This window comes from Rousettus aegyptiacus, unplaced genomic scaffold, assembly GCF_014176215.1.
Source record: "Rousettus aegyptiacus isolate mRouAeg1 unplaced genomic scaffold, mRouAeg1.p scaffold_m13_p_1, whole genome shotgun sequence".
In the NCBI taxonomy this organism is placed as follows: Eukaryota; Metazoa; Chordata; class Mammalia; order Chiroptera; family Pteropodidae; genus Rousettus; species Rousettus aegyptiacus.
This window is the reverse complement of record NW_023416284.1, coordinates 1,339,519-1,884,113: the sequence shown is the minus strand read 5'-3', so window position 1 is coordinate 1,884,113 and position 544,595 is coordinate 1,339,519. Positions and strand designations below refer to the sequence as shown.

The 544,595-nt window shown below is 67.4% G+C and overlaps 12 protein-coding genes and 1 pseudogene across 21 annotated transcripts in view; 5 read left to right on the top strand and 8 right to left on the bottom strand.

The window, feature by feature from the left end:
* DFFB (DNA fragmentation factor subunit beta) overlaps positions 1-5,885 on the bottom strand; it is a 10,403-nt gene extending 4,518 nt beyond the window's left edge. For both annotated transcript variants that reach the window (XR_001596899.2, XM_016144374.2), the window contains exons 1-4: positions 5,610-5,885; positions 3,763-3,889; positions 1,770-1,958; positions 842-921 (exon numbers count right to left, since the gene is read on the bottom strand). Coding sequence is in view for 1 of the 2 variants with exons in the window: in XM_016144374.2 (XP_015999860.2) it covers positions 842-921; positions 1,770-1,958; positions 3,763-3,889; positions 5,610-5,870 (657 nt within the window). In the remaining variant the exon portion in view is untranslated. The remainder of the gene's footprint in view (positions 1-841; positions 922-1,769; positions 1,959-3,762; positions 3,890-5,609) is intronic.
* Positions 5,886-6,365: 480 nt separating this feature from the next.
* Positions 6,366-40,643, top strand: CEP104 (centrosomal protein 104). Its single transcript, XM_036227951.1, has 22 exons — positions 6,366-6,617; positions 10,431-10,570; positions 13,928-14,101; positions 14,424-14,562; positions 15,279-15,341; positions 15,590-15,666; positions 18,275-18,443; positions 19,348-19,503; positions 20,396-20,608; positions 22,229-22,426; positions 23,390-23,557; positions 24,161-24,334; positions 26,029-26,205; positions 28,808-29,014; positions 29,388-29,504; positions 32,914-32,950; positions 33,170-33,236; positions 33,796-33,904; positions 35,114-35,252; positions 35,558-35,625; positions 38,121-38,211; positions 38,822-40,643. The coding sequence occupies exons 2-22, from the start codon at positions 10,458-10,460 to the stop codon at positions 38,932-38,934; spliced, it is 2,769 nt and encodes a 922-aa protein (XP_036083844.1). The 5' UTR covers positions 6,366-6,617; positions 10,431-10,457; the 3' UTR covers positions 38,935-40,643.
* A 2,513-nt stretch (positions 40,644-43,156) lies between these two features.
* LRRC47 (leucine rich repeat containing 47) lies at positions 43,157-52,113 on the top strand. The gene is made up of 7 exons (XM_016144379.2): positions 43,157-44,084; positions 47,217-47,672; positions 48,378-48,494; positions 49,195-49,310; positions 49,882-49,984; positions 50,201-50,290; positions 50,403-52,113. Exons 1-7 carry the CDS (start codon positions 43,470-43,472, stop codon positions 50,637-50,639), a joined length of 1,734 nt encoding a protein of 577 aa, XP_015999865.2. The 5' UTR covers positions 43,157-43,469; the 3' UTR covers positions 50,640-52,113.
* A 744-nt stretch (positions 52,114-52,857) lies between these two features.
* SMIM1 (small integral membrane protein 1 (Vel blood group)) lies at positions 52,858-54,714 on the bottom strand. Its single transcript, XM_016144365.2, has 2 exons — positions 54,605-54,714; positions 52,858-54,360 (listed from the first exon to the last, which is right to left on the bottom strand). Exons 1-2 carry the CDS (start codon positions 54,712-54,714, stop codon positions 54,234-54,236), a joined length of 237 nt encoding a protein of 78 aa, XP_015999851.2. The 3' UTR covers positions 52,858-54,233.
* Positions 54,715-57,593: 2,879 nt separating this feature from the next.
* CCDC27 (coiled-coil domain containing 27) lies at positions 57,594-74,423 on the bottom strand. Its single transcript, XM_016144358.2, has 12 exons — positions 74,359-74,423; positions 68,304-68,475; positions 67,758-67,893; positions 66,670-66,780; positions 65,943-66,100; positions 63,637-63,798; positions 62,119-62,455; positions 61,828-61,958; positions 59,683-59,760; positions 59,185-59,397; positions 58,564-58,668; positions 57,594-58,108 (listed from the first exon to the last, which is right to left on the bottom strand). The coding sequence occupies exons 1-12, from the start codon at positions 74,421-74,423 to the stop codon at positions 57,980-57,982; spliced, it is 1,797 nt and encodes a 598-aa protein (XP_015999844.2). The 3' UTR covers positions 57,594-57,979.
* A 665-nt stretch (positions 74,424-75,088) lies between these two features.
* LOC118604040 (basic salivary proline-rich protein 2-like) lies at positions 75,089-76,950 on the top strand. The gene is made up of 3 exons (XM_036223836.1): positions 75,089-75,261; positions 75,876-76,174; positions 76,295-76,950. Exons 1-3 carry the CDS (start codon positions 75,089-75,091, stop codon positions 76,948-76,950), a joined length of 1,128 nt encoding a protein of 375 aa, XP_036079729.1.
* A 1,120-nt stretch (positions 76,951-78,070) lies between these two features.
* On the bottom strand, positions 78,071-121,896 carry TP73 (tumor protein p73). Its single transcript, XM_036227942.1, has 14 exons — positions 121,830-121,896; positions 115,019-115,122; positions 114,547-114,670; positions 95,120-95,362; positions 85,535-85,721; positions 85,083-85,198; positions 83,527-83,636; positions 83,173-83,315; positions 82,789-82,877; positions 82,007-82,128; positions 81,393-81,529; positions 81,072-81,210; positions 80,478-80,571; positions 78,071-79,112 (listed from the first exon to the last, which is right to left on the bottom strand). The coding sequence occupies exons 2-14, from the start codon at positions 115,087-115,089 to the stop codon at positions 78,771-78,773; spliced, it is 1,917 nt and encodes a 638-aa protein (XP_036083835.1). The 5' UTR covers positions 115,090-115,122; positions 121,830-121,896; the 3' UTR covers positions 78,071-78,770.
* Positions 121,897-133,138: 11,242 nt separating this feature from the next.
* WRAP73 (WD repeat containing, antisense to TP73) lies at positions 133,139-145,832 on the top strand. 2 transcript variants are annotated; one of them, XM_016144393.2, is made up of 12 exons: positions 133,139-133,301; positions 136,229-136,381; positions 136,905-137,021; positions 140,194-140,266; positions 141,322-141,425; positions 142,047-142,133; positions 142,361-142,495; positions 142,570-142,647; positions 143,391-143,475; positions 144,524-144,649; positions 145,075-145,266; positions 145,511-145,832. In XM_016144393.2, exons 1-12 carry the CDS (start codon positions 133,233-133,235, stop codon positions 145,651-145,653), a joined length of 1,362 nt encoding a protein of 453 aa, XP_015999879.2. In that variant the 5' UTR covers positions 133,139-133,232; the 3' UTR covers positions 145,654-145,832. The 2 variants fall into 2 exon arrangements, with proteins under 2 accessions (XP_015999879.2, XP_015999878.2); XM_016144392.2 differs by having other exon boundaries at positions 145,075-145,623.
* A 573-nt stretch (positions 145,833-146,405) lies between these two features.
* TPRG1L (tumor protein p63 regulated 1 like) lies at positions 146,406-150,079 on the bottom strand. Of its 3 annotated transcripts, XM_016144396.2 has the most exons (6): positions 149,793-150,077; positions 149,606-149,697; positions 149,312-149,488; positions 148,250-148,403; positions 147,432-147,659; positions 146,406-147,015 (listed from the first exon to the last, which is right to left on the bottom strand). In XM_016144396.2, the coding sequence occupies exons 1-5, from the start codon at positions 149,991-149,993 to the stop codon at positions 147,465-147,467; spliced, it is 819 nt and encodes a 272-aa protein (XP_015999882.1). In that variant the 5' UTR covers positions 149,994-150,077; the 3' UTR covers positions 146,406-147,015; positions 147,432-147,464. The 3 variants fall into 3 exon arrangements, with proteins under 3 accessions (XP_015999882.1, XP_036083828.1, XP_015999881.1); XM_036227935.1 differs by lacking the exon at positions 146,406-147,015 and having other exon boundaries at positions 147,081-147,659; positions 148,250-148,340; positions 149,793-150,079; XM_016144395.2 differs by lacking the exon at positions 146,406-147,015 and having other exon boundaries at positions 147,081-147,659.
* A 7,354-nt stretch (positions 150,080-157,433) lies between these two features.
* MEGF6 (multiple EGF like domains 6) lies at positions 157,434-235,621 on the top strand. Its single transcript, XM_016144383.2, has 38 exons — positions 157,434-157,689; positions 162,550-162,684; positions 167,242-167,351; positions 172,006-172,110; positions 206,727-206,849; positions 214,525-214,650; positions 215,494-215,616; positions 216,809-216,931; positions 217,292-217,429; positions 218,015-218,134; positions 218,504-218,626; positions 219,149-219,307; positions 219,593-219,724; positions 220,390-220,518; positions 222,144-222,272; positions 222,997-223,131; positions 223,261-223,395; positions 225,394-225,519; positions 226,068-226,199; positions 226,263-226,391; positions 226,542-226,673; positions 227,522-227,650; positions 227,743-227,871; positions 228,176-228,304; positions 228,606-228,734; positions 229,044-229,172; positions 229,432-229,560; positions 229,688-229,816; positions 229,997-230,128; positions 230,241-230,369; positions 230,823-230,951; positions 232,044-232,172; positions 232,323-232,451; positions 232,634-232,762; positions 232,862-232,990; positions 233,569-233,697; positions 234,702-234,749; positions 234,994-235,621. The coding sequence occupies exons 1-38, from the start codon at positions 157,580-157,582 to the stop codon at positions 235,032-235,034; spliced, it is 4,701 nt and encodes a 1,566-aa protein (XP_015999869.2). The 5' UTR covers positions 157,434-157,579; the 3' UTR covers positions 235,035-235,621.
* A 1,821-nt stretch (positions 235,622-237,442) lies between these two features.
* ARHGEF16 (Rho guanine nucleotide exchange factor 16) lies at positions 237,443-259,537 on the bottom strand. 2 transcript variants are annotated; one of them, XM_016144391.2, is made up of 15 exons: positions 259,217-259,537; positions 252,783-253,386; positions 250,997-251,042; positions 249,862-250,031; positions 248,247-248,303; positions 247,717-247,877; positions 244,855-245,007; positions 244,618-244,747; positions 243,752-243,826; positions 243,495-243,587; positions 243,109-243,260; positions 242,518-242,706; positions 241,614-241,687; positions 241,045-241,146; positions 237,443-240,575 (listed from the first exon to the last, which is right to left on the bottom strand). In XM_016144391.2, the coding sequence occupies exons 2-15, from the start codon at positions 253,365-253,367 to the stop codon at positions 240,436-240,438; spliced, it is 2,127 nt and encodes a 708-aa protein (XP_015999877.1). In that variant the 5' UTR covers positions 253,368-253,386; positions 259,217-259,537; the 3' UTR covers positions 237,443-240,435. The 2 variants fall into 2 exon arrangements, with proteins under 2 accessions (XP_015999877.1, XP_036083791.1); XM_036227898.1 differs by lacking the exon at positions 259,217-259,537 and adding an exon at positions 254,175-254,389.
* A 9,049-nt stretch (positions 259,538-268,586) lies between these two features.
* PRDM16 (PR/SET domain 16) lies at positions 268,587-540,588 on the bottom strand. Of its 5 annotated transcripts, none has more exons than XM_036227880.1 (17): positions 540,282-540,586; positions 454,694-455,043; positions 412,560-412,610; positions 313,538-313,672; positions 304,057-304,159; positions 298,009-298,192; positions 296,307-296,454; positions 295,780-295,933; positions 290,122-291,535; positions 287,987-288,074; positions 285,005-285,174; positions 284,459-284,536; positions 279,316-279,485; positions 278,969-279,143; positions 275,637-275,873; positions 274,549-274,723; positions 268,587-273,348 (listed from the first exon to the last, which is right to left on the bottom strand). In XM_036227880.1, the coding sequence occupies exons 1-17, from the start codon at positions 540,316-540,318 to the stop codon at positions 273,226-273,228; spliced, it is 3,792 nt and encodes a 1,263-aa protein (XP_036083773.1). In that variant the 5' UTR covers positions 540,319-540,586; the 3' UTR covers positions 268,587-273,225. The 5 variants fall into 5 exon arrangements, with proteins under 5 accessions (XP_036083773.1, XP_036083777.1, XP_036083785.1 ...); XM_036227884.1 differs by having other exon boundaries at positions 287,987-288,071; XM_036227892.1 differs by lacking the exon at positions 412,560-412,610 and having other exon boundaries at positions 287,987-288,071; positions 540,282-540,587.
* On the bottom strand, positions 285,648-285,766 carry LOC118606714 (annotated as a pseudogene).
* Positions 540,589-544,595: the final 4,007 nt, after the last annotated feature.

Below are 544,595 nucleotides of genomic sequence, written 5' to 3'. Positions count from 1 at the left end.
GCCGGTGCACGAACCCTAAGCCGCAGTCGGGCCCTCAGGGGTCCTGGGTCCCGGCAAAGCCCTGTACCCGGGGACTCTGGGTTTGCAGACCGTGGCCGTCCAACCCTGGGGAGTGTCTCTGGGCCCATGAGATGCAGTATCGGTCACAGTCCGGCAGGTAAAAGACTTGAGCTCTGGGCACCTGCCCCACACCGCGCCCCGCCTCCCCCGCCCCCATCCCCCCCTGGCGCTGGCCACTGCTGCCCAGGAGAGGACGGGAAGTGGGCAGGCGAGGGAGCCCCACCGCATCGCGCCACCCACCCCACCCGCCCTGCTGCCCACTTGAGCGTGGGGGGGACTCGCACCCACGGGTGCGCCCGGGCCGTGCTGGGTGACCGGGCGGAGGCGGGAGATGCCATCCCTCCCTGCGCGGCCCGGGTCCAGTGGGAGGGACAGGGCCCCAGGCAGAGCGCACGGCGCTGAGGGCTGGCGCCCAGCAGCTGCGCATGGGGGCAGGGCTTACTCGGGAGGGGCCGCATCCCCGCCCAGCCGCCCGACAGGTGACATGCGGACAAGTGACATGCGGGCTGGCCGTTCCGCTCAAACGTGGCGATTTTGGGGAGAATTGAACACACAGAAGAACCGGACAAAAGCTGCTCAGTGTGGGCACCTGCTGCCCCAGTCAAACGGTGGCAGCGAGTCGGACCCCAGCAGCCCGTCCTGTGGGGCTGCAGGGCACAGGCTGCCGCGCCCGAGGAGCGCCGGACGCTCGGCCTGCAGCCGCCTCCGGGGTGGCGCTCCGGCCCCCACGGCCGGGCCGCCCGCCTGGACCTGCCCGCGCGCCTGCCGCAGCTCGGCCTACCTCCCGCAGGTAGCTCCGGATCCGGCTCTCGCAGCTGTATCGCAGGTAGCCGGACTTGCTCCTGAACCGGGACTCCAGACCTGGGAGGGAAAGACAAGATGCCTGCAGCCCGGCCCGGCTGGAGGAGCCGGGGCGAGGGGGCCGAGGGAGGCTCTGGCGGTGCGGTGCCGTGCCCGCCGCGGGCTCTGGCCTGGCCGCTGGGACTCTGCGGTCCACAGTGTGGAGGGGCTCGCACGCCACCCGGGGGCTTCTGCCCGGCAGCAGCTCAAGCCGCGTCTTCTAAGAGGGCTGCAGTCTCTTAGTGCCGCCTCCAACTGGCTAAACAGGCCAGTCTGAGGGCAGAAGCCACCCCGGTGTCCCTCGACGGATGAGCACATAAAACGTGGTCCATCCACACAGCGGAATATCGTTCAACCTTAGGAAAGGAAGCCCATTCTGACACCTGCTGCGACGTGGACGGACCTCGAACATGTGATGCTCAGTGGCTGGTCACAAAAAGATCCTACTTACAGGAGGTCCCTGGAGGAGTCAGATTCACAGAGACGGTGGTGGGAGAGCGGGGGCCGCGGGCTGGCGGCGGGGGCGGGGAGTGAGTGCTTCACGGGGACAGAGCTTCGGTTTGGCAAGATGGAGGTGGTGGTGGTGACGGCTGCACAACAGTGGGGCGCACTTAATGCCACCGAGCTGCATGCCAGCGGCAGGCAGGATGGGAACCGCATGTGCCATGCGCCTTACCACCCAGCTAGGTGGCCCAGAAAGCTAGGCAAGCGCCTCGTCTGGGAGCCATCGTCTGGGGAGCCCTCGTCTGGGAGCCCTCATCTGGGGAGCCCTCATCCGGGAACTGAAGTAGAATCCGGTCTCCCCTGGGTGTCCGGCTCTGAGGAGCCCCCCACCCCTGGCTCCCTTGAGCCCCAAAGCCACGAGGCACCTTCGAACCAGGGCGGGTCCTCGGCCCGGGTCTCGGCGCCGCTGTTCTCGCTGACGGTGTGCAGGAGGTCGGCCAGCAGCTTCTGCCTCAGTGGGGCCCGCTCGCCGGACAGCAGCTGCCGGGCCGCCTGGATGAGTCCCGCGTGCGGCTCATGGAACATGCTGAGGAAGCAACTGATGTCACTCACATCTGCCACCAGAAGCGGGGACACACAGAAAGGCCGTCAGTCCTTGGCGCACCGCCCGGGGAAGGCCCGGCGATGCGGGGACTGCCGGCGGGTGACGAGGGCTCCGCGTCGACCCCCCTCCCTCGGGGCCCTGCCAAACCTCAGCGCCGTCCCCACCGATGAGCCCGGTCCCTGGGCCTTGAGCCTGGCGCCCACCCCTCAGACTGGAAAGGCAGGGGACGTGCTTCGGAAAACAGAGGCCCCCACGCGACGGCCGCCTTCCTCTTGGGTCTCTTCTCGAAACAGCATCCCCGGTCTCTGCACCCCCGGGAGCCCTCACTCTCAGGAGCTTCGGTCACTGTCCCGCGACCTCCCGGAGCCTTTCCACACACGCGCGGGAGCGCCAAGCCCCCGAGCAAGCACTCAGGACCGAGTGCGGCCGTCCCTCGCAGCGCTGCACACGCGGAAGCAACGCGCCCCGAGCACTGTGGCCTGCGGGGCCGGCCCGGGGACTCTGGGCCGCTGTGTGCGCACATCGACATGACCCGCCCTTAACAGGGTCAAGAGCGAAGGTCACAGGACCACAGCAACTGACGCCCATAGGTGGACACCCTCGGGCCCCTGGTGAAAAGTCCCCAGACTTACGGCCGAAAGCATAGCATGAAAGGGAAAAAAGGACAAACTGGCCTTCCTCAAAATTAAAAACTGGTCTCCACGAAGGACCTTTTCTCTTGATGAGAATGAAAGCTACAGAGTAGGAGAAAACATTTACAAACGACAAGTCTGGCCAAAGACTCACATGCGGAAGGTGCTAACAAAAAAACTCTCCAACCTCAACAGTAAAAAAAAATTAGAAAACGGACAAAAATCAAGAGGAGCCATTTCACCACAGAGGACACAATCCTGGCTGAGTGACGACACCGTGGCCAGGGACAGACAGGCACAGCGCTAGCATCCCGCAGGGCCTGGGGCACGCAGCGACCTCTGCATGGTGGCACCGCCTAACGATGCGTTTCTCAGGCCGCGTCCGCGTCCTTAAGTGACCTGTGACTGTACACAGACGGCAAATGATGCCTCGAAAAGATGCCCGCCCCTCACGCCAGCAGGAGCCGTAGAGACGCCCCGCCCCTCCTGCGGTGCCCTGGCCATTTCTTTGCTGCTGCTTTGTTGTAACAACTGTATCGGGATTTAATTTCCACCTGGATACAACGTATGACTTAGTGGGTCTTAGTTTCTCAGAATTGTGCAACTGTCTCCACATTCAATGTCAGAACATTTTCATCACCTCCAAAAGCGATCCTGTACCACGCACCGCCAACGCAGCCCAGCCCTCAAACTAGCACTGTGCTACGCGCCGTCTCTACACACTGGACTTTTCCTACGTGGCCTTTTGTGACTGGCTCCCTTCGCTGAACGTGACATTTTACGGGTCACCCATGATGTACTGGGATGTACTGGGTGTCAGGACTTCACTCCTGGTCATGGTCAAGGTCCAATAACATCGCTGGGTTTGAATATGCTTTGCTTTGTTTACCCATTTGTTCATTGACGGGCATCTGGGCGGCTTCCACTTTCTGGCCGTTAGGACCCAGGCTGCTGTGAGCATTCACCTAGGAGCTACTGTGTGCATGTGTCCCCTGCTCTTGAGTACATATACGCATGCCTAAGGGCTGCTGGGTCGCCTAGCGGTTGCTTCATAGTCACAGGAATCACAGACTGTGCCCGTAGCGGCTGCACCATCTTACACCCCACTGGTGACGCACGAGGGCCCTGCTCCCCACAGCCCCGCCAGCTTCCCCGCCACCCTCCCAGGTCCCTGCCACTTACAGCCCTGCCAGCTCTGGCCCTTGGTGAGCAGCACGAGCTCCGCGTTGTCGGGGACGCTCCAGAAGTAATCTCCAGTGAGCTCCGTGCCATCTTCGTAGAGACACAGGCGGGAGCCAGGAACAGGCAGCTGGGACAAGGGGGAGGGGCAAGCAGGGCAGGACGCTTACTCACTGCGTGCCAAGCGGGCCCACCCTGCAGCAACAAACATCAGGTCTTTGCACCTGCAGCCCGCACGGGGAACAAGAACAGACTGTAGTTTAAAGCAGGGGTCCCCGACTTTCGGGCCGCAGACCAGTACTGGTCTGGTCCGTGGCCTGACAGGAACTGGCCCGCACGGCAGGAGGTGAGTGAGCAAAGCTTCGTCTGTCTGTGCAGCCGCTCCCTGGCGCCGGCATCCCCGCCTCAGCTCCGCCTCAGATCCGCGGGCGTGCGATGCTCATAAGGGCACTGGTCTCTGGTGCCACAAAGCTGGGGGACCGCTAGTTTAAAGAACCACGCGCGAGATGCTGTCGCGCACTAGACGGGGCGACCACCTGGCGCGGCACGGGGGTCCACAGAAGGGGTGCGCAGGCACAGGACGCCCGCTGCGGGTCGTTCTAAAACGCGAAAGGCACGCAGAAGTGGACACGCCGCGGTCACTGCTCTGGGGGTGCCCCACACGGACCCCTCCTCCTCGGGGGCACCGCACATCCCGGCCTGTTTCCAGACACGACACCACTGCCACCGCTAAGCCTGTGAATGCGCCGCCCGACAGGAGTCAGGACACAGCGCCACCCGCTCCCCTGGGCCCTGGCACTGATCAGCAGGAGCACCTCACCGCGCGCGACTCACTGCCGTCCGCGCAGTGCGGCCGGCACACGGGCCGTCCTGGCTTGGCTCTCTGGCTCGACACTGGTGCGTTATACATTTTTATGGCAGCTCCACCTCCTCCCCATGCAACACAGTCCACGCCCCGCGGGCCCAAGCCCCTCCTAGGGAACAAACAAATACAGTAGTGGCCAAATTCCCACCACGGTGGCGCTGCCAGGCCTTTAGAGGCCCCTGAGCCCGGCCCCTTCATGTTACACAGGGGAACGGGGTCCCGGCACACCACCGGCTGTGTCCTAACACGCAGTGAGCCCGGGTCCCTGCATCGCAGACCAGAGCGCTCTGACCCTCGGGGTCAGAAGAGAGACGGCGTTGTCCCTAAATCCCCCACAAATGCTGCGCTCTTAACTGGGCAAGAAGTCCGGCACACAAGGGGTTTCGAGGAACTAATGCTGATGAAATGGCGATTCCCAGCAGCCCCTCCGCCACCTCCCACAGCTCCCTGCTTTTGAAGCTGAAAAGCAGCATCTCTTATCTTCCTAAGTTTCCCGCAGGCGGGGAGCACCGAGCACCGGGCAGAAGCTTCCGCCACGCCATGTGCTGAGACGTGGCGCCTCCGCTGAGCACCGGGAGGCCCGGAAGTCCGAGGGTTCACATTCCACCCGCTCTGCAGCACCCCGTGCGCCCTCCGAGGCTGCCAACCGGGCCGTGTCTGTGGAACGAGGGCGTTCGCACCTGATGCACAGGGTTTGGTCGCGGACCCCATGACAGCCCACGAGAGGCGACTACATGGTGCCGGCTCGGGGCATCCACTGTGGTCCCGCTCGGGGCCCCGCCGCACGCGGCATCCGTCAGAACTCGGGGACACACTGGGCTCCGCCAGCGCTGACGGGGAAAGACGCGGCTCAGCACTGTCCCAGGCCACCCGGAGCCTCCGTGCAAGCTCGCTCAGCCGCCCTCGTCGGCGGCCCGGGGCCGCAAGTGGAGGCACAGCGTCCCCGGCCCGGCCCCCCGACCCGGTCCCTCGACCCTGGCGGCACCTGCAAGAGGAGGCACCCCTTCCGCAGCACCTCCTGGCAGCTCCTCCCCGCCACCCCAAACTTCTTCTGGCTGTGCAGGGCGCGCAGCTTGAACGTCTTGGGCTTCCGGGACAACGCAGACATCCTCAGGGTCTTCGGCGCCTCCGGCCGCACCTGCTTGGCGGGCCGCTCAGGCGCCTCCTCACCTCGGCTGCAGGGGCCCGGCTCCAGCGGGACTCCGCGGGGGGGACGAAGGCCGCGCGCCGCCCCGGGAAACTCCATTACCCAGAAGGCCCGGAAGAGCGGAGGCGCGGCCTCGCCTTGTGCGCAGGCCCACCGCCCCCGCCCCCCCGCCCCCCCCGCCCCCCCCGCCCCCCCCGCCCCCAAGACCACGAAACTTCATTACCCTGAAGGCCCGGAACAGTGGAGGCGCGGCCCCGCCTTGTGCGCAGGCGCCAACCCCACCCACCCACACTCACACTCACACCCACACCCACGCCCCACCCCCCACACACAAAATTCCATTACCCAGAAGGCCTGGGACAGCGGAGGCGCGGCCTCGCCTTGTGCGCAGGCGCCAACCCTCCCCCCCCACACACACACACAAAACTCCATTACCCAGAAGGCCTGGGGAAGCGGAGGCGCGGCCTCGCCTTGTGCGCAGGCGCCGCTTTCCCACCCCGCCCCGAAACTTCATTACCCAGAAGGCCTGGGACAGCGGAGGCGTGGCCCTGCCTTTTGCGCAGGCGCGGGGGGGGGGCCCCCAGAAAGGATTCGCGCAGGCGCGGAGGCTGGCCCGGCCCGGGCTGGTTGTCATGAGAGCCGTGGCCGCGGCCCCGGCGCTGGGCGTAGGCGGCCGCGGCTGCTCTTCTGCAGCCACAGCCGCTGAGACTCGGGAGTGCGGGCCCGCCAGGGACGGCGGAGGCGGCGCCACCTGAGCTCCGCCACAGGCGCGTCGCTGCCGAGAGTCGGTGGAGGGCCCTGGGGGTCGTGAGGGCGCCGAGGTCCGGGCGGCCTCTGTCCTGACAGGTACCTTGCTGACCGGGAACGCGGGGCTGGGGGCGCCAGCGTGCCGGCAGCGGGGCCAGAGTGCCGCGGGGTCGGGACCGCGGTGGGCGCCGGCTGCTCGAGGGCGGGCGGTCCGGCGCGCTGGGCCCCGGGCGGGCGCTGCCTGCGCGCTGCGTCACAGCCCCCACCGGCCCCTGCCGTCGCCTCCCCTCCGCTCCTTGGGTTTAGCGTCAGGTACCATTCTCCTGTCCTCACTTCTCTGCTCTGGACGCACAGCTGATGGTGACCCAGAACTCCATGACTGGCTAAAATGAGAGAAGACTGTGTCTCTGCTCCGCACAGGTTCAATTCGCATCCTCGTTTTTGGTTATTTTGTATCTCTTTGATTCCAATTATTCTGAGAGGCACTTTAATTCTCCAGATTAATTGGCCAAAAACCATTTAATCTTGTAACATTTATCTTTCTTTAGAAGAAACGTGGAAACAAGTTTTGTTTGCTAGTCTTGTAGCAGATGTTCTTAAGTTGCTAAATTGTTTCAACTTAACATAGATGTTGATACATATTGCAGAGCAGACTTCCGGGGGAGAAACCCGGAGTTACCTTTTTCTGTACAGGCCTGGGCTGTGCAGTGAGGGAGCAGGGGGAGCCGGGACTGCTCTGACCCGCGCCGGTGTTGAGAGTGGCTGTGCCAGGGGCAGTGGGGGTCCCACAGGCTGATAACTGAACACTCCACAGAGCTCCGGTTCTCCCCGACGGTTAATGGAGGTTTTTATAGAGCCTGACAGTAGCAGCTTTTAGGGACACCCCAATATCTCATGTGACACTGGTTTACATGAAAAGTTTATGTGAAAGGGATTTTAGGGTACAAGGTGGAAAGGCTTTGGAAGGGGGTGGCCAGAATAGAATACTTTTTAGACCCCCCAAACAGGTGGCAGCATTGCCTCTTAAGCGCCCAGGCACCTCTCTTCCCATGCTCCCAGATGCCAGTGCTTTGGTTCAAGTTTATTGAGGCAACGTGGCCTATCGAGGATACATCCTCTGTGTGAGTTAAAAGGACCTGTTTCTAAGTCTTAGCGCTACAGCAGAGGGTATTGGTCAAGATCACAAACTCTGGAACCTGACTGCCTGACCAGCTGAGAACACACCCTGTCTGCATGGCTGGCTAGCTAGATGCCCCTGGCATGGGCCTCTCTGTGCCTCAGTTTCTTTGTTTCTAAAGTTGGAGTGACAGCAAAGCCTGTGTCCGACTTGTTGCAAAGGTGTGACTGTGTGCTGAGGACAGTTTCTGGCACTCGGGAAGTGCTCTCAAGGCTGCATTCACCTGCAGTCGCAAGGTTCAGGACGCGTGTTGGGCAGTGTGCATGGTATTTCAAATCTTTAGAAGTTCAAGATCAATGATCACATTCAGCTGAGACTATTTGATAGGTACCTATTATTTTCAAGGTAGAGTAGGAAGTAACAAGCTCTGCTCTCAAAGATGGTCGCAGGACTGGGGAGTTCAGGGCAGGGGGATGTTAGTTTGAGCTTTAGTATGCTTTGGCTGTAGCATTCACAACAGGTTGGAACAGCAAGTTGAGTCAGGACACAGAGTTGCCCTTCAACCTTGGACAGAAAGCCCATCAAGGGTTCTTGAGTTAGGACATGGATGGCGGTGGCCCGAGCTGGCCTTGCGAGTGGTTCATTGGGTAGGAGCGTAGGACGAGTGGGCAGTTGTCTAGAGAAGACGGTGGAATAGAGAAGAGGGCGTGTTTTCAAACACGGATCCAGTGGGTGGGGAAGGGCAGATGCAGACATGGATGGAGAGTGGGAGGAAGATGTGCCAAGGTCGAGGGCACAGGAAGTCAGCGGAGAGCCTGAGCACGAGGAAGGAGCCGCAGGCCGTGCGAGGCCCGGTCCCGTTGCTGTGTGGGGTGCTGGGAACGCGGGTGGGGCCGAGCAGCATGCCGCATGCCGCGGGCTGCAGCGCACGGCGCGCTGCTGGGTCGGCCGAGCCTTCCTCTGCTGCACGGTGACATCCCGCAGTGAGCTTCGCATAAAAAACTAGCTAGCACCTTTAATAATGGCTTATCTTTCTATTTTTAAAGCTTTGTTCATATGCTCCAAAAAATACTAACAGCTGCCAGGAGGTAATTAACTTATGGACACGGCATTCAGGTTCTCCCAGAAAGCAAAAGAAAGATCTGGATCATGCGTTGAGAATGTTAAAGTGAGCAGAGTTCCATGGGGATGTGTTTACATGCTACCTAGTACTGAGAATTTCAAGTCATAGTATGTCCAACCGCAGAGAACTTTCTGGAGAGTTCTTGGTCCTCTGTTTTACGATGGACTGTCTTGACTGCAGACGCTAATGGCTCGCCCAGGCTGGCTCTCTGGAGATGAGCCTGGGTGACTTCCCAGCTGGGAGGTGACCAGCCGGAAGCCCGTGCATAGCCTGAGCTTTACGTGCGGCTGAACCTGAGCTCACAAGGCCCCTGTGCCCCTCTCAGCACGGCTTCCCCGCGTCGCCCGCTCTCCGGCTGCACCTCCAGTGGAGGCCTCGGGCAGCCCCCATGGATATTGTCCTGTGTCCTGGTCCGAGCGGGAAGGAAGCTTGTCTTTCCCAGCAGCCCCAGCAAAGTCCTGGGGTTGAGTGGCATTGATCCAGTTGGGGTCCTGTTCTCATGTCCCCATCGCCAAATGAGCTACCGAGGAGGGATGTGGAACTCACAGAATGGCCAGGCCTGGGACACGTAGCCACCACTGGCAGGGAGCTGAGGACTGCAGCGTGGGGCGGTCAGCCCACGGATCGGGGGCGGGGAGGGCAGAGCATCGAGGAAGCTGGGATCGAGGCGCTGTCTTCAGACCAGGCGAGGATGGATGGCAGCAGGCAAAAGCGTGCGCCGCACGTCCGCCTCGGCACGGCGACATGTAGCTGCGAACACAGTCCCGTCCACGGAAAAACCACGGCGTGAAAAACGTCGCTCGTCCCGCATGTAGATACCTCCTGGGAGTCGGTCGCGCAGCCGGGCCCAGCCTCGCCTCCGCGCCTGGTCTCCCTGTGTGCGCTGCTGCCGGCCTGTCTCCGGGCGTGCGCTTCACTCCGCAGGGGCCACTGTGCTGGTGGTTACGAAGCCTCTATTTCTCCTTTAGTTCTATGTAACTTATTAACTTCTGGTTGAATTAGTTTCTTAACTAAGATTTAAAAAAAAAAAAACTTTATATTTGCATCTTTGTTCAAAGTACCACACAACTAGGTGATTTAAGACAACAAAAATTTGTTCTAGAAGCTAGAAGTTCGAAATCCAGGTGTGGGCAGGGCCGTGCTCCCTCCAAAGGCTCTAGGGAAGGGTCTGCCTGCCTCTGCTAGCTTCTGGTTCCTCCCAGCAGTCCTTGGCACTCCCTGGCTTGTAGGCACCGCGCCCCACGCTGTCCCCTGGCCCGCCCCCTGTCTGCGTGTTTACCTGTGTCTCTTTTCTTGTAAGGGCTCCAGTCATTGGTGTAGGGCCCACACGGCTCCACCACAACCTCACCTTAACTGCATTGTGTTTACAGGGACCCTGCTTCTGAATTAGGTCATGTTCACAGGAGGACTTCAGCATCTTTTGGGGGGACACAGTTTAACCCACAACATTGGTCAAACTTCGTGGACATATATTTGGGAAAAGTCAAGATAACTGAAATGATACCTTAAGTGGAATCAGGCCGTTCTGTAAAAAGCACTCACAAAAAACTGGACTCTTTCAAAGGGAAAACTCTTGAACACACTGCAAATCACTTTGTGTGTTAATAGGATGTGAACTAACTTTCAATGTGATGATATCGTTATAACGTGCTCTAATTCCTTTATTTTAAAGACTCACCTCCTGGACCTGGTGAACAGCATGCCCCACAAAATCGGATTCGTGGTCGTCAGCTCGTCTGGACACGAGGACGGCTTCAGCGCCCGGGAACTGATGATCCACGCCCCGACCGTCAGCGGGTGGCGGTCGCCAAGGTGGGCGGAGCGAGGGGCTGGGGCGGGCGCCTGCCCCCCAAGTGTCCCGAGCGTCTCCGTGTAACCCGGTGGTCAGAGCTGGGCTGGCAGTGGCTGTGGTGTCACCCGTCTAGTCACGTCGCAGACCGGCGTTCTCCTGCAGCTTATGCTCCCGCAGGAAGTTTGTTGGGTCTTTGTCCTTCATGGCATTGATTTAAGAAACATGCAGATGCAAAAGAGGGGACAGTGCCCCCGGAGTTGAGCCGTGCCCCTGAGCGTCCGCAGGCTCTCACGCTGTCGTCCGTGCCGGGCACGGGGCGGGGACGTGTCCGCGGGCTCGTCGTGCCGGGCGCAGGGCGGGGACGCGTCCGCGGGCTTCTGTGTCACCTGTGCCCCTGCGGTTCAGCGTGGCGTCTTGCTGTTCTCATGGAACACGAAGTTTGGACCAAGAAAGGCTTTTCCGAATTTGTCTCGAGCACGTGCACGCCTTTCGCCTGAGTCGCGTCATGCCGGCGCGTGTCTTCCGGGACCTTGCAGTCCCTTCCTGAGGCCGCGGTGCCCCCCACACGGGCCACCGCAGAGCCGGTGAGCCGCCCGGTGCCCAGCAGGCCTCGTGCGCTGCCGGCGGCGAGCAGCCCTTGGAGGCTGGCCCTCCCACGGGCCCTGTCACCTCCTCGGCGTCCCTCCTCATAGCTTGTTGTCCACGTCTGGGTGGAAGGTGCCGTCTGTCCCTAACTCGCACACACAGATACGTACGACGTTCTAAATTCTGCGCTATGCTCGTGACTCATTTTAATTCACTCGCGTTGCTGAAAGGTTAAATGTAAATCCCATTTAAAATGAAAAGTACTTTCCTTTTGGGGTTCTCGAGGAGACCCAACGAACCAGACCCCGTTCTGGACACTCTAAGAAATGAAACGAGCAGAGCGGGTGGGGGCAGGGAGCCCCTTTATTGCTGACGAAGCCGATACTGGGACAAGGGCTTCACCTGCGGGTGAGTAAGCGTCCCCGCGCCGAGCCAGCTCCGGTCACTCGCCTGCCCAGCAGGTCAGCCCGGCTGGGGGACGGGGGACACCCCCAGGTGGGCCGCGCCAGCCTGCAGTCAGCACAGCGCCACCTCCCCTCGGGCCAGGGGCCTCCCCGCCATTTCCCTTCAGCAGAGACGCTCGTCCCATGTGGTGGCGGCAGGGGCTGGAGGGGGAGAGGGTTGGAGGCACTTGAAACGGGCACCTCGTCAGCGACGTGTCTGGAAGCGACGGGCGCGATGTCTTCGTGCGTTGACGGGGCGCGGCGCGTCTCGCTCAGAGCGAACGCCCTCGGGTCAGCAGTGCGCCTTCGGCCACCCCACGGGAAAGGAGACGTGCCGTCCATCCCCACACAGACGCACACGAGTTTCGGCCGCGAGTCTCCTGACTGTAACAGCATTTGCTGGGGTCAGGCACGTGACAGAAAGGTGAAGGACCGCACCCTCGAACCCGGTCCCTGAGAGGCCGGGGCTCTAGGCAGGTTAGAGGCTGCGGTGGACGCAGCGGTGGGGGCGGGCACGGCTCCTTGCCTGCACACCCGGGAGGTCCCTGTGGAGCCCTGTGCCACCGAGGGATTGGGACAGCCTGAGCCCAAGGGCCAGAGCCTCGGGGCGCCAACGTCATATTGCCAAGCTGCCATTCAAGAAGAAACCCAGGGCCATTCAGGAAAAAACAAGTGCGAGTACAGAGTTCAGTGCCGCCCATGGTCTCCACCACCACAGGGGTCTTGGGACGTGTCCCTGCAGGTGAGGGGGACGGTCTGCATCCCTTCAGCCTGTCCCTTTCTGTCCTCGTCCCTGTCCCCCGAGGGTTGGGGTGGCTCTGCATGCACGGGGTGCTTACTACCCAGCAGCGAGCCAAGCGGGAGCCGTAATGGGGACGAGGCCTGCTCGTCCCGTCAGAGCTTAGGGACAGGCACGGGCCACTGGGCGGTGACGAGGCCACCGCCAAGGCGAGCGAGCCAGGGGAGGAGGAGGCTGGCTGGGGGACCAGGAGCTTTTCTCTGTGTCGTGTCTTAGTGCCTTTCGGGTGTCTGCGTGGAGGTGGCAAGTCGCCAGCTGGGTGATGGGAGGGGGCACAGGCGGCGTTTGGTGGGTTCCGTGAGGTGCAGGTGGCGTGTCAAGCCATGTTGCTGGTGGGACCCCGTGGCGTGTATGGGGAGACAAGGGACCTTGAGGCCCAGCACGGGCACGTTTGAGGCTGGACGGGGGAGGGGCCCTGCGGGAGGAGGAGGCCAGGACGGGCGGTCACAGGGCCGAGCAGGGTCACACTTGGCGTCATGGGGGCCTGGGGGGCCTTCAGGGAGTAACCGGTGGCAGTGCGGGGCAGCAGCCGCCCTGGGGAGTGTCACGAGCAAGCTGCCGTGGTGACAGCAGCCGACTCCTGCGTGACATGCGGTTGCTGAGGAGGGTGGCCGAGGGGCGGGGTGGGGGCCGGGGAAGGACGGCATTGCGGAGGGTCCCCTCACCCTGGGGTCCTGGCGCGTGCGCCGACAGCAGTGAGCTGCAGAGGGGGGCCGCGGGCCGTCTCGCGGCTCTGCCGGCGGTGGGGGCCGGGGCGCCAGCAGGATCTGCTGCACCGGGTGGGGGGCGGGGGGCGTGGGGAAGCCCCCTCTGAGTGCCCCCGCTTGCCCAGGGCTGTGTGGACCGCTGGGAGGGAGGTCGCAGGGAGGGATGTGGGCAGGAACACAGAGGGACAGAAGGGTCACCGAGCTCGCTGGCGGCAGTGACACCGGCGGTGGCAGGGCCTGCCCCGCCTGCCCCGCCCTTCGGCGCGTCTGCTGCTCCAGACGCCCCCTATGCCGCTGTCGCCTGAACCCCGTGCTGGCCAGCTCAGCGCGTGTGGCCGCCGCCGCCGCCTCCGAGGACAGGCACACGCCGTGGCCCCGCCCGCCTCGCAGTGAGGGCTTAACGTGCTGGGCCCCTGCTGAGGCCCGACGCGCCGGTCCGCACAGTCACGGGCCTGAGACCGCGGGGCGCGCCTGGCGGCCCCCATTGCGCACCAATGTCTGCTGCTGCTTCGCAGCTCGGGGGCCCAGAAGCCACTGCTCCCCGCGGCGTGGAGGTCCCTGGGGGCCGTCCTTCGCCCTGTCTCGTCCACTCTCACAGCCTCTCACGGCGAACGTGTTTCTCTCCGGTAAACGTCAGTTTCGTGTCAAACCGCTTCCCAGCTGCCGCTGGGCGTCAAACAGATCAGATCACGTCCTAACTCCGAGGTCCAGGCCCAGCCGGGAATCTGGGAGACCGGGGTCGCGTCACCCACGGGCCGTAGCTTCTCGGGTGCTGGCAGGGGGGGTGCGCGTCTGGACACCTCCGCAGTAACCGTGTCAAAAAGCAAACGTGTTTGGTTTCAGGTTTTGCCAGTTCCCGCAGGAAATCGTCCTTCAGATGGTGGAGCGGTGTCGCATCAGGAAGCTGCAGCTGCTGGCTCACCAGTACCTGATTTCCAGCAAGGTCGAGTTCTACATCAGCGACAGCCTGCCCGAGTATTTCGCGCCGTACCAAGCCGAGCGGTTCCGACGACTCGGGTGAGGCGGAGGGTTTCGGCGCACAACGGCGACGTGGGCCTCGGAGCCACCGCACACCCAGCACCGCCCTGGCCGGTCCGGTCCGTGGGCCCGAGGTTTCGCGGTTTCCTACCCGCCCCGTGCTGAGGGCCGCGGCGCCGTTTTTTATTCAGTTTCCCACCCCGCTCCTCAGGGGCCGAATTCAACTGCCGGCTTTTTCCCCGGATTTTCTTTCCAGCCCCGACCTCCATCCTAACCTCGGGCAGGGGGTCGAGGGCCCGAGGCGGCTCCCTGGAGCGGCATGTCCCTGCCCCTGTGGCTTCAGCCGCGCTCTCCCTTGCAGCTACGTCTCTCTCTGTGACAACGAGAAGACGGGCTGCAAAGCCCGGGAGCTGAAGTCGGTGTACGTGGACGCCGTGGGGCAGTTCCTCAAACTGATCCTTCACCAGAACCACGTCAACAAATACAACGTGTATAATCAGGTAGGGCCGCACCTTCCCGCGGGCAGCGCCGCGGGGCCACGCGCCGTCCCCACACTTTGAAGAGGCGTTTTCAAAACCTCTTAAGATGGCACCTTCCGGAGGGACGCTGAGCTCCCCTGGAGCAGCTGCAGGGCCGGCACGGACGGTGCGCCCCCGGGTGTGGCCCGTGAGGTGAAGGGGACCGAGCCGTGCGTGGGGTGCACCCAGCAGGGCTCGCAGGGGCTCAGAGGGCGACTCGTCACCCTTCCCTCCGCCACCGCTGCGTGTGCTCACCAGGGACACTGGTTCCGGCTCCGTCGTGGTTCAGCCACCGTGATTCTGGGGGTGGGGGGATGTCTCGGGGAAGAACATTGGCTTAGACCAGGCGTGTTAATTCAGGGTTTCACTTCGCTGTCTGATGTGCCAAGGTCGTCTGGGCGCGGCCTCTAGCTAACTCAAGCAGATGGGTCATTGCGAGGCTGTTAAATGGCTGGTTTTTAGCTGTTACTGGTTTACAGTTCTTGAAATGTGAAGACAGCCACCCGGTTCAGCATTAGAACGCTGACATATAATTTGTAACAACCGCGCTTCATAACCTGTGCGTTAGCACGACGTTCTCCAGTTAACGCGTTTCGACGTACCGCGTCCCATTCGATGACGAGCCAGCAGTTCGTTGTAAGGGCGTTACGTGTTGCCGGGATCTTAGCCTTAATTTCTGTCGATTTACTTTTTCCTAGGTTGCTTTGGTTGCAATAAACATCATTGGAGACCCTGCAGACTTCAGTGATGAAAACAATATTGTAAGTTTGGGAAGTTTCATTCCTGAAGAAGAGAATTTATTTCTGATGGGAGGGGCCTTTATTTTTGTCACAAAAAAAGTATCATCTTAAAAATCGTAAAATTGACTTTCTTTTACTGGTGAATCGAGGCTGCCCCTCCAAAAGACTAGGGTCACCAACGCCGCCAACATCTTTATACCAAGATGTCTCCCCCTAAGGCTGCTTGCTATTGCCTCTCAGAGACCAAGCAGACCTTTTTGTTCCCAAAGGCCTCTAGAGAGAAGTTGATCGACCATTACATGGGGCACAACTCGGAGGACCCCGCGCTGGAAGGGACCTGCACCGGGTAGGAGCCCCCGCCCTGCGGCAGTCGGCTTCCGTGACCCTCCTCAGAATCACAGACGCGTGCATCCCCGCCGAAGGGCGCCTGATCCCAGGGCCTCCGCAGGCCGCTTAGCTCGGTCAGCCGGGGCTGGGGCTGTCTTAGACACACTCCAAGGTGAAGGTCGCTGTTTCGTTGAGCATGTTTTCATTTACTGCCCTTCAGAGGCGACTGCATTTCTTGAGCATTCAGGTATTACTAGAAAGTTCCTGAAATGCATTCAGAAAAGAGATCCCCCAGCCATCCCTTGGTGTTTATCGGCATAGGCAAATACACAGGTGATAAGGAAAGGTATTAATTGACCCAAATTGTCAGCTGCTAGAGATGTTATTTCACGTCTGCTTTGAAACTGTGAGGCAGTGAGAACTCCGTGCCCTGTCCGTCTGTGTGCACAGCGCTGACCGGTCCCCCTCCATGTGCCTCCGTCCCCTGCCTCCTGCCACGGCCACGTTCGGGGCTCGGTGGGCAGGGCGGGACAAGCTAGGGAGTTGGGTTCGCGTGGCTCTTGGCCGCCTGTGTCCCTGGGGCACCTCTGTGGAATGGAGAGCACCCTCAGCACCTGCTGGAGCACCCCGCTGCAGAGGTGCAGTCTGGGGGGGGAGGGTTAGGATGACTCCCCGCCCCCTTCTCAGACAGCGGCTTCCCAGGAGGGGAAGGGCAGGGTGCCGCGGTGTGAGCAGAGGCCGGGTGGGCCCGCAGCCTCCACCACGCTCCACTCCCGCTGCGTGGACTCGCAGCCCTGACGCTGCGGCCTCCGCCTCCCCCGGCCTGCGCAGTGCAGACCGAGACTCTGCACTCGCCCGGGGGCCGGCCACACCGGTGCACCCGTGGACAGTGTGCCTGGCCCCCAGCCGTCCCCCCGCCCCCTGCAGGCCTGCCCTTCGGGAGTGCCCCTCGGCCTGAGGGGACAGACAGGGTCCATCATCAGAACTCATGAGAAAAAGCCACCTGCCTCCCCTGCACCAGCGCCCCGCCCCTGCCCAGGCCCTGCCTGTGCCCTCTGGGGGATCAGCAGCCTGCTCACCTCCAGGCGTGGGGGGGGGGTGGACGCCTTGGGGACGAGTGCTGAGCAGAGGTGCTCGCCCGCGTCCGACAGTGTGTCGCTGTGACGGCACCGCCGCCCAGCCGTGGGGCAGGGACAGCCAGCCAGGCGCACCGACGGCTCCGGCTCCGTGTCTCCGGCGAAGGGCGCTCGGGTTGTGTTGGTTGCCGTCAAAGTCGGTTCTCTGCACGGTGGGCCAGGGGGTGGCCGACTGCAGGCTGCCTGCCCCGTCCCATCCCACGGGGCTCCTGGGAGCAGGGACGTCCCCGAGAGGCTGTGAGTGCCAAGGCCACGCAGTGCTGGATGCGGCATCCTGCAGTTCCCGCGAGGGCGGCCTGCGGAAAGTGGGGAGACCCGCTGTGTCGGGGGATCACCTGGGTCCTGACACGGATGTCCCGTGACGTCACCTTTGTGGGACTTTCACAGTGAAACGAAGTCTTCGTTTTCATCTCTGGGACTTCAGGGCAAAGTGACTTGGACTTGAGTGTGATCTGCATTTTGGTAAAAGGTGATCTCGTAGGTCCCGTAGATGCAGTTGGACACGTCACTGTGTAGTCATCGTGGAGACGGAGCGATACCGTTCAAGACTGCCCAGGCTGCCCTGGCCACCGCGCCCGGTGTCGCTGCTCGGGGCAGACCACCTGCATGCGGAGGGGCAGTGTGTGCATGCACGTGCGTGTGGGTGCGTGCGTGTGCATGCGTGCGTGGGGGGGCGGGGGCTTGGTGGTTGGACAGGTGACGTGGCCCCATGTCCTGTTCGAGTTTGTTCGTGTACGAGTTTACCAACTGACTTCCTATGGCAAATAACAGTGTAATTAAAACCTAACTCTGAATAAAGATGTCGCGTCGCAGGGACCCCGACCCCATGGCTCCCTCCCAGGAGCTGGTGGAGCAGGTGGGGCGAGGCTGAGTCCCGCCCCGTTAACTCCTTGCGCGTAGCTAGGCCGCGTCTCGTCCTGATGCTGGGCCCAGAGGAGCCGGGGCTGCCGTAGACACCTGAGCGGGGGACGGGTGAGGCTTAATGAGCCGGGGCCCGGCCCAGTACCTAAAGGGTCACTTATTCCAGAAGGCTTTCTCCGGCCACCTGCAGACTCGGTGTTCCACGAGTGTTTGACACTTCGGGGTACAGTCTAGTACAAGTAGATCTTTAGTGTTTGTCGCAGTTTCTGTGGGACGGGGGTGAACGCCTGGACTCCCCTCGGCCCGCCATTGCGCACTGATCAGGGCGAGGCCCAGTTGCCGTTGGTTCGGGGTCTGGCGTTGCGTCCCCTGTGCCCAGCACGGCCCCGGGCAAAGTCTGTGCTCCGAGTAGGTGCGCAGTGACTGACGAGTACACACTGACCCCCACGCGCAGCTGGACGGGGCTCGGGAGCACGGCCGTGGGGCTGGGGTCCCGCCCGCACTGACGAGCCGTGCGGCCTGAGCCGGCGCTGGCTGCTGGGCATGCGGGCAGTGCCCGGCTGTCGCTGTCCAGCGCGGGAGTCCTGCGTAGGCAGAAAGCCCTCTGACACGTCCGTGCGTCTCCTTCAGGAAATCCGACTACATCTCTCCACTGGACGACTTGGCTTTCGACATGTACCAGGACCCCGAAGTCGCTCAGATCATACGCAGATTAGACGAGAGGAAGTGGGAGGCCGTGCGAGAGGAGCGCTACGACCGCGCCAAGAAGCTGAAGCAGGCCATCGCCGACCTGCAGAAGGTGCGGCCCCGCCAGGCCCCCACGCCGCCCCCGCCGCCCCCTCCCCGCGGCCCCGCCAGGCCCCCACGCCGCCCCCGCCGCCCCCTCCCCGCGTCTGGCCCCGCCAGGCCCCCACGCCGCCCCCGCCGCCCCCTCCCCGCGGCCCCGCCAGGCCCCCACGCCGCCCCCGCCGCCCCCTCCCCGCGGCCCCGCCAGGCCCCCACGCCGGCCCCCGCGCCACCCTACCCCGCTTGTCTGGCCCCCGCAAGGACCCCACGCCGCCCCCGCCGCCCCCCTCCCCGCGGCCCCGCCAGGCCCCCACGCCGCCCCCGCCGCCCCCTCCCCGCGGCCCCGCCAGGCCCCCACGCCGCCCCCGCCGCCCCCTCCCCGCGGCTGGCCCCGCCAGGCCCCCACGCCGCCCCCGCCGCCCCTCTCCCTGCGGCCTGCCCCTGTAGATCGCCCCCCGCATCCATGGCAGGCTGTGTTAGAGTCTCACTAAGGGCGCGGGTCATTGGAAGCCTGGCGCTCAGCGCGGGGTCACAGAGCTAAGCAAACAGTCGTGACCGGTGAGCGCCTGGCCTGCGCGAGCGTGTGGTGAAGGACGGGCCACGCCTCCCCGGCTCCCTTCAGACGTCACCGCCAGGTGGCACGTTGCCATCTAACGGCAGAAACACACCAGTTTTAAACGTTGCCGTGACCTCATGGGACGTCTTAGCTGCTGGCGCAGCAACAAGCAGCGTGCGCTTTGCAGGGAGTGTGGCCTGCCCTCTGCCCTCTGCCCTCTGCCTCCTCCGCCGTCCCCCCCGCCACCCCGGCCGCACAGGTGGTCATCACCCTGTCGCTCAGGCGTCACCTCGGCGGTTATCTTTGCCCTTGCGGAGGCTGGTCCCCATTTGAAACGGAAGGCCGCGCTGCTGTGCCTCAGGTCGGCGAGCGCCTGGGCAGGTACGAGGTGGAGAAGCGCTGCGCGGTGGAGAAGGAGGACTACGACCTGGCCAAGGAGAAGAAGCAGCAGATGGAGCTCTTCCGCAGCAGGGTGTACGAGCAGCTGCAGCTGCACAGCCTGGTGGACGGCGAGCTGGTGGGTGCACCGGCCCCCGCTGCAGGCGGGGGGCCCGGGGCCCGTGAGCGTGGGCCGTGCTCACCGAGCTGGGGACTTGGTGGGTCGTGGGACCTTACCCAGCCTGGGTCGCAGTTCTGCTCCCCAGCTGCCCCCCTGTGTGCCCACGCCACGTGGCGCTGGCCCTGCCACGCTCCCGCAGGACTCATGGTACATGGCACAGGGAAGGTCTCTGCTCTGCCGCTGGCCCCAGAGTCACAGTTCCTCGCCTGTGACAATGACGTGCCCCGGGGGGAGCTGAGGGAGGTAGCCCCAGTGGTAATGGCGGGCGGAGAACGCACTTCAGGGGCGTGTGGCCTCGTCACTCCCCACTGGGCAGGTGGCATGCTCCCACGCTGCAGGCCAGCGGCCCGGCCCAGGGCTGCAGGCAGCGTGACTGAGCGTGTGGACTCTGGACTGACTGCCGGGGTCCTGAGCCCCGCCCCGCCCTGGGCTCTGTGGCCTCGGTCTAATTCCTTAGCCACTCAGTGCCTCAGTTTCCCTGGCCTGTTTGCCAGGAGAGTAAGAATGGTGAGAATTGCATGAGACGACCTAACGCACCTAAGCCCGGCACACTCGCCGGCAGTGATGCTCGCCGGGGGCACACGGCGCCCTGCTTCTGTGGGCGTCACGGCCGGCCGCGCAGGGCTCGCTCACGGGCGCGCCCCCTTGCTGCGGTGCCCGGTGCACAAGCTCTCGCTGTCACCGTGCGTCCATGTCACTGTGTAGTTCCGGCGAGGGGACGCGGAGTGCCTGCGGGGCCTCAGTGAGGGGGCCGGCCTGCCTTCCTGCGCAGCGGCCCTCAGGGTCCTGGGGCGGGTGCGTCGGTCGCCGTGGCCGCGGCCTCGGGGGTGAGTGTTGCTCTCCTCCCCAGATGCGACGGCCTCTCGCGGTGCCGCTCCAGCCCCTCGTTCGCTCTGGCAGCCCCCGCCACCCGCAGCCCGCGCGCTCCCCGCCGCAGGGGGAGAGGGGCACCGAGAACCGGCCTGCGGAGCCTCTCCTCCAGGACCAGCCGCCGGATGCCTCCCCGCAGCACCGCCCCGCGGACCAGTCCCCGCCCGCCCCGCACCCGCGTCTCAGGACCCGTGTAGGTGGCTCGGTTCCGGGCGTGTGGGGGGCGGGGGGCTCATCAGCCGACCTGCAGGGGGTCGCGTGGTGCTGGCTGCTGCCCCGGGGTGGTCGGGGGGTGTCAGGGTGTGGAACAGCCAAACGCCTTCCTGTCCTGTCTTCCGGGAGAGGCAGGTAAGTGTTGAAGCCAGGACGTGACGGTGTGAGTGAGCAGCACGCAGTCACGCCTCGTGCGGGCCCCCCACGTGCTCCGGCCCCCACCTGCTGGTGGCCTGGGCTGCGCAATGTCCCTGAGCCTCTGCTCCCCCCCACGTGAAGACGTGCAGACATCTGCTTGGAGGGTGGTTATGTGACTGACTGTGACTGACGTGACGTCGCCTCGGTACGGGCCGTGTGGCTGCTGGCCCTCAGGGCTGCCTGCATGGTGAGCAGCAGGGGGCCCGGCGCCCCCCGGGCTCACTGGCCATGTGACTGGAAACCCAAGGTCCACGTGGGCCTCAGGGCCGATCTGGTGTCAGAAGCTCGGTTTCTGCCTATCTTTTGACCCTGTCCGTCGTGGTCCTGAGTCAGTCACCCTAGGACTGGCAGCTGTCACGTGGTCCTCCGCTTCGGGTCTGAGGGGAGAACACATCCCATTCTAAGCAGAAGTCCCCAAGTGAACGCTAATTAGCTCGGCCTTGGTCACACAGCAGTTTCTGCTGACGTGCAGCCGTGCGGCCAGTGGACCTCGGGGCGGAAGGCAGGACGCCCGGTGGACACGGGCCCGTGCCTGCTGCGGCCAGAGGCCTGAGAAGGCCAGAGAGGACCGGCGTGGCCACGGCCAGCCCACGACGCGCCTCTGCGTGCACCGCCACGGCGCTGGCGGGGCCCCGTGTGCGACCTAATCGTTAGAGGTTACGTTCAGCACCTCGTTGTAAAAATGTTTTAGGTTGTCCTTTCTTAGTATCTGCCTCGTTTTACAACCATGAGCAAACGTTAGACCAGGACAAACTTCTCACGCGTGACACGCACTCAGTGTCTCAGTCGTCCCAGCGTTACGTGTGCGCGAACGGTGATCCTCGCGTGTCCAGCGGCACCGACCTCGGAGACGCCGCGGTTACCCGGGAGCGGGCTGCGTGTTTACTGTTCCTGCGTCTCTGTCCCCCACGGGAGCCCAGCCGGGCCGAGGGAACGGGGGCGGGGCAGACCGCCGCCCCGCGGGGAAGGCCGCGGGGGCCTCAGCCGGGCTGTCTTGGGGGGACGGCGGGTGCTGGACACCGAAGCTCAGGCCCGACGCTGATCGCTGAGCTGTAAACCAAGGAAGCGCCGGCGCTCGTGTCGGAATAGAGCGCGGTAGCTCTTGCCGTGGTCGCCTCCTTGTCGGCCGAGCCAAAGTCGCGAGCGGCAAGCAGTAACCGAGGCGGCCGCTGCGTCACTTTCGGGGCCTGTGATGAGTTCAGAAAGGGCTGGAAACCCTGGCCCGAGTGTTTAGTTACGTCCTATTGTGTAAACTATTCGGACCCGGTGATACTGGTGCTTAGCAGAATACCCCTGTTCAGACCCGGTGAGTCCAGCGCAGTGAGCCTGCAGTGTAGACGGGCGTGTTGGCGGGTCCACACAGGGGCTCTGCCACCAGCCGCCCTCCCTCTCCCCTCTGCAGCTCGAGGCCCTGCCCTACGACGAGCGGCCCCTCCCCGCTGTCCACAAGCCGCCCGGGGGGGCAGCCGCGGAGCCAGAGAAGAGTGAGGCGGAGGTCAGCGAGGCGCCCAGCGGGGGCGCGGCGGGCGAGCCGGAGCCGCTGACCGAGAAGGCGCTGCGGGAAGCCAGCGCAGCCGTGGATGTGCTGGGAGAGACGCTGGTAAAGGGCGCGCGTGGGAGGGGGCGCCTGGTGCGCGCCGAGTCCGGCCTCCCTGTGGGGCTGTGGCGTCCACGGGTCCTGTCCTGGGCAGCCCCGCCCAGCCCCGCAGGCTCCGGCCCGGGGCCTCTCTGCAGAGTCGCTCGCGCCACGGGCGGCCGCCCCGCCTTCGGCCGCCTGCCGTGTCCCCGCGTCGGCTCCAGAGCCCCCGTCCTCTCGCGATGCGCCCGAGTAGCACAGCCTCAGCTTGGCCCTTGGCCCTCGTCGTGTTCACTTGCTGCTGGGCCGGCTTGTTCGTCCTCTGGGCAGTCCAGGCGCCCGCAGACGTCCCCTCCCTCCCCAGCTCCCGGGGAGCCCGTGTGTTCCCCTCCGCCTCCCCGCCGTCCACTCCGCCTCCATGCACGGCGACGGGGCGGTGGCCGCGGCCTCGGTGTCTCCGGACGCCTCCTGCTCTCGGCGCCCCCGAGGTCTCCCCCTGCTGTGACAGAGGCAGGGAGAGCCCCAGGCTGTGTCGGTGACCTGGTTGGCTTCCTTTTGTCCTTGTGGTCCAGCCGAATGGTCTCGATGATTACTGACCACGTGGAGCAGCAGAAACATGAGCTGGAACTCAAGGTTCCGTGAGTGCGTGCTCGTTTCAGACTGAGCGTCTCGTCCCCCTGGGTGTTCACGGCGCTCAGCCGCCTTCTGTCCCGGGGGCCGTGACGGCCAAGCAGGAGATGGCAGCATCTCACGTTGAAACGGGCCTGGCCGATCCCCTGGGTCCCAGCTTGAAAACACCGCTCGTGGTGGAGCTGGGGACACATTCTGTATTTCCAAATAGTCTTAAATTTTCCGTGTGCGAAACCGTATCCCTCCAAGTGCAAACATCTGCCCCACGGAGCTCGCGCTGTCAGAAGCCGAGGCGCAGTGCGGGGTGGCGGGTGGCGCGGGCCTGCCCGCACTGAGCACGGGGCCGGGCTGTGGCAGGTCGCGGGGGCCTACTCCAGGACGTGGTCACACCGGGAGGCCGCGCTGCTCACCTTGCACAAGCGGCTGATGGAGACGCCTGTGGGGACCCCGAAGGAAGACCTGCGGAGCCTGCTGCGGGCGGCCGTCTTCCTCATCCGACGCGCCATCAGAGACATCGTGACCCCGGTGAGCCCCGCCCCCCACATCCCGGCACCTGCCGTGGGAGGCCTCGACGTGCCCCAGGAGGTCACGGCAGCCCGAGAGGCCGCCTGGTCGTGGCATCGCTGTCCACCAGCCCAGCGGTGTCCCTAGGGATTAGGTCTTTGGAAGGGAGCCCCAAAGAGCCTGTGTACCTGCCCCTCACCGTCCCCCCGGTCTCGAACACGCCTCGTCCATGCTCCAGAGCCAGAGATCACAGAGGCTGGGGCGGCGTGACTCAAACGCGCAGTTCACGTTTGTTTCTCATGAAACTCGAGGAACGTGGGAGTTCCCGCTGAGTTCCCCCGACCTGCACGGGTCCGGGAATGAACATGGCGGAGGCACCCCTGCCCGCGGTCCCCCGAGCTCGTGCCGCTGAGCGGGGCCGAGTGCAGCGATGCCTTACGTGGGGGACGTGTCTCTGCGCACAGCGCTGTGCGTAGAACATTTTCAGTTTGCCGTTTCCAGCCCCATGGACGGCGCGTAACTCCCAGTGAGACGGTTGTATTGATCACTAACGGAAAGTTTCACGTGTACTGTGAGCGGGATCGAATTAGAGTAGCTCATCCGCTTTTATCGCCTTTTTCTTAGGTCTTTCAGGCTTCTTTGAAATTGTTGAAAATGGCGATTACGCAGTATGTTCCTAAACACAAACTGGGCAAGCTGGAGACGACGCACTGCGTGGAGCGAACAGTCCCCGTGCTGCTCGCCAGAACCGGGGACTCTTCCGCTCGCGTCCGCGTCGCGGCTGCAAATTTCATCCAGGTACGAGAGTCGCCGTGAGACTTGACCCTGTCGGTGACGAGCCCGTCCCGCAGAGGGCCGCGCTCGTTCAGTCACATGACGGGGCCCCTCAGGGTCCCGGGGCACGACAGCTTGTCCTTCGGGCGTCATTCTCGTCCCATCCTTGCGCTCCGAAAGGTCAGTTTTGTCTGAGACGTAAACATTAGTTAAAAGGTAGAGTGGGGTTTTTCTAGCGTTTCTCTAATTCAACATATGCTGTTAGTTTTTGAAATAATAAAATTACACGGAAAACGAAATCAGAATAGAAAATCAGAAGTAAAAGAAATCAGCGTAACCGTCTTGGTGTGACTGTTTTCATTCGTCGGGTGAGCAGGCGTCCGCCAGGCCGGGCGCAGCGTGTCCACCAGGCTGGGCCACGGCCGGCCGGGCGCAGCGTGAGGAGGCGTCGTGCTGCTCTAAATTAGCTAACGAATTTGTCTAGCCTGGGAGTTCTCGTAAGGCCCATGTTTGGGCTTTGGAAAACCTGTGAATTCCTTAAAATGTTACACAAAATGTCATGAGTGTCACACCTTTCCTGGAAGGGAATCGAGCTTTTAGAATTTCTCGAAGGGGTAACTTCACCTGCGAGACTCATTGCTCTCATTTCATTTCATAAACGAGTTTTCAGGGAGAATGGGTAACACCAGTCAGGCGGAAACCAGCTACCCTCAAGGTCTACGATACACTCTTTGTTGACATAGCTTGGAACCGGGGGGAGATGTCGTCTTTCAAAAGATGTTGAAAATGAGAACATTTTCATTTCATTGTTTTTAAACCATTTCAACTTCTGAGTCGTTTGCAAGTGCTGCAATTTCCTCTCGCTTTGAGATGGTCGTAGTCGGAGATCGCAGGGTTGATACTGTGGCGGCACCGGGAAGCCAGCGGGCCGCCTTTGAATTCACACGTCTGTCACTCACGGAGCTCCCTGCTCGTCCTCCCACGACGAGTGCTCACCTTTCTCTCATGTTCGTGTTACTCAGAGGCCCAAACGTGAGGGAATCGTGCTGGTAAATGAGGTGTTTGTTTAAGGGGTGCGACCCGCAGACCCGTGAACCGCAGGCTTCTTTCTTTTGAACTTCCAAGCTTCAGCATTCTGTCTTTTCTGCTTCCGACTAGCTCAGTGATCGTCACACATCATTGTACGTGACGCATCTTCTTGTAACCCAGACTGTGGAAAGGTCCGTCCGTTTGGAGATATGAACTATGGCACGAACCCACGTTTTCCATCTTAGCCCGCGAGTGGTCTTGTCCACGGCAGCATCGCACACATTTCGCTCTGCGTTGGCATTTAATCCACGCTAAAGCGATGCCCCAAAAGCCCTTTCTTAGAAAACGTTTTTCCTGAGGTCGAGAAATGCTGAGAAGAGAAACCCTAAGTTTTCAATCATGTTTTCTCTAAAGCTTTCATTAATCTCTGGGTGATCACAGTTTTATTACTTATGCTTCAGGTTTTTGTCTTGTTATTTTGTCTTCAGTAGAAAGGTGACCTCGCAGATCAGTGATTTTTCCATTTGTCACTGTCATTTTTTAAATCACTTTATTAATTGAAGAAATGTTTTTTTTTTTCTTGCCTGGTTTTTCCTTCAATGTTTACTTTAAGGATTATACTAAATTGCCTCCAGCATTTTCCCATAAAAAATTAATGAATTATGGTTTTTTTTTTTTTTTTAATATAGGAAATGGCCTTGTTTAAGGAAGTTAAGTCTCTCCAAATGATCCCCTCTTACCTGGTCCAGCCGTTAAAAGCGAACGCTCCCACTCACCTGGCCACAAGCCGGATGGAGCTCCTGGCCCGGCTGCTGAGAGACCTGGGCACCGCGGGCTCGGGCTTCACCGTGGACGACGTGATGAAGGTAAGTGCGTCTCACGCGGCGCGCCTTGTGCGGTGCTCCGCCGGGCCTCAGAACTCGGGATGGTGCCTGGGGGGGTGTCGCCTCGGTGTTCGTCGAGTGAATGAGTGAGGGACTGCTGGGAGGCCCACGTTGCTCCACCCAAGAAATGACCGCACGCGAGGCCTCCAGCGGTCTGCGGTTCCCTGAGTTGGTACGCGACGCGGACGCGCTGGTCGGCCAGTATAAAGACCGCGGGCCGTGAGAGGTACCCGCGGCGTGCGGGGAGCGTCAGGTGTGTGTTTCGTGCTCTGGGTTGCTTCCGTCCCCAAGCCATGTGCAGAGCGGTGCGCGTCAGACCCGGGGGTGAGCACGCCTGTCGGCACGCCGCCCGGGCTCCAGGGCCCGCAGGGCCCGGCGCAGGCCCTGGCCAGCACTTCTCCACCTGCCGGGCCTGCACACCAGGGCTGTGTACGCACGCCCCGGGCCTCACCCACACCTCAGCACCTGCCGTGGGAGGCTCGAGCCCCTGGCCGCGGCCTCAGCCCCCTGCACGTCTGACTCCTCCTCCTCGCGCACAGCGTCTCCCGTGGGTGCCAGGTCGTCTCCCGGTGTCCAGGCCAAACCCCCGTCCCCAGCCCGCCCGCTCCCGCTCGGTCCCGTTTCCGGCTCAGGGCGCACACCCTGGAGTCGGCCTTGCCCCCCTCCTCTGTCCCAAACCTCCGCCAGCGGATGCTGTGGGCGCGCCCTTCGGGGGCATCCAGACCCTGGCCTGGCACACTCCACGACCCACGGGCTCCAGCCACCGTCCCCCCTGCCCAGATTGTGTCGCGGACGCCTCACGGACGCTCCACGGCCGCCCTGGCCCTCGCCCCTGCCCGCAGGCTCGCTGTCCTTGTCACCCCCACAGAGGCGGGAAGCCCGCCACGTGGTCAGGGTTCCGTGAGGCGGCGCCCGCTGCAGGGCACAACTCAGAGCTCGTCGGGTGGGCTGTGCCGCGCAGCTGCCGCCGAAGTCCCTGTCGGTGGCACAGTGAGTGCTTCCGCTGCCCTCGTCCCCGTCGGTGTTGGCTTCCCGGCGCTCTGCAGGGACTCAGTGTCCCCCAAGTGTGGCGCCACCAGTTGTCACACGTGATCTCTGAGGTCACTAAGTAAACGAGGCGGATGGAGGATCGTGAGAGGAGGTTCACTCCAGCCAAGCCTGCCGCACCCCCGTTGCGTTGACCGAGATGGTCCCGTCCCAGCTCCGGGGCCGGGGAGGTGGCCGTGTGCTGACGTGGGTCAGGAGGCCAGCGTTCTGCGTGTGTGGCCACGTGTGGCCCGTGGAGATGCTGGCGGCGCGGATCCAGACAGAGGAGGAACGAATGGAGAAGGAACTGGGCGGGGGTGGGGTCCTCGAGTAGCCAGGGGACCGGGCTGGGCGCACACCCTGAAGGGCGGCTGAGTGGGCTGGGGACCCGTCAGCCCCCTGGCGGTGGGCGTCAGCTCAGAGCCGAGAACAGGCGAGGAGGCCTGAGAGGCGAGAAGGAAGCGCGGGCGGATGTCTGCGGGGTGACATTACAGGCCAGTCACCTGAGCGGTGCCGAGAACGCCGTGGCCGTGGCCGGGGGGCGAGCCCAGGGCGGGAGCCCAGGGTGAAGCAGGCCACCCCACAGCCCGCTCCGCCTGGGGACACAGGACGGGCCCGTGTGGCTGCACGTCGACTTCGTGATGGACTGTACTGTCAGGCCGGGCGCAGGGGAGCGGAGACCTGCGCGAAGGGACCCGTGGGAGAAGACCGTGGTGGGGGCTGAGGTCCCCGGGGGCCGAGTGGCGGGGGAGGGGACGCGGCGTGCGCCGCAGAGCTAGGAGGTGAGGACGTGGGGCTTCTTTCTGCTCAGCGCCTCCGGAGGTGCCGGCAGCCGTGAATGGCGAGGTGGGGGGCAGGGGGAGCGAGGAAGTCCGGGAGCGAGGGCTGGCACCCGCACGACAGTCAGGAGGTGTCGGTCGTTGCACCGAGCCCGGGGACCCCAGTCTGGGACGGGTGAGCGTGGGGCGCCGTGCCCGTGTGACGGCGCCGTGGCGCTGTCGGGGAGGGGAGCGGAGTGCGGGCAACGCACGTGCAGGCTGCGCAGGCGCCACGCGCAGCTGGGAGGGCCGAGCGCACACTCCGGGGGGGAGCACGCCTCCAAGGGGGGCGAGAAGACTGCGGCCCCGGGACGGGGACGGGGACGGGGACGGGGGGCGGGGACGCGCCCGAGAGGCGGTGTGTCATGGCCGAAAACCAAAAAGGTCCGAATCGTGGCAGATTATAACGCTGGCTCATCCGGGTGGCGGATCCCTGACGTTTGTCATGATTCGTCTTCTCTCTGTTTGGAACGTTCCGTAGCGACGTGAAGCTATGGCGGGGCGCGGTCTAAAAACTGCTCGTCAGTGCACACGTGCAAGGGAGCAGAGCGCGCTGCGTCCCCAGCGTGAGCTCGCCCCTGTGCGCCAGGCGCTCGCAGCGAGGAGCGCCGTCTTAAGGGCTGGCGTTTTGTGGACGTTCCCTTTATTCTTCAAATGTTTGTAACGCATGCGTGTTTTTTTGGTGCTGGAAAAAGTAAGCCTCGCTGTTTTAAGAACCAAGAGCCCCGCTGTGTTCGCAGTTCGCGGTGGGCGCGCTGGAGCACCGCGTGTACGGGGTGCGGGAGACGGCGGTGCGCGTGGTCCTGGACATGTACGAGCAGCACCGGGCCCCCGTGCTGGACTACCTGCCCCCCGACGACTGCGCCGCGCGCAGGAACCTGCTCTACAAGACGCTCTTCGAGGGCTTCGCCAGGATCGAGGGCAGGCCCACGGACGCCGAAGCGAGGGTGAGTTAGCGGCCGACCTCGCGACCTCGGCCTGCATCGGCGGCGCGGCGCGGCCCGCGGAGGAAGTGCCGGGGCGTTCGAGGAGCGGCGCGTCATGCGCTGCGGCCCTGGGCCCAGACGCCGGCGCTGTCCCGTCTGCCCGTGGGACTCGGCCTCCTCGTCTGAACAGGGACGACGGCAGCAGAACATTTTCAGTTCTGTCAGTTACTATTTGTTAAATGAATCTGGCGGTTTACCTTTGAGCCGGTTACGGGGTTTGTCTCCGTGACTGTCGTGACGTTTAGGACACACGATTTATGGGCTGTAATTTGTCTCCCAATTTCTAAGACTGTCCTAAAAAGCTATTCTAATAGAAAAATAATTTTCGTGCCAGGCACAGAAAAAAGCGGCTACGGATGAAGCAGAAAAACGAAAGAAAGAAGAAATCGAAGCCTTACAAGGGCAGTTGGCAGCGCTGAGAGAAATGCAGGCGGAGGCCGCGGGGGGCAAGGTGAGCGGCCCCCTCGCGCTCTGGGCGGGGCTCGTGACCCTCGTGCCGCCGCACGGACACAGGGGCACCAGCCGTCTCCTCCGCGCACACGCACACGGGCGTCTTTGTTCTTCGCTGCTTTTCAGTTTGGGGCCCTTGACAGCCGCCCTCGTTAGCCAGTTTGCATGCTCCCCACGTCGGGTAGAGCGGACAGGCCGTGGGGGCCGCCCCCTCCCGCAGCCCCCCCCCCGTCAGAGGCGGTGGCAGAAATAAGCCTGAGTGTGGAGCTCTGATGCCCGTGCGTCAGAAAGGAAGGTTTCAGGCAATTGGTCCACATGCGGAAGGCCTGACCCTGGGCCTGCGGGGGGCTCTGTGGCGGCCTCAGCCCGGGCCTGCGGGGGGCCCGCGGCGGCCTCAGCCCGGGCCTGCCGGGGGCTCTGTGGCGGCCTCAGCCCGGGCCTGCGGGGGGCCCGCGGCGGCCTCAGCCCGGGCCTGCGGGGGGCCCGCGGCGGCCTCAGCCCGGGCCTGCGGGGGGCTCTGTGGCGGCCTCAGGCCACGTTGCACGGAGCAGACCCGTGTTCCTTCTCAGCCGCCGGCTCCTGGGACTTCAGTTTCGTGCCCTGATTCGTGATCCAGGGCCTTAAGTTGAGGGAAACTTTCTTTGAGAGAAAGGAGAAGGGAGAGGGAGCGGGCATTGCCAATGACAAGGCTCAGGGACGAGTGGGTCCCCGAGGCCCCGGCCAGCCTGCCGGGAGGGCGGTCACACGCCCACGTGCCCAGTGTTCTCACCACTTCCTCGTTAGAAAGGATAAGCGAGTGAGAAGAAAACCTGGCTGGATGTGTGTTAACGTGCCGGTGACGGAAAGCCACCGGAAGGTTCCAGCCAGGTGCTGGAGGGTCAGAGGCAGCCATCCAGGAGTGGGAGGGCAGCGGGGTCGGGGGCTGGGCGGCAGGGCCTGGCGGCCTCGCTGCACCTCACGGCGTGTTAGCTCTCGGGCGAGGTCGAACTCACGGTGGTGACCCATGCCACAGGTCAGCAGGTGTTCCTGATCGTCCCCCATGTCATGCAAAGGAAGAAAAGAGTTTAGAAAACAAAGTGACCTACTCAAGGCCATGGACTGGTCAGTGCTCAGGCCGGGATGGTCCCTTCCGCCCTCCTACCCTGCACGAGTGACCCCCTTGCAGCCCGGCCTCAGGCACCGTGTGTCCCCATGGAGGTCTGTGGTGATGGCACGCGGGTCATCGCCCTCACCCCTCCGGGGGGGCCTCACCAGCGCCTCATCATTCATCCAGGGGGAGCCCCTGCCGTGTGCCAGCCGTGGCCGGGCTCTGGGACTGCCAGGGCCTGCAGCAGGCGGCGCACAGGGCCCGCGCTCACGCGCTCCGGGAGGAAGGGGCAGTGCGGTCACAGGCGTGGCGGGTGTGGGCGCGCAGGAAGGGGCTGGACGCCGGCCCGCTGTCCAGAGACGGTCACGGAAGGCGTCAGGCCTGGGAGCGACAGAACCTGGTCTGTGTTTTCATCGCAGTAAAACGTACGTGACACAGAACTTACCCTTGTAACCGTGTTAAGTGTACAGCTCTGCGCTGTCGCAGCCATCACGACCATCCACACCCGAAACCCGAGGCGACAGAACATTTTTAACATTCCCCATGACTCCTAAGTTTTAGGAAAAAAACAGATTTAAAAATTACTAAGAATTTTTCTAAGCTGTTCAAAGCATAGATAAAGCAAAATTTTAGACTAAAATTTGATTTTTGCACTGTTTATGTTGTCTCGCTGCAAAATATACAAATCCCCCCTGCATCAATAGGAATCTTTCTGATGCCTACAATCCAGTGACGGTGAGTTTGCCGTCTGTACTCTGTAGGTGTATAAATCCCGTGAACGCCGTTCGTAAGTTTCATATTCGCCCTTGAGCTCATTCCCAGTTGTGAGACTCTGTTCTCACGTGCGTTTTCCACGTTCAGTGGTTGAGTTTGAGAGAAGTTAGTCACTGTCACGTGAAATGTGATTTTTACAGGCGCAGCAGACAGCGCCCATGTGTGTGATGACCACTTATGTGCTGTGCACAGGGGCCCAGCGGTCCCACCCTCCGGCACGGCCCAAAGCCCTGGGGACCCGGCCCCGGCCGGGCTGCCTGTCCCCCGGGCGGCGTGGGCCCAATGCAGGCCCGGCGTCTGCAGAGCCGACAGCAGCGTTTAGCGGGCCGGGTGGCGGGGAGAAGGCTTGGGAAAGCGTTTGCCAGTTTCAGGGTGGAGAGCGGAGGGCTGTGGCGGGAAGGCCGGGCCCGGAGCCCGCTGTGGCCGCGCTGTGCCTCCACGTGCCCCGTGTCCCACCGTGTGCTGCAGCGGCACAGTCCGCAGCCATGGCTGCAGCTGCCGCCAGCAGCTCGCCCCTCCTGTCCCGTCCACTGAGACCCGCCCGTGCCACCAGCTCAGCAGGGCACAGGGCGGGAAAGAGTGTGGCCACGGCCCTTGGGGCAGGTCAGCGCCTGTGCTGCGGGGCCCGCCCGGCGCAAACCGCTCGTCGGTCGTCAGCGTTCTGTATGCCGGGCACTGGGGATGCGGACAGGAGCCCCGGCCCCCGCCTCCCCCAGCTCTTGCAGGGGGGATGAGATGAGACACACTGGGGACTGGCTGAGGACCGCGGGCGCGAGGGCCGTGCGTGGAGTGACAGCCGGCAGCCAGGCCGGCCAGGGCCCTGGGAGCCGCGTGGACGTGGGCGACACGTTGGCCGCAGAGCGGCGGCGGCGACGTCACTGACCCGCTGGGGCAGGGCGGGGCGGGGCGGGGGCCCAGCGTGTTTTGCAGTGGAGCTGGAGGAGGCTGGTGGGTCTGGCGCGTTCCACAGGGCAGGGGAGGAGGAGAGAAGCCTGAGCGCCCAGCCTGGGGCTTGCGGGACGGGGGGACTGAGGGGGCCGGGGCGCAGGCGCACAGTGGAGGGGGCTGGCCCCGCGCGGCCGAGCATGTCTCAGAGCCGCCTGCAGACGCCGCGTGCACCGCAGGGCCGGGCCGAAGGCAGGCGCCTAGGGCCACTGCGCCAGGCCGTGCGGGGCACCTTGCAGTGGGGACGGCGTCAGCAGGGGACAGGCCGAGTCCCGGGAAGGCACAGCCGGGAAGCTGGGGAAACGCACCTGGGGCGCGCCGGGGCGAGGGGCTGCCGAGCCCACGGGAGGTGAGGGCGGGCACTGCTGACGGGCGAGCCACTGGGCGGCGGGCGGCGGCCGTGGCGGAGAGCGGTCGGTCTCTGGGGTCGGCACCGCAGCCGGGAGGGAGGGGCCTGGGGGGGGCTGCAGACGTGAGTGTTGACCACGCCGTGTCCTGTTGTGCGTTGATAGAAATTCTGGAACGAAACCTAAGAACAGTTTCAGGGTCAAATGCTTTCTGGATAGACCCATTTGTCGCTGATCTTTCTGGTTTTTTGTCTTAGGAAAAAGGAAGCGAGGCCGCGGAAGCAGAGAAGCCAGGTACGTGCGCCTCGGCCGTGCGCCGCGTGGGAGCCGCCTGTCCGCCCGCTGCGCCTCAGCGCATTTCGGGCGGCGCGTAAAACTCCTGCTTGCGTTAACGTGCATGCTTTTAAGTGCATTTCGCATACTGGTTACTAAGTTTTAAAAAACTGGTTACTAAAACTTTGAGAATAGGTTCCCCACACGTTATTTAAACTGTGTCCCCTTTAACTTTTTCAGACGCTCAGGGCAGGGAGGCGGCCCCCTCTAAGGCTCCGGAAGTCCCGGATGACCACTGTCTGGACAAGTGAGCACAGCGGTCATCACCCCGGGGTGGCGGTCAGGGGCCGAGCACACGCGAATGCTGCACGGCGAGTCCCTCCTCCCAGCTCATGGCCACGGGGACCACTCGGCTCTTTGGGCAGGTTTTAAAACTGAGGGGCTGCCCCCCAAACCAACCGGCATTAGTGCTGGGCAGTCAGGACTCCCCTCCGTCCCTACGACCCCGTGGAGGTTAGCCTGCTTGTCCAACGGCTGGACCCGGCACAAAATGCCGCAGCAGCCGAGCCTGTCTCTGCGGGGAGCCGAGGCGAATCGCCAGGGAACCTGGGGAACCGTCTGCCTGTGGCTCAAAGCGCCTTTTCTGCGCTGTCGTCCTGACGAAGTCAGTTTGTCCCACACGCGGCTGCGGGAAGACGCTTCTGCGGCGCTTCAGCACGGGCCTCGGGCACCGTCCAGCCTCCCGAGGCCCCTCCCAGGGCCGGCCGGGCCAGCAGGGAGGAGAGGGAGGCGCACGGGGGTGGCGGGGGCGATGGGGCGAGGTCTGAGCGAGGCCGCGCCCGCGCCCGCCGTCTGCTCTGTTCCAGCCTGTGCATCTTCTGCGGGGAGCGGAGCGAGGCGTTCACGGACGAGGGGCTGGACCTGCACTACTGGAGGCACTGCCTCATGCTGACGCGCTGCGACCACTGCAGACAGGTGGGCGCGGGGCGGGCGCGGGGGGCTGCTCCGGGGCGCGGCCGCCTCGTCCTCGCAGGGTCGCACGCTTAGAAATGCCCAGGCGTCGTCACGGTCACAAAACAAGCGCTCCCGAGCAGCCCTGCGCGGCCAGGCGCCCCTCAGAGCCCGCCCCGCCCCCCAGGGCCCCCCACGGCTCCCTCTCCGCGCGCCGTGTCCGCGGGGCCAGGCGGCGCGGGCTCCTCGCGTGGCGCGTCTGCCTCCCCGCGCCCGCCCGTTCTCCCGCGTTCGGGGTGCAGGCCGTGCGGGCAACGCCCCTGCCGGGGTCCTGTGCACATGCTCTGGTGCGCGCGTGCGTGTGACACGCCCCTGCCGCGCCCGTGTCCAGCTGCGGAGCCGGGCGGGCGGCCAGCACACCCCGCCCTGGCCGCGCCGCGTCCTGGTGGTGGGCGGCGCTGCCCCCTCCTCCTGTGACGCCCTCTCGTCTCTTGCCCGTTCCCAAGTTGCCGCCAGACTTTTTTCTGACCCGCACTCGTTCGCGTACCTGGCTGCGCGTCCGCGGCCGGTCACGGGCGTCGCGCCCGCCTCCCCGCACTCCGGCCGCTCGTCGCCGCGTGTGCCGGTCGACGCAGGAGCCTGGGGCGTCGGCGCTGCCCCCGGCGGTCCCTTCGCGGTGGTCCCTCTGCGTCCTGCTACGTCTTCCCCTGTCCCGAAGTTCGGTCTCTTCTCTGAGGCTGTGGACCTTTGGCAAAGGACAGTGCGAGGGAGACGAGCCCTGTGCCCCTCGGCCTCTCCAGTGCGCGTGGACACCAGTGCACGGTCACAGGCGGGGGACACGTGTCCGCGGCGTGAGGTTCGGGGTGCACGTAGGTCGCTCCTGCCCAAGGCGTCACGGCGTGAGCACCACGAGACCCGTGAGCCTGTTCCCGCGCCTGTCCGCAGAGGTGGCGGGAGCCAGGATCTGAACCCCGAGGCGGCATGTGACCTCCGAGCTGTTGGCCCTAACGCAAGTGTCACGCGGCACTTCGCCGTGGCCCCCAGCCCCACCCTTAGCCCGGCCTGTGTGCACTGCTAAGGTGACGTGGCCTGAAGGCCACGGGGTCTTCAGCGCCGTGGATGAACGGCCACAGTCAGCCCTGTGGGACGGGACGGGGATGTGCACGCGGGCCGGGCGCGGGGCGGGTCACACGTCGCTGCCGCCAGCCCCACGCCACGCTGTCTCGCGTCCAGGTGGTGGAGGTGGCCAGCCTGACCGAGCACCTGCTGACGGAGTGTGACCAGAAGGACGGCTTCGCCCAGTGCCACCGCTGCAGCGAGGCCGTGGCGAAGGACGCACTGCCCAGCCACGTGAAAACGAAAGGCTGCAGCCGTGAGTGCCCGCGCGGGCGCCGCCCCGGGCGTCCCCCAGCACCCCCAGGCCCGGGCGTCCCCCAGCACCCCCAGGCCCGGGTGTCCCCCGGTCCCCAGGTCCCACGTGTCCCCCAGCACCCCAGTCCCCAGGTGTCCCCCTGTCCTAGGTGTCCCCCAGTCCCCAGGTGTCCCCAGTCCCCAGGTCCCACGTGTCCCCCAGCAACCCCAGTCCCGGGTGTCCCCCAGTCCCCCGGTCCCGAGCGCCCCCCGCCGAGGTCTCACAGGACGCACTAACTAAACCTCACTGACTTGAAATCGCTGCAGCTGCCAAACCAGAGAAGCTGGCAAACCGGTGTCCTCTGTGCCACGAGAACTTCGCACCTGGAGAGGAGGTGAGCGGCCCGGGGCGGGGCGGGGCCCGGGGGACATGCCCGCGCCGCCGGCCGTCACCCCGTCACCCCGTCACCGTGCGTCCGCGTGCGCGCCTTCTGACGCTTCCACCCGTGTCTGTGAGGAGGCTTGACTGTTAGGGTCACAAGTGCAAAGCAGGTCCATTTTTTCCGAGTCTCCGCTTTTATGGACACGTTGGGACCCTAGGTGGCATCTTGGCCGGATCTGTGACCTTCTGGTCTCTTTTGAGTAATGAAACTGCGCCCCGCCCCGTTTGGAATTCTGCTTCGCGTCTGAGTCCAAACTGCCCCCTCTCCCTCGCTGGCTTGGTGTGGGAGGGGCCGGGTCTCCCCCCGCACAGGGGCTCCGGGCAGGGGCCAGAGGGCGTCGGGAGCTCGGTGCTGGTTGCTACGGCTAACGTGACAGCAGGCAGCCGGCACGGAGCCTCCGTGGTGACCCGCTCCTGGCTCAGCCCCTGCCACCCACCGTCCAGCCACCGCGGCTGGGCGCCTGCCGGACGTGAGGCGCCAGCAGTGCCTTCTGCTTCCTCCGACCACTGCCGCTCAGACCGGGGGGGACAGACCGCCCCGGCCGCGCTCAGGCCCTCTGCGCCCCGCCCGGTCCGCCGAGGAGCCGCTGGCCCAGGGTTCGCCACCGTCTGCTCGCTGACCGCCTGTCCCCTGCGCGCGGGGCTGCAGGCCCATCGGGTGCAGGTGCGCCTGGTCGGCTCTCTTCGCGGACGCGGCGGGGTCTCCGTAAGGAAGCACGTGCCGGGGGGACTTCGGCAGCTGCCGACTCAGGCCTGACCCCGACCTCTGGGGACGGCGGGGTCCAGACTCCCCGGTCCCGCCGTCGCTGCCCCTCGCATCCGCTGGCCTGTCGCTCGAGGCGGGGGCTCCCGCTCGGCCCCTCAGCCGCCCTGGCCGGACCTGGTCCTGGGGAGGCCGGAGAGTCTCATTCTCTACCTTGGCTGCCGGCTTTCTACATGCGAGGTTGCCGCCCTTTGTTTGCTTTGTGTGGGTGTCATCGCGGGGTCATCGTGGGCTGGCCCTGGGGTCCACGCTGCGTGACGCACGCGCTGTCCCACGTCCAGCCAGGGAGCCTCTTCCCGCGGCCCCGAAGGGGCTCGGAGGTGCTGGCGCCCCGCGAGGGGCCCCGGCCCCGCCCCGCCGGGAGCAGGCGCTTTCCGGCCACCGTCAGGTGCCGCCGCTGCCGCTTGCTCCCGGGGCAGCCGGCCCGAGGCCTCTGGGCAGACGGAGCAGGTGAAGGTCGCGATGAACACCTCGTCGGTCCGCACTCGCGTTTCGGGTCGGATCCCGGGTCCCGTGACCTTTCTGTCACCTCCTCCGTCTCAGGTCCGCGTTGCCGCCCTTCCCCCCCAGGACCCGCGTCTCAGACCCCTGCAGGTGTCCCCGCCGCACACGCAGGCCGGGCTCAGGCGGGACCGCGGGAGCCACGTCAACGCCGTTCCCGGCTCTCCCGTCTTTGCCGGGTGTGGCGCTGGCCAGTTTTCCGGTTCCTGCCAGCAACTGTGAACACGCTTTGGTTTGGTTTATTTCATATTCGGTGTTAGGAGTTTTTTAAAAAATTAAGTTCTGTAAATAGATAAAACACGTCATCGGCTGCCAGCTCTGCGACCCGAGGCTCATCCAGAGAAGGCCAGAGGGGCCGCTGGCCCTGCCCCGGCCCACGCCCCGCGCAGAGGGCGGGTCTTTCACGGTTGCTTCTCTAGTAGGAGCAGCTCCCGCACACGCCCCAGGCCCCGCTCCCTGGGGACACTGTCCCTGCGCCGTGCAGACGTTAGCCGGTAGCCGCCCCTCTTTCTCCTCTCCCTGTCCCCGCCGTCTGATCCGCGGCGACAGCCTCTCACGGCACGGCGACGCGGCCGGCAGGCTCGTGCCGCTTCGCGCTGCTTTGCCCACGTTCCGGCCGCCTGTGCTGGTGGCGTGCACCCCGCGCTCAGCGGGTTCAACACCCACGTGGCGCCTCGCGGTGTCTGTGGGTTGGAGTCCGGACACGGCCGGCCAGGCCCTCCGCTCCGGTCCCCGCAGGTGGCACGGCAGCAGGCCACGTGCTCACCTGTGCGCTCGGCGCCAAAACACACTCTCCCGAGCTCGTCCCAGGTGCTGGCAGGTGGTCTTCTCTGCCGTCATAGGGCTGAGGTCCGTGTATCCTTGCTGGCTGTCCACCAGGGGCCCCTCTCAACTCTTGGGGCCACCACGGTCCCCGCCCGGGCACTCCCAAACTGCTGCACACCTGCGTGCTCTGAGGTGACAACAGCCCAGCCTGCTGTGCCCAGAGGCAACAAGCACCGAGGGGATCCGTGTGCGCATAGGGACCTGACGCAGTCGGGCGGCGCCCCGGGCACCTGTGCCGAGCGCTGGAGGCGGAGCGGGCGCCCGCACGCGGTCGGGGAGCTGGCCCCGCCGCACCGGCCCCGTCCTGACAGCGCTGAGGCACGGCCCGGCTGACCCGCCGCCGGCCCCTCTCCTTGCAGGCTTGGAAAGCCCACCTGATGGGCCCTGCGGGCTGTGCCATGAACCTGCGGAGGACGCACGTGCTGCGCAGGGCGCCCGCGCCCACGCCCGGTGAGCACGGCCCCTCCCCCCCCACACATCCACCCGGCACAGGCGCAGCCCTCAGGGGCTCCCGCCCCGCCCCCCCGCCCCCCCCCCCCGCGTCCTTGATCCACGCCCAGACCAGTCACATCCCACCCATGTCCCCACTGTCCCTTGGTGAACCTGCCCAAGGCTCTGAGGTGGCGTCGCTGGGTTAATAGACCACGCCTCTGGGCGTCCAGGGCGCACGCGTGGGCCTCGATGGCAGGTGCATCGCCAGCCCCGAGGGTTCGGAGCAGGCGGTTACGGGGCCGACTGGAGCTGACGCCCCGGCTGGTTCTTAAACTGTAACGTAGCTAGTTGGCGTCAGAGGTAGAATGCCTTACCGGAACATGATCATTTTCACCAGAAAATGGTTCCTGACCAGAAGACCTAGGGTACGCCCTCCCTTTCAGGTGTGGGGAGCCGAGTGGGGAGCAAGGGGCGAGCGCAGGGAACGGCCCGTGCCGCGCCCCGTGCAGAGAGCCACACACTCTGGCCCGTCGCCGTCCCCCAGCCTCGCCGAGGCCTCCCGCTCTGCCTGGCACGTTGGTCCCTGGGGACGCGGCGCCTGGGTCTACGCATCTTGCTCTTGCTGCAGGGAGAGGCCCAGCCGTGACCAAGTCCGGCACCTCGGCGAAGGTCGGAAGCAAGATCCCCACCCCGAGGGGCGGCCTGAGCAAAGGCCCCGGCAGGACGTACTCCAAGCGGTGACACGCCGACCTCCGTCTCCTCTGTCACCACACGGGCCTGGGCGGGCGTCCTGAGGGGGACGCCCTTCTGGAGGCCACCCTCGGGTGCGGTGAGCCCCGCCCACCCCTGCCGTCCCTGGCTCCCTGCCGCGAGTGGGACTGACCTAAGGGCCCGCGTCGGGACCGCCCTCGCCGCGACTGCTGGCAGGGGGTCTGGAGCCGCCGCCACCCGCCCGTCGGGCGCTTGGGGGGGCAGTGCCAGCGGCGCCCTCTCCTCTGCTGCCTGGAGGACTTCCGCAGGCCGTCGCGCTGACCCTTGACGGGCTTCGTCCTCTGGGCGCCGGGCCGGGCAGGAGGGCTGGCGAGCGAGCACCATGGTGCCCGTGCCTCCCCCCAGGCAGGGTCTGCAGAACCTGCGCTTCCCGCTATCACGAGAAATAAAGGTTACAAAACAGCAGTTTCTGAGAACTGTCCCCGCCCAGTGCTCACGTCACCTGGCTGCAGCCCGTCTTGCCCTCTGAAAACCGTGTTGGGATTGGAACTGTCGGGTCACTTTTCTCAAACACTTCATGTGACACTTAAAACCAAAGCAGCACTTAAAACAGTGACACGAGACCTCGGAGCTCGCTCCCCCACCCGTGGGAGTGGCTCGACGTCCTTCACGCCCAGGTCCCGTGGGGACAGCCAGTGCCTGTCTGGAACCTGCCCTGCGTCCTGTGCCACACCTGTGCTCCCAGGGCTCCCGTCACTAGCACCCCAAGGGACCCGGCCCCCCTCCCTGTCCCGTCCGCTCCCCAGCACTAGACGGGCTTCAGAATGCCAGCTAGCAGGGCGCGGAGCTGACGACATGTGTGCCACCTAATCAGTGTATAAAATTTTTAACTCCCACCATGTCAAGCAGTGAAATACGTGGACAACTAACAGCTACCGGAGCGGATGCCCCCGGCTTTATTAGCGCCTGGATCTGCACTGATCAGCCTCCTGAGCAGCCGGGTGACCCTTAACCCTGTCCACACCCGCCGAGAAGCAAGGCACGGGAGGGAGGAGCTGTAAGGCTCACTAGGCAGCGCTGAGTGCAGAGGCCGACATAATTCTAAAGCGGTCCTTTCCACCTTCAAAAAGGTGTTGGCCATTTTCTTTGTTTTTGTTTTTTTAATTTTTTTACTTAGGTATAGTCGGTATACAACATTATATTGGTTAGATCAGCTTCAGGTGTACAACGTAATGGCTTGACATTTTTATACCTTACGGTGCGATCGCCTCACTAATTACAGTAGTTATCTGTCACCGGGCAAACTGTCCCAATGTCCTTCCCCTTCCACCCCTCCCGTCACTCCTGGCCATTATTTCTAATCCATTTTTGAAGTATGGATAATACACTTTTAAAACAGAACAATAATGAGAAAAGTTAACCAAGAAATTTTTTTCTCTAAAACTTTTAAGCAATGTACATGTAATGTTTCCTACATACTGTAATTTAAAAAAGATACCTGTAAAACTAACTTTTAGTCATTTAGAACAGGTTAGTCGTGCTAGTTCCGGAAGAATCGCACATTTCTGTGAAGTGGCTCCTGGCAGTGATCAGTGGCTGTTAAAAGCTTAACAGAGCAATTTACCATTAAGGAACCAAGAATAAAGGATAAAAATGTAAAAGCACCTGTAAGCCCCATTGGCCATTCATCAATAAATATCTATATTTGGAACAGTAATTAAAAATTGAATTTTCATTCATGAATGTTATAATTATTTAACATGTATTTATATTATTTTCAAACATCAAAATATTCTATCAATCTAATTTAAAAGAATTATATCTATAATTGTGGGATTAGAATATAAATATAAATACTTTTAATGAAAATCTGCAACTTTTTAATGTTTTAACATATTTTCCATTGTATTTCAGATATCAGAATAAGTAATATATTTTTGTTGTTTCAGAACTTAATTCACCCTGAGTAAATTAATATAATAAAATGATCGCTAAATGTTTGTCACTTTTATTCTGAGATTATAATCGTAAAGCAATTCGTAGGCTACATTTGCCTTCGTGAGCTTGCAGGCGGGGCTGGGCGGCACCGTGGACAGAGGGGCAGTGAATTCTAAGTTCCCAAGAGAGTTCAGGTCCTGAAATAAGTTATTTGTCAAAATGGGTTTACTGCTGAAGAAGCTAAGAGATTTTAATCTACATACAAATTAGAGAAAATTATTGACCAACTTTATCTTGTGGAAGAAAATCAGCATGTTCTGTAAATGCTCTGATATTAAATGCTCAAGGATTGTAGCTGTCTCTTTGTGTGTTTTTTCCCACTGAAAGAAGGTATTTGGTATTTTTACCAGCAACAAGGCTATTTTGCATTTCAAATAAGTAAAAATGTAGCAGTTTCTCATAGATTTGAGGTGGTTTTAGGCTTCAATAATTTTATAGTTGTTTCTCTTCTGTTATAATGTAGCCTTCCCTTATACAAACATGTTAATTTGAAACATTATCAGTTTAAACTGCAAAGATTACATGTTTTATCCTTGGATAGGCGTGTGCTGCAGCGGGGTGGGGGGAAAGGGTGGGCCTTCGGAACAGAAGTCGGGGAAATGCTGCTGCAGGACCCGGGGTTGCTGGCAGTCACATCCCATAACGACTCACGGACAGGTGGCGATGGAGCTGAAAACTTCCTGTGGCCAGTGATGTCGCCATCGTGACATCATAGCACGGCACGTTCCTCATGTGCACATGCTGCTGGTGTAAACAGACTGTGCCCCGGTCACGTAAGAGGCCAGCACACGCCACGATGTGCAGTCCGAAACACTTCGTGTCAATGAACAACTGTCATGTCCCTGCACTGTGTATTATCATACGATCCTAATTCTTATTTTAGAATGGACGTTTTCTGCTTATAAGACGTTTGCCGTGAGCGGTGTACCGGCAGCCTCATCCATCTCGTCTACCGCAACACCTGATGGCGTCATGTTCTCTCGCGCTTGGTTTAATCTCGTGTTGTGAATGTCGTGTAGCCTCGTGCACAGTGCACACGCTCTCCGGGAGTGTCCTGCCCGGGCCGTCAGGTCATGGGGTCGCACCACCCGCTCACTGACCCCCAGGGCCGCCTCCAGTCCCGCCCACTGTGCTCACGGTAAGTGCTCGACCCGAGTGCCGTTCTCACCTTTTATGCAGAGATGAATCCACACGCACATTATACACGACGTGCAAAGACCGGGAAACTAACCTGTGGAGTCGGACGTCAAGATAGTGGTGCCCCTGGGACACGAGGGGGCTTTACAGGCCTGATGATGTTCGGGGGGTGCTGATACAACATGTTCAGCGTGGGCAAAATTCACTTACGACTTTTCTGGGTGAACCAAGTACTTCAAAGTTTAAAATTTCAAAACAAAACAGCCAGAAACACCTGCTGGAGTGCAGACTTAGTGAAGATGGGTGCTGAGGACAGGGACAGCCGCCCTGAGCAGCTCCTCCAGGCCCCGGCCGATGCATCCCAAGCGGCCTCTCCGCCCTGCCCAGCCAGTGGACACACCGGGGGACTTGCAGACAGTCCAGCCTGTCAGAATTTCTAGAGGTGGATCTGACATCACCCATTTGTCATCTGGCAATTCCAACGCAAGAACCACGGATATGTAAAAGAAAAACAGTGCACTGAGTGCTGTTAAAAACAGCAAGGGTGGTTTCAACCAGGGCTGTTGTGACGGGAGAGAACGGGAACTCGGCTCTGAAGAGAGGGGTCGGCTGGGGGCGTGTGGCCACGGGCAGGAGGGCGCGGGGCAGGGGAAGTTCCCAGGACGAGCGCGACTGGGCACGGTGGGTAGTGGCAGACGCCGCCCCAACACTGCTGTGGTACCCCGACGATCTGGGCTCTTGGCAAGCAGCAAATCCTGGGAGGCTTTCTCTGATCCCCGCCCCCCGTTTGCCTAAAACAGCCCCCCTCTCTCCGCCAAGGCATTCGACTGTCATAAATCCCCTTCCAGTGTCAGCAACTCCAGTCAGGAGGGACTAGACGCGACAGCACCCCGAGACGGTCACGACCGCCCCGGCCCTGCTCCTCTCGGGCTGTCCGCCAGTCCTGATCCTCCCGCCCGCCCCGCCCCCCTGCGCGGGCCCGAAGCCTGGGCCCCAAGCGGCCCCCGCGTCGCTCCTCTGCCTGGGCCTCGCCGGCCGGCCGGCCGGCCCACAAAGCGACGGTCTGGGAACCTGCCCCTGGCCTTCCTGCCTCAGCCACGACCCGATCCGGGGCGGGGCGGTTCGGGCTGCGCCCTGAGTCTCCCGGGTGAAGGACTCTGAAACGGGCTCGGCCCAGCCGGGGCCAAGGACAGGCCGCGCGGGACCCTCGGACTCGGGATTAAACCCCGGGTCAGAGTCAGGTGCGCGCCACCGCGCGGGCTCGCCGTCCCCTCCTGGACCCGGCGGTGGAGACGTCTATCTGGGGGAGGACCGTCTCCTCGATGGCACTCGCTGCGGCGCTCTAGCCTCAGAGCGTGTTCTCCACGACTCCTTCCGGCCCGGGCCGGAAGTGACGGGCCGTGCCCCGGAAGCACTCTAGCGGCGGCGCGATGGCGGCCGTGGCGGTGTCCGAGGCCTGGCCCGAGCTGGACCTGGCGGAGCGCGAGCGGCGGCGGGAGCTGCTGCTGACCGGGCCCGGGCTGGAGGAGCGGGTGCGGGCGGCGGGCGGGCGGCTGCCGCCGCGGCTCTTCACCCTGCCGCTGCTGCACTACCTGGAAGTGAGCGGCTGCGGGAGCCTGCGGGAGCCGGGCCCGGGCCTGGCGCAGGGCCTCCCGCAGCTGCACAGCCTCGTGCTGCGGCGCAACGCGCTGGGGCCCGGCCTCAGCCCCGAGCTCGGCCCGCTGCCCGCGCTGCGCGTGCTCGACCTGTCCGGCAACGCGCTGGAGGCGCTGCCGCCAGGCCAGGGCCTGGGCCCCGCCGAGCCGCCGGGCCTCCCGCAGCTGCAGAGCCTCAACCTGAGCGGCAACCGGCTGCGCGAGCTGCCCGCCGACCTGGCGCGCTGCGCCCCGCGCCTGCAGACCCTCAACCTCACCGGCAACCGCCTGGACTCCTTCCCCGCCGAGCTCTTCCTCCCTGGCGCGCTGCCCTTGCTCAGCGAGCTGGCGGCCGCCGACAACTGCCTGCGAGAGCTCAGCGACGACATCGTCCACCTCGCCTCGCTCAAGGTAAGCGAGGCGGCGCGGGCGGGGCGGGGCCCTGTCGTAGCCAGGAGAGAGGGGTCTCGATGCAGAGCTGGCCCCGGGGACGTCCCCCGGGACGCTGGGCCTGGGAAGTTCGCGCTGGGCCGGGAAGAGCCAGCTCCAGTGTCGGCGTCTGGGAAGCCGTCCCCAGCCCAGGTGCCCCCACCACACCCCACACTAACCTGGCCTATGTTCTGGACCATTCTCACTCGCACCGTTCACAGTAGGGCTTCAGGGCTTCAGGTGACACAGGTCAACGGCAGGGCCCCACGTCTAGATGTTTGTCTCTCCAAATGCTACTGAAATGACCGAACGAGCCCAGGCACAACGTGCCGACGTGAAATAGCTGGGATTCGCGTAACGCCACCTGATGCGATTTCACACGTGACGTTTCAGGTGACCTTAACAGCCTCGCGAGGTAGGGTTATTACAGCTCTTTTACAGACGGATGCAGGGTGTTGCCCAGAGTAAACAGCGAAGAATTCGTATCTTTGTTTGGGATCCTCTCATTTTTTCATCTTGGGTCTCCAGGCCGCGGCGTGATGCTTGACTCGGCAGGTGTCCATTATCTGCTGAGCTGGGTGGACGGAGGGCTCGGGGTCACCCGTCGTGTTCTATCCCCGCGCCTTCCCTTTTCCTTTCATCCTCGTAAAGGCCTGTGTGTCTTCTCTTGTGTTCACGCAGACTAATTAATAAAATGTGTATACAATTTAGCAAGTGATCTATCTGCAGCAGACGTCACTCTTGAGATACTGCCAACCCACTTTACAAATACCTTCACGTGTAACGGTGTGTGTGTGTGTGTGAGAGCAGGAGGCGAGATCCGTCTCCAGAACGGCACGCGCTTGCCGGCGTTACCGGGAAGAAGCCCTGGGCCCCGTGGCCGTCCAGGGCTGCGGGCTCCCCGCGGGGCTCAGGGATGACACGTGAGGCTCAGCACTTTCTGCTCCACAGTGCACGGCGTCCCCGGCTGCGTGACAGCTCCAAGACTTTGTGGCTTACAGTGGCAGCCATCTCGGGTGCTGACAGTTCTCCATTCAGGGTCGCCGGGCACTCGCTGCCCCTGCCGTGGGTCACTTGTGTGGCCTGTCCGGCTGGCGCTGGGCCCAGGGCCGCTCAGCCAGAACACTGGGAGGCAGGGCTGCTCTCTGCCGCCTCGGGACCTCTCCGTCCCCAGCGTCGTCTGACTTCTCTTGTAGCAGCCCTGGGCTCCTCAGAGAGCAAAGGCAGAAGCCGCCAGGCCTGGGACGGGCCCCCCGTCGCGTCCACCACGTGCGTTGAGGAAGTAGATGGCGTCCCATCCAGATCCGCACGGTGCTGGCGTGTAAGGGTGGGGGTATCGGGGGACGTGGTTCCCAGGACCACCAGGGTAACAGCACCCGGGCCTCTGCTTGTTCTCCCCCTCCCACAGCTGGGGGGCTGCAAATGCAGCTCCCAGGCGCATACTCCCCAGGGAACTGGACCCGGGCGGTGGCCCCAGACCTTGCCGCTGGAAAGGCCCGACCCCTCCGCGCTCCAGCCTCCCGGGATGAGGGAGCAGGAGAGGTGGCTGCGCGTTGGCTGGCTGTCCCTCAGCAGCGGGTTTCCCCTGCCTTTGGTGGCGTTGGCTTCGTCATCGTCCAGGCCTCGACCTTTCAGCTCGGCCTCCCCGGGAGACGTAGGAGTGTGGACCGGGCGTCCCCCTGGTTGTGTACGTTCCTGCACGGGGTCCTGTCGGCCCCTGGGCTCCACCGCCGAAGCTGTGGTGCGCCGAGGATGGGTGACACTCTCTTGTCACTGCCCCCTCGCGTTTTAAGTGACTGTTGGCCAGACCCATGGCCCTGCCCATCAGGGACTGAGGGAGGGAGGGGCAGACAGGACGGATGTGCCCCAGACCTCTGAAAGGGGCCCGAAGAGGACAGCGCCCGATCGTTCCCATTTCTGCCAGGCATCGCGCCCACGCGCGTGACCCAGTGTCACTCACACCCCCTCGCCACGGTCAGGTTTCACGGAGAGGTTAAACTTCGAAGGAAACCTGTTGTCCAGTAGTAAGAGAAATTGAAGTAAAAAAAGGTACTTCCTCAACTTTCGTGTTTTATCAGCTGTTGCTGGAGGTGGCGGGGCACGGCCCAGGTCCCCTCAGCCTGCCTCCCGCCAGAAAAAGACGTTCCGTGCGCAGCTGCAGCGGCAGGCGGTTCCTCTCAGGCTCACACGCCCAGAGACGCAGCACCCGTCCCCAGCAGCGTGCCCCGTGCAGACGCGATGTCCCGGTTCCCAGGAGGCCGCTGGCGTCACCGTCCGGGGCGGGGGGCTGGCCCTGCTTCGCTGGTGCCGCCGTTCGTGCCGGAGGAGCAGGTGGCGGCCTCTGTGTGTCAGCTCTGGGCGGGGCCCGAGGGCCATTCCGAGTGCGGTTCTGCCTTGTGAGTGGCCATGGGCGTCATGCCCTTTGGGGTCGGAGCGCTGCCCCGAGTGCCGGGTCAGGTCAGCCCTGCCTGCCCACCGGCCCTGGAGGGAACGAGGAGAAGGCCACTTGCGCCATGCCCCTCGGTCACGCTGGGAGAGCGCGCGGTCGGGACCCTGTCCTCCGCGGGAGACCCTGCAGTCCTGTAGGCGCGAGGACCGCACCTGCTGTGGAGGTGGCTCCTTCTCTGTCCTGAATCTGACCACTCCTCGCGTCCCTGCTCCGGGCCCTCCCCACTCAGGCCACGTCCTGCGCCTGCTTCGCTCGCTTCCATCATTTTGTCAAAGTCCGATCAGTGATGCAGAGAGACTCCTCTCTTCCGCACGGGCCATGGGGTGTCCCGGGCCTCGTGGTGCAGGCCCCGGGCCCTGGGCCCCAGCAGGCAGCGGCGTGCGTGGCGGGTGCCGCGCTGCTCTCACTGTGTGCGGCTCGGCGCGTGTCCCCCGCAGACGTGAGCCCCGCGTTGTGGGGCCCGTTTCTCATCCGAAGCACCTGTCAGTGACCAGATTGCTCGCTCCCCCGTCCCCCGTGCCTCTGGCCTAACTGTCCGTCTGGGATGCTGGGTGGAGGTGGAGGTGACCGGTGATGGCCGACGGACGAGCTGCGCCGACGGGGCCGCCCCCGTCCCCGAGTGGCCAGAGCCCGGGAGCCTCGTGTGTCCTCTGTGTCCTTTCCAGACGCTGGACCTGTCCAACAACCAGCTGAGCAGCGTCCCCGCGGCGCTGGCCGACTGCCCCAAGCTCAAGGAGATCAACCTCCGCGGGAACAAGCTCAAGGACAAGCGCCTGGAGAAGATGGTCAGCGGCTGCCAGACCAAGTCCATCCTGGAGTACCTGCGCGTCGGCGGCCGCGGCTGCGGGCGCGGCCGGGACCGGGCCGAGGCCGAGAAGGAGGAGAGCCGCCGGCAGAGGAGGGAGAGGAAGCGGAGGGAGGGCGGCGAGGGCGAGGGCGGCGCGGCGGACGGCGCTGGCCGCCTGCTGCTCCGCGTCCTGCACGTGTCCGAGAACCCCGCCCCGCTGACCGTCACGGCCAGCGCCGCGGTCAGGGACGTCCGGCCGTTCTTCGTGGGGGCCGTGGTGAGGGGCATGGACCTGCAGGCCGGGAACGCGCTCAGGCGCTTCCTCACCTCTCAGGTGGGTGACGCGGCCGGACGGACGTGGGCCCTCGGCACGTGGGTGGCGCCCTGGGCGCCTCGCTGTCCCTACCCACGGCTCCCGGTGGCCGCGCTCCCGGGGACAGCTTGGTTGCGGGGTGACCAGTGCGCCCGGAGTGCCGGGCGTGGAGAACCTCCTGGTTTCCGTGACGAGCCCTTCGTGTAGTTCCCCGTCAGATGGAGCCGCGGTCGGCAGCTCTGGCCGCACGTGCTCGTGGCAGCGTGTCCTCTCATTAGGTCCTGGCCAGACCGAGCGCCCGATCCGTTGTCTGCCCGTGCGGTCTGCCCGCGTGTTACCACAAAAGCACCCCTTTGACGTGAGAAAGACAGGTGGGGCCCTGTGGGGACAGAAGTGGCTTTGGAGGTTCACGCACTGCGTCCGAGGACCCTCCCGAGGTCAGGGCGAGGACACAGGCACGTGAGCCGGGGGTTTGGAACGCAGGGTTCAGCGTTCTGGAGGAAACGTTGTAAGTCACGCTCTGCTACCTCAGTCGTGAATTTTACTTCAAGGTGGGTTCCTGAAAGTCTCAGATGTCGTGTTCTAGAAAGTGCTAGGGAAGAAGGTTCTGCCGATAAACAGGTGACAGTTTTCCGAGGATGCTTTCAGGAAGCGAGCGTGGGGCGGGGGCGCCGGCCAGGCAGCAGAGCCATGCTGAGCCCTGCGGCCTCCGCTCTCGCGCTGCAGACCAAGCTCCACGAGGACCTGTGTGAGAAGAGGACGGTGGCCACCATCGCGACCCACGACCGCGCGGCCGTCCGGGGGCCTCTGCTGTACACCGGCCGCCCGCCGCAGGACCTCAAGGTGACGCGGTGGGAGGTGCTCCTCAGGGGCTTTGAAAACGGGCACATGTTAGAGATGGCATCCGAGCATCCTAAGGTAGAATCAGACGCCGCTCCCAGCAGGTTCCCAGAGTAGGACACAGGCCGTGTTCACAGCTGCTTTGCAAGGAAAATTCCTCAAGGGAGCTCTTAACTTGAAAGAGCTTTTCCTTCGTTTGCTCGCTAAACTTTGAACCAAAAACTACGGTCTGCATCCCAGTTGCAAAATCCCCGACCGGCTGCCTGGCTGCCTGTCGCAGGCCGGCTCACGTCTGCTGAACTTTGTCCGGTGCCCCGAGGCCCCGGGCAGCCTGGGTGTGACCTGGGTGTGGGCAGCACTCCCGCGCTGACCCGCTCCGCCGCCCGTGCCCTCAGCCGTCCAGGGTCTGCAGCCCCAGAAATGCAGCTGTGGGGGTGGGGGGGCAGGGACGGGTTCGCGGTTCAGCTCATTTTCAAAAGGAGTCGAGCGTTTGGGCATTCAGGTCCCTGAAGTGACCTCACGTGGTGTGGAGGGCAGGGGGGTCGTCAGCCCTCGGAGGGTTGTCGCCGCTTGCTGTCGTGGAGGTTGGTGGAGGAGAGAGAGGAGAGGCATTGCTGGTGCTTAAAGCCAGACCGAACGGGGGGACAGGTGTGGTTTGTGGCCATGCGTTCCTGTGAGCTGACCTGACGCTTCTGCCTCGTAGATCGTCCCCCTGGGGCGCAAGGAGGTCAAGGCCAAGGACCTGGTGCGGCAGCTGCAGCTGGAGGCCGAGGAGCACCGGAAGCAGAGGAAGCGGCAGACTGTCTCCGGCCTGCACAGGTCAGCGGGCGGCACGCAGGGCCACCGCAGCCCGTGGGGCGCACAGCCCGCACGCCGCCCTCCGCGTCGTCAGCTCTGCTGTTTAGGAAACTCCTGACGTTGCCAAAACTTGAGAAATTCCCCCAATGTTCATTCACTGGACTGCCAGGGATCGTCCCGTGGGCGGGTGGGAAACAGCGTTGGACCAGTGTCTTGTGGACGTGTCCGGGAGGTGACGCCACTTCGGAGTGCAGTCCTGTGTCCCGTCACGGGACGGTCGCCCTCGGGACGAGCACCAAGGACACCGGGAGGCAGGAGGGAGCCGCGTCGCCGCCAGCCTTGGAGGAAGCGGCCAGGCCCACGCGTTTACCCTCATTTCTCGGGGCTGGGGACGTGGCAGGTGAAGGTCCCGGACCTCCCTGCCGTAGCCCCGCTGCCGCCCACGTGGACGTGGGCTTCGGGACGCTTTGTGCCCGAGCTCGTGAGACGCGCCCTTGACCCTGCGCTCACCTGGCCTGATGAGCTTCGTCTCGCCCAGGTCGCCCGTTAGGTGTGTTCACAGCTGTGCCTGTAACCGGGGTTGCTCCCCCAGGTACCTTCATCTGCTGGACGGTCAGGACCGGTACCCCTGCCTCGTGGACGCAGATGGCGACGTCATTTCTTTCCCACCGATAACCAACAGCGAGAAGACGAAGGTGGGCGGCGTCGAGGTGCTGCGTGCAGCGGCCACAGCGTCTCCCCCCGCCCGGCCCTGGTCACCCTGTGCCCGGCGTTCCAGTGTGTGTCTGTCCGCGGGCGACGCTCTGGGCTTGCGTGACACTGTTTCACTGGGTTTTCTCCGGATTACAGTTGGTGTTGCTGGTGTCCACTTTTGATTACTTTCTCTGAAATCTCGCTGATTTCTTTTTAAGATTAAGAAAACCACTTCTGACCTGTTTTTGGAGGTGACGAGTGCCACGAGTCTGCAGATCTGCAAAGATGCCATGGACGCCCTCATCCTGGTGAGCGACCGGCCTCGGGGGCGGAGCGCGCCCCGTGGTCCCACCCGCCGCGCGGGCTGCCTGCCCGGGTCGCCTCGAATCCCCGGGTTATAGAAATGTGTTTCATTTGCAGAAAATGGCGGAAATCAACAAGTGCACACTAGAAAATAAGGAGGAGGGCTCGCTCGCAGACGCGGAGGCTGAGGCCGGCTCCGGGCAGCCGTCCGGTCCCGGTGCCGAGAGGGGCGGGGGCTGCCAGCTGGTGGTGGAGCAGGTCCGGGTGCTGGACGAGGAGGGGCACCTGAAGGTCGTGTACCCGTCCAAGACAGACCTGGACTTCGCCGCTGCGCACGTGGCCGTGGCCCGCTGAGGAGCCGGCCACAGGCGTCCGTCAGCACGGCCTCTCGCAGGGCTCGTGGGGGCGTTAAATTATTTGTTGCATTTTTACCTCGGCATTTTCTAAGATACCTGCATTCTTTGGTCAGTTTCCAGAAGAGTCTGTCGTAGGGTGTGCCGCGTTGTCATGTGCTTGAATTGTCCTGTCTGCAGTTTTTAGTAAGGCTTTTTACGACGTCGTCGAGATGGCAGGCCAGCTGTTCAGGTTCTGGAGTCACATAGACACAGCCAGGGGCCGCGGGCGTGGACGGCGACACTGTGGCTGGCCGAATGCTCGGCTCCAGGCCGAGACACTGCCAGAGGTGTTCGTGGAAGGTGGCGTCTCTGGAGGTCACCCCGTGCCGGAGGGCAGCGTAGAACTGTGCCGCGAGTCAGAGGCCTCATATTACAAAACAGTTTGCAGTAAATCTCAACGTTGCCGTTGGACGCTCCGGGGGTGGAGGTACACAGGGCCTTCGAGCCGCCCTGTCCGCCCCTGCGCAGAGGCAGGGCCGCCTGCCCGGCCAGGCTGGGCAGTGAGCGGTGGGCTCTCGGACTCGCTCGTGGACGAGCAGCGTGGGCTGGGGCGGCGTGCGGCTTCCGTCCACGGCGACAGCCAGCGGCCGGGCAATGGCGGCGAGCGCAGGGGGCCTGAGGCGAAGCCCCGCACCCCGAGGCGTGCACAGGACGAACTGCCTGCAGTGCTGTGCGCGGGGCTCTCCAGCCGCGTGTGCGTGGCGTGTGCGCACGCGTGGCCGCCCCCCCCCCCCCCCACAGCCAGCCGCAGCGCCGGTGCTTCCCACTGACCTTGCCGCTTGGCGGTCCGGCCGGAACGGGGGAAACCGACGCCACTTTCTGTCAGTTTAATGGCGCCATTTGTCCTGTGGTCTCTGATCTGTCTGTGAAAGACACTCGTGTGTTTGGCCTTTTTGGGGGATTGTTTCTTAGGGCCCCACTGAACCCACGCGTTTAGCCACCAGAACCAGACGCGCGAGCTGAGACCCCAGCCCTCATGGGTGGCACGCGACTCCCCAGAGCGCAGCCGGCCCGCCCAGGGGGACGTGACAGGCTGCCCTGGGACCGACCTGGCGCCCGGCCACTGCCGAGCCGTCCCGTCGTCCCCAGGCTGGCGCGGGCACGCCCGAGGAGTCTCCTGCTGCTGTCCCCCCAAACTTACCGCGTGTCCGTGTTGGCGTCCCTGCTGATTTCATGGCCCTGGGGCCTTCAAGGCTGCTGGCGCTGTGGCCGGGGCACGGTCTGGGGGCCCAGGCCAGGAGGCCACAGCCATGCCGCCCTCCGGGCTCTGGCCCGGACTCCGTGTTCCGTCTGCCGTCTCCACGACGAAGCCACCAGCACCTGCTGCGCTCGCTGCTGACGCAGCCCGTGAGGCCAGAGGCGCGCCTCCCGCACGGCGCCGCCTCCGCCGGCCTCTGCCCGCCCGACCCTCCAATAAACACCTTTTAGTAAGAGCGCCGGCCCCTCCCAGTGAATGCTGTCCCGCGGGGTTTCTGGAGGGGGCTGTGGGAGGCGTCTGGGGACACAGACCTGGGACCCGCTTGGTAACTGCCTGCTGCCCCCGCTGCCGAAGAGCTTGAGCCACTTGACCTCTGATCACAGGCCACCCAGGGAAGCCCTCGGCCCCGGCAGCCCAGGAACTAGCTTTCTGCCCCCTCCCCTGGCTGGAGCAGCGGGTGGCCCCGCACCCAGGGGAGTCACATCACTGGGGCCCACTGCCATGGACCATCCCATTCCCCAATCTTCTCTGGGAAGCGGCCTGGGTGGCGACTCAGCAGGGTCCTGCCCTGTCCTCCCCAACCCCTCCCAGCACCATGAGGACGCTGTTCGTGCCGCTGGGGCCCCGGAAGAGTCACGTCTCGTGAAGGGAGCACGCACCTTCCTCTACCTCAGTCTGGGCGGGCGGGGGGGGGGGGCGGACACGTGGAGCCCACGCAAGGGACACCGCGTCCACCAGGGGCAGGCTGGGCACCCAGCTCTTCCCTCCCGAGACCGGCCAGTCTGCAGCGCACACGAGGCATGACCAGATCCGGCTGGGCCCCGACTTGGCCTCCACCCTCTGCCCTCCGCCGCTGCCCGCGGGCTCCCACCGCTCCAGAGAGAGGCGTATGTGAGGCCGGGGGCATCCCCTGCGCTGCTGGACCCGGCTCCATGGTCACCCTCCACCTAGCCCCGTCGTGCCCCCCACCCCGGCCCCGTGCACCTCCCTGCTGTGCCCCGGCCTGCGCCCAGCCCGTCACCCCCGACCTGTCCACCAGCAGACGCGCTCCTGCTGCGTGCGGGCTGCTCAGGACGGTGTCCTGGAGCCTGCAGGGTGTTCTCAGCGGTCAGGGAGGGGTGGGGTGCAAGGGTGGCCAGGACCCCTCCCTGACATCACCTGGCCCTGGGCAGACCTCAGGTGGGCCTGTCGCCCCACAGACAGGGCCTGTGGGGTCCTACCCCTCCAGCCAGCTCAGCCCGACACTTGGGACTTGCCAGGTGGCCTCCCATCTCAGGGCCAAGGAAGTGACTGTCCATCTCCCACTCTCAGTCACTGGGTCAGGATCCCTTTCCAGAGACGTTTCTGGGAAGGGTCTATGTGGCTGAAGACGGGAGTTTGCAGTGGGCAAGGGCTGAGCCTGAGGCCAGGAGGGGACTGGGGGCTGTCCATGGTCAGCTGAGGGAGGAGCAGGGCTGGCCACGTCCTGGCCCGCAAGCCCGTTCCTGTGTTCTTGCTTCCTGCTGGGGGACCCGGCCAGGATGGGTCACATTCCAGGGCCCAGCGCCAAGTGGGAGGGGCCAGGCTCTCCACACAGGCCTCCTGGCTGCTGTCCACATGCCCTGCAGCTGGCCTCCAGCTGGCCTCACATCAGGAGGCACCAAGTTGCACCTGGCCAGGGACCATGGAGACAACGTCACCGTCCCTCATTCCTTCAGTGTTTAATGGCCACGTGCAGGCCCTCGTCCTCCCGCTGGGCCCGCCGCACGGGGCACGCAGCCCAGGGACCGTCACGGACACATCGACGAAGCGAAGACAGCGGAGGGGCCGGTGCTCGGGCCGAGGCCCTGCTCCGCGTTCTGCCTGGGGACCGTCTTCCAGGGCGGGTCTCGACCCCCGAGAGGGCCACGCACAGCTACCCTTGGGGCCCGCCATGCACAGCGGTGGCAGAGGGCCCAGGGAGGACCCCGGCCTGGGGCAGCCAGGCCTGAGCCCCCAGCAGCGGGTGGACGGCCACCCCACGTGCCGGGGCCCTGGCCAGCAGGCCCAGCCTGGGTGTGTGCTGCCGCCCAGCTCACCAGGTCCCGTGGGCCCCTGGGCGGCTACCTGTGCTGGCCACGTGTGTCCTTGTGTGTCTGCGTCCCAATTTGCCCGTGCACCCATGCGGGGGCCTGTGACAGCCATGCACATGGTGTCTGTGTGTGTCCCGTGTGCTGGGTCTGCCCCCGGGGTCTTTCCGTGGGCAGAGAGTCTGTGACTAAGGAAGAGCTGAGCACACAGAGGAGAGTCCGTGTATACGGGGTCCGTGTATGTGGCAGGGTTCTCGTACACGGGGGTCCCCCCCGGCCCATGTCCCCAGTCGCGAGCGGCCAGCACTCATTTGCACTTGTGCACGAAGTAGCCGGTGACGTGGCCCAGGATGAAGACGGCCCAGAAGGGGGCCACTCTGCCCAGCAGCTTCATGGCGGCGCCCAGCTTGCCGGAGCACAGCTTCCGGGAGAGCCTAGGGTGAGAAGCGCTGGCCCGTGAGGCCCAGGCAGGCCCTGGGGCAGGGGGCCTGAAGGAGGGTGGCCAGGACACTCTGCTGGACTTGGGAGACGGGAGGGAGCCCGGCGAGGAAGACGCACGTGGACACGGAGGGCCCAGGTCCGCCCGGACAGCTGGGCGGGCACCCGGCCAGCAGGGGTGACGGGGAGGGCTCGCAGAGGGGCTGACCGGCCTGGGGGCCCAGCCGGGCTGGTCCTCACCTCTTCCAGCTCGAGGCCTCCCCCGTGCTGGACGCAGCTGCCACACTGACTTCGTCCCAACCGCTGCCGTCCCACCGGCTGTCCTGGACGCCGCCGTCCGGGGGCCGCATGCGGGGGCTGGGGGCGCATGGGCTGAGGGCTGGGGGCGCGTGGGCTGAGGGCTGGGGGCGCGTGGGCTGAGGGCTGGCCGAGGCCCAGGGGCGGGAAGAGCGGGGCAGGCGTCGGGGCCGACGTCACCGCAGAGCTCGGCCCTGGGGAGGACAGTGACGGGGGGGGGGGTGTTTTCAGGGTGCGGGTCCACCTGGGGCCCGGCAGGGCGGTAAGGGAGGCGGGGGGCACAGGGCGAGCCGGCGTCTGTACCCACACCTTCTCCCCTTCTGCACAAGAGTTGTTCAGACGCTTGCCCAGGGTCCCGTGGGAATTCGAACCCAAGGGGACTAAAAGTCCAAGGACCTTGCCCTCAGGAATGTGAGGGGCTGAGCGTACCCCAGCCAGCCCCCTGGGGGCCTGCCCAGCTGCTCGGGACACCCTGGGTCTTCGGCTGGGGCCGGAGCGACAGAACCAACCGCCTGCCTTCTTCCCCATTCCCGACAGATGAGGCCCAGGGCCGTCTCCGGAGGCTGGGCAGGGGAGGGAGGGCGTGGAGGCTGGCACGGCTGTACCGCCGGGGGCGGACGCCTGGCCGGCCCGCGGGGCGGCGGCAGCTGTGTCCTTTGGCATTGCAGTCCCAGCGCTCCGCCTCCCACGGCCTGAGCAGAGCCGGGGCCTGCTGGGGGTCCGGGGGCAGGGGCGGGGGGCAGCCGCAGGCCCAGCTCCCGCCAGCCTGGGAGGCCCCGACCTTGATCCCAGGTAATTTTGACACAGAGGCTTAAAGTCACAGTGGACAATTTAGATGCAAGAAGCCAACCCAGAAAGTCACAAAACCAGGCAGTTCTTAATCCCTGCCACACCTGGTGTTGGCCCCTTTCTGAGCCGCAGGCCAGCAGGGGGGACAGGAGCCTCTCTAGGCCACAAAGCCATCCGGGTGGGGGCCCTTGCTCAGAGGCAGCCACTCAGGCCAGTTCGTAGGCCCGAGGGAGGCCGAGTCTTTGTAGAGCGTGGGCTCTTCCTTCCCAGGGTGTGTCCAGGAGAAGGGGCAATGGGCCAGCTGTCAGCCGCCTACCTCAAGGCTGTCCCTCCCCTCCCGTGGGCAGAATCTTTATCTGTTCCAGGCAGCAACGTGCCAGCCCCAAGTGACAGCCATGGGCTACGTCAAACCTAATACCCTGGCCCCTGTCTTCCTTCGCCACTCAGACGTGGGCAAGGTGCCGGGGGCAGGCGCCGCGGGGATGGGGAGGCGTAGCTTTCACGAGACACGCAGCGCCTCCTCCCGGCCTCGCCGCGAGGGCCGGCGCGGCAGCAGCCGCATTGCCACCTGCACGTGCCACGGCGCCAGCCCCGGTGGTGCCGTCACTGCAGCCACGGCCACGGCCCACCTGCGGGCTTCCTGGTGTGGAGAGAGACAGCCCCAGTCCACTCGAGCAGGGTCCAGGGGACTGTCATCCGCAGCGAAATGTGCTCCAGACTGAGGGGGCTGCAGCTCTCCAGTTGTCCGGGTTGGACGAAGCCACTGGAAGCCGGTGAGGTGCCTACAGCTGGGCTCTTGGGGCCCCCAATTGTTTAGTAGCTATATCCAAGCCCCCCACAATGGACACAGCGTGGCCCAGAAGCCTGGGGCTGTGCTGTCTGGCATGAACACCTGCCAAGCCCTGGGAGTGCCTGGGTAGCAGCGCCTGGGGCGGGGGGCCTTGTGAGGGCCGGCGGCATAGCTTAGAGCCTTTCACCCCCAAAGCACTTCTGGGGAGCCCACAACTTACAAAGGGAGAGTCTTGGGGGCTGCGGGGGGGTGCTGAAGCCTATGGGGCCCAGGAAGACGGTCAGAGCCTGGCCAGTGGACCTCAGCTCCTCCAAAGCCGCAAGTCGGGGTCCTGTGGTGTTCCCAGGCGGCCCGCAACTGGCCACGCCTTGGCTGCCCCCAGGCGGCTCAGGCCCGGAGTCAGTCGGCCGAGGACAGCGCCCCCGCCCCCCCCACACTGTCCCAGGCTGGCGCTCGCAGGCCGAGTCGGCCGCGACCTCGGATGGCCGGGGGCTACCGCAGAGTGTCTCGCCCCACGCCCCACCCTCTGCCTGTCCCCCCCACCCACTCGCCCCGGCTGCACAAAGAAGCTGCACAGAGATCCCGGGTCCCACCTGGCGCCTCTGCCTCCGCCCCCGGCTGCTCCGCGTGGCGCAGATTTATCCCGGGCGCGGAGAGGCGCTGGGAGCCTGAGCGGGGCGGGGCCTGGGGCGGGGCCCGGGGGCGGGGCGAGCGGGTCCGCGGACCCCGAGCCCGCGGCTGTCTCCGACCGCCCGCACCGCGGAGGCGGTGCGCGCTGCAGGGCAGAGGCGCCTGGGACCGGGAGCCGCAGTGGGGGAGGCTGCAGGGGCGGGGGCCTGGGGGGCGGGGCGCAGGGGCCTTAGGGCGAGCGGCAAAGCGGCATGGGGCCGTAGGGTGACCTGCTCCTCGAACCCGGGCCGGACCGGCTCTCCAAGCCCCTTCGCCACTGTCGTAGCCCCGCGTGGGCGCGCGGCCGTACCCCGACCGCACCAGGACGGGCCCGAGCGCAGAAGTGGGGTTCTGGAAGCCTCCGAGACGCCTGCTTTGAACGGAAAGACAGGCGGCTGGGCTGGGGCGCCCTGGGGCCTGCGGGGCTCAGGGGCCGGTCACTGGGGCTCCATGCTGCGAGGGGCTGAAGGCCGGGGCGGCCCGCCCTCGGCGACAGGTGCTGCGCAGAGGGCGGGCGGTTGGCAGGTGTGGGCGGAGCCTCCTGCATTCCACACGTGCCTGCGATGGGCCTGCCACAGACGACCGTGAGCATCACAGGCAACGTGCCTGCCCTCCTGGAATTCTGTCCCCGGAGCGGTGGTAGGGACAGCGGTCCCATCCTACCCACCACCCTGCCCACCATCTCCCAAAGGAGCCGCGCCAGCAAGGCCAAGCCCCAGGCAGGGAGTGCACGCATCAGGGGCCCCTCAGAGGCGTGTGCAGCCGCGGATGACCTGTGTGGGGTGGGAACTGAATGCGGTAGACCGGCCTCCTACACCTGAGACCGCAGGAGGGGACCTCCCTCAGTGTGGGGTTCCCCAGGAAGGAGCCACGGGTGCTGGGTCATGCTCGGACCCCAGAGTGAATTTTGAAATGGGAGGCGGGGGCTGTCGATATAGCCCAAGCTCCCCACGTGAGTCCTGGGGGAGAAAAAGATGAGACCATGGCCAACGACGGGTTTAATTCTGAGTCAGTGCACAGACGGGACCCCCGGCCGCTTCCGGCTGGGTCCCCGGGTGCGCGGGCCGGGACTACTTGGAGGCGGTCGCCTTCTTGGGTTTGCTGGCGGAGGACGAGATCTCCGACTGCTGCAGGGGGGGCACTTTGACGCCTTTCTGCTTCAGCTGGTTGTAGTAGTCAGTCCTCTCCGAGATGATTCTCTGGAAGAGGCACGGGCGCCGCCTGGGCTGGGACACCACCCCGCCCCCTCCGGGAGGCGGCAGCAGCAGCAGCACCCCGCGTGCGGGGAGGAGCCCCACCTGGCCGTCCAGACTGAGCGGGTAAACACCCCAGTCTGTGGCGTTGGCCGGTGTCTGTGCTGAACGCCCGCCCGCCGTGGCCGATCCAGGCACAGAACCCGGGCAGGGCAGCTCAGCCCTCAGGCCAGGACTGAATCCACTCATGCAGTCCTGAGACGCAGAGACCGCCAGGCCTCGGGTGTGTCCGTCCTGTCCCTTTGTCCCGCACCAGGAGGCTGTTCCACCCCCTCCCTGAGGCTCCCTGGCCCGTTGCTGCTGTCAGGCGTGGACGGAGGACAGCCTTCTTCCTGGCTCCTGGATACCCCCCTCTCCCCCGCATCACTGGGGACCGGGAGGCATCTCTGTGCCGCAAATACCTGCAAGGCGTCCAGGATGTCATTGTCGGAGATCTCGGTGGCCAAGGACTTAGTCCCTAAGGTGCTGAAGGTGGCCTGGATGATCTTGTTCCTTAGTCTTTCAAGCTGCAAGCAGAGAAGGCGCCGTGGCCACCCTGCGCCAGGCAGGCGGGTGCCCCGCGCCCCACCGCCGTCCTGCAGGTGGGGCCATGCTCACGCCCCACAGCTTTGGGAACCAGGCGCCGAGATCAGCCTGGCCCGCCTGCGCCCTAGACCCTGGCAGATCGAAACCCAGGCCCGGGGCGGCCTGACCCCGAAGACTTGCCGCCCCACCACCTTCCGTCGGTTGAAAAAGCAGAACACACGTGGTTGAGAACAGCAAAAACCGGCAATAAAGTGCCAAACCACCGCCAGGCCGCCCTCCCCCCCCAGGAGAGCTTCGGACACCGTGTCCTGACCCCGGGAAGGCTCTCCCTCGCCCAGCGGGAGGGCCTGCCTGCTCCAGCAGCCTTCAGCCCTCGCAAGACTGTTGGGCGCCCCGCCCCGTGCTCAGTCAGGCGAGGGCCCCGGGGCTCTGGGTCGCCCACTGCTGCCCCCGCCGCTGCTGCCGGGCTGGCCCCTCAGGGCAGGAGCCGAGCGTACCCTGGACTGGGCGCTCTCCAGGGCCACGCGAGCCTGCTGCTCAGCCTGCTGGACCGTCTCCGTCTTGCTATGCGCCTCCTCCTGCAGCTGCTGCTGCCTCTGCAGGAGCTTCTGGCTCTGGCTCAGCTGTACCTGCAGCTGGCTGACCTTGGCATCGAACTCTGAGATGGTATGCTCCCGCTTGGCAAGTTCCTGCTCCAGCTCCCACACTTGCTGGGGGAGAACCGGGGAGGACCGCGGAGTGGCCCACCTGGCCCAAACTGAAGACACCTGTCCCCACCCTTCCTTCCCCCAAAGACGGCCGACTCCAGGTTCCTCGAGTCAGATCTGGACCCAGCAGTGGTGCGGCGCCTCTGTGTTGTGCATTTGCCCTTCCGAGTTTGTCCAGTGGGGTGCTGCCTAAGGAACGTGGGCCCTGACTCAGCCGCGAAGGGGTTGCCAGCTCCCTCGCTCCTGGCCGCTGCATCGGGCCGGCCAGCCGGCCACACCCGCGGTCACCTGTCGGAGGATGAGGTTGTCCTTCTCAGTGAGTCCCGCCATCTCCTGCTGCTTCTTGTCTTCTCGGATGTTGGAGAACTGAAAGGCAGACGAGGGGCGACTCAGGGGACCCCACGGCGGCGAGATCGCAGCTGGGACGCCCGCGTCTAACGTCTCCCTTCCCGAACGTCAGGCGGGGCCGCAGCGGGACTTGCGGCGAGGACGGGAGAAGGGGAGCGAGAGTGCGGACAACGCGGGTGGAGAGCAGATTCGAGGACGCGGGACCCCGAGAGGACCACAGGGGAAGCCGGAAACAAGCCCAGTCTGCACTTTCCAGTCGCTAAAAGTCTCAGAAACTGGCGGTGCCGGTCGTGTGGGTGAGGCGGCTGAGAGGAGGCGGCCTGGTGTCAGGAACAGCCACAGACTCGTCCGGACCTTGAGGTGCCCAGTGCCCGCCCCTTCCTCCCGCCCCCGCCCCCCGCACGAGACCTCGCCAGGCTCCGGATGTGGGGCGCGGGTGCCAGCGGTGCAGGCCGCAGCCTCCTTCCCCACTGGGCGAAGCGCGCACTTCTCAGGCAAGAAATCTTTCCGGTTTCCCAGATCCCAACGAATCTACCAAACCAAGAGGAAAGACCTAAAAGTGCTCCTTTTGAACGCTCGATAGAAAGGCCCGCGCACACCGCCGAGCCGTGACGCACAGACCGTCGCCGTGTGCTCTGACGTTGGCGCCAAGGCCTCACGTGGATGACAGACCAGAACATACAAAAGCAACTCGTGGGAGGGAGAAACGGTGCGGAAGTTAAAAACCACGACGCTCGTGAACACGCTCATCACGGTAAGAGAAGATACCACCGTCGAGAAAAGAGAAAGGGGCATTCGGAGAACGAGAGAGGGACCTCGGGCACTGTAAACGTTATAACAAAATCAGAACTCAGAGGGAGGGCCGGCCCAGACAACCCAGGAGCCACCCCAGAGGGGAACGAAAAGGCGAGGTAAGGAAAGGGGACCAGACGGGAGGGCCGCCGGCCCCGCGCTGGGGTGCTGGGGGAAGGTTCGGGGGAAAGAGGAGGAAATCAAAGACAGTGCCCACAAAGAAAAGGTCCCGCGTGAACAGACTCGGGTTTCCAGTGGGCTCCTGAGTGCCCGGGACAGTGAAGAGAGACCCTCCATCAGGCACAACTCCGCAAAGTTTCGGGACACCTGGGACGAAGACAGGACCCTGCGACTTTGCGGAGAGGAAGCCGCCGCCACCAAGAACTGTGCTGTCTGGAAGCACAAAGACCAGGGCGACTTGGGGCTCCCCGCCAGCAAGCCCAGAAGGCGGGAGACGCGAGCCAAGCCTTCGCGCCGCCGAGGGAACACGCCTTCCAAACCGGGATGAACCGGACTCCGTGCCCGCGGGGCAGAGACCTTTGCAGCCGTGTGGCGTGGCCTCAACTGTGCCTCCGCTCACCTTCCCTCAGAAGACAGCTGGAGGATGCGCTCCAGAGAGAATAGGGCAGTAGCGCAAGAAAGAGAAAGCTGTGGGAGACGCGGTGCATGAATCTTGGTGCTGGTTCGCGAGCTCGTGTTTCGGGGCGGCGCCCGTGCTACCCACGGCTGCCCTCGCCGCGCGGACGCAGCGTCAGCTCGGACTGGTGTTGGGACGGGGCGGGGAGGACGGAGGGAGCTCAGACGAGGAAAATCCGGGCCGGGCGTGGGGAGTGCTGCCTGGAGACAGGGAGAGCGATTCCTGAATCATCAGCGAGAGGAGCTGGCAGGTCGCCGAGGGGGCGGGGTGCCCGGGAAGGGCAGGGTGGGGTGTTCCTGCTGCGCATGACAAGCCTGCGGGGCTGTCTGGTTCTTTAAGCTCCGTGGGTAAAAAAAAAAAAAAAAAAAAGCTTGTGTGGAATAAAAACTAAACACGCTTAACGAGGAGTGGGCTCTGGGGAGCAGCCAGCTCCTGAAGCGTGGGTGGGCTCTGGCCCGGGGACTCAGGGGCCAGGAGGTGCCTGAGAAGTGGCCAGGAGCCAAGGGTGATGTCTCAGGCCAGAGGGCGGCTGGGGGCGTGGCCTGGGAGGGTCTCGCTGCTCTGCCTTCAGCTTCTCCATCCGTGGGATGGAAACCGGGCGACCAGAGCTGCCGGGCGGGGGTGCGGGGATGGGGGGCGGGCGAGGCCACCGCCACCTTGTCCGTCATGGCCTGCAGCTGCTGCTTCCGCTCCCGCAGCTCCGTCTGCAGCAGCTCGTTCTCCATGCTGACCTTCTGCAGCTGTGACTCCTGGAAGTCCACTTGTCGTTGTAAAGACAGGATGGCTCCTGAGTGAGCGGCGGGAAGGGGGAGGGGCGAGAACCGGGCCGGCGATGAAGGCGGGGCCGGGGCCAGGACCAGCGACCCCCCTCGCTCGCTCACGCGGCTCCCGGCTCGGACCAGCCCCGGGCGGGCCGTGGCCCGGCCTCGGCATCTCCGGTGCCCTACCTGTCGCCAGGGAGTATCTGGTCCTGGTGCTCTCGAGCTCCGCCTGGAAGTCCTGGATCACCTGCTCGTACTCCTCCAGCTGGGCCATCAGCTCCTCCTCAAACGCCTCGTCCAGGGAGCAGGCCCTCCGGCTGCTGTCCTGGTCCCCCTGCTCCTCCTCCTCCTCCAGATCTTGCTCCAGCTGCTCCCCGTCCCCCTCCCCCGGCACCGCCGCCTGTCCGCCAGCCCTGCCCTGCGCCCCGTCTTCCGCGGGCCTCTCGTCCTCCCTGGCCAGGCCTTCTTCCTCCTCGCCGCCCGCCTCCACGTCCCGGCCTCTGTCCGCCGCGGCACACTCCTCCTGCATGCGGGAGAAGGGAGGGGCGTCAGGCAGGGCTTGTGGGCGCCCCCAGGGGAGCACAGGGGGCAAGGAGCACTCTGGGTGCTGCACCACCCACCCCCCCGCCCAGATGAGGGAGCCTCGGTCTCAGGGGCTGCAGGCGACCAGCACCCCAGGGCGTGGGGCTGGAGCTGCTCTCCGCCCTCACCTGCGCCCCTCCAGGGAGGCAGGGCCGCGCCCGGGGGAGGGCCGCTGGTCAGGGCTGCGTGCGGGACCTCGCCGCCCCTCGGTCCACAGCTGGCCAGTCTGCACCTGCCTCCAGCGCTGTGCCACCCCCCCATCCCAGCAGGAGGCCTTCGGGGGCTCAGCCTCCCGTGTAGCCGTGACGCCGACTCGGGAGGTGGCTCCCACGAGACGCCTGCCGCCTGAGCCGCGGGGCTCCACGGTGCTCCCCCAGCCCCCCCAGGCGATGCGCTACCCAGATCTGCCCTCCTGGGAGGAGGACGGCAGCCTCTCCATGTCAGGACCCGCAGACGGCAGCCGGCAGCCGCCATCTGGAAGGGCGGAGAGACCAGCCTCAGACACGCCCACCCGCGCTCTGGCCTCTGCAGCCGCGCAGTCTGCATAGTGCTCCGAGCCTCCAAGGTGCCTGCGGCCCCCGCCCGCCGGTCAGCCCACCTCCGTGTCTGGGCGGTTTTCTTTGGAGGTGTCCAGGGCACTCGGCCGTGTTCCAAAGCCCCCCACCCAGCTCATGTGTGCTCCCGCCGTAAAATTGGGCTGTAGTCTCAGGTATGGAAAAAAATTCAGATCTTAGAAAGACCAGGTGACTGCTCCTCGGGGCCACACGGAGCTGCGCCTGGGCCCCACCTGGACCCACCTCGTCCAGTCCCCTTCCCAGGCCTGGGGAGGGCGGCAGCCCCAAGCCCGGTTTATAGGCAGGGACACAGACGCCCGCAGTCCAAACAGGTCAGGCTCATGCCAGCCACGGGCCGGGAATCGGGGGCCTCCACCTGCAGGCGGCCTCCGTCCTCCAGGGTGCCGGGGAGCTGGCCCTCATGGGTAGGGAGACGGAGTCCCAAGAGAGCCATGACCTGGCCCGGGAGGCGTTGTCAGGGTGCCCGAGGGTCCCCGGGGGTTCGGATGCGCCGGAAGCGGAGCCCGCCGCTCGCTGGGACCGCCGGGGGACCCGGCGCTGCGCTCACCTTGGCGGCCAGGCCTTTGCTTTTGAGGAGGAACTGCAGCCGCTTCCGCAGGGCCTCCTTCTCCTCCTGCAGCGCCAGGATCTCCTCGTCCTTCTTCTGAACCTGGGCCTCCAGCTCGGACAGGCGCCGGACTTCCTCCCCCAGCGTGGACAGGCAGTGGTCCTGGACAGAGCACGGCGGCCTGTGCCACACAGCCACGGATGCTCTCCCCGCCCGGCCACCCGCAGGGCGGCAGCTCCAGGTCCAGGAAGAACCGACCGCGGTCCTGGGACCCGAAGCCCCGAGCCCACCGTGTCCACTGCCTCACCGCAGCGACACCGCGCCGTAGCAAGGTCCAAACCCTGGCCCAGGGCCTTCCCCGCAGCCCGCCCTGCGGCCTGGCTCCTGGCCAGCCCCCCAACTGTGACCGAGGACACCAGTCTTCCGTGCGGCCCACACCTACCCAGCAACTCCCCCAAGTGCCACCCCGGGCCCCCGGCCTCCCATTCTCCAAATCGCCAGGCCCTTAGTTCTTCAAAATGGAAGACAGCATCAGAGGATTTTTTGTTTTTTTCGGGTAAAGGCAAAGTGAACGTGTCTGCCTCAGCAGATCTGGACTTAGAGAAATACTAAAGGGAGATGCTCCACACAGAACTCTGCAGGGAAAGGTAACTAGAAAGTCCCCAAATGTTTGGAAATTAAGTGATAGGCTTCCGCATAGCCCGCGCGTCGAAGAAGTGATCACAAAGGAAGTTAGAAAATGTTTTAAGCTGAACAATAATGAACGTTTGGGCACAGCGATGTTACGTGCCGCTAAAGCGGCGATTAAGGAACAATTTATAGCCTTAAAAATGCGTCTACCACGGGAAACAATGGAAAAGCCAGGATCTAAGCATCCGTCTCTTGAATTCCGAGAAAGAACCACAAATGAAACTTAGAGGATGCAGAGCGAAGGAAATGACAGAGAGAAGGGCTACGGGGAGGCGACTTCACGTTCGGGTCTCCGAAGGGCGTGTGGGAATCGTTCGTGCCGTTGGGTTAAAGAGAAGAATAGTCACGCAGACACCACGACTTGACTTGGGCCGCGGCGGCTTAGCCGCATGTAAGTGTCCCGAACAAGACAGTGATCCCCGGGGGCAGACGCTGGTCCCAGCCACGGCCGCCGGGTCTCTGCCACCCCCCGGTGGCGGTCACGCCTCCGGGGAGACGCCCCTGCCCACGACGACCACGGACGGGCAGAGACGAGCTCCCCCGGGGGCAGCCGAGGCGGCAGCCATCCCCCGCCCGGGCCGTGCACGCACAGGCGCTGAGAGCTCCGTTCCCGCTGGCCAAATTCGTGACAGCATCCCGGGCAACATCCTCTTACACGCCTGCACGCGACTCCGCCTGAGGGCGTCCTTGGGCGAGTTCCCCGACGTGGCATCGCTTGGTCAAAGGATATCAACACTCGTCAGACCGTGAGATCGATCGTGAAATGCAGAGGTCGTGTCTGGACCTAAACGTGAAACGAGCGCTCGCGGACCCCGCCAGGGGGGCCCTGTCCCCCCGCCCCCACCGTGCACCCACCAACCGCCCAACGCTAGTCATTTCCGTAATCGTCATTGAAGCTTCACCAGCCTGGAAACCAGAACTCTCCTGCAGCTTTGGCTGGGCCGTGACAAGTGCACAGACACACCTCGCTTCCCAGAGCCGGACGAGGGGGGCGGGCGTGGGGCGCAGGGGTCTGGATACCTTAAAAGGAACTGAATGTGTTATTTTAAAATCCATCTGCGTAGAAACCTCCAGGCACGGATGGCCTCGATGACGAATTCTTCAGAACTTACCAAACAAATCCCTGATCTTATGCAGACTGAACAGAAAGAGGGGAGACTCGTCCCAGCCTTTTTTGGTTACGAGGCCAAATGGCTCCGGCGCCAAAATCGCGCGAGGGGAGGACGAGTCGGGCGCGTCGTGGGCCAGGCTCCCCCGCGAGCGCGGGTGGAGTCGGCGTCTGGCGGGCCTTGGCGTGCGAGCTGCGTGTCCGCTGTTTTGCAGAACACGTTCTACCAAGTGCAGCGCCCGGGTCAGTCGGGAGGCGTGCGAAGGCCGAAGGTCACGACACACGCCGGCCTGGCCGACACGTCGCTGAGGCGCACAGCGCCACCCTCTGGACGGCGACAGACAGGGCCCCAGGCTCGGCAAAGCACCCGTTTCACAGACGCCGCAGGAGGGGCCCGGGGGTCGGCGCGGCCCACGACTGGGGACCTGGGACCCGCGTGCCCCGCCACCGGATTCCGGAACCAGAGCCCAGAGCCCGCGGGGCCGCCGGGGCCCGCGCCCTGCGGTACCTTCTCGTGGATGACGGAGATGTACCACGGAACCCGCTTTCTCAGGCGGCTCTGCGCCAGGACCGGGCTGCTGGCGACCGGGCTCCACGTCTGGAGCTCGCTCTTCTCCCGCAGGTACTGGAACTCGCAGGCGCTCTTGCTGAAGGGGAGGAGGTGCTCTGCGGAGGGGCGCGGGCGGTCAGGCCCCGCCTGGGCTCCGGGTGGCGGCTTCCACGCTACGGCCACCCCTCGGGACCCGCGTCAGGGACCCTTCGCTGCCCAGCTGGGCTCCTCTGCAGCTCCCAGTCCAGCCGCTGCTGCCCGCCCTGTCCCGGGCCCCGCGTGTGCTGGGGAGATGGAGGGAGGCGTCAAGCACCCTGCGGGATGCCCAGAGCCTGGGAGTCAGGACGAGGGGGTCAGCCCCGTGCACTCATGGCCCCAGACACATTCCAGAGGTCTCCTCGCATTCAGGCAAAGGGGACACCTGGGTGTGGCTGCATCTTGGATAAGCGAAAGTGAATGCATTTGTCAGGACAGGGCACATCGGTCTCTCCACTCCAGGGGGACGCACCCCAGGGCCCCCCCCACCCCATGTAAGGGACATGGGGCCAGGCAGGCGGGCCGGGGAGGGGCGTTGCATGGAGCAGGAGCCCTAGGGAGAGCGGGGGTCCGGCCGCCCGCAGGCACAGACGCTCGGGGCTTGGGGGCCAAGGAGAGGACCCCTGTGCCCGGCACGGCCTGCGCTCACCGTCCGCCTGCACATCTGAGCCCTTCTGGCCGGAGGGCACGTCCTCGGTCATCTTCCAGGCCTCGGAGCCAGCGCACACGTCCCGGGGCAGAGTGACCTCCATGGCCGAGCCTGCGGGAGGTGACGGACGCCGGCTCATGGCTGCGGAGGACACGCCCTCCCAGCCCTCCGAGGCCGGCGCTGTCATTCCGACCTTTCGCCGTGGGACTGCGCCCTGGGACTCCACCGAGCCACCCCAGCACGGCTACAACTCCTGCCCGCTGCTGGGGCGTCCACTGGACTCTGACCGGCCAGCTCAATCTCCGCAAACATGCGAGCCCTCCCCGGGGCTGGGGGTGGACCCGCGTTCCCATCTGTAAAAAGGGCTCCTCCTCAAAGGGTCACAGACGCCCTTCCACGGTGTCGCAAGCCACACCGATGGCGGGGCCCTCTGAGCGTTATGGGGGCACAGACTCCGTGTGGTCCCTCAGCCCTCCCCACAGAGCTGGGTCCTGAGGCGCTGGCCGCTCCCCAAGGCTTGGCCCTGTGACAGGACAGGCTGGAGCCTGGACGGTGGGTGGGGTCCTGGCTGAGACCCAGCGACGGGGCTGCTGGCCACAGGCCGTGGCATCGTCAGGACAGCACCACGTGTGGGGAAACGGGGCCGGCCGAGGTCCGGAAGCCGGGGTCTGGGTGACCCCTGGCCTGACCGATGCGCGCCCGGTCACCGCTGATGGCTCCACCGCCCTCTCTGAGCCGCATGTCTGAGGGGTCCACGGCACAGTGGCTAAGCCTCCGTTCAATGTCGGCGCCTAACGAGCTACTTTTGGCCACATGGACTTCTTGCCAGAAGCTTCCGGAATCTTCTACCTTCTCCCTCTCCCTCATCCCCAACCCTGCTGAATCTCTGGTGCGTGAACGTAGAAAAGCCAGGAGGCGGGGAGAGGGTTACCAACAGCCAAAGCGGCAGGCGGCCCCCCCCGGCCCCCCCCGGCCCCAGGCAGGCGACAGTCCCGGAGGATTGGAAGCAGCAGGGGCCACCCCGCAGGCGGACGGTGCCAGGAGGGTCCAGCCCGGGACGGGGGGGGGGCCTCCCTGGCGGGTCTCACCGTAATGCGACATGGACGTGGCTCGCGTGCAGAACTGGGGGCAGTCGGGTCTCTGGAGAAACATCTTTCGCAGCGACTCCACTTCCAACATGAAGCTCGTGTCCTCCGGGCTGGAGTCCTGCCTCGAGTCACTCTGCTGGAGTGGGAAAAGGGACCCCTGGGTGGCGGGGCCCTGGCACGTGTGCCGACCGCAAGCTTGCCGAGGACGGGCACGGGGACCCTGCTCCAGCAGCTGCAGGCGCCGCCCACTCAGGACGCCCGTGGGGCGGAGGGGGGGCCCCTCCGGCTCCCTCCACGCAGGACAGACCACGAGCCTGACCAGCCAAGACCCCGTCTAACTCCCCCCCCCGCCCCCCCGCTTTGCTCCTTGTCGAGCCGCCCCCACGGCAGGCTCGGGCAACCCATCGTCCCTCTGCTCCTTGCTCCCCCGGGGATCTACCTATCGCGATGTCACCAAGACTAATTTGGGGCTCCCTGGGCTGGCCACCCCGAGGCCTTCCTCCAGGTGGAGAAGCGGGTTGCCTCCCAGGCCCCTCGCGCCCGTACCAGCCGCCGGTAGAACCAGCCAGCGGCGTGAGCCGACTCGCGGAGCACGCTCTGTGTCCCGCCGAGTCTGCACTCCGGGGCCTGGCGGTCCCGGTCGGCCACGGCCCGCAGGGCCTGCAGGCCCTTCTCCATCAGGCTGGCGGGGGGACTTGCGCCGGGCTTCGGGCGCCGGCTGGTCCCCAGATACAGCATCAGGAGGCGGGGACAAGGGACCGAGGTTCGACCCAGCGGCGGCCAGGTGACTTCTGCACAGGGCGTCGGGGGAGGGCAGCCTGGACCCCACGGCGGCGCGGAGGGGGCAGACCGGCCTCCGAAGCGCCAGGTCCCGTGGGCTCCTGGGAGCCCTGTGTGGCATCACAGACGTCTCCATGGAAACGGAGCAGGGCGTTCGTCTTGATTTCCACGGGGCGGGGGACGCAGAAGCTGCACCCCTGGGTCCCGGGAGCTGCAGGCGGAGACGCGGCCGGAGGCCTCGGCGGCCGAGTCCTGTTCTCCGCTGTTTCCTCAGCGGTGTTTTTGCCGATTGAAAACCCGGCCCCGGGTCGGTGGCTGCGACGTGAAGATGAGACGCCCTTGGTTAAAATCCGCAATCCGGAAGCGCTTCCTAACCCCTGAGGTTGTCGCTTTCTTAAAAAACAGAGTGGGGCGGGGGCGAGGGTGGAGAGGGAGGCGCCTGTCCGCGGCCTCGCCAGAGCCGCTCCGCCCCAGACTCGGGGCCCGGCCGGGACGGGAAGCAGAGCTGGTGTGAACCCGCCCAGGCCGCCTCCCGGACGCGCTCTGTGCGGCCCATGGACGCGCGGTGTCCGGGACCGGCCCGTGGGGACGGGCCCTGCTGGCGGCGGCCGGGGCCGGGGGCCGGAGGGGCGGGAGCGGCGGCCCAGCAGGCGCGCTGTCGCCTTCCCGCGCCGTGGGAATGTTCTGGAACTGGATCGACTGCGGGCAGCACAGTAGCGTGACCATGCTGCGTGCCACCGAGCACGCGCTTTAAAACGGTGACGTCTGTCTCAGCTAAAAGGAAACTGTGGTCCGAGCCCCACGCCCTTTCGGCCCATCCTGCAGGGCACCCGGCCCCTGAGGCGGGGAGCACAGCCAGGTTTTCCGAGGAGACGGCCGGGCCGCCCCACGTCCACCCGTGGGGCCTCCGAGCTCGCCCCGCTCGCCGGCGGGTCGGGGCCGGCTCGGGGCTTCAGAGGGACTTGGAGCGTCGGGCCTGAGGCCTCCGGCCTGTTCCAGGGCCGCACGCCCCTGGCGGCCTCCTGTCCGGCCCAGCGAAGGGTCCTTTCCGGGCGCAAAGCTCCCGGGTGTCCTCCCGCGGTTCACGGACGGTGCGCCCCGCCGTCTCGACTTCCGCCCTCGGCTGTGCACGTGGGTCTAACCGGCAAGGGCCCTGGGTCAGAGGCTGCAGGGCGCGTGAGCGCACGTGAGCGAGGGGGGACCCTGCACGGATTTCAGTGTCGCCCCGCGGCATCGGAGAGGGAAACAGCACTTGGGCATCCTGAACCCTGAAACGGATGTGGGCGACTCCGCACTCGTCGCCACATGAGGCCGCAGCGATGCCCCCTTTGGGGGTCCAGCGTCTTCTTTCCTAATCGCTTCCTCGCCTCCTCCTGCATCTCTGTGCCGCCTGCGCCCCAAGTCTGTCTGCCGAGCCGGGCGCCCCTGAGTCGCCCCAAGGCCAGTCGGCGCCGCGCCGTGTTTCACAGGCGGCAGCCAGGCGGGGGCGGCGGAAGGGTCCGGACTTTTCTCCGTTTGCCGAGAGGGCCACTGAGACCTTTCGGCTGCGGCGGTCGAATCCTGTCACCCCCTTTGATCGGGTGAGTGCGGCTTTCTGCGTACGGGGCTCCGTCGCACACGTAAGGTGGCCGTGGCCGCCTCACGAATCTGCCCTCGCCTTAATGAAAGGCCTTTGACAACGTGTCTAGATGGCGCCGTTTTCCACCCACCCATTTTCGGCCTCTGCGCGTCTTTACGTTTAATCCGCATCTCTCGCAGGCGGCGTGGGTCCGCTGACCCGTGCCGATTACCTCTTCGAACCGGATCGTTCGCTAACATTCACTGTGATTATTGACGTGGTTCGCTGTGGGTTTGCGCTTTCTTTCTTTCCTCTCTGTCCATATATTTCTTGTTCTCTCCCTCCCTTTCCTTATTATTTTTTTTTTGGGGGGGGTGGGTGGGTTGTCAAATAGTTTATAGAATTTCGTTCTGATTGACCCATCGGACTTTTGGGTTTACCCCTTCGCACCCGTTTTTTAGCTTTCGCCGTCTACCTCCCGAACTTGTCACCACGCCGCAGAGTCGATACTGCGCCACTTCGTGTAAAATGCAGAAATACCGTGACCAGCTGGGTCCTTGCCATCCTCCCGCCATGTTCTAGCTGTCACGAGGACCACGCGAGTACCACGCACCTGCGGTAGGTCTCACAGGACAATGCCGTACACTTTGCTTTTAACAGTCTTTCAGAGAGAGGGAGAGGAGAAGTCGTCTTTGCTCTCACACACACACACTTCCCTTCAGCCCGGAAACGTCATCGAGCATTTCTCGTGGCGCAGGACAAGGGACATCGAATCCTCCGAGGTCCCCTACGCCTAGACATGCCTCCTGCTGACATTGCAGGGGGAGGGGTGGAACCCGCGGTTCGCGTTTAACGTGCGTGGGCAGCAGCTTAGCGTCCTTGTCTTCCTGTTTTCCTTCACGGCGGAAAACAATCATCCCGGCGACATCCTCCTCCCTTCTGCAGGCTCCTCGCGGTCCGGCTGTCGGCTCATCAGCTGGGCTTCCCTGCCTCGCAGCACGCGGCCGGCTCCGAGGACAACCTGGTTCAATATTGAGCCGATTCGCGGAGTTCTCATACCTCTCTTCTAGGTCAAGGTCACCCTGTGAGATGGCTTTCCATAGAACCCCCCTTTCTTCCGCAGCCGCGCCCCATGAAGTCGCCCTAACGCAGGGAGGAGGCGGGGGAGCTAAAGTGTTAACTCAGGCCACATTCGGAGATGGCGACGTGCTGGTCGGGGCTGCGGCCAGGCCGGCGGCGGGGGGCACCTGCGGAACAAGGGGACGTTTCTGCCGCGGTGGCTGGCAGCCCGTTCCCCGCACTGCGACGGGGAAGCCGCGTCTCTCAGCGGCTGCCCCACGCGAAGTAAAATCACTCACTGTCTGTGGCCGGAGCCGCGAGAGCCTAGGGCTCGGGGCGGGGAGCTGCCGGGAGGCCGTCCGCCCCACGCAGTCCTCCCTTTCCACGCCGCGTCGCTGTCCGTCCACGTCGAAGGGCGTGGGCGAGCAAAGCCTTTAGGCCGTAGGAGCTGGAGCGGGTCGTGCGAACTGGCCCCCCCCGCACCCCAACGCGGGGCTTTGGGCCTCGTCCTGGGTCTTTGCCTTTGCGTTCTCCAGTCTTTTCTTTCATACACTTTCCTCTTGGCCGAATTCTCCCTCGGCTCTCCCCCAAGGACCCTCCTCTCTCGGCGCGGGGCTCGGTCTCCCCATCTCGGGGACCCTCCTCTCTCGGCGCGGGGCTTGGTCTCCCCGTCTCGGGGGATTCGCCCCGTTCTGCATCCGCCTCGTGTTCAAAATCTAGAAATGGGGCCGGAGCACCACTGGGCAGCTGCCGACTCGACGTCCGTTTCTCCCTCTAAACGGGACCCCGGCTCTCTGCCCGGCAGGCGCGAGTCCAGCCAGGATGGCATGTCCAGCCGCGCGGAAGGTCCCGGGGCTGCTCCTGACGCGGGGAGGGGCCGCCTGGGTTCACGCCGTGATCTTTTCATCTTCCGTTTTTCCATCCTTAAAGCGATGTACAGAGTTCCAGATCATGAGGTGACCTTGAGGAGAGAGATGATTTGACCAAGAGAAGCCGAGAAGAGATGCACAGCCCAGAAGTGAACCCCGTGTGGGCGGGAGTGGGGGTGGGAAGGCCTTTTCTTGCTGGCTGAAGGAAATGCATACTACACTCCTTTCCAAGAAAATTTTATTAAAAAATTAATGAAGTTGTCAGGCCATTTTTCCAGCCGAGTATGAAAGTGCTAAACGAGCTTATTGCAGGTTTGAAATTGTGACATTTTAATGAGAAGTGGCACTTGTTGTACTGGCCTGGACCCTGAGAAATCATCCTCACCCGGTCCTGAGGGAGCTGTCTCTCGGGGCGTCGGCGGACCCCGTGGGGAGCATGCCCCGCCTCGCCCAACCGCGTCTGGAGTGGAGACCCCTTGGAGGCCCCGTCGGCCGCCCCGGGACCCCTCAGCGAGGACACTGCTGTCTCCGTGCACCCCGGGGGCCTAGTGGCCCCCACAATGGGCCGGGAAAAGCTGACTTGACATGATTATGCAGTCGAGCGCATGGACTTGCAGGGGAGCAGCACCCGATGGAGCACAGCGACTCGGGGGACACGTCTGTGGGGGAGACGCCCTTCTGGCAGGCGCACGGGCTCCCGGCGAGGGCGAGGGCACCGCACCCCGGAGCACCCGTCCCCGGCCTGTGCGCAGGAGCCTGTCCGCGGAACCCGCAGGGCTCGGCGTTCCGGGGCCGGCTGGTCCCTCTCAGCACGGTGTCCTCCCGGGCCACCCGTGACGGGCGTGTCGGAGAACCTCCTCGCTGTCCAGGCCGAGCCGCGCCCCGTCGTGTGGCCGGTCCGCACCTGCGCACCTGTCCACGCGTCAGGGACGCTCGGCTTGCTTCCACTTTTGGGGACCGACCCTGCCGTGGACGCGGGTGTCTTCCAGACTCGATCTGCGCGTCGTCCGGAGGTCGCTGTGGGAAGCGGGAGCCACGTGGGCGTTTTAAGTGCGCAGAGTGGTCATTGGAAGGACTAGAGGCGGCGGCTCCAGGCGCGGTGACCTCAGAACTCGCCTCTGCCTCCTCGGCTACCCGCTGACCCCGTGTGGCTAAGCCCGGGGTCCTCGGTCATCAGAGCTCGGCGAGGTGGCCCCTCGCTGCTCCCTGGAGGGACGCTGCTGGAGCATGCCTAGCTGGCTCCCCCGTCTTTCTGGACCCGGCGTGCCTCACCTCCCCGTCCCCAGGTCTCCCTGCCGAGGGGGAGCAGCCCACCCGAGTCCCGGGTGACCCCCCAGGCCCCGCCTTCCCCTCGGCCAGGCCCGCTGACCGCCCGTGTCCCGCCGGCCTCCGGAGCCCTGCTGGGCGTCTCCACACGGGTGGCGGGTGCGCATCGTGCCCGAGGCTGAACCCCCCCCCCCGCCCCCGGCAGACGCCTCCATCCCTCCGGCCACCCCTCTCGTCCCCTCGGCTCCCCGGCTGGTCTGCACCCGCCGCGGGCAGCTCACCGGCACTCCCGTCGGCCCCTGCTCGGAGGCGACCCGCCGCCCCTGCCCTGCTGCCCGCACCCCCTCCGGTCCTGGCCGGCCTGTCACCTCAGCCTCGCCCTGGCTCCCCTCGGCCGCCTCCCCGCTCAGTGGCCACGAAAGTCGGGTCAGGTCCCTCCGTGCTCCGAACGCCCCAGGGGCCTCACCACCCCACCAGGTGCGACCCGAGTGACCAGTCCCTTGGCCAGCGACAGCTCCCTTCCCTCTCTCGCCTTTCTGTCTGCCGTGACGTGGTTCACCCGGCTTTTAAGGAAACTGCTGATGCTTTTGGGGGGTGTCAAGTTTTGCAATTTGCCTCAGTTAACTTCTGTAGCATCTAAAATGTCTTCCCGCCCAGACGCGGCCTCCCCAGAAGACGCGGGCGCGGTGCGATCGGCGTGAACTTTCCAGGGGGGCTCGTGTTGGCTTGGCCGGCAGCCAGCAGTGACAGCGAGCCGCGTGCACAGACTGGAGGTGACGTCCCCGTCCTCCGCCCCGGCCAGCGCGATCGCGACAGACGCGGAGTTTCATTCCGACAGGGGCGCAGCGGCCCCCGGCGGCCGCGCACATGGGCGAGCGTGCGAGACGAGCAAGCCAGCGGCGCCGTGAGCGGCTGTGAGCAGCGGGCGCTCCGCGAACACCTGCTGAGTTCTTAAGGACTGGCTTCGGCCGTTTCTGGCGAGAGCCCCGGTTCCCAGCCCGATGGCTGCGGGTCGGTCTTCGGTCCCAGCGCCGCTGCCGGGCACGTCCTCCGAAGGCGGCGTCCTTACGCGCGCACCTCACAGACGCCCGCGGTCACAGCGCGCCACACACGGGACCTGGCGAACAGCGCCATGTCCCCCCCGTTACACGTTGCCACACAGACCGTCCGCTCCCAGCCATCGCCCTTTCAAGGTGGTCTGACACCCCCCGGCTGCATGGTTCTTGGGGCTCCCTCCGTCTGGACAGTCTGAACCGCCCCCCGACCCCTCTGGCCAGGGCCCTGCCCTCTCACTGGACCCCCAGACCCAGGCCAGGAGCTACCGGGAGGCGCACTGGGAGCTCCTGAGACTCTTCTCAGGACCCCCCGAGCTGGGCCGCCTTCTAGGGAGGATGCGGGGGCCTCACGGAGCCCCTGTCCCGTGAGGGGCCCGGCCGTGGGTGGGCCGCTTTTGAAGGGGAAGCCGCGTTCCGCGTGCATCAGAGGTGTGTCTGAGCGTCGTCTGCATGGGGTCTTCGGGTCCGCTGGGTGGCCCCCCAGGGTTAGGTGATGCTCGTCGTTGCCTGAAGTCACGTGAGAAAGGTCTTCAGCTCTGACGTGCGTGAAGCGATGGGGATCCCCGCGTGCCCGGGGGGCGAGGAACTGTGACCTGAGTGGCGTGGGGAAGGAGGCCGGGGCGGGGGCGACCGGACCAGCCTGGGCCGGTGGCCTCGCCTCAGCCCCACCGGAGGGGTTGTCTTTGGCTCTCGGGGGCCTCGGAGTTTGCCCTGAATCTGTCCAGACCCACACTGTGTCCAGGGATGGAACCTCCCGCAGTGTCCCAGGAGCAGCTGCTCGGGGCCCTTCGAGTGACCGCAGTGGCTGGAGCCAGTCAGCTGTGGATCTGCGACAGGAACCAGTTAGGTCTCGGTGGTCAAGACGGCAGCACCGTGAACCCCGAGAGGCCCGAGCCCGGGCCCCTGCCTGAGAGCGGGTGGCCCAGCCACACGCGCCCGGCACCGAGAGGCGTGACGGTCTCTTCGCCTGGGACCAGGATGGCTCGCGGCCGGAGCGACGGGCTCGCGTGAGCACGCGGCAGAGACAGGATCGCGGCTTGGTGATGCCCCTGGGCCTGGTGAGTGAGGGGCGCCCTCGGGGGTTCTTGGGGGAGCGCGGGGCAGAACCGGACCGGAACCTGCTCCGAGCGCCCGGCTCTGCAGGGGCGGCCGGCGCGGAGGCTGGTCGAGCACAGCGGGCCGCGTCGTGTGCAGGCCGCCGGGGTCGCCCAGCCTCCTGGGGGCGGTTACAACAGTACTTCAGAGCCCAGCCACTCCTGAAGGATCTGAATTTTTTGCACAATGATAGTATGTAATATCGTTCCTAAAAATTATGATAAAATACTGTACGTGATATTTAAAAACATTTTCTTCTCCCTGCTTGAACGTAGACCTTCTCCCTGGGGGTCAGTGGGGCGGAGCGGGGCCCTGTGGGGCGGGGCGGGTCCCCTCCTCCCGGGGACGTGGCAGGGGTGGCCTCCTCCCGCCTTTCTAGCAGAGAAGCAGGTGTTTGTGTGACTTGTTCTGAGGGACGAGTTTCACCACGCCCCAGATCCGTGCATGTGGGGACCTGGGCCCCTGACCAGCAAACCAAACCTGCACGAAATGACAGCTTCCCAGCAGCCCAGGCCTGGCGGCCGACCGGGGACCCCGTGACGGAGCAGCGGGGGGCGCCCCCGGGGCTGGCTGGCCGCCCGGGGTCTCGCCGCGACCTCCGGGCCGGTGTGGGCAGTGACGCGGGTCACCCTCAGTGCACCGAGGTCAGGCGCAGGCCCCTCAGCTCCCAGGCCACTGCGCAGGCCGCTCCCTCCCGCCCCTCAGCACCGGGACCCCCGCCTCCCGCCCCTGAAGGTGTGTCTTCCAGCTCGGCGGGACGCGTCGCACACCCGTGAGGACTGTGGCTCCTGTCACTGTTTCTTTTCTCGCCCTGACGAAGTTTCTGCGTGATCTCGTCACCGCCTGTCCCTCCAGGGCCCGTCCTCCACCAGCCAGAAGGGAGACGGGCCGGAGGACGCCGCCTCGCAGGGTCCGGGGAGCCCGAGTGCGGCCTGCGGGGCGGACCCCCACTCCACGCCGTGCCGAACCTGCGCCCGCCACGTCACCCTCCCCGGAGCACCAGCGGGGGCCCCGTGGCACGGGCCGCCGGGAACGTGCTCAGGAAGCAGCCACTCGAACCCCAAGGACCCAACCACGTGCCCGCCGGGTCTGTGCACCCCTGCGCTCCTGAGGTCGGGGAAGGGGCATGGCTGGGGGACTCCAGGGCGCGGCTGCTGCAGCAGGCGCCAGGCTCCGGCCAAGCTCCGCCACCAGCCAGGACCAGCCCCCCCCTCCCCCCACCCCCCGGCACCCCAGTCCCCTCGCCTGTGAAATGGCAGGGAGAGGCGCTCACCCTGGGGCCCTCCGAGGGCCAGACGAGGACATGTGGGCAGCACGGCCATGCCCTGTCCACAGTGGCCCGGGTCTGTGGCGGCGAATGCAGCCTTCGGCCGTGCCCTGTATTCTGGGGACACCGGGACTCCCAGGAGCCGAGCGCCTCTGGCGAGCCCGAGCCGGAGCCCGCCGGGACGGGCTGGGTCTCGCCCCAGGGCTCAGCTCTGGCCGTGGTCGGAGCCTCCAGGGCGCTCTGACCTCCAATGTGACCCCAGGAGCCCCTGGGGAGGGCGAGGGGGGTGCGCTGGCCCCGCACGGGCCCCGCGGCAGCACAGAGCACCACTGCTCGTGAACAAGCGGACCCGGGCCGCGCTTCTGCCCGTGCCCACGCCTTCCCGCGGCGAGGTCCTGGGGTGGTGGGTCTGGGGCCGAGGTGGCTTGTGGCTTTGTCCACTCCTGTCGGGACAGCTCCCAGCGGCCGGGGGGCTCTGAACCACTCGGCCACTGCCACCCCTCGCCCCTCCCCCCTCCGGCCTTCCGAAGAGCCTGGATGTCCAGTAACGACACGACGTGTTGACCCCACTGCCCCTCCAATGCGGGGGGCAGGGGGTGCTGCGACTTCTGAACAGATTCTGAGTGAGTCGGCTCTGAGGCCGCCCCCGACCCCACCCCAGCCTCCCAAACCGAGGGCGGCTCTGTGCTTTATGGCAACACGGACCACCCCAAAGGGGAATCAGGGCTGGGGCCACACCTCCCCCCCCCCGGGGGCCCCGCCCCCTGTGGTGAGAGGCGCGGCCAGGCCTGCAGGACCGAAACCAGGACCGTGAGGCGGGCTCCAGGCGGAGGGACGGGAGCACCTGGCGGCTGCCGGCTACGTCTCGGCTTCCCGCTCGTCAGGAGTGCCCGAGCCCCGCCGGCCTGAGTGAGGGGTTCGCGTCGTCCCCCACCGCCCCGTTCCCTGTGGCCTCGGCTCCTGCCCGGCAGACAGGCTGCAAGCGGCCCCATCCGGTGGGTGTGTGGAGCTGTCTCCAAGCCCACCGACCCCTTGGGTGCCTCACAAAGGGCCAGACCCCGCCCCCCGCCTCGGGCTGTCCCGTGGACCAGGCCCTCCCCGCGACCCTTTCTCCCGAGCTGCAAGGGCTGCAAGGAGGACAGAGGGGCCTTGTCCCGGGGGAGGGGGGCTTCCCCAGCCTGGCCCAGTGCCCTCCCCCGGCGCCCCCTGCTCTGGGCCATCTGGGAGCTCGGATGGACCCCCACCTGCCTCGGCCTGGTGCCCCTCGGCTGTCCCGGCCCCGCTGGCTGCCTTAGACCTGGGAATGTCAAGAATGAGCTAAAAGAAAAAGTAGGCTGACCCGCATGTAGAAAAGGGTATCATTTTATCAAATATTGACGATTTCCAGTAGTGGGGGTGGGGGCGAGCCTTCCACGCCTCTGCTGAGAGGGTCACGGGAGACAGGTGACTGCGGCCAGCGGTGTTGGCACGGGCTTCGGCTGGTGGCCGCTGGCGAGAGGCTTCCTGGGCCCCAGGGAGGGACCAGGCCCTCAGCACCCTCCGCCCCGTCTCCTCCATGTCCAGCGAAGGTCGAGTTTTCGTTTGGGGCAGGAAGTGCAAGGTCACTGTAGCGGGTCTGCACCAGCGGTCAAGTGTGCGAGGACAGACTGACCGTCAGGACCCGGCCTTGGACAGGGGCAGTCTGGCGCATTTACTTGAAAACAAACGTCTTTCAGACAGTCAGAGCGGCTGGCTGCTCCGTGGACCCCAGGACCAGGCGGAACGCTGTCCCGCGGCCGTCACAGCGGCCGGCCCTCCACCCGGCAGGAGCGGGCCAGGCAGCCGCGGGGTCCCGAAGGGGGACGCAGGGAGGCCAGTCCCACGGTCTGCGGCCTCTGCCCCCCGGGCTTGGCCTTTCCGCGGGCACAGCCCGAGGTCCTGCCGCCCAGGGCAGTTTCTGACAGAAAGGCAGAGACGACGCCAGGCTGCTCGGGGCTCCAGGCCGCAGCCGTCCGGCTCTGCGGGCCCTGCGCGGGGCCGGTGGCCCGGCTGTCGGGCGCCCGGGCTGCCTGCGCCCCGCGCGCCTCAGTTGGCCTCGCCCTCCGTGAACTCCTCCTTGATGGCCTGCCGCCGGGACTTGCAGTCCGGGAGGTCGAAGCCGAAGTCCGCCCAGTCGTCGGGCGCCGCGCCGCCCGCGCCCGGGCCGGCGCGGTTGGGGATGGTGATGGTGTGGCGCACGCGGAAGTGCACGGCCTCCATGACGCGCTGGCGCTGCAGCTCGCCCGCGCCCCCGATGGAGATGGTGGCCGCGTTGCTGCCGGAGCGCAGGAGCTGCTGCGCGCCGCAGTCGTGGCTCTGCTTCAGGTCCTGCAGGCCGCGCCAGATGGCCACGCGGTACTGCTCCGGGATCTTCAGCGCGCCGAGGTCCTGCGGGAGCGAGCGGAGCGCGCATGCGCGCCTTGGAGGCGGGGCCGGGGGCTCCGCCCTGGCGCCCCGCTGCCCCCGCAGGGGACCCCCCCCCCCATGCGGAGGGCCACAGCTGGTCCTGGAACTTGGCAGTGCCGGGGCCTCAGAGCGGCTCGGAGGGGCCTAGGAGGGCAGCAGTGCTGGAGCCGCCCTGTCCGAGGGTCTGGCCACACCCCGCCTTCTTGGGGCCGGGCAGAGGCGGCCAGCGTGCGAAGTGACCCGTGTGTGTGCGCGCGCATTCGTGTGCACGCACGTGTGTGCATGTGCACGCGTGTGTGAGTGTGCACATGTTTATTGATGAGGTCACGCCTGGGCTGTGTGGGTCCTGGGACCTCGTCACAGCCAGAGTGACAGGTGGAGCCTCGCAATACCTGCTCCCCTAGGACCACCCGCCTCCCAGCCTCCCAGCCTGCCGTTCCTCTGCCCCTTGAGCCCAGAGCTGATCCCAGTGATCCTGTCTGACACGCCCCTAACACACCAGGCACACGCCACAACCCAGCGAGCGGCGTGCGGCGCTGAGAGGGCCCAGCAGCGGGGCACCAGGGACGTCAGGCCTGGCGGGGCCGCCCGCTGAGCGAACAGCCCTGGTTCTGAGAACGGCCCGGGGCTCTGGGCTGGGGGCCAGCCCAGGCGGCTGGGGAGCAGGGGCTGTGGAGGGCTCCGGGCCACTGCGCTGGAGCCCCCGGGACCCGGGCCACAGCTGTGTCTCCCGGGCCCTCGGCCTGCGCGTCCCGTGGCTCACAGCGCATGTGGCCCCGGCCACCCTCACGCCAGTTCAGTGGCTTCACGGTTCGGGAGGAACTCCTTGGCCGGCATTCTCGTTTAACCGGGGGACACCGGCACCCAGGGTGCCGCCAGCCGCATGCACTGCAGACCCGGGGCCTTCCCTGTCCCGCACGTCCGCTTGGGGGCCGTGTTTCTCCCTGCGTAAATGGCCCTCTGGCCGTTGCCTTTTGCAGCGCTTTGTGCCTCGGCAGTAGCCTGTCCCCAGAAATTGAAGGCGGCCTGGACGCTGGGCGCCAGATCCAGGCATGAGAGAAGACTCTCAAGTCTACACGGCCTCTCCGGCCACCCGAGGCCTGGACACGTCCTGGCCAGCCCGCCGCCTGCACAGCTGGACTCGCCTGGGGGCCCGGCGGAGTCGGCGCGGAAGCCGGGGGTGTGGACGTGCAGTGGGCTCCGGGAGAAGCGTCGCCCAAACCTAGCAGCCGCCCCCCTGCAGACCCTGAGGACAGTAAACGGAGCCAGAAAGGCCGCCGCACGGGACAGGGCTGCGGGCGCGGCGGGGGCGGGGGGGCTGGGCGGGCTGGGGGGGCCGGGCCTCACCTCCATCGTCAGGTTCTGCAGGTGGTAGATGCTCTGGAGACCCTGGGAGGTGAAATACTCGATGCAGTTCGGACACCCCAGTCCCGTCAGAAAACTGCGGGGAGAACCCGTGACGTGAGGCCGCGTGGCCCGGCCGTGTGGGCGCCGCCTTCGGGGGGACGAGGCCCGGCCACCCCGCCCGCCACGGCGCCGCAGACGCGCTCACCCGGGGCACGGCCTCCGAGGAACCCCTGGCTTTGGGGGCCCCCCAACCCCTGGTGGACGCTGAAGCCGTGTGGCCCGGCCGTGTGGGCGCCGCCTTCGGGGGGACGAGGCCCGGCCACCCCGCCCGCCACGGCGCCGCAGACGTGCTCACCCGGGGCACGGCCTCCGAGGAACCCTGGCTTTGGGGGCCCCCCAACCCCTGGTGGACGCCCACCCCCAACGTTCTGTCTGCCTCCGTCAGCTCCCCCGATGGCAGAGCCACCGAGGCGCAGGGACTGTCCCGCGACATGCGGAGACGCCCCGGGCTGCGGCCAGTCGACCGGGAGCCACAAAGAGGCCGAGGCTAGTGGGCGAGCGTGTTGGTGGCAGGGCCCGGCAGCGACCACGTACCTGACGAGGCTGGGGTCGGCATGGTAAGGGGGAGGCGGGGTGCAGTGGGCCCCCGAGACCATGGGCTGGGCGCCGTGGCTGCCGCTCATCTCGCCGTTGGCTGGCAGGGAGTGGACGTGGTTGTTGAGTATCCCGGGGCCTGGCCAGAGGTGGGTGGGACTGTCAGAGGCAGGGCCCCCCCCCCCCAGGTCGGGTGAGACCGAGGGGGCCAGAGCTGCCCGAGGAGGCCGCCGCTGAGAGCCGCGCGCAAGGGCTCTGAGCTGGGCAGGCGTGCGCGGAGCCGGGCCTGCCCTTCGGGTCCCCGGGGCCTGAGCGACTCACCCATGGGCCCCAGGTTGGGCCCGGCCGCCGAGCCGTGCGCGGGAGGCTGGCCCACCAGCTGGCTGACGGAGGGCAGCCTGCTGACGCCCCCGTGGACCTTGTTCACGGGCCCGTAGGACGGAGGCTGCAGGGGGCTCCTGCTCAGAAGGGACAGCTCGTGTTGGTGACGGCGCAGGTGGCTTCTTGCCCATCGGGTCACCTGCCCGTAGCGCCCCTGCCACAGGGGGATGGAGACCCTGCGCCCACGCGGAGGTGTCCGAGAGTGCCGCCCTCCTCGGCCAGCCTCGCGGCCCAGGCGCGGCCACAGCTCGCCCTCAGCGGGACCCGGGCGATGGGGGTGGGGAGGGAAGCGGGGGAGGCTCTTGGCCGCAGTATTGGAGGGGTGGCACCGCCCCTCCTCGTCCTCCACTCAGTAGACACTTGGGGGCACCCCTTGGTGGAACAGAAAGGCAAAGTGATGGCCACGACCACTGAAGTCAAGGAAGGCTTCCTGGAGGAGGGGACAGCGGACAGAGCCTTGCTGCCCGTCCTGGAGGCCACCGCTCGTGGGGGCGGGGGGTGGGGGGGGCGGGGGGGGAGTCTGGCGCTGCCCCCCGGCCGAGGGCTGCACTCACGGCCTCTGCAGCAGCTGCTGCTGCTGCCGATAGGACTCCACCACCTGCTGCGGCACCAGCTCCATCAGCTCCAGACTCTCCTTGACCTTCATCAGGATCTCAAAGTTCTCCCGGCCCCGCACCTGAGCAGAGAGGCCGACCCTCTGCCCAGCTGCGTGCGGGCCTCCTCCCCTCCCCAGACCCCGAGTGGGAGCCTCAGGGGCCCCTGGACTTGCAGCTTTGAGGGTTCCCCGACACCCCACATGCTGGAAGTCTGTGCCCCTTCTTTCCTCCCCGGGAGCAGACAGGTGGGTCTCCCTGTGCACACAAACCACGCCCACCCTTCCCACAGAGCCTTCCCCCCCCTTCCTCCTCTGCACAAGTGGGGAGCTGCAGCGGGCAAGTCAACAAATCGGGGCTTCCGGAACCAGGGCCTCATTCTTAGCTCAGCAGTGGAAAAGCCGAGTGCACGGCGTGACTAGCCAGGGCGGTCACGTCATGTGACTGTCGCGCCGGCTTGGGCGACAGGGATGTGGCCCGCCAGACCCCAGAACATGGGGGTCCCTAAGCCCCCGCCCCGTGGGGATCCGCGCCTTCCCACACGCCAGGGCGGGCCCCGCCCGTGCCGGCGGTTGGCCCTGTCCGGCCTGGCTCTCGAGGACCTGGCTCCCCCTTCCAGGACCTGCCACCTGCAAAGCCTGGGGCCTCGGCTCTCGGGGTGCGGCAGGCCGCTCTCGCCCGCCCCTCGTGGCTCCGGGGTGCCCTCCCTGGCTGCCCGGGCTCCGTGGACACGGGCGACTCACGTGCATGTAGTACATGTCCTCGTCCCCATGCCGTCTCTTCTTCACGTTGGAGCCCAGGGCGGGGATGGCGGGCGGGCTCTGCTTGAAGGCTGGAAGGCCAGGCGGGGAAGCTTCGTGAGCGGTGGGGAGCAGGCGGGGCAACGCGGGTGCAGCCAGCAGGACTCAGGCCGCACCACGTGGCCGGCCTCCTCCCGCGGAGCAGAGACCCACTCGGAGGCGCAGACCCCAGACGCCGCCCATGCCGGGTGGAGCTGGACCGGGGGTGGCCCCATGGGGGGGTACGGGGTACAGGGCACCCAGCAGCCTTTCACTCAAGGCCCCGAGGCAGGTCCAGCTCCGGCCTGCAGGCGGCGGCGCTGCCCCTCCCGGGCTGGCCCCGCTCACCGCGCTTGCTGGCCACGCCGTTCTTGGCCGCGCTCTCGTTCAGGGCCTGCTGCTCCCGGAAGTGGTCCTCGTCGGCTTTGCGGTCTCGGCCAGGACAGGCGCAGATGCGACCCTCGAAGGATCGGCGGCCCAGCACCTGCCCGCTGTGGGCGGCACAGCCAGGGCCGTGAGCTTCGGGCCCCTCCCGCCCACCCGGGCTGCTCCGGGGTGCCCGGCCCTCCCAAGGCCCGGCCCCTGCTCCGGCAGCCCCTGGGGCCAGGGCGGGCCCCGCCTCCCGCAGGCCTCCTCCCCCAGCCCCCCCAGCCCCCCGCCCCCCAGCCCCCCGGCCCCCCCATCCCCGCGTGCCGCACTCACTCCCGGGTCTCCAGGGTGATGATGATGAGGATGGGCCGGCGGTTCATGCCCCCCACACAGCTGCTGTTGCACATGAAGTTGTACAGGATGGTGGTGAACTCCGTCCCCACCTACCCGAGGGGGGTGGGGTCAGCCTGCGGCCCTGGCCCATTAAGCCGGGGGCTCCTGGCCTTCGGGGCACCCACCCCTCACATCTGGTCCCGGCTCTCAGTCAGCTTGGGGTCTGGGCCATGCTCTGTGGTCCTCTGCCACCCGCCCACCTAACCATGCTCACAGTCCACTCGTCCGTCCGTCCATCCATCCACGCATCTGTCCACTGAGTGTCCAGAGCTGTGCTGGCCTTGGGTACCAAGCGAGCTCAAACCTGGCCTCTCGCCCGGGGGGCACGGAGCACTGTGGTCCGGTCGCCCTGACCGTCTCCCTTGACACAGGTCAGAGGGCCTGGCCTGGAGGCTGCATGTGCGTGTGCTGTGCACAGGTGCCCGTGGGCACAGGTGTGTGCGCACGCTGACTCTGTGGGCGGGGGGCGCACTGCTCTGCTCTGGTGGAGGGGGGACCAGCACCGTCCGCGTGGACCCCGGGCCCAGCGCACACCATTCCCCAGGGAGTGTGTAGAGTCTGAGACGTGAACCCAGGACCAGGAAACGGGTGGGCATCATGGCCTTTGGTCACCTGCCGAGGGAGACCTCGCCTTTCACAAAACTGCTACCCCGTGCTGGCCACCAGGGGGCGAGAGAGCCCTGCCTTCCCGCCACCGGGTAGATGGAGGCCGGTCACACGGAGGGAGGGCAGGGGGTCCCACCCCACCCAGCCTTGTCCCACTGACGTAAGGGCTGGTCTTAGGCCTGGGGAGGCCTGGGGAGCCAGGTGCGGTTTGGGGGACCTAGAGGGTGGCGTCGGAGCCAGGTAGAGGAAGGGTGAGGGTTCACTGCCGCCCGCCCGCCCTGGGAAGCATGGCCGAGGGCTCAGAGCTGGGACCCGCTCTCCGCCTCCTGCCCTGGCCCCCCTCCCGGCATCGCCCCTCACCCTCACTTCTCTCCACCCCAGCGGGACCCCCTCAGCAGCCCCAGAATGGCACCCCCAGACTGTCTGCTGCCTTCAGGTCAAGGCCAGAGCCCCCCACGGTCCGTCCACCCCTGCCCATCCCTCGCAGCCCACCCCCGTTTCCAGCCTTCACCCCACACCTCCAGGCACTGCTGGGCCTCGCCTCTTCCCTTCGCCCTCCCTCTACCCCCCCTTCCCCTCCCCCCCCGCCCCCGCAACTCAGGCCTCCAGGCCTCAGCCCCGCCCCCCTCGTCCCACACGTGGGGAGTGGCCAGGTGGGAAGAGGGGACAGGTGAGGGCTGAGTCAGAGGCCGGCGGACCCCCCACTGGAGCTGGGGAGCTCGCGCCCACGGGGGGCCAGAAGGCAGGGGTGGGACCTCGAGGGTAAGGCAGGGGCTCCGGGGCCCGGACGCAACACCATGGGGACACGGGACGAACGGGTTTGCCAGCTGAGGTGACACACGGATCTCTGCCCAAGGGCCCCCCCAGGGTTGACTGAGGGCCCCGCCTACCTGCGGGGGCTCGTAGGGGACCATGACGCTCTGCCTGCCGGTGACGGGGTCGTCCACGTACTGTGAGAGGTTGTTGCCCTCCACGCGGATGAGGTGGCTCGCCGGGGCAGACTGTCCTGCCGGGAGGGGTCGCTGCTTCAGGGCAGCGCCCAGGCCTGGCCCGCCCCTCCCCCGCCCCACGCTGCTGGTCACCCGCCACAGTCCCGGCCCCTCGGCCTCGCGGGTTGGGCTCCGGCTGGCAGCCCCGGTGCCCTCGGGGTCCCGAGCCCAGCAGCCCTGCCCCGCTCTGCCGGGCGCCAGTACCCGAGGCCCCGGGCCGGTCGGGAGGAGTTGGGGGGAGGCTGCGCCCAGGGTCGGCCCCTCCCAGGGTCCCTGCTGTCTCCCTGGCCACTGGGCCCAGGGGCTGGGGGGCGGGTAAGGGGATAAGGGGGGCCGGGGCGTGGGGGGCTCACCTTCGTTGAAGTCCCGGCCGAGCTCGTGGTTGGGGCAGCGCTTCACGACCTCAGTGACGTGCTCCGCCTTCTTGTAGACGGGCATGGCGCGGACGGCGGTGCCCGGGGGCGGCGGGGAGGACACCTTCACCTGGATCGGGCACGTCTTGGCGATTTGGCAGTACAGCTTCTTCAGGAGCGGGGAGTACTGGGGGGAGGGGAGGGGCCGGGCTGAGGCCGCGGCCCTGGCTCCAGGCCCTCGGCCCTCGCTGGGCCGGGCCCCCCACTGTCCGGCACAGCAGGACCCCTCCCCGGGCCCTCTGAGCGCCACCCACGCACCCACGCAGCCCACGAGAGCTGCTGCTCCAAGCCCGCGAGCCGGGCCCAGCGCTTCCTGTGCGGGTCCCCTGTGCAGAGCGGGGGCCACTACGCCCATTTCTGGGCGCAGGCGACCAAGGCCAGGAAAGCGGGAAGGAGCTGCTAGGGAGCCAGGCCTGCCAGGGCCACCTCTGGCTGTCCCTGGCGTGAACCCTAAGCCCCCAGACTGCAGCGGTTTGAGGTGGGGGCTGCGGCGCGGGGCTTCGGGTTTAGAAGCCGGAGGTAACGCTTTCCTGACGTTTGTGCAGGGGAGTGTGCGATCTCCAGGTGGGCCACGTGCCGCTGGGCTCACGGGACACAGAGACCGGGGGGTGTGTGGCTAAGTGCTATGACCTGGTTTGGGCCACTAGGGTGTGGAGGGGGGTCTGACCACGAAGCCCCAGGCCCCCTAGCCAGGGACCCTGCCCCTCGGGAGGATTGGGTGATGCCCTTCCTGCCTCAGCAGACAGCACCTAGGGGTCCAGGTCACCGATGCGGGGGCCCAGGCTGCCTCTCACCTGTTCAGAGGTGACTGTTGGTGACCACAGGGTGCCAAGCTCTCATTTCCAAGCTGACTGACCCCCCAATCGTTGGCTCCTGGGGACCAACCCAGGGCTCCTCATGCCCCCTCCTCATGCCCCAGGGATGGGACGTACCAAGCCTGAGGCTCACAGGATACGTCCTGTCCCCACCCCGCACCCCCGGTGCCCCCACCTTTGCCAAAGAAGCTGGGGCCTGGCACCTTCACCCCGAAACGTAAGGCCCCCACTGGCTACCAGCGCTGGGACGGTCTGCAAGTCCAGGCACAGGAAAAGCAAGGGGGGGGACACGGGGGGCTGCAGGTGGCCCTGGGCCCAGGAGCAAGGTCCCCGGTGCCCTCGGCCTCCCTGCGAAGCTCCGCCCGGAGCACCACCCGTCCACGGGGCGGGGTCCCAGGGGCCTGGGGCGAGTGGGCTGCGGCCTCCCGTCCTGCAGGGATTGGGGCCTGGCTCAGCCGTCCCCGGACACTGACCTCAGGTCCAGACCCTTGCTCCCTGTCACCCATGAGAACTGGATGCCTGTGGGGTTGGCCCCCTCCCAGCTGTCCCACCCCCTGGGTTCCCTGGAGCCCAGCACAGCCCCCGCCCTGTGCCTGGGAAGTGACCCCAGTGAGTGCGGTGACCTGGGCTGGGAGGGGCAGGACCCCATCTCCGCTGGCCGCCCAGGAGCCCCCGCAGTTCTCTGACCCGGTGTCCGCCCCTGCCTGAGATGGGGTCATTAGGCCCACCAAGGCTGGGCCCAGGTGGGCTGCAGTGGGCGGGCCAGAAGTGACAGGCGTCTGCGGCCCCCACACAGCGCTGGAGGGCGGCCCCACGGGGCGGCGCCCGGGCCCCCGGTTTCTGCCGCGATGGAGCTGGGTTCCAGGTGCATTCGAGCGGAGGGGTCCCCAGCACCCCTTCCCCCGCCTAGGTCCCCGACAGCCTCTGCGGTCTGAACGGCGAGGGCGCTGCTTCGAAGCCCTTCCAGGCGCCCCACCCCCGGCCGCCCCCCGGGAGCCTGGGCCCTGCTTCCCCGGCAGCTGCTGCTAAGCGCGCGTTTCGCGGACTGACAGGCGGGGGGCGGGGCTCAGGGTAGCGCCCAGCTGAGCCCGGATGGGGTGGTGCGCGAGCCCCCAGAAGCCCGAGTAGGGTGGGGACCCCAGTGGGGATAGGAGCTCTGGGCTCCTCGCAGGAGTTCCCGGGAAAACGCAGGAGGCGGCGCCGGCGGCCGGGTGGGGGTTGCGGGTTCGGGGAGCGAGCGCGGTGGTCGCCCCGCCCCGGGGAGGAGCCGCCGGGAGCTGTCCCTGGTACCGCGCAGCGACAGGCGGCCGCCCTTCCTGGAGCCGGGCGAGCTGGCGGCGCGGAGCCGCCGCATGGCGGGTCCTCCTCTGGGCGAGTGGCGAGGGGGCTCGGGCGCCAGGGAGGAGAGAGGAGGGCACCCCTCCCTCCCTCTGCACCGGGGGCGGGGCCGCCGCCGGCCTTGGGCCGTGCCCCTCTCCCCACAGTGGGTGCCCAGCCCTGTGCTGCGGGCTCTCTGCTCAGGTGGCCCCCGGGCACACACACCTGCCAGCCGCCACCCGGGCAAGAACCGAGCAGGGCAGCTGCAGGTGGTGACACAGGTGGTGACACAGGTGGCCGTGGGCGGGGGGGGGGGGGCGGGATGGCCGAACCTGGGGCGGGAGCAGTGAGCGCCCTGCGGAAGGAGCCCAGAGAGGCAGGCGCGAGCTCCCCACCCCCGCCGCAGCCCGGGGGTCAGGGGGTCAGCGCCAAGGAAGGCAGGCGGGAGGAGGGTGCCTGGGTCCCCGACGCGCTGCAGTTAAGGCCGCGCGGAGGCACTTCCTCCCCTTCCCTCCCGCCCGCCTCGCCTTCCCCAGAACCGCTAGATGGATGTGTTTCAACAGATTCCGAGCTGATAAAACCTTATTTATCTTCGGCTGTTGACACGGAGCCGCCTGGACTTGCCGGGCCCGGGATGTGTGTGTTCCTTCATGCTTACAGGAAGCGGTCTGCCCCGGCGCCGGAGTGTGCCCATCCTGCCCCCCTTCTCCGCTTGGAACCCCCCCAAGTCCACGCTGGCCTGGCCAGGAGCCCCAGGCCCGACGGGGCTGGCGCAGGGGCGGCGGGCGCGGAGGTGGCTGTCACTCCTTCGGGCCCACTCCCCAGCACCTGGGTGCCGGCTCGGGCAGGCCCGGGCAGGAGGAGAGTGGAGAGGTGATAATAACTTGTCTGTCATTTTCCAGCGACGTGTAGCTTCTTGCAAACCGCAAATACCGTTAACCAGCGTGGGCGAATCTGTTACCACAGATTCTGGGACATGGGCTGCGGTGGGGGCTCTTGGTTTCTACGCGATTCCTGAGAGCCCACTCTTACCCCTTTCTGTGCACGCGAGCCTGTGTGCGCGTGTGCGCGCATGTGTTCAGAGCCACCTTTCTCTCCTCCAGGGTGCAGGACCCATTGAGGATCCCCCCGGGCCACAGATCCCCACCCTAGCTGCTTCCCGGGACCCTTGGTAAGGGGCTCTGTGGGTTCACGGAGCGGCCCCCCGAGACGCGCAGGGAGCCCAGGTCGCCAGCCCTGGCACCGGTCTCCGCGGGTGAGGAGGACACAGGACCCCTCGCGGGCCCCTCGCGGGCCCCTCGCCCTTCGAGCGCTGCCTCCCTGCCGCGCTCCTGCGTTTTTGGTCAGAGCTGCTGGGAGCATGGTGAGCTCTGACGGGTGTCAGGGGGGCCTGGGCAGGATCACAGTGAAGCCACCAGCTCGGAGAGGAGGTGGGGCCCCTGTGGCCATCACCCAGCCTGCCTCAGAGCACCCACAGTCTGGGCAGCGAGGGTCCATGCACAATGCACAAGGAAACCCACGGCAACACCCCAAGCTGGCCACGGGCATGGCGGCCGGAGGCTGCAGGGCGCACCTGGCGGCTGGCCTGGCACACCTGCCGGCTCAGAGGCTGCCGTGGCTCTTCAGGGGCTCCTGGCCGGGGCAGGGGACAGGTGCACCTGTAGACACCTCACGCAGGCTGTGGCCAGGGGTCCCCTTACCAGGAGCCCAGACGAGGGTGAGCGGGAGGTGGAACACACTTTGCAGGTGCCAGGCGCCCCTGACCACTGCCCGGGGGAGGCCCCAGAGGCCATGGACAAGAAGCTGCCCATTGCAGAGAGACGAGCCCAGGGGTGGAGGGGCATCCCTCGGGAGCCAGACAGCCCGCCCAAGATGCTCTCCAGCCAGGTTCCAGACTGGTGAGCAGGAGCTGCCAGGACCCTTATGGCCTGGGAGCGCTGTGTCCCCAGACCACGGGCCTCGGGCCAACTCCGCTCGTGTGTGGCCGCAGCTGGCAGAGAGCATGTCCACGGCTCGGTCCTGGACAGAGGTCTGGGTGGGGGCCGTGGGCAGCAGGTGCGGCAGGCACCCTGTCTGCAGTGCAGAGTGAGGGCCCAGCAGACCAATGGTCAGCACGCTAGGGGGCCTCCCCGGACCCCGAGGACAGGAGGGTGAGCAGGGCGTGTTCTGGGTCTCAGGGACAGGGCGGGGCTTGCAGGAAGCCTCTGACCTCCCACCGCCAGCCCCCTCCCACGCCGAGCACACAAACACGGCCATGTCTGATGCGCCACCTCAACCTCGGCCCGTCCAAGCACAGGTTACTCTGCCGTGAGCTTGGCTCTGATCTCGCCCGCCAGAGGAGGCAGGTGGCCTGGCGAGGACCCAGGGCGCAGGGCTGTGGGCCAGGCCACAGAGGTGCCCGGCGCGGGAGTGCAGCAAGAGGCCGGCCACCAGCCCAGCGCTGCCCACCACAGGGCGGGCCCCTTGCCCGCGGGGGGAAGGAGTCCCCGCTGCCCTCAGCCCCGTCTTGCTCTGTCCTCCAAGCCGGCCTGGCCTTGTTGGCCGAACAACCGTGAGGGTCAGACCGTCTGGGCAGGGCGCTGGCCTCAGCAGCACCGTCGCCTCGCAGGACGGTCCTGGGAGCCTGATCCCGGTGTGCCGTCCTGGACGCTGCCACGGGACTGTTTAGGGCCGGCACAGCCGGGCCACCCTCTGCCCCTCCCGGCTGCAATGCCCAGACGGCCTTGGGGCCGGAGCTGGACCAGCGGCTGGTGGCTGGCGCAGACGAGGGACAGAGACCAGGCTGTGGCCCCGGCCATGACAGGGGCTCGGGGGGGCAGCTCACGTTGGCTCCAACAGGGCGCCCTGGGGACAGGGCCCTCCTGCCTCTGACCTTCCTGCCGCAGAAGCTGCAGGCGCCCCCCCCCCCCGACGCCCCATTCAGGACCACAGCTGAAGAACCCCTCCGGTCCGGAAGCAGAGCACCCTCTCTTTGGAGTGAACGCCACCCCCAGCCAGCAGGAGAGGAGCCCACAGTGTCTAGTGACCTCGGGGACCTGCATGCTCTGGACAGGTGGGGGTTGTTTTTCAGCCTCTGATTCCAGGCGGTGGCCCCGAGGCTCCCACCGAGCCGTGTGAGTGCCCAGCAAAGCCCGGAGGTGAGCAGGGTTTGTCCCCCGTGGATGCCGTGGCCGCTGAGCAGGCCTTGGCTCCGCCCCTTGTTAACAGGTGGCCGTGAGCAGAGACCTGCCCTGCATGAGCCTTGGTTTCCTCATCCGTAAAGTGGGGCGAACATAAGAGCCTACGACACGTACCCCGGGAGCTTAGGGTGGGGCTTGAGATGCGGGGGCCATGGGCCCATCTCCCTCGTTACCCAGGAAGAACCAGGGGGTGTGAGGCCGGGGCCGCCCACCCGGGATTCAGGCCGGAGCCCCTGCGGTCCCAGGGCTCCCCAGCTGCTAGGGAGGGTGGAGAGTGAGAAGAGGTGACCCCGGCTCAGGCTACGGGCCCGGGGCACTGACCTCAGCCAGGCCCGGCCGGCAGGTGGCCGGTGCCGCCCGCGCGGTTTCTTCCCCCTCACAACCCGCGTGTCGCAGCAAACGCTGTCCGGACGCTTCCCACGGCTCTCAGTGCGCATAGCTGCTCCGGTGCCAGGAAAAGGTATTAATTCCACTTACGCATTCCACAAACTCCGAGGATGGCGCGGCCGGCGCCGCGGTCGTGTCGGGGCACCTCCCGCGAACCTCCGAGGGGCTGGAAAGTTTTCTCCCGAAGCCATCGCTGTTGACTCAGCCGCCTGCCACCCCAGGATCTCGCGCAGCTCTGTGTCCCCCCTCCCCGCTCCCACCCCACTCCTGCCTTCCACACACAGGCCCCTTCCGGGGCAGGGGGTGGCGCTGGCCCCCAGGGTGCAGACACACAGACCTGCCCACCAGGCCCGAGGGCAGCCGGAGGTCACTCAGGGCTGCGTCCAGGCCGGCGAGCTGTCCGGAGGCCGCCCCAGGGATGAGCTCGGTCATCGTCTGTGCACAAACCACTGTCACGCCCCAGGCTGCCGGCCCCGCAGGCTGTTGCCAGGGCCGCTGAGCCCCCCAGAGGTGCCCCCGAGGCTGGGCCAGGACTCCGAGCCCGCCTGCCTGACCTCGGCGCCCCTTCCCCAAGCCTCCTGAGTAGCAAGCACATGCCCCTGCCCTGGCGGGGCCCGGCCTGGAGCAGGGGGAGGCTGAGCTGGGCTGGACAGCGTCCAGGTGCCCGCGTCTCTGCCGCTCTGACTCTCCGCTCCTCCGGCCTCCGGTGGCCTGACTCTCCGCTCCTCCGGCCTCCCGTGGCCGGCTAGCCCCGTCACTGCCGACCGTCAGGAGCCCCGGGATAGGAGTGGCCGCCAGATCCAGGCCGGTCCCCGCCCCTGCTCAGACCCCGCAGCGTCCCGGGAGGGTGTGGGACAAGGACAAAGGCTCCTGGCTAAGAAACGCCAGCGCCCCAGGGTGCCGCGCCTGGCTCGCTCGGGCGTCTGTCTCTCCCAGAAGCCCCCGGTGAACCTGCGAGGGACCAGCACGGGGTCTGCCCCACGCAGCACCCCGCCCGCCTCGCCCGCCTCGCCTGGCGCCGCTCCCCGCTCCCCGCTCTGCAGCCCCTCGCGGTGACCTGAGACCCGCCTCCCCGACCATCGAGGGGCGAGGGGGGCCTGCACGGGTGCGTGTGCATGTGTGTGCGTGCCTCTGTTCACACGCGTGTGCTGTGTCTGCACGTGGGCACGCACGCGCGTGCCTGAGAGCTGAGGGCTCCGGACGCCCGGTGCCCACGGTGTGGGGCGGGACCCCTGAGGGAAGCTGGCCAGGGCGGGGGGACCGCGGGCCGGGGCCCGGGCCAGGCAGCGGCCAGGGACGCCGTCGACGGCCGCGGTGGCAGGGGGCGTTTTTCCCAGGCAGGAAGCGTTGCGAAGGCGGCGGTCAAGTTGGAATTGTACTTGAGAAAAATATGAATTATCTATCAGTTACCAGCCGCCTGGCGTGGCGGGGGGCTGCAGCCGAGCGGCCTGAGCGGCAAGTCCGGGCGGCGCCCACGCAGTCAGACCCCGGAGCCGCGAGCAGGCGGGCGGCGGGGGGCCTCCCCGCACGCGAGCCGCCCTCCCCGCCCTGGGCAAGGAAAGGAGCCTGCGGGGGGTCCGCTTGCAGAGAGCGAGGCGCCAAAATCTCATTATCGATGTTTGTCCCGCATGATGGGGGCTGGGAGGGGCGCCGTGGGTGCCCGCCGCAGCTCCCTGCCCCTTGGCCCAGCCCTGAGGGCAGAGGGCCTTGGGGTGACCAGACAGGGACGGAGGTCTGCACGGCTCGGGCGTGCGGGTGTGGGGCCGGAGCTCGGAGGCAGAGCGGGCGGGCGCGGGTGAGCCTTCCCCTGTCCCCCCGAGGTGGCTGGCCGGGGCAGACCACCCCGCGGGGCCACTTAGGGCCAGGACAGCTGTGACCAAGCCCTGTGTCCACCGGCCTGGTGGTGGCAACCGGGCGGATGGCTGTGGTCCCCAGACGGGGGTGCAGCCAGCAGAGAGGCAGCTGCCACCCTTCCCCCCCCGGGACCAGCTCAGACCCCCGAGGCCCTCCACTGCAGAGACAGCACCGGCGCCCTCAAGCAGCAGAGAAGAGGGAGCCAGGACCCCCTCAGTGCCTTCCGGGACACCTGGGGGACCAGCGGCTGGGGCGCCGCCGACGGCACTCGGGGCAGGAGGGACCAGGGCCCTTCCCCTTTCTGGAGAGAGAGAGGCCCGGGGAACAAGTCTGAACACAGACTAGTAGTGAACCTCCCATCAGGGGAGGTGTGCAAGTGTGGCGATGCCTTGGGGGCCCTCTGACCTGGTTCTTGTCACCCAGCCAGACCTCAGAGCTGGGGCGTGGGGACCAGGACCTCGCAGAGAACCCTACTCCAGGGGAAGCCAGCTCCCTGGCACCCACGGCGCCTCCGCCCGCCAAGGAATAATGGCAGAGACAAGTCGCCAGCTCCGACGAGCTGCGCCCTGCGCCGCGTGCTGCCCGCGCCGGCCCCTCGCAGCCTGGCCACCGCCGTGGCAAGGAGCGTCGAGTGACCTCTTACAACGAGGAAAGGGGCTCTGACAGGGCCGTGGCGGTCCCCGCCCCTTTCGGCCAGTGGAGACCCCGGAGTTGGGCTGAGCCTTAACTCAGCGATGGGCCAGCACCTGGGGGAGCCCGCAGCCCGGGCAAGGACCAGAAACAGCCGCGGGGGACCCTGGCCTGGAGCCCAGACCATGGACGGGCCCCGTGCATGCGTGGCCCAGGCCACCGCGGCTCCGGGAGTGTGAGAAACCACAGCCCAGCTGGCAGCAGAGCGAGGGCCAGAGCAGCTCTGAAAGTAGAGCCTTGGGGTCACCTGCTGGCTGCTCTCACGGGACTTTTCCGCTCCAGGGTCCTGTTCCAGGTGGGGCTGAGCATGGAGCTGGTGCTCCCTGGAGGAGGCGGCACTGCCTGGCGGGACTGCCAGGTGCCCACGGGGTGGGTGTCGGGGCAGGGCTCACTCCCTGCTCCGGGGGCGGGCAGGGGGCCCAGAGGCCCTTGGGGCTGCCTTGCCCACCAACGCTTGGGCGCCCAGCCCTCGGAGGCGAGCCCGGGCTTGCCAGGGGGTCTCGGCGCCCCCGCAGCCTTTCCCCTGCCGGTGGGCACGGCTGGCAGTGTGGACAGTGCAGCCCTGCGCCGAGGACTTTGGAGCCGGAGCCCAGCACCCTGCTTCCCACATCAGCACCCAGCCTCCCGTCTGCACAGCTCTGGGCCGGCCACTCGCCCTCCCGTGACTCAGTTTCCTTGGCTGCACAACGGGGCAGTAACAGATCCTGGGCAGGCGGTTTGAAGTGTCAACGTGGATGCGGAGTGGTTCGCATAGGGCCCAGCTCCGGGGTCACGGCTACACGGGCTGTCGCGCAAGCTGGCACGGCCCCGCGGGGGCCGGGCCTGGGGTCTGCAGGGCTGTGGTCCTCGCCCGCCTCCCCGTCTCCCGCCCGAGCTTGCTGCGTGCGGGCCGAGTCCACGTCGACAGCCCCCGCTGCCTGGAGGAGGCGGCCGCCGCACCCCCAGCCTCAGGTGGCCGCAGGCGGCAGGTCACCCGCCTCCGCGTACCCAGGGCAGGGGTCAAGCCAGAGCCCCCGGGACGCCAGCCGGACGGTCCCGCGACCTCGCTGGGGAACCACATCCGCCCCCTCTGGGGCCCTGCAGGAGGCTGGCGGACGCCGGCCACAGGTCCGAGGGGGGGGGCAGGCCCAGACTGCCCAGCCCTGAGACCCGCCTCCTGCCCACGCCCCTCCGGAGGGGCGGCTCGGCCCGCCGGACAGCGGGGCCGCTCCCTCGTGCCCGGGGCGCGCCTCCGCCCCCAGCCCGTGCCCCACAGGCGCCCGCTGGGCGCGGGCGCGACTCACCGTCCAGGTGGCCGACTTGGCTGTGCTGGACTGCTGGAAGGTGACGTCGAAGCGGTGGGGGCCGGGGTAGTCGGCGTTGGACGGGATGGCGGGCGCCGGGGACAAGGCGTCGAAGGTGGAGCTGGGCTGCGCGTGCGGCGAGTGGGTGGGCACGCTGGCCGCGAGCTCCGGGGCGTAGGGGCTGGCCGAGGCCGCCCGGCTGCCCATCTGGTCCATGGTGCTGCTCAGCAAATTGAACTGGGACTGGCGGGAAGCGGGAGGGAGGGGGAGACACACAGTCAGCCTGGAGTGGAGGCGGCCCGGCTGGCAGGGAGGTGTCCTGTTACAGGAGCCTTAAAGGGCCAGCGGCTCCGCCATCCCGAATGTTTCCCCGGTGCCCCCCTCCCTGACAGGTCACTGCTTGTGTGGGGATAACCTGACGTATTCACCTCGCCTCCCCCCTCATCGGCCTCCCGGGTGCCAGGATTTCTGGGGCTGCCTGCGGGGCGGCCCCCCAGCCCTGGGCACGCTCTGGGGCTCCGGCTGCAGCATCCGGGGGCAGCGCCGGCCAGACATCCTCGGCTCAGTCCCCCTTTACGGCTCGGAGTGGGGAGACCCTCGCCCCCAAGAGCCGGGCAGTGGGAGCGATGGGGCCCGGGCGGGGGCGTCCTGGCCGTGTAGCGGGCACGCACCCCGGCTCTGGTGCAGGGATGCCCGACAGGCCCTGGGGCCCAGGTCTGCCTGAAGGTCGGTGGCTGAGCCAAAAGCCGCTTTGCAGGGGCCTCGCGGGGGGCGGGCTGCTTGGGCCGCGTTGCCCCCCGGAACGCCCCCCGCCGCCCTCCTGCTGGCAGAGTTCTCTGTGGCCACACCTGCTCCGCGGCCACACCCAGCCGGGGCCACAGGCCACACGCCCAGGGACAGTTCTGAGCAGCACGATGCGGTGTGTCCCCTGGGTCGCCCTCCGCAGCCGGCTCTGGCCAGACGGCCTCTAACCGCAAACGCCGCACAGTTCCTTGTCTCTGCCGGGATGCTCGGGGTTTGATCTGACCCTCTGCCGGAGGTGGGCACTGCCGGTGTTTCCGTTTTACCAATGAGGACACCGAGGCACAGAGCGGGGGTGACCTGCCGGGGCAGTGGGGTGGAGACCAGCCGCCCGGGGGTGGAGAGCGGGACTTCGGGCACAGTGGAGATGGAGAGCCAGGGGCCTGCGGCTGCTGGTCTCGGGTCCCGGGGGCGGGGCGGAGCAGCCCAGGAAGCCCCCCCCCCCCGCCGCCTACCCCCTTTCCCTGCCCCCTCCAAACGCAAGCATGAGAACAGAACGCCTTCACCCACCCCGCCCAGCCCACGGCCCGGCCCCCTCTGAACCCAGCTGTTCCTCCATCCGAGGAGAAGTGGGCTGCATAAGCCACAGCCTGTCCAGCTCCGCACACCGAGGACACACACTCCCGTGTGTCCGTGACAGAGGACCCCAAGCCCCCTGACACCCCTCCCACCCAGGGAAAAATAAACTCAGCAGGGAAAATGCTCTGCTGAAGCCCGCGCAGCCTGGAGGAAACTCAAGTCCTGGCCGGGCAGGAGGGAGGTGACAGGTGGCAGGTTCATACCAAGGCCACGACCCCGTGCCTCCAGGAGGCCAGGCAAGTGCTTCCCTCGGGTCACCCAGCCCCCCGGGAGGGCCATCCGCCACCCAGCGAGAACCTTGGCCTGGCGGCAGAGCTGAGCTGCCAGGCCCGACCCTGCTGTCCCCGGGGGCCCGCCGCATCGGGTGACGTCACGACAGCTCGGCCGCCGTGACCAGGCCCAGCCCTCGTGCCTTCCGGTGGCTTTTATGTTTAGATCTCAGTGCACACTGTAAACTCAGGGGCCCGCCCCCCGGGGACACACGGGGGCCCCGCAGGGCAGCCCTCCTGACTTCCTGGGCCTTCACCTGTAAGACAAGGAGGCCCCACGGCCGCCAGCAGCAAACGGACAGACGATGGCGGTGAGCAGGGAGCATTAAACAAAGCGGGGGACCAATACCCGCTCCGGCCGGAGGACGCGCAACCACCTGCAGGTAAAGAAGCCGGACAGACGCCCGCATCCCATGTGGCCGGTGGACACGGATCAGGGAGGGCGGGGCCCCTGACATGCGGGTGGTGGTCGCCGGGGGCTGGGGGCCGATGGCCGAGGGGCGCAGGGCCTCCCTTCGGGGCACTGCAAATGCTCTCAGGTGGAGTGGGGCGACAGGTACACGCAGCTGAGGACGGACGGAGCAAACCCCGCCGAGCTGTGCACTTGAACTTGAACTGGGCAGATTGCGAGCCGCGTAAACGGTGACTTAACAAAGCGCTTTAACACAAAACAGAAGGCCCTTCCTCGCCTCTCCCCTTCCCCCCGCCCGGGCTGCTCCGAGGGGGGTGGGGAAACCACAGCGCCCCCCACCCCCGCCCCCGCGAGAAGAGAAGACGTAGGAGCCCCTCACTCAGGGGTGGGCGGGGGGCGCACAGCTATTGTTGTTATTGTTATTGTCATTATTAACGCTCCCTTTGGGGAAAGGTGTGTTTCTCATCACTAAGTGCTTATCAAGGGGCCTGCTGAGCAGTGGACGAGCATGTGAATGAATGAATGAATGAATGGGCAGGCGACGGGGGGCGGGTGTCACAGTGGCCAGACAGCTCTGCCTAGTACGAATGTCCAGGAGCGAGGACGGGATGTGAGCCGGCCCCTCCTGCTTGCAGAAGGCCGAGAGCCGTGGGCCCCAGGGTGGGGATTGGGGGGTCTTAGCCTGCCCACCCCCAGGGTCCCCATGTCCTCTTTTCGAGGTGACAGTCAGGCCCTGGCGGCTGGGGCCCTGGGCGGCCCGAGGGCTGCAGGTGGCCGTCCGCCGTCCTGGCCTCAGCAGCGCCCGGGCTCCGGGTCTGGCCCTCCCGCCGCGGCCTCCGCGTTCGGGAGCAGGAGGCGGCCGCGCCACAGCTTGTAACTTGCCCACATTCTTTGCCGATCGCGCTGGGTGCCAGGGGATTAGTCACTGAAGCTGCCGGCTGATCGGATCTCTGTGCCCAGCAGCCCCGGAGCCCGGCTCCCCGCAGGCGCCCCATCTGCGTTCGGGAGCGCAGAGACCGCGCTGCACGCGGCAGGCCCAGCACTCCGCGGCCCTCTGAGACGCGGGCTCGGTGGCGCCTTGTGGTCCGGGGTCCTGTGAGCTTTCTCTTCCTTCCAGGGGACAGGAGCTCTGTGCGATGGGCGCTGCTCCCGCCTCGTCCTCCTCCCAGGGACCCTCTGCCTGCACCCCGCCCCCGGGAGGTGGCAGGGTTCCTGCCTCGTCTGGGTGCCATGGGGAGCGCACGCACTGGGAAGCCTGGAGGCCTCGCCGGCCCCCGAGGGTCCTTCTGCCCCTGCCCACAGGACACTCCCGCACCCCCTTCCTGACTGCTGGGGGCTTAGCCGGCCCGCCCGGGGGCTGGAGCAGGGGACCCCGGAGTCCCGCAGAGGCCCAGAGCAGCAGCGGGGTGGGGGGTCCCCCACAAGCAGAGGCCCCGGAAGCCGGGCGACACCCGCTTGGCAGCCGTAGAGCACGGGCAGAACCAGACCTTCTCCGGTTTGTTTTGCTTTCAGTGAGAACTCCCAGGAGAGCGGGCCGATCAGGACACGCCCGGCCCGGGGCGGCCCACGTGTGCTTGCGTGTGCTCGCAGGGCTCCTGGGCCCGACCCCGGGCGGCCGCCCCCCGAGGACCGGGGCGTGGGGGGGATTCGCACCGGGCCCGCCTCTGAGGCTGGAGGGCTGGTGGCCGGGGCTCTGGGAGGGGCTGGGGCAGATCCTCTCGGCGTCCAGCAGAGTAGGACGATGTCCGATGCCCAGGACCCCGCCCAGGCCCCGGCGGCCCCTCCAGCCGTCGCTGCCCGTCCGCTCCACAGCCCTGCAGCCTGGTGCTCGGCCTGCTGGGCCGGGAGGCCGGGGTGGCGGCAGAGGGGAGCAGGCGCCCCTCCGCACAGGCGGCCTGCACACCGAGCTCCGTGTTGGCCGAGGCCACTCGCAGGCCGGGTGCCTAGGGGCCGTGTGCATGCGCGAGCTCACGCACAGGGCAGGACACGGGCCGGGGGCTTAGCGCTCAGGCTGCGGCCAGCAGAGGGGGAGGCTGTGCGATGCGGAGGGGGGGGTCCCGGCCCCCGGATGGATGTCCCGACATGTCTGTGCAGCCGCCTCTCTGGGAGCGGGGGCGGGGGCTGGCCTCTGCCCAGGTCCCAGGAAACGAGGGTGCGCCCCAGGAGCAGTGGGAGTGGGGGAGCCCAGGGCCCTCCCTGGGGCGTGTGCTTCCAAGCTCCGGCCCGCGCCGACCCTGCTGCCTCGACTGACCGATGCGGTGGCCGGAGACCTCCCTCGGGGGCGTGGCCCTTGCACAGGTGACCCTCTCGCTCAGGCGGCCACCTCGGTGGTGCCTGCATGACAGCCCAGCCCACAGGGTCGCAGATGAGGAAACCGAGGCCGGGCCAGCCACCCCCAGGAGCAGGGAAGTCCCCAGTCCCCAGTCACATGCTCGGAGGAGGGTCACCACCCGCCAGGCATGGCGAGGGGTGCACGGAGACCCCAGAGCCCCAGCGAGGCCACTTCCCACCGGTCATGTGGCACCTGGCACCCGACCGGACACTCAGAGACTCGGGGTTGAGTGACAGAGACCCCAAAGCCCGTGTGGGCGCACCGTGCCTGCTCCGGGCACCCCAGGGCCGGCCGCCACCGGCGAGGGCGGGAGCATCTCGCTGCGCCCGTCTTGCCCCCACCGTAAGGCGGGCGCCGGGGAGATTGCTGGGGGCGCGGCCCGTCTGCTCCTCGGCACGTCCTCCGGGAGCCGCGTCCACCCTCTCGTGCGTTTGTCCATCTACACTTTGTGGAACCTCCTCTGATGACCTGGGGGGCGGTAGATGGAGATCGTGTTTTAGTGTCTGTCCGGGTTCGCTCGCCCACGTCCCCACGTCCACGGCCACCGCCGCAGCCCCGTGCCCGGGCGGGGAGCGTGAAGGCGGCTTCGGCCACGCAGCTGGGCGACCGAGTCCTTGTCCACGGGTGATGACTCGGAGTGCGAATTACTTCTCCGCAGGCCCAAGCAGCCGAAGGTCAAGGTCCTTCTGGAGCCAAACCTCCCAGCGGACCGCTGAGGGACGGGCCCCCTCGGGGCCTTGGGTCGACACCAGGCGCCACGACTCAGTTTCAGGCTGGCTCTCCGGGGCGGAGCCCCCCGTGGGGAGAGGGCAGGGCAGCCGGGGGACTCCGGGCTTCTCAGCAACTTGGGGAGAGGCCTCCGTTCGTCCCCGCCACGGGACACAGAGGTTCAAAGGCGGGAGTCGGCACCTTTGGGTGGCGATAACTGCCTCTGGGGAGGCCCTGTCTCCAGCGCCTACCGGCCCCGCTCCACAGGGCCTTGGCTCGTGCCGCTCCCCTCCTGGAGTGCCGTTCATCTCCTCGCCTCCCCCTGGAGGCCTCCAGGCTTTCTCCACCTGGCCGTGTGTTCCCCGGCCCCGTGGCCCACTCTGTGGAGTAACGAATGTCGTGACGCACACCCCTCTGCGGTCCGTGCCCGGTGTCCGCGGCGTCCACGTGGGCCCGGCAGCGAGGACACTGGGCAGCCGAGCGCAGAACGCGCCCGCCGCTCCGCAGCCGGCTCCCGCTCCCCCTCCCGCCTGCCCCAGGCGGGCAGAGGCCCGGGGCAGCTGGCAGAAAGGCGTGGCTCCGGCTCCTTCCGTGCCTCCGAGGGAGGCCGCCCCGCCCCTCCCGCCTGCGGCCGCACCTCTTCACACTGCCGGTGTTTTCTTCGCTGTCCTTTCAAGGTCCGGTCGGGGGACAGCGCCACACGCCGCACCTGGCCAAGGCCCTGAGCCGGGTCCCGGGAGATCTGACTTCAGAAGGCCCCCGACCTTTGGCCTGCTGGGCCCGTGCCCCCCTCTGCAGAGAACGTCCGGCTGGTCACGGTGTGTGCCCTCCCCCCACGCCCAGAAAGGGTCCCGAGGGACAGAGTAAAGGCAGAAGGGACAGAGCGGCTCAGACGAGCGTGAAGGAGCCTGTCCCGTGGCCGTGGCAGCCGCCGGCCCCCTGCGCGCACAGCGACCCAGGACGAGACACGCGATTCTGGGACTCCAGCCGGCCAGGGAGCGGAGAGGTGTCCGCTGGGCTGGGAGGGAGAAGGCGTCGCGGCGGCCCAGAGCCCAGGCCCCGACACCCGGCCTCCACTCAGGGACACGCCGCTCGGGCAGCGAGCATCTGCTCACGGGAGCTTCGACGCCCCAGTCAGGTGCCCTCCTCTCCTCCATTTCCGATTTTTGTATTTAGGGCCCAGCGAGTTTCTGGGACCCGTGCAGCACCCGTGGGCGGCTGTCCATAACGCAGCTCATGGCGCCCGAGTGGGCATCTCTCCCGCAGACCTTATCAGAGCCTTGAGGAGAGCCGGCGTGCGAGGTGGATGAATCTCTAGGAGCAGACAGGAAGCACTCGCTGCTCGGGAGCCCCGGTCCCCACTTGGTGGGAGACGGGCCGGAGGACCCGTGCACGCACTAGGACAGCGCCTGCACACACTCAGCTCTTTAAAATGCCCGCAGAAGGAGTCGATCAGCATCTCCGCAGGCTGGAGAACGGCAGGTCTGCAGAGGGCCCTGTCCCCTTGCGGTCAGGCACTGGTGACACTCTGGGCCTGGTCCAGGTCACCAAGACCCTGCCAGCTCTGCCTTTCTCAGGTGCCTGGCTGCGTGGCTCGGGCGCCCACTGTTTGCCAGAGGCCCGGGAGGTCTGAGGCGGCGGCCGAGCAGCCGGGGCCTATGGGGGCCTGGGGGCCCGTGCCAGAGCCCTGCGACGCCGGGTCTGGGCTTACGGCAGGATTCTGGAGAAGCCTGGAGCGCGGCCAGAGGCACCGCCCCCGCTGTGCCGTGTCCGGCGGCAGAGGGGTGCACACGCGCTTCTAGAGAAGAGGGGTCCCCGGGGCAGCAGCACTCGGGGCCCCCCACACCGGGCGGGGAGTGAAGGGTGAGGCTTTTCTTCTCTTGTTGGAGGCATGGTGGGGGGGGGGGATGTCCGTTTTCCTCTGGTCACGCCATGTGAGCTCGCTAGGACCACGCCGGGACCCCCACGTGTGGGGAAAGGGAGGCCTGGCCGCCGAATGGGGCCGTAGAGTTCCCCGTCCCTTCGGGGACTCCCGAGGGCAAGGGGGTGGGGAATTCTACAACAGCAGCAGCTGGCCCGTCGCAACTCCACGCCAAGTCCACCAGGACCTTCAGCCAGGAAGGCGGTGGCCCACTGGCTGGAGGTGACCAAGTCCCCTTCCCTCCCTCCCTCCAAACCCCGCTGGGTCCCACGCCAGGCCCCCCGCCCCGTGTCTTCTGTGCCACTGACCCGAGTGCTCACACCCCCACCGCTCTGGTCCAGACCTGCTCCGGGCCCCGCCCACTGCCCCCCCCCCCGTCAGCCCCGCGAGGGGTCTGGACAACGCTGTCCTCTGCTCTCCGCGGCCCCCCAAGCTCCCCACCACCCTTAGCCTCTTTGCACCCCCATGCGAGCCGCCACCCCCTGCAGGTCCTTGCAAGGCCTCTCCTGGCCCTGGTCTCCCGCCCCGTGGCCTTTGACTGACAGCCCCTTCTCACGCCCTGCTTGGAGCCCACCTGCCCCGGAAGCGTCTCCAGCACCCTGGGCCGGGGCTGCAGCTGAGCCGGCACAGCAAGGGCGGAGGCGAGGGTCTGGAGACAGAGCTCTCAGTCCCCACGTCACCACAGCCTGCTGTGCGGGCCTCAGGGTGGGCTTCCTCACAGGGCTGGGGACGAGGGCCCTGCCTCACGGGCACAGGGGGCGGGGGCTGCGGGCCCGTGCTCGGCCCAGCCCCCCACTGGCCTGGCTCCCTGCCCCCGTTCAGAGGCGGAGGTGCTGCCCCCGGGGTGAGGCCTCAGCCCCGCGCTCCCCACCCCCATGTCTACCCCGCGCGTCCCCTTAACTCTTCCCCGCAATGGGAGAGGCGCTGAGCCCAGCAGAGCACGTCGGCCCCTTCACCCTGCCGGCTCCTGAGTGCAGGGCGACACCCGGCTCTGACCTCCAGGGGTGCCTGCAGCATCCTGGGGAGGGTCGGCCAGGGCCCCCTCGGGGTGGGTGTCTGCCCTGCCCCTCCCCCGCGCCCCGATGCTCCCAGGAGAACACCGAGACCAGGCTTTTTAAAAAGCGGGGTACGAAACTTCGCCCTCCCCGCCCGTGTCCCACAGGCGTGCCCGGGCTTGGGGCGACCTCGCCCAGGAGCGCAGCTGACACGCAGTCTGGCTGCGGCTCCGCGGGCACCCGCCCCACTCGGTGCAGGACCTCCATCCGCCGGTACTTCCCACCGCGGCTGCCGGCGGAGTCTGTGATTAACCGGATGGAAACGCCGGCAAGAGCCGACATGCGCGGGGGGGAAAGGCCCCCTCCGCCTGGGAGCGCGCACATGGCTCTCTCCGCGCCCCGCGGGCCTCGCTGGGTCCTGCGCCAGCGCCACGTGGACCTCTCCGCGCCTCCCGCCGCCCCCACCTGCCCCCAGCAGCCGTGGCGCCCCGGGCGTGTCTGCAGGACCTGGAGGCGCCGCCGCCAGCCGCCGGCAGAGGGCGCTGCGGAGGCCGCGAGGACCGGAGCCTCCCGTGCGGCTCCCGCCCGGCCCTGCGGGGCTGCCGTGCGCGGGTCGCCTGCCCGCCGGACGCACAGACGCTATTAACCGCCAGGAAATGGGCCCCGTCCACGCTCTGCCGCCCAGGGCACCGAGGGCCGGGGATAGCGGTGGGGAGTCCCGCCATCGGCCGTGGGAGAGGGCCTAGATAACGGGGTACAATGGGGTACTGGGGGTACGGCGGAGTGCCCGCTCCCCCTTCTCCCTGAGCACCCGCCCCCTGTCTGCAGCCCCAGAGCCCGAGCCGGCTGGCGTCCTGACCCTTGACCCCTCTGCCCCCACCCGCTGGTCTGTGCAGCCTGCAGAGGCCAATGGGGACGCCGGGGGCCCTGTGGTGTGGGTGGCCCCTCCTCAGTGGGGGCGATGACCCTGACCAGCCGCAGGGAGAATCTGGATGGCGCCAGTGCGCGGAGGGCGCAGGGAGGGCCAGGCGGCGGCTGTGCCCCCAGGGCCGGTCCTCCGCGAAGGCGCCATGCAGGGACCCGAGCATGGCGGAGGCGGCCGGAGAGCTGCAGGGAGCCGGTGGGGGCCAGCCGCACGCACAGCCCACGCTCGTTCCGCGAGAACCCGGCCCTGGTCCCCGCTTCTCTCATTCCCTCCCCAACGCGGGGCTCCGGAGTGGACGGACTGGCCAAGCCCAGCTCCTCCCCACAGCCCTGTGGGGGGACAAGTCACCTTGGCAGGTGAGGGGCCTCAGTCCTTCAAGAAGCATTTCCCAGGGACCCTCCCAGGCACCGGAAGCCGGCGGAGACCATGCCCTCCTCACAGCAGCCAAGAGCCAGCCATAGGGATGGGGGCTTCACACCCCCCTAAAGACAAAGGCAGCGGGGGGGAGGGGCTGGGGCTGGGGCATGGGCACCCAGGCCGGGGGTGGGGGGGCTGCAGGTGGCGTCAGCCGGAGGTGAGCGATGCAGCCAGGTACTAGGCGGGGCCTGGACAAGGTTCCAGGCTGGACAGCGGCTGGCAGAGGGTGGGGGGCCAGGGGAAGGGCGGGGGGCAGGGCCAAGCTCCGGGGACCAGTCAGAGGAACAGACCCTCGGCGCTGAAGGGGGAGCCTCGGGCCGGGCGGGACGACGGCTCCGAGGGTCCCTCTGTCTCCGGAGTCAGAGGCAGCGGACGGGTGGCCTGTCGGTCGTGCGGGGCCGTGCGGGGCCTGGCACACTCAGACGGCATGCCAACAGGCTCCTCATAAATGGGGCGCGGGGTGTTCACGAGCCCCTGGTTCGGCCAGGAGGGAAGAGTGGATTTTCTACAGCCGGGACAGGACCTGCTGCGCGGGGGGCGCGGGGGGCGGGGGGTGCTTGCCTAGGACTTGCGGGAGGAGTCCCTGCTGGACATGGATGCCCAGGTGCGGCTGCCGCTGGCACTTCGGGGGCAGAACCTGGCTGAGGGGTGGGAGCCTGGGCGGGGTCGCATCTCAGGTGCCACGAGCCAGGGAGCGGGGTGACCCCACCATCCCCCCGAATCAAGTGCTGGTATCCTCATTCCAGAGCGGTCAGTCCCGGCCCGAGGGCCTGGAGGCCCCGGGGCAGGAGGTCGGGGAGAGAATTCCTGCGGCCAAGCCCGTGCCCCACGGCCACCGTCAGCTCCGCGCTGTCCCGTCGCGGCCACCGGGGCGCCCCCTGCGGCGTCCCCCGGACGCCCGGCCCGGTCTGTCCTCGCTGTGGCCCCTCTCGGCAGCGCCCCCCCGGCCGGCACGTCCTCGTCCCCACGCCCCTCCTCGGGGGGGTCTCCCCCTGCTGTCTCCCGCCCGGGGAGCCCTTGCTGGACCCCGGGCCTGCTCCTGTCCTCTCTGGCTACTCTCCCCTGACCCAGCACTGACCAGAAACCTCAGCCATGCTGGGACCCGCCACTGGTCCTCTCTACGGCCACACGGGCATCCAAGCTCCCCCCCCCAGACTCCTCCCCGCCCTCCCACCCGCACAGCTCAAGGCACCAACCTGTCCCGCCCTTGCCCAGAGTGTCAGCTTCAAACTCTGGCCCTCCCTGGTGTCCTCCAGGCGGGCACCGCTCAGGCCCGTCCTGCTCTGCAGGTCAGCAGCACGGGACGTCCCCCGCCTCGAGGCTTCAGGAAGCCCACGCTCCCCTCTCCCTCCTCGCTGTCCCTGCCCTTTCTCGCCCCGGCGATGGCCGATGGCCGATGGCCGGCCAGTGAGCATCTCTCACACTCCAGATGTTTGCTTTCCACTCCGAAGCCCCCGCCTGCTGTTTCCCACAGGGTAAATGGCCACCGCCTTCGCCCGGTCCCTGAGGTCAGAACCTTGGCCACCCCGACCCTGCCATCCAGCCCCTGTGCAAGTCCCATCTGGAGCCCTGGCTCCCACCTGGTCCAGCCTCCAGCCTCGGCACTGCCCCCCGTGGTCTGCCCTCAGCACTGCAGCGGGGCACCTTGGAGGACGCCCGTGGGACCCTGTCCCTCCTCCCTCCGTGAGCCTTGAACGCGGGGTGCTCCATGTCGCCCCTGAGGCGGCACCGTCCGCGGGGGGGAAGAGGGTGACCTGCAGGCCGCTGCGTGGGGCGCGGGGAGCTGTGTCCTCACGCCGCTCCCGCACCGGGGACGGGGCTCCGCAAGGCGGCCCGCGGGGACCCCGCGGGCGCTCCGGCGGCCGGTCGCCTGGGTCCCGGCGGGTCTCCAGAATACCGAGGGCGGCTGAAAACTCCTCACTCACGTTCGACCCGTTTCTTTACTTGCGGCGGAAGGTGCTTTGGGCCAGACACCATTTCCTCCGTCAGACAGACAGGTACACACAGCGGGGAAAGGTCACACACACCCTCCCTCGGGGCAGAAACAGGGAGGGACGAGCCCTCACAGCCCGGCCCGACCCAGCCCGGCCCACCCGGCCCGCCTGGCCGGGCCAGGACCTCAGAACTGCGACATGGACACTCGCTGAGGGGAGGGATGAGCAGATGGATGGACGGGGCCCCCTGCCCTGTGGGGCGCTTTACGGTGACGGGGCCGGCCATTGCGGGCGGGTGTCAGCGGCCCCCTGCTGCCCACAGCGGTGGGTCCGTACCCCTCACCCCGGCGCCCAGGGGCGCCTCACGGCAGGCTCACCTAGTGTACACTGCAACACCCGCTGCGTTAGCGGAGAGGGGCCATGCCAGAGCCCCCCGTCCCCCGGGACTCGGTACCCACGGCCCCGCTCTGTCTGCCTCCCGGGCAGCAGCTGTGCCCTCCACCTGCTCGGTCAGCCCCGGGGACCTGGCGCGTCTGGAAGTGAGCCCAGGTCCCCGGGGCTCAGGTCTTGGGGGCCAGGGACAAACCGCAGCCCCTTCCCCGCCCTCTGTCAGGCCGGCCGCCCCTCCGTGAGGCTGGCCTGCTGCAGGTCCTTGCTCTGGAGCCCCAGCCCAAACCATGCAGCTCACGAGAAGCCCTCCGGCCCTGCCAAGTGAGCAGGTGCCCAGGCGAGGATGCTCGGGGCTCCCGAGCAGTCTGGCGGCCTCCAGCCTAAGCCCTGGGGAGAAAGGCGACCCCCAGGGGACGCTGAGCTCTGGGCAGCTGAGGGCAGGGCAGGGGAGGGCGGGACAGCCCTCGGACCCTAAGCCTGGCATACAGCACCAGCCCTCAGCAGAGGGGCATCGGAACCCCGGACGCTGTGAGGCGGCCACCCAGCCCTGAGCACAAGCTCCCCCCTCCTCCTCTCCCCGGCTGCCGGTCCCGCCGGCCCCCAGAGCTCCTCCGGCATGGCAGGCACCTGCCTTACGCCTGGGGCCAGCCCCGGCCCCTCGGCGCCTCCTGCCTGTCTGGGTGGCAGCGGGTGCCGGCCGGGTCGCAGACAAGACAGCGGCCTCCGAGCCCTCCACCGCGGCGAAGCCCCGCCAGGGCCCCCAGGAAGGATGCGGACGGGTCCCCGAGTAGGCGTGGGGGGCACGCGCACCTACCGTGCCGAAGTGCTGCATGGGGTCGCTGACGTAGAGCATGGTGGGCACGGGGGCCCGGGCTCGCCGGGGAGCTGGGGGGCCGCGGGCCGAGGCATGGGCCTGGGCGGCCGGGGGGCACGGGGGCTGGGCGGCCGGGGGCCCCCGAGCCGCGGGCGCAGCCGAGCGCGCGGGCCGAGTGTGGGCGCCGCCTCGCGCTCCGTCTCCCTCAGTCCTGTCCACGCGCCGCATCGCACAGCACAGTGGCGCCCGCCCCGCTCCGCGGACCTGCTCGCGGCCGCCCGGGCAGGCCTCGGCTTGCCCGCTGCTGCCAGCGGACGCCGCGGCGGGAGGGGCGGCGTGGGCGGCGGGCTCCGAAGCCCCTCCCGCTCCTCCTCCGACGCCGCCCACAGGGCGCCCTGGGGACCACTGGCCTCCGCCCCTGAGCAGAGGGGGCCAGCGCGGGCCCCCGAGACCGCGGTCGGCAAGGCCGGGCCACCCCAAAGGGAGGGGATGGTGTCACGGCCCTGGAGCCCGTGGCGGAGCCATCTCCCTCCCGCCAGGGCGACGTGGGGGTCCACCATGGCCACCCCAAAGGGCCGATCGGAGAGGGCAGACACTCGGGGCGACTGCACGCCCCCCGGATCTTGCGGGGAGCCTGGCCACGGAGTGAGCAGCCTGGCGGGGCCCCGGGCTGCAGACGGAGGGTGAGAGCCGGGAGCCCGCCTGCTCCAGGCGCCTGGCCCTGAAACAGGGAGGTGGCCCAGTGGGGGGAACATGGGGACCTGGGCGCCCCGTGCAGCAGCTGCACGACCCTCGGCTCCGCCGCGGGTCCCGTCTGGCGATCGCCTGGCAGGCAGCGCGGTCACCACCGCCCCCTCTTGGGGAGTGGGCCTGGCCCCTGTCATTAACCATCTCTGCAGACTCGCGCTCGGCACAGGGGCCCGGGGCCTCGCCGGACGCACGCAGGGCATCGGCGGGCGCACACTGATCACGTGACACCAGGCCGCCGACCTCCGATTTCCAAGCCCAAAGCCCAGCCGTGCCCCCGCCTGCCCAACGAGAGCGTAAGACCCGCTGGAGAGACGCACGGAGGCCCTCGTCCCCCCGCCCGTTTTTGCCCAATTGCCCACCTCCTCCGGCCTCCCAGAGAGCGGGGGCCAGCGGGCTTGGTGGCGGGAGGCTCGGCCCGCTGTGCACCCAAGGAGCTCCCAGGCTGACAGAAAGAGAAGGGGCGGGGGTCGAGCCCCCAGGCACTGCCCCGAGGGCCCGGACCAGGAGCCCCGGCTCGGCCTCGGGGCCTTGGAGGCAGCAGCGGGAGGCTCGACTCCGCTGCTCGGCACATGCCGGCCTGGGCCCCCGCGACCCATGTGGCCGTGGCTGTCGGCTCCCAGCACGAAGGCCTCCCCCACTCACAGGGAGACAGTCGAGGAAAACGGGTTTATAGGGTGGACCGAGGCTGGAGGCAGCAGCCGGGGGTCTTCCTGGCCCGGAGCCTCACGCCGACCCCAGGAGGCCCTGTCTGCTGTGAGGTCCCTGCGGGACGGTGCTGGGCAGGTGGGCTGCGTGGGGGGACAAGGAGCCAGGAAGGAGTTGTAGGAGGACCCTGGGGTTGAACCCCCACTTCCCGTGGGGGGTTGTGCGAAGTTGGGCAAGTTCCCAGGCGTCTGGGAACCAGCGTCCTCGCCTGTCACAAGCAGTCGATGGGAAGCGTCCCGCCTCGGGCCCCCTGCACAGGGCTGGCCGGGGGGCGGGGGGAGGGGGTCGGCGGGGGGAGGGGCTGCCTCTTACTCCTGCCCGTTTTGTGAGTAGTGGAAAGGGGAAAGCGGACGGAAGAGGAATTCCCGGTGAAAGGAGCCGGGAGTGAGCACGGGAGGGGGGGGGCACAGGGGACGCCCAGGCGTGGCTCGGTCCCACGGTGGCCCCCGAGAGGCCGAGGTGGCCCCACGAGGGTGACGACGTCACCCAGGACTAGGTTGTGAACTAGTCGACTCTGAGTTGATCGAAAGGGAGAATCCCAGTGGGCTGGGTCTCGTCTGGTGAGCCCTCCGGAGAGGCTGGGAGGCACCGCCCAACGGCCTGGGACGGCGGCACCCGACCTCCGTGACACGGGGACCCGGGACGGCGGCGCCCGGCCTTTGTGGCACCAGGGACTGGTTCGCTCGCTCGCCCGCTGCTCACCTGTGGTCATACGGCCCCGTCCCTAACAGGCCAGGACCTGTGCCAGGATCGGGCCGCAGCCTGGGGGTGGGGGACCATTGGCCTGGAGGACCGAATGGCCAGGTTGGGAAGGGGCCACAGCCTCACGGAGCTTAGGATGGTGGCCCCTGGTCGACAGCCAGCCAGAGAGCGGGGACCCACATCTGCAGCTAAGGGCTGAGTTCTGCCAGCAACCAGAGCCCGGAAGAGGTCCCCGGACTCGGACGAGATCGCGGGCCGGGCCGGCACTCGGGGGCAGGCCGGTGAGACCCCGAGCAGGCACCGGGGGCGCGTGCAGAACTGCTGCCCCACGAGGCTGTGGGGTAACAAGTGGCTGTCGTTCTACACCACCGAGTGTGCGGTGACTTGCCCGGTGGCCGTGGATGACTGGCTCACCAGGAGAGCGAGAAAGGGGTCAGCCCTGGGCAGAGGATGGCCGGGGCTCCGTGGGACCTCGGGCCCTGGGATGGCCGAGGGGCTCTGGCTTGTGCCCCAGGGGCCAGGAGGAGCCGGCCACAGGAGAGCCCCAGATGGAAGCTGCCCAGCGGGAGGCGGGGTCGGGTCCGGAAGGCCTCCTCTCCCCAGCCCCGGTGGGGGCACCGAGGCCGCAGCGGCTGCACCCACCCGCACGGCGCCGGGGACGGTGCTGGCCAGCGGGGCCTGAGCCCGCACGGCGCCCACACGGGGAGCCTGGGCCAGCCTGGGGCGCCCGGCAGCCCTGAGCACACGCTTCCAGCCGGAAAGCACAGCTCCCAGGGCAGTGCCCGCGCCCCGCGCATCCCTCCCGAGTCCTGGCCATCGGGGGGACGGGGACAGGGGACGGGGACGGGCCAGCAGGCGCCTCTGCCCCAAGGAGCCGAGGCTCCTCCGAGCTTGGTCGTCAGCTGCTTCCTCCAGGCAGCCTCCCAGGCAGGCCCCCCAAACCCTCAGCACCTGCTGCTCTGGCTCTCACTCACCGGGAACCTCAGCCCACTCGCTACTTCCGCAAGCCAAGGCAGTGTCATTGGGCCAGGTGGCTCTGTGACTCGGCAGCTGGCCAGGGCTCAGTCCTGTGGGCCCCAGAGACCCTTCCCATAGGTGCCCGTTGAAGGGGGGGCTCACTACTGCCCCCGCTCCGGCCCCCCCCCCGGGGCTGCAGACCCCCTTGAAGAGGGATTTCACGCCGTCCACCCGCCCATCCCCTCCTGGGGCTGCTCCGGTTTCCTGAAAACTCCTAGTCTGGGGAGGAGACACCCCAGGGCGCCCACCCTCCCCCTGGGCCAGGGGAGACATGGCCCCCCCAGCCAGGGGGGCTGCCCTGGGCAATCGCGGTGCCTCCGAGCTCCCTGGGGCACCTGTCCCTCTGAGCAGCCTGCCAAGGCCCCGCGGGAGGGGTGGCGGGCCCTGCCAGCTGCGCCCCAGCCACGCTGGCCCACCTGCCCACGGCAGCTGTCGCCAGAGAAAGGCGCCCGGAGAGGCGGGAAGGGGTCCAGGGACGGGGTGACTCTGCAGGAAGAGGAGTGGGGAGGAGGAGGGAGCCCCGGACTCTACGGGGAGACTGGGGAGGGGCCGGGGGAGGTGAGTCATCCCCCTTCCACGCATCCTCGGAGCTGGGGGACTTGTCCCTTGTCCCTTGAACAGAGCAGCTGAGGGGGGTGGAGACCCTTGGCCTGCAGAGTGTGAAAGCCACCAGCCCCAGAGGACCAACGCCCCCCCCAAGATTATGCCGCCCAAGCTGAGCCCTTCTGAGAGGAGCCCCACGACTGACTCTCCCCTGCGGGATCCCAGCCCTCCGCCCTCGGGGGGCTGAGCTGGGCGACTAGGTGGGGGTAGCTCCCAGGACTCAGGAGACAGACCTCCGAGGGGCCTGCGTTTGGGGGTCCCTGCTCCCTGGACTCAGGAGACAGACCTCCGAGGGGGCTGCGTGTGGGGGTCCCTGCTCCCAGGACTCAGGAGACAGACCTCCGAGGGGGCTGCGTGTGGGGGTCCCTGCTCCCTGGACTCAGGACTCAGACCTCCGAGGGGGCTGCGTTTGGGGGTCCCTGCTCCTAGGACTCAGACCTCCGAGGGGGCTGCGTTTGGGGGTCCCTGCTCCCAGGACTCAGGAGACAGACCTCCGAGGGGGCTGCGTGTGGGGGTCCCTGCTCCCTGGACTCAGGACTCAGACCTCCGAAGGGGCTGCGTTTGGGGGTCCCTGCTCCTAGGACTCAGACCTCCGAGGGGGCTGCGTGTGGGGGTCCCTGCTCCTAGGACTCAGACCTCCGAGGGGGCTGCGTGTGGGGGTCCCTGCTCCCTGGACTCAGGACTCAGACCTCCGAAGGGGCTGCGTTTGGGGGTCCCTGCTCCTAGGACTCAGACCTCCGAGGGGGCTGCGTGTGGGGGTCCCTGCTCCCTGGACTCAGGAGACAGACCTCCGAGGGGGCTGCGTGTGGGGGTCCCTGCTCCCAGGACTCAGGAGACAGACCTCCGAGGGGGCTGCGTGTGGGGGTCCCTGCTCCCTGGACTCAGGACTCAGACCTCCGAGGGGGCTGCGTTTGGGGGTCCCTGCTCCTAGGACTCAGACCTCCGAGGGGGCTGCGTTTGGGGGTCCCTGCTCCCAGGACTCAGGAGACAGACCTCCGAGGGGGCTGCGTGTGGGGGTCCCTGCTCCCTGGACTCAGGACTCAGACCTCCGAAGGGGCTGCGTTTGGGGGTCCCTGCTCCTAGGACTCAGACCTCCGAGGGGGCTGCGTGTGGGGGTCCCTGCTCCCTGGACTCAGGAGACAGACCTCCGGGGGTCTGCGTTTGGGGGTCCCTGCTCCCTGAGCCCGTGGTGGCAGCTCATGTCCCTCACGGAGGGAGGTGGGGTTCGCCTGACCGTCGGCTTTTTCATCGTCATGTAAGAGTCCGGCAAGCAGCTGCTTTGCCTGTGCCCCGAGGTAAGTCCCTCCCAGACTCCGTCCTGGATGGACAGGCCGCCAGCTGCACCTCCGGGCAGAGCCAGGCCGCCCGGATTGGGCTCCCCTCCCAGAGAGCCCTGGGCGCCCCGGCGGCCGACTGCCCGGCGGCCCTGCATTTCCCTTCCGGCTCCTACGGCCCCAGGAAACCGATAGAGAGTGAACCCCGGAACCCTAGGCCCTCACCCCCGACCCCGGTACGCCTGCCCCCTCCCCCACCCCCAGTCCCCTGATGGGCGTGTCCTGATACGATCCACGAGGACCCGTCAGCCTCACAGGGTCGTGTCTGCAGGGTCTCGCTTCAGCAGATAGCATCGCTACAGCTGGGCTGAAGCCAATCCCATAGGGGACACCGAAGGCCGGGAGGGGGGCCCAGGGGTCAGGACCCTTGGGCCCCGGGAGCAGCCGTCGGCACAGAGAACGTCCCTTAGGGAATACGCTGCCTCCGCCTTCTCGCCCTGCGCCAGGATGACTGCCGCCTGACCCAGGCCCACCCTGTCCCCGCGTCTGCCTCAGTTTCCCCGTCTGTAGAAGGGGCGTTTGGCGGGGCTGACCGGACGAGCGACTCCCGCCCGCCCTGGCAGAGCGAGGCGCGGGCCCGGCCGTCAGAGGCCTCGGATCCAGCGTGAGGGTCTCAGGGGAGCAGACGTCACGGGGCTCGCTGCCCGCGCCCCAGGGCTCGACCGCCCCAGCGGCTGCCCCGACCCAGTCCCCTGGGGCCAGCGGGTCCCGTGCCAGCCCAGCATCCAGACGGAGACAGACGGAGGACACGGGGCCCCTCCCACCCCCTCCTCACCCCTGCTCGTTCAAGCGACTGGGCCCCCCCGGGCCCCACTACTAGCCAGAGGCCCAGGGCGTCGCGGTGTGTTGGGGTGAGGGCTCCCACTTTCGGAAGACGGGGCTGTGGGAGGGGCCCAGGCTCAGTGCCCCCCTGGCCTCCAGAGCTCCCAGTACCGCCTCCGTCCTGCACCCTGGACCTGGGCCCAGTGCCCGACACAACCGTGCTCAACCGCGGGGGCCAGCAACCCGCACGGCCACCGTCCAGGGGCCACGTGCACCTGCGGGAGCCCTGGAGAGCAAGCCCGTGGGCAGGACAGGCCTGGCGGGGCCGCCCCAGGCAGGCAACCTCGGGGCTGCCAGAGACGGCAGGTCGCTGGTCCTCCCCAGGGCCAGGGGCCCTCGCGCTCCCTCCGCGGGCCCCACCTGCCTGCCACCCACATCCTGGCATGCCAGGTCCCAGCAGTGGGGGGCCCGAGGGAGGCAGGGATGTGGTGGCCACACGGTTACGACGGCCGTGGCTCCGTGCCAAGAGGAGCCAGCAGGGGAGGGCCCGGCATGTCGGGGCGACTCACGGTGGGCTGCGAGGGCCTGCAGCCCCTGCCCGCCCCCCATCACGGCTCATCCCTGTGGCGGGAGGAGCCCAAGTCACCCCATTCCATCCTGACCCTGTTCCAGGGGACCTGGCCGACCAGAGGCACAGGATGCTCAGGGATGGGCACATGACCATGCTCAGACCGCTGACAGGCAGGCCTGCTGGAGGACAGGCCTGAGGGGTCCTCCCCCCAGGGGGGGCGGTGCTGGCGGGGCCTGGCACCCTTCACCACGAGAGAAGGGCTGCCCAAGAACGAAGCCGCCACGGGGAAAAGGGAGCCAGAGACAGAAGCCGCCGTGTGAACACCTGGATCCAGCCGTGCCTGAACCCGGCGTGCCCCCTGGGGACCGTCACGCGAGCCGACACAGTGCCAGTTTGGCGACGGAAACGTCCTGGCCACCCCACAGGGGCCGCCGCACGCCGGGACCCTGCTTCCCGGCGGCCTCCGCGGACGCCGGCCCCACTCACCATGGCAGAGGAAGCGGCCAGGCCCTGCAGCTGGAAGACGTCCATGCTGGCCTCGGCGCCGCCCACCCCGTCACCGTCGCCCTGGCTCGGCTGCGGCAGGTCACAGTAGGTGCTGTCTGGATCCCTGGGGAGAGGGGCAGAGCCGTGAGCCCCCGCCCCCCCGGGCCCGGAGCGCGGAGCAGCCCGCATGTCTGCCGGCCGGCCGGCCGCTCAGGGCCCCGAGGTCCTGCCGGCTCCTCTGCTCCTGTGGCAGCTCCCGCCCCCTCCCGCCTCCCGTCTGTGCCCCTCTCCGGGGCAGGGGTGAGCTCCAGGAGACGTGGCCACACGTGGGGCTCTGTCCTCGTACCGGTCCTGGCCCCGACCCCTCCGCAGAAGGCCCGAGGCGGCAGCTTCCTGGCCGACCTGCCCGCCCAGCCTGCCCGAGCTCGCCGGACGAGGGCGCCCAGCCCCAGGGCCCCCCGAGGGTACGTACAGGGAGCTCCACAGGTTCTCGAACGTGGCTCCCTCCTCGGTGGCCGGGGCGCTGCCAGGGCACTGGGACATCCTCCCCGCACTGCGCCCCAGGGGCCACTCGCTCTGTGAGGGAGGAAGGGCCCCAGTGAGCGAGCGCCCCGCAGAGGTCCCATGCTCCTCGTCCCGCCCTCGGGGGCTCGGCAGGGCCGCGACCGGCAAGGACCCCGCCGGATGTGGCCGGGCGCTCGCCTGTCACCCTCCTTCCGTCCTGCCCTTCCCAGGGCAGGAAACCAGACCGAGGCCCTGGCGGGCAGGAGCTCAGCCTCGCAGACCCGGCCGGGGTGCCCCGGACCGCGGGGGCTTCTCGGAGCCACCGCCCCTGAGGCGGAGGCAACGACGGACCTGCCGCGACTCGTGGCCGCCGTGGTTCTGAGCTGGGCCTCCAGGTTCCGCTCGGGGCCTTGAGCCAGGCCTGGTGGCTCAGGAGGTACCAGGATGTGAGGACGGCGCCCCCCTGGGGCGGGGCGTGCGGGGCGCCGGGGAAGCAGGGGAAGCAGGAGCCCAGGCGGGGTTTGCGCCTGGCGCGGCGCCCCACCGCGCTGGGCCTCCAGGCGGGGTCCGGGGTCCATCCTTGACCTGACGGCACAATGTCGGAGGTCCCACGGGGGGGTCCGCCAAGGCCAAGGCTGTGACGCTGCCGTCCCGGGGGCGGTGCCACTGCGCGACGGCCCCCCCTTCACGCGAGGCGCCCCGGGGGTGGGGCGCCCCGACCCTGGGCCCTGCTGGCCTTCGTCCCCACCGCTGCCTCCCCTGAGAGCCTCTGTGCCCAGGTCCCACTCCGAAGCCAGGGCCCCTTGCCCCACGGAGGCGGGGAGGGGCGGGGAAGCACCGTCCCCACCCGGCCGAGGTGACGTCTCCGCTGGGCGGGCCTCTGGGTCTTTGGCGTGCGGCCGCGGGAATCGGCCCAGCCGCAGCCTGGCAGTGCCCGAGCGGGCAGGCCCGGACCTGCCCACAGCCATCGGGGAAGGGAGGGCAATCTGTCACGTTGTTCCCAGGTGGGCGGGCACCGGTGGAGGCTTGCGGCTTGCCCCGGGGCCACCACGTGCTGGGCTCCATGGTCGCTGGAGTAAAAAGCAGGAGCCCTGAGGGCCACCACGGGAGCCGGGCAGGGCGGGGTGAATGGAGGTCCAAGGACTACGGAGGGGCTGGGTGGGGACGGCCCAGGACGGGAGCTTAGAAAGCGCTGGCCACAAACCGACACTCCCGCGGGCTCAGAGAGCTCAAGGGCCCCGCCGAGGTCACAGGGCACAGCTGAAGGGCAGGGAGGACCAGGGGCCTTCTCAGCGCTGGACGTTACCTCGTTACCTCCGCCGTGTCTGCCCCCGAAGCCACCAAGACCTCAGCACGCGGTCCGCAAGGGCTTGAGGGGCTGGCCAGCACTCCCTTGCACACCGGGCTGAGCGTCCAGCCCCGGGGCGGGCCACCGGCTAAGCCAGACGGGGAGGCCTGGGGAGGGAGTAGAGCAGGCCGCTGGGCACGCGGGCCTCACCCGGCCCCCGGGCCGGCCCTTTCCCGGTGCGCAGGGCTTGGTGGGGGCGGACGCTGGCTGGCGTGGGCGAGGTCTGCGACGGGCTCTTGGCCATCCCGGGCCGTTTGGCAGCCCCCCCGTCGCCCAGAGATGGACAAAGCTTGACTAACATCACACAGCGAGCGGACGGCAAGAGCCGTGACTGTGGCAGCGTCCGTGATGAGCAGGAACAGCCCAGCGCACGCCCACCAGCGACGGACAGACGCCGTGGCAGGGCCACCGGCGGCCGCGCTCGGCCTCGGGCAGGAGGGAAGATGTGCCCGGCCCGGCCGCCCGCGGCCAGGACCACGTGCCCTGCGTCCCCAGCGGCGAGAGTCCGGGACGGGCAGAGCTGCAGAGAGCGGAGGCCGACCGGGGTCACCAGGGCTGGGGGCGGGGGCGTGACCGCCAGGGGCGCGGGGTCTCCTCGGGGTGAAGAGAACGTTCTGGAACTGGACAGAGGTCGTAGTTGCAGCAACGCTGTGACCGTGCTAAGTGTCACCGAGCTGGTCACTCAGCAGCGTTAATTTTACGTTACGTGAATTTAACCTCAATAAAAAACTAATAATGTTTTAATTAGAAACAGGGGTAGCATGGGGGAGAGCAGGGCGGCGGATCCTGCACGCGGCGCGCTCCCCCGGCCGGCCGCCAGACCTCCGGACGCACGGTCCGTCTCCCGGGGCCCCCGGGCGCCCTCGGCAGCCCCCGCTGTCAACGCCGGGGCCACCTCTCGCCCCTCGTCCCTCTGGCTGAGGAGCTGGGTCTCCTGCTGCCGCATTCTCACGTGCTCCAGGCCCTGCACCCCCCTCCCACGGGAACAGCCCAGAGGCAGGAAGCGACAGCCCGAGTGGGGGGCACGACCGGTGTGTCCGCCCCTCATAGCCCGCTTCGCCCCCGGCCACCGGCCCCTGCGGCCCTGGCTCGGGGACAGACCCGTACGGGCCTCTCCGGAAGCCGCGGGGTGGAGCAGAGCAGGGGTGGGCGGACGAGGTGGCTCGGCCACCCCGCAACTAAGTGACACCGAGCCTTGGGGCCCTGGCGAGGGCGGAGAGGAAGCAGCAGGCCAGGGCCACCCAACTCCGGCACTTCCGCCCGCGCGATCGTCGTCCAAGCCCAGGACTCCTGGGCCCCCGCTCCCCGTCACCCCTCACTGCGCCCACCCGGCCTCGTCGTGCCGCAGACGAGTCATCTCCCTGAGTCTCCCAACGGCTTCTGCTCGTGCTTCAGATGAAGCCCAGGTGACACTGCGGTCACCGGCCCCCAACCTCAGTCCCCACGGGGCTCCTATGGCCCCACGACAAACCGCTGCGTCTTGGCTGGGGACACCGTGTCGCGGGCCCCAAAGGCCCCTTCGCGGTAGCTGGGTCTCGGCTCAGAGGCCACCGAGAGAGGCTGTCCCCACACCCGGCCTGAACCTCTCCTCACTTTCTAGTAACTCCTGTCGGTGCACGTCACGCTTCGCCTTTGTCTGCGCGGTGAGAGCTGCCGCCCTGAGACTCTCGGGCAAGAGACAGAGAGACAGACGGGGACAGAGAGACAGACGGGGCACTGCAGAGGGAGGCGGAGCTGCACGGGGCCCAGCAGGGGATCCGTCCGGGTCAGGACGCGGGCCCCCGAGCCCACCCCAGACCCGCCAGCCCGAGGCGTCCGCAGCAGCCCCTGGCTTCGGCCGTCCACCGCCTCACTGGGGGGCTCGCGCTCCCGTCCCTCATCGTTCCAGTGAGGGCAGGGACACCTGGCCGCCTCGCTCAGAGGACACCGTGGGACTTGAGCCAGGAAGCCACACGGCATCCCAAGAAAACTCTGAAGAGCTGGTTGCACCAGACCCGGGTCCTCCTAAGGGCACCAGAGACGGGCGCCACGGACCCAGGCCCCACGGGCGTCGGGCCGGAAGGAGCTCGGGGGCTGAGAAGGAGGAAGTGACGATGTTTGGTCAGAGGTCGGGGCGCCCTGACTGGACCCTCTAGAACGCCACGCCCACGAGCCTCTGTCCCGTGTGGCAGGGACGGCAGGGTGAGCCCCCCCCCCATTCATGGGCCCAGTTTCTATGGTTTCCTGTCCTCAACTGTTGTCCAAAACGGTTAGACGCGGCCGTGCAAACACGACCAGCGAGTTGGGTCGCGCGGTTCCGAGCAGTGACCAGACGACCGTGCGCCCCGCCCCGCCCGCGGGTCCTGAGGCGTCTCCGCCCCCTCCGCGCTCCCTGCCCTTTAGTCCCGGAGGAGCCGGCTCAGGTCGGCCACCGCGGTGTCCCAGGGCTGGCGGCCGCGTCACCCCCGTCGCCCTTGCTCAGGGCGCAGGGCCGGTGACGCCAGCGACCGGAGGTGGCAGAGAGATGCCACCACGCACTTCCTGTGAGCGGAAAGGAGAAGGTTCTCACTCCCCGAAGGAAAAGACGCCTGAGCCCGTTCTGCCGTCGCGCCTCACGCTGCAGAAGTTCCGGCCACAGGGCGTGACCCGAGCGAGTGGGGGGGGGGAGGCACCGAAGTCACGGGGACGCGGAGGGAGGACGTGTCCGAGTGACGGCCGCGTGTGTCCCAGGAAGCACGAGCCCCTGTGGTGAGGGCCTCAGCAAGGGACACCCGGGACAGGGACCGGAGCCCGGGGCCCGTCACAGCGGAGTGTCCCAGCTCCGCCGCCGGGCGCCGCCGTCACCGTCCCGCAGGGCCAGCCTGCCACCTCCCCCTCGTCTCAGGCTTGCAGGCTCAGGACAGAACCGACCGGGGCGGGTACCGCCCGCGGGGCCAGGCGTCCCGGGGGCCCTGGACCGAGTGCCCCGCGGAGACGGGACGACTGTGGGAGGCTCGTGGGTGTGAGAAGCGTGGGGCTCTGGGGAGCCGGACTGTCGCGGAATCACCCCGCCCGCTGTCCCCAGGGCCCTGCGGGCTGGGGCCTCCCACCCGCTTCACCTCAGGGAATTTCCGGCAACTATTTGTGACCCAGGGAGAGTCCCCAGCCAGCAGCCCGAGGGTCCCCTGCCCGCAGGGCCCCGGGGCCCACAGAGCTCAGGCAGGGCCAGGGTGTGAGGGGTGAGGGGGTGTGGGGGCTGCGCGGCCAGTGGGGGGCCTGAGCTCCCTGGGAAGGAGGCGCGCCCCAGGGATTTCTCGGGGTGACTCACGGCTTCTCTTTCCACCGAGGTCATTTTCCATGTCCCCCGCCCTGTCCCCACGCACCCCAGCTGGGGGCTGCCCCGTGCTCGCCATGGTCCACCACCTCCGCCCACCCAGTCCTTGTCCTGGGCCAGGCCAGGGCCCAGCCTCTCCAGGAAGCCACCGTCCTCCCTGATCCGAATCACGAGGCCCCCGCTCTGCGCCCACTGCTGACACCCCTCCAGCTACGCTGCTCGCAGGGCAGAACCACGGGGACCCCATCCCCCGGTCTCCTCCACTGGCCCTGCCCAGGGCTCCAAGAGGCACCCCACCCCCTGCCGCCTGCTCTGCGCATCCCCCCAACCTCAGTGGGAGAGGCTCCTACTGCCCAGTGCCCCGCAGAACCCCGAGGCAGGCGGTGGGCACCGGGTGGACGTGGCGGGGGACACGCCTTCCCCCGGCTTTGGGGAGCAGCTCTGCCCAGTTCCACAGAGAGGAGCCCCAGAGAGCTCCACCCCACCCCCAGCCCGCAGCGGTCCGTCTCGGTCGCTCCGCGTTGCGCGGTCACTGGGCTGGTGGCCCCCTTCCCACTGGTCGCTTTACTTTTATTTCAGCCAAACTAGATGGACTGGAACCTGAGGTGGCAGGTAGACCTGGACCGCGGCAGGTGGGCATCCTGGGCCCTCCCGGGCCCCTTCCGGTCCCCCACGCCCAGGCTCAGGGGGCTGCAGAAGCCCCACTCCTGGGTAGAGGGGTCTGGCGGCCCAGCCTGGCCCGCTGGGGCCCTCGGCACTGAGAGGCCTTTCCTGCCCCGGCTGCCCCCAAAACAGGGGTGGCCCTTGCCCTTGGGGTGGGTGCTGGGCCAGGGTCCCAGCTGGACCTCTCCCCAGGGAGCTCGGGCAGTAAGTACTGCTCTTCGTCTGCCCGGCCTGAGCTCACTAGGGCCACATGGCCAGAGCAGCGCTGGCTTGGGGGTCAGGCTGGGGTTGGGGGGTCAGGCCAGGCGCGGGGGTCAGGCCGGGGTTGGGGGTCAGGCCGGGCTGCGCGCTGGCCCCCCTGCGGGGCCTGGTGAGGAGGCCAGACTGAGGCCCCCCGGCACCCCGAGGTGGCACAGCTCGCCCCACTCCCGGCTGCAGGGGACACGACGGGCTGGCAGTGAGGGACAAATCTAGCCTCCCCGCCCCGAGGCAGGGCGCCGTGTGGAGCAGAGAAGCAGCCGGAGGTGCTCGGTTAGGCCGCCCCATCGCTCCTGGCCCGGGCCGTGGGGGGCAGAGCGAGCGGCCCCAGGAGCCCCGCCCCGGCGCGGCCTCTGCTTCTCCTCCCGCCTGCCGGCCTCCGCCCAGGTGCAGCCGCTGTCAGGCGAGTGGCCCCTCCCGCACCTGGGCCCCGACTTTCTGTTTCGCTGTGCCTGCCGGCTTAGCACCCACGTGAGCTTCGCGCCCTTCTAGAAGGAAAGTGGCTGAAGACACCTCCAGGGGCCATCGCATCCCTGACTGCGGTCACCTCTCGGTCACCTCCTCACCTGCCCCCCTTCCCTCTCGCCGCCGTGAGAGGGCACGCACACACGGGCACACTCGCAGAGCACTCACGCACGCCCTGGCCTCCTCCCAGAGGACCCCCCACACCAGCGTCGCCCCTGAAGTGTGGCCCCAGGCGTCCAGCTGCATAACCAGGACAGCGGTGGCCGGTGGCCACGCACAGAGCGGGCTCCTGCGGCGGGAGTCGGCGGCACCCCACGGGCACCGGGCAACACCGGGGGCCGCCTCGGGAGCCTGGTGGGGGTGAGGGCGCTGGGACGGCCGCCCCGGGGTGGCCCTCGAGGCTGAAGGGTGGCGGCCCCAGCTAGGCAAGCCCCTGGGGCTGCCGGCCTGGGCCTTGCTCCGTCTCTCCTGGGCAGGAAGTGGAAGGGTCCCCGGTGGGTCCAGGGGCCGGGAGACATGGCGCCAGGGCCACTTCTGTCCCCAGCCCGGCCACGCGGCAGCCGCCCGTCCTCCTCGCCCAGGCCTCCCACGCCGGCCCGGCCACCAGCGTGCCTGTCCGTCACCCCTGACCCGGGCACCCTGTCTGGCCCCAGGTGAGAGGCAGTGGGGAGGGAGTTCTACACTCTGGGGGTGCAGCAACAAGACCCCCAGCTCAAGCCCGAAAGAGGAGGGCCCGGCCGAGCCCAAGCCTACCTTGGCCAAGTCTGGGCCGGGAGGGTCGGTGCCGGGGGGAGGTGGCCAGGAGGCCTGCTGGTTTGTGGCTGGGCAGGCAGCAGTGGCAGCAGCGTCCTGGTCACCTAGGTGATGACATTGGAGCCGTGTGGCCTGCCGGAGCCTCAGGGCAGGCTGGGGCGGGGCATGGCCACGAGCCCTGGGGCTGGTGGCCAGCCCTGCTCCTTGCCCCTGAGGCCATGCCCTCCGCATGGGCCGCCCTGGCCACAAGGACCTGAGCTGGGGTCGGGGCAGCTGGGATCTGAGCGGCGGTCCCCGACCCGTCCCCGACCCGTCCCCAACCCGCGCCCCGCTTTCTCTCTGCTCCTCACTGTAGAAATTTCCAAGTACACAGAATTCGACAGCAGGTTGCAAGGAATCTGTCTCTTGCCCCAGCTTCGGGATGTCTGAGGCCTCATCATTTCACCTGCCGAATGGCTGCTGACAAACAGGACCCGTCTTCTTCAGTGTGGGGGTCCGACTGGAAATGGCTGGCATTCAACGGTTTTTGTCCTACCAGCGCACGTGTGCGCACACGCACACACATGTGCACATGCACACGCACACACGTGCACATGCATGCACACACATGTGCACACACACATGGCCGCATGCAGACATGTGCACACACGTACATGCACACACGCACATGCACACGTGCACATGCACACATGCACACATGCACACACACGCATGCACACACACGGGCACACACGCTCCCGGGGGACGCTGGCGGGTGCCTGGCGCCTCCGCCTCTGCTCCCCGGGGGAGCCGGGGGTGGCCAGCGTCTGTGCCCTCGTTGCCTGGGGAAGTGGCTTTCACTCAGTGGTTGGTCCGGGCGGAAGCGTCAGGACACAGCCACGGGCTGCGTGTCCCGCGGCCCCTGGGGTGCGTGTGTGGGGTGCAGACACGTCTGTGCAGGGGCCCGTGTCCGTGTGTGGTCCGTGTATGCACTCATCGGCACGGGGCTGCACGCGGGGGGGACGAGTGGCTCTGGAAGGGGCCTTTGCTGAAGGGACCCTCTTAGTCCCCTGGGCTCCTGGGGACTGACCCCGGACACGCTCCGCCGCACCCCCTCCCGTGGAGGCCTGAGCTCGGGGAGGTCTGGGAGGGTGGGGCACAGCCCCAAACACCTGGGGTTGACCTAACCCTGCCGTCCCTCAGCACCGACACCGACATCCTCGTCGGACACGAGGAAGGGTGGGTGGCCCTGAGTGGTGATCACAGCTGTACCTCTGGCCAAAGAGCCACTGACATACAGGGACAAGGGCCAGCACCCTGGGTGGGCCGGCGAGGGAGGCCGACGGGAATGTTCGCACCCCGACTCCCCTGCGAGCCCCGGGGAGGAGGCTGGTCCCAGGCCCCTCGTCCTGGGCCGGGACTGGGCGTGAGATGGGAGGTCCAGGCGTGACCTCCGGGGCCCGAGTGTTGTGACCGGGTTGGAGCTGAGGACGGCTCTGCAGACTCACGTTGGCCGAGGCCCCTTGCGCTGCCGGCACGAGTGACCGCGCAGGGAGCGGCTTCGTCCTCCCCAGCCCTCGGGCCAGGAGCCCAGGAGTCTTCCGGGACCGAAGGTGTGGCATCGGCTGGCCAGCCTCCTCGAGGCCCCGGGGCCGTGCCTGCTCCGGCCTTCCCAGCGCCTCGACGCTGCCCGCGCTCCTCCCGAGGCCCCGTCCCCGTCTTTAGGGGGGGGTCCCCCACCCTCTGCTCCTGCGTCGTCACCTCCCCTGGCTCGGACCCCGCGGCCTCCCCACCACGAGCCCCTCAGCAAAGTGCCGAACACCGGGGGCCCCAGACGCCGCACGTCGCAGGTGAGAAACTGAGGCACAGAGACGCTGAGCGACGTCCCCCACGTCACGCAGCCAGCGAGCGGCTCCGCGGGGACCAGACGCCGGCCCCAGACCCGCCCTGGGCGGCGTGCATCCTGAGCCTCTGTCCGCGCTCCTGACGACGCCGGGGGCTGCCTCACGCCTCCCGAGCCCTGTCGGGCCGCGGGCTGGCCACCCGAGGCATGTCCGCCGGCACGTCCGGCAGCCCTGCTCCCTCGCTGCTTCCGAAGGCCGGAGGGCGGGGCCGAGGGAGGCCCCGCGGGGCCCCGCTGCTCCTGACGGCCCTGCCATCCTAGGTCCAAGCACAGCCCCTCCTGCCTGGTGGTCAAGGCCCGTTCCCACCCCTGGCCCTGACCAAAGGATGGCCCCGGGGACGGCTTGCGCTGGGGCCCTCGGCAGGGAGTTCGTGCACTGGGGGGCCCCAGCGTGGCCTTCGCATGCTCGCCGGCTGGTCGGCCCCTGCCTCCCGCCCGCACTGCCCGGCCCTGAGCACCGGACTCCCGGCTGAGGCTGGCATCACCGTGTGCCAGGTGATGGCTGTCCGGCCCCCGGGACGGGGCCTGGTAAACGCAGGTGCGCAAGCAAGTGATCAGCAATACGTGAACGAATCGAGTCCTAAGTGGAAAGCCGCTGAGCTCAGCTCCTTCGTCCGAGTTTTGAAATCCAAAAAGCTCAGGAAACAAAAAATTTCTCCTCGCTCAAGGCTCTTCGTGGGCCCTGTGGCCCGCTCAGCGTAAATGTCTGTGTGCGTGGCTGCAGACATGTGGGCGACCTGGCGTGGGGGCGTCTATCGGGCCCCTGGGGGTGTTATTAAGTATAGGACTCAGGAACTATGTTATTTTTCTAAAATATATATGTGCTTTTCATCTGAATTCTGAACCACCGGGGGTGCAGCGGGGCAGGAGGAGCCATGGGGGGCCCAGGTCAGTTTGGACCACGAGGCGGGGCGGGGCACGTCCAGTGCGACAGGCCCCTTCGACACGTGGTCAGCCCGAGACCCGGCTGCGAGACGCCCGGGCGGCGCCCCTGGGACCACGTGTGCCCACGTGTGTGCCGCGCCGCGCGCCCTCCAGGGGCAGGTGTTGCCCCTCGCCCGAGGCCGCGAGGCTGTGAGCGGCCACGCGGGGACGGGGCAGACCTGGAGCGCGTGGCCGCCCGCCTCGGTGGCCGGCTCACCACGACTCCCGTCACTTGCCGCCGCCGTGGGTCGCTGTCAATGGCATGTCATCGAGGGGCACCGATCCCGGAAGGTACCAGAAGACAGAGCAGAGCAGACGTCACCCCCGCCCGCCGGTCCCCAGACTCGGGTTCCGCTCCCCAGGGGCCTCTCTGTCACGGCTTCTGGTCCGAGCGGACATGGACGAAACGGGAGGGTTTTCACGACAGCGCGGGAGAGGTCGGGGGTCGGCAGCGTTGGGGCCTGTGGCTCGCTCGCCACGGCCCCGGGGGCAGAAGGTCCCAGCGCTCCGACGGAGTGGTCGCCGACGGGCTCCACACGGCCACGCGCATCCCGCCTGTCTCGTCCCGACGTGGTTCGCACACACTGCCAGGGGAGCCTCTTCCAAAGCTCACACGGACCGGACGGAGATCAGGCCGTGCTCTGGGAATTACACTGACCCCAACCTTCCACTCGTCTGTTTTGCTATTTTTACTCGGGATTCATTATTTTCTTATTAATCCAATTAGCGTCTCGTCGGCCGATACCTCGTTTTTTAATTTGCAGCTTCACGCTGAAGCTCGGGGAGGCGTTCACAGCTCCGTTTCTCCTCCCTCATTACTGCCAAATAATTAGCCAGGGAGCGCCCCCGATCAAAAATTAAGGGCCGGGAGCAAGTCGGAGCACGCCTTGCGCGAAAGGGAAAAAAAACGATGTGAGACTCCTAATTGGGGTTTGTTGGTTGTCGCGGACGCGGGAAGCAGAGTATGGAAGGTGGGGGCTCGGCACTGAAGGTGGGGGCTCAGCGCTGGGGGTGGGGGGGCAGCACTGAGGGTGGGGCTCACCTCCCTAGCGCCCAGGCGTCCTCGACTCACATCCTGTCGGCCGGCGCCTTCCTTACTCTGCCATCCGGGGAGCCCTGCCGAACCTGCCTCGGGACTGACGGTGGCGTGGCAGAGAGGGTCCGTGACGGGCGGCCCCGGGAAGTGTCCTGCCAGGGACGCCCGGTCCCCGCTGTGGGCCCGGGGCATCGGGGGGGCTGCTGCAGAAGCCAGACCCCTCCCTGCAGCCACCGCCCGGACGTCAGTGCACAGGAGGGGAGGGCAGGGAGTCTGGCAGAGGGCACCACTCGGGGGAGCCCCGAGGCGCAAAGGAGAGCCCCAGGGCCTTCTCGCCTGTGTCAGCCCAACGGAGGGAACATGGCCCAGGAAATCAGGTGTGGGGGGGGGGAAGGCGGGAGGGGACAACTCGCCTGCTCACTTTGAAGGGCACAGTGTGACACAGGCGTCCCTCGCCCAGGAGAAGCCACCTGTTCAATTAGCCAGAGGCTTCCGCAGATACCTGCCCCCTGGGGCCTGGCACCTTGGAGCAGCAGGTGAGCAAATAGCACCCCTCCCCGCCCTCTGCACAGCCCCCTTTCCCTCCCCCCGCTCCCCCACGCTGGCACTGGGTGGGGGCATCGGGAACAGGTCCTTCCCGCTCACAGCCCTCCTGACCAGGGTCGCAGAAAAAGCCTCCAAGGCTGCACCGGGCACCCTGCCCCATGAGGCCCGGCCTCCTGGCTGGAGGGAGGTGGGGTGCGCAATGCCCAGGCCCTCCGTGCCTGCCCGGTGAGAGACGGGGCGAGACCGGCCTTCCCTGGGCACCTCACGTCTGCCCGGGGGTGGCCGCAGGGGCTCCCGAGGACCACTCACAGGAGGGAAGGGCTGGGGTGGCCCCGGAGCGCCGGCAGGGGCTCCTAAGCTGCAGGCAGGTGGCGGCCCGCGCCCCTCCCCCTCCCCTGCAGAGGAGGGGCCGAGGGACCTGCCCCAGGCCATGGCGGAGTCAGGATGGGGACCAGCGCTCTGCCCGGGGAGCAGGCTTGGGCGGCCTGGCCGGCACCTGCAGGTCATCCACACCTTCTGAAGTGCTGCCCGTTGGTGGGGGGGAGGGGCGAACCCCCAGACACACCATCTACAAGCAAGGCCGTCAGAGGAGGCGCGGCGAAGCTGCGGTCACGTTACTCCTCGGCCCGCACCCACCACGGCTGGGAAGACGGGAGTGACGGCCCGGAGGCTCAGGCTGCCTCCTTCCTGGCCGGGCCTGGGGACACCTGACTCGTGTCCAGCCACTGGCCGCCCGAAGTGCCTGCCCCGCAGCCTGAGGCCTGCCCGGCCCGTCCCCATCTCCTCTCTCCGTCCCCTCCTGCCGCCCGGCTGTCCTGCTGTCTCGGGCGCCTCCAGCCCAGGCCGATGCCCCACCCAGCTCCACAGCCACTCGGCTTGTGGTCATTTGTAGCGGCAGCCCCAGGAGAGTATCGGCTCCTGTGATATTGGAACAGCAAACTTGTGACGTGCCCACGCACGCGCGTCTCTGCAGCGGCGAGGCCTCGTAGCAGGCCCCGTAGCTCATCGTTTCAACTGGGCAACGCTCTGAAAAGGCACGTTAAGCCTCCTGCAGCAGCTGCCACACTCAGCGAGAACCGGCGACTCCAGCCGGGAAGTCACCGGAACTTCGAACACAGTGTAGTTTGTCGCCTGCACTCGTAACCAGAGTAAATACTGAGACTACCTTCGAAGTTCAGAAATGGATGCCATCTCCCCCGGTTCCAGGGCATGGCACCCCTGAAATCCCGACCGCAGCCTACGTGGTCTCGAAGGGCCGCGGCACATGCACGCCCTGGTACCGGGGACCTGGGGACCGTCCATGTTTACACCAGGGCAAGTCTGGGCTGCATCCCGCACTCCGCGGCCCTGTCTCCATGGGCAAGCGGCACGAGCCGTCACAGCCTCGGCCCCTCCTCTGTAAGTGGGGACACTCACAGCACCTGCTTCAGGGGGCTGTCGTGACAATTATAGGAGAAGAATGTGAGCTACTCGCCTAAGTAGCAGCCCGGGGCGACCGCCGACCCAATGGCGGCTGTCACAGACGTGTTCAACACGCAATTGTTTGGCCGAGTATTTTTTTCCTCTTTGGGTCTCTGATTTGGGGGAGCATGTCCTGGGAAAGATAGCACCCCTGGTGAGTGAAAGTCTGCTCTACAAAGGAAGCCTGCCAGAGAGTGGACAGGGAGGGGGGCCCGACGGGAGGATTATGGCCACTGGGCACATGCCTCGCCGGGCGTCGGCGTAAGCTGTCCGAAACCTGAACCCCGTGGGCAGGGGGAGCGTTCCTATAAGCCAGGTTGGTTTTCCTCTGTATCACACACAAAGGAAGGACTTCCCAGGCGTCCTGTATAAAATCTACTTAAGAAGGCAAACTTAAAAAAAAAATTATAATAAGATGCGTGTTTCGGTCACACAGAAGTTACAGGTGTGTTTTCTGTGCTTGTTAAAGAAATCTGGGCAGAACGCGGAGGCGCTTGGCAGGGTGAATTATCACGCCGTGTGCCGGGCGTAGAATCTGTCACAGTGAGGAGACGGTCATGATCCAGGTGCGAGCGCTGGCAGGGTGACGAGGGAGATGGCGTTTTTTGACCACTCACCTCGGTTCCTTTCTCCTTTTTTGCCGTATGAAGCAAAATCCTCAGAAAGCGACATATTTTAAAATGCTGACTCTGCACTCCCACGGAAATGCCCAAACTGGAAAATAGAGGCGCGCCCTCCCCTTTCCCAAGGGGCTGGCGGGCAGCATCACACTCGCGGGGAGCATGCCTGGCGTTTCGCAGGCTCAGGTGCATCGTGTATGTCAGAGCTTTATGGAAGCATCTGGGCGACAGATTCCCCTTGAATTTGGTGAGCGGAAATTGCCTCCCATCAAAACGGACGTGCAGGTGGGACATCGCCCCGCCAATGGAATGATTCCTCCGGGTGTGGGCCCCTCGGGCTGGATGCCATCCTTGGCCGCAGGAGGGACCTCCGCCAGGTCCTGGGGTGTTTGTCACTCTCCCCAAGTCCTCGGTCCCTCCTTTTCATCTCTATTTCAGCTGTGTTGTTTGCATGTGTTCAGTGGTATAAATCCGTTCTTGGATGTGGGCGGGGCGCACTCTATAAATAAGCGCGAAACCGAGGCGTCCTCCCTGCAGCACCCCTGGCAAAGCCATCGCACCCCCCGAGCCTCGGCCAGATTCCTGCCTCGCGGCCAGCTGCTCCGACGTCCCTGGGGGAACCTACTTCCCACCAGGGAACTGCATCCCACGCCCTCTCCAGGAGCACCCAGGACCAACTGCCAGCACTTTGGGGCCCACCGGGCGGGAGCCAGGCATTGTTCTGAGCACTTTAGGGACAGCGTCTTGTGCTGCTCTCCAGACCCCCCGGAGCAGGGACTGTCATTATCCCTTAGAGATGTGAGAGCTGAGGCTGCGAGTGGCTATGGAGCTCGCACATAGGTCCACGCCTCTGGAGCGAGGTGATCTGAACCCCGGCATTGTGGCTTCCACACCTGCCCGATTCACCGCTGCCCTAGACTGGCTTTTCCGTGCGGCCACACTTCAGAATCTGTGCACATCTACCCCGGTCCCCAGGGCCTTCACCAGAAGGGCCACAGACATTGCTGAGCATCCGCGGTCACTCCGCCTGTGCCCGCGGCCAGGCTGACCTCTCCCCTTCCTCTCTCAGCCCCCGACCGACGGACAAGCAGGCGAACCTCACGGCTTCTGGTGCCAGACGCTTCACCTTATTTTTTTTTTAATTGCACACATGCGTATGTGGCAAACTTTCAAACGCTCTGTCTTTTGGTTCTCGATGCAACGCTTCTTTATCTTTTATTGAACAAATCAACAGATGGGCGGCTGCGAACATCGAAGGGGCAATGCCTGTGTTTAGGTTTACAGAGCTCCCCTCTCCCCAGAGCTGGTTGCTGAGGCGAAACACACAGACGGCAACAACAGCAGCGAACCGAACCAAAGCAAACCGGACCTTTGTGCTAACGGTGCGCCGATGTGCAGGCATTTCATAAGCAGACCACAGTACACTTGGACCAAACAGCCTCTGGGCAGACATTCCCCCCCCCCACATTGTTTTCCCTGCCTCTCACTGGTTGACAATGGTCTACCTGTCACCCATCTATTTATGTAGACGTGGGCACACTTAGTGCACATCCCCTTAGGGACCAGACAAAAATACAGGCTGAGTAAGGAGGTAATAATAGCTCCCTTCCCGTTTAAAAGCTAAGAGGACAGAGGCTGCCCGGCCAGGCGGCCCCCTTCTTTCTCCACCTGGAACAGGCTCAGAGGCCGGGCACCCCAGGCCAGCTCAGAGCCCCTGAAAGGTGCCCCTCAGGAATCCAGCTCCTTAGTAACGGCGCGGTGGGTCCAGCTGAGCCAGGCGCCTAGTCCTCCTGGCCCCGGGGAGCACCTGACGCTCTCTCAGCCGAGGCCGGCGCCAAGCTAACGCCTCTGCATCAGGACAGCCCAGGAGGGCGAGGCAGATTGAGCAGCGCCCAGCAGGGAGGAGCTTGTCAGCGACAGGCAGGCTCCCGGCTTCCACCGCCCTTGAACACCACCGACGGACAGACAGCGCCTCTCCCCGGATTGCATCCCATACTGCCCCAGAAGCCGGGTGACGAGGGGTTAGCAGGAGGAAGGCCCTCGGGGAAGCGGCCTCGCTTGGGGCAGCTCCCAGCAACCCCTGCTGCTCCCTGCCCCTGCGCCCGGGATCAGGAGCCGGTCTAACTCTGGGGAGACCCCATGTCACCCTCTCTCCCAGCTTGTGCTCGGTGGCCTCTCCGCCGACTCCCAGCTCCTGAGCCGCGAGCTGAAGCACCTGCCACCCCACGCTCCAGCCCCCGCAGGTGGAGCTGACCCGCGCCCAGGACCCCCGCCTACCTGGTGCCGTCGGAGCCTCGGACATCGATGCCCGCGCTGGCCCGGCACTGGCCCCGGCTTCGCCGCGAAACCCCTTCGTGGGCCCGCGGTGGCAGCGGGCCGCGAGGCGGGGAGGCAGGGTGGGCGGTGGACCCGCCGAGGCGCCTTATATGGGCGCGGGGAGGGGAGGCACGCGGGGAGGGCGCGGCCGCCGGCGTTAGCGCCTTCCGCGCGGCCGGCGGAGCGGGAAGGCAGCGCGGGCCGCTCAGTCTCGGCGGGAGGAGCGCGGGGCGGCGGGGCCAGGCCCGGGCCGAGGTTGTCGCCCGGCGCTCCGCCCCCACAGCTGGCGGCGTCCGAGTCGGGGTCCCGGGGCGCGCTCTGCCCCGCCTCCTTCCCGCCGCCTTTTGGCGCGTGTCACCCCCGCGGAGCCGCGACGCGCGGCTGGACGCAGGCCTGGCCCGGCCCTCCTCCTGGAGAGACCGGGCCGCGGCGCAGGGGCCGGGCCGGGGAGCAGAGGTGCAGATCGGCGTCCCGACGCCTCCTTTCCCCCAGACGCCGCATGCTGCCCGGCCGCGGCTCTCCCGCTTCGTCCGCACCGGCGCCGGGGCTCTTGGCGAGGGAGGCGCTGGGATCCACGCGCAGGGGAAGCGCCGCGTACGGTAGTGGAGAGGCCACCGCCCCGGGCTGCGGAGTGTCCTCACTGGCGGTGGCCTTCGGGGAACAGGGGAACAGTTGCCGGGGTGGAGGTGGGGGTTGGGTGGAGCCATCTGCGTCCTGGTGGCTCCAGCGGGATCTCTTCCGCGGAGGAGAGCGCGCCGCTCACACCGCTCACGCAGCCGAGGTCGTGGACGCGTCCCGGCCCCGCCCGGCACCGTGGGCCGCGGAGACCCTCTGGGCGAGACTCGGCTTGCACTCTTCCTGGGCAGAGGCTGTGTTCCATGTCACCTAAGGAGGAACTGTTGACGGCAACGTCCCCAGGCCGCGGCCCACACCCTGCTCCATCCCTCTGGTCACCGCCTCCTGGCCTAGGGCGCCGGATTCTGATCTGTGCGCAGGTGCGCGCGTGTGTCCACAGCAACACGTGGGTCTAGCACGCAGAATTGCTCTATGTGCGCAGAGACCCACCTCAGGCCAAGACACCTGCGGCTTCGCGGCCGCCCCTCCCCCTTCCCGGAGGGCAGGTGAGGCTTCCAGGGCAGCCACCCCTTGCTCAGGTCCTCGGCTGCAGAACCCCACGGGCAGGACGAGTTTTGGGCGGTCCCCGGCAGCGGGCACCTGCCATGCGCTGCCTCCTGGTGCTCAGGGGTCCCGTTATCTGCCTCCAAACCGATGTCCCCTGGCTAGGGTGACCGTCGCGTCAGTACCCTCGGTGTAACTAACTGCGCTCCAGCGGACTGGCGCAGACCGGGTCGCCGGCCACACAGGGTCTGCGCCTTACCTGGCATGCCTTCCACACACCTTTATTTATTGCTCAACCACTGTTTGCGAGACATTAGGGCTGTGGACACAAATACGAATCACACACAGGGGTCGGTCCGGCGGGGCCCCGCCGAGCAGGATGCGAGGGAGCCTTACTCGTTGGTTCCGGGAAGACGGGGAGGGGAGCGTCCTCAGGGCCGAGCGCGCGCAGATAACGAGACGGACGCAAGCCGGTCTCGATTCTCAGAACAGAAGGTCAGGCGCGGGGTCAGGGTCCGGTAGAGGTGCTGGCGGGGCCTGGCGGGGGGCGCTCTCCGGAGAAAGGGACCCGGCGTCCAGAGTGCGCGTGAGGACAAGGCGCGTGGCGGGGGGCGGAGAGGAGGGTGAGTAGCAAGGTCGGTGAAGTCAGCGGGGACGCAGATGGTCGTTCCGTCGTGCCCAGCGCGGGCTGCGGCTGGGCCCGGGGTCCCGCGTCCCGCGCGGTCCTCTCCGGCGCGAGTCCCAGGAGCGCGCGCGATGAGCCCGCCGGGGCGCGCCATCTGCGCGCTCGCCCTGCGGAGTAAGCGTGAAATTCGTTCTCCCCTGATCTGAGCAGCGCTCTAGCGCGGGGGGCAGGGGAGGTGGAAGATGGGGTTCGTTGCAGGCGGGTTGCCCGATTTAGCCAAAAAAACAAGGAAAAACGAATGTTTATTTATACACCGTATATAAAATATATGCATATACACTATCATATGCTTACATACAAACGCATGTTTATATGTAAGTATATGTACACAGAAACATATTTACCTGTAAGCTGAAATACATATGTAAATGTAAATACATATAGACACACAGGACGCCCAGTTAAATTTGAATTTCGGATAAGCGGGTAATTTTTGAGTATAAGTATGTCCGTGCCGTATTCGGGAACATATTTATACTGAAAAACGATTCGTTGTTTATATGAAATTCAAATTTAAGCGCGCGTCCTGCATTTGATCTGGTAACTCTGGCCGGAGGGGACTCCAGGCCACGCACCCTCTGCACACCGCGGGAATCCCGGATGGGAAGAAGCGCGGCGTCCGCTCTCCATGCGAACTACAAGCCCCACAATGCCGCGCGGGCGCCGGGGGCGCTGATAGGCTGAGGCGTGCTCCCGCCTTCCGTCACTTCCGGACGCAGGGCTGGCGGTTGCGGCGGCCGCCCACAGGGTCTCGGGCGCGGGGTCGGGTGCAGGTTTCCCGGCGCGGGGTGCGGCGCGGCCCGCGGCAGCAGCCATGAACTTCTCCGAGGTGTTCAAGCTCTCCAGCCATCTCTGCAAGTTCTCCCCCGACGGCAAGTACCTGGTGAGCGGCCGCGGGGCCTGGGCCGCGGGAGGCGCGTGTCCGCCCCGAGTAGCGGGGACGCGGGAATCGGGGAGCCGGGCGGCCGCGGGCGTGGCCCGCAGTGGAGGAGCTCGGGCGTCCGAAGGAGCGGGACCTGGGCAGGTGCTAGGGGTTCCGGGCAGGTGACCTGGGCACAGGACCTGGGCAGGAGACCTGGGCAGGTGCAGCACACAGGTGACTTGAGCGCAGGTTGCGGGCAGGTGCCAGCCTCCCTGCACCTGGGTTTCCGTCTGTTGAAAGCAGATAAAAGCGGTGCTGTCTTTACATGTTTGAGGACTCAGGAGACATCAGCTCGTTAATTTGTCGCCAAAAGGCAAATTTGTACTCCCGTCGGCTGTAAACGAGGGCCGCGGTGCAGCTAGTTTGTGTCCTCTTTCCCAGTCCTATTCCTAGATCTCAACCATGTGCCACACAAATGCGTTAAATAACCAGACGAAGAGAGGTGCCTACGCTGCTGCCATTTCGGCCCCTGATTCCTCCGGTGGCGGAATGATGCTAAAATCACTGCGCTGCCTTGTACACGACACTTCAGTTTTGAAATATACCATTGTGACCAGTGCATATCCTCAGAGTGGTCACGTGGGAGTGGGGCGAGTCAAGTCGCAGGTGGGAGAGAGCTGGCATTGGAGAGCTATTGAGGAAAAAAATCGCACTTTTTATAAAAAGTGTACTTAGTTTCCTTTATCTCCTATTAACTGCCTGATGCTTCGTGCTTCTCTTTCAGTTTGAGCCATTAATATTCTTTTTATTCTTATCTAGATCTTTGAAAATATAACTCCCAAGTTACATGTTTGCCTTCTTTATGGGGGTATTATTCGAACTCACATATCCTTCAGCTAGAAAATACAAAACACAATACAAAACATCTTTAGTTTAAATGGCACCCCCAAAACCTTGGTACATTTTTTCAAAGTGCCCCCTCATAAATTCATTTTTTACATGTTTACGAAAATTCCAGTGAAGTATGAAGAGAAAGATTCTATTCTCTTGCTCGACTTCTGTACTTTTTTGGGTTTTACACCCTGGTCAAAATATTGTGAGACGCCGACAGTCTAGGTACTGGGATTGTGTTTCTGTAAAGCCGTATCTTAAATGCCGAAGAAGGCGGGTCCATTTTGCCATTGTTGATCTGTTACAGCAGATTCCAGAGGTTTTTTCTAAGTGTCGGTGCGCACGTTGCATCTCATCGGGAATTCACTGTAACCGATCACAGTGCAAAGCTACCACGTGAAGAGACACATCAGGACGTGCTGTAATCTAGTTGCCTGCCCTCTTTCGGCAAGGAAAACTCATTGTGGCTTTTTTTTTTTTTAATGGAAGTTCATAAAACGCAAACTAATGATCTAGTTTGACCTTGCTAAGGACAAAAATGAAGTAATTAAAATTTAAAAATTGGTTCTTGGTTTGTAAATTGTATCCATAACTGGCAGATAAGTATACTCAGACACAGAAACTGTTTTCTTAGATAAGAATGTAAACAAATACGGCCGTAGAGAAACGTTTGCTCAGAAAGCAGTATTAAGCCCCCAAGCATTTTCATGGTCAGTGGTGGAATAAGTGAATGCGAGTGTGTAGGGAGAACCAGCTTTCCTCCTGTGGACTTCCTGTACCGTCACGTGATCACCCGCACTCACCACACTGCTGGTCACCAAGTGTGTGGGTTTTTCCCCTGCCGAGCAGTTCTTTGGTACCCGGCGGGTGTCCCACAGGCTGAGGGCTCAGCCCCAGAAGGCTGCCCCCACTTCAGATGCCAGCGGCAGGGAGGCGGTCCCCAGGCTACTCACAGCTTCTGTGTGCTGTGGCTACAGACAGGAGGTTCCCACGAACCCCACCTCAGGTTCAAATAATTTGCTACGGGGGCTCACAGAACTCAGGGAAGCGCTTAGTTAAGGTCCCCAGGTTATTAAGGGTCATGGTAAAGGACCCGGATGAGCAGCTTGGTGAGGCGGTGCATGGGGCTGGGGCTGGGGCTGGCAGGCCCCGAGTGCGGGAGCTTCTGTCCCATGGCATCGGGGCACCTCGCCCTCCCGGTGCGCCTGTGTCCCCCACCCCTCCCCCAGAGGCGCTCTTAGCCTTGGACGTTCAGGACGTCTCCTCACATGGGCACAATCTGTCATTAACTCCCTTTTCAGCCCTTCTCCCTTCTCGAGGAATAAGGGGGCCCTGAGAGTTCCAAGCTTCTAAAGGCTCGGTTTTCCTGGTGACCAGCCTGTGTCTAAGGAGCCCACCCAGGGTCCCCGCATTAGAACAGAAGATGCTCCTGTCACCCAGGAAATTACAAGGGTTTCAGGGGCCCTGGGTCTCAGTCTGGGGGCAGAGACCAGAACATGTTGTCTCTTATGTCACAGCAGCTAAATGAGCATCCGTGACGCGTCCACACAGTCACAGGATGTATGTGTACGGAAGGGGACTGCCTCGTCTGTAGTCTTGTCACCACCTCCTTGTAAATTGCCTACAGGTGACGAACCCAGGAGAGGGTTCGGCTAGTTTACGGACGAGCTTGTCCCCAATGCTGTTTCGTCCTTGCGTTTACTTTTTAACACATAATCAAGAAAGGAGTAGAAAATGCCTCAAGCAGAGTTTGAAAATAATACTTGATACCGGACTATGCCAGGTGGAACACCTAGTTTGCTACTTCAGGTTTCTCTTTTTATTAACTCGTTTTGCATTTAGAGCGGGCGCTGTGAAGCGTGGAGCCGCGGAGGCCGCTGGTGGGGAGGAGGGGTGGGTGCGGGCGGGGAGGAGGGGCAGGGTCCCAGTGGGGAGGAGGGGCAGGCAAGGGCTGGGAGGTGGGGCAGGGTCCCTGCTGGGGCATGGCGGGCGTGGGGGGCGTGGTGGGCCCTGCCTTCCCGCAGGCCCAGGCTCAGGGCCGGCTCTTCCGTTTCCAGGCTTCCTGCGTCCAGTACCGGCTGGTGGTCCGGGATGTGAACAGCCTTCAGATCCTTCGCCTGTACACGTGCCTGGACCAGATCCAGCACGTCGAGTGGTCGGCCGACTCCCTCTTCATCCTGTGCGCCATGTACAAGCGGGGCCTGGTGCAGGTAGGTGCCCGTGCAGCTCCCGCGTGCGGGGCGGGAAGCCGGGACGCCTCCCGGGCGGGCGCCCGCATCCTCTGCCCTTCAGGTCTGGAGCAGAGGTGGTGCAGTCGGAGCCGGCTTCCTTTAGCATTGTGAGGGTTCTCTCACAGTGCAAATGCTTTCAGAGTGAGAACATACTTAGATGCTCTCAGTCTGTAACCGAGTACGATTCAGTAAGGAGGGTTGCAGACCTGGGTGTAGCGGCTTGGACAGCCCGCGTGTGGGGAGCGCTGTGTGTCCGGCTTCAGGCGTGGAGCTTGACTAATGGAGCTTTAGGGATGGCAAAGGGGATGGACCTTTTAAAACTACAGCCCAGTGAAGTCGGCAAGAAGGCTGGCTGCCCCCGGCCCTGGCGGGCTCCGTCGTGGCGGGAGAGCCTTACGGCTCTCCCGAGTCTTGCCGCCGCGGCTGGTAACCGGTTGTTTGTAAGCTCGATCACTGCACCGACCAGTTTGTGACCCTGGGTCTCTCTCTGTTGCGAATCTAGGTGTGGTCTTTGGAACAGCCCGAATGGCACTGCAAAATAGACGAGGGATCCGCAGGGCTGGTGGCTTCTTGCTGGAGCCCTGACGGGCGCCACGTTCTCAACACAACCGAGTTCCACGTAAGTGAGGCCTCGACCCGCTGCGTGCGCCGAGAGGTGACTCCTGCCCTCCTGACTCCTGTGACGGGTCAGGGGCGTCTAAGTGGTGCTTTCTGCAGAAAGGTTCATGTCTTAAGCCCGCAGGCCTGCAGCCGTGTTGCGTTTCGGTTTTAATTTTCATTTCTCTGGTCGGCGAGGCGGAGCACTTGCATAGCTTGTTCTACGCACACGCGCACACCTGTTCACACACGATTTGCATATGTGGTTTAGGGCATGTGATATTTACAATGGCATTTTTTCTTTTATGATCTGAGCGTTTGGTGTCTAAAGATAATCCCCTTCCAACCCAAGACCACAAAGGATTTCATCGACTGGAAAATAATATTGACTAGGCGTTTCGTTACCAAAAAAGATTTGTTCAGGAAACAAAAGGTGGCCCCTGGGCGAGCAGACTGGCACGCCCCGCGCCAGGGGGAGGGGCGTTTGTAGGGGGAGGCAGTGATGGAAGGGGAGGCGAGAGCCACAGAGCCCCGAGGCGGCACGTTCCCGCAGGCCCCTGTGGGCACACGTGCGAGGGCGTCCGCAAGCCCAGATCCCGTTTTCCTCTGGAAGCTCATGGTTCTGGCGCCCAAGTTCACAGATGTCACCAGCAGTGACTTCACGTCCTTCCTGCCCTTGGCACCTGGTCAGAGCTCAGCCGCCGCCTGCGAGGGTCCGTTCCCAGGTCCGTTCCCGGCTCCGCTGCATCCCGTCGAGCTCTGTCCCTTCTTTGCGGTGGGACCGGCCGCTCCTGCCAGCCCCTGCTTTGCGGCCGGCCCGGGATCCAGACGCACATGAGGGTCCAGCTCTGGCCTGTCTCTGAGCCATTTTGGCTGTTCTAGGTCCTTTGCATTTCCATGTCAGCTTTAGAATGAATTTGTCAATTTGTTTAAAAAAAATCCTGCAAGGATTTTTTAACAGATTGCACCGAAGTTATAGTTTTTTTCTGCAGCAACATTTTCATTGTACAGATCTCGCACATATTTTATAAAATTTATTCCTAAGTTTTAAGTGTTGCCATTTGGCTCTGGACCGTTTGCAGTAGAGCCGGGGCCGGGGCCCAGCCGCCTCGGCTCCGGAGCGCGCGCTCAGGTGTGTGTGGACGTGCAGGTGCTGTCTGCAGGTGCCGTCTGCAGGTGCCGTCTGTTTGTGTGGCGCGGGAGGCCACACGTCTCCCACTGGTGAGGCCCCCGGAGGAGCCGCCCTCGGTTCGCTGTCCTTGCCACGTTACTACTGCAAACAGTCTCTGAGACGGAAAAGGTCATTTTAAGTATTTTTGCCTAAGTTCTGGAATTTTCCAATTTGTCTGCAGCGATGGTAAGGTAATAAGGACATATTTACTGTTTATGTCAAGAAAACTTGAAAGTATGGAAGAGGAGATGAGAAAATGAACTCTCTCAGAAGTGAGCGTCGTTCTCCTCGATTAAGTGGAAGCGCGCGACGTGCAGCCGGAGCTGGGAAGGGTGCGCGAGGTCCTCAGAGGTCCCCGGGGAGACGAGCTCCTGAGGGGTCAGAGCCGAGGGCCTGGCGGGTGGCGCCTCCAGCGCCCCCCTGTCCTTGGGGACATGGAACCCGCCTGCATGTCACCGGCTCCCTTTGAACCAGGGATGGGGGGCGGGGAAGCCCCGGGGGTCCCTGAGGCCTCTGAGTCCTGCCTGCGGGTCGTGACCCATCCCTGCGCGGACTCCATCCCTGCGAGGACTCCATCCCTGCGCGGACTCGCTGCTCCTGCTCTGCTGAGGTCGGTGGAGATCATGGAGGCCGTAGGTACCCGCCTCTTTTCTTGGTGGATTTGTTAAGCTGCAAACTGTTGTCTTTTCTTAAAACGTTTTGCAGCGGGGGCCGGAGGGTGAAAACCCAGCTTAAAGGGCACGCGTCTGCTCCGCCATTAAGAAGTGTGCCCGCCGGGTTGCGCCCCTCAGCGGGACGGCCCCGGAGGCCGGTGGCAGACGCCGGAAACCCCGCGTCGGCTGTCCAGGCGCCCGGCCTGCCCTCCTTCCCGCGCCGGGTCAGCGGGATGGCCCCAGGGGCCGCTGGCAGGAACCGGAAGGCTCAGAAGGTCGCCTGACCAGGCCGCACTGGTGGTGGGTGTCACAGGTGGACCTCAGGGCCAGATCCCTGGCTGGGAGTCGGCACCTCACCTCGGTCCACCTGACGCCCTCCTCGGCCTCCAAGCCCCAATCCTGGGCGGGGCCGTCGCCACCTGGGAAGGCAGATGCGGAGTGTGGCACCCATGCCTGCCGGGCTCAGCTGCCACACGGGCACCCGCACCGCGGCGGCTCGGCGCTCGCATCCAGCGGCGGGTCCCAGCGCCCCGACGCCGTGCGGCTGTTGGGAGAGGCTTCCTTCGGCAGAAGGAAGGGGAGGGGCGGAGAGCGTTGCAGAGACAGGCTCAGAAGTTCTGGTCAAGGGCGGCCGCGTCCGGCGCCTCAGGGCGTGCGGGGTCGGCCGCGGGCGCTCACCGCGAGCGCAGACCTGGCGGCGTTCGGGAGAGAGGCCGGCAGAATGCGGAGCCTCCCGTCCCCGTTCCGGCGCGTCTTCCGGAGCGCGGGCGTCGTCCCCACCCCGGCAGGCGCTCGGTCCCCTGCAGGACACTCTCTTGGCCCTTTCGTACTTGCCCACCGAGGGGGGCAGAGTGCGCTCCCCGGCACAGCGGGGTCGGGCCGCCTGGTAGTGGTTTCAGGACGCCCCGACTTGCCTGGGCTGGGCCACCACGCCCATCTGTCCCCTGAGGCGGAGGCGCAGCCAGCTGGACTCCCGAACAAAGAGCCCGACCACCCCCCACCGCACCCCCCAATGGCTTTCCTGCATGACGACGCTCCTCAGACTGAATAAGCGTTTTACGTTTATTATAGCGTGAAAACTGGGTTCACTTCGAACTTCCGAACGGACGTGCGTTTGTGCTCAACTTTGTGTCCCTCGAATAGTATCGCTACGAAATGAAAACCGCACAGGGAGAGCGCCGGATGCCCTGTGACGGCGGAGCATGGAGTCGACGTCCCTCTCCCGAGGGAGAGCCCCGGACCACTAAGGGCACTGGCTACCTCCGCGGCCAGCCCCGCCCCCCGGGGACCCGCGAGCCGGTCACGAGCCGGTCACGGAGGGGGACAGTCTCTCTGGTTGCTGACCGCACTGTTCCCTGCTCTCCCCACAGCTGCGGATCACCGTCTGGTCCTTGTGCACGAAGTCGGTGTCCTACATCAAATACCCCAAAGCCTGCCAGCGCGGTGAGTTGGCCTCGGCCCCGGCACTCTCGCCGGCTGAGGCAGCCACAGCAGGGCGCCCCACGCAGCCAGTCCTCCCCTCTGTACCCCGCCCCCCGTTGCTGTGCAGCCTTTCCCAGACCTCTGACACCCCGCCGTAATACTTCCACGTGTCTCTGCAAGACAAGGGTCCCCCTGGCAAAACCAGGTCGTGGTGACTGGCGGGGGCGTCGCGTAAAGGACGTCAAAGGCGAAGGGATTTCCCCGTGGTTCCCACGACCTCGGTGACGGCAGGGGTCCTCGGGGACCCCGGTTGTGTCTGTCAAGGGACCCCACCTCCTGCCTTCGGTTCTGCACTTAAATCTCTAACCCTTCCGTTGATGGGCTCTGTGTTCTCCGTGGAGGGGGATGGTGACCCGTCCCGTCCGGACGTCCCAGCGGAGGGGCAAGTGGCAGGCGTCCTCTGAGCCGTTGGGGAGAAGGGGGCAGCTCAGGCGCAGCCCGCCACTGTGGCTGACCAGGACCCCGGGGGCTGGTCGGGCGCTCCCTCTCGAGTCAGGATGTTCGCTGGCGGCCTGGCGGTCGGTCGCTGGGCTGGGGGCCTCGCGGGAGCGTGTGGCTCTGCGTGTCTGCCCCCGGCGGTTCGCAGGGTGCGTCGGGGCGAGATGCGGCGGTGGGGCACGACGCGTTCACGGTTCGGATGTCAGCGTCTCTCCAGAGGCCGCGCACGGTTCCCAGGTGGAGGCGGCAGGTGTTCCTCTGACTCACGGAGCTGACGCAGAACCGGGAAACATAGCTTTGTGTCTCAGCCCAAGTCGATTTCCAAATTCGTAAAGTCACTGCTTCCAGATAATTAAATTCAGAGGCGAATGTAAGACATGCAGTCGCGAGCTGAGGTCCGCCGGCTGAGTCTCCCGTCACTTATTTTCTAGAACCGGGACTGGCCACTCCGTCCCCCGTGTGGGTGCCCGGGAGCCCCGGCCCCTTCTGACCTCTGCTTTCTGCCGTTCTTCCCCGAAGAGCCCCCCTGCGGCTCCCGCTGAGCCTGCCTGACTCGGGCCCGTCCCTCCCCCCGGCAGGAATCAGCTTTTCCAGGGACGGCCGCTACCTGGCCTTGGCCGAGCGGCGGGACTGCAAGGACTTCGTGAGCATCTTTGTGTGCAGCGACTGGCAGCTGCTGCGGGTGAGGCTCGCGGACGGGGCGGGTGCGGGGCGCGTTCTGGGAGCCCCCTGGGGCCCTGGGGGCCGCGCGGAGGAACGCGACTTCACGTCCAGCAGGCGGGGTGCCGCGTGTGCTTCAGGTGATGCCTGCCAGTTAGGCGTTTGTAGGGCGCGTGGGGCGCGCGTTGAAAGTTGTCGTGCCGGCAAACGCGACCCCTTTTCCTTATTCCTGTGATGGCATTTGCACGTGTCTTGCTTTATCAGAAAGAGCAGCGACCTTGAGCTTAGTGCTGGGGAGCATCTGGCCTGCTCAGGGCTCCCAAGGGGCCCAGGGGCCTGGGGTTCGGGGCCCAGCCTGCAGGGCAGACGGGCAGGGCTGAGGCAGAGAAGCGTCAGGAATGGTCAGAGCGCATGGAGCCTCCTCGGCCCTCAGCTGCGTGAGCAGAGGGAAGGGAGCAGGGCACGCGGCAGGGGCAGACCGCGGCCCCCACAGGGTCGGCGAGCGGCTCCCCCGAGCCTCAGCGCTGCCCAGGACTTGACAGCGGGGCGGGCGGGCGCCGCCGGTCCGCTCCGTGGGCGGGGCTGGGGCAGCGCCGTGTCCGGCGCGTGGTCCGAGTCAGCCTCGCACTGTCCCCCGCGGCAGCACTTCGACACCGACACGCAGGACCTCGCCGGCATCGAGTGGGCCCCGAACGGCTGCGTGCTGGCGGCGTGGGACACCTGCCTGGAGGTGCGAAGGCCTTTCCCGCGTGCCCGATGCTCCCCCCGCGGCCCGGGCTCTCCACGCCGCCTCTGCAGCTCTCACCCCAGTTCCAGCCGGCAGCCCCTGCTCCCCACCCCCGCCCGCCTGCCCCGCCCCCGCCCGCCTGCCCCGCCCCCCACGTCCTCTGCAGAGCCTCTCTGCACCTGCTCCAGGTGACCTGGCCTTTCTCAGCAGCTGACATGTCTCCCCCGCAGTACAAGGTCCTGCTCTACTCCCTGGACGGCCGGCTCCTGTCCGCGTATTGTGCCTACGAGTGGTCCCTGGGCGTCAAGGCCGTGGCCTGGAGCCCCAGCAGTCAGTTCCTGGCGGTCGGCAGCTACGACGGGAAGGTGGGACCGGGCGCCGCGGGCAGCGCCACGGCCTGGCGGGCGGGCGGCGGGCCTCACCGCGGTCTTCTCTTCAGGTGCGCGTCCTGAACCACGTGACTTGGAAGATGCTCACGGAGTTTGGTCACCCTGCAACCGTTAACGATCCCAGAATAGTGAGTCGCGGTGCCCGCGTCTGAGCAGCACACGGTGGGGGAGCGTTGTCCACCGTGCCGCGGGCGCGTCCGTCGCCGTGAACCAGGGTGGCCGACGCGTCGCCCGGCGCACTCTGCTGCTGGCCTCTGCCCTCCCTGCCTGTCCGCGTGCCCAAGGACGGGGCGCGGCGGCCTTGCCCTGCACCACCACCCCCGCCCCCCGAGGTCGGCCCGTCTCGGCGCTGCCCCTGCTGTGTGCGAGTTTGCCCGCAGACGGGAGCCTGAGTGAGGGGGGCGTGGTGCTGAGGAGCAGCGGCCGGGCCGCAGGGCCGGCCTGAGGTCAGGTGGCCCAGAGGCCAGCGGGAGGGAGCAGGGGCCGCGGGGGCATCTGCGGAGTCTGTGTGTGGCGGGCGCGGGGGCCAGCTCAGGCCTCCAGTCTGGGACTGCTGGGCCGCATGCAGCCTGTCCACAGCCTGTGACCCGGCCTGGGCCGCTCGCCCTTTGCCTGTCAGGCTTCAGGTCACGGTGCCCCTCGCCCGCAGGCCCGTCACCTGTCATCACTGAAGTGCTCCTGCTCACTCCCCGGCTGAGCGGCTGTGTGGGCAGCTGCCGTCCATGTCACCCCGTCCTCACGGAGCGGCGTGCGGGGATCCCATGTCGAGACCCGTGTTCTCGCGTGCCCTCGGTGGTAGCACCTGCTCGGGTCGGAGGTCGCCAGGCCCGGGGGCCGTCGCCGCCCCCGCCTCACCACTCGTGTCTTCCAGGTGGTGTACCAGGAAGCCGAGAAGAGTCGGCGGCGGGCGCTGGACCGCCCTGCCCACCCCGCGCCCAGGGCCGCGGAGAGCAGATGTGAGCATCCGGGGCGGGGCTCGCTCCCTTGTCTCGGTTCTGAAAAACAGGCTCCCGTCCAGGCGTATTTCAGAAGTCAGTCCTCTGTTTGTTTAAAAACACGTTTTCCTTCCGCGCGACACCTCGGCCTGTCTCCCCGCGCCACAGCCCGCCTAGGCGTGGCTCCTGCTGGCCGAGTGCAGCCTCCGGAAGTCTAAACTTGGCATCTGGCGCCGAGGGCTGTATTTTAAGAATCATAAGTTTCCCTGGGTGAGCCAAGGTGGGGTCAGGAGGTGGCCTGGTGCAGGGCTCGGCCTGGGGCTAGAGCTCGCCCTGGGCCCTGGCCCTGTGGCCGGCCCCTTGTGCCTTGGGCTCACCCGCGAGGTGGCCATGAGACAGGCCATACGTGGGGGGGGGGGGGGCTGCCAGGCCCGGCCACTGCCTGGTGGGGGCGGGGCGAACGCTCGCAGGTGGGAGTGTCTGGACGCCGATACACGCGCCCACGCACGCCCACACGCATGCACGCCGGCCCACACGCACCCACGCGCGCCCCGGCCTCGGCCCACAGCCCTGTGCTTCCGGTGGTGCTGTGCTAAGACTGTCTTTTCGGGCCGTGTCTGGGCAGAGCTTTCCCACGGCCCGGCCGTCCCACGGTGGGGCGTCTGTCACACGCAGCGGGCCGCGGTGCTGGCGTGTCGGGGATGCATCACCGCACTGTGGTTTCACGTCCCTCACACCCTCGTGCTCGGCACACTCCCGCTGCGTCTGAGAACTCCGGGTGCAGGGCGCTGCGAGACGGAGGCAGGTTTAAGCTCCGGTGCGCGACACGCCAGGCCTTGGAGCCGCCGCGGTGCCGAGGTGCGGCGGGCGGCTCTGGTGCGCGCGGCTGCAGCGTGCCCCCTCCCCCCCGCCCCCCAGCACCTCGGCCGGCTTCCTGCCGAAGCCTGGCTTCCACGGAACCTCGCCCGGCCACGTTCACGGCCATCCCGCCGCCTCCGGCTGACCAAGTGGGCGTGGTCGGCAGGGACAGGCTGACGCCCGGGCCACGCCCGCCCTCCCCACATTCCAGACGAGGTCGCCTCCGTGCCGGTGCCCCTACAGACCGTGAAGCCTGCCGCGGACAGGGCGAACCCCAGGATCGGCGTGGGCGTGCTGGCCTTCAGCCCGGACAGCTCGTTCCTGGCCACGAGGAACGGTCAGTGCCACTCGGGCCACGCCGTGCGGCGTCCGCGCGCAGTCCTCTGGTGCCAGGCGCACTGAGGGCTGGGGGGCGTCTGTGCCGGGCCCGCCCATGGCGCCCGTCTGCCGAGCCCGGATGTTCCGCTCCCAGCGGCCCCGCCTGGCACGTGCTCGGCGCTCACCTCTTCCTGGTGGCGAAGGCCAGGGACCCAGGCCCCGCTACAGCTGTGGCCTCTGCACAGATGGCTTTTCCGCTTCTGAAGGGTTGTTACAAAAAGACCCAAAGGGACTGTCGCCCCGGTACAGACGCAGGGGCGCCGAGGCCAGTGCGTGCCCGCGTGCCCAGGCCCTGGCTTCGTGCGCCTCATCCGGGGGTGGTGGCGCCAGGGCCAGGGCGGGCGGCGGGGGTGACGCTGTGGGCCTGTCTGCACCTCTCCTCAGACAACGTCCCAAACGCCGTCTGGATCTGGGACGTTCAGAAGCTGAGACTGTTCGTGGTGCTCGAGCAGCTGTCCCCCGTGCGTGCCTTCCAGTGGGACCCACAGCGGCCCCGGCTGGCCATCTGCACGGGAAGCAGCAAGGTGTACCTGTGGTCACGGGCAGGCTGCGTGTCGGTGCAGGTGCCCGGGGAAGGTGAGCACGGCGCCCCTCACACTGGGGACAGGGGAGGCAGCTCTGCACGCCCTCCCGACATCCTGAGCACACGCCTGACCGGGCAGCGGCCCCATACTCTGTGGGCAGGAAGGCCCGCCGCGTTGAGGTGGCTTCGGGCTCTTGCTGGGCCACTCTGACCTGTCTGCACACCCATGGGTCTGGGCTGCACTCAGGAGAGACCCTGGCCTCGCCCACTAATCCTCTGGCCACTGGCCTCCCTCAGGGGACTTCCAGGTGCTGTCTCTGTGCTGGCATTTAAGCGGGGACTCACTGGCCCTCCTCAGCAAGGACCACTTCTGCCTGTGCTTCCTGGAGAGTGAGGAGGGGCCGCACCTGGCCTCCGGCCAGCTGGGAGACCACACGTAGGACCTGCATGTGGAGGCCGGCCACCTCGTACAGCACGAGGAGGGGCTCCTTGGGGCGTTTCTCCAACCACGGCGGCCGCCCTGGTCAGCTCATTTTTCTATAGCAAGGTGCTGTTGTAAATATGTATATTACAAAACTAATTTTTATTATTTAAAATAAATATTTACCAATTCATAAAATGGCTGGTGTTGGTTTTCTTGAAAGGTTTTCTTGAAAGGTTTCACAGGAAGGTCCCCAAGGTTTAAGTTCTGGTTCGCTGTCTTAGGAAAGTAACCGAGTCCCAAGCAACTGAAGCCCCTTAGACACCCCTTTTCCTGATGAGCCCCCACTGGTCACTGAAGGTTTCAGGAGAAAGGCTGGGGTTCCATGTGGCCTGCTCTGGAGTGTGGGGAGGGGAGCCAGTCGAGGCCGTCCCGACCTGCCGAGTGGGCTCCGCAGGGAGCGTCCACCTGGCTGCCCGCCCACCTAGGACAAGGCCTGCCAGCTCTGGATTCGGGTGCTCCTGGCAGGCCGATGGAGGCGGTACGGTTCCAAAGCCGGAGTCCCCATCCCGCTTAAAGCTACACTGCAGAGCAGCCCGGCCAGGGCCCCCCACGGGGCCCTCCACGCTGCACCTGGCAGCTGCACCTGGCAGCAAGGAGACAGGCTCGCAGCAGGCACAGGAAGCAGTTCAAGCTTTGAAATGCGCTTGTGCAAGAGCCGTCTCGGTGGCTGCATCGGTTGTGATAACTTCCAAAAGGAACAACGCCCACTAGGTTCTAAGCGTCTTTACTACAAGACCAAAAGCAGAGGCTCAAGACCAGGTGAGGTCTGAGGCAGCCTTTTGACTCGGACAGGTGACTGCACATAGCTCACGTCCCTGCCGGTCACAGCTACACCAGGGATGGGGACGCGGCGGGAGGAGCCGACGCTGATCAACGGCTGCCGAGTCGCAGCGGCAAGCCGTGCCGGTGCGGGGAGCTGGGCCACGGCCCTCGCGGCAACACGCGCCCCGCACGCCGCGGCCAGGCCTGCTCAGGGCGTGACCCTCATGGCCCCTATGTCTGCAGGGGAGCTGCTTCGTGAGACCCTAACCTGGGTCCTTTCTTTAAAAGTGCGTTTCTTAAAGCAAACGGAGCATACCAAGCTGCGTAACTACGTGCAAAGAACTATTAAGGGAACGTCCTCAAATGAATGAATTGTCCAAACGTGATTTTTCTGCAAAACATTTTGGGCTTGAGAAAGATGCCACGAGTGTCAACACAGGTTAATTCTGTCAACAGTGTGACTAGATCATTCACACCAAACTGGTTCATTCAGGAGCTGGCAAAGCAGGCTGTCTCCTGCTCAGCTCCCCAGTCTGCCGGCTTCCTTTGTATTTACCTTAAAAAAAAAAATGGGTTAAATTTCCAAATACGAAATGACACTAAGTGTACACTGACTGCGACTACAGGCTCCAGGTGACGGACCGCCCCGGGCGTACCGACCACCGCCGGGGGCAGGCAGGGCGCCCTGGGGGACGCACAGGTTTATTAACATGCTGGAGGTGGGGTGGGGGGCACGGCGAAGCCCGGCAGACGCTCCAGGAGAAGCACGAAAGGCAAAGTTCCAGAAAACAGAAGGACAGCCAGCAGTGACAGATGCATTTTGCTTTTGTCTGTAGCTTGTTACCAGTTTCCCTATGCAGCTAAAGCGTGATTCGTGTGACTGTCCTGACTGCAGTCAGTCCCTAAAGGTAACCGGCCCTGACCCTGGCCGCAGAGCTGGCCTGAGCCCAGCCACCTGAGCCCCAGGCCCACCTGGCCGCCTCCGCAGGCTCCTGAGGGCAGCGCCTAGAAGCCTATCTTGCCCCTGGTCATGGAGTAGCCCAGCTTAGCCTCATTGTTAATGAAGGACATCAAGCCCACGTAGGTCTCGATGAGGAGGGGCTGCTCCAGCACCAGCACGCCGTCGGCTTGCCCGGGCACGGGGCTCTCCTTCTGCGCCTTTTTGACAGCCTGGATCAGCAGAGCTTTGAAGCTTTCCAGCTTTAAAGAGGAAACATGGAGCCCGTCACTGAACCATGTAAGGAAGACCCCTCCCATGCCACCTGGGTCTGCGGCCGCCCTCCCGTCCCCACCTTGGCCTTTCCAGCCACACCCTGGGGGCCCTCCGCTCACGTCCTCAGTGGGGCTCTAGAAGCACCAAACCACAGCCCGCACTCATGGCACCTCGCTGCCCATAGGTCTACGTGGTTCTGCTGTGGCAAACCACCTGACCCTTCCCACCAGCCACCAGGCCAGGAGGCGCACCAAGGTGGACAGCTGGCTGGCGGGGGACCTGCCAAGGGCCCTGACTCTGCTCTCACCACTGGCCCCAAGGCCTCCTCTCCTGGTGAGCATACAGAGCTGGGCCGGGCCAGTCGCCATGCCCCAAAACCCTTCTGGGCCATTCTCCAAGACGATGATCACGGCCACTAGGGGCCATGTCATAAAGCTATGCCAGTGGCCATACGGAGCTGTTTAAACGTAGAATTATTAAAAATTAAGAGTAATGCTTCAAGTGTCTGAGAGCCACACGAAGCCACTGTGCTGGGCGGTGCAGGCCGGGAAGGGCAGTGCGGCAGCCGCGGTCTTACTTGGCACAGAGAGGCCGTCTTCTCGTCCGCGCCGGCCATCGGGTGCTCCATGAACGTGGCGTAGGGCACGTTGGTGGACCAGGGGTTCCATCTGTTTATGAAGGAAGGGCGGCTCTGCTTGTCCCACTGAATGCGAATCCCCAAACCGTCTCGTCTGCCGAGTCAGGAGAAATGAACCGGACGTCACCTAGCAGGCCATGGCCTCCATGGCACCCTGGTCAGTTACAGCGTGTGACATCAAAAGCTCTTCGGGGTTAAAGACAAGAGCAATGACATTTCACAAACAGAAAGGATCTGTGGGCTTGAGGATTAATGGTGGTCTCCAGTAACAACTATGTTAGCGCTTTTAAATGCGAGAAAGTGAACATAATTGTCTGGACTAAGCTAAACCTAACCTTCACACAGTCACTGACACGTGCCAGCTAACGAACAGGGTTGTCCGCAGCGGCGCTCACCAAGTGGACAGCACTCGTAACCTCTAGGACTTTCTCCTGAGTGTCTTACTGGTGGTGAGGTTTTAGGCCATCTCCACTTCCTGAATTCTCTATCCTAACCGCGACATCTGAACGACACGGTTTAACTCAACTGACTAGTGTCTAGGTTTCTTGTATTTCAGAAAACTCCCCTCGAGCATGAGGCTCGGCTCTCCAACGCTGCCCATTAAACGCTTTCAAAGTTACCTAGCCTTCAGGGACGTCTCCAAGGCAGCGCACCGTCCTCGGTAAGAGGGACTCGACGTGACCAAGGCGTGCCTCTCCTGGCCACAGATAAACCCTGTTTCGTCCTTACCTGAGGGACATCTCTGTTCAGTCTACTTCAGCGCATCCCGAATTCACTCGAATACGAGCTGAACAGCTGCTTTTTCGGTGCCAGAATTCCTTTCAGCACCGGCGACCCAGAAGTCACTAGCTTCTACTCTGAGAAACTACAGACTTTGGAGCTGAGGCTCTGACCAGCTCCTATGTCACCATGCAACGGCACACATGAGACAACCCTGGGGGCTGGTTTCAGAAGGGCTGGCTGCCAGGCCCTGGGGCTGGGCTCTCTGCCCAAAAGACTCACTTGTTGAGCGACTTGGGGGGAAACTGGAACTCCCCACAGGAGATGGTGTCCACCGCATTCAAGGCGACCCTGACCACCTGCTGGCACTGGAGGCTGATGAAGTCGTACTTGCAGATGAGCAGCGACTGGTCGGTGATGAGCACCAGGCGCTCCTTCTCGTTGTTCCAGTGGTCAACCCTGTGGGCACCGACAGGCGTCACTTCCGCCCGCCGGGCGCACTCCGGCAGGCTGCGGAGGGCGCGCTTGGGTCGCGCTCAGGGCCGGGGTCCCCCACCCGGGCCGCGCCCCGCTCACTCGGTCAGCAGCCACACCCCCTGGATGTCGCCGTCCTCCACGGGCCGGACCACCACGCGGATCTCGTCCACCGCCTGCTCGATGGTGCCGGGCTGCGCGTGGGCAGAGGGCGGGGGTCACTCTCCGTCCCTCCAGCCCTCTGTCCGCCCCACCTCCGAGCCCTCGCCCGGCCCAGGTCTGGCCTCACCCGGAACACGAAGTACTCCTTGACTCGCGCGCGGCGCGTGGGGTCGTGGACGCTGAGCGGCCACAGCGTCTGTCGCAGCGGCGTGCCCGCTCCCGGTCGCCCCCCGCCCGCGCCGCCGCCCGCCCCGACCTCCTCGTCGGCCGCCAGCAGTGCCGTGGGGCTCGTGCCCGCCGAGTCCACCGAGTCCCGCAGCTGCAGCATCGCCGCGCCAGCCGCCCAGCCCGAACCGGGACGCGGAGCCGACACCTACGCCGTCGCAGCAGCGGACCGCCCGGTCCTCGGCGCGGCCCCGCCCCCGGCTCCGCCCCGCCCCGCGAGCCGCCGCGATTGGCTCCGCCTCCACAGCTCCGCCTCGGGATCCGCCCTCGCCGGCCCTCGTGATTGGCTCGTCTCCCACTGTCTCCCGCGATTGGTCACCTCCGCCACCGTTCACAATTGCTCCCGCCCCTTGTTGATCCGGAAGCGTACGCCACGCGCGCGCCCACTTCCTGTTTACGCGACGGGAGAGGGGCGGGGTCCTGGCTAGTTGCCAGGGAAACGCGGAGGGTGCGCGGGGATGTTCGGGGAGTGGGGCGCCTCTTCCCCAGTAAATGGACGTCCCCAGTGCGGCGGCCACACAGGAAGGGATCCCACACCTCCTGCCCGGGGCGACCGGACCCTGGACGCGGCCCAGGGCCCCGAGCGCCGCGGGTGGCGCGGCGGCGGCTGCACCGCATGGTCAGGGCGGCGCGCGCTTCCCAGCCTGGGGGGCGGCCCGTGCGGCCCGGCGGTTTCCTGCGCGCCCGGCGCCTTTTCGGAGCGCAGGTTCACAGATGGAGCGGTCTCCACGGGCCCAGCGCTGATGTGCATAGAGTCCTCACGGCGCCTAGGAAGCGGCGATCCCCTGCACCCTGTTTCAAGGAAGGGGACACTGAGGCACGGGGCGAGGTCACTCCGGGAACATCCCCGCCGACCCTCCGCGTCTCCCTGGCAACTAGCCAGGACCCCGCCCGGAGCTAGTGCCACCCTCGGCGTCTGCCATCCGTGCCAGGGGCCTCGGCTGCGGGCCTTGACCCCTGCAGGCCGCAGACCACCTCATCTCTGTCCTCTGTACCGCCCCGAGAACTGTGCGTGCGTGAGAGTTTACAGCCCCCGCCCCCCATGCGAGCACCTTGATCCTCACCTAGTTGGTCACTTTGGATTTAGCTGCCTCTGCGCGTGCCACCCCCTCCAGCGTCACCCTTACTGTGACCATCCTCCAACACCCGGCTTAATACCACTCCCCAGGGCACATTGCCATTCACCGGCACTCACGGCTCTGTTCTTTGCTCTTTCATACAATGATTTGCTCCACGTGTGCCAGGTCGCTCTGCCATGTGTGCGTGCGTGTCCTGTTTGTATGCCAGGACATTCTGGCGCGCGTGTGCATGTGTGTGTGCGCGCGCCCTGTTTGTCGGGAACATTCAGTGGAATTGGTCTCTTGCATGTGACAGCAGGGATGTAAACACTATCATGTCCGTGCTGCAGCTGAAGAGTGGGCTTGGAGAGGTACGGTGACGTGCCCAAGGCGCGTGGTGGCAAGGCCCCTCCTGGTGTGTGCACGGCTCAGGGGCCGGCCCGGCCTTCTGCTCCTGGGGCCTCCCTTGAGGACCATGCTGTCACCCCACACACTCCAGGTCCTGGGCTGCCGCCCGCTACTCAGCTGTCAATGTCAACAGAAACAGGCACTAAAATACCAGATGTTGAAATATCGGTACTTAGCTTCCTAGAACAAACAACTTGAAAGAGTGCCGAGTGTGCAAATACAGGTAGCAAAGAGTGGCTAGCCCCTCGGGGCGGAGGGTGGGGCACAGGCGGCTGCTGCCCCTTCTGTGGACCAGGGAGCCCCACTTCTGTAGCAACCAGAGCCCAAGGCCAAGTCTGCTCCACCCAGTCCTTGCCACCCCCTGAGCTGATGGGGCTTGAGGTGCCCACTGACCCTCTCCTGAGTCTCCCTCACTAGGGTGGCCAGGGGCCCATCAGTGACGGCGGCTGAGCGTGTAGACTCGAGAACCCGACTGCCTGGGTTTGAATCCCAGCTGCTCCACTTCTGTCCATGTGGACTTGGACACAAGCTGTCTGTGCCTCAGTTTACTTTTCTAGTGAGTGGAGATAGTAATAGTTCCTTCCTCCAACAGGAGCTGGGAGGATAGGATGAGTTGATGCCTGTACTGTGCTCAGTGCCCTGCTCAGCCCACGTTAACTGACACCTCACTCTCCACTGTCATGTTGGCTATTTATTGAGCCTGTGCTGGGCGCCAGGTGTGTGGCAATTATTGCTTTACCCCCAACACACGTGTGTACCCAGCAGTGCGACCCCCTTTTACCAAGTAGAAAATAGTTTCAGAGAAGCTGTCATGCTGCATAGGTCACACGTCAATGGCAGGCTAGGACCTTCTGAAGCCCAGACCCTGAGCTCTGGCCCCCACCTGGGGTCTGTGTGGGTGGCTCCTGGGTGGGGGGCTGAGGGAGTGGAGCCCTGCCCTTAACTGAAAGCTTGTCTTGGGAATGGACTGCTGGAATTGGACTTGTCACCCAGAGGGAGCATTCCAGAAGCCCCAGTAAATGGGCCCAAGAGCTTTGAGAAGGGGGGCCAGGACTAGTTAGGTGGACGGGCCCCAGGTCCCCAGGGTGCTGGCAGAGTAGCTGTGACGATGTGGAAGTGGTCCCTGGAGCCTGTGCCTCCACAGGCGGGGGCGTGACCTGCAAGTCCGTGAGCCCCGGCAATGTGAGCGAGGGGGACGCCAAGCAGACCGGGCGGCAAGCAAGCACCCCTGGGTGCTGTGTCGTTCCCTGGGGCTGCCACATCAAAGTGCCCTGGGTGGGGGGCCCTAAAACAGCTGAAATTTCTCAGTCTCGGAAGGCCCGGTGTCGGGGCCACGCTCCCTCTGAAACCTGCAGGGACACCCTTCTGGCTTCTGGTGTGGCGGCCGCGTCACCCACGTCTCCGCCTCTGTCGTCACACGGCCGTCTTCTCCCTGCGTCTCTGTCTCCTCTCACGAGGACACCAGTCGCGCTGCCCAGGGCCACTGTAGTGTCCTCCCCTTAACCTGACCACACCTGCGAAGGCCCCGTTCCCAAATAGGGCCACAGTCACAGGTACGGGTACAGGACTTGAGTGGTCGCTTGGTCACACAATCCCCCCGTAACAGGTGGCAGTATGCGTGCCGCGAGAAGGTGCAAGCGGGGATCACGGCTTGGCACACACGCAGGCTGGTCGTGGGACAGGGGAGGTGGCTGCAGAGTCCCCTGCGTTAGCTCCTCTTCCTCCCTGGGGCTTTGGAAAGGCTGTTCCCGCTCCCGTCGGCAGGTGGCAGGGTGGCCCGCCCGGGCGGAGCACCGCGCCCAGGCCTGGGCCGTGCTTAACAGAAGCAGGGGGTGAAGGCATTATTCGGGGTCTCTTCCCGAGGAAGACCAGAGTCTCCACTAGGGGGCGTGCGCTCCCACCTTAATGTCCGTGTCCTGGGGTAGCGTGGTACCCAGTTCGTGGGGCCCGCCTTTGACATCTGTCTCTGACAGACTGGGGGTGGGAGGGGGCATGGGGCACGGTGGGGCCAGGCGTGTGCCAAGCAGGAGTCCCGGGCTGGTTGTCGGAGCGCCGGGCACCAGCTCCCCTGGCTGGAGGCTCCGTGCAGCCGGAGGCCACTCCCACTTGCAGGGGCTGAGGGCGGAACTCACCTTCCGGAGAAGCTGCATTCTGGGCGAGGCCTCTTCCTTCTCGAAGGAACCAGGCCGAGGACCAGCCCGTCCCAGGGCTGCACCTGACACTGGCGGTGCTTGGCGACTGCCGAGGGCCCGAGGGCCCAGTCCATGTGGGGCGTTGCAGGCACCGCCCTTCATCCTTGACTTTGGCGGGTCCCGACAGAAGCAGGAGCAGCTTCGACCGAGAAACGCCCGTCCCAGAGGACGGGGCACTGTGGAAGAGCAGGACATGGGGAGTGAGAATGAGACACGCCCCCTGCAGTTTCTAAAAGCCATGTCGTTTCCATGGTAACTGCCTCCACCCTGCTGCCCACCTCACTGGGCCCAGGCCCCCCGGGTGGTCTCCCCACACCTCCCATCTGGGGAAGCCGCAGCCACAGCGGGATGGTGTGACCTGTGGCCAGGTCTAGCTGCACTCGAGTGCTCCCCACGGGCGAGTGGGAACCGGGGGACATCAGGGGCGGCTTGGGGCCAGGAGGTTTGGAAGGGACGTTGCCTGGGACTGAGGCGCGGGTTCTGGCTCTGGTCGGCATGACAGGCAGGGGGCCGGGCAGCACGTGCCACCTCGTTCCTGGAGCATGAAAGCCACACGTGGAAAGCGTGTCCAGCAAGGGCTCCGCGTCCCCCAGACGCGACTTCGGGAGGCAGCTCTGTCCGCCCGCACCGGGGTCTTGCCGGGGCAGCGGGCTGGAGGGCCTGCGGCATCTCCCCGCATGTCCGTCTGCTCTCTGGGCCGGGGGTCCCCGAGGGCAGGCCGTGGTCGGCCTCGTCACAGCTCTATGCTGTCCTCTGTCTGCAGCGAGAAATGTCCGCACACTGGTGGCTGAAACAATGGACGTCTGAGCCAGGAGCCGGCGGCGCGGGGCCCCGGGAAGCTCTGATGCCGAACCTGTCCCCTGCCTGTCCCGGCGTCCCGTGGAGGCCGGCAACCTCTCACGGTCATTGCCTCGGAGCTGCATGGCCCGTCTCTGCCTCCGCGTGGCCACCTGTCCACCTGTGTCCGGCTCAGAGGGCTGCCTCTGCCCCAGAGACTCCCGTCCTGAGTTCAGGGCCCCCTCGCAGGCCAGGGCGAGCTCCTCCCCACATCCTTCACTTAATCACGTCGGCAGAGACCCTTTTTCTAAACCCAGTCACATTCGCGGGTACTGGGCACTAGGACTTGGGCGTATCTTTCGGGGGACACAGTTGAGGCCGCTACCCCTCTGCACCCCAGCACCTGGCCCTGCTGTGCAGAGCAGGGGAGGTTTCTGCTCCCGACGTGGGCAGGCCATCTGAACCCCCATCGCGCCATTTCTGGACCTCACTCCCTTCTCAGCACTGCCCTGCCCGGGGGGAGGGCAGGGCAGGGTGCGGGGGGCGTGGGCCAGGCCTGTCCACTCGCTGCATGGGCCTCACGCTGCTGACCCGGGCTGCAGGCCCATGGGATCGAAGGCCGGCGGGAACCGGCTTCGGGGGTGCTGTCCCCATGCCGCCCCCAGGGACTGCGCCCCGACTGGTCTGGTGGCAGAGGGGCCCTGACCCAGGCGTCAGCTCCAGAGTCGCCGATCTGCCCACTGCACTCAGGCCGCCACGGGGTCCAGAGCCAGTGCCCTAAGTCTGGCACGGGGCCCCGGGCTTCAGATGCCATGCCTTGCATGGCGTGAGCTTCCCCGGCCGTGACTCGGCCAGAAGGACGCTGGCTTCCGGTCACTTCCCGGCGGGGCCTGTGTGTGGACCGCCCGTGTCTGGGCCGCACAGGCCCCTGGGGAGTCGCTGTGTGCGCCGGGTGCTCTCCGATGAGACGCTGGGTCCCGCTGTTGCATCTCCCACGCCATCAGTTCAGGGAGCTTCAGAAGGCTGCGCCGGCCTCTCCGAGGGACCCCGTCTCCCAGCTGCCCCAGCGGCTAGAGGGGGCAGAGGGGAGGCCCCCGGGGAGCGGGAGGAAGCAGACTGCTTTGGAAATGGCCGGCCGAGCTGGCGGTGATTCTTCCTCCATCCCACCTCATTCTTTCCCGGGCCAAGACTCTTTTTATTATTTCCAGCAGAGGATGAGACAAAAACATTGAAAAGCAGTGTTTTTTAAAAGTGCTTTTTACTCAAGCTGGAGCAGTCGTTTGCCAGATGTGAAACGTGTTGTCTGCTCACGGCCGCCTGCGCCAGGCTGCCCCCCAGCCCGACTCCCGCCTGGCCCGGGAGTGGCGGACCTGCGGGCTTCCCGCCGGGGCCGAGGCAGGTGCGGGACGGGGAGGCGGGGGTGCTGTGTGGTGGCCGCCGCCCAGGCCGCCGTCGACTCTTGGCTTCCGCGCGTGGCGCCTGCCGCTCGGGCCCCTCTTCCTGGCCCGCGTGAGGCTGCGTAATGCCGACCCTCAAAATAAAACAACCGGTTATTTTTTCCAGCAAAAAGGAGTTTATTTGGGAGCCACTCCGTCTCCGTTTCCGTCCCCCGCCACCGCGTGGGCATGCAGCGGGGGGCCGCGCCGGCACGTGGGGAGGGGCGCCCTCACGGGAACCACATCTGCCCGCCTCCGGAGCTGCGACTTCGTCTCCGGGACGCTGTCTGCGGTGGCGTCTCGTCGGGCACCCCGAGCTGACTGACCCCCGGGGTCAGGCTTGTGGGACCTCCGCCTGCTCGTGTGCCTCAGTGGTTTTCTGAGGTTCACAGGCAGCAGAGCAGGGGGCCTAGCAAGAGTCCCCAGAGCCAGACCTGTGTCCAGTTCCCAGAGCTGCGGTTTACAAGCTGGGTGGCTTTGGGGTGTTGCCCCCAACCTCGGATTCTGTGTCTGTAGAGTGGGGTGGCAGCAGGGCTGGACCCCCACCTTAAGATGGCTGTACCCCTTCAGTGGTGTGGAGGGCTCAGATAGTGGGGGCCACTGTTGTATCACCATTGCTTCTTGACGACGACTGGGCCCCTCCCAGCCAGAGACCCCAGGGCCCTGTGTGAGGACAGGGGTTCTTGAGTTCCCCTGGTCAGGGGTCCGGTGGCTCCGACCATGTGACGTGTTGGAGGAGGAAAGCCTGCGCCGGGCAGTGCGGCCGGACAGTAAGGCGGCCGGGCCGTGGGCTCTGCAGCTGGGCTGGGCACGAATTTGTCCTCCACACAACAGGGTGCCCAACTGCTGGCCACCCCTCTGTCCCACCCAAACTGCTCCACCCTCTGCTCTGCAAACGCCTTCCGAGGGGAGGGGTGTCCCACCCCAGGGACCCCAGAGCATATGGTCCTCTCCCTGGAGTAAATGAATTCCAAACCCAAACCCTCCAGAGATGGAGTCCTAACCTAGACTATCTTGGGGAGCAGGGCGCCCCCAACCCCAGGCCACTGGTCAGCACTCTGCACAGAATAGGAATAAAAATGCCCAGAGGGTCCTCGGTGACCAACTACAGGGGTGCCACGAGGGGCGTGGCCAGAGGCACGGCGGAGGGCTGCAGAGGCTGTCCTGGAGGGCTACGTCCCGCCTCCCGCCTCCCGCGTCCGCGGATCGCAGCCTTTGCACGGGGTGAGGGGCCAGTCCCCTGGCGCACTGCCGCGCCGGGCTTGGTCGCTCGGGTCGCGCGGGACCTGGGGCTTTCAGCCCGAGAGTAGCGGGGAGCGCGAAGTGGCTGCGCGGACTGGGCCGGGGGGCTGGGGTGAAGACCGGAGAGGGGGTGAGGGCAGGGCCGGGAGCCCGGGAGGGTGGAGATGGGGCGGGGCCGGGCCGTGCAGGGGGCGGGGTCGTGGGCGGGGCGCGTCCGGGCTGGACCGGGTAGGTCGGGGACGGGCTGTGGGCGGGGTCGGGTCTGGGGTCCGGCCGGGGGCGGGGCGAAGGCGGGCCGGACTCGCGTGCGCGGGGCTCGGCTCACACTGCGCTCACTGCGCCCGGGCAGACCCAAGCGCGCGGGTCTCCGCTGCCCCCAGGGCGCGGGCGGGAAGCCGAACCCTCCGCACCTGCAGCAGCCTCGGGCTCGGCGGATCCGCGCGGGCACCTGCGGCTGCACCCCGTGTACCCCGGGCCGGCCCCCGGGTCTTGTGGAGGCGGGGGCTTCGTAGGCTCGCCGGGGCCGTCCGTGAGCTGGGGACCCGAGGAGGGACCTGACGCGGAGCTGCGGGCACGATGTCTGCTTTTCCGGAGGCGAGGGCGGCGGGGCGCACGGTGGCCCTGGCCCTGGTGCTGCTGCTCCCCGCGGTGCCAGCGCGCGCCCAGCTCCGCCTTCATTCCCACATGTAAGTGGCGCAGGCGGGAGGGCCCGGCGGGACGTCCGGGGACCCGGCCCCCCGGGCGGCGTCGTCCCTGGGGTCCTGAGAACAGCAGGCTTTTTGCCGTAACGGGGGAGGGGGCGGTGAAGAGACGAGGTTCCGGGTTTGGGTCTGGCGGCACTTCGGTGGCAGGGCCACCGGCCTCTCCCCTTGCCTTCCGTCAAACCTCTTAACCCGGTAATGGGGGTCGCACGCCACGGCGGATGCTGCGCCCTGGACCCGAGTGGGGGCGACCGGTCCCCGCCGTGCGCGTCCGCCCAGGGAGCCGGGCCGGGGAAGACGGAAAGGAAGCAGCCAGATGCACTTCCTTCCAAAGCCTGTCCCCAGGGGCCCGGGGGCCCGTGCGAGGGCCACGCGGAGTCGGGTGATGCGTTAAACACGTGCGCCTGGGGGCCAGAGCCGGAGGAGGAGTCCAGCGCCCGAGTGGGCAGGAAGAGCGGGTCAGGGCGCCCGCGGAGAGGGGCTGACTTCTGAAAGACGATTCCCCAGCCCGGGCTCCGCCGTCTCAGGCAAACAGCAACAGCAAATCGATCCTCGATCCTTGCGTTGGCCTCAAAGGAAAACCAGTGCCTGCCAAAGAGGAGGAGGGGAGAGGGGAGTCTGCTGGCAGCCCCCCCAAAATGCTCCCGAAACGTGGGGGGCGGGGCCGGGGGCCTGTGGAGCTTGGCGAGGCTGCTGAGGCGCGGGCCAGTGGCCAGGGCACAGGGTAGGGCCTCGGGTCCAGCGCTTCCTGCAGGGTCCCGCGCACCTGGCCACGCAGTTCGGCTGGGACAGGCCTCAGGTGGAATGGGGTGGGGGGCGAGTCCGTGCCCGTGGGACCCCCACCCTGGGTCTTGCTTCACTCCAAGGAGCTCGGTCTCTGGGTGGGGGACCTTTGCATCCAGAAATGTGAGCAGCCTAAGTCCTCCCCCACGGGACCTCTGCCGGACATCCCTCTTTCCTGTGACTCCAGTGAATTCAGCCGGAGCGAGGGAAGCTGCAGCCTCAGAAGGGATTGTCGCGGTGGCCGTGGTTGCTTGGCCAGCCTGCCCTTCCCATGGTTGGCGGGGGACTTCCAGAGGCCCAGGCTCCTGGGGGCTCCGGGGTGCTGGTCAGGGAGGGCCCATGAAGAGTCCAGAGGGCTATCAGGAGGGGCGTCTGCCCAGGGCGCTTGTGGAGACTCTGGGTCGTCCTTCCTGGGCCCCAGGGATGTCCCGTGAGGCTCCGGCTCACCTAGGGCTGTGAGAAAGTGGGCTGAGTGGACGGCAGGAGACCCCAGACTCTTCCCGCCTCACGCCTGCCCAAGCCTCCTCTCTTGCGCCTCAAATCGGGGCTCCTTCCAGGCTTCACCTGCCACTGCCGACCCCAGGTGGCTGCCCTCTGGGGGCCTGCGTCCCTGTTTCTTGGCTGGGGCACAGCCACTCGGGGCTTCTGTCCGTAGATTGCCCCACGAACGTTGAGCTCTGTGATGCTTAGGAGCACACCTTCCAGGCCCTTCTATCTCCCATGCACCTGGCGTGTCCAACCTGCTGTGGGGTCTGGGGGGACCCGCAGGGCCCGCGCGGAGGGATCTGCAGTGGGATGCGGTGCGATGCGGCGGGACCCGCAGCTGGCAGCCGAGGGACGTGCGGCGGCCCGGTTCCCGATCCTCTGTGGTGGGCGGCGGGCTCTGGGGGAGGCGAAGTGCGGAGGGTGCTGTTTGGGGACCCCACTCGCTCGAAGCCCCAGGTGCTCCAGAGGCCCTTGTCTACCCGTGGGAGCCATGTGGCTGGTCCTTTGGCCCCTGCTGGCTGACCACGTCCGGATTAAAGACCGTCCACCGCTCGCCTGCTCGCGTATTTATTTATTTATTTCCGCTCTAAGCTGGATTTTTGCTGCTGCAGAAGAATGGTGGGCCGCGTGCACGCTGGACTACGGGAGCACGGTCTGGGGACAGGAGGACGGTGTCCCCACACCTGGATCTCTGACCAGCTGGGGTCTGAGCTGCTCGGTTTAGAGGAGCCATCTGCTCCCGCATTCTGCTTTCCCCCTGGGGCCGGAGGCCCCTCTGGGTGGCCGTGCTGGGAAAATGGCCAGGGCTTCAGGGTCAGCTGGTTACGTCGACCCCGCCCTCCGTAGGGTCAAGTCCCGTCTTGCAGGTGGTGTCCCTGGTGTTCCCACGCTCACCTCCCCACCCTCTCGCCCAAGGAGCATCTCTCCCGTCCCCCCACCCTTGGTGGGAGCAGGATCTGGGTGCAGCCCCTGCCCAGCACCTGAGGTCCACTGGGTGTGCCTCTGACCGCTTGGGGTGAGGGTCTGGTTTCTGTTCCCTCCCCCCAACACTCCCTCCTTCCCCCCAAAAGGAAAAGCCGCTAATTCGTGTACCGTGTGCTTCTGAGGTGCTGGGAGCTTCTCCGAGATGCCATCCCAGCGCCCAGGGCCGAGGGGTGCTGCCCTCGTGTGTGGGGGAAGGGGCCGGCCCTGCAGGCCTGGGGGACCGTTCCCGGGGCCCAGGAGGGCTGCTGCGTGACCCGGGCGTGGTCGTCTCGCTGGCCTGCAGCTGCCCACATGGCTGAGGTTTGCGGAGGGCCGAGGAGGAAGAGAGGGCCTTCAGGGAGAGCACCAGCTCCCCTGGGGTTTCTGCCCTGCCCCTCGTGGGGTTTTTGCTTCTGCTGGCCCAGCCGCCAGAGCACTGTCCCAGCTCCTCTTGCTCTGAGGCGTCACCTCCCCGAGGCCCCGATGCTGGTTTGAGCTGGGGTCAGCATGAGGGAATGGTGGAGACATCCCAGGGTGTGTGGGGTCCCGGGACCCAAATGCACAGGGACTTCCTTTGAGCTAGGGCCTGTGCTGGGTCCCAGACTCACGGGCCTCACTTCCGGCTCTCAGAGGCCATCAGGCCCCCTCGCAGATGCCAGATGGTCAGGGGCCCCGCAGGCCGCGCGGGGGCCCCAGGCGCGAGCCGTTGGGTCTGAAGCTGCTGCTCGTGACTGCCCCGCTCGGCGATGTCTCTGTGCTGATATGACAGAGCCACCCGCAGTGGCGGTCCACAGCACAGGGGTCATTTCAGGTCAGGCCTGGGCCTGCAGCCGTGAGGCTCAGAGGTCAGAGGTCGTGGGGTCTCAGCCCCTCCCCCGTCACCCCTCCCCCGCTGGCCGGGACACCTGTGTTGCCAGGCGCAGGTGTGGGCACGAGAACGTGGAGCGAAGGCGATGCAGCCCCTGCGGCGTCCGTCTGGGCCGGTTCCGTCTGCGGAGGCGCCAGGGCGCGGGCCCGTCCACTGCCGTGGTGCCCCAGCCCGGGGCGACGTGGCCGCCACCGCCGCCGGCTGTCGGGAGCCCTTCCTGTGCCGGCTCACTTCACCTCACAGCGCCCTGCGAGCCCTCCTCTTCCCGGCGGGGGCCAGGCAGAGAGGGCCGGCTCGTGGGTCGCGGATGGCCCCGGGAGCGGAGGCCCAAACCCGGGCTGCCAGCAGCGGCTCTGAACAGTGCGCGTCAGGGCCCCGGTTCAGTGGGTCTGGGTGGGACCTGCATTTCTGACGAGGTCCCAGGGGAGGCTGCTGGTGCTGCCTGGCACAAGGCAGGGTGAGGGGTCCGTGGCTGGGGTGAGGCGCATAGCCCCACTAATCACCTTTGGCCGCTAGGGCTCAAGGAGAGACGCCCCGGTGCCCCCGTCCGGTATCCTGCTGGCCAGGCCCACCGGGAGCCAGAGGGTGACTGTGCATGTGCGTGTGCATGCACGTGTGTGCATGTATGTGTGTTTGTATGTGCACATGTGCTTGTAAGTGCATGCATGTGAGTGCTTGTGAGTACATGTCATTTGCACGTATGTGTGTGTAGCTGGCCTTGGGCCAGGGCAGCTGGACAGGGCGGGCCAGAGTCCTGCGTGCTGAGCCTGGGGGCGCCGGGCAGCCCAGCAGACTAGCTGGGCGCGTCGGGTCCCGTAGGGATCATGACGGCCTGGTGTGGGGTGGGAGGGCACTGATGAGGCCAGACGGTTTTAGGGAAGGGGGCCAGGCCCTCGGGTGGGAGCTGGGGAGGGGCCCTGGTGCCTGATTTGCCAGGCCTGCTGCGCCCGGCGCTTGGAATGCAGCCTGGTTCCGGGGCGAGCCCAGCGCCGGCTGCAGCAGGAGGCGTCCGGCCCTGGCCATCGCTCTCCCGCAGGCCCCTGGGAATCTGCTGGCTTCGCAAACTCCGCGAAGCAGTGAAGCCTCTGCGGGGGCCACGCTTGTCCCCTGGGCCTGGGGCGCACTGCTGGCCTGTCACCGGGACGCCTCTCCCCTTCCCTCCCCCTCCTTCCTCAGCAGACGTTCGTTGTCCAAGCACCCAAGGGTGCTGGGAAGCCAGTCATCACATGGAGGGTGGTCACCGGAAGCTGGTGGCGCCCCCGCCCAGTGTGCCCCACTCAGGCTCCCCGGAGGCTCCACGCTCGGCCATGCTTTGCTAGCTCTGCTCGTCCCGCCTGGGGCAAACTCCTACTCACCCCCGTGCCCCAGCACCACCGGCCCGGGACGTCTCTGGGGCCGGCAGGCTGGGGCTGGAGGCAGCCGAGGGTCGGGGTCCGATTCAAGGTCAGCATTGTCGCTGTTCCTGCTGACCCCAGCTCAAGCAGCCAGTGGTATCTGCGGTTTGGGGTCTCAGGAGGCCCCGGGTGACATGTGGGTGACGCAGCCCTGGCGTGAGGGATGCTCAGATGCAGCCTTGGTCACCGCCCTTTCCTCTCGAGGCCCTGTGTCCGCAGGCTTGGGCCGGGGGTGGGCGCGGGGTCTGGCCTGGGGCCTGGGCCCCACTCCGGACGGCTAGACACCTGCAGGAGGGCCGGCCCCTGCCGGCTGTGGGAGGCCGGGTGCCGACTGACTGCCCTCTGTCCCAGGCCCCACGTGTGTGCCGAGCGGGAGCTGCGCCTGGTGGGCCGCCGCCAGCCCTGCGTGCACGCCTTCAGCCGAGCGGTGCCCGTGTGGACGCCGGGCTGCGGGCGGCAGGCGTGGTGTGTCGGCCGCGAGCGGAGGTACGTGGGCCCGTGGGAGAGGGGGGCCCTGCAGCACCGACCACCCAGGAGCGTCCCGGGGCCACCTGCGCCCCCACCTGAAGGCCCTCACCTGAGGTCAGGGCTTCTAACACCCTCGGGGGTGGGGCAGCCCTGACCTGCTGGACGGCCTTCGTGGGTGGGCGGGGGCAGGGGGAACCCTTCCAGGGCCTCTGAGGGGGAGGGCCCCGTGGGGGAGCTGGGGGCCCTGCCGGGGAGGGGTGCTGGCTGCCAGGGAGGGTGTGAAGTGGGGCGCCCAGCCTGCGAGCTCCTGGCTGGGACCGCGGCCGCCTGACCCCGGGCCCGTTCCCAAGTCCCGTGAAACCTTTTATTTATTGCTCAACATTTTATTTCAAAATCACACGCAGGGAGTGCCTTTGCTTACCTCTCCTCTCTTTATAGACTCAGCTCTGGAATCTGCCCGATTGCAAAGCTGGGGGGCGGGGCGGCGGAGGGGGGGCGGTCTCAGCCCCGGCCGGCCTGGTGAGGGCAGGCGGCTCAGGGTCCTCGGGTGGGGTGTGGTGTCCAGCTTCCCCGCCAGGCTTTGGGGGCTTCGCCTGACCCATGTCATCCCTACGGACACGAACCCGCTGTGCCCGCTCCCGGGAGCCGGAGGGCGCCTGCCCTGTCCTTGGGGGGTGCAGCCTTTCTTTCAAACATCAGGCTGCCGGACATTCATACGGTTCAGAGTCGAGCCGAGGGGTGCAGTGAGGCGCCCCCAGTGGTTCTCAGCGACTGCCCTGACCCCCACCCCGACACCTGGGGTGTCTGGGGACAGTGTCTCTTGTGACGGCTATGGTAGCTGTCCCCTACCGTGTGGGGTGTGCCGGGCGTCGGGGGGCTGGGCGGAAGACCCCAGGCCTCACGTCCCCCTAGAGGAGTGCCCTTTGCAGTCCGTCCTTCTCGACTGGCCGCCCCGTGCGGATGTGCGTGAATTCGTAAGACGGGAACGAGGTCGCTCAGCTGCGCTACCCTCCAGCTCGTGGTGAAAGGGTGCGATTTTCAGAAGCAGCAAGAAGCCCCGTGGCCCTGAGGACAGAGAGTACCGTGGCCTGCGTGCTGGGAAGGCCCTGTGGCCACCCTCACGGTTTCTCCTCACTGCCCCGAGGCTGGCCTGGCCGGCAGGGAGGAGCGTTTGCAAGTGGCTGCGGAGTGCCTCAGGCTCCTGTGGGGAAAGCCCCACGGTGGGGGCCACGGTGGGGGCCGCGGTGGGGGCTGCAGTGGGGGAGCCGCGGTGGGGGGCTGCGGTGGGGGCCACTGTGGGGGGCCGCGGTGGGGGCCACTGTGGGGGGCCGCGGTGGGGGCCACTGTGGGGGGCCACGGTGGGGGGCCACGGTGGGGGCCACGGTGGGGGCCGCGGTGGGGGCCCGTGGGGCCTGGCTGTGTTTGCCGGTTTCCCGAGAAGTCGGGAGGGGCCCACGTGCGGAGCTGGTTTCCCTCGCGCCTTCCAGCTCCAGGGGCCGGGGGTCGCACCCTCTAACTCCAGGGGCCGGGGGTCCCACCCCCCCCCCCTCGGCACACAGCAGTCCTGCCTGGGACCCCGGGGAAGCAGCTGGGGTCCCCGGCCCTGGGCGGGTAGCCATGCAGCTCTGGATGCAGCCGGGCGTGCCGAGCCCACAGTGCCCCTCGGCGCCCAGTCCAGGTGGACGGGCCCCCTCGCCACCCCGGCAGTGCCCACGCGAGGTCGGGGGTCCTGCGGGGCTCCCTCGGGCAGCCCGCTTCCCACCGGAGCTCCCGGTGCTGCCCTGTGTCGTACCCCCTCCCGCGACTGCGCCCCGTGGGGGTTCCCAGAGCCTCACCTGGAGGTCCCTCCAGTGGCCTCTGAGTCTGTGGTCACCCCAGGGAGGCCCCTGCTGCCGGCGTGCAGTGTGCGCTGTCCATTCGGACACCCGAGCCCGGGCCCCCTTCTCCCGGCTGCCCAGGCTGCTCCCCGTCACCCCTCCTCGTGTGTCGGGAGCGTTTCCCCAACACACTTGCCAGCCGACCCCGGCGCCCCAAGCCAGGGGGCCTCCCCAGGCCGGCCACATAAAGGGCCCACCCCCTCTGGGGGGGCGCAGTCCACCGAAGGGAGGAGGGGGAAGGAGGGAGGGGGGGAGGAGGCAGAGGGGAGGGGGCTCCAAGCACAGAGCCCGCACGGTGTCCCGCACACCAGGCCCACCCCGGACCCTGCTGCACAGTGGCCTGGGCCCCGAGGTGCCTGCAGAGGTGGCACCAGCCCCGTAGCCGTGTCCCCTGTGGACAGTGGCCCTGCTGTGAACCAGCTCCCCAGTGGTGGCTGGAACCCCTGCGAGCTGTCCTGTGTGACCTGTCCCCTCCGAGCTGTCCCCCGCGAGCTGCAGGGCAGTGAGGGGTTGGCTCCCGGTGACTGCAGGGACTGCACGTAGCCCCGGGAGAGGAATAAATATTTACGGCGGAAGGGCCCGAACACGCCGCCCTGCCAAACACTGTCCCCGCCGCGGCGGCTTCTCCCCCGGCAAGTGGTTTCATGTGCTGCCAAGGTGGTTTGCAGAGCTCCCCGGAGCCGCGGACGTCACACACCGGGCTGCCCGGAGGCGGCCCTGCTTGTGGGTGGGGTCCGCGTCCCCCGGGCGGCCAGGGTCCCCGACGGCTGAGCCCGGGCATGCCCAGGGGTGTCGTTCCCTGGACACAGACGGCAGTCCGGCAGTCTGGGCCCTCTGCCACACGCAGGGGCTCCGGGGCCCCGATGGCTGTTGGCTGCGCCTGGGTCCTCGTTGCTCCAGACGGGGTGGGGGCCAGGGCGGGTGTTAGTGGGCACGGGGCACCCCTTCCTCTCTAGTCGCCCTCCTGTCCCCCACCCACGTGCATCGCCAGCTCTGCCATCCGTAACACGAGGCTCGCGCGGCCTGGTCCCCAGGGCGCATGCTGAGTGCTGAGCCCATGTCAGCTTCCTGCTGCTGCCCCAACAGCGTGACGGATGGACGGACGGCTCAGCAACAGGGGTCTGCTCCGGGCCTGGAGACCAGACGTCTGGCATCGGGCTGTGGGCGGGCAGTTCCCTTGGGAGGTCTGGGGGACAGTCTGGTCTCTCCCAGGCCTTTCCCAGCCCCCGGCGACAGCTGGCCGTCCTGGGCTCGGGCCAGGGTGCTCGGCATCACCCCGGCCTCCGCCGCCCCACGGCCTTCTCCATGGGTCTGTCCTGACTTCCCTCTCCTCACAAGGACCCAGTCGCTGGACGGAGGCCACCTGGCCAGTGTGGCTCCGTCTAACCTGACGACATTTGCCGAGACCCTGTTTCTAAACGAGGCCATGTTCGCAGGCTCTGGGTGGGCGTGGGTCCTGGGGACACTGCTCGGCCAGCGCGAGCGGAAAGGGATGCCGGGGCGGGCGTCTGTCCTGCTGACGGTCACCGGGTGAGGGGCGGAGGGTGGGCAGGGAGGGGCGAGGAGCGGAGTCGGGGTGGCTCCCTGGGGAGGGTTGGCAGGGCTGGGTCCTTGAGGTGTCGTAACCCACTCTCAGAAGTGGAGACGGACCTTTCCAGAAGGGCAGAGACGCTGCCAAAATGAGAGCCAGCGGAAGAGGAGCGGGCTGTAGGAGCCCGGGGTGTGGGGTGCAGCCAGATGGGGGCCGTGTGCGCCTGCACCAGGACCGCCTTGCCCGCCGTGGGGCTGGGAGAGGCGGGGCGGGGCCGGGCCGGGCTGGGCAGGCGCCGGGCAGGGCCGGGCAGGCCGCCCTTGCAGAGGGTGCGCGGCTGGCTTCTTGGGGCCTCGAGGTGCAGGTAGCCTGGGGTGGCCGGCCTCTGGGTTTCGGGGGGGACAGATGGGGGGCCCTCTGACCTCCCAGGGAGCTGGTGTCTCTTGGCTCCGGTGCCACCTCCCTCTGCCACTCTGTGTCCCTGGGGGCCCAGCCTCTGAGCAGGGCTCTGCCTCTCCCGCTCAGCCTCTGGGAGGCCACAGCTCCCGTCTAGCAGGAGCAGGCCGCGGGCCCAGGCCGGGGAAGCCCCGGGAGCCTCGTGCTGGGCACTCTCGGGCGCCCCTCTCCTGCTTTCTGGTCACCCTGTCTGCCCGGTGCAGCCCTACGTTCCCGGGTGGGGTCAGGGGTCCCCTGGACAGCCCCGCTGTCCGCCTCCCTGTGCGCTGGCGGGGTGACAGCCTGGGGTCTGAACAGGGGCCACCGCGGCACGGCCCACCCAGCACCGGGCACCTTGGGCACCATTGCAGGAGCCGGGTCTGCTCCCCGGCTGGGCACCTCCAGTGTGACCGCCCCAGACCCCTCAAGGCTGCCCCTGTGTGGGCGTGATGCCCTCCAGACGCCAGCGCGGAGCTGGGCCGGCCGTGGGGAGAGGGCGTGGGTGCTCCGGGGCCAGGGCGCTGAAGGCAGCCGCTCCCGCTGGTCCCAGGGCGCCGCGTGCCCCGCCGGCCTCCCTCCCGCCTCTGAACCTCCACCTGCTCAGCTGTGAACTGGGGGTGATTGGAGAATCGGTCTGGGGCAGGGGCGCGGCGAGAGCCAGATGTAGCGGGTGAACCGCCGTGAGGGCTGGTCTCTGGACGGTGAACGCTTCCCTTCTCCCCGGTTTTCCAGAACCTTCTACTACACGGGCTACAGGCAGGTGTACTCCATGGAGGCCCAGACTGTGCTCAGGTGCTGCCCGGGGTGGAGCCAGCGGCCCGGCGAGCAGGGCTGCCTCTCCGGTGAGTGTCCCGCCTGCAGACCCCGACCCCGCCTGCAGACACCAACCCTGCCTCAGAAGAAGCCTGTCCAGCCGTGGCGTGCGGGACCCGCCGCCTGCTCGTGGTGGAGCCTGTCACAGCAGCACGGGAGACGCCCAGGGCCCCGCGGTCGGCCGTTCTGCACGCCAAAGGCTGTCAGGACGAAATCATCACAGAAAGGCGGAGGAGTGGATCCCCGTGTGGGAGGCTGGCCGGGTCCCGGGGAGAGAGCGCGGCAGCAGCCCCGAGCCCGGGGTGGGGGTGGGGGCGGTCTGCGCCCGGGCGCCAGGCATCGGGCGGGGCCGGAGCACGGCACGGGCCCCCGGTTGGCGTCATTGGGCTCAGGCGCCTCAGCCCGACTGGGGGTCAGCGTCACGGATGGGATGTGGGTGGCGTGTGACCCCTCAGCCCCCTGCCCGCCCTGCCCGCAGCCCTGCTCTTGGGGGCCTTCTGCCCACTTTGTTCCCAGGAGGGCCCGGCGAGGCGTTGGGGCCCGGTCCCCATGGGCACGCGGGACAGCCACCCGGCCCCGCGCCCACCGCTGCACCCCGGGCCTCGGCCCCGTCATCTGCTGGATGGAGTTGCTGCCTCCCTCCCGGGGGGCCTCTGGGAGGGCCTGGCAGGGAGGGGAGCCCCCTCCCGGCCCCCAGCACGTGTGAGCGGCTTGCACTGCCCGGCCCCCAGCGGGTGCAGGCCGACGAGGGGACTGAGCAGCCCTCCCCTGGAGAGGTGGCCCAGAGGTCTGGTGTCCCCCGACGCGGTGACGTGGCCTCCCGTGACGTGACAGGTGGCTGGCAACCTGGCTCCCGCACGTCCAGGGGTTGACAGCGGGTGGGCCCTTCTGCGACTTCTGGGAACCGGACTTCGGGGTTCGTGTCATAGCCTGTCCTCGTGGCCCCCGGGTCCCTCCTCACACAGGAAACGTGGTGACTGAAGGTGACCTTGGGTGAACTCCGAGGAAAAGGGGAAAGGAAAGGATGTGGGGATGTTTTTCCAGGAGAGGAAATGAATAATTCCCTGCAGGAAGGCGGGCGGAGGGCGGAGGAGAGGGGGCAGCCCAGGGGCCTCGGCGGCTGGCGGGGACAGGGACAGGGTGGACGCGGGCCAGCGCCGAGGGCGGGGGCGTCCCTCCGCCAGCTCCAGCGCGCCAGAGTGCTGGTCTCTGCGAGGGGAACAAAGGGGCCGGCTGAGGGGTGCGGGGCGCACATCAAAGCCGGGTCCTGTGTTTCCGCTCTGCTGGGGCGGGGGCTCCTCCGGCCAGCCTGCCAAGGTGGCGGAGCGTCTGCGAGGTGATAACGCGGCCAGGAGGAAGTAGGCTGGACCTGCACCCCCTGGGGCGTGGCGGCGGGAGCACAGCCTCTTGCACCCAGGAAGGGACATGGGGGCGCGGGCCTGGGGCACAGGGGCATGGACGTGGGACGTGGGGGCAGGGTGGGCGCGGGGCGCAGGGGCGCAGGGGCAGGGCGCCGGGCGCGGGGGCGCAGGGGCAGGGCGCCGGGCGCGGGGGAGTGGGCGTGGGACCCGGGGCAGGATGTGGGGCCGGGAGGGGGCATCTGGGCGCAGGCCCCGGCGTGTCCAGCAGTGGCCCCACAACCGTCCCCTCGCGCCCCTCAGTGGAGTCCTGTGGCTCTTGGTTTCACTTGGGTCTTGGAGTGACCATCCCAGGCCTGGGCAGAGGGGCGGCCAGGGCGAGGTCAGCCCTGCGGTGCTGCACAGGGCCAGGGGCCATGACAGTCTCTTCCTCCGTCTGGCTCAGCCCGAGCTCTAGCTGTGCTGCCTGAGGAGGACGCGGGGGCCCCACCCCGGCCAGGCTGCCGGCAGCAGTGGGGGTGCAGGGCAGGCTGGCCACACAGCTCGGTGGCCCGCACCAGCCCAGACGGCGGAACCAGGCAATTTCCTCAGCACGGGCGGGGTTTTGGCCGGGACCCTTCCCTGGGCCTTGCAGGTGCGGCAGGGCCAGGGTGGTGGGGAAATGGGGGGGCGTCTCAGCCACTGCGCCTGGCCTCGGGGGTCCAGGCTGTCACATCGGCCAGGAGACACGGGACAGGATCTCTACGGGACAGGGTTCCTGTGTGTATCCGGAATTGAAGCTTTGGCTTTTTTGGTTGTTTGTTTTTAAAATTTTATTTTTAGGGCAGGATTTAGCTACTTACGTATCTGGCTTTCCCTGTTTATTTCGGGGATCTGGGAAAAGCCTGCGGTCTGGCTTCCCGGGGCACCTGCGCGTCCCCTGCACGTGGGTCGCCGGCGCGTGAAGGGGGCGGGGGGGCCCAGCAGCCGGGGTTCCCGCCGGGGCAGCGGTGCGCCATGGGCCCGCAGTGTGGGGCAGCAGCGGCCGGTGGGTGACACGCAGGAAAGTACTCCCCGGTTTTCCAGAACCTTCTACTACACGGAGTCGTTTTGCTTCCGGTCTTAACCGAAATCAGAAAGTGATTGAAACAGAAGCACGAATTGAGACCAAGCGACGGTTTCGTCGGGCTCTTTCGCTTGGCCTGTCGGAGGACGTTTCAATCACGTAAGATTCCCAAGAAAACTCACCGCCAGTGAGAAGCCCACGAGGTGCCCTGGGCCGTGGCCGGTGGCTTTGCCCGGCGCCGTGTCCTCGGCTGCTGGCAGGCAGGCCCTCGGAGGTCGGCAGGACGGTGCTGTTCATCTGCCCACGAGTGACGTCATGCACACAGGGGCGTGTCTGGGCGTCACGAGGGACTGGCTCTGGACGCGCAGATCAAAAGCCATGGCCTGAGAGAAGCACGTTACGCCCTGAAGATCCTCGCGGACGTCTGAGGGAGCGGGGGGCCTTCGCGGGAGCACGTGACGGGGAGCAGCGGTCACTGGAGAGGGGCCGACGTCTCGCGCTTCCGTGGGAGGGACCTCGGGGCCTGCCGACGAGACGTCCCCGGAGTGAGGACCCAGTCGAAGCGGCCCTTTCCGTGCCGGGAGGGATCTGGTTGGCGTGTGTCCAGCGCCCCTGACCCCGAAGGCCGGCATCGTCGTCGGCCCGCCTGGTGGATTTCGTAACTCACCAGGGCGAAGGGCCGAGGTCGCCGCGGGCGCGTCTTCCACGGGAGGGGCCTGAGACCCAAGCCGAGCGAGCGACTCTCCCGGATGCGGAAAGGCCAGTGGACGGCCCAGGCGCCTCGAGGACTGTCCCGGCGGGAGGCTGCACCCGCTGCTCCGGCGGCCCCGCCTGTGGTCCGGCCAGCCATGGGGTTCCTTGCCGTTCACCGCAGGAGACAGTCACCGGCATAGTGGTGCCGGCCGCCCCGGGACTGTGCTCCCCAAATCTGCCATCCTGCACCCGGGCCCAGCCTGGGGTGCCTCGGGTCCGGACGCCCTTCAGGGCCCTCCCAGCCTTTGGTTCTAGGAATGTGGCAGACCCGCCCAGCGTCGCCCCAAAGCCAAGGGAAACGGGGGTGATCGGCTGACGGTCCGCGTCCCCACGTCTGTGGACCCGAATGTAGACCGGGGAGGGAGGTGCTCGGTGCCGTGTCCCTTCAGATCGCGGGCGGCGAGACCGGCTGGGGCTGGACCTGGGCGGCCTTGAGGCCCACGCGGCAGGGTCAGGCGGCGGCGTGCAGGTGACACGGGCCGCGTCTCGCATCCCTGAGAACGTGGCGCTGGGCGCAGGCGAGCCACCCGCGACGGAGCCGAGCCCGCGCTTCTAACCCCCCGACGACCCTTGGGCCTGGAACTCGCCCGCACGTCTGCGGATCCCAAGCCGCCGCGTCCTGCGCCGGTGCCTGGGACGGCGGGGGTCTGGGCAGGGGAGCCGGGCGGACGTGGTTACCGGGGCCTCCTGCGACCGTGCCTCAGACCTTCCCGCCGCCTGCTCGGCGCTCTGAGGGCCCGGCCGCTGGGCGGCTGCAGACGCCGTGGGCACCGCGGGCCCCGGGTCGCCAGCCTGTCCCTGCCTTTCCCACACGTGTGGGTTCAGACGGGTCCTTCCGGGGCCCCGGAGGGCCTGAGGGTGCTGTTCTGGCCAAGCCGACAACCACGACTAAGGTCGCCGGAACCTGGCGCGCAGTGGGCGCTTAGAGCTCACCTCGCGTTAAAAGCAAACCCGCCGCTGTTCCGCAGGCCCGGGCCCCAGCGCCGAGCGCCCTGCGCTGAGCGGCCGCGCTTCGCGTCTCTGAGTGCCCCACGCGGCCGCGCCCCTGTCCGCCCACTGCCGCACGCACACGGCATCCTCGCTCTTTCTCAGGGAGGACTGCCGGCTTCTGGGGGCGCGGGCTGGGCCCTGCTGCTGGGCCGTGCCCGACCGCGGCCACGTGCTCCTGACCGGGGCAGGCGGGTCCCTGCTGGGGGGTCCGGGTGCGCGCTCTGCCACACACGGAGCCCGCCGGGCCCCACTGCGTGCCGGTCAGGCCTCCGCGTGCCCCACGCCTCCCTCTGTGGCATCCCTCGGTGACCGACAGCAGGGCGGGCTGCCTGCCTGTGAGGCCCTCCCCGGGCTGGGGGCTCAGCCCTCAGGTGCGGTCTGGGCTATGTTTGGGGAGGGCCTGGCCGAGGCCTCTCCACAGGGGCAGCCTTCGTGGGGAGGCGGGTCCCCGGGGACTTTGTCGTGTCCAGGCAGGTGGCCGGCGGCTGCCCAGACTCCAGCCCACCCCGCTCACGGCCCCCTTTCCCTTCTCCACAGCCGAGTGCAGCGCCGGCCTCTGCGTTAACGGCGGCAGCTGCGTCCCCGGCTCAGCCCAGCTGTGCCACTGTCTCCAAGGCTTCCAGGGTCCCCGCTGTCAGCACGGTGAGTGGGGCCTTGCAGGGCCTGGGACCCTGGCTGAGGGCAGGGGTGCAGCGTGTGGGGGTGACGCTGGGCGGGTGGGCATGCTCCGGTTTGCACAGAGGAGGGCCCGACTCTGAGACCCCCGTGCGCGGTGGCTGCCTCTGCTCCCCATCGCCTCGGCGTCCCCCTCCGGTCATGCTTCCTGGGGGTGGGATGGCGGGTGCAGACGGGCAGCACTGGCCGGGGTTGCTGGGGTGTCCCAGGGGGGCTCGAGCCGGCCGCTCACCTCGCAGGAGACTCCCGTGTCCCTAATGCTGGCGGAGGGGCACACGCGGGGTCCTGCCTGAGGCGGCTGCTGAGAAACCGTGGCACGTCACTATCCGAAGCCTGACGCCTCGCGGCAGTAAAGCCTCGCCGTCGCTTGGGGACACGTTGGGGGGGTGCTGATGGGGCACTCGGGCAGCGCCAGGCTCGAAGAAAGAGCGTGGGGGGCGACGGACTCTTTGCACAGCGAAGTGGACGCAAACACGGAGAACCACCAGGAGGAGCCCCACGGGGGCCGCCCCAGTCCTCTGGGGGCGGCAGGTGCGAGTGGCTGCGGTGTCCCCGCTGTGCGGGGAGCTCGGGGTCCTCCCGGAGTGGGGCGCGGGGGCGCGCCTGTGGGAACAGGCACCCCCAGGCGTCTTCCCCGGGTGAGCCGCTGGGCGTCTTCCCGAGACGAATGTCCACACGTCTGGGCCCCCGGCAGGCACCGGAGGGCAGTCAGGGGCCGTGGGGAATGGCCGGTCGCTGTTCCCTGGGCATTCGCGCACGGTGCCCGCCCCCAGCGCCGGGCTGAACCCCACCGTCCAGGCTCCAAGCCTCGGCCCGGCCTCCTTGTGGTTTAGACCCCGAGCCCCTGTGGGCTGGCCAGAGGCGACCCCGGCCGGTGGCAGGCTGGGTCCCTGCTGGGATGGGGGCCCAGCCGCCCCGCCCGCCCTGCGCAGGGCCCCGGGGTCCAGCCACAGGTGGGTGTGCAGAAGCTTTTGTTCGCAGCAGCTGGGGCAGGGGTCGCCGGTGGCAGCTGCCTTTGGGGAGGTTGCTGGACAGGGCTGTGGCCGGACGCCCAGCGACGCGGATGCACCGTGGTCTCCGGCAGGGCGGGGGCGGCAGCAGGCGTGGGCTGTCCTTGGTCAGGTGGTGGAGACACCTGGCCTTCCCTCGGGGCCAGCCTTCCGCCAGCCCCCTCTCCCCTGCCATCGGTGTGGCCGCCCGCCCGCCTGCCTGCCCGGGCACCCCCTGGCGAGCAGCCTCCCCCACCCACGAGACCCCAGCCCTCGGCCTCCTGGGTACCAGAAGGGGAGAGCTTGCAGGGGTGCAGCGGGGAGCGAGTGAGGCAGCCGGTGGGGGCCCGAGTGTCCAGGGGGAGCAGGTGCGTCTCGCCCTGTCCCGGGCAGCACCTGCTGAGTGGACTTGGAGACCCACGCGGGGGCCCCCACGGGGGAGGAGCCGTGTTCGCACGCCCTGCGCCGTGGTCCCCGAGGGGTCGGCCTTTGGCGGTGGGAGAAGGGCCCGGACATGTCCCTGCGTCACGCTCCGCCTGTCCCCTCACGGGCTCTTCATGCCACCTGCGGGTGGGGGAGGGGCCGGGGCCGGCGGCCGGGCGGCTGCTGACCTCTGGCACAGCTGGGGCTGGAGTCGCCGTCTGTCCCCACGGGCACTCGGAACCTTCTGGTCACGCCACCTCCTAGGGCGGTGGTCAGGGTGGGGGTCATGAGATCTGCTTCGGAGGAGAAGGACCAGAGAGACCCCCCCATCCCCACTGGTCCCCACTCCCAGGCGGGGGGCAGGAGTGTCAGCTGCAGGGGACTGAGCCCGAGACCAGCCCTTGGCCCTCGGGGGGCTTCCTGGGAGAGTGGCCAGTCGCAGGGCAGATGTGGCCCTTGGGGAGCATAGATAAAGTTAGGGTGCGGCCGCAGGGCCTCCACCCAGAACACCGAAAGGCTGAGAGTGTAAGTGGGAGTGAGGGCTGAGTGTGCGGGGCCGGGTGTGAGCTCTGGGTGTGCAGGGTGTGACCTCCGGGTGTGCAGAGCTGGCCACGGGGACTGGCGCGAGGGTCGAGCCGCCTTCGCTCTCGGGCCCAGACCTCCGAGCGCCTTCCCGGCTCCCCCGGCTGGGTGGGACCCACAGACCTGAGCTCCGGCTCACGTGGGGATGTTTAATCCCCAACTGTAACTGATTCCAGTTTTGAAAATAAGAGCCATATTTTTTTCTGGTTCCCTCAAATTCTTTCATCTGAACAGAAGCGTGAGGGAGGGCGGAGAGCAGTGGGGAGGGGAGCCCCGGGGAAGACCCCCCGCCACCAGGGCTCAGGCCTGCCCGCCGGGGCTCGGTGGCTTTGTTCCCCCTCCCGGCCCCCCGGCCTCCCGGCCCCCCCGCGGAGGTTTCTGCAGAAACAGGAGCACAAAGGTGGCCTGCGCCGCAGCTGGGGGGGTGAGGGGGTGAGGGGGGGTCGAGGGCTGGGCCCCCCGCCCCCCAGTCTGGGCCCAGACCCGCTGTGAGTCCAGCATGGGCTTCCAGGTCCTCCAGACCTGCCTCTGGGACCCGGATGGCGTCCCGGACCCCAGTCGCCTGGTCTGCCGGGGCCAGCATAGCGGTTTAGTGCCAGTCAGGCCTGGACCCCAGTGAGACGCTCGGCCTGCTGGGAGAGCCACGGGGAGAGGGGCCTGCTCTCCCGAAAGGCGGGGGGCTAGCCTCATTCGTGGGGTAACCGCACGCACAGCATGCCCGGGCCTCCACGGGGTGCGGCTCCCATGCGGCCTCTCCCTCAGGGTGGCCTGCGGTCAGCACAGCCCCAGGACCACCAGGCCCTCTGCCCTGCAGGTCAGCACTATTGGTCAGCGGAGTGGGGTGTACCCCATGGCGCCCCATCCCTGGGTGGGCTGCGGGGAGTCTTGTCAGAACATCGGTCCCACCAGACCCGCCAGGAAAGGTCTTCACTGGCCGAGAACACGGCCTCGTCCTGCCCCTGCAGAAGGCCGCACCCACGCAGGCCGCACCTGTGCAGGCCGCCGGAGCCAGCTGGCGGGTGCCACCCCCTCGTCCCCTGGGCGCTGTCTTTAGGGACCACGCGGGCAGGAAAGCTTCCGGCTCAGTGCAGACCTCCCGATGTGGCTTCGTTTGCATGTGTTGACCACGGGCGTCACGGGTGACCGCATCTCGCCTAGCCTCGTGGGGGGTGGGCAGGCTGAGAGCTGAAGCCTGTTCCTCCCGCAGGCCTCGCTGTCCTCGGTGGGCCGGGCGTGGCTCTCACCCCCAGGTCCAGTAAGGGATAAGGGCTCAGTGCTGGGGCCCGGCAGAGGGCCGGAGGTTCGGAGGCCTTCCTGGAGGAGGTGTGCCTGTGGACTGGGGACAGTCTGGGGAGGCGAGCTTTCCAGATGGGAGACAGAGGGACGGGGGCCGTCCGCTTGGCCTCAAGGGCTGGGTGGGGACTGCAGGAGACTCAGCTGGACTCCCCAGGAACCGGAGCCCCTGTCTCTGAGCTGGAAAGAAAGACCGGGGACCAGAGGGGCCGTCCCGGGGCTGGCCTGGCAGTGCCCCTGGGGACCCAGCGTGGCCTGCCCCTTCGCCCCCGCCCAGCCCGGCCCACTTGTGCCTGGATGAGTCCAGTGTTTCAAAGAAGCCTCGGTTCCCCGCCCCGAGCAGGAGGCTGGCGCGCGGGGGCCCTGGGAATGGTCTGGAGGCATCCGTGGGAGCAGTGGGCGCCCCACACTACGCCCGGCTGCAGAGGAGCAGAGCAGGCGGCTTCAGTGGAGGACGTGGGGGGGGGGTCCCCTGGTTGTGGCTCAAGGGCGCCTCTGTTTCTAAATCGGGGTAATTGGTTAATGGGGAGGAAACAGGCCCGCCCTGGCCACCAGCCTGACCAGGCCTGGGAGCTGCCGGGCTCTGGCAGCTCTGCCCTCACGTGACCGGTTGGGACCGCGTGCCGTCCCCAGGGGGCCCTCGCCCCGCTCCGCTCTGCCCCCCGCCTGAGTGGACGGAGTTGCCATGGGCTCCTCTGTGCAGGTCGCTTCAGCTGCATGAAACCCCTCCTTTGAGGACTGTTCCCCAATTCGTCAGAGAGCCCCATTTCCCGCGGGAGCCGGTGCCGGGAGGGGAGGGCCCGGCGGGTGGATGCGGGGCGCGGGTGGCTTTGACTCCAGCCCTCTGGCCGTGACAGGTGACCGGGATGGGCGCAGCTGCTCAGGCAGTCCTGTGCTCAGGGTGGGCACCTCCCTGCAGGGCGGGGGTGGGCAGTGTCTTCAGACGGCCTGCTCCGGGCTGGCCCGGGGTGGCCAGGGGGCTGGAGAAGGGCATTCACATTTGCTGGGTGAATCGTCTAATTACCAGGTTCGTCCCCACACTGCCCACAAAGGCACCTCTGCCGTCTGGGACGACGGTGCCCTCCAGGCCGGGCCCCTGCTCCCTGCACGGGGGGCTGGCTTCAGAGGAGGGTGGTCTTCTAATGACGTGATCACAGCAGGAGACACCGGGAGGCAGGCCCTGCCGTGCGGGCGTCAGTGAGCTCACCCCACTCAGCCCCACACTGGGGCGCTGGGCCAGTGGTGCCTCAAGTGCCCCTGCCCGCTCGGGGCTGCCATCCAGGCAGGATTGGGGTTCGGGTTTAGAGGACAAGGCCTCCCCGCTGTGCCTGAGCTGCCCCCACAACCCCACAGAGGCCCCGCCCCACCCTCCTCGGTGGTCTCGTGGAAGGATCGTGGGACTGTGCCCCTTGGCCGAACCGTCCTGACCCCCCTCCCCAGGAAGCCCTCACACTCTGGGTGAAAGGCCCTTCCTTCCCTGGGCTGCAAAGGCGATGCTGAAGTGCACCCCATCTCACACGTGGGGACCCCGATCCCCGACAGCTCCTGATGGGCTCACTGTGGGCAGGCATCCCCCGGACCCCCGCCACGCCGGGGCAGGGCTGGACTGGGTGCGCGTCGAGGCCTCTGCTGGGTGGGGGAGCTGTCTGGGGGATCGTGTGGCCCAGGTTCCCCATGTGGGCCCCGCCACTGCCTCGAGCCTGGACGGAGTCCAGTGCAGGAGCCTCCTCTGGCACCGAGGGGCCGAGCCCCGGCCTCTGGCAGGCCTGCTCCTGGAAGCCCACCGGGCCGGGCGGAGCCGGGCAGCTGTCCGCCGCCAAGAAACCGCAGTGTCTGACCATACGCCCCGCACCCCACTCGCCGCTGTTGGTGACCTGGTGCTTTCTCTTCCGGGTGGAGGACCGGCCGGCCGAGCTGAGGGAGGCAGGGGAGCCAGCTCAGGCCACCTGGCCCGTGGCCGCACCCCACAGTGCGGGGCTTCTGCTCCCCTCCTGTGCCCTCGGCCCTTTGCGCCCTCACTGGCCCAGGCCATCCCCGCTGGTGGACAGGACAGAGGTCAGAGCCCCGGCCTGGAGGCCTCGCTATGACAGGTGTCTGCCACTCAGTCCGGGCACGGGGGCAGCGGAGGTGGCTGGAGAGGCCGGAGAAGGGAACACGGCGTGGGGAGCCCTTGGCCAGGGCAGGAGCCGTGTGGGGGCGAATTCCAGGAATCGTGCTTGTTGCTGTTTTTTTCACGGTTCCTGGGCTGTACCTGCCCCCCCACCCTGATCCCCCAGGATAGCTGTGAGGGGTCTGTGAGCGGGGGAGCTGGCCTCTGTGCCCCGAATCTGCCCTCCGGGCCTGGCGGCTCCCGGCATTCCAGAGCGGGGCCTGGGCAGTGTCATGTGAGCCAGGCCAGCTGATAACAGGGCGGTCACTGCAGAGGAGGGTCTGGCCGCGGGCCGGCGCCGACGCCGGCCAGGTCGGTCTGTGGGGGCGCCGCTGCCTGCTCAGTCTCCCGGGCTGGGCCAGGCCGGCGTCTGCTTCGCTGGGAGCCAGGGCCAGCGGGGGACGTCACCCGCGTTCGAGGTCAGGGCACAGAGGACAGGTTCCCCAATGCAGCCCTGGGGTCAGAGGTCTCAGGAGAGAGGGGGCCACGTCCCCACCCAGCCCTCGCACTGCCCCACCCCCACGCTGGTGCCGGGTTTCCACAGAGCCCGCCGAGTGGCCAGGACCGAGGCTGGAGCAGCCCATGGGCCGGTCGGAGGGGAGGGAGCCAGCGTCCCGCACAGCCCTGCCCTGTGGCTCCCGCGGACGCGGCCGCCAGACTTGGGGCCCTCGGGCCCCCTGCCAGTGCGTGTGGCCCTGGCAGAGAAACCTGGACGGTCTCTCCCCCACCCCGCCCCCGCCACTTTACTGGGCGGTTCGGAGGCTGCAGGCCCTGCGGCCGAGCCCTGGCTGCCACAGTGCGTGCCCTGGCCGGCACCCTCCTCCACGCAGTGGGCGCTCCTCCTGGGCATTCTCTGCAGGGCCCTGGCCGCCCCTGGAGGTGTGCGGGCCAGGGGGCTCTGCCCCACCCTGGCTGGGCCTCACAGGCATGTCACAGGCAAGGCGAGCGGGCCGGGTGCGGGGTCAGCGTCCTGAGGGGCTGTCCAGGCTGCTGGGCCTTTCTGCTCTTCCTGGGGACGCTGGGTCCGGCCCCCGGCATCTCAGGCCCATCCCCCGCATGCCAGGCTTCCTGCATGCTGCTTGAGTGAGTGAGTCGGTGAATGAATGAATGAGTGAATGAATGAATGAGCGAGTGACGTGGGGATCCGTGGCCAGGCTCACTCACACACCTGCTGACACCCAGTTCTTCTGCTCTGTGGGGGACCTGCAGGGTGGGCAGCACCCGCAGGAGCCTGGAGGCCATGGAGGCCTGAGGGGAGGCTGGGGGAGGGCGCAGGCCCCGGGGTGGGGGGCGGGCAGCAGGGCGTCCCCCCACCCTAGGCAGACGCCCACACGCAAGGCCGTGTCTCCCTGCCCCTCTCCGTGCCGGCCTCGGCCCTGGACAGTCCTGGCTCTTGGCCCCTGAGAGGGTGGGGGAGGGGGCAAGGCCCAGAGGCTGGCCAGAACACGCGGCCTGAGCAAACGGGGTTCCCGGGCCGCGCTCCGCGGGACTGCAGCCCCCCGCCTCTCAGCCCTCACCAGCTGACGGTGCCCCCACACTGCCCACGCAGAGCCCCCTGCAGGAAGGCACTGTGGGGACAGCCACGGGCCCTTAGGGCTCACAGACCCCCTGGCAGGGGCTCCTGCCCGAGCAGACCCCGCCGCCAACCGCCTGTGCGGTCACGGCGAGGCGCGGGCGCCCCCTGGTGGCGGTGAGCAGCCAGCGCGGGCGCGGGGCCCGTGTGGGACTTAAGCCGGGGACAGACTGCCAGGGTGGGACGGACTGCCAGGGTGGGACGGACTGCCAGGGTGGGACGGACTGCCAGGCTGCCTGCGGCTCCGGCTCCTCGCCCGGTCCTGACGCCAGCCCCGCCGGCGCCGCCTGGTGTGACTTCCGAGGGACGCAGGTGGGAAAGAGAGGGCGAGACCCGGCGAGGGGTCGCAGGGCAGGACCGTCTTCGCTTACTCCTTCATTCATTCATTCGTTTGTTCCTCCACCAGGGAGCCCTGTGGGACAAGCGAGGTGGGGACCAGTCACCGAGGGTCCGGCGGGGCAGGGCCGGGGGTTCGTCGGCGTCCGCCGCTGGCACATGCCCGCGGAGTGCTCGCCCTGTCGGGACAGGGTCCGGCCTGTGCTGTAGGACACTCTCGAGGTGCCAAGGCTGGACGTCCAAGGAGCTGCGGTGGCCGTGCCGGTGCCAGGGTGACGTCCGGCCAGGGCTGCGGGGAGAGGTGGCCGACGGCACGGGTGAGGGAAGGCCAACGAGAGGGCCAGGGGCTCCCGGGCCGGGTCTCAGGACCGACGCCGTGGGCAGCAGGCGGGAGGGCCGGGCAGGGCCGGCCCCCGGGAGCGGGCTTCCGTTCGGGCCCCCGTGTGGGGAGGGCGGGCGTGGCAGGCAGGTGCCGTCGCCTCAGGGTTTTGCCCAGCGCCCCTTCCCAGGGGTGCGGGCGCCCCAGGCCCGCTGTGCCTTGCCCTCAGTGCTCCCGTCTGCAGAGCAGGGGCCCTCGCGGGCCTTTCGGGGTCTAATACCCGACCCTCAGCCTCGTCTTCCTCCTCGCGGGTTCTCAGGCGCTGGAAGCGGGCCTTGCAGAAAACAGAACTCGCGCCCAAATCCAGATCCTAAACGCAGTTCCCACCACCTTTTCTCAGCCAGCATTCTGTCAGCGAATGCGCTTGGCCTTTGCCGTGCGCCAGCGCAGCTGGGGGCTGGCCACGCTGTGGCCGCTGAGCCAACGCGGCCTGATCTCGGGGCAGCAACTGGGAGGCGGGGGTCCCAACGCCAGGGTGTGACGTGGGCCGTGGAGGGGGGACGTGTCGCCTGGGCCTGGCCCGGTCCGTGCTGGGATGGCCCCTCTGTGGGGCGGCTCTGTGCCCCTCTGCGGTCATCTGAATCAGTGCATCTGTCCATCTGTCCGTGGCCCATAGCTCTGGGGTGCCTGCATGGACCTGCCCTTGTGGCTTTAAGTGACCGAGAGAGACAGGCATGGATGAGGGTTTGGGCAGGTGGACGGGCTACCTAGGGAGGTGCAGGCGAGGTGTGTGCACACCTGGGGGTGCCATGTGCTGTGCAGGGGCCCTGACCGGGCTCACCTCCCAGGCGGGGCAGGGGTCTGAGCTGGTCAGCAGATCGGGAGGCCTTGGGGGAGTGGCACTAGTGTGGGCTAAGTAGGGTGTAGGCGAGAGGCAGGCCAGGGGAGGGCAGAGGTCTGCGGCGGGCACCGGGGCGCCTCTTTGGAGAGACCTCCTGGCCACGTCCCAGGAGCCCTGGGGCAGGACAGGCTGCCCAGCCCAGGTGCGTCCTGAGAGTGGCCAGCTCCTCGCCTCTGCCGTAATCTTGCCCGCTGAGGACCCAGCCCAGGGGAGGCTGCCACCCTGGCTTCGTCCCCTAGACAGGCCGGGTCTGGCCTGGGGGCTCCTGGCAGTTCAGGTGCTTAGCTGGCCAGAGGCACACGGTGTCCAGCCCAGGCTTCCACACAGGGGACACCCGGACATTGAGCAAGGTGTCGGAGCCGGCTGAGCACTGTCACCCCAGGGCACAGAGGTGCTTGCACACGCGAACACACACATGCACACACACACGTGATACTGATGTGTACACACAGGCACATACTCACATATAGCCACACATGCACATGCATACGCACTGCATATGTACACATGCATGCACACACACTCGCACATACATGTGCACAGCTCTCACACATGCATGTGTCCAAGCACGTGTGCATGCACATACAGCACACTCGTGCACAGATGCCTACACATGCACGTACACACGACAGTCGTGCACACACAACGCACCACACGTGTGTACCCATATACTCATGCGCACGTCCACACACAGGCATACACAGACATACACACACCTGTGCGCACACACACGTGCACATACACAGAGGCGGTGGGCTGAGTGTGCGAGGCGAGCTCTTCCTGCGTGGGGCGCTGAGAAGCGGGGCGCTGGCTCCCGGCTGCAGCCCGGCTGCTGAGCCAGAGAGCGCGGAGGGGGCGTGGAGACCCGGACATTTGGGGACCAAGGAATGTCCTTGGCTCGTTCTGGGCTTTTCACATTTTGTCTTGTTTTCTGGGAAACAACTGGGAAAAAAGCTCCATTCTCACATTTTTGGAGGCTGATTTGAATAAACAGACCGAACCCGATAACTTTCAGTGTAAGGAGAAACTTCGTGCGAAGTCAGGAAGGCGCTTCAGCCTCGGGCGTGGTGGGGGCGCGCTGTCTGCTCCCGCCTCTCGGGCCCCCATCTTCCTTCTGCCGCGTCCACACTTCTGCAGGAGGCGAGGTTCCGGGGGCGCACACGTGGTGGGGGGTGGGGACGGTGCGTTTTCGTGGGACCCACCGCCAAGGGCTGGTGGCCGTGGACGAGCCCCCAAGGTCTCTGGGGACAGGGTCTCCATCTCGAAATGGGCAGGGGGTCACCCGATGGCAGTCGGCGTCCGTGTGGAGGCCCTACGGGTCCCCGGCACTCAGCGGATTTCGGCCCTGACGGTGGCTCTCGCCGCCCCGTGGCACTGGGGGCCTCGGCCTGGGCTGATGGCACAAGGCAGGGGAGGACGGCGGTTTTCCAGGCGGCACTACTTCCTTAGATGCCTGTAAGGACACGTTCACGCCCGCCGGCCACTGCGGTCCTGCACGGGAGCCTTGGGGCCCCTCGTGTCCACCTGCGCCTGAACTTCCCGCGATGCCTGCCCCCCCGGAACCCCGGGGCTTCGGCGGAGCGAGGAGCGCCCCCCTTCACCAGGCTTCAGAACACTGGAGGGGGGACTGCTGGGTGACCCCAGAAACTCAGAGCGGGTGAGGCCTGTCTGAGCGTTTCTAGGCGACCCGCTCGGTTTCTAAGGTTGACCCGGAAACCACAGATGGGGAGGGTTGGATGGGGAGCAGCTTCTCCTGGCCCGGGAAGGAACCCCTGACCCCATGGGAACAGCTCGGCCTCCTTCTGGACGGCGGAACTGTGCAGGCGACCCGGAGGTCGGTGGCCAGGGGCTGGGTGGGGAGAAGGGGGTGCACAGAGGATTATTAGGGCAGTGAGACCATTCCGCATGGTGCTGAGGGGGGGGACCCAGGTCACTGTGCACCCGTCAAAGCCACGCAGGTTCCCCCGAGGGTGACCGACCCTCATGGAAACTGAGCTTCGGTTAACGACAGGGCGTCAGCGCTGCCCGTCCGCGGTGACATGTGGACGCGACGTGGGGTGCCGTTGAGAGAGGAGCCCCCGCCGCGTGCGTCGGGAGAGGCGGGTGCACGGAGCCCCCTGCGTGTCTGCTCCACTTTTCCATCAACCCAAAACCGCTCTAAGAGATAAAATCTGTTAATTCAGAACAAAACACAGTGCAACTTCTTTGCCTTCGGGACCGGCCTTGCCTGACCCTGCCTGAGGTCCCCGTACCCCCGAGCTCAGGGCCAGCCCCCCGTTCCTTGTGCCTTCTCGGCATGTTGCGCAGTGGGGGTTCAGACCCTCACGTCCCCCGTCTCCAGAGGACGGGTCCGTGGTGCTGTCTCGCCACCTCCAGCCCGCCCCCCGACGCTGCACCGGCTTTCGCTCTGTCGGTGTTAGGATGTTTGTGAGATGATGTTTGGGCGGCCAGGCATCTGAGCGCGTGGCCTGGGGACCCCCTCTGTGGCACGGCCCGTCACTCCGCCACGCTAGGAGAAACACCCGATGGCACACGGCCACCTCGAAGTGGCTCCCCAGACGGCTCTTCCTGAGGGCCGAGTGGCACCGAAACCGTGAGCTTCCTGCTCCATCCGCTGGATCCCAGGCGCCAGCCCAAACGGAGGGGCCTCGTTCTGGACCTCGAGACGCGAGAGACAGAGAGGTTTTCTCGGGTGTTCGGTTTTAGAAGAAAATGAGGAAGGGGTTCAGAAGAGTCATGGGTATCTATGAGTGAATGGAGTGTCTTATGAAAGCAGAGGGAAGGGGATTGTGGGGACCTCCACCCCCTGCATGGCTCCCCAAGGAAAGGAAGGCAGCCGGTCATGCAGTTCCTGGAGCTGCCACCAGGGGCGACGTCGGACCAGTGCAGCTCGGTTGCCGTGCAGCTCGGTTGCCGTGCAGGTGTGATGGACAGGGAAGGCGTGGGCTTCAGACGCGCTGAGCGTCCAAACCACAGAGCCCTGCTCTAGCAAGCGGACAGTAAACCCCGGGCTTTCTGGGGCCGCAGCGGGAGGCAGGCGGAGTTCTCTGAGCCCGCCCTGGCGGCTTCGGCCCCCGGAGGCTTCTTCCCGGAGGCCTCCCCGATGCTCCCTTGTCCTCCCCCTGAATGCCCACCTCCGGCCATGCTTCGTGCCCCCTGCCCCCCATCCCGTGACCCTGGGCCCTTGGAGAGCACAGCACAGGCCTCATTCCTCCCACGGGGGTGGGGTGTTTTTGGGTGCTCAGCCGATGCTTGTTGGGGGAGTGAGTGGGAGATGAGGGGCTCCTGCTGGGGCTGAGGTGGGGTGGCGTCTGGCGGGGTTGCCGGCCTTTGAGCTGCAGGAGAGCGGCGGCCGTGGCTCGGCAGCCGGCCTCGCTTTGAGAGCGGCCCACCTCCGTACGGGGGCCCCTCCCCAGGCCCTGGAGGCCGGGGCACGTGGCAGGGGGCAGCGGCGCGAACTCTTCTCCAAGGAAGTGACGTTTCTTTCCGGTTTCAGAGGCGGCACATGCCTAGTGACTGTCCCCGTTTTTCTTTCGCTGCCATGACCAGTCGCCGCAAACTTCGTGCCTTAAAACAGCACACGTTCATTCTCTCGCCGTCTGGAGGCCACGAGTCCGACTCGGGGCTCCCCGGCTGAAGTCCAGACGCGGGCGGCCGGCTCCTCCTGGAGGCTCCGCCCCCATTCCAGGCTCGGGTGGTGCCCACACCCCTTTGCTCATGGCCTCCTTCTCTGGTTCAAAGCCGGCTGCGTGGCATCCGGGACCCTGCGTCCCTCGTCCCCTCGCGAGGACCATCCGCCTCATCCAGGACACTTTCCCTATTGTAGGGTCCCCTGACCTGCAGCCTTAATTGTGCCCGGCCGTGTGGTGTGCCAGTCCCAGGTTCGGGAGGCTGGGGCGCGTGACCCTTATTCTGCCTGCCACGGAGGGAAAGCGGGAGGAGCCAGGTCGCGGGTCCCACGCCAGCCCAGCAGGACTCCGGCTGCTCCGTGGGGACCGGGTGCCCAGGCCGCCCACCAGCCAGTCCCGGGAGCCCCAAAGCACAGGCCGCCGGCCTCTCTTCCGTCTGGGGCGTTTCTGTCCCCACCCCGGCTCTGGTAACTGCAAATTAATCCCATCCAGCAAACAGTTTTGGATCTACCAGTAACCATGGAAACCTCATAAAAAATGTGTGAGCTCCTTGGGGTAGAAAATGTCGCACATTTTTTATAGCTCACAGGGGTCTCTGTGGACCAAGGTCGAGGAGTTCAATGCGGGAACTGGCCAGCTGGCTTCACTCAGAGCTCCAGGTCACCCGTCGGCCGCCCGGCCCGGTCCTCAGCCTGAGAACTGCCGGCGGGCGCGGGGGCTGAGCGGGGTGGCCCATCAGCACGCCCCACGTCACGCAGTGCGCAGGTCGGGGAGGGCGGCTCCCTCCGTGACAGGCCGAGCCCACCTGGGAGTGGAGTGCCCCGGGGCCTGGGCGGCCCACAGCCAAGGCGCCTGCCCCGGGCAGCTGGTGGCCTGCCTCAGGCCATTCGCTTGGCTGGTGTTGAGACGGGTGCAGGTGGCTTTCCCCCCGGGGCAGGCGGGTGGCCCCCAGCTGCTGGCCCTGGTTCCTCCCAAAGCTGGGAGGCACGTCCCTGGCAGCCGGAGGCTCCGTGTTGGCCGGAGCCCGGGAGCTTCTGGGACAAGCCGAGGCAGGCGCCTGGCCGGGCGCGTGGGTGGCCGAGGAGCGGGCTCTGCCCGGCTCTGCGAGGCCTTGGATGGTGACCGGGGTGTGCGTCCCCGGCCGGGCCCTGTGGCCACGCTGCTTCGGGTCTCATTTCTGGCCCATGTGGAGTTAAGTTCTCGCGGCTCATGCTCCCCCAGGTGTCCCCCCATCCCTGGCCAGTTGCATTCCTCTCTGTTTCAGAGATGAGGAAACCGGGACCCAGAGGGGTTCGTCCTGGGCCACGTGCGCTTGACAGCTGACAGGCCGAGCAGCCGGGGCCCGTTCCCGCCGCACGCCCGGCCCGGCAGAGTGGAAGGGAGGTGCTGGGGGCTTCCGACCGCCAGCCCTGGCGGAGACGCCCCGGGGCCCCCTCCCTGCCCTGCCGTCCAGGCCTGGGTGCAGGGGGGCGCGACAGGCCACCGCCCAGGAAGCGGGCCCCTGGAGGAGGTGCAGAAGGGCCCCACACCGGGGCCAGTGGGGGGCCCTGCACGTGGAGTTCTGGCTCCGGAGCTGTCGTTTGTGGGGCTTTGTCACGGCACCCCGGGAAACGGCACCACCGGTCTCGGCGGCGGGGATGCCAGCGGCCCCTCACCTGGCGCAGGTGAATTTCCTGCTCCCCTGGGTGAAAGCCTAGACCCCCTCTGCAGCTATGTCCCCCACCTGGCCAGGAGCCCGGGCACCGAGGCCTCGCCTGCCCCGGGCCCTACGCCCCCTGAGCCCGGCCACGCTCGGCCACCTTCCCTCGCACGGGCTGATTCCCCTACGAGGCTCCCGGTGTTTCTCCGTGCACCCCCTGCGCCGTCTGCCCCCCGAGACTGGCTCGGAGCCCCCACAAGTGCCTTGACTTACGTGTTGGGGCTGGGTCCCCCGCCACGGCAGGCACGAAGGTGCATGGGAAGAGGGGTGACTGGAGCAGGTCCCGACCTGTCCTGGCCGGGGGGCCGAGCAGGCGTGGCGGCTGCAGTGGGAGCTCACACAGGCAGCCCTGGTCGTCCCACCGCCCCCGCGGAATGGGGGCGGCCGGGCTCCGGGGCGGGCACTCCTGGGGAGATGGATGCGGAGGCCTCAGGCGTCCTGCCCGGGGGGGGGTCTCCATATCGGTGCCAGCTGCCGTGCTGGGCGGAGGGGTGCTCCCGGGAGCCCCTCTCCCCAGACACGGGAGCCCTGAGCGTCAGCGGGGCACAGTGCGGCGAGCGGCCGCCCACCCCGCAGGCCCCCATCCCCTGCTGCTCCTCTGCCCGTCTCCCCGCCCTGTGCGGCCAGCTCGGAGCCAGCTGCTTCTGTCAGCCCCCCTCGAGATTCGGGGAGCAGCCCCGGCCTGTCAGGGCAACACCCAGCTGCGGGAAGGGAGAGTTCTCGGCATCCTGGGCAGGCGGGGCCTTGTAAATCCTGGCTCCTAATAGTAGCCCTCGGCCTGGGAGGGTGAGCGGGGTGAGGGTGACCGTCCCGCCGCAGGCCCAGTGAGCCCAGGCCTGGTCGTCCCCTTGCCCGGGGCTCAGGAGGCCTCTCGGGGTGGTCCCAGCTTGCATTCCGCAGGGTGAGCCTCACAGGTGGGAGGGGCACCCTGGCGGGGCCCAAGCCCCCCTCTCTCTGCTGCTTCCTGCAGACTCCCAGGCAGGGACCGGATCCACTCAGGGGACACCGGCCCCTGAGCTAGGTCTTCCGCCAGCTGGGGAAACAGGGCGGGGCGGGGGGGGCTGCTGTGGGTTCTGGGGTCACCAGGTCACCCAGAACGGCCCGGGGTGAGAGGGTTGGGGGCGGACTGGGTCTCAGCAGCAAAGTCATTGACCTTGGGTCCCCCTGGGAGTGTGGGAGCAGCGGTGGGGGCAGAGGGCGAGGCCCGAGCAGGCTGGGAGGGCAGGACCCCCTGGGGAAGTGGGGGCAGCCTGCCCCCCAGCACACTCTCGGGGCACGGCGGGGGTCGCGTGTGGCTGTGCCCTCACACCGGAGGCCGCCTTGGCCACGTCAGCCGAGTCTGTCTGGAGGGGGTGCGGGGCGTGCAGCTCGGCCGGCGTTGTTGGAGGGCGGGCTTGGGCAGGGCGAAGACCCACGGGCTTGGCTTCCTGCTGCCCTGTGGCTGCCGGGACCCGGCCCCTGCCACCTGACCCGCTCCCAGCCCCAGTCCCTCTCCCCCGCCCCTCCCCCCAGTGAGCTGCTTCCTGCCCTGTGGGGCGAGGGCATGTGCGTGGAGGTTAGGGGCCTCCTGTCCTGGACGCGCCAGGCCCCCGGGGGCTCCCCCAGCTCAGAGCCGGCCTGTGACTGCCGCAGAGGGAGGGAGGGCCCCTCGCCCCGGGAACCTGCCTGTATTGACCCTGCGTCTGGCCCGGTGGGCCTGCCGAGGGCTCCATCGTTTCGTGCTCCCTGGAGGCACTGCCCAGGGCAGGTGTGGGTGGGCTGCGCTCAGGCTCAGTGCTAGGGGGGCCTCGGCGATGTCCCCACAGCCTGTCCCGTCCAGCCCCTCGAGGCCCTGCCCCTGTCACTGGCAGTGGGCTCCGCCCCAGAGTGACGTCTGGTGGCCGAGTGGGCCGCCTGTCGCCGGGGTCTCCGCACCGGACCTGTCGACCCGGCTGCCCCATCCCCCGCCCCGTGCTCTTCGTAAACAGACCCCGTCACTGCGCAGGGAGGGGGCGCCCTCCGGGAGCCCTGTGATGTCTCGCCATGATGGGGGCGGGTCTGGCAGCGTTGGGGACCCCTGTCCTCGTGCTGGCTGGGAGCAAGGCGCTGCTCGGTGGGACTGCCCAGCGTGTGACCACGCAAGCCTGGCTCTGGGGGCCTGGCCCGGGGGGCAGAGACAGCTCCGCAGCTCTAGGAGCGGGGGCGGTGTCCCCCAGAGGAAGCCCAGCCCCCGTGGATGGGTCCTGGAACCCCTGAGAATGCTTCTGCACGTGGCCTCAGCCTGGGACCCGGACCCCGACCCAGGCCTGGCCGCTGGGTGATGGCAGCTCCCCTCCCAGAGGCTGACGGGGGCGGGGGGGTCATTGCTGGACCCACCTGGGGTACCCACAGAACCCCCAGCTAGCCCCCAGCCCCGGGCTGCTGCTCCCGCCCCCAAGGCCGGTGCTCGAATAGGAAACCAGCCCAGGTGGGTGCAATTCCCAGGAGTCAGAGTGTGGGCGAGGTTCCTTTCCACCCTCGCCCGGCACCCAGGGGCCCCCCCGGCACCTGTGCTTACGACTTCGTGAGCGGACACCTGGGGGCCCGTGACGTGCGGCATCGTGCTCGGTGTCGGGGCTGCAGCCAGCGTCTGTCCTCAGGCCGAGTCTGGACGGGCGGCTTCACGGTCTTCACGGCAGGCGCCGTGGATCGAAAGAGCATGGCCACAAAAATGGGGCGCATGGGGTTAAACAGGTGATCGGGTGCCCCCCGGGCAGGCGACTCGAGCCTGGCGCACAGGGTCCGAGCCCTTCCCCCTCGTGGTCCACTCCCCACCATGCCGCCCAGGACCCCGGGGTCCCTACGTCTGTCTCCCCAACCCGCCAGCTGTGCTCAGCAGAGGGGAGTCTGCGGGATCTGCCGTGTCCCTCCGTGGCCCTGGTCGGAGTCAGCTCGGCCTGAGCCGCCGCGGCCCCGGGGGGGGGAGCGGCCTCGAGAAGGGCCAGCCGTCGCCCCCTCTGAGGCCCTTGGTGTGACGTTTTTTCAGGCTCCTGAGCCCAGAACCCAGGCTGATGCTGGCACGGGCCCACTGCAGAGGCCACAGGTGCTGGCTGAGCAGCTCGCCTGGCTCGGCCCAGCCAGGGTGTGGAGGGGGCTGTCTGGGGGTGCCGCGGCGTCCGGCGGGGTCAGGGTCAGGTGCTGTGAAACTGACCCCCCCCGATGGTGGTGCGTGGTGCTCATGTGGCAGACGGCCACCCGTGCCCAGGCGGCCGGGGCCGGCCTTGCCGGTGGCTGCGAGGGGCATGCTGGGTCTGCAGCCTGCCCTGCCGGCTGCCCGGCCGAGTCGCCCGAACGCCAGGGTGGGCCTGGCAGCTCCCGGCATGCCTCGCACCCGCTGCTCCCACCCCATGGGCCTGGCCTTCGTGCGTCTCCCCAAGCTGGGCCAAGCGGGGACACCCAGAGCACCCCGGCTCTGACCCTAGCTAGGCAGTCCTCTATCTGGCCTTGCATGACTCTCTAGGAATTCTCAGAAAATTCCGGATGTTGATGTCAGCAGGCTGTGACTGAAGTTGGCATTCCAGCAGTCCCGAGGCGGTTCTGGCCACGGCCGTTCCCGTGGGACTGTGGCGGAAACCACAGCCTAAGCCCGGCTCGGGGCCTCGGGGACCCTCCCACAGCAGTGCATCATGGGGCCTCGGGCCTCGGTCCGGGAATGCCAGCACAGCGTGTCACACGGAGGCTCCATGAGCGGGCGGCCCCGGTGCGGCCGGGACGGGCCTGAGTCTCCCGGTGGCCGTGCCCCGGGGGCCGTGCTGACAGCTGGCTGTCCGTGGCCTGCTGCATGTTGGGGTCCCTGCTTGCTCTGCACCTGCCCCCAAGTCACAGCCTCACGGAGCTGGAGAGCCGTGCTCTGGCTCCGAGAGGCTGCGGGGCAGGAGGCAGACACTCGGACCTGGGGCGGGCAGCGCGGTCACGGCCGGAGGTGGGCGGAGGCAGCTGGTCTCTGTGTCCCCCACAGGTGCATGAGGTGTTCTCGGAAACAAGGCAGGCCACCTGCCCTGTGTGTCGGCGGCCCCAGGCCCGCAGGCACCCGTGTGGGGGACAGTAATGCCACCGGCCCTGGGTGGACGTCCCGTGACGCCGCCTGGCCAGAGGCCAGCCCCAGGGCAGCGCCCATGTTCTCATGCCAAGGGGGGACGCGGGACAGGGGAGCCGGTGTCTGCGGTCACCCAGCCTGCTCCGCCCTGCACACCGGGGCCAGCGCCCCGGGTCCCGGGGCAGCTGTGACGGTGACTCCTCCGGGCATCCTCGCCGGGGCCAGCCTGCTGCTGGCGTGGAGCACACACAGGGGCCGCTCTCCTGCGGCTCCTTTGCGCGGAGCAGGGCTCGCCCCTGTGCCAGGCTGTAGCAGCGTGGCCCTCACCGTGTGGCCGCTGGTCCCGGGTGTGCAGAGGGACCCAGTGACAGCGTGACTCTGCTGCTGCTGGCCGCGCAGCCAGGGGCTGGTCTGCAGGGCGAGGCTCGCCCGTCCCCACGGGCCAAGTCCTCTGTGGCAAGGAGCCTGAGTCACGGGCTTGGGGCCTCGGTGAGGCTGTGGCTGGCCAGGGAGGTCCCCGTGTGGCACTCACCTGCTTCTCCTCCTCACAGACCTGAATAAATGTGCCATTGGCTGTGAGGGCCTGCTGCAGCCCCGTGGGGGCTTCCTCTGCGGCTGCCCCCCGCCCTGGCCGCCCACCGCCCACCGCCACGGCCACCGCCACCGTCACTGCCTGGCCTCGGCCTCCCTGCCCGGCCGGTGCTGGGGGCTGCCTCCCCCTCACCCCACCCTGGGCTGCTCTGAGAGGAGCCACTTGGGGTTCGGGGCGCTCCGTGCCTCATCCACTCCCCATGCCTTTAGGGGGCTCCATGTCTCTTGTGGAGTGAGCCTCGGGGGACTCAGAGAACCCGATGTGGGCGGGCGCCCTGGGGCCGTGGCGGGGGGAGGCTGCTCTGCCTGGGACAGGCAGGTGGCGGGCCCAGAGCAGGGCCGGGCCAGGCGGCAGGCCCCGTGAAGGGCGGGGGTGGGGGGGGCGGCTGCGTGCTGGTGTTCACAGTGGCACCCGTGAGCACAGTCCCGTGGCGAGAGCTTGACGAGGTCTGGGTCGGGGCGGGAAGTGTTCACCAGCATTGGGCAGGCCCTGGCCCCAGCCTCACCATCACCGGCAGGTTGTCACTGAGAGAGAGAGAGAGGAAGGGACGGCGAGGTGAGTGGGCAGGGGGCCCGTGCCGACCGCATCTCCCCCTCCCCCCCCCTGCCTGCTGGACGCCCCCCACCTGACTCCCGCGGGGCCTCGGCCGGCGGGCCTGTGCTTTGCCTCGCGCGGCAGACAGCCGCTGACCCCTGCCTCCCGGCACTTGCTTTCCTGCCGAGCGCGCTGTCTGGCCGTGGGGACGCTGCTGTGAGCCGTCCGCCAGAGGTCAGGGCGTGGGGGGTGCTGGACCGGGGCCTGGGCGCCGGGCGGGGGCTCTTTCTGGCCGAGATACTCTGCGAACACCCGGCCCCTGGCTCCGTGCGCTCACGGCCAGGCCGGCAGGAGGCAGCAGGGAGGCTGCGGTGACCCCGATGCTCACTCCCGGGGTCGCAGGAGCCCAGGCTCCGTGAGAAGGGACGCGGCTCCCCATCACCCACCCGCACCCTGGCTTCGGCCTCCCCGTCCTCTCCTGTGAAATGGGCCCCGCTGGGATGGCAGAACCCCCAAGGCCTGCACCCCAACCTGGGACGTGCTGCGCGTGGGGGAGTTAGGGTGAGGAGGAGCACCCCTCCCCAGACCCCAGGCGAGGAGGGCCGGCCCGGCTGCCAAAGCGCGTTCTCCCGCAGTGCCTTCCGAAGCGGGCTGGCCGAGTTGGTGTGGAGGACGAATCGAGGGGCCCAGGGCGTGCAGGCTCAGCACGGCTCCCCGTGAGTGTCAGCCACCCCAACCCCCGGGCCCGGGGTGCCGCGCACAAGACAAGACAGCCCGTGACATGTGCCTCGGCTGCTGAGGTTCCCTGGGCTCTGAGTGCCAAGGGCCCCCGGGGACCCTGGTGTGCGCCCCCTGCCGCAGGCTCATGCCCGGCCTGGCGGGCCTGGCCCCCTGGGCCTTTTCTTCCCCATCCGGGGCTTCTGTCAAGAGGGGTCCCAGCTCCGTGGCCCCCCAGATTGGGGCTGTACCTCGGGTTTCCCATCCCCTGCCCCGTACAGCCTGTGGCCCCTGGGTCCGCTCAGAGCTGTGGGTTTGCACCCCCACCCTTGTTGGTGCCCAGAACCCCAAGCTCTCCTGCGGGGGCTTGTGCTAGGCCCTGGGGGTGTGCCGGGGGTGCCCCAGAGGGGTCTTCCGACCTTTGCTCTGAGCTCCCAGGGCTGACGGGGCCCAGAGGCCAGGCAGGGCCACCGGCACAGGGTCAGCGAGCTGGCCTGGACTGCGGGCCGTAGTGGGGCTGGATTCCCTCAACCAGAGGGGCCCTGAGGACGGGCGAGGTTGTCGCCGTCTTGCAGAGTTGGCCGAAGGCAGGGATGTGGACGAGATGGCCAGGGAGCGGGGCCAGCAGGGAGGGGTGGGCCTCAGACCTGTGTCCCGCTGCCCTTCCCCGGCCTCGGCCCCTGGGAGCTGGCTGACCCCGGCTCTGCATGTTTGGGATGGCTGGGGCTCCGAGTCACTGCGTGGCTGAGAGGGCTCGGCCGAGAGCCAAGTGCCTGCTCCGTCTCCTCTGTTCCCCCGCCAGCCCAGCCGGCCCCGAAAGTCCCCCCGCCAGCCCAGCCGGCCCCGAAAGTGCCCCCGCCAGCCCAGCCGGCCCCGAAAGTGCCCCTGCCAGCTCAGCCGGCCCTGGAAGTGCAGCTCTGGCGAGTGAGCGGGACTCCCCAGGTGGCCGCTGGCTGTGTGTGTGTGTGTGTGTGTGTGTGTGTGTGTGCGTGCGCATGTGTGTACATGGACAGGAAGCCAAGATGTTGTGTGGGGGGCAGGAGGCTCAGGAGCGTGGGGGGTAGGGGTAGGGCCCGGAGCCGGGGCGCAGAGCGGTGACTCCACGCCCTGAAGCCTGGGCGCTGGCCGGCGGCGCCTTGGCCCCGGCTGCAGGAGCACCGCCGGCCCGGCCTGTGCGTTGTGTTCTGGGAGACCTGCCCGGCTGGGAGGCGGGAGGCCGGAGCGGGCGTCTCTTGGGTGAGGCTGCCACCCTGCTGGGCCTGGCCTCTGACAGGTGCCAGCCCTCCCCGGGCCCCGGGCAGGTGAGCTGCGACCGTGGGTGGTGGAGACGGCCAGCCTGGGGGGAGGCATGGGATTCACGTCTCCTCTGGGGAAGCTGCTCCAGGGCCCGACGCTGGTGACAGCGAGCCCCTCGGGTAGCTCTGAACCTCAGCCTCTCCCTCTGAAAAGTGGGACCAAGCACTCTTGCCCCTTAGGGAACTCAGGGGACTGGGGGGCTCAGGGGAAGCGCCCGAGGCCCGTGGCCCAGCGCCAGGAGCCTGCTCGAGGTGGCCGGGGCGTGCCGGGGAGGAGAGGGGGCTGCCCTCACGCCCTTGGCCTTGGGCAGCACTCTCTCCTTTAGCTCCACTGCCCTCTCTTAACCAAGGTCCATAGGGACCAGAGGTGCAGGGGACCAGGACTTAACCCAAGCCCGGGAGGGAAGACCTACATCCGGCCCGCCACGGGGACCGGGGCCTGTGGGGGGCTGGGGGACCCCGGCAGGTCTCCGTGGCCCCCCGTTTTCTCACCCCGCACCCTCCCTCCCCACTGGCAGGCGCGGATGCTAATCAGGTAGATGCCTCATCTGTGACGTGGGGTCTCGTCCTCACCCTGGCCGGATGGCCTGACCTCATGCCACAAGTGAGGAGGGTTTTCAGTCCCCTTCTGAGGGACAGATGAACGCTGTCAACTGAGGAAGATCTGGGTGTCTTTCCATGGGGGAGGTGGGGGGCGGGGCCTGGGGCAAGGGCCCCAAGCCTGCCTTCCCAGCCAGGGGGGCCTTCTGCCTGAGACCCTGCAGACCCTCCCCCTGCCCCTCCAGGAGATAAGGACATGCCTGGGAAAGCGGGTGGTGGGGAAGGCCAGGCGGGGCTGGGCAGGGAACAGGGTTTCTCTGGGCAAAGTCCTCGGCCTATGTGGAAACAGCCCGCTCTTCCCCGGGGCCTCAGCACGCCCTCGCCGCTGCTCCGTGGCTGGGGGGTGTCCAGGGCAGGGCTGCGGTCTTCATCGGGGTGTCTGAGAGAAGCCCTGGGGCCTTGTGGTCTTCACACAGTGCCCCTGAAGCCCCGTCCCCGTGGGCCTGGCTCTGGTGGCCGTGCAGCATGGGGATCGGCTGCCCCTGCCATGGGCCGCCACCTGCTCAAGGGCGAGGGGGATCTGCCCCAAGGCACATGCGCTCCGGGTGCCACAGGCACGGAGGTGGCCCTCGCCGCTGGCTGAGCCTGCCCCGCCCAGCTCGGCTGTTGTGGCTCGTCTTGCCTCTGTCTGGGAGAGAAGCCGAGAGTCGTGTCCCCAACGAGCACTTCTGTCACACCCACTTGGCCTGCAAGTCCTGGCCGAGGACGGAGGAAGGAGCTGCCAGGGCCGCGCCATCCCAAGAGAGACACAGGAAGTGACAGGCCTTGACGAGGGCGCCTCCAGGGCTCCGGCTGGGCGGGAGGACCGCAGGCCGACCCTGGCCAGCGGTGCCGTCCCGCGGTGCCGGGCTGGTGGGGAGCCCTAGGGGTGCTCGTCCTGTGCCCAGGCTGGGGCCAGCGGACCCCCTTCTCCAGCCCGCTGGCTCCTTGGGAGCCGGATGGGCTTCTCGCTCATTCCCAGCGGGCAGTGTCCGCACGCAGCGGGTGACCTGCCCTTACAGACGCGGGGACCGAGGCTGGAGAGGTGGCCCGGTGGGCTTGTCATGCCCCTGGGGGCCGTGGAACCCAGCACAGCCCGTTTGGAGGCAAAGCCCCTGCCTCGTCACACAGGGCAGGCACCGGGGCCTTCCTGGCTGGGGCCTCTGGCCGGCCAGCTGCCTCAGGCCTCGCGGGCGACGTGTCACATGAGGTATCTGTGGCCAGGGGCCACCCCCATCAGGTGTCGCTCCTCCAGTGGCCACGTTCTGGCAGGTGCATTCCCGGCGAGGGCTAGGACAGGACCGGCGATGGCCTTCAGCACCAGCTGGTGGCAGACCGGAGCCCCCCACCCCAGGTCGGCCCGGACCCGAAGCCCAGGGCACTGTGCGGCTTCCCAGAAGAAGACCCCAAGACGTGCAGCCTGCGGGACCTGACGTGTTAGGCAGGGCTTCCGGGGAAAGAGCTGGACGTGGGAGCCGGCAAGCTTGGGTTCGGCCCCCTGAACCCCAACCTGGTACAGGTGTGACTGGGCCTGTGTGGCCCCCAGAGGCCACCGTCCTCAGACTCGGGGCTCAGAGAGAGGAAGCAGACACTCCCTAACGGTGAGCCCCAACAAGCCTGGGACCCTGGCAGCGGCCGTGGGGAGGACAGGCCCCTGGGCACAGGGACAGGAAGTGGAGTCCACCAGGCCTGGCCCTACCCTGGAGGCTTCTCCACGGAGCTGTGAGGCTGGGGAGGTCTGGAGGGGCCGTGCCTCAGGGCTCGTGGGGCCGTGGCGCGCCCCGGGAAGGTGGCATGTCCGCTGTCCATGTGCCCTTGCACGTGGAAACGGTGGCGGGCAGCGGGACCGGTCCCTCGCAGCCCGGCCCCTGGCCTCCGCCCGCCTTGCCCAGCCCCTCCGCCTGTCCGGGCCGGGGGCGGGATTCCCCTCTCCGTTCTCCTCCTCCCTCGAGCGTTGGATTCTCTTCCCGCCTGTGTGTCTTGGCTGCCGCTTATCTCTGTTCCCCTGTCTGTAATGATGGCTGCACCTTCCCCGCCACACCCCCGTGACCCCATCTCTCTCTGCGGGTCTGGCCTGGACCTCCGCTCCCACCCTCTCCTCCTCCCTGCTCCCGACCCTGCTGGGCTTCTGACCCCACCCGGCCCTCAGCAGAGCCCGGGGTTTGGCTGTCCCATCTCACTGCTCCCCGTTCCCGGGGGGTGGGAGTGGGGGGGGACCTGTACCACGCAGACGGGAAGCGTGGTCCTTCCTCTGGGCGAGGAAGTGAGCCGCCTGTAACGACGAGGCCCACGGGCCAGTGCGTCTAGGGGCACGGAGTGGGGGGGGGGGGGGCTGGACGCTCGGCAGACGCCGCCGGCGGAGTCCTGGGGGCTAGGACGCTGCCCGTCAGTGTTGTGTGTGACGGCGGCTACCCTGAGCTTGGCCGGGCACAGGCGGCCCGCGGGGCCTGCAGGGCGGTGTTGGTGGCCCTCCAGGTCAGGCGCGGGCGCCTGGGAAGGCAGCGTATGTGCCCTGGGCGCCTGGCTGCGGCTGGCTGCCACCCCTGTGTCCCCGGTGTCCTGTGATCGGGTTCGGCCTTCAGGTGGGAAGAAGGCAGCAGGAGGGGTGACCGACCGATGGGGTTCGGTGGGTGTGTGGGGTGCTGGGAGCAGGCCTGCGATTTGCTGCTTCCTTCTGGCGGATTGGGTGCCTGCCGTGAGCCAGGGCCAGGCACACGGCGCCGGCCACGTGCCCCGCCTGGCATTCACCCCTCACCCGCCTTTCCTGCCCCTGCGCCAGCAACCCTGTCCCTGCCACAGACGTCCTCCCACAAGCCACTGTGTGCAAAGGCCGGCTCAGACCCACCTCCTCCAGGAAGCCTTCCCGTCACTCAGCCTTCCCCATCTGCTGTCAGCATGCAGTGTGAGCCCCCAGCCGGTCCGTGAGTCCCTTCTGTGGTCGCTGCTGCCTGGCATCTTGGACGTCCCCAGTGGGAGCTGGGCCTCGGTAGCTGTGTCCGTGCTGGGGCAGTGACTGTGCTGGGGGCGGCGTCCGTGGTGAGGATGATGTCCGTGTCTGTGTTCCCGGTAGGGTCTGTGGTGGGCGGGACGTCCGTGTCCGTGGTGGGGGCGGGGTCTGTGGTGGGGGCGGGGTCCGTGGTGGGCGGGACGTCCGTGTCCGTGGTGGGGGCGGGGTCTGTGGTGGGGGCGGGGTCCGTGGTGGGCGGGACGTCCGTGTCCGTGGTGGGGGCGGGGCCCGTGGTGGCGGTGATGTCCGTGTCTGTGCTGCAGGCTGTGTCCATAATGGGAGTGGCATCCATGTCCGTGCTCTAGGACAGGGTCTGTGGTGGGCGCGACGTCCATGTCCCTGCTGGGCGTGGGGTCCATGGTGGGCGTGATGTCCATGTCCCTGCTGGGGGGCGGGGCGGGGTCCGTGCTGGGTGCTGGGTCCGTGGTGGGGGCGGTGCCTATGCTCTGGGTGGGGTCCGTGGTGGACATGATGTCCCTGTGGGTGCTGAGGGCCCTGTCAGCATTCCAGGGCTCCGGTGCTCAGGGGCTGGACCCGGCCGCCCCCCACCTTCACACGGCACAGGGGGAGGTGTCCGGGCGCCCAGAGCCACAGAGGGGGCCTCATCGCACGCGTGTGCGTGTGCACACGTGTGGCAGAGGCCCCTGCATGCTCTGGGTCTGGCCAGTGGCGGCGCCTCCCAGGCTCCAGTCTCCTGGCGCGGGGCTAGGGTCCGAGTGCCCCTTAGCGTCGTCTCCAGGGCGAGCGCGTGTGGCAGAGGCCACACCCTCTTGGGCCGCGGGCACCGCACGAGTGAGAGTTGCGGGCTCCCAGTTTCCGTCCAGCCCAGCCAGGGGCAGCTGCGGGCGGGAGTGGCAGCCGGGCTCTCGGAAACAACCGTGGTTTTAATTTCCTTTCCTTGGCTCGGGTGAGGAGCCGAGGTGCGTAATGGGTTTACCATGAGGCAGACGCAGAGTGGCTTGGAGGCGGGGCTAGGCCTGGAGCCTCTGCTTCTGAGATGAACCTGGAGGCGGCCCTGCAGGGGTGGGGGGGCGAGGGGGGAGGGGGTGTTGGGGGGAACATTCCGGAGGCCGGTGTGCGCGGTCTCCGTGGAGGCAGGGTGGACTGTGTGTGACCCCAGACTGCAGACTGACCTTCTGTTCAAGGCTGGGCTCTGGACACCAGTGGTGGAAATAGCCAAGAGGGGTGTTTGTCACCTGGGGGGGGGGGCTTTGGGCGGAGAGGCCTTAGGCCACCCCAGGGCAGATGCAAGAGAGGCCTGGGAGAGAGGCCTCCTTCCAGCACCTTCCTGGCCCTCTCCATGCATCTGGGTGGCCCGTCAGTGGCCGTCTGGTCACTGGCCTGCAAAGGGCTTAGTTCCTCCTGAGGAGTTGGGACCTAGGAATGCCCTGTCCCCCAGAGAGACGAGAAGGGCTGGTGTCCAGATCCCTGGGTTCCCTCTCAAGGACCAGATGGGATGCTTGGTCCTTCTGGAGGGCCTCTCCACCCTGTGCCTGGACCCCGAGGGACCTGGGGGAGCTGTGAGGCAGGCCCAGACTCCAGCCAGCGCCCACTCTGCATGGAGGAGCTAAGCAGATGTCACCTCTCCTTCGGCAGCTCAGCAGCCTGGGCTCAGGTCCCCAAACCTCGAGCCAGAGCGAGGCAGGGACCTTGAGGGAGGCAGAGAGGGCTTCACGGAGGAGGCGTCTGTGATCACTGGGAGACAGATGCCACATATAGGAGGGGGAGCTCGGCCAAGCCCTGATTCCTGGCCGAGCCGGCCTCAGGACTATGGCAGTTCTGCCCCGAAGCCCCTGTACCAGGGGCCTGTAGTGGGGTAGGCCAGCACTAAGGGGGAACCGTGGCATTTGGGGGGTGGCATTGGGTCCCAACCCCAGCCTGGGTCCTGGCAAAGGCACCTGGTGGCCCCCTGGCTTGGAGAGGAAAGCTGGAGCTGGCCCGGTGGGTGGGGGACGGCTCCTGCCGACACACAGACGTTCTGCTGCGTTCCTGCATCAGGAGAGCGTCTCCCGGAAGCTTCCAGATGCCACAGCCGCAGGCCTGGATGCGCTCAGCGGCACCAAGGGGCCAGGCGGCGGCTGTGGGCACCTTCTGGGCTGCCGGTGGCGTTCTGCACTTAGTGGGCCGCTGACCCGCATGGCCGTGCCCGAGTCCTCGTGCCCCGCCTAGTGGGGATGGCGGCTCGGAGCTGTGGCACCTCTAGTCCCGGACGTCATCCCAGTTGGGTGGGAAGCCACCGCTGTGTCCCAGCACCACGTCCAGCCCGGAGTGGGCGCACAGGTCGGCGCTGAGTGAGAGGAGCAGACACGTGAGTGGGTGGGTGAGCACAGAGCCAGGCCAGGTGCGAGGGGCGTGCGCGGGCGGCAATGCCCAGCTCGGGAGGTTTGCTCTGGCGACCTCTGGGCTGGCACTCTGTGCGTGAACGCTCACTGTCCATCAGGCAGTGGGCAGGAAGGGCCTCTCGGCGGCAGTGGGAGCTTGGGCTCCACAGGGCCAGGCCACCCGGAGGAGGATGGAGGGCCCGGGTCTGAAGCCAGAGCTCCTGGAAGTGCTTTGCCCATGGTCCGGCTCGGACGCTAGGGGCCCATTCATGGCCTGGCCTGGCAGAGCCCCAGCTCTGGGCTCTGGCAGACAGTCCAGGGGTACCTCCAGCCAGGGCGGTGGACAAGCAGGAGAAGCCCGTGTTGGTCCTGCCCAGGCCCACCTCCCGCTGGACCTCTGCCCCCACCCACTCAGGTGCCCACCGAAGCCCCGTCTTGGGGAGCCTGGGAAGGTGGCCGATGAGCAAGGATTTAGGTCAGAGTCAGACCTGGCCCCCGTGGCTGCCCATTCCGTCCTGTGTGACCTGGGGCAGGTCATTTTTCCTCTGGAAAAAGACTGTCTGAGGACGTGCTGGTGTGTACGGCGTAGACCCAGGGCCGCCGAGGGGCCATCCTCGCATCTGGGGTCCCTTCGGGGAAGAATGGGGTTACTTACGGGCCTGTCTGTGAGGGGCAGAGAGGGGGAGGTGGGCGTGGTCAGGGGCTGGGCCAGCGGCGGTGGGCGGTGCCCCCGCTGGCCCCGCCCATCCGTGAGTGAGGGAGCCGCTGAGGGTGGCTTGGGGAGGGACATCGCGCGGCCTCTCTTCCAGCTCTCTTCCAGGGTGAAGCCAGGGCATTCCCTTGCCCAGACGTGTCAGAAGCACTGGCAACGCCTCTCCTTGCTTCAGCCGACCCCGGGAAACTCAGTCACTTTTTTATCAGCCAGTTTCCCGTGACCTGGACCCCGCGGCACAGTGTCGGGGACACAGCTGGCCCATTTCTCCTCCCCAAGTCATGTGTTTTCCATGGCTTCAGGTCCATGGTTCCCGAGCTGCTCATCCGGCCCCCTGCCCACTGTACGGATGGGGAAACTGAGGCCCAGAGGGGTCCTGGGGCTTCCTGCACCATTTAGCTTTTTGGTGGGTCAGGAACCGCGTCTGAGGCTCCCAGACTGCACCTTGCCCTGCCTCAGCCTCGCCTGTGCTGGGTGCCGGGGCCGGGAAGGCCGTGGAATGAATGAGCCCTGCTCGGGCAGGGGTGTGAGTTGTAGTGCAGGGCGATTCACGGGGGGGGGGGGGGGGGGGGGGGGGGGGGCGCCCAGGCAGGCCCATTTCTGCGCTGCCAGGAGCCCGGCGGGCGGGGCCACCAGGATGGGCTGGCCTCTGGCCCACAGACAGGACTGGGTGAGATAAGGGGGTGCCTTTGCCAGGACTGGAGGTTGCCCCCTTAGACCCCACCAACAGGTGCGCTGGGCGGAGTGATGGCCTCCTTCCCAGCAGTTTCTGGGGAGGGGGAGGGCTGGGCCAGACCAGGCTGGCTGGGGCGGGGTGTGGGGCGAGGCATAGGGCACCCGGTGCGGGGCTGCACGCCAGGTGCTTGTCGGGGCCTGAATGCGTAAGGCCCTGGCCGCGCAGCTGCTGTGGCCCCGCTGGCCCTGGGGAGGGCTACTGCGGATGTAGCTGGGGCTTCAGGCTGTGCCCTCGGGAAAAGTGGGGGTGCAGAGGTATGGGGCCAGAGGCACGCCCATGGCTTCCACAGCCGGGCACCCGCGTCTCGCCATCCCTGCTAGCCAGTTCCCCCTTGGCGCTGTTCCTCTCCGGCCCTCTGTAAGGGTGCAGCTGCCCATGGTCCCTCCAGGCACAGCCCTGGTCCAGTGGAGGCCGGGACAGCGCTGCGTGCAGGACACAGGGCTCGGGGACTGCAGGCGTCGTCAACCCAGCGTTTCCACTTTGGTGCGCTGGCCTCAGAGGACCCGCTGCTCGCCGTCCTCCTCCGACTGCTTCCGTTTCTTTTCCTTGTCGGTGCGGCATGCATGTTCGCGCACGTGCATCCGTACGTGCCTGTCCGCGCAGGGTTCTGTGTGTGTCTCGTGTGCATGTTCGCACACATCGGGCCGTGTTCGTACACGCGCGTCTGTGCATTTGCGTGGTGCTGCCCGCGTTTGTGCGCGGGTCTGTGTCGGGGGCGGGAGCGCGCGCGGAGGAATGCACTGCGCGGGGCGGGTGGGCGGCGCGCATGGGGGTGGAAACCAGCGCGGGGGCGGGGCGGGGGCGGGGCGGGGCGGGGCCTCTGGCGCCGGAGATTCGGCCTTTACCTGCGGGGGGTGGACGGACAGAAAGTTGAGAACTTAAAGGCGAGGGCTGGGGCGGCCGGGCCGGAGCAGCTCCTGGCGGCGTCCAGCTGAGCGGCGCGCCGACGCGTGCTCGCCTGCGGGAGCCGGGAGCGGGAGCCCGGAGCCCGCCGGCGGCGGAGAGCGCACGCAGCGCGGCCGACTCGCCATGGAGGTGTCTGGGCGCCGCGGCTGTCTGGCCGCGCTCTGGTGCCTCGGGCTTCTGGGGGGCCTGGCGCGCGTCGCGGGCACGCACTACCGCTATCTCTGGAGGGGCTGTTATCCGTGCCACCTGGGCCAGGTCGGCTACCCCGTGAGCGCCGGCGACCGGAGGCCAGGTGGGCGCCGGGAGGGCTCTGCGCGGGGCGGGTGGGATGACCCGGCGCCCTGCTCCGCGGTGCCGGCCCGCCCTTTGTTCCCTCTTTTTAAAGTTTGCGCCGGGCGCGCTGACAGCGCGGAGGCTGGAGGGAGCGGGGCGGGGGCAGTGCCCTTGTGCCCTGAGTCGTCCGACATGCCTGTTCCCTCCTGGGCTGCCTGCTGGGCTGCTGCTCACAGCAGGGTGGTCGCTTGTGCGTCCAGAGGGAAGAAAAACCTCCCATTGCCTCTGCCGGTGGGCCCAGGGCACTGGCGGTCTGGGGGTCAAGCCAGATGAAAGCTCTAAAGAGAGGCCCCTGGGGGCCTAGAGCCTGGTCGCACCTTCCAGGGTCCCCAGAGCCTGGGCCCTCTTGGGTGTGTGTGGATTTGACAGGTGCCTGTTTTTCTTCCCGTCTCTGTCCCCAAGACTTGGGAGTGTGGCCAGCCCCCATGGGCTGCAGGGTCAGCTGAGGAGACCCCAGCAGCCTGTGGGAGGTGGGTGCACCCTGTCCCGAGTCCATCTGCCTCTCTCCCCGCAGGGCCAGGCCCCCTGCAGAGCGCTCCAGGGAGCTTGGAGCCAGGCAGCCTCAGGAATTCGTGGTGGGGTGTGGCATGCAGCTCCCTCTGAGTCACCACCTGGATCCCCTGCCTCAGGCGCTCCCTCCTGACCCTGCCAGGCCCTGAGCGCGGCTCTGCAGGGCGCCTGGCCTGCTCAGAGACCTCGGCCCTGCTCAGCTGTCCCCTGGCCAGTCCCTGTCTCCCTCTGCGCCGGAGGGCACCCAGAGCCCTGGCCTGCAGGCTCTTCAACGTCCCAAAGCTGTCTGCCTCTCCTGGCTTCATCACTCAGCCAGCTGGGACCCAGGCTCCGTCCCCACCGGAACTCCAAGACCAGTCTAGCACTGTCGCCCGAGGCTGTGTGGCATCTGCGGTCTGGGGCTGGGCGGGGCTGCGCCTTGGGAGCCCTGTCCTGCCCTGAGGCCGGCTGGGTCCAGCGGAGAGGGGACACGGGAAGGGCCCTCGGATAACGGAGTGCACTCTCTGGGGCGAGGACCCTGCGGCGTGTTTGGGGGGAAAGCAGGAATCTGAAAGCTCTGGCCGGGTCCCAGAGGGCTCAGATTTTCCCGAAAGAGTGGGTGAGGCTTCAGAACCGGCTTATTTTGGGTGGTTTCTGTGGGGGCAGCCGACTGTACCGTGGCTGTGTGTCTCCAGACCAGGGGCTGGTGTGCTGAGTGACAGTCGTAGAGACCCCACAGACTCCCAAAGGCCGGATGGGCATTTTGAGGCACTACTATGCCCTGGATCAGCGGACACCGCAGGGCCAGACAGGCTCCCTGGGGACCTGGCCCCGTGTTCGCAGAGCAATGTGTCACCCGGTGCCAGTGTGTGGCAGTTCCCGTTACCGACTGCCAAGCGCCTGCTTGAGTGTGTCAGCTAAGGGCAGCAGGAGGGCCACGGGGACTTTCCTGCGGAACCCGGGCCCGGCCCGGCTGTTCCCTGAACCTGCCCCGGTTAGGACTGGCCTGTTGTCGCGGGCCTCGCGGCTGCAGCCCGGACACAGTGCTGGGCTTCGGGGCCGCACCGGCGGTGTGGCGGCTGGGCCCCGGGCTGGCGAGCACGGGGCGGGTGTGCCCTGGGCCGGGTGCTGTCCCTGGAGGGAGGCGTGGGCATGGGAGAGAGGCGGCCCCGAGCTTTCGTCCAGTCTGGGGCGCCCACACTTCCGTGATGCCCAGAGAGAGCAGTCTTTTGCTGTAGTTTGTCTAAGGTACCGATGCTTTTTGGGGGGCCCCGCCATTGGGGGTGTCCCAGGGCACTGGGCCCACTGCAGGGTCCCTGCGTGCAGTGAGGGCCAGCCTGTGGGCCAGGACTAGGGGAATGAGACTTGTAGAGGGGCCCAGGGAGCGGCCAGCCCCCCAGAGGGCTGGCAGACCCCACAGTGGGCGTCAGGGGCCTGGCTCCCAGCTCAGTGGGCTGAACCCCGTGACTCATAGCTCTGGAGGGGCCTCCAGAGAGAGTGGTGACGTGCTGTGTGTCCTTTTCCGGTGGCCACTGTGACCAAGTGCCACCACGGCACAAGTCTGGTCCCTTACCGTTCCGGAGATCGGAAGTCTGAAACGGGCTAGAGCGCGGCGAGGCGGGGGTCTCCCTTCGGGGGTTCCGGGGGGAATCGCGCCTCTTCCAGCCCCTGGGGGTGCCGCGTTCCTCGGCTCGTGGTCCTTTCTCCTTCTCAGTGTGTCGTCTTCGGCGCTCCCTGCCTGTGCCCCCACGCGGCGGGCCCCGACCCCGGACAGGAGGGCGGGATGCAGGAGTCTGAACACCCCCTCCGCTCAGCAGGAGGGCGAGAGGGTCACGTGGGCGGCGGGTGGGAGCAGCGCAGGGAGGCCTGGCTGTTCGGGCCGGCCCAGCTGGAGGGGCCCTGTCGCCCAGAGCCTGCCTCTGGGGCCACATCGGGGGCACACTGGAGCCCTCGCTCCCTGCCCTACCTGCCTGCTGGGCAAGGCCCCTCAGGACGCAGAGGCCCGGTCTGCCTGCCCGCCCCGTCGGACAACACGCACGGCTCCTCTCCCCGCAGAGCCTCACTAAGCTCCCCCATGCCCAGTGCCAGGCCCCATGCGGTAACATCTTTACCTCCCAGCGACCCTCGCAGGGGTCTCAGAGCGAGGGGTCTGTCCTCTGAGCCCCCGTCGGGGTGCTGCCGGCCCTCTCCCAGCCTACCCAGCAGGCGTGGGTCTGCCCCTCCACCCAGTCCCCCCAGCTGACTGCCCACAGAGGGCCCAGGGACCTGACACCTTCCACAGCAGCCTGGTTCCCTCCGTCCCCTGGGACTCTTTCAGGGGTTGTTACATGTTTCTTTTAGCTCCTGCCTGCTAATCTTGGCAGGTTACCAGGGTGCACGTGGCAGCCTCGGGGTTTGGGAGGGACCGGGGGGATTCCCTCAGAGTGGACATGGCTTGTGCATGGAGCAAAAGGCCCTGGAGTCGCAGGCAGACACCCTGGCTCCCGGGTTTGTGCACGTCCTTGCTGGCGCCCCGGGCACAGTCTCAGGGCGTGGATTGGTGGCAGGGCTTCGTGCGCGTGGGAAGCATAGTCCGGTGGGGAGGCTCTGGGGACACCCAGAAAAGCCACCCCCCGTGTGCCACCTTTGGCGCCTCCTCAGGGTGCTCAGTGGGCAGGAATTCTAGGGGAGAAGCCTGGAGGGGGCGTGTTCCTGGGGGCTGCGGACGGCCTGTGCCCGGCCAGTTACTGAGCAGAATTAGAGGGTGACTGTGGCTCCGTGCACCCCTGGGAGTGGGTGGTCCCTCCGGCTGCAGTCCCCACACAGCTGCGGCGTCGCCCCCAGAACCGTGCTTTCTCCCAGGAGACCCAACTGGAACCTTGCACTGGCCCCTTGGTTCGGACGGAGGTCAGGGCCTCTGCCGGCCTGGCCGGGCTCCAGGGCTGGGCACCCGACTGCCCCATCGGCTAGTGGACCCTTGTGAGCAGAGTGTCTGTGTGTCTTTCCCCTGGACGCGCCTCCTGGCAGCCCTCCGCTCTGGTCTCGAAGCTGGCGTCTGGAAGGTGTGGACCAGCTGGAGGACACGTGGCCGTGCCCGGCGCTGTGCGGCGGGGTCAGAGGCCCCCGCCTCCCTCTCCGTCTCTGAGGCGGTTGGGTCCCTCCTGGCGTTAGCTCACACACTGGAGCCTGGGGCAGCCTGCAACGTCCTAGCTTCCTTCCGCCATCATTACTGCCTTGCCCGTCCGCCGAGGCCCAGCCGGCGGAAGTGGGCCTGGAGGGAGGGATGAGGGGGTGAGGGGAGCCGGCACCTCCTCGCCTCTGCATTCCTGCAGAAGGAGGTGGCCCTCCTGGAGTGCAGCCCCCTGTGCCTCCAACCTCGGGGGGTCTTGCCGCCCCTCCGACTCCCTGGGGACCTCTGGGCTGGCCTGTCTCCTTCCGATCAGTCCTTTCTCTGGCCTGCGGCACAGCGTGGCAGCGTGGGGGTGGGGGAGAAGGTGGCGCAGATGTCCTGTGCAGGTGGGCAGTGTGGCCTCAGGTGTGAGCTGTCTCCTGGCAGTGGAGTACTTGGGGCCTCCTCTAGGTCCTGGCGACATCCGCTGTGCTGGCCCGCGTCCCCGACACAGGGAGCCCGCCAGGGGACCCCGGGCGGACACCGCCTGCCTTCTGGGGCCGCCGAAACAAAATCCACAACGGATATTTACCCTCGCTCTGCTCTGGGGGCCGGGCGTCCGAGGTCACGGTGTTGGCCACAGATCCTCTAATGCCGGGGATGGCCCTTCCTTCCTCGTCCTTGCAGCTCGGCGGCTCCCAGGGCCCCTTGGCTCAGGGCTGCCTTGACCCCACCTCTGCCTCCCCAGTCTTAGACTTGGGGCCCTCCGTTGGCTTGTGCTATCTTGTTTGGTCCTTAACTGGTTGCGTTTGTGAAGACCCTCTTTCTAGACAAGGTCACAGCCTGGGGCTCCACATGGATGTGGGTTTTGGGGGACTCTGCTCAACCCAGGACACACCCACTGCCCTGCCGTCTCAGGCTTTTGCCCCAAGACTGGGAGGAGCTGCCTGCCGAGTTGTAGGTTTCCCCTTCTGGGCTCCTGGGCCCCGAGGAGGGGACGGCACTGTCCTGCTCAGAGTCAGTCTGGGAAGGGAGGAGGGGAGGGGCCGCCCCGCCTGAGCCCGCGCCCCTCTGCGGCCACCATGTTGGCCAGACCCTGCTCCCCATGTTCCGGCCGACCCCAGAGGCCAGGACCATGCTCCCTCCGCCGGCAGGCCGGCCAGGTGTGGGTTAGAGTCTTGTCGACTCTGGCAGGCATGGGCGAGGGGCTTGGGGACTGTCACCTGGGCCTGGGGCGGTGTCCTCATGAGGGGTCCCGCTGGGGTCCCTGGGGTCAGCGCCTGGGTGGGTACTGCTCCTTAACCCTCGGCCCTCTGTCCCCGCCCAGATGTGGATGAGTGCCAGGTGCACAATGGCGGCTGCCATCACAGGTGTGTGAACACGCCAGGCTCCTACCTCTGCGAGTGCAAGCCCGGCTTCCGGCTCCACGCGGACGGCAGGACCTGCCTCGGTAAGCATCTCCCGGGCCCGGGCCGCCTCTCGCCGGGGCTCCTGGCCTTGCCTGTCCGCCCGCACTCCTTGGGGCGCCCAGGTCCGGGAGTGGCCGCGAGGCCGGACGGGGCCTGGCTCAGAGGCACTGCTGTTGTGGCGGCTCCGTCCTGCTGAGTGTGGGGGGCCGAGGGGCCTGGCCGAGACCTTGCAGCTCCGCTCACATGGGACAGCTGAGACTCCCCCACACCCAGGCTGCGGACCACCTGCAGCCACACCTGCCTTGGGCTGGGATGCCACATCACCTCCCGGGGTGGGGGTTCTCATGACTTGGGGAACAGCCCCTGGGTTGCTGTCCTATTGGGAGCCCTCTGCAGCAGAAGCCACATGGTGGGTCAGTGGGGACCAGGCCAGCGGTGCTGGGGGAGACTCGGGCTGACTCAGATGCTTGCTGTGTGGCGGGGAGGCCTGGCCAGGGCAGGGGAGCTGGGGGCCACTCTTGGAGCCCGGGGGGTTGGGCTGTGGCAGGCAGCGTGACCCAGTGGTAGGACCCTGAGCCATGGCTCCTCTGCAGGGTCTTTTTTGCTGTGGGGAATGGACTCGATGGGGCACTGGGGCCCCAGACCGCAGCCCCTCCAGCTCGAGGGTGTCACGGGGAGAGAAGCAGGGTGCGCCAGGGCCCAGCGAGCTGGAGGCCGGGGGTCTGGGGTTGAGCCCTCTCTCACTCCTCCCCTGGCTGCCTCTGGATGCAGGCGCGAGGGCCTGAGCTCTCCCTGCTGGTCGAGTCGGGGTCTTTCTCGGGGAGCCTGGGGGCGGGGCGCCCCTTCTTTCTCCCAGGGACACCCCGAGTGCTCTCGCGGGCTGAGCGGCCTCCTTCCTGTGTGCCTTGCCATGTGGCAGGCGGCCGGCCAGCCCCGGGGGGCCCCCCTGCACGCACTCACGTGGCCAGGCTGCTCCGGGAGCGGGGCGGCCGCCCCGTAAAGCTCCTCTGGGCCGCGAAGTGGAAACAGATGCAGCAATGCGGCGGCGGGCGGCAGACGGCAAGGCGGGCGTGCGGCCCCCCGCTGGGGGGGGGGCGCCTGGGCTGCGGCCACGGGCCCTTTGGCCTCGGAGCCCTCTGGTGACCCCACGGCCTCCCCACCGCCTCCCTCTGGGGCAGGCTTCCCCTTGGGGAAGGGCGCTCGCGGGGGGCGGACCTGGGCTGGGCCCGGTGGGCGCCCACCGCTCCTTCCCCGCCGCGGCTGGGGGCTGGGACACGCCCTCCTGTCTCCATCGTCACCCATCTGTGATGACAGTGGCCTCTGCTGACATCCAGACGGTGGGGGCTGCACGGGGGTGGTGACGGTAAACAGCAGGCAAAGGGGAGGGCGCCCTTCGGAGCTTTGGCGGGACTAATAGTGGCCTCCGAGAGTGGCCTCGAGCTGCCGGCTGCGGGCAGCGGTGGCCCCTGGCCCCGAGCCCCCCGCCCCCACCCCACGGCCCCACTGGAATAGCTTCCAGGGCCTTCCCCGAGAGATGCCTACGCTGGGGCCCGAAAGTGCTGTTTCGTGGCTCTGGATTATTTTCAAGGGTCTTTCCAGGTTTGGCGCCAGGGCTCCTGGGTCTCTCTGCCGGCCCTGGCTCCACCCGCCCCCCAGAACACGCTCACATGTCCGGGCCACCTGCACATCCTGGCACAAGGCTGCCGGGACCGCACCACCCCCTCCGCCTGCCGTCCCCCAACTCTGGGCACCCAGCTGAGCAGTGGGCCCCAGGGCGCGGGCTCTCTGCAGCCTTCCAGGGCTGGTGTCCGGCTCCTGGCGGCTCCCGGCGGCTCCCGGTGGCAGCTCCCCTGCGGGCCAGCCTCCGCGTGCCTGGACCTGCTCCCGCGGGGCCGTGTGTGGCCGGCGTCTGTCCTTCCTCTTTGACTGCGACTCTCAGTGGGAAATGTGCACCTGCACCCGCACACCCGCGCACACTGCACCCGCACACCTGCGCACGCCCAGGCACACTGCACCTGCACACCCACACGCCTGGCTGTGGGTGGACTCCGTGTGTCTGGAATTCCTGGGAGCCGACACCCCGCCAGTGTCAGGCCACTCCCCAGGTCTCCTGGGAGTTTCTGGGGTTGGTGCGGGGTCATTGGCCCTGCCTGTGGGGCCTGGGCTTTGCCGAGGGGGTGTCTCTTGGGGCTTTCTCACAAACAGAGCTGGAAGCCTTTACTCCAGGGACACCCATGCTTCTCCCTAATGTGTCCCTTTTGGTTGCTAAGGGACCCGCCCTGGCTGCAGTGGCCCTGACGTGCTGGCCCGGCGTGGTCAGGGGTGGCCGAGCATCTTGGATCACCCGTGGCGGCATCCGGATGGGGCTCAGTGTAGGGCCCTACTTGGCTCAGTGGCTGGGGACTCCGAGGGCCCAGAGAGGGATGATCGGGGAGATCCTCTGGGACTTCTGGGGTATAGGGCCTGGAGAGGAGCTGGCGGCTTCGTCTGAGTTTTGCAGTGGCCCCCTCTGAGCCCAGACCACCCTCGGACCTCAGCAGATGTTCATGGGAAGACTCAGTGTGGAAGCCGTGCCCCTCCCCTGCCCGGGCCAGCTGTGGGGCAGCCCACACAGCTGGAGCGCAGCTGCTCTGAACCCGCCCCCAGGGCCCACTGGCACCCCCTTGTGACCGGGGAGGGGGCGGCTGCTGCAAGCTCTCCTGGGATTTCATAGCAGGCTGGGAACAAGTCTGGGGGTGTCCTGCCCCCCGCCCCCCAGCAGCTGGAGTAAGCTTGAGGGATGTGGCTGCTAGTCCACAGCGTGGGGTGGGGCTCCCCGTGTGCTGGGAGCTTTTGGGGTGCTGCCACATCATGGGCCCCGGGGAATCTGGGAAGCCTCCAGAGGAGATTGCGCTTTAAGGGGGCCTTAAAATGCACAAGGAGGTCCTTGAAACGGATGAGGGGGGTCTTGAAACACACAAGGGGGGGGCTTGAAACACACAAGGGGGCCTTGAAACACTCTTGGTGGAACTCGCTTCCAAGGCAAGGAGAGGACAGGGACTGCGCAGCCTCCACGCCTCCCTCTCTTGCAAAAGAGCTCATGGAAAGCAGACCCGCAAAGGCCTCGATTCTCAGAAGCAGGAATGTGCAGCAGGGTTTTGGCCCTGGCCCTGATGCCGTGAGAAGGGGCCAGGCCCGGAGGCCGCTGAGCACCTCTCGTGTCCTGCCCCAGCCAGCCCGCCAGCCCGGCCGCAGGAGGAGCAGAAGCGGCGGGCCGTCTCGGGGCGCTTCACTGCCAGGGTGCCCTCCTGGGTGTGGGCCCCAGGCTCTGGGGTGGGAGGGGCAGGGCCGAGCGAGGCCCAGGCCTGGTCCACCCAGCTCCTCACCCTCGGGGCTCCGGGCCAGGCCTTCCTCCCCCAGGGGGCGGGCGGCATGCCGGGGCTGCCACCCCTGCTCTCCTCGGTCCGGGTGGGGAGCCCCCGGCCCCGTGCGGCCGGCATTCTGAGCCAGCATGACGCTGGCCCGGCCGTCTCTCCTGGACCCTGGTCGTAGGGTGCTTCCCTGTGTCCCCCAGGGCGCGTGACACACCTGGGGCCAGTGTGAAGGGATCACGATGTCACTGGCTCAACCAGCAGAGGATCCCTCCAAGGAGGGGGGACTCTCCGTCCATCAGGCCTTTGGGACGGACGCTGTGGGGACGAGTCTGCTGTCAGCGTGCACCCCAAGATGGCTCAGTCTCCCCTCCCCCCTCACTGTCCTCCCCCCCGTCAGATGGGCCCTACTATGTGCACAGGTGCCCAGGCCCTGCCTCCCCTCCAGGCTCTGTCACTGGTGAGCCCTGTGGTCTTGGGGCAGACGCGTGCCCCCCAGGTCCGGGCCTCCCCGTGGGGGAACACCGAGGGGCTGCACGGCCCCCCCAACTGCCCTTCCCCCCGTGCCTCAGAGGGGACGCCCTGGGGGAGGCGCCCGGCCGGGTCTGGGGCCGCTTCCAGGCACAGGCGGCAGAAATGTGGAGACCACAAGGCTTGTCTGCAAAGCCCATTCCTGCAAAGCCGCAGATGCAGTTCTGCTGATCCCTTGGAAGCTGACACAGGCTGCGGTCACGCCGGGGAGCGGCCCGCCCAGCCCCAGGGGCCGCAGCGGGGAGGCAGGGAGGGCGACCCCCCCTTCCCCCGTGAGATGACTCTGCAGACTCGTGGCTTTGCCTGAGACCAGCACCCGAGTCGTGCAGGCTGCCAGCGCCCGGGGCTGACGGGCTGCACCCCCAGCCTAGGGAGGGAAGCTAGGGGCCGCGGCCACAGACCCCAGGCTGGATGCAGAAACCCCACGGGAGGCGAGGGCTCACTGGGCCCACGCTGGCCGACAGGGTTGGTGTGCGGTTCGAGGCGGGGTGGGCCGGGCAGCGTGAGCGAGGCCGGGCCAAGGGGCCGCCGCGGAGTCTGCAGTGTGAGCCTCGGGGTCCGAGCCTTTGCGTGCCTGACCCTGAGGTGGACGGGTGCCAGGCAGGCAGGCAGGCAGCACAGCCCGGGTCCTGGGCCCTGCGCCTGCCCGCCGAGGGGTCTGTCTTTGGTGCGTTCTCGCTGGGACGGTGAGCAGGGGTTGGTCAGCGGGTGTGCAGTCTGTGTTGTTAGGGCCGGTGTCACCCGGGCTCACGCCTCTGGGACGTGGGTGTGGGTGGCCGCGGACATGGCTGCAAATGACTTGCAGAGGCCCCGTCCAGAGAGCGGGTGACGGGGCAGGGCGCACAAAGCAGAGCGGCAGGTGACCCACGAGCTGCCTGTGGGTACGGGTGCCAGAGCCCAGGCGAGTTCCCTCTCCTGGCCAAGCCAGACAGGCCACCCGCTTCCTGTCCTGCCATCCTGGCCCTGTCCCCAGCAGAGGGCTTCCCAGAAGGAGGGGCTGCGGGTGGCCGCTGACCACGTGTGGGATCTAGAAACAGCCAGTTCGAGGGCACTCACCACAACACCCTGCGGGGCCAGTCCTGAAACCTCCCGGCTGCTTCCGAGGCTGGGCAGAGCGAGCTGGTGTGCCCGGCCCTCCGACGAGAGGCTCCCTTGCTGGCCGGCCTGCCACGGCACAGTCCCTTAGCTGCCCGCTCGGGCTGGCCAGCGTGCCAGGCTCGCGGGCCAGGGCCTTGCCCAGGGAGCCTTCTCGGTCGGCTGTCCACAGCCCCTGCTGACCACTTCCTTCACAGCGCCCGGTGCCCCCGACCCAGGTCCAGGTGCTGCTGCCTGCACCCCCAGGAGCAGAGAGCCGCCAGCACAGGCCCCCCACCCTGGAGGACGCATGCTGTCTACATGCCCAGCTTCCAGCTCGGGGGCGTCCTGTTCCCGTGAGCTGCGCGCCTCCACCCCGGCTCCCGAGTAGGGCGGCTCCTGCTGGCAGAAGGCGGAATGTCAGCCCAGCTCTATTAGGACCCGCGGGCCCCTGGCCCAGGCCCGGCGTCCCAGAATCTGCGGGGAGGGTGGATCCGTCAGCTCAGGCTCCGGACGCTAGCGTTCTCACCGTCCTGGAGGCCGGACGTCCGCGGTCAAGGTGCCGGCCAGCCCAGTGCTGAGAATGCGCTTCCAGGCCGCCCCGTGCGCTGTGTCCTCACAGGGAGCGAGACGGAGAGGTGACCTCGGGTCTCTTCTCCTAAGGACACACGAACCCCATGGGATCAGGGCCCCACGCCGACGACCGCGCTCAACTTTAGTTACCTCTGTGGAAGCCGTACCTCCAAACACAGGCACGCAGGGTTTAGGGGGTTTAGGGGGACCTCAGCGTTCAGCCCCTTCCCGCCCATCTCCTCGCGGGCTCTCAGCTGGCCTCAGGTCTGAGCGTGGCCCTGAGTTGCAGGACCACCGGGAGGGGTCACTGGGACACGGGTGACCCACGGGGCCTGGAAACGTCACCACCGGCCCTTCCCTGAGCTGCCTGGTCCAGCTTCCCGGGGGCCCCAGCTCGGGCTGAGCAGGATGACGCTGGCTCAGCTGCCCAGATGCACAGCTCAGGAGTATCCGGGGTGCTCAAGGGGGCCTCGGAGGGTGCAGGCTGCACAGGGGTCCTGGACCCCCTCCACCTGCGCCCCCCTGCCTGGGACTTCTCCCCGGTGGGCCCAGTGGGCCGGTGTTGGATTGCTTCTGGGCGCACCTCGGGACTCTGCCTGTCCTCCTGGTCCTGCCACAGCCCCTGGGGACCCCCCTCAGCTGCAGTGCCTGCTCAGCTGGCCCCCGGCCCTGGGCTCCAAGCCCCCGTCTCTGCGAGCCCGCCAGGCAGGGCTTCCGGTCCCTGTGACAAAACTGAGCAGGGTCGTTGCTGTCAACACAACAGGGCCCAGGAGTGGGCCGGCCCAGGCCGTGCTGAGCCAGCCCCGGACGGAGGAGGCGTAGGCCGAGCTGTGCCAGGGGATCGGGGCAGAGTCGGGGGGTAGGTGGGCAGGGCGGGCGCTCAGGGGCTGATGGGGACGGGAGATGGCCCCTACCTGCCTCTGTTCTGCCCAGGCTCGTGTCTGTTGCTCCTCCTCCCTGCCAGGACGAAGCCTTAAGTACCACCTTGGGGCGTCATCCCCCTGACCTACGGCTGGTGTGGCCCCTGGCGGGGACCCTCAGCACAGGCTCCCCACCCACTCGCCCGCGCTGGGGACAGGCCAGCATCGTGAGTGCTGTCTGGCTGTTTGAGTGTCCTTGTTCTTGGCAGACAGTGCGGCCCCAGCCGCCTCCGAGGCCTGGGCCATGCCATGCTCCTTCCTGGAGCTCCTGCCCTCCCGCCTGGCGCCCACACATGGACAACCAATGGCCTCCCAAACGCACCGTGAGGCCGGCAGCCCCTGGGGTCTGTGGCGAATGACGGCACCGGGGGCACCTGGGTGGATCCCTGCCCCACAGCAGTCCTGGTGTTTCAGTAATGAGGCTCAGCCCTGCTCCGGGCCCGGCCTGCTGGGGCACAGACAGCACCCCATTCTGGTGGTTTTGCTCCAGAGCGCGGGGTGACCCCTCCCTAACCACGAGGCCACTGCCAGATTTGAGGGGGCTGCCAGAGACCCAGTGCCCATCCTGGGTACCCAGCCTCACTCGGTCCCCCTCTGGGCACAGCCCCGGCCCATCCCCAGGCCACAGGCACCCACTCGGCCAGCCCGACTGGGCAGAGCCTCGGCCTGTAGGCGCCTGAGCGCAAAGTCCTGTCACTCGGGTCGCTGGCTCTGTGGCCTCACCCAGTGCTGTCCCCACAGCCACCGGGAGGAGTGGGGACTGAGTGAGGTCAGGTGAGGGGTGGGGCCTCAGAGCTGCACTAGTCCGTCAGGAGCTGGGGGCCGGGCCTGCAGGCCACGGTGCTGTCCATGGCAAGCCCACGGCTGCCCTCTGCCCTGGCCTGACAGCCAAGATAGTGGGCTGCCCAGGCTGGCTGCCACCTCCTCCAGGGGGCCTCCCAGCCTGCTCGGCCTCTGAGTCCCGGACGCCCTGGATCTCCATGGGGCCCCGGCGTTCTGCGTCTGTGCTGGGTAGCCCCCGGCTTCCACTGAGGGGCCGTCGGCTATGCAGCACCTCCTGGTCCTGACATGGACTTCGGTCCTGGTCCCGTGTGTGGCCCAGAAGTGAAGTCAGGCCGGACACCAGACACGGGCGTTGCCGCCCTGTGCAGCCCCCTGAGGGCCCTGGGGCGTCTCGGAAGAGCCGGCCACCTGCCGCCCCTGCTCCTCGGGGCCCTGCAGTTGCGCCGTCCTCCTGGGCTGACCTGGGCTTCTCTCCATGTCCCCAGCCATAAGCTCCTGCGCCATGGGCAACGGCGGCTGCCAGCACGACTGTGTCCAGCTCACGGGGACCCGGCACCGCTGCCGGTGCCGGCCGGAGTTCCAGCTGCAGGAGGACGGCAAGCGCTGTGTCCGTGAGTGTGTGCCTGTCCTGCGCAGCGGCCGCCAGGCCTGGGGCGCCCCGGGCCCCTGCAGCCTGACCCAGGCATGGCGGGGTGCACCTCCCTGCGTGGGCCGCGGGGGCTGGAGGGGACTCAGGGAGGCATCGCCCAGCACCTGGCAGGTGTCAGGGGCGAAGCTCATTAAGCCGTGCTCTGGGTTTGCATGTCTTTGGGGACAGGAAGCTCAGGACCGAGGCATCCTGCATGGTCCTCAGGTCCAAGTCCCACCCTGGGCTCGGCAGGGCATGTGAGACCCAGGCCCCAGCCCTCGGGTGGAGGGAGGGGGCCAGTCAGGCCCCATCTGGCATCTTGCCCTTGGGTGTTAGGCTGCCTGTCCAGGGAGGAGGGGGCTTTTCTGATGAAGAAAGGGAGCAGGCTCAGGGGTCTCCTTGAGATCTGGAAATGAGGAGCTGGGGCGGGGTGGGTGCTGAGACAGCGCCCTCCACCCCCCCGGGCAGGCCTCTTGGGTCTAAGGTGGACAGGCCTGAGGGGCCAGGCCAGCAGTGGGTACAGAGCGGCGCAGGGTCTCGGGGCTGGAGGAGCTGCTGGGCACGTGGCTCCAACAAGGAGAGGGGCCCCGGAGGATGAGGGAGAGCTGGCTTGCTCTCTGTTGCCTTCTCAGGGGTGTCTCTGGGGCCCCCACATCTGGGAGGACGGAGACCACTGCCCCCTAGGTCAGATTGGAGCAGGAGGGTCGAGAGCGCCAGGTGGGGCCTGACGCCAGGCCCTGAGCCAAGCACCCGGAATCTGCCGGAGCTCCAACCTCCAACCCTAACTTCTCCCCTTTGCCTCCATTCCTCCGCGCGGTGGGCGCAGGGAGACACCCGTGCGCAGACCACAACGGCGGCTGCATGCACACGTGCCGCGCACTCCGGGGCGTCGCGCACTGCGAGTGCCATGCGGGCTACCAGCTGGCGGCAGACCGCAAGGCCTGCGAAGGTAAGCCCCGCCCCTCGCTCAGCCCCGCCCCACGCTCGGCCCCAGCCCCGCCCCTCGCTCGGCCTCGGCCCCGCCCATTCTGGACCCCGCCCCTCGCTCGAGCAGTCGCTCGGCCCCGCTCCAGGGTCCGCTGAGGCCGCTGCCAGAGGGTGACCCGGGCTCATCACCCCTGGGGCCCGGGGGCCGGGGCGGAGGCGCGGAAACACACTCAAGAGGAGCCTCCACACGGCGCCTCAGGCTGCGTTTTTGTCCGAGCAAGACGAGCTCGTTAGAGAAGCGAGAGTTATGAAGAGAAAAAGGGCAGCGTCACCCGAGTCCGGTGACTTCTCACACGTCGGCTTCCGGGGTGTCTGTGGTTGTCGCCGTGTGGGGTCAGAGGCACCCCGACCCCCTCTGGGCGCCCCTTCCTGGAGCGTGCCCCACACCCCGCCCCCGCCCCAGGCTGCAGCCTCCGCTGCTCGGCGTGGCAGTCACGGACTCACTTCCGGGTGTCTCCTTTTCTCCCTGGGACTCGCGGCTCTGCGGCAGCAGCCTTGGGGAGGGTCTGTGTGTGTCCCGGCAGGTGGCCGTGAGCGGGTCCCAGGGAAGCGTTTCGGGAATGCCTCCCAGAGTCGCTGTGGGTGCGGGTGGCTGGGTGGGCACGGCGGGAGGGAGGGCCGAGTGTCAACGTCTTCATCCCAGGAATTGTAGGGAGCACGACCCACGCTGTGGCTGGGGACGGTGGGACTTGGGTCCCAATGGCCAGTGCTGATGGCCGCATGCCAATATCTGCTGGTGGGCATTTTGTCCCGCTGGCCCCAGCGGCGGGAGTGAAGAGGCCCCTCCCAGACCGGGCCGGGACAGGGGCTCTGGTTAGAGTGGGGAGGGCACAGCCGAGAGACCGCAGGCTCGGGGAGGCAGAGCCCCCTGCTCCATGCTGCTGGCAGGGCCTGAGCGCCCACGGCTGGGGCTCCAGAGCTCAGGCTTGGAGCCATGACCCTCCCACCCACCCTGGGGCGGTCCTGCACCCAAAGTTCGCTGGTGGATACAGGACGCTCAGAGGAAGGCAGGACAGGGCATGGGGTGACCCTCCTCCTGACACAGGGCGCCTGAGCCCTGACCCCCGGCCCGGACCCCTCCACACGGAGGCACCGCCTTGGGGGTGCACCGCCCAGTCCAGAGGCTCAGAGATGTCCGCCTCTCTCCCGTCCAGATGTGGACGAGTGTGCCACGGGGCTGGCCCAGTGTGCCCACAGCTGCCTCAACACTCGTGGGTCCTTCAGGTGTGTGTGCCACACAGGCTACGAGCTGGGAGCTGATGGCCGGCAGTGCTACAGTGAGTGGACGGTGGCGGCGGGCCTGGCCACCAGGGGGTGTGGTGGTGTCCAGGGCCGGCAACTACCTGCCTTGCCCAGACGGGCTGCCAGCTGGCTTCGGCTGAGAACGCGTGGCCACGAGGGCTGGGGGCGTGGCCAGGAGGGGGTGGCCTGGAGGGGGGGAGGAGTGGCCAGCGGGGCTGGGGAGAGGGTAGCCGGGAGGGGCGTGGTGGCCAGGAGGGCGGGGGAGGGGGTTTGGCCAGGAGGGCCGGGGTTCCCAGAGCCCACCAGCCCGGAAGTTGCATGCTGCCAGTGCCCTGGCAGAGTGGGGTGTCACCGCAGACCCCATCCCACGTCCCTGGTGGTGGGTCTCGTCTCAGGGATCGAGATGGAGATCGTGAACAGCTGTGAGGCCAACAACGGCGGCTGCTCCCACGGCTGCAGCCACAGCAGCACGGGGCCCCTGTGCAGCTGCCCCCGCGGCTACGAGCTGGACGAGGACCAGAAGACGTGCGTCGGTGCGAGCGGACCCCTCCCGATGCCCCTCGCCCCAGACCAGGGACTCAGGGCCGCCCCGTCTGGGGCCTGGCCTGATGTCACGATGCAGAAGCTCCCTGCTCTCACACCCAATACTGCCGCAGGCCGGGGGGCAGGGGAGGGCGGCCAAAGGGGGCCCCGGTGAGAGGCAGCATCGTGACCCCACTGAGCCCCCACTCCACTGGCCCCGTCAGCAATCCCTTCCAGCTCAGCTCGGTCACTTGGTTAAATTCTCTGTGCTGGAGAAACTCAGAAATCGGTGGTGTGCGAGGGCACCCGGCCCATGGGGAGACCCGGCCCCCTAGATGGAATCCCCGCCCCCCGCCCCCACTCCCCTTGGCCCCCACCACTCCCCTGCCCCCACCGGTTCGGAGCCCGCAGCAGGCTGGGAGGGGGGCTGAGGCCGTGACGTGTGTGGGCAGGACCAGGAACGCGCGTGATGCCGGTGGAGCATGCGTGGCTGTGGCCGCGATGGTGCGCCTGCGTGCGGCCGTGCGTGCCCCGGTGGGCGTGGCGGGGGCGCGCACCAGGCGGCGCCGGTGCCAGCCCGGCTCCTGTGTCCCCAGACACCGACGACTGTGCCGACGCGCCGTGCTGCCAGCAGGCCTGCACCAACAGCCCCGGCGGGTACGAGTGCAGCTGCTACGCCGGCTACCGGCTCAGCGCCGACGGCTGCGGGTGTGAGGGTGAGCCGGCCGGCGGGGGGCGGGGCGGGGCGGCCCAAGGAGGGCCCAGGGGGCGGCTCGACCTGCCTGCGCCCTGCCTCTGAGCGTCGGCTGTCCGCACGGCTGTCCGGCCCGGCCTGCTCACTGCCCAGCCTGCGGTCACTGGCCTCTCTCACGGAGTGGGGGCTGCACCCCTGGCTGCTCCCGGCCTGGCCTCCCGCGGGCAGGGTGTCCGCCGTCACTCCGACCCTGGGGGGAGAGGGGGACGGCTGCAGCAGGGGCGTCACCCAGCAGCATGGCCACCGGGCCTCTGGGCAGAGCTGGGCACTAGGGGCCTCCCGCGGCCCCCGCCCCAGAGGATGGGCCCCAGCAGCCCTGGTTTGCCCGCAGACGTGGACGAGTGTGCGTCCAGCCACGGTGGCTGCGAGCATCACTGTGCCAACCTGGCCGGCTCCTTCCGCTGCTCCTGCGAGGCCGGCTTCCTGCTGGACGAGGACCGCAGGGGCTGCACCCGTGAGCACGTCACCCCAGGGCTGCTGCCCGGAGCACTGCGCCCCCGACTTCTTAGCACCCGCCTTCCTGGCCTGGCGGCCATCACCTCAGCCCTGCCCCCACTGTGGGACACGCCAGGGTGGCAGTGGGGGAATCAGGGGCCGGTCAGACAGGCATCTCCAGAGTGGGCAGAGTGGTCCAGCTGCTGGTCTGCTCAGCAAGAGAAGGGACATCATCCCCGGGGCTGAGGACAGTGTCCAGAGGGGTAGGGAGCTGCTCCCGTCCCCGCCCCCCATGCTCAGGGTCCCTAGGGCCAAGGTGGGAGCCTGGGGGTCCTTGGGGCCCGGGGCCTTGCCCGCCCTGAGAAGTAAGCTTAGGAGAGCAGCTGGGACCAGCCTCCCTCCCCAAAGACCAGGCGAGGAGGGGCTGCAGGTGGGGGCCCAGGGTGGGGGGCCCTAAGCTGGCCCTGGGCACCGAGGGGCGGGGGAGGCATCCGAGGACGGGTGGGTGGCAGGGGCTAAGGGGTCTTTGTGTGCTGCCCAGCCCTGGACACAGACGAGCTGGACCTGGACGGCCCACTCCCCCACGTCACAGTGCTGCGGGACGAGCTGCCCCCCACCTTCCAGGACGACTCGGCCGGGGCCGAGGAGGCGGTGGAGGCGGCGGAGGCCCGCGGCGAGCACACGCTGGCCGAGAAGTTTGGTGAGAGGCAGTGGGGCCTGCCGGGCTTCGGCCCCCTCGGGCCACCCTTTGGTTTGGGGCGTGAGGAAGGACCCCTGCAGCGGCCTCGTTGGCGCGAGCCGAGACGTTCAGCCACCAGCTCAGTTTGCACAGGGTGTCTGGGCCTCAGCCTGGGCTGCCCCGGACCCCGGCATCCAGCTCCCTCCTCCCGCCTCGCCCATGGGGCCTTTCGCGGGCAGAGGACGCCTTCATGCCCCGTGCACTCGAGCCATGCGGGACCTGAGGCCCCTCTCCATCCGCCCCTAGTCTGCCTGGATGACTCCTTCGGCCCCGACTGCAGCTTCACCTGTGATGACTGCGGCCATGGAGCGGCCTGCCTCCCGGGCCTGGACGGCTGTGACTGCCCCGAGGGCTGGACGGGCCTCCTCTGCAACGAGAGTGAGGCCGCTGAGCCGGGCGGAGGCGGGGCCTGCGAGCCCCAGGGCCGCTGGACCGCGCCCAGTTCCTCCTCCTCGCTAGCCCCGGGCGGGGGTCTTCCGGGTCCATCCATTCACTCGTTGGTTTAGCATCTGCTGACCGCCTGCTCTGCCCGGCACTGTCGCAGGTGCTGGGAGGCCTGGCGTCTGCCCGTCACCGACGTCAGACGGGGTCCAGCTAAGACAACAAGGGGTGTCTGAGGAGGAGGAGCTGGTGGGTGGGCCAGTCGTGCCGTGCCCCGGGTGGGAGCATGGTGTCCCCAGGCTGCACGGCACATTGGTGGCTGGAGTCTGTTTGAAAACGGCTCCCCGGCCCCATGGCCCCAGAGCAGGGATGGCCCTGGCGGTGTGGCCTCAGCCGTGGTGCCTCTGACCGTCCGCCCGTTGAAGGGGCTGGTGGGGAAGGAAGATGTGTGGAGCTCGGGGGGTGGGGGGCGGTGTGTGGCGACCCCTTCCCCGCCCCTCCCCCCCCGTGGGCGATGACGAGGGGCGGCAGCCCGAGTGTCCTGTTTGCGGCTCTGGGCAGCTGCTTCTGGCCGGGAAGCTGTCTCGCTGTCCCTGGAGGGGCTTCTGGGCCCAGAGTCCTTTTGCGGCCGGTGACCTCGTGCTTCCCTGTCACCCCCGCAGCTTGTCCTCCAGACACCTTCGGGAAGAACTGCAGCTCCTCCTGCAGCTGTCGGAATGGTGGCACTTGCGACCCCGTGACAGGGACCTGCCGCTGCCCTCCTGGCGTTGGGGGCGCCCACTGCGAGGACGGTGGGTGCCTCGGGAGCGGACGGGGGCACCGCCTCTCAGCAGCACCCCCTCCGTCTGTCGTCCTTCCCCAGGGGTGGGGAGGCAAGGACACGGAGGAGGCCCCGAGTTTCCAAGTTTGCTACTTTCCCCGGGGCCTACGTGGTGGCAGATGGTGACGACCTGACAGAAAAGCAGCACTTTTGGAATGGGTTTTCCTGGCAGGTAGTGAGCTCCCCGTTCCTGGAGGCATTCAAGGAGCGCTATAGGATGGGAGGGTGGGATTTGCAGAAAGGATCACTCCCCACACGGGACGGCATTAATGTCCTTCCTGATTCTGAACTGTTGGTGTTTCTGGAGGGATCCGAGAATCCATGTAGGTAACTTTCTCAGGTGACTAATGCTTCATCTTTCGGTCTCCGGACCTTTAAAGTCTGTCCGTCTTGCTGGAGAAGTAGCTAGTGTATCGAGAACTCCCGCCTTAGCCAGCGGTGGCCGTCGTCAGTGGGCGGTCTGGTCTGCAGTGCTTGGGTGCCCTTGAGCGCGGGGGGTGCGGCTTCAAGGTTCTGGGCTTCACGCCCCCCTCTGCTCGGCCGCCTTCCTTGCCTTTCACGCTGCGATTCCCGCCCCGCTGAGGGCTGAGAAATGCCCGCCAGGGACAAGCGGCCCGTGCGACGGGCCCCGGGTGGACTCGGGGCCTCCAGGTGGTGAAGCGCCCATCCCTCCTCGCGCTTCTGCTCCCGACGCCGTGGGGCTTCCCGGAGCCGCGGGGCTCAGCTGGGTGCCTGTGGGTGAAGTGCAGCTGAGCTCGGGGAGGTTAGGCCCCGGAGAGGCCTGGCAGGCCAGTGTCCAGCGGCAGAGGGCTCCTTGGCCCTGAATTTGTTGCCTGGGCTCCGGCGTCCTGGGCTCCGGCGTCCTGGGCGGGTGGCCGCACGGCTCGTCTCTGCTCCGGCGTCCTGTGGCCGCCTCGCCACCCTCCTCCCTCCTCCCTCTGCTTTCTCTTCCGAGGACCCGTGTTGGGTGTAGGCGGGCTGCGAGCGCCCAGGACGGCCCGCATGGAGGACCTGGGGTTGGGGCGTGGCCACACCTCGGAGGCCCCGTGCAGCCCCGCGGCCCTTCAGTCTGCAGGACTGGGGGGGCCGGGGGCAGCACCTGGGCAGGAAAGTCAGAGCCGTTGCTCAGTTGGGACCCTGGACCCTGGCCTGCTGGGGCCACGCGACCTTCCCTCTTGGAGGTCTGGAGGTCAGGCCGGGTGACCACTGACGGACGGAAGTCAGGACGCTGAGGACGTAGGTCGGACACGGGGCACGGGGCCGAGGTCCTGCGTGCTCCCCATGTGCTCTGTGCTCGGCCTCACTCCCTGGCCACCGTCCAGACCACTGGCCCTGTGGGGACAGGCCAGCCAGGGCCGGTGGCCATCCGCGGGGCCCGTCCCGTGACTGCCCTGACCTCGCGATGCCCTCACCCACCCCCCGGGTCCCTCCCCGTCTGGGATGCGGTGTCCTCAGGCTGCTGGGGCCCCACAGACCTCAGGCCACGCCCCGGCGGCCGCTCTTGGCTCCTGAGCTGGTGCTGGGGCCCGCGGAGCGTCTCCTCGGGCCGGGGGGCCTTGTCCGGGGGGGCACTCATGAGGCCCCGCCGTCCCCCAGGCTGCCCCAAGGGTTTCTACGGCAAGCATTGCCGCAAGAAGTGCCACTGCGCCCACCGGGGCCGCTGCCACCGCGTCTACGGGGCCTGCCTCTGCGACCCGGGGCTCTACGGCCGCTTCTGCCACCTGGGTGAGTCCGTCCATCCACTGCAGGTGGCCCGCGGCCGGGCGCCAAGCCATCTGCAGGCGGCCCGCGGCCAGGCACCGAGCCGTCACGCTGTGCCTTACGCCGCGGTCTGCCTGGGTGCGGCTGTTCCTGTTTGCAGACGAGGATTGGGGGGCTCAGTGAGGTCCCCCGGCTGGAACGTGGGGTCCTCCCCGGGTCTATGGACCCAAAGCCTTGTCCTTTGAACTGCTGGCCACCAGAGTGTCTGGGTGGCTGGTCCCTAGCCCCGTGGGTGCACAGGCCTCCCTCGGAAGCTGTCAGGGTGCCGGGCTTGTCTTGGCCTCGATGTTTCCTGGTGGTGAGGGTGACTCCTGAACCCCCAGTGGGGTCACCCCTTCCCCAACCTGTCCCGAGACACCTGAGGATGGAGGGGCAGTGGAGAAAAGGCAGATGACAATTAGTGGCTTTGCCCCAGCGGCTCTTCACAGTGCTTGAGTGAAGGACCGTTCAGAGAGAAAACGCGGGACCCCAAGAATTGCCCAGCGGGAGGTGGGGTGACCCAGGGCCAGCCCCCGCCCTTCCCTGAGACCTTGTATCTCGTCTGTAAAATGGGCGCGGCAGCCCGGTCCTCTGGGGGCGGGCAGTGCCAGCTCTGTGCCGGGTCCCGGGACAGCCCGGGAGGCCAAGGCCCGGGCCCGGGCGGGGTGGCGCGTGCCGGCGCCAGGCGCTCACGGCTCCGTGGCCGCAGCCTGCCCGCCGTGGGCCTTCGGGCCTGGCTGCTCGGAGGAGTGCCAGTGTGAGCGGCAGAACACCCGGGCGTGCGACAGGAAGGACGGCAGCTGCTCCTGCAAGGCGGGCTTCCGGGGGCAGCGCTGCCAGCACGGTGAGCGCGGGGCCTTGGGGGTGCGGGGCGTCCCTGGGCCGGCCAGCATGGTGAGCGCGGGGCCTTGGGGGTGCGGGGCGTCCCTGGGCCGGCTCACCCTGCAGACCCCGTTCTCCTCGCCCCCTGCAGCCTGCGAGCCCGGCTTTTTCGGGCCGGGGTGCCGGCAGGCGTGTGCCTGTCCCCCGGGCTCGGCCTGTGACCCCGTCAGCGGCGAGTGTGGGAAGCAGTGTCCTGCCGGCTACCGGGGAAAGCACTGTGACCAAGGTGAGCAGCCGACGATCCCTGGTGCCCGGGGCCCAGAGGTGCAGTGAGCTGGAGGCTGAGTCCGCCCTGCAGCCAGGCCTGGGTGGCGCCTCGACCCGCCGTGGCCCCGGCTGGCCTCCGTCTCCATGTGCCTGTGGGGGCGGCTTGGGCAGGGGCTGGCGTGAGTGGCCGGGGCCGGCCAGAGAAGGGTCAGTGGCTCTCCAGGGCCGCCATTCACCACCTCACCCATTCATTCCACCGCGTGCGGGGCGCGCTTCGTGCTGAGGCGGGGTGCAGGGGCTCCCTCCCGGCGGCCGGAGCCAGCCAGAGGCAGCTGCCCCTGGGGCGGCGCTCAGGGTGGAGTTGGGGCCGGAGGTGCGGGCGTGGGGCGGGTGGTGACGCGGCCCTCCCGGTGGACGCCGAGGGCCACATGAACGGTCGCAGAGCAGTGGGCGAGGCCAGAGGCCTGGCGGCCCCCGTTTACACGTCGTGGTCAGCTGAGGGGCGTCCCCGGAGGGCGTACTGGGGCAGCCGTGGCCGCCAGCCGTGGTGCCAGCAGGTTGGGACCTTCCTCGGCGTGCAGCACAGCCCGCACAGGGTCCCCTCCCGTCAGCCTCGGGCGAGCCGGGGCCGCGGCGGGCTGTGCCGTGACGGCCGTGACCTTGGCCGCAGGCGGGTCCCCTCTGCCAGTGCTGCCACCCAGCTGCTCATCCCCCTGGGGAGTCAGGAGGGGCCTGGGGGCTCCCCGCAGCCGCGCCGAGAGGTCTGTCTCCCCTGTGCGCCCGGGCCAGGGCCCTCCCGTGTGGTGGACCCAGGAGTGACTCTCTTGAGGACTCTTGGTCCCGTTAGTACAGGAGGGGCACGTGGGGCCGGCAACCCAGCCAGGACCCCCAGGCCGACCTGCGGAGCCCTGGGGCCCTGGGCGGCCGTCAGCAGTGCCGGCCTCTGTGACAGCTCTGCAGGGGCCGTGACTGCACGGCCCCCCACACGCACACGCACACGCGAGACGAGGAGGGGTCCCCGCGGCCCTTCCCCGCTGGATTCCTCAGTCTTTCTTTTCTTGTTTTCTTTAAAAGCCACCAGTGCTCTAAAGATGAGCCACAGGAAATGACAAACATATTTTCATAGAAACGACGGGTCCCCCACTGCCGTTAGGTCTGGAAAGTGTTACTGCCCCAGGCAGCGTCTGCCGCCAGTTAGTGGAGAGGGGGCTCCCGAGGCGGGCCTGCCTGTCCCTGTCCCCACAGCAAGGGGCCCGTGCGTGTGCGCGTGTGCGTGTGCGCGCCCTGCACCCTTCCACCTACCGCACATTCGTGTACCTGTGCCCTGCGCTGGTGCGCGGGTGGGTGCCCACAGGGAATGGGCCCTCATGACGAGATTTGCTGGGTGTGTCTGCTGCCCCAGAGACCCCGTCAGGGCCCTGGACTGTCACCGCCAGCCCTGCGTGGGTGCTCGGTCAGGGCAGGGTGCCTAGTGGCAGCCCCCCGCCTCAGGTGCATGACGCCTTCCCCGGCCCTGGAGCCCCTTCCAGCAGCGGCCACATGGACGGCGTGCGGGCTGGCCCTTCTGCTCCCTGGGTCGCCTCAGCCGGGGCGGAGCCCGCCTGGGCCACGCCCTCTCAGGCCCCTGTCCTTGTTGGTGGGGGACTCTGAGGAGACCACGGCAGAGGTCAGAGGTCGATCCAGGTGGCGGGAGCGAGGGCAGAGCTGGCCCCGCCCCCCATCCACGGGCGCTTTTCAGGGTCTCGCGTGCCTCAGCCCTGCCGCATGGCAGCCCTGCCCCCCCCACACCCCTGCCCCCCCACACCCCACACCTGCCCGCGGGGTCCTCCAGGCTGCCCCGCTCCACACCCCCACACCCTGTCCCATGTCCCCCGTCCCCTGCCCACTCCTGCGACTGCCCCGGTCGCCCCGGGCACCCTGGCTGTGCCCAGCAGCCGGCTCGGGCTGGGGCAGCTGGGCCTGTGGGGAGGAGGACAGCTCCGCAGGTGTGGCTGAGGCCCTCCTGTCCCCCCTGCAGAGTGCCCGGTGGGGACGTTTGGTGTGAACTGCTCAGGCTCCTGCTCCTGTGGGGGCGCCCCCTGTGACAGGGTCACCGGGCGGTGCCTGTGCCCGCCTGGGCGGACTGGGGACGACTGTGGGGCAGGTGAGTGGCAAGTGTGCCCTGCGCTGTGTGACTCCAGGTGGGGCCCCAGCCCGGGCCCTGTGTGCAGAGCCCAGGTCTGGGCTGTGCCTGGGAGCCCCAGGGAGCCCTGGGGAGCCCAGTTCCATCCCCAGCAGCTGCGGGAGCCCTCGGGTCTGGGAGTGCGGGGTCTGCGGCCACACCGGCTGGCCGTGCCCACAGAGGGGCGTAGGAGCCTGTCCGCCATGGGAGCGGGTTGGCCGGCAGAGCCCCCAGCCCTCCCGAGGCCTGCAGTTCGCCCTGTGGGCTCCCTGTTGACTATGTGGGGGGCTCCTGGACCCCTGATGGCCCCTGTTGTGCCCGTTGAGCCGTGTGGGGCAGGAACCCCTGTTCCGGGGGTGGCAGCCTGCAGCCCACAGCCCGAGGGGCTGGGAATTCCCACGGCCCATCCTGCCCCACCCCTCAGCCGGCTCGGATGGGGGCAGCGGGGCCTGCTCCCGGGCACGGGCTTCGGTGCCGTGCCAGGCAGGCCGTCAGGGCCCCAGGGGACTGACTGGCCGTGGGGCGGTCAGTTTGCCCCGAGGGCCGCTGGGGGCTCGGCTGCCAGGAGATCTGCCCAGCATGTGAGCATGGCGCGGACTGCGAGCCTGAGACGGGCGCCTGCCGGTGCCGCCCCGGCTACACGGGCGGCCGCTGCCAGCACGGTGAGTGCCGCCGCCCCTGCCCCGCCCGCGGCCCGGCCCCCCGCTGAACCTCCCGCCCCGCAGAGTGCCCCGCGGGCTGGTTCGGGCCCGGCTGCCTCGCGCGGTGCTCCTGTGCCAACGACGGGCACTGCCACCCGGAGACCGGACGTTGCAGCTGTGCCCCTGGGTGGACTGGCCTCAGCTGCCAGAGAGGTAGGTGACCCTGTCCGCTGTCCTTCCCCGGACAGACCTCCACCCAGAACCCGGGAGGCCGGGAGCTGGCAGGAGGCCCCGTACCCCGGCTGGGCTGTGGTGCCCAGGGGCTCCACCGGGCCGGCCCTGGGTGACCGGGCTGTGTTGCAGCCTGTGACAGTGGGCGCTGGGGACCCGACTGCAGCCACACCTGCAACTGCAGCGCAGGCCATGGGAGCTGCGACGCCGCCACCGGCCGGTGCGCGTGCGAGGCCGGCTACGCGGGCCTGCAGTGCGAACAGCGTGAGTCCCGGCCGGGCCCACGGCCGTGCTCCGCGCGTGCGCACACGCTCCGGCACGCGCGAAGCGCACACGCGTGCACACGTGATGCAATGTGACATGCATGGGCCACACGTTTATGCACACGCGAAGCACACAGTCACGCACACGTGATGCAACGCGACATGCACGGGACACACACTCATGCACACATGATGCACACTCGTGCACACGTGATCCAATGTGACACATACATGACACGTGTGTGCACGTGTGACACGTGCACATGTGATGCAATGTGATATGCACACAACACGTTCATGCGCATGTGATGCACACATGCACACATGACATGCTCATGTACACGTGGCACTCGTGCACGTGTGATATGCACACATGCACACACGGGCATGCAAGTGTGGGGGGTTCTATCCCTGCCCGCCCCGTTCCCCCTCCCCAGCCGGGGCCCTGGCTTCACCCGTCCACGACCTGGACCCAAAACGAGGCCCATCTGGTGCACAGACGGGGGGAGGGGCCTGTCACACCCCACAGGGCACCTGGCACCTGGAGAAAGGAGGGAGGTGGCTGCCAAGGACTAAAGGCCACGCCCTGCAGTGCGCACCCCTGCGGCTGGGTCTGTGGCAGGTCCTCCTATAGGCAGCCCCAAAGGTCACATCCGGGGTGCCCGCCTCTCCTGGGGCCCGGTTCCCAGCTTGCGGGGGGAGGAGGCAGAGGCATGTGGGTGAGCCCAGCACCCTGGGGCAGGGAGCCAGCCCCGGCCCGAGTCTCTGCCCAGCTGGGTTGGCAGAGCCAGGCAGGACTGGGTCAGGCGCAGGCCCCCAGCTGACGGTGGCCGGGGCCGTGTGTCTCAGGGTGTCCCCAAGGCCGCTTCGGGCCGGGCTGTGGGCGGCGGTGCCAGTGCGAGCATGGGGCGGCCTGTGACCACGTCAGCGGGGCCTGCACCTGCCCGGCCGGCTGGAGGGGAACCTTCTGTGAGCGCGGTGAGCTGGGGCAGCGGCCGGGCCGGCGCGGCGGGGAGCGTGGGCGGGGGCCTGTGACGCAGGGCCTCTCCATCGCCCGCCCCCCGCTGCAGCCTGCCCGGCCGGCTTCTCTGGACTGGACTGCCGCAGCACGTGTGACTGCGCTGCGGGGGTGCCCTGTGACGCCGTGAGCGGCGCCTGCCTCTGTCCTGCCGGCCGCCGCGGCCCCCGCTGTGCTGAGGGTGCGTGGGCCCCCCACCGGCCCTGGGCGACACAGGAGGGGGCCGCTCACTGCCAGACCGGCCCCGGGGCCCCGGCCTGGCTGTCCGAAGCCACCAGCGGCCACCCTGGGAGCGCCGCTTTGCCCACGAAGGCCAGTGTGTTGGCCCCTATTTGCGGCCACTCTGAGTGACGCACAGGCCAGAGGGAGGAACGGAGTAACCACATAGCCCCCGGGGCCCTAGCGGATCCGCCCAGTGGCCCCGGTCTGCTGCTGCCCTTCCCAGGGCCCATCTCCCTGACCCCTGCCTGGCCTCTCCCCTGCAGCCTGCCCAGCCCTCACCTATGGGCACAACTGCAGCCAGGCTTGCACCTGCTTCCATGGGGCCTCCTGTGACCCAGTCCATGGACAGTGTTACTGTGGCCCCGGCTGGACAGGCCCCAGCTGCCTGCAGGGTAAGCCATGCCCACTTCCCGGCTGGGGTGTGCGCCCCCCTCGCTGGGCCCTGCAGGGTCTCCTGGGACACGGGATGGATGTAGGACTTGCCGAGGGGAGGGCCGGGGCCCGGGGAGGTGGTGCATAGTGCCCAGGACGGCTGGGCTGGTGGGCCCAGGTGGCCTGGGGCTGGTCGTCCTGGGTGAGGTCTCCGAACCAGGTCCGACGCTGGTCTTCGCGCTGGCCCTCCCCAGGGGGGCTCTGGGCCCCTGCGGGCCTGGCTGGCGGGTGCTGCACCTCGCTGCCCTCTCGGTCTCCCAGCCTGCCCCGAGGGCCTGCATGGCGAGGGCTGCCGGCAGGCCTGCCTCTGCCAGCACGGGGGCACCTGCGACGCCGTCTCGGGCCACTGCACCTGCCCCGAGGGCTGGACCGGCCTGGCCTGTGAGAAGGGTGAGCGCTGGGCAGGCAGAGGCGAGCAGGGGGCGCTGGGGGTCTGTGGGAGCCGGGGGTCTGTGGGAGCCAGGCCGGCCGCCCAGCGGGCCTGGTCCAGCCCTCTCCTCTGTGGCCGGAGACGGCTCCCTGGTGGGGGGGAGCATTGTCCTGCGGTGTGACCTCGGACCTGCAGTGGGACCGGTGCCTCCACCTCTCCTTTGCGAGGACGTGGGGTCCGAGGCTCTGGGTGCGGGAAGCGTGGGCGGGGCGGGGGCTCCTGAGTCCCGCCCCAGGAAGTGGGACCCTTGCCCGTCCCCGCCCCTGCAGAGTGCCCCCCAGGGCGCTTCGGAGCCGGCTGCCAGCAGCGCTGCACGTGCCTCCACAGCGGCCTCTGCGACCGGCGCACAGGCCGCTGCCGCTGCCCGGCCGGGTGGACCGGGGATGAGTGCCAGAGCCGTGAGTGGGACAGGTTGGGGACCGGTGCAGGGAGGCCCAGAGGCCCCATTGAGCCCAAAGGAGGTGGCCCGAACCCCTCACTAGCGTGTGGGAGCCTCAGACGGTGGTCGGTTGACATGTAGGGGACGGGGTGCTGTCTGAGCCGCCCAGGGTCCCCTGCGGGAGGGTCTCGCCTGGAAGTCACCTAGAGTAGGGCGGGGTACATCCGGCCCCTGCCCAGCCCCTAGAGAAGTGGCCTTCCCCCGGTCTCGTCCTGCAGCCTGCCCTGAGGGCACGTTCGGGGACCTCTGTGAGGGGCACTGTGCCTGCCGGCGGGGGGCCACCTGCCACCCCGTCACCGGAGCCTGCCTCTGCACCCCAGGATGGAGGGGTCTGCGGTGTGACAGTGGTGAGCCCCCAGCTCCGCCAGCACCCCGGGGCCCCACTGCCCAGGTGGGGGCGGGTCCCTCACCCCGGGGGCGCTCCGGGCCCGCGCCGGCCCGGCGACCCCCACGCCAGCCCCCGCCTGCCCGCAGCCTGCCCGCACGGCCGGTTCGGCGAGGCCTGCGCCCAGCGCTGCCAGTGCCCGCCAGGTGCCGCCTGCCACCACGTCACCGGGGAATGTCGCTGCCCGCCGGGCTCCACCGGGCCCGGCTGCGAGCAGGGTAGGTGCCTGAGCTGGGTGGGCCCTGGGCCCGCGGGTGGCTCACCCCCTCCCGACGAGGCCTGAAGCTCAGGCCACACGTCCCCCTGAGCTCCGCCTCAGCCAGGAGGGTCCGGGGCGCGTCGAGGGGGATGCCCGTGCCCGGCCGGGGCTGGGGCTGACCCCTCCGCCTGCGCCCCAGCCTGCCCGCCCGGCACCTTTGGGGAGAGCTGCGGGCAGAAATGCCGGTGTGCCGGCGGGAACCAGGCTTGCCACCCTGCCTCGGGCGCCTGCGCGTGCGCTGCCGGCTACCACGGCCCCAGCTGCCAGCGGCGTGAGTGCTGCCCGCCCGGCCGTCCTAGGGGCGGTGCCATGGGGGAGGGGGCGGGTGATGGCGGGGCCTGTGCTGGGGGACCCAGGCCCTGGCAGCCGCCTGTTCCCTGCAGGGTGCCCGCCGGGGCGCTTCGGGCCTGGCTGTGAGCAGCTGTGCCGATGTCTCAACGGGGGCTCCTGCGACCCCGTCACCGGAGCCTGCCACTGCCCCGCGGGGCTCCTGGGGCCCGACTGCAGCCTCAGTGAGTGGCCGGGTGAGGGCAGGCGGCCCCCTCCCGCGCCCCCCGGTCTGCCCGCCCTCCGACCCTGGGCTGGGCTGAGCCGGGGGTCCCGCAGGCCAGGCGCCCCGCTGTGTGCTGCGCCCCCTCCTCGGTCCCGCCCATCCGGGGTGGGTGCTCCGCTGTGCGGAGGCCAGCGGGCACCCTGCTGAGAGCACGACCTTCCCCTGAGTCATGCGGGGACTTTCCACCCGTCTGGGGTGCCGGCTGGGCCGACGGGGGCGGGGTAGGGCCCCAGTGAGTCACCATTGCGGCAGAGCGGGCCTGGCCCCCAGCAGAGTCCGCGGGGAGCCGGGGAACAGGCAGCCTCCGCCCCTGGGGCCAGGCACTGGGGACCCCTCCCGTCCTGCCTCGTCCCAACATGGCAGAGGGACGGGTCCAGCCCGGGACGGCCACCCTCCCATTTCCTCCCGGCAGCCTGTCCACAGGGCCGCTTTGGCCCCAGCTGTGCCCATGTGTGCAGGTGTGGGCAGGGGGCAACCTGTGACCCCAGAAACGGCACGTGCACCTGTCCCCCAGGGAGGACTGGCGTCCACTGCGAACATGGTGAGTGCCCGCCAGCCCGCTGCCCCGGGCACTTCCGGGTGTCCCCCCATCAGCCACCAGGCGGGGGCGATGGGGCGGAGCAGTGGGGTTCCCAGGGTCATGAGCATCCAAACCTTCCTCCCTGCCGACCCCCCGCCCGCCCCCAAGTGTCCCACTGGGTGAGGAGTGAGCGCCTGCCTTGCTCGTGCGGACAGCAGTGTCCTGCTCCGGTCAGCAGGCCGCCCAACACCACCCGTGCGTTCCTGGCCGTGACCGCGGCCCCTGACGCAGGCCATCCAGTGACTGATCCACATCCCTGTGGCCAGTGGGGGCCGAGCAGGGTCTGACCCAAGGCCCGTCCAGCCCCACAGCAGGAGGGGTCAGGCGGCTCTTTCTTCTGAGGGCAGAGCCAGCCTCCTGGCCGACGTGCCCTTGGAACAGGGTCCTTCAGGCCCTTCCGCTGGGCCCAGGGGTGGGGACCCCTGATGGAGGGGGGCCTGGAGCACAGGCCTCAGTGGAGACATGGGGTGGCCCTGGGGACAGTCATGGGCTCACCATGACGGCATGCCAGTCCCCATAGTCACACCCACGGCGCCTTGGCTTGGCTCCCTGGTAGGTCTGAGTCCCTCCCACCCTCTGGTCCTCATAGAAGAGCTGGTGACACCCCCTCAGCCTCAGCCCTTGGCAGCGAAGGGTCAGAGGCCCTGGCACCTGGCTCTAGCCGGGCTACGTCCTCGTTCCCAGGGAAGGATGGCGGCCACGGGCCAGGCAGAAGATGAATGGGGGCTCTTGGACGTTCGGCTGGAGGGTGTGTGCTCACAGAGTGCCGCCTCCCCAGGGAGGCTCCCAGACTCCTCCCACTGGCCGGGCAGGCTCTGGAAGCTCCTGGAGGGTGCTGGCCCCCTTCCCCTGAGTCACCTCGGCCCTGGGGCAGCCTGGCCTTTGCTGGCCGAAGGGGCGGGTGAATGGGCGGGACCCGGCTGGTGTTGCTCCTGGATACACGTGTGCCCAGGCAGCAGAGACTGGCCCGGAGAGGGCCCGGGAAGCGTTTGCTGCATGAGTGTCAGAGCTGGGGGGGACGTGCCCCAGAGCGTGCCCGGCCTCTGTCCGCAGGCTGTCCTCAGAACCGGTTTGGCGTGAGCTGTGAGCACACGTGCTCCTGCAGGAATGGGGGCCTCTGCCACGCGGCCGACGGCAGCTGCTCCTGCGGCCTGGGCTGGACCGGGCCACGCTGTGAGCTGGGTGAGTAGCCGGCCAGCGGGGGCGCCGCGTCCCTGTGCAGCCTGGAGGGTGGGCGCCTGGGCGGCCCGCGTCGGACTGGTGCGCGAGAGGCCGGCCTCGTGACCCTGCCCTTCCGTGGCGGGACGCTGACCCGCTTGCGGCTCTCCCCAGCCTGCCCCGCCGGGCGCTACGGTGCCGCCTGCAGCCTGGACTGCGCCTGCCACCAGCGCGGCCCCTGTGACCCCGCCACGGGCGCCTGCCGCTGCGGCCCCGGCTTCTACGGCCAGGCCTGCGAGCACTGTGAGTCGTGGCGTCTGCTCCTCGCGGGGGCCGGGGCCAGGCCTGAGCCCCGCTCACAGAGGGCTCACGCTGCAGCAGGCGGGGGGCGCGCGGGGGCCGGCCCGGGGGGGAGCAGGGGCAGCTCGGTCCCTCGGGCTCACTCGGGTGCACTGAGGCAGGCTCTCTCACCCGGTCTCCCTCAGCCTGTCCCCCCGGGTTCCACGGGGCCGGCTGCCAGGGGCTGTGTGAGTGTCAGCGGGGGGCCCCCTGTCACCCCGTCAGCGGCCAGTGTCTCTGCCCCGCTGGCTTCCACGGCCAGTTCTGCGAGAGGGGTGAGTGCCCCACACCCCGCATGCTCCCACCCGACCCCCCGCCCTGGCCCGGCCTGGGTGTGGGACGGGAGGGGACGCTGAGCCCGCTGTGCCCACCAGGGTGTGAGCCCGGCTCCTTCGGAGAGGGCTGCCGTCGGGGGTGTGACTGCGAGGGCGGGGCGCCCTGTGACCCCGTCACTGGCCACTGCCTTTGCCCCCCGGGACGCACGGGGGCCACTTGTGAGCTCGGTGAGTCTGGCGCCCCGCAGTGGGGAGACGAGATGGGCTGGCGGAGCCCCTGCTGCCCAGTGCCCTGGGCTGGGCGCCCTCTCTGCCCGTCCCCCCCTCGGCAGTGGAGCGGCCGCTCAGGGGGTCCCAGCATGGAGCTCCTGCTTGGGTTGTCAGGGCCACACGCTGTCCCCAGGCCACCCACAGAGTCCCCGGGGTGGAGGCCACAGTCAGTGGAAGAGGCCCCCGTCGAGCGGGAAGGAGCCCTTCCTGAGCCGCTGGCATGTGGGGACGGGGACGTGCTGTGTCTGTGGGCTGCCCTGGCCACCACGTGCCCCTCCGGGCAGGTCCCCGGTCCTGACACCTGCTCCCGCGAGAGTTCACAGGGCCAGGGAAACTGAGGCTTGAGGAGTTTGCTCCCGCACGACTCCACACGGGGGCGACCGGAGGGTGGGGTCCCCGGCTGGGCAGACGAGGAGGGCGACCGGGGGGCGGGGTCCCTGGCTGGGCAGAGGGGGAGGGCGACCGGAGGGCGGGGTCCCTGGCTGGGAAGATGGGGACCACACTCGGGCCTTTTCCTCCTGCTGCCTCCCCTGCAGGCTGCACGGGGGGCTTCTTCGGGCCCGGCTGTGCCCTGCGCTGTGGCTGCGCGGGGGGTGCCGACTGTGACCCCGTCACCGGGCAGTGCCACTGCATGGACGGCTACACGGGGCCCACGTGCCAGCAAGGTGAGCCAGGCTCCTGGGGGGCCCGCGCCCCCAGCCCTGAGTCCCTGTCCCGCCTCCCCACACACAGAGCGGGCTGGGCCAGGCCATCCCAGTGAGGTGCCGGGCGTCCGAGTGGCTGCTGATGGGCACCCTGTAACCCCACAGCCACTGGGCGGCGGGGCCGAGCCCGGCGTGCTGCCCGCCTGAAGGAGCCCCGCTGCCTCCAGCCCCAGAGGGTGGGGGAGGGTGGCCCAGGCTGCAGACTCGACCCCGGGGGCAGGGCCGGGTGCCCCGCTGTGCGCCCGCAGGCAGAGCTGGGGAGGGTGCAGGGACAGAACCTTGATCCCGGCCCCCCCTCCCCGTTCTGGGGAGCCGTGCAGTCCCCCCGGCCAGCCCCGCCCCGCGCCCCCTGGTCTGCTACCCCAGGCCCAGCCCGCCATAGGACGTGTGCCCTTAGAGGATCCCGCCTGTGGGGGGAGGTGGGAATCCACCTTGGGGTCAAGGCCCTGCAGACGGGGTGACGGGGGAGCGAGCTGTGAGCAGATTCCAGACGGGCCCTCCGCTTGGGGACCCCAAACGGGCTTGAGATTATCACCAAGCTAGTCCTGACCCCAAACTGTTCAGAGCTGTCGGGGTGACCCCCGCCTCCCACTCAGGGTGGGCCGGGGAGGTGGCGCCAACCTTGCCAGCCATTGCGGCACCTGGTGGCCAGGTGAGGTACTGCCGCATGGGCCCCCACGGTCCTGAGCAGCGCCGACGTTGGGGGTGCTGAGGCCCCGTGGGAAGTCCTTCGACTGGAGAGGGCCCCGCTTGGCCCCTAGTGAGGCCCCTCTCCATCCAGCCCAAAGTCCCGCCTCCCCGCTCTCTGCACAGCCTGGACCCGGCGGGGGCCGAGAGCTCTCATCCTGGGAGGGGAGAGGCCCCGCCATTTGCCTAGGGCTGCGGGTCCCTGCAGCCTGGGCTCCCGCCCCTGCTGCCCCCCCACGCGTGGGCCAGCAGCACGAGTGCTGTCTGTTCACCTTCAGGCGGCCCCCTCCAGCTCCCCGAGGTCCCGTCCTCAACCCTGAGCCCAGGTAAGGGGGCCGGTGGCGTCCGGCGCTGTCACGGTCTGTCACCAGCAGACTAAGGCCTGGGGAGGGGTGCGGCTCGGGGGCTTCTGTAGAGTCTGGGCCCCACAGGGCAGCAGGTGTCTCTACGGGGACCTTGGGATGAGGCCGGGGGAAGCTGGGAGCAGGGCTGGAGCCGGGAGGCAGGCGGGGAAGCGCGAAGTCCCCGCACCCTGGGGCTGACCCTCCCCCTGCTGCCCCTCACACGCAGCCCCAGCAGCCGGACCCCGCAGCAGGGCAGAGACGCACTAGCACGGAGGCAGCCCCGAGGCCCACCTCCCGGCGGCCGTCACGGGGCGCTGGGGCCTTCGGCGATGACCGAGGAGGGACGCCCATGGGCCAGGACCCCCGCCCCACCTTGCCCCCGGGGGCTGTGGACAGCCACGCAGCCCCTTGCTCTGCAAGGACCGTCTGGCCGTGAGGACGGAGACCCGCTGGGTCCAGCTCTGCAGAGCCCAGGCGAGGGGCCAGGCCGGGCCGCACCGGCCATCTGTGCTCAGAGGCTCTGCATCTCCGGCCACGCTGGGTTAGGACTCGGGCAGACGTACGGGCAGGTGCAGGCGTGGGGCCCCTGCCCTCTGAGCAGGTTCTTTGGTGCTAGGCCCTGGGACTACTGCGCTCGGCCTGTTTGCCGAGAAGTGTCGCCAGCCATATTTATGTGACGGTATTTATGTGCAGCTGGACACGCCGCTGCGGCCCTGGGTGCCGGAAGGCTGCCCGTGCCCCGCCCCACCCCTGGAAGACCTGACTTGGGACTCGGGGGCCCAGGGGGCGTCTGGGCAGGGGCTCCGGCACCTCGGGAAATCCAGGAAGTTAAGAAAGGTGGCCACTCCCTCGAGGCCTGCGTGTTGCGTTTGCTGGTCTGCGCGTGCTCGGCATGTGCGTGCTGGGACAGTGCCCTCCGGCCGGGGAGGCCCCACGGGCACCCGGCCCCCTGGCCCCTGCTCCCTCCTGGGGCTGGGCGTGCCAGGAAGGAGAGCTGGGTTTGTCCTGGTTTCCAGCGCCTGGGGGGCAGGCAGGTGCTGCCCAGGAAGAGGTGGACAGACCTGCTAAACGGCAAGGCACCCCGAGACCCCGGGCCTGCACACGGCCCCAAGGGGAGGCGGCTGCCCCAAGGGCAGGGGTGGTGTGGGGGCAGCATGGGCGCCCCCCCCCACTCGTGCCCCTCCTGTCCCCAAAGGCAGAAACAGTGGTGAGGGGTGGAGAGCTCAGAGGGACGGGATGACCAGGGAGGAGGTGGACCCAGACTGTCACACCATGTGCTTAGGGCCTGAGCCATCCCCCTCCCTCCCCTCCAACACCAGCCCATCTTGTTGATCCCCCAAGGGCAAAGGACCTCATGGGGCAAAATCAGGAGGGTTCTAGAAAGCCCCGTCCCTTTAAACAGACAACTGGTAAACAGCAGCGAGCAGAGGGAGCCAGGTTAATGGGCCGCGTGCCGAGCTCTGAGGCCGGTACGCTCAGCACCCGGGAGGCCCTCAGGGGTGGCGGGAGCACCCCCGTGGAGAGGCCGGAGGAGTCGGCGGGCGGGCGGCAGGGACACAGCTGGGGAGCGGGGTTTCCAGCCCAGGACGCGCGCCCAGGGGGCCACTGGGAGGCCCAGAGAATACGAAAGAGTTCATGGAAGCGGCTGAGGAAGCGTTCACGTCCATCTCGCTGAAACAGTAGAAAGAGAGAAAACCATTTCTGTGAAGCCACAGCGAACAGGAAGTTCTCAGGTCAAAAGGGGGGTGGTCGCAGGCCATAAAGGCTCAGAAAAGCCATCGTCCAAAGCACTTTATCCGTGGCGAAGAGAGATTCCAAAATTCCCCGAAAAGGAGGACAGGAATCAGAGGGACGTCAGACGTTGTGACAGAAACACTCTAAGCCAGGAGACAGCGAGGTTGTTTTCAACATGTTCAGGAAAAAAAAACCTGAAAGTCGAATTTTATGTCCTGCTAAACTATCACCGAAAAGCAAAGCCCACGTTATTCTTGATCTCCAAGGCCCCAGGGGTTACCACGGAAACCTGCTCAGAGGACGCCCTCCAGAGAGAAGGGAAAGAAGCCAGGAGGGGGACAGGACACTTCCCCGGAACCTGGTGAGTGAGACTTCGCCGTGCGCGGTGACCGGCCTCTGAGACCTTGGCCTGCGACGGGGAGGGCAGCGTGCTCAGGTGCGCCCCTGCTGGGGGAAGAGAGACGTGCAGGCAGGTTGGAATGAGGCAGGTGTACCCCGGGCAGAGGACTGAGGATGGGTCAAGCTCCTCTCCCCAGTGAAAGTCAGGGAAGGAGGGAGAACACAGTGCGAGAAGAAGAAATCAGATGAAGAAACCCCGACGCGGACGGTTACAGACGATCACGAAACAGACCTTGGACCACGTTAAATACTCCGCTGTGGTTCACTGCGAAAGATGCACCGGGAAGGCGAGAAACGGAAGCACTCAAGGCAAGCCAGAGGAAAGCTCAGGCAGGGGCTCCAGCGCCTCGGGCTTCCAGGCATCGCATGTGACCATGTCGACACATGCACTCACGCAGGCGCGTGACAGCAGAGGCTCACGCATTCACACGGCGACGACGGTACGGCACGCAGAAGTGAACAGTTATGACCGGTGATGTGATGTGTCCTCTGCAGACACCAGTAGGTTAAACAAAAAGACATAAACACCGGCGAAATTTGCATGAGCTTTAACAAGCTGTATTTTTATACTTACGTTTACGTATTTATTATGTTCCCGTTTGTACTCGTTTGCATTTAAATAAACTTTACGCTTAGCAAATGGAGAATAATGAAACAGTTAACGAAATCGAAATTTATGTTTCGAAGACTAATAAGAAGGAAAACTCTAGCAAGACTTGATTTTTTTAAACATGGAGCAAGGAAAAAAATACAGAGAACTAACTACAGACCCAATAGAGTATAACGTAAAAAAAACATGAACAACTCTGCACCAGTAACCTTAGAAGCGTAGAAAAGTGGATGCGATTTTGGGAAACTACAAAATGCCAGGGTTGGTAGGTAGAAATAAAACCCTTAAGTAAACTAAGGAACTTGAGTAAATGCAAATGGTAATTAATGCTCCGCCTCCTTTGCCATTCACCCGGTGACAGCTGGGACGACGCTGGTACAGGTGACTGTGCAGACTTTCAAAATACCGTGAACTTGGAATAACGTGAGTCACTCCAAGAAACCACAAACGGAGGGAAACGGCTCAACGCACTTCACGAGGCCCGGTGTCGAGGGCGGCGCGAGAAAAGGAAGTTCCAGACCCGCTATGTGCGTGCAGAAACCCCCAGTAAGACATTAGCTCCTCGAATAAAAGTATTTAAAAAGTAACATCCACTGGATCCAACGGGGATTGGACCAGATTCGAATCCCAAGGCGGTTCAACGTTGGCAACTGTGTCAGCGTCCTTGGGGGGACAGTGGCAGGCAGGGTGTTGGACGGAGCTCAGTGTCCTGTAGGACACGAATCTTTGGAAACGGGCAGAAAGAGGCTCGTTGGCAGTGGCCATGCGCCACGAACCTGCAGCAGGTTGAACGGAGAAGGCGGCGGATGCGCGGCCGTCCACGCGAAGCCGTCGGGGGCCGTCCCGGCCCGGCCGTGCACACCAGGGCCCTGCTTTCCCTCTCCGGGCGTCGCCGACCTCACGGCCCTGCCCTGCCGTGATGGTCTGTGTCTCCCTCCAGCGGTCCTCCCCCACCAGGAGGCGGGGCTCTGCCGGCTTCACGCTGGACCACCGGGTCGGGACCCGGCCAGGGCCCAGGAAACTGCGGAACAAGCTGCCCTCCCTTAAAGACCAAGAATCGGGTGCGGCTGCTACTCCCCGCCACCCCCGGCACAGCTCGGGAGGCCCCAGGCCAGTCCGCCCTATGAGAACGAGAAGCGCGGCGAGAATCCGGGGTGTTCAGGGCTGGGCCTGCCCGGTGGAAAAGCCGAACCGGCCAGCATGACCAGGAAGAACCCGGCGAGGCGGCCACGCAGCCGTGTGACCGTGCAGGGCCCACGCGGACCCCGGTTCCTCAACACCGACAGCACCAGCTAGGAAACACCCCGGCAGATGCCGCTCGGCGGCCCCGTGAACTGCGATGCATCTGGTGGGAGGGCATGTGAGGCTTTCACGGGGTTCGGGGGGGACCTGGAAGGGCCCGGAACGCTCTGGCGGGGCCGGAAATGGGAGCCGGGCATGCAGAGCAGCGCAGAGATCCGAAACCCCGGGTGGGTGAGAAGCAAGAATCGCGTGCCGCCTTGCCTTGCAGGGGACACCCATTTCCAGGGACACCCGCGGTTCAGTGACATGCAGACACAGCAGGTGGCAGATGGGGTGCCGACTGCAGCCCGGCCCACTCGTGAACCTCGAGTCTTTGCTCCCACGTTTCCGGGGATGGATGGGGGTGCCCGCTGGGGCTGGGCACTGAGGTGCCCAGGACGGCTCTGGGGAAGGGGTTCGGTCGCAAGGCCCTGACCAGCCCCCACTTCCCGCCGCTCCGCTGGTGCCCCAGGCACGAGGCCCCCGTGGGAGGGCGGGGTCAGCTGCTGTCCTAGGAGGCGTCGATGTCCCCCTGCGAGCACCTCCCTGCCCCAGGTCACAACACCGAGGACGCGGCCTCAGCGCATCCAAACCCGCTTTGCTCCGCTGACCGAAACTGCACCTGGCGGAGGCTGGGGGTGGGTGCGGCCTGCCCGCCTGGGAGCTCGGGGGTGAGCCCTGAGGGCAGGCGGCTTACGGGGCAGCTGGGCCTGTACGAACGCTGCCCACCAGCTCCCAACGCACGCGCACCTGTCAATGCGCGGGCGGCAGCTTGCCCCAGCGCACTCCAAGGGAGGCGGGAGGCAGCCCGGCTCCCAGGTGTGAGGGTGGAGGCGTCAGACTTCCAGCTGTCCAGCAAGTGGGGAGCTGGGCCTGACCCGGAGGACGGCACTGCCCCAGCGTGGGGCCAGGACTGGCACGGGGGGGCAGACGACAGCACCCCCTCTGGCGAACCAGCAGGACCCGGCTCCCCAGCCCAGAGGTCCGCCTGCCTCTCGCATCCGCACGGCCCCCATCCTGGGGGAGCAGAGGTTGTGGGGGTGGGGGCACCCCAGATGGGTCCCCACAGGCTCCGCTGTGTCCTCCACCCCCCCACACCCACTGGTCTTGCCCAGGCCACTCCAGGTGGACAGACAGACCAAGGCTGAGGACGAACCCAGAGTGACCGTGAGTGGGGGCCGGCCCCAGCCCGAGGCACCTTGCGAACCTCCCGGGGACTCGTGTGGCCTTCGCCTGTGCTCAGAGTCGCTGTGGAAACGCAGGTGTTCTAGAAACACTTTAATCCCTCCGGAAACCTCGAAGGCACAAGTGCAGCGTGGTGGCCTCCCCCCCCCCCCGGCCTCCCCCCAGCTCCGCTCGGAAGGCGGGGCAGCCCCGGGTGCTCCTTGTCCCCAGGAGAGGGCAGCGGCGCGGGAGGGAGACGGCTGAGTCATCCCGTGTCCCCAGGGCCATCCTCCCCATGGCCCCGGAGCTTGTCTAGGGGTGGTCCCCGGGGGTGGGGTCGGGGGCGGGCGAGATCTTCCTCCTGGGAAGTGTCTGGAGCCGTCGCTGCCGGCCCTGGGCTCGGGCTCGGGGACAGGCCCACGCGCCCCCCGGAGCGCGGCACGGACGGGTGGCCGGGCGGCCAGGCACGGGGCACGTGGGCTACACATCCGTCTCCAGCCGCAGCCGCTCCAGCCTGCGCACATTGCCCTCCACGGCCCCGCGGCTGGTGATGCGCTGGGCGAAGTCCTCGGGGAACCAGCCCGTCTCGCCGTCCCTCAGCCTCTCGCCGTACAGCCACCCTGCGCCCAGACGCGGGGCGGTGAGGGCAGGGTCCCAGGCACCGCGGAGGGGCCCCGATGTCGGCACCCCAGCCCCCTGGGCGGCTGTCCCGGAGACACCAGGGCCAGGCGTCCGGACAGCTGACCACCACGTCCTCCCGCCAGGGGGCCCTGCTCGAGGCATGTGTGCATGGTCAGGTGCTCAGCTCCGACTGGCCGTGGGAGCTGAGCTCGCTGCAGCCAGCTCTGTGTGGCCACCTGCGGGCCCAGGAGCGGCAGAGCCAGCCGCCGCCCGCTGGGAAAGAACACAGTGACCAAGAACTCGGGGACAGCTGAAGGTGTCCTTGGAAGAGCATAGTACAGGGGGCCCTGGCATCAGGCCACCATGAGCGTGTGCAGTAACTGCTTCCGGGGCCAGGGGGCTGGGGTCAGCCGCCCATGCCAGTGTGCTCCGAGCCTCGCTGGGGCCCCCCGCCCCCCGCACGCTCACCATCCTCCTGCTGCAGAATCAGGACCACGTCCGCCTGCTGCAGCGTGATCTCGTCCGCCTGCTTGGCCAAGTAGGCCCTGGTGACCTCCACCTGGAGCAGGTCTGGGGCAGGGGGAGGCGGGCGTCAGCGGCGGGACTGTCCTCCCGGGGGGTGGGTGGCTGAGAGCCCCGAGGCGGGCAGGGCTCCATGTCTCAGCACAGCCTCGTGGCCCGGTGCCGTGGCGGCTTCCCTCGGCTGAAGCTGGGCCCCTCCAAAAGCCACAGGACAGGCTGCCTTCAGGGCCAGGGTGCCTGGCACCGGCATTCTGGCTTTAAGGGGCCGGGGCTGGGGTGACAGACCTGTGGGCCGGCCTGCTTCCCCCGGCTCCTGGGCACGAGCAGCATCCTCTGCCACCACGGACAGGGGAGGCCCTGAGACAGCTGGGTCTGTGTACACAGGTGGGCCCCTCACCTGCCCAGGTGACCCAGGGGGTTGGGCATGATGTGTCCCTCCAGGCCAGCAGACTCCCCCCGCCCACCGGGGATGGGAAAGGGGCCTCCAGCCCGGTGTCCGTGGGATGAGCACTCACCTCCCCTGGGGGTGGGGCCCAGCCCCTGCCTCTCCCACTGTGTGAGGGCCGTGATCCACCGCGCCCGGTCACTCCTGGGGGCAGACAGTGTGAGCGGGCGCCGAGGCCTCCTGTCCCCAGTGTGGCATGGTGGGGAGGAGGGTCCGTGGGCTCCCATGGGTATCTCTGAGCGTCCCCACACAGCACTCAGGCCGGGACAGGCAGTGGTGACGAAGGCTCACGCTGCCAGGGCACCCCTTCACGAGACGTGGGCCGGGGTGGTGAGCAGGTGGCCTGCAGGCCACCCCAGTCCACTGTGCTGGGGGCCGAGGTGTGGGACGTCCCAGGGCGCAAGGAGGAGTGCAGGTCAGGCCAGGCCCGAGTCGGCTGCCTGGGGTCAGGGTCGGGCGGCAGCTGCACCCCAGAACCCAGGCCACCCCGTTTCCCAGCGCTGGGCCCCCAGCCCATTAGCTGTCTGTTGCACAGGCTTTGGCCCCAAGAAAGAGGCCCTGCTGTCAAGAGCCTGGGGACCGGGCCCCTCGTCCTCTCCTGTGTCTGCCGAGCTCCCCAGCACCCTTCTGTGGGCTGACCCCACCCCCACCCCGTGTTCCCGCCCGCCACCTTCCCGGCTGCTCCACACCGGGGCCTCTGCAGACCGAGCGCCTGCCAGACACAGCCCGAGTTGCCCCATGGACAACGAGGCGGACGAGCCTGTTCTCCAACTTGTCCCCACCCCCCGGACGCCTGGGACGGCTCAGCTGCTCATTCTGAGCCTGGTGCGCCCCCTGCCTGGGACTGTGTACTCGGTGGGGACAAGGCTGTCCCCAGCACCCAGCACGTGACAGCGGTCAGGGACGCAGGCGGCAGGAGTCCTGTCCTCGGGGTTCGCAGAGCCGCCCTCCCCGGGGAGCCCTCCCGGACTTACGCGGAGTCGGAGGACAGCAGGATCTTCTCCTGGCGGCCCTCGCTGTTGTGCAGCAGGGTCACCTGGAAGGGGTGCGGGACGTAGGAGCCGCGGCTGCCGCCCCCGGGCAGGGAGGGCTCGCACGCCTCCACCTTCTGGACCTGGATGTGGTCCACCTGGGCGTAGTCCTGGACCACGAAGCTGTCCTCGCTGCGGGCGACGGGAAAAAGCCCGACGCTGCCGGGCGTCTGCAGGCGGCCGGGCCACTGCCGCCCACCCAGGGCCCCGCAGCAGCTGGGGCCAGGCGGCCCGAAGGACACTCCCCAGAGCTGCCCCCAGCTTCTCCCCCCAGATCACAGGGGCCGTGAGCTGCCGCATCCCGGTGGCCGGGCGGGCAGGCTCGGGTCTGCAGGAGGGAGCCAGGGCCACATGCGAGGGCGCCAGCCGCCACCCCAGGTCACGTGGGGCGTGGCACGGAGCAGCCCCTGGAGGCCACGGGCAGGCCGGGCGGGGAGGGGCCCCCGCTGCGCGTCCCCAGCTCTGAGGTCCGAGGCGGCTCGGGTTGGCTCCCCGAGGCCGCGGCTGCTGCCCACCCCCGAGCCGGGCGCCCACCTCTTCTTCTTGGTGACCACCAGGACGTCGTTGAACAGGAACAGGTAGCACGTCGGCCGGCTGGCGAGTTTCCGGAAGAGCCCGGCCTCTTCCGCCAGCGAGAGCTCCCCGCGCTTCAGCAGCCAGCGGGAGGCGGAGATCAGCGGCAGGGACTGGGGGACGGAGGCGGCTGAGGCCCGGGCGGGGGCGGCGGGGACGCCCCGCAGGATCCCGGCCTCCGGGGACTGGGCGACTGGCGTCCGGCCTCACACCGACGGCCATCGGCCGGGGGACAGGGGCTCTCCATGCGCCCGCGGGCAGTGTGTCCCCCCCGGGCCCCCGGGGCGCTGTGCGGGGGCCGAGGCGTGCAGGCCCGGAGCTCCGGCGGGCGCCGTGGGGCGGCCTACCTTCACCTTGCTGAAGTCTAGCTGTGTGTGCAGCGTGTACATCTGCTCCGTGCGCTCCATCTTGTGGGCACCCTCGTTGCAGGCCTTCACCAGCTGCGGGCGGCACCCAGGGCTGCGGGCGAGCTCCCGCCGAGGAGGCCCGCGCCCCCACCGCCTGGCCGCCTGCCCTCGGCGCCGTCCCAGGGCAAGCCCCGCCCCCGGGCCTCGGTTTCCCCGTCGGTACTGGAAGAGCTGGGCCTGGACCCTCCTCCTCTCACCTTGCTGATGGCCTTCAGCGCACGGCTGGCAGCTCTGTGCCTCTCGGGGTGGCCCTGGGCCTTGAGGCAGAGCGTCTGCAGAGACGATGCCAGACGTGAGCCGCGCCAGGGGCCCATCTGCACCCCAGGCTTTGAAGCCCGCATGGGCAGGGGCCCCTCGCCAACACCAGACCCGGGCAGGGCTTCAGCGAGGCCGAGGCTGGACCCCAGAGGGCTCTGCCGGGCCAGGCTGGTCGGTGGGAACCGGGAACGAGCAGCCCCCAGAGCCCCGCCCCTTCCAGTCCTTGGTCACCTCTGTCCAGCCAGGGAGGGCCCCGCAGCCTCTAGTTCTACTCCACCCAGGGGGCCCCGGAGGGTCCAATGTCCCTTCTGGCTTGGACAGCTGACCCACCCGGCACAGGCCACGTGCTGCCTCCGGGAGCTTAGCAGGGCCCCGCCACGTGTGTGCACATGTGTGTGCGTGTGCATGTGCGTGCACTGTGCATGCCGTGTGTGGTCCTTCCACCCTCGCCCACCTCTCGGCCCCATGAGCTGGCAGCTCAGACACAAGCCACTCCAGGGAGCCCCTCCGAGCCCCTCTCTATGCCCGGAACAACTGGCTGGGGCCGCCAGGTCGGAGGTGGCAGCGGCCCAGGACCCAGGCTCGGCAGGGGTCTGGGTGATGCCAGGTCAGGGGCGTGCACAGCTGTGACCCGGGTGCGTGGGAATAGGTCCTGGCGGAGGGCTCCGTGGGTGACAGCCGTGACCACGTTGCCGTGGCTGTTGGACCCGTCTCGTAACTGGCCTCACAGCTACCACGCCGCACAGGCAAAGCGTGGCCCGAAGCCGGGACCCCGGCCGGCCCGGGCGGCCCCCTCCCCACTCACGTCCATCAGGAGGGGCAGCCGGGTCACCCGCTGCATGGGGAGGATCAGGAAGGAGATCATGGGCAGGCCGCCGCACGCGGGCCGCTTCTCAATCTCGCGGAGGACGTCCCGGAAGGCGGCATTGCTGCTCCTGCCGCGGAAACGAGGTGTGCGCTCGGCTGCGGCCCAGGCGGGGCGGCACACGCGGAGCCCGCCCCCACCCCCCCGCCCCCCCCCCGGGACCCCGGCCTGGCTCACGTCAGCCGCTGCAGGGCCCGCTGCTGGTAGACCTCGTTGGAGCAGTAGGCGACGTAGGGGTGGAAGTGCCGCTCCGCGTGCTCCTCCAGGATGTCGCTGATGTCCTCCACACACACCTGCGCCTTGTGCCGCCGCTCCAGGTCCTCGAAGAACCTGCGGGGCGGGGACCGTGGGCCCGGCTGGCAGGCGCACGCGGCAAGCGCACAGGCACACGCACGCACGCACACGCACACGCAGCCGCACACACACGCTCACACGCACGCACGCACTCACGCACAGGCACACACACACACATGCACGCACACACACACGTACACACATGCACGCACAGGTGCACACGCACGCACATACACACGCATACACACGCACATGCACGCACACGTGCCTTCACACGCACACACACCCACACGCGCACACGCACAGACATGAGTGCACGCATGCACACACATGCATGCACACGTGCGCACGCACACACACATGAGGCGCGCGGACGGCACCCGGGCCGGGGCTGAAAGCCGCAGCCCTCCCCGGAAAAGCCGGGGCAGACCAGCAGCTTAAACCTGAAACGGGGCACAGACCCACAGCCAAGTCCACAGCCGCTTCCCACCGGATTCCCGCAGAGACGGTAGTGGCCGTCACGGGGTGCGGACAGGGAGGCCAGGACCTGCCGCTGACGTGATCTGCTGTGGCTCGGGTCAGAGCTGCTTGGAGCCCAACACACCCCGGAGCGACCGCCAGCCCGCAGCTCCTGCTGGGACGCCCTTCTGAGGCTCGCCCGTGACCCAGGCCTCCACAGTACACAGTGCCAACGATTGGCTGGGGCGGGCCCAAAGCCACCCAGGGTTCTGTCCCCAGGGGCAGGCACCGGCACCGCGGCTGGGCCTGACGGGACCCGCGCTGGGTCCCCCTTCGACAGCTGGACCGAGTCCCCATCGCCCCTTAGGCTCTGGCAGCCAGGGGGTCCTCCCACCCCACAAGCCCAGTCCCTCCGAGAGGCCCCCTCCTCTGCCCCTCGGCCCACCCTGGGCTCGCGGCCACGCCCACCGCAGTGTCTCTCTAAGTCTGACTCTGTCGAGGTCCTGTGAGCTGGGCTCCTGGGGCGGCCAGGGGCAGCAGCCCCGTCTGGAGATGAGGCAGCTGCCTGACCTCGCCAGGGCAGAGAGCGGAGTCCCCGCACACAGATCCGCCCCCACGGGAACCCCAGGGAGCCCTCAGCCCTCACTGCACAGTGATGGGCCGAGGGTGGCCGGCTCCCCCACGGCCCTTACTCCTCACCACCTGGGCGGGAGGGGAGAGCCAGCTGCATGACAGCGAGGTACGGGAGCAGTGAGGTCCCGGGTCCTCAATGCCGAGGGCGCCGACGGGTCCGCTGCCAGCCCCACCCTGGACCCACGGCCGGGTGCCACCCGGGCGGATGGGCAACCCCGCCGACCTGTGGGCTCCCCACCCCTGGGAAGATGGGACCTCGCTCAGGTTATCCTGGCAGGGCCGGTGAGGGCGACGAGGAGTGGGAAGGAGGCCTTGGCCTGGAGGCGGACAGGGGGCCCTCAGGCCCCAGCTCGCTGGCCCCCAGCCTGATGCTCCACCCACGGGAGACTGTTTTCTGTGAGCAGGACATTCTAAGAGCCATGGCAGCCCGGGCAAATGGGGACGGTGTGTCAGGAGCAGGCGAGGACCACCCCCAGCCCCAGGAGTGAGGGGGAGGCCCTGACGAAGCCGACACAGGCCACACACGCATGGCCAGGCCGGGCCGGCCAGCGACCCTGTGGGTGACATGCAGGGCTGGGAGAGGTCTGGGAGGTCCGAGGCTGGCCCTCGGCCACTGACCCAACGTAGCCGATTCCTGGGGAGGCCGCTGGGAATGGCCGAGAGCTGCTGGGGCCCAGCTTGGGGTGGGGTGGGTGGGGGGCTGCGGCGTCCCACCCAGGGACAGCGGGGGTGAGGTCAGAAGCAAACTCTCAGCTCCGCCATACTCAGGGGACGTGGAGCGAAGGGTGGGCAGGGCTGGAGGTGAAGCGCTGTCCCAGACCCCCGCCTGGTCAGGGGCCGTGAGTGTCCCATAGCCGGTCAGGTCACCGAAGCACCCGGCCAGGGATGACAGCCGCCCCTTTGTCTCTCCGTGGCCCGAGATGTGCACGGGGCCCACGGGCAGCAGACTGGGCGGGGCTCGGCGAGGGCCCGTTGACGCTGAGATGAGTTAACCAGCCCCTGAGCATCTCGCCCGCCCGCCCGCCCACCGCCCACCACGGCCAGCAGGGGCCACTGGGGCTTGGGGGCTTCTCCCGGGGCCCTGGGCAGCTCGGGCGGGGCCCACACGGGTGCACTCCTGGCCCGATCCTTACCGGAGTGAACACCCACGCCCGCGCCTGCGCCCCGCACACGTACATGCACACGCACGCGGCCCACGCGGATGCACACACACACGCACGCGCGCGCACACAGACACGCATGCTCTCGGCCCATGCACGCCTGCAGCTGCTCCCCTGGCCCCTCCTCCACCTCCGGGCCCTGCTACCAGAGCCCTCGGCACCACACGCCTCTGGGAGGAACATGACCCGGGTGCAACTGGAGGCCACCTGCCCGTGGGCACCGCACACCTTGTCATTCTGTCCTCTGGGCCTGGGTGTCCTGGTGGGGCCTCGCCTGTCACCAGGCAGGGCTGTGCCCCGCGGGAGGTACTGCACCCCCCCGAACACCCAGGGGACAGGGTGCAGGGAGCTGCCAGGAAGCCACAGCCCCAGTGCTCGGCTGTCCCCGGGGCCACTCCAGGGAGGTTCCTGTGCTCCCTCCTGGCCAGCCGTCCCCGCCCCGCCCCCCAGGGCCCACCACCGCGACCCGGCATGCTGAGGGGGCGGGCCTCACTTCTGACTGGCGCCCCGGACGTCCTGGATGTTGGAGAAGAGGTGGTGGCGCTCCGTCTGGGTCATGGTCGCCTGCAGCTCTGCGCACTGCAGGAACTCGGACACCAGGATGCCCAGGCTGTGCTGGTAGGAGAACTCGGACGTGAGGATCTCGAAGATGGCCTGCGCGGAGGACAGCGATGCAGCGGGCCCGGACGCGCCACTCGGGGGCCTGGCGCAGGCCGCGGGGACGGGAGCGGGCGAGGGCGCGGGCTGGGACCCAGGCGCCCTGGCCAGGCCGTGGGCAGGCGGGCGGGCGGAGCGGGGCCCCTGGGCTTGAGCGCTGGCTGGGCCCGTTATGAGCCGTGACACCTGGCGAGGTCCCCACCCTCATCCGAGAAGGAGCGACGGTGGCTGCCCCTGCCCCCAGCCCACCAAGGGCGCCAGCCAGCACCCCGGTGTCTGGCCGAGAGGTGGCCGATGGGTGGGCGGCCCTCGTGGCCCTCGGTGCCGAGGCTGGGGCGCAGGCTGTGCCCCGGCCCTGCCCCTCACCTCCTGCCTCTTGCGCTCCTCGGCCGGTAGCGTGTCCAGGATGCCCGACTCCACCACCTGTGGGCAGAGGCCTGGGCTCAGCGGCTGCACATCCAGCCGGGTGGAGCCAGGCTGGCCGGGGCGGGGCTGCCCACATCCCAGGCACGTCAGGGCTGCCCGGGAACCGCGTGCAGTGGGGCTGCTGAGCTGGCCTGGCCCTGCCTGGCCCTGTCACCCCCGCCTCTTCCTCTGCGTGGAAACTGCCCCCTAGCAGGCCCGCCCCCCTGAAGAGCTCTGGGGTGGCTGAGGAAGATCATGGGGGCCCAGGGGGAAGACTGGCAGGTGCAGGATCGGGGGGAGGCGGGTTCTGTCCCACAGAGCTGCCAGCGGCCGGGCTGTGGAGAGGGACAGGGCCCCCAGGGAAAGCTGAGGGCATGCTGGGGGTAGGGCCGGGGCTCAGACACACCTGGGCCAGGTGAGTCAGCACCCCGACCAGGTTTGGGGTGACACTGTCCCAGATGGAGCCCCAGCCATGCTCTCCACCCTCTCGGGCCCCAGAGCCTCAGACCACGCCCTCTAAGCCCCGGCATGCCCGCTACATCCCTGCCAGGGCAGGCTGGCAGGCCCTCTGCCTGGGGGCGCCCGCTGCAGGACCCAGGGCCACCCCGCTTTTGCCCTCCCGCTCACTAGGCTGGCCAGAGGGCATCACCAGTGTCTGGACTGGGGGGCTAAACCCCACGCCTCCTCCTCGGCCGAGAGCCCCCCAGGTCAAGAGACCGGGATCAGAATCTGTGGCAGCATTTTCAGGGTGCAATGAACTGAACCCCATCCCTGACTTGGGAGGTCATGCATACACAGCTCCCGGCACGCAGCTGGGACCCGGCAGGTGGCAATTAACGTGTGTTTCCTGACTTTCCATCCGTCTGTCCTCACCCCAACCTGGACCCTCCTTGGCTGGGGGTCCCACAGCCTGGGGCGCAGTGGGCGGTCACAAAGTCTCGGCCTCTCTCATTGCCCATGGGTCACACGCAAGGAGCCCACTGAACAGCAGACGGGGACAGCAAAGTGCCCCCTCCGCACTGCCCGCCATGCCCACGGCCTGCAGCCCAGCTTCGTCCCTTGGCTCTCGGGGGACAGGGTCAGGAGGCTGCCTGGGGGTAGTGACAGATGCCATCCCCTCACTTGCTCAGAACCCCGGGGCCTCATCCCAGCTGCGCGCTCCACCGAGCGCCCCGCAGCCCCACGGGGCGGGGCCCGGCTCCACCTTCAGGTGTGGAGGATGAGGGTGGCTCGGTGGTGGCGGGGGGTGTGGTGGGAGCTGAAGCCCGGCCCCAGGGCCATGCCTCCTGCTTCCGCACGAGGACCCGCTGGGCACCTTCCTGGGGGCAGGACTCCGGGACGGGGTCTCTGGTGCCCACAGCTTCCTCCAGGTCAGGCCGAGCAGGAAGCAGAGGGCTTGGGGTCCCCCTGCGGGGCGCCCAGCACACACAGATGGCACGTGCCCCTATCTGCTCCCTCCCCCAGAGACCCCCACTGCATGCTGAGTGCAGACGGGGTGCTTGTGAAAGGCCCCCCTCACCGGGAGGACCGGAGTCTGCACCCCGGGGAGGGCCTCGCCCCCCCAGCCTGGCCCTACCTCCGGGAGCTGGCTCCAGGTGACCTGGGGGGGCCGATAGGTCTTGACCACGATGGGGGCGGCCACCTTGCGGGTCCCCTCGGGGCTGCACGACTCATCCAGCAAGTCGTCATCAGACTCCGGGCTGGTGTTCAGGCCTCGCTCCCGGATCTCCTGGTAGAAGCGGGGGTCTGGGGAGAGGGGGCACGTCACCTGTGGGCCTGGTGCCCGCAAACATGCAGGGGCCCCCCGAGGCAGGGCAGGCCGGGCAGGGCCCCCAAGCAGCCTCCCATCAGGCCCCCGGCTCCCGTGGCCTCTGGCTGAGCCCAGCGCAGGTGCGGGATGTGGCACCTTTGGACCAGGCCGAGCGGACAGATCAGCGTGCCGCAGGGGACCGCAGTGCTGGTCGGGGGAGGGGGCTCTGGGGGGTGGCCGTCCCCAGGCTGGGCAGAGAGGCCTCTGACCAGGGGCGCAGGTCCCTGCTCACACACCGCAGGCCACTGCGACAGGCTGGTCTGCAGCTCAGGGCACCCCTGGGCCCTCGTGGCAACCCCTCCACACCGGGGGCCGCCCACAGAGGTCGGGGGCTGGCAGGGACAGAGGGCCCGTCCTGGCCGGGGTCCCTGTGTCCTCAGAAGCCCAGGCCTGGCACCCAGTTCCAAGCCCTTCTCGGGCCTCACTGGCCCCACCCCTCACGCCCACTCTCTCCCGGCCGGGTAGGTACCTCCCCTCCCTGCTCCCTTTTGGGGCCCTATTGGCACCCTACGCCTCAGCAGGCTGAATGCGTGTACTGGGCCCCCCGAGGCTCAGCCATCATGCACAGGGCTCCCAGTGAACCGCGACCACGGGGAGAACACACGGCAGGTGTGTCTGCACCGTGGTGCCTTGGCCACCTGGTGCACACACGGGGCCAGAGTACGGGGCTCCGTCCGTTCCCAGCGCCTGGGATAGTGAAGGGACCCTTCTGACCTCTCCTGCCTGTCAGAGCTACGCGGTCACTCAGCCACCAGGCCCTCCGGTGCCTGGAGGGGTCCCCCCAGCACGTCCTCTGTGCAGCCACACGCAGACCGACCCCTCCCGGGACGGCCAGGGGCGCCAGCCTCGGTGGGGCCCGGCCCCGCCCACGGTCCTCTCCCCAGCCACGGGCCACACTCACCGTCCTTGAAGGAGCCCTTGTGTGCACGCTTCCGCCCCAGCGCTTTCTGTGCGAACGAGACCCAGAAACACGGGCACTCAGCAGGGAGGGGACACGTGTGGGCCTAAGGGAGCCCTGCACCCTGGGGCCCGGAGACGGCATGGCTCCACGCACAACGCCATGCCCAACAGGAGGGGGCTCCACTGGGCACCCAGGAAGCTCTCAGTGAATGCCGGCTCCACGAGGGACACGGGGCCACCAAGCGGAGGCCAGGGCAAGGCGTGACGGGGGCTCGGAGCAGGCAGGGCCGGTGGCCGAGGGCCAGGCAAATCCGGGAGGGCTGCCTGAAGGAGGTGGTGGTGGCACTGAACTAGCTAAGAGAAGGTACTTAGAAAAGTGGGGTGTCTGGCTGGGTGTGGAGGGAAGCCCGAGGCAGGCCGGGGTGGTTAGGAGGAGAGGGCCGAGAAGGGACACTGGGGTGGGGCCTGGGGCTGCACACGGGACCCCATGGGAGGGGCACCCTGAGATGGGGTCCGTGTCCAGCCCCACGCGGGGCTACAGGCCCCGCAGCTGATGGCAAGGCTGCGAAGGTGAGCAGGGAGCAGGCAGGGTCCTTGGGGGCCCCACACCCCGGCCCTCCGGGAGCCTGCTCAGAGCCTGCCTTCTTGGCTAGGGCACCCCGTTTTCCTGACCTCGCAGGGGCTGCTTCCAGGAAAGCGTGGGCTGGTTTCTCCCAACAAGTCAGGGCCTGAGCGCTCCCCTGTGGTCGGGAACGCGGGGTGTTCCCAGCTGCACCTGGCCCTGCCCGGGCCCCCTGCCCGACTTCGGGCCCCAGTGTCCCCACCCCCCCGCCCCCACCGGGCCCCCACCCGTCGCCCACGCCTCTGCTTTAGCCCACGTTCCTCTGCGGCCCCTGCCCGGCCCTGTGTTCCTGGAAGGCCCTCCTCTGCTCCCCCCAGTTCCCTGAGCACCCCGGCCCAGCCCCCGGCACCCCCACCGCCCTGGGCGCGCTCCTGGGACCGGCCAACCGGGTCACCTCTGAGCCACAGCACAGGTGTGAGCGCCTCAGGCAATGTCAGCAGTGCGTGAACAAACAGGCCTGGGCCGGGTGCACCGTGCTGAGTCCCCCGGCAGAGTCTGGGGACCGGGCTTCGTGGGTGGGCATGGCAGGGCCAGGGCCCCACCTCCCAGGCCAGGGTCCTGCCCGGCCCGCCCTCTGCACGCCGGGTAGCCAGCATGCCGGTGGGGCCAGGCCGAGGCCGCAGCCCGCAGTCTGGGCTGGAGCCCTGGGCAGCGGGCTGTCAGGATGGCAGCTGCAGGCAGAGGGTCCTGGGCAAGCGCCCTTCCCATCGGCCCCGTGCCTGTTCCATCCTCTCCAGGGGTGCATGCAGGGAGAGCCTCAGACGCCCCCGACGAGCAGCTGGGGGCCCGCTGCCCCCTCCCGAGTCCCCGACACGAGCCCCTTGACCACTGAGTCCCAGCCAGTTGCTGCTGCAAAGCTACCATCGAAACCCGTCCCTCAGACGGGCCGGCTCCTTCTCAGGGCCGGTCACCCCAGGCTCTGCCCCCCACCGTGGCTGAGAGTGGGGCCCGGAGTCCGGGGTCCTGGGTAAAACCGTGGCCCTTTCAGAGCTTCAGCGGCCTCGTATGTAAAACGGGGACCTTCGCACTCCGCTCACAGCGTGCCCTAGGACTTAAACACACGGCAGGAGCCTGCACACGGGGTGCTCCCGGAATGGCAGACGGAGGCGTGACTACGCTCCCCGGCCCTTCAAGGCCCGTCCCCTCTGGCTGTCCAGGCCCCTACCTTGTTTTTGGCCGCGTGGCGAGCAGGAGGCTGGCTGGACTCCTCGGCCAGGGCCTGGAGCTTGGGGCTGAGGTGGACGGGCCCCAGCTCGCTGCCCGGGGTCCCCAGGCCCTTCATGGCCGCACGGTAGGACTGGTTCCGCAGCTTCCGCGTCAGCCTGCCCCCGGGGCCCATGTCCACGTCCATGTCGTCCAGGGAGAAGCTGGGGGCCACGAGGAGCTGCGGGTCCCGCCGGGCGGCCTCCTTGCTGAGCATAGCCGCCCCGAAGCTCTGGTGGCGGGCCGGGGCCTTGGCCCTGCTGGACACGGCCAGGCTCCTGGGGATCAGCTGCTCAGTGCCCATCTTGAGGGCTGCGGGGCTCTGTGTGCTCAGGATGATGGCCCGCGGCCCCCTGCCCTCGGGGGTCAGGGGTGCGGGCCCCGGGACGTCGTGCTGGAAGGCGGCATTGTCCCTGACCCGCAGGGACCCCCGGACCGTCGGGAGCCCGGACACAGGGTTCCCACTGGCGTCCAGCCGCAGCTCCGAGTGGAAGCGGCATTCCAGGAGCTTCTCCTCCAGGGAGCTGTCCGAGTGCCGATGGGCCATGCCGGGCGGCCGCGGGGCCCTGGGGGACAGGGCGAAGGTGAGGGCAGCAGGCCGACGGCCACCCGCAGCCCTCCAGCACCCCAGCCAGCGCCGGCGCTCAGGGGCCAGCCCTCGAAGGCCGGTGGGCTGTGCAGCCTGGCGCAGGGCTGGCCTGGCACGGGGACGCTCCCCAGGAGGCTGGACTGTGCCAGACTGGGCACGCAGCAGTCAGGATGGCCTCAGGCCTGCGGGGACCCCGGCAGGGACAGGCCCTGGTCTCCGAGCCCAGGGGGGCGCAGCCTGCAGCCGAGGCTGGCCCTGGGATGCACCAGAGGAAGCATCGCACACACTGAGGACGTGTTCCTGAGCTGGGGTGTAAGTGTGGGCAGTGGGGGTGCCTGGGGCCCCACACTCCTTGGCTGGAATCAGCCACTCGGCCACCAGTTCCCACCAGGTGGGCCCCAGCTCGAGCCCAGCTCACGACTCACTCGATAGTGAGTGCGACCTGGGAGGTTCCAGCTTCCGCCCAGGAGGGCCCCCAGGACAGGGCCGGCCACACGGGCTGGCCGGAGTCACCGCATGGCTGGATCATCTGCGGGGCACACAGAGCCCAGCCACTCAGCACCCCCAGAGCAGGTGCTCCACTGAACCACCCCAGGAAGGCGTCTGGGCCCCAGGGAGGAGCTTCGGGCAGAGCCGGCCGCCCGCATGCTGGGGGGACGGCCCACGCATTCCTGGGGACATTCTGAGTCACCCAGCGGAGGACGGCCGAGGCCTCCCCCGGGCTGGGCATGTCTGTGCCACCCCAGGGCCCCGCCCCGTGTTTACTTGTCTGCCTTTGCCCAGGGGGCTGAGAATCGGGGTTCAGACTCCCATCTGTAAGCACGCCGAATAAAACGCGGCCATGTGGGCCACCGGACGCCTCCAACCCGTGAGCCCTTCCACTCCAGCACGAGGCATCCACGCTGGTACCCAGAGCGGGCAGCACAGACGGGCCAACCCCACACGGTGCCGAGTGCCCAGGCACAGAGGCGCCCGCCAGGTCCCCGCGCCCCTCCTCCTTCCTCTCCCCTGGCCCCCGCTCGGGCCCCAGGCCTGGCTCCTCCTGCCCCCTTCCTCTGCGCTCAGGCCGAACCCGGCGAGCAGCTCGGCCTCTCCCAGGGGAGGGCAAAGTCTGCTCGGGGCAGGAAGTGCCTGGATGGAACCAGTCAGGCGAGACATTGCCGGGTGTGACCCCCGTGCCCAGCGGGGCGGCCACACCCGCAGGCCGGGTGCCACCAGCCAGGATTGGGGTCTGAGGGCGAGTGGGCGCACCCGTGTGCCGGCGCCCCGGCCTCGGGGTGCAGCCGCCGCAGGCGCCGCCGCGCCCCCGCACCTCTGCTGGCTCCTCCATCCCAGAAGCGCCAGGAACGGGCTCACGCGTCCGGAAGCACCACAGGCTTATCGTGGGAGGCAGGCGTCGCCCCCTCCAGCACCCCGCCCCGCCCTGCCCCGGGCTCTGTGCTTCTCTCTGACTTCTAGGCGAGGCACAGCAGACTGCAGGCGTCACCTGCCCCCTTCCCGCTGGGGGAGGGGGCCCCGGCCTCCCACCCGGCGCCCGAGGGAGTCGGTGCCCGCCCGGGCCGCTCGTGGTTAACGATCCCCTCCTGTGTACCCGTGGTTTCCTCCTGCACGCGGTGCAGCGGCCCTGCTCCATACGGCCAGCGCGTCAGCCCTGTGTCCCCAGATACTGTCCCCGCCCCCGGTGTCCCCTCCCCGCTTCCTGGCCGGGCAGCCAGTGCCCAGGCCGTCCCCTCTCCGCAGCCGTGCCCCTGCTCCTTCAGGGCCCACGACCAGGAGGCAGAGCCGGGCCGAAGCGCTTCTTGCTGCCGGCCCCGGGCGGGCGGCTGATGCGGCGGGGTTCAGAGTCCGTCAGAGGTTATTCTCTTCCGGACGGAGAAGCCTTCATCCCTGGTCTTCGAGCTTCGGCTGTGGCGAGGCGCCCGACGCCGGTCCCGTCTGCGTCCCCGGATGACGACCGGAGTGGCGTCACCCGTGCCGAGGGGCCCCGGCGCTCACGGATGTGCTCACGGGACCGAGGCGCGCGCTGCCTGAGCCCCGCGTGGCACGGTCGGCGAGGCCCCCACGTTCTCCAGTGGTGGCTGCGATGGCTCCTCCTGCCCGTCTTCTCCGGCCTCTCCTGCCGGGAAGCCCAGGGATGGGCCTGGAGCCACCGGGCATCTCTGAGCCAGGCCTCTCCCCGTCCTTGCCTTCCCTCGAGGTCACCTTGCGACCTTCCCAGCAAACGCACTCGGGGAGCCCCGTCTCCCGTCCGTGCGGAGACGCCGACGACGCCGTCCGAGCTCGCCCCGCTGCATGCTGGCCTGATGCTCCCCCTGCCTCGGCCGCCCTGTCAGGCATCAGGGACCATCCCTCAGCCATGGGGGACCCGGTGGCTGTCTGCTTCTGGTTAGGAGACAGGCACTGTGCCGGCGTGAGGCCCGCGTGCCGGACACACACGCACACGCACGTGAGCGCTGGCTTCTGCCTGGTGGGCTCTCCGGGACGGCCCCGCACCCAGCCCCTGCCCGGCGGCTCTTCCCGCAGCCTCTCCTCCGGCTCATGGGCTACAGAGCCTTGCTCAGGTGTCCTTGCAGGACACGGGCCCTCGCTCGGTGTCCCGGTGGAGGGGCCGAGAGCACAGATTTGTCCCAGCTGCCCTTGGGGCAAATGCCAGCCATGCCATCCAGGAGACAGTGGCTGAAAGAGGCCAGACGCCCCGCAGTGGCCGCCCGGGCCGCAGAGGCGGGTCTGCTCCAGGCGAAGGTGGCCCCGGAAGCTCCCCGGAGAGGCCCAGGGCAGTGAGGGCTGCATGCTGTCACCCGCCTCCCCCTCGACTCTGTAGGTCCTTCTGTGGGGGCAGGGACAGTTCGCTGTCCACGTCCCCACAGTGGGGCTCAGCCCCCAGCCAATGCCTGAGCGCAGGTATCCCGGCCCTTGCTCTGCTCCGACACCCTCGCTGGGGACAGTGCGCACCCCAGGACTCCCTAGCGAGGTGCCACCCCCACGCACACGTGGCTTCACACCAGCAGAGACCCTGGGGCTGCGCTGGGAGACTCCCAGAGTGGCTGGGCCACCTTTCGGGTGACTTCTGGGTGACTTGCTGCTGCTCCTGCTCAGGGGGCTGGGGAGGGCCCCCAACGCTTGAGCCCTGGGAGCCACACCATCTGATTTTCCCTGTGCCACTCGGCAGCCTGCCCTGCTGTCCCCAGCACACGTTTGGGGGCGGGTAAGGGGCCTGGGGCTCAGGAGTGAGGGGCAGCGGGCTGTTGGTCAGCAGGAGGAGTCAGGGCAGGTCTCTGGACCGAGGCTCCCGTTGGCCTCAGGGGCCCCTGGCAGCCCAGCCCCCTGCCTCCCCCCGCCTTCATAACAGACGGGCCTGCCAGGACCCCAGCGGGCCCGGCCCCATGCCGCCCACTCCCTTGCAGAAGCACAATATCCCTGGCCTGGGCTCTGGTCACAGCCACCAGGACTCTAATCACCGGGAGTTTGGGACCCGCTGGTCCTCAGATTAGGATGCCGTATGACCTCCATCCTGGGCCACCTCTGTCCCTTCTGCCCCGCCTGGAGCTCTGCCTCTCCGGCCAGCGGCCCGGACCAGGTCTGTGCCGAGGCGAACTCGGCCCACAGTGACGGCCTTGTCTGGGGTAATTCTGCCCGGCTGAGCGCGACACTCAGGGTCACATGGAATTTGCAGTATTGGGCTTATACACCACGTCGCAGACAGCTCCACTTGCAAGGTGGCGGGGGCAGCTCGGGGGCTCTCAACCCAGGCAGCTTTGCCCCCCAGGGGACATTCAGCCATGTCTAGAAGCCCCCTTGGTGGCCGCAACTGGGCTGAGCTGCTGGCCTCGTGGGGGCAGGGGCCAGGGATGCGGCTGCCACCCTCCAGAGCACAGGACAGTCCCGCACGAGGCCACGCCTGAAACCCACGTCCACAGTGCTGAGGCGGAGACACCCCAGCTGAGCTGACTGCAGGAGCAGCCTTCGTGGCGGGGTCAGGGGAGACCCGCCTGGCCTGGCTGTGCCCAGCCTGGGACACAGCCTGCTGGGCGCTGGCAGCCCCTCCCGCCCCGGGCAGAAGCCTCTGCCGTCTCCTTCCCGTGACAGCTGGGGGCACCGGCTACCGTCACAGGCAACGCCGCCGCCTGCTCCGCCTGCAGCGCCCACCCTGGCCGGCTCCTGCCCCCATCTCTGAACCCAGACGTCCCGTACACACAGCTGCCGCCCCGGGCTCGGCTGGCACACACCGTGTCCCCCGGAGGGGCCTCAGACGGGAAATCGGAGCCCCGACTCCAGCAGGGAGCCCAGACAGCTGACGAGCAGGTGCCCACCAAGCCCTTGCCACCTACTGGGCCTTCATTCCCTCACCGAAATTCCGGAAGGCGGGCACTGTTCCCGACAGGTGAGGGAACCAGGCGCAGAGGGAACGTGGCGTGTGCGGCTCGGGCTGCCGGTCGGCAGGGCTGGGTGAGGCGCCAGGCCCGGGCCGGCAGGGAGTGGGGACGCTCACTAGGAGGCCACTCTTTCTGACGGCGAGTGGCCTGAGCCCGGAGGTCGCTGCCATGGGCCAAGGGGACGAGCAGCTGACGTCCATTCCGAAACCGGAATCCTGGGTCGGGCTGTGCCGTGGGCAGTGTGCCATCGGATCACGCTCGGGACCTGCTGTCCTCGGGGCAGTGGCCGTGGGGACCTCGGCGAGCCACTCCGCCTGTGCCTCGGTGTCTTCCACGTGGGGTCAGAGATGACCCCCGGGAACCCGAGACGCTGGGGATGGGAGGGTGGAGGGGGACGCATTCTCCAGGTGACTTAAGACCTTACTTCTTCCAGGAAGCCCCCAGGCCCCCCACCTCCTGCCGCTCCCTCGCCCAGGCTCAGCGCCTGGGTCCACCTTCCGGCAAGTTCGTCTCCTGGGCACCGTGGGCATCGGCCGCCATCTCTAAGTGGACACACCTGTGACTCTCGTTTTACAGGTGGGGAAACCGAGGCCCAGACAGCTTAATTAACTCGTCTTAGTTCACACGGAGCCCGGATGTGAACCGGGGCCCCTGCCCCTCAGCACTGGGGCAACGGGGTGGACAGGTGAGCAGGATCAGCCACCGTCCCCTAAGTCCCCACGGGGGGGGGGGGGGGGCGGGGCGGTGCAGCCTGCTCACCTGGACAGCCGGAGCGGGCTCCAGGTAGATGCTGAGGTCACTGCACACTCCCATCTGCCTCTCACCCGGTCACCCCCACGCCCCTGCCGGTGCAGGGCTGAGGTCCGCCCACATCTCCAAAGGGACTGCGCTTCCCAGAGGGAGCAGCTGAGGCTGGCGTCTCAGGGAAGGTGGGACTCACGGCCTGGAGGTCTCGGGCTGCTGGCGGAGCAGAACCCTGCCCCGCGCTGGGTCCGCCCCGCTCCCCGCAGGGGCCCCGCCTGCACTCCCGCGGCTGCCGGCGCCAGGGCCACAGCGGTTTGCGGCAGATTCTGCAGAGTCCGCGGGAGGGTCTGTTCTGTCCCGGCTCCCGACCACCTTTCAAGGGCCCTGGGGCTTCCTTCCTGACCCTCAGCTGTGACGTGCACCCCGCTGGTCCGGGTGCTGGCGTGCACCCCTCCAGGGAGGGCCGGCGGCGGCATCCGACCGGGTCCTGGCCGCAGCTCCGACCCCCCTCCCCCCACAGCCGGGTCGGCCGGCACCGCGGACCGAGGGGCCGCGAAGTTCTGCGGACCGCGGGCGCGGCTTGCGGAGAAAGCAAAGCGGAGGAAAAGCGCCCCCAGGGCTACTGTCCGCGCCCCGAGGGAGGCTCACTCCCCGCGCCCTCCGCCGGGCTCACCTGTCCCCCAGGCTTACCTGCGCCCCGGGGCGGAGGACGGAGCGACGAGCGCGGGCGGAAGCGGCGGGGCCGGGCCAGCCTGCGGGCTCCGCGCCCTGGCCGGGCGGCCGTCCCGAGCCCTCCGTCCGGCCTCTCGGTCCTTCCCTGTCCCCGCCCCCCTACTTCCTGTGCGGCCCCGCGGGAGGCGGAGGTGCGCTCTGCCCGGCCAGGTGAGCGGCAGGTGGGCGCCTCGGCGGGCAAGGCGCGGGCGTGCGGCTGAGGCTCCGAGGCCCAGCGGGAGGGGATGGCTGGGCGCGCCCGAGGCACCTGGTCGCGCCGCCTGCGTCACCGTCCCCACCTGGCCGTCCGGCGCCCACGTGACCCGCGGCCGGGCGGGCTCGCACCTCCGGAGTCCCGGCCAGAGTCCGCCGCCCGAGGCCCGCCCGCGTCGAAGACCGCCCACCCCCCTCCTGCCCCGCCCACCGCCGCGGGCACCGCCCCCGGGGCGTGGGGCTCGCGCGCAGGCCTCTCGCACTGCTGCCTGAAGCAGCGCCCCGGCTCCTTCCGGGCCGGACCGCGCAGCCTCCCCCTCCAGAGCCCACCCAGGAGCCGGTCAGGGTTCCGGCAGGGGGGTGACCAGGTGGGATCTGGTGGAAAGACCCCACTGGCAGCTCACCCCCCCCCCACCCCGGACCCAGGACGCCCATGCCCGGCCTTTGCTCTAACGCTGGCAGGATGAGGAGCTCGCACTGTCCCAAAACAGATCAGATTGTCCCGTGTCCACATTCTTGTGTCATTCTTGATGTGACACGGAATTCATCACCCTGTCATGCTCCGCCAAGACCCTTCCGAGTCCCCCCAAAATGTCATCAGAACGCAGCGCCGCTCCAGGACCAGAGGGAGCACACCCGCCTCACCTCGCGTGGACGCCACCCCGCCACCAACGCCGCCTCCCCCTGCCGCAGCTCCGGCCCGCGTCCGTCCCCAGGGCACGGCCTGTGCTCGGCCAGTACCATCCCCAGGGCACGGCCTGTGCTCGGCCAGTACCGATGTGGCCTGAGACCCCGGGCCGCAGCCCCAGCCCCCTTCCGGCCAGGCTTCAGGTCCCTTTGCCGGAGAGGCCCGCTGCCCAAAGTGGCGCCTTGCACGATTCCGTTGGCCCTGACACTGCCCGGCGTTTGGATGGGCTTCCAGACCACGCAGTCCCTGCGCGGACCCCAGGCCGCCGGCTGTGGGCAGGGCACAGTCCAGCCGAGGCACAGGACCACCTTGGCCCCGGGGCCTTCTCCCAAGGGTGGGCAGCGGTCCTGCGCAGGGTGGGGAGGCCTCAGGCGCTTGGGGCTGGCTCGTCGTTTCCCCGGGTGTCGCGGTTTGAGGGGCAGAACTGCCGGGCACGCCTGTGGCCCAGTCCTTGCCCCGCGTCTGTGCCCCGTCCTGTTGTCTACCCTGCAGCTGGGCCCCGGCCACGGGCATCAGACAGTCAGGACCCGTGCCAGCTGGCCGCAGGCTGCCAGTCCCGTGTGTGTGCGTGTGCGTGGGCGCGTGCGTGTGTGTGCGCACGTGTGTGTGTGCGTGTGTGCATGTATGTGCGTGTGTGGCGTTGAGTGTGGGCCTGAGGGCAAACACCTGTGGGTGGTAGACCAGGCCCTGCTGCCACCTGAGCAAACAAACGGGCTCAGGCAGCTGTCTGGGAAAAGTGGGCCGCTGCTGCCCTCCAGAGGCCTTTGTGGGTACTGCGCCCATGTGGTTCGGCATGCAGAGGGGAGCAGCTGGGGGGCTTCCTGGAGGGACTGGGGCCCAGTGGGGAGACTGAGGCCTGGTGGGCTCCTGACTCCTACTCGGTACTCCCCTGGGTCAATGCCCACCCCGCTCCTGCCCGCCCTGGCGTCCAGCACCCGGAGTCGGCTTTGCCAGCAGACTGGCAGGCTTCGGGGGCCATCTCCCCGAATCTAGTTGGCTCCGTGTGTGGTTGGGGACAGGTGACCTGGAACAAGTGGCTTGGCCTCTGGGCCTCCGCTGTCTGCACTATAAAGCAGGGGATTGGTGGAGGAGTCCGCACGCGGGGGCGGTGGCCGAGGGCACGGGGACCGGCGTGGACCCCCCACGGTGGGCCGCGCGGCCCTCCCCTCGCTTGCCCACCAGCAGGAGTGGCCTCTGGCCTCTCTGCAGCCCGGCAGCTGGGACCAGAGCTCAAGCACCAGGTCAGCACGGACTGGTCGCTGTCTCGATGGTGTCCAGCCCCACTTCCCCGCCTCGGGCCTCCAGGGTGGCCGTGCTGGGGCTGAGAGTGACCACCCTCGTCTCACAAAACCCACGCACACCCTCGGCAGGGGCCCGACGTCGTAAACAAGGACCCCGAGGCGCAAAAATGTGTTCAGCCCCAAAGCTCAGAGCTTTGGCGGCTCTGTGCTCCCTGCCCGGACACTCGACCCCTGGTCTGCGTGGCTCACTCCCCTGTCCTTCAGCCCTGTGCCCCCCAGGGCACCGTCTCGACCAGGCCTTTCCCGAACCCCCATGGAGGAAGGAAACGCCCCCACCGAGCCCCCGCCGAGCACCCCCAAACCCCAAGCCGTTTGGAGACCGGTCTCCACAGGTGTCACAGACGAGAAACCCGGGATCGGCCGGGCCCTCAGTCCGCTGCGGTTGTCCTCATGAGGAAACGGAGACTTACTCCCTCTCCACGGACGGCACGCTGCGTGAGGGCAGGGCGGGATGGCCGTCCACATGCCTTCTCCGTGCCTGGTCTCAGCGGGCTCCTCCCAGATCGGCCGGGTGGCCCGGCGAAGGCTTCACCCACGCAGTCGGCCACGGCTCTTCCCGCATGTCCCCGGCCTCCCCGCCGGGAGGCGGAGCGTTCTGGCCTTGGGAAGTGAAAGGCAGGGGCCTGCAAGAGTGGCTGCGGCTCGCCCCTGGGCCCTCTCCCCTCCCCCTCCCCCACGAGAGCCTTGGAGGGGACACCGCTGTCCCATCGCCGGGCTCTGCAGGGCGAGGGGCTGCAGGTTGCCTTAGCTCCCAGCACCAGGGCCCGGGGTGGAGCCCGCGCATGGATGTTCACCTTCGGAAGGTAACCTGTGGGTCGGCCACGTGCCTGGCCTGGCACTACCACGTGAGGGCCCTTCCCTCGAGGCTCCCCAGCAGGGGAGAGGGGGTGGGCCCCCCAGCCCCACAGCTATGGGCGCCCTATGAGGAAGTTAATTCTCGTTGTCTGCAGGAGCCTCCTTCCCATGGCTTGAGGGCGTCTTGTGCAGCCGGAGGTCTCTCTATGGGTCTCCCCATCACCAGAAAGTCGGTGCCCTCAGACCAGCACCCCACACCCCGGAGGCCCGCGGCCTGACCGTCCCAGGCGCCCAGAGCCGCGGCCCCGCGAGGCTGCCGGCATGCCCGTCACGCCTGCCAGGGCCGAGTGGGCAGTGCGCACAGCTCGCCCCGCCCGCCCCGGGGCCGCAGGGAGTGCGCGGGGCACAGCGGCCCTCCTCCTCCTCCGGTCCCGGCGTTGGGCTGACCTATCACTCCTCACGGGGTCGCACGGGTGCCCGTCCAGCCCGAGGGCAGCTGGAAAAGGTCTCGCTGACCTCGGATGACACAGCCCCTGTGCGTGGGCGGAAGACAGAGGCTCCTCTGTGCTGTGTGAGGGGAGGACGGGCTGGGTGGGGTCCGCAGATGCACAGGGGGCAGCGCGGGGTCCGGGGGGCCGAGCGGGGCCTGGCCGCCGCCCTGGCCGCTGAGGGTGGCCTTGCTGAGCCCGAGGCGCAGTTCAGAAGCACGTGGTCGCTCCTCCTTGTACCCTAAACAGCAAATGGCCATCCATCCTCCTGAGAAGCCAGCGTGTGCCAGGCCCCACGTGTCGTCTTATTGAATCCCGTGGACACTGCCGTGATGTGGGTGTCGCTGCTCCCACGTCAAGGTCACGTGCTTGCCTGTTGTCACCTGGCTCGTGCTGGCCCAGCCCGGAGGAAAATGCAGGTCTGTCTGCCTCCGACGCCCAGGCCTCCTCGTGATAATTAGGGACTATTTCAGGTTTCCAGAGCATAAGGGGATTTTTAAGAATGCATGGATCTGCCTCCAACTGAGAATTTTGAATGTTACAGTCGTTTTGGCTTTGAAGAAGCAGCTCCCACCATAACCAACGAGGAAACGGAATAAAACTGAAAGAAAGAAGCAACCGTTATAGAGGCCGGACAATGGGCCGCAGAGTCCTGCGCCTGCCCGGCATTCTCTCGAGAGGCAGAACCGGGCAGAGCATGGTGGCCCCGCTGAACCGAGGGGACAGGCACGGTGCTCAGAGAGGCTGAGGGGACGGGGCGGTGGGCAGAGCCCTGGACGGGAGGCGGTGCTGCAGGGGAGGCACCCCAGACGTCCTCCCGGGCCAACAACTCGAGACTCCAGCCTCGTGCCGCACTGCACGCATGCAGAGCGAGGTCCCAGGAGGCCAGGCTAAGTGCGCTGAACAGCCCCCAGCATCTGCACGGACACGGGGACACTTGACTGTCCCCTGAAGGCAGAGGACTTGTGGCTTCTGGACATACAAGGCATTTGGTGGAGACCAAAGAAGTCATTTCCTAGGTGCAGGGCCAAGCTAAACCCACAGTGAGGGTCATCCACGCTCGACCTGACAGAGCTTTGAAATAAGCCTCGCAGAGACCCGGTTGGTCTCCATGGAAGTTAACCAACTGTCGGCAGAAAACTCGACATTCTTAAAAAGGAAGCTGACCAAATCCAGAATCTCAACAATTAACATTTACAACCCTCAGGACTCAAAGAAGACATTGCTAGACATGTAAGCTGTAACTAGGAGGGAAAAAAAGTCAATAGACATGGGGTCAAAAATGACTCAGAGGACAAAGTTTGCAAGCGGGGTCTCCAGAACAAGTGTTATCCTTGTGTTCAAGGATTTAATTGAAGCCAAGAACACACTCAGAAGAGAAAGGCGCGATAAACATCCTCAAGCGAGAAAGCAAAACAGTGAGCCGAGTGGAAGTTCTAAAGACTAAAATACACGATATGTGAAATAAAAAAACGTCCTGGCCGGGATTACAGTCGGATTAGACGCTGCAGAAGAAAAGGTCAGTGAACTTGAAGACAGAGCAGGAGGCGTTATCCAGACTGAAGCACAAAGAGAAAAAGGCCTGGAAAACATAAGCTTAGCCTCGCGGGTCTGTGAGCTGACGTGGGCAGCCTTAACTCACAGCAGCCCGAACGCGGAGGAGATCACGCGGCCGGCCATCGTAAGCGAACGGCCGAAAACCCGCGGCGGAGAGGGGGGGGGGCCTTGAGAGAAGGAAGAGAAGGGTAGCCGCCGACTCCTCATCAGGAACCCTGCAAGCGAGGAGGACTGGAACCTCTCTCTCAAGGTGCTGAGAGAAATCGAAGGTGTCCACCGAGATGTCCGTTCCAGTGAAAACGTCCCTCAGAAAGGGAAACGACACCCGGACATTTTAAGACAAAAGCATTTGTCGCCAGCAGACCTGCAGTACGAGAAACGTCAACCCAAGTTTTGGGGGGAGGAGCAGAAGACAATGACAAAAGATGTAAATTCAGATATGCACGAGGAATAGGAACGCATTGGAAAGTGTAACTGCGCAAACGCGCGGGAGGTTTTTTTCCTATATGCGTTTAAAGGGTTCTTTAAGGGATGATAGGCTACTCAGAGCAAAATAATGACAGCGCATTAGGGGGTTTATAACCTATACTCGAGTGAGCACAAAAAGACGGGCGGGGAGAAAATATTCTGCTGCGAAGTCCATGTGTTTTACCTAAAGCGGTAGATGCCACCCAAGATAAGTGCTGAGAAAGATAAAGCATTTGACCCACTCCGACCCGCTCGATAACAACGAGAACCTCGGCAACGCAGAAGTAGGGGGGCCTCCCCGCGTCCCGCTGAGGGGCGTCCTCAGCTGACAGCGTACGTGACGGTGGAACTCTGGTGACTTCTTGGGCCTGGAACGAGGCAGCACCCACGGTGGGGGACAGTTGGTCCCGGCCAGTGCGACGAGGCGAGAAAAAGCGATGAAAAGCAGACGTTTTGGAAAGGAAGGCATAAAACTAACTAAATAACTAACTCTCTCTCTGTCTCTCTCTCTGTCTCTCTCTCTCTCTGTCTCTCTCTCTCTCTGTTTCTCTCTCTCTGTCTCTCTCTCTGTTTCTCTCTGTCTCTCTCTCTCTGTCTCTCTCTCTCTCTGTCTCTCTCTCTCTCTCTCGGCAGAGGACCTGAATCTGCACTTACGTAATTCTACGGTACCCACAAGCCGTTGCAGAGAATACGGAAGCCGGTCCCCCAGCCCGCCCCTCCCCCGCCCACCTGACCCGCTCGTGCGTGGTTTTCCATCGCGCGTGAGCTTTTGTCCCTTCCCTGCACGTGTGGGTCGCCAGAACCAGGCCCCCCCTGGGGCCACAGGAAGTGCCATCCTCTTCTGCCCTGGAATTCTAGGAGCAAAGTCTGCTGCCCTTCCCTGGTTGGGACAGTCATGAGTTGGGTGGAGACTCTGCCGGCTTGGGGTGCAGGGTGCAAAATCCAGGCTCCTGGCTGGAGGCCCCCTCGAACCCCAGCCCCTGACTTTGAACAAAGGCGGACACCCCTCAAAGGTGGTCCCCCTGTCCCCATGAAAGCTCCCCTGGTTTTGGCCCTTATATCCCAAATGAGGACACGTCTCAATTTTTGGAAGACTTTTGCTATCATGAGAAAGATGAATAATTCTCAAAATAGCTTCTCTGCAAATAACTGAAAGTCTCGCTGGGCCCGAAAGGCATCTGAAGGGCATTCAAACCACCTCCTTCCCCAGAAAACACATTCCTCACTGACGCATTCCTTCCTGTTGATTCCCAACCCCCCTCCCCTCCCCCCCCCATTTCCAAAACGGAGGCTTTTCACGCTGTCTTCATGCGAGGAGCCGGGCTGGAGGACAAAGCCCGCTTGTCGGCAACTGCGAGCGCCTGCTGCCCTTCCCCAGTCCCCCGACAACAGGGCTTTCACCAGATGGCCCCCTCATGCCGCGGACCCCCGCCCCTGGGGCTCACGAGGAGGGTCGCCAGGCCGGACAAAGATAAGAGGGTTGTCCCTGGATAGAGCCCAGTGGACCGGCTCCGGGGAGGGTCATCGTGGGCGTGCCGGAGACTGTCATTGGGTCCCCAGGGGGACTTTTGGAGGCGTGGCCGTTCACCAGTTTTGCGAGTCACATCGTTTGTCCTCTGAGAACGGAAATGCATCTCCCAGGGGACAGCCCTTCAAGCCGGGAAGCTTCTGGACCCTCGGGCAAACCCCACGGCAGACCATTGGGGCTCAAGGTCTCACGACGCTGAGTCAGCCACCGCGGGAGAAAAGAGAACCTAAATGTGTAAACACCCCCCCCAGCCAGGCCTGCGCTCGGGGGTGCACTTAGCTTGACAGCGCTAAAAAAGTAGGAAGGCCGCGTGCCCCGAATTTGGGCCTGGGGATCCTGTTGTGAGACCAACTTCCATCTCTTGCCTATGGGGAGCTGCTTCTTGGGGTTCCCAGGCTTCACCCTGTCTTATTGCTTCTGTCAGTGCATGTTCAGGCCCATTTAGTGGTACCGGGGTCCCCAAAATCCATGTTGAGTGAGGGCCGTTAGGGGAGCCATTCATTCATTCATTCATTCATTTGGGTAATCCACCTTCCTCTCAGTGTGTGTCAAGCCGGGCTTGGGGGTGAGAGGCCCCTCGGGGCAGCCCCCCGCGCAGCTTTTGACTCGGTAAACAGGCCCGGGCCCCTGCGTGTGCTGGGGTCTGAGACGGCGGCGTGTGGGGGCCCCTTGGGGTCTGGGCGCTTCTAAAGCCGCCCGGGGAGGCGGCTGGCCTCCGGATCCCTCCGCCCGACACTGCCGTCTCGTTTCCTTCCTCGCGAGGAAAACGGAGAAGACGAAGGTCTCTCAGCCTTCGCGGGCAGCGAGCCGCGCCCCGCGCGTGAGCACGCTGCTCCTTGCACGCCTGGGGGGCCCGCGCCAGCTCGGCACGGGCGGGGCTGCTCGTCGCACAGACGCCTCGTGGGGCCTCGGGGGGTGGACGGCACGCTGCCCACCTCGCCTCCGCCCGCTGGGGAACGGGAGCGGCCCCGGGGGTCGGCTGCCGGTGCCAGCCCCGGGAAGCGGGGAGCAGCCTCTGTGGCGTGAGTGTGTGAGGGTGGGTGGCGTGTGAAGGAGGCCAGGGGCTGTGGGGGCGTCTGGCAGGTGAGAAGTTACCTGTGGGAGAGGTCGAGGGCGTCGGCAGCGGTGGTCATGGTAACGAGCAGGTCCGCGGAATGCCACCGACACCCCCTACAGGGAAGCTGCTTGTGCGGGGCGGACCCCCTCCCGAGACCCCCAAACAAGGGTGTTCCAGGCACGTTCCCCCAGGTGAGTCCCCCCCAGGTGAGTCCCCTCCAGGTGAATCCCCTCCAGGTGTGTCCCCTCCAGGCATGGCATGCCCCTGCACGTGCCCCAAGTTCGAGGAGCCAGGGCCACAGATGCAGAGGCCTGGGGTCTGCTAGTGGGAGGCGGCAAGGAGGGGCCCAAAAGTTCAGGGACCTGGGCGGGTTGGTGTTATTTGTATGTGGCAGGCAAGACTGGACAAGAAGCCGCAGGCCTAGGGGACACCTAGGTGACCCCAGATAGTCTCGGTCAGTGGAACGTGGAGCGGATACGCTTGTGGGTGAGCGGGGTTGGGGAACTGCCTGTGGCTGGGGTTTCTGATAAGGCCCCAGCCTTTGTCCTCTGTGGTTGAACCAGTCAAGGTCTCTGGGTCAGAGGGGAATCGGGCTGGAGTCCAGGTTCCCTGCGGAGGCAGTGGGCCCCAAGAAGGAAGCCTCAGGACGTGGGAGGAAGGGCGCCCCCAAGGGGGCTGGGTCTGCACCCCCTGCAGTCCTGGATGTTTGCTCAGGCCGGTCCACCTGGGCTCAGGCCCTGGCTAGCGACAGCGTGAGGGGGGTGGGCATGTGGGGAGGGCCGCCCTAAGGACGGGCTGGTTTAGGGCAAGCCTTACAGTTTGGGCTCCTCCACCACTCCCAGAAGGGAACGCTGTCGCCAAGAGGTGGTGGGCGAGAGTTCACGGGGGCAGGCTCTGGGGGCGGGTACATCGGAGGCAGATGTACCTGCCCCACACGTGAGGACATCACGCCTGAAGGTGTATACACCTGAGGAGGTCACACCTGGAGGCCATCATGCCTGGGAGAGGACGCGCCTGGAGCAGGGCACGTCTGCAGGCCACCACTCCCAACGCAGCACTGCCCGGGGCGGTCGGGCCCTCCCCGCGGTGGGGCGGTGCCGGGAGGGTGGCTTCGCTGCGTCAGAGCCGGTCCCCCGGGATCCCCGGTCAGGGCCGGCGAGCCCCGTCCCTGGCTGTGCCCCACTTCCCGCACCCCCCCCCCCCCCAGCCCAGAGGCCTCCGCCCTCCCGCAGGGAAGCTCGCTGGGCGCGGAGGTTAGAAAAGCACACAGATTTATTGCATGTCAATCTCATGTATAAATTCATTGTAGCATCGGAAAGGTTACATTTGGTATACAGACCTATTCTACAGCCTTAACCTCGGAATCGGCTCTGCCCGGCTTCCCCTTGGAGAGAGTCCTCTACGCAGTACCTCCTGTCTTTGTCACAAACATCAGCATGAACTCCGCAGAAGCGCCCTCCCGAGGTCCCACACGCCACGTCCTCCCTCCCACCGCGATTGCCACTCTGTCTGATCAAGGTCCGCGTCCCCTTTGCGCTGGCAGCTCAGGACTCTTCGTCTTGAGGACAGAAACCCTACTCACATACTTCGTAAGTGCATCTACGGAATTTTCCTCTTCAGAAAGAATTCACGAACAGACACGGTAATGACCGCTAAACACGAGTCATGCACAGTTCACTGATGACAGAAGCCATTTACAGTCAGGGGACATGGGACACACATCGGCCTCCTTCTCAATGTTTTTTTTTTCTTTTTAACATCATACGAGAACCAGACATTTACATTTGATTTCTTTTTCAACGCTATACAGTTCTAAAAAAAAAAAAAAAACGAACAAATGAAACAAAACGAAACACAAACTAAACCAATCTGTAAGGGAACACGGTGAAAGGGCGAGGCGAGGCACGTCGGGGCCCCTCGCTGGCTTTAGGTGACACGCGGGCCCCGAGGCTCAGCTACCGTCACCTCGCAAAGGACGGTGACCACACGGAGTCCGCGGCAGGGAACGCCGGGGTTGCTTTAAGGTTCACAAGTGAATCGCGCATTCGGAAACTCGAGCTGCCTTTCCATCTAGCGATCTTTCTTTTTTTTTTTTTTTTCCCCCAAAGTGGTAATGCGCATCAGAGACCGCGAGGGAAACTACAGAACCGCCAGAACGGGCGGGGCAGAGGGACGGCCTCGGGCAGCGCGAGAATGTCGGAGTCACAGTATCGCTCGTTGCTACAGAGACACAGTTTCATGGCTTTTGATACCCGGCTGACCTCCACTGACCAGGAGCGGCTGCGTCCTCGCGTCCGGGCGGGGAGAGGCGCCCGGCGGGCTCCCCGTCCGGCCCCGGGGCGGCAGTGCAGGGGTGCGCTCGCCAGGGGGCGCTGTCCCCTCTCCCTTGCCGAGACAGCACAGTGAATACAGCTCAGTAGGTTTCAGTCACTTGGGCAGGGGTGGGGACAGGGGCAGGGGCACCACAATCCAGTGCTTCGAGGCTCTGAGGCTGACACACGTGCCATGCGTCACGGCCAGCGCTGAGCGAACGCCTGCTGGGGCACAGCCGGCCTCGGCCCTGCGTGCGCGGGGCCAGGCTCCGGGGCGCGGGGCTGCGGGCCAGTCAGCAGCAGGCCGGCCGGCCGGCTGTGCCCTTGGCCTTGTGCAGGGAGGCCACGTGCTGGGCGGTCTCTCCGGCTCATCCGCAGACTCACACTCCAGGGTGCCAGGCAGCCCGCAGGGGTGTGCACCCCCGGGGGCGAATCAGGGGCAGGGCCTCTGTGTCCCGCTCGTGGAGGGCGTGGCTGGCCCAAGGCTCGCAGCCCGTGTGTCCAGCCCGATGGCCCCGGGGACGACGACAGTGGAGGGGGAGGGCGCCTGAGTGGCAGCAGGGCTGTCAACCGTCCGAACAGGGGAAGCAGCTGAGGCTGGACCGAGGGGCACACCCGGCACAGGGGAGCCCCGGGGTTGCCACTGGCGGACACAGAGGCGGCCGCCCGGCCAGGCTCGCCCTCGGAGGCGGGGTCTCGCCCTCGGAGGCGGGGTCTCGCTCTCAGAGGCGGGGTCTCGCCCTCGGAGGCGGGGTCTCCCTCTCGGAGGCGGGGTTTCGCTCTCGGAGGCGGGGTCTCGCCCTCGGAGGCGGGGTCTCGGCTTCCTCTCCCAGGCCCAGGCATCTGCCAGTACTTGGTGGCTACAGAGACGTGAGCTCTGAGTGAGCCGGGCGGGGGCTGTGGCCCCGGGGCCTGGGGACCAGGGAGGAAGCCTGCTGGGGTCTGGGGCACGCTAAGCTTGGAGGCGACATCCACAGCTGAGCCCAGCGCAGGATGTAAGTGCTCTCTGTCAGGGGGTCCAAGGACAGACCCCCCAAACCTGCCGGTGCTTGGGCTTGAGGAGCTGAATGTTCAGGAGAAACTGGGCTTGCTTTAATCGTCTTCAAGGGGACAAAAATATAGGCCTTAAAATGTGCGATTGGGGCTCTTGGGGGGTGGGTGGAAGAAGAGGGAGAAGCAACAGCGCTTAGGAGGACTGGCCGAAGGCGACGGGACGTGACAGTCAGCAGGGGGACCCGGGGCGCGCAGCGGGGGCAGCCCTTACCCGCCCTGCCGCGGCCGAGGACACCTAGGTGTCCACCAGTCCAAATGGGCTCATTAGAGTCACGTCGTATAAAAAGCAGAAGAAATCGTGTAATTTGGGTTTACAGAGAGGGGGTGTTTGCCCCTGAGGGTGACTTTTTGGAGGGATCCCGTCGAGACCCCGGGGGCTGTGGCCGGCGGCGCTGGCCAACGCCGTGCAGAGGCGCCCGCGGCTGTGCCGGCCAGCTCTCCCCGGCGGGCGACTTTCCCGCCCGCACACGTGTGTGAGTGGCCTCAGCACGTGCCAGGCGGGTCTCAGTCCTGTGGACTTGAGAAAGGGGGCGAAGCCTGTCACGGGGATCCGCGAGCCATTGGCGCCCTCGAGGGCCTCCCCGCCACGGGTCTCCAGGGCGAAGCTGGAGCCCCGGGCGCCTGCGGCCCGCGCCGTGGGGACGTGGCCGCTTAGAGTGGTCCTGTCGGCTTGGGGCCAGCACCGGGACATGACCCACGTCCGCTCGGATTTACACCTGTTTTTAAGGGCAACGTGGCGACTTTCCTCTCTTGTTGGGACACTATTACTCTTTTTACTTCCAAATAAAAAAAAAGAAATAAATAGAACACTTGTCTTAAATGCAATTGAAACTCAAATTTAACAAAACACATGATTGTCTGGAATACGGGCAGCAGTAACAGCAGGATTCGTGGGGGGGATGAGAGGGGGTGTGGGATTCACGGGGGGAACATGGGGTGTTTGGGATTCATCGGGGGGCACAGGGCATTTGGAATTTGTGAGGGGGACACGGGGAAATTTGGGGTTTGGGGGGGACGTGGGGGTATTTGGCACATTAAAAATCGGCCCACTGCCTGGTTATCAAACACACAACACACAGCCTTATTACACGGGTTTGGTCCTTCACTAGATACTTATATTAACATTATTTCTTCACAATAAGAATGTCTAATGCCAAAAATACTGTTAAGGAAGAAATAAAATAAGAAAAGAAATGAATTAGAAAAAATTACAAGTTATATACAGATTAAGGTGAATTCCATCAGGGAAAGGCTTATTGTCTGAAGTTGGCCCCTCTGGGAATAATTTAAAGCCCGTGGCGTGGAGAAGCAGGCGGTCCGGCCGGGGCTGTGCCATCTTTGCTCTCGGTGGCAGGTCCCCGGCCCCCAGGTCCAGTCCGCTCCAGAGCCGGCCCACGGGCCGAGGGCCCACGGGGAGTGCGGGGGTGGCGGTTCGTCCCAGACCTCAGGGCTCGGGCGCCCGCGAGCTCGATGGCCTGGAGCAAGGAGTCGTGGGCAGCGGCCACGGGCACCAGCTCCCTTCCCCTCGTCCGTCTGTCTGCCGGGATGGCTGGATCGGCCCGCGGGCTCTGCTCATGAGGACGGCGGGGGCCGCACAGACGTGGGGGAAGCCCACGGGTGCCCGGCCCACCTCTGCCCTGCAGCCCGGGGCCACCACACAACCAGGGGGTCTTGGGAGGGGCCACTTGGGGGCCACGGGCACGAATCCCCTGTCACACAATGACAGGCGCCGTTCCTGGTGCCAGCCTTGGGCCGGCCCAGGACGCCGTGCGTGAGGATGTCTCTCTCGTACTGTCTGAGACGCTCGCGGGAGTGGGCCCCGCGCCCTCGGCCCTGCGTCGGGGGCCCCCAGAATCACCTGGGCGTTACAAACGCGGTCGGGTAGGGAACCTCTCCATCACCTACAGTATAAAGAACTCGCCCAGCGCACTGCAAGCAGGCTCGGGTGCGCGCATAAGCCGAGATTTCAACGCGATGCAAAATTACTTTTAAAAAACAATTTGCAAGTCGTTTTTCAACTTTCTTTTTAAAAAATACTGTCTATTTTTAAAATCACGTGCTTAAATAGACTCTGTCTTCAATAAGGTTACCAAAAGAGTTTCTCTCGTAGTTTTCGTTATAAAAATCATTTGGGGAGTCTCCTCTTGAGGGCGCCCACGTCTGCCCCTCCTTTCCGTGCCCAGAGGGGTCCGCCGGCTCCAGCCTGGGGTCAGACTCGGCCCTGCCCGCCACGGCCCTGAGGCGAGGCGGCCCCCGCGAGCCGCACCCTGCAGACGGGTCTCAGAGACAGTGCCGTTGAGGACGGCTTCGGGGAAGTCCGGCTTCCAGGTTTCCATGGGAAAAGTTGAACCGTGGTGGGGGACGGCCGCTGTGGTCGCACGCGGGTGGCTGGGGGGTCCCCTGGCCCCGAGCCGCGCCCGCTCCTCCAGGCCCGTGCCTCCATCGTCCACAGCTTGGGGGTTCTGTCGGGACGTGGGGGCCCGAGGCCGCCTCGCGTGGACGCTGACCCCAGGCCCCTCCTGGGCCGGTCAGAGGTGGTTGACGGGGTCAAAGGCTCCGGACTCAGGTGCGGCTCCCGTGACGTTCAGCCAGGCGTCCAGGGGACTCTGGGAGGGGGCGTCCTCAGAGAGGGCCAGCATCACTGCGTATGCCTGGCAGGGGACACGGCACGGGGACGGGCAGGTGAGTGGGGTGCGTGGGGTCCTCCGAGCCCAGGCCAGCTCTGTCCTCGCCCCTTTCCGGCCCCCCACTGCCCTCCGGCCGGGCCCGGGTCCTCACGGGAGGGGAGAGCAAAGGCGCGGGGGGCTGGACCAGCGAGGCGGCCCCCCGCCCTCCCCGCCTGGGAGAGGAAGACGAGGGGTGAGCGGGCGGCCGGGACGCGTGGCCCACACAAGGGCTCCCGTGGCCTCCTGGGGTGTCCCCCTACGGTCACCCCCTTCTCTGTGCCCGGTGAGTCGCAGGCACTCAGGGCAAGCGTGCACATGTTGCTGCTGGTGATTGTCGCTAAGACCGGTCCACGGGAGGCGGTCCCCGTCTGCGGGCGCCTGTGGGGCCACCGTGGTGGCAGCACAGAGCGACTCTGGGGGTGCGGACGGGCAGCGTTTCAGAGCTGAGCGCGGATGTGGTTCCCGCGCAGAGTGTGGCTCAGATGGTCCGCAGGGCATCCTTCTGCCACAAGCCACAGAGAACCGGGGGATGGGACGGGGGGCGGGAGGGGGAAAGCCCGACGTCGTCCCGCCTGAGTTAACGCTCTGGACAGAATTAGTAGAACGACAGAGACAGACACGCAGACAGCTTTTGCCGAGGCTCGGGATGGGCCGCGGAGAGCTGACCTGACCCCACGCCCTCCGGGCCGGCGAGGACCAGGATGCCGGGGCCCACAGCCACCTGCTCTAAGGAACAGACCAGACGAGGGGCACCTGGGCCTCGCTGACCCCAGCAGGCCCCAGCCCGGAGTCGGTGTCTGCCTGTCGGCAGCCGCCGTGGAGAAAGCCTGGGCTACGAGCCGCCCTCGCAGGGTCCCAGACGGGGGCCAGCGCGGCCTCGCCGGCTGGAGCCCTCCTTGTCACGCCTCGCTCGGGGAACAAGAGACCGCAAGCCCGTGTCTCACATGCATCTGCTCTCAACCTCCACTGCCCAGCGCCCGCTCGCAGGGACGTGGCCGTCATCCGGGCACCGCCCTCGCCGATGCAACGGGCACAGGAGGGCCGAAGGGTCCTGGGCGTCCCCCAGGCAGGCGTCGGGCGGCCACACGAGAGGCGAGGCCGTCCCTGGTGCAGGAGACGCGACGCGGCTGCCGCCTGCCGACCAGCCTGGGGGAGGAGGGCGGGGCGGGCTCTGCGGGTACCTACCTGGTTCTTAGCCTGCCTGTACAGGGTCTGTTTTAAAGCCTCAGAGTCTAGGGCAGAACTAAGCACGTCTTTAGCTTCAAACGCCTCCTCGGCTGCTCTGCGGAGGTCCAGCCCCTTCCCAAAAGTCGGCATTGGCTCCAAAGCTAACAGCCCGTCTGCTCGCTCCTCAACACACCTGCACCAATGACCGGGGAGAGGGGCCTGCTGTTAGCCGGTCTGGCCTCCGGCCGCCTGTCTGACGCCCCACGGCCAGCTCTGTGCCCGCATGCACGCCACGGCGTCTCCGCGAGCCACATGCACAAGGACACGGACACACGGACACACGGACACCTGGACAGAAGCCACACGGATGTGGGGGACGGACAGAGGGCCACGGAGAGGGGGAGCACGTGCACACGCGTTGCGAGCGGCAGGCGAGGCACCTGGGTCTCTGGGGACAAGGACAAACGGGGACGCCTCGGTTCCTGAGACTCTGGGCAGCTGCGGAGGGGCCTGGGGCTCTGGGTCCCAGCACCCGGGGGCAGGAAGCTCTTGGAAAGCTGGCCGCATGCCCGGTGCGGAAGGGAGCAAGCAGGCAGGACGCGGGGCCGGGCGGGGGCAGCTCTGGCCCGGGCAACGACCCTGAGCGCGGGGTGCAGCGGGCACCGCGGCGCCGCGGGGCTGGACGTCGCGCCCTGGGCTGACAGGCGGCGTGCGGCTCGGGGCCAGGACCAGCCCCTCTGTGCCTCGCCCCCGCCCCGCCCCGGGTCTCAGTGTGTGTGCGCGTGTGTGCATGGACACACGTGTGTGGTGCATGCATGTGTGTTGCGTGCACGTGTGTGTGGTGTGTGCTACGTGCCTATGTGTGTGGTACGCGTGTGCTGTGTGCACATGCGTGTGGCGTGTGCATGTGTGCGTGTGTGTGTGTGTGGTGAGCGGGCTGCGCCCTGGCCCCTGCCCCAGGCCTGGCCTCACCCTGTGGTAGGCCCACCCGCGGGAGGACGGTGATCCAGCCAGGACGGCGGGTTCTCTGCCGGTGTGGGGCCGAGTCACCGCGTGGCGCTTGGGTCCCGCCCCCCCACCGGCTGGCCCACTGAGCCAGCACCCACCTGCGGGTGTGGTCGAAGCCCACGGCCAGGGAGGTGGGTGGCTCCTCATCCTCCTCATCCTCGTAGGCGCCCCGGGGCTCGGGCGTGGGGGACACGGCATCCACGTCGTCCTGGGACTTCCCCGCCAGGCTGTCCTCGTCCTCCTCCAGGTCCTCCTCCTCCTCCTCTGCGTCCTCCGGCTTCCCGCCGGCCAGGCCTGGACCCTGCGGGGCGCCGTCCAGGTCCTGGGCGTCCGGCCTGAAATGGCAGGGGAGCGAGTTGGCCACCACCCCCGAAGGCCGGCGACTCTGGCCAGCTCCTCCTCCATCGCCTCCCCCGCCTCCTGCTCCCTCCGAGATGGCCTGGCTCGTGCTCACGGACGCCGCAGAGCTGTGGCCCTGGCCGCGTCCCCGTTGGGGAAAGTCTGCCCACTGAGCAGGTGGCGGGTGATGGCGGGGGCCACGTCCGAGGCACCTGCTATGCCAGAGTGGACACCAGGACCATCGGGGCTCAGGGCGAGGGTGCGTGCTGAGGGGGACCGTGGCCAGCCTGGGGGAGAGGTCCTGGTGCCGGGCCGGGCACTGCCGGGGACACCCTCAGGGGACTCTGTGGGGGAGGCTGGCCCAGCCCCGTTGGGTCCCCCTCCTCCTGCCAGCGTCGAGGCCACAGGATGCGTGACGCCCAGGACGAGGCCCCTGGGGTCAGCCTGGCCCGGCCAGACTTTCCCGCCCTGGGTCCCCGTCGCTACGGGAGGAGGCACCCTGGGTGTGGCTGAGTCCAGGCCGGGCAGGCTGGGCCTGAGGGCCGCCCGGGCGGGTGTGCAACACGTGGGTGAGGGCCAGGGGGGCAAGGCACACGTCTGGACCTGGTCTCCGTGCCCCTGGGCCCAGTGCTCCTGGGCCCCACACGGCTCACGACAGCCCACCCTCTGCCGGGGAGATGCCGTCCTGCTCTCGGCGCCGGGCGGGGGTTGGCGCCCCCTCCTGCCATCGCCGGCCCCAGACGTGGACCGTGCGGCGGGCCTGGGGACCCCACTGCCTTCGCTTCCTATCTTTCCGTGAGGAAGGGAGCAGAGCCGTCGCCGACCTGCCTTCCGGGCGGCCGCACGGGCTCGCTCCCCTCCTCCCTGGCGTCCGGTGTGGGGCCCTCGCACACACCCGCCCCCACCAGCAGTGGGTGCTCTGGAGCCGGGCACGGTGGGCCGGGACCTGTCTCCTCCCCGGCTCTCAGCGGGGGGACCTTGGCGGGGCCTTGGCGCCTCGGACTCCTCCGTGCCTCTGGGTGACACGAGACCACCCCGCGCCAGGGACCGGGGAACGGAGCGGGGGGCCGGGGAACGGAGCGGGGGGCCGGGGCGCGGCACACGTCACCCGTCCCTGCTTCGTCCTCACGTGGCGACCCCCACGCTTGGCGTCTGCGTCCAACTTCCCTTCCGTAAGGCCCGGGCGTAGGGCGTTAGGGCCACCTGGCTCCAGGGTGACCTCATCTCCCCAAACAATATCACGTTGCAAGGCCCCGGGGGCCAGGACTCCAACATATAAATTTGGGGGACCCAATTCAGCCCACGGATTTAAGGGGCTGTGAGGCCAGGGAGCCAGGGGGGCATGAAGTTCTCCCTGACAGTTAGGGGAACGGAACGGGCTCTGAATGAGAACCGGACCACGATACGGGGCCCGATGGCACAGCCAGTGACCTGCCGCGTCACGCAGATGGGCTGGCGTGTGTCAGGGTGACTCCGGCTCCCACGTTCGCAGTGGCGTGGGGCGCCTCCTGCCAGGCTCCTGGGCGAGGCTTTAGCAGGACAGGCCGTCCGCGGGCCTGGGTTCGGGGCTGGCTCTGCCCGGCTTCCTGCGGGACTTGGGGCCGGGGTCCTGTGTCTGGGCCTCGCCTTCCCCCGGGGGCCACGGGAAGCCCACAGGAAGCTCGTGGCGGAGGGAAGAGACAGGACGGTGCCGTCCCCTCTGCCCGGCGCGGTGTGTGCAGTGTCTTCCTCAGGCTGCTGGGGGCCCGGGGGCCTTTCCGGGGCTCCTGGGCCCCCCATGGGCAGCGCCAGCCTGGGGGACGCCCTTGTTGCATCCCTGTCAGGCCTTCGCGGGCTTTGCCCTGGGTGAGGGAGCCGCAGCAGGGCTTGTCTTCAACAGCCAGGACGCGCCTCGTGGCCCGGGCTGCGGCTGCCACGAGGACGAGGCGCCTGTGACTTTCTCTGAAGGTGGCGGTCAGGCCGTCTGAGCCACGGACGGCTCTCGGGCAGGGCTGCACCCTGGGTGGGCTAACGACAGGCAGGACACAGCCGGTCCCAGAGGGCGGACTCCCGGGGGACCGTCCTCCCTCGCTGGAGCTGGACAGGAGGGCCCTGGGCCCTGGGGGCTGCAGAGCGCAGCCCACCTGTGTTGGCGTGAGGGCTGGCCCTCTGGGCCTGGCTGTGTGGCCGGAGCAAGGCACCCACTTCTCTGGGCCTCAGTTTCCCCTCTGCAGAACGAGGGGTGTGCAGGCCTGAGGCCCCTGAGAGCGTCCCTGGTGCTCTGACAGCTTGTCCGGCAGCAGCGTTCACCCAAAGAGAACCTCTTCCTGGGTCTGATGAGTCCTTTGAGGGTGGGGGGCAGAGTGAAGGCCGCACGCTGACCTCGTGGTCGGGTGGCGCAGGGCGCCCTCCTCGCTCCTGAGCCCGCCTTCCGCCACTTTCTGGTGCTGTGTGTGCGTGTGTGTGTGTACGTGCACACATACATGCGCACGCATGCATGCACACATGTGCACAAGCATGCACACATGGACGCGTGCATAGTGTGTGCATGTGTGCACGGGCACATGGTATGTGTGTGAGCGTGTGCATGCATGGATGTGACTGTGTACAGGCATGTACGTACACGCACATGTGCACGCATGCATGTGTATGCATGTGTGTGCGCGTTCATGCATGTGCGGGCATGTGTGTATGCATGTGCATGAGTGTATGCATGCATGAGCGCTTGTGTGTGCGTGCGCGGGTGTGTGTGTGTGTTTAGAGGGGAAGCCCAGGATAAACTGAGGTACTCTCACGTCGCAGAGGCTGGGAGGTGCTGGCGGGAGCCCTTGCCAGGCTGGCCTCCGGCTGCACATCTGTGAACGTCAAGGCCAAGCCGTGCCAGTTGCCAGTCAGGCCCATGTGCTGGGTGCTGCTCTAGGTGCCAGGGTGCATCGGCACCCTCTCCAGATGAAGAAACTGAGGCAGGAAGGGAGGCTCCCTGCTGAAGGCCCCCCAGCTCTCCCGTGGCAGAGCCCGTGGGCCTCACCCTCTGCCTGAGCCCCCGGCCTGTCCAGGTGTGCCCAGGGGGGCTGGTGCTGGCGTGGGGCCCCTCCCTGCTCAGGCTTCTTACCGTTTGTCTGTTCGCACTGACACTTGGTTCATCTCACTATTTGCGATAAAGTTTCTGATTTCAGAGAAATAGGAGTCTTCCTTCTCGTCCAAAAGTGCGTGGGTGTCCGACTCGGAGGTGGGGGAGGAGGCGCTGGTCCCCAGGTGGTTGGTGAGGACCCCAGAGTGCTGGCTCACTGTAGGGACGGAAGCAGCAGAGGGCGCACCTCAGCCGACCCCCCCCACCCCCGCATGTCTCTCCCATCCCCCACGCCGCCCCCTTTCCGTCCTCCCTCCCCCACTCCTGACGCGGCCGCCGCCACTGTGTGCGGCCCACGGGGCGTCCTGGGCCCGCCCGCAGGGGCGCACCTGGCGCGTGCTCGTGCTCGTGCTTCTTGAGGTGCCGGTCCAGGTTGGTCTGCTGCCCGAAGCACCGGTTGCACAGGTGGCACTTGAAGGGCTTCTCCTTGTTGTGGATGTTGCGGACGTGCCGCTGGAGGTTGGAGGAGATGCTGAAGGAGCGGTCGCAGTACTTGCACCTGGAAGGCACGCGCCTCAGAGGAGCGCCCGGCCCCGCCCCCGGCGCCCCGCCGCCGGAGGCCGCCAGGCCACCTCACCTGGAAGGTGGTCATGGCGAGGCCGTGCTAGAAGCGGCTCGGCTTAGAGGAGCAGGGGCGCTCCCCTCCAACCCTCGGGAGGAGGGTCGCGTTGGGATGTGCCCTGAGGTGGTGGAGGGGACAGGGGATGGGGGGTCGCACGCTCCTGGTGTGCAGCGCCGGTCCAGTCCCCCAGCTGGGCGCCCCCGCCCAGCAGGCCCGCGTGGAGAGCGTTGTGCCCCCAGCAGCCACAAGGGGGCAGCATCGCACCGCGGGAGAAGCCGCCCCCGCCTCTCCCGCAGAGAACGGGCGGCGCTGACCGACCGGGGAGAGCCAGGTCTTAGTGGGTCCTTTCCAGGTCCCGTCTCAGTTCGTCACTCCATTACGTGGGGGCTGGGCCCCCCCAAGAGGTGCCTTAGTGTCTTTAGCACCCCTGAAGGTGGGGGCATCCCCAGCCCTGCCTTGTCTACAGGGACGGCAGGTGACCACACTGTCCCATGTGCCCCTCTGTGGTCCGTCCTGCCTGCCAGGTTGTCCTGACATCTGACTTTGCCCAAACGACGAGCTTCACGGCCGGCAAACGGCCACGCTGAGACGCCTGGAATGTGACGGGGGTCCCCCTAGGTGCGGGGAAGGGTCATTCTCCCCGGTTTGCAGAGCGGGGATGAAGAGCCAGGGCCTAGCGACTCACGCACCCGGGAGCAAGACAACCCAGCCAGAAGCAGAGAGCGAGTGGGGGCCGGGGAGGGGGCCGCCGGGGGGACCGGTGCATGTGCCCGCGTGTTCATGTGTGCCTGCGTGTTCGTGTGCGCGCGTTCGCGTGTGCGTGTGGTGCGCGTGTTCACGTGTGCCTGCATGTTTGCGCGTGTGTTTGTGTGTTCGCGTGTGCGTGTGGTGCGCGTGCGTGTGCTCGTGTGTGCATGTGGCGTGCGTGTGCTCATGTGTGCGTGTGCTCATGTGTGCGTGTGGCGCGTGTGCGTGTGGTGCGTGCGCGCACCCATGCCCCGCCCCGCACACTCCATGGCCACCCCGCCGGGGCCTCAGAGGCGCGTGAGCCCCCGGCAGGCGGGGTCCACGCTGGCGCTTTTCCTCTGAGGAGACAAAAGCAGCCTCCGCACGCGGCGAGCACACAGCCCTGGCTGGCCCGGGTCGGGGGACGGTCTGCCCGGCCGGTCCCTGCGGGGCTCACGCCGGAGAGTCACACTCATCCAGCGGGACTGGACGTGGCTGGCCAGCGCTGGGACCTGCCCGAAGTGCGGCACTCCCACAGGAGGGCCCACCCCACCCCGACGGGGGCCGGCGGCCGCACTCCACTGCGGCATGGTGGTCACGTGGGTGGAGATGGCCTGAGGACACCGGGGTCAGGCCCGCAGGGGCTGTGGAAGAGAGGCCTCCACGACACTGCTGCCCGGCACGTGAGGCACTCGCACCTGACGCTGGACGCCCAGCCCCTGGCCCTGCCCGGGGGTCTGATGGACCACAGCGCTGCCCGGGTCTTGGCGGCGGGGGCCCTCGGGCGCCCCGCCCTGCCCGGCCCCACCCCCTGAGAGGCCGCAGCCCTGTCCTGGGAGGCTCGGAGCCTCCGAGTCCCTGCCCCTTGGCCTTCGGGACGAAGCCCCGAGAGGCGATGACCTAACGATGGCCGGGGGCCGGTTAGAAAGGACCCCCGAGGCTCCACGGCATGGTCATGGCTGCGGGGCTTCACTCGCTCAGTTCCAGAAGCTTCCAAAACCTGCCGAGCCCTGCCCCACAGTGGTGGGCGGGAGCCCCCGTGACCTGTGCTCCTCGCGAGCCGGCTGAGCCACCTCTGTGCCCCGGGGACACCAGGCTTCGGCCACAGCCTGTCTTCCGGCAGCGTCGTGACCGTGAGTGGCCCTGACGTGGACCTGCCATCGGAAGCCCACGTGGGAGGCACCGCTGTGCTGTCTTTCTCGGCCCGCTCGGCGGGGGAGTCAGGCGGGGGTGGGCAGTGATGCCCGGGGACCCACTGCCCTGGACCCTCCCCCCGCCCAGTGGTCTGGGAAAGAGGCCTTTACGCCCCAGGCCCTCCCCCAGACACAGCCCCGGTGGGCCAGGCTCCCACACTGCTCCTCGGGCGGTCACTCAGGAAGGACCAAGGGCAAGGCCAAGCTGGCCCCATGCGCCCTGCCCACCGCGGGCTCCCCGGGCCACGCTGTGCCCGCCCTTGGTCCACGTGTGCTCGCCGCACAGCCCCCCTCGCCTCGTGTCTCTGGACGGCCGGGCCCTTCGCGAGTCCCCGCAGCGGCTGAGCCCTGAGCAGCCAGGACGGGAGGGACCTGCGTGAGGGGCCGGCCGGGCAGGGCTCTGCGAGACGCTGACTCCACCACGTGGGGCCCGGGAGGGCCGGGGGGCCGTGCCGTCAGCCGGGTTCTGAATGTGGCCCTCCCTGGTGGCCCAGACTGCGGGGTTTGTTTGAAGTTTAGGGGAGCAGTGAGCCCAGAGCTCGAGGGGGCAGGGTTCTGCAGGTGCCTGGGAAGTGAGTTGTAAAAAAGGCTGATGGTGGCCGGTGAAGCTCGCAGCTGTGCTGTGCGGGACGGCTCCGCGGGGCTCCGACGGGCAGGGGCACGGGTGGGCGGCCATGGCGGGCGGCGCAGCCGAGGGCCCGGTTGTGACCGGCCATGTCTGCTGCCACCCCAGGAAGCCCGCCATGGTGGGCCCAGCACGGGGCGGGGGAGCAGAAGCCCCCGGGGGCCCAGCGGGGCCACAGCAGCCGCCTCTGGGAGGATGGTAAAGGTGGGGGTGGGAAGGACAGAAATCCAGACCCCGAAATGACACTGACAAAGGGGACAGGCAGGGCGGCCCCTAGGCCCCGAGGGAGACGGGTCACTGAGCCCGGCTCGGGTGCTCGGCCGACGCAGACGCAGGACGGGAGCTGGGGAGGGGCGGACGGGCGAGCGTCCTCGGGCGGGAATCCCAGCGCCCTGGGCGGCCCTCAGGCCAGCCTGCGAGCTGGCATCCAGGCCGTGACTCCGGGCCCCGCCGGGCGACACCCTGGAGGGCCCCCCAAGCCCCGTGGCCAGGCCGGACGGGGAGAGACGCTCCCCACATTTCTGATCCCATTTTTACCCTTCTCCAGCCCGGTCTCCACCAGCACCTCTACCCCCCCCCCCCCCCGCCAGAGCTTTAAGGGGAGTCACAGCCCCGCCCCGTCCTCCGGCTTCTCTCAGAGACCTCTGCCATAGTGGCCATCGCCCAGGACACGGGTCAGGCCAGGCAGGGGGTCTGACCTCCTCTCCAGGAAATGCATCAGCCACACTGAAAGGTCGTTTTCGCCCACATCCGGACTTTGAAACACTTTCTGGGTGATTTTGGATGGTCTGGGGTGAGGACTCCAGGCAGTCTGCTTTGGTTCCCGGCCACTTCGGGCAGCCTGTGCAAAGCCTGGCCCGCGCGGGGGACGTCAACGGCCTCTGGCATGCGCACCGTGGTGCATGTGGCCGCCGGCCCGGGCGGGCTCATGCGGGCGGGCGGGGGGAGGGGCTGCAATCAGCCTCCCGGGCCGGGGCCCTGAGGCGGGGCCTGTGCCCGGGCGGAAGCGCGAACTCGCCTCTCCTCCCGCTTCAGCCCTGCCAGTGATCAAAGCGCCCGGGAGCCCCCTGACGTCACGGGGCGGCCACACCCCCAGACGCCCCATCGCGGGGCTGCCCGCGCCAGACCCCGCCAGGATTTGCAGCACAGACGTTCACAGCAGCTGCCGTCACGCAAGCTGAACCTCACAGATGGGCGAGAGCGGAAGTCGCCGATAATGGGCGCTACTGCGCGCCCGGCCCCGCGCCCGGCCCCGGCCGAGAGGCGCCCTCGCCGCAGGGGCAGCCCGTGGGCGGGCGTGGGGCCGGGCAGGCTTTCTGCTGCTAGCCGCTGTTAGGTCGTGACGCGGTGTTTGGAGGCGTGGGGGGGGGGGCAGCGGCCTGTGTGTCAGGGGGTGCTGGGGCGCTGACCAGACAACCAGCTGGGACAGGATGTGGCCCTGGGGTGGCCGAGGACACCTGTGATGCCCCCAGTGGGCCAGGACACTCGCAGGCGCCCCAGTGGGCACCCTCCCCAGGCACGAGGACACACACAGTCTCCAGGGCCAGTGGGCGACTCCGAGCTCGGGGTGGCCACACGTGGGCATCGCACGCAGCCAGCTTCCAACCCCGCCAGAGTCCCCGTCCCAGCGGCAGATACCCAGACACCCCGACACCCCCGGGGGGCACCTCCGCATCTGAACCGCGGGCGCGGCACGCACTGGGCTCTCACTGGAATGCCGACTCCCAGGGGCCCCTCCCCGAGCGGGGTCCCTGGGAGCCAGTGTGTCACCCTTGGCCTTTCTTGCGCCCGACCAAGGCCCCAGGGGTGGAGGGAACAGGACGGTAAGCTAGTGCGGCCGTGAGCTCAGACCCCGGGCATTTGGGGGCATCAGAAATGCAGGCGCACTCCCACCCCTGTCACCGCCCCCCATGTGCTGTGAGGCCGCCTCTGCCCCAGCACTGAGGGGCGAGGTGGGGAGCAGACCCTCGGCTTCTGTCCAGAGTGGTCAAGGGGACCTCAGGACACCCAGCCCGGCTGGGACCCGCGTCTGCACAGCTCCCTTCCCCGTCTTAGGCACCCGCCGTGGTCCACTGCACGGGCCGATGTCAGCTGTGGCCGGGGCTGGTGCCACAGACCAGCCCTGCGGCCCCGGCTTCCAGCTGATCCCGCTCGAGCCCCTGCCCCAGCCGGCACCCCAGTGACCGGAGGGCGAGCGCCCCGGGCACAGGCCCCGGTGGGCGGGCGGGGGCCTTCGGGAGCCTGTCAGGCAACAGCTGCCTCATCTTTGCAGCATCCCAGGGTGCAGGGCGGCCGCGCGGCCCGGAGGGAGGGCCCCGGGGAGGGGCCTGGTGCCCACCCGCTGCCTGCGCCGGGCGGGCTCGCACCTGTACGGCTGCTCCCCAGTGTGCGTCCTCAGGTGTCTCGTGAGGTTTGCAGATCGAGGGAAGATCTTCCCGCAGTACCTGGGGTGGGTGGCGGGGGCAACGGCAGGCGGAGTCAGACTTGTCGCCCAGGTGCTTTAGGGCCCCGCCCCCCCCCCCCACCGGGTCCTAGTCCTCAGCTCCCACACCTGGGGCAGGTGGCCCCGCTGCACATCACGGATTTCAATCTCTTGCAGACCCAGGACCCAGCCGAGCTTAACAGAGACCCCACGTGTGCCCCGGGGCAGACGGACCGGGGTGCTGAGCCGGCTGGGATGGCCCGTCCTCCCCGCCGCTGGGCCCTCGGTCCCCTCCCGGAGCTGGGGTTAAACATTGGCCGGCACGCCGTGCTTCCGGCCGGCTCACGGGAACACAGCGTGGCGGGCAGGAGGGCCGCCCCGCACACGCGGGTGACAGGTCGCAGCTCCGGGCGGAGGCCGTGACTGAGGTCTTTCCCGGAAGCGCCGTTCGCAGGGCCGCCCTGCGGCCCGGGCACAAGCCGCGACTCACCGGCACGTGTATCGCTCCTTGCCCTTCCGGAGGATGGGGTCCGAGAGCGTGGGGGGCGGGGACCGGAAGTTGAAGGGGTGGTGAGGGAGGGGCTGCAGGGAGCCGCCAGCGTCCGCCTTCAAGGCCGCGAAGCTCTCCAGCTTCTCCGTCATGGTCTCGATGGCTGACACCTGCGGGCACGAGAGCGGGAGAGGCTGGGGGTCCCCCTGGGGCTGCTACCCCCCCTGAAGAGCGTGCGCCCACGCCGTGGGCCTCTGAGGGTCCCCGGCGACAGAGCGCGTCAGCGCGCCCGCCCAAGACACGGCCAGCGGGCCCTCGGGCTGTCACTGGGCACGGCCGTCTCGTTTTCCAGGCCGTGGAGCTGAACTCTTCCACTTCCTGTGGCCAGTCCTGCCCTTGTCCTCCCACGGAGCCCCCCTGCGGTCCAGGGTCCAGGCCGTGGCCGCTGGAACCGGCCCTCAGCAGCCAGCCACGCCTCTGCCTAGCCTGGTGGGACATGGTGACGCAGGCTGCCGATAATGGGCCTGTACGAACCCTCGTTCTGAAACGAGCCACCGGCGTCCTGATGGTTTGACCCGTGGCCAGCACCCCTGGATGACTAGTCTGGGTCAAAGACAGAATTATACCTAATTTTTTTTTTCAATGCCTACAGCACCTGGTCTTCCTAGGTGGTCTCTCACCCAAGTACCACCCAGTCCCGACCCCGCTTAGCTTCCGAGATCAGCTGAGATCGGGCACGTTCAGGGTGGCCTGGCCGTAGACTCTAAATTGTTTTGTGAGTTTTGACAAATTAAGACAGCTACCTGAATCTCAGGTTAAACAGGGATTGCGGGCCTCAGGCGCCACCACCACCACCTAGTGGCCGCAGGCCATGGCTGCAGGCGAAGGCCCGGAAAGAAGTCTGCAGCCTGAGACTAGACCCCACCAACCACGTGCCGGGGGTGCTCCAGGGGGTGCTCCAGGGGGTGCTCCAGGGGGCGCCGCCAGTGCCACAGGGCGCCAGACTCCCGGAGGACACAGGAGCTGCCTCCCTGCCCCCTGGAGGTGCCGAGGCTTGCTCAGGGCGCAGGGGCGGTGGCACTGGTCATTTCTGCCCGTTGGGCATTGTCGTGTTCAGAATCTGGCTGCGCCCGTCCCCTGAGGCTTGGGGACAGGAGAGGGGAGGAGGCCCACAGAGCTGCAAAGGCCTCGGCAGCACTACCCCCCCTTCCCTGGACGGGGGGGGCGGCCCTGTGAGCCAGGCCTTGTGGGAGGCCGGGCAGGGCAGGGCGAACAGGAAGCTGTCGTTACGGCCCAGGGCCAGGGCCCTTTGGGGCATGAGCTGGGGAACCACTGCCTGGTTACAACAGAAACACCCAGAAAGCGCTTGATGGATAGAAAGTGGTGTCCGCCCTTCAGGGCCCAGGCCTCGCCGTGACCCAGGGCTGTGACCCCATGGGGCAGGCCTGGTCGCCCATCAGACGCAGGATGCTTCCTGCCCTAGGCGGCCCTCCCTGTCCCCGCCGATGGACAGGTGGAAACCGCCCCCTCCACAGCCTGGATGGACGGCGGGACCCGGAGCACCGACTGCTGCCTGCCTGTCCATGGGCTCGGTTTTAGCCGCAGCCCTGGCGGGCTCTGGAACGCTCCACCACCCCAGACTCCCCCAAACTGCGGGACATGGTGGGGGCTGCCTGCCCACATGTGGGGTCCTGGCAGTGTCCTGCCCGGCAAGCGACCAGCTGACGCCTTCCATGGCAGAGAGCCCACACTTTGTAGGAGCCATCGGTTACCCGGCCCCAGTGATGGCCTGACCTCAGGCCATTTAGTTAGGTGACTTATTGGTCATCTGCCATCACCACCCCCCCGCCCCCACCACAGGGCCCACGGGGCAGGCAGTGGGGCGCAGGGGGACGGACAGGAGGGACAATGGGTGGCTGGCCCCCCTGCCGGGCCTCCCTTCCTCAGGCCTGGGTGGGTCTCCCAGAGGCCTCCCCAGGTCTGGCCCGCTCAGCCTGCTCTGCCCGACCGGGGCCGGCTCCGTCACAAACACAAACACAGGATGTGCCTGGCTTGTCGGCTCTTTGCAGCCCGACCCGAGGAAAATCGGGGGAAGTTATTAAGCAAACTCCACGGCCCCAGTGAAACAATGTGGGGCACTAAGTTTAGCCATGAGCCAGGCAGGGCGAGGGCTTCACAGCCCGGGGCGTTTGTCCCAGCCCCAGAGAGGGAACAATGCCCTGCTGCCCGCCTGGAGGCGGGGTTCGGGCCCATCCCACAGTTTGGGTCCCTGGAGCCTCCGGGCGGGGTGAGGAGGCCTGTGGCTTGGGGGGCAAGCGGGCAGAGAATCCGGGAGCCCCTGCCGGCCCCGCTGCTCAGCCCAGCTGCTGCCTCGGCTCCGTGCCCGTCCTCTTGGGAGAATGTGGCCAGAAGGGCAGACAGGAGCTCCTGCAGGCGCGGCGGGGTCGGAGGCCGCTGCCCGGCCTTGGGGTTTCTTTCCTACACCCCAGCCCTAGTCGGGCAGAGGCTTCACCAGGCTCTAGCACAGGGGAGCTCTGCCCGCCCCCCCTGCCTGGGACCCTGGGGCCCGGATGCCGGTCCCTCCTCTTCGCTCCTGCGCCTCGTTTCCCGCTCGGCCCCTGCACGCAGGCCGGGCCTGTCCTGGCCGAGGCACTGAACCCCAGAGGGGCCGCCTGCGCCCGCACCCCCTGACCATGCTGGCCACCCCCACACTCGGAATTCTGGGGTTCACTCCTTCACTCGGCCCGCTGCCCCGCTGAAGCTCATGCCCCTGCCACAGCCCGAGCCGAAGTCTGGGGGTTTGCCCGCAGGCCGGGGTCCTCGGCGGCCTCTGAGGGACGTGGGGCGTGGCGGAGGACCAGCCTCCCTGTCCGCTCGTTGCCCCGGCCTCGCGGCAACCAGGGGCCCCGTGGGGCGAGCGCTCCGGGCGCGCGGCAGGCGGGGAGCTGCGCCCGCGGGGTGCGCCCAGCCCGGGCGTCTCACCTGGGGGGGGAAGAGCAGCGGCGATGGCCTCAGGTACTTCTCCTTCAGGACGCCCACGGGGCCTGGCACCTTCCGCTTCTCCACCCTGCTGGACAGCAACACACAGGGTTACGCACCCCACCCACGCAGAGCGCCGGCTCCCGCCCCGCCGGTCGCCAGGCGGGGGCCTCGCGTCCGGGCCGTCGCGTCGCCAAGGGGGACACCGTGGCCCACGCGAGCCGCCCCGCTAGCCTGCGTGGGCCTCCCGGCTGCGGCCGGCCCTGCCCCGCGCCTGCTCGGCCCCCTCGCGAGCTCCCGTCACCACGCTGGGCCCGGCCGCGTCTGCCTCATGTCTGTCCCCTGGGGCCCAGCCGCGGCCCCTCGTGTGCGTGTGGACGCCCGGCGCCGGAGCCCGGACGCTCTGCCAAGTGGCCCATCAGCCCCGCGAGGGCTCAGCCCTGCCGGGGCCCCTGGCTGCCCCCGCCGCCCACTTCCCCGCCCTCCCGGCCCTGGGCACGGGGTGCTCTGCCCGCGGTGAACGCGAGTGACCAGTGGGTTCCGTCCCAGGGAAGTGACCGGGGCCTCCTCGCCCAGCCAGGTGGCCTCAACCCCTAAACTTGTGAAGGCCGCTAGTGATAACAATTCTAGAATGTTCCCCAGATTCTGCTGACAACTCTGTTAACCACGGAGCAGGGTCCAGCGACCCCTCCCTTCCCCGTCTCCCCGTGATGCCTGCCTCAGTCTCCCTTGTGGGGCCGAGACTTCCTCTCGGCTCTGGGGACACCCGCCACCTCTCCACATGCAGACACAGCCCCCTAAACGAACCCGGACCAGTCGCTCACGTCACTCGCACGTGTGACGCTGCCCCCCAGGGGGCCGGCCGGGGCGCTGGCCGGAGCGGGATGGGGACGGCCAGCAGGGCGGGAGGCCGGTGCAGCCACCCCGGGGACCCCGGAGGCAGGCGCACCTCGCCGGCGAGCCCACGAGACCCAGGGCCGGGGCCGGGAGGGAGGGGGTGAGTGACAGGCTCTGGGAAGGCCCCCCGGGGGGAACAAGCCCCTGGGGTGGCTTGGCGGGTGGCGGGGACGGGGGTGTCTGGCTCCGCAGGGCTTAACGGAGGCCGAGGCTGGCCCACGTCGCACCTGTCCTGCCCCGCGCTGTAGCTGGCGGCACGTGCAGGGCAGGGGCCCCGTACGAGGGAGGGGCGAGGTTTGTCTCCACCCCTTCTCCTGCCTCTTTGCCGTAAGGTGGCCCCGCAGGCTGGGGAGGGTGGGGACCCACGTGGGCGCTGGTGGGCACAGCGGGACGCGCGCCCACCTGCCCTGCCGGCATCTCTGCCGTCATATCTCCCACGCGCACCTTCCGCAGGCGCGACCCCACCTGCACGCCCCGCCGGGCCCCGCCGGCCCCTGGGGAACAGCCGGCTCACGGGCCTCTCTCCCCCCAGGCACGGCCCACGCCAGCTGTGGCCACGTGGGCCTGCACCCCCCGCTCCCTCCCAAGCCTGCACACGCTCACAGCCCGCTCCTCGGGGTTCAGCCTGCCCGGGACCCCAGCACGCGTGTGGTGAGGGGCAGACCCCTCCTTCCTAACGACCCACCTGATCGAAGCCTGCCCGGGAACTGCGGGGCACAGAGACGGCCCTTCACCGGGAGGGCTATCAAAGTAAACGGACACTGGTTTCTGTAAACCCTCCTTCTCTCCCTCTCCCCTTCGAGGACCAGGGCTTCCCTCTCTGAGGCTCCCCTATGAATTCCCGGGGCCACCAGAGACCCCGGCTCTGGCTCTGAAGAGCAGCCCAAGGGAACAGAGATGTTTGGAGCAGAGGAAAGAATGGGGGTCTGAGTTTTGCGGGGGGCAGAGTTGGTCCAGAGCAGACAGCTGGGCTCAAGGCAGGGCGGCGGGCACCCCAGTGGCCATCAGAGAAAGGGAGCCGCGTGTATCAGGAGCCCCTGCCCTAGCCCCGGCCAGGGACCTGCCCCGGGGGAGGGGGGCCGAGCCGGTGTGTGCTGAGGCACAGACCCCCGAGTGCAGGTGCCCCTGAAGCTGGCAAAGCAGAGGGAGGGGCCTCGGGGGGACCAGGAGCATCACCTCCCGCACTCGGACCCGCCCAGCAGCCCACCTGGAGGGTAGGTGGGGACAGGACATGGTAATACCTGTAGATGGGGTCCATGAAGAAGGCAGACGGCTTGGCGTAGTGCAGGGCGGGCTGCGGCAGCTGCGCCGGGCACGCCGGGGCCAGCCCCTCGCCGACCCCCAGCTTGCGCTCGCCGTACACGTGGTTCTTGCGGGGCTCCCGGCCCCCGCCGTTCAGGCTGGCCCGGGTGCGGCTGCTGATGCTCAGGTCCAGCGGCTGCTCCTCGCCGGACGCCGGGGCCGGCGCGGCCTTGGGCGCGGGCAGCGTGGGCTTCGCCTCTTTGGGTTTGGTGGTGAGGTCGCAGGGGGCCTCGGCGCTAGGGCCGCCCACCTTGAGGGCGTCCCGGGGCGACCGGGGCTCAGCCTTGACCAGCAGGCTGTGGGCGAGGCTGCGGTCCGTGAAGGGGTAGAGGGAGTGGGGGAAGCTGGGCAGGAACTGGAAGGGGAAGGCGGCGTGGTAGGGCAGCGCCCCCAGCTTCTTCTCCGGCACGCCCGCGAAGCCGGGACCGAAGTACCTCTCGGCGATGGAGGCGATGGCCTTGATGGAGTCGCCCGCCGCGCCCGCCGCCGTCAGCAGCTGCTCGTCGGGCGGCGGGAAGAAGGAGTGGTGGGCGTAGAAGACGGGCACCTCGCCCACGCCGCCGGGGGCCCCCGGGGGCGCCGGGCCCCCCCCGAACTCAGGCTTGCCCTCAGCTGCCTTGCTCTTGTCCTTGGCCTTGTCGCGGTCGCTGTCCACGTCGCTGTCCAGGTCCGAGCCCGAGCCCGTGGTCGTGTCCAGGTCGGTCCCGGTCGTGGTGTTGATGTCCTCGAAGTCGCTGCCGTCCGACAGGTCGCTGCCCCGCGCCTTGAGCTTCTCGGCGTACGCGTCGCCCAGGCGGCCCTCGAACTTGTCCTCGGCCCCCGCGGCCGCCGTGGCGCCCTGGCCGCTGTTGGCCACGGCGGAGACCAGGGGCAGGGCCGGGTTCCCCAGGGGGCTGGGCAGCTTGGCGTCCTGGGCGTGGTTCAGCGGGCTCTTGAGCAGCGGCGTGGGAGGCAGCAGAGGTGGCCGGGGGTACAGGGACGGAGGGAAGATGCCGGGGAAGCCGGGGGTGAGCGTGGGGAAGGCCGGCGGCGCCGCGGAGAAGGCCAGGCCCCCCGGGTGCGGCCGGGAGGGGAAGTAGTCGCCGAAGCCCAGGCCGGCGTGGTTGAGGCTGGGGGGCGGCTTGGCCTTGTCCATGGCGGGGCCGGGGGGCAGTGGCAGGCCCGGGGGGAAGAGGCCGCCGGGCGCGTGGTGGCTCTTGCCCTCGCAGAAGCGCCGGTGCTTGTTGAGGGAGGAGGTGGTGCTGAACATCTGGCCGCAGTCCTTGCACCGGATCTGCGTGCGGCAGTCGGCGTGCATCCGCTTGTGGCGGCACAGGTTGGAGAACTGCGTGTAGGACTTGTGGCAGACCTCGCCTGCAGCGTCAGCGGAGAGCGACAAGGCGCCGTGAGAAATTACGGGAAACCCGGAGCGGGGGAGGGGGGAGGGCGCCCCGGGTCGCGTCTGTCCCGGGGACCGGGGCTGCCTGTGCTCGCGTGGCACGCGCGTGTGTGCACACGCATGTCGCTATGCGTGCGGGTGTGTCTGCATGCGCGTGCTCAGCTGTGTGTGACTGCATGTGCATGTACGTGTGCATATGTGCTCGTTGGTGTTGCGTGCATGTGTGTGCTGTGCATATGTGCATGTGTGCACACGTGAGTGCACAGGCATGTCAGTGTGTGCGCGGGTGTGTCTGCACATGTGTGTTCAGGTGCGTGTTCACGCGAGCACACATGCACATACATGTGCAGGTGCGTGCAAGCATGTTACAGGTGTGCACACACGTGCATACACATGCACACGTGGAGGCGTGTGCCCGCATGTGCATATACATGCTGCTGCGTGCAGCTGTGTCTGCATGAGCGTGTTTAGGTGTGTGTGTATGTGTGGATATGTGCTTGCGGGTGTGCACATGCACCTGTCAGCACAGTTTGCATGTGCGCGTACAGGTGTGTTGCACATGTGCACGCCGTGCGTGTGCACACGTGTGCCTGCATGCATGAGTGCACACGCATGTACATGCACATGTGCGTCTCACTGTCCGGTGACCAGCACGAGCTGACAGAGCCCAGCGGCCTCCCCTGGGGTCCCGGGCTGGGCGGACTGATCCCCCCTCACCGGGAGATGGGGTGCGGCTGCAGCCTGCACCTTCCTCCCCGGGAGCGTCTGTCGCGTGGGGCCAGGGACCCCGGCACCGCTCAGGGTGGCCCCGTCCCGCAGGCGGTCATGTCTGTGGTTGGGGCATCTCGCCCCAAACCCCCACCGTGCCTCCGGCACAGTGACAGGAAGCCCCGACCACCCAGCTCAGGCCTCTGCTTTCTAAAGTGCAAAATGTCCCCCGCTCCCCCTGCCCCTTTCTGTCCCTGGCCTCACTTTCTGCCCCCAGGAGAGGGAGGTCTCAGGGGGACCAGTCCACTGAGGGGTTCTGAGTCAGGACCTCTGGGGCCCTGGCAAGGCGTGACCATCATTTGGGGGCGGCCTGCGGGTAGAGGTGGTAGGGGAGCCCCAGGCAGGGCCGTGTAGAGAGGGGCTGGGTCCGTATTTCTAAAAAGCGGGACCTCCCCAAATGGGATCGAAGGGGCAGCGCCAGGCTCAGGCGGGTGGACGCCAGTCTCTGCTCTGAGCAGCAGAGGGCAGTGCCAGCCAGAGCGGCCTCCAGGACCCGGGGCCCCAAGGGGCCCGGCTCGGCCATTTTCCCCACGGCCTGTGAGCTGAGTGTCAGCAAATCACCAGCTTTTCTTTCTCCTGTTTTTCTAGCAGTGGGAGGAACACACGCACTCACACACACACACACACACACACACGCGCGCGCGCATGCGCACACACACACGCACACACCGCGTGTCTCTCTCTGCGGGACCGTTTGTGCCCTAAATGCAGCCCCGGTGAAAACAATGCCTCCGGCGGGCCCCGTGCTGGCCACGAGCGCCGGCCTGCCTGAGGTCATGCCGTTCCAGCTGGGAGCTCTGGCCCAGAGATTACCATGGTCTCTAATCACGGTATCTATTTATATTAACGGCTCTGCCTTCCCGGCCGTCTGGCATGGCGGGGCGTTTGCAAGGCTGAAGGGAAGAGTGTTGCCTCATTTAATCACATCTGCCTCTTCGGGAGGCTGCTGGGGCAGGGGCGTCTCCACAGGACGCTCTATAAATGCCCTGGGATCTCGCGCCCGCGCCTCGGCTCAGCCTGGATGGACAAACGAGTGAGGCCTCACTGTGCCCACGGCCCCCCGAGGACGCGTCCTGCCCGTGCCCTGTCAGCGGCCGCCGTCCTGCCTGAGCGCGGACCCGTGCCCGGGCTCGGGGAGCCTGAAACGCCCGGCTCCCACCGCCGCGTCCCCCGCTCCCACGGCGGAGGGTCCTGCAGAGAGGCCGCAGGGGCTGAGATGCTGGTCCTGGACTTGGGTTGGCGGCCGCTGGTTCAGAGCCAGGAGGCGAGGTGGCCGCCCGCACGGGGCTGAGAGAGGCCCCCGGAGCGAGGGCGCCCCCGGGCCCTGCCGGGATGCAGAGGGGTGCTGGCCAGAGGTCATCCCGTCAGCAGTGTACACACGAGCGCACACACCCATGCTGGCGCACACTCACACACTCACACACTCACACGCTCAGCATGCACCCACGCTCGTGCACGCTCACGCACACACGCTCACACTCACACACATGCACACACGCTCACACACTCACGCACTCACGCACTCACGCATGCACCCATGCTCGCACACACACACTCACGCACACACTCTCACGCTCGCACACATGCACACACGTGCACATACACTCACGCACTCATGCACTCACGCATGCACCCATGCTCGCACACACGCACACAATCATGCTCACACACACTCTGCATGCACGCTCACGCACACACACTCCGCACGCACCCCGGCACGTACTTGGGCACCCCGGTGCAGGGGGCACCACCGGGGAGTAACGCTGCCTCGGTCTGCATGCTCAGAGAGGCGGGGGCTTGGGGGCTTCCGGCACGTCTTGGCACGGATCGACGGGGGCTGTGGTGGCAGCCAGGTGCCACCCGACGGGAGGACGCAGGCTTGTGCTCGCTGGGGCGCGCTGCAACCCCCCCGGGGAGCTGGGGCACAGTGGGGTACACTGTAAACCCCCCGGGGAGCAGGGGGCACAGCGGGGCGCGCTGCAACACCCCTGGGCGCCGACCACGCCTGCAGGTCCCAGGTCCCAGGCCCAGCCTCACTCGCACCCAGCTGCGTCTTCCCGGCCCCTCCCAGAGGGGTGGGTCCTGCCACCATGCGGCCGGCAGGCGGTTCACACCACCGCTAAGATGCTCTCTCTCCAGGGCCTGCGAGGAGCCGGCCCAGCTGCCTGCCCAAGGCCTGGCTGGCCGGTCAGCACGGCCTCTTTGAGGCTCATGTCCGACACTGCACAACCCCTACAATGGCAGGGACACCCTGACCCCAAGTCCCCAGGCTCCCAGAGTCACCCCAAGTTCTGGGCCACCCAGCCCAGGGTCAGGAGCCAGGGCCCTTGAGCCAGAACCTGGGCTCCGTGGCATGGCCTTGAGCACATACTTCTCTGTCAGTCGGAGACAGAGCAGCCCGCGCCCCAGGATTTTGTAAAGGTCCCACGAGGGAACATGTGGGAGCAGCAACTCAGCAATGCCGGCGTGAACGGCGACTCAGCACTGTGATGGTGTGAACATGACCAGGCTCAATGTTAGTGTGAACGGCAACTCACTGCTGTCATGTGTGAAATGAGTGCTCGTTGCACTGCCAAGCAGACAGGAACCTCCAGGGTCACACCCCTGGGATCTGACCCTTTCCGACCTCTGACCCCTTGCCTATGCACCCGTCCCTCACTACCCAAACGCACCTGGCCTCAAGGCCTCTGCGCTGGAGCCGCATCCTGAGCCCCCTCTGCAGGCGCCCCCCGGGGACCCCCACTGCCGCCGGTCTCTGCACGAGCACCTCTCGCCCACGGCCGTCCTGGCCCCCGGGGGCACTGACAGGGTCGGGGCCTCTCTGGCTGGCCTCCTAGCCCTGCGCGGCCCCCCGCCCCCCCCGCCCCCCCGGCTCCTGCGCCCGTCACAGACGTCGCCCGTGTTTACGGCTTGGCCTCCGGCTCGTAAGCTCCCCGAGGACAGGGCAGGGCCCTGTCATCCACAGCCGGGACCCGCCGCCAGACTGCTGGCCCGGGCACCCCAGAGGCCGCCGTGCACATGGACAGCGGAGGTCGGCGAGTGCGTCTGGGGCTGCCGTGGCCCCCGGAGCCCAGGGCGGGTGGGCGCGAGTGCGGGGAGCAGGGGGCAGGGAGGGGCTGCCGGCTCCTTCTTAGGACCCCGACTGGACCGCTGGACGGTCCTTCCCACCGCCCGCCTCCTGCCGCCTCAGGGAGAAGCGCGAGGGGGCACCGGGGAGGGGGAGGGGAAGGTGAGGGCCGAGCGAGACCCGAGACCCACGGTCGCCCTGACCAGGCAGCCCCAGGGCGGCCCCAGTGCCTGGGGCTCACGCGGCAGCGGCAACGGCAGCTGCCACGAGCACTTTCCAAAGAAACGGGGTCTCTCCGGTGGGGACGGCCGGCGGGGGGGACTGCGCGGCTTGGGCCCCCCCCAGCACCCCCAGGGCACGGCGGGAGGCGCCGGGGTGACTTACATATGAAGGGTTTGACTGTGCTGTGGATGTGCTTGTGCTGCTTGAGGCCGGAGGACGTGGCGAAGGTCTTGCCGCAGTCGGGGCAGGCGTGCGCCCGCGCCCCGACGTGCTGGGACCGGATGTGCCGCTGCAGGTTGCTGGGGTCCGTGAACACCTGGGGCACAGATGCCGTCGGCCGGCGCCCGTCCACGTGCCCTGGCCGCCGGATGGGTCCGCCGGCCGCTCTGCCCCCTGCCCAAGCCCGTGCTGCAGTGGCGACCCCCAGGGGGCCTCAGAGAGCTGTCGAGGCTCCCCCAGAGCCCGTTCCCTCCCTCCATGACAATTCCCAAGAGACCTGTGGCCAAGGCGGGTGCGAGGCAGGAGCTCAGAGAGAAACTGTGTGCTCGTGGGGCCCGGGGCGGGCGCCTGGCCCCTGCCGGCCTCCCCTGCCACGGGGGGAGTCGGGGCCTGCCTCTTGCGGCCCGGCCCGGCCCGCAGCATGGCCCGGGCCTCTCGGGGACCTGCTCCTGGAGGGGAGGGCACGTTACCTTCACGCAGTTTTCACATTCGAAGCGCTTGCCGCTGTCGTGGGACATCTGGTGGCGAATGAGGTTGGACTTCCAGTTGAAGGCCTTGGGGCACTGGTCACATTTGTACTCTCTCTCCTCCGTGTGGACGACCATGTGCTGCTCCAGGCTGCGCAGGGAGCACAGGGGTCACGGCCGGGCCCGTCTGCCCCCGCTGCCCGGCGGCGAGGGGCCCTCGGTCCCGCGTGGCCCGTTCTCAGCGGTGGTCACGGCGGCCAGCACTCCCTGCTCAGAGGTCAGAGCGCGTCCTGGCACGCGTCCGTCCACTGCCCCTCTGGACAGGCCAGTGGGATGGAGGCGCAGAGGCGGCCTTCCGGAGCGAGCTCGGGCCCTTTCTGAGACCACCCAGGGCCCCGGCCCGCACGTCCTGGCCGCTCTTCGGGACGACCTTAATCTTGAAGCTGACCTGGTGCCTGAGAGTAAAGGTGCCCACCGTCGTCATGAACCCGAGGGGGGGTCGGGCCCAGGAAGCCCGCGCCGCCCTCTGAGAGGCCTCGGGGTGCGCGCCGGCCACGCCGGGCTTGGACGAGGGGTCGGCTGGGACGTGGGAGTGGGCTGACCTCCAAGGGGATGCGGGGCGGAGCGCCCAGCGGCTCGGTGACCGGCCGCGCTGACCCCCTCCCTGGGGACGCCCTGCGTCTCCTGCCCCAGGTGCTCCGTTAATCTTCGTGAGCGGAGCAGTCAAACGCCGCGGCCCGTTAATTACGGGCCCAGCCAGCCACTTAGCTGAGAGCCGCTCGGCTCTCCAGCGCCCGGCAGGCTGCACCCTTTTCCCTGCTATTAATTGTGATTTATGTGTTTATGTAAAGAAAACACGACCCCCTCGAGCAGCGTGGCCGCCCGGGGCCTCGGCCAGGATTTGCCCAAACGCTGGCTGCTCAGTCACCTGTTCAGGGCGGAGGGTTCCTGCCCCCGGGGAGGCCGTGGCGGGGCCGGCGGCCAGGCCCAGGCCATCACACGCCCGCCAGTGAACGAGGGGCTGCACTCTGACTTTGCGAGCCTGTCTCGGAGAAGGTTCTAGACAGCGGGAAAGGCTTCCTGGCTTCCTGGAGCACGGGCCCCGCATGTCCTGGCTTTCCCCCATGGGGGCCCCTCTTTCCGGGGACCTCGGGGCCTCTGGCCCCCTGGTCCTGGCTCCTGCCTGGCCCTGGGGTGAGGCCTCTTGGGACAGGTGGGTGCTGCCTGTGGGGAGAAGCTGGAGACGGGAATAGGGGATGGGGAGGCCCTGCCTCTGCCCACTGTCTCGAGGGTCAGGCCATCCTGACAGCTCCTGGGCAGGGGGGCATGGCTGGCCCCCACTCTGGATGTCCACGGAGCGGCTGTGGGGCCCTGGGTTTCTCCACTCGCTTCTCGTCTGCCTCCCTAACTAAGCTGTGACTATGGGGGCCGGCGACGTCTCGGCCGGGCGGCACGTGGGCTCTGACCAGGGACCCGGCCTTGGCGTCGGAGCCGGGGGCACACGTGGCCTCCACCTGCCAGCACCTGGGTCTGCGGTCCCCACCGTCAGATGAGGGGCTGGGCACCTGCTCCGGGGTGTGCCGCCCTGGAGGGGCCCCTCGTCTCCACCTGTACCGGGGTCCCTGGGCCTGTCGGGGATGAGGGCTCCCCCCTACCCGGGGCTCCTGGGGTCCCTGCCGGCTCCGGGGTGGGGGTGCGGAGGCACCTGCTCTTGCTGGGGAACATCCGCTCGCAGTCCTTGCACTCGAGGGCCTGCCCGCCGCCCCCGCCGCCCAGGCCCTGGAGCAGCGCGGCCCCCACCGGGCCGCACGCATACTTCTTGTGGCGCCGCAGGTCCAGCTTGGACTGGAAGAGCTCGTCACACAGCTCGCAGCGGAAGGTGGGCTCCCCTGCAAGAGAGAGGGTTGGGAGGGGGGCGGAGGCTGCGAGGGTCAGCCCCGCCCCTGCTCCTTCCTGCCCTGCATCCCGGCCCCCAGCATCCCGCCCCAAGACCTGTCCCCATGCAGGGAGCATGTGGGAGGAGGGGCCCGCTCTGCTGTGGGCTTGCGAAGAAGGCCCAGCGCTCGGGAGCGGAGAAGGAGGCCCGGCCAAGTGCCTTGTTTATGAATCAGGAGGAGAAAGACGACAGAGCTCTAATGCGTGTCATAAATTATTGTTGTCAAGGTCAAACAAATTAAAAGGAGGGGCAGCTATGATTATGCTCCCGAGGCAGCATCCTGACTGGGCGCCAAGCTGCACGGCCGGCCCAGGGCTGTCAGTTTCCGGGGCGGGGGGGGGGGCCCTCGCCCGTCCCAGCCCCTCCCCAGCAGCTGCCTGACGCACGGCAGCTTCTCCCCAGCGCGCAGTCCCCTCCCGGACCGAGGGGACCTGCCTCCCACCCAGGTGTGCAGGCAGAACACACTAGAGCTCTTGCACAGGCGAACAAAAAAGTGTGGATGTGAGTGCTTGTGCGCGACTGTGAATGCACGTGCTGCTCGGGCGTGGGTGTGCAGCAGCGTGAGGATGCGTGCACGAGTGTGACTGTTTGTGCATGTCGGCACCCTGTCCACGCACCTCTGTGTGGGTGTGTCGGCACCCTGTCCACGCATCTCCGTGTGGGTGTGTCGGCACCCTGTCCACGCACCTCCGTGTGGGTGTGTCGGCACTTTGTGCACCTACACCCCTGCTCGTGTTGGTATACATGTGTGTCAGTGTGCATGTGTGCACACGTGTGTCAGTGTGCATGTGTTTCTGTTTCTGTATGTGGCTACGTGTGTGAAAATTTGTGCACTTCCATGTCTTCGTGCTGCATGCACGTACACGTAAGTGTGCCTGGGTGTTCGGGCACGTGTGCATTTGTGCACACTTGTGTGTATTGTGTTGTACGTGTGTGCATGACTGTACAAATCTGTGTGCATGGTTGACCATGTGTTATGTGCGTTGATTGTGCATGTGTTTGTGTGCGTCTGATGTGTTTGAGGGTGTGTGTGTGCACGCATTAATGTGTGTGTGCCTCTGTGTGCACGTGTGCGTGTGTGTTTGAGCGCGTGTGCACATGCACCAGGACCCCTGGGCCCGGCACTGTGCAGGGACGTGCTAACGGGCTGAGTGCCGCCTGAGCGGGGTGCACACTCTAAGGGGTGCAGAAGACAACAGTGCAGGGGAGACGGGCACAGCAGGAGAGGTGCCGCCTCCTGCTCCCCTGCCCCTCGCGTCAGAGAGACCACCGCAGACGGTTCAGACTGCCGAGGAAGGGCGAGCAGCTGGGCGGCGTGGGTTAGGGGGTGGGCCGAGGGTGGGCTTGGGGGCGGGCAGGCTGCGCCCTTGCGACCGGGCGCTTCCCTGAGCCTCACGGTGGAGGCGCTGGTGGGCACCCCCACTGCTGGGCGCCTCGATCCCACCCGCAGCAGCCAGCTCTGAGATGCCCGGCCGAGCCCCCGGGCATCCGGCAATGTCCTCGGACACACCGCGTCGGCTCGCCAAGCATGACATTCGTTCACGCCTGTGCGCAGAGGCCGATGCCTGGGTGACGGGAAGGGCGGCTGGCCGAGAGGATCGCTGGGGACACGTGGGGCGAGAGCGTCTTGGGCAGGGAGCCCGGCTCAGGGAATCGAGTCGCAATGCGGCCCCGCTCCGGGGCTGCCACCGTGGGAGGCTCTGACCCAAATACGTCCCGGGCAAGCTGTTTCTGGAACTCGCCCCAGACACATGGCGAGCTGCAAAGTGGACCACAAGGTGGCAAGAAGGCCAGCAGTCCACACGAACCACAGAGACCTGGACGGAGGGAGGATGGCCGCACCCGTGACCCTTGAACAAACATTTTCAAGCACAATTGGGACCCTGGCATTCCGGCCAACGGCAGAGCCGCCGGGCAGAGGGATGGGCAGAGCCGCTGGGCAGAGGGACAGGGAGAGGGGGGTGGGGGCCCATGGCTGATTAGACAGCGAAGGCAGAGGAGGCTCTAAAACAAAACCCATCTCGGGCTGGCCCTCGGGGACCACGCGGGAACCCTGAGCCCGTGCACGGGGCGGCGAGCTGGCGAGGATGAGGCGCAAGGCGTGGCCCTCGCCCGGCGAGTCTGCAAAGCGCCGCCGTTAGAACAGCGCCCAGAGCGCAGACTCTCCCGGGGAAAAACCTCTCCTGTGAAAGCACAGGAACGGGATGCGCCCCGAGGTGCGGGGGCCTCGTTGTCACCGCTGCCCAGGCCTGGGGTTGCACCAGGGGCACCTGGCGGGGACGGTGTTTATGGCTCCCTCACGACCTCTCAACCAAGGCCGAGAAACACCAGACAAGCTGCCCAGGGCTCCCGGGAAGGCGGCAGAGCCTTGGAACTGCGACCTCTGCCGAGCCGGCGCCCGGGACCTAGGCAGCTGAGTCCCCGCTTGCTGTGAGCGCCCGTGATACGTGCCCCGTGCAGTGTGAAGGTTGGGGGCACACCGTTGACCCCCCTGCAGCCTCCTCGTCTCTGGGACTATCGACTTGCTTTCCACCCGAGCCCCGAGAGCGGCGTTCTGAACGCAGCCGGCAGCGCGGGCCGCACACGGCCTCCCCTGTGGGCGCCTTCCGACTTCCTGGCGGGCGCGAGGCTGCAGCGGGCCCTCCCACCAGCACCGCGAGCTGGAAACGTCAGCCTGTGTTTTACCCTTTCTGGACCCAGCTAAGAACAGTCACGGAAGTCGCAGTTTGAAAACAAAGGCACGGAGAAGCGCCAACCCACCCACCCGAAACTCTGACCGACCGGTTTTCCAGTTTTGATCTGGAATCTGGATTTAAAACGTAGAATCAGCCCGACTCTCACTCTGACAGCCTCTGAGGGGGTCCTGGAGCTGACGGAGCCCACGGAGCCCACCGTGGTGGTATATGCTGCCCTCCCCCACCGCCCCCCAGCCCGCCATGGACTCAAGTTTGTCCTGGACGAAGACAGAGCTGGGAACAGGACTTGTGTGAGCCTCGTCCCCCGCCCCCATGCTGCGGTGTGGCGGGGTGTCCAGCCAACGTCCATGCAGGTAAGGCCGGCCTTGAGTGCACACCTGGGGTGTGCTGGACAGGGCTGGGGAGGAGGCGCACGACCCATGCATTTTAATATTTTAAAGAAATTGTAAAAGAATACGTTATATTCTGGTCACACTACACTGTATTGTATTGTATTACGTTATACTGTATCATATTATGTTGTATCGTATTACATTGTATTGTATTATATGGTATTTATTGTCTTATACTATGTCGGCCTCATATGCTTTATACACAATACACTGCGTTCTCTTGCCCTTTTTTTTGGAGAGAGAAAAAGTTAATGATTTTAAGCCTTTCTCAAAAGAAAAGCACATTTGAATGGAAATGATTTTCTTTATTTCCTTCCAAGAGCAAGAAGTTCTCCTGAAAGAGAAATCTTTCCCCTTTCCATTGAAAGAGTGAAAAGAAAAGAAAAAGTCGCTGGAACCAATGAACCTAAAAGTGGCTCCCTGCGCTCTGAATTACCGGCAGAAAAATCGAAATCGCATTTCTTCACAAAGCCGCAGCCCCGACGGGCGCGGCTCGTCCCAGACCTGCGTGTCTCCCCAGGGTGCCGGCGAGCCGGGCCCTCCATGCCGTCCGTGCCCCCTGAACCGTGCCCCCGGCAGAGCCCTCGGCCCCCAACAACTGCGCAGTCCTCATCTGAGGTGGGCGGGCGGGCGGGGGCCGGGGGGCCGCGGCTGGAGCTGGCTGACGCTCCGCCGTCCACGCAGACGGGACGGAGGCAGCCGGCGTCTCGTCTTTCCGATCTGCGCCTCGCTTGTCTATCTGAAGTTCCATCAGCAACTTCTGATGGCAGAGCAGGAATGTGACAGAAAAAGAAATCGGTGCCTAATGGCTTCAGAGAACCGAGGGGGACACAATTATGTGGCATCTACATGCTAATCTATCAGAATGGAGACTCAAAGCTCTCAGGAGCTCACTCCAAAAATTCCTGCCGTGATAAGGGGCCGCTGCCTTGAGCTGGGGCTGGAATAAAAGATTTTTTTTTTATGATAATTATCTTAGTAAGGAACATTTTTGCATTTTCTTTCTGTGCGATGCAGAATTTAACTGGGGGGGGGGGATGGCTGTTGCGAGGCAAAGGAGTGATCTTGACAGCAGAGTATGAAAAGTCAAATATTTGATGTTGGACTATTATGTGTGCAAAGCAATTAGCCCACAAATGTTTGATAAATTATTAGGAAAATGTAGACCCAGGTGCTGTAAGATCGGGGGCCGAAGGGGAAGCAAGAATCGAGGTTTTCAGAACCTCTCGGAAGAAAGGGATTTCTGCACACGAACGCGGTCCCGTCGGCGGGCACGCTGCTCCCGCTCCGTGGACCTCTCGGAGTTCTCGTGTGTCACCGAAGTGCATAGGTCTTTCCAACAATTATTTCAAGGAATATGAGACCATCCCCCTGCCACTCAGCTCTCGGCCATTTATTTTTCTTTTCTCGACGGCCTAATTAAAACCAAACTTGAGGGGAGAGTACGTAAAACTGTCCTGCTGTGGCAATCGCCTTTGGAACGACGGGGGGGACAAGTAGCTTCCGCTGCATAAGGGAAGGCCGGCTCCTGACTGCTGGCCATGCTCGGGACCAAAAGGGTAAATTAAGGCAGAGAGTGCTGTGCCTGCTCTCGGAGGCTTCCGGGTCACCTCTGCGCCCTGCTCCCTGCCCAGCCAATGCCGCTCCTGTGCCCGCGACCCTGGGTGAAAGTCGCGGTGAGTGGCATTCGTCATTGAGCTGTGGTGTGTTTGCAGGGGAGGGAGAGAAACACAGGGAGGAAGAGCCCGCCACCCTGTTTCTCTGCCGCGAGCAGCATCGGTGGCTCGAGAGACAGCCGGAAGGGGGGACTGCCCTTCCGCTCACGTGCGGGGTCTCGTTGGCAGAGCAGCGGGCCTCGGGCCCAGCAGCTGCTCCCAGGGCAGGAGCCAGTCCTGGGGCCAACGCAGTGTCCCTGAGACGACTTTTCCCGTGACTCGGACCGGGTCCAGAATTTCAAGGTGACGGGGCGCAGTGCTTAACCACGTGGACGCAGGAAGTAAATCTGAGTCGTGGAATTCCTAGCGTGCTTGCGACTGGAATTCTCTCAAGCTTTCTGAGCCGCGCCTGGGTGGACGGCCGAGGCAGGGCGGCGTGCACACCACGCAGACCCTGAGGGCCCAGGCGGGAGGCAGGCCGTGGGGACAGGGACAGCGTGGGGACAAGGCGCACGGCCCCGGGGGGACCCCGCTGCGTCCGCAGCCCCGGGAGGCGCGCCCACCCCGCACCTCCCTGCTGGGCGCGCCGTGCCCCAGAGCTTCCCGCGGACTTTTCACTGCAGACGGGCACGACCGTCGCAGACGGCCGTCACCGCGCCCTCGGGGACGAGGCTGCAGCTTCGCCGTGGCGCAGGGCTCTGGAGGGCGGCTGCGTCTGAGCCGCGAGGCCATCCTTGTTGCCGCCGTTGTTTCTAGGTCCCGGCCACAGAGGCTGCTGCTGCCGTCAGTGGCAACGCAGTCTGAACCCCCCGCCCCGGCTCCGCACGCAGGGATGGAAGGCAGCGCGGCACCCACGCCCGTACCCTCAAACCCCGACGGCTGAGGGCCTGTCTCGCACTCAGGGTGCAGCCTGCAGGACTCACGGACAGGGACAGTGAGGGGCTTAGGGCGGGAAGCCGGCTTGTTCGGCCTGCGGTCCGGGCAGTGGCTGCGGCGCCTGGCCCCCGTCGTGCGGTCGGGGGTGACAGGCGGCCGTGGGAGCTGCTGGGCCTGCTCCTGCCAGCGGGGGCTTACCATCCAGACCGGCGGGCACCGTCCCCAGGGAGTAGGCACCTTCCTTCACGTGCACCAGCAGCTCTTCTCCTGGCTCAATGCCCTTGATGACTTTATAATAGATCTGGGGTGGAGAAGCAGAGACAGAGGGTCAGCGCCATCGTCCTTGTCGCCTCGAAAGCCACGCTGCACACACGTGGCCCGTGCGTCACCGGCTGGGGCTGCTCTGCCACCGGGGAGGCTGGGCCGCCGGCCGCCTGACCTGCGTGTGATTGTTAGTGTGATTGCTACGGAGAGGATTCCCTCGGGGGCCTCGCAGGATGTGCTGAGAGGGCGAGACACCCCTTTTGTCTTGTCCAGCTCTTGCTTGAGCTGAGGGGATGCAAAACGGAATCAGCGAGAACCAGCTGCAAAGTGCCCAGCGGGGTGTGTCCTGGCGGACATGTTCGCGGGGCATTGCTTTTCCCCGCGGAGCAGGCCCGGGGTGACTGCTTTTGCCCACGTGCATGTAAGTAAGGCACCCTTTGGTGATGGGGCTCGGACCAAGAGTGAATTTGGATGTTTATGAAAGTGGCCATGAACTTGGCAGTCCCGTGGGCCAGGGCCCAGGCTGTGGGCCTCACACGAGCGTGGCCATCACCCTAAAGGGGACGTGGAGGGGAGCATGTGCCTGCGACAAGCTCAGTGCCCAGCAGCCAACACGGTCTGAGATGCGGGCACCCCGGAACATGGGGAGGGCTGGTGTGGGGTGCAGGGGAGATCCTGCAGCTCTGGGTTCTGGAGGAGGTCACTCTGGAACGTCCAGCCTCAGTACTGTCCTGGGAAAGGACCGTCTGCTCCAGGAGTGCTGGCTAAGATCCAGACAACTCCAGCGACCGGGAAGGGCAGTGGTGCACGGGCCCGCAGGGAGGTGGCCAGGGAGAGTCCTGAGGGCCGGGCCACACGGGAGAGGACTGGGCCCGCCTCGCCTCTGCCAGACCCTGCCTGGGGGCCCTGTCCTTGGTGGAGGGCCAGGGCGCACGTCCCCTGGGTGCGTGTAGGGGAAGAGCGCCTGCTTGTCACGTGCACAGGGCTGCACCAGGGAACCCTGCATCTGAAATCTGGTGGTCTTAGACAGAAGGTGCCCACTGCCTGCCGCCCGGCATGTGGGTGTCTGGGCTTCTACTCAGATGACAATAAGCCCGGAGCCTGACCACGGGACTGGCTGGGAGGCCTGAGAAAGACCTAAGACAAACCTGTCTGTCCTGGGGTACACGGGGGCGGAGGCCCCTCCTGGCCATTCTCACCGGAGGCCCTCACGGAGGACCCGGCACAGAGGTGTCAGGCGGGCTGCCCAGGCACCGAGCTGGCACACGGCCTGCCCGCCTCTCTGCTCTCTCCCTAACCCCGGAAGCATCTGGAAGGCCGAGAGTCCTCTTCGCACGTCGGATCCTGCCCCCACCCCTTCCCGGCTGCGTGCGCTGGAGGACACCCTCACAAACCAGCAGTCCCAACCCCAGGAGGCCACCAGCTCCTGTCAAAGGGACACACAACACGGCCCTGCGTCCCCAGGGCCCACCTGGATGTTACTCTCCAGAGACCCGACAGACGTCCCCAGTGCAGGAGGCGGAAACCCTGTGCAGGCACACGGCTCCGCCGTGCTCAGCCCTGCCCCACTCAGCAGTGACTTGATTTGGCAAGTGTTCTCGGGCCCATCAGTGAAATTATGGCGAGATTTTAAAATGAAGACTAGAAACTGGACCACATTAGCTTCTGTAATTAAACCAACTGTTATTACGATCCCGGTTTTGCATAATTTAATCTAAAAAATTGCAGCGGCTGAATCATTGTTTCTTTAAAAGTCAGACTGGAACCATCGTTTTTCATATTCAGACCCAAAGTGCAGCAGAGGCTCCGACGAGTCCCGGATGGGCCCTGGGCGTCGCGCCGCGGAGCGCCGGGGGTTGTTAAGAGCCGGGGACCGTGGGGCGCCTTCCTCTGAGCCGCAAGCGCGCGCATCCAGCAAGCGCACGTTTAATGCCGGCTCGCGCCACGAGCGCGCGCCGCGGCGTCCCTGCGCACAGGCCGGGAGCCCCCGCGGCCGGAGCGGCGAGGGCGTCCCGCGGGTCCCCGTTAGAGGGCAACGCGGGCCGCCCGCGGCGTCCCCGGCGCCCGCGTCCCCGCCGCGCCAGGGCCCCGGACGCGCGAGGCGGGCGGCGCGCTCGGACCTGGCGCCCGGCTCGCGCGCGGCTCCCGGCGGCCGCGTCCTCCTGCGGCCGGGGCTGTTGGGCGCCCGCTCGGGCGCGGGCTGGGTTCGCCCCGCTCCCTCCCCCGCCTCCCCATTCTCAGGAACCCTCGCCACCTCACTTCGCCGCCCCCTCTCGGGGCGGCCACCGTGTCTCATGGACCCCCGCCCAGGCTGGACCTCCTACTCTGACCCCCTCCGAGGGTCAACGGACCTCCTCCGGCCCCCCGCCCCCGCGCACCCCCCACCGCACTCCGAGGCCACCGGTCTGAACCCTCTCGCACCCCTCCCTGCTCCGAGTGCTGCTCGACCCCCTGGAACACCTACCCCCCCACACACATCCGAGGCCCGCAAGACTCCCTCCTGCGCCCTCCGTGGCGCCTGGCCTCTGGGGGGACCGACCCTTCCCCTCGAGCCTTCATGAGAGGGCGCAGCGCGCTTGTCCCCTCCCGGGCCGGGGCCCACCGGACGCGAGGGCGGAGGGCCGGTAGCGTGGGCGCCCGGACTTTGAGCCGCAGATGGAATTAATCGCTATTAGTGCTAATCTCAGGGCCGGGGGCGGGGCGGGGCAGGGGGCGGGGGTGTCGCTAACCTGCCTCCACCTGGAGGCGAGGAGGTGGTGGAGAGACTGGCGCACACTTTTCCCGAGGGCCGGGCCTGCCTTTGCCGGAGGCGCTGAGGCTCGCACAGAAGCCGCAGGCGGTTTTACGACCTGTCCCCAGCGGCACAAAGGCCTTATCAGCCAGAGGCGCTGAGCAAGCCCGGTTCCTGCTCGCGCGCAGCGGGGCCTTGCGATTTCCAGGGACAAAGGCCAGGCTTGGGTGGGACCGAAGGGTGGTGCGATTCACTCCCTTGCTGCTCTGAGCCTCCCCGGCCCCCGGGGGCCTGTAACGCATTCCCGCCGCCTCTTTAAAATGCCTGAGCCGGGCTGTGACCTTCTTGTCATTGCGTGCCATTTCCCTGTGTCACACTCAGGCCTGAGGGCCAAGTCCACTGTCGGGCGGCTGAGCTGGGAGCGGTTTCCCGAGAGGGGAGAGAGAAGGCTGTCCCTCACGGCAGGGCCGACGGGGTCTGATGCCCCTTCAGGCCACCGCTGTGTTCCTGCGGGGGGCCGCCTCTGCGTACCTGCGCCTTTCCCCACACAGCTGCTGCCTGCCCTCTGTGAAGCCGGTCTCAGGCCCGGGGTGTGCGCCAAGCCAGGCCGGCGGAGCTGGAATGCCTCGCTGGATTCGGGACCGAGGGCGGGGAAAGCCGCTAAAACAGCTGAGTTTACTAGCGCCAATAAATGTCTGCTCTAAACGGCTTTTAAAATAACTCTGCCAGACAGCCTGGGCCTGCAGCGAAGTTCCTGCTTCAGCCTTTCGGCTTCTCTTTGTAACGACAATGACTTTACCGAACGTGGCCGAACAACGCCCAGATGGGTCCCCGGAATTAACAGCGATTAGCACGGCCCTGCCCGGTTCCTCCCTTTTCTTATCCCGCAACCCCCACGAGGTGCCCCCGCTAGGCACATGGAACACAGGGACAAAACAGGGGGGACCAAAAAAAAAAAAAAAAAAAAAAGAAGGCAGAGAAATTGCCGGAGAAAAGCGAGATTTTAGCGCAGGCCCGTTCGCGTGCACCGGGCCCCTTATGGAAGTGAACACCCTCATTCCCCCCCCCCCAACGACATTCTTTAAGACAAAGAACTATTTCCAATTTATAACGGTGGTTAGTTTTGGATACTTTCTCCTTAGACTTTAAGTTTGTTTGTTTGTTTTTTTTAAATATCAAATTGATTCGCAAGGATAAATACTATTTTCTAATGTGAACGCTTACATTCCACGATTAATTTCTACTTAACCTTAGAATTTTAAAATGTAAATAGATGAAAACCTGAATTGCCCTGGGCAGAAATGACCGGATGCAGACCCCGATGCAGACCCCGGATGCAGACCCCGGATGCAGACCCCGGCGGGCTGGCCGGTGCTGGTGCAGGCTTCAGGAGCCTGAGGCTCTCTCTCTCCTGCAGGGGCCAGACCATGTTCTCAAAACGGCAAAAGTGATCGGCAAAAGTGATCGGCCGAACTGGATGACTCTTCTTCCCCATTTTGACCAGTTCTAGAAACTCTAGGTGAGATTTCCTTCACTGTGCTCGGCCTTTAAAAAAAGAAAACCACTTTCTCCAACCTGGATTTTGAAGTCCGGTGCTGCTGGAGCTCGGGGAGCCTTTGGTGAGCTGTGCGCGGGCCATTTCGCATCCAGGGGAGTCTGGATCCCTCCCCAGAAACTGCTAAAGCAGCTCACGCAGAGGCCCAGTCCGCCTCGCGGTTGCCTTTCCGACCGAGGACGTTGGTCTGAGGGTTATGCCTGGGCGTTTTTTGTCTGTGGGGGACCCCGGAAGGGGGAGGCGGGGGCCAGCGCTGCCACGTTGCTTCGGGGACTCTGAAAGTGCCAGTTACCGTCACTCTTTGCTGTCCCCAAACTGCAGGCGCTCTCGTCCTGGGAGCCCGGGCACCGGGGCTGTGAGGCTGGCTGGGGAGTTGAGCATTTGGAGTTTCAGAAACAGCCCGGTGATGCTCCAGGATCTAACGGGGCCCCGGGGGCTGCGGTGCGGCCCGCAGAGGTCTCTCTTTCTCTTTGCCGTCGTCTAAGCCTGCACTGTGGGAGCCTTCTTCCGACCTGCTCTGGTGGGCCTGGCCAGGCGGCAGCAGTTCTGGGGTCGGCCCCATCTGTGGGCTCCAGGGGGTGCAGAAGTTCCTTCCTCTGGCTGGGAGAGGAGAAGGCTTGTTATCCGGGATTTGCCAGGCGTGGCCACAGCATCTCGTGCCTAAATCTTTCTGTTTGGCTGCTGTATGTTCTGCCACCTTTCCAGCAACTCAAACATTAAAAAAATAATAATAATCAGATCCTGTACACTTATCGCTGTCTTAGTTGTACAGCTTGGAACTGGATGGATATTATTCTCTCTGTATAAATTATTGGTCACGGTCAAACTGTCTTCACCCTTTTTAAACGGCTTCTTCCCATAAAGTGTTCCATTTGATTAAGGAGGAGAAGATTATAAATTCCAACAACAGATTACAGCCGGTATTGTGACAGTACAGTTGAATTTATATCTTGTTCTTTGCCAAAAAGAGAGTCAGTTTTCTTTGAAGAAGGCACTGTAAAATTTGACAGCTTTCTGACACAGAACAAATTTGATGTATTTTTTAAGTCTTTTGTAAACTGGTTAAGAAATGCTAACATGAATCCCCTGCCCGGCTCGTTTTCAAAGAGAAAATCAAACCTAATTGTTTGGAAGCTACCATTTAAAGCGGCCGATTCAGCTACGATTTTTAATTACGAACCCGTGGGGGACGGCGCAAGGCTCAAGCGGCGCCGCGCCCGCCCGTTTGCATCGCCCGCAGGCCGAGGGTCCGGGTCGGGGCGGCAGGAGCGAGAGCAGGGGGAGGAGAGGAGCCCTCTGCCAGGCGGCCGGCCGGCAGCACCCGGTTCTCATTAAGCCCCCGCGCGGGCCCGTGCACGCGGTGCCCCGCGCTTATCGGCCGGCTCATCTGCGAGCGAAATGCCTTTGTTTGCCACGCGGGGAGGCAGAGCAGCCTCCGTCTGCTTCCAGTTTGGGGAGACGGGCCCCTCGCTCAGACCCTGGAATGTGCCGGGCCTGCGGGTGCCGCATGCCCGCCGGCCCTGCGAGGGGCAGCGCGGGCCTCTCCGGGGGCGTCCGGAGCCCCGAGCCATGCTCCCCGGCACGCGTGTGACCCCGGCTCCGTGTCCGAGCAGCCTCGGCGCTGTGGCCGCGCCACAGCTGGCCACGCGGGGACCCGCAGCCCCTTCCTCCGCGGCCGGCCGTTCCCTTCCAAGCCCGTCTCCTTTCTTCACGTTAAACGAACAGACTCGGCCTGTGTCTCCTGAGACGTTTCACCCCGCTTGCCCGCTCGCTCGCCGTCGCAGGACAAAGGCCCACCCGGGGGGGATCCGAGCCGCCGAGTTTTCCGAAGGAGTAGGGGGTGGAGGGTGAGGGCGTGGGGGAGGCAAGGTGGCGGGGACCGGGGTGCGCGTGGGTTCGTGCTGACCGGCAACGGCGAGCCCGAGCTCCCCAGTCCCAGGCTGCGACCCGACCACCCCCGTCAGCCCCAGAGAGACGCGGCCCCGTGGTGCGGAGCGCGCTCCGTTCCCAGCAGGGGCCCCGAGCCTGTGCCGCTTCCGATGTCTGTGGCCCTGGGCCGGAAGCGATCCCAGGTGACGGGCTGGTCCAGGACGAAACCCATGGCCTCCGCCGGCCTCAGGTCCCCCACGCGGAGCCGCACGGAGGAGCAGGGCGGAGTGACAGGCCTCATCTCTCCCTGACGTCCCCTGGGACAGGGACCTCTCAAAGCCACAGGGGACCGGGGGCGGGGGTGGTCTCGTGGCAAAGACGAGAGCCTGGAGGAGGGGCTGGGAGCCCTGCCCTGTAGCCCCACGAACAGGGGGACCGTGCAGCCGGCAGAAGACGGCCCAGTTCCCACAGACCCGAGGCCGGCACTGCCTGGGAAGGAGGGGCGTCGGCTGCCGCGCCTGCGCCTCCATGTCCCCGTGCTGGAGGGGAGCGGTTTTCTGGGGAACCTCTGGGTGTGTGCCGAGTTCTTTTGAGCCTCGGGGTTCACTCCGTCTCACATCCACCTCCTTGGCCTGGATGCCCAAGTGGGAGCACAGGGCTGTACCCGGGCGGGGGGCTCGGGCGTGCGGGCACAGGCTGGGGGTTGCAGGCGGGGGGCTCAGGCGTGCGGGCGCAGGCTGGGGGCAGCAGGCTGAGCAGGCTAGGGGGAGAGCAAGGACGGCCGGACAGGCAGTTGTGCCTGTGGGCTCCACACTGCCCTGCGTCCGGGCTCCCAAGCACCCACACCTGGGCGGGGAGCTGCTACCTCCTCAAAGCCCATGTGGATGCAGGACAGCCAGCCGGCGGCAAGGGCCGTGAGGGCTGAGGGGACCCGGTCACCCAGTCTGGACCGGGGAACACAAACACTTCCCTCCGAGGCCAGGTGGCCAGCTGGCCAAGAGAGTATACGTGAGTTTTTTGGAGACTGTTAAAAAAAAAAAAAAAAAAACATCCGGAACCCGTTGCGCCCTTTCGAAAGGCTGTTTCCAAAAGTGACCTCGTTCCCCCAACAGACAGCGAGGGCCTGTGCGCCTGAGAGGAATGTCTCGTCTTCTTACGGGAGCTTAAAATGACCAGCATTGTTTTTAAAAGGAAAGTGTGTCCCACAAGCTGCTCATTCACCTTCGCTGTCGGAAACGCCACGTGCAGATGCGAGAGGCCGGGGCCCGGCCCAGCCCCGGCTCCGCGGCCCCCGCTTCCCTGGGCATCGGAGGCCACCGCCACCAGGGTGAGTCAGTTCAGGGGTGCGGCTCAGTGGGCCTGCGGTGGCGGCACCGGGAAGCACAGGGGCGCGGGAGGCGCCCTGGGCCGAGGGCCCCCTCTCCCCGGATGGCCGAGGGGCTCCCCGAGCAGGCTGCAGGAATTTCCCTCTGGCCGGTTCAGGGCTGCATCTGCTTAAGTGCACCCCCCCCCCGCCCCCGAGCGCTGAAACGGGGTTGATGAATCCTGAGCCCGCGCTGGAGAGAAACCTCCAGCTGGCGTTTCCGGGAGGCGTCCTGAGGTCGTGACATCGCACTGGCTTCCGGAGTAGGAGTAGAGCGTGGATGCCTCTGACTCGGGCCGGGCTTCCCGCCGGGCGAGCCCCGGGGTGTACGTGGGGGAACCACAGGAGCCGAGGCGCTCGTTCCGGCGGCAGGAAGCGTTTCTGCCCCTGGTCCTGACGGGGGAAGGAATTCGGGCGAAGCAGCCGGGTCCGTTTGCACCCGACGCAGAGCTGAAATCGAAGCTCCCCCAAAACATCAATAATAAAACAAAGATGCTCTGCAGACAGGCCTTTTCTCTGAGACGCTTCTACGTCTGTTGGCTTTCTCCGAAGCCTGCCGCGTCCAGACGGCGCCTCCCCGGCTTCAGTTGGGTCCGGGGGTTCTAGCCCACGCCTCTGCCGTGAAGGAGAGATCTGGATCCTTCCCCGTTCTCGTCTGTGTGTCATGAGGGCGCAGCCCGGGCCCCGCGCTGTGCCTGCTGCGACCTGGGACACGGAGACCGGGGGGGGGGGGGGGCGGAAGCCCGCCTCCCCCACGCCGCATCTGACTCAATGTCACCGTCATCCAGAAGATGGAAGAGTTTTTTTTTTTTTAAGTTCTGTTCCAATTTTTATGATTGTTCCTTTGCTTTATAGCTACAGTATTTTTTTTTTTTTTTTTTTTGTAATCAGGAGAAAAGCCATTTTCAGCTGTGGGGTTCTGGCCGACAGCCGTAGACGCCCCAGCAGCGGAGGTGGGGTCGGGGCTCCGCGTCCGGCGCCAGCCTGTGCTCCCGGGGACCGAGCGGCTGCGGCAGAGTCACCCGCCAGCTCTGGCTCGTGCTCTCTGCATTTCTTAACGCAAAACTGTTCCCTCCATGTCGTCGGGAGCCCCAAATCCAACGTCAGTGGCTCGCACCGGCGACGCGAGACTGTGCCCTTTGTTATGTGGTCTCCGCAGACGTGTTTTGAAAGCGATGGAAGCCTTTTCGTAAATGAAATCTCATGTGTCACCCCAAGACACTGCAGGGAGCGCGAGCTGCTCGGAGGGAAGGGGCTCCCCCACGGCCCACCTCCGGGCGCCCGGGAGCCCAGCGCTCTGGGAACGGGCGAACATGCGGCCCGCGGGGCCTGGCTCCAGGGCCACTCGCAAACTGGTAATTAAAGCCACCAGCACTGGGGACACGCTGCCTCCCTAGTCTGAGAGACCCCGTGCGCGCGTCCCGTCGTGGCCGGCTCGGGGGTCTGGATGCCCGCCACCTGCAGCCGGAGCCGGGGATGCCGGCCCGTCGCGGGCTGGCCGGCTGCCGCGGCAGTTCTCAGCCCTGGGCTGCTGGGGCGGCGCCTCGGGCCTGAGCGTCGGAGCGGCCCCTCCGCAGCCCTGGCCGAGCCGCGGCTCTGTCCTCCGCCCCCGCGTGCCCCCCTCCCGGGCCTGCGGCTCTGCGGCCTGTCCGCCCCGCTGTGTCCTCACACAGACCACTGGCCGCTGGCTCTCGCCTGCCAGGCTCGGGGAGGCCACCGACCGAGGCTCTGGTGGAGCCCGCACGGGGTGTCGCAAGCTCCTGGAAACCAGAGCCGTCCCAGGGCTGGAGAGCCACCCCCACTGCAGGACGGGCTGACCCTGCGCCGTGGCACCCCACGCCCCCCGTGGTGCCGACTCAGCGAGCAGAAGCCCCCCGCGCGCAAGCCCCAGGCCTACCTGCTCGCTGATCTGACACATGGTGAGGTTCTGGTCGTCACAGGAGCATGCCACACGGATGTACTTGAGCCAGCTGCCCGCCCCGGCCTGATTCGAGTCCACACAGAACTTCTCGCTGCCCAGCTCTTCAGAGACCTGCCCCGGAAGAAAGAACGTCGGGACGGGTCAGAGGCATCCTCCTTGCAAGAACCCAGCTGCCTGGGCTCAGAGTGGCAGGCGGTCCGGCGCCTAGCCATCAGCGCACGCTCTGGTCATCAGGAGGTGCCCGGCCCACCCAGCCGCCCGCCCCGGGGCCTCGGGGAGTTCAGTGGAGGAGGCGGGGGCCCTTTCCTTCCTCACCGAGCAGGTCACTGGCCCAGAACTAGACGTGCCGCCAGCACTGCAAACGCTCCCCAGCAAAGCCGTCCCACGTGTGAGAACGCAGAGGCCTCTGCGTCTCAGAACGAGCCCTCTGCTGAGGGGAGTTGGGGTGCAGGGATGCAGAAAACCGTCCTTGAAGGTAAAGGTGTTGGGGCGTGTGGCTGCCCGCGAGCCTGGGCGTGAGCGTGTGTGTGTGTGCATGCTCACACCAGCGTGCATGTCACCCTGAGAGCGCAGAAACGTTTCATTTTCTGAAAAGTGGAAAGTTTCCTCTGATGCATGCAGGGCCACGTGCTTCCTGGACACGGTGCCCTCCGCCGCGGGCCTCTCCGGCTTGCGCTCGGTGGGGCGGGAGCTGGGCCTGCTCTGCGGGGCTCCTTCACGGGGCGCCTCACTGCTGTCCCGGCTGGGAACGGGGCTCCCAGACCTGCGGGGCCCTCACACAAGCTGCACGGGGTCTCACCTCCCGCCTGCTCTGCTCCGTGCCAGATGGGGGCCCAGCCAGAGCCACGGGGGCAGCAGCACATGGGGCCAGTGTCCTGGGCACCCCAGCCGGCTGCTCAGGGTGGGGCGGGGGGCGAGAGGCTGAGGCCGCTAGCACACTGAGGTCCTAGGGGGCAGGTGTGTCCGGGTGGACCGGTGTGCCCTGGTGGGCAGGTGGGTCCTGGTGGGCAGGAGTGGTGCACACAGTGTGTCGGAAGGAGCCGGGGATGTCAGGGCAGGATTGTGACCTATCTTGGCACAGAGGAGGCTGGCTCCGGGCACCACGGCCTCTCTACCCTGGGGCTCTCCCGCGTGCCCGCTCAGGGACAGCCAGCTCTGGGCAGGGAAGGAGGCAGTGCCCTGGGGCCTGGAAAAGCCGCCTCTGCCCAGAGACTCAGGGTGCTCTGTAAACAGCTCAGATGCCCCCTAAACACCCACGGACGCTTCTGAGTCAGTGAGGAGACAGGTCTGGGGAGGCGGCCGCTCTGCTGTGGGGACACGGATCGTGCCTCGAGTCCGGCCTCTTGGCCCCTCCTGGAGCTCGCGGTGGCCCCTTCCCTAAGTGACAAGCCTCCGAGTGACGTGCTGGGGCCGAGCTCTGCCGACACCTCTGGCGGCTGATCTGGAAAGGGGCTGTGGGCCTCGGGGCCTCGGCTCTGAGGGGTCTCCATTTTGGAGAAACTTTGACCAAATGGGCCTAACTCTGAGAGAGACCGAGGACAAGAGGCGGCAGAAGGACGGTGGGGGTGGTGTGTGGGGCAGCAGAGGCACCCCATTCCAGTCACGGCCAGCCTCCCGCCCTCAGCTGCTGGAGGCCAGGCCCTCAGGAGGCCGGGGTGCGGGGGGCTCGGGGTGCGGGGGCCTCGGCCGGCTCCATGCCACGGTGGGAGGCCTGCGGGTCGGCAGGTGGGAGAGGCCTCTCCCCCACACGAAGGCCTCGTGGGGCGCCTCCCCCGCCTCCCACCCCAACTGCAGGAAACCAGTGGGAAAGACCCCCCAAGCGGAGCCTGTGGTTAGTGGCACCTCGACTCGGCAAGGCAGCCCCGCCGCCGCCCTCGGTCGCCAGAGGAAGAGGGGCGGCTGGTGGCGGTCGGCCCTCCGGGGTCTCCACCCAGCAGCGTCTGCACACCGGGGTGCTGGCGGGGGCGAGGCGGTCCCGTCGCTCACCCGTGTGCGTGCGCGTGCGTGAGTGTGCGTGTGCATGTGTCAGGGGTGCCACGCCGCACAGTCACTGTGTTCTGGGAAAGGACAAGTCAGCTCCAGTGAGGAAGGTGCCCCAGGCGGCCTGCGGGCCCCTCCCGTGCCCCGCCCGGCAGCCTGCGCCCTGCATTTCAGACCCACTCTCCCAGCACTCTACAGTGAGGGGGCTCCGAGCACAGACTGGGGGAGCCTGTCCCCTCCCTCACCCCCAGAGCATGCCCATCCCTTTAGGTTCTCAGAGGACTTCTGGGCGAGCGGGGGCCGGGTGCAGTGACAGCCTGCTGCCCTCCCAGACCCCACAGGTCCTGCATCACCGCAGGGCGGCTGGAAGGTTCCAGGCTCGGCCCTCCAAGCCCACACCCGAGCCCTTCCTTAATGCGAACCCACACCGCGCACGCACACCTGCAGCAGGTGTGCAGGCACCTGGCCGCCGCTGCTCCCAGACAGCCCGGGGCATCGCGGGGCCCGAGTTCCGGGTGAGTGGCCCCTGCACAGCAAGCCTCTCCCTTGCACAAGGCGGCCCTGCAGGCATTCGGACGTGACCCGCGTCCTCCGAGCCTCCCTGTGCCGACAAACACGTCTCCGCTTCTCTCGGGTACGTGTGAACACGGACGTGGCTGGCTGCCCACCCCCAGGGGACAGAGCCGGGGCTCCCAGTCTGTCCCTGCCCCTCTCGGGGCGCAGGGCCTGCGGCTCAGAGCCCAGTCTCCCACCCCTCCCCTCACACCTGGCTGCAGGTGGGCTGCTCCCTGGCCAGCGGCCTCTCTTTCTTGGTCACTCTTGGGAACTGCCCTCCTTCTCAACCCGGAAAACCCGGTCCCCTGCCCCAGGCCATTGGGATGGTCACAGGTGGCTGTTACTTCCCGGAGGCCCCAAAAGCTCAGAGCAGGTCTGTTCTCCCTGGTGGGAACCCCACTGGCTTTCTGGGGTGACAGAGGTGGTCTAGGGTCATTCCTTCCTTCCAAAGAGATGGAAACTCGACCTCTGGGAGGTGCCAGGTGGGCTGCTGACCCTTCCCTCCGGCCTCTCCAGGTTGCTCACCCGCTCTCCTGCCTGGCTCCAGCTTGGGGTGCGAGCCCCGGGGGGCTCAGCGCCTGCATAGGAAGCTGCCCTGCTGCCCGCTTCCCCCATTAGGCCTCATAGGCCCCCCGCCCCTCGTCCCCGCCAGCTCCCCCAGCTCACAAATCGCCCCCATCAGAAATGCTGACTTACGAAGCAAAGGGATGGAAAAATTCTCTTAACCTTGACAATTTTTTTGGCACATCGTTTGAGGTTTCCTGCACTTCTAATGTGCGGGCTCCCCGCTGGGCTGGTTCTCCCGTTTTGTGTGGGCACGGCCAGCCCCTGGCCCCGGCCGGGGGTGACTGCGCAGGCGGGGACGCCGAGGCGGCCGTGGGCGGCCCGCCCGGGGGGTTCCGGGCGTGCGGGGACCAGACGTCACGCAGCCCCCGGCAGCCCCGGCGCCGCGTCCGCCTCCAGCAGTGGGGCGGCACCGGCAGGGTCTCCTCGGTCCCCCGGCCCGTTCCTGAGGCCCAGGAGCCGCTGCAGAGCCCCGGCCCCAGCCACAGGGCCGAGGGCCCCTCCTGGCCCCAGGTGTACGCGTGCGCACGCCAGCGCCGTGGTGACCATTCACGGCGTCCGCGAGGAGCTGGAACAGAAAGGCCGTTCTTGCGATGGCCAGGGCTGCGGGCGAGGCCCTGGCCACGCCCCCCTCGGGGCGCCCGACCTGACTCTCTCGGTACAGGGCCTGGTGCTGAGGCACCGGCTGCACAGGAGCCTCAGCGGGCGGGTCACGGCCGCTCAGCTGGGGCGGGGGAGACAGGGCAGGGCAGGGGCCTGGCTGCGAGGGGGCTGCTGAGGAGAACAGGCAACTCCCGCCCGGCCAGCCCGTCTCCTGAGCTCCTGGAGGGGCGGGGGGTGGAGGGAGTCAGTGTTCTCTGTGCCCGAAACAGTTTGGGGGGCCGGGGCATATCGGCTAACTGCGGCCTCCTGGGACAGTCGCCAGGCAGTGGTGGGTGTGTCTGGGGAGCGAGGACCAGGGTGTGCTAGTCTCAGGGGCCCCAGAGCCGAGCCCGGGACGAGGACGCTGTGACAGAGACGCAGATGCCACCGCACGGCGGACGCTGGCTCCGGTGTCAGCGACGGGGCAGAGCTGGACCCCAGACGCCACACTCTGGAGTGCCCTGGGGCCACAGGTGCCTTCGCAGGGCTGGCGGAAGCCGCGGACGACAAGCTATCCAGACGCCCAGATGCCGCGCCAACTCCTCGGGGTTCTCAGACCATCTCTCCCCAAAACACTCAGGCACGCAGGGGCCGCGCTGTTCTCGGGGCGCCTGGCCGAGCTCCCTCTCGGCTCCGGCTCCTTCTGCCCCTCGTCCCCTCCCGCCTGGCGCTCCTTCTACCTGTCCCCTCTGCTCCCCTCCCTCCTCTGTCCGGGGGCTGCGCAGGTGGTTCGACGCGGCCAGCAGCGTCTACACACTTTGCAGAAAACGGGGGGATAAGGCGGCGGCAAAGCAGTTCCGAGCCGATGTCCCGTCGCCTGAGCGAGCCCTCGCCAGGACCCCGGAGTGAGGCTTCTACACCCCCGACTACGTCGGCGCCACACAGGGGACAAGCAGAGGGGCCGCGTGGCCTGGGACTTGGCGGCCGTCCCTCCCTGCCCGCTGCAGAGCCTTGGTCGCCCGCCCGCGCCGTGACGTGAACGCAACCTCCGTCCCAGGGGTGTCCCCCAAATCTGTGGCCTGAGTGGGGGGCTTCGGAGCTGGTTCCCTCCCAAGCACACACCTCGTCCGCCCCAGGCAAGGCTGCATGCAGCCTGTCTCATCGGCCGTGAGCGACAGCCCTGAGCCATCAGAAGTAAAAAGACGAATTATTGATTCGAAGTAGCTCTTACGTCTGCAGGGGAATAAATGAACGAAATAGTGAAAGAGCAGCCTGCTCGGGCACAGGGGCCCTCGGGGTGTCCGGGATGGGGGTCTGCTGAAGCCCCTAGCAGCTGAGACTTCCCTGCAGGCAGCCCGTCCAGTGGGAGGGAGCCTCGCAAGGGGGTGAGCACTCCGTCACCGAGGGAATTCAAGGAAGCTGGTGGCCGCGCCTGCAGGGCGCTCTGAGGGGAGGCTGGACCCTCTGAGCTCTGTGTCTTCCCAGCCCCGAGGTCTCAAATCCTAGCTCAGACAACATGGGCGGGGAGGGGCGTCCGGGTCCTGCCTCGGTCCCCGCTCTGCGTCTAGAGAGCCTCTGTGCTGCTTTCTGGCTGCGTGGCGGCCCGTGGCTAGCGGCCGGTCTGTCCTTGGCGGCTTGTTCAAACGCCCAGAGTGGACGGAGCCCGTGCCACAGCTGCCCGGCCCCGAGAATGCGCAGGTGCCACGTGCCGTGGGAAGGGCCCGGCCCTGGGAACCACCCCCCCGGGGGGGGGTCATGCTGCAGCGGCCGCTCCCGGAGGTCACCCTGCCCAGGAGGCTCGATCTGCAGACAGCTGCCAGGAACGCTGGGCATCCCCCGGAGACGCCAGCACACGGAACCTGTGTGATGGGAATCTCGTCCTCCTCTACACTGCCCGTGCCGCGGTGGGGTGGAGCCCCAGTCGGGGGCGAGTGGCCCGTGGGTGGCTGCCTGGCTCTCAGGCTCGGCTTGGGAGTGGGCCTCTGTCACGGGGGGGCACGCTGAGGCAGCAGCAGCTTCGGCTGGGACTCCGGCGTCCACACCCAAAGCTCTGGCAGACATGCCCGGCGCTCATAGAATCCCACGTCCCTGTGGGCAAAGCCTGTGTGTCACCTGGAGGCCCCGCCTTAGTCATGTCCTCCTAGCAAACCCCAGAAGGACACTGGAGTCAGCCAAAGCAACTGGGTGACTTGTGGACACCAGCTCCTGGGGCCCGGGCCCTGCTCCGTCCTCTTCCTGTGGATGTCCTGAGCAGGACATCCCAGACTGACCTGTCCCCAGGGGGGTGGCAAGGCTGGCTGCACACTCTGGTTGGGACGGAGGGGGCTCTTCACGGCCGGCCAGGCCGAGTCCTGAGCCCCCAGCCTCACTCGCCCTGGAGCAAAGCCCTGAGCCGGCCGCCCGCCCTGCCTGGGGGAGGGGGCCGGAAGTGACTGGAGCCCGTCACACCGGGTCCAGCCAACCCACTGCTGCGGCCTCCTCACTGGTCATTTCTCACAAGCTCCGAGACAGGCTTCCAGCCGCCATGTGGACAACGGGGCTCACAGCAAGGATTCGGGGCCGGGCCTGGACCCGCCGAGGAGAGCAAGCAGCTGGGCCCCTCCACCTGACCCGCCAGGGGCACCGTGGCGTCATGGGGGCAGTGACTTGCCAGAGGTCCTGGCGGACAACCCAGGTGTGATCTGGGTGCAGGGGCTCTGCCCCTCCACACGCCGCCTGGCCCGGCACCACAGTCGGGCACCCTGGACCTGTCTGTGGGTGTCCCCGTGCGGAAGCACAGGCTCTCAGGGGGCTCACCCTGCCCCTCTGCTCCTTGGGGGGGTGAACCCATGCATGCCTGGCCCTGCCGCTGTTGGCTGCACCTGGAGGCCCACGGCGAGCTCGATGCCCAGGGGAGGGCGGCCATGGACAGCCTCTGACGGGCCGACGCCTGGACACTCTGGGGGGGGGGGAGGCTGCCAGGGCGTGGAAGCCCCCCGCAGCCTGGCCTGCCTCGTAGGTCCCATGCCCGCCCCCTCCGGCCTGCAGACGCCCGTGCTCCTCGGTGACGTGGTTAAAACTCACGGCCTGAACACTCGCTCGAAGCCTTGTTTGATTTGAAGCTGGTTTGGGCGTGGACGCTCCGAGCCTGCAGGTTGCACGCTGCCACAGACCCAGCCGTGACATTCTGAGGTGAGACATTCTTGTTTTGTTTCGCCTTTTTGATCATCGAAGAGACCGGGAAAGAAAGCCCGAGTAACCGCTGTGGCGGAGCCTTGCCCGGGGGGAGGCAGGCGCCGGGGTCTGCCCACAGGAAGCGGTTCCGAGGCCCTGGCGGTGTCACACTCACGGTCGTCCTCTGGCCACACCAATGCTGACAAACTGAAGGGCAGGTGCAGGAGCTGCCGCCATGGCTCAGCCGCTGCAGTGGGGGCTGGGCCTCCGAGCACGGCCAGGCTCCCCGCCCCCCGGCCTGCGGGCTGCTGCCCACATTCTCCCTTCGCTGGACCAAAGCCCCAGTGTGGAAGCAAAATGCCCAGCCAAGACACCCCCTGGGGCTCGGGGGCCCTCTCCCCAGCTCTGTCCCCCAGGCTAGGCCGTCGGTCCCTTCCAGCCCACGGCCTCAGTGAGAGCTGCTCAGATAGGTCTCATTTCCCCCAAGGCGTCTTGGGCGCCCACAGCTCCCCCCCCAGAGAACCGGCGCGTGTGGGTCCAGGGGCTCAGAGTCACCTCGCTACTCCCTCTGGCCAGACCTCTCACGCTGCCATCACTGCTGCTCCCGCTGACGGTCACTGCCGACCTCACCACCGAGTCACCAAGTCTGCGCCCTGAGAGGCATTCCCTGTTGTAGCCACATTTGTAAATGAGGAAACCGAGGCATAGAGGCGTTAGGTAACCGGCCCCACGTTGCACAGCAAGAACTGGGAAGACTGGCTGGACGCTGGGCTCTGGCGACCTATCTCACCCCTTTCGCGACCTGTGGGACCAGCACCAAGCACCCTGGCCGCCCTGCTCTCCCCACCTGTCCTCCCCTTGACCATGGCAGCCAGGGGTGTCTAAAGCTTACTGGGGCCTCACCAAGGATGACAGTTCAACCTGAGCTCACTGGGTGTTTCTATGGGGCTGGGAAGGTGGGGGGAAGGGGGGATGGACGGATGGATGGAGAGAGGGAGGGAGGGATGGGTGGACGAACGACTGGATGAGTGGATGAGTGGACGAATAGATGGGTGGGTGGGTGGATGGATGGGTGGATAGATGGATGGATGGATGGGTGGGTGGGTGGATGGGTGGATGGATGGATGGATGGGTGGGTGGGTGGATGGATGGGTGGATAGATGGATGGATGGATGGATGGGTGGGTGGGTGGATGGATGGATGGATGGGTGGGTGGGTGGGTGGATGGATGGGTGGGTGGATGGATAGATGGATGGATGGATGGGTGGGTAGGTGGATGGGTGGATGAGGCAGAGTCCTGCATCCTCCCTAGACACGTTCGGTTTTCTCCATTTTCTATGGTGAGATGTGAGGGAACATCCTGTGAAGGTAATACACGTGGACGCCTCCCACAGGAGGCCTGCCTTGACTGCACGCATCAGAAGGGCTCCCATGGCCTCTGCCCCAACACAAGACGGATTGCAGTGGGTTTCATGTGGCTGATTCCCAGAGCCAGGCAGACGGTGGGTGCCCCATGAATATTGGGGGGACAAATGGATAAGGTGCTTCAAGACCACCGAGACTGCCCAGTATGTTACAGGCCTTTGCCCAGCGGGTCTTTCTTTCCCCATCATCCCTTGTCACCTTCTGGACCTCTTCCTTGTCCTTCCTCCGCGGGTTCTGATGAAGGACGGGACATGCAAACCCTCCTCGTCACTCTGCTTCCCTGGAAATCAGGGTTATAATTTTCCCTGGGTCGAAGGTCACAGTGTCATTGTCCTGTTCGGTGCGACGGTACGGTTCTCCCCGGGGTTGACGCGGCAGCATCCCGCGTCCGGGCGGAGGCCATGCGGGCTTGCCCACCTCAGCGCCCGTGGGGCCCGGCACACAGCGGGTGCTCGGCGAGGGTCTGGCAGGCGGCGCATGGGTCCGGCCAGGTTATATTTAGCGCCTGCCCTGCCGCTGACTCAGTCTCTCCGAGCCCATCCTTCTTCCTTCGCCAGGGGACACGACCGTCTGGAGAAGTCTCGTGACTCATCGCCTTCCGTATCAGGCCTCATGTTTTGAGATCAGCTCCTGCAAATAGCTCAATTCTCGACAGGCCAAACGTAAGCAGACACCTTGCCAACTCCCGCTGCACTTCGACACACAAAAATGGTCATTGGCTCCGGGCCGCCGGGGCTACAGTGTTGCCTTTGGCGGCTCCGGGGTCTCCCGCCGCGGGCCCAGTGCGCATGCGCAGACGAGCGCGCCTGGCCCGCGCCTCCGGTGCCGCCCGCGCCTCCGGTGCCGCCGTCCGGGGACAGGAGGCTGCTTTTCATCCAAACGAGCCGCCGTCACGCTTCCACCTCCGAGGACCCCGCATTTTGCAGGGGTCCCGGAGCTCGGCCACTGGGAGGGGCCTGTGTCCTGTCACTGCGGCCCGAGGGGCCCCTCCTGCCCGCCCTGCTGGTGCATGGGAGCGGCGACACGGCCTGCGGGCTCCCGCTCTCTCCCGCGCTGGGCCTGGAGCCGCCCGCCCAGCCCGTCCCAGGGCGCGCGCTGCGCCCGAGGCGCCGCCTGGGAACCCGAGGCCGCTTCCTTCCCCCGCCGCGGGCACGCGGGGCGAGATCAGCGAGTTTGGGAATGATTCATGCGCCCAGCCTCGGATGACAAATGGAAGCAATTAAACCCGGTGGCTCCCCCTCTTTCCCCATGTTCCAGCCGGTGCCTTCCGCCAGCCACCTCTGACGAGGTATATTAGAGGAATTAAAGTGTGTCCCCCACCACGGTGCTACCTGGATCCCTTTCAGGTCCACAGCGGCCAAGTTCAGTCAACTATTCAAGCCCAGGAACTAGAACCGAGAACAGTTTATTAAAAATCGAATCGCCAGCGTTGACCGGGCGCGATGGCTCCGAAGCGCCCCCGCCAGCCCCACAGCCCCTCCCCTGCCGCCGGCGAGGTCCGGAGCTTCAGCGCGCTGTTTAAGGGCTCAGGACGCGCCTCTCGGGGGCTTTCTTTGTGGGTTCTGCCACGGCATCATTATTTTTTGTTTGAGGAAAGGCAGAGGATGGGCCAGCACGCTGACTGTGCCCCCCACGGGAGCTGCGTGCATGATGCACTCCACCCGCTGTGAGGATGGGAAGGGAAGCCCCGCCCCCCAGTTAGAGGGCGCGGTGTTGCCTGGGGCAGCTGACGCATCTGCTGCCCTGAGTGAGGACTCTCCCTCAGGTGACCGGACTGCAGGTCCATTGAGGGGAAGGGCTCGGGCACCTCCTTGGGTGCAAGCGCAGTGCCCCCCTCCCCAGGGAAGGGCTCAGGGCACCTCCTTGGGTGGGTGGTCAGTGGTCTCCCTTCCACTCCAGCCGTCCATGGTGGGGACAAAGCCTTGGGTGCGGACATGCTCCCTTCAGCATCTCCCCGGGCTGGCCGCCTAGGGCTGCATCGTGGTGCCTCTCTCCGGTGGCCGAGACCCCCAAACTCTCTCCAGACGGATGCCTGGTCTTTGGTGTCGTGCATGAGCTGGGACTTATGTCCTGGAGACCCTTGGCCAGAGCTGTTCCCTGCACCCATGTCCAGCCCCCCTGGGCTGATAAACAGTCCTGGGCGACCCCGCGGTGGTCCGGAGTGCTCACCATGTGAGTGGCTCCCTGAGTGGCGTGCAGCCCCTCCCCTCCCGTGGGGCAGGGTTCTTTTCTAGAAGGTTCTGTGCCTCAGTGCGGAGGTTCTCCTTTAAGTACGTCTGATGCATAATGGACCCCAAACACTCACTTCTGTTTCCTGTCCCTCTCTAAACACGCATTTTAAATTACTTCTGTTTAGTCTTCCTCTCTAAATGATGCCGATTTTATAATTATTTTTTAAGGAGAAGTCATCCATTTGATTTTTTCCCAAATGCCTTGTTTCGAAGACAGTTTTTTTTTTCCAGTTTAATATCCGATTGAATTTTTTAAAAACTTATTGAAAAAGAAAACGGAACCAAAACATTCGAAACAAAAATACTCACTTCTCAGTCCAGCAGCTCTCGAAGTTGCGTCAACCGCAGTTTATGAACAGTAAATGCAGATGCGCCCCCCCCCCCAAATGCACGCACGCGCCCGTCCTGCTTCCGCCGGTCCTTAACGCTCACACCCACGTGCCACGGCGGAAGCAGAAATCCTCTCTGAAAACATCACCCCCTTAAAACCCGAGGCGCTCGGCAGAGCCGCAGGCGGTAGCTGGTGTAGGAGGTCGGGGCGCAGAGGTCCCGCCGTGGGGGGTACAGCGCGGTGACGGAGGCGCGTGTGAAAGTGAGCCCCCCGCCGGGCGGGCTCCGGGCTGCAGGTCCGGGTGTTTCTCAGCCGTGCGGTCTCCTTCGGGCTGACATTCGCAGACTGGCACGACTCTCGGGGTGGGGTTGGCAGGCACCCGCGTACCGCGCTGCAGGGGCCCACATGGGGTCCGTGGCTTCCGCAGTGTCAGCCGCTGGCCGTGACTGGGGACTTCTGGGCCAATCGTGGCAGGGCTGTGTGGGAGGCACGTGCTCGGGGCCCGGGACGATGTCCTTGGTGTCCTGGGGAGGCGGTGCAGTCCTAGGCCCCGGCCTCTGGCCTGCTGGGCCTGGCCGAGGGCCAGACTGTGTGCTGTGCCCAGGCCACTGTCACCTCTCCTCGGTGACACAGGCCGGGGCTCCCCATGAGGCCTCTTCTCAAGGCTCCGGTCCCGTGAGCGTCTGCTCAGGCAGTGATGGGGCTTCCGCAGAGGCCGGTTGCCCCCCGTCTGGGTCCCCGTGGCGTCCACACCTCAGCATGTTTCGGTGAACGCCTCGCTCGCAGACAGCGATTCGGTCCGTTTTGAGGGGAATTCAGTTTGTTTTGAGGGGAAGGGTGGAACTGAGTCAAAACATCCTCCGGCTTGGCAAAGCCACCTTCCTTGTCATCGGTTGGTGACCCCTCTGGGGATGGACAGGTCACTCCTTTCCATGTGTTTGGGTGGAAGAGGGCGCGAATCAGGTTTGAGATTTTCAGGAAGGCACTGGGTCTGGCAGCCCCATCCTGTCCCATTGTCTCCCAAAACGTCACTTGGCTGCTGGTGGGTCGGCCCCGGGGCTGGCAGAGAGGTAGCGTCTCGCCAGGCCCCCGCCCACCCACCCGCCAGAGCACCGAGCTCGCACCCGACCCACCTCTCCCGAGTCACGCCTGCCGAGTGATCACGCGCACGACCTCCTGTCCTTGGAAACGGAGCGCTGACCCTCCCTCTGTGACAGGTAGGTCCCTGGGCTGCAGAGACCCCTCCGTGCGTTGGAACGCACACACCAGAAGATCCTCCTTCCTTCGATGGCTGACATCGTGACAACGAAGCAGAGCGAAATACGATAGAACACGTGGGGGGGCCCCCCACTTCCCCAAAGGCCACAGAGTTCCCTTTGTGCCCTGCTAGACGGAGCTGGACCAGGCTCGGTGTTCGAAGACACGGTTCCAGCCTAACATTATGCAATAGGATGTTAACCACACATTCTCATAAAAAAAATAAAATAAATAATAATAAACATTTGACCTAGAATAAAGATCTTTCACGAGACGCCCTAATCATTTTTCTGCTCCGACCTCAGTTTTTCCTGGACTGGCTCCAGGGTGGTGCGACAGCCTTTTTCTCGGTGGGAACAAAAGGTCTTTTTTAGTCCTGAGGGCTGTCGAGTTTATCCAAATATTCTCGGCTTACTACCAGCCCCTTTCTGGATTGATACTTCCAATAAAAGGACACTTTGTATCTTTAAGCCACACTGGGCGCCCCCCACCCCCACCCCCGAGTGAGGATGCGGAGGGCAGAGAAGCCGAGTCCGCCCCTTCAGTGGGGACGGGTGGGGAAAAGGCGTGCCCGGCATGCCGGGGCGGGAGTGGGCAGCCCAGGGCCGAGCGCGCAGGTCAAGGCTGGGCACGGAGGGAGGGAGGGGGCGGGGCCCACGCAGGGAGGGAGGGGGCGGGGCCCACGCAGGGAGGGAGGGGACGGGGCCCACGGAGGGAGGGAGGGGACGGGGCCCACGCAGGGAGGGAGGGGGCGGGGCCCACGCAGGGAGGGAGGGGGCGGGGCCCACGGAGGTGCTCACTCTCCTCTGCCCACGTCGGGGCATCGCCACGGCCCCGTCCTCCCCGTGTCCACGGTAATGCCGGCCACGCCTGTCCTGTCTGCCCGCAGCTGCCAAGCACGTTAAGTCACGAGAGCACTCAGAGGTGACGAGAGGGGACCAAGCCCGCCGGGCCGGGCTGTGCGAGCCCGCGTTCGCCCCGACGGCACACCGGGGCACGGGCGGCCCGGGGGCGGGCGGCCTTCCCGGCACGGCCGGGACTGTTCCTGGGCGTCGGCTCCGGCCCCGCCGCCCAGCCCCCGGGCCTTGTCGTCTGTGTGTGCGCGTGTGCGTGTGCGTGTGCGTGATGCGTGCACACACGTGCGAGCGACGCCCTCGGAGCGGTCCCCGCCGCCCCGCCGAGGGCACTTCCGCCCTCCCGCCCCCTCCAAACGGCTCTGATTAGCGTTAATGATAATTCTCATTAATCACTGTCAGCTGGGGCGGAGTGGGACGGCGGCCGCAGCCCGGTGACAGTGCCGCTCGGGCGGTATTTATGACCTGTGTGTGCAGCGGCAGCGCCGGGCCCGGCACCTCCGGCCTGCGGCTGACAGCGCGGCTGGCATTTGGGGCCGCTGGCCCCCGGCACAGAGGCCCAGTGTTTCTCCTCCTCGCCCGACCTCGGGGACGCCAGCAGCCACGAGGCCCCTTCGGGGGCACCGCGGGGCAGGGTGGGGGCTCCCTTCCCGGGCCAGCGGCGGAGGGAGAGGGGCCTTGGGGTGCGGGCGGCCTGCCCCCAAGCCGAGGGGCCTCGCTTGGGCAGGAAGCCCCCCCTTCCTTCCCAGGCCGAGCTGCCTGGGGGCGGGGGTGGGGGGCGAGGAGGGGTGACCGCTCCGTGTTCATGCCCCCCCCCCGCCCCCCCCCCGCCCCCCCCCCCCGCCCCCCGCCCCCGCCCCGTGGAACCCGCACCGACTGCCCTGCTCAGGGCGGGGCTGTGTCCGCTCTCCTGGTGACCCTCAGCTGCAGCACAGTAGCTGCTTGGGCCGTTTGTGGCTCCGGGGTCCTCTGAGCGTGGGGGTGTGGGAGGCGCTGCAGGCAGCTGTGCTCACAGGAGCCCCCAGAGGCCCCCGAGCAGCCTTCTGAGGCCCTCGGGTCACTGCCGAGCTTGGGGGCCCCTGCTGCACGTGGGGAGACGCCGCCCCACCCACCGGCCGGCTGTTCCCTGGCCGGGGTGGCCCCGGCGCACTGGGGCGCCCCGCGCCCTTCCTCCCCTTCACCCCCACTGGACCCAGTGCTGGGGAGGCTGGGTGCGGGCCCAGCTGGCGGCACGTGAGGCGCGGGAAGCACGGCCTTCGGGGGGAACAGGGCTGCCTGACCCGCGCTGCGTCCCCGAGGAGCACCGCGCGTGGCCCCCTTGGGGCTCCAGACAAAGTGGCTCTGGCCTTGCCGGCCGGGCCACGATAATTAGTCTGTCCTCCGGCTTCCTGGGGGGGGGGGCAATCGCCTGGGAAGCAAATAACTATGTCGCCATCAGCTGGTTCGTCTTGCCCCGGCACCGGGGGCCACGTGCAGGAGCACAGGGTCATCGCTAGGCTGTTGCCGGGGTGAGGGGCGGCCGGCTCGGCCCCCGGGCGGTGGGCATTCCGTGTGCAGACGGCGCCACTAACCTGGGCCGAGATGGGAGAGGGGCCATCGCTGCGGCTGGTCCGGACAGCACACTGGCCGGGGGCTGACTGTCGGGGCAACGGGCTCTCACCCCGTGCTGACCTCCGGGCCGCTCAAGAGGCTGCGGCTGGCCAGCAGCGCCCCTCACGTCCCGCTACAAGGTCAAAGTGAGCTCTGCGAAGGCTGCTATGCAGGAGTATTTGGGGTACACGTACTAGTAGCCAGAAGAGACATTAAGCCACTTCCCCCCAGACATGACACCGGGCAGAGGAGCTTCTTAAGCACATGAAACCCCAGGCCACAGCGAGAACGGTGAGTGGGGGTCAGTCTGACCCTTGCGCCCTCCTGGAAGCCCCCCTGAAACCCTCAGAGAGCTGAACCCTGTGGAGCAGCCGGCGGGAGAGCAGTACCCCTATATCATCTGGGAGTTTCCGTGCTCAAGGCCACACGCAGCCTGAATCCTGCCTGCACCCCCAGTGCCTGGAGGAGACACAGGACTTATGTGGGGTCTGAAGATTCCAGCCGAGGCCCCAGGACATGCGGACTCGGGCCCCTGGCCTGACCGCTTCTGCTCCCGGCAAGGGGTTCCGGCCGGGCCGGGACCCAGACGGGTCTGCGTCTGGTTCTGTTCTGCTTCCGGCTCTTCTTCCTCCTCCCTCTTCCTCTCTTGCAAAGGCCCCATGTCCAGCTTCCTGGCCGTTTCCTCAGCGGCCGAGCTCACTTTGGAAGGCGACCCCCAGGGTGGGTTCAAGGCCACGGGGAGGCGGGCGGGGCTTGTGGGGGGCCTTTGGGGCAAGGGGAGCTTCTTCCACGTTTCGTGCTCATGGACGAGGCTGGATCACGCTCCCAGGAATAAAGGCGTCTTGAGTGGCACGCGGAGCCCTGAGACCCCCCCGCCAGCTTCGCCTCGGGGCCGAGAGCCGCGCGTGGGGTCTGGGGTGGGTGCTGAAGCCACAGGTGTGGGCGGCCTTGCCTGGACTCCCTGGAGGCCGCCCGCCCGGGGACTCCCTCCACAGTGGGGGGGGGCTCCCCAGAAACGAACAGCCTCCCTGGAATGTTGATCACGAACGACACGGGACGTCCACTTCACGTTGGTGGTTAAACCAGTTATCAACGGAAAGCAACAGTGGACAGACAGCAATCGACGGGGCGCTGGCCCTCGCGTGGGTGGCCCCTCTGACGCTGAGGTCCGAGGCACCTGCCTTCGGCACCTGCCCGCTGCGAACCAGCTGTGCCCCGCCAAGCGGTCACGCCGGCTGGCACTTCCTGGGTAGGAGCCCCCTCTTGCTGAAGTCACCGATGGGGGGGGATGGCGGCCTCCTGGGGAGCAGTCGTGAAGGGGCCCTTCGCTGGGCCCTAAGTGACGAGGCTGCAAGTCACGAGGTCTTCGGATCCCTGCTTTCCAGAGAATTCTGAAGAGGCTCGGGGCTGCTCTTCAGAGAGATGTCCACAGGCCATGTCTGCATGTCTGCCGTCTACCTACCTACCTAGCATCTACCTGTTCTCTATCGTCTGTCTACTTATCACCTATCATCTACCTGTTTATCTATCAACCATCAATCTATGCGTCTACCATTTATCCATATCTATCCATCTATCTATCATCTATCTATCTTCTATTTATCTATCATTTATCTCTCTCTCTCTATCTATATCTATCATCTATACGTCTATCATCTATCTGTCTATCCATCTATCTAATCTCTCTGTCATCTATCTATCATTTGTCTATCTAATCTATCATCTATCTATCTATCCATCCATCTATCCATCCATCGCCTATATGTATCTATTATCTATCTATCTCTATCTATCAATCATCCATCCATCCTTCCTTCCATCCATCCATCCATCCATCCATCCATCCATCCATCTATCATCTCTCTCTGTTATTCTCCCAGCCGCGCTCTCAGTGGCCTCTGCGGTCCGAGGTGCGGCTGCGTCCTCTGCCTCTGCGGCTCTGTTTGACACTGTGTCTATCAAGGGTCCAGGACTGGCGCCGAGGCGCACCTGTGTCTCCTTGTCCAGCCTCCGGGTTCTCGTGGGCAGGACTCCCAGGGGCCCCGTGCACAGGGCGGGCAAGCCATACGTCACCATGTCCCCTCTGGTTAGAGTTCTCAGCTGAGTTTGAAACTGGTACCACATGTGCCGGGAGGGGAACAGGGCATTCTCTAGAAGAGGAAGGACGAGGCCGCCAGAGCCCAAATGGGGCCACACCACACCACCTACAGGAAGCCTGCCTGGGCCACACTCCCTGGAGGAAGCCCGCCTGGGCCACACCGCCTGCAGGAAGCCCGCCTGGGCCACACTCCCTACAGTATGTCCGCCGGGGCCACACTGCCTGCAGGAAGCCCGCCTGGGCCACACTCCCTACAGTATGTCCGCCGGGGCCACACCGCCTGCAGGAAGCCCGCCTGGGCCACACTCCCTACAGTATGTCCGCCAGGGCCACACCGCCTGCAGGAAGCCCACCTGGGCCACAGTCCCTGCAGTACGTCTGCCGGTGCCACACCGCCTGCAGGAAGCCTGCCTGGGCGGCGGGGCTGGGTCGCAGGGGGCTGCCACTCCCCACATGCCAAGCCGACATCGCAGGAGTGGCCACCAGCAGATGCCCGCTCCAGGCTGCGGCCAGGGGGGCCTCGTCCCTTCCCACGGACTGGCCAGGTCCTGCTCTGTCACGTTCTTCGCCCTGGCCCACTGGGCCTTCCCCCAAAGTCCTTCCCTGCCCAAAATGAACTTAGGGGTGATGGCTGGGTAAAATTTGGGCTTCGTCATAGACAAGTAACACGGCTCTCTTTTTTAGCTTATTCCTCACTTTAACGAAACAATAGCGATCTTGAACTCCCCACGGTCTTGAGGGCGGCTGCTCTGCCCGGCTGAAGCAGGGATCCCCGGCTGCCCAGAACGCTGGGGAGGGTTCTAGGCGGTTAACGCTGCAGCACTGACTCTGGACCCCGCGGCTTCATGTGGCTCCGTCGTCACGGACCCGTCCCCAGCGCCCGCTGCGTGCCGGGGTGCGGGCGAGGCATGCGGGCTGCAGCGGGGCCGTGGGGAAGGAGCCCCCGCAGGCCGAGACGGGCCGGATTTGTGGCTCAGGCAGCAGCCTCTGACTGAGCGTCTGTGTGCCCGCCTGTCACGGCCAGGATGCGGGACAAGGGCCGCTGTCTTTCACAATGTCCCCCACTCCAGAAGGGCTCTTCGCGCCGCTCGGCGGAGCCCCGTCTGGCAGACGCCGCGTGACTGTTACACTGTGTCTTCCCTCAGCCACACTCGAGTGGCTCCGCCGGGGACGCCGGCCGTGCCCAGACCGGCTGCGCTCGGCGCTCCTCGCTGTCCTCAGCCGGGCAGCACCCGCACGTCCGGCACGCGCTTTGGGCCGCATGCTGTAGCCTGGGCCCAGCGGCACCTGGAAGGCAGGGCAGCCCGGGGGCTCCCGTCCCTCCCGCAGATCCCAGCGGGGACCGTGGGGCAGCTCAGAAAGCCACCGGCCCCCCTGCCCTCAGGGAGCAAGTTGCTGCAGAGGTGGGGGCCACACGGTGCCCACTCCGGCCTCCCACAGCGGGGGCCAGGGGCTTACCCCGCAGTTCAATGCCCAAAGGAGGGTGGTGAGGGGCCAGGCCACCGAGGTGCATGCAAGCCACCCGTGACACCTCGCCTCCGTTTCTGATCGAGGGCCGTGGCCGGCCGGAGGGGCGCACGCCCAGCACAGAGGGAGACGGCCCAGCAGAGCCAACGCCCCTCCCCCCCCCCCCCCCCCGCCCAGCACCGGGCCTGGAGGAGTCCGCTGCTCCCGGGGCTCACTGGCCCCTCCGGCCTGCAGGCCCCGCCAAGCGCGTTAGGTCTCGGTAGAAAACACCACCCGGAGCCACAGCCCCCACCCCGAACACGCGGGGTCTGTGCGTTGGGCGCCGGGTCCTGGGCGAGGAGGTAGCAGCGCGTGTGGTTCATCCACCGGAGCTTTCGGACATGTGCCATCGGGACAGGGGGCAGCTGCCGGAATGCAGGCGGTGACTGCCGTGCCTGCCGCTTCCGGCTGGCGGGCGCTGGGCTGCAGGGGCCCTGTTTTGAGGGGCGGCGGGGACAGCGGGGAGCCATCTGCGTTTCGGAGAACGCTGGTCCACGCGTGGGCCCCAGGTTCCGTGCCCAGGCCCAGACAGAAGCGTGTGCGTGTGGCATGCGTGCTCTGGGACCCTGCACACCACGCACACGTGAAGCCCTGTCGGTGCCAGCTCCTCAGACGCCGCCGTCCGGCGGGGTGCTGCCGTCACCGGGGCGCACGTGCCGCGCCTCTGGCTCTGGCCGCTGCGGCCCCCTCCCCCGTCACGCGGAGGACACGCTTTCCCCTTTGCCTCCCTCCCTGCCCCCAGCCTGGAGGAGAGGAGTTCGGATTGCCAGCAATTCTCTAAAGGCCCAGAGGGATGGAGCTGCGCAGCCGAAGAGATAGATGATGACAATGACGATGACGATGACGATGACGACGGGAGGGGAGCAGAGTGAAGCCCGAACCCCAGCGTGCCGAGGCGGCGGAAGGCCCCGGCGGGCGGGCTGCGGGGTGGCCGCTGCTGCTCCCGGGAGCCCCGTCCCCAGCCCAGGGCGGGGGGAGGGGACGACGGCGCCCGGCCTGGACGCGGCGGCCACGGGGGGCTGTCTGCATGAACCCGAACGCCGGACAGAGGGGGTCACGCCGCCCGGGAGGGCTGGCCAGCCTCCGCGTGCCGCCCGGCTTTAACGTGCGTCCGGAGGGTGACCTCGGTGACCCACTGACCGCTCACGGGGCGCTGGCCGCCCCTCACGCCGGCGCCGTGTCTGAGGACCGTCCGGGCCCCTCGGCGTGCCTGGAGTCGGGGTGGGCGCACCTCTCCGCTGGCGTCACCATGCAGGGTGGTCCGTGGGGCCTCAGAGCACGGAGGACCTCCCGGACGTCATTCCCCAAGGTTGGGTGGCTTTCTCGCGCAAGCGGGGTGAGGGTGGCCCCCGGCGGATCGTCACCCGTGCTGTCACACTTTCAGAGATGTCGGAGGACTTAAGCAAGGGTGGGGGGACGGCCAGGGCCCTCGGCCCCGGTGTCCTCTCTGGACGTGTGAGCGCCTCGTGCCTGCGGGAAGACCCCTCAAGCAGGCACAGCTCCGAGTGCCCGGAGGCCGAGCCGGTGAGAAGCAGCAGCTTTGCGGTGGCTTTCGTCAGGTGCCGGCACACGGACGAACCGGCCCCCGAGGTGGGAAGCGGCCCACTGCCCTGTGCCTGGGACGCGCTGACCCGCGTGGCGGGTCTCAGCAGCCCCGTCCCTGCCCTGGCCGTGAGGCTGGGCACACGCGCAGGCCAGGGGCACACGGGGCGTGAGCGGCCGGCCCGGAGGCCCTCGGGCGCTGCGGGGCCCGTCGGTCCCGGTGGACCAGCCTCCGCGTGCTGGGCCCTGGCCGCCCCGCGGGGGCCGGTGACGTCGGCTGCGGGTGCCTCCGCAGCAGCACTGACGTGGGGTGAGGGCTGCGTCTGTGAACACCCCGCCCACAGACGGGCCGTCCACCTCGTCGCCGTGGACGTCTGCGCCCAGCCACTCTGCTGTGGGCGGCCGTCTCGGGCACTGCAGGGCGTCAAGCGCGGTCCCTGCGTTCTGCCCACCGTCTCCCAGGGTGACAGCCTGAAAGGTCTCCAAATATTGCCAGTGTCCCCAGGGAGGCAGAGCAGCCCACGGCCGAAAACCACCAGGCGACGGTCACCGCCTTTGAGACAGGAGGCTCTGGCCTCAGGGAGCAGGTGAGCGGTGGGCAGAGGCGCGTTAGTCACGGGCGGGGTCGGGCCAGGTGTCCCCTGGGAGCCGTCGGCACCTTTCCCAGCGGCACTGGGTGCTTCCTGGATGCAGAAGGAGGGCCAGACAGAGGCCCACGGCTCTAGAAGTTTCTGCAGCACATGCAAGCCAGCAGGGGGCGTCTGCACCGGCACCAGGGGCTCCTCTCGGTCCTGCCACAGCCACTTCACCCGAATCCCACACGGATGCTGGGACCGTGGAGGGGGCGCCGGGGCAGAGGCTCCGCCAGCTCGGCCTGGCCTGGATCTCAGGGCGACACGGGGTCCCCTAGGTGCTCGCCGCCCTCCCGCGTCTGAGGAAAGTGGTGGGGACCAGAGAGCACGCTGCTGCCGGGAGCCGGGCGCCTCCTTCTGAGCACGAGCCCCGTCGTGGCCGGCGGGGTGCGGGGCCCCTCCCGGGCCGGGGCAGCAGCCCTTCGTCTGTGCCCGGCTCTCGCCGAACCGGGCTGAGGGCGCCTGGGTGCACATCTGGGTCTGCGGGTCTCCCCTGCAGCCGTGCCCTGCAGGGGAGGACTCTGAGGCCCAGCCGCCCTGCCTTCCCCCGCGGGGGCGGGCGGGAGCGGGCCAGACGGCCGCCACGGTCCCGGCACAACGACCATGGCGCTGTCCGCCCCGCGCCGCCCCCTCTGGCCAGGGCCTCTCTCACCTTCATGTTCCCGGCTGAGAGTCCGGCGTACCCCGGGGGGGGTGGGGGGGCCCTGGGAACAGCCACACGTACACCAGACCCTGCGACCCGTCGCCCGCCGCATACTGATGTGGGCAGGGACACTATTTGCTTAAGATTAGGGAGGTTTTGCTAGCGCCGTCACGGGGACCGTGGGAAAAGCAAACGGCCCTGTCTCCAGAAGGACGCGGAGAGGCCCTGGGCCCTGCAAGCTGCACTTGAGCCAAGGTGTGGGCGGCAGCCGTCACCTGGTCACCGACAGGCGATTGTTCCCGTCAGGCGGTGCCCCGAGGAGCTGGCGCTGAGTGTCTTCGCCCACGGCCACTCTGATCTCACGGCTGGGGGCGTCCTGGGGGCGGAGCGGCCGGGACCGGCAGGGCGCCCCGGCTGCCATGGCCGCCAGCGGGCGGCAGGAGCAGGCAGGGGGCCCGGCGGTCGGGCAGGGGGCGGCCCGGCCACGCGGTCCCGCCCGCGCCACCGGGCTGGTGGCGCAGCCTCTCGCCGGGTCATCCCAGAGAGGCTGAGCGTCCCCACTTGGTGGCAGGTTGTGACACTACAGCAGCACACGCGTGTGACGTGCTCGGCACGGCGCCCAGCCCACCCGCCGCGCAGCGGACGGTGCCCTGGTCACGCGGGGACTGACGTGTCCCCCCCCAAGTCAGCGAACCCGCAAACCCTCCTCCTGCAAGTGGAGCCACTGTCGGGAAAGCGCCCGGCGCGGCCGGCCTCCCGGCACGGAGCGGCGTCCCTCCCCCGGGGCCCGCCTCGTCCCGGCTCCTTCTGCCTTCCTCCTGGCTGCAGAGAACGCGCTCTGTGGGCCACGCAGGGCCGAGGAGGGGGCGCCGGGGCCGCGGGCACAGCAGGGCCCCCCGCGTAGCCATGGCCCTCACATGCAAGCCCTGCTGGGCAGTTTAGTTCAAGCCCTTCTTTGCTCAATGGGGAAACCAAGGCCGGGCTGCTCCCTGCCCTTCTGAAGAAGTGGACCGAGGTGTGTGGGGCCAAGTCTGGCTCTTTAATCCGCCCGGAGGACTGTGGGTGAGAAGGGCGCAGAGCTGGCCGAGGCGAGGGGGGCCTCAGAGGGCAGTCGCCCTGTGGTGGCCTCCCCAGGTGCAGCTGACCACTCTGCCGGGGTACCTGGCGGTCTCCCGCCCACACGCCTCCAGCCCCAGCCCCTCCCCCGCCTCAGCACCTCTGGCCCCAAACGCATCTGCAAAGCCCTGAGCTCCCCGCGCCCCCCGCGTATCTGCAGGTCTGGGTCTTCCGGTCACGCTTCCCCAGGCTGCGGAATGCCCCTCCGGCCAGTCCAGGCTGCTGCGGTGCAGGCTGGCCTGCCTCTCCCGCCCTTCTGGACACACATGGCGAGCCCGTCCCTGGCCCCACCCGACTCTGCTCCCACAGCCCTGGCCACTGAGCCGGCCCCGTCCGGCCCGTGCACACCTGGGCATCAGACCGGCAGCCTCGTGCCATCTCTGCCCCGGACGATGCCCATTGGAAGCCACGGCAGGGGTGTGGGGGTCCTGGCCCCAGCCCGCCCAGAGGCAGACCCACGGCGGCTGCTACGCGGCCAGGCCAAAGGCGACAGGAACCCGTCCTCGCGCCCAGTGTAAATGGTCCCTCGGCAAAGACCCCAGCCAGGGGCCACACCCTTCTCCAGGGGTGCCCTGTACCCCATAGTCCCGCCCCCAGGGCCCTGCACCCTGTCTCCCACTGTGGTCAGCGCCAGTCCCTGGGCCTCTCTCCCTCAGCCTCTGCTCAGGAGGTGACCCCAGCTCCAGGCACTGCTGGCCAAGCGGTGAGCCGGACACCGCGCGCCAAGGCCGGGCAAGGTTCTTTGTTCCCCGGACGCGGCCGGTGTCCCGGAACTCAGGACACCCGGTCCTCCGACAGCGATCGACGTCAGCCATTGAGATGTCCCACTGCAGCGTTCTGGGAGACGAGCGTCTCCGCTGGGGACCAGCGCCACGAGTGTGGCGGTGGCGGGCGAGTCCCCGAGAGCCCGCAGTTCACCACGGCTCCCTCTCCCTGCACCTGGCGACCAGGCCCGCGTGGGCTGAGCGGCCGGGGCCTGGCCGGCGCGGGGGCCTCACGCAGCTGGTGCTGGGCCTCCAGAGTCGCCCCTGCGGGTGCGGCCACTTCAGCGGGGCAGGGAGCGGTCCCCAAGGCCGGGGCACAGAGGGGCGTGACACCAGGGATGGCAGGCCTCGAGGGCCACCAGCTCGGCCACTCGTCACATGTCAGGCCGTCCCCAAGCTCCCGCCCACTGGACCCTCGACTGTCCAGTTCTCTCTCTGCAGTGTTTGTGGAGGAGTTCCGGATGGAATGACATGGCAGGTGACGAGCCCTGCTAACCGGAGGGTCCTGCCCAGGGCGTCCTGGTCACTCCCCAGAGGTGAGGACCTCAGCCTGTGGCCAGCCCAAAACTTACGTGGAGGCAAGTGCCCGACCTGCAGGCACCACCCTCCAGGGTGGTGGCATTTGTGGGTGACTCCGGGACGCAGGCAGAGGGCCGCTGGGCGGCCTCCCCACAGGCACCTGGCCTGGCCCCACTCTGAGATGTGAGCAGGGGTGCCGGGCCAGCTGCTGCGGGGACCCCGGAGCTCTGTGCGGGTGAGCAGGGAGGCGGGCTCTCGGCGGGTCCCAGGCAGATTCCCCGCGGTCACAGACTGTCGGCGCGGCCCACACGGCCCGAGTTTCACAGCTGGTGAGCGTCTGCGACAGATGCGGGAGGAGGGCGCGCAGGTCCCGGCGGTGGGGCGGCCGGAAGGCTGGCCGGGGCCTGCCGTGAGCTCCAGGGCAGCCCGGCGGCCGCCTCCCTCCCGCCCCCGGGGGCCGGGACCGGGACTCGGCACCGAGCTCCAGCCCCACGCTGGGGCGCCGCCCAGAAGCCGCCCTCGGCCCAGCCCCGACGGTCCCCGAAGAAGCCCCCGGCCACTCTTGGGGACCAGTCCGTTATGGCGGGCGCCCGAAGCATGCTGTGCTCGCGCCCAGGCCCCACTGCAGAGGACGCCCGTCCGCCCGCCCGCCGCCTGTGAGCCACCTTTGCACACGACACGGAGCTTTGACGGGTACCAAAGGCGCCGATCTACACCCGAGATGCCTATTATTGTTCACCGAACTGGGTAGAGGTCCCTGCGGGGGCCCCGAAATGTGGGGTGCGGGGCGGGGGGCGGGGGCCATCTAACGTCTGTTTCCAACGTGCGGCCAATCGCGGCCCCCTGCCTCCCGTTCGGGCGACTTTGTGCGGGTGGACGTGTCCGGGGCCTGAACGCTTGACAGCGATGATTAATGCCGTGCATTAGGGGATTCCAGCGCAGAGTGAGGGACAAGCTGTGCTGTCCGGTCTCATCAGACAGCCCAGCCCGCGGGCCTATTAAACGCCGCGGGAGTCCCCGAGGCTTAATCACGGAGGCCGGGCCGTGAGGGAGAAGAAAGGGGAAGGAGAAATAAAACCATAGCGAGAGGGCAGAAATGCTACTGGAATCCCGCCCCCCACGCGCGGCAGCCGCAGGGGGAGGGGGCGAGGGGGCGAGGCCGCGGAGGGCGGACGGGGGAGCGTCTGGGGGAGCGTCTGGGGGAGGAAAACAATTAAAGAGGGCAGCTGCCGCGGGAGACTCCGTGGAGGGAGGGCTGCGGGGGGCGGGCCGGGGGCAGCCGGTGGGCAGGGGGTGCGGCCTCGTGCCCCAGCACCACCGTGGGGGCATCAAGGGGGTGACCCCCCCCTCAGCTTGCTGGGGGCCCCCAGGGGATGGTCCTGTGTCCGTGCCCTCCTGAGAGTGACCCCTTTGGATGTAAAGTGTGTGGCCATCCTGCCCTTTGGGGGTCCCTCAGGGTCTGGGGAAGGGGGACCCAGGCGAGGCTTGTGTTGGCACGGCCGGGCCACCCGTGGGCGTCTGCCCCAGTCCTGCCCCAGGAGGCTCGACACCAAGTCACGGCAATGGGGTGGGCGCCTCCTGCTCTGGCAGAGTAAGGGCCTAGGTCCCCACTGCAGGCCGGAACCCCACAACGTGGGCTGCGGCGTGGGGGGCAACGGTGAGACAGGGGGAGAGAGACGGAGACGGAGAATGCGAGAAAGCGGCTCAGGCCTGGCGCTGCCGGGGCGGAGTGCATGCTGCGGGCGCGGGTCCCGGGTGGGGCCTCTGAGCGAGATTGGGGGGGAGACCCCTTCCCGGCCCCGTCCCGGCCCCGTCCCGCCCCCGTCCCGGCCCCGGCCCGGGGTCTCTGGCAGCCGGCCCGCCGGGGCTGGAGGCAGCACCGGGGCTGCAGAGCCCGATGACTCCCCCACCTGGAAGAAACCGTTGCTGGTGGAGCAGGTGAGGTTCCAGGCGGGGCAGGGTCTGAGGCCGCTGGCCTCCGGGGCGCCCCTGCTTTGGGGAGGTTGGGGGGAAGAAAGACTAGGTTTGGAGCCAGCGGCGGCGGGCGCGCCACCTAGTGGGGATGGACCCCCCCCACCCCCGCTCTGCCAGGTGGGGTTAATGGGTTAACGGGCCGGCTGTCTAGGGCCAGTGCGGCTGTTCTCAGGAAGGTGCGAAACTGAACAAGAGACGGAAACGCCTCTGATTTTCACATAAACAGTAAGATCGCCCGGCTGTCCTGCGTGGAGGTCCAGGCGCTCCCGGGCCCGTGGCCCTGCATCCACCCTGGGGTCCCCTCCAGGACACCTGCAGCCCTCGGCACCCAGCCTCAGGACCAGGGGTCGCTCTTGCAGGACGAAGACCGCCTGCCCTGGAGAGTCCTGCCGCCGCTGCTGGCATGCCTCCTCCTACGTCCCCACAGACACGGGCTCTGCAGAGCCCCCAGGATGCTGAGCGGGCCCAGGACACAGTCCCCCCGAAACACAGCCCAGCGAACCTGTGTCCCAGGGAGCAGTCCCTGGGTGGGTCTTCCTGACACCTGCCCCCAGCAGGGTCGTTTCTGCCTGGAAGCCTGGGAGGGCCCCCCCATGCTGACCCTGTCCAGGACGCCGCCGACTGCCCATCGCCCCGTAGACGAGGACGGCTGGGAGGCAGACGAACAGGTGCCGGTCAGGGCCCGGGTGGCCCTGGGGGACGCGGGCTCCCAGTTCAGTCTCTCTCAGGGTGAGGAGCTCCTGGGGGCGCCTGGCGGCGTGGTCTGTCTGGGTCTGAGAGACCGTTCTCGCCAGCCCGATCGCCCCCGGACGGCCACCCTGTGCTACCCCAGGGGGCCGTGCAGACGTCAGCGGCCCAGACGGCCCCCGCTCTCGGCTGGCTATTTCTGGAAATGGCTTTCTGATTTGTTTCTCCCCCAGGCTCTGGCATGAAAGGGCTGACGTGGAGCCCGACACCTTCAGTCCAGGGGCCGTGCGCCCCCCGCAGGGCAAGGACTGGCCGGTGTCCCGAGCCCGGAAAGGAGACTGCGCTGGGGCTGCACCGGGGGGCGCCCTGCGCACAGTGGTCCCAGCGGGGTGCCATCCGGGAAGCTGCCCGCGACAGGGGCCCCGCCTGCCGGGCACCCCACCCCAAGGCCCTCGCCAAAGCCAAGGCGCGCCGAGAACTGCCAGCGAGGCCTCCCAGCTCCTTCCTCTGCCCGCCCCGGCTTCCGGCAGAGGCTTGCCCGCCCCCCAGCCCAAGTGCGATGGACGCCAGGGGAGTGGTGGGACTTCGTCTTTGCACCAACGTCCATCCCTCCGCCTGGACGGAGCGTCACGCCGGCGTGAGAACGTCACCCCACACCGTCACGGAGCCGGACCCCGGCCGCAGCCCCGGGCTGCACAAACCAGGGAACAGGACCGGACCAGGGCACGAGACTCCTCCGAGGGCGCCCAGCTCCGGGTGGCAGAGCCGGACACCCCCGCGCTCTCCCCGGAGGGCAGGTGCCCTTCAGGTGCCCCCGCCCGGGGCGCAGGGCCGGGCCAGGCCAGGCAGGGTCTGGGGCGGCACCGAGCTGAACAGTCACAGCCTGAGCAAACAGGTGGTGTGGGCCGCGGCCGCCAGGCACCCCCTCCCCCGCCCCGCCCAGCACGGAGCGGCAGGGCCCCGCCCAGGGAGCTGGTCGGACCCCGAGGCCCCCGGGACAGCTCGGCCAGGAGCTTCCGGGACGTGGGAGCCGCCCCCGGACCTGGGGGGGAGGGGAAGCTGCAGCCTGGGCGTGGACGAGCACCCGAGCTCCCTGGCAACAGCTGCTCTGCACCCCGCTGCCCCCCACTCCACCGCCCGGGCCCCTCGGCCGTCCGGGGACAGGCAGGCCTGCTGGGCTCGCATCGCCCGCCTGCGCGGGGCGGCGGTGGCAGACGGCCCCGCTGCCCGCGGCTGCCCTTGCCGGGCGCCTGGCCCCCGGGTTATCGGGCCGGCGGCTTGGGCGATGACCTCGTCAGGCGCGGCGGCCACGTCAGCACCTTTCTGAAGCCCCTTTTGTCACTCGGGGCGTGCTGGCGCGGGCGCTGTCGGCACCGGCCCTGACACCCGCTCTATCTTATCTGCCCCGGGCGGGGACCCTCCCGGGAGCCAGAGAGCGGGTCTGGGAACGCCGCGTCCAGACAGCCGGCCAGCAGTGCCGACACGGCCGGGGGGCCGGGCAGGGCGAGTGGACCGCGGCTTCCTGGGACGGAACTGCGCAGAACGCGCTGGCTTCTGGCCGCCGACGCTCGGTGCCCGCTGCGACTGTGCACGAGGCCCCAGGCGCTCCCGCCACCCTCCTGACGTCAGAGCTGAGAGCCACGGCTGACAGGCGCCCGGCCCGCTGCCCCCTGCTCCCCGCTCCCTGAGCAGGACACTCCTCACGCGCCGACCCACTGTGGGCTCCAGGACGGGCCACCTTCTCACCGGGCGGCCGAGAGAGGGCACGCGGCCCACTGCTCTGGAGACTGAGCTCAGGCCCTTCGGGAGGCTGTGCGGGCGGGGTGGCCCTCTCGTGTCCCCAGGGGTGGAGAGGAGGGTGACTGTCCCTGTGAGGCCCCAGTGGCTGGTGTCAGGAGCCCTGCGCATGGCTCGGGCGTTCGAGGGCGCCTGCCTGGCAGGGCTGAGGGCAAGGGCTGGACGTGTGGAGGAGACGCCTCGCCTCGCGAAGCCTGGGGTGCCTCCCCGGCCCCCGCGCACACTCGACCGGCTCCACGAGTCCCAGGGCCCGGCCCGCTGCTCTGACGGGGACAGCTTTGTGCCCAGGCCTCTGGCCGGCAGGTTCGCCCTGGTGCTGAGTAGCTGCCCCTCCTGCTCGCCTCTGTCCGCTTTGCCTGGTTGGGCCCGGGGCCTCCACGCATAGGGACCAGCAGGCGGTCAGCGCGGGCTGCGGAAAGCTCCCCCCGGCCCAGCGTGGGCGGGTGCTGGGGTCACGCAGCGCAGGGAGACAGGGCCTGGGCCCGCCGGCAAGCCGCACCCGCACCCAGACACCCACACGGGGACGCCCGGGGCCACCGGCCCAGCCAGGGGCGGCTCGCGACCTCTCCCCGCCCCCTGCTCCCCGCCGGCCGCCTCGCGCTCCCCTTCCACGCGGTGCTCGGCTCCCATCCTCCACACGCTCCAGGCAGAGGCCCGCGTCCCGCCCCCAGACGGGCGGTCTGCGCCCCGGCCCTGCGGTTCGGTTCTGGCCTTGGCGGAAAGCTACAGAGTCACTGAGATACACAGCCCAGGGCTCGGGGCCTCAAGGGCACCAGGCCCAGGGACACCTGGAGGACCCACGGCCACAGGCGTGGCTCCCGGAGTGGCCGCTCTGCGGGACCAGGTGGCCGCACTCCTGGTCCTGCTGCTGCAGGACCCTCGGGGCCAGTACTCGCCCGTGGGCCACGCTGGGCGCCTGGGCCGGGGGCCAGGACCAGGCAGGGCTGGACCAGGCTGTGGCTTCCTCTCACTGGGGCCCTGGGTGTGGCTTTCTCCTCCGGAGCCGGGGCCCTGTCTGTCCACGGTGGGGACAGTCCAGAGGTCCAAGAGGGACCCGTTTTGCATACCAAAATGTCAGGTGACCTTCCGCATGACTCAGTCTCACGCTGCCCTGAGCCTCTGTGTACAGTGACCATGGGGGGATGGCTCTGACCCGCAGCCTGCCCCCGGCCGCCTCCCACACGCATTCCACAGGCATTTGCTGAGTGCCTGCTGTATACACAGGCCTGACCTGGTGCAGAAGGGGGCGGAGTCCACCTTCCAGAAGCAGACAGACGGCCCTGCCCCGTGCGTCCGGCCTCTCCCCAGGCCCGGGCGCTCCGGCTCCTTCCGGGGCTGATGCTAAGGAACCAGTGATGGGCGGAGGCTCTGAGGGTCTCCCCGTCCCTGGGCCTGGTCTCCCGCCCGGAGTGGGGGCCGGGCCCCCTTCCAGGCTCACTCTCCGCTGCCCTGGTGCCCCTTAGCAAGTCTGCCTGGCGCGGAACCTCGTGTACGATCACAATTCTAGGGCAAATGACCTAGAAGGGGCGGTCCCCACCCCGTCCCGTGTTCCTGGGGCCACGCGCCATCTGGGACCAGGCTTGGAGCACCGCGGGGTCCTCACGGTGCTCTCGGCGGGGCTGGGAGACACTTCCCGCGTCTCCCGGTGCCCGGCCCTCAACGCCCGCTGCTCTGTCCACGTGCTGGCCCCACGGCAGTGCCGGAGACCCGTGGGGGAGAGGCTGCAGCGGCACGGCCCTGGCTCAGCTGCACACATGCACGCCGGGCGAGAGGTGCTGGCAAAGCGCACGGAAACACGGGCCAGAGCCGACTCGAGGGGCAGCCGAACGCCCGTCTGTGCAGGCCCCGCGGTGCGCGCCAGGCGCCGGCCGTGCCCCAGGCGGGCGCGTCGGGGCTGGGCCTGCCCCACGGCGCTGCCAGTGCGCCCCGGCCCGGCCCGCTGCGGCCGGGGAGGGTCTGGGACTCAGGTGCCAGCCGCTCGGAGGGGCTTGGCGAATGCCTCTGGTTTTCCACAGAAAGCCCGGGGGGCTCAGCCTTACGGGCAAAGCCCGCGTCCCGAAGCAAACCCGTGTCGGACACAGCCTAAGCAAGTGCGTGGCCAGGAGGAGGCCCGGGGGGCATCGGCGTGAGCGTCCAGGACAGAGGGCGTCGTGGTGTGCTCGGAGGATGACCAGGGCAGAGCTGGCCGCCGTGACAGACGCGCAGGGGAAGGGTGGTGTTCGCACGGCCCCTGAGAGACCGGGGTGCGTGAAGATGAGGGAAAGGAGACCCCGGGACTGATGGAGGCGGGAACGTGGGGTGTCCCGTGGGACCGCTGAGGAATCTCGCTGTGGGCACGTTTGGGGGACCATGGCACATCCAGAAGGCTCGACCCATGCTTTCGGCTGGGACCCCGCCTCTAGCCGGCCAGCCGGCACCCCGCCCGAGGGCCCCCGGGCCCGGGGGCCCCTTCGTCACAGCGGCCACGTCAGCGGCCCGAGGCCCGCCCGCGTCACGCAGAACCCAGAGCACGCCGCCCCCTGCCCCAGGCACGGCCAGCGGGAGGAACGAAAAAGGAAACCTGATAAACAGTTTCCGCATCCAGCATTTTCCACATTCAATTATTTTTAAATTAAATAATCTCTCCCTAAGAGAGAAAGGAAAGCGCCGCTCAGCTCAGCCCCGCCGGCCGCACAAAGCCGGCATTGTGGGCCTGACGGGGAGCGAGTCTCCGCGGAGCCCGCCCCTCAATGCCCCCTTTCATACGCACGCTCGCAGGCGGCCCCTGCGCCTGCCCCGCTCGGCAGAGACCCTGGCCCACGGCCACACGGCCTCTGTGGGGCTCTTGTCGGCTCCCGGGGGCCTGGGTGGGGACGCCGGGAAGCCGGGTCGGAGCGGAAAGGCTGCCAGAAAAGACTGAGCCGCAGAGGCAGCGAGGGACCGGGTGAGGGTGGCGGCAACGGGGCCCAGCGGCGCCCGTGAGACTCATCAGAACCGAGTGCGGGGTTCGCAACGAGCCGCGTCGTCTTCTGCGGAACGGGACGGGCGCTCGAGCCGGCCCCTTCCCCGGGCTGCGGCGCGGACGCCGGCTCGAGCCGCGTGGACGTGTGTGGAGTATGGCAGCGGGGACTCTGGAGGCGCCTGTCCCCGGCAAGGCGGGGCACCTGGCCTGGGACTCGCCCACCTGCAGATGACACTTATACGCGCTGGACAAAATATTAAAGAAATATGTATATATATATATATATATATTTGAAAGCATTAGAGAGCGACACCAGGCAGGAGGAAGCCGAGGGATGTGGCCCTTGAAAGGAGACGCAGCACTGCTGGGGTCCGCGGTCACCCGGCTTTTCCCTCGAAGCCGCCGCCCAGTCCGCCCGGCACGGGGCGGCGAGAACTCCCCAGAGAGCCGCAGGCTTATCAGACTGAGGCTGGGCATGGGCTGCGCGCTGCCGGGGCGGCTGCCGATCGAGGCGACGCAATGGAGGTGAGGGGAAGGTGCCGCGGAGAGGCGAGCCCCGGGGTGCATGTTACCCCACCCCCCAAGTCGTGCGTTCATTCCCGTATCGCCCATGCCTGGGGAAGACCCCGGGGGCCCAGTGAGAGGCGGCGGCCGCAGGGCGGAGAAAGCTGAGCAGAGGCTGTGGCAGGGGACAGAGGGCCTGGAATCGGAGTCCCGGCCACGCAGAGTGCTCGGCGAACATCTTCGGTTTTCCAGGAAGAGCCGACAAGGGCTGTCGGTGCCCAAAGAGCAAAGCCTGCATCCTGAGACCAGGAGCAAAACTGAAAAGGACACGGCCTAACGAGGGGCGTGGTCGCGCTTCTGCAAGGCGACCTCACGGGGAGCTGCCGGTGCCCGAAAGACCTGCTAGGACACAAACCCGTGCTCTTCAGGGGACCACAAAACCCAGAGCTTCCACGATGTAGCGTCTACGAGGTCAGGTAGAATTAAAAAACCAAACAGCAACAACAAACTGCTAAATGTACAAAGAAACAGGAAAAGGTAACCTATAGTCCAGGGAACAATCATTCAAGATGAACCAGCTCTGATGTGACCCAGATGCCGGAATGAGCGGACGAAAGCTTTAAAGCAGCTATGATAAATATGTCCAAAGACTTAAAGGAAAAGATCATCGTAAGGAGTGCGGAAATAGGAAATGTCCGCAGAGAAATGGAAAATGCAACGAAGAACCAGATTCTAGAGCCGAGAAGTACAATGCATGAGATGAACACGTCTTTTGATGGGATTTTACTAATGAGGCGGAGACGGCAGAAGAAAAGGTACCCGAACAGCGCCACCGTGGCATGTGGCGTGCGGGCGACCGGAGTTCCAGAAGGAGAGAGGAAACAGGAATTGGAACAGAAAAAAAAATTAGGAAAAAAAAAGACCAAAAAAGCATTAAACACACACACACAAATTAAATACATCCACTAATCAAAAATCTCCATTAAAAAAAATAAATAAAAAATAGGCAAACCATACACTGGGAGAAAATCCTTGCGATACCTATAAATGACCGAGGACTTGTATCCAGAATGCAGAAAACTCTCCTGAAAGCCAATCGTTAAAATGACAAACCGTGCAATAAAAAAGCGGACGGGAGACCTGAAAAAAACTCTTCACACTGGTTGGACCCAAGGCTGATAAACACGACACGAGAACATGCTTCACGCCGTCTGTCACCGGGGAGATGCACGAGACACCCCCCCCCCGAAACGGCAAACATTCAAAAGATGGACCACGCCGAACGCCGGGGAGGCTCGGGCAGCGGGACCCTCGGCCACGGCGGGCGGGGATGCGCGGTTCCCGCGGTGGGGGACGACCCGGCGACGCCTCACAAACACGGACAGACGCTCGCTCGCCGCGGCGGCGCACGCGGGTGGAGCGCACGCTGGGGCCTCCTCAGCGGCCGTGCGCGGACGTTCATAGTGAGCAGGTTCGTGACGGCCCGAGTCTGGGACCGCGGGACAGTGGAGGACGAGCCTGCGGCGTGCTCAGGGCGCGGACGCTGCCGTCGCCCGAGGCAGCTGCCCAGACCCGCGCCGCTGTCCCCTCCGCTCGGCGACTCTGCTGCCTTCCGCTGGCCGAAGCGGCCGCGAGGGGGCGGCCGGCGCGCGTCTCCCTGTGTGACAGGTGGGACGGGGCGCCCCTCTGCCCCCGGGCGGGCCGGCTGGGACGGGCGGGAGCGAGGGAAGCAGCCCGGATCTCGGTTCTGGTGGTGGTCACATCCGTCGACAGCCGTCCGAGTGTGCACTCAGGTTCGTGCGGGCTCCCACGTCTGTCGCACATCGCACACGCGGGGGCCCTGAGGCCAGGCTGCTGGGCTGAGTCTCGGCGCCGTGCTCCCTCTCCGGTCCACGGTTTGCAGAAAGGGGCGGTCAGCCACGTGGGGTTGTCCAGCTGAGCGAGGTACTCCTGGGACGGGACTGGCACCGAGGAAAACGCTCAGCCCTCGTCAGGGCTCGCGATCCTCTGAGTAACGGGCCGCGGCCGGCTCCGCACTTGGGGAGTTCACGCGCCGCGGGCGCTGTGTGCTGCGGGCCGCCTTCCCTGCCGGCGGAGGGCACAGGTGGCCGGCGGTGCAGCCGCACTGTGCGCGAGCGGCCTGGCGGCCTCCCCGGACCCACGGTCATTCGTCTGTCTCTCCTGCGACTGCCACAGAGAACTCGTGAGGAGGAGGAGAAGAGCCTCCTGACAAACCCTCAGCCCTCGTCAGTGCTCACGTGTAGACTGGGGATTCCAAGGTCACTTCTGGGGCTCGGAGGGGCGTGTCAGTGGCCCGGGGGCGCCGTGCTGGCCCGGAGCTGCCCTCGGCACCCACTGGGTGTGCTTCTCCAGCGGCTTTTGCGGGCGGAGCAGAGCGTGCCTGAGCCAATCACCTCGACCGGCCCGAAGCAGGTCTCACTCCGGCTGATTTAAGATGTGTCTGACCTTTGGATTCAGAAAGCTTCCTCGTTTTCTCCGCTCCTCGCCGTGGGTGGCGCTGGCCAGTCTGGCTTGCCACTCCGATGGACGTCCCTGGTCCCGCACTTCAGGAGACGTCACGAGCGCTCAGCTGGGCACCACCCGCCTCCCCCACAGAGCTGGAAGCGCCCGAGGCTGTGGCCAGCCGCGTGGTCCACACCGGTGTCCAGCCCCGGACACGCGGCCCGGCCCCTGCTGGGCGTGGGGGGCAGGAGCGAGTCCCTGTCACTGCCTCTGTGCCCCCCAACCCGGCTCGTGGGGGAACCTGGCTGGGGGCACGGAGGAAGCATCCGTGGCCTCAGCCAGGTGTCGGTCTGAGCGCGTGGCACTGGACGGGGTGCCCGGTCCCACGACGTCCCTCTGCCCTGTGAGTGGTGCTCATCCCGAAGCGCGACGGGGAGGCAGGCCAAGGGCGGACCCGGCCACGCGTGATCGGATGGTCCTGCTCCCCACGGGAGGCCCTGCACCGTGCTGCCTGGCGGGAGGGGCCCCGGGCCCGGCTCCCCGGGGCACATGCTCCGCCTCCTCCAGGGTGGACCCCGGGCTCCGTCCCCCAGACGCTCCCCAGGGCTCAGCTGTGCCCCGATCCCCTGCCTTCCTTCAGCCACTCCGCGACTTCTGCTCCCTGTCCCACCCATCCCTCGGCGGCGAATGTCATAAAGAGACCATTGTTCGTTTAGATGATCTTTACAGAAGCAGGTCCCCGGCGAGGGGAAACATTTAGTTAATAATTTAACACTGTGCTATCTGCTGAATTTTCAGGCCCCCAAATAAGATCGATGGAGCTAACAATCGGCTTATTGAGTTCGCGGCTGCTCCTCAGGACGAGGCGGGCGGAGGAGGGGCGGCCGCGGTGCGGGGGAGGGGAGAGCCGTGCGGCGTCGGGGGCTGGTGGATGTAGATGGTATTGATGCAAATTGTCAAAAATAATTGTTTTATGTTCCCTGGGAACGTTCCGGGCAGCCCCGGACGCAGCGACCCGTGTCGCCGGCTCCGCGGGGCGGGAGCCTGGCGCCGCTCGGCCTTTTGCCGCCCGGCCCCTCCCCGCGACGCCGCCGGGGAGATGCTCGAGTCTCGAGTCTCGCTATGTTCTGGGCTGTCCCCACAGCGTCCTGGGAGGGAGAAGGCGGGGGGCGGCAACGCCCCGCACCGCCCTTCTGCTGGCCGACCGAGGGCCCCGGACGAGGAGCGACCCTCGGTCCCGACTCCTGTCCTTCTAACCGTTTCCGCCTCCGCCTCCCGCCCAGAACCACAGCATCTTCCCACAGAGCGAGAGGCCGCCCGTCCCCTGCCCTCAGGCCCCTGGCCGGTGGCTTCCTTTTCCCCTGAGCCGACGGCTCCCGCCGATGCTGGCAGCTGGGGACGTGCTGGGCAGGCGAGGGGGCTGGCACACTTCTCGGGACGGCTGGGCAGATGCTGCCCACCAAGGCTGGATCCCGCCTCCGCACAGGCCCAAGGCGCGGTCGTCGCCATCACTGTCTCTGCCGGAGACGGAGGGGTCCTGCGAGACAAGCGGGTGACCTCTCCGAGAGCCCTGCCCACGCCCGTCTGGCCTCTCTGCGGGGCCGAGCGGAGGTGGCGGGGGTGGGGGTGGGGAGCTGCATCTCCTCGTCCTCTAAGTCCCAGCCCAAGCTGTGCCTCCTCCAGGGAGCCCTCCGAGGGTTTGCTGAGGGAGGCTGGTTATCGGCACGAGAGCTGAGCCAGGGGATGCCCATCAGCCACCCGTCAACAGTGACATCACATGCCCCTCTGTCGGCTGCCTGACGAGATCCGAATCTGAAGTGCGAGCTGGGCCTGGGTCACCGGGGACCCGTGCAGCCCTCCACGAGCACACGGTGGCCGGCCCCGTGGCTGCCGCGAGCCCGTGGAGCCGGCGGGGGCTGCGGGCGCTCAGGGGGCCAGGCAGGCCGCTCCTGCCCCGCGGGCCAGGCTGGCCCTCTCTACGCGGACACAGGACGGAGCACGGGACGAGGGCGGATTTGGAAAGAGGTACATGTTTTCCTTCGGGAAGTTTATTTGCAGATTGATGTCCGAGGCATGTTTTCCTTTTTAAACCTCAGCCAGAGGTTAGATTTCAGACGTCCCCCGACACACTGGCTCCTTTGAAGTCCTGTTTGTTTGTTTGGGTTGGCCAGTCGAAACGTAAAACACACAAGCCTCCGCTCCCCTTAGGGCCTCGTTAAGCGCACTTTCGGACACGCGCCTGGCGGGCTGAAGAACGTGCTCTCTGTGGAGGCCTCGGGGGGCGGGGGCCCCCATGTCCTCCCGGGTCCCGCCCGGTCCCTCGCCCTCCATCAATAACGGCCTTTCATTCACTTTCCAAAGCGGAAGGGCTGAGAGGGGCTGCCTGTGAGGTGCACTTCCTCCCCGGGGACGGCCCTGCAGCCCCCCCCCACCCCACCCCCCGTCCCTCCCTCTGCAAGATGCAGCTCCCCACCCCCACCCCCACCCCCGCCACCTCCGCTCGGCCCCGCACAGAACGCCCGGCCTTCGCCCACTGCGTCCGCTCCAGGCCGGGCCCAGGCGGGAGCAAGGCCACGGTCCCCCCGGGCGCCCGCCTGGGCCCGTGTCGCCCCGGGGCTGCCTCCAGCCCTGAGCGCACAGGGCGGCGTCCTGCCGGGTGCAGACACGGGTGGCCGATGGCCTCGTCACGGCCCCTCGCCTGTCGCGTCCGTTTGCGGGGGAGCGAGCGTCACGTCCTGGCTGCTGCTCCAGGACGGTCGTCACGGGCAGAGCCGAGAGCCACTTTGGAGGGCTCGGGAGGAGCCGGAAGTGGCCGGGGGGACAGCGGAGGCGCGGGGCCCAGGCAGTCCCCAGGCGAGGCCTCTGGGCCCCTCCGCGCCGGGGCTGGTGGCCTCGGCTTCATGTTGCCGAGGGCTTGTTCTGCGTCCCGCCTTCCTTCCCAGGAGGTGACAGGCGGCCCCGGCAAGCAGGCGGGGCGCAGACGGAGGGGCTAACATTCGACCATGATGCTGAGAAGCGCCGAGACACCACGGTGACCAGGACTGGGGGGCCTGGCCCCGCCCGGCCACATTCGACTTCGGGAATGGCCTGAGCGAGGTCCGGGCACCTTGGGGAACGGGAGGGCCGGGCTTCCCGCTTTCTCATGCCCTGGGCATCTCTCTCAGGCTCTGTGGCCTTGCCGACGGCAGCTCCAACCCTCACCCGGCACACGGGCCCCTGGCTCTGCACCCAAAAGGCCCCGGACCACGCCACACTCCATGCACTGCCTGATGACATCATGTCCGCGGTGGGCCACGCGAACCTTGTCCTCAGGTGTGGGGCTGCTTCGTGGGCCCCTCTCCATGTGACAGGTGAGGATGCGGGTGCCCCGGGACGGTGGACTGGCCCTGATCACACGTCGTGTGATTAAGAGACCATGATGGCTCTTGGCACAGGGATGGTCCCAGAAGCTCTGGGAGGAAGGGGCTTTGACCCGGAGAGGGGCTCCCTCTGCACATTCCGGGGGCGGGTCCCTCCTCTCCGATCCTGTCGTCCTGGTCTGAGCCCCGATCCCTGCAATCCTGACACAGCTGGAGGAACTGGGGGACGCTCCGGAGTCAGGGTTCCGGGGCTGTGGGCTCAGGCTCCTTCCCAGGCTGCGGCTTTGGGCTCGGAGCCCTCCACGCACGGGAACCAGCTCCGCCTCCACAGCCAGCGAGCGCGCAGGGCCCCCGGCCTCCCGAGCCAGGCGCCTGCCCTGCTGCGGGGCCCCTGATGCACCTGCCTTGTTGCCTCCGGCCCCCACCGCCCCGAGGGGCTCCCGGTGTCCCCAGAGGGACAAGCACCCACTTCCCCGGGACGCCGTGGCCTGCCGTCCACCACCGCTGCCGCCGAGGAGATCGCGCTTTGTCACTGCGACACTGGCAGACGAGCAGATGGCCCAGCAGTCCCGGGCCACAGGTGCACCCACAGGAGACGAGCCCTGGCTGCGGGCGTCCGCGAAGCCCGTTCCCGGCCACCGGGGTGCAGCCACAGCCGACCGGCGCGCAGAATGCGGTCCGTCCACCGCGGACTGCCCCCCTGCCATGCGGAGGCCGCGGGCCGCCCGACGCCCCCGAAACACGCCGCTGAGCGGCCGCAGCGGCTGCGTGCTCACGGCTCCGTTCACGGGCGAGGTCCGGAACAGGCACGTCCAGGAGACGGCACGGAGCAGCGGTGTCCGGGGCGGGAGGGCGGGCAGGGCGACTGCGGTGGGGACGGGGTCCCCTTCGGGGCCCGTGACAAGGCTCTGGACCCGGACGGAGGGACCAGTGCACAGCTTCGTGAGTGTGCTACATGCCACCGAAGGGTACGCTTTTTAGTGGTTAAAATGATACATTTATGTTACGTGTATTTTACTGTAATAAAAAAAATCAGCCCTTGACACTTATGCCTGATTTAGAAAAAACACGAAACCAAACAACCAAGCAGAGCTCTTGACAGCAGCCAGGCTCTGGGTCCCTGAGTCGCCGCCTCCCCAGGTGGGGAGGCGCGAAGGCCCCGGGCCACCTCCTGCCCAAGGTGGAGGCAGGAGGCCCCGAAGCTCAGGGGGGGACAGTCCCCGCACCCAGGGCTGCGACCACGGGCACCGCCGAGGCCCAGGCTCCCAGGCCCTGCCGCAGGAGGCTCGTGAGTGCTCGGCTCACCCAGAGCTCCCGCCGCTAACAACGGGGCTGCTAATTGAAATGTATGAGAAACAATTAAGAGTAATTGGAATCAATTAATAGATGATTTTCCTGGGAACTGGTACACAATGCGAAGAGGAATCTAATTACGACTTCCAAGTGCCCCCTCCCCCCAAACACATCAGGCCGTGGGCGGGAGAGCGGCAGCAGCTTCCGGCAGAGTGGCCACCTGCGGGCGAGGTGGGCTGAGCCCCTGGGGCAGGGCTGGCCAGAGCGGGTGGGCTGGCGTTCCCCGCAGGTGGGCCTGCCCCGGACACGGCCCCGGGCGGGTGGCAGCCAGTCCCTGTCCAGGCCCAGCCCCAAGGCCGGGCTCTCTATTTCAAAGTTGCGGGTGAGTCACTGCCCAGACATGGGGCCACCCCGCCCTCATCCTCTGGGGCTTGGGACACCTGTGTCAAGTGGAAAAGGACGGAAGGGAGCAGGCGGCAGCCCCTCCAGGGCTGTGCGTGGAGCGGCCGGTCCGCCGAGCAGGGAGAGTGAGGCTGAGGGACGATACGCCCAGCACCGAGCCGCCGAGAGAGAGGCCGGGCCGGGGCCGGGGCCGACGGCGCCTCAGCGCCTTGCCCACGCCTCGGCCCCTGGTGCCCAGCGACAGAGAGAGAGACCGTCTCTGCCCGACCCCCGGAGGGGCTGCCGCGACCCAGGCACCAGGGTCCCGCGCCCGCTAATTAGGGGGTCTGGGCAGCACGTGGCTCACCTCCCAAAGAACACGCCTGGGGGCCCCTCCCCACCCTCCCGGTTCCTGTCATTAGCCTGGAAACAGCCCGGAATATTCTCGTGTTTGGGAGTGTCTCAGGTTTGGGGGAGTCCCGACAGGACTGTCCTCTGAGAAGGCGGCTGGGCCTGTCGATCACTAGACCCGGGCCAGGGAGGTCAGCACGGCCCGGCCGCCTGGCCCTGCGTGTGCCACAAACACAGCCTTGGCCCCCGGACTCCGGGTGGGCGGCTCCGAGGAATGTGTCCCATTGGGGCGGCAAGGGCGAAGGGACAGCGGGGAGGCACGTTTCCCGGTGGCCGTCTGCAGTCCACAGGGCCACAGCCCACCCAGGGGGCAGGCCGGGGCAGGCTCCAGGCCGGTCCGTCCCAGGCTGGTGGGCAGGAGCCAGGGCAGAGCGGGGCTGGCGGCCGCGGGGGCGGTGGGGGGGGGGCTGGCGGTGAGGGTTCGGTGTCTCCTTATCAGATGGGGCGGCTGCGGCCCCCCTCCGGCGAGTGCCATTCTCCCGCATTCAGGCCGCTTCCTGGGAGCTGACGGCCGAGCTCCCCACACAAAGGGCCTCTGCTTATCTCGTCACCCCTGACCCCGGCAGGCACGCGCGGCCGGCTCCGCTTTCTGCTCGGGGGCAGCAGGCGGGACCGTGTCTGGCTGCCCCGGGGCAGGGAGACGGGGTGCCGCTGGCCTCCCTCCTCCGCCCCAGCGAGGGGCCCGCCTCGGTTCTGGCCAAAGATCCGGGGTCTCCGGGTCTGCCCCGTCCTCACGAGCTCCTCCGGACGCCCAGCCCCACAGCCGTGCCCTCCGCCTGCACGCACGTGGCCCCCGTAGCCGGCCGCCCCTGTGTCTGGTTTGGTCTGGCAGGCAGCGAGAGCGGGTCCTCGGGGGCGTCTGCCTTGGGGTTCAGAGCCGGGAGGCGGCTGGGGGACAGGGGCGTGGCCCCCGCGAGGGCGGATGGAGACACGGGACGCCACGCTTTTTACAGCTAACGGAGATTCGGGCTGGCGGGAGGCAGGGGAGGACGAGACGGGGGGGGGGGCAGAGCAGGGCGTCCGCGAGCTGCGACGTGCCCTCTCTGCTCAAGGTCACCATCGCCGGTGCTCAAGGGGACCGCGGTCTGCAGAAGTCCCGCCAGGCAGCCTGCAGCGCGGCTCGGCGAGAGTTAAAGGCTGCAGCCCGACGAGACCAAGGTGAAGTGGGTGGTTAGAGTCGCGGAGACACCCTGGACCCTCTTGGCCGAGAACCCAGCGCTGACCCCCGGAGAGGCTCTCCTGTCATCACCTGTCACGGGAACCAGAGACGCGGCAGCCCAGACAGGCCCGGCTCTTAAAGGGACAGCGAGTCCACAGCTTCTCTCCTGAGGGGACCCCCGCAGTGGCCCCCTTGGTCAGGGCCCGGTGCATTCCTTCCCGGCCCCGAAGAGAGTCCTAAGGGGTGCCTGCGGGGCAGGCTGGAGGCCGAAGGGGGCCAGGGGGTGTCTCTTGGGGCTCCAAGCTCCCCAAGCAGGGGCCACTCCGGGAACCCGCATGGCCCAGAGGGGTTCTTCCTCCCTGCACGCTCACTCTCCTGCTGATGGGATGGCCCCGACACAAGAAGTCTCAAGGTCAACGGCAAGCCCCTCGGCTCCCTCCGAGGCCAGAGCAAAGGTGGCTCCGCAGGCTGGCCAAGGCCCTCTGTCCTCACCCTGGGAAGCCCGGCGACTTTTTCTTGCAAAACTGGACACACACATCCGGTGGCGAGACGAGGCGGGGGCATGTGGGCTGCTGAGTCGAGGGGTCCTTCTCCGGTGCTTAACCCTTTAGACGGAGAAGCAGCAGGGGAGCCCCCTGCCCCCCACTGCACCCCAGACCCCAGGACGGCCCCTCCGCCTTGACTGGCCCTCCTGCCCCCTGCCAGACCCGAGAGCCCATGCCCCCCACAGCTCCGCTGGAGGCCACCCCAACACCGGCCCCTCGACGACCCTAGGCCAGGGGAACCGGGGGGCCGTCTGTGCGGCGAGGCCATGCCCAGGAGCGTGCCCGGCCCCCGGAGCAGACAGCGCGTCCAGCCTGGGGTCCCGGTGCGTCGGCTCCAGCTTCCACCCATGCCCGGCTTTAACGGAATAGCGTGGGGCCTGGGGGGGGGGGGACGGGGCGTGTTCTCCCTCCGCACGGCACCCATGCTCAGTGGTACTCGGCTGCCTCGCTGGGTCTGACCACGAAGCCGGAGACAACGCCAGGCTTCTCGCCTTTTTACAGTGGGGAAACTGAGGCACAGAGGGTCCCATAACGTGACCAGAATAGCGCCGGGCTGCGGAGCCAGCGTGTGGGGCTCCGGACTGCCGCTGGCCATGACGCCAAGCCCGCTCCTCTCAGGGGTAGGTCACCCAGGACCTAATAAAACTCGCTCCTAGCACAAAAGCATCTTTGCCTGGGGCTGTCTTGGTCCCAGGGCAGGGGCCCTGGTGACACGGGTGACCACGGTGTCTCTCGACCCCAGTCAGGACGCTGTGGTCTGCAGCCCTCCGCACTGGGAGGGTCTCTGTGAGTTTCCCGCCCGCCTTCGCGGGCGCTCGGCTGCTGGGGTATGATGAAACCCCCTGGCACACCGCCCCCCGCCCGAAGGCAAGCCCCCGACACTCGGCAGTGTCTGGGAGAGTCTGGCTGTCACCAGCATCGGGTAGGCGGAGGCCGAGATGCTGTGAACGCCCCTCACAGCACAGGGCAGCCCCGCGACGGGACGATTTAGCCCCACACGTCGGCACTGTCCAGGGTGAGAAAGCCTGGCGCAGAGACACTCAGAGCCCCAGGGCCCTAGCGGCCGTGGGGACACAGTGGGGTCCTTGGGGCGTCTCCAGGGCCTGCCGGCCCACCACTCACCACTCAGCCTGGGGCCCTGCGAGCCAGTTCAGAACCCCAGAGCCCCAGGCGTGAGGTGTGGACTCAGGCGTCCAGAGCGCGAGCACCAGGTATGCCCTCCAGCTGGAGGCATCCTGGTCCCCAGAGACCCTGCCCCGTCCCCTGTCTAGAGACCCCGGCGTTTTCCGCTTGTTTTCTCCCGTGGCACGGTGCTTCTGCTCGGAGTGCTGGGAGACCCTCGGCCCCCACCGGACCCGGCCTGGGGAGGGCCACCCGGGGAAGGTCTGCCAGGAGGTGGGGCTCGCTCCCGAAGCTCTGAGACGCCCACATGGGGCTACGCGGACCCTCTCGAGGGCCGTCCCCCTGGGCGGGTGGCCTGATGCCCGGGCAGCACCCCTGGGGACCCGCGTGCCGCTCCAGGGCCTGTGTGCCCCCTCCGCCACTGTGACATGGCCGCCCACGTGGGCCTGGCTTCCTGCCCGGCTGTCTGCGGGTTGCGGCCGCGTGCCGCAGAGAGCAGACGGGGCGCTGAGCGTCGGTCACTGGATCGGGGCCCGCGTCACACGCTTCTTGTCAGGTAAACAGACTTTCCCGCCCGGGGCCCGCCACGCTCACTGGTCCCGGCCGTGCGGACAGGGCCTTGAAACCTGATGCCTGGGGGTGGGATTTGGGGTGCGGCAGGGCGAGGGGACCGAGGGGACAAATGTCCGCAGAGATGGGGGGCAGGCAGGGGCCAGGGAGCCCCCGGCAGAGGCCGCCAGCCAGAGCGTCTGCCTCCCACGCTGCGGGGCTCTTTCCGGAACCAGCCTCCCGGCCTGGGTGTCACCGCCTCCTCAGGCAGAGATCGCGAATGTGGAGTCCGCGTGCGCGGGGCCGGTGACACTGCGTGTGGCCTACGTTGGCCCCGAATGCTCACGAGTCCCTGGAGCTGGCTTTGAGGGGACTCTTTGCCAAGTGAAAATTCAGAAAGCAGAAGGAAGCAGGCGATAAACATTTCGAATGCCACGGACCAGTTTTAAGGTGAGTGCCGGGGCCTGTCGCAGGGACATGGCCTCAGGCTGGGGCCTTCCAGCTGCAGTCTGGGGGGCCTCTGGGGCCCACACCCCAGGAGCAATCTTCTCTCTGAGACCGAGGAGACACTTGACCCAGAGGTGGCCAGGCGGGAGCAGGAGGCCGTGTCTCAGTCCCCAGCCTGGGATGAAGCGGCCCCTGCTGCAAGCCCACCAGGCGGGCAAAGGCAAGAGGCCACCCGCCCGGCGCGGGCTGGGACAGTGGCTTCGCCTGGTCCCCTGGGCTCCGGGCCTTCTTTCCGCTCCTCTGGTCAGCCCTGGGCAGGGGCTGCGCACGCGTGCACAGCTGGGGTGTGGGGGTGACGGTGCCGACGGCGGTTCCTGAATTTCAGCACGTGGCGGCTTCACCAGAGGGGGTCGGCAGACCCCCAGGCCAGGGCGGGGGGTCCAGGACCGACCCTGCAGCAACCACCCTCTCCTAGAGCTGACTGTGGTTTCCGTGGTGGGTTCACCAGGGCCCCCTAAAATTCACACCTGGAACCCCAGACTGGGACTCGATTCGGGAGTGGGGGGCCGGGTGGCCCTCGATCCAACGACCGGTGTCCTCACGAGAAGTGTACAGACCCGCGGGGGAAGCCGTGTGAGGGTACGGAGGTCAGGGCGAGGCCTCGCCAATGTCGGCCACACCGGGAGCCCCGCCCAGCTCAGGAGGCCTCCCTGCCTCCTGAGGAACCAGCCCTGCCCTCATCCTGACCGCCGACCTCCAGCCCCAGAGCTGCCAGAGGAATGCGTGTTAAGGTCACCGGGTTGGTGGCACTTTGCTAAGGCAGCGCGGGACGCTGACAGTCCCTGGGAGCCGGCCCAGGCCCCCCTTCCGGGAAGCCTGCTCCGGCGGGGGCCAAGGGTGGGCACCGCCGCGCAGGACCTGCCTGCCCTCTCCTTTGGGGGTGCAGTTGGGGCCTCCCCAGGCCACCGCTGACGAGAGGAGCGTCCCCCGGCACTGGGCCCAGCAGGACGGAGCCGGCCTGCGCCGTGCCCACCGGGCGGCCTGACCCACCTGCCAGCGGGGCCCGTCTCGCCCGGGTGTCCCCTTGCTGCCTGTCCCGCTCTGCTGTCCACTGCCTGGGAGGCTCTGCCCATGGCGGGGAGACCCCCCGGCGACCCCTTCGGGGGAGCGTGCTCCTTCAGGCGGGACCTGGAGCTGAGTGGGTTCCGGGGGTGGTGGGGCGGGTCCTCCGGGCACAGCAACCCCACGTGCGTGGGGAGGCGCTCAGAGGCCGGGGTTCTAGGGGGGCGTACGTGACGTTGGGGCGCTCTGCCCAGACCCTCCTGTGCACCCTTCCTGGGGACAACGGCACCTCCTCCAGCCTCACCCAGGGTCCAGGACAGGCAGGAAGTCGGGGACGAGTGGTGGTGGCCTCAGAGAGGAGACTGGTCAGGACAGGGCGGCGCAGCTCTGCTAAGCGGGTGTCCCCGGGGTCCCCAGAGCCCCCCGGGGTTCGCAGAGACCCCGCCGGGGTCCGCAGAGCCCCCCCCCCGGTGTCCCCAGAGCCCCCCAGGGTTCCCAGAGACCCCACCGGGGTCCGCAGAGCCCCCCCCCGGGGTCCCCAGAGTCCCCGCCGGCATGAGGGTCCCGCCCGTGCCCCCTCTGTGGCGTGGCCGGGGAGGAGAGATGGGGTGTCAGGCCCCTGTGACCGTCCTGCCTGTACCAAATACACGCTGGGAGGCGAGTGTCCAGGAGTGGTCAGCTCCTGTGCCCGCAGCCCGCCTGGGCTTCTGACTCGCGAGTCCTCCTTGAGCTGCGGACCTGCCTCCCACCCCTCCTGGGCGCCCAGCAAGCCCCCTCCTTCCATCCCGGGAGGAAGGTGCTCCAGGCGCATCAGCGCCCAGTCCCGCCCGGCCCAGCAGCCGCCCAGGGAGACGTGGAAGGTGCAGAGCTGGCAGCTGAAAAGGCCTCTTTGACAGCGTTACATAAGCCATCACATTGTCCCTGGCCACGCCGGGCGCGGCGGTGCTGGGGAAAAAGCCCTCTTTTTCGACAGGTCCTGGGACGTGGGGCCTCGCCATCCTCACCGCTCTGGATTAAAGGCAGTCGGGCTGGAAGGGGCGGTGGCCTGGGGACCTCTGCACCTGATGGTGCTTTTCATGACTGTCACGTTTGTCCCAGCTGCAGTGAGGGCCAGGGGTTCCCTGGCCTGGGGCTCGCAGGTGCCCACTGTGGCAGGCGGGGCTCCCATTCCACATAACTCCCTTCTCCCTAGGCTGATCGTCTCGCCACCCGCCTCGGGGTCCCAGGAAGCCCCTCCTGAGGGGAAGGACGATGTCGCGAGGTCGGCCGGGAGACGCTGCTTCCACTCACGGGGCGGCTCTGGCCGCACGCGGGGCCGACGGTCGAGGCGGCAAACCGCCCGCCCGGCTGCAGCCTGAGAACTGGGTTCATGCCGGCTCTTCCGTTGCCGTGGGGACGGCGGACGTCTGGCGGCTCCCGACCGCATGGTGGGCTGCCGCGGCAGACACAAGGGACGCCGTTCTCAGCGGCCCTGGCGCTCCTGAGCACTAGGCGCCAAGACCTCCGTAGAGTCCGCTTGGAAAAGTCGGCCGAGGTGTGCCACCTCCCAGCTGGCTCACGCAGCGCTCTGAGCAGCTCGCGGACACCGCGGCTGGCCCCTCCGTGCGATGGCAGGACACTTCGGAGCCCGCGCGGGAGGCCGACCCCACTGGCCGAGTCACAGCGAGTTCCCCGGGAGCGGGCAGCTGCCCAGACCGTGACGCGCCACCCACCGAGGTGCCAGCAGCCCCGCCGCGCCCGGGGACTGCGGTGCCCGCTACCCGACCACCGGCAAGAAAGTGGGAAACCCAGAAGGCCAAGAGCCACGCTGGGAAGGGCGCGGTGGACCTGTCCTCATTTCTGCTGGGGCATCGGCAGGGGCGGCGGGTCCTCGGCGGTACGCAGGTTTGGGAGGGAAGAAGGTGGACCAAGCGCTACCGAGCTGACTTCTGGGCGACAAGACGCTTCACCCCGTCAAAGGGCCGTGTCTGGGGCAGAAGCGCCGCCCTCGGTCCAGGCCCACCCCAGGTCTGGGAGGGCGCTGGGTAGCGGGAGGAGCCCACAAGCCAGCACGGGCCCCCCTGTGGCTGGTCTCAGGAGGGGAGGGGGCAGGGGGGAGGACGGCGGGGGTCTGGCCTCGCGTGCACTGCCCTGTCCACAGGCCACGGCTGGAGCGGGTGGGTCCAGGGCTCTCGGCTGTTGTAAAGTTGTTTTTACAAGGAGCGTGAGATTTATAGCCTCTTGAAGGGAAGAAACCGATGTAACGGGAGGCGACCGTTTATTCCTGGCCCGTTTCCTCCCGCCTGCGCGCCCGGCCGCCGGGGAGCTGAGGCCTGCACAGAAACCCAGGCACCGCACACCCGCTGCCACACTCACCCGTCCCCAGCCCCGTTCACGCACGCTCCCCCAGGCACACGCACGCACACAAGGCAGACTTCTGTGCACACACACACACATGCACATACATGTGCACACAGCTGCACACACACTCGTGAGCACATACACACATGCATGCACACACTTGTGCCCACACTCACGAGCGTGTGCACACACACACACACTTGTGCACACAGAGCTACTCCTCAGGCCGGCCTGACCGCAGGCCCCCTCACACCTCCTCTCCTGACCTCCCTCTTCCCTTCCTTCACCAGAGAACCCGTGCCCTGGCCACTCCCCTGATGTGTGATGTCGACAAAGTCCAGTGTCCAGCCTTGTCCTCTTGGAGCTGTGACAAAGTGCGCCAAGGGACCATGGTCATGAGCAGCGGGGGGCATGCAGCAAGGTGCCCCCCAAACCCTGGCCTCCAGGGCCTGGTGGAGCAGGGCACAGGTGTGGCTCAGAAGCGCTTCCGGGCCTAGCAGCAGCCCAGGTGGGGTGGGCGGGGCCTCTGAGTCACTGCCCTTTGAGGGGGTGATGAGATCAGAGGACTCTGCCTTATCTTTGGGGGGGAGGCCTGGCTGGTGCTGGGAGATGGCTCTGGCAGGAAAGGCTGCTGCAGGCTTCCCCCGGGGTGAGGTTTGTCTTTAAAAGGGCAGGAACTGTTCTTGATTTCTTATCTTTTCCCCACTCGGGATCAAGGTGGACAGATACAGCGACCTGGGCCCCGGGGAAACCTGGGCCCCGGGGAAACAAGCCTCGCAGCCAAGAAGGCAGGTGTGCGGCCGCCCCGCCTGCTTCCTGTGCCTGCCCCCTGGACCCAGGCCGGGCCCTGGGCCCTGCAGAGCCTGCCCCCGCACACACGGACGCACGCGGACCGCACACACACACACTCATCCCCAGCCACCTTCAGGCTGGACCTGGTAAAGGCCGATGCGCCACATTCGAGTCCCCGGGGACCTCAGGGTCTGGTCCTCGGCATTCCCGTGCTGTCCCGGTTGCCCGCGCCCGCGTGTGCATGGCATCACGGCGCTGCAGTACAGCCGGCCGACGGTAGGGGGCGCGGCGCGCCCCTCGCCTTGCTCAGCTCCCAGGAAAAAGGAAGGTCTCCCAAGAGGCCGCCCCTGGCTGTCGTGGTGGCCGCCCCTGATCGCTCCCCCCAGGGGCCACCCTGCCACCCTCTCCCTTCAGAGTCACCCCCACCACTGCCACCACCCTGCCGACGGGAAGACGGCTGCTCTGGACGCTCCGCGGCACGGCCCCGCAGGCTGCACGCCCCGCGCTCAGGCCGGAGGGGCCCCGACGCCTGCGAGTGAATGCTCGAGGCGGGGGCGGGGAGCACAGGTGACAGGTGCTGCCTGCCGTCCGAACGCGCGGCCTGGTCGCCAGGTGCTAACCTCTCCCTTCAGAGCTGGGGGGCAGTGGGGGACCCCAAGCTCTAGACGTGACCGAGCACACATCTGCTGCCTTCCTTTGGCCCCAGTCCTGCCGGTGGCAGGGAAGACGGGGCGGTGGCCGTCGGGGCTGGCTGGACCCCTGATTGCGCTGTCCGTGGTCACACCAGACACTGGCGGAAGTGTTTCTGCTCCCGGGGTTCCGAAGGGACGTCCCGCCCCCAATTCCCCGCAGTGGCGGCAGGCGGGACTCGCAGGTGTCACTTCCGATGTTGCGCGCCGCGGGAGGCCATGCGGGCGTGGAGAGCGTAAACGACTTCATCACCTTCCTCACGGGCGCTCGGGCCCAGCGTGAGGACGGCCACGCCTCCCCCGCGCCTGGATTGCTGCCTAGCATTACACGTCTTTCAATAAACGGAGAGAGACAAAAACATCGCTTGCTTCTTGGAGTGTCAAACTGCCCAGACGATGCTTGGAATTTATAAATTTACTCTTGTTACCTGCACCTTGGACTTGGGGTTCCTGAGACTCCCCCTCACGGGGAGGTTCAAGGCCATGGAGCATTTGTCTGGCAAGGATGGAGCAAAGAACCCCAGGATGGAAAAAAAATTACGCGCGCGCGCGCGTGTGTTATAGATACACACGCACATATACCTATGATTTAAACCACATATTCTGGCTTAAATTGTAGAAAAATAAGAAGAAAAATGACATGGAAAAAAGTAAATTTGAACCAGATAATTTCCTTTAAAACACACACACACACACACACACACACACACACAATACCCAAACTTCTCAGGAATCGAAACAAGCCTGAGGAAGCCGAAGGTGAACAATCCGGCGAGAGAGCAGGGAAGGATGCTCTCAGCACAGTTATTAAAAGTCCTGCACGTATCTTCCCTTGTAATTGAATTTCACCGCATAATTTGAGAAAAGCCACACACAAAAAAAACTTGTAGTGAAAAACTGGGGTATAATTTTCTTCAATCAACTCCGGCTCATGACTGCAATTACCCCGAACCTTTGCGAGCTTTGCTGTGAGGCTCGGGGACCGGGCCTCGGAGCCGCCGTGGGTGGCGGCCTTTCATGTGCCTCTCAAACCGTTCTTTATTGTAAGGTTTCAAATTAGCGCTAGCAGCAATGAGCAAATTTGATAATTCGATCTCAAATTAGTTAATGTAATGTGCCAGTAACCACTAACGAGTGCATTACAAAGAGGAAAATGTATCTTTTTGGAGTTGGGATATAAAGTTAACCAGCCTGTCATTTTGCCTTTGGAAACTTTTTTGGGTCTTTATTAAAAGGAAATAATCCTATAAGCAAAGTGCATCCCTAACAGCACTGGTGGTGTCCAGAGGAAGAGGCCGGGGCGCGTGGGCAGGCTCTCGGCGGCCCTCGGAAGATTTCCCAGGGGCCGGGCGGTCACGGTCCCAGCAAAGAGCGGAGAGGCAGGAGGGATCATCCCACGTGGCTTCGCTGCGGGGAGGTCAGATCTGGACAAGAGCAGGATGCTCCTGGAAGCCAGCCACCACCAGCCCCGGAGACCTCCCCGGGGACCTGCGCCTTCTGCCCTGTGCGGCCACGCCCACACCCTGCTTGAGCAATGGGGCAGCGACAAGACTCAGGGCACCCAGAGGAAGGTGCACCCGTAGCCCATCCTTGTCAGCTGGAGGCCCCCGCAGGGCCACTGAGGGCCTGGCTGGGAGTGTCCTTCCCCTCACCTCATCCCTGTCACGCCCCAGGTAAGTGCCCACTGGAATGCCTGCTCATGTCCCAAGAGCAGGCAGCCCAGGGGGCAAACATCCCTAGCACCAAGTGGCGAGAGAGACGGTCCTCCCAAGAGTCACGGTGTCGAACCATAGGGACCACAAGCCAGTGTTTGCCCACCGCTTCCTCCGCACCCGGCTGTGGAGTCTCCAGCCCGCGGCCCGGCTCCCGCCAGACTGTATTCCTGCTTCTGGCTACACTGTATCTCTGCTTCCCGCTGCAAAGTATCCCGCTCGCAGCCCTTCTCAGGTGCATTTAACATTTCCTCTGGAAGCTCTGGCCCTGGGGGTCCCGGAGCCCTCTCGAGCTGGATCTGCTCTTACCTTTGAAAACAAAGGTCCCCCGGGAACGCGGGGCTGGTCCCCCCAGCCTCCTGGGTATGGGTAAACCCAGTCAATCAAGCAGAAAGAAGGGCCTGGAAGCCTTGAAAGCTTGCTGTGGCCCTGAACTTGCTGTCTTAATCAGAGCCGAAAGGTCCCTCCCTGCCCCCACCTGCCCTCAGCCAGTGACAGACGACTCCGGCCTGAAAGAGGTTTCAAAGGAACGGAGACGCTGTTTATCTGTGTGGCCTGAGCCCACTCGCCGCGGGAGAAAGCCCCAGCCCCGTCCCCCTGAAAGCCACAGCTTGTTCTCTCATCTGATGGATGAAAGGAATTTGGAAGCCTGATACTGTCCCCTGAGATGTCATTCAAATCCTCGGATACCTTCCCTAGGCAGAGCCACCGCCATTTGACGCATCTCCCCCCGGCCACCCCAATTCATCCTGGGCCCTCACCTCGGAGCCGGCTCTAATCAATAGGAACAGGAGTGACCGTGGTGGGGGGGAGGGGCTCCGATTGGTGGGCCAGGAAAGTAAAAACGTGATTAGAGATGAAGTCACAGGGGACGGTCTAAATGGGAGCCCTTTGAAAGCAGACGGGAGGATCGGCTTTCCTTCTTGGGGGGCGGGGGGATTCTTGTCAGTCCTCATGTAAAGGAAAAAGATGGAAAATGCAAACGACAAAGCTTGCAGCCCCTCCCCTCCAGGCTGCGGGGGACAGCGCAATGTTCTCTTGGCTCATTAAAAAAAAGTACAACAAAGAGTAACAACTTGTGAAGTGTTTCCTCTTAGAAAGAACAAAGAGGAAGCCGCAGGTCCGACTGGTTCCCGCCGGCGGCCCACGCGCGCACCCCCGTCTTTCAGCAGAGGCTCGCCCTCCACCCCGCGCTCCCTGGTTTCACTCCAGACCCCGCTTCCACCGCAGCCCCCCCCCCCGCCCCATAATAATTCAAGCGAACTTTAAAATCCGTAGATGCGGCATTCCAAGGTGATGGATTCGCCTCTTCCTGAATTTCGAATATAAATCCCAGCTCTGCAGAGTAACCACGGCAGCGGCAGCAAGATTCATCCGGGCGGCTGCAGGGTTGCCCTGCAGACTCTGGAAAACTTGGGCAGGCGAAGAATGCAGGGGCGGGGGGTGGAGGGAGGGTCCAGGGAAGAAGGGAGAGCTGCTTGGGTGGGTGGGGGGAAGGGGGGCTGCGGTAAGTGTCTCCCAAGCCCTGTTGGGGTTTTCATCTCACAGCGGCCTTCCAGGGAGAGGGAGGGGCCCTTCCCGGGAGCGGGGAGCGGGGGAGGGGGACGGGGTGTCCAGCAAGCCACAGCGTCCACCTCCTTCCCCGGATGTTGCTAATCCGCGCATTTCTCATCGCAGTGACGTCTGCATGGCGCTGTCATGAATGCGCTATGAAGGCATTTGGCGCCGCTACCGTCGTAATCTGCCCAAGATGAATGGGGGCGGGGGCTGAGCCGCGCTCCCCGTTTCCTGCCCCATCTGCCTGCCAGACTGCCCAGGCGGGGCGGCACCCTCCCTCCGGGCTGGTAATTGCACAAAACGGAGCAACTGAACCCGAACCAGAAGATCAAAGGGCTCGGGGGACGGGGCGCTTTACCGAGCACAGGCCGGCCTGGCCGTGCAGGGCGGGAGCGGGGCGGGCAGCGGAGGGCTGGTGACCGCGAGCCCACCCCCCGCCTTCCCCTCGCCTTCGTTAACCGGGAGCCTCACAGGCCAGAGGGGCTCGGACACGCGCCTGCATGGTCCCTGGCCTGCAGGCGCTCGTCACCTGATCGGCCACACTCCGCAGACGACATGCTCAGCTCCGTCTCTCTCTCCGCCAGCATTAAACAGCCTTGTGCAGGACGGAGCTGAGCGGAGCCGGGGAGAGTGTTGCTGAGTGGCCAAGTCCACGCGACCATGGCCAAGACGCACTGTTCCCATGTCCCTAAGCATCCTTCTCCTCATACCACATGGGGCATCCTTGTCACTGTCCAGAGAACCCCAGCTCCACAACGCCCTGGGCCGGGGGGAACCAGGCCTTCTTCAGACTTAGGGGACAGTGAGTGGCTGGGTCTGTGTGATGACCCCCGAGACCCTTGTGGTGGGGGTGGGGGCCAGGGGTCTTGTTAACTGGGAGCCGGCCACTGAAAACAGCTGTTGGCAGGCCTTATTTCTGGGGTCGCGCACACAGCCGGTGTCTCGCGGACTGCACGGCATGGCCGAGCGGACCAGACTCCACGGCCAGCGACGCCTGCCCCCCCCACCCCCGCCGGCAATAAATCCTCCGCGGGAGTGCTAACAGCGCTCGCGTTTGCTCCCATTAATTCTTCCTGTTGCTGACGCTGGGCCGGGTCCAGGCTCGCCGCTCCGCAAGGTTCCCGCTGGAGGAGCGAGGCCTCCGGGCGGCCTTCCAGCTGCAACTGCCAGCTAATGCCTTCACACGTTCGCAGAGCCGCGGGCGGGGGCGCGGGAGCAACAGGTCTGCGGGGGAGGGGGGTCGGCAGACGGCAGCGCCCGGGGCCCCCGCGGCAACACTGCAGCCCCGCGTGGGGCCCGCGGAGCCTCCGGGGACCCTCCGCGAGGCCGAGGGGGGCAGCAGGCCTGAAGGGACCAGTTCCGAGTTTGGCAAAAGGTTCCGTCCGCATACGGGCTGTTCTGCCCGCTTCCGGCCTCCCACCTGTAACCTGCTCGCGATCCCCCTGCTCCTCCCCGACCTGCCCAGAGCTGCTCGACTTCACAAGCGGCCAGGCTCGTTCCTCACACGGGTTTCCGGTAAATTCGGCTCTTGGAGGCTGGACCCTATACTGTCACCGTCTGACTCAGGGCTTCGGGGGTGACTCAGCGTCACGGCCAGCGCGGGTCCAGCTGCGGCGGGTCCAGGGGGCGGAGTGGGCCCGGGCGCGCTCCGGGGACGGCGGGCGGTCACATTCCTCCTCAGCCGCCGCCCTCGCCTCCCCCACTCCCCTTCGTGGGCAGAAGGCCACGGATGCGGCAGCGGAAACCACGGCCTCCCCATCCCCGGCTCATGGGAAGGGCATTCCCGCTGCGGGGCAGCGTCGCAGTCCACCGGCCCACGCGGGAGACGCGGCGAGGCACTCGGCCGCCAGCCCACGCCGCCCCGCCCCCATGAACGCGGCCCCGCCCCCCGCCTGCAAGCGCGGCCCCTCAGCGCGCAGGCCCGAACCCCCGGGGAAGCTTTGGGGGGCCGCGCGCAGGGCACTGTTCACGACGCGCCTCCGAGGCGCGGCGGGCGTGCTCGCGCGTACACGTGTGTGCGTGTGTGTTTGGAAAAGCCTTTCTCCCCGTATGTCAGGATCACACGTGTTCAAAATCCAGGCGCACTTTTCAGAAGTTATTTCTGGAAAAATGTTGACTCTCATAACAGCAATAAAAGGAAAATACTGCCTCAGCCAACATAAATGTCTATTTGGAGCGCGCCTGAGGAGCACTGGGCTATTTGTGTACGTTGGAAATTCCAGCCTCGGGGCGCAGCAGCTTGGCAGCCGGTGGGCTCCGGGAGGACAGAGGGCCGTTTCTGAAAGCCCCTCGCTGAGCACATCCGTGTGGTGGCCCGACCTGCTGGCCCCAGGCTCCCGGATGGGCTCAGAAGCCTTTGCTCCGAGGGGGTGACACCGGGCTGGGGACGCGGGGCTGTCAGGGCGCACACAGCTGGTGAGGCGGACGCCAGCCCCTCGGCCCGCGGGGCCCTCTGGTCCCAGACCCCGGCGCCTGTGATGCTCATCACACCGCCGCCCAGTGACGGACATGCCTGCCGCCCCCGCCCGGCTAGGCTGTGGGCTCGGAGTGCAGGGGCCACTTCCTCTCCGGGTCCCCGCACTGACCACGGGCTCTGGCACAGGGTGAGAGCAAGGAGACCCTGGCAGAGGCAACGATGGGGACGGCACCGCGGCCACCTGCGTGCCTGGGACTGGCCGGGCCGATGGTGGCCGCTCCTCGCCCTGTTCTCATTGGATCCTGACAGTGCCGTCAGGATTCACACGGGGGAGGGGGGGGCGGGGGCGGACAACGGGCAGGACCAGAGCCCAGGGCCTCTCTCCAGGGCCCGCCAGGCTGGAACAGGGCTCTGCGGTCAGCCTCCAAGGCTCAGACGTCGCTGGCCAGGGGCTGACCTATGAATTCGAGGTCACGAGGGACTGGCTTTGCAGACCCTCGGGCCCAGGAGCGAGGGGCGGCGAGTCTGTCAGCTTCCGGTTCTGCCTGCAAGGCCCGGGGCGTGTAGGGAAGAGGGGGGACCCGAGCCCCCTGGGCAGGAGTGGGGATGGGACCACCCTCCCAGGGTGGCAGACCAGCTCCGCTGCCTTCGGGGGCCCAGTCGGCCTCCCACTCTCGCCTGCACCCCGGCCGTGCCACCGGCTGAGCTTCTGGACCGCCTTGTGCCTCAGTCTACCCCTCGGTGAGAAGCTGAGGGTGAGGATCAGGCCGAGACGGGGCCGCACCACACGCGGCCCAGCCTTCGGCCTGTCGTGTTGTGTCTTACGAATTCCCATGGGGCTCGGGGCTCCACAGCCCAGAAAGCCCCGGGAGCCAGGACGGTGCCTCGCAGCAGCGGACACCGGGCAGTGCGCGGCGGCACGAGAGGGGGGCAGGATTCCAGGCGATGTGGGGAAGAAATAAAGAATCTCTCTCTCTGGACTTGGCGCCTCCTGCCAGTTTCCAAAAGCGGAAGAAAGCGGAGCGAACACACGGGCCGCCGAGCCGGCCCCGAGCGCCGCCGTTCCGGGGCGTGGCGGCCGCGGGCTTCGCCCCTTCCCGCCATGCCGCCCTCGCCCGCACCCCGCGTGCGTCCCGGGCTGGGCCGGGTGCAGCGAGGCCGGCCGCACCCCAGCACCCCCGGCTCCTGCCGGGGCTGGCATGCGCCGGAACCCTGGAAGGTGGTTGGGGGGCAGGGGGAGGTTATGAGGTGGGGGTTGGGACCAGGTCCCTGGGCTGAGAGGGCGTGCTGGCTGGGCTGGGCTGTGCGGGACGGGCAGCCCTGGGCACTGGGACCCGGGTCCATGGCTCAGTTGCTGGGGAGCCTGACCTCACGCAGCTGGGCTTGGCTCGGCCCCCTCTGCAGCTCAGAGGCCCCCGGGGGCACTGCTCTCCTTAGCGCAAAAGAGCGTGTGTGGCTGGGACCCTGGGCTGTCAATGACAGGGACATCGTACTCCAAAGCCGGAGGGACGCGGAGACGCCCTGGCTCACCGTGGGCTCCGGCTGCGGGGTCCCATTCCCATCTGAGGGGGCTTTGCGCGCATCATCTCAGTCCACGCTGCCGCCACCGAGGCAGTGGCCATCGCGATGCCAGTTCATGGGCGAGGGGGCCGAGGCGCGGAGAGCGTGACCCGTTCCAGGGCCCTCCGCTGGGCAGTGGCAGCTGCAGGAGCAGAGTCCCAGCCGTGGCCTCGGGGCCCGCGAGTCCACGAAGTCTCGGAGCAGCATGGACGTGTGCGGGTCACAGGGTCTTCCCACGTGTGCCTCCCACGTGGCAAATGATTAAAATAAACCGCACACGATGTACACGGCGAGGCCGGGGTCCGGGGCCCGGCTGGGGGTCGGCTTGCTGCGCCCCGCCCCTGCGTGGACCCCTGGGCTGGTGGGGAGGCTGCTGCCGGCTCTCGGGGGTCTGTGGTGCCCCCAGCCCTGCAGCTCCGCCTGGCCTCCCCCTGCCGCGTTCCCCCACAGACCCCTCTCCGCTGGGCTGGAAGAGGGGGGGCCCCTCCACTGCCCGCGCGGCCTCGGCCAGCGTCTAGAGCGCGCGCCCCAGGGCTGAGTGTCACGGCGGCAGCTTCCGCTCACATGGTCGAGCATCTTCTCCCCCCCAAGCGCTGTCACCGAGTCTGCCTGTGACATCTTACGCCTGAGACGTGAGCACAGAGTGGCCAGGAGAGTCGCCGAGGCCACAGACGCGACGGCGGCTCCGTGAAGCAAGGCTGCCCAGGTCGGGGCCCGCGGCGGCCGAACGCCGCCTCACTGTGACGTGGGAGCCACCGGCCTGGGCCTTGCGCCCCAAGCAGGAGTCCACGCAGCTGCCCAGGTGACAGCTCTGACGGTCAGACCGGCCTGCTTCCCCTGGGCCCACCCACTCCCACCCTTGGGGGCTGCCACGGGCACCATCGGGGAGGAGGCTACGCCTGAGGGGCCGGTGCTGCCCGGGGAGGGGGGGGCGAGACCCTCCAGCTCTGAGCCAGGCACCGGGCGGCGGGGGGTGTGGGCAGGCAAGCGGGGGGCAAGGTCTTGCTTCCTCTGGGGCAGGGATGAGTGGGTGGCTGGCGATGGCACAGATGGGCCTTGGGGAGCTGGGGGGCAGAGGGGCCAGCTGTTTCCCCAGGAGAAGCCGTGGACGGTTCCACCCGCGGGGAGCGCCCAGGGTCCCCTGGCCCCGGCCCAGCCAGCCACCGAGGAGGCCACCCCTGCTCCGCCTGCCCGGCCCGGTGCCGGGGACCAGCACGTCTCGACATCGCTGCACACGACTCTGCGCTACGCCGCCTGTCGCCACCCTTTCTGAGGGCGGAGGCTGCGGCACGGGACGTCGAGCCACCCGCCAGGCTCAGCAGGAAGTGGCAGAGCTGCAGAGAAGCCAGTGCTCGGGCTGCAGCTGGCCCCTCGTGGGCAGCGTTGCCTGAGCTGGACCCTTCCTCGGGTGACGAGAAGGGACGCGGTCACCCCTGCGCTGGGGTTGGGCTGCAGCTGCTGCCCGTCAGGAAACGAGGCACGAGGACACAGTGCAGACCTGAGGAGGGGCCGCGAGGGCCTGGACGGCAGAGGCTGCGTCCCAGGCTGGGCGGAGGACAGAGCGGGCAGCGTCTCCGCCCGGAAATGCACCCCCAGTTACCGGCCGCCGGGTGGGGAGCAGGACGGAGCAGCAGGAGGGGGGGCCATGGGCCCCGCAGCCACCGCCAGTGACGCTGCTGGCCCACGGGGTGACCGGCCGTCCTGGGTACAGAAACTGAGGCTTTTACTGAGATGTGGGACTCTCGGTGTCAGAACTGAGAGAGGCCTGGGCCAACTGGGACGTTTGGTTACCCCACCGAGGCCACGAGCAGCGGGGTGCTGTGTGACACTCCTGGAAAGGCCCCCAGGATCCGAGTTGAGGGGGGACCAGGCAGCCGAAGTCGGAGGCCCCACCCAGGAAGCCGTGGCGTGAGGAGGGGCCGCATGCGCCTGGACGGTCCCTCTGTGGGAGGCTTTCGCGGGCAGCTGCGCCCGCGGAGAACGTCGCCCGGCGGAAGTCGGAGTGAGGTGACCACAGGAGGCGAGCGAGGCCAGCACCGCGCCCCGGCACCCCGCACTGTGCGCCCTCGCGGGGCGAGGCGCTCGGGGCAACAACCGCCTCTCAACGCGGCCGATTTGAAGTGCGGCTACGGCGTCCTGCGAGCACCCGTCGGCGTTCGTGTTTTCCTGAGGGACACGCGGCGTTCTCCGCCGCATCCCGCACCTGTGCGCAGGAAGGCGCCGCCCGGCGGCTGTCACGGACGCCGTCCCCGCCGGGGCCATCCGCACGCCGCCTCTCAGACGCCGTCGGCCCCCTGAGCTCGTCCAGCAAAGAGACGGCGTTTCAGCCGCTCGGCGCCTTCACGCGGAGAATCTCCGCGACGCGCACCCCGCGGCCTGGCCGAGGAAAGCATGTGCCATGGGGCCGCCGCCCTCGTCCCGGTCACTCTCTACTGTGACAACGAGCTGCCCGCTCCAAACGGCTCCCGTGGCCTCCGGAATCGCCATGCTGTGTGCTCTGGGGGGGCGTCCTGGCCGGGGTGGCGGCGGCTCTGCTCCCCGCGGTCCTTCTGCCCGCGGCAAGCGCTTCCTCTGCTTCTGATCTGCTGGAGGCGCCGGCGTCGGAAAACCAGGCCGGCGAGAGGCGTGGGAACCGGGAGGGAGGTGGGCTCAGGCCGAGGCGTGTCCGGGGGACGGTGCGCTGAGCCAGGGACGCCCCGGCCCGGGACTCTGACGCGTCCCGCAGCCTCGCTCCGCGTCCGTCTGTCACTCTGTCACCTCGGAGGAGACGAAGGGGGCGCCTCCCCGGGCGCGACCCAGGGCCCGGCGCGGGCGGCGGGTGGCGGGCGGCCGCGCGAGCCGAGCGGGGGGCGGGGGGCCCGTGTGTGACGTGGGTCGAAAGCGCGCGAGGGCCGCGGAGCCCGGCCGTGCGGCCCCGAGCCGCCCCCGCCGTCCCCCGGCCACGCGCTGCCCTGCGCGTGGACACCGCTTCCTGTCGTCACACTCGGCCACACCAACGTCGCGTGCCGACCGACGAGTCAGCCCAGGTCACTGACCACGTGTAAGAGGGAGCAGGTGGACGGAGAGGCAGGAAGTCCACGTGGAGCTGCTCGAGTGGCCCCAAGCTCACTGGCCCTCAGGCCCTGGCTGCGGGGGGCAGAACCCGGCCAGGGCGGTGCAGAGAGAGGCGGCCGCCCGTACCCCGGCTGAGCCGCCGCGCTGCCAGCCAGGCTAGCGCGTGCGCGGTGACCTCTGCACGCCACCCCCGCTGGGATTCCTGCTCCGGGCCCGCGGGAACGTCTCCCGCACTGGGAATGTCCTCGGACAAAACACTTGACTGCAGCTTGGGGCGCAGCCGTCCGTCCTGCCCGCACTCCTGGATGACCCGCCTCCAATGCGTGGCCACTCGCCATCCAGCCACACGGGCCAGCCCCTTCTGAGGACATCACGCTATGGGCAGACAGCAGAGGCCGGGCCACGGGGGCACCGGGGACAGCCGTGGTGTGGCGGCTGGGAGGAAGAAGCCTCGGGGGTGACCCTGCGCTCTGCGGCCACCACCACAACCCCCCCCCCGCCCCGGACAGCTCAGGGCCTCGGGGGAACCCTGGAGGAGGGAAGGGGACAGCGAGTATGTCTCGGGCGCCACCGGACCAGCTCCCCGTGCTCCCCGGCTTACTCACGCTGCCCTCCCTGCCCCCGAGGGCCACCCCCGAGGCGCTGCGAGGTACCGGGTCCCTCGTGCCCTCGCTGGCGAGTCGGCCAGGGCGAGGGGCTCTGCGGGGTGAGGCGAAGGACGGGGCCTCCTCTGTCTGCACGACGAAGGTGTGGGGCTCCGTCCGGGGCTACGAACTTGGTTCCCACGGACGAAGCCCTGTCATGGGCCGGCGCCGTGGAGGACTGCCGCCTCCCCTCTGCCACTGGAGACGCGGCATTGTCCACACAGCCACGGCCACCGAGTCCGGGCTGGGCCCTGCCTCACTGTCCCCAGGCATCCCAGAGCCAGTCTCCTCCTGAACTCCCCAGGGCTCCCCAGGGCTCGCACGGGACACACACGTCACACCCGTCGGGAGGCCACGGACGATGCACGCGTCGTAAGGACGCGTTCCCCGGCGCAGCCTCGGGGAGGAGGGCGGCGGCTCCCCTGAACGTTAGACCCCGGCCACGCCGCGCTCCGCGGCGTGCGCCCAGGAGGACCACGAGGCAGGGCCGCACCGACATCTGTGCACGCGCACGCAAAGCAGCCCCGAAGCAGACGCCCCACGTGTCCGCGCGGCATGGGCGACGGACGGAACGTGCTCTGTCCCCGCGGGCGGCACTCGCTACAGTGTAGCCGAGCCTCGGAAACGTCGCAGTAAGTGAAAGAAGCCAGACGCAAAAGGCCACGTGGCGTCTCATTCCACGGGCGGCGAGATCGGGGGCGTCCGGGGAACGGAGGGTGACTGCGAGGGGCACGGGGCTTCTTTTTGGGGTGACGCAAATGTTCTCAGGGAAAGTGTCGGTGAGGGATCCACACCTCTGCGACTAAAAACCGCCCCGCCGCACGCCCCAGGCGGGTGCGGCTGATGGGGTGCGAGTCGCATCTCTGTAAACCCGGCCTGTGTGAGGTGTGAAGCCGACGCAGGTGTTACACACGCGTTTACGCTCACACGGCTGGTCCCCACCTACAGATTCCCGTGCTCGCAGACCCGAGGAAATGCAGCTGTGACCCCCAGGTCAGGGGTGGTGGGACGCCTGGGGCCGCGCTGGACGTGCGTCGAGGGCGAGACCTGGACCCGCGCATCACCCACGCGTCCCGCCGAGGCTGTGCCCGCGACAGCCCGCCCTGCGGTGTGAGCTCCGGTCCTCGTCACGGCTGCCCGGCGCCGTGGGGCTCACTTGCTTGTGATTTCTGGTGGTGACGTCGCTGTTTTACAACGGCCCCAGCCTGGGTCTGAAGGGCTGTGCCGTGTCCGGGGCCAAGAGGGCCGTGGCGAGCCTTCGCAAGGGGATGCGTGTCGCGTGCGAGGTCAGCGAGTCAACGGCGTTTACCACACACGGCGCCTTTAGCCCGGAACACGCGGAGAGCAGGGCTGTGCGCGGCCCGGCTGGCGCGAACGCTGTGAGCAGAGCCGGGCCGGAGCCGGGCCCTCCTGCCACCGCGGGATGCCAGGGCCGTGTCCACGGCGACGTGACTGCCACCGACGGCAAGAACCGGCTCCGCACCGCGTGGGCGGGAACCACCTCAGTTCCCGTGTGGCCGAAGGGGTCTCCCAATTTGGCCTGAGCTACACCCTGTGAGCCCCAGGGCTCAGCACATGCCAGACGCAATCCCACGGCGGGGGGGCTACATGGGAGAATCTGGGGGCGTTTCTGCAGAACCCCGGGCTCCTCCGAGGCCTCAGCTACGTGCCGAGAGGCACATGGCTTTGGTGACAGCTGGTAGGAAACCCGGGGACGCTGCGGTGGCGGGCTGAGCAGATGGAGTGTGGTTCGGGCCTGCCTGAGAGTGTCGGGGACACCCTGGACACAGGGGCCGACCCGGGGAGCGGGACAGCTCGGGGTACGTGTCCGGGCCGATCGGCAGACATGCCTGTCCCACCGGCTGTAAGGCTTGGGAGTCTGGGCCGCAGCCAGCAGCTGAGGCTCAGAGCAGCCATCACGGTGAGCTGAGCACATCGTCCTTTAAAAATAGTGACGACCAAGGGTCCGATGCTCAAGGTGCCACCTAAAGTCACCAAAGCCCAACTCGCCTTTCCGCAAGGCGCATGTCCCCAACCACGAGAGCTCATCCCTCTCCCACTGTTCGCTTGCGGGCAGGTGCTCCTTGACCCCGCTTGGGTCAGGCACTGGGGTCAGCGGCTGCAGCCCTGTCCTTGAGAAAGCCACTCAGAGGGAGCAGCTGGGACGAGGAGGAGGCGGGCACCGCAGTGGGGTGCCTGCAGGGAGCAGGCGGACGCCGCTGGCCGTGGGGTTCCTGCCGGGGACGCCCCTGGCCGGGGAGGCCTGAGCTGGGTGCGATGCCGTCTCTCGCTCGCTGGGTGGGGGGTGCCCTGCTCATGCGGGTGTGGGGAGGGGGCTCACACAGGCCATGCACAGACAGTGGGGCGCATGCAGAATCAGACGCGGGGACGAGAGCCCCCACGACGGTCCACGCGCCCCAGTTACATGGTCATTCGGGGCCCCGGCGAGCCAGCCATGGCTGGGGGAGGAGCCGCGGTCACAGACGGGCCGGCAGGTGGGGCTCCGAGCGTGGGTGGCCGTGGTGCGTGCGTCCCCGACGCAGAGTCGGCGACTGGCGGTGGTGCCGGCCTCGTCTGGAGGACAGAGGCCCTGCAGGGGAGCCACGCAGCAGGGAGAGCGCAGAGAGGAGCAGAACGACGCTTCGCCCCAACGCAGCCCGAGCAGCGCGACGGGACTGCCCCCCCCCCAGCCCCTGTGACTCCTGCACCCGGCTCCCCACAAGCCCCCGGAACCGGGTGCCGGGGTCCAGGGGGGTCCCCAGACCTCAGCTCCTCGCCTGGGCAGCCCCGCCGGAAGGAGCCCCCGCGGTGACGGCCCGCTGCGTCCCCATCTCTGAGTCCCCGAGTCCCCAAGTCCCCGACGAAAAGCCGCACGGCCACCCGGGGAGCGCCTGCGGTGTTCTGGGAAGGAACAGAGACCCAGAGTCGCGAACCGCCCTGTTCGGCCGGGTCCCCGTTTAAATGTACGACAATCAAAATAAAGCCCGGAGACGGTTCGGTGCCTCGGCTACACGGGCCGCGTCGCGCCCACGCAGTGGCCACCGTCTCGGTCCCGGCGGCTCTGGGCCGTGCGCGGCCTCGCGGACCGTTCCGCGCCCCTGCGCAGCGGCTGTGCGGTCGGGGGCAGGACAGGCGCTGGGCGCTCAGAACCGCGCGCGCGCAGCACGAGGGGACGCGGGGCGCGCACGCGGATGGATGGGCGCGGACGGGCGCGCGGACGGGCGTGTCTCCCGCCGCGGCCGGTCTGATCCACGGTGGGCTCGAATCCACTTACCTAAGGCACGGAAGGTGTTGGGTCACGTCACACCCGTCCCCCAGCCCAAGGGACTGGCTCGCGGTCACCTTGCCCACCACGGCCACGCCCGCGTCTCCCTCCTCCCTCCCCGGCTGCCCCGCGGCACGGCCTGCAGTGGGGGTGCAGACGGCCGGGCTAGTGAGCCAGAGGTCCTTTCTCCTCTCGTCCCCTGTGCCACGTTCTCCTGTCCCCTTCCTGCCTGGGGAGCCCTTCTCTACGGCCTTCTGTCCCCCGCCACTGTCCCAGGCCACGCACGAAGCGCAGGAGTCCCCGCCCCGCCCCCCTCCAGCCCTCGGATCCTCCCGCGGACGTCGACGGGGGCTCCCTGGGCCCAGGTCACTGAGCTCGGCCCTGGGAGAGCCACAGAGAGGAGCCGGACACAGTGTCCGCAGGGTGGGGAGAGCCCAGTGGACGCCGAGGCTAGGGAGGGGGGACTGAAGCAGGCCACCCCCAATCCCCCTGGGCGGAGAGAGGAGCCGGGCAGGGGCCGGGCGGGGCGGGGCCGAGGGCGTGGCCGAGTCCCAGACACACTGCTGCTCGACCCCAAACCCGCCCTGCACAGCTGCTCATCCTCGTCTCAGGCCAGCACACAAGCTAAACACAAAACATCCTTCCGGAAAGGAAGGGCCGGCCCCGCCCCCAGTCCCGCCGGCCCCGCCCCCAGCCCCGCCGGCCCCGCCCCTAGCCCCGCCGGCCCCGCCCCCAAGCGGGGGTGGGGCGGGGCGCCCAGCTCAGGGGCCTGCTGCCATGGGAAGCCTTCCTGCCCACACGCACCTGGGGCTGGGGCGCTAGTCGCCGTTTGTGTCCTTCTGGCCACTGTCCCCATTGCTACTGCTTGCGTGTGGCCCCCGCTTCTTCCCGGAGCCCCGCCTTCTGCACAAAGTGGGGGCCAAAGTGGGGGACTCGAGTATTGGTCGGGTGACTGGGTGGCTTCACTGCATTTCTCAGGGGGCTGCGCCAGACAATGGGACGTATGCCTCCGGGACCGCGGGAGGGAAACGAGGCACCCACGTCTGCGTGGGGGGCGGGGACACGGGGTCACTACGGGGGCGTCAGGCGCGAGCCTCAGCACTGTCTGGAGCCAGTCCCGTGCCGAGAGCTGCCTGGCTGTGGGAGGCTGGCCCGAGCCACGTTCATGGGGCTGGGACTCCGGTGCCATCTGGGGCTGGGGCGGAAGCAGCTGCCCGGCCGCCCTCGGAGGCGCCCCCCGTGCCCGCCCCCGGCCTTCCTGTGGGCTGCCACGCTCCAGCGAGCCCGGCGCTCTGGGCTCCTACCGCTGGCCCCAGGGACAGGAACCCCACAGAGGAGGGTAGCCCCCGTCCCCTCAGGCTGCCTGGTTGTGTCTTCAGCCCACAGAATCTGGGAAGGCGTGGAGAAAAATGCCTGACACCCAGAGGCACAGACTAAACAGAGCCTGCGGTAGGGTCGCTGCTGTGCAGGGGCCGGAGAGGGGACAGGGAGGCTCCTCGGCGGTCACAGGCGGGCCAGCGCCCGGCCCCTGGGGAGGCGACAGAGAAGGGGCCCTTTGTTCCTCCGGCACACGTGCAAGTCGCCTTTGATGAGACTGGGGGCTGCACACCTGCTTCAAAGGGGCCCCCTTCCCATCCCGTGCAGTATGGATGCTCCTGGGGTCAGGGCAGGAGGCGCAGGGGGCCAGCGAGAGGCTGAGATGACATGTGTCACCTCCTGAGCTCGTCACAAGAGGTCCAGCGGGACGGGCAATGTGAGGCGCCTGAGAAAACCCTTTCCACCCTCTCCCATCACCAGGACGCCTTCCTGCCTGTTCCTGGGCTGGCCGGTCCTCGTGCAGAGAGGAAACTGAGGCCCGAGGGGTGAAGGTCACGCCACGCCGTCCCGCCCCCCGTCACACATCTGTCTGGGTCACGTCCTGTGACCGTCTCACACAGCAGCCTGGCCTCCCCCACCCTGTGCCGACCCCCACAATGCATGGGGCATCTGGTGGAGCCAACACCGGGGGCTCTTGGGAGGTGGCCTTTTAAAGGCCGGTCTGGGCCTCACACGTGCCCTGGTGGGGAGGCATGCCCGCTGACCCCAGAGCGGACAGGCTGGGAGCTGGCCCTGGGGGCTGCACGGCCTCGGGGTAACCTATTGCCCCTGAGGCCTCGTCCACTGTGATCCTGAGGGAGGCTGGGAGGGGAGACCCCGTGCAATAGGGTGGAGGTCTCTGAAGTGCTGTGGAAACTGCCGCTGGTCGGAAGACAGAGCACGGAGGGGACGAGACAGGGGTCCCACCTGCCACCCGTGTCCTCCACGAGGAAGAGGCCCCGTGGGGGGGGAAGGCCCAGCAGCGCACACACTGGGTGCACCCCGGCCTCACAGCGCCTCTGAGCCAGGCTCCTCCGGGGAAGGAAAGTTCCTTCTACCTGACGATGCTTCACCTGCTCGCCTGGCTCTCATCACATCCTGCTGCCGCCCTCGGCGGAGCACGGGGAGACACCCGGTCCCCAGGAGGCAGGGAGCCGGCCTGGCTGCAGCTCTTCTGGAGAAGCCAGAAACCCAGATCCCGTCACAGGCACACACATGTACGTGCGCACACATGTACACGCAACGCACACCCAAATGTACACAGCAAACACACATGCACACATGCGCACTCAATGCACACTCGAACACACATGTGCACACATGTTCACACACTCCACATGCATGCTCACATGCACACATGCACGAGCACGCTCCATACACGCATATTCACATGCATGCATGTGCTCTAACACATACACACACGCTCACACTAAACACAAGTTTCCATGCACGTGTGTGCTCACACATGCACACACGAACACCCATGCACATGCACTCACATGCACACACATACACCTCTGAGCCAGGCTCTGCACACACACACTCAACACGCATGCACACATGCTTATACGCACACATATGCTCATAATGCACACACACATGCTCACGGCCAACACACACACACGTGCTGACACATGCACACATGTGCTGACACATGCACAATACACACATACACACATGTGCAGGTGCTCACACGCACACACGTGCTCACACACACACATGCACACACTCTCATGCATGCCCGCTCGTAGCCATGCTGAGGGCCGTGCCTGCCAGACACTCCGGCGCCTGCAGGGGCGGCACGACCTGGGAGACGGGGGAAGCCAGCGGGGACGCGGCACGGGCAGCGCCAGCCCCCACCTCCGCGACCGCGAGCGCCCCGCACACACGGCCGCGCAGGACTCTCCATAAATCCCGTCCAACGAGCTCTCGACAGCGAAACGCGCTGCCATCAGCCGAGACGGCCACTTGCTCGGCGCGCACGCCGGCCGCGTGCTTCGCTCACACCTGTCCCCCGTGACCGCCGGGGCCCGGCCCGGGCACTTAATCTCTCTGTTTATGAAACAATCACGGGACCCTGTCTAGCAGCGCGCCCCGACCCGCGCCTCTGACGCGCTGGCATTCCAGCCTCGCCCCCGGCGGTCGGCTCCGTCCTATTACCTCCCGCCCGCGTCGCAGACGGGAGAGCGTCCCTCCCCCACGGTTCTCATCGGAACCAGTGTCCGTGGCAATTTGCAAAGGCTTCATTCCAGCGACGGGCTTGGGGCAGATGTAGACGTGGGTCCTAATCACCACGGCCCCGTCTGCAGAAGCAGGTGCTGTGACGCGAGCGTCTCAGGCGCGAGGTGACCGCCCAGGGCCCCCTGGCTTCCGGCGGCCTTCGCCGAGGACCAGGACTGCTTCCCGGACAAGCCCTTCCCCTTGGGTGGCCGTTCGAGGAGGCACGTTGTCTGCTCACGTGCCTCTGAGCCAAAGCTGCGTCCTGAATGCCCCCGAGTGGGCAGAGCGAGATGGCCAGGAAGTCCACTTGCTGTAGCCCCTCGACCCCCGGACCGCCGGGCCACCCCCAACACTCTCAGGGGTGCGAGCTTTCGCGGCCGGGCTGTGGGCCTGGCCCCGGCCAGTGTCGGAAGGAGGTGTTCACCTTGGGCCTCCCATGCTGCACACCAGCTCCCCTCTGCTGCACACCGGCCCCCCGACTCCCGTCCCCTGGGGTGCCCCAGGCCCACAGGAAGCCCAGCGGCATTCCCATGCCCGCGGCCTCATTTCCTTAGGGGAATGGTAAGCCTGTTTAACCTTTCCTGTCCCCTTCCCAACACCCCACCTTCTTATCTGCCACCAGACGGTGCGGCCAAGGGTGCTCTCGCCGGGAGAGCTCCTTTCAACACTCGGGGAGCAGATAGTGGTGTGGCTGGGGGGGGGGCGGGGGCGTGACCCGCTCAAGTGCCCTTATCTCCCCAGGCCCCGTCTCTCCAAAGACCGAGGCCCTGAGGGCCAGGGCGGTGCATCAAAGGCCCCTGGACGAGCTGGATGCTGCTCTGGTTTGCAGGGGCTAAAAATGGCCGGGTTTGGAAAGGCCCCGCACCCTCCCACGCATGGTCAGCGCCCCGCGCCCCCCTGGCCGTGAGGGGAACCAGCGTGAGCCTCTGCCCGCTGCGAAGACTCCTGCTGGCAATGTCATCGGGCAAAACGGCCCCACGTGTTCCTCCCCTCAATAAATCTATCGTGTGTGGAAGGTCGTGAGCATGACCTTGAAAGGCGAGCGTCCTGCCAAGGCCTCTTCGGACCAACGGCTTTGGCCTCCCAGCCAGCCCTGCTGCAATGACCCTGTTCCTCCACGCCGGGCTCCCGCTGCCGAGTCCAACTCTGACTCCGGCCGGGGACGGGGGCATCTGGGAGGGGCCGGGCCCCACGGGAGCCCAGAGTAAGTGCCCGAGAGGGCAGGAGCTGGGACCAGGCTTGCCGTCTGTGTCCAGCCCAGGGTCTCAGCCCGGAATGGCGACCACCTGCGGGGCTTGGTCACAGAGCGCAGGCTGCACCGCGGCAGCCAGCGCTTCCGGGGCCTCTCTCCTGCACCCGCCGCGCGGCCAGGACGAAGCCGGCTGCGCCCAGGCCCTGCAGCCGGGAGGCTGGGCCACTCCTGTCACTTCGGAGGACAGCTAATAAGACCCCTGATGAATGACGGGGGTGGATTTCTGCACCACTAATTTCCGTAACTATCGCCCTTTGAAAGACAGCTCGGGGCCCCGGCCTGTCCCAGACAGAGCCGTATTATGTGGCCAAGTTCAGGCCGCGTATCCCATTTCAGGGCCCTAAGAGGGCCTGCCTCGGGAAATTTTGCAATATTTTGCGACCCGCAGTCCCGTCCCGAGTTTCTCCCTCCGCCATGGGTCCTGCTCGAGCCCGGTGGGGACGGCGTCCGCACAGCCCGCGCCGAGCCCACGGGGCCCACGTGTTTGCTGTCAGAAGGGCCAGCGTTTGGGGAAAGATGCGGGAGCCACACACCTTCCTAGTGACGGTCACTCCGGGGCTGTCCTGAGCATGGGCCTCCGTCCCCACCCTGGGAGGGGGCCGCCAGGCCCGGTCGGGTCTGAGTTCACACACGGTGTGAAGAGCAGGGGGGCAGGACGGACGGGCAAAGTCACCTTGGGAGGCTGGGGCTCTGGCCGCCTGCCTTCTCCCCCGGCTCCGTGGGAAGCCAGGCCAGTTCCAGGCCCTGCCTGGGCCTCGGTTTCCCGGTCTGTGGCACCGACGAGCTGAGATGCCTCCCTGGTGGGGCCGTCGCAGGACGGACGCAGGTGACGCACGCCGGGAGCGCGGAGACGTGTCAGGGAGCCCACCAGGGGTCGCAGGGGTGACACTCAGGGCCCAGCATCCGGGCCGCTCACGTCAGGACACAGGCTCTCGGAGCCGGGACGGCCTCCTGCGTGCCCGGCCCCCTCTCCGGTGCAGCGCGGGCCTGGCGTGTGGGAGGAGGGCGGGTCAGGCTCAGGAGCAGAGAGACAGTGCGGGCAGGGGTCCGGGGTCGGGGCCACGGGTCGGTAGTACGCAGAAACGCGCCCCTGCTTCTGCGAGCAGCATCTGCTCAGCACCTGCTGGGCCAGGGCACTGGCCTTAGCCCCATGCCGAGTGTCCCAGCTCACAGGTTCGAGATCAAGGTCGGGAGCTTCGTGGGTGCTCTCCTTGGGGTGTGCCTGCCTGCCTGCTGGGGCCCAGACTGGGGGGACCAGGACCCCCAGGGGCCGCCACCTCGACGATTCCCCAGCTGACGCTGCCCACGCGTACGTAGAATGTAGGATGCGCGTGTTCAGTGCACACCCGCGGGTCCTGGGGCCGTGGGCCGCACTCCCTGTGGCCCTGCCCTCCCCACCTTGTGACCCCGGCCGGTGCCTTCCCCGCGACGGCACAGGTGGCCTCCCCGCCTCTTCGGGGCTTCTCCGGCCTGAGCCCTGCAGCGAGGGACATGAAATGAGGGAGCAGCGAACTCGGGGCCTCATCTGCAGGGGCTGGGTCCTCGCCAGGGGCTGATCCCGGCAGCCGGCCGCCCGGGGGCCTGCAGGGGGGCGGCCCGAGGGTAATATGCCAATGTCCCCCATGGGCCTTTGCCCTCCCTGGGACTTCTGGAGCCTCAAAACTCCCAAATGTGCCAAGGACCCTGGGCTTCAGGAAGCAGAATGGGACCTCCTGGGGCTGGGCTCTGCCTGCTGCCCAGGGAGCAGGGCCTGGAGGTCCCGTCCCCCAGAGCCAGCGAGGCGGGAACAGCATGAGAGATCGGAGAGGGTCTGGCTGAGCTCTGGCCCCGCCCCGGACCCTGGGCCACGGGGACGCGTGTCCAGGCCCTGCCCGCAGCTGACCGGGCCCTGCTCGCACTGCCCAAGCGCCGGGGGGCGGGGGTGGGCGTGCGAGGGCCATAGCTCAGCCCTGGCTGGCCGCAGCCCCGGGAGTGCTGGAAAGCGTCACATTCTCCTCGAGCCACTGACCACTGCCCCCGGCATCGGGCTGCCATACCGGCCTGGACGCTCAGGACCCAAGGGACGCTCAGGACCCCTCTGAAGCCACAGGCTCCGCCTCTCGCCCGTGTGGCTCCCATGGCCCCGCAGAGTGGCCGGGAGTCCCGCTCTGCCCGCCTGGCCTGTCTCCCCCTCTGGAGTGAGGCCTCGTGGGACCTACGTGTCCAGCACCCAGAGTCCGCCCATAAGGAAGCGGGTCATGCTGCCCCCAAGGGCATCGCCGGCACGGGAGGAAGTGGGGGTGCAGAGGTGTGCACAGCCGCGCGAGACGCCGTGGGCCCCGTGGTGGGCAGCCCTCTGCCCCCCGGGGCCGCGCGGGAGCCGGCTGCCCTCCGCCAGCCCAGGGCGGCCTGGACGCGTCCCAGCGGAGCAGGGAGCACAGCCAGGGCTCAGGGGAAACGGCGCCCATCCCCGGAACATCCCGGAAGGCTGGCATGTTGCCCGCCCCGGGTCTCTTCCCTGAGGGGACACGGCCTGGCCCGGGGGTGGGCGGGGTGGGGTCGCGCCCTCCGCGAGGCGAATGGCGGTCCCCGGTCCCCTCGGAAGCTGCCGCTTTACCGGCACGTGCGGGGTGCCGCCCGCGGGGCTTGGGATCCATTCGGTGCTTGTAGCAGCCTGACGCGGCTGCAGCACCATGACGAGGACGTCCCCGCGGGGCGCGGGCCGCCGCTCCAGCGCCCGCGGCCAGAGCAGGCGGCAGGAGGCGGAGGGTGCCGACGCCATCCCTTCAGAACCCAGGAATCGACTCTTTAAAAAACGACATTAGCATTTAAATGGTGCTATCCTTACGGGGTGAAGGTTCACGGGATGCGATCGATGTATCGAGCTCTTCAAATGTTCTCTGATATTTATTTTTTGTTGTGTCAAGCCGCAGGGTCTTTGCGAGCGGGGCCTTGATTAGGCTCCAGAGTCGGCCTGCACTGGGGTTCACCCCCACCCACTGGGGGAGCCCGTGCCCGCGAGCCACAGGCTCCGCGGGGGCCCCCACCTGCCCTGAGAAGGAGGAGAGATGTGTCCCGGGCCCAAGGGGACTATGACAGCATCCGACGCCAACTCTGGGGCGTGGGAGGGAAAGAGGGCCTGTCCCGGGGGCCGGGGGCCTGCCCGCACCGGGGGCCAGCGTCAGAGCAGGGGCGAGGCGCCGGCCAGCTGCACAGGGTCCCTGTGTGGCCTGGGAGTGTTTTGCACAATTACAGGGATCAGGTGAAGATGTAAAATGACCTAAAGGAGGCTGCGGAACAATGGGGCAGGGGGAGGGAGAGCGGCTTCCCCGCCACACCTGGACAGGCCATGAGAACGTCCAGGTGGCCAGCTGGAGAGGAGGGGCCGTTGCCCTCGCGGGGCTGGTGGCCGAGAGACAGAGCCCAGAGCCGCACTGTGCACACACCCCAGACCCCGAGTTTGCCCTGTCTGCGCCGGCCCCTGCGCCCCGACTGGCAGCACCGAGGACCCCAGCCCGCTCCAAACACCGCACAGAGCGGCCCACCCTGGGGAGGCTCCGGAGGGTTCCGAAGTGCTTTGCTCCCGACAGAACTCCTGGCCACGGAGAACTACGCTCATCATTCTTCCTACGAAAACCAACTGAATCAAAAGCTGCTGAAAGGCTTTGAAAACATGCTCCGGCTCGGAGGACCTGCCGGCTCCCGTGAGAACGCAGGCCAGAGCCGGCAGCGCTCGGCCCTTTGTGTGAGGTCCCCAGAGGCGGATGGGCGACCCAGCGTTAGGGCATTAGCTGCTGCAGGGCCGGGCCTGTCCCGGAGGGGGACGCATCCCCCGGGCGGGCGATAGAGGGCGCCTGAGCCCCTGCTTCCCGGCCGGTGGCCGCTCGGCCCGGCCCAGGCCCCAGGAGGTGAGCAGAACGCGACTGGCCCCAGGGCCCCCGCTGCCCCCCGCATGCATGGAGCCTGCACCCGGCCCGGCCCACGGCCCATCGGAAGCTGCTCCTGAGCCCGCTCGGCGGGAGCCGCTCTCGCGCCCCTGCCGGCCCTGAGGGGGGAACCTGAGGGGCTCGTCTCCCACTGCAGGCCTGTCTTACCCGGGCATGGTCACTCGTTGGCACCCCCAGGCAGGGGACGTCCCCCCCGGAGAGGCAGCGAGGGGCTAACGGGCAGCATCGCCCGACGCTGGGCCAGACGCCGTCCAAGGCGGCCTGTGCCCAGGATCCCCGTTCCCGGCTCGGGCGAGAGGCTCGCTGGGTCTCAGAGCGCCGGGCACTCGCCCCTCAGCCCAGCACCCCGACCCCCCCCCCCCCCCCGCTCGCTGCGCCCCGCCCTGCAGCCTCCTCCTCCCTCAGCGTCGCAGGGACGAAACGCGTCCCCTCCCCAGGAGGGGACAAATCCAGGTTTGCCGAGGACGCGCCCGGGCAGTACCCACGACGATGGCGGTGGACGCCCGTGCCCGGCGGCGTTCCCGCCCGCGCGCTCAGCGGACCCGTCTCTGCCGCAGGTGTCCCCGACACCGGCCTGCGGCCCCGGCGACCGCGGTGGCCTCGGCCAGTCCACGGCTCCTCAACGCTCAGTCACAAGACACTGTCTGTCCTCTTATAAGGCAGCCCTGCTCGACAAGGGTGGGAGGTCGTGGGGGGTGGGCAGCACCCCAGGTGGCTTCCCAAACCAGACACCCCTGGCTGGGTGGCCCGGCCACAGGGCTCTCCAGGCTTCAGGTTCCCAGGGGGCGGGGGCAGGTAACAGGCCTGAGCGCCAGAGCTGGGGACAGGGTCTCAGGGTCAAGGCCGAGCAGAGGCTGAGCCAGGAGCTGCAGCCTGACCCGGCTCATGCCCGAGCCGCTGCAGCCTGTGTCCGCAGGGCGCGCGCCAGGGCCTGGCACACAGCGGCCTCTCCACGGATGTCTGCGTGCCAAGGCCAGCCCTGAGCACATTCCTCTTCTAAAACACTCTGCGAACGCGCAGACCAGGCCTGTTTATGGGCCGGAGACTGGAGCCAAGGTGGATGCCAGCCTCAGATGCTTCTCATTTGCAAGACCGAAGGGGCTCCCCCGGTAACAGGGGGAGCTGGCAGCTCCGCCTGGGGCTGACCAGGGACCTGGCCGGCGAGCTGGCCGGGGAGCTGACTGGGGACCTGGCCAGGGACCTGGCCGGGGACCTGGGTGAAGCGCACGTAGGAAATGCATAGGAGGCGGAGACAAACTGGACAAGACCCGCTGCCGGGCAGAGGGCTGAGCCGCCCCAGGGGCTCGGCCGGGCCCAGATCTGCGTCCCGAGGGCCCTTCGGAGCCACGGGCACGTTCCGTGGTGTCTGCCACCGCCTGGCTCCACGCACTGTTCAAAAAATTCCCGCCGAGCTCCCACAGGTGCCCGCCCTACTCTGGGGGCCGGAAACCCCAGTGCCAGAGCCTGTGGCGAAATCCAGTAAAGGAGCACGGTGGGTCCTGCCCGAGGCCCAACGCCCAGCTGACCAGGGCTCCGGGACCCCTGCCGGCCCGGGCGCCGCTCCACGCCATGCCCGGCAGCCTGCGGGGCTGACCACGCTGCCCCCGCCTTACAGACAACCCGGAGAGGTCGGGGGACCTGCCAAAGGTCTAACCCAGAGCTGGGGGTGGCAGCCTGACCCCCTGCCCTGCCCTAGGCCCCAGGCCCCCAGAGCCAGAATTGGGGAAGAAACTGTGTGTGACGCGCAGAGCCAAGCCTTCGAGTCTCCTCGTGGTGACTGACCGGTCCCCCACTTCCGGGGCCCTGAGCGACCCCCTCCTGAGACCCTGCGAGGGCCGGCCCGCCTACTTCCCACGAGCCCATGTGTGGGGTCCCACCCAGAGCTCCGTCCACTGTGGTTCGTTTTCCTCGAAGCTAAGCACCTGTTTCCAGGCCTCGGAGAAGATTGAGCTGGCGTCGGTGTGTGTTTCTGGAAGCCACAGCCCTCGGCGGGGCTCCCCTGGCCACCCGCAGCCCGGGAACCTGCAGGGCTGACGGCAGCCCCGGGGACGTCACGTGGGCACCGCGGCCGGGGCGCGACGCTGACCGTGAGGGCGGGCCGGGGAGACCGGGGGGGACATGCTTCCACGCCCGACACGGGCCACCCGCCCAGGGCGGCCAGGGCCCCAGGAGTTAAGGGGCGTCCCCTGCGAGGGCACCGGTCCGGCCAGCCGCCCGAGACACTCTCCACGGCCATCGCGGGCAGCGTGCCGCGGGCGGCCGGGCCCCTGTGGCGGCCGCGGGCTCCGCCGTGCTGGGTGCGTGTGCGCACGCCCGCGCCGCCCTCACACGCGTGTACACGCCAACGCCCGCGCGCACACGGAGCCGCACTCCGAGCCCGGCCGGGCGGACGGGGCGGCACACGCGTCCCGCAGCTGGCGTGTGTCTACGCGTTAGCGGATGGCTCGGGAGCCGCTTTGAGTTTCTTACTTAACCATCTTGTGTTTCCCCCCGATTGGTTCACAAAGAATACACGTTACTACCCTGATCGCAAGAGAAATCAACGTTTCTCTTCAAACGCTCAGGACTCCACAGGTTTCTGTCCTGACGGGGCTCACGCTTTTCACGGAGGAAGCGGGGGCCCCGCCGGGGCGGGCGCCTGGCTCTCCGTGGGCTGGGCTTCTGCGGGACGTGGGGCACGGCCGCTCCTCTGGGAGCCTTAGCCTCAGGCCACGCCTGGCCTCTGGGCTGCGCGTCCGGGCGGGGGCGGGGCCCGAGGGCAGAGGCCCCCTTCGCCCTGCCCCCCTCCCTCTGCCAGGCCCTCACTCTGCTGTCTCCGGCTCTCCCCAGTCGCCCAGTCCAGGCTCCGTCCCGCGACAGCCGCCTCCTGGCTCCGCCCGGCGGTCCCTCAGGCCCAAGCTGCGCCGCAGACCTCCGGCTGCCTGCGCAGAGCCCCTTACTCAAGTCCTTTCCCTCTGAGTGGCTGGGCGGGGAGCCCTGACCCACAGGGGGTTCTGCTCAGGGCAGCTCAGCGGGCGTGCGGGGACAGGAGCCAGGACCTGCCAGCTGGGGGCCCCCCAAACACCCCGCCTTTCCCATCTCTTTAGGATGTGATAAGGGCATGCGTACCCCCAAATCCCGCTGTGTCTTGGGCCCGGCCTTGGGCTGCATCTCATTCCTGCTCCGTTCGCTTGCCATGTGCCCCGCAGAGGGCCCGGCCCTGCCCCTTGGGCCCAGGCCGGCCAGGAGAGGCCGAGCCCCCCTCTGCCGAGACGCCGCCTTCCTTCTGGGCAGCTGGGCAGGGCAGTGGGGCCCCTGGGGGCCCTCTGCGCTTTGGTGAGGGGAGGGACCCACTGACCCTGAGCCTCGAGGCCCCGAGCTAGCCCGGGGGCCCTGGCGGCAGCTTCCGCACCTGCACTGCTTTCGAGGGCAGCGCAGAGGGAGCACGGCCCGCGGGCCAGCCCCTCGCAGCCCTGCGGGTAACAACGACGACAGACAGAGAGCACACGGCGCAGCCGGCACACGCGGGCCGCGTCTCCTCCAGACAGGCCGCCGCTCCCGCCGCCGGGCAGGACGTGGGGGGTGGGGGCAACTCGGGGAGCCCACAGGTTTTGGGGCGCCGGTGCTCGGCAGCAGGAACACCCGGGGGCTTGTGCCGCGGGGTTCGCCATCCCCGCCTGTCTCTGCGTCCAGACTGGGGCAGGGCTTCTGAGGGTGGACGCACTCGACACACCCCATCCGTCAGTTTGTCAACGCCAGAGCGAAGCTCTCGGGCAGCCAGGTGCCTGTGGGTCCCGGGGTCGGGGACCTCGGCGCGGGCCTTGCCCCGAGCATCCCTGCTCCCTGCGGGCACCGCGGCACGTGCATATGCAGGGCCGGTCAAGAGTCTGTGGACCCGGGGGGGTCAGCGCCCGTCACCCCGGGGCCCCGCGTCCCGTGGACCCGGGGGGGGTCAGCGCCCGTCACCCCGGGGCCCCGCGTCCCGTGGACCCGGGGGGGTCAGCGCCCGTCACCCCGGGGCCCCGCGTCCCGTGGACCCGGGGGGGTCAGCGCCTGTCACCCCGGGGCCCCGCCGTTGGAGACGTTTGCCTCGAGGCCGCGCCCAGGAGCGTCCGCAGAGTCACGGCGTCAGCCCGGCCCTCCCCCCCCGCGGGGCAGGGCCGGGCCGGGGGGCTGCCCGTCGCTGGGCCCCTTTGTCTGCAGACGTGCCGGGGACCACGTGTTCAGGAGACGCCTTGGACGTGAGCTCCGGGGAGGGGCCAGTCCGTACGCCCCGCGCCCCCCCCCCCCGGCGCCTCGTCCAGGCCCGGCCCCTGTCCGCGTGGTCACCCTGCTCAACGACCACAGGCAGCAGGTGACGGATGACAGTGCCAAGTACTGTCACGCCAATGGGGTCCTGAGGGAAACGCGAGAGGCTCCCGAAACAGGTTTATTACCAACCTGTGGCCGCGGAGATGATCAGTCACACTGATCAGCAATGCGAACATGGGGAGAGACGAGAGGCAGATGCTGGCCTCGGAGGTCAGAGGTCGGGGGTCAGGGCGGGGGGCGGGGCCGGGGTGAGCCGGAGTGGAAGGCGGGCGCAGTGAGCGCTGAACTTGACCGCAGCCCAGGCCCCTCGCCGCTCGCTCCCCTCCCATCGCCAGGCGGCCTCGGGCACGGGCGGGGGCACCCAGCGGGAGTGGGGGGGCTGCTTCCCCTGCGGGCGCCGGGAGACAGGGTCTCCTTCTGCAACGGCTTTGTTCGCTGACGGGGAGCAGGCGGTGGAGGCGCGGACCCACGGCGGAGGCTGCGCCGCCTCTCGGGAACCGGCCCCCTGCTCCCCGCAGGCCAGGCGGGTGAATCAGCCTTTCTTGGGGGGCGGGGTGGGGGGGCGGGTGCCGTCCGCACAAGGACATTTTAGTCAGACATAATTGCAAGGAAAAATAAATCTGCCTTAACAGAAAACAGCTTCCCCGTTGTTCTTTCCCTGCTCGAAGGCTTTTCAGCTCCCGCCTCTGGCAAGTCCGGGCTGTGGGTGATGGTCAGCGTGGTGCTCGGCGCAGAGACCGGGGACGGCAGGGCGCGAGGGCCCCCGGGACGCCACGCTGCGGTCACGCGTGTGCTCGTGTGCATGCGAGCCCCCGAGGGTGGCAGGAGGGGGCTCCGGCCTGGCCGTGGTGCACATGGCTCGGAGGACCTCACGGGTGGCAAGGAGGGTGGCAGCCCCACCGGGCGGCCGGAGCCACGACGGAGCTGTGCGGGGTGCTCCCGGCTGGGGTACCCCTGCCCCGCCCCCTCGCTCTGCCTTCCAGTTCCCGCGTCACCCCAGCAAGAGGTCACCCAGGCACTGGAGGGAGGTCCGGGAGGGGACCCAACAGAGTCGCTGAAGGACGTGAAAAGCAGACGGGGCCACCGGGGCCCACGTCACGAGCCTGCCCGCGGCGGCACGTTAGGTGACCACTGCTCAGCCCCCGGCCCCCCGGACAGGCCCCGCCAGGGCTGCCTCCTCCCTCTGTCCCCGTTTCTTGGGGGTCCCGCCACAGGGCCACGGGGGGGGGGGGGGGGACTGACAGCAGACGGCTGTGGGAGGGACGGGGCGGCCATGCCCGGATCGGAGGCCGGGGACGTCCTCTCGCTCGCGCTCAGGGGTGTGTGCCGGGGTCTGCCAGGCCCAAGGACGGCGCGCGGGCGTCATGTGCCCGGCTGGGCTCTGGGGGACGTGGGCTCATTGGCCAGGCGAAGCTAATGAGAGAAGGAAGGCCTAACCCGGATCGTGACCTGCGACCTCCCGGGCCGGTCTCCCACTCACCCCACCTCCCGCCGTGTGTCGCTTACACCTGCACTCAGCCAGAGGAAGACGAGGAGCCCCCGCCTGGCCGGCCCCGAGCCTGGACGTCCGGTCCCCGGACACGGGAGCTCTTGGGGTCCGCAGCCTCAAAACACCCACACCCCAATCTCAAGCCGAAAGGAGCACCTCGACAGCGTCCCCTGCGGCCGGCGTCCCAGGCCCCGGCACCCAGGCCCCGAGGTGCCCGTCTCCCCTCCCTGCCCTCGCCACCGCGCACCCCCAAAATACAAAGGAGAAGAATGTCACGGAAAAGCCAGCAACGCGGCAGCAAAATAAACCTCTGCTAATGGCCACCAAACTCGCTGAGCGTCAGCCCCAGCTCCTTTGTGCAGAGTCTGTGATAATCACGCAGCCCGGAGTCAAGGCCTCTCTCTCCGGCAGGAGCCGCCGTGACGGGGCCCGGAAGGCAGGTGTTACTGTAATTAGCTATTGTTTGACTATCAAAAGTCAGGGCTGATTAAAGCCACCAAGCACAACTGCACTATTCTATTTCAAAGAATATTATGAACTGCACGCTGGGTGCTTTCAGGGCAGGCCTCCCTTCCGCAGCCGGCTAAGAGCCCATGCCAGCAGCAATCAAACTCGAAATCTGCATAAACCTTCGGGGTTTAATTCAAGCAGAGGCCTTTCATTAGAAATATGTTACTTTATGAAATCTGGTCGCCAGCAAGGGGAGAAAAATGTGACTTCTTAAGAAAAGTGAATGGCACCTCTTTAGTGATTAACTCCAGATTAATGGCGGTCCCCACTGCTCGGCCTAAGTCCATCTCGTTGCTAATTCATTTAGGTACCATTTCAGATTCGCCGATGACAGTTACCTGCCAGGGCGTCCGGGCTTGGCACGCGAGGCCAGCCATTACGCTCGAACCCCAAACACGCTTTCTGTGAGAGACGCTTTGAGAAGTGTCTGGTGCTAGTCTTTTCCCCCGGCTTCCTCGGGGACTTGCTATTTAACGCGCTCAATTAGTTAAAAACCTGGATCCCGACGCGTGGATCGGAGATTGACGTGACGTTCGGGTTCAGCGGCTCTTTTGTTATGTCCGCGCCCACGCGCCCGCACGCCCGCTCCCGTGTGCACGTGGCGCACGGGCGCACGCACACGTGCCCGCCCACGCACGCACGCACCGCGCGCACACTCACACGTGCACGCGTCCCAGAGGCACACGCACCCACACACCTGCACACGTGACGGGCGTCCAGGACAGTCGCAATCGACGTGGGCGGGGACGCCCACTCACCGCGTCTCCGAAAAGCCCCTCCCCCGGCAGAGCAGCCTTTGCTCCTCCGGGCGCTGGGCACTGGGGAGGTGGCCTGGGGGTGGCCCTGGGCGGCAGCTGCTCACTTCTTCCTGAGCCCCTTTCACGTGGTTCAGAGAAACTGGGGCTCAGCTGGGGAAGAACGGGGTGAGGACCTGCTAAGCCGTGTGTCCCCCGCACTGTCCCAACGCCCCTCCCCCCGCTTCTGGGAGGGGGCTTCTCGCTGTCTTTCCCCTCTGAAGGCGTCCGCTCCGCCCAGGCCCTGGCAGCACGGCCCAGGGCACCTGCCCAGCTCAGGCGGTGGCCGGCCCTTCCCTCGGGGAAGGCACAGGCTTGGGGGGCATCCGTGCTCCACTCCCACAGCCTGAATGAAGAGTGGGGTGAGCGTCCACGAGCTTCTCTCTTGCCCTGAATCTTGTCCCCAGATTTAACTGGCGTCTCGGTTGTTTCCAGGGATTTGAAAACACGGCGAAGAACACGGAAAACTGCGAAGCCCTGTCCTGGGCACGACCGGCCCTTCACCCTGTTTCCTTGAGTCTTTCTTTTCCGGAGAAGCAGCAGCTCCCCGCACGAGGCGGAGTCCCGAGTGGCGGGGCCCAGGTCCTGCCCTCAGCCGCAGCTGCTCCCGGAAGCGTCCAGGGCCCCTGCTCCTCGGGCACAGGTGACCTCCGGCCCCAGGCCACTGGAAGCGTCGCCGCGAGGGCGTCTCTGGGGTCCCCCGCCCACAAATCGCTCACCAACACCCAGGCCGCCTACGGCGACGGCGGCGTCTCAGGCCCCCCCCACGTGCAGTGCTGAAACTCCCATTGCTCCCCCCGCCCCAGTGCTGCAGACGACGGTACAACCTGCGACTTCCGAACTGCCGGCCCCCACGCCGTCCATGCTGCGGGTGTGCGCCCGCTCCGGCCCCTCCTCTGACGACTGACGGCTTTGGACGCTGCCCTTCAGGTCCTGTCCAGCCTCCCCTGCTGCAGAGCCCCCCGGAGCCTCCTGCCCCGCAGCTCCCTTCAAACGGCTCGGTCGCTCCGTCTTCGCCCCCCAACGCCTGTGAGTGCCGTGTCTGCTCGCGTGGTGGGAACCCCCAGACTAGGAGACCTGGGCCACGTGGGCCACGTGGGCACCAGAGGAGACACCCTGGTAACTGAATGTCTGTCCCACACACGTGCGGGGCCTGGCGGGCGGGGGCGGGGGCCACCGTGTGCCCCAGACCCTGTGAGGGGGTAAGGTACGGAGGAGGGACCCACCCCTCTCAGAGGACACGCAGGTCCCGGCCCCGTGGTCACGGCCTCCCGTCTGTGGGGCACTGACCACGTTTCGCACGAGGCCACAGGGGTGATACGGCCACAGACCACGCCACGGTCCCCACTGCAGGTGAGCGAGAGATGCGGGGGTGGCCTGAACCCGCAGGGCCCTGGCCCGGGGCTGGCAGAGCCAGGAATCCACGGGTCCCGCCCTCCCCCTCACCGGCACACTGTCCGAGAGGACACGGGGGAACGAGGAGCCATTTCGCCATGGGGCGTCACAGGGAGGAGGGGGTGCTGCTGGCCTGCCCGCTGCGTTCCAGGCCTAGAACACTGGCCCACACCCCACATGAGGCAGAGGCCGTGGGGCCCCTCAAAGATCGGGCATCACACCTGGAGCTCTTAAGTCTCTCTCAGCTAATGCGAAATGGGAGACACGCAGCCGAACACGGTGTCCCTAACCTGCAGCTGTGTCGGGTGAAACGTGGCCGTCGATGGGCCACAGGGAGCTGAGCCACGGGGGGCGGTGTCCCCAGGGGGCGGTGTCCCAGGAGGTGGTGTCCTGAGCACCCACCGTGAGCCGAGGGCCTGCCAGCTCCCAGGGCCGGGCCCAGCAGCAGGGCCCAGGCCACGTGACGCCAGTCCGCATGCCCAGCGCTGTGTCCTCTGTGTCCTGAGGATGGCCTCAGAGACGTGTCACCCGACCGAGCCGCCCCCTCCTTGACCGGGCCTGCAGTGCGTCAGCTCACACGGCTCCCTCCCGCCCCCGGCCCGGCACCCCCAGAGGCCACGGGTACGAGTGGCGCCAGCGTCCTGGCCCACGTGAGCTCCTCATATGGCTGCCCCGGAATGAAAGCGTGAGCTGGGTCCCCCGGGGTCTGAGCACTTCTGCGGCACCGGCCACCTCGAGAAGCTTCTGGAAGCTTGCGTCCTCCTGCAGCCCCCAGGGCTCTGCACCCCCATCTGGGCAGCCCCTGAAAGAGCAGACCCTCATGCAGGGCGCCTTTGTCCCGGGGGGGGAACCACGGCAGGGCTGTCGTGGGACTGCGGTGTGAGCTGGGGACGGTCGGTCCAGCCTGTCCCACCTGCAGGTCAGGCAGGCGAGGGAGCCCAGTGCAGGGCTCCAGGAAGGCCGTGGGGGACACTGTGAGGTCAGCGCGTCCGCACTGGCAGGCCTGGGCCACCATGGGCCAGCTGGGGTCCTTGGTGACCACGGCCTCCTGTGGGGTTATGCCCCAAGTGGCCACCACCGCGTTTGAGCCCTTGGGATTGGCCAGCAGTGACCTGAGAAGGGACGCTCTACCCCCCGCTTCCTGAACCGCTGCTCTCTGTGGGGAGAGCCCCTGGCTCTGCTGGAGACAGAGGGTCACCCATGAGTGACCAGAGGCCATCAGGAAGCATCCTGCTTCTGAGACACTCCAGGAATTATGCTGAGGGTCTGTAAAGACCCCAGGAGGAGCCCCCTGCCCCAGGGCCCTGATCGGCTGTGGGAGGTGGCCTTCACTGTCTGGGGGATGCTTTGAGCACCTCCCCTGCAGACATCTGCCTCCAGAGAATGGGGCTTTCATCCTGGCCCCAAGACGCCCCAGTGGGCATGGGTGCCCTGCCCCGGCCCTTAAAAGTTAGCGGTATTTCCTCCGGGCGGGGAGGCGCTAAGGCCATGCCGTCACCTCGCCCAGCCCTGTCCCTCCGGGCCCGCCACCCCCACTGCCCCTGCCCCTGGGGTCCAAGGTTCAGCCTTGACCCAGACACCCCTAGCGGCCAGCTGCTCCGTTCCCGTGAGCCTTCTCTTAGAGCCCCAAACCTGTCCCCATGGGCCTCCTGTTCCCACCTGGAAGGCACAGGGCACACGGTCCCCGGGCCCCTCGTGCAGCGGCGTCTAGCAGAGTGTGGGTGTGACGGGCTGTGGGCAAGGCTTGCTGCTGGGTGGGCACCTTTGGCAGGGCCTGTGCCCCGGGAGGAGGTCCACGGTCCACAATTGGCGGTTTCACTGTCCCCCCCAGCAGAGGAGGCAACGCCCCCACCCGGCCAGCCCCAGGGGGGAGCCCCATGTGAAGCTGGAGGGTGGCAGTCAGGCCCCACGTGCCCTCCCTGAGGCGCTCGGGGGAGGGCGGGGGGCCCGATTGCTGCTGACAGGCCGGCACCTCTGATGGTCTAGGAATTCTGGAATATTCTAGCGGCCGCGGTGGACTCTCAGGCTGAGGCGGGAGGTGGGAAGGCCCACCCTGGCAGCCCCTTGGTGCCCCGCGCGCTCGGCACCCTGTCCACCGTCACCAGGAAGGTGACCGCCCGCCGTGGAGGCCGCGGTCCCCGCTGAGGGCTACAGGGATATCCTTCCTCGAAGCTGGCCTCGGAGATGGAGAGGCGGGCTTTCTCCAGCCTGCCCCAGGCAGCCGGGGTCAACGGTCTGCCGGCCAGGGCAAGGCTGTCCCCAGGGGCCGCGTGTCCCTAGCAGGCTCCTTCGCAGCCCGGCGTCCTGGCCTTGACACCCCCGCTGAACAGTTCTCTTTAAAATGCATGTGTTAATTATCTTGCCACTGCTGTAATTTCTCCCCGTAGTCCATTAATTAAGGGGTCACACTCCGAGAGCATGTTTACCCAATAAGCTTTCTTTTTTAATTATCCTAATTGCTTGGAGACTGACAAAGACTCTTCCCCCAGTGGATTAGCCGATGACAAACACACTTGCACGGGTGCACTCCGAGTGGCCGGGCCGCGTCCACGGCCGGGTCACGTGGCCCTTCCTGGGGTCAGGCGGGTGGTGATGGGCAGGTGGCTGCAGCCCCATGGCAGGCGGGACATGCTGTGGCCTGCTCGCCATGCACCCGCATGTGTGCACCTGCATGAGCCTCCTTTGGTCAGGTCGCAGGACCGAGGGCCCAGGCCAGCCGCATCCCGAGGTCAGGGCCGGTGGGCCTGTCTGCATGGACGTGGTCTGTGAGGGGACGGCGAACCCCACCCCGGTCCAAGCAGAACCTAACCGAGAGGCTGCGACCCGGCTCAGGATCGGGGGCGTGGTCCTTCGTCCTATGAAGGAGCTGGGCGCCCCGCGGGCCAGGCGGGGCCTCTGCTCGGCCGGAGCTGGGTGCTGTGCAGCTGGACCCCAGTCTGCAATAGCGGGGGTGGGGCGGGGGCTGGGGCGAGGGAGGTGCCCCGTGGCCATTCTGCACACCCCATGCTTGTTTCCCAGCAGCTGAGTCAGAAGAGCTGACACCCGGGAGTGTGCAATGGGGTGACTGCTGCGGAGAACAGCCCCGCGGGTCCCCAGGCGGGTAGGCGTACATCCTAGGACCCGGCCCGCTCACTCCGAGGTGCACACGCGAGAACCGAAACCGGGCGCAAGCAGACGGCGAGCACGCCCACCCACAGCGCCCGAACGGCGGCGGCGACACAAAGGCCCGTCCCTGGGCAGCAGAGTCAACAAAGGGCCGTGGCAGGTCCACATCTGGAATGCCACTCGGCCGGGAGCGGAGACGGCGCCGAGGGGCCAGGAGCGGGGCGGCGACGCACAGCGGGGGGACCGGGAGGCGGGCGCTGACGCATGACGTCGCGGAGGGACCGGGAGGCGGGCGCTGACGCACGACGTCGCGGAGGGACCGGGAGGCGGGCGCTGACGCACGACGTCGCGGAGGAACTGGGAGGCGGGCGCTGACGCATGACGTCGCGGAGGGACCGGGAGGGGGCGCCGAAGCCCCGCGGACACGGGAGGACCACAGACGTGAGGCTCGGTGACAACGTTCAGACGCGCGAGTCCACGTGCTGTGATCCCGGGTCCAGGACACGTCCGGAACGCGGCCCCCCGCAGACGCCGCGGGCGCCGTGGGCCGCGGGCGTGACCGCGGGCGGGCACGGAGCCTCCCCGAGGCTGGGGAGAGAGTTCCGGAACCACAGCATCGCGAACGGACCGAACGCCACTGAACCGTTCACTGCAAAGGGGACAATTCCTGTGTTTTGTGAATTTCACCTTCATGGAAAAGAAAAAGGGGAGGAGGACACGAGACGGCGCCGAGCGCGCCCCCCCCCCGCCGGGGCCCCCGCGTGTGCCCACAGCGCGGCTCTCAGTCGCAGCGGTGAGCGCGCGGCTCCCGCCGGCCTCGCGAGGCGGTGACTGAGTCACGTCTGCGGAGGTCAGCAGGAGCGAGGCTGGGCAGAGAGGTTCCCGCCGCATTGTCTGCGGTGGATTACGGGGTGCCTGCCACCTCCCCGGCTCTCAGGGCGTCCCGCTGTGCCGGGCAGGCCCGCATGCTCCGTGCAAGTTTACGTCTCTTTAATAAAGATTAAGATGTCAGGGGGCCAGCGTTGCACAAAATCCTGCTTTTATTAAGTTCTCGTTACCAGCTGAAGGGCGACAAGAAAGTAGTTATTAAATATGCATTTGCGGCGTCCGGAGCTTACGCAGTTCTCGCTGACTCAGCGAAGCGGCCGCTCACGCGCGCTGCCCTGGCTGGACTCCAGACAATGGGGACCTAATGAAAAGAGTGACCATGAGGCCGGACCCAGGCTGGGGGTCACAGAGGGCGAGGGGCCCAGGCCCACACTGGACGTGGGCCTGGAGGCCTGGGTGGTACTGACCGTAGCGGGCATGTGCAGGCTGGACAGTGAGTCCGTCCAGCCAGGTCCACGGAAATCACCCAACACCCCCCCCCCCTGCGGTGGAGCCCACCGTCTACCTCTCACACAGCCCCCGGGCAAGGCTCGCAGCCTGGTGTCCCACAGCCTGGTCATGGCTGTGATGTCCAGGCGCCCAGGTCAGGAAGGGCCCCTCTGGCCAGCTGGGGCATATCTGGGTGACCACCACCCCTTCTGCCCTTCCCGGGAACCTCAGAGGGGTCCCCTGAATCACATGTCGCGGCAGAGAGAGACCAGGAAGATGCTGCTCATCCCCCTGTGGGACAGACACTCCCCCGTCCGTCCTTCCCAGGGCAAGCCCTCCCCTGCCAGTGTGCCCAGCTGCTCTGCCCCCCACACACGGGGCCAGCACTGCGGCCCGGGCCAGCGCCCGCCTGTCCCGTCTTCCTCGGTCGTGCCCTGGGCTCTTCGGCCTCAAGTCTCCGCTGGCCTCAGATGCGACCACTGCTCTCCTTCCCGGTTCGCATCCCAGGCTGTCCCGCGTTCCAAGATCCACGTCCACGTGTCCACGCGACACCCTTCTGGGATGTCCAAGGGGCATCTGACATTGAACTGGCATCTCCTCGTCCCCGACCCCCGGGCCCCCCGCCCCCGTCAGGCGTCCCTCCTGCGAGTGGCGCTGCCCCCCAGCTCTCCCGGCAGTGGTCCCGGCCCCCTGTCCGGACAGCGAAGTATCCCACACACGTCCACTCCTGGCATCACCCCGCTCCCACCGTGCCCAGCCCCCTCTGCCCTTGACCCCCTACGGCCGCTCCTGGGCACCCTGCACCTCCACGCCCTCCCTCCTCCCACCCCAGGTCTTGCTCCCCCAGGTCTTGGGGACACCCGCCAAGGCCCCCACCTGGGCCCAGCCATGCAGCCTGTTTGCAGCTTCTGGTCACTCGCGACGGCACTGTGTTCGCATGGTATTTGCCTCGATGGGACTGTGGGCTGACGGGTCCCCCAGACTTCACACATCGACACCCTAATTCCCCATGTGAGGGCATCTGGAGGTGATGAAGCCATGGGGCGGGCCGGCGCCTCCTGAAAGGAACCCATGGTCCGGCTGGAAGGGACACGAGGCCTTGCTCCTCCTGCCGCGGGAAGGCCCGGGGGTGGGGGGGGACGGCCACCGGGAAGGCTCAGGGAGAGGACGGCCACCAGGAAGGCACGGGGGGGCGGGGGACAGCCACCGCGACCAGGCCGCGCGGCCCCGCCTGGCGCGGGCCCCGCCGGCGCGCACCTCGATGGCGGGCCTCCGGCCTCCAGAACACAAGAGCCGCCTGTGGGCAGCGGTGCTGGCTGCGCATCTCGAGCACACTGAGACGGACGGGAGGAAGTCTCTGCGGGCCGGGCCCGGCACACCACACTGCGGGCTCAGAGCCGGACGCCGGCGGGCCGCGGCACACAGAACACGGCCCCTCTGACCGAGTGGGTCCCCTGGGGCCTTGTGAGCCTGTGGCTCCTTCTGGCCGGGTTTGTTTTTACCAAGCGGCTGGCATTGCCGTCAGTGGATTCCCGCCAAATCCAAGGCAGGGACTGAGCCCCGGGCTCTCAGGGCGTAGGGATGAGGGGGCCCCGCGGGGCGCACAGCTGAGCGTGCGGACCCTGGCTGGGGCCTCACGCGGCATGCTGCTGAGGTCACAGCCGGACGACCTGCGTCCGCGGCCCGGGTCTCCCTCTCACGCTGTGCGACCCCGGGCAGGCAGCCTAACCCCGCAGGACGAGCACCGACTGGTCGAGGGTGCCGGCGCCTGCCCAGCCTCTCCGCAAGCGTGACGAGTGCCCGAAGAGACGCCCGCAGCCGCGCGAGCGGGCCGCTGCCCGGCTTCGCCCCGCGGAACGCCGCGCGGTTCGGCTTCGGGGCAACCGTCGCTGTCCTGCTGCCTCGGGGCCCAGACGGTGGCCGCAGAGGCTCCCTTCGGCAAAGGGACCGAGCAGGCCGCTGCCGAGACCCGCCATCAGCAAACCCGCCCCACAGGGACGACTCCGAGCTGGGGCCAGGATGGAGGGTGGACCGACCGGGACGGAAATGCCAGCTCTGGCCGACTCTGCCTCGCGGATGAGGCCGGCAGGCCACCCTGTCACAGACCCGGGCCCTCGGCCTGTCACTGCAGGGCAGACTCGTCACCCGGGAGTCTGGCTCCCGGGGCACGCGGGCAGATCCGCCGAGGGCCCGGCTGGGTGCGGGGTGCGGGGTGCGGGGTGTGGGTGGGCCCATGCCGCCAGGGTCCTGGCCCCCACCCGCCCGCTGTGCGCCCGCCTGTTTACCGAGCCGGGAGAAAGGCCTCTCACGCTGTGTAAACACACTCTCCAAAGGGCCCTACTTTCTCAGCCTTCGCCAGCCTAACTCGAGCTATGAATTGGCGGGCTGGCCGGAAGGGCCGTCTGGCCGTTAAAAGATGTTTCCACACATTGTGAGGCTCTGTGGAAACCTACTCCTGTCGGCCCCAAGGACAAAGGAACGCAAGTGTTTGAAATGCAAAAATATTTTGACCCGACTACATCATTTTTCAAAGGAAAAAAGTAATTCACGGCTCACAATTCACTTGCTATCTTGCAGGAAGTCCTGTATTTCTTATTAACTCCCTAAGGCCTACTTCTCTGTGTGAGAGGTCATCTCAGAGGGCCAGCGCGTGGGGGACATTTATGGGTTTTCTTTCCTTCTCTTCCTGTTGTTTTTTCGTTTAATGCTGCCTCATGTTTGTGAGGTGCTCGCCCCAGTGCTGCTGCAGCCCTTATCTGCAGGATCCTCCCAGGCCAGGAGCTTGAGTGGGGTGCAGACTGTCTGCCCTGTGTGGCTAAGTCAGAGACCACGGCTCCGAGAGGTCAAGTAACTCGCCCCAGGCCACCCCAGCGGACGGTGGAGCCAGGGCTGGAGAGTCTGTGGTCTCGCCACTCCGTGGAGGTCCTCTCCTGGGCTCCGTGGTTCCCCTGAGTCATGATGGCGTTTGGATGAGACCTCCAGGGCTCATCGCCACCATCAGCGTCATCAGCATCAATCGACATCAATCAACATCAGGACCACCATGATCGCCAGCATCCCCATCATCATCACCACCATCACCACCATCATCACCATCATCACTGCGATCACCACCATGACCACCACCATCATTGTCATCGTCATTGTCACCATCACCGTCACCACCATCATCACCATCACCATGACCTTGGTTTCACTCTGAGCCTCAAGCATGTGCCAGAGCTATTTTAAGTGTGCTTTGCACGCAGCAGCTCACGTAAGCAGTAACCACAACTTGAGAGAGGTGTTAGCCTCGTCTCCACGTTACAGAGAAGGAAGTCGAGGCCCCGGGGATAAGGAAGGCCTCGGACAGAGTCTTTGGTCTTCTGAGTTCTTCCCACTGCCAGATCTCAACGTCCGCAGAAAGGGTGTGGACGGGCCCTCAAGGGGCTGCTGGAGCCGCCCCGAGGAAGCTCGGCGGAGAGGCGGCCCGTGGGGTGAGAGCTGAGTGCGCCCCGCTCCCCCACACCTCTGAAGCTGTGTGTGGAGTTTGGGCCCCAGAAGCACAGGAATCAGGATCGCTCAGAAGCTGCTCCCATGGACAGGACGGGGCAGGGCACTTGCTCCGGCTTGGGCCCCAGAGCCGTTTTGATCTGCTCAGAGAACAGGGCTCCCCACACAGGGTGGGGGTGCAGGCGGGGAGCCGGGAAGAGGGTGCAGGGGGCGGGCTTCTGAGGAGCTGAATAATGGGTCATGCCCGGAAGCCAGGGGTGCAAAGAGGGCCGGGAGCCTTGAGGAGTAGTTCAGTGACACTTTGGGAACCAAAAGGTGGTTATGAAGAAAAAGACCCCAGGTGTTGCAGGGACCCGTGAGCAGCCTTTGCGGCCGTGACGGGAGAGGAGACCGGGACGCAGCAGGACACCCAGGGGAATCGGCCAGGGGAGAGGCGGGTGCCACTCCGGGCCCAGGGGAGCGTGCCCCCTCACCCGTCGGCCCCGCAGTCAGTGCCTGGCTCTGGGAGACCGAGGCTTCCCACAGAGGCGCCTGGGAAAGTGGACGGCCCTGGGAGAGGGGGAGGAGGACCAGCTGGGCCCCTCCCCCCGGGTCCACGTTTGGGAGCATTTTGCAAGGGCCGAGTTTATCACATACTGTCCGGGTAACCTTAGGCGGGTGCACTCACCTGCCTGAACCCCACAGAAGGAGAGCGGCTGTCCCCCAGGGCCCTCGGCCCTCTCCGCATGTGACCTAAGCCCATCACCTGCTCTGGGCCTCAGGGACATGGCAGTGAGCATGCAAATGGGGCCTCTGCCTCCCCAGGTGCTAGCCCCATCATGGCAGGACTTTGCACCCAGAGAGACAAAGTCATTGTGCCCTGGGCCTGGGCGCCGTCCTCCACGCCTGGCACCTTTGGGTCAGCACCTGCCTCGATCATCCTCCTGGGCGAGTGGAGAGAGACACAGCCCCCCCCCCCCGAACCAGTTCTGCCTTTCTGGAGGGCTGCATGGGGCAGACATGGGACGAAGATGCCCCTCGTCCCCACCCCCAGGTGGCCGCCGCCCCAGACCACCCTGAGCCGGACGAGGTGGCTCGCTCTGCCTCCCTGGTCGTCTCTGCCTCTGCACTTCCTGTCCAAAGCAGACACACAAAGGGAGGAAATCCATTCCAGCATCCTCATTCTGTGCAGCTCTCCAGGGTCCCCTGGCTTCAGATTCTCTTCTGATCATAATCTGCCCTTTTGGGCCTCGTAACCCAGAGTCTCAGGTTTGGGGGGCAAGAAGCATGCGCTGGCCTGGCCACGACACACGCGACACTTGTCCCTCAAGTAAACTAAGGGCACCGAGTCCCCCCGCCCCCCCGCTCTGTCACCCGCCCCAGGTAGGAGTGGAGAAGCAAAGTTTTATAATTTTCTTTTTTTTGTCTCTGAATCTCTCTCCTTCCTTCTTCTCATCTGATCCGCGATGAACACACATCAGACTCTTTTTATGTGATCATTTTCCACCCCCGGCAACGCGAACATTTCTGTGCCTAATACTCCGAATCTTGGCCATTGCTCAGGAATAACAGAGGCTCCAACGCAGAATAATAAGTCTTGCCTTTTATGACTTAATTTATCAACACTGCGCGGAGAAACGGCTTGTTAACTGGCTGAGAAGAAGCTGTTCGTCGACTCAGCCCGGGCTGATGGAAGCGGGTGTCAGCTGGCGTGCCGGGCCTGCGCGGATGGAGGCGCCATTCGGAGGAGGAAATATTGCTGAATGAGAAAGCGGGACCCTTGCACGGAATCCGTTCAGTTAAGAATCCCTCCCTTCCTGGCCAGAACCCATTTGTCCTCCTCACCATGTCCCCCTGCACAGAACAGGGGTGACAAGGAGGCACGGCGCAGAGAAACGGCTCCCGAGACTCACGCGCCTGCAGGGGCACGGGCCAGCCCACACGAGAGGGCAGGGCGGGGCGCTCCCGCTGAGGGCGAGCTGGAAGCCTGCCGCGGCGCGAGGAAGAGTATCTGATTTGGAACGTTGCAGCCGGGCGTCCCCGGGGGACTGGGGCCACCAAGAACAAAGGCCGGGGAGGCCTGTCGTGCGGGTGACCGGGGCCTCGGAACGCGAACCCCAGGAGGGCAAAGGACGGCTGGCATTCAGCCTGTGTCTGCGGCACTGGGGATAGCAGCCCACACGCACACACAGTAGGTGTCTGATGAATACTTCCCGAGTGACTAATACGTGCAGTGCGTCCTGCGACTCCTCAGAACTGGACAAGCAGCAGGACCCCCCCCAGCGAACGAGTCAGGGGGAATGAGGTCAGGCCTCAGCAATGAACAGCCGCCCCGACTCAGAGGCCTAACAGAACATTGGGGTTCCCTTGCCAAGCCGGTGTGATTCATGGGGCAGCTCTGCTTATGGCCATCGCCTCGGCATTAATCTGGAACTTTCTGGCTGCAGAGTGGTGGGCAGAGAGCTCAGGATGACGTCAGGATGTCAACTGGCAGCTCGGTCTAGCGGGGACCCAGCCCGCACTGCCCAGAGCCACCGGCTGGCCACTTAATCAGCATTGCTGCAGGCCCGGTGCCGCATAAGCATTTGACATACATGACGTATTTAATAACATTGATCTTAAAAAATCATTAACTCCCTACAAAGAGGGACGGTGTTATTTTCGCATATTTCCTTCCAGACTTCTCGCACGCGTACGTCCTCGGCTGGTGCGTGTGTGCACTTCGCGTAAGGTCTGTGTGCAACTAATTATAAGATGCCACTTTCTGAGAACCTGCTTTTTAAAAAAGTTAATAGCCTTCGCCTTTCAGAACCGTTTCAGGTTCTTAGAAAAACAAGTGTTGAGCGCGGCGGATGCCCACGTACCCCCCGTCATCTGCCTCCCGCCCCCCGCCGCCAGTCCCCCTTCTTAGTGACATCTTGCACCAGCGTTTACTTGTTACAATGTTACAGTGGAGGAGCCGATATCGATACATTGTCATTATCAAAGCCCCTAATTTACATTACGGTTCACTCTCGGTGTCTGCGTTCTGTGGGTTTGGAGAAATACATAACGTCACGTGTCCATCCCCACCGCATTGCACGGAGCGCTTCCACTGCCCTAAAAATCCTCCGTGCTCCCCGTTCATCCCTCCCTCCCCCCGGCCCCTGACGACCACGGATCCTTTTACTGTCTCCATAGTTTTGCCTTTTCCAGGACGTCACAGAGTTAGAATCACACAGCATGGAGCCCTTTCATGCCGGCTCCTTGCACTAACATGCATTTAAGGTTCCTCTGTGTTTTTCCGTGGATGGAGAGCAAAGCCCTCTTTTCAGAGCTAGATTCCCCAAATGCCTCTTTCGGGCACTGGGTTGGGCGGGTTGATTTATCCTCCCCTATCCTGGTCGACCTCACTACTTTTTAGTCAAGGTCAAGGGAAGGAAGGAGTTGCCCTGGCCGGCTCTTTAATCTCATTCACAGATTCATTCCTCCCAGCAAAGGGACCGGGACGCCTCCCACGACTGGCCTGGCATGGCTTTGTCCCGGTCGCTCTGGACCACAGATCAGACCCTCCCTTCAAGGTCATTCTCAAGGGCGAGTTGCACCCAAGAGATCCACGGACACAGGCGAGGCGGGGAGCTGTGCCGGCCAGACACGGCGGCACAGGGGGCAGGCTGTGTTCTGCACCCCGGTTTCCTTCTCCATTCCTACAACCCAGTGATTCTCGCCGACCATGTGTCAGCGCCACGGCCACCTCCTCCGGGAAGCCCGGCGCGTTACACTGCGCTACTGTCCCTGCCCGCATGGCCTCTGCTGCGGCACCCCACCGCTCCCCCGGGGGGCAGAGGCGACTGCCCACGCGGTGCCGTTGACCGGGGCTCACACCGGCAGAGGGACGGCGCACATGCTCTGAGCCGGGGCCTGGGCGAGGCGCCTGCCTGCTTCCCCAGAGAGCCCGGTGTCTCGGGAGGACGAGACATCCAGAGCAAGCGGGCCCTGACCGTCAGCTGGGAACCGAGCCCAGCAGAGCTCGGCTTGCCCAGGTGTAAGCGTCGTTTGAGAGCCTGGGGCCGGGTCGTCACACAGCAGGGCTGTGGCCGTAGGGGGCCGATGCACCAACTCCCAGTCGCCGTGGCCAGCCCACCTCCCCCCCCGTGCTGTGTCCACGGTCAGCCACTCGGCTCCCCAAGTGCCTGGGGCAGCTCGGACTTCCTGTCTGGAGAGCAGACGCCAATCCCACGACTGGGAAGGACACCCGTCAGCGGGCATTTGAAAACTGCCGGCCTCCAGCGAACCCCGTGGCCTTTCGCAAGCGACTCGCACTCTGTGAGTCTTAGAGTCCTGTGCAGTAAAGTGCGGGTGACAATGCCTGTGTGCAGGGCCTGGGCACAACGAGTGCCCGTGCACAGGCACCTGGCGTGCGGCCAGCCTCAGGGGGCAGCCTCGCTGGGGGCGGCGGGGGCGGCCAGCGCTCCTCTGCAGTCTCTGCACCTGCCTGCTCCCCCCGCACCCCCAGGTGCAAGCACGGAGGCCGCCCCAGCCCCTGCGTGGTCCCCGACGCGGGGTCCCGCCCCCCACTCCTGCGACCTGTGCAGGACCCGGGCTCAGGGGAGAGGCAGCCGCCCAGGTGGGGGGGGGGACCCCCCCTCACCTCCGTGAGAAACACCCTCTGAGGCACAAGGAAGGCTCGGGAGCTGCCCTCCCCGGAGGCCTGGGGCGCTCGACCTGAACCCCGGGAGAGAAGCGGGTGCAGCACCAGTGGCCAGAGCTGCTCATGCTCCGTGCCTTTCCCAGAGGGGGGCTGCCGGCGCCCCGCCACGGCGTCCGTGTGAGACCGGGGTGGCCCTGCGCTCAGGACGGTGACATGCTTTGGGACGGGGGCTGGCCCCAGGAGAAGCGGGGAGCCTGCTTCTGCCCCTGGAAGGCCGGCCGTGCCGGGAGGGGGCGCCCCCCACACCGTGAGGCGACTTTCCCCAGGGCCGGTCCGCGCCCCACGCCGCCGCCGCCGAGCAGGCCGCGCGCTGCGGTCTCCCTCCCCGCGCGGCATGATTTAATTAACTCGCTATTGCGCCTGCCTGGAGAGGACAGCGTTTATTGACGCGGCCATCTGGCTCCCGGAGCGCGGGGAGCAACCCCGCCGCACCGCTCCCCGCCTGCGGGCGGCGTCTTGCCCCCAGCTCTCTCCCGGCACCCCGCACCCCGTCAGGCCCGCCTCCGACACCCTAAGGTGCTGGATCTGAGGCCAGGACGTGGGCCCAGGGCAGGCACCACGCCTGTGAACGCTGACTCACTGCAGGTGCCAGGGCACCAGCCGGAGACGGGTGTCCTGCAGGAGGCCCGGCCCCCTCGGGCACGGCCAGCGCGCACCCAGGGCCTTGCTGGCCCACTCGGCCCGGCCGGCAAGAGCGGCTGCTCGCGGCGCCCACTCCGCAGGCTGGTGCCCGGTGCTGCGCCCATGGCTCCCCCCATGCATGGGGCCCGAGACTGGTCTCCCCACGTGCACAGGAGCAGGAACCCGGGGGGCCACGGGAAGACCCAGGTGGGGGGGGGGGACCCCGTCCAGACTCGGGCCTCGGGGGAGGAAAGGGCCTTCGGTTCGCCCTCCCGTCCGCACACGCTGTCGTGGCCGAGCCGTCCTGCCGCGCTGGTGACGCCTGTCTGCGGCCGATTTTAAGTTTGGGCAGGAAATCTCAGCGGGGCCAGAGCAGGGCCTGACCGCGGACCGTCCCCACACCACCACGCCGTGCGGGGGAGGCGGCCGCCCTGCTTTCTCACAGCGGAAAATTAACCTCTCCTTTCTCCCTCCACCCCAACCCCCCACCCCCAGGTGTGGCTCTCAGGCTTGAGGTCTGTGGAACAAAGCACCTCCCCCCCATTCCCCCTCTGAGCCCCTGTACCCCCAAGCCAGCGCTGTCCGGCCTTCCTCACACAGGCAGGTAATAAATTACCTGGGAAGAAATTAATTAACTGTACCTCTCCCCAGCCTAATCTAAGGTTTAAGCTGAATTTGGGAATCCTTCCACTGTGGGGGGGGGGGGGAATGGGCTCAATGTTGGGGGAGGGATGCAGAAAGGTCGCATTTATAATGTCATCACCCAACCCCAGCTGCCCATAACTCGCCCTGGCCACTATCGGCCCATTAATCACCCTTATCTGTGGGGGAGGGGCCACCTCGCCACCGCCCGGGGGCAAGTTCAGGTGCTGCCAGTGGCTGCCGGTCAGAGTCCGCCCAGGGGCCTGATTTTCTGCCCCAGGCGCTGGAGCCACCAAGTCACGCCTAAGGGGCCTCCTCAGATAAGAGGCAACAGTTGTGAAAACTGGAGGCGGAGGCCGCGCAGGGGCAGGTAGCCGGCCCGGGGCTGTGCCTGGGGCCACCGAGCGTCCCCAGGGCCACCGTCCGGGGAGGGACGGGCGGGAGGCGGCCCTTCCGACTTTCTGCGCCTTGGCCCCATGACACCTCTCAGCTTTGCAGCCTTTGATTCAGCAAAATCAAGGATGCGAACTTCTTAGGAGTACTTAGTTTCCATGGCAACTGAAGCTGACCTCAACATTATCGTTCTCAAGAGGGAACTGACTTTCCTATATGTTCATTCACTGAATTAATGGACTGCTGGCTCTTTCATCAGCGACCCCAGAACAAAGGAGCGAGAGGCCCGTGTCGCCCGGCTTTCAGCCACTGTCCAGCCCTTTGTGCGGGGCTTACCGCGGCGAGGCCGCGCTATTCAGCCCGAGATTATCAAAACCAACTCGGGGCTGTCTCCGTGGCAGCTAAACACACTTTGATTTCATAAAGACATAACTGATTCTACATGCAAATTCATAATTGCGATGCCGGGGTGCCGGGGCCCGGGTCTCGGGCGGGCCTCTCTGGGCGTGGAGCACATTTGTGGGTTCGCAGCGGCTGAGGCACAGCGCCTGGCGGCTCGGCTCCGGGCGCCGCGGGCTGGGCCGGGGACGGGAGTAAGAAAAGGGTTTCTCAGCCTCTCCTCGAGCAAGACGGCAGGGCCCAGCAAGCCCGGTCTGTCCCCGCCGCGCCGCACCGGAGGACCGAGGACCCAGCACATGCACGTGGGCACTCCGCCCTGGGGTTTCCCCGTGGTCTCCCTGTTTCTCACTTCCGCCCCCCCCACTCCGCCCCTCCTTCCCCCTCTAGCCTCCTGGAAAAGCACCTCTGCTTCCTCCAGCGGGGAAGCAACGCCAAGGAAACCGCAGAGCCGCACCGGGCACCAGGACTGAGCAGAGCTCAGGCAGCCCGGAGGCCGGGCCGCGCCCCAGGGCGCCACACCCCCTGCTCACAACCTGCGTGCGCCTCGGTGTGCGTGGCCTTAAGCGATCGCTGCGCAGGTGACACCGGGCAGCTGCCTGCCTGCCGCCACGGCCTCGGCCCCCGGGGCTGGCTCCCTAGTCACCCTTCCTGGGCCCTCCCCTCTCCCAGGGGCCCAGGAGACCTCGGGGCTACCCACTACCTGGGGTACTTCGCCCCGTCAGGTGATGGAGAAACGTCCACGTGCAGCAGCTCAGTGGGACAGGCCGCAGTCCTAACACCCCAATAATCATTTCACGAATTATCATAATTGTCAATCCGACACCCGGCTCGGACAATGCCGGCCGGGCTATCGGATGACTTTCACGACCTGTAGCATTTCGTATGTGATGACGGGCGGAGATTTATGGACCTATCACGCCCCCTCGCCCGGCAGTGAGACTCTATTAGCTCCATCTATTTCTGACTCTCCTGAGCCCCTCACCCGCTGGCCGGGGCGGCTGGGTGGCTGCAGCCCCCGAAGCTTCTGCAAATTCCCCTGCTGATGCGAATCCCCCATTTATTTATGGGGGTGGGCGGGGTGGGGGCGGGGAGAAGGGGAGGAGAAGGGAAAAAGAAAAAGGCCGCTTTCCTTTGTTCGTGTTTTCTCGCAGGTTGTACTGTATTAACACGTCCTTCCTTTTCCAGACGGTCAGAGAAAGCCAGATAAAGCGACACAAAGGGAAGGCCATCGGGGCCCAGCGTTTCCCCTTCTCCTATCGCCCGGACCAGATTGAATCAAAATTCTTTTCGCTGATACCATCTCCCCGGGTGGACTACACTCTTGTTAACGGATAAACTCAAGCCCTCCAGAAAGTCAAAGAATAAATTTAAGCCTTTTGCCAAATGTCTAGCCTATTGGATTTTGATAAGACGGCCATTGAGCCTTAATAATGTCTCCCATCCATTTTCCGCGGGCCCTTAACACGGCTCTTTATTCGTCCCCAAAGCCTCTTCGGTCGGCCTTTTTATTACCGGCTCCGGCGGGCTCTCCAGGGAGCGGGGCGACCGGAGTGATGGATGGACAACTCGCTAGATTATCTCCCGCAGATGTCTGCTCTCGCGGAGCCCCGGGCCTTCCCTCTAAGTAAACAGACTAAATAGAGTCGCAGAGGGAGCGGTCCCAGAGGGCCAACCCCAGCCAAAGTGACTTTGGGGGAGGCTGGGGCGGCAAGCCCTGGGGCGCAGCAGCGGGGCGCGGGGGAGGGGCGGGGGAGCCGCTTTGAGTCTCATCAAGAGCACCAGGGGCTGAGCAGGCTGCGGGGGCGGGGACGGGCCGCGGGGGACAGACAGGGATGCAAGGACGCGGGACAGAGGGTGGAGACGGAGCACGGCGTGGACAGGGGTGCTGGGGGAGCTGCGGAGGGGCACGGCAAGTGGGGGAAGGAGGGGACCCGGGGGCGCTTGGGAGTGGGGGATGGCGGGCGCTCAGGGGCGGGGCCGTCCCCCCCACCCTCCCGCGCAGTCGGCAGTGGCTCCGCCCCTTCTGTGGGCGGGGCAAAGCCCGCTCCGCTTGCAGAGTGGCTGCTGTCACTCCAACTCCCGGGCTGACTAGAGTTCGAATCCCACGTCCTCTGCGGGGGTGGGCGGACCCTGGGCCTGCATTTTCTCACCAGTAAACCCTGAAAAGATGAATTGTTCAGCCCCTTCAGCAACCTGGCTCCTTAATACTTAGAATTTAACTACAAAATATCACATTTCTGCGTCTCTTACGTCATGCCACAGGCTGACGCAGCGTTTGTCACCCTTTGCCCATGCTGGTGAAGGACAGGACGCGCAATGGTCCCGCGGAGGGACTGGATGAAACTCGGACGCCAGCTGAGCACCCTGAGCCCGCACAGCCCCCAGGGCCCCCGACCACGTTTTTGAGGCTCCCAAACGTGTGAGCTCTGGGGGGAAGAGAGGGCCTGCTTGGCCAGAGGCAGAAACCCCACGCCGCGGAACGGAGGAATGGGCTCCACATCCCGCTGCCCAGGACGCCACCAAGTCCGGCTCAGACCACGCTGAGGCGCGCACCGTCATGCCACGCGACAGCGCCCGCGCCCCCGCGGCTGTGAGTCACGTCCACGCGCAAGGCGGCCCCTCCCTCTGGGAGCAAGGCTGCCGGACGCCGCCTGTGTCCGCCTTCGGCCGCGCACAGACCCTTTGCCGGTGCTCCCGTCTCCCCCGGTCCCCTCCACCCTGCCCGGAGCAGCTGGGTACGTGGTGACAGCTTCGTGCGGCCTTGGGCACCCATCCTGTCACACTCAGGTGCCTCCAACGTGACGCCGTCTAAGTCCAGGGGGAGCGTAAGACAGTCCAGGGCTTCGGGGCCGGGGGAGCGCTGGGCAGAGCTGCCTCGGGGGGTGGGGTGAAGCCCCTCCCGGGACCCCCTCAGACGGGAGCCGGCTGCGGTCAGGAGGCCTGCCCTGAGTCAGGCCACCGCCCGGCGTCCATGGGCCTCGTGCCCAACGCCCCACGCCCCGTGCTCCGCTGTCCTCACGCAGTGGGGAGACGGACCCCTGGACCCTGCAGACAGGCCTGACACGGGCCTGAGTTCGAGAGGACGCCCACCATGCTAAGCTGGGCGCTTGTGAGCGGGGCCCTGGCCAGACGGCACCTCGCACCCATCCCACGAGCAGCTCTCAAGGAGAAGGGTCTCTGGACCAGGGTGGCCCCGTCGCTTACAAAAGGCAAAGGCAAACGGCACCGGCGGGTCTGGGAGGGCGGAGGGAGCGTGGGTGCCCGGCTCGTCCTGCTCGGTTCCGCTTCCGAAGCGGCCAGCACCGGCCTCCTCACCTCCTTTACGTTAGACTTGACCTCTGGCCTTCTGCCCTGACCCTTGTGCCCAGCTGGAGGACCCACTGCCCGTCTGGCCACAGTCGTACCGCCTCCCACCCCCGCTGGGCGCCCCCAGGCCGGCGGGCCAGGCACACAGCGGCCGTGGGCCGCGCGCACAGGTCCGGCTCACTCTCGAGGCGGAGACGGGCGTCGCGGGGCCCTCTGCGGCGGAGGTGGAAATTCCTGGGTTCTCTGCAACGCGGGAGGGTGCCTCCGGCCTTTGCCACCTCCGTCCTTTAAGAAAACACGAATTCATGTGCGGGCGCAGGAAAGGAGAAAAGGACGCCGGCACGTTTAGGCCACTGGGCAGTGGGGCTGGGAGTGGACACCGCGTCCCAGGGTCCGCTCAGACAAAGGCCGCCCGCGGGGCCCGACGCTGCCCCTGAGTTATGGAGACGAGCGAGGTAAAAAGGTCGCGCGGTCAGAGGTCCTCCAGGAGGTCACCGCGGGGTCAGAGTGCCTCCCGTTGCCGCGTTCTCTCCGGAATCAGTGTCGGCGGGGTTGAGCCTGGGGAGAAGCGGAAGGTCCCCGGTGCCTCCCGGACAACTCCGCCCAGGCAGCAGGTCCCCCGTCCCTCACTGATGGGTTCCCAAGACGGTGGGTCCCTGTGTCCCACCCCGGATGGAGAACTCTGCCCACACGCCTCAGCTCCAGCCACCACGCCAGGCGCGGGGACACCCCAGTGAAGCTCGGCCGGTCGTCCCACGTCGGGGGCGAGGGAGGGGCCTGGCTGCCCAGAGGACCCCATCCGGGCCGCTGACCCCAAGAGCCCGGGGCTGACGCAGCAGCCCCGCCCTGTGTGTGCTCCCGGCCCTGTTGGCACATGTGGACCCCGGCACGCGCGGAGCCCGGCACGCGCGGACACGTGGCTCCCTCCGCTCTGTCTGGAAGGCGCTGGGGAGCAGAGGGGCTGAGAGGGAGGACGCTGCTTTCGGGCCACTGAACACGCAACACTAACTAGACCGGCTGCCGCGTGTGCGAGCGGTGTCATCACGTGTGCTGGCACGCGCTGGTGTTCAACGCCACGTGCGTGTGTGTTCATGCACGTGCACACACGTTATCGTGCATGTCTGTCGCGTGACTGTGCGTGTGTGTATGCACATGTGCGTGCTCGTGGATGGAGACCGGGCTCCGACGGTGATCGGCTCAGATGTGGAGGCGGCGCCTGGTCTGCTCACCTCGGTGCCTCGGCCGCGGTCGGCCCGCAGCACGCGGACGCGGGGACGCGCCTGCCCTGTGCGCGTGCCCGCCGCCGCGCCTGCGCGCTTTCGGGCCGCCTCTGCCCCAGGGTCTCTTAGAGCCGACGCCGTGAGCCAGCTCACGCCCGCCGCGCCGGGCTCTCTCTCTCGCCCGAGGGGTTGCGTGCCGCCCCCCGCCCCCCCCCCACCCCCGCGCCCGCGCCCCAGCCCTCTCTGGAGGCGGAGTGCAGCGGGAAGCTCTGGCGAATCTGCAGCCAACTGTGTTTTTTTCCTCCCCATATTCCCTTCCCGTGAGTATCCAGTGAGGGGAGTTAAATAAACAGCCCGCGTTTATTTAGTTTGGTGCGTCTGGAGCCCTCCCGCCGGCGCAGGGCCCTGCCCGGGTCTCAGGGGCCAGTGGGGCTCGGTGAGGTGACCCCACCAGCCCACACGACGGAGGCAGTCCCGGCCCAGTGACACCGAGCGCCCGCCACGACCGGGGACCGCGGCGCTGAGCGGCTCTCCTACCTTCTGCGGGCGGCTGTCCTGCGGCAGCACCTCGGCGTCCGTCAGCATCGGCTGCAAAGCAACGGCGAAAGGGGGCGTTAGCTCCTGGCAAAAGGCACCGTCCGGCCACGGCGGCCGCCAGCTGCGGGGCAGAGCCCCCTGACACCGCGAGGGCGCCACCCTGGGGCTCCCCCAGAATCTGAAAGTGCCCCCCCACGCCCTGTGCGGCTCACCCCAGCCCCTTAGCGATGGGGCGGGGCCCCGCACATGTGATGAGACGCGGTCCGGCTCCAAACGTGGGACCGGCTCTCTCCTCGTTTCCTCCGGACCCCACCGGCCAGGCGAGCCGAGCTGCCTGCGTTTGGAGGTGGCCTCGCCCGCGGGCTGTGCAGCCTGGCGGGTGCCGGGGGAGGCACCGTTTGGCCGCGAGGGACACAGACTGGGGACAGCGACCAGCCGACGTGCCAGCCATTCCGGGTTTTTCTCCCAGGGTGGACTCAGAGCTTTTGTTGGCTCGGCCCGGAGAGCTGTAGCATTTTGCCTGGCGGGCGTCCCCTCTTAAAAACCACTGGGGCCCCCCCGGGGAGGGGCGCCATTGCAGGGGCTGGTCCCCGAGTGCTTTCTAAGCTAAGCAAACTGACAAATTCGCCGTGTACAGGGGATCTCCCCTTTTGGTTCGAAAGTGCCATGTGTAAACACGTGTAGAAATTAGAACGTCATTTCCATAAGAATGGAAACTAACATTTGAAAATAAAACGAGAAACGGCGTCAGATCCAGGGGTTTCATCTCTCCTCCCCTTAGAGTGGCGCCATTGCCTTTTTGCCTTCCCACGCGGAGTGGAGGCCCTGCGGCGCCCACGCAGGCCGGAGCCTGGGCCGCGGTGGTCCCAGACGCGGCGAAGCTGCCCAGCTCAGCTGCGATAACGATGGGCGTATTTTTAAACGCTGAGAATTCTAACAAATTGGAGATTTTATGTTTCTCTTAATACGTTCTGAAATTGTGGTTTGGAAAGCGGTGGTAAGTGAAAAAAGGGAATGAGGAGAAGGGGGACAGCGCGGCAGAGGCACAGCGAGGGCCTCAGCAGTGCCGGCGAGACCTGGTCACCCGCCTACACGGGCCCCCCAGGGACCAGCCTCGGAGGCTGGGCACTGAGCTGCACGGGCCCCCGGGGGGACCAGCCTCGGAGGCCGGACGCTGAGCTCGGCCGGCGGGCAGGCCCCTGGCTCCGCCCTCTCAGGTGCCTGCTTTTCAATCCCGAGTCGGAGTCGAGAAGGCTGGCGAGGCCACGCCAGGCCGAGATGTGAGGCGGGAAGGGGGCTGGCCGCCTGGACCTCGGCGAGCCCGCAGCTCCAGGAAAGGGCCGAGCTCGCCAAGGTCCGAGGCCAGAGAGGGCGATGCGGGGCCACCTCAGGCCCCCAGGAGAGGTGTGGACCTCCGTCCTGCTGCAGGCCGTCCAGGCCTGGCCCAGACTTGGCCAGCCGGCAGGGACAGAGGCCTTCGTCAGTGTCGCCCAGAACGGGGGGCTCCTTGCTTGGGTCACAGGGTCCCTTGGACTGGGCGGAGCTCTGTTGTCCTTATGGGGGGGCGCTCGAATCCAGAGGGGGTGCTCTACCTTCACCAAGGCGCTCAGCCCCCAGGGCACAGGACACAGCTCCGCGAGGGGCGACCACTGAAACCCCTCTGCGGGTCCCCTGAGCCCCGTCCCCTGCGACCGCGGCGTGGACGCTGCACTGAACCCGCCTCGGGCCTCGGTGGCACTTGTGCCACACCCTCCCTTCACCCTCTCGAGGTTGGTCAAAGGAGGCCCCGCCCCACACACCACTGAGGCGGACGCTGGGTCCGGCCGCCCGGTGCTGCTGGGGACCCTTTCCGGCGAAGGGGCTGGAGGAAGCCTCGCACGCGGACACGGACCCGCAGGCGCCTCGCGAAGCCCGGAGAGCCTCCCGAGCGCGTCGTGGGCACGCGCGGCTCCTCCCAGCGGCCCCGGCCGGCCCCGGCGCGTTCCCACGTGCCGCCGCGCGCTGACTTCAGACACCCAGAGAAGCCGCCTCTGGACGAGGAGCGCGCGGCCCGTGGTGTGACCGCCATGGGGCCCAGGCCGCGTGCTGGGGGTGGAGCTTGGGGCGTTCTCGGCGGGGTCCCTCCTGGTCTGGCTCCAGCCTCCCAGCCCAGGCCATTGGGAAAGAAGCGCCCGGGGCCAGCACCCGCTCGGCTCACCCCACGCCGGTCCTGGAGCCCCCTCCTCCTCCAGGCGGGAGGAGGGCCCGCTGGGATGAGCCCGCTCTCGCTCCCGACGCAGACGCGGCAGGGCTGGCCCGTCACTCTGTGGGAAGGGCGTCCAGGGGAGCCCGTCAGCCCCGCACCCCGCACCCTGCTCCGGTGCCCTCCAGCCTGTGGCACAGCCACCCTGGGCGGCGGCTGGGAGCTGACCCCTGCCCCTGGCCCCTCTCTGGGCGCCTCTGTTCCTGCCAAGCTTCCACAGCCGTGTCTTCTCGTGGACTGGGACTGTGTCCCACAAACGGTGAGTGTTCTGCTGGACGGAGCTGCGTGGGGACGGTGACAGCATGGGGAGTGTCCTGGGGCAGGAGGCCCCGGCCGGAGAGAGGCAGCTGTGGGCTCTGGACGCAACAAGGCACAACGGCCACCCTCCGAGGATGCCCCAGGACGTGCGCCCACGGTGGGGACCCCAGGGAGGCCTTTCCTGCAGCCAGCTCCTACGGGCTACCAGACCTGTGTCCACGGCACCCACAAGGACACCCCCAACTCCCTGGTCAGAGACCAGCACGAACTTTCCAAGGGGGGCAGGGCCGAGGCCACCACACTCGGACACAGGGACGTCGTGAGTGCCACACGGTCTTTCCCTCCCAGATCTTTGCTGTCCCTTAACACAGCCGCCCACTGTCGAGGCCCAATGCATCCCACAGGCCTTGGGCCAAGGGTGACCAGAACCACTGTCCTCCATCACAGGCTGAGCATGGCCAAGTGGGACGGAGCATCTCAGGAGCCCCATCGGTCACACTCGTCCGGCCCCCTCCACACCGCGGAAGGGTCGGCGAGGTCTGTGCGTGGATGTAGCTCTGGCTGCCCTCTCCCCAGGGGCCCGTGGGCAGGTGGCGACACAGAGACAGTGTCCAAACCACAGCGTCCCTAACAGGTCAAGACGCTGCATGTGACACACCACACGAGAGAGACCGCACAGAGCCTGTGTATCAGCACAGAGCGGGGCCAGGCAGACCAGGTGCGACCAGGCAGGACAGGGCAGGACCAAGAGGACCAGGTGGACCAGGGGGAGTAGGTGGGACCAGGCGGGACAAGGCAGGACCAGATGGACCAGGGGCAGCAGGGGGAGCAGGGGGACCAGGCGGGACCAGGTGGAACAGCGTGGGACCAGAAGGACCAGGGGCCCCTGCGCCCGCCTCGCTGCTCCTCCGAGCGTGGTCCTGGCCCTGTCGGCCGTGGGGCAGGGGCGTCTGGCGATCACAGCTGGAGGGTCACAGGTGAGCAGAGACCGCCACACAATCACATAATGCGGACAGAGGTGCGCATTGAGCCTGACTCCCCCACGCCCCTCCCCTAGAGGACGTGGGTGTGAAAACCTTGAAGAAGGAGGCACCTTCTGCAAAGGGGGGGGTCTGAGTCAGGCTCTGGAACCCCCTGTTCCAGAAGCTTCTCTCCACCTCCCCTATCTACCAGCCTTCCTTGGCAGGTACGCACATCATTACCTCTGCTCTTCACCCGCCACTGACCTCAGGGGGCCCTGCCGGACGCGCCCCCTCCAGAGCCTCGCAGCCCTGCCCCCCACCCGCCCCGGCCGCGCTGAGCTGAAACGCGTCTTTCTTCTGCAGCCGGCCCTCGGCACGCGCGGCTGGCAGTGGCTGAAGCCGCTCTCAGCCCCAGCTCCACGCCCGGCACAAGTATTAGGTGTGTTTTGATTAAGCGTTTTAGCCAAAAAAGCGAGGTTTGACCTCCGGCATTTCGCTTCTCTCGCGGGTATCAATGCCAGGACTGAAGTGGGGTTGGTCAAAACATCTTTTTTGAGTCTTAAAATAAATACTCTCTGTTCTCCAAAGAGCCGGCTGGAGCAGACGCACAGACATCTCATGTGCTCACAGCCCCGGAGCCCCGGCTGTCCCCCGAGGGGGGCTAAGCTTTCTGGTCGGTGTCATGAATGGGTCCCAGAAGGTTTCTCTCCCTTCAAAGTACTGTTATTAAAGTATCTGGAAATGCACCTACAGGAGGAAGCCAGACACCCGCCCGCACCTCCTGGACCAGAGAGAGTGATAAAGCCCCCCACTCCCCGGCCGGCCGGGGCCCCACAGGTCACCAGAGCCTCTCGTGTCCTGACCTCTTGCCTTTGGCCGCGGGGCCCAGACCTCTCTCAACCCTTTGTCTCCCTCGTCCTGCACGGAAGCCGCCTCTTCCCGCCCACGGCTGTGAGTCTGAGCCTGGGCGCAGCTGAGGCCTGGCTGTGCCAAGGCCCCCTGTGCCACCTGCGGAGTTCTCTCGGGCTCATCGGGAGAGGAGGGCTGGGTCCCGAGAGCCCGATGGGACCCCCGCCCCCCGGTCATGCCGTGTCTGGGCCTCTCTCTGCCGACCTCCAGAAGACAGTCTGGGCAGAGGGATCCAGTCCAAGGCTCCTCGGTAGCTGCCTTGGACCCCACGCGGCCCGCCCTCTGCAGAGGGTTTTACGCCCCACTGAACAAGGCCCACGAAATGGACCAGAAATTACAGAACCGCCGATTCGGGCTCAGCTCACTCTTGGCAAAGGCGGCCCGCGGCCCTCAGGCACCGCCCGCCTCCCTGGAAGGCAGAGTGTCTGAGAACCACGCTCATCCTCCGCGCTCTGTGCAACTCGAAGTCCAGCCGCGACGGCCACGTTCCCTGGTGCAAATGTGGCCTTCGCGTGGCGAGACCAGCAAGGGCAGCGGAGGTGACAGGACGGTGACCACGGAGGCGAGCCGCCAGGGGCCATGAGGCGGGGCCGGCCCGGGCGCCTCGATGCCACGATGCCCCGACGCCCCGACGCCCCGACGCCACGACGCCCGGACGCCCCGACGCCCCGCCCAGGGCGAGCCACGATGCCTCGATGCCTCAACACCATGACGCCACGACGCCCCGACGCCACGACGCCCCGACGCCACGACGCCTCGACGCCCCGACGCCCCGACGCCACGACGCCCCGACGCCTCGACGCCCCGACGCCACGACGCCCCGACGCCGCGACGCCACGACGCCCCGCCCAGGGCGAGCGTGTGATCGCCCGTCTCGCAGACGGGAAGCTCGGGCCACAGGGCAGAGGTCGAGGGGCTGCGGGGTGTGCTCAGATTCGGGCGGGGCGGGAGGCCGTTGGGTGGCGCGTCCGGGGACAGAGGCCACGTGGCGTCCCTTCCGAGCGGGCCTCGCACTCAAACACAGGCCGGGACCCTCCGGGGCCAGGGAGCGCCCCACGGCCGGGCCCTCGGCCCCCGAGCATGGCCCGGGCCGGGTGGCGGCCCACTGGCCGCTGGGGCGGGACCCGAGCAGGGCGTTCGCCACCGAGGCCGCCCTCGCTCCGGGAGCAAACGCTCCGTGGTGTTGACACAAACTCTTGAGCCCTCAGCTGAGAGCTGGGTGATATTTATTTATTTTTTGCATTAAAAAAAAATTCAGCTTGGCTGTGTTTGAACTGCAGAAATGATCTTTTTTTTTTTTTGAAAGGCGCCTTGGACACCGTTTTTAGCTTTTATGCCTAAACAGATACTTCTCAGTTCTTTCAAGTGAGGCCCGTCCGCTGAATGGCGGCGTCTCTCACTCCTAAGGAAAATATTTACACAGTCGAGTGCGGCGCAGAGGGCCAGGCTCCTTCGGGGAGCCCACCCCCGAAACGCACGGGTCTCCCTGCGGCCGTGTCCGTCCCGCCCGACCTCGTCTCCCCGCGCCCGGGGGCTTCCCAAGCCACCCGGCCCGGGACCCTGGAGGCCGGGGTCTGCACGCTGTCCCCTCCCGGGCGCCCACGCGGCTCTGCGTGAGTGGGAGCGAAGTCCCGCCGTCCCAACCCTCCTCGTCGGCCGACGAGAAAGCCGGGCTACTCTGCTGGGGGCCCGGCCAGGAGCCGTCGTGCAGGCCCCCCGCCGGCCTGCCTTCCCCAGGTGTCCCCCAGGCTCCCCTGTGCCCCCGACCTGTCTGGGGCGTGGCCGCGCCTGCTTCCCGGGCCCTGGCCCCAGGAACTAAGAGTCGGGTGGACAGCTGTCCCCTGGCCGCGCCGCCCTGCGGGGGCAGAGAATCTCTGGACGGGTCCTGTCCAGTCACATGGTCTCGTCTTCCCTGGGTCCCCCAAGGGCCGGCTGGCAGCTCCGTCACACCCGCATCTCACACTGCCGTCGAGCGCCTCGTGTCCACAGTGCCAGCCAAACAGTGCCGTGGAGACAGCCCAACTCAGAGCAGCATGGCCTCGAGTCTCAGCCAGGCTCGGGCGGGGGCAACAGCGCGACCCCCCACTCCCTGCCAATGACACAGCGGGAGAGCATGGAGGCCACACAGACCCCGGCCGGGAGCTGCCCGCCGAGGGGCCCATGAGCGCCGGGCGCTTCTGGGAGCAGGAATCCCGAAGCAGGAAGTGGGGAGCAGAGGAAGGAGGGGGCGGACAGCCTGCCCAGGGGACCGCAGGAGGCCCTGGGGCTCCTTGGGGGGCAACCTCCTGCAGATGTGGGGGGCTCCGTTTGCCTCTGGGGGGGAATAGGGTGGACAGAGAGTGGGGTGCAGGGCAGGGCAGGGGAGGGTGGCCTTGCTGGAACCATGGTCCCTAAGTGGCCGCAGCCCCCCTGGCTGCGCCACGGAGAGCGTGGGCCTCGTCCCTGTCCCCAGGCTGTGGGAACCCACCGGAGCTCGCCCACACGAGACGCAGCGGGACAGCGCGGGGCCGGGCAGCCGTGGCTTACGCCGACGCCACCGAGCTGAGAGCCAGCCTCTCCGCAGGTGAGGAGGAGGCTCTGGGGCGCGTGCGCAGCTGGCCCCAGGGACACGGCGGGTAAAGCCACTGGCCCTGCAAAGACCGGGTGGGCAGGGCCCGGCAGCGGGGACAGGGACGGAGGGCGGGGGGCACAGGTGAGGACCTGCCGGCCTCTGACCCCAGGACCCGGCGTCCGGCAGAGCAGGGCTCCCACCACACGGCACCTTCCTGACGAGACACCGCCGCCAGCCCGGGGTCCCCCCGCCCCCTCCTCGCTGGCGGCGCAGCGTCCGGCCAGCCTCAGCGCACGTCGGCAGGTCTGCGGTCCTCGCCACGTGAGCCCCTCAGAGGCAGGGATGCCGGGGGCCCTCTGGGCGGGGTCCCGCCTCCCGCTCCCACCAGCTCTGCGGCGGGCCAGGGCCCCAGGGCCATCTCCCAGGCGCCCCGGGCTGTGTCCCGGGAGACAAGCAGGCTCGGCGGTGGCCCCCTCGGCCTGCGCCAGCCCTCGCCTCCCCGTCAGGATGGGCTGAGTCAGGCGGGACCCCAGCTGATCACCTTCCCTCAAGGCTGCAGGTGTTGGGGGGTTGCAAGTGTCTTCTCTCTCTCTCTGGACTGTGCCCCCCGAGCTGTCCCTGCTCAGAAGGGAGAGTACAGGGTCGCCCCAGCTCAGACACCCCAGCCTCTGCGGTGTCGGCCAGTCCTGCCGAGCCTTCTCAGTCCCCACCAGGCCAAGGGCAGGCGGGGGGCCCAGACCTCAGAGGCCCACCCCACAGAGGCTGCTCAGCCCTTTCTGCACAAGGCGGCGTGGGCCAGTCCTGACCCACCCGGGGCACCCCTAGAGCAGGGCAGGCCTCCGGGGTCATGTGCCGCAGGGCCCCCGCCTGCTTGTCCCAGCCTCAGTGGGAGCTCCGTCCTGGGGCACTGGCTGTGTCAGGCTGAGCCCCCCCGGCAGAGGGAACATGCTGGGGGCCCAGGCAGCGAGGGCGCTGAGCCAGCGGGGCGGGCAGGAGAGGGCCCCCCCCCCCCCGTGCCCGCAGCCCGTCTCCGCTGGGCAGTGTGCTGAGGGCTGAGCCCAGCACGGTCCCCGCAGGCCCTACCCCGAGGAGATGCATGTCCAGTGTCGCACCTGGCCCTTGGTGGACAGCTTCCTCCTCCTGCTTCCGGAAGGTCGCTGTCCCAGAGGAAGTGCACATAAATCAGGAGAGCAGGTGACGTGTGGCACTTCCAGTCAATGACTCATGACAAGCCATAACTTTCAACCCTCGAAAGGGAAGCAGGGTGTGCCCAGGGGCCTCACCGCAGCTCCCGGAGCAGGAGAAAGTTCCACAGGGCTGTTTCTTCCTGGATCTGTTTGCTCCTTCAGAGGGTTTAAGTTCAGGCGGAGAAAAGCCAAGAGTAGCCCCGGACGCTGCAGGGGCGGCCCTGGTGGACGGGGCCATGAGGGCTCGGCCACCAGAGGTGCCTGCCCTCCCCGCACACAAACTTGGTGGCTCTAGGCGCAGTGCTGGGTGGCTCCACCCATCACCCCCTTTGTCCTCGGGAACCTCACGCTGCCCGCCGCGTTTGGAAGGGTCGTGCTCACCTTGCAGGCGGCCCCCCTGCCCCACAGGGTTGCATGTGCCTGAGGCCAAGTGCAGGGTTTGGGGCACCATGGCGGCCCCCGGAGACAGACACCAGCTGGAGGCCCCAGTCAGCATCGACCAAATAGAAAACTGGGAGTTAACGTGGATCACGGAATCCACGCACGGACGTCCCTGAGTGGCCATGCTGTCGGCCACTCTTGCTGCATGCGCAGGGCCCCAGAGGGGCCTGAGGCTGAGGACGACTACGGCCAGAGAGGGGCTGAGTCGCCGGGCAGGGGTGGCCCGGGCCCCGTGCCTAGGGCAGTTCTCTAGGACCGCAGGGGCCGGCACAGCCATGGCCATCCGAGGCGGGGTGCTCGGGCCCCTGCGGGGGGCACAGCCACCTCTCCTCGCTGGCTTGGAATCCGGCAGGGGCCGGAGAGCATTCGCCGAGGTCTAGGGCACTGTGGCCAGCTCCCTTGGGCCTCGTGGCCTGGTGGAGGACAGCATGGCGAGCCCAGGGCGGGTCCAGGGTCAAGGTCAAGGTCTTCTCTTTGCCACTGATGCCAGAAGGACGGCCTCTCTGTGCTCGTCCCAGGAGGCAGGGACCGCCACTCCCGTCGCCCCAGGCTGTTTGGCTGGGCACCGAGCACCCCCACCCCCGGGGCCCCACTGGAGGGGAGGCCTCCGGGAAAAGCCAGAGGAGTCCCCATCCCCAGAGGGCGGCGGTAGGTTAGAGACGAGGCCCCAAAGAGAAAGTCAACCCGACCGCCATGTGCACCCTGGTTCTGGGTCCTGGGTCACCCCAGGGTCCAGCACACCTGGGTCACCCCGGGGTCCAGCACACCTGTGATCATCAGGACAGAGGCACCGCAGGTGGCACCAGCCCACGGGAGCCCCTGCGGAGGCTGCGAGGAGCGGAGGCTCCAGCCTCCGCCAGCAAACAGGGAGGCTGACGGGAGGGCGTCCCCCTCCCCAGCAGCCAGCCACTCAGGGACGGGACAGGCAACAGCCTAACGCAACCTCGCCGGACCTCACAGGTCGTTCCGGGGTGTCCCTGCACAGCCTGACCCGCCCCGAATGTCCCCATGAGTGTCAGCTGCGTACAGGGCGCCCCTGGGCTTCGGGGCTCTGCCCGTCCCCCCCTTCCCCCCTCCGGGGGCTTAAACCCATGCCCAACACCCGGCTCTGCCGACCGCAGGCCAGAGTGGCCCTGCACACTCAGGTCTGAGACGCGTCCCCCCAGCATCACCACGTCCTTATGAAAACACCGACGGCCCCGGCACAGGCCCGGACCCCCGCGATGACAGCCCCCGCCGAGGCCCTGCTCGGCGACCCCAAGCCGCCCCCAAGGCACTTTGCACCTCGGAGTCTCCCAGGGGACAGTTAACCACAGCCTCGATTACTGGCTCCGTGAACCCGTTTGCCCTACATCACGACCCTCTTTGGTTATAGGGATAAGCCGGTTATTGACGGAATCATCAGAAGGGGCTGTGGGTCTCCCCGCAACAGCTGCTCACAAAGTCCAGGGGTCACTGCAACCCCCCACCCCGAGTCCCCCAGGCTGTGAGTTCTCGGGCCTGGGGTCACCTTGGTTACCTGAAAGTGGAGGGGTCAGAGATCACGGCCCCCATTTCGCAGTGGAATTGAATTTTAACCGTTATAAATGGCGGGCGGCTCTTTCTGGCGACAGAGAAGTCGGGGAACTTGGAAAAGTGGCCACCAGTCGTCAGGGTGCCCCTTGGGGCCACGGCCTGGGGGACAGGGGGCCGTTCCTGTCAAATCCCGGCCTCACCCCACCCTCGCTCTTCAGTTATTCCTCTCGCTCGGTCACCCGGCAAGCGCCAAGACTCTCCACGCCGGGGCCCTGTGCACTTGCCAAGCAGCGGAGCCGGAAGCTCCACGTCTCCGCTCCTGGCCGTGATAAAGCAGCAGAGGCAGCGACAGAGACAGAGACGGTGATGGTGACAGTGACGGTGACGGTGGCCGACGCGGGCTCAGCGCTCCCAGCCTCAGGTCTGCCCAGTCCACGTGCGGGCGAAAAGGCCCCCGGGCGAACGCTGACCACGTTTTCAGAAATATTCCTGGACGCGGCTGGACTTGGACGCGTCCATTCTTGGAGCCGAGAGATTCTGGTCGGCAGCAAAGTTTATTTGCTCTTTCCAGAGACTGGGAGGAGAGCGGGCCTCTGCCAGGCCGTGAGCCACGCGAGGGTCCACCGAGCACTGCCCGGGGGTGGGCGGCGAGGCCTGTACCCAGGGAGAGACGGGGGACAGGTGGGGGACAGGTGGGGGGACAGGGAGCGTGAGCGCCCCGGGAGACCCCTCGGCAGGGGCTCTGCAGAGCTGGGCCACCCGAGGGTGGGGGAGGCGAAGGCACAGAAAGGACGGACTGACCGGCAGGGAGCTGGGCGCTGGGTGGCGGGGCTGGCCCCCGGCAAGGACGCGGGTCCGTCACAGGCGGGAGGCCCACTCGCGGCCCCGGCGGCCCCGCTCGGTCCACGGCTCCCACACCAGACACGGAAGCCCGTGTGCCTCGGGTGCGTGTGGGGGGCGGGGCGTCCTTCCTCCTTGTGACCGCCAGCGGCGGCTGCTGTGCCCGGCCGGTGGTCTCGAGGACGGCCTGACCGTGCGCTTATGGCCCACTCCCTCCGGGGGGACGCGGGCTCGGTGTGCAGGTTAAAGCAGCAAACCCTTGGGCCACGGGCCAGGAGCGCACACGTCCACGGGCCACGGGTCTGCTCCCCTCCCCGAAACTGCTCCCCTGGGCTCCTGGCCCGGGAGGCGAGGGGACGTGACAGACGGTTCCGCGGATGGTCCAGGGGGCGGAGAGCCTGCGGACCCGGCGGGCACGGCCGCTTACCTGCTGCCTCGTTTTCCCCGAATGGGAGCAGGGTTCCGTGGATAAAACGATAAACCCAGCAAAGAGGCCACACCCCGAAACAGGGCTGGACGGGGAAGCTTGACCCCTGGGGTGCGTGCCGCAGGAGGGGCGGGTCTCCATCTCGGAGCTGGAGCAGGAGGGCCCCCCCGCCCGGGCGACCAGACCCCAGGGAGCAGCCACCCGAAGGAACCAGCTGGGGAACGTGGCCCGTGCATGTTGCCGGGCGAGTCCTGAACCAGGCCCTGAGCCCCAGGGCCCGGGTCTTGCTCTCCGTTCACGGCTCTGATTTCCTTTGGGCGCCGTGGTTAGAACCAGCTGCAGAGCCTGGCTGTGGTCACATCCCTGCTCGCTCGGCTGTCACGATCCTGCCTCCGGAGGCCCTGAGCACCTCCACTCAGCACTCACGCCTGAGAGCCACCACAATCTTTTTACCCAATTTTCCAGCTGAGTTGACGGAGGGCTGTGAAGGTCAAGGAGCTTGCCCAGGGTCGCTGAGCGAAACAGCCAAGCCTCTGGCCTCGGGGCAAGGATGCGGGACCCTGGTTCCCGCTCCCCATCGCGTCACCAACGGCCCGTCCATAAATAACAGGAATAACAGGATTCCATGTCTCTTTGGAGGGCGAATGCCCCCGACAGCCACCGGGGTTGTGGTCTGCGTGCAGCGCCAAGCCCTCGCAGGCTGGAAGGCACACGAGCCGGAGGCAGACGGGCCCCCAGCACGCTGGCTCCTGTGAAGGCTCTAATTTGTACCAGACGCCCCACGGCCGGCCGAGAGCCGGCAGTCGGTGCGGGCGACAGTGGCGGCCGCTCACCACTGACGGTTTTGAGCCAACCGTCAGACGAACAAAGTGCCTCCTTCAGGCCCGACGCCTGTGCTCAAAGTGCGTTGCTAACGAACACCGCCCATCACGATTAGCAAAGACGCCGTGTTTGTGCAATCAGTGGGTCGAGGCTTTGTTCTGTCCCAGCTGAGACAGGAAAGGCCCTGGGTGTTGATTTAGTCACACGTAAGGTCAAGAGCGGAGGCGAGGGGTCAGCCAGGGCACTCTCGAGCCCCGGAGTCCCGGTCAAGGTGCCCGGCCTCGCGAAGGCCAGCGGGGCCGTGTGCGCAGCGAACCCAAGCGCCCCTCGCCACGGGCACGGCCGTCCACGTCAGGAAGGGAAAATATTTATTTTTATTATGAATTTAGAGGCCGAGCAGTAAGGAACCTTGTTATTGAGTGCTCCCAGCCCAGCTCTGCAGAGCGCCTCAGACTCCGACTTTGAGTATTGATTGCGAGCTCTTTTTTCTGATCGGATGCCAAAAGGAACATTGCGGGGAATGCGCCAAGGCCCCCGCCGGCAGCTCTTCTGTTTACGTCTCTGGGCGGGCCGTTCGGCTTTGGAGACGCGGAGACGGCGAGATGGGGCCGGCCGCTCCGGATGGATCGCGCACGCACGCTGCAGAGCCCCGGGCCGGAGTGGGGGCGGCGGGGTCTCCAGGACAGCCGCGGGGGGGCGGGGGGCTCGCCTGCCCTGCCCGGGGCCCTGGCCCTTCTGCACGCCCCTGGAAGCCCCGACCTTATTAATTTGTAAAACTGCAAGCAGCTTCCCGGCGCTTCTGGGGTCAGTGAGACCGACCAGCGCCTGCTTTCGTAGGATGTATTTTATTTCTTAGGAAGCCCAGAAAACTCTCACCCAGGCTCCTGGCAGCCCTGCTGGCTGCACCCTGGTGCTGGGCAGCGGGGGAGGGGGTGCTCTTTCGCCAGGGTCCAGGGTCCTAGAACCTGCCAGCCTGCTGAGCACCGCCCATGCTTCCCAGACCAGCCCTGTCCCACAGTGTGGCCGTCACCACCGCCCCGGAGCCACAGGTGAAGGAAGGCCCCCCGCGCTGGGCTCTGTTTCTCCCTGCGGAGGCAGAGCTCGCCCAGGCCAGCACACCCGGCTGGCCCGGCCCTCTCCCCGGGCTCTGTCTGTGCGACCGGACACTCGGGGCGTGGAGCTGGACTTCCTGCCCGCGCCCCTGACACCCGTCCAGCGCCCGCTCTGGACGAGGCCTTCTGGCAACTCCTTAGAAAGCAGCATTCTCATTTTTTTCCATTCCATGTTAAAATCCAGTTAGAATTCTTTAGCTCTCGAAGCGTCATCTCTTTTCAGATCTTCCTTGCTTTTATTTCCCGCTACACACTGGCACGAGTGTGTGCACACACACAGCACACACACACACGTGTGCACACACACGCACACACACACGCAGGCACGGATGACCTGCCCGGCTCAGGCAGGTGGGGAGGGGGCCGCCGGGTGCTCGCGGAAGGTGGGGCGGACGAGACCTGGGTGCAAACATTTCAGAAACCTCTTCAAAATATTTGGGTTTGTCAAAATCCCAAACCACCGTTTGCCAGGCACTTTTCCCGCTAGTGTTTGAGCCCGCGGGTATTTTAAAGGAAATGAAATCCGTGTGTTTCTGGTTTATTTATACTTAACTCATCAAAATGCTGTTTTAAGGAGCTGTTTTGTGTCTGCGCGCCCTTCCAAGCTCAAAGCCGTGTTTTGCCAAGTGTGGACGACCTTAAACGCTAACATTTTCAAGGCTCTTTCGAAACTCAGGTTCACGAAGCCAAGCAGACGTGAACCGGAACCAGTGGGCTGCCCACCCCAGGGCCCCAGGGCCCGGCTGAGAAGGTGACGCCCTTTGGCCCACCAGCTTTTCACTCTAAGGCTCTGCCCCGAGCAGGGTGAGCCCTGCCCCCACAGCACCATGGCTGCTGGGGACCAGCGAACTGTCCAGGGACAAGAGCGCCCAGTCCTGGGATTTTGGTCTGTCCCGAGTTCTCACCGGACCAGCTCCGGGTCGCCCCATGTGCATGGCCCTCAAGGAGAAGGGCTCTCTCTGGGCAGGGGTGCGAGAGCTCTCGAGTCCCACCCCTCAGCCTCATGGTGCCCCTCGTGACAGCGTAACGCAGGTGCTGCCCGCCCCGTCCAAGCCGACTCGGGTCAGGAAGACATTTCTCTCCACGGGGAGAGGGGAGGCCGGCGCCGAGCCCCCAGCAGTGCAGGCGGGAGGCGCCAGAGCCCCACCTGCAGGCCGGGCCACTCGGGGAGGACAGGGCCGGTGGCCTGTAACGCGGGGACCTCGGGGGCTTTATGCTTTGGGCGTGATATTTATTTCTGGCCGATTTCATGCAATGGAGTTCAATTATGAATTAGATTGCTTTTTTTTTTTTTTTTTTGGCACATGATATAAAATCCTTTATCTCCGCCACATTTAATTGTGCTCCCTGGCAGGTCTGGTATCCATCACTGCCCCTGCTGCCCCCGGCCCCAAAGATAAACCATCCGAGGGGCAATAAATGTCCACTCCGATTATTGATGCTTTCGGGGAAATTGATTATCTATTTGAGGGCCAGAGTGCGCGGACGCGTCCCCTGACAGCGGGGACAAATCACCTGGTTGGAGCGATGGATTTTCTATTATATTTAACGTTCTCAGAAGTGACACCTTCTGTCCTCATGTTTGAAGAAGGGGTGGAGGCCTCCAACGCGGCCGGGACTCCGGCCGGCCTCGGTCGTCCCTTCGCGGGGCTCCGAGCTGAGGAAAGCACGGGACCACGGGCCACAGCCGGGGCGTGGGGTGCCGGGGCCCGCGCGGGGTGCCGGGGCCCGCGCGGCGTCTGCACGGGGCTGCGATTTACTGAGGAAGCTGTTCCCAGCCTGTGCGGGTCGCGTGGGGCCCCGGTGTTCCCGGTGACGCGGTCGCTCCCTGCCCCCCAGGCGGGGGGCGGGCTTCGGGTGGGTGTGGCCTGCCCTGAAGAGAAGGGGCAACCCAGGTCACTTCGTTCCAGATCCAGCGCCCAAAACGCCTTTCTGCCTTTTGCCGCGGTTGCGAAACGCGGCGCATGCGCGTGGGGCGGGCGCGCCCCCCGGCTGCGGTCGGGGCGGGACGGACGGACGTGAACTTCGGCTCGCCGCGTCCCTGCTGCTGGCGAGCAGATAACAGGCGTCATAAACCCGAGCGACGTTCGCGCCCACAGGGATCGATAGCGGCCCCACTGTCAGCAGTGCGACGGTCTGCGCCCCGGTCGACGTCAGCCAGGCCGCGTTCCTGTCTCCGTCCCGCGGCAGGAGAAAGAGGCCTTTGTGCGGGCAGCAGCGGAGGCGGGAGCGTCGTCCGGGCTCCCGCCTGGCGCGGGCGGGCGCGGCGCACCCTCACTCCCGGAGTCCCTGGCGCTGTGGCCTCCGGGGCCAATCCGAACGTCCCTCGGCTGCCCTGGACCCCAGGCCGCGGGGGCCGGTGGGTACCATGTCCTTTCTCCAGCGCCCAGATGCCCAAGTCTGGAGACCACCGGCCGGGAATTGCAGGAAGGGCACAGACCATGCTGGGCCAGGAGCCCGTTCATGTGCCCCCCATCCCCCCAGGCAGCCTCCTCGCTGGGGCCCAGCAGAAACGTCCAGGGGCTGCGCACAAGGCAGGGCAGCGGCCTTCACGAAGGCTTGCCCCGCCCCACATGGTAGCCAGGGTACAAGGGCTGCTCGCCAGCACTGGCCATGGGCAGGGCCAGCAGCGGCCTTCGCGAAGGCTTGCCCAGCAGGTTCCACCACCTGAAGCCACCAAGAGAGGACAGGGGGTTGGCAGCATGCTGAGAGCGCCCACCCCGTGCAGGGAAAGAGGCGCCCAGCACTGGGGCCGCGTGGGCCAGGCCTCCAGGCAGGGGTGCCGGCTGCGGGCGGCTCGCCTCCTGCGGGCAGCTGGCTCTGTGCCATGGGCGCTCTCACCAGGGGGTGAGCCCGATGGGACCTGAGCTCAAGGTCATGGCTCAAGGTCACAGCTCCTGACACCAAGGCCAGGGCCTCAAGGTCACAGCTCCTGACACCGAGGCCGGGGCCTCAAGGTCACAGCTCCTGACACTAAGGCCGGGGCCTCAAGGTCACGGCTCCTGACACCAAGCCCGGGGCCTCAAGGTCACAGCTCCTGACACCGAGGCCGGGGCCTCTAGGTGCACCTGTGACAGCCCTTCCTCGCCCTCACACGGCACAAGCACCAAGTCCGAGGGCCTCTGTCGGGAGCCCTGGGTGCTCGGGGTCCAGAGAACAGGAGAACAACGAGCCAGCTCCCTGAGGTTCACGGCGCGTGCTCTGCCTTCTCAGGCTTCCCTAAAATCCTCCACACCAGGGCACTCGGAGGGGGCCCCAGGTCCTGGGCCTCGGAACGAGAGGAGTGACTTTTCCAGGAGGGATTTACACATGCACACGTGGTCTCTGTGCTGGTATGCACGCATGTGTGCACACAAACACGTGTACATGGGTGCGTGCGTGTGCACCGTGTCTGTGTGTGTGTGTGTGTGTGTGCACGTGTGAGCACGTGTCTGTGTCCCCTGGCGCTCAGGCTCCGGACAGCTCGGGGCCGAGTGGGAAGGGGCCGGGAGGAGAAGGGGCCGGATGCGGAATGCCCGTCTTGCCTCTGCTCCCTGGGAACAGGGCTTTGCACATTGTGCATCTGAGGCCAGACTTTTCCATGATTGATGGCCTGGGCACTAACTCTTTATTTTTACTGAAGAAAATACAGTGCTTATAGACTGGGCCCGCTTGGGACAAAGGGCTCCCCACAATGCAGCCTCAGGCATTCTTCCCTTATTTGCACAAAGACAACGCATCCAGGCAGCTCTTCACATCCTGCAGAAAAAGTCCCACATACATTATCCAGTCCGATCGTCTCCTTCGTGCTGAGAGGCGAGAGGCCCAGAGAGCTTCGGCGACTTGTCTGAGGCCACACAGCGGTAGACCGAGCACCGGCACCCGAGGGCCCAAGCCCAGGCTTCCCGAGCCATGGGTCCCGAGTCCGGAGACTGTCTCCTTGGACAGCGGAGTGAGGCAGAGGCCGTGGGCCCTCCACAGCGTTCTCCGGTGTCGCCTTCCACGCACGAGGGGCACGTGGCTGGGGTAAGCCCAGTGGGCGGTGGCCACCCAGAACTGAGGGCCCGGCCCTGCGCGAGCCCCATCTCTGCCTGACAGGCCCTCCTGGGCTGTCGGATGACGCCTGCGCCCCGGACAGGGTCTGCCTGGCCTGACCGTGTGTCTGACGTCCTGGGGTGGAGATGCTCTAGCGCATGTGAGCGGCTGACAGACGCCAGCCCTGCGGGGCTCGGTGCTGCCGTTCCCAGGGCTGGGCCTGGCTGAGCTGGTTGTGCCCTCCTGCCAGGTCACTACGAGGTCACGGCCCTTCTAGGACATTCAGCGGAGGCCACCGAGTCCTTCTGGACACAGACCCACAGGCAGGCTAAGCGGGCAGCAGAACCCGAGGACGGTGGCCCTGTAGCAGGTCCCACCCGTCGCGGCCTCCATCGGTCCTGGGCCCCGCGTGGCCCGGGCAGGACCCGGAATGCAGGCCACATGGGGGAAGTCCTGCGGTCAGCAGCGGCGTGGGCCGAGCGCAGAACACAGTGACTCGGCCCAGTGGCTGTGGGCGCCTAACGACTGTCTGTGCAGGGGCCCCTGTCTGCGGGGGTGGGGGGGGGTGGGGGGAGCAGCCCCGTGCTCTGAGCTCCCCAGACACGTGTGCTGTCTGCAGTGACGGGGTCGATGGCCTCAGGGCGGACTCACCATTACGCCTGCGGCCAGCGCGGCCGCCTCCCCCCCACTGCCCACGTGCCCAATGAGCCCCCATCCCACGTCCCTACTCCACGCCAACTCCGCAGGTCCCGGGTCCTCCAGGCCAGGTGACGCCCTGCCTCCCTGGGGGACCTGCCGAAGACTCGCTCCCGCTGGGAACATGGTGGCTGCATTTCACGGAGGGAGCCCACTCCCCTCCTGTCACAGCAGGGCGGGTGGTGGTCCCTGCCGAGCAGGACAGAGCTGCTGGCCCCCCGCCTGGCTCGCTCGGTCATTAACCCCCGTGGGACACTATCTGGCACGGAATCTGCCGGGTGCAGCGCCGCTCCGGGCTGTGGGAGAGCTTATCGTCCTGTGCTCGGCCGCGCAGACAGGCGCGGGCAATCATTAACCCGGCTCCTGCCCGCTCCTCCTGCTCCCTCGGAAGACGATCCAGCCCCTGCCCTCGCCTCCCACGCTCGGACCCCTCCCCCGCCCGGCTCCTGGGGGAGAATGAGAAAGCAGGTCCTCCGGGAGCTGGCACCGCACACAATGCGCGTCTTGTGTGAGTAATTTAGCGCTGTGGCCAGTCAATCTGGTTTCTGGGCCTGCTGCCCTGACCCTCGTTACACGGGCTCGCTCCGCGGCCCAGTGTGAGACGCTTCCTTTCACGGCGCTGACACTCTGCAGATTGAGACGTCAGCCTGCTCCAACTGCAGCAAATTAGCAATTTTTCTTTTGCTAATTGGAAATAAAAATGTTTGCCGAGGGAGCCGTTTGTCGGCATGCGGTTTTCGGTTTCTGTGCGTCAGGAGGCTGCCGTGAAAATGCATCCTGAGGCGACATGCACCCTGGGGTGCCCCCCCACACACAAATTCTAAGGGGCCTCCCAGAGGCCCTGCGTCACACACACCCCCTCCCGCAGCTGCCCCCTTCCCCGGCCTCGCGTCCGTCCTCTGGGCCACTGTGCACCCTCAGAAAACCGGCAGGGCCGGGCAGTGGCAGCGCCGCCTGGGAGACTGGTGAGCAAGCCCTCCGCGGGGTGCAGGGAAGCAGAAAGTCAGGGGTTAATGGCCAAGGGCAGCCCACACCTTTCCTAAGCACAGGACGTCTGCAGAAAAGCCAGCCGGGCTGTCTGACCTCTGAATCCCCGTGCCCAGCACCGACTACCGCGTACGCCCAGAAGAAGATGCCCTCTGGCCTGGGGGGGACTTCCGGTTTCAGCCACCCCTCAGCTCCAAGGCGGGAGAAGGCCCCATGCCTGGGCGGAGGGGGCAGAGGTGGAAGCGGAGCCTCGTGCACCCATCAGAACAAAGAAAGGAAGCCACGTGGAGGACCCCGCGCGCCCCTTCCCAGGGAAGGTGGGCCGGGACCTCTGACCCGAGGGCAGCGACTTGGACCCCTGCTCGTAAAAGACCCATGCACGCCCACCTGTGCACAAGCATGCGCGTGCACATCCGCACCCACGCGGGTGCGTGTAACTGAGCAGACTCGTGCATACATGCGAGGTGCCAACCTGTGGCCGGTCCCTGCGCTTCAGGGCAGCCCATCCCCCTTGGGGCGCCCAGCATCTCTTGGGACTCAAGACGTCGGGCCAGTACCTAAAGGGTTACCCTGTGCCCCCTCCCAGTTTCTCTGATAAAGCATTTGACAGCCATGCCTAATAATTCCTTCTGCCGGGTTTTTTTCTTGATGTCTTTATGTGACTATGAAGCCAGAATGAAAGGCTTTGGGGGACCCCCACGAGAGAGGAAAAGTATGAACCAGGGAGGAAGAAAGAGCGACCCCGGGCCCCCCGCCGGGAGCCCGCGCCTCCCCTGGCGGTCCACGCCGTGGCTTCCGAGGCCTTTTAAGTGGGACCGAGGCGTCTTCACTCGGCCACGACAATAGGTGTTTTGTCAGAGGGGCCGGCGGGGGGGTCAGCAGAGAGGGCCCCCCCCCCCCCGCCTGCAGATGTTGGACGAGAGATGATTTATTGCTGCAGTGTCCTCGGTGGCATTTGGCTACCTTCCCAGACCCCAACATCGGTGGCAGAGGAGGGAGGAAGGCAAGAGGAGGAGGAAGCCCAGGGCCACGTAGCCGAGGGGCCCCACACCTGGTTGGGGGCGATGGCGGAGGGGAGCCCCCCGGCACTGCCAGGCGGGAGAGAGGGCGCCTCAGCCAGTCTGCACCGGAACTCTCGAGAACCTGAGGAAACCCGGGTGGGTGCCTCAAGGACGTTCCCACGTTCCAAAATAAAAAGGCGTGTCAGGACGAGCTGCCAGGTTCTTTGGTGACAGTGGTTGGCTCTTGGCAGTCACCGGCCTGCTGCAGTGGCGGGAGGCCCGAGGCCTCCATGTCCTTGTCTGTCCTGGGGTTCCCGTTCATCCAGAGTGAGGGGCAGAGAGGGGCAGCTTTCCTCTGGGCGCAGACTGGCCCGAACCGGAGAGTCTGACCGGGAGGGCTGCTCCCCTGGGTCCAGGCTCCCATTCCAGGCCAAATAAGTCTGGGGGCGGGGCGGGGGCGGGGCTTCTGGACCAGCCACGCCCCAGGCAAAGGCCGAGCAGGAAGCCCGAGGGGTTTCTGGGTCGGTCCCAGTGAGATCTCGCGTAGGGGTGAATTCAACTCTGGGCCTCTTTGTCCGGTTTTGGAATGAGCTGAAAATAACGACGCTCGGATCTGGGAGCAGCGCAGGGAGAGTGCCCCATGCTGGCGCTGTGCTGGCCAGGGACTGGGCGCTCCCGCTCCCGCGGCCCTTGGGACATTCCGACGAGGAACAGAGCTGGACATTGATCTTGATGACACGGAGGAGCCCGGCATGACCCTAGGGCTGTCGGGACAGCAGTGGCCCCAGAAAGGACAGGAAGGCGCTGGGAGGCGGGGTGGCCGGGGGTGTCTGTGGACTGACCATGGGCAGTCCCCGGGCTCCAGTTCGCAGCTGGCAGCAGCTGGCCACAGTCCCTCCCACCGTGACATCGAGAATGAGTTAACCGTCCTCGGCCTCCGGGGTGGGCCCGGGCCTTCTCTTCACAAGGCCAGCCAGACACGGCCTGAGGACGGCGCGGCTCACGGCTGCTCCTCCCGGCCTGGGCAGACACAGAGACACCCACGCGTGTGTCCTGCGACAAGCACAGGGTCTCCCATCCAGGCCCCGCCCGGCAGGCCACAGCCACACAGACGCGCCATCGAGCCGCACGACCCCTCCGGAACCCAGAGGCCGGCGTGTGCCCGTGCAGGGCCCTCCCAAGCACTGTCACATGGAAGGTGCCGTGACATCCACCCCTCGGAAAGGCCACAGGGGCCCGACGCACGCTCCTGGGCCACCGACGCATGCGTGCGCGCCACCAACGCACGCGCGCAGACCCCCTCGCCACCGATGCCTGCGCGCACGTCCCTATGCCACCGACGCACGCGTGCGCACGCCCGCGCTACCGACGCACACGCGCGCGCCCCCGCCCCACCGACGCACGCGCACGCGCCACCGCGTCCGGCCAGGCCCCGCCCCGTGGCGCTGCTGCGTCCCCGCCTGACGCAGACGTGAGAACCGCTCCGCGCTTTTTGTTCGCCGGGCACCATTTGGACGTAGCCCGTCCGGCCCCTTGAGGGCCTGGCAACTGCCACATCAGCAGGCTCTCCCCCCGGCTTCTCCCTGGGGTGTGCCCAGCATTTTTCCCATGGAAAGAGAGTGTGCCTTTGTGAGGGGGGCAGGCCGGCCCGGGTTACAGTAAAGATTAATCCCGAACAAGAAACAAGGAAAACAGACAAAGAGTATCATACACTTCAGTTTTCAATGGATGTTTTCATAAATGTATGAATAATTTAAATTATCATTGCCGGGTATTTATTCGAGTGTTTCAGGGGGAAAAATGCCTCCTCTTTTTTCTGCCTCGATTCTTTTCATTTTTGTCTCATCTCTTTTATGTGCTGCATAGGCTGTTTTCTTGCCATCTGAATCGGCCGGGAACAATGGGATGTATGAGGCTGAGGGGGCCGCGGAAGAATGCGGCCCTTGTTGCCGATGTCGTGCTTGACGTTGATTAATGAGGGTGCGGACACGGGCGGAATCTCTGAGAGCCGAGGGGACGCAGAGGCCCGAGGGCACCCGAGGCGGAGGGCAGGGGCTGGCAGGGAGAAGGCCACGGCCACCCCTCCACGCCCAGTGGGAAAGGGCAAAGGGGAAGCACGGGCCCGGAGCCGCCGCCGGACGGGGGCCCCCGAGGACGGGCACTGGGAGAGGCGCAGGTCCCCAGCATCTGCCGGCACCTGGCTGGGGGCACTGGCCGTGCCGCCCACCCGTCCACCCCGGCCTGCTCCCACCCCTGGAGCACACTCAACCCTGTCGAGTTGGGCTGCTCCCGAATGTCACTCCTCAGGGGTCACAGCCGCCCTGCCTGTACTGGACGAGACGGACGCTGTCTCCCTGAAGGTCCAGATGTCACCTGCCAGTCCCAAAGGAGCCTCGTGTCTTACTCCACCCCGACTGGTCCCATCTACCCTGTATGACGGGACTATTTTCAGAGACGCAGCAGAGCGCTTGGGGATGTCCCTTCAGTTGCAACTGAATCCTGAGCCTGGCACTCAGGACTGACCCTCGAGACTAATGGCAGTGATGGGCCAGCAGGTGGGACGGTGTCTCTGAATGGCCTCGTGATGACAGCCCAGTCCGCTGAAACGAATACCTTCCCCACCCACCACGTGACTCGTGCACACAGGCTTCCCCGGCTCCGCGGACAGCTGCTGACCTCCCAGGCCGAAGGCCCTGAGGGAAGGTCTGGGCTGGACACATCTCACCCCTCCCCTCGGCCAAGGGCGTGGTTGCTGCGGAGAACGCTGACCCTGAGCCGGGCAAGGGCAAGGGCCCAGCTCGCTCCACAGAGTGAGCCCAGGCGTGGAGGTGCGCGGCCCCTGGAGAGGCCGGTCCCTGGGGCGAGGCCGCTCCTGTCCCTGCGGGACGGCTCTGCGGTATCTCCTGCCATGGCCGGGACTCCGTGACCAGCTGGCTGGCCGCACACTTGCCCTCGGTCAGCCACGAAAAGCCATTGTCACCCCGAGCCCCTGCCCCGCGGGGCTGGAGAGGATGGCTGGCGGCCGGGGCGTCAGGCCCACGTCAGGCCCACGTCAGGCCCTGGAGTTTCTGGTTTACGTCCAATGAGAGAATCGAACGAAAGCCTCCTGTCTGGAGGGGGACACTGTCCCCTCCTTGTCATCTTCACCCTTTCGTGACGGACTTTTTGCGGGAGACTCATCACCATTGGGCAATAGCGAACCTCGGGGGCCAACCGCACCCCCTCCGGAAGTGGGGGCTGCGATGGGATAAGAACAGCGGGCTCAGATAAGTCTGCCCGGGGACCGCACGAGAGGTGGACGCGTGTCGGGGCGCAGCCCACCGGCCGTTCGGCCGGGCTTGCCAGCCACTCCCTCCGCTCCATGTTCTGAACTACCAGGCCGAGCGGCCCAGAGAGGGACCTGGAATTACAGAATAAATGGGGGCAGCGAGGTGTCATGGGAGGGCACACGCATGGCCTCGTGCGTCCTCCGTCGGCGGTCCTGGCCGTGACCTTGGTTGTGGGCAACCTCGCGGTATCTGGTGTCCCAGGTGCAGCTCGGCCTCCTGGGGACCTGAGCAAATGGCAGGCCAGAACGTGAGGTGCTTAGAGCATCTCGTGAACAAAACTGTCATTGATCAAGTGCCACGTCGACTAGCAGGGGCCGTTCCCCAGCACAGGGACCACGCCCAAATGCCCTCACCCCGAGGGAGGTGCCGACGGACCACCTGGGGCACGGCGCGCACACGGCCAAGCCCCAGCGCCAGGGGCCGCACGCCGCCCGGCACGGCACCTGTGGCTTCCCAGCCGGCGACAAGCCTGAGTGGCAAATTACAGTCATCGCAATTTTATAATTACAACGGCTGAGCAGACAACTGGGGCCCTGTCGCCCCGCCCCACAAAACCCTCTTTCCAACAGAAGAGGTGGGGTTATTCGTGTCAGCAAATTAAGCAAAAATGGGTGTATCCATGACTTGACGGACCGGCTGTGTTTGAGTCATAAAGGTCTAGGAAGTTGCTCTTCTCTTTGTGCTCATTGGCTAACCTGGGGACCCGTGGACCTGCCCGTCAGTGCGGCGGGCGGTGGGGCCTCCTTGCTGGCAGACGAGGGGCTTCCAGGACGCGTGGGCCGTGACTCCCGGGACCCCGCGAGTGAGCCCTTCCAAGGAGGCCCGTCGCCCGTGACTGACAGGACCATCCTGTCCCTCGCTTCCCCAGGTGACACCCACCCTACTGCCGGGCGGGTCCCTCTGGGTTCCCCGCACATGGCGCTGTTGGAAGCGTGCTTTTACGACAGTCCCCGAGAACCGCCGTCTAGCGACCACCCGGGACCAGGTCGCCCCGCCAGGCCGGACACTTGAAATCCGCGCCTTTGACGCTGAGCTTCAGGGGGAGAGCAGCGCAGGGGACGGAGTTGGGTGTAGGGCGCGATGCGATAGCCAACTTGGTGGGAGCCGAAGGGACCGGCTGGTTCCCTGAATTTCTGTCGAGCCCACGCATTGCGGCGAGCACCGCAGCGGCGGAGGGGGGCGGGGGGCCCGGCCGGAGCCTTCGCGCCATCGCACAAGACCCTGGACGTGCGGGTGGAGGGAGGAGGAGCCTCAGGCGGCCTCTGGTGTCCGACGTCAGGGCCCGGCCCTGCCCCCCCAACCCGGCCCGGCCCGGCCCGGACTCCCAGAGCGGCTGCCGCGACCCCACCTCAGGCCGCCCCGCCCCCACCCTCCCCTCGGGGACAGGGCCAGGGGGGCGTCAAGATCACCTGAAAAGGCAGCCCGGAGGGTGACCCAGGCCCCGAGCCCCCAGCGGGGACAAATGAGGAGCTTAACTAGTGCAAGGCCGCATGAAAGGGACAGGGAAAAAAGGAAGAACAAAGCTTCCGCCAATTTGCTCTTTTGGGCATTGTGCGAACTGGCCCGTTTCCCAGCGTATCGCCCCCCATTGAATGGGGCCGAGCACCGCTCGGCCCTTCCGCAGCTCCGAGGGGTTTTCACGGGATGCTGAATGGAGTGCAAATTAGCGCAGCCCTCGGGAGGCTTGTTACTGTCACTCCCGAGCTGATGTCCAAAGGCAACGTGACGATTAATCAATCCAAAGAACTCGCCCATTATCAGGGCAAGGTAGGAAACTGTTTATCGTCTCCTCCTCCGCGATCGCCGCGTCCTGCGCTCGTCCGCGGGGAGGGGCACGCACGCCCTCGCTGCCCGGCCCTGGCCGCGCCCCCCCCCCCACTAAGGCTCGCCCACGGGCACTCGCGTGGGCACCCCGGGCCGACTCCTACGCGCTTGCCGTCAAGACGCGGCTCGCTGGTGGCTGAAGTGCCTGAGTGACCGGCCGCGTGGGTGGAGCGGCCAGAGGTGGTGGCCAGCACCGCTCCCTGGAGACCAAGGGCCAGGCTGGGCCCCTGGGGGACAGAGTCCCCACGGGGCAGGAGGACGAGCCAGGACCAACCTGACTGGTCTTCAAGGTGCAAATCCACCGAGGCCCCGACCCAGCCACAGACTCGCCCCCTCGTCTGCTGAGAAGGGGAAAGAAAGCCGTGACCTGCTGGCCAAGGGTGACCAGCTGCGGCCCAGCGGACAGCGGGCTTCAAGCGCCCATCCCAAGGGAGGGAGTGAACAAAGGCACGTCTGGCGAAGGAAGGATCCAGAAGCGTGTGAGTGAATGGATAAATTCGCCTAACGAACAAGCATTAGGCATATGACTAATAAATAAACAAACACATACTCGAGGGAATAAATGAGATATGTGCCTAACAGGTAGACAGACAGACACGCACGTCCCCGAGCATGAGTAAACAGACGCGCATCAGCGGGTGAGTAAATATGCGCCTGATGGGTCAGCAGTGAGCGCGGAACGGGGCCCTGGGCAGACACGTCCACAGGTCGCGAGCACGGCCCCTCCGGCCTGCGGATCCGGGCGCCTGGTCTCCGGCACGTCCTCTGCCGCTTCGAGCCCGTCCACGCAGACAGCGGCGTCTGCCCTTCCGCGTGTCTGTGAAATCGTTTGTGACCTCGGACGTGCGGCTGAAGCTGCTGAGGTTGCAACAGAGAGAGACACGCAGCCTCTGAGTCCCCATGGCCCAGGACCAGGCGGCCCGCAGCTCCGGGCTGAGCCTGCAGGACGCACGGCCTTCCTGGGCCTCGGTGTCCCCGTCTGTCACGTTCCTGAGCGCCACGGCTCAGCCCTGCACGCATCCGGGAGGTGACGCGGCTGATGCGCGCGAAAGCCGGGCTTTGCCACACGCAGCGTCTGGCCCCGAGCCCCCAACAGCGAGACCGCTGCGGGCGGCCGAGGCGGCGCGGAGGGGACCGTTTCTGGCCCAGTAACTCACTCCACAAGCTCACGCCCTCGCCACGCGCGCCAGGGCCACTTCCAGCGTGAGGCTCCACTCAGAGTCTCCGATTTTCTGAGGCTGAGAGAGAAAAGTGGCCTCGAGGCGCCGGAGGCCTCGCGGCAACGTCTCGGGGAGCGGCGCGGGTGTCCGTGCTCCGTGAGAAGCCGGCGACGGGAAGGGCCTGGGATCCGACGGCCAGCGGCACCCGGGGGGTCAGGAGGTGGCCGGCTGCAGTGACTTCTCCAGAACGCCAGCCTCTCGTGGGGCCGGTTTGGAAAGTCCTGGAGGCAGGAGGCTCCGAGACACACCCTCGGCCTGGAACTCCGCCGGGGGTCGTGGCGGGGATGGGGGTGGTGGCCTGAGGCCCCTGATGTTGATCCCGAGGCACCCCCCGAAGCAATTCACCTGTGGTAAATTGACGCCTACAGGGGCTCCCGACCTGGGGTTCCGGGACGTCCTGTGTGGGACTCCGCCTCCGCGTGCAGCTGCGGCCTCCGCTGAGGTGTGCACATGGGGAGCCCACGCTCCGCGCAAAGCCCTGGGTGCCCAGCCCCGGCTGCCGGCCTGGCCCTCCAAGGGCAGCAGTGCACGACGGTGACCTTCACGGGCCTCGCGGGGAAGGGCCGCCCAGCCGGCTGGGCCGTCCGCAGCCACGACGGGGCGGGCGGTGGAGCTGCTCTCTGCTGTCAGGCAGGGGGCAGCTCCCGACCCCCGGGACCGGCCAGTGTGACCACGCCCGGCGACCCCCAGGCCGCAGTTCGCTCCCGGTCCTATCTCCCTGCTCCTCCTCGACTCGGGCAGGAGCCCTTAGCAGACCCACAATCAATTTTTCTTGTCGCTGGAACCGAAACTTTCCCATATTCTCGACCGAGACACGCAAGTGTCACCCGATGTCACCCCCAGCCCTGCCGAGTTCGCGCAGCTCTCCACGGTGCCCTGTTGGCGTGGACGCCCCGAGAGCCAGCCCACGGCCGCTGCCGCCCCAGGCAGATGGGGGGTTGGTCGCCACCCTCAGCAGGACACAAAGACACTCACGCTGAACAAGAAAAACCGCGCCGGTTTGCGTGGGCGGAAAACCGGTCCCGGGGAGGGCGAGCCAGGCTCCCTCCCCACCCTGCAAGACCTCCCGCCTCTGCGTGGGGCCCGGGAGAGCCGCCACAGGGGCGTCCAGGCTGGCCACCGTCTGTCCTGTCGCCTGAGTGCCACCGCCCGCCTCCTGGCCTCGTCACAGCCCCCGGGCTGAATGGGGCCGAGCTTCTTCTCAGGGCCTGGGACCTGCTCGGCCACCAGCAGGCGGATGACTCGATGTCCCCCTTCGGGGCCAGATGGGAGGCTGCAGAGGAGGGTGGGGAGGGACAGGGTGTGGCACAGGGACTCTCCATGCCTCCGCTGGGGTGTCCTGGACACTTGCATCGCAGCCGAAGGGTAAACCTGGGGAGCCCCCAACTGGGGCTGTAGGCCGGACACTCTGAATAAAGAAGAGGTGATGCCCCGGCTGGGGGCCGTGTGGGTGAGGCCCGCCGTCTGGCCCGCGCCCGCCGAGGGTGCCACCCCCAGGTCCTCCCTCAGAGACCGACCCTCTCCTGGCGCCGAGATGGACAAGGGCTGTACCCGCGGCAGGGCAGAGCCGGAGCTGGCCTGCAGGCCACGCGGCTTCCCCGGGACACCTCGTCGTGACAGAGCGGAGGGGTCTGAGGGGCCCTGGTCCAAAGGAAGAAGCTGGAAGGGGGTCACGCGCTTCTCTGTGGGTCCCGTGTGCTCGGCCAGAGGCTCTGCCACCCGGGACACCTGCCAACGTCCGGGGACACCACGAGCCGTCACCGAGCAGAGGCGAGCATGCCGCGGCTGCCATCGGTGCCCAGACGGCGCCCGCCGCGCAGAGGCCGACCCCCGCGTCGGCGGAGTCAGAGGTGCCTTTGTGGGCGTCACTCCACGGCCCTCCTGCTGCCCTCTGGGGTGACACCTGAGGGCAGATGCCCCCGACTTCGACTGTGGGCCCCCCTTGGCCCCACACACGCGCCAACTGTAGGGACCTGCTGTCCGATCACAGACCTCCCGGGCGGACCCCCCAGTCCTGGTCAGCCTCTCGTGCCGGAGCAGCCCGGGCCGCATCACACCCAGGCACGGCGCAGCGGCCTAACTTCCTCAGGGCCACCAAGCAAGCAGGCGGCAGAGCCAGGATCCAAACCCGGGGCTCAGGAAACGGGTCTCGGGACCACCCCGCCCTCAGGCCAGAGAACTGGCTAAGAGGCGTCCGGTCGCCCACACCACACACTGTAGCTCAATCTCAGGGACACCCCCCAGAGCAGCTCCCCCACTGCGGGGCCCCGGCCCCGCCCTGGACTGCAGGCGCGGCCGCTACCTCTTCCACACTGGCCCCCGGGGGGGCCGGGGGGCCTCGCGACCCGCCACGAGTGGACGCCACCGGCCCGGCAGCGGTCACGCCTGCCGTTGGCGCGAGGCCTGGTCCCAGCAGGTGGCGCGCGCGTCGGGGACGCCCGGCGGGGTGGGGTTCGCCCGGCGGGGTGGGGTTCGCCCGGCGGGGTGGGGTTCGTTCAGTGACCTCGCACGTCGCAGTCACACATTTCTTCCCAAGCCGCAAAAAGAGGCCGAGGAGCTCTGGCCTCGATCTCCTTCCGGAAAGCTCTTCTGGAGACCGCAAGCTGGCGGAGCTGGTGCTCTGGCCCTGTGTGACCGTCCACTGAGGAGGGCTCTGCTGCCCGGCCGCCCTTCGAGGCCTGGCCCCGACTCCGGCCCGTGGCCTCTCGTCCCTCCATCCTGGCGCACAGTGGGACAGGCAGGCGGCCTGGATGTCCGGGGCAAGCCCGGTCGGGGTGGGGGCTCCCCTGCAGGGCTGCCGCCCCGAGGACACCCGGGCGCTTCCTCCTGCCCCTCTCCTGGGCCGGGGCGTGTGCAAGACCGAGGCGCATCTCGAAGCCGCCCCGCGCACGGTCTCCGGAGGCCGTGGAAGGCGTCCCCCTGCCCGGGCGCCACCAGCGCCAACCTGCTCACCAGCCCAGGCGTCGCTTCCTGCTGCAGCTCGGGGACCAGACTCACGGTCCGAAGGACAAGCGAGCCGTGCCCCTGCCACTTCCTCAAACGTCCAGGTGTGCGACTCGCGGCCCCCGGAGCCCCCCGGGGGCCAGGACCTGTCTGCTCGGAGGCGGGCCGTGTTGGCTGCACGTCAGGAGGTCACGCCGGGCACGCCGCGGGACCGCCAGGTGCCCTGAGAGGCGGCTCGTCGCCCCCGAGGACGCCATCCACACTGCCCAGCAGCCTGTCCCGGGGCGCGGCCGCTGTCTCTCCAGCGTCCCCACGAAGCCACACGGTCAAATCGGAGACCACGGAGAGGAAGTGCGCACGGGCTCCACCACCTCCCAGGGACTGCGGCGCCCGGCCTGGGACAGGCCGCCTCGCAGGCCGTCCGTCCCCCTGCGGGAGCACCGAGACCGTGCAGACAGGAGGCCGGGCGGCCCCCCGAGGGCAGCGGCCGAGCCGCACGCCCTGGCGACACCCCGAAACTGCCGCAGCACCAGCAGAGCCCGTTTCCACCCCGGGGTGCTCACACAGGGCGCTGTGCACACCTGCACCCCCTCCCCGTCAACAGGGCCCCCAGGGGAGCCGGCGATGGCCGGGCCAAGTCAGCACAGGTCCGTGGGCTCTCGAAGGCCACCCTGCCCCGGCTCTGCGACCCCAGACAAGGGTCGCCCCGCGGGGGGGCCACTGCCATTGTGCAGCTGGTTGGGGCAGAGCTGGCCAGGCTGGGGCCGTGCGCCTCGCTGCCACGCTCCGGGGAGCCCCGGAGTCGGGGCCCCTCGAGTCGCTTCGGCGCTCAGCCCCACACGGGCAGGCGGCCGGTGGGCAGGGCCCAGGTGCAGAGGTCCCGTCCACCGCACGTGGTGACGGACTGGCCACCACTCGGCCCCTGCTGGGGGTGGCGGGCGGCCAGGAAACCCGTCCTCAGCACCCCCCGGCGGGCCCGGCCCCCCGAACCGCACGCCCACCTCGCTCCTTTTCACGTCCACCGGGCTGGCCCCGTCGTCGGAATCCACTGCCCTCTTAATCCTTATTTTCTTTAAAAACTGGATTAGGAAAATCTCATCTGGAAAATTAATTAACGCATGAATCCAGCAAACATGTACCGAGCACGGCCCCTCGTCAGGCGTCCGCTTTCGTGCAACCGCGAGTCCCGCGCCCGTTTATCGTTGGTCCAGCTGGGGTTCGGGCGGCCCCGTGGCTACGTGGTCTGTTTTTACTGCTTTTCCCCATAACATCGCTCCCTAATTCAACTCTTACGAGGCATTTGTTGCCTACGCAATCGGCCATGTGAGCACGTGAGGATAAGGAGATGGTGGGGGCCGGGGGGGCAGCGGGGAAGCCAGGCCCCCCCCCCCCCCCCCCGGCCTGCCGCTCCGGTCTGTGGGGTGACGCGGCCCGCGGTCTCCGGGGCCGCGCGGGGAGCGCGGAGCGCGGAAGGAGCTCCTTGGAGCCCTTGATGTGTGCCGGGCCATTGTGTCCGCTGTCACCCACCCCGGGCGCGGGGGATTATCGCCAGCGCCCCACTTCCCGCCCTCCCCCGTCCCTGGCTGTAGGTAAGTGTACCTCCGAGAGGCAGCCCCGCCCCCGGCCGAACAAAAGTGAGCCGGGCCCCTCCCCCCGGGAGCCCGGCCTTTTCAGGGCCGTGAATGGGGCCTCGCCGGGCGCATTATGCCTTCACTTCCCCTCGCCCCTCGGCCTCATTCAGGGGGGTTCTGACTTCAGCTAATTCCCTCGCAATCCCCCGGGCCCTCCCGGCTCCCGCCCGAGCACATTGTCTGGGCGCAGGCCGCCCCAGGCCCCCGGTCTCCAATTAGCGGCCGCTGGGCCTCCTGCCCCTCCCCGCCCCTTCCTGCCGCTGTTAACCGTTTCCTCTGGAGCGGACCCGAGGGCCTCCCGGGCAGCACGCCCCGACGCCCCGTGGTCGGCGGACCCGGGAGCAGGCCCTGCGAAGCCACAGGTCCTCAGAGCCTCGCACGGGCTGGTCCGCACACCCTTCCAGCTCCTGCTGCGTTTGCGGAAAACTGGACTCCTTTGCAGGAGGCCCGCCCGCGGGTCCTAAACCTTGCCGTGTCTGGGTGTGGGGGGGAGCTGGCCGTCCTCCCGGGGCCTGGGGCGGCGGTGGCCAGGCAGTCCAGGCGCTCGCAGAGGTGGCCGGTTTGCGGGAAGGGCCCTGTCTGTCTCCCCGTGGGCTCCCCGAGGGCAGTCACGGCTGTGGTCCTGGTCCTGAAGCATTGACACACCATGGTTTACCCCGAACCAATTCTCCCTGCTTGGAGACAAGTTCGCCAGGCCCTGCGGGCAGCGGGCAGAGGCCGTGCCCACCTGTGTGCCCCCCGCTGCGGTCCACCATGTGTGGGCGTGGCAGGTGCTGGATTCCAGCACCTTCCATTATCCGTTCAACCGGTCTTCCCCGCTAAGCTGGTCTCCGTGAAAACTGCCGTCGGATGAGAACTCACCGGGGCTGTGTGAGTGGAACGTCCCATTCGAAGGGCCTCCCCGTTCCCTAAACCCCGCATCTGCGGGCCGGACGGAGTCCGCGAGGGGACCGAAGGCCGCGGCGTCCCCCTCTGTGGAGCCTCTGCAGAAACGCAGAGACCGTGCCGGACCTGCTCCCCGGAGCGTCGGCCGGGGACCCGGGGACGGGGGCCCACGGGGAGCCGCTGGGTGCTGGCCCTGATTCGTCTCGTGACCTTGATGACAGAGAATGCATCAGGACGGGATGGCCCGTCTCCGAGGACACGGCTGTCGTGCGGAGACCACGGGCCAGGAGCCGGGTGACGCGCCCCGGAGCCCAGCTCCGACAGAGAGAGCCGTCTGCCGCCCATGTCCCCGCCGCGGGGCCGGGCCAGGCGGTGGTGCCTTCGGGACAATTCACTTCAATCCTCTTGCTTAACAAGTGGGGAAACTGAGGTCTGGAGGTGGCGACGGCTTGCTGGGGTCTCGGCCGCGCTCGGGAGCCTGAGCTGTCCCCGTGTCCACCGCGCCCGTGAGGCACGCATCTTAACGACCTGGACGCCGTGTCTCAGAAACCTCAGAGAACCGTCTCATAGCGAACGGCACAGAGCGACGGGGTCTGCCGGCCGGCTGGCCCTCACGCGCTCGGCACGGCCGGGGCGCGACGCAGGCCTGACCGCCCGCGTGTGGACGCCAGGTGTGGGCCCGCGCTCCCCTGGGATCCGGTCACGCAGATCCAGGCTCCGGGAGCCCCGCCCCGACCCCCGCGGCCGGGGCAGCAGCAGGGCGGCCTCCTCAGCCTCCCTCGAGCCCTCCGGGCTCTCCCAGCGGCTTCCGGCATCTCCCCGCGTGGGGACTCGCTGTGCCCGGGAGACGGTGGCGGGAAACAGCCAGGCGGACGGCAAGCGGCCGAGACTCCGCCACCCTCGGGCCCCGCGAGGCCGGCTGTGCCGGGCGGCCGTCTGCAGCCTGCTACTGATCGGAAGCCTCGGCCACGAGCGACAGGGTCCGCCCTTCGTCGGGCACGGCCCCGAGGGCCGCCGGGCGCACGGGTGAGCGGGAGGGCCTGAGACGCGCGGCGGCCACACGCTCGGCCGACTCCGAGCCCCTGCAGCAAGGTGGCCGGGCCCCAGGCCGAGCTGCACCCCGCACTTCCAGGCCACCGAGTCCCTGTCGCTGCATGTCACCTGCCCCCAGGTGCGCTGTCCAGTCCCGAGGCCATGCGCCTTTTACAGACAAGAGAAAGAAGTTTTCATCCGCACGGTAGCTTTCACGCTACGTTGATGAGGCTCGAAGGTTTTTGTCAAAACCCAGAGGCCAGCGGGGGCGGGGAAGGCGAGGGGTCTGGCAGGACCTCCACCGCGGTACCCACCGGCGGGCGCACGACCCCAGCTCGCCCGGAGCGCCCCACGGCTCAGCGGGGTCACCCTGGGCTGGGGCCATCACACGCCCTGCGCACCCAGTGCTGTCATGGTGTGAACGAAGCTCCAGTGGCCTGAGTAACTGGAACCTTCTAGAAATGCGCTCTCGGGACGGTCCTCAGCCTCAAAGTGCTACCTGCGTTGACGTGGTGAGGTCTGGCCAGGGCGGCCTCTCCTCCCTGCCCCCCGCCGGGCCGAGGCCGGGGAGGAGGACGAAGCCGGCCAGGGTCCGTGGGGTACGACGTGAGTGGTCGCCCTGGGGACCTCCAGGCCAGTTTCTTATCCCGATTCCCTTCTAGCTTGCCCTTTGCACCCAGGTGTATCTGGGCCCTGAAGGAGGCCAGGAGAGGGGGGCTGGCCACCTCCCCCGGGCTCGGCCTTGCTCGGCCCCGTTCTCTGGCCTGTGTCCCAGCCTGCGCCCCGTGGAGCCCCAGGTGCCGTGGACACGGGCGAGGCAGCCAGGCCCCCTGACCCCCCGCCACCCCCGCCCCCGGCAGCGTATTCGGGCCCCGCTGAGTGTCGGGCTGAAAGGGAGGCCGACAAATGAGTCTAGAGGAAAACGAGGCGCCTCTGCTTGTCAAAGGTCATGGCGACTTTGCTCTGGGTGAGGGTTCACCTCGGCTGCACAGGGACAGGCAGTGCCTGGGGCCTGCCCAGCAGAGACCTCGGCTCTCCTGGGCGGCGTGTGGACCCGCCCGGACGGGCTGCGGAGAGACCCGAACGCAGAGGGCGTGGACGGAGGCGCCTCAGACGCGACTGGACAGGCCGACGCAGCGGGCGCGCCCTTAAACTGGGCACCAGCCCAGGAGCAAGGCCCACGGTCTGAGAGCCAGACGGGGTCCCCGTGGCCACCGCTCAGGCCGCGAGCCCGGGCCAGGCCTGGCCAGAGGGGCTGTGGCTGGGACGAGGGCGAGATGGGGCCCACGACCGTCCTGGGTGCTGCGTGGGAGGCTGGCGCCCTGGGCAACGGAATCCCATGTGGCGCAGGTGGCCAGGCCGGGTGGCACCCTGCCCACAGGCCGGGCACACCGCCGAGCTGCGCCTGGGGCCCCGGCTTCCGCGAGGACGACATGAGGCCACCCACCCTCGCCCCTTCGAGAGGAGGGCACACCGCCGGGCGCCCCAAGGTGCCTCCTGTCGTTGAGAGTCGCTTTTGGGTCGTTTCACTCACTACATTCCAAACGACGTGAAAAAGCCGAGTGGGGGTACGGGGGACACACCCCCGGTGACATGGGAGGACGCTGGCCCCACCGCCCCGGGCTGGCCCAGCAGGGAGCAGCGCCTGCCTGTGCCCTCGGCGCCCTGGGCCCAGCAGGAGGGACGGCCACTGCCCCCCCCCCACCACCGCGGGCCTTGGAGTGAGTGCGTCTCCCCGGGTTTTGGCGGAGGCCGAGGTGGCCTGTGACACACTGAAAACACATTCCTATCACGGGAGCGACCGGCCCTCAAAAATTCCCACCTCTAGAGAAGCCGTGATAAGCAGGCAAGGCCCAGCCGGGGGGGTCAGGCCCTTGTCCCATGACCCAGGGAGACCTTCTATGGCTTGCCGGCCCTGGGACTCTCGTCTGCACTGGCGGGAGGGAGCCCGGGCTGTGCCGGGGATCCCCGGGGAGCCGCCCGGCCAGGAGCTGCCAGCCTCCGACGGGCCGCCCTCCTGCCCAGTCTGCCTCGGCGAGGTCCGGCACGGGGAAGGCCCTAGAAATAGACATGTTTCCGTGTAAGTGACCGACATTGCAGATGCCTGAGTCTTGGCCGTGGGTCCCCCAGGAAGATGTGGTCAGCGCAGAGAGGGCCAGCTGGTGACAGCCCTGGCCAAACCCGAGAGCCAGCCTTGTTCAGACGGCGGTGCGGGCGCAGGGAGGTGGCCGGGGTCGTGTCCAAGCCCCCCACCCCGCTACCCTGCAGGGGCCGAGGGCGGGGTGGCCGGGGGCCAGGGGCTGCTCCACGGGGCGGGCTGTGTCCCACACTCGGCAAGCGCTGGTCTCACAAACCGCGCGGCAGAGGGACCTGCCTAGGGCCCCGGGCCCGGCCCCTCGGCCCCGTGCCACCTGCCGTGTGGCCTGCGTGACCCCCCACCCGGGGGCTGACAGCGATGGTGCAGAAAGGTTCCAGGCATGATGTGGCCTGGCCGGGGCCCCCACCCGCCGCCACCCGCGCGCCCTCGGAAGGGCGTCGCACTGCAGGGGCTGGGCCACCCGCCTGGGGACGGCAGTGCTGACCGCCAGCTGCGTGGGCTGTGGGTGGGCGACAGCCCTCGGGAGCCCCTTGCCCGACCTGCCCACTGCCCAGGACTCTGGACGACAGCAAGGTGGCCGGGCTGTGCCTGGCACCCAGCGCCCCCTCCCCTCCCCCCCCCCCGGGGAGCTGCCCCCACGCCTGCTTCCGGCCCTCTCCGCCTGGCCCCGAGGAGGCCAGCTAAGGAAGGCCGTCGCTACCTGTTGTCACACCTACGGGAAATGCCTCTCTGGGCTCCCAGGGGCGGGGAGCGGGGAAGCCTGGGGGCCGAGGGCCGAGGCGAGCCCCGTCCTCAAGCCTGGCACCAAGTGGAGCTCCCGCAGCCCCCACGGCTCTGCTGCTAGTTAGAACGCAGATTCTCGGGCACCCCCGGGAGTCCTCGCCCAGAGGGTGCCCTGGGGATAACGCCATGGACCGAAGCCAGGGTGGGAAGAGTCCCTCTTAGACTGGGGTTGTGGGGGGTCCTGACTCTGCCCTCGCAGGCCGGGACCCGCGTGGCTCCTGCCTGAATGCGTGTTGGCCCCCACGGAGCCCCCACTGCCCTGGGACCACTGCAAACCCTGACGGCTCTCTGGGGTACAGAGAATCCATGTTACAAACGGTGGGGCCAACCTCCGGCCAGCGCTTAGGAGCTGCCAGGCCCCGCTGCAGCCCACGGGCCGGGCCATGGGACTTCTCACCGCCCAAAGGCGAGGCCCTCGGGCAGAACGCAACCCACGCGGGCCGTGGCCTGCACTCACGGGCACCCACGTGCCGCCAGGTCCTGCCTTCAATACTTCCCCTGAGTGTGTAACCCATACTTTTCTTGGGGAAAAAAGAGAGAAAGGAAGGAGGGAGGAAGGGGGGGGAGAGGAAAGAGCCCCCTTCTCATTGGCAGCCTTTGGGGGTCCCCGGGAAGGGCTGAGTGTCCCCCTCACCTCGGACCCCAGGGAAAAACCGAGCTGCCCCCCCGGGGAGCAGCCATACCCCCCCCCCGGCCCCACCCCCGGCAGGTCTCACTTCTGACAACTCGATGCCACTTGCCCCGTCTCTGGTTCGCAAGCACCCTGGTCCAGCGTACGATGCTTTGGCTGTGACTGGTGTGTGTGCGTGTGCATGTGTGTGCGTATGTGCGTGTGTGTGTGTGAGACAGAGAGACAGACAGTGGGTAAAATACCATTTAAGAAGTTGGTATTCATGGACGTCTCTAGAATATGAAAAGAAAACATTTATTTCCTTTTTCGCTTGTGAATCAGATGCTCTATTTAAAGAAAGGCCCCTTTGCTGGACTGCGGCTGAGTTATTACCCCTTAAGGAAGCGAAGGAGGCTCTCTGGAGGTATTCTTAGTCATTCTCTCTCCTTTTTTCTGAAATTCCTTATATACCCGTGCCGCGGAGCTGGGCCTAAGATAGTGCAGGATTTCATGGCATTCTTGGGCTAAAAACGTCTGGACCCGACCCGCGAAGCTCGGGGGAGGGGGAGAAGCCGGGCGGGGGTTCGCGACGAGGCTCCCCGTTGCCCGTGCGCGGTCCTTGTGGAGGCAGGTGGCCCCGGGTGCCGATGCCGCCCGACCCTCTGCGCACGCACGCCTGGCCGTCATCCCGCCGGACGGCACGTCCCCCAGGCCCCGCTCCCGCCGCGCGGCCGCGCGGACAGCCGGGACACACGTGCGCAGGTGTGCCGTCCCCGCGCCGAGCGTGGACACGTTTTCATCACTTCCCGAACGTCGATTTCACCTCCAAACTCATTCGGAAAATTATTCCGGGGCAAACGAAACAAAACAAAACAAAAAACCTTGCCATGTTTCTAGGCCTCACATACAACTCCAGGCAGAGCGGGGCGGCGGCGGGCAGAGCCCTCGGCCGGCAGGGCCGCACAGCAAGGGGGAGAAGGCGGCCGAGGAGGCCCGGACCCCACGGAGACTGGACCCCACGGAGACCGCACCCCACGGAGACCGCGTTCCGAGGTCGAAAGGGAAGCCCCAGACTGGGGGCCACAGGGCGGACGCACTAGGACGCCTCGTGACGCCCCGCCATGCCCGGCCAGGGCCGCGAGAGTCCCGGGGTGCGGGGGCCGGCCGCATCCGAGGAGCCCTGGGTGGATCTGCACCCTGCCCCCATCCCCGCCACAGCTGGAACCTCAGCCCTGGGGACCGGGGTGCCTTCTGGGCCCTCCGAGTCACGCCGGTGCATCTGTCCTGGAGATGGCGGTGCCAATTCCTGCTGCGGTGGCCACACCGGCGCTGCGGGGACCAGACGCCAACGGGCCGCGTCGTCGGCCTGCCGCTCTGGACCAAAGAGAGGCCTCCAAGCCCGTCCCGTTCTCAGGACGCGCGCCCCTGCCTGGGAGCAGAAGGCACCGGGTTTCCGCAGGCGCGTGCGGGCGAGCGCTCCCGGAGGCTGCTCTCCAGCCCCGGCCTTTCTTCAAGGCCGGCGTCCCGGATGGTGACTTAATCTTAAATGTACAGAAACGTCCCGGAATCTGAGAGTGCGGGGCTGTGGCACCCCGTACCCTGGCGACTCTGGGTGCCCACGGGTGGGGGCGGCGGGTCCTGGCCCTCGCCAAAGCCCCCCATGGGTCCCGGGATCCCAGAGGAGCTGGCTTGGGGGCCACATGGTTGGAGCGCTGGAGAACCAGGCAGCTGCTCCCCCGCGGCCAGGAGCTCCCCACAGGCCCGAGCACAGCCTGTCCGTCGACTGGACAAGTGAACGCGGGTGTTAATATTCAGAACCGAAGCCGAGACGCACTTGAGTAAATTGTTCAGATGATGAAAGCCCATCGACTCGCGTCAGCATTTCCCACCGGCCCCTCACGCGGGGCAGAGGCGTCATCCCATGGGAGCGTGCAGGCCAAGCCCGGCCGGCCACCGCGGGCTGGCTGTCGGGGGCGGCGGGCGCTCACCCACGGAGCAGGCGGAGCGCAGCCCCTCCATGTGGAAGGCGTGCGGGCGCCATCGCTGCCGGGTGGGGGCGGGGGGGGGCACATGGCGTCTCCGAAGCACCTGGTCCCCCCGCCCGTCGCCCTCGGGGCTGTCACTCGCAGGCATCTCTTAATTAGCCAAATAAACAGCACGATGATAAATGTCATGATTTACTCAACAAATGATCAAAATCATTGTATTTTTCAGACCCCAGGGCAATAAAAAGCAATCACGGGGTGATTTATTCCAGGCAGGGTGAGTGGCGGCTGGGGGGGCCGGGGGCACACCGCCTCCCTCCGAGGTGGAGTCCAGGGGCTGTCCCCACTCATGCCAGCTCCCGTCTGCCCCCACAGATGCAGCGGGCCAGGTCAGGCTCACGGGGAGACACTTCTGACGCAAGGTGCGTTTTTTCCCAAAATGACAGGAACCAGCTCCTGGCGTGCCCCCAAAACGCCCAGGAGGAGGTGTCAGAATGCTCCTGACGCAGGCGTGGGGAGGAAGCAGCGTGCGCGGGCAGACAGCGGGAGGGGGCTCGGCTCCGGCCACCCCCATCCCCCGCTGGCCGAGGCAGGCCGCTAGCAAAACGAAGGTGCCCAGCACCTCGACCCTGAAGGGCGGTCGAGGTCGTCTGTGTTGACCCTACTAGGAGACAGGGGAGTGAGTGACCCCGACGCAGTGCCTCGGCCAGGAAGTGAGTCGGTCACAGAAGGACACAGGGAACGGGGTCGTTCGCCCTGACGTCAGTGGGATGCCCGGAGCGGGGGTCCTGTCCTCAGGGTCCCGATTCCGCTCTGCGGGGTCCCAAAGCAACAGCAGAAGACCCCGCGCGACCTTGATCCCAACCAGGCCTCCGGGGGACACCTTCCCGTGCCCGCGGGGTCGCCTTCCCGTGCCCGCGGGGGATGCCTTCCCGTGCCCGAGGGGGGCGCCTTCCCGTGCCCACGGGGGACGCCTTCCCGTGCTCGCGGGGGGCGCCTTCCCGTGCCCGCGGGGGGCCCCTGCCCCAGACCACAGGAGGAACCGCGCTCCGAGCTCGGCCCAGCCCCCAGGGGTCCGAAACGAGACCGGGCCCTCCGCGGACTTTTGTCACGTTTGCTGAAATGTCATTACTTGTTTTCTTTCAGTGAATGAATACCACGTAAATTGCATTAAAATCAAATTACGCCGATTTATGAGACTGCACCACCGGCACGAGGGTGAACGACCGCACATGCGGAACGCCGGGCCGGCGCGTTCTCGCCTCCGCGTGCCGTCCCCTGACGTCCCCTGACGTCCCGGGTCGGCCCGGCCTCCGGGGACAACGTGGCCTCACACACGAACAGCTGCCCAGTCTCGCTGCCTGCTTCGAGCCGGGCCCGCCGCAGGCCCAGGAAGGGCGTCCCTGCAGGAGCAGGGAGGGGACGGGGGGCACCCAGGCCGCCTCATCTGCGTCGGTGACTCAGGAGCTCCCTGGGGGCCCAGCTGCGTCTGGAACCGCAGGAGGACCCGGGCTCTGGGGCCCGGGCCTGACGGGGAAGGGCACCCGCGGGTCCCTCCCGCCTCCCGAGCCGCCTGGAAGGAGCGAAGACAGGGCGGAACGGCACCGTCCTTTGGGGACACGTGGGCAATCCCAGGCCGGCCGCCCGCGAGGGGAGACGGCGCCCGCGGGGCCTGAGGCAGCCGCTTGAGCCTGGGTTCGCCCTGAGTTTTCGGGGCGCCGGTCCCTCCTCTCCTCTCCCCACTTCCCTGGGGAGCCGGCGGCTTCCTGTGCAATCTCACTCCCGTCACAGTGACGACGCGAACAGCTGTCCCGACCCACTTCCTGGAGGCCACGAAGCCTAAAGACAGATCGCAAAGCAGGTCCCCGGTGCCCGGACGCGCCCAGGACGCGGCCGGACGGCGGCGCTGGCCGAGGCCACCGCAGGGGTCACGCGCGGCCGAGAGCCGCCCGAGGGGCGGGGGGGCGGCGTCCCCTCACGGCCGCCGAGTACATACCAGCGCAAAGTCAACAGGCTGCGGCAGCCGCGGCCCGGCCGGGGCCAGGCACCGGGCGAGCGGCCGCGGCATGCGCCGTTTTTTAAAAAGCGAGCAAACAAACCCCATCAGAGCAGACAAGAGCAAAGTCGCCTCAAGGTCACCCGCGAGGCTGGTTCGCCCTCCAACGTCGAAAAGCCACCTGCCGACTAAATAGTCTGGACCTTTCTGAGTGTGTCGGACAAACACCCTTGGATTCCTCTCCCGAATGGCCGGGCAGGGGACGACAGGAAGGACGCGTCCGCAAAGCCACCTCGTAGCCAAAGACGCCGACCTGCCCCGCCGCGTGAGAACGCTCTCCGCGGGCCCGGAAGGGCCGTCCCTGAAGCCCACGAGAGGCCGCTCAGTGAGCAGCCACCAGGAGGGCGTGACCCCTCGCTCCCTTGCTCCCAGGCCCCTGGCGGGTCCATTCCGAAGGCGACCGTGACCGTGGGTGGCACACGTGGGTCTGCCCCCTCACGCCAGCGGGGACGCGCCCGGCTCACACGCCGCAGCCTGCCCAGCGGCGGCCGCCACCACATTGAGTCGTGGTGGATTCTGGAGCTCTCGTTCTCTCGTCCACCTGGTCGACCCACGTCCCGGCGGGGCCCTCTATGGGGCTGGCGCTCGGGCGGGGTGCATCCGTGTCCCCGGTGTGCACACCCCACGTGCTCCCGCGGACCACACTCCACCTGCCCGCTGGCGAGGGGGGGGCTCCTGGCTCTCGGGGCACACCCACCCGTCGCCCCGGTGCTGCCGGGCTGCAGGCAGCCTGCACCCCACAGGCCCGGGCAGCGCCACGTCCAGCCTCCGCTAGACTGTCACGGGGTCTCCGTGCGGGTGGCCCGGGCGCGTGGCAGCGTCGGGGACAGGCGCCCACCTGCGCATCCCGCAACTCCGGGGGGCAGTTCGGGCACAAAGAGCAAGGCATAGGAGCCGCAGCACCCCTCGTGAGACGGCAGGCGCAGCACCGCCCACGGCGCTGGAGGACGCACAGCCTGGGAACCTTCCAGAAGCCGGGAGAGGCTGGGAGGGTTGGCTCCCGCCCGTCGCTGCCCCGGTCCTGGCCACGGGGTCGTCTTCCCTGAGCAGACCCCAGCCCAGCGGTCACCGGGTCTGCTCCTGCGTTTCCTGCCCAGGCCCCCCAGGGGAGTGTCCATGGGGCTTGTGGTCCCCACAAGACCGCCTTGAAAACCCCCAGCCCGGGCTCCGGGGGCCTGAGCGGGACGCCTCCGAGGGAGGGATGCCTGTGGGGACATTGGTGCCCCTCATCTAACGTGCTCCGCCCCCCCGGGCACACACACGCGGGCCCCACGTCCCTGTGGAAGCCTCCCGCAGGTGCCCGCGGCAGGTGAGCTGTGCCCGCTGACCTGAGCGGGGTCCCCCCGGAGGGAGCGGCACGGGGGGCAGGACGCCCGGGGCAGCGCAGTCGCCAGGCACAGTCATGAGCCGAGCCGCCGCGCGCCTCTCACCAGGAGTCAGGCCCCCCGTGGGGGAGAGGCCCCCGCCCCCGCCCCGGCTCAGCCTCGGCCCCTGCGAGCCAGACGGGAAGCCGGGCCGCTTTAAGACGTGAGCTCATTAGAGACACATTTCCGGGAAGAGAGCGGGCACAGCTCACGGGGCCGCGAGGACCTCCCGATGCCCTCTGCGTCGCGTCATCCGAGCTGCAGGACAAAACGAGCCTGGGAAACGCGGCGTCCGAAAGCTCCCTCCGACCCGCCCAGCCTCCCGCGGGGGGCCGGGGCCCCGGGGCCGCGGCTGCTCAGCCGGCGTCATCGACAGCCGGGGTGCGATATCGACAGCGCGGGACGCTCACCTCCCATCCGAAGTCGGCCTCCTTCAGCGTGGCCCGGGGCGCCACCATGTAGGGGCCAAACCGCTCCCCGGGCTCCATCCTCCGCTTCGCCCAGACGCCCAGGCCGGCCCCCGGGACGGAGGACTCCCGGAGCTCGAAGTCCGGCGGGATCGGAATGTCCTCGGGAATGTAGACGGGCGCCTCGTAGGGCGAGCCCTCCTTGGGGGTGAAGTCCTCGCTGGTGGGGAAGGGGGACGCGGGCCCCATGGGGATGGGGGACATGACGCTGCCCTCGGTCTCGTCCTCGGCACTCTCGCCAGCCAGCAGGTCCGGGTCCGGCTCGTACATGTTGTTTACAATGTCGCCGTCACCTGAAGGAGACAACGCAGTGTCAGGCTCCGTGTGAGGCTCAGGGACCGCCCGGGTCGGGGACCCAATAGGAAGCGGGGGCCTCAAGAGGCCCAGAAGTGGCCCAGTCACCGCCCCCGCCCAGGGGACGTCACCTCTGCTGGTCCCGGGCCGATCGGCCCGTTAGAGGCGCCCAGGAAGGGCACCCACCAGCTCCTTCAGGAACCAATGTTTGGACCTGCGGCCCGGCCCCCTCCCGCGCCCTCCCACGGCCCCACACAGCGACCTGAGGACCCGTGTGCCCGTTCTGCTTTGGGAGGGTGAGGAAAGGAGCCGCCCACGCTCCGCAAGGATGGGGACAGTGGGGGAAGCTGTCACACGGGCACGCGGCGCGGGGCTGATGGTGACATACACGTTCCAGAACCATCCACCAGGTTTCTGCCTGCGGCCTTAGAAATCAGGGCACAGGGACACAGCCCAGGTTCTCGGGAGGACTCAGGACCTGGGTTCCTATGAAACTGGCCCTGACACCTGGGCCACTCTGGGCCCTGGGAAAGGTTCCTGAAAGTTCCTGACGACCTCATGCCAGGACACAGGCTGCCGAGGTCACGAGCGTGGGACTCACGGGGCTGCAGGTAACAGGACTGAGCAGAGGCAGAGGGTCTCTAATTGTCTTGTCTAGGTGGCCTCTCTTTGGGGTGTCCTGAGTGGCAGTTGGTGACACCTGGCCATCCACCAGGGGCTGGCCTTAGGCCTAACGGAGGTGGTGAAAAGTGGGCTGGGGACAGCAAGGGGCGGGTCACACAGTCGACCCCAAGTATTGAAAAGGCAGATGAATGTTCACAGCACATGATCTACAACCCCCCAAAGCTGGGATGGCCAGGTGTCCTCAGCAGGTGGAAGATGGACCACGTGTGGTCCCCAGCACAGGGGAGTATTACTCGGCCAGGAAGAGGGCGCTCGCTGCCACGTGGCTGCACCCGGAGCAGCTGAATGAGTGAGAGGAGCAGGCGGCGCGGCCCGCAGGACGCCAGTCACGTGGAATGTCCAGACAGGCGAGGCCCAAGGGCCCGATTCACGATTCACGATTGGCTGGTGGATGCCAGGGGCGGGGCCGGGGGCAGGGCCGGGGGCGGGGCAAGGGAGGGGAGGGTGGGGCCCTGCGCGGGTGTAGGGTCTCCTCCAGGGAAGAAAGTGTCCTGGAACTGGTCAGAGGGGGCGGTTGCACAACATCGCGAATGTGCCAAGTGTCACTGAATTGCTCACTTTAAAACGCCTAAATTTTTTATGTATGCGAATCTCATCACTGTTTAAACAAAGAAGGGTGAGGAACAGAGGAGCGGGCCGCGGCTCTGGCTCAGGCCACTGACCTCTGATCCAGACGCTTCCGCCTAACTCCCTCCTTTGCGCTGGGTTGAAAACCTGTGAAAGTGACCCGGCGGCTGCGGTCACTTCGGCCCTCTGCGGCGGCCCCTCCCCTCTGCCTGCCTGCCTGGCTGGTGAACAAAAGTCTCCACGGAGACAGGAACTTTTAAGTACAAGAAAAATGACTTCGGGTTCCTCACGCTGGTGGTAAACAGATCTGCTCGAGAAGTAACAAAATGTTTTCTTTCAAAAGAAACCAAAGTCTTGATGCAAAAAAAATCATGGGCATAACACTTATTTAATTTAGCAGCATTCACAGAAGTAATTATTATGTTTTGAGTGGCCAACGGTTCCTTTTTAATTGACTGGCAGGGCCCTTTCAAAAACGCCACCCCCTCCACCCAAAGGACCAGAGCTGTTTAGGTTTGAAAGGACACCCCACGAGCCTTCCCGCCACCGCGCGCCACCCGAAGGTAAATTACAAGGGGCGTAATTAAGATGCCCCCTCGTTACTGGAACTGGGAACTGCGTGGGGCTCGCAAACAAAAGGGGGTTGGAGGCCCCAGGGCCCCTCACACCCTGTCCTCTCGCACTCCCCGTGGGGGTGAGGCCTCTGCCTTGGGGACTGTCAGGAATGACAGCGGCTCCTTGTGCGGGTCAGACCCGCATCCGCGCATGCGCATCTCGGGGCTCTTTTTTGTTTTCTGGATTTTTTTTCTGTTTGAATTCTACTTCGCCAAACGCCTCACTCACTGGAGGAAAATCAACACTTCAGGGCATGTTTAATCTACTGGCTGAGCAAACAGCGCGGGAGAGGCGGCGGCGCTTCCTGCTGATTGCAGGGTCGATGCTCCGTGCTCGGTGCTCCCCAGGCTCCCCCCGCCCCCGCCGGTGCAGGGGTCGATTGCCTGGAGCGCCCGGAAACCCGTCTGCATTCTCACTGCTGGGGGCAGAGCCCTCTCCGTTCAGAGATGGGTGATAGGAGACCCAATCACTGTGCAGAAAACATGTAGAGAAAATGGGGTGCAGCGAGAGCCCCGAGGCCCTCGAGGAAGGGGAAAGCTGCTTGGAGGCCGCCAGAGCCGGGTCCGGGCCACGCACAGACCGTCCCGCTGCGCAGGGCCCTGGGGGAGCCAGACGGGGCGGCCCCTCTGCCCGGACCCCGGGCCCTGAGCCGCCTCCGCCCACTGTCTCGGAGGTCAGGACGCACAGTCGAGGACAGGAGCCTGTCACAACCCGAAACAGGCTGTGCCACGGAGTGTGGTTCGCCGGTCAGGGGACCCCGGGGCACGCATTTGGGCTTCGTGGCAGTTTCAGGCTAGGGGCTCAGGGCCGAGGCCATCACGCCTGGCCATTCTTTTGGGAGGCCGCCCAAAATAATAAAGGCAGAGCGGTGAGGGGCCGGGAGGGGTGCGGCTCCGACGGGAGGAGGCGACACGGGGAGGCGGAGGGATCCCGCGCGCGGCCCCGCCACGCCACCCGCAGCAGCGCGCGGGGTCCCAGCCAGGCCTTGGTGAGCTCAGCGCCCACGCGCGCCGTGGAGGCGGGTCTGGCAGCACTGAGCGCGTGAGCGGCGGCCACTGGCCCATAAACCAGGTCAAAGAGGTGGAGAAACCCGGCTGTCCCCGGTCGGGACCCTGCCGCCTTGGGCCGCCGTGTCCTCTGCCGTCTCCCTGCCCCTCGGCGGAGGGCTGGGCGTCTTCCCTTCACAGCGGGCGCCGTCTGCCTCCTCTCCCTCCAGCCGAAGCCACCCACCATCTCCCAGAGCGCCCCACCTACACGGCAGGGTCTGGACGGTGGGGGGAGACCCCAAATTAGGGCGATGCGCTCCACTAGCGGGTGCGGAGGGTCCCTTCCGCGCTGTCCCCACGAGGCTGGCGGCTGAGCAAGCAGTGTCGCAGGAGGGCGATGACTCCGCAGGTAAAGACCACCGGCTCCTCCCCTGAATCCCCAACACCCGCTCACTCCTCGGGGAACTGGGCAGGTCCAAGCGAGCGAGGGGGGGGGCGCTCCTCCCACTCCACGTGTGCTTGCCCGGCTCCCCCTCACTGTGCCAGTGGGGTGTCAACACAACCATTCACACCTCCTGCCCCACCCTGCACACCCCCGGGGGGGGGGGCGGGAAGTGAGTGTGAGAGTTCCAGAATGAGTGTGTAAGGATGAGCACGCGTGTGAGGGTGGGGGTCTGTGAAGAGTGTGTGAGGTGATGGGGTCCTGAAGACACATCCAAGGTGACCTCGGCCGCCCCGCCTCCACGAGGGGGTCTGCATGCCGGAACTCCCGGCCCTCCACCTGGAGACCAAACCACGGGAGTCTCATCCCTTCCTCCTTCAAGCAGGAGGCGAGGGCAGGCCTCAGCTGCCCCCCCACACACACACACACGGGCTAAGAGCATCCCACAGGGTCACCCCAGCGCCACATCCTCACACCGCCAACGCCCCCGCGGAGGAGCTGCGGAGGACTGGCCCTGGCCACATGCCCCCTCCATGGGGCCAGCTCCCCCTCCCCCTGGTGCTGGCTCACTCCCTCCTCCTTGGGCTCACTGCTCCTCCCCCAGGCCACCCCTACTTGGCTGTAGTAGGCTCCTGCCTCTAGACACACAGTGCCCTGTCTACCCAGCAGAAGACACTGCACTGTGTCCAGCAGACACCGCCCCCCAGGTCCCCAAGTCCCCAACCTTTGTGCCATGGCCCAGAGACCTGCTGGGCTCTGTGGGTCCCCGCAACCAGGAGCCAAATGGGGAAGAGCTGGCTCACCCACCCGGCTCAGCCTCGACGAAGCTCCTGACCACCTTTATGAGGTCCCTCCTGGAGGCAGTGGGGACCGAGGAGGAGGGGGAGGCTTCCCTGGATAGAGGAAGCGCTTTGCTTTGCATTTGCAGTGACATGAGGCCCACGTGGATGCTCTTCAGCAGAAGAGAGCTTTCAGGGCGGGAATCGGGGCTAGAGGTCACAGGAGGAGCAGCTGCGGCACCTTAAGGGCTGGGTAGCTCTGCATCCTGCCCCTGGCTGTGGACACTTCAGGCAAGTTAAAGCCCCCGTCTGAGGAGGGTACATTGTATCTACATCCTCCACTGTATCCTTGTCAACACCCCGCTGTGAGTCTGGAGCTCTGCAAATGGTTATTTATTTAGCATCTGTGCATCGCAGCGCAACTGCCTGTGAATCTACAATTACTTCAATTAAATTTTTGATTAAAAGGGCACCTACTCTGAAAACCCAGAGCTCCACCTGTGCGCACAGGTGTGATTCCTTCGGCTCTGAGGCTTTGCCTGAGAACACGTTTAATTAGTCTCGCTGGTCAGACTCTGTGTCCTGGCCGGGGTCCCCCCGCCCTAGGTGCTGCAGCCCCCAGCTGATCCCTCCCTCTCTGGGCTTCAGGAAGAAAAGAAGAAAGTTCGTGCAAATCACCTCAGACCTGGTCACCTATCACCTTCAACACCCTCCTGGGACACTGGGTGCCAGGTGGGGCTGGGATGGGGCGGCCAGTGAGGAGTCGCCCAGAGGGAGAGTGAGCCCCCCAGTCTGCACCTTCTTCTGCTCCCCCGCCCCCCCCCTCCGCAGTGATAGCCCATCTGGCAATCATCTCGGGGTCATAGGTCAAATGCTAATTGTCCTCCGATGATTCGATGCTGCCCCACCCCCGGGGCAGGCACTACCCTCTCCCCAAATAGGGGGGAAGAGATCGTCAGAAGAGAGAGGATGATGGGGGGCCACTGTGCCGCCCGAGAGCGAGCTGCTCGGGAAGGGGCCTCGTGGGACCCGCCGTGGACCCCGAGCTCGGTTTGCTGCCGGGGCTCCGATGGCGAGGCGGGTCTGCAGCAGACCCCACCCAGGCCCTGCGAGGTCAGCCGTCTTCCAACCTCAGCCTCCGCCCACTCCCTGTGGGGTTGGCGCGCACGGCCCTGCCCAGGGAGGATACGCCGGCTGACCACGGCCCGCCCTGGCCGCCACCCAAGGCCCACCCTGCACTCTGCAGCCGGTCCACGGGCTCCAGGAGCCCATCCCGGCCACCCCACTGGACCAAGCCCCAAAGTCCCGTCGCTTTCTCAGACCCGAAGCCGACGAAACCGCCTCCTGAGCTCGTCCCCAGAGGAGCACTCCGGCAGCCCGGCCCGGGCTGGCCCCTCACCGTCAGCCAGTGACAGTGGACGTGGCTGGGCCCCAGGCTGCGTTTCTTGCGGGAGACCGGCCGGCCCTGCCCGGCAAAGCTGGGACACAAGGGCGCAAGGGGCCGGGGGCCGGGGCTGCGTGCACACCTGTCGTCAGAGGGATTGCACTGGCATCGAACTGACCGGGCCTGGACCCTAGTCTAAGGCAGGCCGCCTCGTCTGGAGACGCCCAGGTGCGCTTAGGAGACAATGGCAGACCCGAAATGTCCCTGGAGACCAGGCCACACGGTGTGGTGTCCGGTCACGGGTCAGGCCGAGGGTCAGGCCGAGGTGCCCAGGCGGCTCTGCACCCAGAGACGGAACCGCACCCGCAGCCACCAGCGTCGCAGGGAAGGGCAGGCCGTGCCGAGAGGCAGGTGTCCGGCAGCAAGGGATGGCCTCCAGCATGGGAGCCGGGCTGCGACCTTGCAGACCGGCAGTTACTGCCGCGCGGCCGGGGGTGGGGCTGGGGGGGTCTAGAAGCGGGAGACCCAGCTGCACTGACAATTTAGGGAATGTTGGCACCCCTACAACTCCTGGGCCCCACCCCAGACACTGGGTTCAGGCAAGGTGGTCTATGGGCACACGAGCCCCCGGAGTGTGACAGCCACTGTTGTGGCCGTGGGGGGCCCTGGAGGACTGGGGGGTCCTGGGGGGGCAGCCCATGTCAGGAATGCCAACGCGAGAAGAGCACATCTCAGAAAACGGGGCTCAATGCAGAGGGGGCGCCCCCTCGAACGCGCCCGGGACCCGCGCCAGCTGCCCCCAGGCCTGTCTCACGTGTCCCTGACCCACGCGAGTCGGCCGCAGGCCACCCAGCGGGGAGAAGCGACTCACCGCCGCCCGCTCCCAGGACCCGCCTCTGGTCGCCAAGAGAAGCCGCCCCTGTCCCCCGCCCGACAGAAACACTTCCAGGCGGCTTCGCCCGCACGGCCCGGCCAGCGCTGGTCCCGTCGGCCGCTGTGACCTGGCCGGCCGCGTCGGAGAGGGTGATGCTCGCCAAGGAATCCCAGGGGTGGGCGCAAAGGCTCCCCGCCGGGTCCGCAGAGCGGTCTCCACAGGCGGCGTCTGGGCCCCCGAGCCGCGTGTGTTGACGGAGCTTGTGCAGGCGACAGGGGACCAAGGCTATGACAGTGACCCTCAGCGCCCGCCCCCCAGCATCACACCCAGGTCGACCACGCCCGCGACACCCAGCTCGACCGTGTGGGGCCCCTCTGATCCGTTTCAGCCAAAGCCTCCCACACGGAGGCCGCCGGACACAGCAGGTCCTGGCCTCCCGGAGTGTTCCCTTCCCCAGCCTGCGCGTGGGGCCTGGGCCTGAAGTCCGCATCGTACCAACCCACAGCAAGGACCCCAGAGCACGCCCTCTCCCAGGGAGAGGCAGGTCGGGGCATGGGACACCACCCCCTACCGTCCCCCGCAGGCCGGGGCATGGGACACCCCCCCCCCACCGTCCCCCGCAGGCCGGGGCATGGGACACCCCACCCCCCCACCATCCCCTGCCCTGGGTTTTAACGGCAAAGGTAGCATTAAATCCCGCGGGGCCTGTCGAAGCAGAACTTAAAGGTGCCGTTCAGTCCAGCTCGCTGTGGGAAAGGAATGTGGCGGCCGAGACAGGTGACAAGCCCGTGTTCTCACTGCAGTGGGACGCCCGAGAAAGTCCCAGCGTGTCGTGGCGGGTTCCTCCTGTGCCGCAGAAGGCACGGGGATGGAGGGAGGCTGGACGGACGGATGGTGAACGAGTGGACGGACGGAAGGGCGGGTGGCTGATGGCGGATGAGGAGGTGGGTGTGTGCATGCGCAGACCATCCCGAGGGTGATTCCTGCCAGAGAGGGCGTAAGGCAGGAACCCGCCTGCCCACTCCTGACCCCCTTCCCCACAGGTGAGCCCCATTAACAGGACCCCTGGCTCCTCCGCCCCGACTCTGACTGGTTAGCCTGGGAGAGACCTGAGCCCCCACCTCTAGAAGGGGACAGTGTTTTCCGCTGCCCTCCGGGGCTGCCCCTTCACCCATGGGCAGCGGCCTGCCTGGACGGCATTCCAGGGGTGAGGCAGGCACGTCTGTGATTCTGGGGTTCGGCCCTCTCGGTGGAGAGACACACTTTCCCACCTCTGGCTCTTGAACCCCACAAGGAGGAGTGCTGCGTACGGAGCCTCTCTGAGACCCCAACACGACCCCTGCCCTCGAGCCTGGAAGCCCATACGGCTGTGACTGGCACAAGGGCCGTCCCGCTGCTGCTCGGGGGACAGAGGGGAGCCCTGAGTCAAGCCGGGGTGCGCAAGCCCCTGGAGGAAATGGTAGAGTGAGGCTTCTTATTTCCAACTGCAGATTCCTGGGCTGCTGTGTTTCTGCCAAGTGCAGCCAGGCAAGGGGGAGCCCCGCCCTCGAGGGAGGGGTTCCGGGGTGCAGGGGAGCATCCTGCAGCCCCACTTCCGGAGCGGGTGTGTCAGAAAGGGAAAGGGCCGCAGGCGGGCTCGGCACTGCTGGCGCTCACGCTCCGACCACGGCAAACGCGGCGCCTCCTCCCCCGGCCCAGACCTCGCCTGCCAGATGAGAACCGAGAACCGAGCCGCGCGGGCTCCAGGGATGGCCCGTGAGGCGCTGAGGATGCCGGGGACCCACCGCCCGCCGTGCCGGCTTCCCCCTCGCCCCGCGGCCGGAGCTCCCGAGCCGCGAGCAGAGCGCGGCTGCCGTTCACGCGCCGGACGAGCAGCGCTGAGAAGAGACGTTCCCGCAGGCACGCGAAATGCCAGTGACGATCGGTCGCCGTTTACGGTCGCAGCCCCGCGCCCGGGACCGTCCCCACAGGGCCCAGGAGCTGGCCTCGGGCCTCGTCACAGCCCTGTCCCCGCTCGCCTGCCGGGGCCCGAGGCACGGGACCGTCCCCGACAGAGGGGTGCGGCTCCCATCCCTCCCCGGCCCCGACGAGGCAGCACCCGCCGACCCGACCGCGGCCAGGCTCGTGCCGGCGCCGGCAGGGTCAGCCCAGAGCGCGGCCTCCTCGTGGCGATGAAGCGAGGTCAGAACCGCCCGCGACCTGTCCAGGCCCCTGTCGCTCGGGGCGACAGCAGCCCCAAAGACCGCTGTGGGCGTAACGGTGCCCCCCCACCCCCACCCCCCAGAAGGTGCGTTCGGTCCTAACTCCCGGTCCCTGCGAACGAGCCCTGACATGGAAACAGGGCCATTGCTGAGGGGGTCGGGCCACGTGACGTCATCGGGTTTGGCTCCAATGCAACATGACCAGTGTCCTCACAGGAGACAGAGACACACAGAGAGATACGGGATGGGGGGGACGGCCTCGGAGGACGGAGGCCCCCAGTCACGGTGCTGGTCACTGCAGCCACGAGCAGACACAAAGGGCCAGGCCGAGGGCGGGGGGGGGGCGGCCTCCTCTCCCAGGCCCCCCGCCGGAAGCTCCCTGCCGGCCCCGTCTGCCCCCGTCTGCCCACAGCCCCGCGCAGCAGGCCGGCGGCCCACGCGCTCCGCAGAGGAAGGCGCTGCTGTGTGGAGGGCCGAGGGGCCGGCGAGCCTTTGCTGGGAGTGCGGCCTGAGCGGCAGCCCCTCCGAGCCCGGGACCCGGCTTGTCCTGCAAGCCAGGCCCCAGCTGCTCGCCGGCCACTGCCAAGCTCAGCCTACGCCAGGTCACGGCCCCCTCCCAGGGACCAGCGGGGGCGACGGCCTGCCTCCGGGGGGCCCCCCGCCAGGCTCTGGCCCTCGCCCGCAGCCGGGCCTGGCTGCCGGGGGTGCTGGCCGAGACCGAGGCACGGTGCGCCCACTGCCCACGCTCGCCCCCACCACAGCCCTGGGGTCCCCCCTTCCGACCGAGCCGACAGGGCCGTGGGGGCTCCGACCGGCAGCCCAGACCACCTGGCCCTTACGAAAGCCGGCGCATTATTCTGAGGCGATTATTTATCCACGCGATGCTCCGGGGACCGCGGGACCCGTTGCTGCCTCCTCGTGCTCCCACCGCCCCGGGCAGGGCGTGAGTGCCTGATGCCACTGTAATTTCGATCAAGGCTTGTTCCCGGTGAAAAGCCTCTTTGTTTCAGAGAGATGTGATTTGGCCTTTTTTCTTCCTCTCTTTTATTTCTTGGTTAATATACCACTTCCCTGAGCCCCAGGGCACCGCGGTAGCCGCGGAGTGCTCAAATCTCACTGTTTTTCTTCTAAATCACAGCCGGCTCCCCCCCCCCCCCGGCCCCGCACGGAGCGCCACGTGAGCGGGCGGCCAGGCAGGGGTGTCTCCGGGGACCCCGCGCCTCCCGTGCTGTGAATGCGCCCGGGGGAGCCCCGGCCCACACGGCCCTCCGCATATCGAGGGAGGCTGGCTCCAGACCCCGCGCTGTGACCTCACACTCGGCACCTCCCCGGAGCTTTAGAAGGATTATGATAAAAGACACACGACGCGGACTTCACCATTTTGACCGTGTCCGAGCACACAGCCCGGCGGCACCGACCGCACCCGCGGGGTCCCGCAGCCGTCCCCACCCCCGTCTGCAGGACGTTCCGTCTCCCCTAACTCGCGCTCTGCGTCCGCTCACTGCCCGCCCCGCCCCCAGCCCCCATCTCTGCGGACCCGGCTCCTCCCGGGCCTCCCGTGGAGTCGCGCGGTTCCTGCCCTCTGTGACCGGCTCGCCTCACTCGGCACACTGCCCTCCGGGCCCGTCCACACCAGGCCGGGCGTTGGGATGTCCTTCCTTTCTGGGGCTGAGTGACGTTCCGCCGTGTGGACGGACCACGTTGTGCTCATCCAGCCACCTGTCCACGGGCACCTGGGTTGCTTCCACCTTTTAAAAGGCGACCGTGCCCAGTGATGCTGAGAGCGAGGCTGCAGACACCTGTTTGGGTCCGCGGGGCGCTTTCCGCGCCGCCGAAGCCCGCGGGGAACAGGGTCTCACAGGCTGCCCCGCCGAAGCGAAGCCGGGCTCCCGTGGTCGGCCTCCACCCCGCCCGTCCCAGCGGATCCGTGGGTCCTTCCCTCCTTCCCGCAGGCGGGCTCTCCCGGCTTGCCACAGACGCTCCCTGAACCTCGGCGGCCCATCCAGCCTGGGAGACTGTCGTGGGGTTCAGAACAGCACAGCACCCGCCTGTGGGGACACTGCCCCCGGCACCGTCACCGCACAATCGTCAGGTCCACCTTCCGAGCACGGAGCGAGCCAGCGGCCAGCAGGGCCCGCAGCACCACCGGGGCCCCGTCCCCCTGAAGCACCCCTCAGCACCCCACCGTGCCCACCTGCACCCCTGCAACGACGGGGACCCCGTTATGCTGGCAGGGAGCATCTGTTAGATGGCGGTGGGTCCTGGAGGAGCCCACAGAACAGGGCTTTGCTCTCCAGAGCTGGGCAGGGTGCAGGATTTGGGGTTTGGAGAGGCCCCCCTCCACACTGGGCTTCGGGAGGCCGTGCTGGTGGCAGTGGAGGTGGGGGGTCCTCAGGTCCCTCCCACGGCCGGTCAGGTTGGCTGGGCCGCCGGCCCGAGGGCGCTGGGTCGTGGGCTCACACGAGTTTGGGGGCAGGACCTCCAAGACCCACGAACACACTTTCCGCAAACCAAGGGCTTAAGTGGGGTGCGAGGGTCGCCCGCCTGCTCGCTGCAGGCCACGTGCAGCGCGGAGGGTTTGGGGGACGAGCCGAGGCCAGGAGGCTCTGCAGGGCGGGGCCCCAGGAGCTGGCCCTCGCCTCCCCCCGTCCGGGCAGCACGTGGACGGGGATCGGGTTAGGCTGAGCCAACGTCCCGATGACCGCCACCAAACTATCTACGGACAGATGTATTTCTTCAGCTCCTACACACTGGGCCTGCGGCTGCCGCTCAAGGCTGGAGGAGTCACCCCGGAATGAAAATCACAGGAGGAACAAAGCGGCCCCAGCATCCGCCCCTTGCCTGGAAGGCTGGTCTCCCCCGGGTCCTAGTGCGGCTGGGGCGTCCGTGAGGGCCCCGGGCAGGGAGGGCAGGATGGATGGGAGGGGAAACGGCCCTGCTTAGAGACCCCATCAGCCGGGTTTGGGGTGAAGCCCTCCGCTGTGAGCCTTCTGCCCTCCGGCCCCCTTGCTTGCAGGGCAGGCTCTGCGATCCGGAGCGTGGGTAGGACCTGGGCGTTCGCGGGCGGCGGAGGGTCCGCCAGGTCCACCCGCCTCTGGCCCTGGAGATGGGGTGGCCGGCCGCTGGCGGGAGCGATCCCCGGCCCCCTTCCCTCTCTCTGGAGGTCAGCCGGCTCTCTGCCCAGCCCTGGACCCCACCGAAGCAGAGGCGGGGGGCTGCACAGGCCGGGCTCCTCTGCGGCCAGGACTGGGGGCTCAGATCGCCCAGATGCCCCAGGGGAAGGCAGCATTCCCCTGTCCCTCAGCTCTGGGGTCCCGGGGGACCTCCCTGTTGCTGCTCTACCCAGGCACCTGTCCCGTCCCCTCTGCCGTCCTCCCTAGGGTCACCCGGACGGCAGGGGTGCAGACAGGAGGGATGAGGGAAAGCTGGGGGTGCCCCCAACCCTCTGGGCTGGACAGCACCCTCCCTGGCAGCCTCGCCCCGCAGACCTGGGGGAGCTGCGCCCCCCGCCACCACCGCAGAGCAGCCTCCAGCTGTGGCCACGGACGCCCAGCGCCCACCCCAGCTGTGGGCTGTTTCTTGCCCTGATAGAGACATTCGCAGTGTTAACCACGGAACAGCGTGCTCGGCTCCGCCAGGCCCGGGCCCTGCTCAGCCACGCTGCGGCTTCATTTAGCAGGCCAGTGGCGAGGAAAAAAAAGGAAGAAAGGAAGAAAAAAATTCATTAATTTTTATTAACAGGGAGAGCCATTTGTTCCCTGTGACAATATTTGACTTGTCGAAATGATTTTCACCTCTGCCATGAGGTGGGCGCTCCCCACATACATCACGCGATTACTGGGCGCGCCGGGCCGCGATCATTAGGCAGTGAATTAGCGACCACGCCAGCGCTATTAATCACCCTGACACAGGCGTCCGCTGGCTGCTGACCCGGGCGCAGGCCGGCCGCGGCCGCAGGGGACGCCCGGGGCTCCGGGAGGCGGCGGGGACCGAGCAGGCGCCCGGCCTCTCCCGTCCGCCCCCCACGATGCGGAGCCGCGGCTGGGGTGGCCGAGGGCCGGCAGGGCGCATGGGGCCTCCGGGGCGGGTGGCGGGTGCCCTGGGCCCCCCGGTTCCTTCCCCGCAAGTTTGTGTTACTCCGTCGCACCCCTTTGCCGAGGCGGCAGCCAACGGCCATGCGCCCGCCAAGACGTTCGCACCAGCAACCTCGCCGGCGCCCCGGGACAGAACCCCCGGGGCGAGGCCCACCGTCGCCGCGTCCTATGGATGAGGGCACTGAGCCAGAGTCGCCGGGACCTGCCCCAGGTGCTAATCCTGCCCAGATCGGGGCCCAGCGAGCTGCGGGGCTGTGGTCCCCCCGACCCCCTGCAAATGTCTCCTGACTCCAGTGCCCCCGAAAGCTGCTGGGGAGTCGGCTTCCGTCAAGGTCATGGCTGTGACCTCGGGCTCCTGATCGGCTGTCCAAGAATACAGCACCCCTTGCCCGACGGGTCTGAGCTGTGCGGGGCCATGTAATGGAGGTTTTTCCAGTAAATTCTCCAGCAGAGCCCCTCAGCTACCCTGCAATGGGCATGCGGCCTACATGACTGCCATGGGCCACCACGGGGCCAGCACGGGGCCACCACGGGGCCGGCACGGGCCAGCACGGGCCACCACAGGCCCAGCACGGGGCCAGCATGGAGCCACCACGGGGCCACCACGGGGCCACCACGGGGCCGGCACGGGCCAGCACGGGCCACCACAGGGCCAGCACGGGGCCAGCATGGAGCCACCACAGGGCCAGCACGGGGCCACCACGGGGCCACCACGCACTGCTTCCCGTTGCCAGCGCGGGAGTCTCACGCCCACGGATGAACACGGACTTCTTTTTCGCGGTCTCCTCCCTTCTGCTGCCGAGAACCAGCACCCACAGCGCCAGCACCCATGGCATCAGCACCCGCGGCGCCGGCACCCGCGGCAGGGCAGACCATCAGCAGGGCAGTGTTGGGGGAGTCAGAGTCACACTCGGATTTCCGACCATGCGGGGCGCGCGCCCTGGCCCCCGCGGGTTCAAGGCTCGGCCTCGCTCTGTGACCACGCACGTTCGGAAGGGCGAGGCTGAAAGTTGAGGACGCCTGGGTTTCGCGAGGTTTCTCTCTCCCGAGGAAGCAGACGCGGTTTCACCGCTAAGGGCGAGCAGGGGATTAATTCCCTCCCGCAGTGCGGGCCACGTCCCTGCTGAGCGCCAGGGGCCACCGAGGCTGGGAGAGAAGCGCACGGCGCGGGGAGATGACCGGGGCTGGCCGGGGCCCCGGAGGCCCCTGGTCCTGCGTCACGGGGAGGGCCTCGGCCTCCCAGACACGGTCACGTCCCCTGCCTGAGCCCGAGGGGCCCCCTGCGGGGCGCTGGGCGGAGGGCGCGGGCAGCATGCAGGCCGGGCGGCTCTCCGGCTGGCGCGGCCTCTCCGGGCCTCTCCCCGGGGGAGCGACAGGGCCCGGCGGCCGGGGCCGTGGTGGGACAGGCAACGCGGCCTCTGCCGAGCACGTGGCGGGGGCGGCCGGTGGCAGGTGGGCCCCTCGCGCCCCGACGCCTCTTCGACCACCTTTTGCACGTTAATCCAATTAATCATCTCTAGGTGTTAAGCCCATTTCTTCCCATTAACCTGGTGGCCAGACCCGAGCTGCCCGCCGCTCTGAGCCAGCGTCCGCGAGCGGGGCGGGGTGGCGGGCACCACGCCCGGCCCATTTGTCTTCTTTCTCTGGACCTCTCGTTTTTCATGCCTCGGCAAATTTCCTAATTTTCCTCATTAGCGGCTAATTGACGAGTCTCAACAACCTTCCCACCTGTTCCTTCCACCGTGAGCTGCCTGGTCACGATTCCCGGGCTCACGGGGCCCCGGACGCAGTGCTGGTGCCGAGGGGCGGAGGCGCCTTGGTCCTGCCCCTTGCTGACCGCAGGGCTGGCGTTGGGGGTCGTTTTCGGAAATTCCTCGCAGGCGAAGGGCAGCCGGGGGCTACTCCCACGGGACAGAGGGGCGCCGGGCGGGTCTCCCACGGGACGGAGGGGCGCTGAGCAGGTCTCCCACGGGACAGAGGGGCGCCGGGCCGGTCTCCCACGGGACAGAGGGGCGCCGGGCCGGTCTCCCACGGGACGGAGGGGCGCTGAGCAGGTCTCCGCCTCCTCATTCTCTCCCTGGTGCCCTTGGGCCGGGGCCTCCTGCAACTCCAGCGGGCTGTGTGGACTGGCGCCTGAGCCTTCACCATGCGCATCGTCTTGCCGTCGAAGCCCGCAGGCCCCCCGAGGAGGCCGGACAGGGGCGGGACTGAGGGGCAGTGCAGGGGACGGTGTCCCGCCGCGCTCTGCCGCATCCTGCCGTGTGCACCGAGCAAGCACCCTGAGGCCTCTGGGCTTTGCGGCAGCATCTACATAGCAGGTGGCAGTGACCCCGCTTCATGGGGCCGCCGTGAGGACGAGATGAGCTCACGCAGGCGAGAGCTTCTGAGCATGCCGCGCACGCAGTCGGCAGCCAAGCCGGTTGGCCAGGCGATGGTCCCACTTCCCAGATGAGCCCCGAGGTCACTCAGAGAGGCCGCGGACCTGCCCAGCCTCGCCTTGACCTCTGCACCCTCCGAGAGGCCCCCGGCGAGGCTCTGGGCAGCGCCTGGCCGTGAGCACGGCCTCCGGCTTCTGGCCACGCACAGGGAGCTCTCGGGCCACCTGTGAACAGTCTGCCAGGGCTGTCCCCACAGAGGCCCCAGTGAGCCGGAGCCCGAGGCCGGTGGGCTTCCGCGACAGGTGGGTGACTGGCAGCGCTTTAGAAGTGGGCCCACCCTGGGCCCGGGGGACTCAACCTCTTAGAACACTTCAGAGTGTGTCCCCCCAACCCCCGTCACACAGGGCCCCCTGCCCGGCCCCCGGAGGCCTCTGCAAAGCAACCTCCCCACGTAAGGCGCTCGCAGCCCCGCGGGGAGCCCGCCCTGCTTCCCTGCTTCCCGGGGCCTCGGACACAAGCTGGTCCTCGTTACTCGCCCGCATCGATTTGATTTTCTCTGCTAAGTGGAAGGCTGTGGGCAACGCTGGGCTGGGGCACCCGGGCTTCCTGGCCGTTAATGAATCTCAGCCAAACGGAAAGCCAGGCGAGGCTCCGGCCCGGCGCTCGGACGCGGACGCAGGAAGCACCGGGGGCGCCGAGGGGCGCCGCCCCGCCACTGGACGACCCCCGGAGCCGCTCCCCAAGGCACTTCTCAGCTTGCACCCCGCTAGCGTTCAACAGCACGTGTGGCCCGGTCCACACCCGAGCCCAGGCCACCCTGTCCCTGAGCCCAGGTGGGCGTTCACACCAGGGAATTGCCGGCCTTGAGACAAGACCCCGGGCAGGGCCTGGCGGAGGAGGGGCCCGGAGCTCCTGCCGTCGACCCCGGCGGGCCGCGCCTCGGGCCACGTCTGAGTGTCTCCTGCGTGCGGGGCACAGAGGCACGCTCCCACCGTGTCACAGACATGAGCCAATTGCCCAATCAAAGACGACGGACGTGGGTGCTGGGAGGTCCCTGGGGGGCAGGACGGGCCCCACAGACGCCGGGGATGGCAGCCAACCAGGCCTCTGTCTGTGTGCCCCACCCCGCGCGGCAGCTGGAGGGCGAAGGCGTGCCCCGAGGCTCCCCGTTTCCCAGGGGCCCCCACGCAGCCCCTGCAGACCGTTTCCGCGGCGTCTGGTCCCATCAGCATAGCCAGGCCTCCGTCGGCGCCACCGAACACGGCCGTGACCTCATTTCTCTTGCAGGTCACCTCGCGGCCCCTGCCCGTTCCAGGCCACCCGCCTGCCACCGGCACTTAGCTAGCAATTCCTCACGTCCAGATCCAACCTCCGCAGCCCCGGTGGGCCGGCCGCGCAGCCGAAAGCCTCGCGTCCGACAGCAGATTGCTCACGGGGGGCGCGTGGGCCACAGGGAGGCCGGCGCGGCCTTCCAATTTCAGGAGGAAAGCCGTCTCGCTCAGCGCCGTGGCCACAGCCTCGCGGCCCTAACCTGGGGGACCCCGGTGGCCCACAGGCTCGAAAAAACCGCTCCAGGAGCTGTCGGCCTGCCCTGCCCCCTGACATCCGTCACACGTCCAGAAATTAGAAACGGGGAAGGGAAACCCTTCCATTCAAAAGCCTTGTCCTCTCGAATCGCCGGTCACACTGTCTGCCGACCCAGGACAACCTAGAATTACTCTGGATCGCTTTCCAAGCCTCGGAAAACCGCGAAGCCGGGCGATGCCTGTGTTTATCACACGCTGTGCTCACGCTGTGGGCCGGACGTGTGCGCGGACGGGACTCACGGCCGGCCGCCTGCGAAGTGTGCGGGAGACGGGGGTCGGAACGGCGGGCGGTGCCACGACCGCACGTGGTTCGCGCCCCCCGGTCGTTTAGGGGAGCAGGAGAGTGTCCAGGCACCCCCAGCGGCGCCAGGAGCCAACGACGGGGTGGGCAGACCCGTCCCCAGAGGCCCCCTCGGAACGACGGCGCCAAGCGCGGTGACGGGGTGAAGTCATGTCGCTATCACTGTCGCGAGCTGAATTGTGTCCCCCAATTTCATACGCTGAGGTCTTAACCCCCAGGACCTCGGAACGTGGCCTCATTTGGAGACAGGGTCCTTGCAGATGAGAAAGGACAGTGAGGTCCTCACGGTGGGTCTCTAACTGCATGCAGACCAAGCCTCGTACAAAGGGGGAGTTTGAACACACACACACACACACACACACTCAAAGAGGGCGCCGTTTGAGGACCGAGGGCGAGCGTCCAAAAGCCAAGCAAAGCCTTGGCCATCAGGAGACGGCGAGGCCCGGGGCGGATTCTCCAACTCGGCCTCGGAGGGACACTCCCTGCGGGGACACCTGAACCCCGACATCCGGCCCCAGGGCTGGGGAGAAGCTTCCTGTTGCCGAAAACATAGCCCAGGCACAAAGTAACGCTCCCATGACTTTAGTTGACGGATTTCACTTCGTAACTTTTTCTGAGCACCTACTGTGCGCAAGGCTGTGGCAGGGGCTCATTCGGGCCGTGGGGATGGACATGCGGGGTGGACACAGGGTTGCTGAGGGACGGCCCGAAGGGGCTGGTGGGGCTCGCGTCCCTCAGGCTCCTGAGGAGGTGGCCATGGCCGCCACAGCCGCGCTCCTACGGTGTGAAGCCCCCAGATCCGAGGCCGCCACCCTCACATGCCAAGGCGACCCCTGACCCCCAACCCCCCACGGCCCGGGCATCCGAGACCCTAAAGCGGGAGCCATCTGGCGGGTCCCCACCTCACCGGATGATGCTGAGCGGCCACAGCACCCTGGCCCACCCTGCACTCCGGTGCCCCCCGCTCCGCCTGCAGACACGGGGTCCAGCGCCACCCTGGGGTGCAGCTCTCCACAGGCCTGCGTCCTCCCGGGGGGCGGGCTCACTGTCGGCCCCAAATCATGCACTTCCCAGGGGCAGGGCCGGCTCTGGCTTCACAAGCCCGTCACAAAACCAGGCCAAACGGGCGACTACCGGACGCCCAGAGGCCACCACCCCGGGCAGGGGGAGGCCCAGGCAACGGCCCCCCGGGGCCGCGGGTCCCGGTGCGCAGGTGGTCGCGGCTTCCAGGATGAACTGCTCCATCCAGCACCAGCCGCCAAGCCCACAGAGACAGACGCGGGGCTTCGCGGGGACAGGGTTTTCGTGGGGGACGATGAGGAACTTCCTGGCACGAGCGGTCACGTGACGTGCGAACGGGTTCATCGCTCGGGGCCGCACGCCGATGCGCGGCTGGGGCGACGCCCGGCGTCCGATGGTCCCTTCTCCACGGTTAACGACACGAGCCCGTTCTCGGCGAGAAGCTTCCGGAAGCGCGTCCGCCTCCTCCCTGGCCTTCGCCTCCGTTCTTGGAAGACGTCGGTTCCTCTCCCGGGCCGCATGCATTTTCGGGCCCAGCGCCCCAGCCCGGCAAACGGGGCTCCGCCCGGCGCGGGGAGGGGCCGGCCGCGGGCGCGCGGGGCCTGGGGACAGACGCGCGGGGCCTGGGGACGGATGGGCAGACGGGCGGCGCCGGGACGCGGCGCTACTTTCCTGGAGCCGCTCGAACGGCCTCCGAATCAACCCTCCTGCCCGCAGAGCTCAGGACAAAGCGCCTCCCAGGCGAGGGGACCGGGCCGTGTCACGGGGACGGAACACAAAGGAAGTGGTTTTAACCCCGACCGTCCCCATTCCTGCTATCGACCGTCTCGGGGCGCCTGGGAGGGGGCGCGCCCCGCGTGCAGCGAAGGCCGCGCGGCGGGACGGGGACGGGGACGGGGCGGCTTCCGCGTTCCGCACTCGGCGCCCGACGTTCGCAGAGCGAGAGCCGCCGAGCGGCCGTGCGCGCCGGGCGGGCTGCGCGGGAGCCATCTCCTCTGACCGGCCCCTCTGGCAGCCGGGCGGGCAGGGGACACTTAATTGTGGAGCCCGCTTGCTGGCAGGACGCCCGCCTCGTCCAGCGGGCAGCCAGCATGGTAATGAGACAGTTTCTATGGAAATGAGCTTATAACTATTCATTTTCTCCCCATTCCCGACCCCTCCACAAAGAGGTTTTCCAAAATGACCCCCATTTTCCTACCCCCAACATGTCCTCACGCCATCGCCCGGGCGCTAATCAGCCCGAGGAGAAAGGCGAGAGGAAGCGCGGCCTCCGACGAGGTGTGGGAAAGCCCGGCTCGGCACTCGGTGTGGCTGTGACCAGCACACAAAGGAGCCGGCGGGCGGGGCCGAGCGCCCGCTCTCCCCGCCGTGTGCCCCGCCGCCCCCGCCGCCGCCCGCACCTGTCCGGGCTCCCTGGGACACCTGTCCTCCCCTCCCAGGGTCTCAGAAAACGTCACGGGGACGAGGCCACGGCTCGGGGCCCCCGCGGCTGCCTCCGCCCGGCCCCGGGGCCTCGGGCAGGGCCCTGGCCTCTCCGAGCCTCCTGCCCCGGGGACTCGAAATGGCCATCGCCTCTGGCGCCTGCAGCGAGGGGGCCGTGGTCGCCGTGGCCCACCCGGCTGTCGGGAAAGGTAGACGCTGCTTGCATCCCGGGCCCCGGCAGCCTCCGTCCGTCTCAGAGGAGCCCCGGGGTGGAGGTGGCGCCCCTCGGGAGTCCCCTCTGGTCCTCCAGTGCCAAGTGCTGTGCACACAGTAGGCGCTTGGTGGACACATCTCGAGCTCACAGCGATGGGGAGAAGCCACGTGACCCCGCGTCTCGGGCCGACCCCATCGGCAGGGCGGGTGTGGGCCGAGTCCTTCCTGGGTCACTCGCTGCCCGCCTAGCCCGTCCATGTGACCCAAGCACAGGCCCCACGGTCTCACCCGGGGCCCGGGGCTGATCCCGGCAGGTCTCCCGCCGCGTGCTGCGGTGAGACCCTCGGCCAGCACCCCAGGGACACCGCACACCGCCAGCCCCGGGCAGCGGCTAAGCAGACGCAAACGCAGGAGGCCCGGGCAGGCCTGACTTCACATCAACACCGGGGAGGCCGGAGCAAGTGTGCCGGGCACAGGCCGACGCCCCTCTCAGGCCACCTGCCCCGGGGCCTGCCACGCTGCTCCCCAGGTGCCCGGCCGAGCTCCTGCACTTTGCACAGGAAAACACTCAGCGAAACGGAGGCAGAGCCCCCGCTCACCCCCCACTCCCCGCCCCCACTCCCCACCCCCGCCCCCTCCCACCCCGGAGCTGGAAAGGCCGCAGCTTTGTCCAGGCCTCCAGGGGCTGGCGGAGCCTTCTCTGCTCTTAAAGAAAATGCCAGCTTAAAAATTTCACTGACTCGGCAAAAACCCTCGACTATCAGCAGCTGAGGTATAGGTTAAAAAACAAAAAATAAATTTTTTTTTAAATTTCTAAATGCCATTCATTTAAATAATAGTAGCACATTTTCAACAGAAAACAAGTCCTGAAATCCAAAATAGGCCTGGTCCCCTCTCTTTGGAACGTGACCCCCGCGAGCACGAGACCCGCGTGACACGGTGCCCCGCGGCTCCGTCTCGGCCGCCCCCTCCCAGGAGCCCGAGCTGCGTGGCAGCACGGAAGCCGTCGAGCAGGCGGGGCGCCGCCCCGGGCCCGCGGGCGCCGTCGCCAGCACGGGACTCGCCGGCCGAGACGAGACGGCACAGGTGCGGGGGGGTCGTGAGCTCACGTCATGCGTCACGTGCAGGAAGCGTGCCACATGCGTGTGTGTGTGTGCGTGGACACCTGCACTTATGTGTGTGCACGCGTGCACAGGTGTGTGTGTGTACACATACGCATTTACACACACACACACACAGAAGATAAACGCACGATACCGAACACACACACCAAACGTCATCTCGGTGACGGGACGCAAGATTTTAATTTAAAAAATGTTTCTGTGTTTCCCACAGTGAACATTCATTATTTTTACGCTGTGTAATTTTTATAATGTATGTTATAATTTATGCTCGAAGTTTAGGTGAGAAAAATGGGACCTCAGCTTGAGGGGACTGGGGCCGCGGCCGGCTCTGGGGGGCACTGCCTCTGCGACCCCGGGCTGCCCCCCTGCCCGCCCCCGGCCCCGCTGCCCTGCGCACGGCACCACGTGCGAGCTCCACGGTTTCGGGAGCCCCCGATCTCACTGGCTCCCACAGACACTCAGGGAACCACATCCCCAGGAAGGCTGCTGCCCCCAGCGCCGACGCCCGGCCGGTTCCCGGAGGCCACGTGGGGTGCAGAGGCCCCCGGAGGAGCCACATCGTGCCCCAGGCTAACCCCGCGCCTGACGCCCAGGAAGGGGCAGTTCTGGGCTCTGACTGAGGCTTCCGCCCCCGCCCCACCCCGAGGTCGGGAGCAGCCCAGGCGGTGGCCCGGCCGACGGCAGAATGACCGCGGCTCCCGTGAGCAGGTGCACCCCAGCCTGGGGTGGAGGGGTCCCCCAGAGCCGATTTCTTCCCCTTCTCGGGTCCTGTCACTGAAAAGCCATCCCCTGAGGAGGCTGCCCCGTGCAGAGCTCAGCGCTCACCGGGAGGCCGGGCCTCAGGGGACATGCCTTGCCGCTCTGGGGGGCGGGGAGGTATCTACTGGAGTTAGGCCGATCGCTCCGTTAGCCAGCAGTCACCGACCTGAACAAACCCAGCCACAAAGACAGAAGGAACGGCGACTTTCCCTGCACAGACGCGGTCCGCAGAGTTTGCACAGAAACCGGCCGCCACCTTTTCCCGCCCAAGAACCACTTCCCCAAAGGCCGCTGCAAAGGGAACGGGCCACCGTGAGCATTCACACCGGCCCCGCCTCACACTGTCCTGGGCGCCCGCGGCCCACTGGGCACGGCCCCATCTGTTGCTGGGGCCGCCGAGTCCCTCCTTCTATCACGGCCCAAGTAGGTTATCTGAATCGATGAGAGAGGAAATCAAGGAGATATATTGGTGCCGGGGGACATTCGTCACCCCTCTGTCTCTCCTTCTCTGAGAATGTGGGTGATGAATTTGCAAATGGTCCTGGGTTATGACAGAGCTTTTCCTCTCTCCATTATTTATCCCTTCCCCGAGCCCCTCGATCAGAGGCCACAGCGACAAATGCGCAAATAAAAGGCACAGACGATATTTTAGCGACGCGTCGTAAATCTCCCCTCACGCGTTATTAATTTAAGGGAGCCCGCTGCACCCGCAGCTCCGAGAGGAGGACGAGGGTCCGGCCGGGACGGCCCCGGCGCTCGAGGTCAGGGGAAGGAAAAGCCCGCGGCCCCCCGAGCCCCGGAGCCTCCAACCACCGAGGTTTTGTTTAAGTCACAGACGAAATGTTCCCCCTCCCCAAACGCACATGCATTTTGCAAAGTGGGAAACAATCTCGTTTTCACAGGAGCCGAGGGGTGGGGGGGGTGAGGTCGGTCAGACTGGGGGCCCTGAGCCTGCGGAGGGCGGTGGCCACGGTGCGGGCTCCGCGCGGACTCCGGCGTTTCCGAGACAGAGAGGCCGGGCTCTTTCTTCTCCGCAAGGGCACGCCGCTGTGAAAATCAGGACAGTGATGTCACCTCAACCCGGAGGCCATAGTCCCTTCCGAGAGGATGCCGACGGGGAGCAGCCGGCACTGCGGCCGCAGAAGCCCTGCACCTGGGCTCGCTTAGAAGGCTCCGAGAAGGCTCCGGCCGCGGGTCCCACCGCCTGCCCCGCCTGCCACTGAACGGCAGGCCGCCCAGGGGTCTGCAGCCAGCCCCTATCCCCGCAGAAGTCGCCTCCAGGGCCTTCCTCGGGAGGTTAGGAGGGTGGCAGCCGCCATGCGTGTCGGGGGCCCCAGGGGGACCGATGACAGACTCCGGGAGCTCAGGGCTCGGGGCTGGGGAAGGAGCAGCGGAGAAGGAGCCGAGCCACTCGCCGGACCCTCAGTCACCCCCGCACCGATGAAAGGCTGGTCTTCGGTGCGTGTGGGTTTTCTTAATGACAGAAGTTGACTTGCTTTTGCTTATACTGATTTCACGGCGGTTCCAATAAGAGCTCCCAGGCCCTGCCCGGCTGCTGTTCACCCCCGGGCTCCTGGCATGGGGGGCGATGGTGGCAGGGGGCCTTAACCTGGGCTGCACCCCCGTCCTGCCCGGCAGCACCAGGGTCTCTCCACGCAGGCATAAGGGGTGCCCGGCAGGCAGCCGTGCCGTGCTGGGGACCCAGCCGGGGCCACCGGGGAGCCGGGGAGTGGGAAGAGGGGAGCAGGCTCCCGTAAGCCTTCCCGGGGTGCGGGGTACGGAGAGGGCCAGGGCCCGGAGCGGGACGAAGCGTGGAGCCCTTCCTCACACGCCCCGCACGCAGCTCTGCCCCCCCCCGCGAGCCCCGTCAGTCTGCTCAGGGACGCGGGGGTGGGGTGCCAGGCAGGCGCAGTGACAGGCGCAGTGACTCGTCCCCGGCCGGGGCCCGGCGGGTCCCCGTGACAGGGCACAGCAGCACACGGGGGGAGCACGGGACCCGGCGAGACACGCGCTCGAAGACGGGGACTCGGACGGAAGCGCTCTCGGCGGGGACGCGGGTGGGGGTGCCCGACGTTCGAGGGGGGTCGCTCCACTTCTGTGTCCATCAGCCGTGACGCTCTGTAAAGGGGGCTCGGGAAAGAGGACCCCGAGGAACGCTCGCGCCACGAGTCCCGAGCCCGGACCTCTGCGTGGACACGCGCACGTCCGCTCCACGTCTGTGGCCGAGGGCCGCGTGTCGGCACCGCAGCCGCCGGGCACAGAAACAGTATGTTCACCGAGCTTCCCGCGCAACCGCCTGTCCCGCGCGTCTCAATGGTGCGACCTTAACATTCAGCTGGTGTTTACTGAGCATACGACTGTTAATCAGCGTAAATTAAATGTGTACTTGAAACCCCCACTTAAAGCCCTGCTCATTATTTTTTGATCCAAACAGGACGGCATTTTCCGGAAGGGGCGGGGGCCCTCCGGGACCGAACCCCAGCGCGAGAAACCTCTGCCAGCACGATCGGCCCCCTCCTCGCGGCGGGGCCGTGCCCGCGGGGGCCTCGCTCCGGCCCGGCCGGGGGCCTGGCCCGCCTGAGTGCACCAGCAGTCGAGGGCACAGCTTTTCACGCAGAAGTGTCAACTGCCACTGGCGAGGCCGAGGCCGGAATCCCAGTGCTCCGTGACCCCGAAGTCTCCGTTTCTTTCCCGGTGATGGGGCCCTCAGTGTCTGCTCTGAGGACGGCAAGCCAGACGCAGGCTGGGCCTGGCAGGTCCAGACACATAGTGCCTCTCGGTGGGTGTGAGGATGGATGATGTATGGACAGATGGATGGACAGGTGGACAGGCGGGCAGATGGACAGACACAGGCAGGCAGATGGGCGGGTGGATGGATGGATGGATGGAAGGAAGGACGGAAGGATGATGGTAGATTGGCGGAGGGGTGGACGGATGAATAAATTAAATAAACAATGCCTAGCAGTTCAGGGGCCTTGTTTACCAAGCTCCAAGTGGCGCCAGAAGTGGCCTTGCCCGTGCTTCAAACTCAGGCCCCTTGGGGGCCCCTCAGGGGGCCCCGCTCGCAGTGGCGTGGGAGCACCTGTCGCCTGGAGCCCTTGGGGGCAGAGCGGGGGCTGCAGCCCGGCGCCCTGCTCAGCCCGGCTCTACTTTCCCAGGCAGATCGCAGTGGGGATGGGAACAAGCCATGTGATCAGGTGACCGGGGGGTTTGGCAAAGACGCAGAGAAGTGGGGGGGAGGGGGGGAGGAGACTCCCACCCGCCCGAGTCCAACTCTGCTCCACGAGTGGGGGCCCGGCCCAGTGGCTCGTTTCCTTTCCTAAGGTTTAGAAGTCACGGCCAGCAGTGTGGCCGGTTCTGCAGACCGGAGGAGACTCAGGCGCCGGCCCCGTGCCCCGACAGCTCGCTGCGAGCCCCAGGTGAAGGCAGGTGCACTGCGGGGGTCCTGCCCGCCCACGGTGAGCTCCCTGCCAGCTGCGCCTCCGCCGGGAAAGCGCAGGGCGAGGCCGAGCTCCTGTCCGGTGCGTTCAGGGCGAGAGTGTGCCAAGGGCCGCCCCGAGGATGTGTGGGAGGTGGGCGGCACCGTCCACACAGCTGCGCCCCGACCCCAGCTGGGGCGCGGCCTGGACACACTGCTTTGGGATGAGAGTGAACTCCTCCCCTGCCTGCTCTGCTCCCAGATGCGGGTGGAAATCCCGTCCTTTTAGTAAAAGGGCGAAGCGCCCCAGAGTGGGCCGGCTCGTGGCGAGGACGCGGGGGTGGGGGCCCGGGGCAGCCTCCCTGGACCCCGTCCTGGCGGTGGAGGGGGACACCCCGGGGGATCGGTGCGGGTGCGCCTTCATCGCTTACCCCGAGGACAAACCCGAGACACTCCCGCCCGGACGCTGAGGGGGATCGGACCCCGGCCGTCACCCCTCCAGACCAGACAGGGAGTCGGGGTGCCCCGGGTCCCGGGTCCTGGGCCCGAGGGGGGACACACACTGTGACCCCATTTGCCGTGTCGAAGGACGAAGGCGACCGGAGACTGACAGCAGCCCAGGAAGGAGCTGGGGGGACGTTGCCATGGCAACGAAGAGGTCAGAAATCGACCCTCAGAGTCACAGCTCCCCACGGGAAGGCAGCCTGGCCCCGCGGGTTGGAGGGTGGCTCGGCTTCAGCTAAAACGTCAGGTCGGTAGTTGGTTTCCGCAAAAAGTCTCTTCTTCTCCCAATCGTCTGAAGTTCAAGTCCAGGGAGATGCCCAGATGCCCCAGGGGAGGCCGGAGAGGAAGGCCTCGCTTCTCGGACAGCCCTGGGCCGCGAGTCCGGACCTGGACACAAGTCTGGGAGACGCCACGGCCAGCCAGAGGACGTGCCCTGCTCCGCGGATGCCGAGGCTTGCCTCCGCCCCCGCACGCATGAGTGCGGGGCTCCGCAGGTTTGGGGGTACATGGCCAGCCCGCTGTCTGCGGTGCAGCGTCTCCTTTCAGGACCTGCCTATCATTGGGGAACCAGGCCAGGGGATCCCCAGCACTGGGCATCGAGCACATGCACCCCGGCCACAGTGGCTGCCTGGCCAGTCTCTCGTCCATTGGAGGCAGAGCCCAGACGAAGACCCTGGCCCCCCGTTTCCTAGGGCACAGAGAGTCAGCAGGGGCGATGACGGAGAAGCCCCAGCGGGGACTGGAACCAGCTTCGCCGTGACGGTGGGCCCGAGGACGTCTGAGGACGTGCCCTGCCTGGAGCCAGACTCCGGCCTTGCAGCCCGAGGCTGGACCCTTCCTGAGCGGTTGGGGTCAGAGGGAAGGTTAATTAACATGAACTTGTCGGTTTCTCTTCCTGGTGAAATAAACCCGGTAGGCCTTGGTGTGGACTGGCCTTCTGTGCCAGTGGGCCGGAGGCCACTCGGGGCCCCACGGCGCCCGCACAGCTCGGTGGAGAAGGCAGCGTGGGGGTCCTGCAGCCCCCGCCCCCCCGACGCCCCCGCTGGCGGGCAGGCCACGTCCGCTCTGCCTGGCTGGCCAGGTCACGCTGCCCCTTTGCCCAAACGGCACACACCAGAGCCGCTGCACGCGGTCACGTGGGCCGCACTCGCCCTGGGCGGAGGCCACGCGCCCTCCCCTCTCATTCCGAATGACAGGGGACCGGAAGGCCAGAGTGCAGGCTCCCGCGTGTGCGTGCGTGTGCGTGTGCATGCGTGTGCGTGTGCACGTGTGTCCCAGCCCCGGGTGGGCTACTGAGAAACGCTGCTGGAGCCTCGTCCCAGCAACGCCCAGAGTCCCCCAGGGGAGAGGCTGTGGCTCCCGCGGCCCCGCATGCCGCCTGCAGGTGCGGCTGGGCGCCCACCAGGGAGACGAGGCCCGGTGGGCGCCACCCCCACGGCGCCTGGCTCGGCCCTCCCAGCGGCTCTGCCCAGGCCCGCGGCGGACGGCCCCACGCGCACCACGGCGGAGGTCGAGGTGGACGTCCCGCTGGACAGAGCATGGGGCTTGGGGACCCGCGCGGGGTCCCGGCTCACCCCCCGGGAAACCGCCCAGGGGGCCGCGTGACCCGCCGCTGGGCCCGTCTGTGCCCGTGAGCCACACGCAGCTCTGCACGGAGCCGCGAACACGCGTCTGCCCCAGAGAACGGCCGTCGCCGGGTGCCCCGAAAGGCGGAAGCTGCCCCGGGCCCGAGCGGTGTCGGGACCGAGACGAAGGCGCGGCGCGCGGGAGCGGCCCGGGACGGAGGGCGCGGCGGGCTGGCCGGAAGCCGGGGCGCCCGCACGGGGAGGCTCGGGCTCCCCTCGCTCGGCCGGGCGCGCCGCGCGCTTGTTCACAGATGTTTTCACTCGATGGTGCAAATGGGCTCCAGCCCCGAGACACCGCTGTTTGTTCTGGGAATCAAAAGGTCCCGCTGGGCTGTGGAAGGCCTGGCCGCCCGCCCCGAGCCCCCGCGGCCCTTCCTGGAGCACCGGGCCGCGCGGGCGCGGGGGCGGGGGGCGCCCCTCTCCCGCGGGCCGACGGCTTACGCGCGCTGCAGCGGGGGTGTCCGTCCCCATGGGTGGCATGTGCACCGTGCGTGACGTGTGCCCTGCCCGGGGAAGCCCCCGGCCGCTGGCTCCAGAGGGCTCGGGGGAAACGGTCCCTTCCACGGCTTCCGTCCCAGGGCAGGGAGGCCCGGACGGCTCTTCCCTCGCGGCCGCGGGGCCAGGGCCACCGCCGCCCCCACGCCGTCTCCGTCCTCCGGCCCTGGTTTTTCTGTGCCCCTCTGGCTCTCAAAATCCGGGCCTAACAAAGCCCACAGAAGAAGGCCTCGCCCCACAGGATTGATCACCCCTTAACGGGCTGCCATGGCCGGCACGTCGCTCACGCCGTGTGAGGACGCGGGCCGCCCTCCCCAACCCACGTCCCCAGCCGCCGGGAAGGCCAGGGGTCCCGGGCAGAGGCCAGGCCTGGCTTTGATATCTCACTGATAACGTATTGTACAATTAGATCAATTTGACAATTTCCATTATGGCTGATAAAATATTTATCGAGCCTTGGAGATGCTGTCTGATCTCTGCACCATTTGTTCTGCTAATGGGGGGGGGGGCTGGCGAGGCCGCAGACGGGCAGACAGAGCTGGGGGCCGCGCCTCCGCCCCGCTCCCCATTAGGTTTGCAAATTGCCGGCACCAGTCATAAATTACCGCCCAGCCCAGAGAGATTGATGCCCGCCTGACAGGGCAGGTAGGTGACTTGTGATGACATTGTTTCATAGAAGCATTAATCATGGCAGAAAGAGAAAATACCCCCAAATTGGCCCATAAGTCTAAATATTAAGGAATGAGAAGCAGGCAGCTGGAGGACGGCTGTAGCGAGAGCCGGAAACTGGGAAACGAAAAACACTTTCTATTATTTAACAAATCATCTTAGTAATTCCCAGGGCTTCTGCTCGGAGCTCCGGGGTGAGCCCAGACTGCCGTCGGTGATGCCGAAGACCGTGTGCCGGCGGTGCCCTCGCGGCCCCTTGTCACGGGGCCTCGTCGGGGAGGGGCGAAGGCCGGAGCCGGGGCCCACCTGGTGCCCCCTGGCCGCGGTACCCACGGCCGCTCGGCCTTCGCGGTGACCCAAGCCGAGTGCGCTGTCCTCAGGCCAAGACCCGTGCACAGCCACCCGCAGGCTCCGGCGTCCGGGGCGGGGCCCGTGGGCCCTGGGACGCGGGGACGGACCGCGTGGCCTCCGTCCCCTCCCGCAGCTGGCCCATGGGGCGGCAGACGTGCCCACACTCGGCCTCGGAGCCCAGGGCGGCCGCAGCCCGGGGCTGGGCCCTGCGAGCTTCACGGGTGCCACGAGATAAACAGCCCCGAATGCACTGGCCGAGTCGGGGAGCCAATGCGGCCCAAACACGGCACCAGGCGGATGACCGTGGGCCACGCCGCTTCCCAGCAGAGCCACGCGGGCTGGGGCTGGGGGCGGGCGGGGGTCCGAGCCGGCCCCTCGGCCTGCGCCCCTCCCCGGGGCGGCTGGGCCGGTCCCCAGCGCGCGAGCCCGCGGTAGCCACGGGTCTCGGAAGGCCGCAGTGCGGAGTAATTAAATCAAATCGATGCTGTCCCTGCTTTGAGGCCACCCTTGATTTAAGACCAGAAGAGGAAGCAATTAAATTTAATAAAAACCAGGTTCCTAAACAAAGATGCACGGCCGGAGCGGCCATCCGCCGGGAGCGGCCACTCTGGGTGCCGCCGTCGGGCTTGAAATAAAAGACGGAGTCGCCCCCAGAGCCCACGTCCCACACGCTGCTCGAGATGCAGGCCTCGCCACCGGCCGTCAGCCCGGGACAGGCAGGCTCCCCCGGCACCCCCAGGCCCGACCATGCACGCATCTGGTGGGGTGCTCAGAGAAGGACTCAGAGAAGGGGCTCAGGGTCGGGGTGCACGAGGAGGGGGCCCGAGGGGGTGACGGCTCCAGGACCAGGGCGAGCACCAGAGGTGGCATGTCTCGGCCTCCCGCAGAGACCACAGCAGCGGCCCCCACACCCTGCGCAGCCCGGAGCTCGCTCCCCTTAGATGGGAGCACCCCCCTTCCCCACGAGAGAAACAGGGTGCCCACGCCAGCTCCACGCGGGCTCATGGCCCTAGAAAGCTCTCTGCCCACAGAGACGAGACGGGTCCCTGCGGCCCTTGCAGAGAGCACGGGGGCGGGGGGGCAGTGCCAGGGGACAGTGAGGGCCGCCCCCGATGACGCGGCCCTGCGGGGCTGCACACAGGGCCGTCAGGCGGGTCTGGGACCCCCCGGACTCCTGCCCACCCCGCACGCTCCTGGCTGGGTGACGGGCATTCACAGCAAGTCGTCTGCCGACCGTCTGCTGCCCGCTGGAGCCGAGGGGCACGGGATTCACCCCTCAAGCACCAGCCCTGGCAGCCAGGGTCCCCGAGGGCGGGCCCTGTGTGCCTCGTCCAGGGTCCTCATGGCACGGTCCTGCTGGGGGGCGGGGCTCCAGCGTGGGGTGGAACGGGGCCTCGTGCTGTGTCCCCTCGGAGGGCGTGGGCAGGGCCGGGCGGCGAGGTGCAGGCAGAGCAGGAGGCGGGGTCGGCCCTGGCCCCCGAGACGCGCAGACGCGGGCAAACGGCCATGCGCAGTCACAGCAGGGCGGGGGCGGCGGCGCGGAGCCTTTGAGCACCCGCCTCCTCGCCCCTCCACCCCCACGCCCCCGAGAACAGAAGCCCCATTATCTTATCCCAAAGGTCAAGACTGCACACCCACAGCCCCGGGAGCCCGCCGGGGGAGGGGGCACTGTCCCTGCTCCTCCTGCTCCCGACTCGAGATCGTAACAGAGCAGCAAGACTCGGGAAGCCCCGAGCCCACCGCCAGCCCCGCCCCAGGGCGCCCGCTCAGCCCCAGGCCCTCAAGTCCACGGCCGACTCTGAGCGGGCGGCCCAAGCACAGCCACGAGGCCTGAGCGCTGGCACCCGCGGCCGGGGCAGGGAAGCCCCGTGGCCCTTCCCGGGCCGCGTCTGCCCCGCCCGGCCTCCCAGGGCCCGGTGCGTCTTCCGCGCCCCCAGGCCGGGCCCTGCTGGCCGCCCCGCTCCTGCATGTGCCAGCAGCCCACGGGGCTTCGGGCCAGAAACCGGGCGGCGTGCCGGCCCTTCCGCAGCGGGCGGTGGGGACGTGGACCCGACACCGGCGCCGTCCGGAGCAGCCGAGGGGGCAGCCGTGGCCCTGGGGAGGTGCGGGGTCCCGACCGCCGCCCCGAGCGCAGCCCCGCAGCACCGGGCGCCCCGCGGCGGGCATGCCGGCCGCGGAAAGTGCCGCCTCACACCCTCCGTATGGTTTCGACGGGTCTCCGGGCGGATGGGGCCCCGCGGTTTCCCTCCTGACGCCCGGGATCACAGGGGTCCCGGGGCCGGGGGCGGGGTCGGGGAGTCACGCGAAGGTATCGGGAGGTGTGGGGCTCCCACCGCGTGGAGCGGCGCAGGGGAGCCCACGTCTGCTACGAGCAGCCGCTGTGGCCAGCGGCCCTGTCCCCGAGGGGTCCCCGGTCTCCCCAGCACTGGGGGCTCAGCCGGGAAACCACAGGGGGGCGGGGGGCGGGCCCCAGGCTCCTGGGCAAGCACGGCCAAGCGGTGGGGCCGGGACCCTGGAGTGGCGACCCCGTGCACGGGCCTCAGTTCTCACGCCAGGCAGCCGCCTGGCACGGTCCCTGGGCCCCAGCAGCTGAGTGGGGACGTGACGGCCACTCCGGGTTCATGCGCCCGGGAGGGAGCCCCCTCCGCCTTTCGCTGGTCATCACGGAAAATCTCCACCCTACGCGCACGCACACACACACTCACTCACAGACACGCACAGCCACCTCCTCCAGGGAGCCCTCCTGGGTGAGCCCTCTGGACCCCGCCACACCTGGCGTGACCTGGAGCACCGCCCTGGCTAGCGGGCCCCAGGACTCTCTAGGACTTTGCAGAGAGATCCTCAGGGCTGCCTGGGTGGCTTGGGACAGCCCTGGGAGCCACGGCTGTCCCCAGAACTTATCTCACACACATGACGAGGCTTTGCACGAAGGAGCAGGCCAGCTTCGCATGCCTCGCTCGCTACGGGACAGGCTCGCGTCTAAATCTGCACCGTGTGACCACCTCACATGCCGGCTCTCGGGCCAGGCGGCCGTGAGGTCAGAGAGAGGGGAGAGGGGCCCGCGGGTGGCCTGAGATGCTGCCACGGGCGCGGCCCTGCCCTTGGCGCCCTGGACGCTGAGGCCTGAGCCGGACGTGGGGGGCGGTGGCAGGCAGCTGGGGGCGACCCTGCCCGGTCGGCACACCCCCCGCCCCGGCTGAAGCTGGACTCCGGCCGCCTGTGCTGCAGGGTGGCCTCCCTGACTCAGTTTCCTCTCCTGTAAAGTGGACTGAGGCTCCTCCCACTGCGCCCTCCACCATCCAATGACCCAACACGGCTGAGACCACCCTCTGCACCGCTGCCCGAGCCAGGGCAGGGGGAGAAGCGTGGGGGGCCCACCGCTGCAATCCAGGGCGACCCGCAGGCCCTGGGCCAGCGGGAGGCGGTGACCAGCCCGCGGCGTCCAGAGCACTGGGGCGCCCCTCGCCGGCTCCGGGCGGGGTGGGGGCTGAGCCTGCCATTGCGTGCGGAGCAGCCTGTCCACCAGGAACGGGGCGGGGGCGGGGGCGGGGGCAGGAAACACCTGATAAGCTTGTTCCTCTGTCCACACCCAGTGCCGCAGTGGACACAGGGACTTGGGGGCCATTGTGCTCCCAACGTAGGAAGCACTCTGCAAAACAGTGACCACACACAGTGGGGGGCGAGGGCCCGGACACAGCGGGGGCCCGGGTTCGAGTCCGGCCTCCCCACTTCCGACTGTCCACCCTTGGAGAGGCGACCACCGCCCTGTGCCTCCACCTCAAACACGGGTGAAGTGGACAGCAGCAGAGTCATCGTCCCCAGGGGCTGTGAGGACACGGGGCGCAGGAGAGACCCCGGGGTGCCGGCGGGCGCCCACCCGCTGGCCTCGCCCTCGCCTCCCCTGCCTTCGCCCGGCCGGGGGTGGGGGGCCGGGGCGGGCAGCGGCTTCCGCCCTCCCGATGCCCCCACGTCCATCGCCAGGGTGGCATCGCCCCCGCCTGGGTGCAGCTCGAGTCCCGAAGCCAGGGCGTCCACCGCCGGGCCCAAGGACTCCCCCTGGCTTCCCGGGGAGCCGCTCCTGGGCCCCTGCCCCGCCCCCGCCTGGCATCCCGTGGCTCCTGGACAATGTGAGCAGGACAATGTCCTCGCACCTGGGTGTCTAACTGTAGCCGCTGGGAAAATGGGAGGAGACGCCCGGTGCCACCATCCCAGGGGGCGGCCCTGCCCCCGCCCCAGGGCCCCCGCCCCAGGGCCCCCGCCCCCGGGCCGATGAAGGCCATTGCAGGGGGGACCCTGGGGACCGCACGCAGGAGCCTCGGGCCAGCGCGGGAAGGGAGGGGCGGGTAGAAAAGGGTTGGGGCAGCGGGGTCCGCTCTGCGCTGAACAATGCCAAGACCTGTTTCTCGGGGTAACCCGAACCCATCATTACACTAAGCCCCGGGGGGTGCTCCAGGCCACAATGCCAGCGCTCAGCAGGAAGCGGGTGGAGAGACCCTTTGATTGTCATTGCCGTGCGGGCGCATTGCATCAGGCGGGATCCGGTTACCAGGCCCACAGCTGGCATGTCACCTGCCTGCCGCGGGGGCTCCTGCTGCGGGACGTGCGTGAGCGCCTGGCCCCGGCCAGCGGCGAGCTCTTTGTTGCCCGCAGATAAGGAACGTGGGCTCCTGCGTTTTCTTTTCCAAGGACAGAGTCTGGACGACAGGAAGGGCCAGGCGTGGGGGAAGGACCCCTTCCCTGGCCCACCGCCGCCTCCCGCGCCCTCTGAGGACCAGGCCCCTCCCCAGGGACCCCACCTGCTCTCCCGTCCGGCCTGGGGAAGGCGGAGGCCGGGTGACTGTGCCTGTCTGGGCCTCGAGGCCAGCACGGGGCCCGAGCCTTGCAGGCTCTCCCCCGGGTGAACGGGCAGCCCAGCCCTTCCTCGCCGCGGCCCCTGACCCCGTGGGTGGCCGGCAGCTCCCCTGCCACCCGGCAGCTTGGCCATCTAATCCCGGCCGGGCCGGCCGAAGCCCCCGCCCCAGGCAGGCTGTGCGGTCCATCCGGCCTCGACACCACACAAAAGGCTGCCTGTCCGCGGCCCCTGCCTCGTCATGGCTTAAGGACATTTTTGTCATTTTTGACCAGCTAATGTCTCGAAAAAGAAAATAAGTCGTCTAATCGCTTTAGGTTTAATCTTCGCCGGCTTTGAGCACCGTAGGCGCTAATGCCGACCTCCCTGGACCAATGAGGTCAAGGCCCCCGGTTTCGGGGGCTCCGCCTAGACCCCCGATGCAGGCGGGCGAGCTGCACGGGCCCCGGACGTCCTGCAGTGGACTCGGCCTTGGACGTGACTTCCTCTGTCCTGGCGCTCTGACGCCCGGGGCCACACGGAGAGGAGGGTGGACGTGTGAATGCCGTCCATCTCCGCCCTGACCGCCAGCAACGCCCCCGCCTCCCGGCCGCGGCTCAGGCTGTGCCCTCTGCCTGGCATCCCCCCGGTCTGCCGGCCGGCTCCTCGTCTTCGAGAAGCAAGATGCGTGCCACGTTCCGAGAACCTTCTGGACTCCCGCTCGGCTCCCCTGGTGCTCGGGCCCTGGCCCTGACCGTGCACCCTCGAGCACGGGCCTCTCGCCCCACGGCCAGCGGCTCCCAGCGGCCAGGCCTAGACGCAGCACGGAGCGGATCTGTCACAGGCCCCGGTTCTGGGCCCGGGATGTTGAATCACGCACCGAGTGACCTTGGGGGAACCCTTCGCCTCTCTGCAAAATGGAGCTGACAGCTGCACGCACGGCGGGGTTCCCAGACGAGTGATGACCCCACGCCTGAGTCGGGGCACCCGTGGTGGGGGTGGCGAGGGCCCACGAGGGGCCCGGAATCACGGGCGTCCGTGCTGGTGCTGAGGGGTAGCAGCTGGGCACGGCGCTGCCCCGCATGCCCTCGGGGTCACGGGGGAAGACACCGCCCCAGGCCGGCGGCCGTGACACCTCCTGGGGAAGACCCAGCGGCGCCCACGCCATGGCCGTGGCGTCTGCGGGGACCTCGGGAGCTTCACCTCCAACACCCGTGGAGGACGTCCCTCCGCCCTGTGCCGGGAGTGTGGCCACCGCCCTGGGGCCCGGTGGCCACCCTCCCGTTGATGCGCCAGGGCCTCCGACGGCCCATACGCGCGCCTGCCGCAGGCCAGGCGTCTGAGCCTGAGTCGTGCTGCGGTGACTCCCGTGGATGCCCGCCGTCCTGGCTGCGGCCCAGGGCTGATGGCAGGCGCCTCGCCACGCATCCGGGAGGCAGCGCGGTGACCGCAGGGCCCTGGCGTGCGGACTCGGCCGGACAGTCCTGCCAGAGCCGCCGGCCTCGGTGTCCTCAGAGAACACGGCAAACCGAGGGGCACTTGGCTTTGGAGGCAAGCTCTGCTCAAAACGAATCACCCTTTCTCTCTTAGGAAGCACAGGGGTTGACTCATCGAGGCAAGCGATGGACAGGATGGTTCCAGAATGTTCTGGGCTCATGTCAGCTCGGGGAAACCAGATCTGTCGGGAAGATGCTTCGCTGGGGAGGAAGAAGGGTGTGGCCGAGTGAAGCGGAGACACCCGTCCGGGGCCTCACATTACAAACTGTGCATCGTGCAGCCTATCTGCCTCTCAGGGCAGGTGTATTCCTCTGGAAGGTTCTGGAAAGCTCTGGAAGCTTCTGGAAAGTTCTAGACGATTGTAGGAGACCAGGCCCCACAGGGGCCCCAAGACCCTGCGCTGTCCAGGCCCAGGTGTCCACCCCCCACACAGCAGCCTCCTCTCCTGCTGGCCGGAGTCGTCCGGCAGAGACCAGGGCCCGTGTCCAGGTTCTGAAACTTCCGTAAACAGCGTCGAAACAACGAGACGCCGTGACAACCCCGCGTGTGTCTCTGTTGCTCGGCCGCGTCGCCCTTCACCCCGGTTCCACCAGCCTGCCCCCACGGTGCCACCGCGGTGCCCGCCCCACAGGCCCCCCGCCCCGCACGCAGATAAGCGAGTTCAGACGTCTGCAAAGTGCCCTTAACGCCCCAGTGCGCCCCGATCGCTCGCTTCCCAGCTATATAATTAGCACATAAAGAACTCTCCCCTCCGAATTAAATGGCAGTAATTGGGTTTTTAAAAAACTAATTTAAATCCTAAACCCTTTGAAAAAAATTGTCATTGTTTACATATTAAACGGACCAGCATTTTAAGTATTACGGGGCTAATTTAACAGGCTTATCGAGGAGGCCGTGGGCCACAGGGCCAGGCCGGGAGGAGGAGGCCTTGTCCCCGGCAGGGCTAAGCAGGGGAAGAGCCTCCGGCTGGGCTGGACGGAGCCAGAGGCCGGGAGGCAGGGCCAGCCCCAGAAGCCCCGGGCGGCCTGTGGCTCGGGACTGCGCTCCAGCCGCGGCCACCAGCAGCACCGGCTGAGCGGGGAGCAGTACCAGCCCTCGCCTGGCACCCCACGGCGCTCCCGTGGGGGAGGCACCCCCGATCCCAGGGCGGCATGGCATGGACCGAGGGCCACACACCGCCCGCCGCTCTGCCGAAGTGCGATGTTCACCCATCGTCCCATTAAACGTGTTTACGGCACCGGAGGCAGCAGGAGACGAGACTTTCAAGTCTTTCCACTTTGACATTTTTTCCTCCTATTTTCAGACTTCAAATCCCATGAGGGAAACTGAAGAGATGAAGGAAACTACAAAATTTTAGTGAAAACCATTTTTTTAAAACCCTTGACTAAATGGGGAGACGCGTTCCCACGTGGGAAGGACTGAAAATCATAGAGTTTCCATCCCCCTAACTTCAACTCAAAATTGAAATAAAGTTACAGAATAAGTTTTTTGGGGGGAAGGGGGAAAGATTTCAAAGTTTTTCCCAAAGGGGAAAACAGTAAAACTCCACAATAGCAAGAAATGTTTAAAACCGCAGGGGAGCCTTGCCTTTCCAGGAATTCAGCTATTTGATACAAAGTGCAAAGATAACGCAAACAAAAATAAAATAAAGATCGGGACGTGAGGCGCAGGCAGGAGGAAGCGGAGACCGGAGCCAGCCTTGCGTGGTAGAATGTTCTGGAAAGGGCCCTGGCCCAGCTCGCCTGCAGGACTCCGAGCAACTTCCCCTCCCTCGTGGGGTGTCAGAGCAAGTGACCCACGGGGACCCGCCCTCGGCACGCCCAACAAGCCCCCAGAGACGCCTGGGAGGACAGGGAGGCCGGGGGGAGGGCCCCGCGGGGAAGGGGCCGCCCCGCGGGGAAGGGGAGACGTTCCCGCAGGAAAGTGAAGGGCGAGACTTGTGCCGGGCCCCTGGGTCTCTCCCGCGGGGACCGGCAAGGGGCAGGGGGAATCGCTGCCAAGGCCCCTGGGCCCCGTCATGCCCGCCGAGGTCCCTAGGGGCTTCCGGTGCATGGGGCTGCGGCCCTGCTCCCCACCTGGCCGCCCCGGGGCCCCCCACCCCGCAGCACCCACAGCGGGTGGAGGAAGCGGCAGCCTCCCCTCTCCTCCCGCTCTCCAGGCAGGACCCGGAGGCTGGGGACAATGGCTGTTTCTTCGAGGACGCGGGCCGGGGCCGAGCGCACAGCGGGTCCGAGCTGGGCGGCAGACAGTGAGTGCAGGCCGTCCCTGTGGGGCCCAGCTCGGGGGCCACCAGTGCCCAGGGAGAGCCACCTGGCAGGGGGTGTGGTCCCTGACAGCAAGGTGGGAGAGGCGGAGTGGCCTGGAGGACAGGTGAGGGCTGTCGGCATGGAGGGCGGAGTGCACGGTGGGACCACCCTCCACCTCCCAGCCACGGACACGATGCTCAGGCCTCCTGCAGGAGGCATGTTCTCGGTGCCCCGAGCTGGGGCGGGCCGGGCGCTGAGGACAGGGCACCAGGCCAGCGATTCGCATCCGGAGGTGAGCAGGGCCGGCCTCGGGACCAGCCCCCGGGGGCCGCCGGGTGTCGGAGTGCGGCCTGTGCCCGCACAAGGCCCCGGGCAAGGTTCACACACGCCACGGGCACGGCACACGCAAAGGTAGGTGTTTCCCCAACCCCCGCATTTAGCCCACGTGTTTCCAAGCAAGGTGACCCCTGCCTCTCTCGAGGCACTTCCTTTCACCGCCTGCCCCCCAAACTGTGTGGCCAGTTGCCTCTGGGGTCCTGAGCTGGACTCCCGTGGGCCTGAGCCCGCAGCCGCCACCACTGCAAAAGAGAACGTCCCCAAGACGGGCCACCGAGTCCTGGGCGACGGGGTCTTTCTGATGTCCCCGCCCTGTGGCCTGCATTTCCCAAAGCCACACATGTGACCTCATGGTCAGAAAGGAGGCATCGGGAAGCAACCCCAAAACACGACGGGAATCAGGGCCGATGTCCCGCTGCCCAGGCTTTCCCGGACGAGACCCCCGGGGCCAGGGCGGCCCCCAGTCTCGTCACGGCCGTCACTCCCGCAACTTCGCAGCCCTGTGTCCAGAGGTTTGGGCCCAGCGCAAGGCAGACCATGGCCGGAAGGCGGACGGGCCGAGCCTTTCACTCTAACACCCTTGGGACTCTGCGTGGACTGGGGCCGACCGGGGTACAGGGTCGTCCTTCAAGCGCCTTACAAACCAGAAGGCGGCACCTGGCGCCTTCCTCGGCAATGAGTGATCCAGGCCGGAAGCTGGGGGGCTGTCCTGGATCCCAGGGGCCTCCTGGTGAGGGCCGCAGCCAGAGCCTGACTCCGGCTCCGAGCCGCCCCTCCCGTGACCACACCGTCAGCTTTCTGCTCCTGGCCGCCGGGCCGCCCCGTGTGCGTGCGGGGCCAGCCGGCCTCCCTGCTGCTTCCGCCCGCCCAATGCAGGCAGGCCCGCATCTGCCCAGCGGGACCTGGCCCAGGACTGCGGCCCGGCCCCGGCCCTCCTGTCCCCTGCCCTGCCCCGAGGGGCACAGTGGCCCGAGGCGTCTGTGTCACGGGCCGGGCGGACTGGATCTGCGTTGCAGCCTGCCTTCCAAAACGAAACCAGAAACCGGGTTTCATCATTCGAGCCCAGGGAAGATTCCCTGAGTGCCCAGCGGCCCCCTCCCCGCCGCACACACATGCGGGCAGTGCGGGCCACACCCACGTCGCGGGCGGGGCGGCCCGCCCCGGGGGCACCGCGGGGGTAAGACGATACCCCGTATAGCAAGCAAGAAGAGCGAAGTGCAGGACACCGCCCGAGGAGAGCAGCTCTCAGCGAAGCCGGCGCACCGCTGTTCCGCACCGCGAGCCGCTCCGTGCCAGACCGCGGCGGGCCCCGCGGCCAGCCGCCACGGGGTCACGCGAGGACCGCTGAGCGGAGCGGAGGCCCGCCTCCGGAGAGCACCTCAGGGCCGCGATCTACTCTGCGTTTCACAAAACAAGAGGCCGTCGGGGCCTCGCTCCCCCTTCTCCCTTCGGCCTCCGACCTCTTCCTTCTCTGCTTAAAACCAGCAGCCCAGCCTCATCCCCACCCCGGCCCCCGGCCCCCGGCCCCGGCTGGGCTGAGCCAGGTGTCAGGACGGGGGACGCCGCCCCAGCCACCACGGCCAGGACACACTCGCTGTCCTGGACACTCGCTGCCCCGGGGACTTCACGGAGCCAATGCCAGGGGCTCCAGGCTGAGCCTGGCGGAGCCAGCCCCCAGGGGGTCGTGAGGAGCACTGGGCCTGGCCCTGGGGGACGGGGGCCCCACCCCCGCCTCGCACAGCAGCCACACAGAATCCGAGCCCGTCCGGACTGCCCCTCGCTGCCCCCACTGCCTCCGCTGCCTTTGCACGGGCCAGACCCACTGTCCCCTCCAGGAGGGGCTGGATGCCTCCCTCCAGCCTCTCCCTCTAGAAGCATCTTCCCCACAGCACAGAGTCCACGCTAGAGCCCAGGGCTGGGGCCACCTCTCCGTCGCCCGCAGCCCGCCACGTCCCACAGAGCTAGCGCCCCAGCAGGGGACAGCGCCTGGCTCCAGCCGGCGTCTCTGGGCTGCCAGAGCCCACCAGGGGGTGAAGAAGCCACCCCAGGAGCTGGGCCACTGGTTTCTGCAGGGGGCCGTGCGTACGTGACCCAAATGCCACCCCACAAGGGCAGGAGACCGTGGAGGCTCCTGCAGCTGCCATTGAGCCTTCAGGCCTCACCCTACCCATCTGGACGATGGGTCTGCCGAGCCCGTCCCCCGGGGCACGGGGAGAGACCGGGCCGGGAGAGCTGGCAGCAGCCTGTGCAGGGGACCACGGCCAGCGGCTGGGGCCAGGCTTGCCGGGGCCCAGCCAGCCCTGCATTGTTCCCGGGCACAGCCGCGAGGGCCAGGCGGGGACCCGGGCACCGGCTGCTGCCTCCACTTCAGGCCGGGCTAGGGAAGGGCGGCCACAATGGCCCCTTTCTCTCCTGTTGCTTAAGACAGTCCGGGCTGGAATATTTAAACAGTCGCATATTCACGGATTGCAAGGCGGGAGAGGATGACCTCAGGAAGGAGCCCGTACGATGCATAATCAGGTAGCTGCCCCTCTCCGCAGGCACTGGGGGAAGACCGGCCGCTCAAACTCTCGTTCCTCTTGCTAATTAAGCAGCCTGTTAATTGCTCCCGCGGCTCTAAGGCCTGTCATTATGCTTGTAACAGCCCGTGACAGCAATGGGCCCAGGGCTCAGGGCCCACAAAGGAGCCCGGCCTTTAATGAGCCGGGCAGCGCTGGGACCGGCCCGCACCGGCCACCCCGGCCCAGCCCGCGTGCCGCGCTCCTCCCCGGGGGCCAGCATGGTGGGCTCGGTGCCGCTCACGCGGGCCCAGCACGTGACGAGTGCCGGAACTCGCCGGACAGCGGAGAGGCCGCGAGAGGTTCTTTCTTCCCTTCAAAAGAGCTGCCTGGTCTGGGGACCTGCACAATCGATCCCCAAAACGCGCAGTTCCCCGAAACCCTTCCGAGCGAGTTTCCCCGGGCACACATCCTGCCGAGCCACCGCTGTGGCTTCCGGAGCTGCCCGGCCCGGAGCAAGTGCCCGGCCCCTGGGGCCTCAGGGCGGGGGGTCCCGGGACCCCCGGGGGGCTGAGCGGACGCCAGCCGGAGAGGGCAGGGACGGCGACGGCCCCGTGACTGACCTGTCCTCTCCTTCCTCCCTGGCCTCCCTCCCTCCTCCTGGTCAGCCCTGTGGCCTCTCATGCCCACCGCCCTGGGCCAGGCTGCGCGTAGGAGCCTGGGCTCGGCCCGGGGGGTGACTGGAGGACACTGGCTGCCCACCCCGGGGGCCTGCGGGCCGGCCTCACCGCCCGCCTGTTGCCTTTGGCCGTTGGCCTTTCCGACGGGGGCCATGTCCAGCATGAGGAGGAGCTCAGCAAGACCGTGCTGGCTTCAGGCCTGCTGAGTGGCGTTTGCCACAGACCCAGAAAGAGCCGCAGGGGACGCCAAGCACCCCGGACTGGGAATCGCCGCTGGTGGGACCTGGGGCTGGGGCCTGGCGCGGGGCCCACCACTCATGGCCAGACCGCCGAGGCCGGTGGGTGAACGGGGCGCTCTTCCGCAGGGGGAGGCCCTGGGGCCAGGCCCCTCGGCCAGCGTGGGGGACACCACCCCACATTCTGATGTGGGCCCCGAGGTTGGGTCGTGGTGCAGCCTCCAGGCCGAGCAGGGCGGGAGCCCGGGTGTGAGGGACAGCCTCGCCCGCCCTCACTGCCGGGGGCCTGGCCAGGCTCGCACAGCAAGCGGCTCGCCCTCAGAGGGCCGAGCTGGGGCTGCCGCCTCTGTCCACTGGCCATCGCCGGACGGCGGGTCCCGTGCAGCGGCCGCCCGTGCAGGCAGCCCAGGTCGACGCGACACAGGCCTGCTGGTCCCCGGGGAACAGCTCCAAGGCCCTAGCTAGACCTCTCACAGGGACCCCTGGCGTGACCCCCCGGGTGCCAGAGACACAAAGTCCTGAAGGGAGCCTGAGTGGACGGAGCCGTGGGCGTCACGTGACCCGTGTCCTGCTTCGAGACCACGACGAGGCCGCCAGGCCCATCACGGTGCCCCACCTGCCACGCCGCCTTCTGTCTTGGCGAGGACCTGAGTTCGTCTTTCCTCACCTGGGGAGAGGCAGTGACGTGGTCCAGGCTGGACGCTAGCCACCCCAGGAGCCAGTGAAGACGGCGGCTCTGCCTCCGGCCTCGTCTCCCCGACCCAGAAGCGTGGTCTTCGGCGTCCCCGGGGGCGCGCGACGGGCTGTCCCCAGTTCTAACGGCGTCCAGGTCACGCAGGAACACCCAGGCCTCCCTCGCACAGGAGCGCGTCTGCTCTCTGAACCGGAAGGCAGTACAGGAGCAGGTGGGAGAGCACGAGTCACGGAAGGCCGCCTCCTCCAGGAAGGCCCCGCAGATGCCGGCCACTCTCCATCATGCCTGGCGAGGCACTGGCCTCGGCTCCCCCACCTCGCTTGGGGGTGTACAGATGGACAAGCGCCTCGAGACACCCGGCTCTTAACCCTGAACGGCAATGGTCACCTCTCGGCCAATGCTCGAGCCGAGCTCCCAGCGTGAGCGGTGGGGGGCGCTGGACCGCAGGGGGCGCAACACGGAAGGCGGGACGGACGCCCCACCCTGTCCCCGCGGCGGCCACACGGCGCGTGCAGGGCTGGGCGCCGCCCTCCGCAGGGCCACGGCCACGGCGCCGAGGAACCTGAATGGCCACCAGCATTTCCGCTTCACGCACGATGGAGTTGCGGGGTCGCTCCCAGCCCTGGGCCCAGGGCGCCCCCGCCCCGCTGCCTGGCGCTCCCATGCCCGCCCGACCAGCTCCGGGGCCCGGGCCCTGTGAGGCCGTCCTCCCCTCCCCCCGGACGCTGGCGCCGGCTCCTGGTTTGAATTTGCAGGGCGGGCTGGTTTGCATTCTCGGCAGCCGCCCTCCCAGGACCCTACAGGAACATGCAACCTGTTCAAAGTCGAAATAAAGTAAAATAGAACAGCATCCCCCCGCCCCTTATTAAATTAAGACTTCTGGCCAGTAAGGGAAACCCCTAAATTTGATTTCCTCTGCTGGGCCGACTCCGATGGCCGGGGCTGAGTCCGGGAGGCAGGGCTGTGGGGTTTGTCGAGTCAAGATGGTTCATTCTTTTCACTCGTATAACGATTTTTTTCTTCCCCTGCAGGCACTTGGGCTCTGTTTGTTCTGCCCAAACCCGAGGGTGCTCCGCCAGGCTGCTTGGAACTGCCCGGGGGCCGGCCTGGCCCCCGGGAGGCCCCGTGCCCGGGGGGGATGTGCTTCTCAAGGACGTCACCGCAGGTTCGCGATGAACGTGAGGGCAGCAGCCAGCCTTCCGGAGGAGCCTGCAGACGCGTGACTTTCGGGGCTCGGCCCTTTGGGGGTCCCTCGCCCTCGGCCATCTCCGACACGGCTGGACAGAGAGTGCCAGGGCCGAGGTGGCACAGGACGCGTCGCCCTGGCCCGCAGCGCGCGGGGGGCCGGCCGTGGCGGCCGCGTCGGGGGCCCCAGCCCCCGCAGACACCACGTGCAGGAGAGGGGCTTGCGTGGTTCCCTAACGAGACCCATATTCCACCGGGTGCGTTTAATATAAAAGACCTGGCGACACCCGCCGCCCGCGCCCCGTCCGGCTGGAAGGCCTTTGTTCGGGGAGATCAGAGCCGGATCCGCTTTCATTTTTCCTGATGCTTCACTCAGTGCATCACTCAGGCCATCGCCGTGGCTGCAGCCTCCCCGCTGCCCCACGCCCCACCCGGCCCTTGATTCCAGGGGTGTCCAGCCCCCCGGGGGACGGGGCGACACCACAGGGCAGCCAGGTGAGGCCACGGGCCCCGAGGCCGCGGCGTGGCTCGGCGCTGGTCCTGCCCGCCCTCCCCCCTCCCTCTGACCAGCCCGGGTCCTCGCCAGGCCCGTCCCAGACGCACATCTGTTTCTCTGCACTCGGAGGCCGTGGTCATTTGTCACTGCCACCCTTTGTCCTGCACTTCCCATCCTGGCCAGGCCCGGGAGCCACTCTCGGCCGGGCCGCGGGGCCGACAGGTCTTGGTAGACAGTTCAGACCTGCTCAGGGTCCTCTGGGCTACGGCTTGATCTCTCCGTTTTCTTTTAATTAATACCTGATCCTTTCTGAGCCCACCCCCTGGAAACGGCTCCACGTGCTTTTCTCCAGGACATCAGGCTTTGAAAATAAAAATACTTTTTTAAAAACAAATAATGTTGTCTGCTCCCAACCCCCGCCCCCCCCCCACACGCACACGCACACGCACACACACGATGCCCCCAGCCCGGTGTTCGTGGGCGGATCCTGGGGCCAGAGCTACTGCTTCTCCCCACGACCCCGCGGGGAGGGTGGGGCCGGGCCAGCCGACCCCGCGACCCCTGCCCCCCACCCCGGGCACCTGGGAGGGCGCTCCCCGCTGCCCCGGCCGCCCTCGGAGCCGGGCACTAACTGCGGCGTTTCCTACACAACAGAGAGAAAAGAGGCGAAAACGCCCCCCGCGCTGCCCAGCGCGAGGGCCGGGCCGACGTGCTAACGAGTCTGCCGCATCCTGTTTCCGGTCTGAGCGCAGAGCGATTCTCCGCAGAAGCGGGACGTCGGCCTCTCACGGCCTCTCCGGGGCCGGCGGCCTCCCCTGGCTCTGCCCGCCGCCCGCAGGCCGTGCTCGGCCGCCCGGGGCCACCCCCGCGAGGCCCAGCGCTGCCGGACATGCCCGACGTCTGCCCCGGCTCCTCCCACGCAAGGCTCCGGACACTCCGGGCCTAAGTCTCAAGGACGGGCGTCCCACACCCAGCCCGGCCCCGGGGTCTGCAGGGCGCAGGAGCAGGGGCTGACGGTCAGAGGTCTCCTGAGCTTCACTCTGGCCGTCCGGGGTGGCCCGTCCAGCTGACGGCAAGTGTCCCTTCCTCGGGCTTCGAGGAGGCGGCGGCTGACCCTTTGGGGTCACTGAACTCGAATGACGGGAATGCCTTCCGGTGACCTTTGTCAGCATGGCGGGGCCCTCACAAGTTCACAAACGCAGCCCCTCCCAGCCCCCGTCTGACCTGGTCCTCCGGCCACGCCCTGGGCCGTGCCCTGCCCTCTACATGCCGCTCGTGGCCGTTAGGGGTGGACGGGAACAGTGGCCCGCGCGAGGCCGAAGCGCGTGGGCCACGTCCGGAACCTTCCGGCGCCTGGGGGGAGGGGCGGCTGCCTGCCTGAGTGGTGCTTGGGGCAGGGGGACACATGATATTTGTGGAACACCACGATTCGGGGCGAGCGAGGAGACATCCTACAGATTTTATCCGTCCGCTTAATTCCTTGGATTTCAAGCGGTGAGCTGATAGCTGGGCCCGGCGGCAGCGGCTGGCCGGTCCTCATCTTCCCACAGCAGCTCAGGGAGCCACCTGTGGACCTAGGCCAAGGACGGGCGGCGGACGGCTTCGAGCCGCCCGAGCAGGAAGCCCGGCCTCCGCCCACAGCACCCGACGTCCGAGGGGCCCAGATTCCGAGGCGGGCTCTCCCCACCCCCCCAGAGACGGGTCAGGAGCCCCGACCACCGGGCGGGGCCGGGCCTCCTCCCTCCCCGCAGCTCTGGGGGCCGCAGAGGCCGGGGTGCTGCCCCTCAGCCAGCCCGCGCCCTCCCCCGCAGCCTGCAGACAGCCTGTCAGCTGCTGAGCAGGAGACAGTCCAGCGTGAGCAGAGGGCAGGCCCTCCTCGGCTTCTGGAACAATTTTCAAACACTTAACTCCACGGCTTACATTAAGAAAAAGGATCCGTCATCAGAATCCCATTGTGCCAGCACAAAGACGGGGCGCCCCCGCCACTCGCCCACGTCCCCTGCCTCAGGCCTCAGCGCCCTGCAGCCCAGGGGTGTGGCCCCAGGCTCCCCGAACCCCCCGCCCACAGCTGCTCACCACAGGGCCCCAGGAATGCTGAGGACGCCCACGGCCCCCAACCCCGGCCACCGAGACCCGCTGGCTCCCTCAGCCACCAGCCTCTCAGGCAAGCGACTTCCCAAGCCGGGGTCCAGAGAAAGGTCACTAACCGGACCCCAGAGCGCCGAGCCTGCGGTCGGGCCCCCCCGCTGGCCACACGAAGAGCCTCCCCGGTCCCGGGCAGCCACGACCCTCCACACGCGGCCGCGAGGCGGTTGGCAGTCACTCTTTGCCCGCGGCCGAGAGCGGCTGCGGCCGCCAAGAGAGGGGCTGACGGGCAACTCCGGGCGGGGGCTGTCCACGCGGCCCCCGCGATCGACACGTGTCCAGGCTAACGACGTCGCGAGGGCGGCAAGGTCGGCCACGGCGACCCCGGCCGAGAGAGGCACCAGGAGCCGGACGGAGGCGGCCAGGGTCGGACAGCCACGTCCCGGGTGCATGCCGCCCCACCCCTCAGGCCGACCAAGCAGTGCGGCCCCCCGGGAGCCGGCCACGGTCCGCGGGCGGGGCGCGGGGTCGCTTCCTGCCCAGAGGCCGGGCGGGGCCGTCGGTGGCTTCCCCTCTGGAGCCCTCGCCCCACGCACCCAGAGGCCCTGTCTACACGCCTGCGTGCGTTCACAGGCGTGCTTCCCGCAGCGCACGCATTCACACGCGCGTGTGCACACCCAGCACGGCCCCTGCCGCACACGCCCGGCTCCTCTCCCTGCGCTCACATCCCCGCTGGCGGCCCCCGGGTCCGGCCCTCGGCCTCAGCACATGCCCTGAACGTGCTCTGGTAAGCCAGGGCGGCTCGAAGCACCTGCCCAGCCCGTTTTCCGGTGTCGTTTGTGGTCCCAGCAGGGCCCGTGCCACGCCGTGGGGTGCCGGGGCGACCCCAACCGGACAGTCGGCTCCAAGCGCTGTGCGCTCCTCACTCTGCCGCCGAGACGGCTTGGCCTGCGCCTGCCGCCGCGGGGCGTCCGGGTGCACCCAGAGACGCACCGCCGGCCTCCGGGAGGACGTCCGTCCCCGGCTGTCACTGTCTGGAGCTGAGGCGGGGCTCAGCGTGGCGCTGGCCATCCTAGGCAGCCGGGCTCTCCACGCTGACCTCCCCCGAGGCGAGTCCTGGTTCTGCACTGAGGTCTGAACTGGCCGATTGAGAAAACTCGTTTTCAAAGGCTGGACGGTGCTGTGTGCGTGTGCGCGTGTGTGTGCGTGTGCATGCAGTCTTTCCAAATGCGCGCACGCACACGTGGGCACACCCACACACTCACGCGTAGCCGCACGGTGTGCACACACACACACTGCCTTGATGGCTCCCTGGCCGCCCGTAGCCCGCGGACGTGGGGGTCGAGGCCAGTGCTGTGAGCTGGACCCCGCTGTGCTTCCGGGCACAGCCCGGGGTGTGCTGCAGCCCCCCTGAGCCCGGCGAGCACAGGGTCCGTGACCCCGGTGCAGACACAGGGTGACGAGGGCGCAGGCACGTGTGGGGGGCGGCACAGGGGGCTCCAGCTCCGCCGGTCGGCGTGGGGCGCTGGGCCTGCCACCAAACGCACGCACGTCCAGGGCTTCTGACAGAGCCCAAGTGCCGCATTACCCAGGAGCCCTCGGGGCCCGAGTCCTGCTGCTCCGTCATGCAGGAGATGGACGCGCGGGGGGTGAAGGTCCTTTCCTGGCGGGGACGACCCAAGGAGTCGCAGGGAAGAGGCTGGAACCGGTGGGGCGGGGGGGGGGCGGCGCAGAGGTGCGTGCGACGTGACACACGGGCGTGCGAGGTGGCGCGGAGCACTTGCACCCGCCTGGGCTCGCACGCGCCCCAGCCCTGGCCTCACTGCTGTCCTGGGGTACAGGGCAAGGAAACGGCCTAACCCCATGTCCCACCCCTGAAGACGGCCGGGCTCGCTTTTTAAACGCCCTCAGGCCTGGCCCGCCGCGGCACCTGCTCACGCGGGCTCGTCCCCGGCTCTGGCTTCAGCGCTGCGCGCAGTAGGTGCCCAGCGACAGGTAGAATGAACACACCAGGGAACAGACGCAGCCGACGACCCTCCATCGGGGACCTGCGGGAGGACGAGCGCCCCGGGGCCCAGGTGCGTCCCCCCTGTGGCCACCGAGATGAGCCGGTCGGGCGTCCTCCAGCCGCATGGCCACCGGGGCGCCAGCCTCCCGGGGGCTGCAGACCGGGGTAGGAAGAGCCCAAGGCCCTGCCGCCCGGCCCCCGGGAGGCCGGAGGAGCCTGATGGAATGTTCCAGAAGCCATGCCGGGAGCTCGGGCGTCACAGCACGCCAACCTGAAGCCACGTGGCCTCTGTGGCCCGGACGGCAGCAGGCCGGGGCTGGACGGCCGGTGGCCAGGGGCAGTCCTGGGCAGCCAGCCTTGCCCGCGCGGGGTGCCCGTGCCCGCCCCCAGCCCCTCACGGCTCATGGCGACGGCGTCGCTGTGGGCAGCACGTGAGCACAGGCCGTGGCCGGGCAGCCCCTTCGTCCTGGACGGCGCTGCGCGCGAGGCCAGCCTGATGGAGTATCGATCCCGCGGTGCGAAGGCCGCGTGCCATCAGCCCACCCAGCTCCCAGGCCGACGCGGTCCCATCGTTTGTCACCTGCCCTGTCCTGCTGCGTTTGATTAGGAGCCGAGTGTTTGCTGCATGTGCCACCGTCCAAGCCTGCCCACCCGCCCCCTCCTCCCCAGCACGGCCTCACAGCCTCCGCCCCGCCCGGACAGCCTCCTGGGGCCCCGAGGCCCGGGGACGCACAACCCACCACACTGACCCAGCACCTCCCAGCCACCTGGCCGAGCCAGGCTCCCCATCGTCCTGGAGCCCCTGGAGCAACAGCGAGGCCTCGGGGGGCGGCGCCGGGCACGGGGCCACGCGGCCGTGCCCCACGCGAAGGCGCCGGCGGGCTGCGGCGGCGGGCGGGGCCGGCGCGCGTGTGCGGGAGCGCGGGGGGCGCGTGCGCCGTGACACGAGGACGCCGCCGGCAGGGCGCGCATGCGCCGTCGCGGCCTGGCCACCTCCGCGCCGCCGCGGGCGAAGCGCCGGCAGGGAAGGGGCCACGCGGGGCTCGCGCCTCCGCACCCCGCGCGCTAAACGCAGCGGAGCGAGAAACAGGGGCCGTCTCAGGCCGAACCGTGACTCCGCCGACCAGGCGTCCCTGCCCCGGGCCGGGGCCGGTACCGCCCGCGGCTCGGCGGGAACCGGGCCGCGTGGCAGGAGGCGAGCGGCGGGCGAGCGAGCGAAGCGTCACCCGCATCTGCGGCCGCCCCCAGCACCGGCGTCACCGCCTCGGCTCCGCCTCGGACGGGCAGGCGTTCGATGCTCCTGGGAGCCCCGGGCCCACGAAGGCTGGGGACCGCTGCCTTAGGCCCCGGGGCCCCTGAGCTCGGACTCCGTCGCGGGCACAGAGCAGCCGTGCCCAGGCCCGGGCAGGGGTATCAACGGGGCCTGGGGACACTGTGGGACGTCGGCACTACGGGGGTGCTACCCAGCGCGTAGAGGCCCGGGGTGCTGCTCAGCACCCCAGGACGCACAGGATCGGGAACTTTCTGGAACAAGGACTCAACAGGAGAGGCTTCCGTGACACAGTCCCCTGCTCGCCCCGCCTCACCCCGGCCGTGACTGCTGCAGCCTGCCCCTCCCCCCTTCCCTGCTCCCCAGACACCTTCACTGAGCACCTACTGTGTGCAGCCTTCCCGAGGGCGGAGGTCCTGGGCTAGAGGACCAGGGCCCTGGGCTCCCCTCTGCTCTCCTGCAGCACCCCCCTCAGGCCCACAGTAGGACCCCTGGGGACAGAACTGGGCAGAGAACATCTGCCCCCGAGGAGTTCGGACGCCCAGGCCCAACCCCGCGGTCTCAGGCATCAGGTGGGCATGAGTCCCAGAGCTCCAGTGACAGACCCGGGGAGCCACACGATTCAGTTCTCGGCTGGGCTCAGGGCGCTGGGGGACCAGGGCTGGCTGGCACTGCCTGGTTTTGGGGGGGGGGGAGGGTGATGGGGGAGGCGGCGATCCTCGTAAGGTTTGCCGAGCCCAGTCATCAGCGGGCCTCGGGCTGATGATGGGTGACCTCGTGGTCCCCAGGGCCCCTTCCCACCAGGAGGCGGCCACCGCAGGCCACAGGACGTGGCCGAGGTCACAAGGCTGGCCTACTGAGCCCTCCTGCCCCCCGCCTCCCTGGGGATCCCAGTGAGGGGCGTCGCAGACCCTAGACAGCCTCGTCCTCCTCGGCCCACAGCAGCCCTCGCCCCGAGCCGCCGCCCGCACGCTGGGAGGGGTCGGTGGTGCGGGGAAGGCCCTGCCTCCCGGGACGTGGCGGTCACCGGCCCGCGCCCTGTGGCCCGGGGTCCAAGCTGCACATCACTGAAGCCACTGGCAGCGCGACCACAGCTCAGCGCGGCCGGCCGCCCGGCCCTGCCGCACGGGGGGCTCGGTTCCTTCTTATTCAAGAGAAATTCCTGCTGCAGCAGGACAAGGTTCCTGACACAGAAAAGCACAGCGAGGGGGCCCGAGGGAGCCGCCATGGCCCGATGCGCACCCCGGTGCCGGCTTTCTCCCGAGCCGGGAGTCTGGGGACAAAGGCGGCCGCGTCCGGCCCCCGCTGCCCGTCGTCGCCGAGGGGAAGCACCCCGGCTCCTCCCGGGTCCAGTCCCCCTAAGTGCTGCCCCGGGTCCGACTTCCCGCCGAGGAAGGTCTGTGTGGCGTCGCCTCCTAGCCCACCGAAAACAGCAACGACAACGACAAAAAAAACGGGAACATCGGGAAGGATGCGGGAAGCGGCGGAACTCCCCGCGTCGGGCCGGAGTTTTATTAAAGTCCTTCCTCTTTACTTCCCACCTAGATAAGATCTTAATCACGGCCCCCAAATTATCCGCGCTGACATTTGTCAAGGCCGCGCCGCCCGCCGCCCGCCCGCGCTGGCCATCAGCCTTTCTTCCTGCCCTCCCTTCAATGGAAGTTAATTTCGAGTACATGATTTATCTTGCTGGGTGAGCGGCGGCGAGGCGGCCCACCTTTTCAAAGGGCGGGCTGGGGAGCGAATTACGGAGACGCGGTCCGGTGATTGGGTTCCGTGGGGAAGGAGAATAGGCCGCAGTGTGCTGCCCGGTGTGATGCCGGGTCTTTTCAGCCCGCGGAGAAAAAACGATTAGGCCTCTGACGGCGGCTGACAGGCGAGCTCAGGGCAGCAGACAAAAGGCCGGTGCCTAAAAGCCGGACCCGTCCCCGAGGGGGAGTGCGCGCCCCCTCCCGCCGCCCTCGCCTGTGCGGGGGGCCCCAGTGCCCTCCGCCGCCCGGGCCCCGCCTCGCCCCTGCCCTGCCGTCTCCCGCCCCCCGTCCGCCCTCCTCCGCCCCGGCCCTCCCCCTCGGCCCCTGCCCTGGGGTCCTGCACTCGGCCGCGGCCTGGCTCCCGGCCCCTGTGACAGGAGTCTGGCCTGAGCGTGTGTGCCTCCCTCCCCGCCCGCACCCCTCGAGAGGGAGAATCGTCCATCGCCCCCCCCCCAGCTCTTCTCTGGGAACACGCCCGCCCCGCTGACCGACAGGTGCAAAGGACACACTCCTACACACCTGCCCCCCGCCCCGGGGACCTGGCAGGCGGCTGCGAGCGTGGGCACAGGGCTCCGGCCAGGGCCGGCGGGCCCAAGGACTGGGGCCCCGGCGGCTCCCTCGGGATGCGGGCGGGGGCCTCCGGCCCCAAGTGCCCCTGCCCCAGCACATGCAGCCCGCTGGCTGCAGGCCAGGGTCCTGCCGACATCCATGCCCCGGCCCGGCCGGCCCGCCGCCCGCCGTCCTGCCCAGACGCAGCTCATGGCCTCTCGTTGCTCTGACGTTGTCGCTCGCAGGACCCTTGGCAGGGCAAGGACCAGGACGCTGCCATCCACAGACCGGCCAACGTCACGTCTCCCGGCCATGTCCCCTTGCGCGGCCCACGCCCTGGGCCCGCCTCTGGCCGATGGCCCCTGGACCCGCCTTGCTGGGAGCTCTCGCTCCCGGCTAAAGCGATGCTAAGCCCGGCACATCCGGAACCTTCTCTCCAGGACCACAAGACCCCACAGCTCTGACACCACATGAGGGCGAAGGAAATTCACCCCAAGCTAACGATGTCACCCCAACAAAAGGACACCATCTCCTCGGCTGCCGATCGGCATGACTTGAGAGGAGGCCTGCTCCGGCTCCAGCTGTGATCACTAAAAAATGCTGATGTAAATGTCAGGGAGACAGGAGCCACCCTTCAGCGGGACAGACCGAAGGGCCCCCCGGTCTCCACTCGCCACGAGCTGCCAGGAAGAGGCAGTGGGCGGAGCCCGAGACCTTGACCAGGCGGCCACCCCAGCACCCACACAAAGCAGTCCCCAGAGAGGACACGGAGGGGTCCTGGAGCTCCCACCACCCCCCAGCCTGCAGCGCCCTGGGGACCTGGACCAGGGCTCTGCGAAGCCCAGACCTAAGGGGACGGGCCCAGGGGCCGTGGGCTGGACCCAGCGTCACAAGGAAGTCACCCGTGGTCTGCCGGCCACCACGCGGCCCGCAGGCCTTCCTAGGGCAGGAGCTGGGCAGCAGGGGGAAGCGACCAGGGCAGCCTCCGGCTCGGCATGCCCCGTGCAGGCCACGCCACGCCTCCTGCGGCTGTGCCGGGGACCTCAGCGCCCCCAGGCTGCGTTTAGGCCGCAGACACGGGGGCGCAGGCCCCTCCCGCCTCAGCGAAGCCCCGCTACGTGCCGGCTTCTCCTCTGCCCTGTGTCCAGGTCTCTACCCTCGGCGGCCCCCCTGTGGGAGAAGAGGCCGACGGAGCGGGGGACAGACCCCGGTGGCATCGGCGCATCCGCGGGCTCCAGCCGGGGCCCGGGCCCCCGACTCAGACGAGCCAAGTTCACAGCCTGACCCCAGTGTGTGGCGCGGTGGCCTCCAGCTGTGCCTTCACCCTCGCGGGGGGTGTGATGCGAACTGTCACCGTGTCCTCTAAATCACGAGCAGGGGGCAGGACACGGCGGGCCCAGGCACCACGCCCTTCCCCCACCCCGGGAGGTGAGCGAGCCTGGGGGCTACGTCTGCGCCCGGGAGACGGTGGTGCCCGCGCCTGAGCCAGAGCCAGCGTCCCGGACCCACCGGTCACCGACCCGTCCGCCGCTTGCCCTTTGCTTGGTGCTTGGGACCAGCCCTCCCAGCCTCGGTTCAGGTGTGGGCTTCTCTGCTCAGACACGCAGGCGGGCGTGGCCCCCGCCGGCCCCGGGCGCAGTCGATGGCCGTCATCGATGGCCGTCACCGAGGACTGTGGTCGCTGGTCGCCGGCACCACCAGAAGCCTTCCCGCTCGCTGCTCCGGTCGGCCCCGGCCGACGCCCCCGGTCTGAGGGCGTCCCAGCCTGGAGCGCTCAGGGTCAGACGGTCGCCACGAGAGAGCCACGCTTCCGCACGCTTAGGGAGCCACGCCGAGCGCCCGGTCCCTGCCAGCTGCAGGGATGCGGCTGCTCCCCGGCCAAGGGCGAAACAGTTAACGATGATAACCACCACGAGTTGGCACCACGGCGTCGGGCTCATCTGAGAAGCCGGCGGCCCAGCCCCCGGCACGGGGCTGCTGAGAGGACCAAGCACAGCCGCCCCCCCGCCCCCTCCCCCGGCCAGGGCGAACCCCCAGCCCGCACAGGCCCCGCACCGCACTGGGCACGGTGGAGCCCGGCCACCCGCGGGTGCCCCACCTCACACCACGCACGCCGAGCCCCAGTGGAGGACCAGGGTTCACCGTGAGAACAGCACTCGGAACTTCCAGAAGGAAGCAGAGGAGAAGCTGGCGGGGGCGGGGAGCCAGGCAGGCCGCGCCCGGGCCGCGCACGGCCCCACGGCGTGAAACGGGTTTTCCCCAGTGGGAAAACGTCGTGGCGGGGGCGGGGCCGGGACAGATGCCCTCACGCAGGCGCCGTCCGGAGCCGGGGCCTCCGCCCGAGCCCCGCGCGGTCTGCCCGCCGCCTGCCAGACGGCCCAGGCCTCGCGGAGCGGCCACGGAGGGCCAGCCCTCAGCTGATGGCCCTGGTGGAGGGTGGGCAGAGACCCTCTGGGGGCTGCGCCTTGGGGGGTGCCTGGGGGCGGGCGTGGCCCCCCTAACGAGGGACGGTGGTCCCGAGGAGTCCTCCCAGGGGGCCTTTCCGGGACGGCCGGACGCCCCGCCAGGGTTTGCCACAGCGCAGCCCACCCATGAGGGGACAGGGCCTGCCCGGGCGGTCAGCCCGCGGGTGCTCTGAGTGGCCGCGTTAAGGTCTCCGGGCTCCCCGTGGAGCGTTAAACGACACGTTCTCAAAGAGTCGCTCTGTTTTCATTAGAATCCGTCCAGCAGACGCCGCCGGGAGCCGCTGACTGCCAAAGCGTCCCAGGGCCAGGGCAGCCGCGTCCATACCCCCGACTCTCCCCGAGCTGCCCACCCGCGGCCATGGGCCGGCCCTGACCCCCAATCACGAAGCCGCCCGGGCAGGGACAGGGGACTCGCGGCCCCGGGACCGAGCCCTCGGGCCCCCCCTGCCTCCCACGTGGGGCCGCCCCGCGGACCTGCAGACCCAGGGTGTCCCCGCCCACTGGAGCTGGCTCCTCAGCCGCGTGCCTCCCGCATGGGCCCGAAGGCCCCCGGGATCCACACTGCTCCGCGTGAGCCAAAGGCCGCGTGGGCCGCGTGGGCCCCGATGGTCAGACGAGACGCCGGGCGCCTCCTTCCCGCACCTGCCTGGGACCCGGCGGCAGTTCCTGCCAGCTCTGGCCCCCAACTTCCCACGTGCGCCCACTGCACCTTGCCCAGCCTCACCTCTCCCGCCCTGGCCCAGCCGCAGCCCGCACCGCACCCGCTCAGGCCCCTCTGCAGACTGCTCTCTGTGCCTGACAGCTTTGACCTGCTCACGCCACCCCCAAAGCCTTTCCGGTGGCTTCCCATGCACCCCAGCCAAGCCCCTGGGGCCTGGCCCTGCAGCCCCGTCACGCACCCGGAAGGCACCAAGTTCTCAGCAGCCTCAGGGCCACTTCCCTCGTCTCGGGGCCCTCGTCTCCCCTCAGGTCCCAGGCTGGGTCTCGCCCCACCCCCGCTTCGCCCAGGGCCCAGCTGTTGTCTGCACAGGTGGGTCCTCCGCCCACGGGCAGCTGCACCGCCCCAGGAGGGCTCCAGGTGCTACCAGGAGCCGGCCTGGGCCTTCCTCCAGGACGGTCTCCCCTAGACCCCGGGGCTGTGGCCTGGGCCGACCTCGCAGGACAGCCCCCAAGTGGGGGCAGAAGCGGAACCCCCAGAGCACACGGCGAGGACGGCTCTGGCAGGGCGAGGGGACAGGCTCTCAGGCCCCGCCTCCTGCCCCGCTCCCCGTCCTGGACCTTCCGTGGCAGCTGGCCTGGCCACCCTGGGCTCTCGGGTAGCTCACCCATTTGTGGGGGCTGCACACGGCGTTGGGGTTGCCGTTCTCAGGGAGGGACCCGCTCTGCCCAGGGCTAATTAGCATGCTGCCTGTGGGCCGTGCAAGGAACGTAATTACTGGGAGCGAGCCTGCCCAGGAATGCATTTGGGAGGTTACCATAGGAATCACAGCCTATTCATCCCATCCGAGCTAATCAGGGTCACGAGGAAGGGATTGGGGACAGGCTGCGGGTTACACGGTGAGCCGCCCCGAACAAAGCCCCGCACTCACTCCTTAACCCTTTGGGGCCCAGGCCGCTGGCAGTCCGAGGGCCAGCACCCTGCCTGCCACCAAGCGCCCCGCAGAGCCCACCTGCGGTTGCCGGCCGGGCCTTCCAGGGTGGCATCGCCCATGGGCTCCTTTGAAAGGAGCGTGGGAACCGGGGCGCCTAGGCCGGAGCTGAGCAGCCAGGCCCTATGCTGGTCCGAGGCGAGACGGCCAGAGGGCGGACGGGACAAATGGACGTGGGCTCACCCTCAGGGCGGGCCAGGAAGCGGCACCCCCAGGGTGAAGGCCCAGGACCCCGCACACGGCCCCCAGGACACAGGCCGGCCTGGCTACCTGGGGGGCCGAGCTGCTGGTCCTCCTGCCCGAGGCTCCTGAGTTGACGCCCCCAGGGCCAGCGTTCCAGAACAATCTGTCCAGCCCCACCTTCCTGCACTGGAGGCTGGTGGGCTCCGGTGAGACGCGCCCCCTGCCCCCCCCCACCATTCTGTCCATAGCCACCGCTGAGCGCCACCGCTGAGTGCCACCGGGGTGACAGCAGAGGTGGGAATGTCGCCCCTGCCCTGGGGTCACGACCTCGGGGGGTCCCGGGGAAGTCGCGGAGAACGGCCAGGCACGGGGCGACACAGGCAGGGGCGTCAGGGACAGGGGCTTCAGGACGGCCTCTGGGCTCCGCGGGGTTCGAGCGGGGAGGGGTCTGCAGGGAAGGGGTCGGGCCCTGAGCTCCCCAAGAGGTGCACCCCGGCGGCGAGCAGGCCGAGGGGTGCAGGCGATCCTCCCCCAGGCGGTCCTCAGGGCTGCATCTCAGGCGCTGGTCTGGGGGCCCCTCACTGCTGGAGGCGCACACACTGCCCCAGCACCCCATCCTCTCCACAGCTGTTCACCAGACGCCCCTCCCAATCCTGGGACAGGCTGCAGGCACATGAGCTTCTAGGACTACAAGCCCCAGTGCAGGGAGGCCCCGCCTTCCAGCACCTTCTGGAACCTTCCAGAACCTTCCAGCACCTTCTAGCACTTCGCTGTGAGAAGAGCAGCTGCGGGGCTGACTGCACAGCCCCGCTTGCTCCTGGAGGCCGCCTCCCGGTCCCCACAATGCCGCTGGCTAGCTGGCGCCCTGGAAGCCTGGGAGGAGGCGAGGGTGCACTTAGGCCTCCGAGCCACACTGTTCTCAGCAGACCCTGGGGGACCCTGTCTCCGCGGGATCCGCCACTCAGCGGTGACCCCAGGAGCTGTGTGTTGTCAACACGCCTTCACCGGGCCAAGGAGCAGCGTTGGGAGGAGGAAGGCAATTTGTTTGTGAATTTTGCCCTTTGTTATGGAAAGCTGTTGGGTTTTAAAAAAATTGTAAAGGTTTGAACGGTTAACTCCCAGGGTAGCCACCCCCCTCCACCCTGCCCTGCAGATGGGGAAGTTTGAGGATGTGTTTATTTCTCAAAATAAAAAAAAAAAAAAAAGAAAGAAGGAAAATGCAGAATTGATGTTAAGTAGCCGTATGCAGATTTCCTGGGGCCTGTGGATTTTATTCTCTCGAAACCTGTTTGAAAAGGCTCGACCCCGCAGCAGTGAGGAAACGTGCCTCCAGTCAAGCCCCGAGCTCCTCCAACGCGCTGCGGAGCCCCTCGGCCTTTCGGGAAGCCCGCACGTGGGCTCCCGGGCCCCCAGAGGCCCGAGCACTGCTGGGGCTCAGGGTGCACATGGGGCTTCCGCCTCGCCCCTGGGGCCTGGGTGTGGGTGTGGCCCGGAGCCCCGCCGAGCCTGGTCCTGAAGGCGTTAGAGTCTCATCACAGCGATGCCCGGGGCTGAGCCCAGCAGGGGTGCCAGCTGTGGCCCCCCCCCCTCCCCAGATCGGCAGAGCCAAGTCCCAACCCCCAGGACCTCGGGATGGGACAACATTGGCAGACAGGCTCTTCACGGGGTCACTAAGGTCAGACGAGGTCCCTGAGGCGTGAGGTGCCCTAACCCAGGGCGACCGCTGGCGACCTGACACCCGAGACGACGGCGCCGTGCGAGGGCGCAGCGGCGGGACGGGGTCCCCGCTGGCCCCCGGGGTCCCCGCTGGCCCCGGCACTGGGGACGACGCGCGTGTGTGGCTCTCAGTCGCGGGGCCCAGGAGGCTGGGGGCCCGGACGCCCGGCGAGGGGCGGGCGCCTGTCCCACCTGCCGCTGCCCGGCGGCGGCCCCGCGCCCACAGGGTCGGGAGGGGGTGCTGGGCCGCCCCGGCCCCAGACTGGGACGAGCCCGAGTCCTCGTCACTCCGCGTCCGGTCTGAGGCTGCAACGCTCCTGCACAGGCCCGCGAGCTGCTCTGTGGCCGTGACGCCCGCAGCGGCCGTCACCGGCCACCAACGCGGCGCGCTGGCCGCGCCCACGGCCGCACCGGCAGCGGACAGCGGGCGGCCGGCCGGGGCGAGCGACGGCATCCAGGCCGGCCCGGGCGGGCACGGCGCCCTGCGGGTCTGCGGTCCGCACGCGGCCGGGGCTGCCGTCACCCACGAGCTCTCGCTCTGCCTGCGGCAGCAGGGACGGCCGGTGGCCAGGTGCCTCCCGAGCAGAGGACAGAGGTGTGCGCTCGGCCAGGCGTCTGTGCAGAAGGACGTCCATGCCCGCGGCCCGGGGGCTTCGCCCACCACACAGAAAGCCCAGCGGACTCTCCCCCTGGCGGCCAGAGGCCAAGAGCCGGTCATTGTGAACCCAGTGGTCCCATCTGGGAGAGGTGCCAGAGGTTCCCCTGCTGCTGGTCGGAGCCGGGACTGGCCTTGGGGAGTGACCACCAAACTCAACCAAGACTGACCCCCGCCCATGCTCAGGGGCTATGCTGCTGGCACTCTGGGTGGCCTGGATGCCGCGCCCCCAGCCCTCTGGCTCTCTGCCACCACAGAGGGCAATGGTCGGGGGTGGTAGCCTGGCGGACGGCACCCACCTGGAGAGACGCCGCCCCAGCCTCACCAGAGAAGGCGGGGCTTGGAGGGGACGGCATGGAGTGGCTTCTCTGGAAGGTTCCGGGTCCCCCAGGTCTATTCTTTCTCAGCCTCAGGCTGCCCCGCTGCCCCTCCTCTGGCCCTGGCCGCCCCTCTGACCTGCCGAGGGCAGACCCTCTCTGGGTCCCTGCCCTGGACACTCTGCCAGCGGCGCCCACTGGTGCCCGGCCCTCCTCTCCCCTCCCCCGTCTGCGGGGCACACGGTACCCCCTGCGGACCCCGCCCTCTGCCAGGACAGGTGCCCCTCGGAAGGTGCCCGGGAGCCACTTGCAGGGCCGTACCTCGCCCATCCGCACAGATAAGCCCCTTCGGGACCGCGGGGAGCGGGGGGGGGGGGGGGCGTTAATTCAGCGTCTGAGTGACAGCGCGAAGACTTATCCGCCGCCCAGACAATGCCGCTCGGGGCTCTAATCCCCCCAGACAATGCGCTGCCTCCCGCCCGCGTCTCGGGCCTTTCCCACGATGGCTGGTGATTAGCGGAGCGGCGCTGGACGGCAGCCACTCTCTCTCACGGAGAGTGTGCGCAGGCCGTCCGGGCCCGCGGGGGGCGGGGGGGCTGGAGGGGAGGAAGTTGCCCCGGCACAATCTCTGCCCCCCGTCCCCCAGCGGGAGGGGCAGCGCCGGCAGGCTTCCCGCTGCAGCCGCCCTGTGCCTGGCGGGCCAGGCCGCGGCCCCGCTGCAGGCAGCGTCTCTTCCGCCATGTCCCCCACGAACGATGGGGCCCCTCCCCCCAGCGGGACTCCCGGCCAGGCCCTGGCCCCCGGGGGTGCCCCCTCCCTCCTCCCAGAGACTCCGGGCAGGACGTCAGCACGCAGCAAAGCGGCAGAGGTCACCGCGAAGTCCGCTCCGCCCCTTCCGACGGCCCGGCCTCCATCTGGACCTTGCAGCTCCGATCGGGATCCACACGCCGGTGGCGTCTCCCTCCCCTACTGACCCACCCAAGAGCCTGGCCACATCCACCCACCGTCTCGTGTGCCTGGCCCCGGGGGAGGGGGCGTGGGCCCAGCCCCCAGTTGGCCCGGCCCAGGAGCCCTCACAGCACTGCCTGGGGCTCCCCCCAACACTGGGCAGGCAGTGACAGGGACGGCCCCCACAGCACGCGGCCGCACGGGGAAGCCCAGGCAGCAGCAGGATCTCACGGCGACCACGCAGGGCAGCCCGACCCGCCCGTCCGGGCCTGGCTGGGGAGGGCCCGGGAAGGGCCCTGAAGAAGGGTGGAGGGTCGGGGGTGTCCAGGGACACTGAGCCTCTTGCTGGCAATGATCGGCACACTCGGTGGAGTGGGCCGAGTGGCAACAGACGCCGCCCGGCTCGAGGGTCTGCCGTGCGCCAGGTACCCAGACACGAGTGTCCAGCACCCCTGTCCTCGCCTGACCCCCGGGGCCTCTCCCCTTGTGTCTGGGGCCCCCAAGAAACAACAGGTCCCAGGGTCGTGCAGAACCAGACCCGGAGCCGTGCGAGCCTCTCCCTCCGCCCCCCACCCCTCTCCTCTCCCACCTGCTCACAGAAAGGGGACGCCCGGAGGGGTCTATCCCGACCGGGGAGCCTGGCTGTGCGGATGGCCCTGGCCCCGCCGCTCACTGCCACCCCCGCCCAGCCACCTCTCTGCCCTCGGCTCGCTCAGCACACGCAGGTGCCCACCTCCCCGGCTGAGTCCACCCCTCGGACGAGTGTCCCCCCCAGGCCCGCACCCAGGGCCAGGGAGCGGGTGGGGCCCAGCCGGGGCCTTGCAGGCGGGGACACCGGGCAGAGGCAGTTGGCGGCCGTCTGCTCCTCGACACGCCCCGTGCGGCCCCTCCCCAGAGAGAGGCCTCGGTCCGCGACGCCCACCCCCGCACACGGCACCGCGGCTTCGCCGAGCGAGGCCGGTGCCCGCGGAAGCTTCGCCCGGGTGCGCGCGGGGCCTCCCAGCCTCGGGCCTGGCGCGGCGTCAGCCCCCGGCGCCCCGTGCGCACCCCTCTGGGGGTGGGGTCCATGGTCGGGACGTGACGAGGGCCTGCGGCCACCCGTGTCCCTGTCAGCCGTGACCGCGCCGTGGCCAGTGGGGGAGGCCACACGGAGCCCCCGTCGCCCGGCAGCCGCCTGAGCCCCGGAAACCTGATCGGAGCTTAAAAATCTGAAACAGAGAATCAGCTGGGAGCAGAGCCTGGTGGTTTTCCCCGGCGAGTGTAGATTTTGGTAAAGACGAGAATTTCTTCATTTTTATGGATTGTTTTAAATTAAAGAAACGAACCAAGAAACGACGGGCACAGCCGACCGTGCCCCGGCGGCGGTGCGCGCGGTTCTGCCGGGCGGGGAGGGCCGAGCTGCAGGCGACCGCAGCCCGCACCCCACTCGCTGGCACGTCGCTGCCCCCGCGATGCCTGCCCACCGCCCCCCCCCCCGCAGCGCCGGCCTGGCCCCCACCCCAAGTCCCGCTGTCCCTCCACGCCAGGGCTCGTCCCCATCAAGCTGGCCACTCCCGAGGCCAGGACACAGCGGAGCCACAGACGCCAGCCCCATGGCTGACCCTCAACTCGCCAGACAAACGGAGGACCCGGGGCGTCTGCTGCGGGGCTGAGTCCAGCCATCCCTGGGCACGGCACCCGACGAGTCCGGCCACACCTGCAGGGTCCCCGCCCAGCCCATACCCTGACGGGACCGCTCTGCCCTGCTTTTGGAGGGCGGGAACGCCACCCCCCGAAAGCCACAGAGGAAGAGCCCCCTTCCACCACCAGCCCGGCCTGAGTCAACTCCTGGAATTTCCCTGCAAAGGCGACCAACCCGAAAAGCCCCCTGAGCACAGCCACCTGCCCTTGCCCCCCGGAACAGGTGGAAACGGGGTGCCTGGTCCCCACACGCTCTGTGCCCCAGACCCCACAGCCCGAGAAGCCCGGCTGTTCGCCCCACGTGCAGGGGTGACCGCTCGACAAGCTCGTGTGAAGTCCCGGCCCACGGGGGCGCCCTCTGTCCCCGAGACCACATCCTCTCCCATTCCTAGAGACCCCCCGCTTTTCTGGCCAGACGGAGTTGGGAGGGCTCGGGGACTGCTCCTGCCGTGGCTGGGGGACATCGGCGTGACTCAGGGCAGGACGACCCCAGAGTGTCCACACCCCAGCCCAGGTGAGTCCATCTGCAACCTGGGCAGGACCCTGAGCTTCAGGGAGACCCCTGCCTGTGGGGCGGGCGCAGGCAGTGAGGGAGGCAGGGGCCCGCAGCAGAGGTGGGGTGCTGCCCCTCAGAACTCAGCCCTGGGGGGACCGAGCCAGACCCCCTGCCTGGAGCAGCCAGGTTCTGGCTGCGAGCTGCCTGGACAGAGCGGGGGCCCCGCCTGCACGTCACAGTGACAGGTGCTGATGGGGGGTGGGGCAGGGGCTGCAGACCCTGGAGCAGCCTCCGGCCTTGGAGGCGACACACCCGGGCCACCCCGGGCATCTCTGCAAGGGACCGAGCTCCCCCCAGCACCCAGCATCCCAGGAGGGATCTGCTCAGGCCCCCCCACCTCCCCAGCCCCCCACAGTTCTGGAAGAGCAGCCTGGCTCGGCAGCCAGGCCCCCAGACACCCAGAAATTCTCCTGGCCGGAAACGGGCGGCAGCGTCTCGAGGCAGCGGGCAGCCCGGCACTCTGGGGGAGGAGGTGCGATGTGTTTTCAAGATCATTTCAAGTGTGTCACAGATCACGGTGGCGGCTTCTGTGACGGGGCCTCACCCTGACCAGCACCCGCAGAGCTGTCAGCTGTGGTGCGACACCGAGACGGACTTGTCGCTTTCGATCACTAGGACGGTGACGATGGCGATGTTACTCATTGTGTGGGTGGCGTGCCCGGCACCACGAGGCCTTGGAGGGGCTTCCTGGCCCCCGGTGGGGGGGGGGCACCCCCACACCCATCCCACAGAGGAGGAGGCGTCACGGCGCTGCCCCAGGTCACACGGCCCTCGGGACGCGAGCCCTCCCGACAGGTCCGAACCGCGTCCGTGGGCTCCGCCACCCGGCCCTGCACCTGCCGCTCGCCCGCGTCCCTGACCGCTGGGTCCTCACCCGGGAAGCTGGTGGCGACCCCAGCCGGATCTCAGCCCCAAGAGCACGCGACGCACAAGGCACCGGAGGCAACGGGACCCCCGAGGGAAGTCTGGGCGCGGGCGGCCAGCGGGCAAAGGGGCAGGGCACCGTGGCCTTTAGAAACGCAGCGCCAAGTCATCGGCAAACGGCCCCAGCGAGCCAGAGAGAATGACGGCCGTCTCACCGGGTGACAGGGCGGGCGGCCCACGGAGGCGAGCGCTGGGCTCACCCTCCTGGTGGCTTCGAAGACAGGTCGGCAAGGGGAAGCTGAGGAAGGCACAGCCCTGCCCGGCCCCCCAGCCTCCGAGCCCCGCAGGGAGAGGAGGCCGACTCACCGTCCGTCACTGTCCACCCCGCTCACAGGCAGAGAGGGTCGGCCCTGGGCCCTGGGGCTGATCCACGAGCAGGAGAGGGAGGCCCCGCCGTCCAGCCCCCAGGACGCCGTCGATGTGGGGGAGCGGGGTGCCTGGCAGGGAGGAGCAGGGGCTGGCCCAGGGGACGGGGCCGGGCCACGAGGGGAAGCGGCTTAGTAAGTGGGTCTCGCCTCAGCCCAGCGTGTGGGTTCTGAAAAACAGACCCCCCCATTCTCAACTCATGTCACCCCACCCCGATGACCTCATTCCTTCCCGACCTGTGGGCCGGCGTGGCCAGGGGCGGGAGGTGGGGGTTCGGAGCAGCCCCGCAGGGTGGGGGGGCACGGGAAAAGACACGAGGCCCAAAGGTTCTGGGGCTGGAGGAACGATGGGGGGGCGCGGGGGGGCGCAGGGGACCGGCAGCAGCGAGGCCCCGGAAGGCTGGGCAAAGGGCGGACGGACCGACGCAAAGCACCTGCCGCCCCGGGTCCCGGCGCCGCCCCACAGCCACGGCCAGGCACCGGGAGACGCCGCAGGACGCCGGGCCCAGCCGAGCAGAGCAAGGCTCCTGGGGCTTCTCGGGGAGGAGGACCGTCCAGGACGGAGACCGCCGGCCACACACAGAGAAGCGGAGAGGAGAGACAAGGTGGTCCCCCGGCTCTGAGACGCCCCCGCTCTGACGCCTCCCGGCTCTGAGGCCCCCGGCTCTGAGACCCCCCCCTGCTCTGAGATCCCCGGCTCTGAGACCCCAGGCTCTGAGGCCCCTGCTCCCACACCACGGCTATGTCTGCTTCGCTGGGGTCATCGAGCTGGGAGGGCCGACCCCACCGCCTGCAGCCCTGTGAGGGGCCAACGGCGTTACCCCGCATCAACGATGAGCCGGCCGAGGCCCGCGCGCTGGTCCGAGCCCAGGCCGCAAAGCCTCAGCCATGCTCGCCACAGCCCGAACGCCCGGCCGCGTCTCCATCGCTGTGTTGTCTCCGGACACCGCAGGCCCCAACGGTGGGCTCAGGGGTCTCGTGAGCAGGACCCGCCTCTCCGGGCAGTGTGGGGGCGTGGGTCACGCTGACCCGGCTGCGGGGCGGCCGGGCCAAGGACGGGACTGCATTCCCGTCACGGGCCGGCAGGCAGGACGGCGTGACGCCCTTGGCCGCCGCCAGCACCCCGCCCGGCACTGCAGCCGGGAGAGACAAGCCTGGGGCCCGGGCCACCGCTCCCCCGGCGGGAAGGGGCAGCAGGCCACAGGATGGCCCCTTGAGCATGGCGGGCGGGGGAGGTGGAAGGGGACCTGGAGCGGCAGAGGGATCCCACGGCCCCTGCCAGCACCCCCCGTCTCGCCCCACGGGGAAAACACAGGGGCTGTGCCTCTGCGGCCCCAACACTGAGGGGACACCGGAGGGGACCCCCAGCTCACACGCGCCAGCCCCCGCCCGGCCCGGGGGTTCCCCCAGGGAGCAGGCACGTCGCCCCCACAGTGCCCGCGGCAAGTCCCCAGCTGCCACCCTAGGAACCCACAGCCCCGTCCCCGCTCGCGCCAGCAGGAATGAGGGGGCCTCAGTGGGCAGCTGTGACGCTCCCTCCCGAGGAGAGCTCGGGGTGCAGCAAGCTCGGGGTGCGGCGTCCTCCACGGGGCCAGGCCGCTCACGACAGCGGACAAAGTGCTCTCTGGCCAGCAGCGTGGAAGTCCCCTTCCTGCCACCGCTCGCCCGCCAGGGCCCGCGAAGCAACAGCCACTCTCCGTAGGGACCCCAGCCCAGGCGCAGAACCGACGAGGGGCCGGGATGGCCACTGTCACTGGCCCAAACCGCCCTCTGACCCACAAGTTCTGGTCCCAAGGTGGGGGTTGGGAAACCCACTACCCGCTCAACGTGGATTTATTTTTAAGTCGCTCCATTCTGAAATTCCACTTATGGGGACGCAGACAGGCAGGCTGGCAACGGCCAGCGGGCATGCCCCGGGCCCCGCTGCCCCGGCCCCCACCGTCCAAGCCCCCTGCTCTTACCGCCCGCTGTCCCACCCCTGCCGCGGGCCCCTGGCTCCTGACCGGCGCTGCGAGTGGCCCCCACCCACCCCGAGCCCTCAGCTGCCGGTTTCTAGGTCACTGACAGCCGCAGACCACACTGGCCACGGCCACTGCCTTCCCCAGACCAAGGTCACTGGCCAGAGTCACCACTTCTGTTTGGCACTTCCTGGAACACGGCAGTGCAACCACAGAATCACAGAAGTCCACACGCCCGTGGCGACTCTGGAAAATTCTCAGCGCGCGGGGAAATTTACCAAGAGCTCCTTCCTTGTGGCTCCTGCCCTCTGCGTGGGCGTAGGGGGGGCGTGGAGGCCACACCCGCGGCCTTCCAGATCCTTCCCTGTGCTTTGGGGCGCAGCTACCCCGGCGTCACTGGGCGACAGTCCCCACGGGCCGGCCGACGGCTGCCGCGTGACTCGACAGGCCGCTCACGTTGTCTGCCTCCGGCGCGGGGCTCACCTGGGCCCGGGACGGGGCGCAGGCGGGTGAGGGTGCCCCCTGCCCAGCCCGGTCGGGATAAGCAGCGGCCCTGCACGTTGCAGGCGGGGTCGCGGGCCTCGCCGACGGCTGTGTCCTGGCTGTCGCGGGGCTGGGCAGCGGACTCCCCAGGTAGGAGGCTGCGTCCACAGAATCCGGGGGCCACACGCCCAGCAGGCCTGCCCGCTGCTGCCTCACCGCGGCCGTCTACTTTAGGGGTGCGTCCCTGGGCCTTCGAGCTTTGCCTCCAGGCGGGGCAGCCGCTGGAGGTAAAGGAGCCGGCCCGCCGGCCCGGGGGCCCTGTGGCCCGACGGGCGGCACAGAGCCCCGGGCAGGGGCAGCCGGCTGGGGGAGGGGCCCTGAGCCAGCGCGGGCTGCGTCCGTCCGCGGGAGGTCCAGAGCGGGCGGTGTGCGTGGGCGCGGCGTGCGTGGGCGGCATGCGCGCCCCGCGGGCCTCCTCCTCCCCTGCCTCAATTTCCCCGCCGACGCGTCGCGAGCGATCAGTGGGTTTAAGCTGCTCTGGTGACCTCAGGGCAGAATTCTGATCTCGCTTGTGATGGCCACGGCCACCCCATTTTCTGTCCCCAGCTTTCATAGAGAAGGGTCCTCTCGGGCCCAGAGCACAGGACACAGGAGGGCGTGGCAGCCCCCCCAAGACCCCCTGCACCCTCCGTGGCCATTCTCGCTCCGCTCCACGGGGCCTCTGTACCCAGGAAGGGCTGCCGGGCTGGACGCAGCCCCTCCTGGAAGTGTCCGGGGTGGGGGGGCGGGGGGAAGCCTGGAGACCCCCCGCTGGCTCCTTGGGGCAAGCCATGCGCTGGGACTCGGGGGCAGAGAGGCGGTGACCCCACCCCGGGGGCCTCTGCGACCTGTCCTGAAGGGCCCGCCTTCAGCCCAGAAGCGGCTCAGGCCAGAGTCTCCTGCAGAAGGGCCACCGCTTCGGGGGGCCTGGGCCGGAGCCTGCTCACTCAGGGGGCGTCACTGCAGGAAGAGCCCCCTTGATGTGACACCAGGCGATTCTGAGCCTCGGCCGGAGTTCGAAGGCAGGAAGCTTTGGGGCTCCAGTGTGGGGCTGTTCCTGGGGTCCGAGGGGGTGGGGAGCTGCCAGGCCAGGCCCCAGGGCCCCCAAGCCACAATCATCAAAAGGAGCCCCATGGGTGAGTGTCACGGCACATGGCCCGCTGCAGGGGTACGCATGTGGCCTGCCTCTCCAGGGAACCCGTGCCCGGAGAGGGCGCAAGGGCTGGTCCAGCTCTGGTTGAAAATGGCCACTTGGTCCCTGAGGAGTGTCCACCGTTAGGTGGACCGCCCTGGGGACTGGCTCAGAGCAGCACCCCGAGGCCACACTGAGCCGGGTCACAGCCCCTGGCCTGGCCTGGGTGGGTGCATGGCGGCGTCTCCCCCTGGACTCCATCCGGAGCAGACAGGCAGCTAGGGACACGGAGGCCACCGTCCCCGGCGTCACCACGCTGCCCTGGTCAGTCGGGATCCCCGACACGCCCCCGGGGCTGTGGCACCTCTGAGCTGCTCCCTGTACACCGGGAGACCCGTTCACCTTCCCCGAGGGGCCCGGCAGGTGGGGCCCTAACAACCCCAGGGCAGAACCGGGGGTGCGTGGCCTGGGGCGTCACCGGGGGCGGCGGCGGAGCTGGGATTTGCGCCAGGGCCGCCTGCTACAGGGTCCGGGTACCGGTCGCCCCCGCAGACTGCGCTGCGTGCAGGGGCGTGTCCACCTCGGTGCCCACTTCCCCAGGAGCCCAGGGAGCCAGGACGGAGCTTCTGCAGACGCCGGGAGAGGCAGGGCGGGCGCCCGTGCAGCCACTGGACGAATGGACGACGACGCACGTGTGGACGGTTGAGGTCGCTTGAGCCCGGGTCACAGCCGCTGGACGACCAGCCCTGGGCTGACGGGGCGGGGTCACTGGGCATGTGTTCGATTTCTCCAGGTCAAAAGAGACGCCTGTGCGGAGAGGCTGGGGCCTCAACGCAGCAAAACGAGGATTTTGCAAGTGCCGAAGAGGCGGCTCCCTTGGAATTTCCCCGTGGTGGCGGCCGCCCTGAACGAGCCACTTGGGGAGCAGATGTGCCCCGAGAAAGGGGTGTCTGACCCGCAGCCTCGCAGGGGCGCCGTTTCCATGAAAGGCCGAGGAGCAGCATGAGTTTCAGGGCCTGGGGACATGTGGCTCCCTGAAGAGGGGCGGGGCCAGCCTGGGAGCCGCCCCCCCGCCTAGCGAGGGCACTCGCAGGCCACCAGCCCCGCGGAGGACGCGGCCCAGGCGGGGCGGGAGGCGGGAGGCCAGGCCGAGCCCTTCCAGAGAGCCACGAGCTCCGGCTGGAGCCCGCCGGGGTGCAAGGGCGACGGGGTGCCAGCGCTTCTCCAGGCGGGCACGGCGCTGGGGCAGAGAGCACGGTGGCCTTGGCGCTGTGGGGCACACGCCGCAGGGGTGGGGGGGGGTAAACGCACTCCCTACCCCCTCCTGCGCCCACCCCACCGAGGGTCCAGCTTCTTTCCTCAAGCGCGTAAGAGCACACGTGGGCGGAGGCGACCGTTCCTGGACTATTCCCAGGGACCAGGCTCCCAGCTCCCTGCGTTAATGTGACAAAGACCGGCAGCTGGCCCCTCGCCTCCTCCCCTCCTCCCCTCCTCCCCTCGGACGCCGCTCAGCCGCCCGACCCCAGCGTGCATCAGCCGCTCGGAGGCGCAGGCCAGGCCCGGCGGCCCGGAGCGCCAGAGAGAGCGCATGAAATAGACGATCCGTCAGAAGTTCAGGCCCCATAAATCTCAGCCGCGCTGCCGGCCGGCTTTGGAAGGCGAGGGAAACGGCTTTACGCAGCAAAAAGAATGCAGCGTGGAGGCCGGAGGTCGGGGGGTCGCGGGGGGCCGGGGGAGCGTCGTCTAATCTCCGCTCAGCCGTAAGCGGGAGGCTGGACCCCAGTGCCACCAACAGCAACGCATTTCCCTCCCCGGAAAATTGATTTGTCAACAGCCAGAGACTCGTCCAAAGGCATCTCAAGGTTGTTTTAAAAAAAATAATAATAAAAAGCGAAGGCAAGGACGGTGGGCAGAGGCATATGCGATCGAGAGATGCTCTTGAGCAGAGCGACCCCGCAGCCGCCAGGCTCCGTCCCCTCAGGACCGAGGCCTGGACGCGTCGGGTTTACGGGGCCACGGAGACGGAGCTCCTGACCAGGAATCCGTTTGCAGAGGACCAGGTCGAAGGAGGTTTAAATCCCCTGCGATCTAAAAACTCCCTCCCACAAACCCGAAAGTGCGCGTTTCCTCATTTGGGGTCGAGTTGCCTGCCAAGGGCTGGGAAGGAGCCCTGACCTGACCCAGATGTGGGTGGCAGCTCCCCCTCGGGCCCCGGGCCCTGTGCGTGGTGACTGGCCCAGAGGGCGGAGCCTGGGGTGCTCCCAGCACCCCGGCTTCTGGGCCCCCGAGGTGGGGCGCAGCAGAAACTGCAATCACAAAGTCTCCTTCTGCTGTGGGGAGACGCTCACCTCCTGTCGCCCTAAGACTCCTGCCCTCGGCCCCTGCCGACGTGGGAGGGCCCAGGGAAGAAACGCTCACCTGCCCGTCACCTGCCCGACACCTGCAAAGGCCCCAGAGGTTCGTGGGCGCCGCGGCCTCCAGGCCAGGTCCCAGGCCTCGCGGCAGACACGGTCTGAGGGGTGCCGGCACTTGCACCCCAGCGTCGCCCCTCCTCATTCCCATCTTTCCTTCTCTGTTGCTTTGCCCACGTCCGGCAGAGGCGAAGTGTTCCGTGTTGGGTTCCGTCCCCCAACTGCCCCACAACTGGACAGCCAGCCCCCGGCATGGTCTCCTGCGTCATTCACAGCGAACTTCATACGAATAGATAAACAAACGGGCAAGCGCCGGCCGAGTGGGCCAAGGACCCTCCGCTGGCTCCCGGGGAAGCCCTGCGGCGGAAGGATTGGTAAAATGACCCCGGAAGGTGGCGGGTTGGAGATGGTGATGGCTGGGCCTGGGGCCCTGCGCGGCTCTGGGCCCAGCACCACGGTGCCAGCCGGCACTGCCAGGGCTCGGGGAGACCAGCCCCCAGGCCTCTGTGGGGCCCCCAGACAGGGACCAAAGTGTCCTTGGGAGGGTACAGCACGAGGGGCCAGCCGGGGGCGGAGCCAGGCCCAGCGACGTGTGGGCCGCAGGCCTTTCTGCTCTGAGGGTGTGTGGGGGCCGGCGGAGTCGGGGGCCAGCTGTGGAGGGCCCCTCCACCCCTGGACAGGAAGTGCAGGACGCACTCAGGCCAAAAGGACACTGAGCCTGGGCCCGGAACCGCTGACCCTGGACTCCAGGCCGGCCGTGAGGTTCTGCACATGGACCTCTCCTGGCAAGCAACCCACAGTTTGTAAGGTCTCCCACACGTACACACGAGCACACCCACCGTGCCTCAGCTTCCCCATCTGTCCTCCCTGAGCAAGGTGCACAAACAAAATGGGACCCAGAGCAGATGGCTGCGTCCCACCCCAGGACACCGTGATGGCCAGCGGCACCGTGGACACGTCCTGAGGATAAAGGACGGAGCCGAGCCCGTGCCACACGGCGGGCCTGTGGCCAGGGACAGACCACCTCAGAGCCCCGGAGAAGCGCACTGCCCACCGTGGCCGGCCCACGCTCAGGCTGGCCGCGTCCCGGGCCGGCAAGGCCTCGGCCAGGCCACTGTGAACCAGGATGGCCCCCCAGGCACCCAGAGCAGCACGGCCGCGGCCCGTGGTGGCTCTAGGGCAAGTGGGCATGGGCGTGGGACGCCGGCTTCCAGGGGCCGGGGTGGCCCGTTCACAATTCAGTCGCAGGCCTGCAGGTGACGGTCCCATGTCACAGACAGGGAGGCTGGGCCACCCAGCTTTCAGGTGCTGGGTGAGGACCAGCGGGGCCCGTCAGAGCCCAGAGCCCACGTTGCCCACCCACGAGGAGCCAGCCCGTGAGCACAGGTGTCTCGCCCAGGCGAGCCAGGCTGCACCTGCTGCCCCGAAGGAGCCGTCCAGTTTCCACCCAGGACCAGTGCATCCCGCCCCCGCCACCCCTGCAGGGCGGTTTGGAGCCGCGCCCAGCGAGCTGCACCCCACACATCTGTGGCCCTCCGGGCCCTGCACGCAGCAAGATGAAGCTTTGTCCTTGGGTCGTGGGGTCATTCCGACCCTGTGAGGCAGAGACGCCCACGGCTGCGGCCTCGACGACCCTCGGTCCTCCTCGCGTCCGGCCAAGGCTGCAGGCGCCCTGCCCGCGCCCACATCTCTTCAAGGCCGCACTGGGACCTGCAGACGCGTGGCGGGTCGCGGTCGGGTCCCAGCACAGTGGGATGCACCCGTATCCACTGACGAGGACGGGAATGAGTCATGGACAGAGGGCGCGGGACCAAGGGCCCGGATGCTCGGTGCGTCCCAGAGCCCCCGCACATCTGCAGCGGGATGTGTGGGGCCCGCCGTGCACCTCCACCCAGGGACCCGCTGGCCCCGACTACCTGCAGTTTGCAAGCAGCCCCAGGAGCCCGCAGCCTGCCCGTCTGCCCCCTTCCGCGCCCCCAGCCTCTGCGATTCACGATGCCCGCGACCAGCCGCTGGCTCTGGGAAGCAAGACGCTGCTCTCCAGGCTGTTTCCCCGGGGGGGGGGGGGGCGGGGGGGCAGGGGCTGGGCACGAGCACCACAGACAGCCAGGACGCACGTTCCCAAGGGCAAGGGCAGAGTGGACGGTGCCTCCCCAGCTCGAATGTCCCAGGCCACAGCCTCCACTCCAGGCTGCACTCAGATTTCGGCGACAGAAGGGCCAGGCTGCCGTATCGGGGTACCTGCATGAGCTCGGTGTTGCGTGGCCCCTGGCCCCCAGAATTCCACGCCTCCCAGGGGGCGGATAATCCCAGGAAAGGCCTCCTGCCAGAGCCAAAGCACTTTGTCCAGCTGAGACTCCTGGTCCCACAGCTCCGCTCAGGAGCCCCCCACCGGGCCCCAGGGCTGGGATCAAGTGTCCCTTTGAAAGGGCCAGACGGGACCCTGTGCCCCTGCTCCTGGGTCTGCATGACACCGGATCTAGCTGGAGCTTCTGAAGGCCACTGCCCGCCCCACCCCAGGACAAAGGGCCCGGCACTGCAGGGCCCACCAGCACCGGCGGGGCGGGCTTCCCCTTTCTCCCACCGGGAGCCCACGAACCCGTGCTGGGGCTCGGCTGTCCCCGCCTCCCTGTCCTCGTGCCCCACACGCCAGCGGGACCGGGAGCTGCAGCGCCACCCCCCGAACGGGGGCCCCCTCGCCCGCCAACGCGTGCTCTGCCCCACGTCCATGTGCCGGTGTCCCGGACCGTCCAGCGCTAGGACCAGCCTGGTTCCCGGAGTCGTGTTTGTGTACACAGAGCGCTCCATGCACGTGTGTGCGTGTGCACACGTCTGCGTGTGCGTGTGCCACATGCGTGCACACCGTTGTGTGCCTTGTGCAAATGCGTGCTGCCGCGTACTGGCTGCATGTGCATGTGTGTTCCCTATGTGCACATGTGCCTTACACGTGTGTGCGCGTGTGCGCGCATGTGTGCAGGTGCGTGTGCACGTGCAGAAACAAACTGATTACAACAAAGCCCCATTAGCCTAAGTTTCCGAGTGAGTCCCAAGCATGTCCCCCGGGGTGACATCAAAGACGCACTGTCGGAAGTCAGAGCGAAGAGAAACAGCTCCCCCCCTTTCGTGTCCGGGACCCGCCACTCAGCTCCCCAAAATCTCCTGGAACGAGACGAAGCGAGAGAACCCGAGAGACAGGGTCCGGCTCTAACGCTAACCCCCCGAAGGCTGGCCGCTGTGCTGGGGCTTGCAGGATGGCCCTCGGGGAGGCGTGCCACAGCCCCAGGCCCCGCGAAGGTACCTGCCTGGGTCACACAGAGCACATGACCAGGCCACCCAGACGGCCCCAGGCTCCAGGGGCTCAGGCGTTCGCTCCCTACTCTTCAAAATATTTCAGACGAGGTTTTAAACCTGTAGGCCACAGCCGGAGGCCGCCAGGGAGACCGCTCAGACCCACAGGCCCGCACGAAATCTGCCTCCAGGCAGGTGCGAGAAAGTTCCAGAAACCCAAAGCAGCCGTCCGTAGTGACAGTACGGCGGTCACCGCGCCAGGGGCGGGCAGCCTGCACGTCACCCCAGGCGTCACCCCCTGACCCAAGGCCCCGCCTCTTCCGCCCGTGGGAGATGTGGGGTGGGAGCCCCGATGAGCCCCCACCCGGAAAGAAAAAGCAGGGGCCGCAGGCAGGCGCCCACTTGCGCGCACAGGTCTCGCCGCACGTCCTCCCCTGAGGCTGGCCCTCTGGGCCCACCAGGCGGAGCCGCCCACCCAGCTCTCACAGCTGGGGGTGCAGAGGCAGAACTGGGGCCCACGTCTGCCTCCCCAGATCTGAGAAATGTCCTCATCCCTGCGGCCAGGCTGAAGGTCCCGGGGAAGGAGCGTGTGACACTGGCCATCCGCACTTGTATTGCCCTGACCCAGCAGGGCGGGACTGGTCAGAGGGCCCAGGAGCCAGCGCGTGCCCCCCACGATGGGGGAAGGAGGCTTCCAGGGGACCCCACCTCCACTTCTCCAGAACCGCGCCCGCCCTCTGCCCCAGGCCTCCTCAGCAAGCCAGGGCCGGGCCAGCCCTGCTGCCCGCTCGTCTGCAGCTCTGCCGTCCATCCGCTCCCCGAGGCCGCCCGGCCACCCTCCCTTGGCTGAGGGCAGCCTTCCGCCCCGGGCACCAGCACTCAGCCGGCAGGTGGGCCCGACAGGTTCCTCTGGTTTGGTCCAAGGTCCGTTAAGGTGATGATGCCATTGGTGGCATCTGGGCTTGGGGAAGTGCAGACCACCAGCTGGGGCTGGTGACACACAGTGGTGCGCTGTCCCAGACGCTGGGGGCACGAGGCCCAGCCGTGACGCTTGCCGGTGCTGCCCACCATGACGGAGGCCTCGTCGGCCAGGCCCGTGGTGGCCCGGAGTCCCCAGGGCTGTGGCCCCGGGCTGGGCAGGGAATGAGGGTTTTGCTTTTACTGATTCTGTGAGCGTCAGGGGCTTCAGGGGGCAGTCATTGCAACACTGGCCCCAAGGTGGCCTTTCCTCCCTCGCGCCCTGTGCCTGGGACATGCCGCCTGCTGGTGACCTCCCCTCCATGATGGTCACGGCTTCCAGGGGGCCCAGACTTGGCCTGGAGGTCCCGACACACGCACAACCCAACACAGGCTTTGCTGACAGTCTGTGGGCCACTGCGAGCCACCGCCCGTCCCCTCCCTCCGCCGGCCGGCGGACCCTGCAGGTGAGGCCAAGTATTATTCTATCCCCGTGAACAAGGAACCAGGGTCTTTTGTCAGAAAAGGCAGGCCGCATTCTTCTGCGTGGCCCTGTGCCCCACCCTGGCATGCCGAGTCTGCGGGTCATGGTGGGGGGCTCCCAGGGGGGCAGCTGGACCGGGCTTCTCACCCTCACCGTGGCCATCGGCACCCCCTCCCCTTTGAACGAGGGCGGTCTGTCGGACGGGAGGCAACTTAACACCCGGGGTAAAGGGAGAACTTGGAGCAAAGAAAGATTCCTTATCCCGGCTGGCAGCCTGGGGACCAGGCGGGGCGGCCGATGGGCCTCAATCCCGCCGTAATTAGCAGATGAGGTTCAGTAACACGCAGCAGCCCCGAGCGGCTCCATCTAACCTTTAGAAGGTAAGATTAACACCCTCGATGGAGAGAGAGTTAAGACAGGGGGCCCCGAGCTCCGCGGTTCTGAGCCCGGGCAGTGAAACGGGAGCCCCCCTGGGCCGGCCACCTGCCCCCCGGTTTCTGGTGTTCTTTCTCTCCACTGTTTTTTTTTTGTTGTGTTTTTTTTTTTTTCAGTCCTTTTGTTCATAAGAACACTCGGCCAAACGTGCAGCCACCAAAATCCCACCCCTCCCCGTCACACACACGCCCACACACACGCACAGGGTCCCTGCACACAGGAGCACTCCGGGTGTTGGGGGGCCGGGACCCCCGCCTCGCCCAGCTCCTTGCCGGAGACGCCAGTCCCCGCAGGCTGCGCGGAGCCGGGGACCCCCATCACTAGGTTCACTTGTTGCTGCTCAGACCTCACTGGCGGGAAAGAAACCGCGGCCTCATCCTCTGGTCAGAAATCCCTAACCAGCGCCCCCTCCTCCGTGGGCGGGTGGCACTCGGGCTTTTAAACAGTGGGCAGGCAGCAGCGGATGCCGCGGGGCTGAGGACAGTGCCCCCCGGGTCTCGGCAGGTCTTATTTTTGAAGTCACGTCAAATCACTTCCAGGGAAAAATTGATCTGTCTCTGATAGCTTTTCCTCCCGCTAACGTGATAAATAATTAGCCGCGTTGTCGGCCTGTTTCATTAAATAAAAGGGCGGCTAGATGGGCCGAGATCGAGGAGGCGATCAAGACGGCGGAGCCGGGCGGCACCCCCCCCCCCCATGTCTCCTGACACCATTTGTTCCCTGTCAGTCACTAGCCCCGCGCTCAGCCCGAGCGGGAACCGAACACCGACTCGCAGAGGTCCTCCCGGCACGCCGCTGCAATTTAATATTTTCGCACACAGACACCTCATTATCTCGGAACCTGACACTGGCAGCATAATTCTGCAATTTTTCAAGAGGGCCTAATTTTTCCCAACGTGAGCGCGAGGGCCGGGGATGATCCGCACAGCCTCCGCCTCGTCGTCTCTCCTGGGGGGCCGTGGACGTGGGGGGAGGTGCTCGCGGGGCCCCTGCGCCTCTGAACGTCTCCGCCCCCGTCCCGGAGCGGCCAGGTGCCGACAGCTCCGGGTGGGCCGGGCCGCCGGGTCGCAGTCACAGTCTCGGTCTCGGTCTCCGACGCAGCCAGCACCGAGAGCTAAGCGGGGGCAGGGCCGGGGGCGGCGGGGGGGTGGGGAACGGTGAGAGCGACAAAGTGAGGGGCTCCTTGCAAAGCACACGTGGTCACACATGGTGGTGCAGTGTCCCCAACGAAACGAAGCAGAACAGCGCGAGGGTCGGGCTCGCACGGGGGCCCCGCCCACGCTCGCGCGCATGCGCGTGGCTGCAGCGCCCCGAGGGCCACCCGCGTCCGCGCGCGCCCTGGCGACGGTGCCAGTGCGGGGACCACGCAGCCGCAGCGTCTGCGTGGGGCACCGAGCTGACTCGGGCGCCGTCGTCTCCCGCTTTCAGGCACTTCAGGAATGCGTCTGCTTTTCCAGGAACGAGGGCCAGGAGCCATTTGCGAGGAAGGCCAGATTTCCCAGGGAGGGGGCGAGCAGGTGGCAGGAAAGAGGAAGGCGGCGCGGCCCAGCAGGCACCGGGCCCCACGCCGGTGGCCGCGGCCGAGGCAGCTCCGTGTGCACTGAGCCGCGGGCATTCTCCGGCCGATTAGCTCCCTTCCGAAAGGGACCCCGGGGGCCTCGGCCCGCACGGCCACACCCCCCACGCTGACACCCCAGAAGCAGTCCCCGGGCCCCCTGTGATGTAACCCGCATGCGCGCTCGGGGCTCGGCCAGCAGGGCAGCGCGTGGGGGGAGGGACGGCCCGCAGCCGCTTCTGAGTCCGGGGGCTGGAAACGGTGGGCAGGTCAGCAGCAGCCCGAGGCGCCGGTTTCCCACGCAGCGAAGACCCGACGTGTCACTTTCGCGACAGAGGGGTGGAGTGCCTGCGCGGGGACACGCGGATGCCCGGGCGATGGCTCCACACTGAGCCTTCACGAGAGAGCCTCGTCCGAGGGCACGTGAGCACCAGGGAGGGACGGAGGCCCCAGACTCCACTGCAGCCACGCGGAGGGCAGGCGACCGGGGACAGACGAGGACAGACGCCCCACGCTCTGCCCAGACGCCCGGTGCTCTGCCCGGCAGCCCAGCGGCTCTGCGTGGTCCCATCCGGGCTCCTGCTGTGAGCATCCTTCTGGGTCTCTGTCTCAGCACTTTACAGACCTAGGTGGCGGAGCCTCTCTGGGGCAGCCGTGACAGCCCACTGAGCAGATGCACTTGTCCAAGGGTCTCAAATCCACGTCCCTTCCCCTCACAGAGGCCACGAGAAGACTGATGGAGTCTCCTGCATAAACCTGTGCTGACGGCCAGCTTCTGAGCACAGAAACGGGGATTACGCCGCGTCACAGGAAGCAGGCCCCCACCGCAGCCCGGCTCCGTCCCTCGTGGCGACCCAGGCATTTCGTCCCTGTGCCGAAAGGGTGGAGGTTCTTGCCTGCCACCAGGACCAGAGCAGCCAGCCGCACGGGCTGTGCGTGTGAGACATGGAATTTAAATAGAGAGAGAGAGAGAGACAGAGATAGAGAAACAGAGAGAGACGGAGAGAGAGAGAGACGGAGAGAGGCTCATGGGAGCAGAGCCTCCTCCCTGGTCCCCTCCCTCCCACCTACACCCCCTTTGTAGCTTTTCTGATCTTAAGTAAAGCAGTTAGCTAGGGGTCTGTGACCCCCTCCACCAGCTCAGAGGCCGGGCCGGGATTCAGAAGCCAGGCCGGGGATGGAGAGAGCGGGATGTCCCCAAGGTGCTGAGGCTGGGGTGACCCACTGGGCTGGGTCTGGCTTTCTACCCCTCCCAGCATTTGGGACACGGAGGCCCCAACTCCGGGACTAGGACCTGCTGGCCAGTGAGGCTCAAAGAGTCTGGGGACCTACATGAACCCCCCAACTCGCCACACTGGCTGAACCACCACATCCGAAGTGACCACAGCTTCCTCAGGGCGGCCCCCCGGTGAGCATCCTGCAGCTGCCTGGGGCCCTCGGGCAGGTCTCAGGGCCCCACGCACAGTTGTCCCGGCACACAGTAGGCCTACGGGCTACGTGCTGGGCTCCAGGGGTGGAGACAAGGAACACATGGACCGCAGCCGCCCAGACAGAAGCCCCCACCCCCTGCGGAACTGGGAGGCCTCGGACGAGCAGGAGCCGGCAGGTGCCGGCAGCTGTCTAAACCCCGACGAGGCGTAAGGATGCCGAAGGCCCGGGCCCGGCGTGGCCGGGGGGCCGGGAGGGTGGCCGGAGGGAGACACTGGCCTTTGAGCTCTGCGAGCGCCTGACTGCACGTCCGAGGGCCGGAAGGACCGAGCGCCCGTGCGTCCCCGTCCGAAAACAAAATCTCAAGCGAAGGACCCGGTGCCACCACACATGCCGGGCCGGGTGGCAGGACCGCCTTCGCTGGAGCCGGCGGAGCCGCCAGTGGCCGGGCTTTCTGACCAGTGCGCCCACAGCACGGGGTCCGTGCCCTCCCCATGGCCCCCGCACCCCCTGCAGGGCCCCCGCAAGGCCCCCACAAAGCTTGGAGGCCGAGGGCCGACAAAACAGTTTCCCGCACGAGCCAGGGAGCCCAAACCAAAACCCTGTCCTGACCGCCTGTCCGATGGGCCTCAGACGCCATTCCGACTCCCCGACACCTGCCGCAGGACCCCCACCTTCCAGGCAAAAACACTGCAGCAAACACCATGCCGGACCCTTCCAGAACCTTCCGTGCGTTCGTCCCCGCTCGAAACCGGGAGTGGAAGAGCAAGAGGTGCCCGTGTGCCACACTTCGCCCGAGTGGCAGGTTGCCCCCCTGCTCCCGCACACCCCCTCCCCCTCCCCGGGTTCACAGATGTGACTGGTGGTGGCGACCTCGGTGTGCGGCACACGCAGCCCAGGGTCAGATGCCCGGAGCGCCCCGCGCCGACCGCAGGCCCCACGCGAGGTCCGGGGCGCCCGCGGGCCCAGACCCGATGGACGAGCTGAGCGTTTGGCTTTGTCATTCCTTCTGCAGTAGGAGAGCAGACAAAGCCGCTTCTTTCTCAGTTCGGCAGCTCACCGAATGGAAAGCAAACCTCCAGCCTGAGCACCCAGCCCGGGCTCATGGAGGGCACGTCGGCAGGCCCTGTCCCCGGAGCCGGGCGTCCGCAAAGACCTGGCCCAGGACCCCACTGCGCAGCCCCACCGGCCGCCCCCCTGAGAAGCAGGAGGGAGCTTCAAACCCAAGGACAGGGCTTCTGTGCTCCCCACCGCCCCAGGCCCCAGCGTCACTCACACTGGGGTTCATCAGAGAGCGGAAATTCTGCATCAAAAGGAGAAATCAGGTCTACCTAAATCCGGGCAGTGAGTCGGGAGGCTAAGGGGCGGGGTGAGGGCGCAGTCCTCCCGTGGAAGCAGGTGCCCGCGGACGTTTCCAGGAATTCCCTCTGAAACGCCACTGAGACCCTGGAACCCGCCCCTGCCCCACGTCCTCAGGCCTCAAACCAAGGCCACCAAGGTCTCTTCACCTGTGAGTGGCCCTGGGTGTTCCCTGGGCGTGGGAATGGGGACAGACCCCCTAGAAGACGCCCAGGCACCTGCGTGGAGACAGGGGCCGCAGGCGCGGAGGCCGAGCCCCTGCGCCTTGCCCTTCCACAGCCTGACTCAGTCCCTCTCCCGTCCATGCTGGGGACAGGCCAGCAGCCAACATTCAGGGCTTCAGCAGCACAAGTCGGGTCTCCTCACGGCGTGTCTCAGAACCGAGAGATGAGCTGTCCGAGGAGCCCACACTCCGCCCGGCACCCCCTCCCGGAAGACCGCTAACCACCCCTAGCGGCACGCCCGGGGGAGCAAGGGGCCAGCGCCTCCATGGTCTGCCTCGTGGCCGCAGAGCCGGCTCCGGCCGGTCAGGCCCGCTGGGACAACGCTGACCCCGACAGACACTCGGGCTCGCCCTCCACGCCCGTGCCGTGTGGGCTGGGCATTGACGGTGCACACCTGTCTGGAAGCGTCGCCTGCCAAGCAGCAGCGAGCCAGGTGACTTCTCTCCCAGCGCTGGTTCTGCAGAATGCGCAGGGCCAGCGCGGAGAGCAGGTGTCTGGCCGCTGGTTCCCTTTCCCGGGCAGAGAGGCAGGGGCGAGCACAGGACACCGGCACGGGAGGTGCGGCCCCACCCCTGCAAGGCCCCCCACCCCGCGTTCACCAGGCCTTCCTCCCAGCCGAGGGGCCGGCAGAGGGTGCACCCCAGGCCCAGCAGCACCAGCCTCTGGGGTCCCCTCTAACCCGAGGCGTGCCCCACACGGGTCTCACCTCAAGGGCAGAGTGAGCCCAAGTGAGTGAGTGACCCCGCGCCCCTCTGGTTTGTTTAAAGACGGCCCCCCGCCCCCCTTCTCTGCCTGGAAAGATGGGGCCGCGGGGCTGGAAATGGCACAAGCGTCAGGATTCGAAATGTGCTTGGGACAACGCAGAGCCGTATTTAGAGGAGATAAAATATTCACCAGGACCCAGCCATGTTTTCGAATGATTATAAATTATTTTAACAGTGCATTTGCAAAGGGTTATAAAAACAGCCATAATATATTTTTTTCCTTAGATTCTAGAATTACCAGTGTGACAGCTAATGCAATAATGATTTGTTTCAAATGCCAGTGTTTAAGCTGTATAAAGCTGATTTTATACATTTTTCCAGTAGGCCGCATTGTAGTTAATGAAATTAAACACACCAATCGCATTTGTCCCCAGGGGACGAGGAACTGAACACACCACTGGTTTATTTTTTTATTAAAATAAATTGCAGCCGGCAAGATGGACTAATTGCATACAGAATTGAAAAAGAAACATTCCATTGATATAATTAAGCCAATTTTCATGGACAGAAATAGTTATAGTGGATATAAAATAAGCAAAGCCTTCACCAGAATCTGACTTCCCTCCTTTTTTTTGCACAGAATGTTAACTATTAAACAAATATGGATCTGTGAGCTCCAGGGCATCGGCTCTCAGAGTCTCGGGAGAGGCCGGCCGGCCGGGCGGGCAGCTCAAGCGGCTCCAGGCTCCGGAGGTTGTGGTGGCAAAAACCTGAGGCAGCAGAGCGGCCGGAGCAGGAAGAGGCCACCGCTCGGCTGCCCTGGGCCCGCAGGCGTCTGTGAGCACCGGCCCGCCCAGCGCGGTCACCGTGGCCCGGCCGTAGCCAAGGAGGTGCCCAGCCTTAAGGACGGTGGCCGCCCCAGGCTGGATCTGGATCGGCACCTCCCTGGCCCTGTGGTCAGGTCCCCTCTCTCCTTGACTGCCTTGGGGGGAGGGGCGGTGAGATTTCCCTGCAGACTTGGGGTGGGGGTGGGGGTGGGGGTGGGGGCGGAGGGGCAAGCGGACAGGTCCCAGACTTCCTGCCTTCGCTCAGGCAAAAGGCACTGAGTGGGGGGTGCAGACAAGCAGCCCACACTTTTCACTGCTCTGCACCTGCCCTTGAGCGAGGTCGCCTGCCCGGAGCCAGGGGCTGGAGAAGCTGGAGCCAGGCCTCCCCGGCAGGCAGGGGCCGGGAGAGCCACGGGAGGGCCGGGCCTGCAGGCGGCTGGGAGGCTGGGGCGCTCGCTCCAAGCACCCCGAGTCTTATTTGCTTTTCAACAACAGACCTGTCACAGGCTGGGCACTGGCCTTGGGAAAATACTTAAACCCTGATGCGTCAAAAAAAAATATCTTATGGAAATACCTTGCAGTGGGGGTGGGGGGATGCTAAATAAAACCGGGCCCGCCTGATTTAAGCGCCATTCAGTTTCGCCCTGAACTTGCTGTGCGACCTGTGTGGGTTATTTGACCTCTCTGTCTTTGTGCCTTGGGCTTCTTCCCCCTACAAGCCGTGCCAGCTAGACACACTCCATTCTCAGGGTCCGCGAAGGGGGTGGGGTTTCCATGTGGACCTAGGCACCTCTGAGAGAAGCCTGACCCGGGGGGGCTGGCACTCACAGAGACAGGCCCCGGCTTAGGCCACCCCGGCCCTCACCGCCCTGGCAGGCAGGTGTGTGCAGCCAATGCCTGGGGCCCACGTGCCACCCCCACCTCGGGGAAAGCTTCCTGGGCTAATGCGGCCCAAAAAGATGGGGTCTGTCCTAGAAAGCCCGACCCCCACCCTCTACCTCGGCCCCTCACCCCACCACGCCCCTCCCCCCACCGCTGATCCAGACCTAGGTTCCCCACCCCCCCATGGGCGCTCTCAGTGCCGACTGAGTGGAACACGGGCCTGCTGCCCCGGCGCCTGGGCCATGGCGAGGGTTGGGGTTCCGGGTTCGGAACCCGCCATTCTCTGTCCGGAAGCTGAGAAGCAGAGCCCGTTGGGCCGGGACGGAAGCGCTGGAGGGGCACCGCGCTCCTCCCGCCCGGCTGGGGTCAGGGGCGCCGGGCGCGGCCGTCCCCAGGTGTGGACTGGGGCGCCGGTCGCTCTGCGCCGCAGCTGGCCGCGACTCTGTGTGTGTGCGGAGAACCGGGAGCCGCCGCGGCCACCGCCGCTCAGACCCGGTGGCCATGCCCCGCGCGCTCGGCCCTCGGCGCCGGCTCTGCGCCCGCGCCGCTCCGGTCCCCGCGGCGAGGCCCCGCGCTCCCTCCGCGGGGAGAAGTTTCTGCCCCTCGCGGGACGGCGCCCTGACTGTGCCTTGTCCTTCCGCGCCGGCGACATGAGCTGTAGCGTCCAAGGCTCGTTACACGGGTTTGATTCAAAACCTGATAAATTGTATTTAGCGCTATTTGAAAATTTTAAACGAAATTGCTGAAAAGATTTTTAATCCTGGATAATTTTTGTTGAAACTCTAATTATACATCACCTTAATTACCAGCCACGACCCCCCAAGGGTCCCTAATTGCCTCCTAATTAAATGAAACAAGGGGCTCATCGCGCCCAAAGTGGGCCCCGGAGCTGCCGCCCGCCCCCAGGGGCCTGGTGGGGGCGCCCCCGCGGGCCCCACTGCCAGATGGAACCGGCGTCTCAGCAGAGGCAGGTCCCAGGTCCCCGCCCCGCGCTCTGCCGGGGAGCGCAGGGCTCGGGGGAGCCGCGGTCCAGGCGGCGCGAAGGCCCAGCCGGCACCTGCTCTGCGGAGGACGCAGACTGGACGAGCGGGGCGCCGGGGGAGGGGTCAGGCGGTTGGGGACCCCGGAGCGCAACCGGTGCTCTTCCCTACGGAGGTCACCCCCGAACAGGACTTGGCTACCCCCGCCTGTCTCTTGCAGGCCCCCAGCGATGGCACGCCCGCCCTGACGACGGCAAAATCGGAGCCTGCGGGCCTCTGCGCACTGCCGCGGGGCACCTGGCCTTGGCCGCCAGCCCTGCACCCCGCCCCTCCGCCGCCGCCGCCTCCGCGCTTTCGCCCGAAGCGGGCTGGACGCTCCCGCCCGCCGGACAGCTCTGGGCGCTGCTGCCCCACCAGGCGTCCAAACAGGGGCCGGCAGTCCTGGCTTCAGGGAGAGGGCTGGCGGAAGGGGCAGCCTCCGGCCCACCCCGGGGGGAGAAGGCCCCGGCACAGCAGGGAGGGCCCCCGGCCTGTTCCCGCTCAGCCCGCAGCCCGGCTCCCCGACCCTGCCACACACGCACACGCACACCTCCCTTACACACCTCACCCTGCAGCCCACGCAAGGCACACGAAGTGCTACATCTAGCCAAGGTCGCTGCCCCCACCCCCACCTCGAGGGCTCAGCACGCCTGCCTGAGGAAGCCATCATCGAGAGGTCTGTCACCTCCACGGATCAGGCCTCAGGGCAGCTCTGGTGCAGGCTCTGGCTGGACACAGTCTGTGGGGCCCATGCTCCCTGCACGGAGGTCAGGAGGGCAAGGCGCCTGCGCTGACCCCCGCCCGCCCACCTGGCTCACACCAGAGGCAGAAACACCGAGCTTTTGTTAGGCACTCCGTTTTTAAATGTGGGACAGGGACAGCCCATCTGCTCACAGGCCAGCACTGTCCCAGCCTGTGTGAGGGGACCCTGGACTCGACCTGTCCTCACTGCCCCTGCCTCCTAGCCTCACAGCGAAGAGGTGGGTGTCCGGGCAGCTGGACTGCAGCCCAGGCCTGGACGCCCCGGGGACTCTGACCTTGGAAAGCTCACCTCGGAGCCCCTAGGGTGGGTCCTGCATGTGCTCCCAGCTCAGTCGGTGTGCAGGCCCAGCAGGGGAGAACCCCTGAGTGGGGTCCTGGGGACACGCCAACGAAATTATAGCCCCAGATCCACCCTCTGGGGCAGCCCCCGAGCTCTGAGTCGGGGGGGGGGGTCACACCTAAAGTTGTCCTTTAGGGCCAGGCACACGGCTGCAGGCTCAGCCCGGCCCTGCGCACCAGCCTTGTAACTGTGACCTCTCCCCTACCCCCAGCCCCCACCCCCGCCAGCCCCTGCGGGATGGAGGGGGTCGGTCAGCTGGGTGCCCTGGAGCTGCCCTCTGCCTCCGATTCAGGTAATGGAGTCAGGTCCCCAGGGACATCCACATCTGCTTAAAATATCGTCCACCGAAATGAAATTCCTCGGTGGGTCCTGTGCTGCGTCAGGCGGGCCTGCCTCAGCCACCACCTTACGGGGAGGGCTGGCGGCAGCTGCCCCAGCTGCGGGGCCCAAGGGGGAGGGCTTCCCAGGGTTTGCCCTGGTGTGGGCTGCAGCTGGCCTGGGCCTGACAGACCTGCTGGCCTGTGTTCCTTCTCAGTAAGAACTCCCAGGAAGGGGACCTGTGCGCTGCCTACCCTTGGCCCTGTCCTCTGGCCTCCAGGCCAGGCCACAGGCCAGGCACCATACTAGGTCCTGAGCAGAGCCTGGCGGGGGCAACCTTCCCCACCTGGCAGGGCTGGAGCAGACAGAGACAGGGCCAGACCGGTGGCCCGCCTGCCGGGTGTGGGACAATTCCGCCGCTCTGCACGCCCAGCCGCCACTCGCTTGCAGCGAAGGCCGGGGGAGAGTGTGACCACTTTCCACTCTCTCGCTCAGATTCCGGCTCTTTCTCAAGAGAGCCTGACCTGGGCGGCCGGCAGCCCCAGGCGGGGACTGTGAGAAGGCCCAGCGCACACACAGACACGAACGCGCCCGCAAACACTCCCGCCCCGCGCTCTGGCGGGCAGGCAGGTAGCGCACTCACGGCTCAGCCAGCTCCAGAACGGGGACCTCGTTCGCACCAAGAGGGCCCAGAGGTCACGCAGGGGAGGCCGGGGAGGCCAAGGCCATGAGCACCCGGCAGAGGAGCCCGGCTGCAGCGCGGCGCCTTCACCTAGGGCCCCAACAGCCAGCGGGGCGTCCCTGCGCGACCCGTGTAAGCTGGGAGCTGCTTTTCCCCGGCGGGCCCAACTGCGGCCTACGACTGCGGAGCGAATACCGAACCCGCAGCGCGGAGCTTCTTCGGAAAACTGTCAGGAGTTTCGCGTCCACTGGGCTCACCCTCAGGGTTGGCCCTGAATGCTGCGAGGCCCGGCCCGTCAGGCCGAGGAGGAGCGGGCTGCCCGGCCTGGTGGTCGGGCGGGAGCCCCAAGGGGAGTGGGTGGGGCGCCCCTTCCGCCGGCGGAGACGGGGGCGGCGAGAGCGGGAGGCGCCGGCTCCGCTCCGCGCGGCTCTCGCCGCTTCGCTGCAGCCGGGCCTCGGCCGGGGCTGCGGGAGCCGCGCTCGCCCGGCGGCGCCACCGCCGCCCCCACCTGCCCGCCTCTCGGGCCGCAGCTCCCGGCCCGTGGGCCTCGTGGCCGATGGCGCTGGCGCCGGGACGCGGAGGGCGCACGGGTGGCCCCGAGGCGCAGCGGCGGGCGGCTGTTCAGACCGCGGGAGCACTCGGCCGGCGGCGAGGACCCGGAGGCGGAGGGCTGGGCGCGCGGAGCCCGGGGCTCGGCCCGAGACGGAGCGAAAGAGAAAGTAAGACCGGGAACCGGGCAGTCTCGCCGGGGGCAGCTCTGTCCCCGCCGGGCCTCACGGCGGTGCCAGGCGAACGTGTGCCGGAGGGTCTGAGCAGGGCCAAGGGTGGCGGCAGCGGCGGCGGGTCGAAAGGCGGCCGGGTGGGGAGGCTCCTGCCGGAGGCACCGGCGGCCGGGCGGCCCGCGTGGGCTGCCGGAGTCACGCAGCAGCGCCCTCCGCCGCGCGGGACACCAGTGGGAATAAACTTCACGACCACAGTTTCGAGCCCAGGAAGACGTCTCCATTTTGCTCCCCAAGTGGCTGTGGCTGTCCTGCCGTCGCCAGCCCTGCTCTCGCGCCCGCGGAGCCGGTGGGCGCCGGCCCGCGCCCCCGCCTCCGCCCCCTCCCCGGCTCGGGGTCTCCCTCCTCTGCGCCCGGCCGGCCGACGCCAAAGGCGGTGCTCTAGCGCCCACTATTTCAAAAGCCCGGAATATGATTTGACCAGGACTGAGAGCCACTCGGAGAGAGAGGGAGCGAGCGAGCGAGGAGGAGAAAGTTGCTCTCCCCTTTCGTCAACTTTTCGCTAACTTTCGCTTTTCGCTCCCCTCCACCCCCAGCCCTCCCCCTCCGCCCCCCTCCCTGGCCCCCACCGCGCGCCTCGGGTTCCCGGGCCCGAGCGCCTGACAAGGGGGGGGGGGAGGGGGTTCGGCGAGGAGGGGGCCGGCGCCTTCGGGGAGCGCGCGGCCCGGGCGCCCCGAGCCTCCGCGCCGAGCCCGGCCGCCCCGGAGCGCGGGAGGCGGAGCAGCCCCCGGGCCGCGCGGCCGATCTGGGGGCCAGGAGCCCGAGGCGCGCCGGCCTCGCCCCGACGCGCACCCCTGGCCCGGCCGCCCCGGCCCCGCGGCCCGGGCCCGTGTGCGCGGCGCGGCCGAGCGCAGGGGACTCACTTTTGGCTAGCTTCCTCGCCCTCGCCTTGGATCGCATGGTGTCGGCTCGCGGAATCTCTCTCCTCCTCCTTGAGTCCAGAAGCAGCTACACACTATCTTCATCTCCCCAGCATTGTCAGTTTGGACACCTTCGCACATGCGCACAGAGCACTCAATCTGACACCCCTCGCCGGGGCCAAAAAAACTTTGCAATGTATTCATCATCCTCATCGTCGCGCTGCCGCCGCCGCCCGCCGCCTCGGCGCGGGATTGGGGGGCTCTCCTCGGCCTTCCCGGGCTTCACCTCACTTATCTCTCCCCCCGCCCCCTTCCCCACCCCCCTTTTCAGCGCTGCTCGGAACTGGCCCTTTAAGAAAACATTCCGGGCTCGGCGCTCCCGCCCGGGGCCCGCACCCCGGACACTTTAAAAGGACCCAGGTGGCCCCGGAGGCGAGGTGACTATCCCCCCACCCTTCCCCTGCGCTGCGTCGCGCGGCCGCTCCCGCCCCGGCCGGCCGAAGATGGAGTGGAGGCCGCGTTTACCCTCGCGACCTCCTTGGATATGCGGGCAAACGCACCGACAGGCAGTTTGGACGTGGGTCTGGATGGTTTTGCTTCGTTTTACTGCATTTTAGTACTAATTAAAAAGCTTTGCGTTCACTGTCGCCCTAGCCCGCTTTTCTCACTGTCTCTCCCTTGGGTCCCCGCCCCCGGCCCGCAATCGCCGGAGGGGGTGTCCGGGCCCTCGCGCCCGAACCCGGCTCCTCCGAAGGCCCCTCTGGGCCGCCGCCCCCCTCGGGCCTCCCCGGCCCCCGCCCCTCCCCTTTGCCCCCACCCAACCGCTGCTGCTTCGGGCTTCTCGGCTCAAAAGCAACAGCGGCAGCGCCGCCAGCTCCGCGCTCCGCCGCTGCCCCGGCCCCGGCCGGCGCCCGCGACCCGGACCCGCCGCCCTCGGCCCCGCGCAGAGCCGCGCGGAGAAACGCGCCGGACCCCGGGGAGGCAGCGCGGGGGCGGCGGTCCGCACGCCCGGGGTTCGCGCGCCTCGTCGCCCTGGGGGCAGCCCGCGCACTCGTGCCTCCGCGGCCCCCCAGGTGAGTACCCCACGGCGCGAGCGCCCGAGCTGGACCACCTCCAGGGAACGGGGGCCTCTGGGGACACTCCCCGCCCCTCGCCTCTCTCGGCCCAGGTGCGTCCAGGGCGGGAGGGCCGGGAGCAGGTGGAGGGGGGAGGGCGGGGGCCCGCTGGGCGCTCCTTCTGCCCCGCAGCCCTCAAACTCCGAGGCGCGGCAGCGGAAGGCCGGGCCGGGAGCAGGCGGGGCGCCCGGGCTCAGGCCCTGGTAAGGGACAGTGAGGATCCCTCGGTCGAGTAGATGTGGGATTCGATTATGAATTGGAAGCTACCGGAGGCGCTGACCCCGAGCCCTTGGAGAACCGGGGTTCTGCCAGGCAGCAGGGCTGGGAGCGGCTGCGGTCAGCCTGCACCCGGAAGGGGTCAGGCCGCGACGCGGGGGCTGCGCCACATGGGGGGCCTCCTGGCCGCTCCCCTCCGTGTCGCACAGTGAGACCAGCAGCGCTTCCCCTGGGACTTTGTCATAGAAGAGGTCAACCGACCATGGCCAAGGGGCTAGCCCGGGCCCCGGGTCCCAGCACGGCGCGCTGACGGCGAGGGGTGCGCAGCCCACGCTACCCCGAGGAAAAGCTCGACACAGCCGGCTAGGCAGGAGCGCGCGGCCGCCGCGCACGGGCCTTCCGCCTTCGCGCCTCCTCAGCCCGCAGCCGCTTCCCTGCGGGAACCCGAACCCCAACAGGACTCCCGCTGCTCGGGGCATCCACTCCTGCGCCCCGCTCGCCGCCCCGGACAGAGGAGGCTCCCTGCCCGGCCCTGGCTCTCGCTGATTGCCGCCGCCGCCGCTGCTTCCGCCCCGGAGGTGAGTGTGGCCCGCAGCAGCGCACTGCGCCTGGCCGCTGGCTCCACTGCCCGAGTCCTTCCGAGGCCCTGTCGCCCCCGGCCCCCCACGCACCCTGACTATCTTTCCCTGTAGACCGGGCCAGCACCGTTGGGCTCGGCGGGTCCCTGGGCATTGCTGCAGGCCCTCCAGGCTCAAAATCCACCCCTGGCCAAGGCCAGTAGGGTGGAGGCTTGGCAGAGGCGGGAAAGGGGGGAGCTGGAACCCCGACTCTGGGGCTGCCCATCTAATCCAGCCAAGGCAGACTCCAGTCGGTGGGCCTAACCTGGCTGGGGCCACTGGCCAGAGAGAACACGGGGCACTCTCATACCTCGGTACCCCAAGACCCCTTTGCTGGGCGCCTCCCAGCCAGGGTAGGTTTAAGGCCCAGGAAGATATGAGTGCTTGCGAAGCACCCCTGTCTGCAGGGAGGGTCCCCTCCTGCCCCCTGCCCCCAGCCCAGCACTGGTGTGCCTGCTCTGGAAGCAGCCAGCAGACCCCAAGGTTAGGAAGGCCAAGACTTCTTCTGGGGGCACCCCAGCTCTCTCAGGCCCTCTCCCTGCTCCCTCCTTCAGCTCCGGAGGCAATGAAAATCCTCAGAGCCCTGGCTGCTTGGGCCGGCCACGCTCCAGACTCTGGGACTGCACCCAGGGTGGGAGCCTGAGGAAGGAGGGAAGCCGAGGAGAGGGCCAGGCTGCACTCTGTCCCCCGCACTCTGTCCCCCGCGAGGACAGGCTAGCGACGTGCAGCTCAGGGCCTGCCTGCGGGGAGATCTGGGGTTGGAGGGTGATCCGGGGGACAGGTGAGGTGCCGACACCCCCAGCTGCTGCAGCTCCTGCGAGGGGCTCTCTCCAATCAGCACTCAGCTCGAGGAGCCTGGGCAGGCTGTCCCCAAGGCCATGGCCCTGGCTGAGGTTGGGGCCTGGCCTGGCCAGGCCCTGCCCCCACGTGGCCAGACTTAGAACGGAGAGCAGGTCAGGCCTCGCGCGGTCTCAGTGAGAGACAGAGCAGGGAAAACCAGAGGTCGGTCCTCGCGGGCCCCCAGCTCTGCATCCCGCCCCAAGACGTGGGGACTGGCGGGAACAGGCGTGGGCAAGTGGGGAGCCCAGTTTTTATTTCATTGATACTAAATGGTTTAAGAACAGTTTTCAAAGTGAGCCAAGCTGTGAAAGCCTTGTGGCCCATTGAGGAGACCCCATGCCGAGGGAGTGGGGGTGGGGGGATGGAGGCCACGCTGCTGCCCCCATCCCCGGCGACCCCCTGGGCTTCAGGCTCTCAGGTCGTCAGAGGCTGCTGACCTACGAGTGCCCTTCACACTAGAAGCTTTAGAACCAGCTTCATTGCTGGGGTTGGGTTGGGCGAACTGGAGAGGGGACTTTTACCGACTTCTGCAGCACTGTCTCCCATGCAGCTGGAGCCCTGCCCACTCCCAGCCTGTCCAGCGAGGTGCCCCTGGAGGCCCAGGATCAGGCAAACCCCTCTGGGATGGGGCAGGTGTGGGAGAAGGAGCAGAGCCAGTCCTGCAGTCCCGTAGTAGCACCGTGGTGGCAAGGAGTAAGGCAGGTCCCCCACCCCGGGGCTTCCGCGGAGCTCACGCTCAGGGAAAGCGCACTGGGTCCCCGCGCACTCCCGCTCCGGCGGGGCTGGAGCTTCCCTTTGCCTGGCCAGGTCCCGTGCTCCGTGCCAGCTCTCCGAGGCCGGCCTCTACATAGGAGTCTGCATTGCGGGGTCCGTGTGCCCGGAGGTGCTGGGTCAGGGCCTGGCTGGTCCTCAGGCCCCCCGGAGCCCCGCTGCAGACCACGTGCTGGGAGGCAGGAGCGCCCACTGCCCTGGGACCGACGCCCCGGCCTGGCCGCGTTCTCGGCTTCCGCTCCACGCTCCCCTCTGTACTGCCTCTGGGCTCCGCCAGACTCTCCAGGTCAAGTTCGCTCACCTCTGGTTCCTGCTCAGAAAGATGCTGAGTAGCTGAGAGAATAAAAGCCCTTCTCCCTCAGATCACGTGTGGGCTCTCTTCCCAGACCCTGAACTGACCTCGGCAGGTCCCCACCACCAGTCCTGGCCCCACCCTCACACGGGGCCACAGAGTCCCCGTCCAGGCACTTTCTCCTGCCCCGTGCTGGATGGAGGGAGATGTCCCCCAGGTTTGAGCAACAGAAGGCTGGGCACCGGGAGGGACACACCTCCGTCAGCCGCCACGGGCTTGGTTTCCCCTGCCCCGAGGATAAACGCGGTGGCCTTGGCGCCTGGCAGGGGACTCATTGGGGACTGAATGCAGAGGCCTTGCAGCCTGGGGGCGAATAGTCAGCTGGAGGGTTCGGCCTCCCGCAGAGGTGGGGCGCAGACAGCCCCTGGGTCTTTCTCTCCAGGAGCAGGCCCCCACGCTGGCACAC

Excerpts from the sequence above, each read along its gene's own strand:
- LOC118604040 (XM_036223836.1), top strand. The coding sequence starts at position 75,089 with ATGGAACCTCCCGCAGTGTCCCAGGAGCAGCTGCTCGGGGCCCTTCGA. Across the intron at positions 75,262-75,875 it reads GGGCCCCTGCCTGAGAGCGG|ATCCGTGCATGTGGGGACCT; the intron begins GTGGCCCAGCCA and ends ACCACGCCCCAG. Across the intron at positions 76,175-76,294 it reads CCCGCCTCCCGCCCCTGAAG|GGCCCGTCCTCCACCAGCCA; the intron begins GTGTGTCTTCCA and ends CTGTCCCTCCAG.
- CEP104 (XM_036227951.1), top strand. The coding sequence starts at position 10,458 with ATGCCCCACAAAATCGGATTCGTGGTCGTCAGCTCGTCTGGACACGAG. Across the intron at positions 19,504-20,395 it reads GCCTGGTGGACGGCGAGCTG|ATGCGACGGCCTCTCGCGGT; the intron begins GTGGGTGCACCG and ends TCTCCTCCCCAG. Across the intron at positions 29,505-32,913 it reads CGGAGGCCGCGGGGGGCAAG|GAAAAAGGAAGCGAGGCCGC; the intron begins GTGAGCGGCCCC and ends TTTTTGTCTTAG.
- ARHGEF16 (XM_016144391.2), bottom strand. The coding sequence starts at position 253,367 with ATGGCCCATCGGCACTCGGACAGCTCCCTGGAGGAGAAGCTCCTGGAA. Across the intron at positions 250,032-250,996 it reads CAAGGGCTCCTTCAAGGACG|ACCCCCGCTTCTACCAGGAG; the intron begins GTGAGTGTGGCC and ends CCCTCTCCCCAG. Across the intron at positions 248,304-249,861 it reads CCTGGAGCCAGCTCCCGGAG|GTGGTGGAGTCGGGCATCCT; the intron begins GTAGGGCCAGGC and ends CTCTGCCCACAG.
- CCDC27 (XM_016144358.2), bottom strand. The coding sequence starts at position 74,423 with ATGGCGCTGTTCGCCAGGTCCCGTGTGTGGCGCGCTGTGACCGCGGGC. Across the intron at positions 66,101-66,669 it reads CTCAGATGTGCAGGCGGACG|AGCACCTCCTCCCCTTCAGC; the intron begins GTGAGCGCAGGC and ends GCCCCTCCGCAG. Across the intron at positions 63,799-65,942 it reads TCTCCGTCATCCACGAGAAG|GACCACTGCCTGTCCACGCT; the intron begins GTACCGCAGGGC and ends TGCTCTGTCCAG.
- TP73 (XM_036227942.1), bottom strand. The coding sequence starts at position 115,089 with ATGTCCCAGTGCCCTGGCAGCGCCCCGGCCACCGAGGAGGGAGCCACG. Across the intron at positions 83,637-85,082 it reads TCCCCTACGAGCCCCCGCAG|GTGGGGACGGAGTTCACCAC; the intron begins GTAGGCGGGGCC and ends CCCCTCGGGTAG. Across the intron at positions 82,129-82,788 it reads AGGACATGTACTACATGCAC|GTGCGGGGCCGGGAGAACTT; the intron begins GTGAGTCGCCCG and ends CTCTCTGCTCAG.
- MEGF6 (XM_016144383.2), top strand. The coding sequence starts at position 157,580 with ATGTCTGCTTTTCCGGAGGCGAGGGCGGCGGGGCGCACGGTGGCCCTG. Across the intron at positions 216,932-217,291 it reads TGATGGCCGGCAGTGCTACA|GGATCGAGATGGAGATCGTG; the intron begins GTGAGTGGACGG and ends GTCTCGTCTCAG. Across the intron at positions 229,173-229,431 it reads CGGGGATGAGTGCCAGAGCC|CCTGCCCTGAGGGCACGTTC; the intron begins GTGAGTGGGACA and ends CTCGTCCTGCAG.
- SMIM1 (XM_016144365.2), bottom strand. The coding sequence starts at position 54,714 with ATGCGGCCCCCGGACGGCGGCGTCCAGGACAGCCGGTGGGACGGCAGC. Across the intron at positions 54,361-54,604 it reads GAGGCCTCGAGCTGGAAGAG|GCTCTCCCGGAAGCTGTGCT; the intron begins GTGAGGACCAGC and ends TTCTCACCCTAG.
- LRRC47 (XM_016144379.2), top strand. The coding sequence starts at position 43,470 with ATGGCGGCCGTGGCGGTGTCCGAGGCCTGGCCCGAGCTGGACCTGGCG. Across the intron at positions 44,085-47,216 it reads TCCACCTCGCCTCGCTCAAG|ACGCTGGACCTGTCCAACAA; the intron begins GTAAGCGAGGCG and ends TGTCCTTTCCAG. Across the intron at positions 50,291-50,402 it reads CCATGGACGCCCTCATCCTG|AAAATGGCGGAAATCAACAA; the intron begins GTGAGCGACCGG and ends TTTCATTTGCAG.
- TPRG1L (XM_016144396.2), bottom strand. The coding sequence starts at position 149,993 with ATGCTGCAGCTGCGGGACTCGGTGGACTCGGCGGGCACGAGCCCCACG. Across the intron at positions 149,698-149,792 it reads AGGAGTACTTCGTGTTCCGG|CCCGGCACCATCGAGCAGGC; the intron begins GTGAGGCCAGAC and ends GCCCACGCGCAG. Across the intron at positions 147,660-148,249 it reads AGACGGCCTCTCTGTGCCAA|CTGGAAAGCTTCAAAGCTCT; the intron begins GTAAGACCGCGG and ends TCCTCTTTAAAG.
- WRAP73 (XM_016144392.2), top strand. The coding sequence starts at position 133,233 with ATGAACTTCTCCGAGGTGTTCAAGCTCTCCAGCCATCTCTGCAAGTTC. Across the intron at positions 140,267-141,321 it reads CCCCAAAGCCTGCCAGCGCG|GAATCAGCTTTTCCAGGGAC; the intron begins GTGAGTTGGCCT and ends TCCCCCCGGCAG. Across the intron at positions 142,648-143,390 it reads CCGTTAACGATCCCAGAATA|GTGGTGTACCAGGAAGCCGA; the intron begins GTGAGTCGCGGT and ends CGTGTCTTCCAG.
- PRDM16 (XM_036227880.1), bottom strand. The coding sequence starts at position 540,318 with ATGCGATCCAAGGCGAGGGCGAGGAAGCTAGCCAAAA. Across the intron at positions 295,934-296,306 it reads AATGTGAAAACTGCGTGAAG|GTGTTCACGGACCCCAGCAA; the intron begins GTAACGTGCCCT and ends TCTGTGCCCCAG. Across the intron at positions 285,175-287,986 it reads CGCTGCTCTTCCCCCCCCAG|GTGTCAGCCATCGAGACCAT; the intron begins GTGAGACGCCCG and ends TCGTGCCCGCAG.